At 38.3% G+C, this 472099-nt stretch overlaps 12 protein-coding genes and 1 long non-coding RNA gene across 70 annotated transcripts; 9 read left to right on the forward strand and 4 right to left on the reverse strand.

Moving 5' to 3' along the window:
* Nucleotides 1–10381: 10381 nt before the first annotated feature.
* On the reverse strand, nt 10382–92840 carry SLMAP (sarcolemma associated protein). 36 transcript variants are annotated; one of them, XM_088171468.1, is made up of 25 exons: nt 92771–92835; nt 91316–92667; nt 59929–60082; nt 54266–54338; nt 53424–53460; nt 51945–52007; nt 50850–50945; nt 50502–50573; nt 49690–49830; nt 48900–49037; nt 47490–47658; nt 47354–47404; nt 46768–46818; nt 43207–43269; nt 37601–37657; nt 34199–34282; nt 33878–33937; nt 29096–29218; nt 28454–28528; nt 24317–24637; nt 23380–23497; nt 22900–23071; nt 21369–21503; nt 17847–17936; nt 14903–16829 (listed from the first exon to the last, which is right to left on the reverse strand). In XM_088171468.1, exons 2-24 carry the CDS (start codon nt 91511–91513, stop codon nt 17853–17855), a joined length of 2535 nt encoding a protein of 844 aa, XP_088027594.1. In that variant the 5' UTR covers nt 91514–92667; nt 92771–92835; the 3' UTR covers nt 14903–16829; nt 17847–17852. The 36 variants fall into 36 exon arrangements, with proteins under 36 accessions (XP_088027593.1, XP_088027595.1, XP_088027611.1 ...); XM_088171470.1 differs by having other exon boundaries at nt 59935–60082; nt 92771–92834; XM_088171467.1 differs by lacking the exon at nt 17847–17936 and having other exon boundaries at nt 10382–16829; nt 92771–92838.
* Nucleotides 92841–92916: 76 nt separating this feature from the next.
* On the forward strand, nt 92917–98140 carry LOC148222489 (uncharacterized). Its single transcript, XR_015806053.1, has 2 exons — nt 92917–93061; nt 93612–98140. It is a non-coding gene; the product is annotated as an uncharacterized LOC148222489 (long non-coding RNA).
* A 1544-nt stretch (nt 98141–99684) lies between these two features.
* Nucleotides 99685–121768, forward strand: DENND6A (DENN domain containing 6A). Of its 3 annotated transcripts, none has more exons than XM_014893063.2 (20): nt 99685–100005; nt 102543–102581; nt 102688–102730; nt 105425–105537; nt 106510–106590; nt 106960–107065; nt 108165–108244; nt 109672–109734; nt 110364–110419; nt 110752–110874; nt 111482–111577; nt 113574–113668; nt 115368–115433; nt 115524–115588; nt 116261–116350; nt 117041–117094; nt 117177–117286; nt 117811–117913; nt 119402–119476; nt 119908–121768. In XM_014893063.2, the coding sequence occupies exons 1-20, from the start codon at nt 99700–99702 to the stop codon at nt 120037–120039; spliced, it is 1896 nt and encodes a 631-aa protein (XP_014748549.2). In that variant the 5' UTR covers nt 99685–99699; the 3' UTR covers nt 120040–121768. The 3 variants fall into 3 exon arrangements, with proteins under 3 accessions (XP_014748549.2, XP_088027630.1, XP_088027631.1); XM_088171504.1 differs by having other exon boundaries at nt 117811–117924; nt 119908–120047; XM_088171505.1 differs by lacking the exon at nt 117811–117913 and having other exon boundaries at nt 119908–120047.
* A 1695-nt stretch (nt 121769–123463) lies between these two features.
* On the forward strand, nt 123464–133881 carry ARF4 (ARF GTPase 4). Its single transcript, XM_014893066.2, has 6 exons — nt 123464–123632; nt 129529–129609; nt 130089–130198; nt 131345–131416; nt 131928–132053; nt 132927–133881. The coding sequence occupies exons 1-6, from the start codon at nt 123566–123568 to the stop codon at nt 133011–133013; spliced, it is 543 nt and encodes a 180-aa protein (XP_014748552.1). The 5' UTR covers nt 123464–123565; the 3' UTR covers nt 133014–133881.
* A 5533-nt stretch (nt 133882–139414) lies between these two features.
* Nucleotides 139415–144030, reverse strand: PDE12 (phosphodiesterase 12). The gene is made up of 3 exons (XM_014893070.2): nt 142773–144030; nt 141685–141763; nt 139415–141004 (listed from the first exon to the last, which is right to left on the reverse strand). The coding sequence occupies exons 1-3, from the start codon at nt 144009–144011 to the stop codon at nt 140562–140564; spliced, it is 1761 nt and encodes a 586-aa protein (XP_014748556.1). The 5' UTR covers nt 144012–144030; the 3' UTR covers nt 139415–140561.
* Nucleotides 144031–144343: 313 nt separating this feature from the next.
* On the forward strand, nt 144344–203204 carry DNAH12 (dynein axonemal heavy chain 12). 6 transcript variants are annotated; one of them, XM_088171506.1, is made up of 74 exons: nt 144393–144910; nt 145696–145859; nt 146085–146175; nt 146446–146472; nt 147383–147572; nt 148866–148944; nt 149796–149954; nt 150636–150831; nt 151251–151439; nt 152236–152386; nt 152484–152575; nt 152837–153015; nt 154288–154423; nt 155195–155320; nt 156986–157120; nt 157938–158131; nt 159103–159319; nt 159834–160019; nt 160383–160583; nt 161651–161845; nt 162061–162182; nt 162304–162586; nt 163106–163225; nt 163609–163765; nt 163989–164161; nt 165462–165614; nt 166031–166270; nt 166734–166979; nt 167287–167406; nt 168108–168217; nt 168846–169029; nt 169767–169907; nt 170816–170899; nt 170983–171171; nt 171810–171929; nt 172680–172868; nt 173528–173679; nt 174376–174514; nt 174600–174766; nt 175834–176089; nt 176277–176576; nt 177266–177444; nt 178984–179176; nt 179265–179426; nt 180655–180849; nt 181642–181775; nt 182007–182169; nt 182621–182701; nt 183757–183933; nt 184304–184435; nt 184877–184966; nt 185944–186084; nt 186190–186431; nt 186761–186908; nt 187758–187903; nt 188305–188519; nt 189445–189637; nt 190174–190366; nt 190804–190976; nt 191467–191607; nt 192712–192870; nt 193851–193995; nt 194833–194983; nt 195230–195483; nt 196011–196151; nt 196940–197077; nt 197948–198181; nt 198578–198763; nt 199284–199387; nt 200448–200652; nt 200834–200971; nt 201427–201518; nt 201803–201870; nt 202678–203204. In XM_088171506.1, the coding sequence occupies exons 2-74, from the start codon at nt 145696–145698 to the stop codon at nt 202866–202868; spliced, it is 11856 nt and encodes a 3951-aa protein (XP_088027632.1). In that variant the 5' UTR covers nt 144393–144910; the 3' UTR covers nt 202869–203204. The 6 variants fall into 6 exon arrangements, 4 of the variants coding, with proteins under 4 accessions (XP_088027632.1, XP_088027634.1, XP_088027633.1 ...); XM_088171507.1 differs by lacking the exon at nt 144393–144910 and adding an exon at nt 145207–145304; XM_088171508.1 differs by lacking the exon at nt 156986–157120 and having other exon boundaries at nt 144395–144910.
* A 153-nt stretch (nt 203205–203357) lies between these two features.
* On the forward strand, nt 203358–213735 carry ASB14 (ankyrin repeat and SOCS box containing 14). 2 transcript variants are annotated; one of them, XR_015806056.1, is made up of 10 exons: nt 203358–204839; nt 205361–205412; nt 205782–205917; nt 206014–206172; nt 207912–208157; nt 208850–209021; nt 209932–210475; nt 211261–211414; nt 211524–211859; nt 212221–213735. XR_015806056.1 is itself a non-coding variant. In XM_088171510.1 (9 exons), the coding sequence occupies exons 1-9, from the start codon at nt 204712–204714 to the stop codon at nt 211715–211717; spliced, it is 1785 nt and encodes a 594-aa protein (XP_088027636.1). In that variant the 5' UTR covers nt 203358–204711; the 3' UTR covers nt 211718–213735. The 2 variants fall into 2 exon arrangements, 1 of the variants encoding a protein (XP_088027636.1); XM_088171510.1 differs by having other exon boundaries at nt 211524–213735.
* Nucleotides 212593–237934, reverse strand: APPL1 (adaptor protein, phosphotyrosine interacting with PH domain and leucine zipper 1). Its single transcript, XM_014893067.2, has 22 exons — nt 237837–237934; nt 233594–233692; nt 233013–233072; nt 232261–232332; nt 231408–231495; nt 229991–230032; nt 229144–229202; nt 228540–228686; nt 227071–227153; nt 226812–226970; nt 226036–226224; nt 225509–225551; nt 224834–224890; nt 224210–224301; nt 223457–223639; nt 220994–221043; nt 220437–220611; nt 220297–220333; nt 218814–218960; nt 218549–218599; nt 218120–218209; nt 212593–217929 (listed from the first exon to the last, which is right to left on the reverse strand). The coding sequence occupies exons 1-22, from the start codon at nt 237888–237890 to the stop codon at nt 217780–217782; spliced, it is 2127 nt and encodes a 708-aa protein (XP_014748553.2). The 5' UTR covers nt 237891–237934; the 3' UTR covers nt 212593–217779.
* Nucleotides 237935–238132: 198 nt separating this feature from the next.
* On the forward strand, nt 238133–244544 carry HESX1 (HESX homeobox 1). Of its 5 annotated transcripts, none has more exons than XM_088171514.1 (7): nt 238133–238953; nt 239322–239439; nt 240044–240145; nt 241024–242628; nt 242737–242942; nt 243244–243345; nt 244295–244544. In XM_088171514.1, exons 4-7 carry the CDS (start codon nt 242415–242417, stop codon nt 244391–244393), a joined length of 621 nt encoding a protein of 206 aa, XP_088027640.1. In that variant the 5' UTR covers nt 238133–238953; nt 239322–239439; nt 240044–240145; nt 241024–242414; the 3' UTR covers nt 244394–244544. The 5 variants fall into 5 exon arrangements, with proteins under 5 accessions (XP_088027640.1, XP_088027641.1, XP_088027639.1 ...); XM_088171515.1 differs by lacking the exon at nt 239322–239439 and having other exon boundaries at nt 241024–241118; nt 242370–242628; XM_088171513.1 differs by lacking the exon at nt 239322–239439.
* A 12548-nt stretch (nt 244545–257092) lies between these two features.
* On the forward strand, nt 257093–300488 carry IL17RD (interleukin 17 receptor D). Its single transcript, XM_014893062.2, has 13 exons — nt 257093–257203; nt 280767–280824; nt 283994–284119; nt 285972–286090; nt 286758–286878; nt 287892–287936; nt 288031–288182; nt 288552–288617; nt 289475–289529; nt 290426–290536; nt 292188–292372; nt 294068–295004; nt 297227–300488. The coding sequence occupies exons 3-13, from the start codon at nt 284092–284094 to the stop codon at nt 297340–297342; spliced, it is 1935 nt and encodes a 644-aa protein (XP_014748548.2). The 5' UTR covers nt 257093–257203; nt 280767–280824; nt 283994–284091; the 3' UTR covers nt 297343–300488.
* Nucleotides 300489–305213: 4725 nt separating this feature from the next.
* On the forward strand, nt 305214–412597 carry ARHGEF3 (Rho guanine nucleotide exchange factor 3). 5 transcript variants are annotated; one of them, XM_088171517.1, is made up of 13 exons: nt 305214–305269; nt 317159–317254; nt 339589–339655; nt 360962–361024; nt 398299–398406; nt 403331–403501; nt 405267–405329; nt 405528–405624; nt 405723–405799; nt 407109–407366; nt 407528–407698; nt 408675–408861; nt 410387–412597. In XM_088171517.1, the coding sequence occupies exons 2-13, from the start codon at nt 317166–317168 to the stop codon at nt 410725–410727; spliced, it is 1692 nt and encodes a 563-aa protein (XP_088027643.1). In that variant the 5' UTR covers nt 305214–305269; nt 317159–317165; the 3' UTR covers nt 410728–412597. The 5 variants fall into 5 exon arrangements, with proteins under 5 accessions (XP_088027643.1, XP_014749108.1, XP_014749107.2 ...); XM_014893622.2 differs by lacking the exons at nt 305214–305269; nt 317159–317254; nt 339589–339655 and adding an exon at nt 351399–351482; XM_014893621.2 differs by lacking the exons at nt 305214–305269; nt 317159–317254; nt 339589–339655; nt 360962–361024 and adding an exon at nt 388013–388261.
* Nucleotides 412598–416757: 4160 nt separating this feature from the next.
* TASOR (transcription activation suppressor) lies at nt 416758–440899 on the forward strand. 2 transcript variants are annotated; one of them, XM_088171523.1, is made up of 23 exons: nt 416758–417212; nt 423253–423398; nt 424460–424552; nt 425392–425464; nt 426468–426559; nt 426904–427062; nt 428007–428134; nt 428788–428819; nt 429190–429301; nt 429692–429795; nt 429899–430002; nt 430227–430299; nt 430433–430507; nt 430882–431595; nt 433179–433609; nt 434488–434626; nt 435434–436362; nt 437047–437169; nt 437725–437884; nt 438432–438540; nt 438696–438874; nt 438957–439115; nt 439482–440899. In XM_088171523.1, the coding sequence occupies exons 1-23, from the start codon at nt 416825–416827 to the stop codon at nt 439535–439537; spliced, it is 4578 nt and encodes a 1525-aa protein (XP_088027649.1). In that variant the 5' UTR covers nt 416758–416824; the 3' UTR covers nt 439538–440899. The 2 variants fall into 2 exon arrangements, with proteins under 2 accessions (XP_088027649.1, XP_088027648.1); XM_088171522.1 differs by having other exon boundaries at nt 416767–417212; nt 439760–440899.
* A 1007-nt stretch (nt 440900–441906) lies between these two features.
* On the reverse strand, nt 441907–462422 carry CCDC66 (coiled-coil domain containing 66). 6 transcript variants are annotated; one of them, XR_015806057.1, is made up of 19 exons: nt 462342–462402; nt 461331–461395; nt 459723–459745; nt 458468–458882; nt 457512–457647; nt 457265–457368; nt 456220–456338; nt 455276–455449; nt 454369–454500; nt 452598–452848; nt 452141–452225; nt 451179–451340; nt 449589–449736; nt 449053–449175; nt 448056–448534; nt 447071–447108; nt 446556–446816; nt 445993–446120; nt 441907–442307 (listed from the first exon to the last, which is right to left on the reverse strand). XR_015806057.1 is itself a non-coding variant. In XM_014893620.2 (19 exons), exons 1-19 carry the CDS (start codon nt 462350–462352, stop codon nt 442227–442229), a joined length of 2922 nt encoding a protein of 973 aa, XP_014749106.2. In that variant the 5' UTR covers nt 462353–462403; the 3' UTR covers nt 441907–442226. The 6 variants fall into 6 exon arrangements, 5 of the variants coding, with proteins under 5 accessions (XP_014749106.2, XP_088027651.1, XP_088027650.1 ...); XM_014893620.2 differs by having other exon boundaries at nt 446556–446803; nt 462342–462403; XM_088171525.1 differs by lacking the exon at nt 454369–454500 and having other exon boundaries at nt 446556–446803; nt 462342–462403.
* Nucleotides 462423–472099: the final 9677 nt, after the last annotated feature.

Here is a 472099-nt window from a genome sequence, read left to right on the forward strand (position 1 = left end):
AGATACAGCTTTACACGTCAAATTATTTTCCAGGTGAAACTCAGCAGGATATTTGCTTAAGCAGGAGGATTTCTCTAGATCTAAACGATTCTTGAACAATCTCATTTCTGACCACACATCCTGTAGTCATTGAAACCACTTTGAGTGTGATAGGACTCGGCTTGTCCTGGTGGCTCTTGTTTGGCCTTCCAGGATTTCCCCCCGACCAGGACCTGGTGCATCTGCTGGGGCTGTCCTGGGCCCAGTGGCCAGGGGACAAACCAACCTTGGCTTGACTGCAAGGTCAAGTGCTACCGTGAGGTCACTCCAGCAGAAAAAATAAACACCTCAGACTCTGCCCACATAACTGCACTTATCAAGAAAGCCCCAATACAACCCGACCAAAAAACAACCCCACGTCCCTCTCAATTTGATAAGGTATTGATATCATGTAGTTATAACCTCTGGAGCACAGCAGCCATGGCTTGTCAGCACACATGAATGAATCCTGGACAATGGCCTCACTAAAAAATAAACACACTGCCAGATCACACAGGGCCACACTGGCACAGGCAGGGGAACCACAGCCTACAAAGCTTTCAAGAAGTGACTAAGTCTTAGAGGGTAGGACTGGGGACTAATTTTGCTTTAAATCACTGGAAGTATACAAGCTTTTATCTCTAGTGATAAAGTCTGGCCATGATGCATAAGTGATAAAGATGGGAACTGTAATCTCAAACAGGAAAATAACAAAGTGTTTATTAAATGAGTACTGGATGGTCCATGTGAAGCTTCTTTTCCAGAGAAGGGTATGACTATGATTAAAAAACATTTAAAGTCTAAATAGGACTTTGGTTACTATGTTAAGGACCTATTTTTTTAGTCCATCAATCATCACTCTTGGCTCAGCTTTGAGCTGCAACCATTTTTCAGACCATGGAAAGGAAGTTGTATCTTCCCTACAAGCAAGTGGAAGATCATCAAGCTTAACTAACGATGGAGGCTTTGCCTGTGGGAAATATAATAATTTAAGTTTCCATATTGGTGGCACAACTGGAATATCGAAGTAATGGTGTGAGTGTTTTCTTGGACTAGTTTTAAGATTACTGCATAAAAGGAAACACTTTGAAGTTCTGGCAAAAATAAGAACTGGTAACTGGTGGTTTTATATCCTGCTGGGCCTTTCAGAAGCCACGGGCATACATTTAGAACAGCAATTAGGTCAAGTTTTCTGTTGTTCCCAAGAAATGTAAAAGCATTTTTTGAGAATTCATCCTTAACAAGAGAGAAAAAGGAGGCAGCTCTCCCTGCATCACTCCTGACCTAGTGTGCTCCAGGGCCCACTCCCAATACACAGGCACACACAACAAACCTGAGGACTGGCAGTGAGCCCCTCGCTGGGTCTGTGCACACACACAGACTCCTCCTGCCTCTCCATCACTGCAGGCTCCTCCAGGGAGCTTCTCTGAACCTCTCCCTGGGGCCTTGCAGGAACACAGGGCCGTGGTTCCAGGCAAGATGAGAGCACAAACCTTCCCAAACTCCCCCAACACTGACAGCACTCTATTAAACAGCTTTTCCTGCACACAGGATTCCTGCCTGCCATATCCCACTCCCTCCACACAGCAGTTAAGATACATACAGCAAACTTCATCCACAAGTTATTTTGGTGGGTGAACAAGAACCAGAGGGCAAGACACAATAAAAAGGGGCAAAATATCAAAATCTAGCATGGCACCAGTTACCTTAATTAGTCTTTTTGCTTTACTCCTCTTGCTTTAATTGGATCAATATATTTTATGAAATATTTATCATGTCTTACCAATGAAAACACTACTCAATTTTTTTGCAGCAAAATAGATAGCAACACAAAGCATAATTTCCTAGGATCTCATGCTCATGGCATGCTAAGTCACACTGATTCCTGTTCTAGGTGTGCAAATACAGAAGGACACAGAAGATCCTAATAAATATACATGAAACAACCACTCCTCAGAAAGTGCTGTAAGTAGATACAAGGAGCACTGAGATAGTCCAGCAAAAATAAATTGTATCCTAAGGCAGTGATGCTTCAAACATGTGCTGAAGCCCATAAAAATAAGTTAAAGGCTGTGTTGACAGACAGGATGAAGGAAAAATCTGTTTCTGGGATTAGTAGTTACAAAAGGTCTTCCAGATCCTGGAGTAATCACGGTACGAAATTTCCAGATGGTTCCCCAGGATCTTAGTAAGACCAGGCAAGAAACACACATCTCTAAAGTTACCAGGCATAGCAAATCTTCTGGATAAATGGTATCTCAAGGATACTCCTGAGAATTGTCACATGACAGTGGCACCCAAAATCTTCTCCAAACAAGGATCAGCTTCTCCAAAACTGATCCAAATCTCCTCACCTTCCTGGAAGCAGGAGTGAAAACTGCTTCTGGCCCTAATATGTCAACCAGGACACTTAGCCCTGGTCTGACCCACACCAGGGAGGGGCACACTGAGGATCTGTTCTGGTCACTGATTTGGCCCCAGTAAGGAGCTGGTACATGTTTGTGAGATGCCCCAAACCATCTCACTTCTGCCCTCACGCCAGCTGGGGTCACCTACTTCTATAAAGCTGCTGTTTTGAGAGGAGGGTGAAGACACTTGGTAAGCTCAAAACAAAGCACAAAGCGCCCACAGAGAGCTGGGAAGACAGAACACCTCCAGATGTGATCTGCCTCAGGTTTAAGTGTGAAACTCGGGCATTAGAGCAAGTGAAAGGCTGCTGGGTGCTCCAGGAGCGCTTCCCCCACTCCAGCCTGGCAGCGCTGCCAGCGGAGCAGCAAGAGGCAAACACCAGATGAGAGAATCGGGAATCTGCCCCAAAGGTTTGCTGAGCCAGCCCTGGCTTAAAGCCAAGGAAAAGTGGCAACAGCTACTACACAAGGAAGGCTGGGGAAATGCTGTTCTGCCCCTGGTATAATGCAACATTTGCCTTCATTCACAGAGGAAACCATTCAGAGAGGACAGAAGGTTCTCTGGTTTAGGACACTGGGCCATGGCACCTCCCAACGGCCAACAGCACTTAACCCCAGCCTTTCCCACGGCATGAGGCCAAGTTTGAAAGCAAACTCACTGGAAACAATCACAAATGCTTGCTAAACACTTACTAATTTTTAAACAAACAAACAAACAAACAAACAAACCAACCAACCAACCAACCAACCCAAAGAAACTTTCAGCCTTTTGTCCCTGCCTGACCAGCAGAGATGTAGTCACTTCCTGACAGCAAGAAGAGGCACAGAGACATATCCCTGCAGCAAGGCAGGTGCTAGGAAATGGGGAGCTTTTGTCTACTTTGCTCATGGTAATTCATTACAGGAGCAATTCTTTTCAGTGAATATGGCATAGAAAATCCAAGTGAGGAGAAACCAGGGTTTTCTCTCTCCAGCAGGCAGGTCCATGTGTTGCTGCACACGTGCAGCTGGCACAGAGGTGGAGCCTGCCAATCTGCAACCATCCTCTTTGGAGAGAGTGACTTCCCATTCAGGTACAAAACAGATGCAAGAACCCAGTCCCAGAGCCAGGCCAGTGCTCTTGGCTGCTCACAGGACTCTTTAAGGGCTGAATGAGAAGCTGTAGAGCAGATGTTCACCCTTGGCAGCGACTCAGCCATACTGTGGTGTATGGTTTTGCTTTTTCAGCTCTGGCCAGAAAAGATGCACATTTCCTCCACACTGTGTGGTGGAGAAGAGACTGAACCTTGCTGTGATGATATTTTCTAACAGACATCAGCAAACTCCCCAGTAGGAAACAGAATGCTTTACTGGCAGTTCAGCAATGCCCTGAACACCATGCCCTGGATGACTAACACTGAATCCCGGGAACAATCCCAGTCCTTACCGTCACTGGATGGGTCAGGCATCACTTACAAAAGGCTTTTGGAGGAGTTCAAAAGCAGATTTCTGGAGAAAACTGAAAGGGGACAAAAAGCTAGCTCTGCTGTTCTTCACACTCCCCAGCAGGCTGCAAGCACCAATTTTCAAACAGTTTAAAAGGAAAAAAACGTGATTGATTTTTGCTAATACATTACAGTTGGAACTGGAGTGAAGCCAGATTCACAGAACTTATCTGACTCAGGACACAGCACCTTTCTTAAATATACACACTTGAAGATGAATCACACTTGGCTCATAAGGACACTTCCTAAAATTTGCTCTCATGTAACTGTTTAGGGCTCCCATTCTGCAACAGAAGATGATGCCACTTCATGTTTACATAAATAAAAGCTATGATGCTCAGATCACATCTAGGAAACCAGTCTCTTTCCTCTCAAAGTTATTAACCATGTCTACTTTCTTACAAGGATGAGGAGGTATGAACTGGCCAGGGCATAAATAGAAGCACAGACAAAAAAAAGTGCAAAAGTGACTCAAATCACATACTTGACAGAGATTTCTTTTGTTCTTAGAAAACTGGCCATGTTAAAAGTGATGTAGCACTCATTGTTCTCACTCAGTCCACAGCAGGGAGATTGAACTTCTGCACAGGAGAGTTGCAACTGAAAAATATTGCCATTACACTGAGCACATTTAGCTTTTTCTTGAACATTGAGCATGCATGTGGCCTCCCCTCTCCCCCCAGCTTACATTTTATGAGATTTTTGACAGTCAAAGAAAACTCTCCTTCCATATGTTCAGGATGTTAAGATTTCAACCTCCTTGCAGCAGGAAAATAAAGTCATCTTCTTTGTAATGCCACAGCACTGAGCACACACAGAGCACTGACACAGTAACGCATGAACTGATCTCTGCCATTGCGGAAAACTGCAGGGATCCCGGAGCACGTCTCGTTCCTGTCATGTCTGCAGATGCTCTGTTAAGGACTCCAGGGACATAGAGCAATTACTAGGGTTTGTTTCTGCTTTCCAGGAGCAGTTCTGTTTAGGAGAGAATAGAAAGGGATTATTTTTACCTTATAGTTTGGACTTACAGGGTGTGAACTGAATTTTTCTTCCCACAGAGAGACATCACGTAACAACTCTTGCAATGCCCTGTAATGGGGCTGCTCCTTCTCAGCAGTGCCCCAAAGCCCAAGGGCTAATGAGGGTGACAGGCAGGGCCCAATTAGCAGCACAGGCATAGGGACGGTTGCATTTAGGCCACACACTGAGTCTAAAGGGTTTTTTTCCTTTTGTTTTGGGGGCTTTGTTAGTTTGTGGTTATTTTTGCTTTGAGTCTAGAAAGTTGACATCTGCTTCTGGTAAAATTAACAATTTTATTTTATTTGTCAGTAAATGTAGATTGAAACAGTACTGAGAACTGCATTGTCTGGGTCTGCATTGTAGGATTGTAGGAAGTATCAATGAAGCATTCTGCATTGTGGCATGTGTATAGATAAAAAAACATTCAAGTGAAGATAATTTTTTCCATATATATTATGTACATTATTATATATAAGTGAGAATTAGACAAAACAAAACTAGAACAAAGATTCTTTTAAGTTTTAAAAGGATCTTTGTCTCTCAGCTATAGGGATGGCTCAAGCCAAGCTCTGTGGAAGAGGCAACACATGAGGCAACAGATGCATCAAAGGCATCTCACTCCTAGTACACAGTTTAGCCAAGGCAAGACTCAGACCACGCAGGGACTGGCACCAACATCACTCTTGCTACAGCAGAACAGATGTTCCCAGCTCTTACCTTCTCCTGATGCAGCCAGGCTCAGGTGCACCCTCCACTGTGCCCTGCACAAGTCCTGGCACTTGGGCCAGCAGAGCTGCTTTCACCAGGGGCTCTGCCCACCCTGCAGGGGCACTGTGCCCCCATGGCAGCTGCATTCTGCAACGTGATCTCCATCAAATCCCATCCCACCGTGCTTCCTGCAGCTGCGACTGCCCAGACTTTGCTTCCTGGACACCTTAGTGGCTAGGAGGGTGTCTCCACTTAAAATCCTCTGGCAGCTGTTTTTGTTCACCTGTTTCATGCTGCAAACACAGCTCCGGGTCACCTCCCTGTTGCAAAAGGCAGGAGAAATCTTTTGCATTCAGGGCAAGGGAAGGCCCTGGACCAGGCTCTCATGGGGTGGTGGAAGGCGCTGGCCCTGCAGGGGTGACAGGAAGCCTGAGGTCACAGCAGACACACGGGTCAATGCCAGGAAGGGGACAAGAATGGAGCAGGCTTCCCACGAGGTTCAGGCATAGGGCAGGAAGGCAGATATTGCCTGTGGGGCCCCTCTCCTGCACAGTGCATTAAACACTAAACAGCATCGTCCCCCTCACTGCTCCCAAGGATACACAGGGCAGCTTCCCCTGCCCTGGCAGCAGCTGGGGCTCTCCACCACCACACTGGCTCAGGGAGGCAGGCAGCAGAGGATGGGGATGCTCTTTCAAGGCTGGAAGAATACTTCTTCCCTCTGTGGTAAAACCCAGGAATATCCTTCCCAGACCCATGTGACCCTTCCCTTCCTGATGTGCCCCCCTATCCCATGCCTCTCCCTTCCTTGTGGGAACATTCCCCACAACTCGCTGTTTTCCCCTCATTTCCTTCCTCTCGAGACACCCAGAATTTCCTCCTGCAGGCTCCTGCCACCCCTCATGCTGATTCAGGCCAGGTCAGGCTTCCCAGGCCACCAGTTTATTGTCCAGGAAACCAAAACAACCAAACATCCAGCATGGGGCTGCTGGGGCAACATGCTCAGAGACAACACAGCTAGCAGGGCCTTTATGTACTGAGGATGACAAATAATTTATTTCAGCAAAACCACCCTGACATATTTGAGGAAAAACAGAAGCAGCAACTACCAGCAAGGACACCCCCAACAAGGCTGTAGGGGAAGTATTTTCCACCACAAAACATGTTTTGAAATGTGATTTGACATCTCAAGCTGTTAGTAGAAGCTCCTTGCTTAAACGAGTCAGTTTTGCAATACAGCACAGAAACAAAAGAAAAAATCCTCTCCAGCTTCAATGCCAGTTTAAAAGTTATTGGGAGGCAACCAGCATACTTGGGGAAGGTTTTTAAACATCCTCTTTCAAACTAAGCTACCTCAGCAGAGACCTGTGCACACAGTACACAGCACAAATTGCAACTCCAACTTCACCTATAACACACTCAATTTTAAAAGCTTAAAATACCTTTATCTAAATTTCTATCCCATTAAAACTGCATTGAGAAGCACAAAGCTTCATCCCACTAAAACAGCACATATAGATAAGTGGAGTTTCATGTTTCTGCTACACCAGCTTGTTCCTGCTCCATGATGATTTGATTCAGGAAAGCATCCAAACACAACTTTGCTGGTCCATTGAACGTGCACTGTAAAACAGAAACTGGATAAATACCCTTAAACACAGAATATTCTGAGTCAGAAGGGACCCACAAGGATCATCAAGTCCAACTCCTGAATGACCCATACTGGGATCAAAGCCACAACTTTGGTGTAACTAGCACCTGTTCTATCAGCTGAGCTGATCTGTCCCAGAATCATTGCACAGGGGACTGAAAGGGACCTTAAAGATCATTTCATTTCAACCCCCTGCCATGGGCAGGGACACCTGCCATTAGACCAGGTTGCTCAAAGCCCCATCCAGCCTGGCCTCAAATACTCCCAGGGATGGGACACCCACAGCTTCTCTGGACATCCTGTGCCAGGGCCTCATCACCCTCACAGGGAAGAATTTATTCCCAATACCCAACCTGAATCCATCTGCTAACAGATGTGCTGGACTTCAGCTGAAAGTCAACCTCACAAGGCAGCCCACAGCACACTGAGATGCAAGAGGCAGACACTGATGGGCATTCACAGCCTCCCCAGATGGTGCTGCCAGCTGCTGGGGTTCAGCTCTCTCCCCCTCTGGACACTGGCAGACACTGGAGCAGGTATCATCACCTGTAAAGCAGAACCCACATGACAGCAAACCACCTCAGCCTGGGACTGCAGAGAGAAGCACGAGGCTCTCAGCTGGAGGGAAGCAAGGCCAGGATGTGTGCCCGGGTCCCACCCATGCCAAGAGGCCCATCTGAGCCTGAGAGCTGCATAAACACAGTGCTGAGCCTGAGTTGCTTTTGGACAGGTGAGATACCTGCATGCAAGACTTGGGAAGCCACAGATTGTGAAAGCACTGGCCTTTCTTACACTTCAAGGGGCTTCTTTTAATGGCTTTTCAGCTTTCATTAGTGAGAAGCAGGAAGAGTGAAGTGGTGGTGTCCCCAGCCACTGTGAACAGGATGTGACTCTGCCCTGAGTCATCATCCTCTTTCTCCTCAAGTGCAGATGGCTGCTCACACCTGGATCAGGACACCTATGGCAATACACATCAGGACAAACCCACTGCTTCCCAAGCTTGCACTTCAGAGGCTGCAGGAAGCAACCTTCACATCACACAGTTAGAACTTTATCTTTTCAGAGTATCTTCACAACCAAAAGGACCGAAGAACTCCAAAATGTGCTCAAAATCTACAGAATAGTACAGCAGTTTCCTGATGAAATGTCTGAGCCAGCAGTGGTGCACTGAGGTCTTACTTAAGTCCAAGAAATTAAAACATTAAGCCACACAGCTGCAGAATACAACTAAACGTGCAATTATTGTTCTCTATTTTACAATTGAAAACTTACCATGTTTGAATAATCTCCAGTGAAATGCATTTCATGGGAACTGGAAACAATTTGCATTAAATGAACCAAATGAAAACCACTCTTAAGGAGTCCACATGCACATGAGCAGAACTGAGGTGCCTCAACTCAGAATTATCTCTGCCAATATTGTGGCTCATCTTCCATCCTGACAAACTTTACAATAAAGGTTTTCCTGGTACGTTTCCCTGCCCATCTAAGGCAGTCGTTCAGTAGCAGGGACACCTCACAGACTCACATTCCAAGCAGAGGCAACATCCTACACATCTGACAAAGCAATTCAGTTCTCATCAAAGAAACATCCCAGAAGTGCTTACTCAGATGGAATTATTCCAGTATTTGTTTTTCAATTACTGGAAGAAACATCAGTGTGGGGTAAATAATTTTTTACCACTCTCTAGATTTCAAATGAGACATACCATATAAGACAATTTTTTTTGGTATTTGTTTATTAAGCATCCTCCTTTACAGGGACATGGATGTGCTAAGGTGCACTCTCACTGCCATCATGTAAAGTAACAGTAAGGGAGATTGTTAATAACTTATTATTGGCTGGGACATAATTCTTCTAAAGAAGAATTACAGTTCAGGGAAGTCTGCAAGGGAAGGATGTCCTATTGCTGCAACATGTAGCACAGGCACACCAACACCTGGCCAACCCAAGGCTGGAAGTGTAATTAAAAAATGACTGTGAAGTTGCTGCAGGCTGTGTCTTTGCCTACGTGCCACTGCAATAATTACAAAGTGGAAAAAAAAAGAGCAATAAATGTCTCCTAAAATGGCCAGCTACACTTTGATTCCTGTCAGGTTCTGCAACAGAGAAACTGCCAGTCAGTTACACTAACAGCTACACTTAAACAGAAACGCCAAATGCCTTGAATATCACACCTATTGAGCCTGGAATATTGACACTGGACCTTTAAAAATGAGCAAACTTTATCACCACCTTTTACCTGTAGCATTCCTCAGAAATAAACTCATTCAGGGTCTAAGGAAGAGCACTCTGCACTGGTGCTGGGAGATAGGAATTCAAGACAAACTTGTAACATATCAAGTGCTACCAGCAATGTCCCATGAAGAGCAGCAGATATATTTATCACCTTTTTAGGCTGCCTTCCCCCCTCCCAACCATCTACTGTATCTGGAAGAATGTTTTAATGCTAACTCTGACCTTCACTTTTTAAACTGAAAAATAGAAGAGACAAGTTACCAGGGTCGTACACCAGGACTTACTGCTTGCCTGGAGCAAAATCATGTGTACTTAAGCTGCGCCCTGGGGTGGATCCAAACCACACAGTCTCCAAACAGGGAGGAGACTTTCCTTCCTCAAAATTGCTGAAAACTATGCGAGTGACTCATTGAATGTCCTTGAGTCAGCACTGAAACAGAGCTCCAGAACTCTCTCTGATTTACAGTGGAGATAAAAGACTGTAGGATTGTTGGTCTTAAAAGGATGGCCAGTGACTGATCCCCTGAGGATGTCTCACCACTAAACCCATGTAACTCTTGCACAAACCAAGCCTGCATTCCTACCCCGTGCTCCAGCCCTTCTCTTCCTGGGTTCAGCCCTGTTGGAGCCCAGTTTACCATGTCACACAGAAGAGGGAAGGTCATGTGGCTGCAAATCCCATTTGCACAAAGTAAGCAGGTAAATGGATTCCCATTTTGAAGTCAGTTTAATCGATTCATTAATTAGTAACTTGTCTTCTATAGCAGTAAAGCAGAGTGTAGCAGGTTCAGAAGTTGTGGAGTGCTGAAATTTGGAGTTAGGCTGAAGGAAAGACTATGTACAATACAAATCAGCTTTCTGTTGTGATGTAAATTTATTCTCATAATTTTTACCATTTATTCATCCCAAAAGACATATTGCATATTTGGAACATTTGTAAAGTAAGAGCCACTGTATTCAAGACAAGAAGTAGTTTTGTCACATCAAAACTGATGACATACTCAATAAAATTATTTTCCAGAGCAAGAACTCCTTACAAGAAATATAAATAGAATATAAACTTCATAAATGATCTAGCATGAAAAGATTAAAATAGCAAATTCATTCCATACTGAAGGCAGTACTTTACCATAGTGTGTGTGCGGTGTTTAAAAAAAATAAAAATCCATGTCCCAACAACGGGTACTGAAATAAATACAGATAAGCTTTTGGTTACATTTTATTCCAATAGAACAAAATGGATTGATGACTTCACTCTTTTGTCTGATATGATTAGGTAATAAAACATTGCTTTTAGTTTAATCCAGGCTTCGGATTTGTTCATCAGACACTATGAAGGGATGACACACTTTGGCAGCACATTGGCATTTTCAATGTCTCACCTGATAAAAGGCAGGAATTCTCTCTCCCTGCCAACATCTCCATGCCCACAGCTGAGAAGCATTTACCCAAGAACCTCAATTACATCCCCACTCTCTCATGGCTGCCAAACACCAGTGACCACGTCCTGGTCCACCACATGCAAGCGCCATTCCAGAACAGCACGGACACACATCCACATCCCTCAATGCCTTGGAGCTGACACAGCCAGCTCTGGGAATGATGCTCACTGAGCACACTGAGAAACTCAGTCATGTGAACAACCTCACATTTGAAATGCTTGGAGAGGGAAGTGTCAGTAATGTGCAAACATGATGGGGCTGAGGGAAGAGAGTAAAATGTCTGATCCTCAGAAAAGGACTGGCTTTGCTTCACTCTAAGATGTAAGCAAATCTTAGAACAATCTATGGGAAGCAGTCAGCAAAAAATTCAAGAATGTAGAATAATTAGTACCTGGCAAAGCATTTAGAAAATAAAATTCCCCCTTTCAAAGCTTTTTTAAAAAATTGGTTTATTAGTGTTATTAAACCAAGACTTCCATAAATCATGACATAACAATAAAAAGTGATGGCTACACTACAATCACTGTTAACTAATAATGCAGGTTACTGAGCAGCTGTCAGTTTGTAAAAACTATGTGAAGGAATTAGTCTATGAATATTTTCCCTACTGTGCTTCAGGGATCAGTTTTTCTCTCACTACTGTTTAACACTGTATGATCAATAGTCTAAATAAAGTAAAGCTTCAGGAGTCATCCCTATAGAACCTGAACAAAAACCTGAAAAAAACCCTTCAATGCTGTGCTCAACAGTCATGGGAACAGGCTGCTGCTTAGGCCTGCTGCCTACAGTGGTTTTTACCAAACAGTACTGCAAAGTCAGATACCACAGGGTGCACCTCATACTGGGGTGATGTGAGCAGTACAGTAATTTGATTGACAAGGTTAAAATCTAGAAGCTAGAAGTCAGTGAATCTCCTAAAAAAAGTTCTGGTAGACAATCAAACAAAAATATCAGAGCAGGATATAAAGCTTATTGTCTATTCATATGATCTTGGTAAGGTAATAACTGTAAGGACATTCTATTTTGGCATCTACTCTTTAAAAGAGAACATTTGGAAAATTAAAATTGTTTAAAAAGCTGACAACAAAAACTAGAGGGATGAAGAAAAAGACTTAAAAATTCAATCCATTCATATAAAGTAAGATTGGAAGGTATGATCATGGTATGTCAAATCCCTGGATCAAGACAACATTTGCAGCAAAACACCCTCCAAGAGGGATGTATTGGAGTTCAATTTTTGGAAGCCAAAGCAAGATGAACTCAAACACAGGGCTGGGGATTGGTTTGGGGTTTTTTTTGGAGGGAACAGTAGTTGCTCACATATCTTACTTACAGAGGTGACAGATATTTTATCAGAAGTTCTTAAAGCAAGACTCTTATTTTTTTTTCTAACAAATGCTGAACTTCTTGACATTCTGCTGCTGCTGCAATCAGACAGAAGTTTTATGACTCTGATATCCAGATTAATGATGAGTTCCCCTTACCTTTACAAATAGAAACTTGAGCCTGTAATGTCCCTTCCCTTCACAACCTGTGTTTCAATTGCTGGTTTACCTTCTACTGCTGGTAGTCCTTAGTCAGACACTGGTAGCATCCAGCTTTTAAGCAGGAATGGCTGCAGCCTCTCTCTTCCAAGCAGAAGAACTTGGCTCTGTTGCACAAATCTCTGCTCACTTTCAAGAACTTGGTACAAAGTAAAAACCCAGGAATAACAGAAAATAATCCCCTACACTGCAGTCCAATTCCCCACTAGAGAAGAAAGAGGAATTCTGTGTTCATAAGCATGTGCAAAGAAGGACTGGGATGAGCAAATCAGCTGGATCTGGGGAATTCAATGCAGCTGTTTGCAGGAAGCAATTACCCTTCAAACAGACCCAGAGGTATACGCAAGAGAGAAGGAAAGAATATGGCTTCTAATTCTGTTATATGATCACTTGCTATTATTAATGGAGACTCAGAATTTTGAGACAGTTGCTAATGAAACACTAATGGTGGATGAACAGCCAGAGGGGAGAAAAGGCCCCTGGTGAAACCTGGCCAGCCCCACTTGCAGAGCCAGTGCAAACGACAGTGGCTTCCCAAAAGCCATAGTGGTGACCTGGTGTTTTAAAGCACTCAGATGCTGCTGGTGGAATGAATTTGGCAGTGGATTTGTCATGGAAAAAAGATTCAAGCTGAAGAAATGATTCTTGCAAGTGGCAGAACCCTATGGATTAAGGCAGGAGACATTCAAAATTTCACATAAAGCATACAGAAAACTGGAACAGGTAACATACTTCAGAAGACTTGATTAGAAAAATAACTTAGGGATATACCCCAAAAATACATGCACAGGTGATCGATTACCTTTGCTTCAGCTATCAGTCATCTGATACTAATTCTCACTGTTTTATGAGAACTTTTGCAATATATTGTGCAGGCTCACAATTCTCCATTTAGCACCAAAAAATCCAGACATTCTGCAAAAGGGATGAGGCAAAGACTCTGGAAGAACGTATTTAATTCAGCTACAAGGAACAGGAAAATCACACTGTATTTTTCACATATTTATATTTTTAAATAAAAGGCCTGCTATTTTAGTCCCCACATAGGTAAATTCTTTTAGAATTTAAAAAGGGTGCCTTACTCATGACACCAGGACAAATCTGAAGAAGTGTTCAGATATTCTAAGATTTATACTAAATCTTCCAAATTGAACTAGCAACTGATAAAACAACTCTGTGACTAGCTTTGCTACTATGAGGAACCTTTTTAAAACCTCAAACTTCAGTGCAAGCTCAGTGCACTTGTTTTACAAGTGGAGCATCTCACACGTGTGAAAAGCTGCTTGTTATAGTAACTCCAAGGCTTAGCTAATCAAGCCTCACGAAAGAAAGAACCTAAACATGAATGTAAAAGAGCACACACATTTACCATTAAAAAAAAAGCAACAAAAAAACCAGAAAGGTTTGTGCAAGGAGTCCTTGCAAAATAACTCCACTTGGTGTTTTAGTATCGAAGCACTGAAGAACAGCAGCTTCCCAGTTACCCAACCCTTCTCCAGGGATTCTCACAAGAGTGAACTGTGCATTTTAGCTCATTCCTCATCATTTTGAACATGCAAATGTCAAGAACTCCTGGAAAAGGCACTGTATTAGGGAACCACAGGTATATTTGTAAGCACAAACCCCCATGCAATGTGTACGATGCACCTGTGTATATAAATATGCATACATGCACATAATGAAATTAGAAATACTTCTCCTTTAATACAACTATGTTGGGCCTCAAACTGAGCTCTCTGATGCACTGAAGATTACTGAAAACAGAACATTTGTCTTTAATACAAGGACAAAATTAAGCCCCAGGCAGGACTGGTGTGGTGCAGGGCCCCCCAGGGATCCTGGCACCTTCCCTGCTTCCAGCGGGGAGGGACCCCCGGCTCCACCAGGCTCCATTTCCTGACACCTCCAGGACACGCTACCAGCAGGGAGGAGGGAAGGGAATCCACTGCCAAGGAAAGAGTAGCTGACAGGGACAAAGGGAGTTGGAGATGCTGAAGAGGTGAGGAGGCAGCATCAGGCTCCCTTTCCCCAGCAGGGCTCTCCTCTGTTGCCAGGACCTGCAGGCACTGCTCCTCCCATCTCAGCACCCCTGCCACGGGCACATGCACTCTGCAGCTCTGAACACTTGCTCCTCCTCCATGGCAATACGCTCCCAAGCCTTCCACGACTCTCCCTACTCCACTTCCTTCTGAAAACCACACAGAGGGATCAGCTAGACCAAAACTTAAACCAGCACAAATGTGAAACAGAAGGTAAAAAAAAAAAGCCTTTTGCTCTTACTGGACATGCTGCAGACATTGTGCCTAGTAACTGTGGCAATATCTAGTGCAAAAGAAACTTAGCATGAATCTCTTGTTTTCAAATGACATTCAACTCAAACATGCATAGGGAGAGTAAAGTTATTTTATTAAATCATGCACATCACGTGTGTTAGTGCAAATAGTTTAATCTGTACTCCAGAAATTCTATTGTATCTTTATATCTTTACAAAATAGATTTAAAACAATTAATTACTTAAAAAAATGTAATTCTGAAGTTAAGCATTTCAGAACAATATTTGCAATAACCTATATACAAGAGGTACTAAGTACCACTGGCATACGAGTGTTCTGTGGTTGGGTGGCTTCCTGCAACTGAAAAGGATGAAAAGGATGAAAAGAATGAACTAAATGACAATAGTTATTTTCTACAAGTCACTTGTGGACTATTTTCTCCAACTAATAATCCTCCCATTAGCAAATCCCATGTAACTTAAGATAGAACCTTTAATTAAAGGACAATGACCCTTAAAACCTCACAAAGTAAGTTATATACTAAATTTCTATTTAAATATTTAAACTATCTGTCGATTGCCATAACATTCTTTAAAGCCAATTGAATTGCTGAGATTACCTCCCTCTTTTGAAGTTTCCTGTAGCAGAGCCATTTTACTTTACCATTCTTTAACATAGTAAGTCTTTAATAAACTTTTTGACAGAACTGTTGAGCTGAACAAGACAACTACTGTCTACATTTAATTCAGCACTAACTACAGTGATTCCCACCAAAAGTCAGCAAATAGTAATAGTTATAGTACTTAGATAAGGAAAATAAACTTTGTAATGGGGACCACTGCATCATACTTACAGCCATGTGATAAGGAGCCACAAAATTTTACTACCAAATTAAAATCATCTTCACCTGACAATATTTCATCAGGTATGATTCCAATTTTATAGTATTTTATGTATCTAGATTTCTCTCAGCTGATCAAAGACGTACTGTAGCAGTTCTCTTAATAAAGTTACGTCCACAAAAGCTTATTCTAAAGAGCTTCTCCAGCTCAAGTCAGAAAGTATCAAATGACTGAAAAAATAAACTGATACATGTGATATGTGAGAAGGTATTCATACTTTTAAAGAACGTATCTCTTTAAATATATGAAATTTAATAAATTACATTCAAACTAAAGTTAATGTAAGTTGAATCAATGCACTATGTCCATCGAATGACCAAGTACTTGCTCCCAGAAACACTTTAGCTCACTCAAGAACACACACATGCTTACACTCGCACACTAAATACTTTAGGCTGGTCTTCACCATCAGTATCTCTATCTCTTTAAGGCTGGACATGAATTGTGTTTATTCCCAAAACCCATTAATAAAGCAATCCTTATGAAAGAAAAATATGCTTCCTTCGAAAGGCGTGGTAAGAGAAGTTAAGTCTTGTTCCCAACAGCTCAGTGACTAACAGCAAGTAAAATGATACACTAGTTTAAAAAAAAATAGATCATACTGAAAGGCACTGAGCACACTGCATCTGTTTCCCAAGAATATGCAAGGTTACTTGGCTTGGATATCCAAATCAGTATTTTCCACTTAAGTCTAGCAATCAGATTCTAAAGTCAGTGTCCACAACCCTAGCCATTATAAATAATTTGGTACCAAGAAGCCTGCTTTAGGCCACCATTATAGTATTCAGAATCCCAACACACTAATTTAAAACTTGCATGAAGTTGTAAGCAAAAATATTGCTCACAGTATGATGAATCACAATTTTATTCCCTCTTTATAGACAGATACATTTTATACAATTTAAAGCAAATGACCCTACTGCTGTTCTCACGCAGAGCTGTGCTGTATTAAGAGGTAAAAAGGAAGAGAATTAATCTGTTTTCCCTCAGTATATGAATGTTGCCAGCTTCTAAAGGGAGGACGGTGTATGGATTCAACAACAGTTCTCATGGAGAAGCTCTGGTTAGGCCTGGGTACAGCACCACGGCTGTTACAGCAACCAAAGCTGCCATCACAGGCATCCAAGGCCATTGTCTCTGTGTGGAGAGAAAAAAGAAATCAATATCATATTTGTTCTAATTCATACTAATCAGTTTACCTCGTGGTTCCTGCAAGTCCTGAGTACCTGTTGATAGGCATCACTACAATGTGACCCACGAGCCCTGCTGCAGGCTAGTCCTGACTTGGAGCACCACAGCAAAGCACGTTCCTCTAGCACAGGCAACTCCACAGCTCTTCGGGACTGAGGATCGTCTGCAGGACTCGGGGCAGCTCCGAATTCCCAGGTTTGTTACTGTACACACCTCAGAGAAATCTGCCACTGAACATGCCAAGGCTTGAGATGTTTAAAACATCGCTCAAGCCAAGTCAAGGCTAGACAGAGGTTTATGCACATCTTTAACTTTTGACCGTTTAAATTCAGATCTGTGACTTAGTTTGTAGCAGATCCTAACAACACCATTTTTAACAGACTGTCACAACATTGCATGACAACAATGGCATTTTAAGAGGAGGACACACTGAGAGACAAGAGAAAATGCAAGCTGAGAGTTCAGAATACAAACCAACCACCTATTTCTTGGCTTTTTTCCCCATCTTTCCATCAGCAATAGTGAGAAAAATTAAAGTGTTTAGAGCCAGAGAGGAATTTCTTAGTCCATAGGTAGGAACCAAAGCTTGTTGAGTTTTATTATTAGAGGCAAACTCTTCATTTTTCAGTTAATTAAGTAATTAAGTTTTCTTACAACCCCTAGCATCGCAGCATTGTGCAAAAGGCAGCCCATTTGCTAAAGACAAACTGAGACCGAGTTAGAAGAGGCACGTTCAAGCACCAGTTAGAACAAAATTAATTGTTAGAATTAAAGAAATCACAGCTGTTAAATGATTAGTGGATTCCTCAGCTCGTCAGTGTCAACAGAATGGCATATTAAATGAAGGGTTTGCTTCAGGTAAAGAAATACCTGTGAGCATTCCACCATGCACTATTTGATACAGAAATGGCACAAACAGGTGAGAGGGACAAACATACATTGACTGAACAGTAGTGCTTGTACCTTTCGCTACCACAATGGGCCGTAACACCAATACAGGAAAGCCAGGATTAGGCCGATGAATACGGCTGGGACGGGTTGTAATATGGAAGGCTAAAGAAGGGAAGGGATATTAAAAATCACTTTGTGCTATAAATCAATCAGGTAAAGATGATTTAGAGAGGGGAAAATAAGTCAGTAAGTTTTGTTTTAATTGAAATGTATTAAAGACATCTAACACATTACAGCATTATCTAATCTGGTATACAAAGTTAGTACACCATTCTACTTAAATGAACAGGGATGTTGAAAAATAAAGGGAAGTAAGCAGAAAATGTTCCAAGAAACCTCTAGTCACAACTTGGAATTCAGTACTTGAAAACAGTACAAATGTTAAACTGATTTGCCTGTATCTTATTTATAGTTGGTTTTAGTTTTTCTCATTAAGAGAAATCCTATTTGGATTTCTTGAGAGACGGACTTGCATCAAATATTGGATTTTTCAGCTATTTCTTCATTCCTTGCTAGTTAGCCTTTTCCATTTTCCATCACCAGCCTCCAGAAAAACAATATTTTTTCCTCCATTAGCGAATCAATTACAGCTATGTCCACAGGCAAACCCAGTAGTTCAGACATTTCTGTGAGATTGTAACATGACTGTACAATCCACACTCAGTTACTAAAAAGCAGAGAAGCACATTTCTATCAGAGACACCACAAAGCTCAGCATCTCTGCCAGGTCAGCAGCTTTGTGACCAAATGAAATTCTGAAAATTGATCAAATGCTGCAGCTGGGCCAAACCAACAGCTGACCAGACTGCAGGGTTCATCCAGCTTATGGCCTCCTCTGAACCATCCACACTTTTTCTCAGCTATGTTGTATTCATGGAAGCTACTGCACATTCTGGATGGAACAGCCTCTATCTGTGGTATGTAAAATTAAAAGCAAAAATAAACCTAAATACTTTTTAAGCTGTCCTTGGAAGACATCTGCTTTCTCTGCATCCTACTCTATGTGCACACACAAAGACACACAGAGGTTAAGGTCAAGCCATGCCAAATATTTTTAAACCTGTTTGTGCTGAAGCTACCTTGATTTTGTTCAGTCAAATGAATAAAAGATAAATTCGTGTTTAACTTCTCTAAAACATTGTGATTAGCAAATAAAATCTCATCCTGTTACGAATTTGTAGGAATCACTTATTCATAGTGATATAATAGAACCTCCAATATGGTTCAAAACAAAGGAATATTAGAAGGTATTCTAGTCTTGTTCAATGAATTTTTTTTCAATCAAGGCAAATACTTAACAGAAAAATTATGTGTGATTACTGTAGACTTTTCCATGCAAGATTATTTTTGTATCACAGGTGCCACGAATCACAGTGCCACCTTCCCACTGAAAGCCTATTGGCAGAAATAATCACAGCAGTGTTCAAAAGAGTGCCAGAGGTTTAAATCAACCAGAGCAGCTGATGTTCTCAACCCATTCACATCATCAAATCTGCTGTGTAAAGCGCACCAGGAAGTAACCAGTGAGTACAAGCATGCAAACAAGCAGTACATCACACCGCTGAGCATTTCAAAAACACAACACTGCAATCTTTTTTAAAAGTAAAACTTAAATATTAAAACTTAATATTTAAATGGTATCCCAAATGGAGTACAGAAGCCTTGTCTTTACTAACATTTGATGGTTCACTGAACAAGTTTACAGACTTTTTTTGTAAGTTATACATATTCTTGGCAAATGAAACCAACGATAAATATCCATCACATTCAATGAGATCACCTCCAAATTATTAGATTTCTCCATCACAAACTTATCAATACATGACAAATCTCCCTATTGTCAAGGAGCATTTAACTATGTGCTTCAACAAAACTGTGCATCTTTTATTAGAATATGAAGATATGCAAACTCAGACACGTGGGCTGCAAAAAGGAACAAATCCCACAGTGGGAAGTCACTTTCTTTCCTCAGAAATGAAGTAGCAGATAATGATTCCAGCATAAGGGGGCAATGGGACTTGAAAAATTTGACCTTGGAACTCAGCCCAGTATCCATGATGTTTGAAACAATCCCCAAGATGGAAATGTTTTACATTACTGACTGTGAGTAATGTTTGGTGAGCAGTGAGTTTGCCCTTATATGGAGGATGCTCTTCATCACACCCTGACCTCTGGGTTTCAACTGTCACAATTAACTCCTCTTCTGCAAGCAGACTTTGGCAACTGCTGTGGTTTCTGCTTTCATTTAAATACTCACCTCTAATTCTCCCTAAAATTTCCTTCTAGTTTTTCCACTTTCATCAGGTGCTCCAATTTCCTTCACAGTATTTCAACCCTTTAGTATTCCTCTTTTTCCATTGATCATTTTGATTCTAAGTTAATGTTTTAAACAGTGCAGAAAATCTTACATTCACAATTATTTATTCAGTGTGATCTCTTCTATTAAAATGGGGTGGAGTTTTAGCCTGGTTGTTTTTGACTTCTGCTTTAAGTAAGTAAATCAGGATTATCTGAGCACTGCAGAACAATTCTAAGCAAGAATCAGGTTCCAAGAGAATTATGAAATCATATTCCTGAAAACACCGCTGAAAATAGTGAGAAAGGTTTTAACTTCTTTACATCTTCGATGATGTTCAAGATTGATATTCAGGAATTAATGATGGTAAGTATATTCATATAAACTTTAGACATCCAGCAGCCAGCTGATTTAAAGGATGGTATCTATAAAACTTCCTTTGTAGTCAGAGAAACAGTTTGCTGAAGCCTGTTACAGAGTATTCATTATTTTCCTGTTTTGTACTTAGAGGAGCTGTTCACCCTGCATTGGCCACAGAGGCAGCACAGGAAGACAAAATCAGCCCTCCCAGGGTGGTAAGGGACCAAAATAAGGCTATGACCACCTTATAATGTGTCTGCCACACCCTTAATGTTTGGAAGATTTCAGAATCTCAGTAAAATAAAAGGTTGTCCCTAGCTGGGAACTCAATTTTAATGATACAACCTCTCAAATAAACTGAAAAACATTTCAATAGTGAATAGAAAGGACAATTCAACTGTACTGTTTAAAGCATAAGCCCATCAGAAATAACCATAGTTAAGAAGCATAAGCAAGAGTAAGGAGGGAACATTCATTGTAATAAATACTAATAAAATGAGAGCAGCTTGCAAAGGTTTACTCAATTTGGATACAGGTTTGTCAGCTTTTACCCCTGTATCATTCTTTGAAATTAGAAAATTTTACTTAGTTCTGGTTCACTAGTATTTAAGCCACATGTTTTCAAGAGAGCAGGTATCTAAGGACATACTTAAAACTGTCAAGCAATTGTAAATTTAATTTTCATGTGTAATTGTAACAGTGTAATGATCTGCAAATCTGCACAGGTAGAACCAGAATGGAATTTTGCATAATATGGTAAACAGCCTTTTTTTTTTTTTTAAGTCCATCCTTTTCTATTTGACTCTTCCATATTCCCTCAATCAACAGAATTGCCAGTGTCATAACCTGACTTCCCCACACATTCGGTACAGACTTACATTGTTTCCTTTTTCTTGTAGCAGCTTCAGGTTTTCTTTACATTGTTTGAGCTCTTCTGTGAGTGACTGGTTTTGTTGTTCAGCCACCTCATACTTTGCCTTCAGCTCGGAGAGCACAGTCTGTGTTCTTTCATACTAAAGACAAAGAGAGAACAATCTGTGGATCCCTGGACACCCAGCACACACTGACATCTGCTTAGCACACAGCTCCCTTTTCTTCATCTGCCCAGAATAACTTGCCTTGCATCAGTGCACTCTCTTGTCATAAAAGCAGGGTAGAATTTAGATTTCCTTTTTTTCTAAATTTGCCCAGCTTGGCAGGGCTAGGACTACTAAACCCAAGGAAATACAAATCAAATGCAAAGCTTTAATTTTTCTCTCATACCAATTATTCGTTATCATATTGGAAAGGACTGTAAAAACTACAAGGAAGAAACAAGAAACAGGGGAGCAAGTAGTCCTTTACATTTGAATAGTGATCTTCCATCTAGGCTGCAGCTTACATACTTACATCCCTCTAATAGATAGTTCAACACTCTGTATGAAGCAAATCAAACCCTCTTCCCACATAGTAAATTCAAACGTTAGAGCAAGGCAGGCTTTAAAAAGATATTATGCCTTGTTACTGTCATGCAATAATCCTCAGTGTGGGTCAAGTACTGGGTGAATGTGACATGTTCCTACAGAATGGGTAGCTTTTCCTTTTCCAAACCCACGTTCTATTTTTTCTGTTCTAGCAGTCCTTCTGACTGGGCTTAGTAAGGACAGAACCAATGACTTGCAGTACTGGCATTCACCACGAATTTAGACTATGAGGCACCTCTACAAATAATGATCTGATTACAAAACAGATTAAGACAATTGAGATTTTTAGATTCTGAGAACTGTAAGGAATGTGACATGGATGAATTAACCACAGAGCAAACACAAGGACTGCAAAAGAAACTAAGAGCAGTGACTGGGGAAACATTCAAAATGCTCATAAGAGGAATCAAGTACGTGTTGGAGACTACAGCCTTCTTCCAGACAGTCTTTAGAGGCCAGGCAGATTAAATATATCCCCACAACGCTGCCTCTTCCTTCTGCACTTACAAATCCACTAAGATAAAAGGACATCTCTGTAAAGAATACGTAGTCCCATTGCCAAATAAAAAAGTTCAAATCTAACTGGGAAGATGAGACTGTAAAAAAAAAAGAATTAACTTTGGCTCATAACAGCTAAAGAAACTCTGGACCATGATGTTCAGAAGACTCTGAATAATGATTTACCTGTCTGAACATCTTAAAAGTAACTTCACTACAGTAATGCATGTAAGTAAAGTTTAGGAAGTTCTTAAAAAACATGTATATTTACCTGAAGTCTTCCTTTTTAGATTTGACTCCAAGTTTATATTTTCTTAGCTAGCATTTAAACTGCTTGCAATAAACATATGAAAAAAATTCTTTACTAGAAAACTTTCCCTTTTCTTTTAGTTTAAAAGGTCAATCATTGGGCATTACATTCTTGCAAAATGGAAATATTTCATGTTACCTCTTTCTGAAAATCTTTTGCTTGACTCTCAGCTTCACTGAGTTGTGTTTTTAGACTGGCTGCATCCCGTTGATGTTTTTCTCTCAAAGATCCCATCTGATTTTCAAGTTCCTTTCGAGACATTTCAAGAACACTTATATCGCTGGTTAGTGCTAAACTCTGTTTCTGAGAGCTGAAAAACAAAATCCAATTGATTTCTTAAGCATTTTAAATTTATACAAACAGGCACTTTTCACCCTTGAAAGCTGAATACATTGTTTTTGATATATAAATATCAGCTTAGAGCAATCACAGAAGTACAGATGTTAATGTCTCCCTATACAGAGTGCTGACACAAAAGGCTTGGTCTTGCTTTTAAACATATGTCCACAGCTAGCTGTGCATAGTTAACATTCAGAATCTTGTTTGGGAGGAAAAACCACCACCACCAAAACTCTTCAACTGCCGTGGTATCTCCTACACAAATCATTGTGCCCTTACCTAGAAAGCTCCTTCTCTTGCCGCTGAAGTTCAGATGTAAGAGAAGTATTTTCCTTCCTCAGTTTAACACATTCAGCTTCCAGAGCAATCCACTCGGCCTTCAACTTTTCAAGTTCAGCTGCAATGAATAAGTTTATTCAATTAAATAAAATTATTTCATGACTGCTTCAAGGAACACCTTTAATAAATGGAGGAAAAGCTGGCATCAGTTGTAAATTTCAAATACAGTTGTTCGTAACCATGTCACATGAATTCTCTCATGAGCACCAGTAAAACGTTACAGTAACTTCTTCTGTTATGAGGTTTATGATCCACTGCCAGACAAGTTACTTTTTTCATTAAAGCTTTCTCTAAGGTACAGAGGAGTAGAAAACAGACTTTTTATGGGTCAACTCTAGTACTTTAGAAACAGTGGTAGAAAAGCATATTGGAAGAAAATAATTTCCAAGGCTTGATAATAGCAAGAGAATCACTAGATATCATGCCTCTGTTACAAGGAAAAGAATGTTTAAAGCACTAAATTTTGGTTAAACTTCATTAGAATTAAAAAGTCAGGAGCTCCCACTTAATAGGCTTAAACTATAGAGAAGCTACACAAGTTCTCTTGGAAAATTTTTGGCAGTATGAATCACTCAAACTAAAAATTTTGAACCTTTTCTAAGTGGAATTACACTTGGTCTACTGATATCAAAGAGTACCTAAGTTAATTCAGGCATAATTGACAATAGTTATTTAATGAAGCATGCAAAACATCTTTTCTAACACCACAAGCTTCGGTACACACACAAACACATACACGTGTGTGTGTACATACACACACACAGTAATGACTACAAAGGGACAGACGAAGAGTGATTTGAGTAACTGGCCTTCACCACAGTGAGCAGCATCTCTGGTAGTCATGCTCATGCTCTGTGACATCTTTCCAAATCAGTACCTTTCAGGCGAGAGGCCTCCTCCTGCTGCTGCTGCTCACACTGCTGGCATTTGAGCTGGAAACTGGCTTGCAGATTGACAACTTCTTTTTCATAATCCGAGGCATCTTTCCTCCACCGTTCCAGCTCCGCTCTCACTGTCTGCAGCTCGGTTTGCAATGTAGAAATATCTGTGTCTCGTTCTGATGCTGCTTTTTCTGCTACTTTCTGAAGTGACAGAATCTCATTTTGAGCACTGACTAGTTCATTTCGAGTGCTTGAAATTTCATTCTCCTTTTCCTTGCGAAGAGTCTCAATTTCTTCTTGTAACCTTTGCAACTGAGCTGGAAAGCAGATATTCACGTTAATATTTTTTCAAACTGTGTTTACAAAAAACCTAAAAACCTTACCTCCCTTTCTCAACACGTTGATATTTAACAGGACTAAAGAAGCCTAACGCAATTGAAAAAATGTATTGATCCTGTCAAATGCTGTACCCTTAAAGAGGCAAGTATGTGGGCCATGTAACACAGAGAGTCAAAAGAAACAAAAATTTTGTCTGGACAAAGCTCTCTTAGACAAGGCTGTGCTGTGTGTGTGATACCAAAGCAACGTTCCAAAACCTAAAAACAAGATTTAGATCCAACATCACTCGAAGCAAAACAAGCATTAAGAGGACAAGGACATTGGAGCTTTCAGGGACAAGAGGAAAGCAAGAAAGCTTCTGTCCCAAGCCAAACATTTGCAAGGCTACATTGGAAATGTTTGTCTGTTCAGCAGTTAGCTTGTGATATCTATAAATATTTGAGACACAGAATAATTTCTACTGTGTTCTCAACATGCAGTAGAGGAAATACACATTATTTCTTTGCAAAAAGCATTTTTCAAAGCACAAGATTAATTTTAAATTGAAAGGGACAGCTGCATCATGTATACTGAGCAAGAGGGTCCTTTAGCATTTACAGCTTACTGTAAACATGCAGCAGTCATACATGAGGGTACTTGACATTTCTGCATGAAGCAAACTTCATAAATTATTCCAATCTACAACTCTTTCATTACTAAAGACATCTCTCAGCACATTTTTTATGAACACATACACAAATGGAATCCAGCGCAAACAGTTAAAAAAAAGTAAAATACAGAGGAAAGAGAAGTATGAAAGAACAAGAGAATTGCAGTTGTAACACTGATGAGAGTAAAGTGTTTAATTTGCTGCTGTTCTATTTCACTTTTTAACAAAAAATGTATTTCATCGATTTCAACATGCAAACAATCAATTATTAAATTACTGAAGAATTACTCTGAGAAGAAAATGTAAAATTCTTAAGAGCACGTGAAAACCTAATGGTACTTTAGTACTTTAAAGTACTAAAGGTACTTTAGAGGGTCAGAATTACAGATTTAAAGTTGTATGTTTCAGAACCAAGGGGCAAAACAAGGACAGTGAAAAGCATGGGGAGGATAACCAAAGCTGAGTAGCCTTCCTAGGTTACTTGCATTTATTTTTGTCACCTCAATCCATTACAGAACATGACAGGAAGAATGTGAGTCTTGCTGTAAACTGATAGAGCATCAAAGCTACTCAAAAGAGACTTGCACCTCCATGATAAATACACTTGATATTTTTCAGTAGCTAGATATGCAGCAATACAGAAAGAGTTAATAAACTCGTACAGCCTAGAAACCTGGTTGATGTAACTCAGTTGATGTACAATGAAGAAGAAAAATTCACCTTTTTCATGCCCTCCTCTAAACAGGCAAGACATTTATCTCATTAAATACACTAAAGAAGCTATGAATTGCTCAATTCCCCACTTTGAAGGAAAAAGACATAATGGGAAAAAATATGGTAGTTATTATATATTGTAATACCTAAGAGCTATTATAGACAATAATAAACTAATTTAATGGCAATACCATGTAAGATGAAACAGTCTGTTTCATTTGCAGCATGATGGATTTTGAAATACATATGAGCAAAATGAGGCTTACTATGACCTCGTTTGAAAATAATTTCTACAGGCTTATACCAACAGAAAGCAAATGAAGCAGTGGATGAGAACAACCTGACAGGCAACACATGATGCATCAACAATTGCCTTTCCATGTATCCTTATTTTAGAAGCCTTGAACCCACCAAAATAATACACATTAAATCAGAAAGAACTCCAACTTGCTAATACAGCAGGTGCCTGAGCAAAGCAGTGCAAACCATATCCTCCTGACAGTATTTTCTTCATCAAGCCAAGCTAAACTACTGCTTCTTGGTGCTGGCAGCATTTCAAAGAAATGTGGTTTTTTATCCTGTGCATGTTGTTGATGAACAACTCTCCCTTTAGATGCTCATGCCTGAAAACAAGCAGAGTCTTGGACTGAAAATCCAAAGACACATACGAGTTCTAAGTTAGGTGGAGTTGTAGAAATAACTTACACAGGAAAGTTACTACTAACAATATGGGAATGGTTTCTGAAGCATTTGATATAATTTGAGAGGACAATTAGAAAGAAAACTTCCATTACATCTCTCGTTTACGTAAGCCATTACCTCATCCAAACCGAATGCTTTGCTCCTTTCATTTTTTAAAATAAGGAACAACAAGTTACTTGAATTCCCTTGCTCTACCTATGTGTTCATCTAATGAACCTGACATGTAGAGACATGACCTCTGTTCTTTCTCTGGTACTTTCTCTTCTCTGTCACAAACAAAGCCAACAACACTGGCTGGCCTAAAACACTGATTCCCTGAAAATGCTCTAGAAATGTTACTTCATTAAGCTGCTGTGCAGTTCACAGGGGCTGCCAAGACAGAACCCTGACAACTTTTCCCTAACTGTGAGATGTGTCACACCCTAAAAGTTTGGGAAGCAGCAAAACATACAGTGAACATCAGAACATTTCCAACTACAACAAAGAGAGGAGGAAACATTAGCAAGACCTCTTTTGAAAAGGATCCAGAAAACACAAAAGTACTGAATTGAGAAGAGGAATCCTGCAATTAAGTTTGGCTCTCAAGTTTCTACTTTCATTCTCTCTTTTTAGGAGGAAAAAAATTTATTCTTTTTTTGTGCATGGAACTATCAAATATTTTCTAATTTTTGTTACAGCATATACTACTTGGAGAATATTCATTATTAGCAAGGTAACACTCAAACTTAAATTGCTCCTCTCATTCTGAAGATGAGCATTCTTTAAGCTTCTCTTTCTTACAAGAGCAATGGCAGAAAATGTAAAGATTCTTTGCTGACAGTCACATAAAACAGAGTTATTACACAAGTTTTTCAGTGTAACTAGTATGTGACATGTACCAGATTATCCAAAAAACCACTGCCCAGAAAATAATTTTCTAGGGCTATTTTGACTTCCTAAGAAAGTCAGGACTGTCAGTCCACCTGCCTATCTGCTCATCTGCCTACCAGACATTTTTGGGTCCAAAGCAAATGATATGCTGATAAAGATCCCAAGGGATGAAGCTCCTGAGTTTTGTAATAATCAGTGGCTGAGTAGCTTTTCAAACTAATGCTTGCTCTAAGGAAATTGCAACATAACATAACATTTTTTGACCTTAAGGCTGGACAGACTGACAAACTCTTGATTAACAAGCTCACTCCCATGCATGGATGAGAAGTTAACGTGACACACAACATGTGACTCAGAAGTTATGTAAATCGTGGGATTACATCCTGCTCTATGCATTTTGGGCTGAAGAGTGTGATTGATTATATTAATTTTCAAAAAGGAGTGGACAGGGTCTCTGTTGCAGTAACTTTACGGCATGCTCTGATGCTGGATGTGGATCTGGATGAAAAATTCTTTGAGATCCTACAATGAAGAGACTGAGTAGCACAAAAACACCTAAAGCTTCTGAGTGCTCTGAAGGCAATCACAGTAAGAATTCCTGGATCAAAGCTGAGAAAGACTAAAGGGAGATGAAGAAGAGGTATCTATTACAGGTTACATCTTTTACATTTTCTAGTTTACTATTAGAACCATAGCAATTGAAAGGAAATATTCCATAAAAACATTCAAAGATATGGTGAAAGAAATCAGATTTAAAACACACACTCAACTAAACATTTTCCTTTATTAGTGACTATAATGCCACAGAAACAGACAAAACTATGTAGTTTCCCTAAAGAGTGGGGGAAAAAATTCTTACCTTGCAGAGCATTTATTTGCTTGTTGGATTCTTCAACTTGCACTCGGTATGCTTTTCTCTCTTCTTCCAAGAGAGCTACAAATAAAGTGAAAAGTGCCCAAGAGTTTTTGTTAGTAACATGTATTTCACCTGTGTAATTAATTTTAGTCACAACCTCTCCTTAAATGAAAAGATTAAACAAACATATTACTTCAGGAAGTTATCAAAGGTAGTAACTGTGTAAGTAGTTTAATAAAAGTTAATACTAAGACATCATTCCATTATTTTGGTAGTATTACAATTAATTCGAAATTGATATAACCTATTGCCTGATCTGAAAACTCCATGTGTGCTAAATGCAAACTCGTGTGGGAAGAAGGAACAAAAACCACAAGGCTGTAAATATAACCTCTAATGAAAACTGAACAATATGCAATTAAACTGGACTATACTATTTCTCTCAAAAACAGAGCTACATAGCTGATAGGATGATAGAACAGTGCTACCACTGAAGACAACCACATCCTTTATCTGACTGAAATAAGGATGAAATATACAGAGTTTATGTATTCAATACTATAAAATATATTGGATTATCTTGAACTACCTGATATATACAATTGTAATGAATACCCTACAGAACCAAGTTGATCTGGGTCTCACCTTGAAGTTCAAAGCATTTTTGTTTACTTGTCCTAGCTAGCTCTTGGGCTTCAACCAGCTCCTTGTGCAGTTGCTGAATTTCTTGCTTAGCCCCAGTCTCTGATTGTGCACCCTGCAATTCATCTGATAAAAGAACATTTTCTTTGAATCATAAATTTCTGCAACAGCTTGATTTGTACTGCCATGTGATGATTGACAAGTTTTTACTCAAATCTTCCCAAGTTAGTTAAAGTAAATTCAAAATTGGATTAGACAAATATTAGCAAAAATATTAATATACTTTTTAAAGTGTAAAACATATACAAACTTTAAAACATTCATTATACATAACATGCAATATGAAACAGAAATTAAGAAGGAAGAATTAGAGAGTTTCAAAAAACACTGTATAAACTGGCAAGGAGTTGTGGATTGACAAAACAAGGAACAACAAGCCTAAGACAATCCTTGACTGTGTTTACAACTTGTCTCTTTTTAAAGGAAGCTGCTCTAAGCCTGTCTCAGTGCACAGGCTCAGGCAAGAGTTGCTATTCCATGTTTCACTACTGCCACCCACCCAGCATATCACCAGGCTCAACCTCCCCCACTCCCTCTGGAGACCCACAAGGAAAGAAAAAATTTAGGGAAATTTCCTAAAACAAAATTAAGAAAAAGATTAAGAAAAAGAAGAAAATTCCAACCTCCTTTTTTCATTCAGTGGCCTTAGTGAATACTAAGATAAATATTGCACTTGATTTTTAAAAAAAAAAATCTTAAAATATTAAGTGTATCTTTAATATCATCATAAATCTAGGCACATTATTTAAACTCTATATAAAAGCATTTGCTCTTCCCTGTAAGTTTTGTATTAGCTAAAATGCATATTAAATGCCTCTTGGACTTACAAGAGATGACTTGCAGTCACAGACAAATACTTTCACAGCTGAAGTTTTGGAGGAATTTAAAAGAGGCAAACTAAGTATCTGTTACTAAGAGCAGTGTCCTCTAATGGGCACACATCTAGAAATGAGATGCAGGAACACTCCAGCCTGCAGGCATCTGCAAAGCCAGGAAGAGCATCCAGCAAACTCTCATTTACTAGATTTTCCTTAAGCAGTATCTGTACACAAACTGATCTTCTAGTAGGCACCAACAGCACTGATAAACTCTAGAGGTAGAGAGATAAAACTTCATATAAAGCTAGTTTGGTGAGAAAGGTAAAGTAAGGAAATTGGTGAAAGAATTCCAGCTGTGTATCATGGGAGAGGGTGGATAGAAAAGGGTTACACAGTTACCTGGTCAATAAACATGTGCAACTAGAGACCATATGGATTCAAGATAGAGGCTTAGGAAAAATATTGCTTTGGTTTGTCTTTCATTAATAAGGAAAAAAATAAAAACAAACTATAATCTAGCTCATCATTTTACTTTTGACATTCATATTTAGCTGTATAGGTTAATAAAGTAATTATAGATTTTTTTTTCTATTAATTAAGAAAATTGTTTAGCAAATCATGCTAAAGTCTTCACACTGCTTCTCTCTAAGGGGCTGTTTTTCCTGTACTCAGTAATGAACTGGTGGGTTTGAGCAGAGCTGAGAACACACATGTGCTTTTAGATTTTTTCAGAACAAAATTATGAGAGCAGAAAGAACAGAGAGGACTATGTATTTCATCCAAATACTTTGTTTTATAGTTTATTAGTTCTAAATCCAACTTTCTCTTTACTGAACATGTTTTGTTCTTAGCTTCTCATGGAAAAAGATTTAGGGCAATTAGACTTTCAAGCCTCCTTAATGAGACTTTTCAGAAGAAATGCATGAGGAAGTTGACAAATTATGCTCAAATAACGCCTGATGAAGAAGTGGTGTCCCAAATCCAACAAGAGACACCCTAAATGAACTTTATGGTGGCAGTGTTTTCCAGCCAATGAAAGTACACATCATAAAAGACAGTACTGCTTCAAAAGAGACAAGAGGCTCAGTTTAAGGGACAGGATAATCTGTTTAGCAAAGGCACAATCAAGGTAAACTCGTTCCTACATCAACACAAAAGGGGAATTTCCACGTGCCTGACATCCTTCTAAATCAAAAGCCAAGAAATATAAGCACAAGAAAATATTAGCTTTTTAGTCTTACCCAAACAGAAAATTCAATGTCTTGCAGTTCAAAGCAAATATAATTCTTGTGCTAATTCTAGTTTTAAAAGGTACTTCTTCAGTGAGTAGGATTGCCCTATTTACAAATAATAAAACTACTAAATATCATCATGCTTAGAATCAGTTCCCTTTGGAAGCAAATTCACATCACAACTAACTGTCCTCAGAGAAGAAGGAGTTACCATTAATTACAAGGTGCCAGAAAGAATTAAATAAAAAAGAAAAGGTCAAATACAGCATTTCTTCTACCTCATGGAAAATTTTCATCTGTGATCCATTTGTCTGCCACATTATAAGAAATGTTCTCAATTAATACCACTTTGTTTCCCACACAAGCACAGTGAGGCTCCTCTTAATGTTAACTCTAATGATAATATTTAAATTGTTTAAAAACCTTTTTTTTTAAACTATTTTAATTTAATTTTTTTTTTTAACAGAGATAATACAGAAGTACACATAGGGCTGTGGTCTTAACTGATCCTTTATCTGTGTGTGCCAGGCCTGTGGAAGCAACTTTATAAGCAGCCTGAAATTTCTTCAAGCCTCACTTCTGAAAGGCCACTGCAGGATTTCCCAGGTTATTCAAGAGACAATTTACACGGTACTCCGGTGAAGTCAGACACAACAGTTACAGTCCTGAGATTTTTTTTTTTTGCTTCATAAGATCCACATGAAGGAAACTGTATCATATATTTATAATAAAGTTTCTGGTTATTCTGACATAAAACAATGGTTCCCAAACTTTCTGAGGCAACAGACCACTGCTGATTTTCAAAATTTCTTATGTAAATTGCCATTATTCAGCAAACCCTCAGCTGAAAACATTTCCTATTAAGATTCCGTGGATCAGTCTTGTAATTACTATAAAAACACAGGGACATTGGTAAGAACAAGATTACCAATTTTCCAATGATATTTATTGCTCCTTTCCATCTGCTTAACGTTTACCTGCCCTTAACTTTGCAATAGGTAGTCACAACCAACCTGTTTAAACCAAAATGTCCAGGGAACTGGAATGAATGGTTAATAAAGTCATTTTCTTTGTGGGGCAAAAAACAAAGTCAACTCATCTGTCACAGTTTCCCCCCTTCCCCTTCTTGCCAGATTCTGACATGTAGAAACTTGAATCAAATTCTGAATGCACTCAAAAATTTTGATGGCAAGCACTTAGAAGAAACTACAGCAATCAGAAGTCTCATAGTTTTCTTGTTCCATTACTTTATTTTGGAAATTTCAACAAGTCTGCCATTTCTGCATTCCAAACAGCCGCCAGATCAAAAACATTCTCACGCTTCCTTAATTATATGGCTGCATAACAAGTCCACTTGAAAACCTTTCTGGGGCAAGTAAGATCCTTTTTAAGGCAAAGTCAGGCACATGAAGTAGCTCTCAGAAAAAAAACTCAAACAAAACTGTGGGTTTATAGGTTCTTCATAAAAATTAAAAGGGCAAATGATTCATTGCACAGATATTTTTTAATGATTTCATGAGAGCAAAATAGGAATGACCATAAATAGCCTCAAGAGGAAGAGAGAAAAGTTGCTGCCAACCTCAGTTTTATAACCAAAAATAAGACTACTATAATGGCAACAAACAACATGATCAAGTTCTACCTTCTGGCATAGAAGGTCACTGAACATACTTGTTATTAGTTGCAGATATTAGATCAAACCCCAAATGGAACATGCCCGTATCTCAAACACTCCTTTCCAAACTGCTTTGCTGAACTCATGTCCACTGGGAAATATCAAACTCAATTTTATACATGTTGCCAAACAGCAAAAGTAATTTGTGCAATTTTTGGAAGCCTTTCCATTGTAAAATTGGGGAGTGTAAACAATTGCAGAGAAAAGCTCTTTTACAGGTCTCCTACATTCCGTTATAGTTTCCTTCCTTTCTGAATCACAAAGAACTGTGACATTCTTTTACTTGTGATTCCAATAAGAACATAATTTTAAAGATCTTATCAAGTGTCTAATTGTTAAAAAAGCATAAAATGATTTTCAGTAGGCTAAATGTAACAACTAATTAATATGCCAAAAAATTCTTCAGCTAACGAACATGTAAATATCAGCTTGCTAAGTAAGTATATGCCTTCAATGCAAAACCAGTAAAAATTTTACTTTTATAGCAATGAAGCTCAAAGCTAAGCCTCAGTAATCATTCCAAACACAGCTATGACACAAACTTCCAACCTTGATTGTGTTAAAAAGAAAATCTAATATCTTGTTTTGATTAACTCATCAGCTGCAAACTAACAGAAGCATTTCTGACAGTGATAGAAGTTATACAAGTAAAAATAAAAAATGTCAGTGATGGAAGAACCCTTCCTCTTCACAGTATAGCCTGAAATGTGTACTGACTCTACTTCTCAAGAGAAAGTTATAATATGTCAATTCCTAGAACAGCGTTGGTGAGTACAGAGGTTACCTTTACAAATTATTTCTATAGCAACACTCAAATGTGTGCTTTTATATCACCCAAAGGAGTCATTACTGATATTTAAATTGAACTCTTCCATACTACACGATCAACATCTTTGAATTCCAGCATTCTAATTCAATGCACATTTGATAAAAACCAGTTAGATAAAAAGATTACATATAGAGATGATGTATCTAAATTTGCAAAAGTAAATTTGTTTACCTTTTAGAAGAGCTACTTTGACAATAGGTTCATTTAGATCTTGGTCATCCATTTGAGCATCTAAAAAAAAAAATCCACACCTTTGAGAGAGCAGGCAGACTGCAGACAGCTCTCATAGACACATTCTTGCCATGGAGAGAAGATTTTATGCCCTTCTCAATTTACAAGAGTCAAATTAAGAAGCCGCAAAATAGACAATACTGCTCTAAGCTTGTCTCTAACTCTACATAATACACTCTATTCCTTTAGGAAAAGGCTCATGATTACCTAGATTTAATTTAAACTAATTAGAGGTTACAGAAATGTCAGTTAAATTCTTACCTGTAGTGTCGTCACTGCTTTTTTCCTTGCTTGGGCTGAGGGTGTCAGACAAATCGTTCGATTCTTTGACTCGTGCTTGGTTCTCTGCAAGAGACAAGGAAAAGCAACTACAATCAATAAATGCTTTGTTCATAATTTCTCCTGTACACCAAACTACTGCTAAATGTCAATAGAAAACAACTTGGTTGAAGAAACAGTTAAAACCTGCTGGATGGTTATTTCTTTGCAAGTCTGGGCTAAAATGGATTCCGCATCCCTGGAGTCATTACCCCAGCCTAGCCTCTAATAAGGGACGCAATTGCCTCGTGCACAGCTTGAACTTGGGTTAATGCTGTGTTCCTGCCAGCTGGAACTGTGGAAGAGCTGATTCAATCAGCAAACAAATAAGAAAAGAAAACCAGAACAATGCAGATACTGTAGCAAGTCAGAAAGAAACTGCTGTTAAGAATAAAACTGTGCTTCAGTATTTGGACGAATAAAACAACAAGTCTTGTACATACCGCACTGTTCAAATGAAGTATGGTGTGAACCATCAAAGAATCACAGCAATATAAATTAATACACTAGTTTCTAGAAAGAATTTTCAGTTTAAATTGTATTAAGAGAAGAATGTGTATGTTTCCACAAAAAAAATTACCTTCATGAAATATCTGTTCATATATAATTTAGCACTTTATTACATGCAGCTTAGGGAAGCCACACATTTTGGTTTTTTTGGTTTGCTGGATTTTTTATTGTTTGGGTTTTTTCCCCCATTTCTAGATTTTTAGTAGAGACCACATATTTTCAAAAGATAAGGAGATTAATTGCACCAGTGCATCTTTGTCCCACACGGAATCATCCCTGACTCCAAGTCAAAATATAATATGTAACTGAAAAACATTTTAAATTTTTTTTCTTAAATAACAATTATGGTTTAGTTCTGATGGGTCAAATAAAAAGACACAGTATCTCTGGTGTGGGCTAACCCAGCAGGTCTGTCAGCAAGGAATTGTCACCAACATGCAGGTGAGGTTATGCAAAATGAAATCTTTCTTGGCAGCCTATTGAGAGCCTTGTTTGACAGCACTGCTGCCCACCTGCAGGTTAACAGAGGTTTCCTCTGAGTCTCAAGCTCCAGGCAGAGATATTATAAGAAAAGGGGTCAATACAGCATTCCCAGTACAGACTTCTACCATCCATGGAGAAAAACACAGCGAACACAAATAATTTCACCACATATAGATAACGTGCATGCAACAATGAAGTATCAGCACATGGGAAGGAAAAAGCACATCAATAAATTGTGTTGTACAACAGGGTTAGTGTATGAAAATAAGTAAAAACCAAGGGAATAATAAGACATCTTATTAAAAAACAAGAGAATACACAGAACTAATTTCCTCTAAAACAAAAAGTGGGAACTGGAGACAACCTGTGCAGCTACATGAGGAAATAAACATGACAGAACACAGTTAGGTTAACAGAAAAAAACCTCCCAAGTTTTTTAAATCTGAAAGGAAAAGTTTTCTATATCCCAGTGCTAGATTAACATCCACTTGTACACGGAACAGAAGGCAGCAAGCACAAACAAAGCAGCTGATAAAGAACAAGACTCTTCCCATCCTAATGCAACCAAAATCACTAGAGAAGAGGAAGGGGGAAAGCACCTGTACAGTTAAAGCACACTAGAGGTTCAGACCTGGCAGATATTCCAAACACAACCCCCATTTTAGCAGACTTCAAAATTCATAATGATTGCTGTAGTTAAAAACTTAATCTTTGGGGGAGGATGGTTCTTGGCTAAAAAAGGGATCTTTCTTATTTTTAGGAATAAAGTTTTTAAACTACTATCTAAAGGTGTTACAAACCAAAACATTTTACACTCTCATACAGAACCAAGCTCACAAGATTGTTACCAAAACTGTAATAATTACTAAGCCAATACTAAACTATTAAGAAAGGTATAACCTAAAAGCCTCACCCATGTCACTTCTGTTAGTGGGCGATCCAGAAGCACTAAGCTGAGCAAGATCCATATCCAACTAACTTTACCATATCTGGGCATCCATGGAAATACTGCTTTCCTGCTCTGAGCAAAATGGGAGGAACAGAGCCAGTTCCAACCACTGAATTAATTCTCTCTCCCACAGCACCCCCTTATATACTCCCCTCCCACCCACCCTTGGTATATCAGCTTCTTCCTCACTCCTGTCCTCCCCCTCTGAAACAAGGCACAAAAGATGAGGCACCAGAGGAAAGATGCACCAGTTCTACATGTGAAACAGCAGAAGACAATTTATTATAAACCTGCTTCCTATTCTTGAAGCAGACTCGTAAGCACAAAACTCTTTCCTGTACTGTATTATATCACAACAGTTGTTCCTATTTCCCATAATAAAACTGAGCTGAACAAATATAGCCAAAGTGATAAAGTATATTAAAATGTGTTGACATCATACTTGATGAGTTAGAATATATTACCAAACACTAAAAATAGCTCAGAGCTTTGCAATGGAAGGGGCATGCAAGTGTTACGTTACAGTTATTGTATGCATTCTTTTGCCAAATATGGCACCTTGTCTATAGCTTCCTCACATACAGAAAGGAGTTAAAGGTGCAATCCATGCATTAAAGGAAGAGAAGATAAATTAAAATGCCTTTAAAACACTGGAACTTTTAACAAACTAACATTTATTCAACACAACAACACTTGGCAGAAGGACAGAGGCTAAAGAACTGAGGTAGAATATCCAGACATCAATAAAAAGCTGCAAGAGAGGAGTGAGCCTGCAAGCCCAAACAATCTTACATTATTAGACACTTGAGAAATATTGACCTGCACACTTGGTAGCAATCCTGACCTTGGCATTGTAAGGTAAGGATGACTGTTCCTTGACTTAGCTCCTTTAATTTAACTTGCTTTATACATTAGAGAGGCACAGATATATTTTACTTGTAAAAGACAGATTAGGAGGTTAATACTTATTTTAAAGTTATCAGGGTGTAAGATAGAAAATAGTCAAATTAAAATACGCTTTTATTTAAAACTTAAAATTACACTAAACATTATTTCTATGTGGCCCTATAATAAAACCAAAATCTTGTTTAGAGTTCATGCAGGCACTAAAGCTTGAATTGAATTTACAAAAATTACTTAAAAAAAAAAGCATATTCAAGTAAGAACTCAACTGTGAGACTAGCATTTCATGCACTCAATCTTCAAAAATGGTTTCTATTAAATCTTTTTAGCCTACAATAGTACTTGGAATAGAGTTCAGCAAACAATTTCCCTCCCTTTTATTGAATTTCTTCTCAAAAGTGTATTCAATCAAAACTCAAACTGCTGAACAAACACAAAACATGCACTGAGTGACAGAAAAAGCATGCTTCAAAAACAGTTAAATAATCCAGAAGTCTAACCTTTCAAAATCTTTGTTTCTTCCACTTTGGTTAGATGTCCTTCATCTATGATCTTGTCTGCCAAACAAAATAAGTGTTACTTTCCAAGCTCAAATTTTCCCTGCACGCATCTACGTAGAGTACATTCCATGACCAAATTAAAAGCTGATAATATTACTTCCTACTCAGGCTTGAACAAAAACTTTATTCTGGCACTGAATAATGAAACAGAGCACACAAGCCTACTGGAACTTTGTCACACAGAGCACAATTATTTCTGCTTATTAACTTACATAATGCTGCAACTCACCAATGAGAATTTAGAAAAATTAATTTTATGTACTTAAAAAAATCTAATCAGAAGCAATAAATAATTAACACATTTCTCAAGTTTGGTTATCAAAAAAGGAATTCGAAGAGCTGGTTGCATGAAATAGACATCCACCCAACACAGCAGAAATCTAGAAATGTACCACAGTAGAACAGCAAATAGAGAAGTTCCCTCAACATCACAACTGCTTTTAACACAGCCTGTGAAAGGTACACACAAACAGCCTTTCTTTGTTTAAACCTTTCAAGAGAGCTGCACAAACCTCAAAAAAAAATAGGAATGCATTACATTCAAGTTCATGAAAAATGGAGTTTTTACACAAAGTCTATTTAGGGAAGTCTACTCATGTATGTAAGGTACACAAAAATCTCAGAAGTGGAATTTGAGACTGAATTGCTAACTTCATCCTAACTCCTGCTAGGACATGAAGGCAAACAAGAATAGTAAGGGAAGAAGAAGATTGGACTAATCAAAGACACGAAAAAAACTATTTAAGAATTCATTTCTTTTTGCAGATGAGCTTTCATTATTTCTAATTCCTTAACAAATGATGCCAACACAGAAATATCGAGGGTCCCATCTTACAAATCACATCCTCCATTTCTGTGCAGTACATTTTGCAGTTTAGTTCATGTTGAAAGCTGTTAGCCTCTGAAATACCAAGCTTGAATCTGCCCCGCCTCCCCTCCACGCTCTCCCTGTCAGATCCCCCATAAGCAGACAGGGAATGCAGTTTGCTGGATACTCCACGTGCTGTCAGCAGGTAACTGAGACACAGAGAAGGCTGAATGAACAGCACAAACAAGGGAGTTCAAACTAAAGAAGCTGAACAACAGTAAATCCTCTTCAAATTAAAAACAAAAAAACAACCCAATCAACCAACCAAAAAAACCCACAAAAAAACTTTAGCTAGCATTTCCAGCTTCAAGAATCTCTGAAGATGAACTTGTCCCTCTATTCTTCTGATGGCATGTTGCTGTAACTATGACAACCTAAGGACAGATGCAGGACAAGGTCTGGCAGGAGATCTTTTACAACCCGAGATGGTAGACAAGATTTCAGACAAAAAGCCCTGAAGCCTGAAGAAGGGTTTTTATGGCCAAAAGGTTGTCCTTTAACTCTTCCTTCCTCCACACAGATAAATGAGTCTAAAAGAGATGTTCCCTCCACCTACTTTTATCTACAAATATTATCCTGCATTAGTGTAACATTTTACTAATATTGCTTCAGAAACACATGAACAGCACACTGGATTTTCAGGACTGGCTTCAGGTCTCAAGCAACTGCAGGAGATCAGTCATCATCCAAGTTCAGAACAGCCTGGAGTTCCTCAGAGCTGGTGAGAACGACTGTGCCTAGACTGAGCAGGGAATCAGGTTACTGGCAGCCACAAGTCAGGAGCTGGAGTGATAACATGAGTCCTCTTCCATTCTAAAATAAAATACAGCTAAACAATCTCAACATTATTCCAGGACTCAGCCGTGGCCAGAAGAGGGGTGGAAGGGAAGGCAGCAAGAAAAAAGCTGAGGAATTCTTGCTGAACACAAAAACAAGTAGCTGTCAACTGCTTGATCTGAAGGGGTAACACCTCAGCCATGCTAGACTGCTAGCCTAAAATAAGCTTCTGTAATCAGCTTACAGAGGAAAATTTAGCATTATGAATTGATGGCCCTTTTAGCTTTCACAATTCAGTAACTGCTAAACCCTAAGTAACTGCAATACAAAACAAAATACAAAACCCTTCTTGAAACAGAAGTTTTCCAAACTGAAACGTCTGCAGTTCTTTACACTCCATTTCCATGACTAAAAGAAACTGCAGGTATGGGTTTTTTGTTGATTTTTTTTTTTTTTCCATGGTGGCTAATTGTTTTCTAGTGTCCATTACTGATTTCACCATTTGTACAGAAGATGTCTCCTTTGCACTGTTTCTTCAGCCAAGACCTTGAGCAGCAGCACTCAAGTCTTTGCCCAGCCAGACCCAAAGCTGGCACAGCCAGTGCTTGGCACTTGGTGACTGACACCTCTTCTAACTTTCAGAACAAGTGAACATTCTCTGTGTTTCAAGAATGCTATCCCTAATATATGGCATAAGCCAACAAAAAAATAGTTTATTTCAGCATGCTGGTATTTAGATAATACACAGAAAATTGGACGTTGGTACCACCAAACTCCATAGAATCTTATTTTTCACTGTTACCACCAAAGTCACTAAAAATGGCAGAATCCAGACAACAATGAGAAAGAAAAGATAGAGACGACTTTTTAAAAATATCTCTTTCAAAGCTCTGTATTTTTTTTATTTTACTAATTCAGAAACTTCATAAACCTGATTTGTTTTTAAATCAATTAGTGTTTTCCCTGAATCAAGACATGCAATCTTGGCTACCAAAACATAAATTAGGGCTTTAATTTCTGGCACAAAAGAACTTTGGCTTTCAGGCTATCCAGTCTCTACTTAGCACAAAGCAAAGAGGTACATATAACTCATGTTTTTACTGACACAGACTGCTGTGAAGTTAAGCTTTCAGTTTGTCTTTAATGTAATTAATATTTCCTTTTGCAGCTTAAAGTCAGCTTTCCTTTAGGTTTTTAGGCATTTCCTATCTTTTCAATTTAACAACTCCATTTTAGATTTAGGTTGCCTAACACTATGTGCAATCTAATAACTAAGATCTGTTAACATTACAATTATCACTTAAGTAACATGGCCCCTCTACATTTATATTTTGGCATCAAAATAGTCTTTGAAGTAGGCCAGGTTTGAAAACCAATAAAAAACCTGTCCATCAAGGCACAAATTTCCATCTGAAAACAGTGATACTAAACAGCTTTAACTTTACTTGACACCTGCAGGTCAAAGGAGAAGTTAAAAATAATTCAATCCATTCAATCCATCCAAAAACTACTATTAATAAATTTGCCAAAAAATAGCTTGGTGTAAAGAAAGAAGTTGACTTGCATTTAAAATTAAATGCAAAAATCACAAAATAAGGGAAAAAATAAGGACACAAATAAAGAAGGGTTAGACTGGAGTGAAAGACAGGAAGCTAACAGTGCAGCAAATCTCACTTGGGTCTATACATCATCACATTTTTCTAATAATGCATATCATGTACTGATCAAAAAAAAGCACCATGACTTCTGCTCTTGATATCACTGATTTTGACCAGTGGTTACGAAAAAAACCAAAACTATGGAATGAGCAACAAGTGAACTGAATGTAATGATCAGAAAGTAAGAGACTTCCCAGATCATTCAGAGCCAGATTTCATAACACTTCACAGATGTTAGAGATCAGGACACATTACTGGATGAGATTGTGAGTTCACTGTGCTTAAAAATGAAAAAAAAATCTACAGAAGCTGGATTTTACAAACTGTCTGGTTTCTGGGATTTTTATTATATCATTATTGTTTAAGTAATAAACCTGCTCCTCTCTAAGTACTTAAATCTCTGGGCAAAACCCCAGCATACTACCACAGGATGAACTAGATATTCTTCTGTATTGCCAATCTTTATGATATTGTTCATCACTATTTTCTGTGTGATTTAGAACTTGATTTCCTGACAATCTCTGGAACTGTAATTTTTCTCCCCAGGAGTCCCCAACTCTTGATGCTACACGGAGAAAAGAACAGGAGTAGGACTGAAGGGCAGCATTCACACACAAAAGGAATAGTTCCTAGTCTGCAGTTTTTAACCTCATGATATTGTGAGGCATGACTAAACACATTTGAAAGTGAAAAAGGCAGACTTTCAGTCCAAGAAGAAATAGAAGAGTCAATGATTTGGATTTTTTATTGATTTGAGAGTAAAAACTTAAGACTGTCACAAAAAATGCAAAATATTGAACCCTTTTGAACTCATTCATTCCTTAAAAAGTGAAGCAGTCGAGGCCTTGCACTGTCTTCACTCTAGTTTTCAATGTCTTGAGAAAGGGTAGGCACAAATCCACTGATCTTAATTTTACTCTTATTAGTACTCCTTTTATATCTTAGAATATTTTACTAGATACCCTTGATCACTTTTCCTTCTCAATAGTGACAGGACTAGTCACATTTAGTTTGCAGAAGTGATACTAACCTAAGTTTTGCCAAAATAGGTTAAACTAATATCCAAACAATGAAAACAGGCAACCAATTTGTATTTGAACATCACACAGTGTGTTCTTCATGTTCTAGACAAAAAAATATTTACTCAAGCATTTAACTTCATTTTTACGTACTGAAAAAAGAAGATTCATACAAGATCTTTGCAAAATTTAGAAATATTTTATACTGCAGCCTGACAGAAGACAGCTACCAGTCAATTTTTTAAATAAACGTTTTTCAAATAAATAAAGTTGACATTTTCTTAGACAAACATTAGCAGTATCACGTCATGTGGTTTATGGCACTGCAATCTGCATCACAAGCAGTAAAATCAAAGTCTGCTACACTTCTGCATGAAAATTTGAGAGGAAAGAGTCCAATGGGCATAATGTCAAAAATGATCCTGTCTTATTTCTGCTTCTAAAGGCTTCTCTGCTCAATTTTAGGTACATAATTTCTATAAACTCTGAAGTAAAAAAAAAAGCAGGTTTTCTTGAAGTTTAATAGCACTTTGCTTCTCTGCATATTTAGGATATTTTTCTTTCAGCAGGCAGAAAGTATTAACATCTTCAGTTTTGCCTTAATATAGATGTGCAGACAGTGCTGTTTCATTACTCATTTTCAAAAGCATTTGCTTTGAAAAACACGTTTCACATTCCAGAACAACACATCTATCTAAAGACTGGTATTACAATTTTCTACTTTTCTTAAAAGAGTCTCTTGGATTTCCACACACAAACTATGGACTTGTTTTCCCTTTTGTTCTTTTGTTACAACTAATTTGGAGAACGTGTAAGGCCTTTAATTATGAGATAAACAATAGATATGTGAAAAGGCACCTCCTCATTCTCTATCCTCTGCTGCCTGTGATGTTCGCTTAAAATGACAGGTTTCAACTTCATTTGTACCAGGTGAAAAATTACACTCAGTTTTAATCACCATGTGGCAATATCACCACTCTTTTGTTGGTCAGGGCACAATAATGGATGAACTTTGAAGAAGACACAATGTGACCTTGCAAGTGCCAAGATATCCTACTACTGCTTTTACCAGACATCTGCTTGATACCACAATGTCACAACTCTACGCTTAGAAAATTTCTGCTATGACAGAAATATTAAATAGCAGTGCCAAATTCAGGTTTCATCCACCTTTTATGTGTTTTCTGTTGTTTTTAAAGCAAATGTGAACACTCTTGTACTCACTCTGACATTCTATGAACTGATGAATAAAAGTGCAGTCCCCTCCACTCTTTGAAAGAAAGTGCTCTGGTAGAGAAAGAAACACTTCAGTTTACATCTTCTTATCATTTTCAAATTGATGCAACAAAAAATGTGAAAGGCATGTTAACAGTATTTGTCAGGGTATTCACAATGGACTTTTGAATCAAATCTGAGTTAATATGCAAGCAGACAAGACAAAATTGAAATGATGTCTGAATGGTACTAGGAAAAAGATTACTCTTTTAAACTGATCAGGACGGACTTCAGCTGCATTTTCAAAAGAAACATGTTTTTAACCTATATTCTTCAGCATTTTTATTAGCTTTAAACAAGTATTTTCAAAGGTTTTCATTAATCTTCATGTTGAGTCTTCATATCTAACACCCTCTATTTTATAAGTGTTGAATATATGTCTATACTTTTTAAACAGTTTCACTTTGAAGAGACAGTTCTGCAGCAGAGCTCCTAAAACTCAGCTCCATTCCCAAGTTTACTCAAGTTCTTGTTCAGCTCCCAACTCCCTCAGAATCCTCCATCTCATCAAGGTGCAAACTCCTCCTTTCTGAAGGACTTCAAAAATCCTTTGACCAAGAGTCCAGCAGTGGGAAAAGGCTGTCATTAGTACAAAGCTGTAGAACGTTGTACACTCTAATCCAATTGTTCAATCATTAGCTCTGGCATCAGAAGCTCAACTGCAATACTAAGCTTTACTTTATTCCAAAGTCACTCTAAAAAGTAAACTGCATTTTAACTCACAAGGACAGAGCTTTTAAAAAACAGCATCACAGCTGTAAAGTTCATTTTCCATATTTAAATCTCCTTTTTAATTTATTTTCATTTTTACCTGGTTTTCTAAGTGACTGTGTACAAATTTCTTGTATCTTGCTTTATGTAATATATGGCTCACAAAACTTAAAAGATGAAAGCCAGGTGTGGTGCAAAAAACACTGACAAAAATAGCACTTCTTGAAACAACTTAATTCTACAGAACTTTTACCAGGGGCTTACTGTACAAACAAGTTCCTCTTTTCTGCACCAGCTTTTCTGTATGTCCAATCTGCTACAGCCACAGAAAAAGGAATGCAGAACTATTTTTACTGTCATGGCCAGGTAGTGTGCCTGTGCACATACTTGGAAAGAAAGAGACACAAAAGGAATGTTTAAAAGCATACTGATTATTCACGGGTTTTATAGTTCTCCTCTTTCATTACCAAAGTTACTCGATCCGTGTTATAAACCCAAAATTCTGAGCTCTTCTAAAATAATGCAACACTACACAGGAAAAAAAAAAATCGAACCAAAACAAACAAACAAATTAAAACTTCAAATACCCCACCAAAAACAAACAAACAAACAAAAAAAACAACAAACAAAGAACCCACCAAACCAACTAAACAAAAATCCAAACACCTCCCAAAACGGAACAAAACACCCCAAAAAACAAAACAGATAAACTAAAACCAAAAAAAACCCAAAACAACAAATAACTCCCCACAAAAAAAGCCCAGCAGTAACTGCTTCCTGCTGCTTTTATGAGAAGGAAATCCAAAATCCGGCAGAGCAAATAACTGCCCATCTGTCATACAAGGGCTACATAAGGGACTGGAAGATGCAGAAAGGCACAGCCTGTCATGAAGAGAACACAAGGCAGCAAGCTGTGAAATGCTAGAGAAATGGGGATGGATCAGGTATGGCAGAGATGCAGAAAAATGTACTACTGACAGAATAATTAAAAACTATGCTAAAATACAGAATAATGATATAGCATGGAATGTGCATGACAAAAAAGGTGATAGATTGTATAAACACACAGAAAGAACTTGAATGAGCAGTTATGTGTTGTCTGTACTCCAAGAAAAATAACCTGGCAAACAGCTTCCTAAAACCTCCAGATTTAAACATATGTTCCACTGGTACTCATAGGATGGAGGAATTGTCATACATCAATTCACATGACATTGACTCTTGTACAACTCAAAATAAGTTCCAAAGGCATTGCTTCTTCACCTTTGACCAAAAAAGTGAGTTTCATTGATATGATATTTGTTATAATCACATAATGATTTTTAAATGGGCAATTTTAAAATTTGGACTTGTAAAAGGTATCAGTACTTAAAAATCTCACATGACATTCCTACCAACAATTTAAAAACAAACAAAAAATGTTTTTTTTTAAAAAACGCCAAATCTAGTATGATGTTACAAATTATTCCTCTATAAAATAATTCACATTTGAAGTTAGAGCTCAACAGTTTTTACCAAATGTTTCAAATTAGCTCTAGTTTTAAAAAGAGAAAAGCAGATCTACAATTCTATCAAATATTAAGCTGTTATCAACCTAAAATTACACATCAGCAAGATGGATCAATCTATATAAAAATAAAATCTCATGGCAGTGAAGCCAAGTGGGAACAACCATAGAATGTCCTGCTTGCTAAGCTCAGTATGCAGCACAGGCAAGTGCCTCAAATGCTAAGACACTTAGGGGCAACCAGTACTCTGAGCTTTAGGGGAGGCTTTGGTGCAGTCCTGTAGGTGTTTAATAGATCTCTCCTCCTGCTCCCAACAAGGACCAGCCATGAGGTTTTGTCATAATTAATTTCTGATTTTGTTATTGGTATCCCTAGTTAAGAACCTCATAATTTACAAATATGCATATGGAGCTTTAAAATTCTGTTTCAAGAACATAAATACAGGAATCCTTAAACACTGTGAATATTGGTTAAAAACATGAGTTTTCTGTATAGGTCCCTGAACCTTCAAACCAATGCTACCACCATCCTCAGATTGTAGAAGCAAGCTACATGAAGGAAAAAATTTAAATTAACATGAGAGGACAAGTATACCTCAGCCAATTAAACAACCTGGAATTATAACTGGAATATTTTTTGCTCTATGTGATATTGGACAATTTCACTTAAAAAACTTTGCTATGACATATGTCTTAAGACACATGAGCTAAAATATTTGGCTCTAATTGGCCTTAAAAAAAACCCTATCACTTAGTTCCATCTGTATTAATACCTGTTTCACATTAAGATACTCCTGAGTTTTAAAATGTTAGTTTCCACTGTTTATAAATTTTATATATTCACGTTTTTCATATTAAAGTTATTAAAAAAACAGGTTTTGCTGACTTTACTTAGCATACCCAACTTTACAACAAAAACCCTGTATGTCTATGTGTTGCAAGGGAAAATTAAAAGGAAAAACAATCAATGAGTTCTCCACTTTCTTGTGCCACAATCCTGACATCATTCAATCAGTAGACTCCTACTGATTCCAGTGACAGCCCATCACAGACCAAAAAACAACCCAACAAGAAAAGACAGCCTCCAAGTGGTTTTGCTGTACTTTACAGAACTTTCTAAAAACACTGGAACTGGAAGTAAAAGCAAAAAAAAAAAAAAAAATGCTGGTCAGGAGTGGACAAATTCATTTGCAAAGAGAAAAAAATTCCACACAAAACTTTAGAGAACACGTTGAATTTGTTCATTTTCAAACATCAACCATAAAACAAAAGGTAGCCTTCAGATACACTACCTTTCTCTGTGCTCCCATTAATTTTAGGTATGAAGTCGTCAACTTGTATGCCTAGGATTAAGAAAGGGCATTATTTTTGGAACCAAGAAAAATGGTTTGGGTTTTGTTTCTTTATAAACACAGCATTTTGAAATGCACCTTTTCATATCACGTCCTCACAAGTACTTAATCAGACAAACGAGGCAAAATTTGATGTGTTTCCTGCTACAGATCATGTTGCTGTTCGTTCAAACGCCTAAGAGCTTATTAACTCCAAAGAATTACTGCCTATTACATACATACACAAGTGTATTTTTATATAAAAGTGTTTTAAATCCAGCGGCTCGAAGGTCCCGCCAAGCCTCGGGCCGGAGCGAACACCCGCAGCAGCAGCGCCCTCTGCCGGCCCTGCCCCGACACCGACCCACCAGTCCAGGATTGCTCCTACTGGGGAAACCGGGAACCAGAACCCCGGGAACCAGAACCCGATCCAGAACTTCAACCAGAACCCTTCTGCCAGACACCGAGACCACAAGATTAACATAACAAAAGGAACGGAACAGCAAACCAGAAAACCAGCTTGAAACAAGAAATTGATCATACCTACCTAAGCTGTTGTGTTCTTTAAGAGTTTTCTCTTGAAGGTGTTCTAACCGTACTGTAAACAGAAGTCCAAGAAAAAGGTATTTCACAGATTAAAAGAAAAACAAATAATCCAAGTTTTTTCCCCGCTATTGACTAACCTTGTAAAGCAGTCAGCCGCTCATTGGTGAAGTCATTATCAGCCTGCAAAGCTTCTATTTTGGCCTGAAGCTCTTGCTCTCTTTCTTCCATTTCATCTATTTTATGCTGCAATTCCTTTTTCTCAGCCAGCCCTTTTTGTTGGATTTCTTCTTGTCTTCCTTCTGCTACCTGCTCAAAAAGATTTTTAAAAATCCCCCCCAAAAAATCAAAATTAACCTGTGGAAGAATAGATCTTCTTGATTTTTACGTAACTAAATGTACATAAGTAATTTTCTTTGCTAATCAAATAAAGAAAACTGAAAAAAATGCAAAATCTGTTACCTTTATACAAGTTTCACTTCAAGTAGACTGCAAAAACCTCAGAATATCTTAACTAACTTTTTGACTGAGCAATATAAAATTTAAAACAACAGTAAAGGGCCCTAGAACTAAGAAATGCTCAAAGTCTCCAGCATCTCAATTCAATCAAAACCCAAGAATCCTTCTGAACTGAATGTACACTGCACAGACCACTTTGATTGAAAGCCACATCTTTTTCCTTGCTGGATCTCAAGAACATAAATTTTAAACAGTCTCCTCCCTCAAAACAAGGTAATAAGTTTCAGTTTGATCCTTCTGGGTATAACAGGTATATTCAGTGATCAACCCATTACTGGGAAACCAACTGCCTTAAGACCATCAATTTAACATTATAATTTGGAAAGAAAAAATTCTCTGAGGTACTAAACTAGGAACCTAGGTTCCAATTCCAGTATTTTTCCAATATAAATGCAAAAACTGTCTCAGGTCTCCAGAGATAACACCACTACCTTCCTCCTCCACAATTCATCCTTACCTAGATTGGAGACTCCTGGAGAACAGGCTGTATCATAAAGTGATTGTTCTGTTCTCCAGCATAAAGGACCTTAAATATTCTTATACTTAGACATTTAGTTTAATATCAAACTTGATAGCAAGATGGAAGATGAGACATTATTACAATGTGGTGGACCAGTGCTCTCTGTAACTGCACAGAGGCAACACGAAATGCAAATTTATGTGTAATTCTAGCTTTTATTCCACTTACCTTTCTGATGATAAGCTTGAAAGTTATTAGTCCAAATAAAAGCACCTGGATATTAAGTTTTATACTACACATCATTTTATACTGTAATTTATTTCAGTCCCGTAAGTATGGTAACTTTCAAAATGAATGAGGAGGGAGCCTTTTTAGGAAGTTACTTAACTGATGACAGTTTCAATTACATTAAAACTGAACCCAGATAATATATAGATGATATGCATCTTTCTATTGTTAAACGTTGTTTAATCAGTTTCTTAACTTTTTTTGTTTGCTACATTAAAAATTACTGTATTTATTTGTTCATTTTATCATAGTTTTATCCTCAGTCAGATGAAATTGTCATTACCTTGAGCTTGTCAGAGAGATCTTTAATTTCATTTACAGCTCCATTGTACTTATTAGCTAATTCCCTTAATTCTTCCTGAGTCCGCTCATTCATTTCTTTCAGATGTGTACATTCATCTTCTGTGTTACTTAAACTCCGCTGTAAGACAGAATTGTTATGCAATAAATAGTAACAACTGACAGACAATAAACTACCAAACACTGCAGATGATCTATTTTTTTTCCAAATTTTTTTAGCTTGGAACTAAGCAACTAGTCTTATGAGACTTCTTGACCAAGGGAATATAGCAAATAATAATAAAGGAAAAGAAAAGAAAGGAAAAGAGAATAATGCAAGATATTAGAGGGGCAGAAATCTTGCTTCAAAAGAGTGCCTAACACTTTAACTGTATCAGCTGATGATAAAAGCTCCTTTTAAATTATACTTTGTACAAGTAATTAAGTGCATGTTTCCATAAATGCTACAGTTTAAACAAGGTCTTACAGCATTCTTTTTTAATGCATGTATGTAATTTTCCCTCTGTATGTCCCACACACATTAACTTCTGTAAAAGAGTATCATGAATTCGGAAAGGTTGGAGAAAAGGGAAGAGCTGAAACAATAGCTTCTCATTAACAGTTTAGAAATCTTAGTCCTATCCAGTAGGATAAATAAACACTACTACTTAATATCCTGCAAGTGTCAGAGTACAACAGATGCTGACATATTACAGCAACAAAGCAGGGATCTAAATAGCAGAAGTTACAACTATTTCAGCACTTCCAGAAGACCAGGCATGAAACTTCAGTACCTCCACTTCAGACAATTTTCTGACCACTTCAATTTTCTCCTGAAGGACCCGCCTCAGGGACTCTTTGGCTGTTGTCTCATAGTTGTGTTTGTCTTCCTGTAATGCTATAAGCTCTTTTCGTATACTGTCTTCTGTTTGATTCTGCACATATAAAGTAATTCAAGAATAGAATAATTACTGTTTTGCTCATTAAATAATTAGATTGTGATAAAACCTGTTCTATTAAAAAATGTTTAGCAATTTCTGACAGATGAGAAAATGTTATGTACAAATCAGTGATGAAAGATTCTTAACATTGACTGGGTATAAGTTATTTTTTGAAGAGTATGTATAGCAGCACACACTCAGTGGTGAGTTTTGATCCCATTATGGTGCTTTTTTTGGGCACTGCTAAGACAATGCCAAGCCTAGGAGACATAGAACTGAACAAACCAGGTCCCAGAAGAAATATCTTAAACAGGACCTGGAGAAAAAGTCCTTACAATGTAGATAATTGAGAGGAAATAGAGATAAAATTAAAATTAAAATCCAAAGCAGGCATACGTGGCCTAAGCAACAATCAGGGCAGCATACACTTGTAACTCTGAATATCAGACAGGACATGGGCAATGAAAACAGCAGACACTTATTGAAATGCCTTGAAATACAGAGCAGATGTACAGTTTTTGTGCTCCTCACATTATCAAAGTTGCACAGGCTCATTTTGGAAAGTTTACATTCCAAATGCTTTCCTACAACTAGATACTTTCAAAACACTTGGAAAGAGCTGCCTTTCAGAATTCCTAATATTTGACTTTAAGTGAACTACTTACCTTTGAACAAGCCTGTAACTGATTTCCCATAACCTCTAGTCTTGATAGCAGCCTGTCTTCATCTATTAAAGCCTAGAGGAAAAGAAGCATCACCTTAGAATTATCACACAGTTAATGTAGTGCCAGTGGAGTTCTGCTTTAAAGATAGGAATTTTACTGGAGTACTTATTGCTAATAGCTATTTCAAAGGTACACAACCACTACATTTATTAAACACTGTCTTTTGCACAGTTTTAGAGAATCTGAATTAAGTTTTGATTATTTCTGCTGCTTTTCCTCCTCATTAACAGCTAAAATTTCTATGGCAGTGCATAGTTCAGTCCATAAGGAAAGGATGCCTGCAGATACCTGCCAACTAGTATCTGAAGCCTCTTGTGTGACAGCAAGTAGTCGCTGAAGGGTTGCCAGCTTCTGTTCCAACATTTGTTCTCGATGTAAGGCTTCCTGTGAAGAGAGCAGGGCACCAGTCAGTTCAGCTAGAACAACTCAGGAAATCAGAAGCAACAGAAGAGATCCCAAAGTACAATAAAAAAAGGAAAAATGAGTAGAAAACACTGTCAATTTGTTCAAGACCTATTCCACTTTATCCATTCACAAATTTATTTGGATAGTTTAATTAGAAAATGCTATCCTATAACCTCACGTTCCTAAACCCTTCATTTTTCATGCTGTGCTGCACATGCTGAGGACACACTCTTATACTTCCTGACTTAAAGACACTTTGTCTTGTCAATAATTTGAGTAACAAAAATGTAGACACCAAAAGACAGCTTGGCAGCTTCCATGTAATGAGCTGTTCGTCCTCAAATGAGGTCACATAAGAGAAATGCCAAGCAAGAACTACTATTTTTGTGTGATTTTTGGTTTATGACAGGAAGATAGAAGAGCGTTTTTGTTAACTCCAGGATATGGAGAGTGAACAGATTGGTGAGTGAATATGTATTTGGCTTCCAAAGAAGGAGCATCTGCATGAGCTCCTTCCTGCTATGTCAGCAAAGAGATATAAAGATAGATACTATCTCAAAAGCATTGATATGAACAAATAAAAACTGCCATTATCAAACAAAACCAGGCAAAATAAATCAGTAGAACTTATACATAGTTAAGCTTAGATAGAACTTACCAGCAAAAAAGCTTTGATTTTTTCCCAGAAAGCTGCTTTTATCATCCTTTCTAAAGAGTTCACTTTTATCTATCAGCACACAGTTTAACATGCTGCCATTTAGCAGTCTAACTCCTTTGTGACACGACATCTTGGGAAAAGCACACCTATTAAACTGACACAGAAGCAGGCACAGAAAGGCTGGTGATGCCAGTGGGGAAGAAAAGCTGCCAGCACTGTCCCTTCCTTGGTGGTTTCCAATAGACAGAAGCCACAGGATAAGATTTGTGTTTTGAACAAAAATATTCAGCCATACTAAATGCCCCTAAAAGAAAACTTACTTGTAGATACTGTGAAAGCTGAAACAATTCCTGAGAATACATACTGGGAGTGTTAGCAGCAACCTGAAAAAGAAGATAAGTAAGAATTAGAATGGTGTTGGATTTTTCATTAAACACAAATAATGCAAAATTCACTTACATCTAATCACAAAGGTAAACTTCAGATTATCTAATAATATAATTTTGCTTCATTTCTTTTTCTGTTACTGTTTATGCTTTTTTTAGTCATAGAAGTTTCCCACGTGGGGCTTAGGCCCCACAGTGTTTCTGCATAAGTTCTTGAGCCACCAACACAACAATGAGCTTAAAGCTTTTGGTACAGTTGAGAGTAAACTGAAAAAAAGAAACAAGGGGCCCAAAGGCAAAGCCATTCAACTTAAGGACAAACACAAAGTGCGGGCTTCTAACTCGATGTCATCACACATACTATGGCTGCATACTTCCTACCTACAAATTATCATCATAATCTCCCTTTATAGTATCTACTTCAGAACTAAGGAATACCTGTATTATCTCTGAATAATAACAAACTGTTCTTCACTTGGAAAGAAGTGGGGGGTTGCTCTGTGGGTTTATTTCAGCCAATCTATTTATTTACTAATTCTTGTAAGCTTCCTACACGGAAATAATTTTTAACTGTTTTCCCACAGTTACACCTGCAGTCCCGCCTCAGGATTTCTATCCTTGCCCTGGATCCAAGCCACACATATTGTTTTGAAATCTTAACTTAAAGTCTATAAACTCCTCAGGCTGCTGGCTTCACAAATAAGTTTCCACAGCTTCTTGAAATTTTGTTCTTCACACGTAGAACTCTGATTTGAACCTATTTAAGTTAATCCTTCTTTTTAGAGACTAGAGAAAGAATCAATTCCTGATCACGTTTTTCAAGGGAATATTTATTAACAGCTTTTCTACAAGACCCCCATATTACCAAAACTTAGTTTAAGAATTACAATTAACAATACTGACTCCATGACACTACAGTGAGCAACTCTGGCTATACAAGAGAGGCAGAGAGGTTTAGTCTCAACCTTCCTTGGGACCATGACAGTGCTTTCCAGACTGTGCAGAGCAGCTTCTCCTCCACAGAAAACATGATATAAAGAAAAGAGACCTTATCCTAACACCAAATTGTGAGCTATTCTTGTGTCCCACAGAACATGAAAGATTAAACTATGCAAGACCTGTTACTCTGTCAACCTGTACCTGGAAATTAACCATCTTAACATCAACGGTTTTGTTCCAAAGCCATGTTTTAGGTGCCACAATGTAAAAAGTCAACTTACCTTCAAATTTACACTATAATACTTCATTATTTCTCTACCTTAAATGTCACTCAAAATATTATACTAGGTAAAAACTGTCAGTGGAAAGCAGCATAATGTTACTGAACAGACATCACTATTTTTTCATCTTAATAAAAATTCCAAAAATAGCACATGTCTGAATAAGGCATAAACCAGCAAATTACTGAATTACCTTGTCAACAGGACTTGGTAATGGAGCATGGATAACACTAAAAAAAAAAGTGGACACAAAATAAATGTTGTACTTGGACATCTTCATCAAAGCTAAAAACATAACACCATACATTTTTACTATTTCTTATTTGGACTTATATGAAATTATATGGAAAATCTTCTACAGTAATTTACTTATCTTCCCACAAGCAAGCAAAGACCCTAAAGCTTCACACAAGTATTTCTGGATACTAATGATAAAAGGATATTTAAATAAGCAATAAACCTCACAAAACCGTTGATAATGAGATGACTAAAATTATGCCATTTGTGGTTAGCACTTAATGCAAACAAAATGTTAAAGTTTTTGATTTCTACTACTCTTGGAAGATGTTTCAAAATGGGCATATACACAGAAAACGCTGTCAATATTCATCTGAGATTCCATTAACTTCACTTAAGTCGAGTCTATGTGCCTTTAAAAGAGCCAAAATAATAATCATAAATAAAGAAAGAGGGCAGGAGAATCTGCTTATTTGCTTTCTTTTTCTCTAGATTCTTCTGTTTCTAATATCCATTTCAGCAGAGTAAAGTACAGTCAGACAAGCCCAACTACATGGTAATTTTTTTTTCTTTTACAGAACTTCTTTGTTCTTCATAGTTGTCTTAATTACTAAAAATAACAAGCAAATGAGTTGTTTTTTTCTCATAATGCCTACATAAAGATCCATGCACTCATTTATTGGTTTTGCAAGGATCACAGGAAAATAAACTGCTCCCATGATGATTTTAAACATAATATCCATCCAATGCTCATCATACAGTAGCTGAGTTTTGGTACATGGGAATGTATGGTCTTACTCTGATCGCAATCGAGCTTCCATTCCATCTGGAAGGAACAGTTTGATTGTGGAGACTATACATCCATGGGTAACTGAAAAGAAACAAAAACTAAGTCATCATGATCCATTACTACTTAAAATTAAGTTCAGTGCTTAATATATAGGAACCAAGTAAAGTGTTTTAAGAAACCTTGAGACAGACAGAGAGGAGGAGACATGAACACCTTCAAGCACCATGGCCTGGGTCTGCCTTCTCAAACCTCCTCTGGACACAGGAAACATCATGACAAACTTGGAGAGGTTATGCTGTGTACTCAGCCCTGCCTGTGGAGCAGTTCCAGTTCCCACTCTTCCATGTGCAGCAATACCTGAAACTTGTCTTTATTACACTAAGTTTAAAAAGAGAATGTTTTGATCATAAAAATGAGTGAAGAGGAAATGAGTGAGGTGCATCTTACCTGAACCAGGTAACGGGAATGCAGAGGTACCAACAAAATAAAGAGCTGCCTTTTTGTCAAGATTCTGACAAGCATATCCAGGGATTTAAAAGGTAACACATCCAATTTGTGTCACTGACACTTACTTCAAGGTCTGGAACTCACCGAGCAATAGGAAATGCAATATTTGATTCATACATCAAGTTCAAACTTCCTACACAACGTTTCAAAAAATGTTACTGCTACCATTTTCAATGCCTTTGCCAACAGCCAAATTATGTGTGTCTTGGTTGATTTTTTTTCCCCTGTATGGTTCTATGAATTGGGAAGTAAAAATTATTTCCAGATAGACAGAAAGACAGGTGCACATTGTTCCCAAAGCACTATCACAAGTGAGATACAAATGAGTGTGTGGTCACCTATCATGCACCACTATATCTCCAGCACTCACTAACATACAAAATAGCTGCTCTTCTTTCTCAGTTATTAATATCAGCAAAACAGTTAATCTGGCTTTGAAAAAAAAGGGCAATGGGCGTTTTAGGACACTGGTAATACTCCAGGGAAATGACACAGGTCTTTAAGGAAGCTACCTCAATAGAATCTAAAAATACAGGAGAAATGATCCAACCAAGACAAGCTGGTTTTAACCTTTATTTAGCTAATGCTTTCGAGATGTATTCTCCTGAATAGAGCATCTTGTTTTTTCAAGCCAACCTGGTAAAATACTACATTTGCATGCCACGGCAGAACAGATTAAACTGCAGGGTTTGGGGTCTTTATTTATAATGGAATAAATGCAGTTTGCAAAAACATTCTAAAATACATTAACAATATTAGCTGTACCCTGTAATATATAGCTTTCGTAATGCAAAATTCTTTATTTAAGAGGAAATCAGTGATTTTAATAAGAAAACATTAGGATATCAGACATTAAATACAGACAGCTTTACCTTTGGGTCACAAATGAGGTAGGTCTGCTGTAAGATTATATAATTCTGAAGTTTTTCTGTCAACAGCTAGACTGACAAAAATCTCCTAAAATCTGCAGGAGTCTTATTTCTGTCAAATTAGGATATAATGGGCATCTACAAAAAGGTCTCAAATAGACAGTGACTGGGAAAAGGTACCAAGCATTTTGACAAACTTATAAGATTAAAATATTAAGAATGGAAACAATACCCCAACTCTGCAGCATGACCTTTATCTATCAGTTCATTGCAATTGGAAAAATAAGGAGAAAGCCTGAGGTAGAGCAACACAGAAAATACGAATACAGTACTGCCTGCACAGAACAGCAGCAGTGGTTTCAGTTCAGGGCTATAGAAATTCTTTTGAGGAATTAACAAGAAAAGGCAGTAAAGGAAGCCCAGGTTTGCCAATGGAGCCGAGGCACCCCCTGTCCCCACAGCTCACCCCGCTCTCCATCGCACTCACCTGCGGGCGCTCCGCGGGGCCGCCGCTCCCGCCCGGCCCGGCCCGGCCGCCATGGCGCAGCGCCGCCGCCAGGGGGCGCCACAGCGCCTGGCACCGCGGCCGCCGAGTCCGCTCCGCCCCGCCCCGCGCGCGCCCTCCGGAGCGGGAACGGCCGCCCCACAGCCCCGGCTCCTTCCACATGTACCGCTCCCTCCACAGCCCCGGCTCCTTCCACATGTACCGCTCCCTCCACAGCCCCGGCTCCTTCCACATGTACCGCTCCCTCCACAGCCCCGGCTCCTTCCACATGTGCCGCTCCCTCCACAGCCCCGGCTCCTTCCACATGTGCCGCTCCCTCCACAGCCCCGGCTCCTTCCACATGTACCGCTCCCTCCACAGTGTCAAACAGCTGCCCCACAGCCCCGGCTCCCTCCACAGTGTCAAACAGCCGCCCACAGCCCCGGCTCCTTCCACATGTACCACTCCCTCCACGGTGTCAAACAGCCTCCCCACAGCCCCGGCTCCCTCCACGGTGTCAAACAGCCGCCTCACATACACAGCTCTCTCCACGGAGTAAAACCCCGCTCCTGCTCCATTTGCTGTTCCACACTTGAGTCACGACCTTGCTGGTCCCCTCCAAAACACGGAGCTGCCCCACATTTCACAGCTCCAAAACCCCCAAGACCTGTCCTGAACCCCGACAGGTTCTGCTGTACTAGAGCACAACAAGAACACAGAAACAATTTCTGTTTGTCTCAGTCTTTGCTTCCTAGACAGACAATTTGCCAATGACGCTCTTGTTTTTTGTTTTCATTCATTAACGTGGTACCCAGCCCCGAGGAGCCACCACATCCCTCGGGGATCTGTGCACTGCCCTGCAGCACACACTGCACTCTCCACTTGCATCTCCCTCAAACGTCCCATGACAGAACAGATGTATCAAATCCAAACCTGACTAGAAAAAAGTGCATAAACTGCATCTGAACTAAGTCCTGATGGTATTATTTGACTTTGCTTTGCAATGCTGCTGCTCCTTTCCATGCAGGGAAGTATCATCAGTTAACCCGGAATGCTCTGGCACAAGTGGGAAATTTAGACAATGCTGAAAGAACATAAACCATTGCAATTGGAAAAAGAAGGAGAAAAGCTAACAGAGAAAAGCATGGTGAGATGTCAGTAGGTAAGTGCTGTATCAAGGAGGGGGATATGGCCAGGCCCCTGTGCTTGTCAGTAATACAGCAAGTGAACAAATAAGGAAGCAGGAGGGATGCAAACACTTCTCCAGGACGTGTTACTGACTTTGGCTCAGCCGCAGGAAACTGAGCAATTGGTGCTCATACCTGATAACCTGAAAAATCACATACTGAACATGCCACTATTTTAATGAGCCAAATCCAGATTACATTTGCAAGGAAATTACTTACTAAAACAGAGCCTCAACAATAAAATAAATGTATTCTAACAATAGTGACAGAATTCAGAATTTACATGGGCAAATATACTCTCTGTCGTCATTACCTTATAATTACACACAGCAGATTGCTGAAATGACTTGTGCAAGTAAGGCATTATGTAAAAAACAGAGTGCAAAGTGCTTTTAAAGGCAATCACCAATTTAAAAAACTACTTTGTTGTCTGTTTCATGCCTGGATTAGATTAACAGTAACATCTAACACTACTGAAATGAACTGGTGAAAACTCCATGTTTATATTCATTCTAACTGCATTCATAGGTAAACACCCTGTGATACAATCTTCATTCTCTGCTTGGGGGGGCAGAGAAGGAGGAAAGTAAACTTGTATCCTCTTTCTGATTAGAGAGATCAACATATTCATGAGTAACACGAGCACAGCTTCCATGTTCAAAGCCAGAGAAAAGGACAAGGAAAGCTGCATAATCTGATCACTCATTACACAAATGCCAGGTCACCAGCACTTGTGTAATGTATCGTGCTTTGTAAAACTAACATAAAACCACAGCAAATAACTACTACTGGCAGAAGTTCATGGCAAGAATTTGCTTACTATGAACTTTCCACAAATGTTTCCATGAACTAACTGCAATGTGCTGATAAAAACAAGTCAAGTCCAATTTTTCTTCCAAGTAAACGTTATAATAAAATTTTAGTCTAAATACACTTGAAGAAATTCAGCTTCTCTTAGCAAGGACCGCATCTCATCAAATTAACAGTTCCAAGTTCATTATGTGCAGTGTATTCCTTTGATTTCTTCCATGTATACTGCTAGTTTTCATAAATGCTTGCAATCACTTCACATGGAAACATTTTAACTAACTCCCAGGCAATTTCGCTTAGGCATCCTGGAGTCGAATCTTTTCAACATCGTTTTTGAAAAGAATAAAACAACGTGATGAGACTTTCACTGCAATGAATCACTCAAAAATCCTACATCTTCAAAAGCTCTCCATGACAAAGTACCACCACCACGACCATTACTAAACAATGTTTTCCTTAGAGACTTCCATTAACCTTCCTCTGATACTTCAGATCTGAGAATTACAACCCTGTCTGGCTAAAGACAAAATTCATGAGTAACAGACCAGATGCCAACTTTATGTTTTGCTCACTTAATGCACTTTAACAAATTCCCAGTTGTACTACGGTTCAGTTTGTTGGGCTTCAGGGGGGTTGGTTTGCAAGAGGTTTGCTTTCATGGACATTTTGTTTATTTGCTTATTTTAAAGAAGTTCATAATCAGTCTTCCAATTTAATATTATTTTTTCATTCCTCTCCAATACACTTCTCTTTAAGGATAAGCTCTATAAAGGTCTTGTTCAGAAAAGCAGTAAAGGAGTAATGGCAGTTAACATTTTATTACTAAAGCTGCGCATTACTGAGTAGGTAGGATTCCACAGAACATAGCCAGAAGTTCAATGCTTACAGAAAGCAGCTGACCCATTAGGGAACTCTAAAAAGTCTTGACAAAACTGATTACAATCTGATAATCCCCATACAGGCCAGTCTCCAGAAAGATAAACAAATGGTTCCTGAAATACTATGTAATTTCAAAAGAAAAGAGATAGGCTGCATTTTAATTAACACAGATACAGAGGTATTGCCATAATACAAGATCTACTGAGCATGCATACTGGGCAGAAGACAGCAAGAAAAACAAGCCAAACAAAAAGGCCATCACCTCATTTGTCAGCTAGCAACTTTTTTCTATTCTCATTTTAAAGTAGCTGCAGAAATCAAAATCAGTAGCCATCACAGAAATAAATACTGGGCAACCTGAAAGAATTAAGTTAGTCTGTTTCAAACCTACACTGACTACTTGATCAAGAAATTCAGGTTCATATTTCTGCCACACTATTAGCTGAAACCTTAGGGTTCAGAGGGCTTGAAAGAAAGGTAATTACAATAATAAAATCCAAACACAAAAAGCCCAACACAGCACTACACATGCATGCTTGTGTTGCACTTTCAAAATTGCTGTGGGTCAATTTAAGTGAGGCAATAGATGAACATGTGGCCCCAGCTGAGCCTCCTTTTCCAGACCTACACTTCCCCTGCATACAGTAGCAGCTACACAGCCAGGGAAGAAGGTAGGCTATGGAAACAACGTAGTAAATTCCATCTGGGGGCGTAGGGGTAGAAATAAGTCTGTGTTTTCAAGAGACAGGTTTCTTAATCAGGTACCACATGGGCACAGGGCTCACTGCCAGCACAAAGGAGGGAAGAAGTAACAAAAACCAAAACAAAACTATTTTCTTACAATGGGAATGACATTTAGTTTTAAAGACTGGATTGTAATAAGATGTTCAAAATAAATATACTTGAAAAGAAACAAAAAAGAAAAGGTTCCATACCCTTACCTTTCCGCGTGTTCTCCGTCACATCTACACCAAACTGGATGATGTCACCTGACATAATTTCACATGGTGGGCTTTCCTCTGATCCTCTACTCAGTCTCTGACTATTAATGAAGGTACCATTACTACTTTTAGTGTCTTGAAGATAGAACTGTAAAAAAACAAGAAGAACAGTAAAATATCTGGGAAAAGTAAGACAAGAAATACAAGCACAAGTAAAATTTTATTTATATAAAATTTATTTCTAGAAGATAACAAACGTATCAAACTCTAAACATCCTCATCAGGATGAAACACCTTCCCATTATCAAGAAGTATTTGTATTTGATTTGGAGTTAATGTGTGATTGAATTCTAGCACATACACTATGCAAATAATTGGTACAAAGTGTACTTGAACTACTGCCTGCAGTAGAGGATCACACGTCATTAGCAACGACACCTTTTGCCACATACATATAACAATTCTTATTTAAGTTGGTCAACACACAAAAAATTCTAACTGCTCATACATTTAAGGCAACAGTATTGCATGACAAACATGCTGCAGGGAAGGCTACTGAAGGCACAAGCAAAAACTCTGGCAGAAGACTGAATTCAGAAATTGCAATAAAAGACCATGGTGAAACTGAAAGAATATCAACAGGATGCTTGTACTTCTAAGCAATATTAGTTTACATCATTAACTTAATTAAAAGATTTCAAGTACTTTTGTAAATACTCCTCTGTAGAGTTAATTAAATGTTAATAGCAACTTAATGAAACTGAAACTACTTTGATGACACAAGACTTGTAGTCAAAACTGCTGCATCTAAGAGGTTACAAATGAATCACCTAGCAGACCACCAGAGTGACTGGCTATGACCTGAGCAGTGACAGAATAAAACAGAGGACCAGAAAGTTACTGACAGCCAGGTGTAACTACTGGAATGAGTTAATCTCACTACTCTAAGATAACAATAGCTACTACAGGAACCTGCTGGAATAACAGAAATCACTGGCTTCCTGCCCTCAAAGAATCTCATCAAGCCTCAAAGCAGGCACTAGGGCTGGGGGAAAAGATGATGTGTTTGGAGAAATGAATGTATTCCCATATTTTTCTTATAAAAGCAATTGACCTTCCTTTTTTTTTCAGCATTCCATGCAGAATTTTCCATACTTTTAATTGCCTCTATTATTGCACACCTCAAAAAAACCTGATACATAGCTCAAAAACACAGTGTCGAGGGGAAAGATGGGTTTGAATGGCGTGAGAGCACAGTACCAGGGCTCCTCAGATCTTCTATTGAAAAATGACACTGAGTGTATGATATGGATATTATATGGCATAACACAGTGGCCTTAAGCACTGAGCTGGAATTCCATTGTGTCCAGCACACAGGACTCAGTGATCAAGGGGAATGCCAGCACAGGAAAGCTCAGGTAGGTGTTTGAAATTAAATGCAGTATGTGAAAGACTTCCCTCCTCGCAACAGATATGCCTTAGACCTTCAATTGAAGGAAAATAAAACAGTAATCAGTCATAAGGTGATATAGATGAAGGTAAACATAAATTATGGATAGGTCAAGAAATTACGACTGCATTCACTGCATTAATAATCAAACTCATTCTAAGTAATAATCTTCATAGTATGAAACACTATTTACATACCAGTATATAATATAGCTCTTATAAGTTACATGCTTAAAAGCCAATCAAATTAATTAGCTTGTTAATTTAATAGTCTGAAAGTACTGAACTCTCTCATGGTCCAGTGCAGAGGTAATTATTTCTTGCTTCCTGTTTGTTTTGAATTAGCTTTCTTCTTAATTTGAAAATTCTTCTGTTACGAAAAAGTGAGTCACAGGCAAGGAGAAACAAACATGCTTCTGCTTATTTGCTGTTCCCCACCCTTTTCTGCTCTGTGCATATCTGCCTTTTATCCCTCCCAGCATTTTGATTAATCATTGCCCCTTGCAACCACATTTTTTCAGCATCTGCAAATGGGACTCAGACAAGATAGCACAAGGAAATACAGGACAGTGACCACAGGAAAAAAAGCAACAGAGCATCAGCCATACAAAACTTCTAAAATATCAGCAGACACAAAATTCAAACCGCAAAAGGCTATTTATAAACAAGTGTCCACAGAAAATACACATTACATTTAATATTATGTAAGTGATGTCCACTTAAGTGCATACTACTGAATTGTATCACATAAATTTTAGAAGAGTGATGCTCTCCAAGTCTTTTCACTGTGTAAATAACCTTCTTCCTGCATCTAGTAAAGAAGCAATACCAGCCACATGTTAATAGCTGATGTCTAAGGAAGGGAAACACACTGCCTTCAAATCTTGCTAAAAGGAGTCATTTACCTCTAATGTAGCCACTCCTTGGGAACCCACTGAGCCAGTCCCTTTCAGGTAGCAAATTCAAATGTTATGTCCATGCTGGTTTTCACTAGTTCAAATGATCTTTCTCAATCTCTCCATCCTTTTGCATAATTACTAAAGCTATCTTCAGGAAGTAAAATCAAGTGCAAGCCCTGAAACAAATATGTCTATACATTAACTAGTACTTGTGGCAGTATACTGGTTTTTAATGTACTGTTTAATTAAGCAGTAAGCACAGGGGGTTCTCTGATTGCCAAACCAACACCTTTTACACAGCAGCTGTGTAACACAGCACCTTCTGTGAATCCAGCACCATTTATCCTTGCTGCCCCCAGCATAGCCCGAGCTCAGGCAGCAGTGCCAGCTCACAGAGCAGCCATGCATCCTGCCCTTCCCAGCTCTCGCTGCCGAGCTGTGTCACCACCTTGTCGCTTGGACTGGCTCAGGTGCTTGTTTAGTCACTGCAAACCAGTTTCGAGCTGATGCAAGGTAAATGAGGAGGTGCTTAAGCCAGTACTGCCAGAAAAAATGGCAGCATATACTTGGCCTAATTATACTTGCTTTTGTAATTCACTCCCCAGAGCAAAGTCCCAGCCCTTTTTTACCTCATATTAACACCAAGTCCAATGTAGAGCAGAGAGGGCAACTCACACACATTCAAAACAATTCAGCTTTAACTTTTTGTTAAAGTATTATCACATCCTTAATTCAAGGGATAGCTGTATATGTTGCTAAGTGGTTTCCCCTCCTTTCTTAAAAAATACAAGGTAACACAGTAACTGTTCAAGAAACTTCATTATCATAACAGCTCAGACAAAAAAAAATCCTAGCCTGTATTTCTTCTTTAGCAATTTATTATTTATCTCTCCTCCCACATACACATCATTAAAAAGATCAGTTAACTGCAGACACCTTACTAAGCTGCTTCCACAAAATTTGTGACGATTTTGTTCTAAAGTAAAACTTGCAGTTCATCAGTACACACAAACTTCTTCAGTACAGAACATCTTCCTTAGAAACTATATTATGGAAGCTCCAAAAACTACAGATCTGTGTTTCCCTGTTTTGCAAGGAATTATGTACTTATTTCACAAATTTAGCATTGATAATATTTCAAGTTACTATTCAGTTTTGCAAATTGAACAAATGTACCTCCTCTGCTCTGACCTTTGGTACATAAAAATCACATTCCTTCTTCTAGGTCAATGACTCATAAGAGCATCAACAACCTGCCAAATCAGTTCATGTGTTATTTTCATGCACTTAGATACCACTATGATTTTCCCCTTATAACAAATTTCCAATATTTTCTTATTACAGAAATAGAAGAGTCTTCTGTAGTGAACCCAAACCATAACACATCAAAATTAAGCACATAAGATATGTTAATTCTAACTGATATTAGGAAGTTGCAAATTGCTATGCTCCAGGACAGACTTTAACCTAACTTATGAAATGTAGGTTAACTGTTTTCTTCAAAGTAATAAAATCAACTAGCAATAACAAACCCATTCTGTTTAGATCACTATTGTGATCATCCTCCAGGAGGCAGGCTGAAGAAAACTCCTTAATTAGCCTGACAAGTGAGAAAGCCATGACGTGTTTTCTTTCCCAAGCCATATGCAGGCCTGACACAGGATAAGACACTTCTGAAGGATCTCAGAGAAGACAAAATATGGGCTCAAAGACATATAGAAAACCTTGAAAAGAAAGAAGCACACTTGTTCAGTGCTTTGATTACCTGGATCTAATTACAGCAGAACTAAAGAAATAAACAGCTGACCAGCTTTTTAATACTAATATTTGCTATTACTATGTACAACCATTCTTGGCCATTTTAAGAGCACGTTACTGCTACTCCATCTAACCCAGCCTGAAACTGCAGTTCAGGGCAATTATTCTAAGAACTACATTGAGGAGAATTGCTGGAAAACTGAGGCAGTTTGTCTAGAGAGATGTGAAATTCATTATGTGAAGAGGAACAACTACAACACCAAAAAAATGCAGGAAGAAGAAACCATCCCATATAATTAATCTATTTCAGCCTCATTCCATAGCTGAATTAATAATTAAGTAAATAAGCACCAAAACATAGGCTATCGCCTTTTACACAAAGTCAAAAATGAAAATATTTATTAAAGAAATTTTCACTGCCTAAACAAGTAACGTAGAAAATCACAATCTCCTAGTTGACCATTCTTTTTCTCACCTCTTATTTCCTTTGTGAAAGAAGTACACACAACTGCTATAAGCTTCAGGGTCCTGTATACCTTTAGCTTGAATCAGAAAGATTTTAATTATTTTGTCAAATTATCAACTACAACCAGTAAGGAGATGGCAGCTCCATTTCTGCCATGGTTACTGCCACAAAGGGGCAGCAAGGTTATCAGCCAGAGCAGTTAAATCATAAAATGCTGCAGTTAATGATGAAAGATTCTTCCCCTACTCACACTAAATCATTGAACAATTAATGCAGGCATTATAAATGCATCCCCTGAGTATTAAAGCTAATACTTAAAAGCAGCAAGTAAATAGAGATCTAGAAATTGGAATACTTGCCCTGGAGTAATACTTCACTAAGCAGTAATGCATCTGAGTTCATTTCCTCATTGCATGCTGCGAATTCTACCAGGAAACAAAGTACACTGTGCACAAGTCCGATGGTGCAAAGCCAAAGACTTGAAAACAATATATACCAGGGTCAAACCAACATGGCCAACATTTATCCCACTGGGCTAGAAATTATTTTCTCTCTTATTGTTACAAGATTATTTCATCTTATTTGAAGTCTTAACACTGATAATTTTCTCATTGTGGAAGCAGCACTCTGCTAGCAGTATACTATGCAAACCATACTGAATTCCAGGTCAGTCCTTTGGCTGTAAGATAGAGAAGTTCAAATGCTAAATTATCCCCAGATACAATTGATTGAGTTGCTCATTCTGGTCTGCTTAGACAGATCCTAAATTCCTTTCCTCTCACTTGCCTAACTCCACCCGCCTATCAAGGAAGTAGAAGTATTTGTCTCCATAAGCAAGCATAATTCACAGGGTGGGGTACATCAAGCAAAGTTTCTTTTCTATTTAGTTTTCTGTTTCTTAAACACATAGGTCTTATTTATTTAGTAAGCTCCTTGCTTACTAAACCCCTGCCCCTTCAACTCAGAAACAGAACTAGTGCATTAGCTTTTGAATTCTTACGAAAAGTCCTTTTAAAAATTATTCTAACTACCCCAGGCAGGCACACACTATGAAACTAAAAGCAACCAGCTGAGTAGAAAGGGAATTTCCAGTCAGATTGAACAGTGAAGGAGTGGCAGTTGGCTTTTCAGGGACTCTAAGTATTGGGTTTCTCAAGTGAAGCAAAACTTGCTAGTAGTTTTTGGTAACTTTTCTAAAAAATAATGAACTTTGCCACATTTTCTATGCAGTAATAATAATTTTTAAAAGGATAAAAATTAACATTGTTTGATATAGCACTGGAAAAAAAAAAGTCACTGTGTTTTTAACTCAAAGTGTAAGCCTAATGTAAATACAGCTACACTGATGAGAAAAGGTAAAAATCTTCAGCTATCCCCAGGAATCCAATGCTATCCTTCCAAACTTGCCAGTAGTTCCAAGGGGCAGAGGGAAAAGGACAGCAGGGAATATGCTCCTCTGCTGACCAAGTTGTTCCCATGTCTGTTTACATCTCGAGGGTTTGTTGTCTGTACTGCCAGGACAACCCTGCTGGTTGCTCATACCTGTTGTCAAGCAAAATAAACTGTGCCAGTAAAAGCAGCTTTGTGCCAGTATAACTGAGCCCGGGTATAAACACAGTTTGGCCTTTTTAGATGCATTATTTGAGGCGCTATAAAATATTAACCACTGTGTTCCTTGCCATGCTCTGGTTGTTCAAGTGTTTGGAAGTTCACTGTAGGCCCTGTCATTCAGCTTCACTTTTGTGCGAGCAGCCAGCAGACTTTGCCTGAAAAGGACACAGGGACTACAACAGGAAAAGAAGATGGATGGATTTGTGGAAGAAGAAGCACCTTAGGTAGGCAGAAAGGCAATGCCCAGTGCTGAGATTTACTGTGCATAAAACGTGTTTGGCTACAACCCTGACTTGCTCTAGTGCCCTCCTCAATAGCAAAATGTCACCTTTCTCAACAGAACAAAGCAAATGTTCAAGTTGTACCCATGAACATTTCAGCACAGACTTCTTTTGACATATGACTTTGCAAAGTTTATTTTAACTAGTGACTTTTACAGATAAACTTACACCTATCAGAACTTTAAATTCTGGCATATTAAAATCCTTAACAGGAAAGAAAAACAAAAAAGTATGTTGGCAGACTTAATAGCATCTCCTATATGTTGTGCCCATCTAAGTATCACATTTATTTTCTAAATCACTATTCAAATCACATGTTTGCTTGCTCGTCTGAATGTAAAAGCTCAGGACTCAGGGTTACTAATAGTCAATAGCTCTATATTATTCTTTAAGTACAAATAATCTACTTTACATCTGAAAATTCAGAAAGAGGATATCAGATGTTTATTTTACAATGATTTTTGACTTGCACTAGAAAGTGGTCTTTATTAACAGAAAGGCTACTAGAAATATTAAGCAATTCCTTCTAATTACTCACTTTTTACTAGCAAGTACCTACATGGAGCTTAAAATATGCTATTCAAATGGTCTGACCTATTTTTATCAAATCTAATCTTCTAAGTAGTATTGTTGCATTTTTCCAAGTAATTCATACTTAAGAGAATGACAGAAGATAAAAGCTTAAGACCTCAAACTATATCACAATCCAAGTTCTCTAGTTTAAAACAAAAGCAAAAACTCATGCTCACAATTCAAAATTTGTGCATGTACATGATAATGAGAATAAAAATCTCTACTGCTTGTGTCCAAAGGTTTGTGTGACTATGCACTGCTACCCTCAACTTTAACCCGTAGTCCTCCACACCTTTCACAACCATGACATAATTCCAGACTGGTTTCTTCAGCTCACATGGGGTAATGGACAAAAGGAATGAGGATGGTGGTAGGTTGTCTGCTCCTTAGCCACCACAGAAAGCAGCAAAGCTGGCTTGATGGCAGGGACAGCTGAAAACCCAGTGCAGTTTCAGAACTATTACCACTTTCAGTTTGCTTAACTTGGTATGTTACAATGACCTGAGCTAAAACTAAGCAAAGTTTAGGAGCTGATTCCTAAGCCACATAATCACACCTCCCACAGCAGCAGCATCAGTCAAGAACAGAATGGCAGAGAGCAGGCTGCATTTACAGTGTCAACTACCTGACTTCTGTCAATTGTTATATGTCAGAATAAGTACATAAATTACATAAGCACTTTTAAGTACAGTTCACAACCAGAATCTGAAGTTCTCTTTATTAGAAGACAATTGTCTCAAGCTGAATTAAGAAAATTAAGGAAACCATGACCTACATCATCCTTGCTTTCATGAAATATATGTTTTTTTCCTAAAATGTAGGTCTGGGTTTCTCAGTCCAGGAGAGACATGAAGCCCCTGGAGCAGGTTCAGCAGAGGTTACAAAGATGATTAAGGGACTGGAGCCTCTCTTATGAGGACAGGCTGAGGGAGCTGGGGCTGTTCCTCCTCAAGAAGGGACAACTGAGAAGGGAACCAGTGACAGACACCAATGTCAATCAGTATCTGCTGGCAGGTGTCAGAGGACAGAGCTGGGCTCTAATCTGTGGTACCAAGCAACGGGACACGAGGCAATGGGCAGAAACTGATGCTCAGGAAGTTCCAGCTGAACATGAGGAAGAACTTCATCACTCTGCAGTAACTGCACACTGGAACAGGCTGCCCAGAGGGGCTGTGGAGTCTCCCTCACTGGAGGTATTCCAGAACCATCTGGACACAATCCTGTGCTGCATGCTCTCAGATGGCCCTGCTTGATCAGGGAGACTGGACCAGATGACCCACTGTGGTCCCATCCAATCTGAACCATTCCGTGAAAATATTAGTAAACAAATTGCATTACAATTGCTGAATCCCTCAACATCAGTCAGTGCAGAACTGTATAAACATCACTAACTCACTTGCAGATTGCTTTTATTTATTTCAGTTTCAAAAGGAACTGTCAATGCTCCAAACACCTAAAACAAGAAAATATCTAGAAAAAAACCCAGTAGAGAAAAAAAAAAAAACAAACCCAGAAATATATTTATATCTTTCACATAAGATGATAAATATAACATATATACCAACACTGAAGTAACAGATTAAACAGAAAACAAAGCTTTTACTCTATGACTCTGCAGAACCAATGTGAATGGAAACATTATCACAAAGGATGCTAACCCTTGCTAACTTATTTGCCTTCACCCTCCTTCAGCAGAACTGGCAGCATTCAAGTAACACACAAACGATTTTCTAGAAACAAACATTTCAAGCCTAACTTGACACTTGCGAAATTAACACCTCCCATCAATCATATTCCATAACGGGAAAATGTAGTACAACACCAAGTCACAGAAGAACACGTCCTGGACACTCCCTATTATGCTGTAAAATTCTGTACTCCCTATTATTCTGTAAAATGCTCCTCAAAATTCTGTAGTAAGTACACTATGGTAGAAGATTCACGACGAAGGATGTGAGCAGAAGCAATGCCAGGCACGATGCAAAATATTTGTTCCTCTTCTAAATAAAAATTTCTGCAGGAAACACAGGCTGTAGAATGAAGTGACTGCAAAAGGTAGAAGTTGCTCATGTACCCGAGTGCCAATCTATCCCTAGATTATTCAAATAATCCAAAAAGGCATTCACTGTCAAAAGGAGAAGAATGACAAGATAGATACTCACCAAAAACTTCAAGATTAAATGTTTTACCACAAAATGTGACACCATCATACAAAAATAGATCTCTCTCTACACATGAGTGTCACTAGTTTTGATGCAAAAAGCTATTTTTAAAAAGAAGAGATGTAGAGGAAGAGTTCTAATTTACAAGTAATTTGATTTATTTATAGCTGACTGACTTGCTACAGTGAGACATCTGTCACCATAGTTACTAATTACTACTCTTCAGAATGTCTCTTTTACCTAACATTTGTTCTCACAGTTCACAAAAATTTCTGAGTATCAGCCTTCTGCTACAAGTGCTGGATGGTTTCAGAATAACTAGAAGAATTTTATATTTATTCTTTTCTCAGCAGAATAAAAGTCTGTCCCTTCACATACATCATACTTTCAAACTTTTGTATATGAATCACAGAAGAAATGAAGGATATCAACACCTTCAGAAAAGATGCAAGTCCATCCTGAATATAGACAAAGCAGAAAAGTTTCCCATAAAAAAATTACTTAACTCAGTACTAGTTATATACAATATTCTTGAGGAAACTGAGTTTTCAGCCTACATGAAAATTCACAAGTACTATTTTAATTCCATCCTGAAAATGCTGAGAGAATTTTAAGGCACATCATTGCTTCGACTACAAAACTAAAATACATTAACAATGAAGTATAATCAACAGAAAGCTTCCCCGAAAATGATTACTCACACATCATTCCAAGATGCTCAAACTGACTCATTAGAACACTAAAACAATATAAAGAAGAGACTTATTTTGTCTTACTGCTGTCATAGATGACAGTATCTTACATAACATCCAGAGAATTCATAAGAACTTTTTCCTGCTCCATATTAAAACACTGACTTGTGCAATGTAATCATAAAAACAGTAAAAAGTCAATAAAACCAGGTTTTTAGAAGGAAATTGTACTTTTTGCAAATAAGTTTTCTGCTTTATTTCATTAAAGAAGCTCAGCCTCTTGTTACACAAGACATTTGTACAGCTACATATCACATATCACTGTGACATCAGTGATTACTTTGTATAATTTATCTCAACTTCTATCATCACACCAAACACGGACCCTGGGGAAAACATATGGCCAAGGTGACTTCCCGATGTTTCACTTAATGCTACTGTGCTCTCTATATTAATCAATTACGGAAATATACTGCAACTTAATGCAGCTGTAAAATAAAGAAATAAAACACCCTAATAGGCCATTACCCAGAAATCCAGGCCTCTTCAGGCTAATTATTTCTAAGTGTAAAATATTGCTGAAACACACTCATCAATCCTGATGCCCTCAGGAATACTTTCCTACAAAACAAGACTGAAAGCTAAACACTGTTATTTACTCCAATAAAGGCAATTAAAATTTGGCAACATGACACACTCAAACTCTGCAATAACTAAATTAAATAAAGAAAATATTATATTTATTATATATAAAATAAATCTAAAATAAAATAAAAATAAGTAAAGTTAACTTGTACAAATTCCCAAATACTGTATTTGTAGGACACATGTATCCAGATAAAGTAAGTAAGCTCTGCAAAGAGCAGGTTCTCATACACAATCTTAATTTCTTTTCAAATACATGTTTCATACATGCTCCTAAAGGTTTGTAATGTATTATTGCAATTTACTCTTACCTTTAGGAGGCAAAAGCACCCATAAATATTCTGCATTAGTGAAGAGCACTAAGACTATACAGAAAACAAAAATTTTTGTTCTTAAACTCACAATCAAAAAATGGTTACACTTGATAGTCCACATTCTTTGGCCAACCTAATGAAGTGTAAGACCAAAATAAATTGTGGTTTTGTCTCCAACTGCTGCAATGAAAAGTATGACAAAAAGAGAGGTTTGTCATGTTTGGACAGAGCTTTGCCCTAATTTAAGAGCAGAGGTAAAGAATAAATCTCTCCTGGTCTTTAGGTTTTAACTGACCTTATTAGAACCTTGCATAAACAAAAACTAAAAGTATATTTCTCTAACACCTACTAAAGAAACCAAATTAATTGTCTTAATGGCAAAACATTGAAGAATAACCAGAAATGACAGAAAAAGAAGAAAACAAATGAAAAACAAATGATTTTTTAAAAGCAATCTTGAAATACTTTCAGCATCTGTCAGTAAATACTGAGAATCAGAAATCCAACATGAACATTATCCATTGTTTCTGCTTCCTCAAAACTCTCGAGCTAACGAGGTAAGTAAGTAACTAGCAAAAAATTAACTGAAAGGGAAATTTTCCTTCAGAAAATTGCACCACTCAACTTCTATAAGCAAACAATTACATTTTCATTTGCAAGCAAATTGGAGAAAAACCACAAGAGAAGCCAGGATTACCAGATACTCTGCCAGAAAAGACGAACTACTTATACAAAAGCAAAAGGTTCTGAGGCAGCTCCTTAGTTTATCAGGAAACTCCAACTCCCAACATAACCCCAGACATTTCAAGGCAGGTGCAGAACTGCAAAAGCTTCTTAATTGTCTTGCTACTCACTGCTAAGTTGGTAAATTAGTTAATTGTTACATCAAAGCTCCTCTACTGCTGGCACAGAAGAATCTCTTCTCATATGCTGACTTTGCAACTGCTTAGAGAGTAAAGGGAGTTGTTGAAACTATTTCAAACTATTTCTCATTTCTACTCCTTCCACACAAGGCACTGTGTTTACCTACTATCATTAACTCCATACTGCTGCTGGTTTATGGCAGAGAAAAAACTCCCACATCAGATTTCACAGATACCTCCAAATGCAATGCAGCAGTGGTTTGGTATTCTCTCTCTATATAAAATCTCTCAAAATAGCTTGAAAAACTTAGCAAAGTTTCTACCTTTTATTAAGGGACATATTCCAGCTGAAAGGACTTGTCTATATCACTACAGTACTTTTTTTTAAAAACAAACATCTGCAGACAGTCTAGTTAATTCATCTCTCCTTTTCACAAAAAAATGTTCACTTGCTTTCTGCCACCATCTGCTCCTGAACTATTAATTCATAGAGCACAAGTGTCACAAGGAAAATAAGATTCAGCACATTGCTGAACTACAGCTAAAAGCCCATGCTGAGAACAAACCTAAAGCTACTGTGATATAAATTCAAGGCAGCCAATAAAGATGCAGAAGTACAAGTCCTAACTGAAGGGAACTGCCTTAGTACAAATGACACTGCACTAATTTTAATCATGTCTAACAAGATTTTTTTGTAAGAGGTCCAAACCACAAATATTACCTAAATAGAGTGTAGTGAGTTCACTACACAGTTCCTCATACTGAAAACAACAGGTCACCAGAACAATACACGCTTCCTTGCTTTTCAAAAGACTTCTCTGCATCAAGGACAGAACAAAACTTAAAAAAAAAATATTACTAAATTTAATTTATTTTCATTCTGTGTTTTGAACTTCAGCATTCCACGCAGAGAGCAAATGCAATTAACTGGAAACCAAACACCTAGAGAGATGGGTGCGGCTCCATCCAAAGATGGAAAATTCATTTTCCAGCACAGAGGAGAAATCTGACAATTGGGAATTTAATAGTTGTACTTAAGGCACTGCCAAGCCATACCTCCAACAAAGTGAGAGCAAAAATACCCTGGGAGGAGGCTGTATTTATTTGCAATGCATTCCTGGATCAGGACTTGCAAAGCAAGTAGTAATTAAACCCTGATATTCATGAACAAAGGCTGACTTATTCTGGTGCTCCTTTGAGATCAACAATTTCACAATAAACAAAACGATTATTTATTTTAAGAAATCCACATATGGAGATGGGTCAGCAAGCAATGGGAAAGAATGTATGAGCGGATTTTTGATAGGCAATCTGACAGAATATCGATCAGTCATTTCTTTAGCTGTGTCCTACTGGCTTCAAAACAACTTTCTCATGCATTCATGTCAGAACCACCCCAGCAGAGAAATGGGCAGAGGGCAGATAAGGTGTTCAAGGATCTGGTAATTACAGTATCAAACGTGGTGACTCACAATTCATACATCTTAGTCAAGGGCAAAAATCACATACAAGGTACACTGGATTTACAGATTAGACCGGCTGCTAATATGGCAAAACTTGCCAAGATACAGTTTTCTACAGACACAGCTATTTTCCATCAGGGTCATCAAGGATGTTACACCGGTAACCTTGTGCCCATGAATGTGATTCTTCAGACAAACTAAAAATAAAAAACAACACAAACATACAAAACAACCAATGACTCAAAACTCTTCATCTCTTTGTCAATAGAAACGCGCCCAGAACACACCAGTGCCAATCTGCCAGTGGGCATTAGGAGCAGGGGAACTGCAAAGTATTGCTGGCAATCCCACACCCTTTTCAGCTGAAAAGCCTGAGGGACTGGTCGGCCATCCCTCTGAAAAGTCATTATCAAACCTTAGAATTTCTTATACTAAATGTGCCATATTTCCCTCTAGAACACAGACAAAAAATTTCGAAGTACAAAAAGAACATCTTTCTTCATGCATCAGAGGTTCTAGATTGTCATTTAAGAAGAAATAGCCTCCTTCGATGATTTAGTTCTTTAAACCACCGTAAGATTTTCTCCAAATCCCTTCCCTAAGCACGAAAATGCCTTTTCCGTTCACTATTTAAAGTTGAGCTGCAGCCACTAGAGGGCAAGGCCACGATACACAACACACTGCCCGGGCTGGGTAATGCAAAACCAATGCCACAAAACAGAGCAGAAACTACAGCTGAAGACTGTTTATATTCTGAAGATTTGGTTGTTCAAGGTTTTTTCTAATACTGAATTTTCCATTAATTATAGGAATATACCCACATATTCTGTAGGTTGCCTATAATATTAATTCCATCTTTACAGTCTAAAGCCTCTCAGACAAGCTACTTCTGCACTTCAACATCCACATTAACAATTCTTGTACTTCTCAAATTTGAAAATTAGGTTTCTCAGCGTCAGTGTTCCTGATACTGAAATTACACAAGTTACTGGAATTCTACCCAGAATAAGCAAGCATAAGTAAAAACCAGAATGCTGCCAAAGGCTTTTCCCACTAAATATAGAAATTGAACTTCCTAATCAATGGTAGAAAGTATCTAGTTAGAAATTTGCCATATGCTGCAAAAGAACTGGAATTAACAAGAAGATTTTTTGTGTCTAACCAGCATTTTCAAAAACTGCTGTTCTGAGAACACTTATGCTTTTTCTGTACAAAGACAGCCCTTTGTTGAAAAGTATTCTTGACATTTAATATATTAAATTCTGCTACAATTCATTATCTATGCTCTTAGAAGAACAGAAAACAAGGTCCAGAAACCAAAGCAAACCAAGAGAATGAGTCATTTACTAAAAGAAAAAACCCCAACTGACAGAAGGACATACACTAGAAGCTCTAAACAAAAACATGTAAAGAATTATTTCAAAATCTATAGTCCAAGCAAAATATGGAAGAAAGCTCAGCAAGCTTGTTATTAAAAATGATGACACTTAATAATAGTGGCAATGCACTGGTACTATGCATGAAATCAGTCCCATGTACACTGGCCCATCTACTCCATGGAAAAAAAACATCTGTACTGTGTATCACCAAAACAGATGAGCCCTCCAATTAAGTTCACATAACATTCAAAGTGCACTCCCAGTACAAACACAGCCTTCCCACAAAAAACATGTCTGCTGTTAAGTAATAAGCTTTGACATACCAGGAGTTTTGTCATCCAAGCTTAAATTTAATACAGCTGTAGACAAGATTATACTTTGATTAAAGGAAAATCAACAAGACTTTTACACTACCTATAATTAGTCTACTATTAGTACAAAGTTTTAATAAACTTTAATTAGAATTAGATGCTATCCAAAGCTTGTTTCAAAGGAAAATAGGTTGGGCCACTGGCAATTGGCAGCATTAAGAGCAACATGGTTAAACACAAGTTTAAGAGAAACATGTGCGTCCCTATTTCTTCTTTCAAAGTTTTTGGAAAAGGATTTTCCTCTACAGCCAAGTAGTTTACTTGGGTCTTAAGCATATAGTAGGCATACCAAACACAATACACGATGCAGGTTGGTAGAATGTTTCATTGAATTATTACCGCTTTGCACTGTTTCATAAAAGAAAAAAAAAAATTTAAATCCCAAACAACTCTGTGACAGTTTTGTTAGGTGAATTTTCAAGTGTTTACCAGAAAAAAACACTTCAAAACTTTGCCCAGTTAAGCTTAAAACAATTAAGATGTTATTGTTACAATAGAAACAGAATATGAAATTTGTATATAGATCAGTAACAGCTCTCCGGATTGCTTATACACAAATTCATGTGACTATCCACTGAAGTTACAAAATCTAGGAGATACAGGAAATAAGTAAAGGGCAAGCCCCTCTCACATGAAAGTACCTTCCCACATAGCTCTGGTGAGTAGGCAGGAATTTGTCTACCACAGACTTAGAAGTAAGCTAGTCCTTCTCCTACTTGATCTTAAAATTACGTCCTGACAGGAGCTCCTCGGGGCTGAGGAAGCAGCTGTATTTGAGGCATTGTTAAGTGACAGGCTGCAGCAGGAAAGTACCATACACACAACCTCAAGTCTTTACACATCTCTTGGCTTCACTGCATAGCACTTTCCTTGACTGCACTCAGAATCTCCCATCTACTTTTCCAGGGAAGTGTCAGGAGTCAGCTCTGCGCTTTCTTCTCTCTGTATTTCGAATAGTTTTCATCCCACCAAATTCCCCCATTCACACCAGGTCTATGCTGGGAGCAGTCACATTCCACAGTAATTATGGAAACACAGCCTGTGCAGTCCACAGCTGCTGTGCTCTCCCTAATATCCGCTTCAAGAGTTGCCCCACGGGACACCTCCAGCTTTCTCCCTGTTTCTATGTTCTGGTTTCTTTGGGAATAGACAAAACCCTCACAGACACGTGGTGAACTGAGTGTAGACCAGTCCCCTCCCAGCACACACAGCAACACGTGCAAAGCACACCAGGGACTGGAAAAACATCACAGAACATCCCCTACTCTTTCAACATTCAACAAGGTACCTTAAAAACAAAGGGGTGCTAAACTTCTGAGCTTGAAGTGTATTATTTAATCTTTAACAAGCTCTCATGGGAACAAACAAAGTGCACTTTTAGTACATTTATTTCGGGGCTTGCTTCTCTGTCTCTAAAAATTAGTTCAAGTCAGATAAAATAAACATATCCTCTTAACAAAGGTACACCTCATTTACTGTGTTACATTATACTTTTCTCACTTAATTCAAAACTGGACAACTTGAGCAGCTTATCTACCTCCTGACTGCACAAACTGGATGGACTTGCCAGATTCTAGACTCAGCAGCTGAGTGTCTCCAGACTTCCAATACCATCCACTCATCCAGCGCCAAGTAGAACTAATGCAAAGCATGACACATGATCATCAAGCACCACCCAGCAGCTTTCTGCCACCTGTTTCTCAACCTCAGTGTTTCTTAACAGGCACATCAGGAACGTTGATGTTTTCTTCACTTCCCTTTGAAAGGTTTAGCTTGAAAACTTAAATACCAGAAACAGCAAAGTAGTAAACAAAATTGTGCAAACCACATCAATAGTTCAGAGTAACAAAACAGAGAAAAATCCCAAGAGAACTCACACAACTATTATTCTAAAAGCAAGAAAAGGTAGGCATTTAAAACCAACTGAAGTTTTATCTTTATTCCTAACTGTTCTATGAATACCTACCTATTTTTAATAAACTAATTTTCAAGGTCCTTCTAGATTTTATCAGTCATCCATATACACAGTAACCAATGTACAAATTATGAATGCATTTTTTGCTTATTAAGAGAAAATTAATAATCATTTACAGAAAGTAAGTGACATGACAGTAATATTCCACAATAAATTACAATAGAAAGATTCTTGCAGTGGACTCTTTGATAGAATGCAAAACGTTTTACCTCTTTGCCGGTTAGACCAGAAAAACTACAAAACTTCAGGCAAGATCAGCTAACGTCTTTCATTCTCATGCCTCTCTTTCTAAAAGCTTACCAGCTGTGTATAATTGACAAAGATTTTGGTCAGCATCTCCTGGAACCTCAATATCACTTGAACTGCAATAAGTTACTGGTAGTCTTGTCTCAGATTTCTGTACTACATTTCAACTAAAAAATTCAATGCATATTAGGAGGATTCAGTCTCTAAGCCATGAAAATAAAGAACAAAGAAACAAATAAAATTTCAAAAAGCACAAAACCAAAACAAACAAAACTCACAAGAAGCCAGTCACTAAGTCACTTTATCCAACCAAATAATGAACTTAATAAAGAAAAAAAAAATTACCATTGATTTCAAAAGAAAACTACTAGAGCTTTTACCTTCTGCAGATATTAAGTTACCGTTGTCAGTTCAAGGATAAGAACATTTATCTCAGTATCACTAAAATGCAAACTGAATCAGTAGATTTCTTCATGAAGCAACATATTCAAAACTACATCAAGTATTACACAAACTATTTTAGCTCTGACAGAAGCACATAAACACCAAGTATTTCCATGCTGCTATTTCAACTTAAACCAAAACCACCTAGTGAACTCTAATAGAGAATAGTCTCATTAGCAAGTCACAATTAAAAACAGGTGAAGTGCTCAACAGCAGGTGTCTCAAATATGGCAGAAAGACAGCACACTCCTCACTAACAACAGTCTTATATAAAGAGCTGAAACTATTTTTCCTAAAATCTTTCATGGAAGATGAGCCATCTTCCAACTACATGACTAGTTCAATAGAAAAATTAAAAATATCTGTCTGCTCTGGAAATACTTCAGTACAAATACAGCTCCTCACAACTGCCATTCCTGTTCTACTCGTAGCAATGGCTCTTTTCAACATGCTAAGAATATTTTAAGTAAGCATCTTTAAAAATTAAATACTCTAACAGCACAACACAGAAAATCACCAATAAAAGCTTTGTTACCTTAAATGATAACTGTAACGTTTACGATCATTTTTCAATAGCGCAAGACTCTGCTCTTTGGGCATCTGCACTTAAAGGTACAAGTAAATTTGAAAAGGAGAAGTAGCAATACATGTTTCCCGTTGGTTTTTCTTTTTTTTTTTTAAAGGGCAACTTGCAATCTCGAGTGTGCAATTGTCACTTCAACTGCTATTCAGTTTCAGTATTCCCTTCTCTATCACTTGATCCACTAGTAACACTGATCCCCTTGTATCTATCCCATCCTTGTAGAATTTCCCACACAAACTCCCTGGTATCTTCAGTATTCAGTGCTCTTCTCACCCAATTGTTTATCCCCAGTCCAGCCTCAATGCTGGTAAGAAGTTCACCTCAGCACTTCTCCAAAGTGACTATAAAGATGTGCTTCCTGCCCTCACAGCATCTGAGCCCTGAAAGCCCCTTTCCATGGCTACCAGGCTCAAACCAGAGCAAGTGACCTGAGAACTGGCGGCTTGTATTTACAAAGAATGAGAAATAGAAGAATAGAAGCAGAAAGGTTTCTTCCAGCCTTTCATTGCACTCCTCTTTCCCCTGCTTTTCCTCTCTTTAGCCCCTAAATCAACTCATGTCTGGCTGCTCCATCACCATACATACTCAAAGCCACTTGGACAGGAGAGGAAGGCAAGGTGCACAAAGCTGGCATTTTAGCACTTGTTTGTACTTGGGAGAAAGGGACAGTAGCAAGGAGGAAAGAAGCAGTTGGGATTACTTACAGACTCCAGTGGGGAAGCATTGTGAAAAACACCTAACTCTTAAAAATCTGCAATTTTTTTCATCCCAAACCTGGAAGGAAGACAGCATCAACATCATAGAGGACAAACAAGGGAGCTAAAGTCTAAGTTTAGTTGTTTTATGAGTGGCCCAAGTGTGGGAATTAACACGAGAAGAAGGATAGGATGAATGATGGAGCAGTTATGCAGAAGAGCTAATATTAGAAATACTCTGTGCACCCATAACCTTTTCTGCCATAGATTTGTTCTTATTTCTTCAGTTTTGTCAAACACCTTCCTAAGAATCAGTATTTTGCACAACACTTAATTTTTCACCTTCTCAACTAGAAAAAGTAAAGGGAATTTAATTCCAACCTGAAGTATCACATTTCCTAATGGTAATATGCATACATTAAAAATAAAAGGAAGTTACTACCCAGCAATTGACAAAACCACAATATAGAGAGGAACTCTCTGCTACAAAGGCTTTAGGCCTCGAGAGGATCAGCTAATTGAAACAAGGAACAGTCTCTAATGTTGGGGTTCACTGTGCTTTTTTGCTGCCTATTCCATTTCACTCTTCCTGTTCAATTAGACTGCCTAATGGTGGCAAGAGCATCATGCTCTAAATAAGTATTACCACCAACGTTTTCATCAACATGTAGGTTCAGTGACCTTGGATTTTCTAAAGTACATTTTCACTGCACAATGTAAGCTGACAAGACTTGGTTCTATGCTATTTGCTTCAGTTGTTCTGTCAAAGGTACTAGAAAGCATGGAGGAACACAAATCGATAGTGTAGAAAGTACCTTTTAAATTGGAACAAAATCCTGCAAAAGAATAGAACTGAAACTGAAAAGCAAGAGTTCTCTCTGAACTGCAGTTCTGAGTTTTGCAGCAAATAATAAAGACTCTATATTCCACCACAGTCTTCAAAATGCAGTTTCTCATTAGCATTGTGGGAAAATACAAGTCATGCAGGCTTTCTGCTATGGGACATGTTTAACAGCTCTACCCAAGCAGAAAAAACCTATTAACACCTTTATAAAGAACAGTTATCCATGCCTATTCTCCAGAACCTACCACTCTAATACTTGAAAAAAAGGAACAACTCAAGTTATTTAAATGATAATGTTCTCAAAACTTATAAGTTGGGCTTCATACACTGCTAGCATGTTAAACAAGTATGTAAATTATCATAATCCTGACATTTAAATGATAATACCCTTACTGTGCCTCAAGTGCAGGCAGGTATCTAAGTGTTTTACACTGTAAACAAGCCACATTTAACTGAATTTACCACTTGTGATTATATAAAATAAATATACAAGATATTCCTCTCATCATAATCCTTCTTCAAGCAAGGTCACAGAGCTCTTTCCAAAGGACTGTTTATCAAAGCAGATAAACTTTCTCCTCCCTCTTTTAAGATGCCAGCAAACAACGCTCATACTTCAAAGGCTGCATTAAAAAGGCAAGTACAGCTCATAGTCTTTCAAATGCTCAGAAATACAAGGCATGAGGGGGGAAAAAAGGAGCTCACCTCCACCAGCCTAAGTCTACACAGCATATGGATAAACCAAAAGAACCCTGCAAAGATGGCCCTCAGACCTGCTCATGGACACAACTGATTAAATGCACTCCTGACAGTTGTTTGAACAAATGCAGTGTACTAACAACTACCTGACTTTGTAGTCACTTACTGCTGGTGTGCTTTTCTTCCACTGAAATGGGACATTTCATCAAGAATTATTAAAAGCACTGACAGAAATTATTTTGCTTTGGAATATAATAACAACAACTACTACTATTACTACTATGCTAGAAGCCCAAACCCAAACAAGTGGAAGATGTCCCATCCTTGGAACTGTTCAAGGCCATGTTGGATGGCACTCTGAGCAACCTGGTCTAGTGGGAGGTGTCCCTGCCCACAGCAAGGGTGTTGGAGTTAGATGATCTTTAGGGTTCCTTCCAACACAAATTATTCTGTGATTCTCTGATCAGTAGAAGGTTAATCCTGTCCACTCCTGTATCATCTCCAGCTTCATGGAAAGGAAACCCCAGAGCAGGAGTTACATGGGTCGAAAATTACAAAAAAGACTGAATTGAATTTTTCATATTTGACTCAGCACACACTCTTGAGTCCTTTTTCATGTCCTAGCAACTATATTGTCACTGCTAATATTAAATTTTAAAAAAAGTTGGCCCCTTGCTATGTTCCAAAATATTTGTTTTTCTTGTAACTCTTTTTACCACATTATTTGCAAATTCAAGCAGAACTTTCCAAAAGTCACAACTTCTTCTCAGATAGAAGAGACTGTACCTAGAAAGCTGATTTGCCTCAAATGCAAATTTTGAAATAAAAATGCATGTTGACTGTGTTTGTAAACACAACTAAACTTCAAGGTTAAAACATTTTCTGTGCATATATGATCACAAATTCACATTTTAAAATCCTGCCACTACAATTGTCCCATGAAAAAGAATACTTGAGACACCTCAGCATGAGTGTAGCACTTGAAAAAAATTATCTCTTCCCAATGTCTACAAGTATAACCAAGCACTTACTATTTCTTAAATCCTTCGATTGTCTGAAAAGTTTTGCTCTGGACAAGACAGAACAGTCTCCACTGAGCTTTGCTTACCTGTATAATAACTGTCTGAAGCAATATTGAAAGCAGAATGGTTTAACATACTTTCTAGATTTGAGGCATAACTCCAGCAAGCAGATCCAGTCACTGAAATAATGTTACAAGATTACAGGTACCCTAACATTAGACTCAAAACTACACCTTCATAAAAGGCTTTTAAGGATATTACAAAGCAATTATTTACAAAACAGCAATTATAAAAGAATATGCATACTGCAAGTTTAAACCATAACACACAAAGACAGTACAAGTTCCAGATCTCAAAGAGTAGTAGTCATGAAGATCCTTTAGTATTAGTTTATGAAACTCAGATCATCATCTAAAATTTATCCAGCGACACTTATCCTGGGAAGGCTCAACATTAAGTTGTGTGGGAAAGGAAGGAAGGAAAATGAGCACACTTGGATTTGATAACCAGGGCAGACCAAAATAATCCTTCTTACCTGCACATCTGCATACATAATTGTTCAACTGCAGGCACATTTACACTGACCTGTGAAGCAGGCAAAATGCCAGAACAGAGTGACCTAAGGAGCCCCCAGGAATGCAATCCAGGTGTCCTAGAGTGGCTCAGAGAAAGGACAACTGCGTTGGTGCAGCGTTTGGCCTACCTAACCCTTCCCAAGCCCACTTCTGGAACATGGGGTCAGGGAAGGTCAATCTGCAGCTAGAATGTAGATCTGCATTAAATTGATCAGGAAGCAATATGCTGCAACAGGATGGATGTACAATCTGTGCTGATCTCAGTCAGTCGGGCAGCATGTGTACACAGATTCAAAATCAAAACATGCATTTTGAAAGGAAGGTTGTCCTTGTGTGCTGATGCAATGCATTTGTTCAAGTACAAAAACCTCCAGAAACATTTTCTTCTCTGTTTCTGTGGAAGTTAGAAGTTATCTAGATGCAGCACACATACTTTTAACTTTCTAATTAAGAGTCATTCATAAATGCAACCAAAGATCAGAATGACGCCATGGGTAAAGAGCATTCAAATAGACTTAGAGCACCCACATGCCTTTCCGTGTTACAGCTAACATATTATTAATAGAAATAGCAGCCTATCACTTCTTCCCTTAATTACACAGGAAGGGCTCTGTTCATAGACCAAATCACTGGCCTTCACTGTCACTGACAACATTTATACACTACCAAAGCTCTGCTTAAGCAGCACAACCAGCAGCTTTACCTAACGTTGAATAGCTACAGTGACTGCAAAAACAACCAACCCTTTCCATGACAATTTGTATTGCTGGCTTTCTCCTACACGTGCTGGAATACGCAGTCTATGAAAAGTCCTCAAAGAGGAAGACAGAAAAAAAAAAATTTCCCCTTTGAGTTCTTAAAAAGGAAGTAGTGGTTGACAGCTGTAAGTGAAAGTGTTGTATTATTTCCACCCTTAAGGAATTAGGAGTGGAAGTAGGAACATTGTTATGCCATTAATTTAGCTTCTTTTCCTCCAGAAATTCTTTTAAAATTTACCTGACATGTTTTGGTGGCAATTTTAAGTTACATTATATAAGAAGTGTTCCAGGTAAGCATAATACTAAATTCCAACTATATATACATATACTGGAAATTAGAAACATAACTTAAAACAGCAACACAGGCTAATCTACCAGCTAATATGCCTGACACCAACCTCGGAAGCTTATTTCCTGGCAGGGATTAATTCTGTACACAAAATCCTCTACCAAGTCCATAAGCAACCTCAACACACGAGACCTGCTGTAGACCAGCAGACTGGGCAATCTCCTGAGGTACACACCAACCTTAGTTATCCTCTGTCAGTTCATCCATGTCATAGCATTTGTTGTCCTTGTTCACAGTACTGTAACTTCCCTCAAAGTAGGTACCACCCTAACTACTTAATGACCTAAAGTTCCAGAACCCAGAGAAACAAAAGAAACTTCATCAAACTTATTCTTTTTCCCTTAAAAAGTTAATATCGACATAACCTTAAAAATCCTCTGGCATCTAGCAAGAGGAATCCCTGTAATGATAAGAAAACAAAGAGTTACCTAGAGAGATTGCAGACCTGCAAAAACAACATGGCTGCAGAAAGGATTCTTTCCTTCTTTTCTTCACAGATATAAAAAAATAAAGCTCATTTTTTTACTAACAGAGTACAAAACATGAAGAATGACAAAAAATTCATTATGCCTCCTGAAAGTTTTCAGATTCTTCAGGCACCTGGAAACAGTAGGTATAAGTGCAAAATCCAGCAATGCCAGAATAAAATCACAAGTAATACTACAGAAACTGATTTGCCATTCTATTGCCCATAAGTTCTGGCATAACTATCACAGCTAACAACGAAAAAAAAAAAAAAAAAAAAGAGAGAATGACAGTTAATTGTGCCACGAGTTACTGGGAAAGGTCACCAGGATATTAAAAGGCAGAAAGGTAGGCAGGCTAAATGCTCAGCTTTGCAGAACCAAGAGATCTGGCTTCTTACCTATATAATTAAGCATTAATCATGGGGTGGGGTTAAACAAGCAAAAAAAATCACTCAGGGAACATCGATACTATGGCAAAGACTGAGTTTTAGACAAATCAAGGTTTAAAGCTCATCTTTTTTGTTCCAAAAAAGGAACAACTTTGGAAACGTTCCATTTAAGAGCAAAAACTCCCATATCAGATAAGACTAATGACATATGCAGACAGCAGCAGCCAGTACCAAATGTCTTCAAAAGAACTTGCTGTACAAATATCTATCTGGCCCACTGCAGAGCTTTTCATCCTGGATTTGAAACATAACATTTCTATTCCTCCCTTTAAGAAGGGCATTGCTCAATACATGGTTACAAGCAACCATAACTTTTCTATCTTAAGCTCTTGCATTTATTTTATTTTTATGGAAGAAATACTAAAAGAGTAATTATGATAATATGCAGCACTAATAACTTAATTCTTAGGTTTCTATTCAATATTCTCTTAGCACAAACACAAAAGGTCACCCTTCTGTTCTTACATAGTTTTTGTATGCTTTCTGTATTGAAGACTTGCTGTAATAAATATTTTCAACACATTTAAATTATCATGGGAAAACTAAAACTAAACAAGATATTCCTACTGGGGAAAAACTCACTTTAACAGTAGCACAATACTGTCAGTATTTTTTGTATTTAGTTACAAGTTCTCCTATTTTACACTATTAGGACATTTGCAGTTGACCCTATTTCATTGTCAATTCTTCAGTCTTTCCACAGTTGGTTCATATTATTTTATGACCTAAAAGTTCTATGAATAGCCTATCTTTCCTTTCAGTTCAACTGTCAATAATGTAATGTTCCTTAGCTCTGCAAAGATCTTATAAATTGCTCATGCCCTAAACTACCTTTGACTAATCCCTGTACTTATTACCTTTATTTTTTACAAAAGTAAAAAAATAAAACAAAAAAACCCCAAATAAAACAAAACAAAAGGTCAAACTCCCGCTAGCATTTTCTGTGTTTTTCCACTCAACTATAGTGTTACTACAGGATTTTGGACTTTCTATTATAAGCCTGCTGGAAATTCATCATTTATTTATACTTTCTCAAGACTGAAATAAACTCTTAGGCATTGCTCAATTACACACAAGTCTGGTACAACACAACAGGAAAATTGTATCCAATTAATTGTCTGGCTCCAGCACCATGATTTTCCTTTTCAAGAAGGAAACTGTTCTGGGCCTCTGGCAGAGATATGTCTTCTTGCAAGATGATTCAGTCCAACCCATCTCTGTGCCTGATGTTCCCACTCCTAGAGCAGACTGAAAAAACACTTGCCTATATTCAACAAAAATGTGACAATGCTGAACCTTCTTCCAATAATTCTGCCACATGCAGAAATGTTTCTGGAAAGACAGACAAGTTGGGAATATTAATGCATGGTCACAGCAAGATCTAACAAAATTCAGAGCTCTTGGATAATCCAACCTCTCAGCAAGTGAGCAACATTAACAGGAAGCAAGTATTGATGTGATTCAAAAGAAAGTCCAGAGACAACAAATAGTCATATAATTTAGCAGCAATAGACTATAAAATTGCTAGCTATAGAGATGGAGACAGCATTCTTCCTTCCTCTTCACTGTCCTGACTCCACACTTCACGTTATCTATTAAAAGAAATTCCAAAACCCAAAATGGAGCAAAACAGCTGAGTATGTATCAACACATTTTGCAGAATTCTAGCTAGATCAGACTCAAATCAACACAAGCAAAGTAGCACAGTGACACAGACACTCCTCATCCACAGGGCCCTTTACAGCATACATAAATTCAATTACTTTCATTAGATAAATAAGGAAATGATGCTGTCACATTTATTAAGAAAAACGAGAAGATCAAGACAAATTAAAGTATTTCTCCAGCACCATGTAAATCCACCTGCAAACGATCACTGGATTGCCCAACTAACATATAAAAAAGCAAAAATCAAGAACAATTTTATATAATCAAAGTGTAGGGAAGCAAGATATTGCATTTATAAGCCTGGGACCAGGAGCAAACCCCAACCATCCCATAAGAGATCTAAGGAAAACACATTTATTGGCCTTCATTCCAGCTAAGTAACCTGATTCATTTGAGGTTTGTAAAAATTCATTGCAAATACAAAAGGGATTTTTGTTTGTTTTTAAAGTCTAATCAATGTGTTGGTGTTCCTGGCTCAGGATAGATGCAGCATGACTGCAATGGATCAGTTCCAAGAATTACAGTATTAACTCTGCAGCAGTGGCTCTAGATGGTATCTCTGCAGGGAAATCCTTGTCAGCACTGACTTACCTCTACTATAAATGGCTGCCCGCACTCCTACACTGGCTCCTAAAATCATGGTGCTCAAGTTTGTCAAAAGCAAGAGCTCCCTATCCCATCCTATTCTCATCATCATGTCAGTATAAAATTGGATGGTTCATTCAAGGTGAAAAGCAGTTACATAAAAATATTAACAGGTGTATGTAAGGGCTGCCTGGCATCACCCTCTTACCAGAAGCACCTAAGCACTGGAGTTTCACCTCAGTGCATTACAGCAATCCCAGGTCAGTCCCCCAGGGCACTTGGAACAAACATTCAGTGTTTGGAAGATGTCTCCACTGCAGACTGTAAGCATACAGCAACATCAAGAGTACTGGAAAATAAAACATCTGTTCATCCCTCGGACAACCTAACAGAAAGCTGAAAAGATATAAGACGAAAAAACAAATAACAGACATGGTATCTATCGAAATAAGTGCTACTGATACACGGGAAACTAAACATCCTTTACATAGATCAACATTAAATAGGGAAGAGTATCACACAGGATTCTCTACTGGAAACAGGAGGAAAAAAAATGTCCCAGTAAAATCCTGCAATTCCAAATATCATTTTTCATATCCCACTTAGTTTTTTAAGATAAATTTACTAAAATACTTCTAAACAAACAGAACGTCCAAAGAAAATGTTCTGTGCTTTCCTGAAACATGCCAAGTTCTTGATATCCACAAAACATTTTATGTAATGTTAAGCAAGTTACATATTTCCTCTCTACTAATTTTGTTTGCTTTCATATCAATTTACTTTTATCCCTAGTACAATACAGCAAAAAAAATCTAATCTCTCAATTCCTGTTTGTCAATGTATTTCTTGCATAAGTGGTCCAAAATCAGATGCACTATGCTGGACAGGGCCTAATAAGCTGCAAGGGTTTCTTCCTTTGCAAGTGCAGCCCTGAGGCTCCTGTCTGCCCCTTCACTCAGCACAGCCAGTGGACAAAAGCGCTGCCCTCGAGCAGATCAACTCAGCCCCACCACACCAACACTCACGGGCTTGGTGTCATCCCAAACACAACCAGAGCAAACTCCACTGGGTCCTTCAGCTCACGTTCAATTGGCTGTACCTCTGGGCTGGCTGTTCCGAGTTGTTGGCTTTGGTATGATTGGTTTGGGTTTTCTTCTTGGATTTTTGGTTGGTTCTTTTGGGGTTTGGTTTTTGAGGGTTTTATTGTGGGGGAAAATCTGTTTTGTGGTTTTTTTCTTTAAGTATTTTATAGTATTTTTATCTCACATATTTTAAGTCTAGAAGCCATAATGCACAACGTTAATGAATTTCATTTACTATTATAGAGACTAGGGGTTTCAATATACTAGTTAGCATTTCTGTCACCAAGATATGAATGTGCTCAACTCATATCCACTTTGAATTAAATGAAAACAATAGCATTAGCTACCATTAACACAGCAACTTGTGCCTACATTTCTTTTGTCAGTTATTAAAAGTGACCAGTTCTTTAGAGTGCTTTTTATCTAAGAAAATGCGTTATTTTTCAGTTTCTCAGAGCCTTTGGTAAACTCTAGCAATTAACTCCCTATAATAGGTACTTATAATAGCAGCTCACAACAATCTCAGGCACTGAATAATTCCAGATTTTGAAAACCTGGATATCTGTTCGGAAGCTTGAGGTTTCTACAAAGAGCTTCTACAACATCTGTCAGAAGCATTTCAGCCTGGAAGTGACATACAAATTCTCAAAGGTCTTCCACTTGCTTATTTTTAGAAATGTAAACAAAACCCAAAAAAACAAGTTTAAGATTATTTCAGTTACACAATTTTTAAGAGTTTCTTCTCATATGCAGTGATTTGAGCTGAACAAACACTTAAATTTTCTGAACTATAGCCCACTTTTTCTCTTGCTTTGATTCACACTTTTTGGAACACTCTCTGCTCAGCACAACATCTTCTTCCTACATATCTAGTGAGTCACTTTTTCAGGCACCTCTAAAAAAACCCAGATTCATTAACTTATAATTACTAAAAAAATAAAATTAATTCTAATTATAATATTCCAGTGTTATCATTGCATGAAAAATTCACTAGTTAACTAGGAGTTATTACACTGTATCTATAAACACAGGCAGGAAGAGGCATTGCATTAGTTGTCTACAAAAATATTACTATGCACAGAAAAAGTACAGATAATCACATCACCATCTCTTTCCATCTTTATCATACACATATTTAGGCTTACACATTATGTTTAAAATATTTTAAAGAGCAAATCCAACTTTAAGTACCTTCTTTTAATTGCTATGTATTGGTAATCTTGAAAACGTATTCTATTTTCATCCTTAATAATGCTGGTGTTACATAGACATTATCTCCCTGGGCAAATAACTTTTTCTATGCATAATTAAAATGTCTTTATACAAAGTAAACATTCACATCTTTCAACTGTAAGTAACATGTTATCTTCAGCTTAGTCTACATATTTCAGCTTATACCTTCCTCTGCCTTAGGAAAAACCTTCTGTACTACTTTCCTTGGCATTGCTTAACGATGCTCCCTCTCTTCAGAGTCTACTCCTATTTACAGATAATACTCACAAAATTGTTTACAGACTACATAGTTAACAGGATCACTCACATGATTCACTAAACAAAATAAAACTCCAAGCCCTCATGAAAAAAAAAAAGAGTACTAGAATGTAACTGAAAGGCAGCTCAAAAGGCAGCACAGATACTAGACTGAGTGACTGGTAATGCCTGAAATTGCCATTGCCCAAGTCCACAAGTTATGAAAGCCAGTAGTTCGTTAGTAGTTCCCGATCATTCATGAACTATTTTGAAATATCTGAAGGCTTTTCTCAGTACTAAATTAACATTTGAAGGTCTTTCATCTTTCAAAAACCCCAGAATCGATAAATGTCCTATATATAAGCTTCTAAGAAATGTTTACAAATACTCTGACAAAGAGAATTTGTGCAGGTTTAAATATAGGTCATTGATAGGATAATGACAATTTCCTAAATGAGATGTGCTTATTAGCAGTTATGTAAACAATGATAATAGATGATCCCGCATGTAAATGTTCTGGCATAGCTTTATGGTTTTGCTTGTACTTTGAAAACACCACAGAATTTTTTAAGTCGTTCTTGTGATTCAAGATGAAGCCTGTATTTATCAGTATCTTCCACCTGCCTTTTCACAACAGCATTTGATACCTATTATCTCTAATGGTACATTTCCCCCTCCCTGCCAACTGTCTCACAATTTACCATTCAGATACTCAGCCAGATGAAAAGCCAGTTCATATAGACAGCAAACAAGCACAGAATCTGAAATTCTCCACACAGCCACACTTGTCTTTAAACCTTTTACAACACCACATCTAACATGTGATAGGAGTAGATTCCAGGGCTTGGTCCCAAACCCGTTCTTTAGTTGTTTACCATGGCTACAGATGCCCACCTTGGCAATATTCATCACACTTCTGTCAAATCTTCACATGATGTTATCTCAAGAACTATCAAATACAATCCTCTAATTTACTACTACTACTAAGTTCCTACTTTGAAATAGATAAATAAAACGAGTAAGCATATAAATTTTCTCCTACAGAAGTCAAAGCTAACTGAAATTTAAAAACAAACAAAAATCCTCATAGCTGATGGTTTTTGAGCTTGTCTATCAGTTAGCAGACTTGCTCAATACTCACTGCTTTGTTAAATTAACTATCTTGAATACGACAGACTATTTGTAACCATAATAGAGCACGTGCAGGTCCTAAAATCTTTATAAGTCGTATGAAATGTTGATAAAAAGCTATATGATAATACTTTCTAATTTAAAAGCAGCACAACAAATTGGAACATTTTACTTACTTTGTTGAGTCAAACAAGAAAGGTTAAAGACAAAACTTACACTGAAAGTATTTCAAGCACTCAAGTTTTCTAGAATCCAAGAACGCACATCACACACTCTTTAGAGCCAAAGCAAGATGCTTAATGAAACATTTAATACAGATAGCAGTTTGCACAATTACCTGCAGGTAACTTGAAAGCCATGCCATAATCCAGCCTTAAGAAATTAAATGCTTGTCTTGTCCCATCATGTCCAAGTATTGCATAACATAGGATAATTAACAATGGAAGGTTTAAGAACTTTGACTGCGTTGTACTGCTCCTCATGCTGTGTCATACTACTCAAAAAATCTGCATGAATTGCAGACCATGTTATTCTTAAAATCCAGAGCTACGCTGACTGCATTTCATAGGAGGACTTGGTGTGAAGCTAAAAACCAGCTGAATTAGAACATGTTACGATCTAGAGCATAACATGAAAATATTTGGAAAAAAAATACAGTGTTGAGCAACTGTAGCCTGCCCTTTGTTAATTTTTCGCTGGATATTTGAAATTAACTTGACAGTCATTAAGTAAAACAACTTTACTTGTCCCAGTTCAATCCCTAGTGGTCAAAACACGCACTACAGGACCCGTCAATTTTACTTAACAAGACTGCCAGATTTGTGAGGGGAACAGTTAAGAACACAAGATGTATTTTAAAACCATTATCACTAACAGTAAGACTGTACCATGAATGCCACCCATTACCCTCCTGTTGGCAGTAATAAATCTTCTATCAGAACCAAACAAAATACTACACAAAATTTCAAAAACACAAGTAGGACGAGTGCCAAAAAAGCACAGTATCTTTTTAAAATCCATTTTTCAACGCTCCTCACAATCAATTTTCATACACCAATACAAAAGTAATTTCTCTGCATTTGAAAAAAATACTATTACACCACTCTATCAATACAATGCCCTTTCACATTTGAATGACTCACCTCAAAACCGCCTATTTCCAGTAATAAATGAGACACATGCAAGTCCTTCAGTACTATAACAATTTTCAAGTGTTAGTTTTATACACTTTTCATAATATTCAAAGTTTCTGCTTAGCAAGAAATTACCAACTTACCTGGAAAGTTACCACTTCAAATCTTACTCCTGCCCTATGCAGCCACATTTATTACAGCAAACCCAGAGCGATACGCAATCTACAGGGACTTGCTAAAACAAAAGTGCAGTTTCAGTGTTTTTAAATAAACACCTTACCTTGCCTGTCTTGTGATCAAACCAGACAAGAGCATGGTTCCTGGACAGCACCTTGCAGTCAAACGTGGCATTGTTCTGGGCTGGCCGGCAGCGAGCCACGGAGCGGCCGATCTTGACAGGCTCGTCCAGGTAGACATGACGCTCCTGAAACGGGTGGGAGTTCGGGCGGCAAGTGAAGATGGCCAAGGCTGAAGGCATCGAGGACAGATTGTGGTTGCCACACCAACCAGAGATGAAGAGAGCCTCTTCTGATGCAGACTGTCCTCCACAATTTTTAAAACACCTCCACAGCAACTTAAAGCAGGGCAAATATTATCGTATGAGAGGCCTAACAACTCATTGTTTCAGTGTGTAAACTAATTCTGGCAATAATCCAGTGAAAAAATCTCATTATGTCTTTTAATAATATCAGCAGTGGCCCAAAATAAGTCTAAAACGTACAACTTTCAATTCATCCTCTGGAAGAATAGGAATAAGCATCTGATTCCTTCAGAGAGAAGCAAAGGCCCCGTGAAAGAAGGATACAATGTCTTAAATCCAAGTAGATGAGTCATACAAGTACTTTTGTTTGTAACCTCAACTGCCTTCTTTCCCCCCCCCCTTCCGTAAACAACACTGACCAAAAGTCTGACCAATGCAACATGGAAGCAAGGAAAGGTTTAGGGAAGGGGAATGAAGGAGGAAGACTAGCGTCCTCTCTCACACGGCACAGATCAGGAACTGGAAGGTGAATATAAAGCCCTCGCTCCACAACAGGGACCTATCGGTTCACCCAGCAATCCGCATTTCACCATCTTCGTGTGTTAAACGCCAGCAGAATAGGTGGTCCTCGATTTACGACGGAGTGCGAGAGCTACACTGTTTTTCTCCCCTCCACCAGATAAAGCTGAACCGGTCTACAGCTTCTGGGAGCCGCTCAGATAAGGAACTTGATAAGGCATGGAGAGGCTCCCAACTCGCTTCTCCCGGGGACAAACCAACGCGTGGGAAGGGCTCCTGGGGCCGGCCTGCGAGGTGCCCTGACAGGTCGCTCCCCGGCGGTGGCTCTGGCTGGCGGCGGGCTCGGTGTGCGTCCCTCGGCGGCGGCTCCGCAGGGGCGGGCAGCGGGGGCTGCCCCGGGAAGTGCCCGCCAGGAGCCCCCGGCGCGGGGCGCGGCGGCGGCGGCTCCGCTCAGCCCCTCCGCAGGTGGCTGCGCATGAGGCGGGCCCGCTGCGCACCCCCGCGCTCTCCGCCCGCCCAGCGCGGCTCCCCTGCCCCGGCGGCGGGAGAGGCCTGGCGGCCGGGCCCGGGCGCTCCCGCTCGGTCGCTCTGCCGGCTCAGGCGGCCACCAGCCGCGGGAAGTTTCCTCCAACCTGCGGGGCCCAAAACAAACCGGGTCAGGCGCGTCTCTCAGCGCGTCCCTCCGCGTCTCCTCGGCCCCGCGGGCGGCACGGGGTGCGCCCCGCTCCCCCTTACCTTGCGCGCAGCCGCCGCCATAGCGCCTGGAGCCCTTCCCGGTGTGGCCGCGGCGGCGGGGCCGGGGCAGGGCGGGGCCGGGGGCGGGTAGCGTGCGCACCGGCTGGCCCCGCGCATGCGCCGTGAGCGCGGTGAGGCTGCGGCACGGGTGGGCCCCGCCCCGCTCCGGGCGCGGGGAGGGGGCGGCGGGAGAGGCCGGGAGGGGACGAGGGACAGGGAGAGGGGCTGGCTGCTGTTCCTCCTCCTGGAAGGGCACGGCTGGGACGTGTTAGCACGGGGCAGGTCGCTGAGGTGAGTGAGCCCTGGCCCCGTGCCCTCGTTTGCCCTCGCTGTTCTCAGCTCTGGGAGGGAGGGGGCGAGCGGGGCCCGTCAGCCCTTATAAATAAAGGGGAGGGAAGGGAAGAGCCTGAAGTTGTGTCAGGGGAGGTTTAGGTTGGATTTTAGGAGAAGGCTTTTCACCCAGAGGGTGGTCGAGCACTGGAATAGGCTCCCCAGGAAAGTGGTCGTGGCCCCAAGACTGCCAGTTCACAAAGCTCTTGGACAGCGCTCTCAGGCACACGGTGGGATTCCTGGGGCAGGACTTGGACTCGATCATCTGATTCCAGCTCAGAATATTCTGTGATTCTGTGAAAGTGCGGAGCTCAGAGGAGGAGCTGGGGTGACACGTTCTCAGCAGAGCTTGCATGAGAAACTGCAGGAGTGTCCAGAACATCCTCCTGCTTTCCCTGTGCATATCTGGTCGTTTCATGATCCCAGATTAAAAGCCTAGGGAGCCGCAGTGTGGTCTGATGTGTCCTGTGGCGGGAGGAATGCTGGCCATGTTTGCCATGTCTTTTTGCAGGTTGGCAGCTGGAGCAGGGGGACTCTTGGAGCAGCAGCTGCAGGGACAGGACTGAGATGGAGTCACTGGTGCTGTGTCTTCCTGCACTATACCGTGGAGCATCATCCAAGGTCATATTTTTGCCTTTTTTCTAAAAGCCGAGGAAAGGTCACTTGCCAAGGTCGTACGGTAGGCTGGTGCCGAACGAGTCTCTCCGGTTCAAATACATTTTTAATTCCGTCATTCCCTGTAAAGCAAACAAATGGAAATTGTTGATATAAGATAGATGTTGGGGTCGTGCCAGCACTATAATTACCTTTTGACAGGGTGTTAGGATTAGGGATATGGGAGATGGCAGAAGGAGCTGGCAGCTGTGGAGCACGGGAGTGGAGCTGGGCCAGGCACTTCAGCAGTGGATGAGGGGAAAAGCAGCGATCAAGGTAAGGCAGTGCAGTGTAAGAGACAAAGCAAGATTGGTCTATTCTTAGTTGTAGCACAGTAAAATCTCAGAGCTGTCTTCATTTTTTTCCCCTTTCTTTTTGACTGCACTGTGATTTGGGGAAGGGAGGTTGATTCACAACAGACTAGTTTTCTTCCAACAGTCCAGAGAAAAATACAGCAAAACAAGCTGTAGCATTTATGTTTGAAACAAAGACATGAAATCCAAGATTAAAGAAAAGTCTGATTTTGTGAAGACAAAACTAAACAACTGATAGGTGGAATGTTTAGAACTGCTTATCCGTATTTTTAATTCCCCTGACAGGGAAAAAAAAAAAAGCTGGCACATAAGTTCATGGCTTTCATCAGCTTATGAGATTGTACTATTCTGATAAATATAATCATAATTTGCTTTTACTAATTTTTTTAATTAGTGGAAATTCAGTGTGGCTGTTGCTTACAGCACACAAGATGCCATAACTAATCAAAGGGAGAAGGAAAGGTATAAAAAGAAGATGGAGAAAGTGAGAATAAATTTAGGTCCATTAGGAGTTACATTTGAGGGAATGAGTTGCAAAAGTAGAAATAATTGAGACTGCTTTGGAATTTCAAAGTGTAAAAAGTGAGGACAAAGGGTACTACAGGTGTTGGAATGAAAATAATGTTTCTGAGAGCATTTTTTAATATTTTTCTGTGCATGTTTAATGGAGAAAGGAGGCTGGAAGTAAAATTAGAGATGAAAAATGTCCATTACCATCTATAGGGCCTAAGAGAAAAGGTAAAATAATAAACTGAGTAGTGGCTACCTTTTTCTGATGTTCTAAGTATTTATAATAACATAATAATAATATAACTGTGTCATTTAAAATGTAAGCCACTGGCATATTATATTTTCCTGAACCCTTCTTCATTCCCTGGAGAAATCCCACTCTGACAGTCTCACAGGGAAGCAATGGTATGTGCCAGCTGCCTTTCTAGTTCTCTTTGGCACTGCCAAATGGCTCATGTAACAACTGAGCTGTACCCTCTGCTCATCGAGGACATTAATTCGACCCTTCCTTCTCTGCATGAGTGCCAGCTCTCACTGGAGCTGTAGTTATCCCTCAGGCTTTTTAACTCCTATTTCAAATTGCCTGATGCGTTCAGAAGATATCAGGGGCAGAGTCATAGGCTAAGGTGAAAATACAGGAAGCAGGTGCATTCTGAAATGAGGATACCATTTTTGTATGGGTATTTTATGAGGTGTTTGCTGCTTACCAGAAGGTGTCCATCCCAGAAGTGTGGAAAGCAACAGGTGGATGAGGAGATCTGTGTGAAGTGCTCGCCGCTGTGCTGTGATCAGAGGAGGAGGAGAAAGAGGAGGAGGAGGGAGGAAGTGTCAGCTCCTGCTTCGCTTCTGCAAACGCTGTCACAGAGCTGAAGCAGGCAGAGCACCTCGCAGCCATGTTAGGTAAGGGCAGCAGGAGCCAACTGTGTCCATCCTTTTTCTGGGCAGGAAGTCCATGAGAATGTTATGATAGCCATCATAGCTGAGGGCAGAAAGAGCCGCTCCATGGCCATCTTGGCTAAGGGAAAGTGAGCCGGCGGGGCGGGACTGTCACTCACGTTTGTCCCTAAAGAGCTGGTGGCTGTTTCAGGAGATGAAATGCAGCTCAAATAGTTCATGTGCTTACCTGAAAAACATCTGGCTTGAGTGTGTCGAAGTCTTAATGACTTGATCAAAAATGAGATCTTTTGCTGAAGGAAGCCTGTCATGAATTCTGAGCTAACTGTAACTGAGTCAGAAAGAAAAACACTGAGCAGCATTATAGGCAACTCTGCCAGATTTCTGACTACTGTGCAATGATGATCTAAAAGGCTTCCAAAATAATTAATATCTATCAGACTGAGTTTTCAGTGCAGAGGTATGAACCAGTTGCTTAGTGGGAGATGCTGATTCTAGAGAAATTGTTACATTTGAAATGACTGAGGCATGCTGTATAGCAAAAGTTCAGTTTCTAGTGTAAAAATTAAGATGCAATCTGATAATGAAAGCAGAATAAACAGGTAAGGAGAAATTTTGAGATGCAATTTTCTACTGAGTTCTCATCCCTGAAACTCATTCATCAGCAATTTATCCAATCAGTTTTGCACTGATTTTCAGAAATACAACAAATTCAATGTATAATTGCCATACTACATTGAAAATACGATAGTCTAAGAAGGCATTTACTTCTGTATAGAGCAGTTTGGAAATGTAAAGCAACGTTTGAACTGTTACTTACATCCTTATATATCTTTTACAAAACAAACTTGTCTCAGAAGTAGCTTCTAAAACATTCTGAACCAAGCAGTCAAAAAGTAAGGAACTGTTTCAGAGAAGTTTTCTCCAATGTTAAAAAATTGATTCTAATTATCGCCCCAGATTTAGTGAAGGGGTTACACTTTTTCATTTTAGTCCTATTACTGTTCTTTAGTTGCAGACGTATTTTCTGTTCGTGATCTTTTAACTCTCTGACTGGTTATGTAAAGAACAATTGCATTATCTTTTGGCATTAATTTTGAAAGAATAACCAACGCTACCAGTTTAATCCTCACTTGTCAGGTAGGTTCTCCATTTATTCCATTTTCTTTCAGATCCTTCCCTGCTCCTATTTCTGGTTTGCATTTAAAAAAAGATACTTGTATACAGTGTACAAATGAGTGTCTTACCAACATAACATTTACATTAATGTATATATGTAATAAGCATATATTGAATGTACTAGTCAATTTACATTATGTAATAAATATCAATGTTCTATACAATTATTTTAAATATATTATTTATTATGTGCTATATATCCTATCTGTTTAAATATACAATGTACGTTGCATAATATGTTGATAATACATGTATTTGATATATATACATAAGTATAATGTAACATGCATACCATTAATACATGTTTTGCTAATGTATAGCTAATTTTACATGCAGTAGTTTTTAATTTCAAATTAAATCAGGCAAGTTGAAATATCAGGCATTTTCACTGGTTTATCATTTTAGCCAGCCCTTATTTGCTTTTCTATTAATATATCAATTTAACTGTCAATATTGACATTTTGCAATGTTTGATGTTTTCTGTGGCTGTTTGGAAAAGATGCTTTAACAATAATTATGACTTTTGTGTGTGTGTGTTTATTTGTTTTATTTATTAGACAAAATATAATTTTTAAATGCAAATAAAATACTGCTTTAAACTGAAATCTCAAGGCGGGGGATGGAGGGGAAGATGAGATGAGCAGATGATGTTTATGCAGTACTTTGGTGTTACTCTGTGGATATGAGCAGTCTGCACAGTCACTCCCTGCTGAAGCTGATGGAACCTGGCCAGCCAGCAGCCAACACAACATTTGCTGCTACCTGATAGAAACCATCCTGCTGAGAGATGCAGGACAGAGCCGTGGAGATCACAGCTGTAGGAGCAAGATAGAGCATGGAAGAAAGCAAGGCAGGCTCAAACACTGAGCAGTTGTGGATCTTTAGAACCCAGCTGTCCCACATAGGCATTTTCTCATTTTTATTCCAGTAACTGACATCACAGGGCATGCTTTTTCTAGAAGTCTCTCTTGTCCAAACCCTTCCAGATATTAACAGATGGCTGTATTTCTGCAAAACAAGGCAAAGTTCCTGGAGATTTCTAAGGGCACATTCCATACGCAGATCCCTAATGTGTTATGAGGCTTTATTGCAAATTGTAGCAAAATGCTCTCAGTTAGTAGGTTCCCAACTCTGAAGTCTGTCTTTTGTCCTGCATTGATACTTCTTGAAGAAGAAAGCAGTCTCAGATGTTTCTAAATGTTACAATACATGCAGAGATATTTTTCTTTCTCAACTGAAGAAGATAATCACATTTTATCAAAACTAAAATGTATTCTATATGGCTAGATGAAAATCTTTCTGAAGCAGTGTTTCCCTAGTTATTGGGAATATCCCCAGTAGGTAAGAATCCTTTCTTCTGTACTTTTTGATCAGAGATTGCGTGTCTATTCTCTTAACTTTCTCCTGCCAAAAGATTGTTTGTTAAGCATCCAGTGGCATTAATTTGCTGTTTAATAAAATGAGAGGAGCATATCGCTCTTAGTAAGTACTTTGTTCTTATTATTTCACATAGATACACATACACTTTTTTATTCACATGAAAACTTAAAAAATAAGGACCAGCAAAAACTTGAAGGACACGTCTGATGATAATAGCTAAAAATTTTGGTTTGCCCATGACACCAAGAATATAAACAAGGGAAGGCTTATGAGAAGCAGTGACGTGGAATCTTTCCTTAAACCAAATGATAAAAGCTTTTGGCCCGGCCGTTTCAGTTCTTAAATGGAAACAGCAAATGAAATTCCACTGAGACTCATTGTGCTGAGTTAAACTTAATTAAGCTCAGTCTTAGTCATGTCTTTTTTTTGGAGAGTAATCTTTTACAGAATTCACGAGTTGACTTGAAAAATCTGTGAGTCTTGCATGCTATCACTGTAAAATACCTGAAGCAGCTGGAGGCAGCGAGAACCTTCCCATAGAGCCCTGCCCTAGGCTGCACCCTGCAGAACACCACCCCTATCTCAGTTTGTATTTAACATTCACTTTGTTACTGATGGTTTATGATAACTGAAGGCCGCTGTATCTCAAATTATTACCATGATAATTTTGTGTGTTATAATTTTATCTGAGTTATATGTTTGTTCGTCTTTGTCTAGAAAATTACTCCAATGATCAAAGCATACTTTAATTACTAGCAGTTTTCTTTTGATAGATAAACAAATGTTGTTAATGGGCCTTAAGGAAACAGTGCATCTAAGGAGTCATACATTTTCTTTCGAGTATGCACAGATGTATTATCTTGGTTTTAATATTTGCAACTCCTGTTCTGGAGACAAAATAGCATGTAGTGATTGAGGTAGCAGCCCATCTATACCTACTGCTGCTGAAGCTGTTCTAGTAGTAGTCAACCAAAAGTCTAGTGTGAATAATTAAATTAAAACAGTTCGGGAGTTGGGGGGGTGCATGCGTGATATTTTCTTTTACTTTTTTGTTAAATTAAGTAGCTATTTAGCACTTTTAACTCTACAAAATGTTTCATAATGAAATATAAATAGCTGTTGGACTGTGCTAAGAGAATATTTGAAAGCTCTTACATTATTAAAGAGCTTGGGCTTTGGCTAAGGCACTAAAGGAGGGTTTAAGAGATTTGGATGCTTTTTTTATTATCTCAGTTTCCTGTGAGGGTGAAGCTGTCCAGCCATCGGCCAGAGGGGTTTTTCCGTCTCTCCCGTGCCGTGCTCAGCGGTGCAGAGGACACGATGGAGACACGCCTGGCAATTACTCGGCGGCCGCGTCGGCCCGCAGCAGGCGCTGTCACTGACCTGTCAAAGAGGAAAAGGAAGCTGATTGATCCGTGCCTGCAGAGCTGCCCTCGCCAGCGCCCCGCTAAGCACGGCTGGGGCGGGCTCCTCGGGGCCGGGTGCGGTGTCTGCAGCCCCGGTAGAAGAGCAGAGGAGCCGCTTTCCAGGCCCGCCCAGCTCCGCCCGCCCGGTGCCCGTCTGGAGGGACCGGACTGGACCGGGCCGATCGCACCGCAGCCCTTCCCCGACGGCCCGCGGGGGGGCGCTCCCTCCATACCGCCGCTACCGCCCCCGCTCCCCGCAGGAATGGTTTGGCCTCCCTTCGGTGGCCGTTTGGCCCCTCCCACTCCGAGCGGCTCCGGGGGGAGCGGGCGGAGCGACGCGAGTCACCTGACTCCGCGCGGCGGGGCCGGGGTCGGGGCCATGTCGCGGCGGGAGCGGGGCCCGGAGCCGGGGCCGGGCGGTGCTGAGGCGGCTGCGGAGGATGCGGAGCCTGCGGAGCCGGAGAGTCCCGACCAGTGCCTGTCGCTGCTGCCCTGGGACCGCTTCTCAGCCTGGCTGCACTGCGTGTGCGTGGTGGGCTTCGACCTGGAGCTGGGCCAGGCCGTGGAGGTACGTGCGGCGGCGGGCGCGGGGCACCGCTCGACCTGCGGGCTGCGGCGGGGCCCTGCCGGAATCGGGCGCTTCCTCTGGCCCCGGTGTTGCACAGAGGCGGGGGAAGCTCGGCCGTGCTTGAGGAAACGTGGTTGTGCGGAGCCCCAGAGCGGGGCAGCGCCCTGGGGAACCGGCTCGGCTGTCCCGGGTGAGGCTGGTGGGTTTGGGGTAGCTCTTCTCATGGTGCTGTTTATGCTGTCAATGGGCGCTTTTAAATGGTTTGCATCGCGTCCCGAGATTTGCATGAAGTACATCGTCGGCTTTCTTTGCATAGGAATAGCACTGATTTCTATGGCATCTGGGTTTTAAAAAGTGTTAGGAGAGTGTGAGTGATCTCCACAGCGTTCCCCAGGTCGCTGAGGTGTGCGAAAAGGTTCTCGACGGGTTTGAAGCGTTTTCCTTCTGCACAGGCTGGATGCCGGCCCGTGGCAGTGGCACAGCTACGGCTGCGGCTCCCAGCTGTGCCCTGTGTGCAACAGGCAGGGACAGCTGTGGCACTGCTCTGGGAGTGCAGGGACAGCTGTGGCACTGCTCTGGGAGTGCAGGGACAGCTGTGGCACTGCTTAGGGAATGCACGGGGACTTCACAGTGCTGGGAAATTGAGAGAATTACTATTCGGATCAGTTTCACATCCTGTTTTACCTTGCTCATGTGACTGTGCAGCAAACTCTTGGTCTGCAGGGAAAGTGTCTTTTTCTTTCTCTTGGCTTAAAGGGATGTCAGCATAAGTGCACGGCAGACTGGCCTAAAATTCAACCAATCCTGCTATTATAATGTGTAAAACACATAGCTGTTGGCCACAGAGAAATGGAGATAAAACTCCAGCATACTGTGCTAATTTTCTGAGTTCTCTTCCGTTGATGTTACAGGGTGGTGTTAACAACAAAGACAAGCATTTCTGTATAACCTGTGACTTGTGACTTGGGCAGCTGTTGTGGCTGGGGGAAGCACAGCCTCTCTACTGGCTGCAGACTCCTCAGTTGACAGTCACGTTAATTTAACTGGGTCCATAAAATGAGACTTAAAATGTCTACAGAACTAAGGCCTGGGTTTGGTTTTGTTTTTTTTTCCTGTATGTAGCTGCAGGAATAATAATGAGCTTCAGTTTATATAGGAATTCTGGGAAGAAACACCTGCTAGTGAGGAGAATGAGTATGAATTCAAGTGTGCATGCCAATCTTTTGACTAAATGTGGATAATTTCATCATCATTCAGCTACTGAAAGAGTTACATTTATTGTACAGCTGCTTAGCATAAGATAGCACAGGAAAGTATTAAGAGTTGAAAAGAAGCAGCGATGGCTTTACTGCATGCAGGATGCAGGTGTTCCCTTTGTATCTGCTTTCAGCTTCAGTTGCACTAATAATGTCTCACACAGCTGGACATCATTTGATAGGAGTCTGAGGGAGAAAAATGAACTGGAGATTTTATGGCTGGAAGACAGAAGGGTGCTTAGTCAGAGATCAGCCAGGTATATTTGTTGTTTTCTGTAGAGTAGGATAGTGTTATCTTTTTAGGAGATAAATTTACTTACGTTTAGTAGAACAAGATTAAATGAGATAATGGGATGTTAGCTGTAGGGTAAGATGAGGACTCTGCATGAAGCTACTGTTCCTGCATTGAACTTCTGCTCTTTGAGTAGGTCCTATCTTTGGAAGCCCTGAAACCTTCTTTGAAACATAATCTCGGAATTTATGTCAAATTTCCTCTACTTTTAAGTTAGCCACCCATTTCAGGAGTTTTGGAGCTGGTTGTTTTGAGGGCCTTTTTAGATGAAATTTAGATGTCTGAGGTTTCTCCTCTTTCCTGTTTATTCTACTGCCACTTGCTTGCGTAATCACTGATTTCTTACATCCTTTCTTTTTTGAAATAATGGTGCTTCTGCATTTTATGTTGTGTTGCATCGTTTTTGATTTCTGTATTGTGAAAACTTACTACATGATCTGTTTTTTTTCTGTAAGTACAAAAAGCCATGACTTTGAGTTTATTCCCTGAGCTTTCACAGTTGTCATTAGGGACTAGTGTTCATCCTCCAGGAGCTGGTATAATATAGATTGTGTTTTGTGGTTGAATTTTGGTTACTCCAGCCTAACTTTTGATTGCAACAGAGTTCAGACAATAATGTGTGTTTGCTTTAAATGTTATCATCTACTGCATTTTGCATGTACAAGTTAAACCTAATAGATGTAATCTTCCTTTCCTTTTGAGACCTTTTGCACCAAAAATCTCAAGTACTCTGAATATACACTTTGAATATACCTTTTTAAATGAATGTGTGTGGTCTCTAACTGGCATCCAAAATACCTTGTAAAGATGGGTGATCAAGAAAGCTTAAAAGCATATGAACATAAGAACTGAGACTTAATAGATAACAACTGAAAATGTCCTAAATCTTGGAAGGTGTTTGAGGGTTGTATTGTTAAAATATTTGATGGAAACTTACTGCTTATACCCAGTTTATTTTCAAATAAAGTAATCCTGTTTTTTTCCTATAGGTGATATATCCTCCACATTCCAAACTCACAGATAAAGAGGTAAGTCATAGTTGCTATATGTGATTTGGTTTAAGCTTAGGAAATATATAAATATATTATATCTCAGGAAATATAACAGCTCTCTTTTCTTTTCCCTACCCTTTAGAAAACCAATATTTGCTATTTGTCTTTTCCAGATTCTAATTCGGGTAAGTGCTTTCTTCACTCTGTAGTTGTCTGTTGTTGGACTAAACTGTGTTAAAAAAGAATTTGACAGGATGTATTCTGGGCTTTAGATAAATATGTATTTATATATCTTAATTATTATTGTAATACAGAAATGTTGCAGGCTAAGGTTAAATATAAAACTGCAACTGTCTGCATTGCAGTAAGGTCTGAGGATTCTTCTCTGGTTTATGTAAGTGTGTAGGACCTTCCAGATGACATTTGTGCAGACGTTTCAGAATAATTGGCAAGTAAATAATGAACATCTTAATCTTGCTCTTTAAACAAAATAATAGTATTGTCACTGTAGAGAGGAAAGTAGGCATGGAATTTGAAGGATTTAATAAAGCAAATGGAAGTATATGGAACCCTCTTCTCATAAAGGATTAAATGTATATTTTCTAAATTCATAACAGTGAAACTGTTATTTTAATTTCATAAGCATTTAGAAAGAACAGTTGTGAAGGGAAGACTTCATCTGTCTTCTCCATTTTTGCTGTGCCTGTAGCTGTGTGTGGTCCTGCTTGTTAAATTATTCTTGAATCTAAACTTCTGCTCTTCTGCTGCCAAAGAGAAATTGGGACATGTAGCTGATGGGTTGGACCACCTGCAAAAAGAAATGGCAGAAGTTCAGACACTTCTTTTCGCATTTATTTTTATACAAAAGTCAAAACATGCAGGACCAGTATTGTGCCTGTAACTGCACTGACTCTGCTTTTGGATGCTCTGCAGTATGACAGCTTGGATAGGGTGTGATGCAGATGTGTGCTTGTAATGTGTATGAGATCTCTCTTATGTAATTTTACAAAGTATTTTGACTGGTTTTTCTCCTTTGTCTAAATGTCACTAAAATGAATGTATTTTTTTCTGTTCTTGCTGTTCTGTAAATAGAGGTGCAGCTTCTTTCTGTTACTGAAATGAGTTAACTGTATCTTCTAATTACTCTCGTTAATGGTTATAAATCTCTTCAGTCTTTAAAAGGTGTCTTGAAGGTACAAAATCATGTGTTACGAACAAAGGTTGTTTTCTTAAATTTTTTTGGTGTATTTTTTCAAATAAGAGTGCAGTATAGTTGCTTCAGGCAGAACAGATATATGTGAGGTGGTTTTACTTTCAGCAGGGAAAAATTCTACTATTTTGCTTTTTATAATGTCTCTATTAAGAACTGTTGGTTCTTGATCATTCTTGGTAGGCTTAAGTTTCAGATGATGTAGAGGGAATAACCTGTGTAAAACCTGCCTTTCACAAGGCTGGAAGTGAATCCTATCTGTTAGGATTTATTTTTTCATCGTAGGCTTTAGCATAAAAATAAAAGCTTTATGTAATATAGCAGTGAAGGAAGTTATTAGCTTGCAGCTATATTTGAGGTCAGTCCATCCCAGGTTTTCATGCTCAAAAGGTTAATTCAACTTTTTTCTCTTATTACTACAAAGAGATATTATTCCAGTAGTTGTGGCTGTGAATTTAGAGGAGAAAATTAATTTAATCTGCTACTAGATCACAACACTTGTGGTTTTAAGCTGAGTTTTGCAGTACAGTTATCTTTAAAATAATGCTATTACCTTCTCTGCATGGGTAGTTGAAGAAAGAATAGACATTTACTCATCTTTTCTGGAAGTGCTTGTTAAATAAGAAGTCATCATATTCTGGATGATATTTCAACATATTAATGATTAAGGGTAATTTAGGTCTTCTGTGTGTAGTTTTTTATGGTAGCTCATGAGGGTTATTTTCCTTTGGATGAGGGGAACGAGCTTTGGAAAGTTGAAGCAAATATTTAGTGCTGTGTTATTGGCATGTGCTGTGTTTTTTCTTATAATTGCATCCATATTGCTGAGCACTTGTTACCTGTTTGAATTGAATGGTCCCATCACACTATGTGTTGCTACTTTTGGTTTTTTCTTGGTGAATTGAGGGTTTCACTGCAGCTTCGAGGGGTTCTGAGACTCATACCTGGCTGCTCTGGGCATGTCACTGTTACTCTGCACAGCCAGTGCATCTGCCTGAGAGATTGGGCTGTGTGGGCTTGCTGTAGCAACAGAGTGTGTGTGATTGAAAGAGAAGATTAAATGGAACTTTCAAGTCTGCTGAAACAGTTCCCTGGAGAATTAGTTACATTTTTCTTTAAGAAACTCATTTTGATAGAAATGAAGGAAAACTCTGCTCCTTGGGGATATTACTGGGAAGTCCTACTCAATTTCACTCAGTTTGCAGCAATTAGCTTCGCAGCTTTCAAAATGATGAATCCTAGACCTGCCTGTGGAGTTACACATCAGCATAATGCACTCCTACAATGTGACTTCTGTATGGTGTCAAAAAAAGAGGCAAGGTGCAGCTATGTAGCAGAGAAATAACATAGCTAAGGTGATCAAAACAGTACAGGCATGCCAATGAAATGGGTAATGCCAGTAGGAGAACAGCCATTTGACCTGTTTGACAACATGACAGTCACTGTTAGGCAGTCACTTTTTTCCTTGTTGCAGACGGTATATTTACTGTTGCCAAAGATGCCAAATTTTTCACTTATAAAATTGTAAATATATAAACGTTTGCAAGAGCAATGCAAGATAAATGAACCAAAACTCTGATAGCTCTTTGACTGTAATCAAGGGCTCATGTGAAGCAAGGCTCAGACTCAGAATACTGTCTGTTTGTTGTTTATCTCTTCCCCCATGTAGGTTGTCTTGGGGACACACAATTTTGTTTTAGATTCCGACGGTCTCCTGGAAGGAAAGTCTCATTGTGTTGTTTTCTGGACCAATTGGATAGAGATCTGCCTGTTTACTTAAAGGTTGGAAATGAGAAAAAATGAAGTTAAATTTCTTTTGGGTTAATTTGTGGGTCTTCACCTGTAAATATAACATTTGAAAAGAAAAATCTCTGAACTGGATGTCCTGAAAATCAAAACTCGTGTTTGTTGTAGCATGTTACAATAATAATAATTTGTTTCATTAGCTATTCTTGTTTTATTAGTATGGATTTTGGACTACAAGGAATTAAGTTGAAACCAAGATCTATTTTATTATTGACAAGAAACCTGTAGATCAAATTGTAAGAACCATTACTGCTGTGGAAATATGAAGTGCTTTATAACTTAATTTTAAAAATTCCAAGCAACTTGGTCTGTCTCAGTTTGCACCTTTCACTTTTTGAAGATGGAGCAGTTACCTAAAAGAGATAGTGGCCAAGAGCTGTTCTCATCATGTCCACAGGGAATACTGAGGCTTCTGGGAACCTGATTCTCAAACTCAATTTAGTTCTGTTCATATGGCAAATACTTGAATTCCTGTTTGCAGGAAGGATGAAGCTGATGTCTTGTCTTTGAAATGTGAAAGCCTACTTCCTTAATATTCCAAGAATCTTTTGTAAAACTAATACATTGAAAGACTAGGTTTTATCTCTTCAAGTCAGGGCTTTAAGATTTTTAACTGCTAAAATATTTTCAGTGCTACTTTGCAGAATTATAAAAGTTGATTTATTCCTCAAGAAATTATTTCTGGTTTTGGTTTCACAGTGTGTCAGGAGAATGTAGATATAAAAATAGTAAAGCCAGAAAGCACAGCTGTTTTCCCATGCTGATGTTTTCTCTTTGAAGTACTTACTAAAAAAGATAATGCTAATAAACACAGTAATCCTTCTAGTTTATTGTATCTAATCAACTTTGGAGCTCACAGGGGAATAGGCTTTTAAACTGTATGTTGAATGCTTCAAAAAGGAGGGCAGTAACAGGTGGTTATATTGAATTTTTTCCTTTCTTTTGCAGAAAGATTCAGCATATTACTATGGTTATGTGTATTTCAGACAAGTTCGAGACAAATCATTAAAAAGAGGCTATTTCCAGAAGGTAATTTCAGTTCTTTTAGGAAGCTGTTAATTTGGAAATTAACTATTTTTCAGTGACTGCAGAGTAACAGGAAAACTGTCATGCTCTCTAACTAAAGTTGTTGTTAATTTATAGTAAATTGGTCTAATTTACATCAGCTATGCTGTGTTCCAGCTCTGCTGTCAGAAGAGATATTTTCGTGTCTGTGTTTGAAAACAAAAAGTTGGGAAGTTTTGGGAGTTGTTTGTTTGTAGTTTGCCTGTAGTCAGATGTGTGGTTGGCTTGCATGTGTGAGAAAAGTCCCACTTGGTGTTTTCTGAGGGTAACAGGTGCAGTAGAACTGAGGGAAGGTGTTGATTTGAAAATCTGTTCTGTTGCTCTTCATTCCAGTCGCTGGTCCTCATCAGCAAGCTGCCTTATGTCCATCTCTTTCGTACCATGCTTAAGCAAATAGCACCAGAATATTTTGAAAAAAGTGAAGCTTTCCTGGAAGCAGGTAGAGGTCCTATAATGTTGAACTCTTACACTGTCACATACTTATTCTGGAGAAATAAACAACAATGTTGTGTTCTAGTTTGTGATTTTGTCTTCTTGCAAGGTAGAAGGTTGAAATTTTAGCAGACTGGCTTGACTTCTAGATCATTGAACAGAGCTAATTGAATTCTGGATCTTTCCCTGGGAGAGTTTGAGGTCCCTCCTGAAACACATCTAGGGCTGTGTGTGTTTCAGGACCAGATGTTGAGCACAAGGAGCTGATGGCAATCCTTAGTTTGCACTCTTCACCACTCAAGTCCTTTTGGCAGTCTGACAACTTTTGCTAAGTAACTGTACAAATGCCATCTTGCTTGAGGTTTGGGGTTTTTTTGTGTGTGATTTGTTTGTTTTTTGACCAAATGGAAAAAGTGACAGAGCTGCACTGGTAACAGGTGCCTCAGCCTTACTGCAGAGCTGAAAGAACTGGAGAAGGACAAATAGAAAAGTTATTTGCTCTTTGCCTGGAAGAGTTCTGTTTTGTGTACTGTCCCTACCCTATACAACTTTCATGTTACAGTGTTTTCCCTGAGCAACAATTTGTGTAAACCGTGAAAGAACTGCAATTTTCAATCACTTGTTTTACTGAGAGGTTATATTATGAGTAAAATAAGCTCTGCAGAAACTGAGAATTATGTATTATATTCATAATGGTTTACAAGAAAATGCTGGAAAGCTTTCTAGCCAAGCTACAAACCAGCTTTTTCCTTAAGTGCTGCTGTTTATTGGTTCTGCAGTAGCCAATATACATAAATGGAGGTGTTCTTTTCAACTTTTTAGTATGTACTTTCATGGTTTCTCAGATAACATTTCTTCAGCTAGTTATAAGTCTCATTGCTACAAAAAGTGGCAGACCAGAGAACACTGTTTTCTTGAAATGAAAATGTTTCTTGTTCTAATGGAATAATACATAATGTCCAAAAGGCTGTAAAACTTGATTGGTGTGATCTAGGGACAAATAGAACTGCTGTGGACTATTAGCACTAATTAGAAGTTGCAGTGTGCACAAAGGTGACTCTGTGGTCATGGTTTATAGCTTGCAGAAACTCGTATTTTTCTTTCAGTTTGTAGTGACATTGATCATTGGCCACCACCAGTTCCAGGGAAAGTTCTGCAGTTGCCTATTATGGGTCTTATAATGAAGGTAGGGACTCCTGCACTTCTCTGAGGGTGTTTTCCCCACCTTTTACTGTACTGTTCCTCACTGCTTTCATTGCCTTATTCTTCCAAACAGGAGTAGATGTTTACAGCACTGAGACTGAAGGTCTGGGAGATGTTGATTAGGTGCTTTGATTGAGGGGAGGCGGAGAGGATCTTTTATAGTGCTTAGGTTAATATGTAATTTTAGTTGTTGCTAAAAAGTGATGTTTCAATACAACTGCTAGTTGCAGTGTCTGTATTATGCCTCTGGAATTTGCATTCTAGGAGACTTTAGTGCTAATTATATCTGTCAAATCAAACCTAAGATAGCACTTGAGAATACTGAGAGTTAAATTCCAGTCAAGCAAATTAAATATATTGATGAAAATCATTTTCATTCCTGAAAGTTGATGAGTAAAAATTTTTTTTGTCTCATACATCAGAAATAATTGTTTGTGCTGTTTATTTTTTCAATGGCAGTGAAAAATGCCTGAAGAAAGCTATTAAAGAAGTTGTATCTAGTGCATAAGGAAGAACTGTAGATTTTAAAGAGTGGTTAAGAACTGGGCCTCTAGGAGTTGTATTAATTTCATAATCCATATGAAATGCAATTAAATTGATTTGATGAAGTCAGAGGTTACAGCCAGAAGTACCTTCTCAGCAGATACTCTCAAGTTTATGGAAAGACACATGTGCATCACCAGAGAGAGAAAGAAGTTTCTGAAGCTGTTCTAAAAGCAGAAATTCAATAAAATGATTCTGGGTGCTGAGTGATAAGGAGTGTCAGATATGTCTTGTTTGAGTATTGCCTGCATTTATCTCATCAATAATTTTTACCCATGAGAACTGAATTTTCATGCCTAAGCTGAGTAAAGCCATAATTACTGCCCAGTGATATTGTCCCTGTTTTTTTACACTGCTTGGTCAGTTTTAAGTGTTTTGTGTGTGAATCACATCCATTTGTGCATACCAGCTTCCAGTATGATAAAATTTGTAGTACTCAAGACTTAGAGATGCAAACTGCAAGGCCAGAGAAGTATGCTTATGTTCAGACTATTTGGATTCTGTCTCACTTGCCAGAACATCTTGATGTTTTAGGAGAGAATCTTTTCTAAAAGTAATTCTGTACCATCTTAAACCTCGAAGACCTTATTTCAGATCATTCTTTTCAACATTTAGAGGTATTTTAATTGAAATTACAGTAACAGTTTTTACTTTACTGATAATCTCTTTTTAAACTGAAGTATTATTTTCATATTCTATTATTCAATTTGCAATTGGAAATTCTGTAGGTGGGAGTTCTGTAGAGTAAATAAACATTATGCTGCAGTATATCCTCTCAAAGGATTACAGATTGTCTCTAAAGTCAGCATTTTAAGTGTCTGCTAGATTCAATGCAAGGGAAAATAAATCTTTCTTTTTCTTTCCAAGTTGCGGATTCCAACATATCGTGACAAGCCTGGAACAACACCGATAGTACAGAATATGCACCAGGTAGTGATTAGATACTGATATTGTATATAGCCCCAGCAAAGCTAGAGTTCTGCTTTCATTCTTTAAACTTGTTAGAAAAGATTGGTAGCAAATCGTCATGTACTATGATAATAATGAAATCCACAATCTTTAAAACTATGAATGGAGCAGTCCAGATTTGGATTATTCATAAGCTTTTCTAACCCAGTTGCCCTGAGCAGGGAGAGATATCCAGGTCCTGGAAGAAGAGAGTTGACTGACAGAATTACTAACCTGAACGTCCTTTTAATATTTGGATAGTTTGGGTTTTCTTGAGGATGAATCCAGAATTAAAAGTCTTTAGCCACAGAAGATGTTTATAAAAGTAATCTGTCTGTCTTCATGTGCAGTTGTTCAAAACACTTCAGTACTTTACATATTTTCTGGACTGAAAGCCACATGTCTGTAAGTGGGGGGGGGGGTGTGTCTTGGGAGATGTCTTGCTTGTAGAACACAGAGATAATTGTGGAGCTAATGTGCTATATACTGCAGCAGTACATAAATAATTAGACTATATACTGTCTACTGTCTGTAAGCATTTAAGGGAAACCATTTCATTTAATACCTAGGTGTTCTGATGACTAAAAACCAAGCATTGCGATGTCTTTTAGGCAGATGCTCAGATCTCCATGGCTTTACCGACTGTTCATGAAGTAGATCTTTTCAGGTAGGAGTTTGGACTGATCAGTTGTCAACTCCCACATTTTTTTTGATTTATGACAGTTCCTTAGCATGTCTCATGGCTTGTAAACTAACATTTATCAGTGTTTGTTTGAATAGTCTTTTTCTGTAAAGTTTGCTAAAACACAGTTTGGACAATATACAGGCTGAAACTGCAATAAATAAGCAAGTTCATTAAATGTTCCATTTTACAAGAATATGTACTGTGTTTCAAATTACTATTTAAATACTCAAACTTCTTTTTTATGCCTTTATTAACTGGAAGAAATATGTATTTTATGATGTCAAATGTATTAAAATACCTCAATCTGGTTTTAGGTGTTTCTGTCCGGTGTTCTTTCACATTCAGATGCTTTGGGAGCTGGTGCTGCTGGGAGAACCACTTGTTGTGATGGCACCATCACCAGCAGAGTCTTCAGAAACTGTGTTGGCCCTTGTTAGGTAAATGTAGTATAGCCTTCTAATTAGGACTAAGGGAGTCAGTGTAAGATTCCAGCTGAGTGGACATTCATTTGATCCGAGTGTGACAAAGAATTACAAATTTTAGATTGCTTGCATTGATGTGTTGGGTTTTAGCTTTGCTATTTTTCAGAATCTCTGCTGCTTAGTGTGTAATTCTGAAACTTCATATTAGGTGTTAGTAAGTTCTCTTCACAAGGTAGTTAGACAAAACAATCCCTTTCTAGCTAGAGAATCAAGGACAACTGGTACCCAGAAAGCACAAACAATGGCAAGGGAAAGGGGGCAAGCCAGGGTCCTGAGACTTCATAGCCTGGGGCTGTGGGTGGATAATTGACCCCAATATGTAGATGAACCAAACCTTAGAAAAGAGTAAACACTCGTGACCAGGATCCATCTTGGATTTGATTTGGGTGTAGCCCCAGCTGGGTTCTTGCACTGGCCAAAGTGTGTCCTTTCAATAAATGCCTATTTTATCCCTTTTGATCTGCCTAGTCTCTGCCTAGGTCAGCCTTTCCAGGCAACAGTGTCTTTCATGAAAGTTTGCACTGAATACATAAACCAAGCTCATCCTTCTTGTACCTTGCAGCTGTATTTCACCACTGAAGTACTGCAGTGACTTCAGGCCATACTTCACCATCCACGACAGTGAATTCAAAGAATACACAACTCGCACACAAGCCCCGTAAGTAAAACAAACTCTCTGGAGAAGATGTTGCTCAATGCTACTCATAACCATAAATTTGTATTAAAATATTGTTTAACTATTCTGGATTTCTATCATTAGAGTTGTAAGATTTATCTTGCAGAGTGCAGTAATTAGCTGATTTAAGTTTTCATTCCAATTAGATAGGACAAAGAAGTTACAAAACAATGCCGTAATTAAACTACAGAATAAGTCAAATGGCAAGTGTGAAACCAAGAAAAGTTCTTGCTTTTCTATAAGGGTTTGTCTGTGCAACATCAGCTTCAGAGTAGCTCCTTGGGAAATTCTGCTGTAATTGATTTAATTTTTAATTAACTGCTAAACAAAGTGACTTGTAGAATTAAGCATCCATACAGCTGTTTTGTAAGGCTAAGTCAATTGGTGTCCTAGTTGGGATAATTTAAAAATCAACTATCTCTTCACTAAATTTATTAGATTATTAATGTAAATAAGTCAGAAATTAAGCTTATTTTATGAAGAGTGTGAATGTCCAAAACCAGTGATGTTTGAAACTGCTCTAAGGACACATTTTTTCCCCGTTATTATTTTTAAATCCTACTCATATTTTATGACCATACACCTCCAATATTTCTTAATGTATATTATTTAAATTTAGCTTGATTTGGGTATGGAGTGCATATGTTAGATTCACTGATCTTTTAATAGATCAGTTTGCTCTCATGTCTGAACAGCCAGAGGTTGTTGATTTGGATTTTTTGTTTGCTTTGTTGTTTTTTTTACTGTAGTTTTCCTTTTGTTGGCTGTATTGCCAGAGATAGAGCGGAGGAGCACATAAACATAAGCAATATGTTTTAGATTGTGTTCCATGGGAATGGTTATGCAGTATATAATTTCGTTTCTAAAAATAATTCCAGGAAGAATTTGGTTAAACTTTAGTAACCCATGTTTCAAAATTCCGTCCGCTCGTCTGTAGCAAAATAGAAAGATTGGTCACTACATGGATTATATTTGAAATAGAGCTGAAATTGCCCTCACTTTCTTAGGGAAAACAAAAAGTTGGAAAGATGGGAAATAGATTTTTAAAAACATGGCTCTAAGAAGCTGAAGAATCCAAATGATGCAGATTCTCTGTATTTTATTATCTTAGTAAGAGGGGAGCGGGGAAACTTATGGGTAGTATACAGAAGATGTTAAGTTTTGTTTTTTTTAAGACCAGTCTAACAAAATGATAATAACCTATTTTTAAGATAGCAGTTTCAGTGAGACTTAATGCTGTATACCATAGCTGGCATTTGACTGTAAAATGGATGGCAACCACTATACTGAAAAACATGTTCATATCTCATCATATCATTGCTATAAATCCCAAATTTTGCAGGTCTATGCTGTAGCAGCAGCACTGTGCTCTTACTGCCTCTTGTTCCCTGTGTGCCTCTGTGCACTCCCCAATCCAGATGCCAAGCACAAAGCAGACAGAAAAATCTGGCAGAGTGTGAGCTGGGGCACAGTGCTCTTAATGTGCTTGTGCTGCATCACTTGATAAACTGTTGCTTAAAGCAAGTGGGATATTAAGTGTCTCATTTTCTTAATGACATGCACATTCAAGTACTGAGAGCTTGTTATAATCAAACCTTGAAAAGTAGCAATATGTCTTTCAAATATGGGTCAGATTCCTGCTTATAAAAAAAACAAAATAAAAAACCAACACATCACAAAACATCAATAACAGATACTGTGCTGTTCTCACCGTTGCAGGTGGGCAGAATTTAGCCAAGTCTAAGCAGATTATTTCATTTTTATTCTTCACTGTTGTTTGTGCTTTAAGATGCCTCTGCCTTATTTTCTAAAACACTGACACTTGGATAAACATTTGTGCTCTTATGTGCAATTTGAAATGTAACTCTTAAATAACAAAGGAAGATAATTTCAAGTTAAGAATTTAAGTTGACATTTCCTATTTGTTAAGGCAGAAGCGCTTGATGTCATATTTCAAACATTGTCATTACTTTTCTAGGCCATCAGTCATTCTGGGAGTGACAAATCCCTTTTTTGCTAAAACACTTCAGCACTGGCCTCACATTATCCGAATTGGAGATATCAAACTTCCAGGTAAAATAAAAGTACTTTTTACAATCCTGTGCAAAGGGATCTAACTGTGTGCTTATTTATTTACAAACATATGTAATTATGTTCCATTTAGTTTAATGCTAACTAAATTTTCATGGATGTAAATCTGTAAAGTGAAATGGGAATCTTGACTGCTCTGTCTTGTCTTTTTAGATCTAATACCTTAATTGCAAAAGGTAGTAATACTCATTAGTAATAATGTTCTACCTCTCAGAGAGTCCTGATTTTGTATCTCTACCAATAAGGTATTAAAATGAGACATAATATATTACTGATGTTAATTTTAATGTGAGTAGCATGCAATAAATCAGTCATAGCCAGCACAGAATATAAGACCCATGTGAAAGCTCCGTTTGAATGTTACAGTAATCTAAAAAGTTGTTGACAGTATTTTGATAATTTATTTCTAATCTGGCAATATTCTTGTAATTACTAATTGTTCAGTCTGGATGATTTCCTTACACGATTGAGTGGAATTTTCGTATAATGTTTGGATAACGTGTCAGTTGCCACCACTCTAATTATTGTATTGAAATTCCTGAATGTAGCTGTTTGCTGCTACAGATTCACTAAGCTGTTCTGACAGTGGGAATGCATAAACATGCAATTAAGATAAAACACCATAAAATTAATTTTTGTAGAAGTTAATTGTAACTTCTGAGTAGAGTGAATTAATTAAGGAGTATGTACTGTGTTCAATATCATTAGGCAAGGTTTTGCTTTACTTTAAAACACCCTGTCTGTCTATGGTCAGAATACTTGTGGGGGCTTAGGGTGGTAGTATGGGGAAGAGTTATTTTGCTGCTGTGTAGTTAATGTTTGGAAAGTAGAATCTTAATTAAACGCTGAAAAGCCATATAAACAAGTGGCCTTCAAATCTGATGTACAGTTTCAAGTATGAAATTCTAGTTTTGCTGTAGCTATGGGAGATGCTTAGGAAGCTGTAGAGATGTATCTGTCTGACCTGTCTGTAAAAATTTGTTTTATTTCTTTAGGGACAAAGAAGGGGTTCTTATTATTTTTTAGGTTTTTTTCCTTCGTTTTCCCCCACTCTGCAGTTCCAAGAGCAATTTAACTGTTACTGAGGATCCAAAGAGAATTAGAAGGAAGGTTCTGCTAAGGTTGCAAGACTGTGAACAGGGTTTAGGGTCTTCTGATTGGAGCAGGATAAATTGGGAAAACACAACAAAAGCCCTTAGTATGGTCTATAAGAAAGGAGACTTTAATTTTCTTACAATGCTGAATCCATGGCTACTGTTTTATTTTCTTCTATACAATTTTTAGTTATGTCAAGGTACCAAAGACTTGTTCCTGAAAGCATTTATACTAAGGAGAGCAAAGGAAAATAGAATAAAAATAGGAAATTAAGAAAATAGTTATTTTCTCCTATATATCTGTATGTTACTTGGCTGCTTAGATTCAAAAGGTTATCTTTTGGCTGGTTTTGTTTGTGGGGTTTTTAGAGGTCACTTTTTGCTTGTTTAGGTTTTTGTTGGTTTTCAGGTATTTTTTTTTCTTCTTTTCAACAAGGAATGCTTATATGAAGTGAAAAGCCTATTTGCTGTTATCCATATGTTTTCTGGGTGTGTCTGGGTATATATTTGGATTCTTGTCAATGTTTCTAATGTTTCTTAAAATGTTAGATAGTCTTAAAGTAAGGTGGCTTTATGTGTTTTGGCAGGTGAAGTTCCAAAGCAGGTGAAAGTGAAAAAACTGAAGAACCTAAAAACTTTGGACTCCAAACCTGGTAATAACTTCAGAGTTAAATTGACAGTGTTTTCATTTTAAAAGGCATACCTCGTTTCTCCTTTGGCTATATGCTGCTTTTTTTCTTTAGGTGTTTATACCTCTTACAAGCCATACTTGAACAAAGATGAAGAAATCATTAAGCAGTTGCAAAAGGTAATGGTGTAGGTCACTTCTTAATGGCAGCTGATTTGTATATTTTGTGTACTGTTGTACAGTGGTTTCATATCAGGCTGCACTTGGTGTAATCAAAATGAAACTGGATTCTGGTTCCTATGCCCCAGTTCATAACAAAATAGATGTATATACACCCTCATTGTAGAAGGGCTGCTGCCTTGTTAGCAGCTTCTGTAACCATATGAATGGTGGACCTCAATAAGTTTGCTTAATAATTTAAATTATTATGAATTATTATTAATTTAATTAAAGGTATTTTATCTGTTAATTTGTTGAGGTTTTCCATCCTCTGCGACCCCCGCTCCTGGTCTCTTTGGTCTAAAAGTCTCACACGAGGTGTGTAAGAATCACAGCTTCCAGATCTTAAGATCAGATCTTCCAGATCTGATTTGCAAACACTTCTTTATAGAAATGTTTCCTTCCTTTAGTTTCTTTACATGAAAATTAAAAAACCAGTAATTGCAAAGACAAATATCTGTACAAAAGCTATTGCTTTCCTTCCCTGATTCAGGGTAGGAAGTGCTGTGTGTGGGCATGTGGCAAATGAATACAGATGCATAATAAATATTCATAAAAAGTAAACTCACCACAACTACCTACATACTTTGGAGTAACAGACTGACTGTGTTTTGTTGTTTTGGGTTTTTTAAGGGAGTACAACAGAAACGTCCTACAGAAGCACAGAGTGTGATACTTCGGCGGTATTTCTTGGAATTGACGGAAAGTTTCATTATTCCATTAGTGAGTTCTTAGACTAATGGGGTTTTTACATAAGTAATGAGGAGTAGTTTTTCTGGAGTTACCCTAAGTCCAGTAGCTCTCCAGTGTACCCCTGGAATCAAGCCTGGGTCCAGCACTGGGCCCATCTGGTGAGGCACAGCTGCCTCCCACCGTCACACCTGACACTTAGCATGGTCCCACTCCCTGTGCCTTGGACACCTTGGGGCTCTGTGTGCCAAGCCTTGCTAAGCAGAGATGGCCACAGCTCAGACAGTCTTCTGTGGGTTAGTTCTAACTCATATTTCAGTAAGGGACTCAAGAAATCTCTTCCAAAGACTTGATACAGTGGGGACTGTTTGGAATCACCCATGATACGAAGGTCCCTGTGGACTGTTTCCAAAGAAAAGAGAGCTTGTTTGCCAGTGGCTTAAGTTCAGGATATAGATAGGCTGTGCATGCATTTGCTTCCTCCCCTTCTCTGCCTCGTGTCCTTCTTGAACTTTACTGGCTTAAAGTGCTGGGGTTGAGAAATAGAGTCTGTATAAGACAAGCTCCTTCTTGTCTTCTCATGTGGTAAATACGCACAACCCCACCCTGTACTAACACTGGGAAGAGAAAATGCTGTGGTCACAAGCAATAAGTAAACACACATGTGGACTGCCTATCTTTAATACTGGTTATGCAAACAACCTTTCCTTTTCCTTTCCCCAGGAACGTTATGTGGCAAGCCTAATGCCTTTGCAGAAATGCATATCACCCTGGAAGGTAAGGAAGTATAATTTGAATGAGCTGGAAATTGGTAATTAGAGAAATTAAGGTCTGCTCATTTTTTTTGTTCTTTCTGTAGAGTCCACCACAGCTAAGGCAGTTTAGCCAGGATGACTTCATGAAGACACTGGAAAAAGCAGGACCACAGCTCACCTCAGGTTTAAAGGGAGATTGGATAGGACTTTACAGGTAATTTCTTTCATCAGCATAAAAAGTTATACAAATTAAGAGATCAGTAATATTAATGATGTTTTTTCCTCAGGAAACTTAAAGTCAGAATTTATTTGGATAAGATTTTCTTTTAGAATGTATGCTTTAATAGAAATTGATAGAGCTAAGCATACTTTACTTGCTTAAATCTCTTTCTCTGCTAACGTTAAAGATTTCTTTACATCAGTTTTATTTCTGGTGCTAGTTTGATTCCTCCTTCCAATCAAAGACAAAAATTAGGCTATTTCAAACTGAGCCTTGATTTCTTTTTCCCTAAAATTCCCTAATCTTTTTTGTGTTTTAGACACATGTTCTTTACATTCTTTTCTCAATCCTTGTCTTACTTAATCTCCACTTGAGAATATTACATCTTTTTGAAAATATATAGAGAAAGGGTTCTAATATCTTACTCAATCTCAAATATAATTACATATGATGTAGAAAACACTGCTACCAAATTGTACTGAAAATATAAAATGTATTTTTCTTTGGTGTTTTACCAGGCATTTTTTGAAATCACCAAACTTTGATGGTTGGTTTAGGAGCCGGCAGAAAGAAATGACACAGAAGTTAGAGGCCCTTCATTTAGAAGCACTCTGTAATGAGGTTAGAAAAATGTATGCTTACAATTATATTTATAATCTTGTAATAAAAATACATTCTCCCACAAGTCGGTTTTCCTCCTGTTTTCATAGGTCGTGCACAAAATTGACAGTTTGGTGAATCCTGACCTAGCAAAACATGACTTTTTAAACACGCACAAGCTAGAACTAACACAGCAAGAGAACAATATGAAATACAGTTCACTTGTCATAACAATTGTCATCGTTTGTAAAACCCACCTTTAGTACTTTGTTTTGTTGTGTATTTTAAAATAAAGTGCACATGCCCAGCCCCCAAGAAAAGCTGTTTCCTCTTACTTGACAATGTTATTCTATTCAGCTTCCATTGTTGGCATTCTTGACAACATATTTTCAGATATGATTATAGTTTGTGGCTTCAAAGGTAAAGATTCAGCAAATTTGACATTCTAATTGAAAGCTAATTAGATACATTTAGTAAATAAGCCTACAACTGATCCACAGTAATGGAAAGCTTAGAAGTGAAGTCTGTTTATATATAACAAAATGCCACATAACTGTTCTGATGTTGTAAGAGCCATTTCTTAAATAAGAAGCCAAAGTGGGTATCAATACAATTTGAGTTGGAACAACTGATAGAGAAGGGAATTGCAAGAGTAGAAGATGAAGAGAAGAAGCCAGAGAGGTAATAGGAAGAACAAAAATGAAGTAAGGCAACACCATAGCTTTAAAACAAACAAAATTGCTCTAGTTATTTCTCAAAAGCCATTTGTTTTTATCACTTACCTTGTCAATTCCCAAACAGTACAAATGTAGCAAATCCAAACAGATTGTTGAAATAGAGCAGACCAAATAATTTGCAGGTCAGTTATACAACTTAGACTCTATCCAACTGTATTTGACATTAACTTAAAAGGAGATGTGTTACAAATTTATTACCGATTCTGCTCCTTTGTTTTTTCTTTTGATCCACAAAAGAAATGTTTCTTTGTACATGATCAAATGTCTTTCACAGGTGAGTTGTAAGGGGGTAAGGGAGCAGAACTTCCATAAGAAAATTCACTTGATTGTATCTTACTAGTTATCAACTGTGATCTCCTTTAGCGCCCTAGAAACAGCAAGCACTGCCCTGAACTACTTTAGTCGTGCATTGTGCTGGCAGTTCTGTTTTGGTAATCATTCACTGCCATTTGGCATTGTAGATCTCTTTCTCAAACTAAGCCTGTTTGGCAAGATTTTTTCCCCCTTTAATTTATTTGTATTGTGTTTGTGTGCAAGTTTGCTGTTATGTGAATTTCTAGGCAAACATGCAAATAAAGCAGATTTTGCAGTTTACAGTAAAGAGTGCATGAGTAAAATGAGGTTAGCAAATGGCATAGGAATAAGGAAAATAGTATTCTCAAAATTAGGTATAGATTAAGACCTCTTTTGAAAATTTCATATGTAACCATAAATAATTCAGTGCCTTTTTTTTTTTTTTTTTTTTTTTTTTTTTTTTTTTTTTTTTTTTTAGAATTTGGTTTTCTGGAGTCAGAAGCATACTGAGGTAGAAACGGTGGATCTTGTCTTAAAGTTGAAAAATAAACTGGTAAGTAACTGAACTGAACATGACTTAGCTGCATAAAAGCATGACCTCGGTAGTTTAAAGAGTCAATCATTCATTCAGGCTTTAAAAACAAAAACAGTCCATTTCAGCCGTGCCTGAAAAGTTTTTTGACTTCCTAATATCATCTGGCTGTGCTGGAAGCATTGTATTGCTGCGGGTTTTTTAAATTAGTTTGAACTCTTTGACTGATCTGAATCCCCAGGGAAGAAGAAAACCAAATTTTGTTGTTATTTCTGAAAGTCCAAATCAGTGTTGTTCCCACCGTTGTATGGTTGCTGAGGAAACCTGCTGTTGTCAAAATTCCTACTCAGTCAGCAAATGAATTCATTTTCCAGATTTTCGAATACATGACTGATATTTCTTAAGGTAAATTGCATTTTTAGTACAAATCATGTTTTCTGGTACTTTTGCAGTTGCAGGCTGACAGAGAACATCTTCCTGTGAAAACTGACACACTGAAAAAGCTGCAGACACACATCAATGATATTATATTGGCACTGCCAGATGACTTACAGGACATCTTGCTCAAAACTGGCACAACATGATTTCTACTGGGCTTTTTTGGTGCTGAAAACCAAAAGGCAAGTAGTCTCACAGAAGACAGTGGCTTACCAAGTTTGGATCACAGCTCTAAACCAGTACATTAACACTACAGATGGACTGTACTAATAGTATAGCACACTATATCATTTTCACTGTTTTTTCCACTTCAATACCAATGCAACTAAAGGGATTTTTGTGTCTAATACTTTTTGAAATAAGTGCTCTTAAAGAATAATCTGTGAGCATATGAAACTGTGCCACGGTATAGGACTACAGTGCAGTGCTGGCATTGCAGAATGTTTTCCAATTGGTGCTGCTATACCAGTCCTACTCAGGGGTAGGCAATATTGATCCTGTACTGTCCTGTTGATGTAGTATCTGATTCTTTTTCTTTGTTTTTTACTTTTAGTTTTTAGCTAGTGCTAAGTCCAGCTGATGTATTGGTGATTTGGTCAGAATGCCTTACATTTGAGGTATTTTCCTGGTAAATCACAGCTTTTAAAACTGTTTCTGGAACAACAGAAATGATCAGATCCATTCTTAACTTCTTCTATTTCTCCTTCTTACCATCTTTCCAAAATGATACTGATTTAGCCTCTTTGAAGAAGAGAAGGCAGCTGACAAAACTTTCCTGAAGAGAAGTCTCTTCCACCCAATGTCAGTTATCAGGGTGCTCTTACACGCCTTAAACTAATTATATACTAATTTGTGGTTTTAAACTGCTGATATCCAGGATTTCAACTGGATCACTTGTATCAATGTAAGCATGCAGTGTTCATCACAGGAAATAAACACTGTGGTGTTCTAATAGGGATTATAAAATCAGTGATTTCGGCAGTTAGCCGATACACAATCTGTTTTAGTTGGAGATCATATCAGTCAGCTCCTGTTAGCATTTTTAACTTTATTTTTGGCTTACCCAGTCAAGTGTTTGAGGAGGTGATGAGGCTGGAGGGAGAAAATGTTGGCTTTAGCTGAAAAAAGCCTCTGGACAGGTCAGACTGGCAAAAAAAAGATTGTAGCATGAAATTATTCTCAGTATGTGCATACAGCAGACATGCATAAAAACTAATTTCCTCTTGCATATTAAGCAACAAGAATGGGGTGTTTTATCTTCTTGAACAAGTTTCAGTGGTATATAAGAACTCAGCTGTTCCACATGCAGTGTTGTACTTTGACCAGTTTCAAGTAGAGTAAATATAATGCTATAGTGTACACACAGCATATACTTTTATATGTCAAGTGGATCAAGTTATTAAAAAAAAACCACTCTGCTTTTAATTGCTTGGATAGAATTTTTTAAAATCTTATGACATAATCCTGCTATAAGAATATGCTTTTGTATAACAAATATTTCATACCATCTTTCTAAAAATGTCTTATTTAGATATAAAGTGTCACAACAGTATTTTTATGAAAATAATGTATTTTAATACTGTTATGTTTTGTATACAATTACTCATGACCAAAAGTTTAATGTATCTATTACATTACTGAAACTATACCACTTCAGCATTAATTGCTAACTTGCAAATTTTTTTTTTGCACACCCTGATGAAAAGCATTTTTAATCCAGAAATTAAGTGGCCATTCATACCCTAAATTATCTTAACTATTTAACATGGAGCATTGTCGTTTCTTGGAAACATGTAAACTGGTAACAGCTATGATAACTAGCACATGACTGCAAATATGTATTTTTTTAAACAAAAATAAAGAGTTTGATTTTTATTTTTCTTTGTTTTGGAAGTTATGTGACTTAGATGATGGATGTGTTTGGTTTGCTTGGTTTTTCCCCTCTCCTGTGTAAGCAAAGCTGTTCAGCTTGCAAAGACTGCAGCTTGATGAAACTGTACCCCTGAGCTGACCAGAAATGTGATGGACTGCTGTTGTAGTTTGATTATGCATTATGGTTGGATTATGACAGAGCTGCAAGGTCCTCAGCAAAGCAAATGGCAGGGCCTGGATTCTAAAACAAGTGTTTGTTAGATTGTACTCAAAGAACTGAAACAGTGAAAGGTATCTATTAACAATGCAGATACACTCAGAATAGGCCAGCTTAGAGATCTGGAAAGTAACTATCCTCAAGCACAGGGAAGCTTAACTTTTCTAGTCCAAAAAAAAAGAAGTATAAATACTGAATGCTGTGAACAGAAGAAAAGTAAATATTGGAATTCTTGAACTGGGCTCCTTAGGTTACCACTTCCTGATAGTTTTCATGGTTGATCAGGATCATATTAACATCTTAGGCACTAACTAGATTTAAGGTATGATTTATTTTTTTTATAAAAATACAACTTTCAGTCTTCATTTACACCAGGTTTTGAGTTCAGAAGAACATAATTTAGAATTAGAATAAGGTTTTCAACATGATACCTAAGAAGAGGTGTGGATGCCCCATCCCTGGCAGTGTTAAAGGTGGGGTTGGACAGGTTATCGAGTACCTAGTCCAGTGGCAGGTCCTTGTCCATGGCAGGGGGGTAGAATGACATCATCCAACCCTTCCAACGCCCAAACCCTTTTATGATTCTATGAATAGAACAGCCTCACTTGTCTGGCTTAGTAGCCAGATGTTAGGATCTGTTTCAGGACTATTGTGATAAAGATACTTAAGAAAAGCATTGTTAATTAGAGGATAAGTAACTACCTTCCGTTAATAGAACGTTGGCCCTAGCTTGGTTGAGTTTTACTCTGCTCTTGCCGTCGCTGTGTCTGGTGCTCCCTGCCCATAAAGCGAGAGCTGTGCTGCGGGGTGAGAACATGGCCCTGCTGTGACCGGCCTGCCTAATAATTTCTGCAGTAGTGAATATATATATATAATTGATAATATAAATATTAAACAAACTAGTAATAGTATTAATAATATACATTACAGTGCTGCCTTTTGTTGGTTTGTTTCTATTTGGTTTTTAGAGGTTTTTAGGGGGGTGTTTTGAGGTCTTTTAATTAAATGTCCTTGTTGCTATTGGGTTGCATTTGGAGGATTGGTTTCACCAGTCTCTCCCTGCGTGCTGGGAGCGGGAGCTGTTGCCGTCCCTCCGCCCGCCCGGGGGTCGGGAGCGGAGCGTTACCGGGGCTGCCACCTGTCCCCGCGGCCAGGGCGGGGCCCGTCCGCACCCGGCGTGCCCCGCGCGACCCGGAAGCTGCGCGGGGCGGGTGTGCGCGCCCGCCTACATCTCCCGGCGTGCCCCGCGGCGGAGGCAAATGAGCGCGGGTCGCAGAGCGGCGCAGCGCATGCCGGGAGCCGTAGTCGTCTCCTCGCCGGGGCCGTGTGGCGGAGGGCGGTGCCGCGGCCGGGGGATGTGGCGAGCGTGACGTGATCGTGTCCGCGTTGGAGCCGGGGCGGCCGCGGCGAGCGTGACGTGGCAGAGACCGAGCGAGGTCCCCGGTCACAGAGCACCCGCTGCCGCCGCCGGGCTCCCCTCGCGCGCGGAGGGATCCGTGCGCGCACACCGGCAGGGCCGCGCTCCCTCCCGCCCTCCTTCCCTCAGCGCTCCCCCGCCGCCGCCCAGCACCGCCGTAGCCGCCATGGGCCTCACCATCTCCTCGCTCTTCTCGCGCCTCTTCGGCAAGAAGCAGATGCGCATCCTTATGGGTGAGGGCTACGGCGGAGCCCGGACTGGCCGGGGCCGTGTAGCCGAGTCCCGCCGGACGGGGGAGGGGAGGCCGCGGGACGGGCCGCCGGTCACGGCGGGGGAATCGCCCTGTCCCGGGCTGCGGGGCGCGGGCACCGCGCTGTGCCCGTCCTATAGGCTGGGGCGGGGGGTCGTTGGGAGAGTGGCGGGGAGCGGAGTGGGTGCGGATCGGGCTGTATTTGCTCTTTCTCTTCTCCCGCCGTGTGCCTGTTCCCCTCTCTGGCTCGCCCGCCGCCTCCCGGTCCCGCCGGGCACGGTGAGGCCGAGCCCCATTCCCGCACCTTGGTCGGGCCGCGCGTGGAACAAAGATGGAATTGCGGCCGGGCAGTGCCGGTGTCCCCGGGCGGGCGAGCCCCGCGCCCCGGCCGTGCCCTCCTGCCCCGACACTGCGGCTTCGCGAGCAGGATGTGACAAAGCCTGGTGTGTGCAACACCAGGGGCGTATGAACTGCCGTATAATGGCCGATTTTCGGCAGCTGTAGGCAGCTATAGTGTCTGTATCGTGGCTCTTGTGAAAGGGCGTTTCGGTATAGCCTCTGTGGGCTTTAGTTTTGTGCCTCGTGTGCAAACCGATAAAACCTTCTAGGCAGCTCTTACAGTGCTTGCTTAGTCTTACTGTCTCCTCCGATAATTATTTATTTTTAATATCCATTTATTTTGAAATTATCTGTTCTCTTGATTCGGACTGTGTAGGAGTTGAAGCCAGTGGCTCTTGAAGATTCTCACTTTCAGATTATAGTTCAAAAGGTCAAAGCCAGCACATACTGCATTGGTATTTCCTCCTCCGCTTTGAGTTCTTCCCTGCCTTCTTCCACCCACCTACCCACCCCTGCAAGCTTTACGTACAAACAGTTCTTAGCCTCTAAATTTTTCTCAAATTCTGTTACCAAAGTGAATGGAATTTGGTTCATGGCCGTTGGCTGTAGTAGCTTGTCCTAAGGAACTGAATAAAATGCTCATTTGGATATAGCCAGCAAAGGGAGTGGGTTCTAACTGTGAAACTTCCTGGCACACACCTATCCCTAATGCTGCCTGGATATGCACACCAGACACAGTAGTGCAGCTTTTAAAAATTATAATCTTTCAGGTTCTCCATAAATTTTGTGATGGCAAAGTTCTTTATTGCATACCCAGTAATTTTTATTGTGTCTTATCTGTTTGAAATTAGAGACTCTCATCAGTTTCAAAATAATCCGAGTAATTTTAGTCTTCAAGACAACTTTGTACGTGTGTTGGTTTCAAGGAGGTGATTTGGTTGTCTCCCTAACAGCCAGACTCTTCATATGACTCTTAATGAATGAAGTCAAGCCTTCAAGTGAGCTTGACTGTAGGATATAGGATGAGACAGTGTCTCCGGTATTTGTAGTTCTGTTACTTTTTGAAAAGTGCTGAAAACAGGAAAGTGATGTCATACAGATCTAAACTGCTTGCAAGGCTCTTCATTGGTAGGAAATCAGGTCAAAGTTAGGTTAGAGATGGCTTTGGAGGGTGCACTTTCTAGCAGTTGGTTCAAATGAGTTAATTTTTGTACTTCTTAAAAAAAATTATTTTAAGGCCTTGCATTAAAATGCAGGGTTGGATCGGGGCATAGGACAGCACTGTATTTGTTAGGTGGTATAGGAGAGTAGAACTTGGGGTCTCTTGTGGTGAGAGTGTGTTATAGGACATAAACTGGATGTTTAGAAACAGAATGTTACACTGAATATGACATAATTTGTGTATAACTGTAACACTAAAAATAATTCTTTATAGCATTCTATGTCCTATATCAGCACTTTGAGGAGAGATGTCTGAATGAATCCTGGGATAGAATTAGAATTTTTCCTCAAGGTTATTCTGTTCAGTGTATATTTTAAAAATGGGGCTATACAAGCCCAAACATTTAAATTTCCGTATGTAGAACACTAATTAAGACATAACGTTATAGGCTAAAGTACTTAGGGGAAAAACATTATGTGAGTTGATATCAACAGATAATTAATTTATAATTCTGACTTTCTTGTCACAGCTTTCTTCTGTTTCTGCAGACTTGAAGATAAATTAGAATTAATTTAGCTCCTAAAACAGACTTTGTGTTACTGAGTTCTGCAGAATTTGAATATTTCTCATCAGGGACCATTACCAACAGCACTCACTTATTCTTCATGTTCTCAAATTCCATTTATGATAAGAAATGGATATGTTCTACTGTTAATGAAACTTTGTTGTTTGAAAATATGGACTTGTATAAGTAAGTATTTTTCAAAAATATTAAATTACTATTTGGAAGAAATGCATGAAAAGAAGATTCATGCATTTTCTTTATAACATGAGGGAAAAGAAAGAACTGTGAGATAGGGCTCTGAAAGTCACATTAAGTGGTTGGGGCATTGAGAGTAGAAGCACTGAGTCCTAACCCTACATGTGAAACTACCCTGGCTGTGAAACTCTTCACTGGTGTTTTTTTGTCCTTGAAAAAAAGATACCAATTCACTGTGCACCTTTCAGTATCATAATTTAGTGTTCTGTATCTTGGTGTATTTGAGCAAGTGTTAACTGACATATTAACTACTCAGGAGCTTCAAAAGGTAATTATTAAATACATTGGGTGGAAAATGTCAGATTCTTTGGCAATTTTGTCACTGTAACAGATCATAATCATTTAGCTGCTTTTTATTTGGGCAGGTGTTCTTTTAGACAACTGTTGGTTTTCTATAGTTTTTATGAAGTTTTGTGCTGTGATAACAGAGGCAGCTTGAGATTCAGCCACCAGTGATCAAAGTAGGACGTTGGTTCATGAAGGACGTGATGTGGTCAGGGATGATGTTCCTAGGGACATGTGAACTAGAAGCTTGAGATTTAGAAACACAACTGACAGGCTGTGAATTAAACACTCTTTAAGAGGAGTAAAGGGCATAGAACTACAGTGATTTTAGCAGAGCCTGAAAGCTTTGTAGATATTTTTTCTCCAGCTAGAGGATGTTTGATTCAGTTTAGAGGTTGCAAGTATAGGTCTGTGCTTCCCATTTGTACTTTATTGTAGTCTTGGTGCTTTGCAATGCAATTGCTTAACCTTATACCCTTCATCAGATCTCTTATGTCTTGGTGTTGACAATGGTCAGTTAGGCAGTAGAATCAGTGAAAATGTAGAATTGGAAATTCATTTTGTTTGGGGATTTAAGATGTGGCTTTTGGTTTTGGTGAAGTTTATGATGTGGCAGTAGCTCATAGGTTTACATTTAGTGTTCCAGTTCAAATGTAAACATGTTTATTCTTGGATCACTAAAAGCAATAGTTACACCTCCTACCAGCTCAAAAGATTTAGTGCTCTGAAATTTTTTTAAGGGGTGGTAAATTGCAAACTGGAGTAAGAAATATGAATGGAGGCTATGCTTTTCATTACTTGCATCTTTAGATTTCATAACATTTGCAGTTTGGCCAGAAGAGGCAGTTTTTGCAAATAGGGTCACAGGGGTTTGCATGAAGTCCTTCCCTCAGTTAAGCTTCTGCCTCAAGTGTGAAGTCAGAAGACGAAAACACATACTCATAACCCCATAACTCAGCCTGCCTCGGTGCAAAGTCCAACAGCTTAATCAAGAGTTGTGGGTAAGAGTGGATTTAAGCAAAGTCTGGGCTTTGTGTGCTTTCATAGGCACTGTAGCCTTCTACCAGCACACTGAGGTACACAAGGGTAGAGTGGGTAACTGAGGCAATATTGTTGTAATATAGCAAGTAGTTTAAAAATCTTGACTAGTTTCTAATTTCTTAACTCTGAGTCATGTCTTCAACTGGATTTTGATAATACTCTGTGTACATTCTTTGGAATAAGATTAGCTTTTTTCTTTGTCTTTATCTGTGTTGTTAGAATAAACCTCAAGTACACTCGAACAGTTTGTGTAGACAATGGCATCTTTCTTACATTGTTAATTTTAACAGCTCTTGTTATATTGATAACGGAGTAATTTCTATGGTGGGGAGCAATAAGAGAAGAGTTTTGAGTAGTAGTTGAAATTCTAATTGGTTCACTAAATTATCTCATTAATTTACTGGGAAGAAACCCTATGATATCATGTACAGGCATTATATGTTCTTACGATGTTCTGTGCATCCTACAAGTGCTACTTGAGGCTGAGTTGTGTGAAAATAATGTTGGGCATCAAGCATTGTGCTGTTTAAAACATCAGCTTAGAGGGTTTTGTAAGGTGACCTGACACTTAAGTGGTGTGGGGAAAATTGTGGCATTTACATGTTTCATGACTTGAAAGTTCTTGTGTCACCTCCACTGCACTGTGACTTTTTTTGTTCATGCTTGTGTGTGGTTCTGAAGGAGACCAACACTTAAACAACAGCAAACTCAAACCCCTTAAATTTAATTTTGAGAGTGAAGGAGCTTTGGTTATAATGATAGATTCCCACCCCACCCCATTTCTTTCATGCTGGCATGACATAAAAAATTTTAAAACTTTTTTTTTTTTTACGTGCAGTCACATTACCAAAGAAACTGCATTGGTACGTTTAATCCTGTGCACACTAATAGAATATAGGACAATTATAGATAGGAGTTTTTTAATTAGTTTGCTGCAACAGCAGTTTGTTCCTTGAGAAAAAGGAGGTTTTTCAAGAGTTTGGTTTCATTCTGAATGAGCAGGTAATTTTGAATCCTGTTTCTTTTGCAGTGCTGAGGAAGCAGTTGTATTATTAATAGGTAAATCACCAAACCACTTAAAATATTGCAGTTGCAGAGTAGGAAATTAACTCAGAATGCTTAAGGATGTGTGTTATCCCTATAAAATGAGGAGAGCATTTCGTTTCTTGCAAAAGTATTAATTAATTCTTTTAATGGGGATATTTTTGTTTGGGCAAAATGTTACTGACAAAAGATAGACACTTTGTGCTGTGATATTTAGTACCTGCTGTTTATGGAGGTGCTTGTGTGCTAGGTATTGGGTTCTAATTTAAAGAATTCTATTTTGAGATATATTTATGTGTTCTAAAATGCTTAACAATAAGCAATTTCACAAACTGTTTTAGAAAACTACAGTGTGTGCTTGCAGCGTTGGTGGTATGTCCAAAAAAATGTCTTTTAGGCTTCATTTTATTTTAGTTCTGAAGGATCCCATTTTTACCACATAACTTACATTGAAAAACAGCAAGCTTAAGTTCTGTTTTAGAAACAGAAGAGCAAATTCAAGTGCAGAAGGTCTTCTGTAATGAAGTCATTAGCAGGAGACTCCTAGTGAAGCTTCCTAGTGGATCTCACTGCATGGAAGGATATCCTGAAGAATACTTACAGCCCTTGTGGTATATGTGGAGGGATGATGAAAGATTGCTGATATATGTGTTTTTGTCAGTGCTAAAGAAATATTTTGGCAAAGGGAGGAGAGGCTGGAATAAGGGACAAGAAGTGTCTTTCATGTACAGTGCCAGCTGCACTTGGTCCATGTGCCTGTGAAGCTGAGCTTTGCAGGAGGTTGAGTAAGTGAGGTGAAATAACAAATATGTTATCAGTTAGAAACTGTGCTGCTTGTAGATTGTTGCTTTTAAAATCTTCCTCTTTTACACGGAATAAACTTTCAACGTGAATGATGAAGTTTCATAAACACAAGTACTAAGGAGATTACTAGAAACTTGTGAGCCTGTAGGTTGTGAATGGAAGCTTCTTACTGAGCTTGTTTTCTTCATGACTTGTTCATTCTCACTGCTGGGTAGAGAAGATGGGAGAAGAACATACAGTAGTTTAGCAGCAATGAGTTAAGAGTGCTTAAAAAGCTGTTCTCAGTAAAAAAACCCTAGTACTCTGCATATAAAATGACATGTTTTTAAATTAGCAGGTTGTAGTTCAGTTTGTGAACTAAAGCAATTTTTCTCTTCCTTCTAGTTGGTTTGGATGCTGCTGGTAAGACAACCATTCTTTATAAACTGAAACTAGGAGAAATTGTCACCACAATTCCAACTATTGGTAAGTTCACCAGTTCTTAAATCTTTATTCTTGTTATTCTAAACCTGACAGGCCTCTGAAAGGTGCAGGGATTTGCTATCTTTGCAGTTAGAATAAGAATCAAGAGAAACATGAACTGTCTGATACTGCCATAACATAACTGTGTCAGACCAAAGAGACACCAATCCAGCTGCTGACCATGGCCAGTAGCAGATGCTCAGGAGGACAGGAACCAGATCAGTAGCACCACTTCCCCCAAACACCACGAGCCTCACAGTTTGTGGCTGAAAGATTTGCTCAGCAACTTGGACTTGGATTTAAGTGATTCATGCTTTTTTCCCCCTTCAGTCAATTTTCTTCCTGATTTACCAGTTCAGTATTGATAAGGAATTTCATAGATATCTGGGAGAAGTGTACCTTAGGAAGTATCTAACATGGTTAGAATTATGTTTTAACACTAGAATTAACTATTTCTAATTGCTAAACTCCTTCATTTTTAGGTTTTAATGTGGAGACGGTAGAATATAAAAACATTTGTTTCACAGTTTGGGATGTTGGTGGTCAAGATAAAATTAGACCTCTTTGGAGGCATTATTTCCAAAACACACAGGTAAGAGTACTCAAATGGCAGTAGTTCAAGACCTATTTTGTTAAGCCTCATTGTGTTTCATAGAGTACATATGGAAAGTTGTTTTCTTTCTATCAGAAAGGATCTGTACTACTTCCTGCAACTTCTGAGGGTACCCAGATTTTATTCTAGTTGAAGCTAGTTTGTTCCCCTGAAGGTTTCAAACCTAGCTGTGAGTGTAGCCTCTCAAGGATCAAGTCCTTTAGGATCTACCAGTGTTCTGTAATATGCCAGAGCAACTGGTTTGTTGTGAGGAACTCTTAAAGTATACAGCTTTTACTCTGCTAAATCAGTGTTTTTAGTAAGCTGAGCATCTAAAATATGGTAAAACATCTTGTTACCAGTTGATTGAAAAGTGCCAGCTTCCCACTGATGTGACTGCAGTCAGGTTTTGGGACACAAATGTGATACCTTTGGTTCACAAGTAGTGAGGTAAGTTGCTTATTAGTATCAGAAAACTTCTGGAGTTAGTTTGTTTGGGGTTTTTTTGTGTTGAATATAAAATTGTTTCCATGATATTTGCATGCAGCATGATGCATATGATTGGTGCAGAAAAATGCAGAGGTCTGGATTGACAAAAGGGGCCTTGCACCACCATAATACTGTGAATAGAGTAATACTTAATTTCAGTTCCTTATTACTGTCCTGTTACTAAATACTTCTAAAAGATACTTCTCTTTCCTTGAAGAGAAGGATAAAAGCAAGGTTTTCAGACTGAAAGGTTAAGAGTAAATTGAAACGAGCACTTGAATAGCAGAGATGCCATTAGAAGTACTGTTTGATACAAAATTTTTTAAACAAATTCAGGTATTACTTAAAGGGTGTGGGTTTTTTCAGTGAAATATGAGATGGTGAAGCACTTGTGATTTTCAATACAGTAAGTGAAAGGGGAGGGGAAAGGTTAGTTTATGTAATTTTGCTGCTTTTTTTCCCCCTTACTTTATTTTGAAGTTGAGACTTACGTAATTGTTCAGACACACATCGTGCATTGTTTAAACAGAAATTTCTGTTAAATTTGTCCCCTTTCTTAGGTAAGCAATCACAATATTCAATATGAGTGTTTTGGTGGTTTTAAAATAGTGCTGCACATTTACAATGGCTTTTTCAAATCTGCTTAACTTTCTACAGGGCCTCATTTTTGTGGTAGACAGCAATGACAGAGAGAGAATCCAGGAAGCAGCAGAAGAGCTGCAGAAAATGGTAAATATCAGTATCTTCTGAAGTATCACTGATGGGCTGACTTAGCCTATTTTTGAATGTTTGTCAGGCTCCCTAAGAGATTTAGGCTTTTAAAGTTTTATGGAGTTTGTACAGTGCATTTTGTATTCAGCTCATAATTCCGGGTCACATAGTGCACCGAGTTGTAATTTCCACTCTAGGGAACTAATCATGTGTCAGAACCTTTCATTCATGAAACCTTGATAGAAATGCAGCAGAAAAAGAATTTTGTAAGAACAGATTGGTGCTAGAGAATATTTCATCAGCAAGGTGCCCATAAATTAAACATTTTAAATGGAAAGCTGGCTTCCTTAATTGCAGGAGTTCTGTTGTATACTAGTTAAATTTCACTCAATACTTGTTAGTGACTTCAGGAGCAAGAATGAAAATGTTTACAACTCTTAAATCAGTATTTCGATTTTTTAAGTGTTTATTGAATTAACTGACTTACTTAACTGAGGCCATTTAATAATATGCCTGTTTTTTCTGTTAGCTTCAGGAGGATGAGCTGCGAGATGCAGTGCTGCTTCTGTTTGCAAACAAACAGGATCTGCCAAATGCCATGGCAATCAGTGAAATGACAGATAAACTAGGCCTTCAGTCTCTGCGTAACAGAACTGTAAGTGCTAAACTTTGGCTGATTAACTCTTTTCTCCCTCTCTTAGATAGCATAAAGTTCCTCTCAGGGAAAGGGTAGTTTTCATCTCTTTCTGTAGAAAGATGCACCCACCTGCTGTTAAACTTTATAATGCATAATTCAGGTCCTTGTTCAAAATGAGTGATTTAGAAGTATAATCAAGTGCATTTAGCTGTTAGAGGTGTTTAATTTCTCACCTTTTTCTGAAAACATTCAAACACTCCAGTCTGTCATTGAAATGCAGACATCCAGCATTTCACAAAGCGTGTGATGGGTTTTCCTGTTTTCTCAGTATTGTGGGAGAACAAATGTATTCTGCATTCCCACCTCCAGGAGGAAATGACATAGCTTCTGAAGTATTAGATTCCATCTGCTCAGGTTTTAGAGACACAGGTTTGCTTCATATAAACCATCCCACCTTTTGTAATCTGAGTGTCTATGTTGACACACTAAGATCCTGACCATAGAAGCTGTTTCAGAGGTCCATTCATGTAAATAATTCTATGTTCACTTCCTGAAGAGCAATCTTTCAGAGACAAGAAGTAGTTTTCTGCATGTAAACCAAATACAAGTTCTGTATTTGTTTCTAGATGCCTTAAACTATGTTGTAGCCTTTACTAGGCCAACACTTGAGTTTCTGGATAATGTCTGAGCCTCCTCTACACACATGTACTTCTCAACATTTTTTAAAATGCCATTTGTTCAATCTTGACTCTACTTACGGCATAAAGCAGTATTTAAAGAACACTTTTATAACAGGCAATTATAACAACACTAAAGAGTGTCACATACTGTCATAACTCAGCTTGCATTTTGTCAGTATTTAAATTTAATTTTTGTGTTCTACATTAACAGTGGTATGTCCAGGCTACCTGTGCTACGCAAGGAACTGGTCTGTATGAGGGACTTGACTGGCTGTCAAATGAACTCTCAAAACGCTAATTCCAACTGGATGACTCTTTCACCAGGGACATGTTTGATATAAGTGGTCTAGGCTTGTTACAACAAAATTAGTTTGCATCTTGGTTATTACAGTATCTGGAACTGATATTTGGGCAGGATATTACAGCGTTTCAACTTGTTTTGTTGCCAATTATTGTTTACCGAGCTACATGTTGCAAAGGTAGCATATGCTTGGGTAAAAATCTCCTTAACTTGGAAAAAAGTGTATCTTCTGATTTTATTCCCCTTGTTAGCCTAAATGCCTGAATATAGTTATTGTGACATCTTTAAGATCTGTTTTGAATATTCTTTGAGCCCCAATAAATTAATGTTTTAATTTTTTTTCTCCCTGCTACTCTTAGTTTACTGATGCCCTGTTTCATTCCTCAGACAGTCTGCTGATTTAAAAATGTAGCATTCCGTATATATTTATTTCTCTCCCTTGCCAAAAAGATTTCCTAATATTGCTTGTTCCAAGCCAAGGAAATGCTCTAAAACACTATACAAACCTACTGCACTGAGGAACATTTTATTAATCTTTGGGTTCTGTCAGCCCAACTTGCCTTTGTGTGAATTGGATTTGATGGGTAGAATAGTTCTGTGCTGGTTGCGAAGAGCTCATGTTGAGGTTGTTTTTAATATTCAGCAGATTGTCTTCCTTTATATTGTATCTTTTTTTTTTATGTTGCATGTTGCTTTTTGGTATCAGCCTGACTATTTTTGCCCAGTGTATAATAGTTCTGCTGAAGTTTTACTGTTTGTTGGTGAACATATCTTCATAAGGAAATTTTGGAAAATTCATCAGACTCAATGGATTAGTTTCTTCATAACCCACTTGGAATTATTCCTAATAAAATGATAAAATGTATAGTTCTGTGTATGCTCTTCTTGATTCCTGAAATAGTTGAATGCAAATTATCACTTATTCTTTCACCATATACTGAGCTTTCCTTTAGCTTAAATATGAACACCAGTCTCAGATTTTCAGTTGTTTGGAGCTGTGTAGAGTGGGACATGGAAGGGAGGCAACCAAGTTGTATACAGTGCAGTAGAATAGCTGTCATCAGGGCTTACATAAATCTGTAATGTCTTTTGAAGTTGTAAATCTAAAATTCTTTCAAGATGTCCAGATATGAAAATACTAACAGTTAAAAAATTGTAATAAAAGAAATTTGAACTGCCTGAAAAGCATGCATGTCTGTTTAATAGTTTCATCTACATGTCAAAACCTACATGGGTCCCAGCAGGAGAGTCACACGTTCTGTTGGTGGCTAGCTGGGAAAGTAACCTGAGTGCTTTTATGGGGATATAGCAAATATTTTAATAATAATGCTGATAATCGCCCACAAAAATCATCTCTATACAACTGCTACTGTCTTTTCATTTCTGTCCCCTTACACCTTTGTAGTTCAAAAGGCATAAATTTGAGGCTGCTACTAATGGGTAGTTCAGGATCTATTTTTCTCTTGCTTGTCTGCTGTTCAGTCCTCCAGCTACAATGTGCTGTCCTATTGATTGGATGTCTTTAGGAATCCAAAGCATGATTCTGTTGCAGTTTCAGGCTAAGTGCTTCTCATTTTTCACCCAGGTCTTGTTACCCTTGCTACAAGAAATCGCAGTGACAAGGTCTGGTAAATTCAAGCTAGTTTTGCTTCAGAACACCTTCCTGGGCAGCTTCTGCTGTAAGTGAGATTTAAGTTCTTAGGAGGTGCTGTTACTGTGAGCTAAGCAGGGAACATTCCAGAGCTTTTGAATGCAGTCCTTAAATGTCCTCAATGTGTAACAGAAACCCAGGAGACAGTGTAAGGTGAGAATGGTTTTGCCTGCACCTTTAATGAATTGCTGATTACTTATTAATCAAAGCTGATATACCCATGCATTTGATCAGTAGCTGTTTATGTGCATATTTCTAGCAATGCAGTTCCTTGAATTAAACCTTAAAAGGTACACCTTGTTCAGAAGAGACAGCTTGTCCCTAATACAAGTTGGTTTTTGTAGTCCCAGTAGGTTAAAATAAACAGTGCTTGTTACACAGTTAGAGGCAGTCTTTAAATGAAACAGTAGATACTTAAATTAGGCTTATTACCATGAAGGAAACATTCTGCTTGGTAGAGATTTAATTATTTAAATTAGTAAGTATTTAGGTTTAGGTTAGCTCTGTTGAGCCACTATGCTTTTCAGTTGCAGCATGTGTATATAAAGCTGATATTTCAGAGTCACCATGTTTGGGTTTTTGTATCAGTAGATGTAATTCTATAATTCTATAAAATGAATAATTTCTCTAAGTCAGAAAGTAATGACGATCTTGAGCCTCATTTAAGAGTGATGGAGTCTGCAGGAGGGTTAAGGCTACAGCTTGCACTGACATGTGGTAAGACAAAGTTAATGCTGTATATCAGTAACAACGTACCATTACAGCCCTGTTCTTCAAAGGAAGATGAAATTCCCATGAACATCAAATTTTCTCATGTCTGTTAAGAGTTTAGGTACTAACGTGGTTTGTCATTTCCCTATCAGAAGTCGAACACCTGAACTGAGCTGCTGTCCCTGAAGTTCAAAATCTTGAACAGGCATGAGACTACTAAAAATGTGTTCCTCGTTCACTATAGTGACAGGAGATCCTGAGTTCCAGTAGCTGAAATTTCTCTTTGTATACATTACCTTATATATTCAAACAAATGGCTAAGTTCTACTGCACTGGGGAGTTAGTCAAGTGATATCTGTGTACAGGAGGCTTTATTTCAGTGTGTCAGATGGCCAGCTTAACTATAGAGAGCAAAATAGTGAAGATGAGCGGGTTTTCTTTTATTTGACCATGGAGACACAATTTATTTCTCAAATATCAAGTACATGCATGATTTTAATTTTTTTTCATTGCTTACAAGAATAGCCCAGATTGTGTAAAACATTCGTTTCAGAGCCCAGTTATTAGTCCCTTTTTAGTCTAAGAAATCCTTCTATAAAGGTCTGGACAAAGGCAGTTTTGAGTGCAGTGTGATGAAACTTTGCACATCACCAAAGGTCTTTCCCACCCTTGTCAAGAATGGGGACTTAAGAAATTACATTCCATATGCTGCCATTGGATTTATGAATAAAGCTGGGCTGCCAAAACTGAAATGTTTAAGGCCTTTTCTCTTACTGGGTAGGAGTCAGAAGACTTGAAACAATTTTCTTTCTATGCCAAGAATATTAGAAACAAGTCAACTACACAATTCATTTGACATGTTGAAAGCTCTGATGCCTTAGCACACTGGGAATTTTTCCCCTTGGTTTTTTCATACTAGTCTTCTCCTCCCTTTTCTTCGTCCTTCTCTCAATCATATTTGGCATCCTTGCCTGCTTTATGATCACACAGAGGTACTTTACTTAATGTTTGAATTTTACCTTTCAAAAATAGCAATGGTACAAGAGATGTGCAAGAATTCACAGGAGGAGAACAGACCCCTTTGTTTGGAGCAGATATGGTCAGGGGGAGGAATAATAGGAGTTCCAAGTTGCCAGACCAGTTTGAAAGGATCTGGCAGAACTTCGTTGATTCTGTACGTATCAAATACACAGGTAAACATTTCACAATACCCAGAGCTTAAAAATGAACCAAGTGTGCTGCCTCCAGAAGGTGAGTGTGTGGAGTGCCCTTAGTTGTGTAATGTTCTTGTGAGTGATGAGTTTGTCCACAGCAGGAGCCACTGTCAAAGAAGAAACTTCTCCCTCCTGAGACAGCAGCCAGGCACGAGGCAGCATTTCTTAAGTTTAATGAATCAGAGATGGAAAATTCAAGTAGAAGGCAAAGAGGTTTTCCTTAATAGGTGGTCTGGGAAAGCAGAGTAACAAAAACAAAGAAATCCCCCACACATTTACAAAGATGCAAAGAAAATTCTACCTAGTTTTTTGTTGTGAAGGGCATGGAGCTTTCCAGTTGCTGGATGAGGAACAAGTACAGGTGAGTTTAGGTTTATGAAATGAAATGGAGACAAGTTGAATGGGATTTGTACAAATGTAGGTTCTGGATGAGATTTAGAGAGGAAGACTTATTTGCTGGGCAAGGTCCAGAGATGTAGGGGGAACCAAAATGGGAGCTAAGAATCAACATATGTGCAGTAGGAAGCACCATCTGTTACATTACACAGATGTAAATACAGCTTGGGAGCGTGGGGGCTCTGGGCCAAAGGTATACCTAAGGGTTCTCTTACTCCAAAAAGCTCAGGTTTTTTGAACTGTGCCTTTCCTAATCTAGACCCTAGTGCTGCATTCTCATTCCACACACACGCTACAGGTTCCTGACACATTGCTGCTATTGGCAGTCAGCCTCTGCTGCTGCAGTTTCCTAATAATGGAGGATACTGAGTCTGGAGATTCCATCAGTTCCCGGGGCTGAATTTCTCCTGAACATAGTAAAGGATTATCTGCCATGTGCAAGGGCGTGTTCCAGTGCTGTGTTTGTCCTCGCCACTTGCTTCCTGCAGATTGCAACTGCCCTGTGTGCTCCCTCTCCCCGGTCTGCAGGGAGACAGAGGCAGCAGCCCAAGTGCCAGCATAGCAAGCAGGAGGGAGCTGCTGTTTCTGGGAAGGAAGGCAGAGCACCAGGCAAGTCTGTTCTCTTAACAGCTCCATCTTCTGGTTCTAGGGGCAAGTTACAGATTTTTAATGTTTTGGGTTTAGAAAAGACAAAGTAACCCAGTTGCAATGGATCAGTAATTAAAAATGAGGAAAAGAATGTTCTTTCGTATTATAAGGAGAGTTCAGTTAGCCTTTATAAGTAATGCAATTTCACGTCCAAACTTCACAAATGCAATCTTACTGTTCCAAGTGAATGAGACATTTCCCTTGCCAGCCCACAAGCCTGCATTACTCAGTGGAGGCTTTTTTCCCCTCATTTTTTTTTCAGAGCTGGCAAGTTGTAGACCTCTGTATTTCTGATTCAGCTGTAATGCACTCATTTTCAGTGTTGTCCCTGCTATTGGTACTGAATTTTTTTCTTGAACTGATCTTCCAATTAGTTTTTCTGCCCTTTAGGATGCCATATGCTTGCAAATGTTACATCTTCAGGTATGTTTCCTCATTTACTAAATTAGTAAAAATTACTTGCCCAGATAAGGGATTTACAGCTTTCATTCTGTTTGCAAGATTTTCTCCTCACACCTGTATCTTGAAGTTATGAATCAGCGATACTTTTATTATAAATTTTGCAGTCTAGGAGAGTACAAACATCAACTCATGCAAGACTGAATTACATGTTATTTTTTAATTAGACTTCTAAAAAAACTGATCAAAGATCGACCCAAATTATTTAGGGTCCAGTTTTTCAGGGAGAGTCCATCATTAGTGCAGGGTCTTTCAATGCCACTTTTATAGCCACATTGCATTTTGCTTCCCCTTTGTACCAAAGGGGCTTAGCTAAAGTGCTGACTTAACAAAACCAGAAATCTGAGGGTTTACATATAGCCTGGCAAAGCTGTTGGAAAAATGAGCACCATTTCATTGAGGTCTTGTATTATGTTTTGTGGTGGATCTGGTAGAGCAGGTTAAGGGCCTGCTTCAAGCTTTCATCACCTCTTTCTACCCATCTCCAAGCCTGTATCTGTTCTTCGGGCACAAATAGCTTTAAGGTGACTAAGTTCAGGACATAGAGATCCACGAAAATGATAATACAAGCAAGAGAACTAAAGGCCCTGTATTTTTAACAGGATCATATCCCTGGTTTAGTTTGATGTGGCATGAGCAGGAACAAGGAGACAATTCACAGGAGGTAGAGCAGATCAGGTAAGAGGAGTTTGGGAAGGTTAACTGCCTATTTTGCTGCAAAGAAGCTGCTTTCAAAGGACATGTACATGAGCTCTTTAGCAACACAGGCCTCTACCGACTCAGGAATGGAATTTGTCCATTTCCCTTTATCTGTGGGCAGAGTTGGTAATGAAATACTGGATGGTTCATGAGATTTGTCTTCTCATATGATGCTGTTTGAGACATGTTTGGAGATTTATAGGCCTGTATCTTTTTAGCCTTGTAGGATCTCTGAAGGTAAACCTGCCTTGAGGGCTTTGCTACTGCAGCTACCAGCATCATGTTAGATCCCCAAACACTACAGCAGCAAAACACAGTAGTAATTGTATTGGAAATAACAGAAAAGAACAGATATTTAGAAACTTCTGCACACCACCACCCTTCACAACATGGCAAGTACTATGGCAAGAGACAGCACCAGCAACCCTCAGAAATGTCCCACCTGGAAGTGACTTCCTGGTTTGAGTAGTGTTTAAACAGTTGAGTGAATCCCAGCTACAGAGCACCAGAATGTAGGGGAGGTGAGCAGGTGTAGAGTACACAGCTTTTATCAACCCAGGCAGACCTACACTGCCATGAAAGACACCAGTAACTAGAAAAAAACCTCAAACTGACAACAGTGACAAACAATTGATATAGGGAGTTTTATTAGGTGAAAGAGGATGATCTAATGAATGGTTTCCAAATGCTTTTTCTTTCTTATGGACTAATGATGCAGGGCAAGAAGCTTGTTAAATGATTCAACCCACTCCAACACATTCAGTGTGGGTATGGGTAAAATACACTACCCTGCATCCTACAAAATAGGGCAAACTAGGCTATTTCTACAAAGAAAAAATGTACGTAAAAAAGCTTAAAAATTCAGGCTGTCTTTGTATGCAAGAGAGGAACAAAATATAACCATTATGATAAAGGTTTGCAAGTCACCTGTCTTTGTAAAGATTTAGGCACAGATAACTATGCACCACACTGTTCTGTATCTCTCCCCACCTGAAAACAGATGATATTGATAAATATCCCTCCCATTCAAAGCTGTATTTTTTATTGCTGATGACTCAAACCAAAGGAGCATATGTTCAAAGTAGATACTGTTTCTTCATGTAGTACAATTTCACAAGGTGTTAACATTATCCTCGTTACCCATCTTATGTGGGCAGACAGATTGTTTCCAAATCAATTATAGCCTTGAATTTAAAATGGTTGATTACTGACAGAAAGTCTATTCACTGATAATTAAGAACATATTTTCAGAAGTTGGTAGGTACAAATACATTGTTCATACAACTTACTAGAAGTTGTGCCATAGTAATGGTAAGTGAACAAGACAATTCATGAACTTTAATTATCATTATATTAATTAAAGTGGAGTCAGCTAAATCCATTTGGGTTTGGGTGCTGTGCTTATTTCTGAATTAAGCAGGGTTCAATTTGTACAGTCTTCGAAATCAGTTTAAATTCCCATTTTTTTTTTAAACAAAATAATTCTTAATCCTTTAAAAACACCACTAAAAAGGTATATGATAATCCAGTTTTCAAAACCCTGTCTTCAATATATTTTTTCCCATTAGCATATAAAAAAGGGGGAAATTGTCATGCAAATATTCTGTGTTTGTGACAATATTCAGTAAAGCCATTAAACACATGAACTCTTAGTAATTTTGGCTTTCCTTTTAGTACCCTTTACAGGGTGTAACCTCAGTTCCCCAGCAGTACATTAAATTAAATTTCTTGTTTGAAAACCTCCAAAAGCACCATCCCAGAGCTACTCTATTTCCACTTCAAGTCACATATTAGTGCTATATGATCAGAAGGATGTGAAACACTTGGCAAAGCCTGATGGGTTGTTATTTCTTCATGACTTGGCAATGGGATAACTTGTTCAACCTCTAGAGCATTTCTGTCAATGAAAATGTAGTCCAGACATCCATGAAACCCACCGACATAGTTTGTATAAGCAGGTTCTCCACAAGCACTTAGCAGTTTGAAAGGATGGCTTAGAGACATACTGCACCTTTCTTCCTCCCCATTTGAGACCCAGTCTTCATGATCTTCAGCAATGCCACCACTGCTGATGAAACTGTAAGTTCCTGATGAGGGTGTGCTGTTAAAATCTCCACAGAATATGACTGGGATACTGGGATACAAGTCACAGGCTACGTGCTTGATGTGAGACATGGCTACAGCGATTTGGATCAGACGGATGTTCCCACCTAAGGACATAAAAAGACATTATTTTAAATAATGCAAAACAAGGTTACTCATTTAAGCCTATATAGCTCTGAAACAGCAATTCTGAATTTTAGAATAGTTTTCACGAATTAAGAAGACTTTAAAGTTTGTGACTATGAAAGTTTTTGAGTGACAGACAATTTGAACTTAAACACATCCATGCAAGAACTCTGAAGCTTTAACACCCATATACAGCAGTTTTCCATCTCATGGCAACCATCCTAATAATATTCCCCAAAAGGCACAGAACCAAAAGAAAACTAACTGAGAAGAATCTCTCCTCACAGTTTCTGGAGCCCAATCTGGTTGCCCTCCTGGCAGTACCCTGGGAGAGCTCCATGTTCAACAGGCCAGGGAAAGAGTAAGCAGAGACAAAGCTCTCTCTATTCTATGTCTGCTTTTGGGTGAATTGTGTGTTATGTGACTTGCCTTGCTTTCAGCTGGATTCTACCGACTCCCAGGCACACTAGAAAAATAAATATATAAATGGACCTAGGAGTCTGGCTTGATTTCATCTAGATAAGAAGTAAGGCAGGAAACCCTCAGTTCCAGAAGAAAAGGCTACAGCTGCAAAAGAATGGTGGGAAATCTGTTCTCCCAAGGAAGAGGAAAAACCTTTCCAAACCCAGTTTTCCTACATGCAGGAATGTGCCAAAATTACCTTTGGGGTGCCAGTATAGGTGGGTATTTGCTACACAAAGCTGCCTCGAAGGATCAGTTGTAGACTGAAGTACTGAAACCTTTAAGAGAAAGAGCAGCCTTGGTTAAGTCTTAAAATAGAGAGGTTATATATTTTTAAATGCACTATTCAGCTTATGCCTTTGTGGCAATCCAGTTCAAACAATCTGATGCTTATAACCAATAAACTCAATTTAGAAGCTGTACTTTTCATTCATCTTCCTTAGAAGGTCTGGGTATCAGCCAAAATATTACTACTACATCATTTAAAAACATTCTTCTGACTGTGTCTGGTTTGGCCATATTTTATCACAAGATACAGTTCAAGCTGTACGACTCCGAAATACTTTTACTTTCTATTCACTCTCTGCAATAGAGCTAGAGCTGCATCTCTGTTTTTAGCAAGCAAATGTAGCATTCCATAATTGTTAAATTGAACACAAATTTGGAGGTGATTTCAGTTATGAAGGAAATCCTGCTAGTCCTACTCAGTTCATGAACAGGAAAGTTTTACCAGTGTTTCTGCAATTCCTGACACAGCCTTCGATCTTACACACTTGTACTTGCACAACAGCTCCATGGCCAGACTCTGCCATCAGGAAGCTCACACAGCTGTCCAACCTCATTATAAAGCACACTCAACCAACTTACTTAAAACTGATTTATAGATCTAAGTTTTATAAAATATATTCTGACATATAAAAGTAGTGAAAAGTTGGCTGCCAATACCACCAGCCAGGAATCACAACCTGGCTCAGAATCTCAACAGCTGTCTTCATTTTAAAGCAAAATAATACTGCCTTTTTTAAACCAAATTTTGGTAATTCCGTATATGCAGTTCAATGAGACCTCAATGTTTTGTTCTTGTTTCTAAGTTTATCTTCTGCTCTATCCATTACCCCAGCTAACAGAGAACACAGTTCCATGTTTCAAACTCTTAATCCCTCACCTCCCTTCTGCTGCTTGAGGCTCAACAACAGCTGGCCCGGCTGCACCTGGAGACACTGGGAGGAGAAGGAGAAAGGGGGAAAAAAAGAGGGGAAAGAGAAGAAGGCATATCAAAGCTGGTACCTGCAGCACAGATGATCTCTGCAGCACCTTCTCCTGCACCACGGGGTACTTGGCCAGCTGCTCACACAGCTCCTTGTGCAGCGGCTCTGAGAGCAGCGCTTCGCTGAAAGTGATATCGTGCTGGCTGAGGAGACTGAACTTGTCCCTGCGATAGAAAGTGGCGAGGCCTTCGTGCTGCTTCTCCTTAATCCTGAACAGCCCCTCCAGTCCAAAAGCATCGAGCGCCGGGGCCAAGCTGTCCAGGAAGACAGATTTATCCACCTCTTGCAAGCAGATGAGGTCGGCGCTGTAGCCCGCCAGCTCCTTCTTGAGCAGGTTCTGTCTGTAGTCGATCTCCAGGGCGTAGGGAGCGCAGTAGGGGTACAGCACGGTGCGGGAGAACTCGGTCTGCGCGTAGGTGTCGGCCAGGATGTTGTAGGAGACGGCGCGGACGGAGCCGTGGCCGCAAACCTTCTTGGTGTAGAGGTGCCGGGAGTCGAAGGTGCAGGCGCCGGGCCCGGCCTCCACGGGGCCGCTGCTTTCCACCTCGCAGGCCGGGCCGTAGCGCTGCTCCCCGTCCCCGGGCGTGCAGCGCAACTTCAGCCGCAGCCCCACCAGCGCGTTCGACGGCGTGAACACGCGCTCGGCCGCCGCCGTCTCCACCCAGGCCTCCCCGGCCTCCTCCCCGGCGCCCGCGGGGCGCTGCTCGCGGAACCAGCGGAACAGGCAGTGCTGCGGAGCGGCGAACTCGGCGCTCACCTTGGGGCATACGGGGAAGCCGGCGAGGAGCGAGCGCGGCAGGCGGAGCTCGGTGAGCGCGGGCGGGTTGCGCTCCACGCGGTACCGCGCGTCCCCGATGTGCAGCACGGCGCCGTCCTGCCAGGCAGCCGCGTTCGGCACCTCCTCCGCCACCGCCGCGCCGTCGCGGGAGAACAGCCGCACGGCCGGCACCGCCGCCTCGCCCTCCGCATCGCCCTCCGCCCGCGCCTTCTTGCTCTTCTTGCCCGCCTTGCCGTGGCTCTTAGCGGCGTTGGTGGCGATGCGCGCCAGCGCCCGTCCCAGCGGCTCCGCCTGGTCGCGCTGCATGTGCCGAGCGCTGCCGTCGGGCAACACGAACCGCAGGCTCAGCTTGGGCTCGGACGGCACGCAGCGCACCACGGCGCGCTCCATGGCGGCGGGCGGGCGGTCGCCACCGCCGTGCGGAGGTGCGGCGGGGGAGCCGCGGAGGCTCTGGAGGGCGGAGCGGAGCCGACGCCACATGGACCCAGCGGCGCTGCGGCTTCCGCGGGGCGCGGCCGGAACCGCCGGGCGGGGCGGGGCTGTGCCGTCACCGCGCGCGCGACGGGGGCGGGGCAACGGGCGGGGCTTCCGCAGCCGTCAGCGCGCGCGCGCCAAGGGGCGGGGCCGCGCGGGAGGCGGGGAGGGGGCGGGCACGCGCTCCGCTGGCCGTGAGGCAGCGCCCCCTCCTGGTGCCCGGTGTGCCCTCCGGGCTGTGCCCTCGCTCCGGTGCCCTCGCTCCGGTGCCCGCGCCCCGCGCCCCTCGCCCCGCCATTAACCCTCTGGCACGGCTTGAGTCAGGCCCACTGAGAACCAGCGGGTTCTGTTCCCTCAGCAGCGAATCCCCCTCTCCTCAGCGCAGCTGCCTGGCCGACTGGTGTGCGAGGCGCGCGTGGGTCTCCCTCGTAACGCCCCGACGCTAACGGCCGATTGATAAATCCTTTAACGTCAAGGATTTGTGTTCTGTTCGTGAGAAAACATTTCATGTGTGGGTTGAGACCTCACACTGAATAGTCACGGGCAGTGAAAGCCACGCTAGGAAAGTGCCCAGGACTTTGGAAAACATAAAATTCCCTCACGCTGCTCCCGCAGCTTCTTTGCGTGGGGCTCTCCCCACAGAGACACAAAATTAAGGTTTTAAAGCCTCTTTTATCAAGTGTGGGCACGTGTGTAGCAAATCTGTTGAGTTCCTTAAAATTTCCATTTATAGTTGTACAAAAAGCAGAAGCCCAGCAACAGCCATCTGAAGCTTGAGGATATTACATTTATAATTTCTCAAGCATTCTTGCTGCGATGTGCTTGGTGCAGGCAGAGGCTGGAGCAGAGGGACTTTCTGACTCGCTCGGGTTGTACTAACTCTGTGGTAGACCGGGACGGTAAAGGTAAGGCTTTCTTTTTCTTTTTTCTTTTTCTTTTTCTTTTTCTTTTTCTCTTTTTCTTTTTCTTTTTCTTTTTCTTTTTCTTTTTCTTTTTCTTTTTCTTTTTCTTTTTCTTTTTCTTTTTCTTTTTTTTCTCTTGAGGCCCGGGAGAGCCCCGCCCTCTGCTCCAGGGTAACCGCGCAGTTGTCCCGAGCTGGGCCCGCGGCGCGGGGTGAGGTGAGAGCGGCGGGGCTGAGGGGGCGCCGGCTAAAGGCGGTGTTGTCCCGGCCGGCCCTAGCTGAGCTTTGTGTTCTTTGGTGCATTCACCACCTCCCGGTTTGGTTTTTAGGACGTGCCACTGATTTAGAAGATAGCTTTGACTTTCTGCTCCCCTGTGGGAAGCTGTTGAAATGCAGTGGTGAGTTTGTGCATCATGTTTCCAGGGGAACCCGACCATCAGACTTTGGAATAGCCCTACTGAGGCGATTAAGCAGCCATAGAAGAGAGGTCTTTTAGTTGAGCCTTAGCCCAGTCGCAGAACACAAATTTATTGACTTTTTTTTCTTTCTTCCTTTTTTTTTTTCCTTATGGCAGGCTCTGTATGTACATGCTCTCCCTTTGAACTTTGCCATTCGATCATATAAACTGTTCTATTCTTTGAAAGCTCAACTGTCATACATAAACTGTCATACCTAAACTGAGGTGGCCGCATTTTAAGCCTTATGTCCATTCAACTTAATAGATGCATGTGTTAAATTCCTTTGTGGAGGGGATTGTATTCTAGAATTTTGGTTTTGTTGTGGTTTTAGATGGAGCACTCAGATGAAGCAACTTCCAGTAAACGGACTTTGAGAACTTTGTTTCGTCCCGCTGCTTTACCTCCACCAGTCATATCTGAAACATCACCATCACAGAAGAAACTATTGGCATACCACAGAGGCAAGAAGCAGCAAGAGATCATTAATCAGTTACTGTGAGTTTCATGTAATTCAAGACATGTTGAAATTCACGTGAAAGAGACATTACACATTTGATATGTGACAAATAACGATGTTTGTTTAATATAATTATCGTGAGATTTAGTGATAAAGGGGTTGGTAATGATGAAAAAATAGGTTGCATCAATTAAAGTGTCAGCATTATTTTTACTATATTATTTGTAGTTTTTCTGCACTTCTGATGCTGTGGTTTACTTTAGAATTGATCGAGCTCTTGAAGTCTATTACATAACCATGGAAGAGACAGATGAGAGAGATGCTGCACCTCCTATCACAGAACTGCGTTCCACTGTGAGAAAGCATTTCTTTATTAAGTCTTGCCTATTAAGTTCTTTGTTATTGTGACATTTATTTTCCTTCTTAGAATTTACTTCAAGATACTCGTTTTGCTCCTCAGTAATTCATAAATGTATTTATATACTCAGGTAATCCAACTGAAATGTATGCCTGTATATCTACAAAATAAAGTCTTTAGGAATAATATTTGCTAAATTTTGTATTTCCAGTATTTTTGTTTGTATGTTCTTCATATATAACAATGTTCCATTTCTTTTTATGCAGATGCATGATGAAGAAAGCCAAAAAAGAGTGAGTTAAATTCTTTCATTTGCTTTTTTTGGAGTAGGAGAGTGAATGGCCCCTATTCGGAGAAGTTGAGTATGTTACGCAGAATTATTGTTATTAAACAAGAAAAAGTAGTCTTGGTGGGGGGAAATGGAATAATACCAAAATAGGAGCCTTGTTTTGTGGTCCTGTAGAGGTCTAAAACTTTCTGTTTTAGAGAGTATGTCTATCGATAATTAATTTAACCTTAGTTAAAGATCATTACTTAGGAAAAAACCTAACAGGCTTCAGGACTTTTTCAGTTGAGGTCATAGATTAGATCTTAGCCTGTACAAAAAGTAGTCTTTGACAATTTGAAGAACATGCACTAAACTTCAAATTTGTGTATAGCTTTTAAGGTAAGACTTCATCTCTGAGAGCCAGTTGAAATTTAAACTAGTATTGAAATATTTATATTAAGTAACCTAAGATAACACCAATTTTGTGTAGCTGTTGTTAGGTATGCACATTCTGTAGAATGCAGAGATTTTATAATAAAACTATCAATCAAAAGCAGAAATACTTATTTTTTTTTGGCCAGGACCCAGTCCCCTTATGTTTGTCCACACTTTTTCCCAGATAAATGTTTGTCCAAAGAACAATAACCTTCACCTTTAACTATTTTATTGCTAGCCATAAACTTCAGCAGAGAACCAAGGAAAATGCTATACTGACAAGTACAGTATTTTATATTTAAACATTAAGACAGAGATACCATGTTACCAACCACAGAGCAGCTTTTAGGGTATTAGTCAGTGAATTCTGAAAATATTAGATTGAATACCCTGCCCTAAGGAAATTAAGAAATTGTGAATAAAAAGAGACTTTTGGCAAGCCTGACACAAAAATACATACATAGGTAGTTATTAGACCTCTGAAAATTTTGTCCTTTCAGGCAGACTACCTCTTTTTGAAGAAATGTGTGCAGAGTAATCCAGTGATTCCCATCCAGCAGCAGTGGCTGAGGTCCATGCTCGCCATGGTGCCACAGTCGCTTATGGAGGGCAGAGAGAGAGAGCTGCTCACTGAAGAGCTGTTAAAGGAGGTAGTGAAAGATTATGAAACGAGCATGCAAAGATGTGTGTGTGAGTACTTCAAATTACTCAGCACTTATATTAATATTAATATATATATTTTAAGCTCTGTATTCTCCTGCTGAAAATATTTTTTCTGGTTTGTTCTTTCAGCCAGGCAGGATCTTTGTAATTAACTACTGATTTAGCTTTTCTTGCCTCGTCAAATGTGTGTTGGCTGGCCAAAATATTTAAGGCAAAATTTGCTTGTTTTATTTGAACCAGTGAATAGTTAACCAGCTGAAAGTACAGTTCAAGCAAAGACAGCTGCAGAACTCATGTCCAAAAGGTTGATTGCTGATAATGTTATTTCATTATGTCTTTAACCTATTTAGTTAATTTGAAGCAAGAATGTGTTGCTGTTTACTGTTAAAGAAATGAAAATTTTAATGTACTAATAATTCTCTCTCCCTCTTCAGGAACAGAAGCTTTTTAAAGCAGTTATTCACAAACACATTCATGAATTTTCTCATGGTGCTTTTGTTGAATGAGGAAGCTCACAATAAAAATCTGCAAAGATAATTACTGTTTTCAGATGTCTCTCATACAAGTCACTTAAATTTTAAAAGCTTTTAAAAAATGTCACGAACTGGAATTTCAAAAGTGTTTTCCCTTGAAATAATGTGTTAATTTATTTACATTTGTAGTAACTAGAATCGAAATTGAGCCCAGTTTTGTTAATATTTTAGTGAATGGCTGATCTTTTAAAAATATAGATTAAAAAATAAACAATTTAACATTGGACTACCTTCCTTATAATATCATCAGTGGCATAATTATAGTATCCTACTGTAATTATGTAACAAAGTTGTCATAAATTCTTGCAATCATAGAATATATCAAATTGAAAGGGTCCGTAAGGATTAGAGTCCAACTCCTTGCTCTTTGCAGGGCTATCTAAACCTCAGCCATACAACTGAGAGCACTGTCCAGATGCTCCTTGCACTCTGGCAGGACTGGTGCCATGACTGCTTCCCTGGGGAGCCTGCTCCTGTGGCTGACCATCCCCTCAGCAAAAAAACTGCATAAGCATTTAATTATTTAAACACAAACCCATCTGAAAACCTTCAGGAACAGGAGTCAGAATTGGAGTTAAGGTACCTGAATCTGTATTAACATTTAGCAGAATCTGTTGATCTTGAGTTACCTTTGGGAGAATGTGTTTTGTAGACTAGGGTGACACAATTACTTTTTCATCCTACTATGTGCTTGGTTCAAGGAGGTACAGTGACTATTGAATATGGAATATGAATATATGAATATTGAATATGAATTTTCTTCTAATATTCATACATTTTTTCTTAGTGAGAAGAGCTCTCATTAAACCAGACATAAAAGAACTTGACAAGCTGGAAGATGAAGCACCTTTGCCTTCATTACCTCTGTGAGTGAATTAAGTTAGCAAATAACTCACTGGCAAAACACACTGAGTTGCATGAAGGACATTCTTGTGGAGCTGTGTGGACAGTTACAGCACAAGATTAATTCTGGAGCCCCTTACTGGGACATTTTTAAATCTCTGTAGAGGATCCTGCATTTCAACATCTCTGAATGCTCTACGAAGTTTTAGCATTGCTACAGTGTTTTATTGCTGTTGCTACAGTTATGTAGAGCAGCACTCATGACTGCGAATTAAACCTGACTCTGAGTGCCCAGACACTAAAGTCACAGTGCAGCTGCCTCTGGAATGACCTGTGTGTGTATGGAGCAGTTTTCTGGCAGATAGCAGCATTGTACAGTATTTTGACATCCTAGAACTGCATATAGTGCCAAGGTTTTACGTGATTTTGATTTTATGAGGTGAAATCTTGAGACTGAAGGCAAATTTATTATGCCCTCTCACCATGGAAAAGAAGTTCAGGTAGACAAAACAGAAATACTCAAATTGCACGATTTGCTGATGCATCAAGAGTGTGTGCTATCAAAATCTGTTGATAAATGCTTCTTGATGGTAGTTGGTGAAGTTAGGAGTTTACATTGAATAGGCTTCTGTAAGAGGAGGTGGTCTCAAAATACCACGGAGGATAAAGCATGTTTATCAGACAGAGTACCTTTATGACTTCCACTGCATGGTAGTAAGAATATGTGTGTGGCATTTAATAACTATTCAACTAGAGAATAATCTTTTGAATACTACCTTTTATATATAAGTACTTTATTCAAGTAGTGCTCGAGCTCTTAATTTTTGTTTGTTTCTTTGTTTTGGTTGGTTTTTTTATGGTTTTTCTTTTTTAGAGGCCTGGATTTTTCTAGTACGTGGCATGACAGTTATATCAAAGCAAAAAAACGAATCACTTCCTCCTTATATATTCTTCACCCCACAATGAAAACTCTACTGGATTTTGGTTATACAGCATTCTTTAACTTTCTTGTAGTAGATTTCTCTGGTTGCAGGTAAAGTCTGTTCTGTTGAATTATTGACCCATATAGGTTTTCAAAGCTAGCAAAGATGAGCTTGTTCAGTTCTATTATTTATCATAGAAAATTTCTTTGATGCACCATTTTAATGTACTGTGATTAAGTTAGTCTGTGTTATGACGTGACTTCTCTCTGTTACATATTTTATTGTTGTTATCAAGTTGTTGGTAATATCAGACCTTTTGATTTGTATTTTGCCTTTAATTCTGTAAATTTCTCCCCATTCTTCACTTGTTCTTAATGCTTAATTCCCATAGAAAACTGTTTAAAGTAGTACTTGAAAAATCTACTTCTAGCAGTATTATCATCTGTAGGGAATTCTGTGCTAACCCTGAAGATCAGATTTTTTGCTGGTTTTCATCAGTTGAATTTTCTGTTTAATATTGGAACTTTAAATTTTTATAGTTTTCAAAAAGAAAATTTTCAAAATATTTTTTCCTCATTATTTTTTTTTTCTGGTAATTGTTCTGTAAATCGTGGAGTTTGAGGCAGGATTTTTCTTTCCTTTTAGTGTGCTGAAGCTACGCATAAGTTCCCACTGTGCTTTCTCCTAGAGAAAGACTGGGTTTGTAATACAAAAGTTTGTATTGTTACCTTACTCCATGTTTGGTTTGTTTAAATTTTGTTTATAAAGTTGCCTGTAACTTCCTTTTCTAGATTGAAAGGACCAGTTGACTGTAAGTCTTTTAAAACTGATGCGTCTCTAAGGTGTTCTAAAGCAGAAGACAAGATAATGAGTACGTGGTACCAAAGAGTTCTTGGCCTCTTTACTCAGTCTGAGGCCTTGGATGGTGTCAAGTTGGATCAGCTTGAGTCTTTTTGTAACTGTGTGGCTGTGCTTTTGTCTAATCAGGTAAAAATCTTTCCTTCCTGTGATAAACTTAGTGGGATTGAAACATTACTTGCTTTGTAGAAAAATAATGGGACAATGGTCTAATCAAATAATTGTCATTTGAAAAAAAATCGTCAGAGGAAAATGCTTTCAAGATATTTAATTTCTACATACATGTATTAGTAATAGGCTTACTTTTGTAGCAAAAATAAATGCATGGACTTTACTGAAATGTTTACATATTCATTAGTTTTCATAATTTTAAGGGTTGGGACTAATACCCACTGGAGTTATTTTAAAAATTCACACTTCTTCAGTTATCCATGAATCAGGCCAGAAGTACTAAAATGAGTGAAAACCCTGCCTGGCTTACTGGATGAATGAAAAATGGGTTGGGCCTTTTTTATGTCAACTAATAGGTGGTCTATGTTATTACCTAGCTGAAAGAATTACTGCAAAGAACAACTGAAGTTTTTGTGAAACTTTTTGATCCTGAAGACCGAAGTCGTCTGCCTATATTTAAGATGGACTTGACTTTTGATGAAAATAGAATGGAGTTTTATCCAAGCTTGCAAGACTTAGAAGAATCAATTCTGTTTGTAGTAGATTGTATAGGACAGACTCTTCAGGTGTGCTTTTAAATTATGTTTAAATATGTAATTGTTCAGTATGTGAAAATACTTGTGATTTAGGAGTCTGACTACCCTGGCAATTGGATCAGAATGCACCTTTTATTTATTTTCCATGATCATTCTACAGGTTACATCATGAATTTTGATGCCCAGCAGCATTCCAGGCTCTGAAGTAATTTTGCACTTGTTTATAAAACATTGGTGCATCTGCTATTGATTGTTTTTGTGTGTTCTTTGGGTCTGCAGTTATAATAACATATTTAATTATATGTGTGATGATTTACAATAAATTTGCATTAAATTTAAGATCTCCAGAGAAAGACAAGGAAAATTAGAACTGATATTCCTTTTCTTTCTAAGATAAAGAAAATACTCAAATCTTTAAAAACTAATATATACAACATCAAAAGATTGTTATCTTGGGAACCTGTCTATGGTTCCAGGGAAGAGAGCCTTTCTGGGGACTTTAGATGTGGACTGAGTATTGGTCACTAGATGCATGTGATGGCACTTTCAGAGAAGTGTTTTGGGGTTGGTTTTTTGTATTTGCATATATAGTATAATTTAATTTTATGCAAGGTTGGATAGTTTTTTTCCCTTACATATTTCCTGTTCAACTTCTTGCTTCAGGAAAAGTCATTCTACATGTATATAAAGCATTTTAACTTGGTCATGGTTAGAGTCTCATACTTTTGTGATCGTGTCTTCTGCAGATTGCAACTTACTTTTAAAGTGTATGTATCCTTACACCACTTTTTAAAATGTAAATAATCAACACTTGCACTACTCTTAGAATATCCAAACCGTACGTGCTTTGCTAACGGGAGGCACTGCAACTCTGGATACTGAGCTTCCTGCTCACACTGCACAATGGGCCAAATCCACGCTGGAAAAATCTATCAGAGTCAACTTAGAAGGCCCAAAGGAACATTTTAAAGGCTATGGTAAGTGATAGAAGAGTGTGTCTCCTCTTTGTAATAAGTAGCTCGCTCTATGGCATATGCATTTTAGTAATATAAATACGTTGTAATTGAATTGTAGTTGAAAGTTATGGCTGGCTTGTAGATGGAACTGCAGAGGAACGGATAAAAAGATTTGTAGCAGAACAACCCAGTTTTGATGAATACACTGCTGTAAGTTTTAATTCTACACTTTATAAATAATTTTTACAATATATGCAGCAATAATGAAAAGGTAACAGAGAATAATAGGTGCTTAGCCTTTAGCTATCTAAAAAATCTATGGACTACCTAAAATGCAACTGATTTTTCCCCTAAAAATTTATGGTAAATAGAAGAAAATATTACTTACTTTCTTCAATGTCTAATACTTACTCATGTAGCCAAGTATTTAAACAACAGCTCTGAAGTGTAAAGTCTAATATTTTTCTGAAGTTCATAGATGAATTTTTCGCCCTCAAGAAGGAAATCATGAGATTGCCAGAGGTGATTTATTTCCCTATGGTCTGTTTGAATTGTGAGGATTTAAAGCAAGGTTTGGCTAATTGTGCAAACAACTTTGCAAAAATGCTAATGGACAGAATATTTACAGATTACAGAAAGGAAAATGAAAGGTAAGTAGACCTTTTCTGCTTGTAAATGCTCTATGTGTTAAATGCAGAGTAGAAACATGTAGATGAAATGCAAATATACCATACTTTGTTTACTGAAGGTTCTTGGCTAACTAACGATATAATGCACTTTGCACCAGCTGTTGTATTTTTCTGCTGTTTTAGTCTCAAAAAATGTAGGAGAACATATTAATATAGACTTGGATAATGGAGGAGCTAAAAGATCAAAGATCTAAGATGAAAGATCCAAGAACTTTATTACTGTTCTGTATTTTAAGTGTGAATTACAGTATTACTGCATTGTCAAAGAAAAGGCTAGTTAGACTCTCTTACTACCTGATAGGTACCTCAGCAGGGCTGCTCTCAAGCCATTCCTCCCCAGTTGTTTTTGTGCTGGGTGTTACTCCACCCTGGGTGCAGAATCTGGCATTTCAACTCATTACCTTCCATCCCTTTAATCATAGTCAAATATTTAATTCTGCAAGGTGTCCCATCCTTCAATGGAGTTAGCAGCCACCTCACAGTTGTACGATGAGCAAACTTGCTGATGGTGCATTCAACTCTTGCATCCAAATCATTGATAAATACACTGAACAGACCTGGCCTGGAAGTGAATCCTGAGGAACACTGCTGGTAACAGTCACCAGCCATTTGCTTCAACCTTTTGAGCTTTGCACTTCACCAGTTCTTCACCCAGCACACCATGAACACACTCAGCCCACACCTGGCCAACTCATCTAGAGGATTCTGTGAAGAACAGTATCAGAAGCCTTATTAAAACTGAGAAAAGTTATATCCATCACCTTCCCTTTATCCTCTACACGGGTGAACATATAGGATATCAGTTTAGTTAAACAGAAAGTTCATTTGCCGGAATGGATTAAATCATTATTAACTCTTACTATATTTTTTAGTTAAAATGAGAAATTATGGCCAAGTTTTATAGTGATTCCATATTACAAAAGGAGACAATATTTATTAATGTGTGTACATTAACGATAGTTTGAAAGTTCTTTTAGTAACAACAGATTACTAAAGCATTTATTTCAGAAGAATACCCCAAAATCCAAACAAAGCAATTATTGCAAGTCAGAAGCCAGTATTTGTCTAGACTGACTTGGTCATATTGCTCTTCTTGTTTCATAAATAATGCAATTTGTGAGGGGAGAATACTTAAAGAAATAATTTGAATTTTTAATTACATTAAAGCTGAGCTTGAAGCCAGTCAAACTAAAATTTTAAAGTGTTGGTATTTTATGTAAAATAAAACTATAGGATATGCAGCGAATTTGAAGCCATTAAGGAATGTGCATTAAAAGTTCCTGAGTCAACAGAAGAAATGGTAGAAATTATAGATTACATAAAGAGAGTCAAAACCAAAGATTTTCCGGACCTGGTGCAAAGGAGCAAGGTAAAAGACTATCCTTTAATTCTTGATCTTTTATTAGACATGCTGGCCTATACAAATAGAGAATCCATTCCAGAGTGCAGACTTTTTTCTGCCAGTGTGAATAAACTCAGTGCTACTTCAGACAGAATTGGGAAGGCCAGCTTATTCTTTGCCATATATCTTTGCTTCTTGTTCCCATTCCTGTGTGTTCTGCAAGTGCGTGAGGAAGTGCAGCTTTTAATAAATCACTCAGTTTATTATTTGTACCTGGAGAGTTACTTCAGACTGCTTGACAATCTATTTGTGAAAGTGTAACAGAGAAGTATAAAGAACATTTTATGTGTAAAAACAGTCAACAGACTTTGAACACATGAGAAACAATTTACTCTTTGAGCAGATTATAGGTGATGTTACATTAGGAGTAGTTTGTGTGTGTGTGAATACATATCAGATTTTCTGTTAGAGTGGTAGGTCTATAAATAGAACATGTTTTGTTTATATCTGCAGAAATTATATTTTGTGTGTTTTTAATAACATTAGGATTTCTGCATATGGATTCACAGAACACAGGAATCATATTTAGAGAAACAAGCTCATGATCAGGGCAGAGATTTGAAAAATGTTACACAAATTTTTTGAATGTTAATATTCAATTGGCTGAAGCAGCTCTGAGTTCTGAAAAGTTCATGAAATATAGATTTTTTTTATTTTGTCATTGTAGATAATATTGTCCTGCCCTATATTTTAAACAGACCTATCATGCCTAAAGTTTTGTGAAATCTCTCTTTGTAGGAGTGCTGTCGGCAAATGAGTTACTTGGTAGATGTTTATCCATTTGCTCCTGAAGACATGGAACTAAATACAACAGCAATATTATGGCCAAAGAAGATTACCCTCATTTTTAAAGAGCATGATATTGTAAGAGCATTTTTGTAGTTTATGGTATATTTTTGGCTTGTTAGACTTCTCACTTTACTTGAGCTATTTATTTCCTCAGCAGGCGAAATGTATAGACACATATAACATGAACCATACTAATTGAGATATAATTGAAAAACATATTTCCAGGTTTTTGTAACAAAAGTGAGCTTTTTGTGGCTAAATTTTAGAACTGTCACTGTAACTTAAAAGCTTCAGCAAGTCTTATTATCCTAATGTGCTTGTGGTCAGTACTAGGTAATACATGGGCAGATGAAAACTCACTACACTGTACTTGTGTAGTATTGAAAATATAACTGTCAGGCCCTTAAAAAGACTGGAGTGTCTGAACAGGAAGTCATTTAGTTAAAATGGTATTTTGTGTTGTCAAAAAAAGAACAGTGGGAACGAGATTTTCTAGCAATCATTAATAGAAAATATGCAATATCTCATTTTCTCTGTGTGACTACTGTAGATTACTTTTCTTCCACTGTCTGTGGTCATCTTGCTTAGCATGCTTTTTCTCTATGATACAGTAAGTCAAGCCTTTTAGTGTTCTTTTGCCTCTCTGTAGTAATTTAGCATAGATTTAATAACATCTTCTAAAATTTTTAAAGAATTAATAATTTACATTTTTAAAAAATCAGTATCTTTTAAATATTACAAGTAAGGATTTCTCCTTTACTAAGTTTTGTTTAGATACTAAGATGTATGTCCAAGGTTAGTAAATATGCCTCTGACTGAAAAGATACCCAGCCTGGGAGACTGCTGTGTCTGTAAAATACTTGGTTTGCATGTTATTCCCATGCAAGCAAAATATTCTTTTAATCTCAAAAATAAATCAGTCAAAATAGTTTTCTACTTCTACGCAGAGAGTCCATGATGCTTGTTCTAACTCCTTTTCATGAGAATGGTAGTACAGAGTGAATCTCACTGCTTAGTGAGAATCCCTCAGCAATGGGACCCTGCAGCTGGCTGTCAAGTCACTTGCATTGTGCTAGAGGTTGAGACAAGAGAAATTTTACATCAAGTTTTTATGAGTCTGTGTATTTGCATTCTATACTCTCAGATATGAGTCTGTTCTTATTCTAATGCAAAAGGAAAAGATTGTTTCCTCTGGTGAAATTCTGTTTGTCTGCTTCACAAATTTTGCGTGGCAGTAGGTATTCTTGTCTTAGGAGATCTCAGTTGATTTTTTTGTTTGGTACCTTAAAACAAACCCTTGAGTGTGCAGACCCAGTGCTTTAAGGTGGTCTGCCTTTCACAGCCACAGGTACGTATGGGATAACATTGGTTTTCAACAACTGTGGGTGTCCTTTCTGGCAGTGCAATACCGAACCCCAAAAATTAGAATATCTGTTTTTTTCTGTAATGCTTTACTTTCTGTTTTCTGATTCCTGAAGGAGGCCTTTAAGGTAATCCTAAGTGCTATGATTATTGAGATGAGGGTTTCATGCTAGCATATAGAGGTTGCACACACTGAAATGGGACATAAGAAGAAGAAAAAATGTCAGTTGTTGCAAGGATAATAATTTGTCTGTATTGTTAGTTTTCTGTCTGTTTGCACTAACTGTTTAGATGGTAGTATATATGCTAATGATTGAAAGGACTTACAACCACCTTTGCATTGCTTTTTTGTCATGAAAAAAATCAATTCTTTTGTAGCTGATTGAACAGTCTAAAGCTAAAAGAGAACAAGAAGTGCAACAGAAATATGATAATCTGCATGTTGAATTAGACAAGCTTTATAATTCTGTTACAGAATTGGAAGAATACTCACAACTGGATTGCATGCAACAGGTTTGATTAATAGTATAAAATCAGTAGAAATGTTTTATGTGTTTAATACACAGGGATAATGGAAAAAGAATTGTAATTAAAAGTAATCAGTTTAACAAATGTGAATTAAAACATTTATTATCCTCTTGCCACAGTGAGCAAGATCAGTCCCCCTCCCATTTTTGTTTTTCATTGGCAAGTAACATTTTATTTAGAGGAAAATTTGCTATGAAGTTATGCATGAATTAGCTGATAGGTAACAATGACAGCAGTTCAGAAAGAGTGTTTGCACCCACGAAAATTATTTATTTATTTATTTTCTCTCTTCACCACAAATCAATTAATGTTAAACCAGCACAGGTAGCAATTTGATATTTTTTCATACAAGCCTCAAAACTTCATTGTTATGCTAGCGAAGAGGCGACCACTGGCTCCAAAACTTTGTGAATTTCTAGTAGTATTTTTTAGTTTTCAGAGCATATATTGTTTTAATTGGAGGATATTGCATAATAAGAAGTTTTGATTTTTTAAAAAACAAAACACTTTAAAGCACAAAATAGAAATCCTAAGCTAACAGTTATGATATGCCACTTACATAAAAAAGTGTGTGCCTGCCTCCTGGAGCCGTGGGTTTTAAAGCACAAACATTTTGAAAATACTCTAAAATTCAGTAATGAGAACCAATTTTATTTTTCATAACGTTCCTCTGGGTTCTTCACAGTTTATGCTCATCAATAAGCAGACAAGTTTTTAAATCTCGTTTTCTAAAATTTCAATGGGAAAGCTTATATTTTGATATTTTGGTTATTTCTCAAGACATACTATTATTTGATTTCAGTATGTGACTGACGTGAGGACTTTACAGAAAACAATACAGGACAGTGATGAAGCATTAGCTGCTCTTAATAAAGAAGAGACTCTGCTCGGAAGGAAACCAAGTGAATTCCCACTCCTCAACAACTTAAAAACTGGGATAGAACCATACCAGAAACTCTTTAATCTCATACTGAAATGGCAGCGAACAGAAAGAAGGTAATTCAGCTCTAAATGCTATAAGAGGGAGAGTGAGAAAAATGCTTCTCCTGGTCTTGTTCATGTCAGATGTTGACAAGAAAACCAATCCATATTCTACATGTGTTATTAGCAAGCAAAGTAAAAGGCTAATATATCAGGCAGGCTATTTTTAATTCAGCTAGAAAAAATGTTCATTTGTTTTTGTTTTTAAAATGTAATAGTGGAATCATGGAATCATTGGACTTCCTAATTTAGAAGGGACCCACAGAGATAATGAAGCCCAAGTCCTGGTGTTGCATAGTACAGCCCCAAGAATCACACCATGTGCCTGAGAGCACAGGAGCATGTCTCAGACTGGCTTCTAATTGTATTGGTCATGCTGGTGGAGCCTGTAATAAGACAAGCTCTGTGAAAGAAATGTATTAAGAAGAAAAATTATGTTATGAGTCATTTTCTGTTCCAGAAAAGGAAGAAGTTCAACTGAAGAGCTCATCATCTGTATATAACCAAAACTGGTTTTAACCTAGCAGATACCCAAAATGGTGGGTTCAAATGATTGTGTTGCTGTCTGGTGGTTAGATCATACCACAAAAACTGTATTCTGCATATAAATTAAGGGAGATTGTTTATCATTTCATGCCTTCTTCAGAAGTTATAATGTGCTATGGCTGAAAGTGTGGGGGTTCTGAAAATACAAGATGAAGTGTGTTTTTAAATGTTGTATGTTGATCTCTGTCTAGAGTTTAACTTAAATATTTGTCCATTCATGCAGTTACTCAGTTTCAGTATGTGACTGAAAGAGAATTACACAAATATATAGAAGAATGTGATTGAGTCACTTTCAGTTGGGCATTAGGATCTTGCAAAGAATAACAATAATATGGAAGAAGAGCTTTGCTTTAATTTAAATGGCTGTTCATGTATTGCAAAACAAAGTGATAATTATTTGTGGGCTATATTTGTTATCCTGCTTTGTGACCTTTTCTCAGATGGATGGATGGGACCTTTTTAGAACTAGATGGGGAAAGCATGGAGGCTGAGATTGATGAATTTTACAGAGAAATGTACAAACTGTTAAGACTGTTCCAACAAAAGCAGAAAAAAGCACCAATGGAGAAGAAAAGGGCAGTGCGACACAAAGCTGTAACGGGTAATCCAACTCTTACAATGTGTTCCTCAGTTCTGGATCAAATTAAAGAATTTAAGGTAAGAAAACTTGAGGGATATTAATATCTAATGCTGAGGGACATGCTTAATTCAGGGCTCAGTACATGTACGTGTCACAGTGTCAGAGATGGAGAGACTGTTCTGAATCCCGATTTCCAGATTGAACTGTCCCATTCATTTTAAATTTTTTTTCATAGTTTTTGGAATTGTAATGAATGAACACATACAGGAGAAAAGTCATTTTTGGATGCAGAAAAACATTTAAGGGTGTAGTTGGAAATTTTGAAATGGGACTCTGTTATGTTGATAGAAGCAAAATTTAGCATCACTGAAAAAATTTGCTAAATAGTTTTTTATATTTCTTCTTCAGTAGTTGATATAATTATTTAGAAATGAAATCGATAACTGAATGGAGCCATCTGTACTTTTTGGAAGAGATTTTCATGTCTTCAGCTACTGTAGCAGAATTTTAAATTCACATGAAAGATTATTTAAAAATTAAGAAATAATGCATTTGATGATATTTGCCTTATAAACATCTCTTCTGAATTAGGAGAACATTCCCACTGTGACTGTCTTTTGTAACCCTGGCATGAGAGAACGTCACTGGCAGCAGATGTCAGATATAGTTGGATATGATATAACACCAGATGCTGGAACTACCTTGAGAAAAGTTTTAAAACAGAATCTATCTTCTTACTTGGAACAGTTTTTAATAATAAGTGTAGGTGCAAGCAAGGTAAGCACAGACATTTGACAGTGACAAATATGACATCAGGTCTCTCTTAGTGGATACTTTTATGACTTATTAGCGTTATTTGTCTCTGCTATTATGCAACAGAAGAGATTTTGTGAGACTTTGGCCCATTATGTGTTGTTAAAGAGTGTAAGCATTTCTGTCTCATGTGACATCATCAGTATTTCCCAAGTGTGCTGTTTTCTGTGTGCAAGAAAATTATATACTGAGGAAAAATAACAACAAGTAGTTAATTTGTACTGCTAGAGCAAAATAGCTTATTCACTAGATATAATTATATATTGAATTAGAGAGTTGGAAAAAACCAATTCAGTAATTAGACCAAGCTATTTTCTTTTTAAATAGGAGTTTTCCTTGGAGAAAGCAATGCATACCATGATGGAAACGTGGGATTCAATTTCCTTCACCACAAATGTGTATCGTGAGACTGGTATTCATATTCTGTCTTCAGTGGATGATATTCAGACTCTTCTTGATGATCAGATTATGAAAACTCAGACAATGAGAGGATCACCTTTCATTAAACCATTTGACAGTGAAATAAAGGTACAATGAGTACTTTTTCAACCGTTTTTATTTGTAGGATAACTGTGGTGCAATAGTATACTGATTGTATTTCAGCTTTATTGTTTGAATTGTTAATGAAATGCCTTGACTGATTTTTCAGCAAGAATCTTATGAGTTTGTATGAGTCATAGTTACCTTATTTCTGTTTTGGAATTCTCTCTGCCATTCAGATTCAAGTGCAACCAAGAGATGATTTTTTTTTTTTCATATTTTGGAAAATCACTATTTCCATTAACCTTGCTTTTTAATAATTGGAAATAATGTTTACATTATTGCTAATAAGAACATTTATTTATTTATTTATTGAGTTTTGGATGCAAATTTTGAAGTATAATATTTTCCTCAGAGCAAAGGAACTTCTTGATGGCTGGGAGAATATTTTTTAACCAAGCCTCAGAGCAATGATGGCAGTGCTTCACACGTGCTTTTGAATTTCAAGGCTAGAGTCGTGTTTGTGGTGCTAACACTATGGCTGTTGACAGGAGAGAAGCTGGTGGAATTGCTTTGCAGTTACCCTCCCTAGGTCGTTGTTGCTTTATGTGCAGAATGTTCAGGCTCAAGCAGGCTCAGTGAACATACACTTTACAGGCAGCCTGCTCCAGTGGTATCTGCTATTGTCCTTAGGAACAGGATGCTGGACTTGCTGGATCGCTCCTATGAGCTGAGGTGGCTTTTCTGGTATTGTGTCCCTGCTGCCATTCAGCTACAAGAGCCCTTGCTGTAGGGAGATGAAACAGAATTTATCACTGGTAGCCTCCTGGCTCTTGCTTAACAATTAAGTTGTTGAACGTTCATAGCACTAAAGTGATAAATGCATTTTGGAATATTTATTCCCAAATAAATAAAAATTTCTGAGGTCCTTTGGCCATCTGTATATGTGGAAGAACTTATGCTCCTAAATATTTTTCTTTCATTTTGTTTATTGGTACACATTTTGTTTTTCTCTTTGGAAGCTGGAATACTGCAATATCTGCCTTTCCTGAATTTGTTGTCTCTAACTATGTGCTTGGAAATGTCAAATTAACATTCTTTAAACATTTATTAAGGAATGGGAAAGCCGCTTGATTCAAATTCAGGAGAATATTGATGAGTGGCTGAAAGTGCAGGTACAGTGGCTGTATTTGGAACCCATCTTCTCTTCTGAGGATATTATGCAACAGATGCCAGAAGAGGGGCGGCAGTTTCAGACTGTGGATAGACTGTGGAGAGAGATTATGGAGTTTTGTGCTGAAGACCCAAAGGTAAGGGAAATATCCATTACTAACAGGAAACAGTAACTTCTCTTAGCATTTTTTTTGGAGTGAGGAGATGTTAAGTTTTCAGAATGTGTACAGTGAACTATGATTTCAGTTCCCTGGGCTTTCTAGAAATAATGTTATGTTGTTCCTTATTTGATTAATTTCTACTGTTTCAAATCCTCATTTATAGCTGACAGTTTGCACATTTGTTGTTACAGGTCCTTGCTGCTACTTCCTTGCCAGGATTAAAAGAGAAGCTTCAGACCTGTAATGAGCTTCTTGACAAAATCATGAAAGGGCTTAATGCTTACCTTGAGAAAAAACGTCTCTTCTTTCCCCGGTATGATGAGCTTTGCTTATTTAAAACCCACAGATTCTGCAGGGGGTTTTTATGTTGTGAATAAGATCAGTCTTAACAATAGCTTGATTATGCAGTTGTATTTTTTTTCCTGATTTTTTAGCTTCTTTTTCTTGTCTAATGATGAAATGTTGGAGATCCTGTCAGAGACTAAGGATCCTCTTAGAGTTCAGCCTCATTTGAAGAAGTGTTTTGAAGGCATTGCTAAGCTGGACTTCCTTCGCAATTTGGATATTAAAGGAATGTACAGTTCTGAAGGCGAACGTGTGCAACTGATTTCAAACATTTCTACTTCTGAAGCTCGAGGTGCAGTGGAGAAGTGGTTAATTCAAGTAGAAGATATTATGCTGAAGACTGTACATGATGTAATTGCCAGATCAAGAACGGTATGGGGTTTGTGAAAATTTAAGAACTGAAGCACCTGCCTTTGTTTTATGTCTTTCTCTTGGCTTTCTAAAATTCTTCCTCAACAGAGGAGTTGATGAAGTTATGTGGTCAGGACCAAGTTCACATGACTTGTATTTATAGGCCAATAATATACATTGGAGTTTAGTTTGAATAAGACACAAGTAGTTTTCCTGTAACAGTGGATATAAATTCTTCTAAAAGTTTCACAGCAGTACTGTTTTACAGGATATATCACCTGATGTAATAGTTCAGGTTTCTTATGAATTAGAAATAGAACACTTGTAATATACTTCCTCCTAAAAGAAAATCATTAGACAGAAAATGTTTCTTTAAACCTAAGGGGAAAAGAGCATTTAAAACTCCATTTGGACATTGCAAATAAGAGAATAGTATTCTTCTGCAAGGAATATTAATAGGACTACATTATAAGCTTCTCTATTACATTGTGATATGTATTCCCAGACACTGTGTTTGTATGATGTATGTAACTCTTCCAGGCATATCTAGAGACTGAGAGAAAGCGCTGGGTTCTGGAGTGGCCTGGCCAGGTAGTGTTATGTGTGTCTCAGATGTACTGGACAAGTGAGGTACATGAAGTTCTTCGCAGTGGACCCAAGGTACTGTGTAATACATGATGTAAAAAACCCTTAGTGTTTCATTTCAGCTGATGTATTTTGCTAATCAAACAGTTTTTTACAATTAAAATAAAATTTGAAAAATGATGAGCATGTGTGTTTCATATGAATTCATGTACATGAATTTTATGTACAGTGATTTGTATCTTTCATTCAAATACTTGAATATTCTTATTTAGAGCAATCATAGTTTAAAATGTAGCTTTGCAACATAAATGCATAACTCTGGATAAGAGAAGTTGATGCAAAACATTATGACAATATATAATAAGCAACCTCTGTTAAGATATCTAGTCAACATGAAGAAGTCTGGAACACTTGAAACTGTGATATAACCAGCTTCAAAATCACCTTTTGTCTCCTAGGGCTTAAAGGATTATTATGATACACTTCAGCTTCAACTTAATGATATTGTAGAGCTGGTAAGAGGAAAACTGTCAAAGCAAACCAGGATTACACTGGGTGCCTTGGTTACTCTTGATGTTCATGCTAGAGATGTCATCAAGGAAATGATTGGAAGTGGTAATTATATTTTAAGACACTTTTCTTAACGCATAGGTAATGAAAAATTGCTAACCAATGAGATTTTACTGCCTAAAACAGTACAGTACTAAGATGGGTTTGTGAGTATTTGGCTACAAGCATCAACATTAGTAATTTCAAAGCTGTTTTAAATTTAACCATAATAGAAAATCCACCTATCTACAACATCCTTTATGATTGCTGTCAACTCTTTGTTTGTCAGGTGTGCAGAGTGAAACAGACTTTCAGTGGCTTGCCCAGCTGCGCTATTATTGGCAGAATGAGAACGTTCGTGTGTGCATCATTAACTGCAATGTGAAATACGCCTACGAATACCTGGGCAACTCCCCACGCCTGGTGATCACTCCTCTCACTGACAGGTGTTACCGTACCCTGGTAGGAGCTTCCTCCTGGGATACTCAGATTGTGTTTACTGTGCTACATTGTAGTGCTTACACCCTTCAGTGCAGCCATCCTTTAAGGCCTTATGGTTATTGTCACACTGCTGTTTCTGCTAGAATGAGGTTTGTAATTTTTACAGAATATTAAACATGAAAATCACTCATAACAACAAACCTGAATAGCCCATCAACCGGACTGAAACGTTAGTGTGTTCTTCTGTTATGTTTTTTTAAAACACACAGGAAAAACAGACTATTTGATTACTGTATAGATTATGAGAATGCAGAGTGCTTTTCTGATGTTTGGTGGCTGCTAAATTAAATGGAGAAGGATTCACTTGTGATCACACCTTTTCTAAGACTAGTACAAGTTTGGCAACTTTTTAGTATCCCTGCTCTTGGTAGAGGTGTTTATTATTGTACTGGTTTATCCTCAGCTAACCTGACAACTGAAAGTTACCAAAGTCATCTCAGATACAGCTTTTCTCATTATCAGTTACTGCACTCTCTTTGCTGGAGTATGATTTCAGGCTTTGCTAGGCACCCATGGTGTGACTGTAGCTGATGCTTGGTATCTGTTTGTCAAAACATCAAGGTACATTGATGTGAGAGGGTGATGCAGCTGGTAGTCTGTTTTGGTTTTAGGCTCACAAACCTGGAATCAGAGCATATCAGGTGGAAGCCTGGATTCTGGCAAATAGAAGTCTTGTCCTTTGCCCACCAAGGTCTTAATAAAGTATTCCCAGAACCTGTCAGTCAATACAGATGTGGATATAACTGTGGATTGGACTGTTCGTTTAAAGTCTGCAACTTTTTGTTTTCTGTCAGATTTCCTCCTACTTCAGTGGAATATAGGAGAGAATATGAAATGGTCAATGGAAGACACATACATCAAAGGGGGATGGTGTGGGAAAAAGAAGAGAGGAAAAAAGTATATTAAAGGATAAATAGAGAGGGAAAAGAGTAGCAACAAGTAACTGCAACAAATTTAACTTGAAAGGTGTATCTAAACGAGAACTGAAAAATTTGGTATAATAAAGTTTGAGTAACCAATCATGGTCATGATGATAATAAAACGAAACTCTCTGTTAGGGTCAAAATGAAATTCTCTTGTATATTTTCCCCAGCTGTAAGTACATTTCAGATTATTTTTAATTAGTAAAACCATACCTTTTATGTTAGATAAAATAAGTGTATGAAACTGTCAAGTGCAATTTAATTTTACCATTTTCATTCAGAAGAATTTCTTACAAATGAAGTACAAATAGTTTCCATAAACTCTTTCTGTGCTTTAGATTGGAGCCTTTTATTTAAACCTTGGTGGTGCCCCAGAGGGTCCAGCAGGAACAGGGAAAACGGAGACCACCAAAGATTTGGCTAAAGCTCTCGCTGTTCAGTGTGTTGTCTTTAACTGCTCTGATGGCCTTGATTACCTGGCAATGGGAAAGGTAAATAGAAAATTAATATATGTTGTGTTTTATTTTTAACGTGAAAATTTTGGGGTCCCTATTTTGCAGACACAAATAAATATGGCACCTGTGGTCTGCTACCTTTGGATGCTATATGCTGTTCTCTATATGTTTCATTTTCTGTGTTTTATGAAAGCCCATTAGGTTGCTAATTAAAACATGAAAGAAACAAGTGTTAATGGGATTGGGATCTGATTCAGCTTGCTTTAGAATCAAAAACTTTGTTCTTCAGTACATCACTGAAATTTAGACCAGTAATCTATGGTCTAAACAGGTTAAAGCATTATTATTGTATCTTTTTAATCTAAGTACACTTCCAACTTTATAGTTTTAGTGTCTTTTGAATCTTCTAAGGCTCTGTTAGCAATATTATTGGTTTCTTTCTTCATTTGCAGTTTTTCAAGGGCTTGGCTTCATCAGGGGCCTGGGCATGTTTTGATGAATTCAATCGCATTGAACTGGAAGTGCTGTCTGTAGTGGCACAGCAGATCCTTTGCATCCAAAGAGCCATACAGATAAAGCTAGAAACATTTATTTTTGAAGGAACTGAGCTGAAGCTTAACCCAAACTGTTTTATAGCAATTACTATGAATCCAGGTTATGCAGGACGTTCTGAACTTCCAGATAATCTGAAGGTAAAGTAATAAGATAGATGTGTCTGTGACCTTTGTGATGATTGTTTTGACCAGATGAGCTGTTTCCATGAGGAGGCTTTGCTAACTGAAAGCAGAGATGGTGCAGCATGAGGAGCAAACCAACTGCAGATTGCTGAAAGAAAGGAAGTGCATTCTCTTACCTGCTATGGACCACATTTTTCTTCCTTACTGCTGGATGTATCTGTGCAAGGGGCAAATTGCATTCTTGCATTCTAAAGATGGTGCTGAGGGAAGAGCTGGGGGGGACAGTGTCCTTTCTGTACTGTGTTACACATTAAGATGGATATTGGTGGTAGCTCCCTTAGGTTAACTTCCTAGAGAGTCATAAGCTGCAAATATTGATAATTTTTTTTTTATGGTGGGATGAATACTGTAAAAGTTCAGAATTGCTTTCCATTCCTAAATTAATTATTTAAAGATATTTCTCTGGTGTGTATTTCAGGTTCTTTTCCGAACAGTAGCCATGATGGTTCCAAACTATGCTCTGATAGCCGAAATTTCCCTCTATTCATATGGATTTTTGAATGCTAAGTCACTGTCAGTGAAGATAGTCATGACTTACAGGCTTTGTTCAGAACAGCTTTCCTCTCAGTATCACTATGACTATGGCATGAGGGCAGTCAAAGCTGTGCTGGTGGCTGCGGGGAATCTAAAGTTAAAATTTCCCACAGAAGATGAAGATATATTGGTGAGTTCCTGAGGGAATATTTGTTTAAGAAGTTTCATAGATATATGCAGATCTGAGTTCTGAAGGCAGTTCCAGCACATCTTGTCACATCACTGATCCATATTTTGTAGTTTGTGAAATGAAGATAATAAATTATATGCTGCATTTTCTGGGGCTGTGCTGATGATTGCACAGTTGGGCTTAACTTCTTATCAAAGGCCCCATATAATGATTTCATCTTTGTTACATACTTGGTTATTTTCATCGATGAATACCTTATGCTCTGTCTCTAAATAAGAACAGTAAAATGCATATTTGTTTCTTCTAGCTTCTTAGATCAATTAAAGATGTGAATGAGCCCAAATTTTTGTCACATGATATACCTCTGTTCATGGGTATAACCAGTGATTTATTTCCTGGAATCAAGCTTCCTGAGGCAGACTACAATGTAAGTACTCTTCTCATTTTTCCTTGGTCATGATCATTGTTGATTGTTTTGTGGTGATTTGCTTTTTAATCAGGTGCAATTAATACAGTGAGGTATTTCAAGATAAACAAAATTGCTGAATGTTTGCAATGAAACTTTGTAGCAAAGGGGATTCTTTTATGAGATCTGACTATAGTCCACATCTGAGTTCTCTTACATTCAGAAAGGTTGTGCATTACAGATTGGGAATTGACCTGCACATTTACCAAGTTTTAGGATTTCTGATTTCTTTCCAAATTTTGGGAAATAATTATATGAGATTAAGGTTTGTTCTTGTATTTTGTTTTTAGCAACACTTGGAACAATCTTTGTAGGAGAATGGTTGCAAAGTGTGTTGGAAAAACCATATTGGATTAACTTTTAAGTTTTCAGTAAATACTATGATCTTGGAAAAAGTGCATTGTTCTGAAGCACACTGCTAGTTTCCTGAGAGTGATTTGCCTTCTCCTCAAGATAAAAATTGTAGTTAAATCCTGTTCTAACATATGAAGTACAGAAGTGGGAATTTTTCCCTCCAGGAAGTTTGCTATATTCTGACTAATACTATTTCAGTTATTAATTAATTTGAACCCCTTTCTGATGAGTATAAACTCTTCTACTGTTGTGAAGGACAGTAATTTAAATTGTAGCAAGAATAAGATTATGATTTGTTTTGATTTTAGGATTTTCTGGAATGTTGCAGTGAATGTTGTACTCAACATAATGTCCAACCTGTACAAACTTTTATGCAGAAAATTATACAGACATATGAAATGATGATTGTTAGACATGGGTAAGGTTCTCATCACTGCACTATCTGGTGTAATTCTGACTTATACTGTAGCAGTTATTTATATGAAGTTATAGAAGGTTTTGAGGGTGGCATAATACTCCTCTTTGTTCCAATCATCTTTGGAACAGCTGATTACTGATACTGCTTTTGCAAGTCCCAAAATTCTTGTGGATGCATGTCTGAGGAATTGTACTCCTCCTGATATCAGAAACACTTGCACATGATTTTAGATGCTGATGTCAGTATGGTGGAAACTTAGGATGGTAAAAGCTTATTTCTATTAAAATATTGTCAGGTCTGTGCCATTTTATTCCTAGCTTTTATTACAGAATAGCAAATGTGTGGAGGAAATATATACAGTATGATATTAGTCATATGATGGTTAATATTCAGCACATAAATTAATATTCTCCATAAGATTTTGCAATCAATTTGCATGTACAAATAAAATGGGTTTGTGAAAGGATGTTTTTTATATTCAAAGAAAATTTACTTGCTTCACTTTTTGAAAATTAGGTGAAAATTAGCTGTAAACATATGTTTGATACTGTTGGCCCTCATGTAATCTGTAAAAGTTTAAAATGCAAGACAAATTTATTAATAGCAGGATTTGTTTTCCATCTAACAGCTTCATGCTGGTGGGAGAGTCATTTTCTGGGAAGACCAAAGTTCTACATGTGCTGGCAGATACGCTGTCTCTTATGAAAAAGCGTGGTTATGGTGAAGAAGAAAAAGTCATTTATAGAACTGTGAATCCAAAATCAATCACTATGGGCCAGCTTTTTGGGCAGTTTGATCTGATATCCCATGAGGTAATGTATGTGTAAAAAAGAATGTTTCCTGTATATTATATTTCTGTTACTATGGATAGTAAATGCTTGAATTCATAATTTTATGATTTTAAACACGGATGAGAACATAATTGTAAATTTTACTTTAACTAATACTTTTGTGGCCTGTTTTTAATTAGGATATAAAAAATGCAGTACTATGTTTGTATGCAGTTATAAGTTTAAATATGCAAAAAAAAAAAAAAGGGCAATACCATTTTGAAGGTCATTATCCTCTTGTAGTTACATCCATGCTAGGAAATCAAACATAATTGTATTAATTTTTCCATCTGTTCTTAACTAGTATAATCAAAGTAATGCAAAAACTCTCTAGAAAAATCTATGAACACACGGGTTCCCAAGTGTGAAACTTGGGTTTGGAGATGGAAGGATACAAGTAGTATATGTGAGATACTGAAACTTAAGGTGACTCTGGAGAGAAACAGATGCAAGACAGGGCAGAAGTGCTTCTAAGTGTCAGTAAATTGAATTGCTGGTCTTTTTTGTATTTTTTCAAATGAGAAAAAAAAAATTAAATTTGCTGTTGTTTTAAGACCTTCGATGAAACTCCAAAGTTACATACTGCTCTCTACAGCACAGGAGGAGAACAGTTAAAAGTGGGGGATAATGGGGAGCAAAGGGAAGGGTTTCTGTGGCTGGCAGCTCAGGCTGAGCTCTGTGTTCTTGTCTCACTCCCCATGGCCGTGCCCACCCGTCAGTGGACGGACGGGGTTGTCGCTACGACCTTCAGGGAATTCGCCTTGGCCGAGACCCCCGAGCGCAAGTGGGTCATCTTCGATGGCCCCATCGACACCCTGTGGATAGAGAGCATGAACACGGTTCTGGATGACAACAAAAAGGTACCAGCCAGGGCAAAAAAAGCCCAAACAAAATTTTGACGTTTTGAAAATGCTCTTCTACAAATAAAACCACAAATACAAACTGCACTGCCCGACTTTTGAAAAGAGCAAGTGCAAGATGGTGTTGGTGACAAGTTGTGAGCTTTTGGGGTTGGGGTTTTTTTTGTTTTTTTGTTTCTGGTTTTTGTTTTGTTTGTTTGTTTGTATTGGGATCATAATCACAATATCAACTCATTGCTGAAGACATGAATTATGCATTATTTCCTTAATGCCATAATGTAATTTTTGAACATAAATAATTGACATTTAAATGTCAGAAATTACAATTAATTATATATTACAAGCTCCATTATTTCTAAGACTGCTCAAACTTAGACACTTATATTTCAAGACAATCCCAAGACACAAAGGGTTCCATTTTCAAAATAATGGGTTCTGAAGTCAAAATTGTAACATCACTTTTGTAAATGGGCCCTCGTTATCTCAAAGCAAATATAAAAATTAGAGACAATATTTGAACTTTTAAGTTCTGGATGTGTCAAAATACTCAAACTGGACTCTTATTTTAGTATGAAAGGATAGTGTGTCTCCAGCTGGAATGCTTCAGTATTAGCAACAATAGCTGCAGGTATCTTTTTTTCTTTTCTTCTTGCTGTCTTTCCTTTATCCTGTCTTATGCAAGATTTATTGTAATGAACCTACCAGTAGGTTACTATGGAGTACTATGGTTTAAGTGAAGAATTCAGCTAAAACTTGATAAGAATCTATTGTTACAAGTGCTTAAACATTTTGTTTACCTTTGATTTTACTTGGTTTTGCCAATTTTCATACAGAACTCCCCTGTGATAGGAAGTGTAATTTAATACTATTTTTTTCCTAATCTTGCATATTATTTTTTATCTTTCAAGCTTTGTTTGATGAGTGGGGAAGTCATCCAAATGTCCCCTCAGATGACTCTTATTTTTGAAACGATGGATCTTTCCCAGGCATCAGTAAGTTTTGTACTTAATGAAAATATAAACCAAAATTCAGTCTATTAATTGCACAATAAAATGACTTTACCATTTTTCCTTAGCCTGCTACGGTCAGTCGTTGTGGCATGATTTATTTGGAGCCTTCTCAGCTGGGCTGGAGGCCAATTGTTACCTCTTGGCTGAGTAAACTGCCTGAACCTCTGAACTCAGAAGAACATCAAGATCTTCTGCAGGGACTTTTTGATTGGTTGGTACCACCAGCGTTAAGAGTCCGTCAGAAACAGTGCAAGGTATTTTCTGCCATTTTTTCCTGCAGTAGTTAGTGGCCATTTCCAATCTGTTACCCTTGGTAGGAGGTGGCTGCTCTCTCATGACAAGCACAGTTAAAATGAATGTGCAGCTCCTAGGATCAGTTTGAAGAGTTAAAATGAGAATGTCGGCTAAGACTTGAAATTTGATCATAGTTTTCATCTTCTTATATTCAAAAGTAAAGTAAGTATTTAAAACACTGATAAAACTTTTTCCCATGAGAATTTTGTAATTTTTTTTCTTTAAAGATGTTATGTTGTATAAGGAAGTACTTTTTTAAGTTTTAGAGGAAATGAGTAGTTCCTTGCAAGCTCAGTGTGACAGTATATAGAATTTTGCTTGTGTTTTGCTGTAGTGACTTCTGTGGGTTTTGTTTTGGTTTAGGATGTTGAATTGTAGTGTTCAAGTGGTAGCCATGAACATGGTTAACGAGCTAAAGGTGTTGGCATTTCAATGACTGAGGAGGGCAAATGATCTTTGGAGTAAAAGTCACTGTAAACCTTGCCTCCTAGTATGTGTTTGGAATTAGCCACTGATCGAATTGTTTTAGTATTCTGTCTCCAAAAGATAAATGAATGCAACACGTCAAGTATGACATCCAACCTTTTGAATCTCTTAGGAACTGGTGCCTACAGGTGATATTAATGTTGTGGTAGCTCTCACACGGATTTTTGAAATGTTGATTTGTCCAGCTGTGCAAGAAGATCCCACCAACAAAAGCATCCGTGCCTGGATTATGGTTGGTTTTTTAATATCGAGCGAAATGTATATTTGTTTCTCTATATCCTGGTTTTCTAAACAATTTTACTAATCCAAATAACTTTAAACAATTTTACTTCCTCCTTGCTCTCTTTCCCAATACTCTGGAGGTACCCATATGAGATGGAAGTCTCAAAAATGACAAATATGATCAAAAATTGTACTCTTTTTCCCATTAAATGGGATAGTGTTTTTATTAAATGTGCTTTTTAAGTAACCAAGAAGTTAGCTAAAGCATAGGATCTTCTTTCTCTTAAAGGAAATAAATATTCATGCAATACTGATTGGCTGTTTGCTTGAGCAAAATTTCTATGTAAGAAAGTTTTCTGACAGTTACATTAGTTGGATCCTCTGTCTGACTTATATGATTGTTCTTATGAAAAACAAAAGAAAATAGAATGTGAAAGTAGTTATTTAAAATGAAATTAGAAAATTCCTAGATCCTGGTTTGTCATTAGAACTCTTCTCAGGCTTTGTCATGTGACATACTGCTGACATGTGACATACGTAGTGGCTTTTATTTTTAGTTTTTTCTCTCTCTTTCTGTCCTTGTGTGCTCTGTCTACAGTCATATTTCTAAGTCTTTTTAGACTGGGGATATTCAAGGACAATTACTAACATCTCTCTGCTTAACAATATTTTTTAGAATTATGTTTGTTAATCAGACTGTACAAGGTTTATGTCATGTGTTGATTTATGAGACAGTTACTAATTTTTTTTGCCTTTGCAGGGATGTTTTACTTTTGCCACAATCTGGTCCATTGGTGGAACTTGTGATGGTGACAGCAGGACAATTTTTGATAATTTCTTGAGGGAAACTTTGTCTGGGAAATCTGAAACAAATCCTGTACCAGAGAATTTGGGAAAGTGGGAGTGTCCCTTAGAAGAGAAAGGCTTGGTCTATGACTATGTGTATGAGGTAGGATTGGCTTCTGCATCCACTAAATAGATTCTTGCAGTCCTAATAGAAGGAAAATGCAGCCAGGTGGGTAATTTAACTTTATGAAGCCTGTTGGATATTTTAGAGTGTTGATTGGATTACATCCCACAATACATTTTTTATTTCTTTTTCAAATACCAGTGTACTGACCAATTTTTTAATAAGATACTAAGATGTACATTTCAGTTATATTTGTAATACTGTAATACTGTTTATTTCTTCTGTAAGCCAAGCTCAGTTGGCAGATTCAAATCTGATTTTGTAGCAAAGGAATAATTCCTTCCTTTTTTTTCAGAAGGAAAACAGAATATTAAGTCCATGGGTAGTTTGTGTTACAATTTTTGTATATAGTGCCTATTAGAATTCTTTCTTCTCTTGTTTTTTGTTGTGCTTTTCTGTGTGTGGGGGTTTTTTGTTTGTTTTCACTGAACAAAGTTTTTAAGAAAAGAAAGACGTTTATGTATGTACTTTAATTCTTTATTAGTGGGGTAAAGCAAACTAGATGTGTGAACTTTTGAAACATCAAATATTCATTCATTTATTAAAATCTATTACTTTAATTTTTCAAAAGTGAAGTAGTAGAGAAAACCCTTCATATGTATAACACCAATCTGTTCTACTTCTGTGTTTCTGCCTAGCTCAAAGGCAAAGTAGGTTGGATTCACTGGAATGAATTTATTGAACAAATTAGTTACAGTGATAAAAATGTGAAGATTCAAGATATTATAGTCCCAACTATGGATACAGTTCGCTACACCTATTTGCTAGACCTCTTCATTACCCATGGAAAGTAAGTTGCTTCACTACAGATTTCTGAAGTTTGATCACAGATAGAAATAATTCTTATTATTTCCTCTGAGTTCATTGTTTTTATCAAATCTGCAGTTTATTTGGCTTTTTAAAATAGACATTTACTACAAACAAAAATATTTGCTGAAAATCTGGTTTTATTTTTATGGTGAAACATTATTACAGTCTTACTTTAGTATTTGCAGTCCGATGATGCTCTTAGGACAACCCAAAAATTGTTGTACCCTCTTTCTACTTTGGCAATTAAATACATATTTTAGGATTTTTTTCTTTGATTAATCCTATCAAAATCAGTTATATTACCCATGCTATGATCATATAAGAGAATGAAATAAAATTAGCCTGAGGTTCCAAGGCTGAAAACCTTATGGAGTTTGAACTAATGCAAGACCCACCAGGAGAAATTTACCTCCCCTGTGTGTTCATATACTCCAACACCAGTAGAATGAGGGAATGAAAAATGTTTATTTCTCCTCCCATTTTCTTGATGGTGGAAGCAAAACAAAATTATGAGAGGTTTTAATGAATGCCTTAGAACACCTTAGTTTCTTGTTTAGGCAAGTAAATTTTTTAGAGGTGGAAGAAGAAGGGCAAGTTAGTAAAACCTTTGACTTCTAGCTGCTGTTAGTTTACAATGTTTCTGCAGTCTTTGTGCTTTATTTCTGTCTTTGTGAAGACCACTGCTTCTAGTGGGACCCACAGGAACTGGGAAATCTGTCTATGTCAAGGACAAGTTAATGAACAACTTGGAAAAGGAGCGCTACTTCCCTTTCTTCATTAATTTTTCAGCTCGAACCAGTGCCAATCAGACTCAGGTTAGTAGGACAGATAATTTTGGTCTCAAGGAGACTGGACATGAATATGCAATCTGTGTTCTGAATGACCCTGTTTGCATTGCAGAACATTATTATGGCCAGGCTGGACAAGAGGCGCAAAGGAGTTTTTGGCCCTCCAATGGGGAAAAAGTGTGTGATTTTTGTAGATGATATGAATATGCCAGCTTTGGAGAAGTATGGAGCACAGCCTCCTATAGAACTTCTAAGGCAGTTCTTTGACCATGGATTTTGGTAATTATTTGAAATACAACTGAATTTTTTTGTTGCTGTGTTTGCTGTTATACTTATTTATTCACTTGAATTTTATTTTCAAAACTTTTTTGAAGTGGTTTGTAAATGTTAAGGTAGATTCAGTCTATATAAAAATGCATTACCTAAAGTTGAAGCAACTTGTATATTATCCTCTAAGGACCTCTCAGTTTAGGAAATTAATGATCAAATTAATTTTGAGTGTTTTAGAATGTTCTATTGCTGAAATTCAACAGAGTTAGTATTGGTTAAATAAAATTATTAATTTACAACTTTATTATTTAATTTTTTTCCAGTAGAGTTTCTTGTTCATTTTCTTTCTCTTCCTCCTTAGAGTGAGCTGGCAGTTTTCTGTACATACCTATATATGTGCAGTTATATAAAACTTCTGATTTTATTTCTTATGTTGTTTTCCCCTATTATCCATGTTTCTATTAGTCAATAAATTTATTTTAACAAGATCTCAAAATGTTTTTTTTAAAATTCACAGTGAAATCATATCTGATAATAGGCATGAAATAAAGTGAATTCAAAGTCTTCCCTGCTTTTGAGGTTTTTGGCTTTGCTTGTATTAGAAGATTGGAACAGGTGTTTTCCTGAGTCTGGATCATGCTGTGATTCCAGGCACTCCTCAAGTACAGCTACTCTTGTGATTCCAGGCACTGCTCAAATATCTGTTGTTCTTGAATAGAGATAATATATCGACAGGTTACAGTTTTAATACTCAAAATTTCACATCAGGTTTTACAGAATGCAATTTAAACAAATAATCTTTCTTTTGGGCCAGAATATGGCATGTTGAGATTAACTGGGACACAATTAAAGGACTAGTTGTTTTTTTAGTTTTTTAGGGAGGAGGGCTTGTTTGTTTTTAAAAAGATAAAATGTATAGAAATATGTAATATATTACATAATGACTAGAATGTTTTTATGTTGTTTTAAATACTTTTGTTATGTGTGCAGAGAGTAGTCTGTCATATAGATGCATCTAAGGTGTAACAAATGTGTTATATCTGTATTTAAGTGTCACATGGCATTTCATTTCGAAGGTATGATTTTAAGGACACCTCTAAAATCACCCTTGTTGATATCCAGTTGGTGGCTGCAATGGGGCCTCCAGGGGGTGGGAGGAATCCTGTCACCCCTCGGTTCCTGCGGCACTTCAACATTTGCACCATCAACTCCTTCAGTGATGAAACAATGATCCGCATCTTCTCTACTGTAGTGGCTCTTTACCTAAGGATTAATGAGTTTCCTCTTGACTTCTACACAACTGGAAATCAAATTGTCACTGCCACCTTAGAGGTAAGAGGCAAATACCTTACTGGAAATTTCCTTCAATTTGTTCAATGAAGTTCCCTGGGCTCTACAATAATGCAGTGTATAGGGTTTTCTTTTTGAGAAAAAACATTTTAGAAGGTATTTAGGAATTATGATAATAATACAGTCAGTGTTACTTTTTTATTTTGTTGTTCTCTGTTGTTATCTGAAGGTATATGAGAAAGCCATCAAAAATCTTTTGCCCACACCAGCCAAATCTCATTATACCTTCAACCTGCGTGACTTTTCACGGGTTATCCATGGCTGTTTGCTCGTTAAGAAAAGTGCAGTTGAAAACAAGCACGTGATGATTCGGCTGTTTGTGCACGAGGTGTTTCGTGTCTTCTATGACCGCCTGGTGGAGGATGATGACAGAGCCTGGTTGTTCAACCTAGTGAAAGATATTGTGAAAGAACATTTCAAAGAATCATTCGATAAAGTTTTTGCACACCTGAAGGAAGGAAAGTCACCTGTGAGTATCATGTTTAACGTGTCGCAAAATAATTTTATTGCAAATTTAGGACACAAAAGTGAATCATTAGTGAAATTTTGATTCAAATGCACATGAAAGTTTGAGTTGAATTTGGCAAAATGTTTTCATGAGGAAAAAAATGTAGCAATAAAATTGTTTGGGTGGGTTTAACTGTTGTATATAAACATTCTTTTCAAAATACATTACATTTAAAATGTGAGTAAACTTGCTACTTTTCCTTAACAGAAATTTGTACATCTGCATCCTGTGATTGTTATTAAATTTTAGTATCCAAAATTCTGTATAGTTGTGTAATATTTTATGCCTTGTCTTCCTTTTTTGGTTGGTTGTTTTTTATGCCGTTTGTAATGTCTTTCATGTACAGATGAAATAACTTTGTGGTCTTAGTTGTTAATATATATATGCATGAATTTGGTGTAATCTGAAGGTCATGATTATGAGACTGTTAGTGGCTAATTGAGCCAAGAACAAATTAAGAATAAGTGTCTAGTTCAATGCAGGAAACATAATCTTGAGGGGGTGTTGTCTGTGAGTCAAAATATTTGGAGTGTTTATTCTTATGTCTGGGATATTTGTCTAAATTCTCCTTTGTTTTCTAAAATTCCAGTGAGGAACACATTCATTAAATATTGAACTTGACTTCATTATTTGTTGAATATTTGCCATAGGTAACAGAAGAAAACATGAGAAGCTTGTGTTTTGGAGACTACATGGTTCCAGAACTCGAGGGAGATGAAAGACTTTATGTTGAGGTTCCAAGCATTGAGGATTTCAGTGATGTTGTGGAGCAGTGTCTGGATGAATATAATCAAACCCAGAAAACAAGAATGAATCTTGTTGTTTTCAGGTGTTTATGATCTGTTTTCTAAAGAGCTTTAAGCAGTAGTTAGTAATTCAGTATATTCAATTTTTGTGGACGGTGGTTTTTTGTATGTCTCCTCCCTTTTATGCATTCTTAAAAGTGTTAGTGGTGTTACACCTTTTTGAATAGAAGTAAACTGATTTTTCTCTTCTCCTTTTTCTATCTGAAAGTAAATAATGAAAAGCTTTTCTCCTAAAGGGCTTTGAATATTTTCCTTAGTTGTTATGGAAACATTGTGCACTGAATGAGGTAGGTGCTGTACTTCTCCTAGGCCTCTGTCACTGTATGTCACTGGACTTTTATTCCCCAAGGACAAACATCCCAAGAGGGAAATGTTCACAATCATAGTTGTCTGTCTGCTCTGTTGTTATGTAGCACAGCCATGCACCCAGCTGGGTGCACCCAGCTGCACCTAATCCTATAAAATTTTATATTCTGCAGACCCTTATTGTTACCTTAACTTGTGATCATGCAGAGCTACAAATGAGAGAGATGAGGAGGTCAAACTCCTTCCTCCTCCCTGTTGCCAGAGATTACCACCTCTTCATATTTGCCACGGTGACTTGGCACATAGATACTTCATAAAGGTGTTTAGCCTTACTTTAAACAGTTCTAATAGCAGCTTGTTTTAGTGTAGCTCATTTTGCCAGGCTGGATTTCTGAGTGCCTGTATATATAGCTAGGCTTTCAGTTTGAAGAGCTGGCAGCCTCTGATCAGAGGCCACTTCCTGGGTGGCAATATTCCAGTGACCTCGTTGAACAGCAGCCAGGAGAGCACATTTGATTGTAGCCTTAGAGTTCAATCTCATGGATAACATCTGAATTTGTTTCTTTTATTTTTCTAACCAGTAAAAATAAACAAGGAATTATCTTTCTTGAAATGTTTGAAAATTTTTTTAAGACTACTTTTAATAGCTGCTCAGCTTGCTTTAATTACACCATGCCCTGTGCTTAAGCAGGTGATCTCTATAAGCCTTGCTTCGTATTCTGAGATAAATCATGTTTGAGATTTTACAAGGAGTCTTAGTATTGTGCAGATACTGCTACCTGAGGATGTTCCAATGTCAATTCCACATACAAGTTATAAAATACTTTCAGAGGCAGAGGAAAGGGAGATAATCCTGCCCCTCAGTGGTTCCTTTAAAAACATACTAAAATTGCTGTTCTTCAAGAAAGTTAAAATTGGTAATATTGCTGTTATTTTGAAGTAGAGAATTAATGCTTTTCTTTTCGTTTAAGACATTTATCCTTATAGTGCTCTTGTTCTTACCTCTGCATGCTCTTTCTAGCAATTTGTAGTAATTTAGCTAAATACTGGTATTTGTATAATAGAAGAATTGTAAGTTTTACCTTATTTTGTGGTTCATTTCTACTCTCTCTCTCCCTCTTCCTCTCTACCCCACCCCACCCTGCATTCAGGAGTTTGTTTTGAGATGCTACTCCTTGGTTTGTCTCACAGATTTATAGGTGAATAGATGCACACGTATTCCTGCTCGTCTGGTAATGAGCACGTTCCCCATGCAGGTACATGCTGGAGCATTTGTCTCGGCTGAGCCGCATCCTGAAGCAGGCCGGGGGGAATGCTCTGCTCGTCGGGATGGGAGGAAGCGGGCGGCAGTCTCTGACTCGCCTGGCAGCCTTCATGGCAAGAATGTGTGTCTTTCAACCAGAGATTTCTAAGACTTATGGTACAAATGAGTGGAGAGAAGATCTGAAAGTGAGTATTAATAACCTGTCTACATTTTGACTTAATTTTGAGGAAGGGCGTTCTGGAATGTACAATTTTAACTGTTTTACTTTTTCAGAGACTTCTGAGGAATGCGGGTGTTAAAGGCTTGAAAACTGTATTTCTAATCACAGACACACAAATTAAAGAAGAGAGCTTTTTAGAAGATATTGACAGTGTCCTCAACACAGGGGAGGTTCCCAATATTTTTGCAGCAGATGAAAAACAAGAAATTGTAGAGGTATCTTCAGAAATTCTCTTTAATTTCACCTCCCTTTTAATCTACTTGGTCAGTTCAGTGTGAAGTGTGGCTTTTGGACATCTGCACTAAATTCTGTGACTTCTTTTTGAGACCTTAGAAAAATCAGCTTAGTAAACTTAAGGAGTAGTTTATACCAACTACAAGCTTTAATTTTGACCTAGCACTCTGTTCACAAACACATTAAGTTGTGCCTGTAGAGAACTTGTGTTGTTCACGAATGCTCTGTGGCCATAGTTATTTTTGTAGTGTGTTGTGTAGGACGAGATTGGGCATCATAGTGTTTTCATTGATCAGTGAAGTGCAAAGATGTGACATTTTTATTGGAACCCATGGCTTGCCTTTGTCAATAGACTCCTACTCTATGGGACACTAGGGTATTGTTAGAATTTCATAGTCCTGACAGTTCTATTCAGAGACAAGGTGGGCAAGGTGTTGCATTAATTTAGGCTTAGAAATAAAGATGCAATGTACTCAGACAAATTAAAAACAAAATTAACTAAAATCAGACTTGTATTTTCACAATAGCAGACCCAATTTGGGGGGCATCAATCTTTGTATACATCAAGTTGGAAACTTAATGTTAGCAAACAATATTTGAAAGTGTCTGCTGTGCTGTCTTCCTATCTCTGTGATGTTTTTACTAAATTAACTAGGTATGCTTCTAGTTGACTTTCAAAGTGGTTCTTAGTACACACACAAATGTTCTTTATTACAATATCTGTATCACTTGATAGATGTTACTGCTGGTTTTTCTTACGCTTAAGTTATGGAACATGTTACTTTCAAAGAAGTTAGATTATAATTCTTGTGATCTTTTTCTATTACTATTTCATTCTTACCATTCTTACTTGGTAGCTATCCACAATGTGGCAGCTGGGGCAAAGTTGGTTTTTACTCATTTAAGTCTGCTCCTTCCAAAGAATTCTTCTTTTACTCTACTCTCATGAGACAGTACTACTCTCAGTTGCTCAGAGCAGCAGATGATCATTTCTGGAATGAGTTGTCAGGGTCACAGATAAGTAGTGCCATCCTGTCCTCAGACAGGATTTAGTGCTTGATCTGCTTTTCTACTTTATTTTGCCTGTTTCATTTCCACTAAAAAAAATTATTTCCTGGTGATGTTACCATTAATAGGATTGCTATAGGATTTCAGATGTGCTTAATGAGAATTTATATAACATTTTTTATGGTATGTATTATTCCTAAGGGTGTTCGTGCAGCAGTTCAGGCTGGTGATAAAGGTGAAGAACTCAGTCCCTTGGCCTTGTATGCACTTTTTGTGAACTTCTGCAAAGAAAATCTCCATATTGTGGTGGCATTCAGCCCAATTGGAGATGCCTTCCGCAATCGTCTGAGACAGTTTCCATCACTCATCAACTGCTGTACTATTGATTGGTTCCAGGTATGGGAAAATATGTATGTTATTTCCTCCAAAATCTGCTCCAGTTCTCTAACACTCTGTTTCTAAGTGCCATTAGATTTTCTTTTGTCTTCCTTGTACAAGTACGACTTGTTTTTCAGAATATTAAAATTGCATAAGCCTTTTCTGTGATATTTTGGGAGCTCTTTTGTGTCTGATCTCAACATTTCTGCATCTAAATAAAGTTACATTTTGTTGCTACACATTTCTGAAGTATGAATAGTCTTAGTTTGATGATGGCAATTTGTAATTGTATTACATAATGTTTATGTTTTAAAGGACTAGAGAAATCATGTCATTGTGACTGTAAAATGATCTTATTTGTGGCTGCCTATTAAGCAGGTCATCCATTGTAGGAATGACTAGCAAATACAAATCCTGTTGTTCATCAGTAGATCTTAGATAGCATAATAAAACTTTAAGAAACAGTATTGATGTAAGCAGTATTACTCTCAATAAAGCACTCTATAGCTTGGCCCACTGCTGATGTCAATTAATTTTTCTGCCAAAGGGTGAACAGATGCAGAATTTTTTGGTATGGAATGTTAATGTGTATCTTTGAGCTAGAAGATTAACCAGGAGTTGCCAGAAAAAGTTGCATGGGTGGTGACCTTGTTGCCTGAGCTAACCAACTTTTTATCAGTTCATTGTTCTTGAGACACAGCTAGGACTAGTGTGTCTCACTCTGGTGGTTTGAAAGGTAAACGATTTTAACATTTGAAGAGTGATAACAGTTGAATTTTACAAATTCTTTCCTTTTCACTTCTCCCTCAGCCATGGCCTGAAGATGCCCTTGAACGTGTGGCTAGTAAGTTCTTAGAAACACTTCAGCTCTCAGACACGGAGCGTCAGGGAGTTGTGCCCATCTGTAAATACTTCCATACTTCAGTTATGTCACTCTCTGAAAGGTCAGTCTATGGCTTTTGCAAACAATCATAAAGTATTAGGTGATTGAGTTTCAATGCTACTCATTTATAATTAAAAGTTAACACAACTATTTGCCTTCATAATAATTATATAAAATCGTTGAAATTGATAATGCCTATCAGTTACATAACTTTGCTAACAATAAACTACAAAAAAATTAAAAAATAAATCAAAATTTAAAGTTGCTCTTTCTTTTTTTACTTTTTAAATAGGTTTTTACAAAGTCTGGGACGCTATAATTATGTTACTCCTACTTCTTATCTTGAGCTTATTGCTGCATTTCAGAGGCTTCTTACTGAGAAAAGAGACAGTGTAATGAAAGCCAAGAAGAAATATGTGAATGGGCTAGATAAACTAGCTTTTGCTGAGTCACAGGTGAGTTACAACAAATATGGAACTGAAAATAGAAAATATTTGTCAAATGCAGGTCTTTTTCTGGAGAAGTCAGTCAAAAGTGGTACTTCAAATTTTATTTAGCTCAATCTTCAACAGTAAAACTAACAAATGTTTTTTGCCTTTTCTTTCCTACAATCACAGAACTTGTACTAGAGCCACACATCTCTAAGCATATATTGTTAAGTAGTATATGAACAGAGCTGTCATTTCCTTGGTGATTAACAGGTGACTATGAGTGAGCATAGTTCTTAAAATTAGACATTGTACATGGGAGATAAAAATAAGTCTTGGAAATGTTTTGATTTGAAACTGAATGTTAAATCCTTCTATCAATAAATTAGTCACTAGGTAAAATCTAGGTCTTAAAGAAATTGTTGGAAAATGTGCTTGACCCTTCTGGATCCCACCTGATTCTTTTGTATATGCATAGGTTGGTAGGATGAAAGTAGAATTAATTGAGCTGCAGCCCAAACTGGAAGAAGCTAAAGTGGAAAATGCAAGCATGATGAAGGTAGAGTTATACAAATACAGCTTTGTGGCTTTTAATGTGTCTTATTCCATTGATGTTGGACTTTCAGAAAGTAAGAGTTTAATTGAGATTTTTGAGTTCACTTCTTGTTTAAAAAGGTTTCCAGTGTTCTAAAATGGATTATTGACGTTTATATCCTTATAACAGAAAGAAAATGTCATTCTTTATATAAAATACATTCCCTGGATATACATTTGTTGCCTAAGTTCCATGCTGGAGGATGTTAGAGGAACTTTAATGCTAATAGTGACTAAATCAGATTTCCCAAGTTGATTCACAAACATTGTGAAAACCTCAAATAGTTTTTTCATATGACTAAATATGACAAAACAAACAAGAACAGTTTTGCACAGTCTGTCTTTGCATGCACAGAGATTATATGCTTGGTTTATCAAAGAATCCTAAACCCAGTTAATTTCGTGGGAATTTAGTGATTTAGGATCAAAAATCTTGGGTGTTTTGAAAATTCTAGTATATGAAAATACACATATATTTATCTAGTATGTGTCTGTTGCATCACCAAAAAAGCATGATTTGACATGTTATGCACTTGTTTCTGATTCCTAACTGTTTTTGCAGATACAGTGATATCTAAGAAAACTGACTGTTACTCCCCTGGAACTTCCAAGGGAGTTGGATAAAGGCTTGACTTACCTCTGAAAATAAAATAAATTTCAGTAGTCAAAATGTTACAGAGTATGAAGCTAAAACTCCCTGTTAAAGCTCATCCATTTTAGTTACAGCCTGATGCACAAACAGGAGGAGCTTCTTGTCTCCTGAACTTCAAACATATTTGGAATAGCTGTTATTGAGAGTAATCTGATACCATGCAGTTTATCTACTGTTAAAACTCCATGGTGATATTGCAATATGCTAAGAAGTTATTCCCTTAACCTAAATTGAAATTCTGTTAACATATTAAAAAACTTCAATGTTCTCTTTGTATTTTACAGTATAAGTTCTGTAGTAGGTAATTTCAGTTTATTTGATCATTCATGGCACAATATAAATAAAGCCCAGTCATGGCTTTTCTTTAGATTATAGAAGTAGAATCTGCTGAAGTAGAAGAAAAAAGAAAAATTGTAAAAGTGGATGAAGAAATAGCTACAGCAAAAGCTGACGAGGCTCAGGCCCTGAAAAATGAATGTGAGAGTGACCTGGCAGAGGCATTACCTGTCATGGAGGCTGCAATTGGTGCTCTTGACACTTTGAAGGCAAGCTGATCTATATTTCAGCATTTGAAAGTGTTATTTTACTCTGTAAAATGAAGTAGGAATTTAGAAGAATATGAGATATCTTAGATGACACAGCAATGTATCAAAAATATTCTGACCTGGAATATTTAAAATATAATTTTATTTAATTGTTAGTTTACAGTTTATTTGCATTTATTTAATTTTTATTTCCTCTGCGTAGAGGAAGTTGATAGTGTTACTTGTGATGGTAACATTGTATCATCCCTTCTTAAAGTACTGTATTACTACTTATATTCATTTGTAATGGTGTTATAATTCCTCTTTTTTCTATCAGTTCTTTTATTGAGTGCTAAGAAAGATATAATACTTAATGTATTTTTTATTTCAGCCTTCTGATATAGCAGTTGTCAAAACAATGAAAAATCCTCCATCTGGTGTCAAACTTGTCATGGCTGCTGTCTGTGTCATAAGAGAAAAAAAACCTGAAAGAATTCCAGATCCTTCAGGATCTGGAGGCAAGGTAAAATGGCGGACAATAGTAATAAAAATAGTAATTAAAAATGTAATTAATGTTCTTCTCAACACTTATCCAATAAACAAGATAACCCAAGGTCCACTAAAAGTAGGCAAGTACTTATAGCCTCTACCCAGGATTTTACTGAAAACTTCCAGAATTCCTGATTTTCCAAATTTTGTAATGTACTAGATTTAATTGGCTTTATACATTTCTTGAGAATAGATAATACATAAGTTCCCTGAGACACTGTTTACTTTTTGGCTTAAAGTGTGATTGGAAGGAAATGTTTGATCTGACAGACTTTATGCTTTATTGGCATCATAAGGATATACTGGGTTATCAGTATTAAATATTCATGAGTTTTAATTAAATGAGGTTTGTAACTTTTTGTATATGTATTTTTTAAAAGCCTGAAAAGGTATTTCTGTTTCTGCTGTTTTGTAGATTTTGGATTATTGGACTGCAAGCCAGAAAATGCTTGGCAACATTAATTTCTTAAAGGATTTGAAAGCCTGTTCCGAGAAACCCATTCCAGTAAGGCTTTTTCAGTAATTTTTACCACGTTGACACTTTCTTGCATGGAAAAAAAAATGAAAAAAATACTCTATTGGAGACATAATTTTTCCAAATCAATCAGTTTTTTCTGAGCCTGTGTCCTTTTAGCCTCATTTCACATATTCTGGTTTGGGAGTTGATTAGGGTTTTTTGGTAGAACCAATGGACATTTGATCCATGTCCAGCCTTCCTATGCCTTATTGTTTTGCTAATTTTACTAGATCAACTATTCAGCATTATAAAATTACTTTTATAATTGGCTGCCCATTGTTGCCCTTCTTAACATGCTTTTCTAATTGTGTTATTTTGATTGAATGAATGGTGAGAAAATGGGTAATATTTTGTTGATTATACTGGCAGATATACAATAAATGCAGAAAGGTACTACCTATATAATCTTTCAAATATGATAATTTATCCCAAAGGTCTTGCTATCCAAGAGTATGATTCCTGCCCTTTGCTGAATTAATTGGAAATTGAATGTGCTTTGTCCTTCATAGAATATGCTTTGCCCTTTATAAAACTGATCCCCAAAAGTAGGCACAAGCAATTACATTTTGTATTACATTAGGGAGAAATACATTTTTATAGTGGTCCTCAAGGTTGTGTATTGAGAAAAAGGTAGCAAATAATGGAATTAGTGTGTTTTACACAAAGGGCAGTGTAAATTAAGGCTTCTGTGTGACTGTAATGCTCTTAGCACTCAGGGAGGTGCCACATGGAATATATTGCAAATGCATGATTAGAAAGGATAAGAATAGGATTAGAATGAAAACAGGAAAAGACTATGAAACATGATAGGAAGATCGAAACAATCACATGACCAGTGATTTCTACAACAGTTAATACAGAATAGTTCTTTCTTATTTCATTGTGTAGAGAAATGGCAATGAATCTATTCAATTTTGAAGTGTCAGCCATGAGGTCTGATGGGCTCTAATGTTTTTGTTATCCAGGACGCTGTCATGCAGAAGATTCGGACTGAGTACCTGACTAATCCAGAGTTTGATCCACAAGTGGTGGCTAAGGCTTCCTCGGCAGCAGAGGGTTTATGCAAATGGATTAAGGGAATGGAAGTCTTTCACAGGGTATCAAAGGTGTGGTTTTGATCCTTGCTCCATGTATTCACCCTAAGCTTTGTAGTTAATAATAAAGTTACAAAAACATACTAAAATCATTTGTGTGTTGTTGTAATTGAATAGGAGATTGAACCCAAAAAAGAACGTTTAAAAGTGGCAGAGGAGTCCTTGGCAACCACAATGGAGCTGTTGAATCAGAAGAGAGGAGAGCTTGCAGCAGTTGAAGGCCGTTTGGCTGCTTTGGAGAAAACCTTTGCTGAAAAGACAGAAGAAAAGGCTCGTTTAGAATTCCAGGTTGATCTGTGTGCTAAAAAACTGGAACGAGCAGAGAAGTTAATTGGAGGCCTTGGTGGAGAGAAAACAAGGTCAGGCTAAAGTTCAAATGTCAGATAAAAGAGCCACTGTAGAAATAGAACTTGAAATTCTTTTCTCTAAGCCTTTAATGCTGTATTTCTGTCTGAGGACTGTAACATTAAAGAATGTCTTACACCTTGAAATATTCCTAATTGTTTGTAGTGTAAAAATTTGGGCAGTCACACTGGGAGAATTGTAGAGGAAATCTCTTCAAAATAAGAATAGAATACATGAATGAGATTTTCTTATTTTTCACCTATTCTAAGATCAACAAAACCAAGTTGATTTTTAACATCATTAATGTGGAGGTTTCAGCATGACTTTTTTCTGCTTGTTATAGGTGGAATCAAGCTGCATGTGATCTTCAAGAGGAGTATGATAATCTGACAGGAGATACTCTGATATCAGCTGGTGTAATAGCATATCTGGGAGCCTTTACTGCTGGATTTCGACAAGAATGTACCAAAGATTGGAGTAAACTGTGCGAGGTTAGAAGGTTGTCTTAGACTTAAATAAATGTTTTGCTTTTTGAGATTGCTGCAAAAGGCTACAAAAATCCATTGTACTTTATTTTATATTTGCCTAGTAAACCTCATGGGTAAACCAATGGGATCAATTCTGCTGATACAATATTTTGTAGATGTGAATTTAATTAAATCACTGAATTTACTCTACACTTATATTTTAGTCCACAATAGCATATCAGACAATATTAGAGACCATCATTAACTTTGTAAGGCTTGATTGTTACTGAAGTAAAATTTCATTATTTTGCCTTTAAAAGAAAGAATTAAATTTAAAATGCAGTTATGTGTAATGTAAAACATTCTATAACTTAGACCATCAAATATTTGTATGTTAATTAGATGGTTGATTGTGTGGTTTGCAAAGAGACACTTCCAACATACTTATATGAATGCCAAAATTCATAAATCAAGTGATTTGGAATAACTTTAAAATGCATTAAGCAGTAACAAATCAGCACTGGATTGCTGTACTGAGTTAATGGAAGATATAATTAGGTATTTCCAACCGTGTATTAATTTCTTAAGACATAACTTTATGTAACAAACCTCCCACATTATGATTGTACCAAAATCTGGACAAATCTTACAAAATATGAAGAGACAGTAAATATTTAGTGGGGAAATGTAGTTAATTATTGAAATTTTAGTTTTATTTTAGCCAGGAGTTTTACTTATACATTACCTATTTCAGTCTCTTAAAACAAAATGCACATTGTCATTTTTGGATTGAAGTGGCATTTAATAAAGGCATAAAGAAACACAAAATAAAGAAAAACGTTTATTTTATTGGGTTTTTTCCCCCTCTTTCAGGAGAAAGAAATCCCTTGTTCTGAGAATTTCTCTTTGTGCAAGAATCTTGGTGACCCAATAAAAATAAGAGCCTGGAATATTGCTGGTTTGCCAACTGATGTATTTTCTATAGACAATGGGGTCATTGTTGACAATTCAAGACGTTGGTAGGTGACAAAAAGGTTTAATTTTCAAATCCAAACAAGTTCCCACTTTTAAAAAAGAATATATCTGGAAATAAGGTAGCTTCTGTAGAGCAATGGAATTGAAAAAAGGAGTGGAATCTTTATATTCTAGTGGGAAGGTAGAACAATATTTCACAAGAATTCTGCATTCTGATTATTTTATGAAAAATGTTAAACATCTTTTACAACTTTTAAAGCTATTCCTGCTATTGCTTTTCAAATTATCGCGAAGCATCTATGCATCCATTACTCACTGCTATCTTAAAATAATGTAATTAAATTCTATTGCTTCTTCTTGACAGTCTGATACAAAAACATGTAAAATAGTTTAAACTTTTGAAAAATGCCTGCAAGCACTGAGGAAACTGTCCTGTATTTTCTAGGCCATTAATGATTGATCCTCAAGGTCAAGCAAATAAATGGATCAAGAATTTTGAGAAAGACAACCGTCTGAATGTTATCAAGATGAGTGACACGGATTATATGAGAACTGTGGAGAACTGCATTCAGTTTGGGACTCCCCTGCTGCTAGAAAATGTTGGAGAAGAACTAGATCCATCTCTTGAACCTTTGCTGCTTAAACAGACATTTAAACAAGGTACAGCAGAATTAATTTAGAGCCCTGAAGGAGAGGACATTAATGTTCAGTTTCTAGTCTCTGGCACCACCTGATGTTTTTCATATTGCTCTCTTCTTGCCTAGATTCTGCCTCTGCTAAGAGAGGGGTAATTGCACAACAGCCTGGAGTTTTACTTTTTAATAAATGTCATTCCTGCCTATCATAATAATAGTTTTATGCGAAAGCCTTCACCAGACCACTGTAGGAGACTAAAGAAATTCTGTGAAGGGAACATTGTCCGTGCAATTGTTTGGTTGTTCATTTTCATATGTTTTAGTCTAATAATAATAATATTTGCTAAATTTTGCAGAAATCAAGATAAGATGTCAAGGCATTTTGCTTAAGACATAGTTTACACTGTACTTAGCAAGTAACTATGAATTTGGTTTTCAACTTTTCCTCCTGTTACATGACAGAAAAGTCACATAAAGAAAAATATGTTTTCACTTCCTTTTTACCTAGTTTCTCTTTACTGATTTTCATGTCCAGAATTAAAAACAAAAGGAAAGCAAAGCTCAAATACTTCTTTTTTCTTTGTGGTTTCCTCTTTCAGACAAGTAATTCAAGGAAAGAGTAGTGTGTAAGAAGACAATATTTGGCAATAATTCTACAGCTCTGTGTTGCCATCTCTAGTTTTTGTATATGCAGATTGGAAGTACAGTAGTAATTGAATTGGCTTGATTTCATCTGCTAAGAGTGATAAGTGACCCCATTGAAGTCTGTGAGAATTTTTCAGACTATCAGATGTATTTATTCATTTTTACTTCTCAGGAAATTTGTCATTGATGAGAAGTTTGCTTTTATTTAATGACAGAAGTATTTTTTATATTAATAATTAATTAATAATTATTAATAATAATTAATAATATTAATAATTTCTTAATGTTTCTCTTTTTAACTTTAGGAGGTATGGAGTGTATCAGGCTTGGTGAGAGCATTATTGAGTATTCCAGTGATTTCAAGTTTTTTATTACCACAAAACTAAGAAATCCTCACTATATGCCTGAACTTGCTACAAAAGTTTTATTACTCAATTTTATGATAACACCAGAGGGACTTGAAGACCAGCTGCTAGGCATTGTTGTAGCAGAAGAAAGGTAAGTCTCTATGGTAAACAGCCATTAAAGGTTTTTATGGCATAATTCCATAGAAAAAAAAATGATTTTGTATGAATTAAATGTGAAGTACCTCTGAAACTGATTGTGGATCATATCTGAGCCCTCACCGAGGCACAGAGAAGTGGGTTGGACAGACATGTCTCTGCAATTGGGGTAAACTATTTGCTGACAGAACTGTTTCCAGCAGTAAACTGTTTCCAGCTCTGTGTATCCCATAATGGGTTTTTGTTCAAGCAGCAGGGATGCAGCAAAGGAAAAGTAGGATGCCCTGCCATTTGCCAAATGCTAAGATGTTAAAAATTAGACTGTCATTTCCAAATACTGAGTAGAAGTCATGCAAAGAAATCTGTACTCACCAGTATAAATATATGTTAAACAGCAAAATTTGCTTAAACTTCAAAGAATATTCATAAATAACTTCCTGTAGGAAGAGGGAGTAATTTTCAGGGTCTTCTTTTGCAGCCAGTGTGAGATCAGCATTGGCTGATTTTGGTTTTTGCCTTTTTCTTCGTTAGGCCAGATTTAGAAGAGGAAAGAAATGCTCTCATTGTTCAGTCCGCAGCCAATAAAAAGAATCTACAAGAAATTGAGAAGAAAATTTTAGAAACTTTAGAGTCATCTGAAGGTGATATTCTGGAAGATGAGACTGCCATCCAGGTCTTGGATTCTGCCAAAGTCATGGCTAATGAGATCACAAGAAAACAGCAGGTAAGGAGTGTGTATGTGTGCTTCCCTCACTAGTACTGAGAAATTAAATGTTAAAATTTGCAGCCAGCAGGAGATCTCTGATTTGGATGCATAGCACAAGGAGCACTATACTTGTGAAATGGGAAGAGAAATAAAATTGGATCTGTTCTAGAATCTTCACTGGTAGTTTATTCAGTCTTTAAAATGTTTTAAAGTATGTGTATGTGTAGTGTGGGTAAATAGATCAGGCAGTACTGAGGTAGGGCCAAGTGCACATGGTACCTACTGGGGTGGTGCCTCCTGGAGCAGAGGAGTTTCATTACTCTGGTGTTACATATGTTAGGGTATGTAATGTATGAACCATTTTGGAAGTGCTATTAAGTAGTAGTATTTTAGTAGAACATGAAGGGTATTGAGAGTGTGAGCAGCTGCAGTTTGTCCGTGCCGTGGGTGTGTAGATTGCAGAGAAGACGGAGCTGAAGATCGCGGAGTCGCGGGAGGCGTACCGGCCCGTGGCGCAGCACTCGGCCGTGCTGTTCTTCAGCATCGCTGACCTGGCCAACATCGACCCCATGTACCAGTACTCCCTCAGCTGGTTTGTCAACCTCTACACCAGCTCCATTCATGACAGGTAAGCAGGGCCTGTCTGCAGAAAAGAAGAGGGTTTCATTCTCTTCTTACAGATAGTATTCTTCATTTGGAAACAATTTGCCTCCTTAAATGCAGGCTTTTGAAGGGAAATAGGCTTAATTAATTAATAAATTGCTCTTTTTAGATACTGTTAAATTATGAACTGTTGGCATATGTTACATTTAGGTGGTTTTAAAAAATGAGACTTAGTATGAAGTGAAATAGGCTCTATTTTGAAGACTGAGTGCCACCATTTAACTGTGGCAAAGTGAGCTCAGCTTATTGTTTTGCTTGGGACTTTTAAAAGTGCTACAGTCTTTTAAAAAGACAGGGAGTAGAGTTGAAATTTTGGGGAAACTGGCACCTAAGTCCCTTGTGGAGCCTGTGGATCTAATATAAATCCTCCACAACCCTAAGTAGATGAGATTTCTTAATGGCTTGTCTGTGTTACTCAATTTGAAGTCTCAGTTTATCACTTCTTTTCTTTTTAGCAATAAATCCAAAATTCTGAAGAAGCGACTTCAGTATCTAAATGACCACTTCACCTACAATCTGTACTGCCAAGTCTGTCGTTCACTGTTTGAAACAGACAAGCTGCTCTTCTCGTTTTTGCTGTGTTGTAATCTGCTCATGTAAGCTCATTTTTGTGAAGTCTCTCACTAACAGAAACTAATGGTTTCATCATGGAAGCAAGTACTGATGAGATGGAATGTTCTTGTGCACGTTGATAATTATGCCTTTGGAGTAAGGTCATGAATACTTTGGGCTTTCTAAGATGTGTAATATTAACAAATGGAAGAGTATGTGAGTGCATGTATCACTGCTACAGGACATTATGAAAAAAAATGTATGCCCATTTGTCAATGGTTTTGTCAGTGATAAATCTCTCTTTAAAAGATCTGGGTGGTGTTATATAGCATCCTTATGTCAAAACCAATTACTTTTATTTAAGAAAACATTTTAGAATGAAAACTTAAGCAGTAATGTGTGATGCTAGCAGCTTCTACATTTTTGTCTTTGTTTTTCATTTTTTTCTTTGTCTCTTATCCTTTTGCTTAACATCATGAGATCTCAGATGCAGTCTTCCCCTTTCCCCCAGCTTTTCAGTGTTCTCTTCCTAATTTTGTGTGAATACATCATGAAATGAATGATATGTTCAAAATTGCACAACCATTATGTGCATACTTAAATAATTGCAGTGTGTACTCATCTGTACATGGATGTTCTTCCTGGGCCAATTTGTAAGGGTACTGTAATTGCAGAACACATTATTTTCTGAAAAGCCTTTAAAAATCAGGAATAATTTTTAAAAATATATATAGATATTAGGAATGAGTTCTTCACCAAAAGCTTTGTCAAGCCTGGTACAGGCTGCTCAGGGCAGTGGTGGAATCACCATCCCTGATGGTTTTAAAAGCTGTGTAGATGTGGCACTGAGGGACATGGGTTAGTGATAGCTTGGCCGTGCTGGGTTAATGGTTGGACTTGATCTCAAAGGTCTTTTCCAACCTAAACAATTCATTGATTCTAAGTTTTTACCTCTTGAAACCCTTACTTTAGTCTTAATCAGACATTTTTATCATGCAGTTTTTTAATAATGTAGAATATTGAGATGTGATCTCAGCTCTTACTGCAGTAGAAGCATTCTTAATGGGCAGTGAAGTGCAATTAATTTAAAACTAACTGTTTATATTATTAAAATTGTATCTCAGTTACTGATTTTTTCTTTCATATAGGGCTAATAATGAAATAGAGCATCAAGAGTTTATGTTCTTGCTAACTGGAGGTGTGGGTCTCAAGAATGAGCACAAGAATCCAGATCCATCTTGGCTATCAGATAAGAGCTGGGATGAATTATGTCGTGCAAGTGAATTCCCAGCTATGAAAAGTCTGAGGTATGGTAAAGTACTGATGGGAATTGGCCTGAATTGGTTTTGACCAATACATATGTAACATGCTGAAAGAAATGTTTGCTATGTTTTCCAAATCAGTGCTAGAATGCAAATGGGATTAAACCAGCCCCCTTTCTTCATTATCATATTTGCTTCACTTACTTCCATCAGTCAGATCACTAATTATAATATTATTTAATAAAAGTATTTTTTCTAAATTGTTTCAGGCTTTGCCTAAAGAAACTTTTCTTTTGAAATATCTTCATGGTAGAGAAATAGTGTTCTAACGGTTCAGTGAAAGCCAGACATGGTACATGTTGCAGAATTCCACTGCAGTTCTGGGGAAGTTTTTCTAGTAAACTCTTTTCTCCTGAACTCAGTGCAATTTCACCCTGGGTTTAAATAGAATTTAACACTAAATTCTGGAGACAACATGGCTGTATGAGACTTCCATAAATTAGATGACTGATTGCAACTATTTGGAGCATTTGGATCTGAGTGCAGTAACACTGCTCTCTTAGAAGGTCTTTGAGGTTGTTTTGTGTTTCAGCTCCTATGGAGTTTTAGTAGCAATGTGGATGATGAGAGTTGTCCCGTTGTGAAGGACATACTCTACATTGTGTGAAGGAAAATAATTTTTGTTCCCTAGTTGAATTTCCTGGTAATTTTTTTCAGTTAAAGTGTGGTGTTTTCCTGAAACAGTGGGGGCAGAAAGTTCACCCGGACCTATGAAGGTCCAAGCACTACTGGCTGGAGGACCAAACAGAATTTATTGTCAACTTGGAACCTTTCAGGTGGAGCCTCTCCTCAGCAGCACGGTGGAAAGATATTTTTCACCATCTAGCATGGAGAAGCTCAACTATGGGATTATTTTGTGATGTAGATATAAAGTGTCTTAAATGACAATACAATGTAATTTGCCTTTGATAAACATGTAAAAAAAGACTCCAGGTATTCATAGTACTTGTGGATGTTTTCTCTAGGAGTCACGTCTCTGAAAATATAGGTGAATGGCAAGAAATGTACGATAGCAAAGAGCCTCACAACTTTCCATTACCAGAAGAGTGGAATGATACATTAACTGAATTACAGAAGATGATAATTCTTCGGTGCTTAAGACCAGACAAGGTAAAATCTGTTATGGAGTGTTTGTAGACTGTGCCATGCCTTGTAGCATAGTTTGCCCTTCCTGTTCCAGTAATTAATCTGTTCATCATATTTATTAAGAAAGTAAGTGCTGTTTTTATTTTTCAAGTGGCCAATACAAACATCACAAGCATTAGCTGAAATCCTTCTGATTTGATTTAATGAATCTTTTGGAGGATTCTCATTGTTCTAGTTCTCTTGAAGTATTTTTTCATGGCTAGGCTGTTTCCTGGTGCATCCAATATACTTGAGAACAGGAGATATTAGCCTGAAAAAAATGCACAGGTTATCTAATATCATATTCTTTCATGCAAATGATCTTTAAGGCAAAAAGAGATAAAATGGGTTGATTTGAATGACCAAGATGAACTTTCAACAAATTCTGCCTTTGGTGCACTTAACAAATTATATTGCATATTCTTTAGGAACTATCTGTGTTAGAATTTAAAGCACATTGCATTTACTCCCTTGAATTAATTAAAAATAATTACATTAATATTTCCTATGGGAGAATGTACTTGTCCTCCACATCAGGAAAAGCCTGAATCAAAGTCTTAATGGTATTTAGTATTATTTATATGAGGTATGTTATTCTTTATTTTCTTAAAGCGTTATTATTCCTCTGGTAAGGAAAAATTAAGGAGAATGATGTCAACAAGAGGTGAAACTTTTGCTTCTGGATCATTCTGCAAGACTGGTCTCAAATCTCTGCAAATCAGAGACATTTCTGCAGGCTTGGGAATTTGGCATTAAAGATGGTATCAGATGTACAGTTATGTCTGTGTTAATGGTTTGTATTTGCTCTTTTTTTTTGGCCAGATTGGTCCAGCTATAACAACATTTGTTACTGAGAAACTGGGGAAGAAATTTGTAGAGCCACCGCCTTTTGATCTAGCAAAAAGTTACTTAGATTCAACTGCTACAGTCCCTTTAATATTTGTGCTCTCTCCAGGAGCAGATCCCATGTCTAGTAAGTATACACAGAAAGAGAAAATAGGGACCTCAAATTCCCCTTCAATACACAGAGAGGATTATTTTGCACTTTCTGCAAGTAGGTTTGAGTGCATTATGTCAGACTGGTGGAATTCTGTGCCCTTTCAAAATGGGAATTTGTATTTACATGTAAACAAAATAATAGTAGAAGTTTTTCAATTTTTTTTCCTGACATAATTTCTTTTTAATGTGTGAGTGATAAAATTTATGCTTTCTGTTCAAGGCCTCTTGAAATTGGCAAATGACAGAGAGATGGTAGGAGACAAGTTTCAGTCCATCTCATTAGGACAAGGACAAGGACCAATAGCTACAAGAATGATTCAAACAGCAATGGAAGAAGGAACATGGGTTTGTTTACAAAATTGTCATTTAGCTGTCTCCTGGATGCCAATGCTGGAGAAAATATGTGAAGAGCTTGACAGTGAAAAATGTCACCCAGAATTCAGACTTTGGCTTACAAGTTACCCTTCACCAAAGGTATATGTGCATGGCCCCATAATCTCTGTTTAGGGAAAGGGAAAGCTGATGGCATTTTTAGGGAATTTTTGTATACCTGAATGAGCCGATAATACAAAACTTCTTTGAAGTGCAATGAGGCTTTGAAGAAACAATTTAACAAAGAAAGGACATTTAAAAATAATTATAAACGTGATAATATCAAGCTTCTTTTGTAATATTTTGTGTATTACTCAATGGAACTGCAATCTGTCAGCACATATGATTAAGAAGGTATTTTTTCTCTCATATAAATTCAAAAATTAGGCTTGCATTTGATTTGTGAAGTGTTGAATAGCAAGAAAACATTTTAAAATACAGGTTTGTTATTTACAGCAATCTTATTTTCTTGATGCCTTGGAGAATTTTTTATAAGCTGTTGACCTTTAAAATGTCAATTTTCTTGCAGATAGTTTTGTTTATGTAAAAAACACAGAATAGTAGTATATTGTTAATATAGAATCTATTCCACCCTTTCTGAATGCAGCTTTGCTTTTTTTTATTTCTAGTTTCCAGTAACCATTCTGCAGAATGGAGTGAAGATGACAAATGAGCCCCCTACTGGTCTCCGGTTAAACCTACTTCAGTCATTTCTTTCTGATCCTATTTCTGATCCTGAATTCTTTGCTGGATGCCCTGGAAAGGAGCTGGTAATGTGCCTATCTCTTGAAGTTTTTGGGCTTTGGGGTTTTTTATCCACAGATATATTGATTTCTATCCAATGAATAATTGCGAGCTCAAATTTCTGCTGTGGTTGTGAATTGAGGTTTTGCAGTGATAAAGATCAAAGTTAAGAATTACCTCTGTCAGTTAATTTCACATAGCAATATTTTAAATGGTTTCTTAGGCTTTATTAAATCACTTACCTGCTACACACACAGAGTACACGATGTATGTGGACTCTGAACATTGATTAGAAGGGCATGTCTGTCATTATTGAGATGATAAGCACTGACGAGACCTTTTCTTGCTACCAGGGACCAAATACTGCAGTGCCCATATATCTTATTGATACCTGGTGAACAACTTAGCTAATCATTACCTGTGAAGGAAGTGAAAAACAGTGGGATCAGAGATAGGAGTTATCAATATACATAGGTGTGACTGTACCTAAGGACTTGCTTTAAAAATACATTTGTATTTTTTATCTAATGAACCTTAGAATTAATATCTGGTGCTAGTGGAATTCATATGAAGTCAGTTGCCCTATACATTAAAGAATATCGTGGTACTTGAGGAACTGGCTAAATGTGCTTGCATATGAGGCATTTGTGTGTGCACTTGTTCCCAAGGCAAAACCCACAAGGTCATTAGTATTGGCCGGATTAATACCTGGGTGGAGGGTGGTAATCCAAGGCTGCTCACTACACAGGTTACACACTACCATGAGCTTATAGACTAGGTAATAATACTTTTTTTTTTTTTGCTCTTCTCAAAGATATGGGAGAAACTACTCTTTGGAGTTTGTTTCTTCCATGCTCTTGTTCAGGAGAGAAGGAAGTTTGGGCCCCTTGGTTGGAATATACCCTATGGATTTAATGAATCCGACTTGCGAATCAGTATCAGACAGCTGCAGGTAAAATCACTGATTATCTCCTAAACTCTGATCTTGCAAAGCACAGCTGGGAGTCACAAGGAGCAATACACTGAAGTTACCTCAAACGTTCATAGATATTCAGGACTTAAACTGTAAAGGCAAGGAATGTCAATCATATTATAAATATTTTCAAAATTATAAATTACATACATATTTCTACAGACATATGGAATATAATGTATATATGTGTGTATTATAAAAGTTAAATTTATTATGTACAAAAACTTATTGTTCTTTAAGTAGTATATGTTAATGACAGTCACCCATTAGGGTGGTTAGTAGGAGGAAATTGTTTTTACATGTATATTGGCAGTTAACAGAACCTCAGACTATTCTCCTTCCCCAAGATGAGATAGTGAACACTGCTTGACCTTGAACCTTTTACAGGCACTCTTTAGAAAAGTCAGGAGAGTTAAAACTGAATTACAGAAGTTGAGGCTGAGGATTTGAAAAAGTTATCAAGAAGTTAATGAATGAGTTAATGAACGAGATTAGAGGAAGATTAAAAGATAAATTAAGTGAAATGCATTTTTATTTCTGATGCAGGAAAGTGTCCATCTATGAAGTTTGAACTGGATAAACCATCCACTTGTAAATAATTCAGGAATTACTTGGATGATTGAGTAATTTTAATACTCGTAAGAGTCTTTTACTCTTAACTCGTCTTGATTTCAAAGAATAATTTTTACCTGAAAATAAGATTTCAGAATTTAGATTTCCAGCACCTAGAAAGAAAATTCCATAAACTGCAGTTTACACATGCTATAGCTTCCAGCTTTTATCTGTTAGGTCACACTGTTGTTTAGCAGATACTGCAAGTCTCTAGAATTGCTCTTATTTCTGTTTCAGTTATTCATCAATGAGTATAGCCATGTTCCTTTTGAAGCTGTCTCTTACCTGACTGGTGAGTGTAACTATGGAGGTCGAGTGACAGATGACTGGGACAGGCGTTTGCTGCTGACAATGCTGGATGACTTCTATAACCCAGATATAATTGAAAATCCTCGTTACACTTTTTCTCCCAGTGGCAACTACTATGCTCCACCCAAAGGCACATATGAGGAGTACATTGAGTTTATTAAGGTAAAAAGTAGCAAGATTTTTCACTGTTACAATGATGTGTGAAGAAAGCAATCTCTAAAAGCTTAAAGAGGTAGTTTTGCAGCACAATTAATTGTGTGCTCAGGTTCCTGCCTGGCATTCTTGTATGATCCCCTCCGTGATCTCAAATGTTTTGGAGATGGAATCAGTAAGTAGATAGGAGGACGTGTAGCATAGATAATTGAGAATTCCTTGGAAATGACTTTTTGTGTGAGAGGTGGTGGCTCTATGAGCAGTAATTCTGTCTGCAGATACCTCCCACTAAGATCCTTACCTGCAGTTGAAGTCAGTTATAGTTTTTCACTCGACTTCTTAAAGAAACCTCAGATTCCTCCTGCTTTATGTCAGCCAGACATTTTTTTTTTTATTTTGTCCTAGAATCTTCCCTTTACTCAGCACCCAGAGGTATTTGGCTTGCATGAAAATGTGGATATTGCAAAAGACCTTCAGCAAACTAAGACCCTCTTTGAATCTCTGCTTTTAACACAAGGAGGAGGCACTCAGGGAACTTCTGGGGGTGGTGACAGCACTCTTTATGCAATTGCAGATGATATTCTCAGCAAGGTATTGTATTATACAAATGACTTCAATTTATACTTTTACAAAGCAGACATTCCTTAACTAGAATCTTCAGTGTAAAGTAGATTTCATGTTGAAAGAAAAGCATTCTGAAAGAAATGTAGTGCAATGTGAAAGTAAGAACTTGTGTAGCTGTAACAGACCACAGGTACATTTCAGTTGAAAGAAATTTTATTAAATAGGTAGAAGACAGGAGAAAGAGAGAAAACAGAGCAAAGAGGAATTGAAAGAACAGTTGATTAGTTCACGTGAAAAATATTAAAATTAATAAATAGAAACATATTCATAAATTTTCATTACATTAAAAATTCTAGATTTTTTAAAAAATTAACATTAAAATCCCTCAAATTTTTATTTAGATTGAACTACTGAATCCTGTATTGCTAAGATACTAATCAGAAAGTTTAGTAGTATCTATTGCTCTGCAAATTTTCATATTTGCATATCTTTAATGTATAATCATAATGATATATGGAGTTATTTCCAAATGTGTTGTCATTTACAGCTTCCAAAGGATTTTGACATTGAAAGTTGCCTAATTAAATATCCTGTGAGATATGAAGAAAGTATGAATACTGTGCTGGTGCAAGAAATGGAAAGATTTAATCAGTAAGAATGTTCTATTTTATTAAATTTACCAGAAATCATTCCATTTGCAAAAAAATATTTCTTGCATATCATAATCAGTAAGCTCTGTATTGTGTGAAATATTTTTTTCTTCCCTTCTAATTGCCTGCAGTGATATCTGCAGTCCTAATACCTTTGCTTCTTGTGGAGAGTCAGAGTGTAGGATAGATGTCTGGAAAAATGAAGTGGCAAAATTAAGTGAAAGAAGAAGGGAGTATGAGAAAGTACTGGGAAAAGAGAATGCAAACAATATATATATATGTATATATATTTTTGCAACTTCACTTTCCCTTTCACCATCTTTACCTTTATTTTATTTTCCTTATATTGCTGAGGTAAAGGAATTAGAAACTCTATATGCACAGTTATAGTTTATGAAATGTTTTCTATAATAGAGATATTTTTGTTTGTTTCTTAATTTTCTCATGTACTTCTGTTTGAATTCTTTTCCCCTTTTTCCAATGCTTTTTTTCCCTATGCCTAATTTTCACCATAATTCTTCTAAGAGTACAAAACTAGAATTGCATTTATTTTTCCTCTGGGTCCTCAATCTCCTTTTTGACATTGTTTCCTGATTTTTCTTTCTTATCTTCACCTGCCTCTCCATTCCTTCTTTCTGGTTTTTCTTTGTATCTCCTGCATCATTTTCTCCGAAGTGCTCTTTGGCCTTAAGTCTCCAAGTTATCCTTATTCTACACCCTTCCCACCTCTTCTTTTGCAATCTAAACCTTTTTCCTTCATCTAGAATACAGTGGATACATTTGGAGTTCCAAATTTATCCTCTTACCAAACAATTCAGAATATCAGAAATAACAAAATAATTTGTTACTGTTCCTAGTCTTAAACAAATCTGCAGTAATGCACAAATCCATGACTTTACAGATGTGGCTTATTGTGCAGATATCTATATAGATTAAAAAGCTATAAAAGTTCTATAGATGCCTCCATAATCCACTTCTTTTACTTTTTTCCCAGTGACATAATCATGTTTAACAAATATGCAGAATGTGTGAAAATTGTTGGTTTTTTTTTTAAATTCCAGTTTAATCCGAACTATTCGCATTACTCTAATTAACCTGAAGAAAGCCATTAAAGGACTGGTTGTTATGGATGCTGCCCTGGAGGCTCTGTCTGGCAGTCTCCTTGTTGGAAAAGTTCCTGAGAAGTGGGCAGAGCATTCATACCCAAGCCTAAAACCATTAGGGAGCTATATTGTCGATTTGCTAGCAAGGCTGAAATTTTTACAGGTAATGTACAAGAGGCAGTGCTGCCACTTGTTCAATATACATTTCCATATAATTTGTCTTTATTGGGAAAGAAATGAAAGGCTTTGTTTAGATTTCTTGAATACAATTATGTAGAAAATAGTCAAAGAGTATGGGATTCCTCTCTTTCTGATTGTTCAATGTATTGCCTTCCTCTCTCCAGGATTGGTATGAATTAGGGAAGCCTGCTGTTTTTTGGCTGTCAGGTTTCTATTTCACTCAAGCTTTCCTAACTGGAGCCATGCAAAACTATGCTAGGAAGCACAGGATCCCTATTGACCTTCTAGGATATGAATTTGAGGTATGGATAAATTATAAATTAGTATTTTATTAATCTGAGTCCTGATGTTGTGGTGAGATGAAGTAAATAAATCCTAACTGGAAGGTTAATTTTGCAACTGACAGCAGTCTGAAGACATATATTTGGTAAGACTGGCAGACTAAATAACCTCTGTAGAAGAGGTATTCTCAAAGTGATGAAAAGTATTTCTACCTCTGGACCCAGAACTCCACTCAAAAAACAGCCTATCCAGTGTATATTTTTCTATGTGATTAAAGCCTCATTTTTTAACCCACAAGAAAGGTAATTAACAAACCCAGAGAAGTCTGCTGTCTCTACAGATATGTATAAAAGTAGCATTGAAAGGAAGGGTTACTATGTTATCCTCAGTTTGGTTTGGTCTGAAAATTGGCATAATAGCTCAAAAATCAAAGAGCTGTGAGAGTTTAATGACTTGGAACACTTATTTCCTGCAGGTTATTCCTCAGGATACTGCTGATACTGCACCAGAGGACGGTGTTTACATCCATGGATTATTTTTAGATGGAGCTCGCTGGGACAGGACCAAGTCAGTAGCCAAGTGTTTTACTGTGGTTCTGGAAAGCTTTTTACAGTGCTCAAACAAGACTGGTTTAAATAATTTAAGTGATACTTTTCATATTGTTGAAATAACACCCCAAATTAAGTGCTCTTTCATGCATGGAAAATGGGGAAGAAAAAAAAAACCAGCAAGTAACAACCAAAAAACACCCACTTGAAGCCACAGTTACTTTGCATATCTGCACTGTGTGCATTTGTTCTCAAGGCAAAAACCCTTTCTCAAAAAAAAAAAAAATCCTTTTCTCTTTCCAGGGGAATGTTAACTGAGCAGTATCCCAAAGTGCTCTTTGATGCCATGCCGATCATTTGGATAAAGCCAAGTGAGTGTGATTTCTCTGATGTGTGAGCTATTCAGCAAGAAATTGCACCAGTGGTTTCCTTTTTTTACTGAAGATCACTGAGGAGAATTTTGACTGACTTACAGAGACTGAGTGCTCTGTAAGCTCTGTATTAGCTGTCTTTCCTACTAGTAAGATAATTTTCACAACTCTTGTTTTCTTTGATTGAGAGGAGTAAATCTCTGGTTTTTATTTATGTACAAAATCAGGACTTACTACTGCAACTGCTTCAACTTAAGTGCAACTTAGTAAATAGGCAGTATTAAAATTTGTCACTTTTTCTCCTTGTGCCTTCTCTTGAAGTTGGATGAATTTGTTCAGACCTGCATGATTTTATGCTTTGCACAAGTTCCATGCAAGCAGTCTGGGCATACAAAGAGTTCCTGCAGAGTTCTGTCCTTGGATCTCAGATGACTTGAATTGCAGTTAGGTTCTCTGGCAACTAGACCAGAATTCTTGTAGAGCTGTGAAAAACTCATGTATAAGCTATGTATTAACTCGGTTAACTATTCAGATTTTAATGTTATCTTTGAGTATTACAAAGCTGGTAGAATCACAGGAAGGCATTGAGTCCTGAAAATAGATTTTAGCTAAATTAGTTAGGTTTAAGAACAAAACAAACCACACAAGAAAACACAAGAAGAAAAAGCTGGATAATTTTATTCTGTTGCTCAGAAAACAATTTTGCATTTTTATTGACCCTTTAAAGATGTTACTGTAAATACTTAACACTTGCATGTGGATTATGTTACTGTGAATGTAATGCATTATTTTGGGTTTTTTTTGAAGCTGTAAAATCGGACATAAAGAAATCTACAGCCTATGTTTGCCCCCTCTACAAGACAAGTGAGCGCAAAGGGGTCCTGTCCACTACTGGGCATTCCACAAACTTTGTCATTGCTTTGAGGCTCAACACGGACCAGCCCGTCCAGCACTGGATCAAGAGAGGTGTGGCCTTGCTGTGCCAGCTGGATGACTGACTGTGGACACTTCACATACAGACTTCACATCTTGTTCTCTTTGCTGGCTTACAGAGAAAGTGGAATTTAGTGTGTAAAAAACCACATCTGTGTTGTAAGAGGGCATACAAATACTTTCTGATCCTCAAGCTTTTGTATTAAGTATGTATTATTAATATGACCATCTTTACAATCTGTAAGCAGTACAACTAGAGTTTTAGCCCTTGGTGATATTATTAAAGTGTGAACATAATTTTTTGTGCATTAGTTGAATCTCACAAAATATATTTTCATGGGAAATGAAAGTATTCTGTGCTTTCTGAGAGAAACATTACAGGTAATAAACTTGATTCTGCACTTTTGTTTTCTTTAAAAATAATTTTAAAATATTACTCAAGCATTCTTTCTATGTCTGCTCTAGCAAAAAGCTGTTTCCACCTTGCATTCGGATACAGCCATCATCTGTTCTGTGCATGGATCTCTCTATAAAATACAGTAGGAATAACTGAAACACATAAAGGTCTCACTCCATCCTACCATCACTATTACAATCTGTGTCTCATTTCCCTGCTTATTGGGTTGAACCAGTATAAATCTGTCTTTCTGAAACTGCTTTTCCCTTTAAAAATTCTATTTTTCAATAGCTTTTCCATTTATATGAATGTGAATTATGGTTAAGCAATCAGGAACATGTAATAATTTTAATAGATGTTTTGCTTGATTATTTGCTTGGTTTTGTTTACTTTTATTGTTTCAGGGTTTTTTTCCTACTGTCTCACTCTTAAGCAAGCTCCTAAGACCATCTTCAGTTTGCTCTCCTAGGACAGCACTAAAGAATTTTCTTTTTACAGTGTTATATTTACTGCTCTAGTTCTGAAATTCTTATTCCGAAAATCAGAAGTATTTTTACAAGGAAGCCGGACTTTTAATTCCTTCTTTTGTTGGCAACACTTAGCAGGTCAGATTATTAAACATAACTGACGTGTGTGAGAGAAACGTGGAGAAAGTCCCAGAGTATCTTATGATCGGGTATTTATAGTGAGCTATTCATGGACATGGGCTCTGCAGAGATTGTTTACAATCCTGAAAATGTCACTTCCAGCTTAATAATCACTTCTTCAAAGGCTGAGATTCTTCCCTCTTCCAGAAGGTAAGGAAATCCAGTATGTTTTCTCAATTCATAGGAAAATGAGTAGTATATTTAGGGAAAAATAGTAGTCTAGACTCAAAATATTTATGTACTCATTGTGCCATGGTAGAAGCAATTACTAACAGTTTCTTGCTGTGTATGCTGCTAATATATTTCTCTTTTTTGCTACCTATGCAATTACAGAGCAAGGCCTTGCAATCACACATTAGGTGGATCAGGTACCAAATTAAATTATGCAGATTTGCTGTGAATTACTACTGCCCAACTTTAAGATGTTTCTAGAATTATTCCGAGCTTTGTAGTTGGCATGTTGACAACTTCCTTAAATTTCCTGTGTTCATTCATTTTGCCAAGTTATTTATTAGCTTTCAGTTTTATTTACTAATTTTATTTTACCTCGCCCTGTAGTTTTGTTTTGTTTTGTTTTCTCAGGCCAGCTCTCTTGAAAGACAGAAGTGGAAGTTTTGATAAGGTAAAACAGATGAGAGGTTTGAGCCTCACAGAACATCTGACATCTGGAATATGCCAAGAACAGCATGACTGCTTAAGCAAATAACAGTGTAGTCATTTATTTTAAACTGTTTCATTTCTCTTGATACTGGCACAGTGATTGCTATTTCTATTAATCCAGATCTAACCTGAAGATTTAATGTCTGCTTCTAATTAAAAAGCAGTGTTTCCATACAGAAGTGATCTATGTTATGCTGATTTGCCATGAATAATTCTGTGTATATGATTGATGGTGATTCTGATGAGGAAATCTCTACCCAGCGAGCTATTCAGGAAAGCTTACAAGATAGTCATAAATTTGAAACAAGTGGCAATGCAACAGAGATTGAAAGGTAATAAGTTATTATGTCTATTTGGGGTGTTTTCTTGGCATTATTGTAAGAATTTAGTAGACCTTATTTTCCTTTGTAACTCCATTGTATTGTGCTGACCTTGTTCCATGGATACTGGAAAGCACTGGTAGCTCACTTGTTCTGAATTCTCCCTGAAAAAGTGTATGTTTTCTGGAAAATACAGACTGTATGAAACTTTCAGGTGATGCTTTACATCAATATGTAAATGAGTATAAGACTTTGTGAAGAAAATCAGTAGGTGATGTAAAAGTAGATTGCTATGGGAGCTTCCCCTCATTTTAGCATTTAATTGTTGGCCTTTGTGTGAAAAATTCAGTATTTACTGTATCAGGGAAAGGCCAAAAAAAAGTGTTTCAATGTGTTAAATTCTCACAAAACCAATGTAACTTAGAGAAATCTAATATATTGTCTAAATTAGAGTATTTAAAGTAAGCTATAATTATATCCTTAGCTTCACATGAATTTTTAATTCTCATCTTATTCTTGTTGTGTTTATGCAGTTTCCAGTATACCACAAGTAAAGAACATGGGCAGATCATTGCAGCAATTCGGACAGTTAAGTACAAATACACCACACTAAGCCTACACCACTGGGAATGGCTGAGCAATGCCTACATTTTAGGGGTTTGATCACCTGATTTAAGTGCAGATTTTCTTTATATAGTCTTGGGAGAAGTAAGGAAACTAAAAACAAGACATCCAAAAGCTGACTTATTAGATAGGATCATGGAAGTGGGATGGGTTCAAGTGTCATCCCCTTCAGAAATTCCAGTGCTTCATCTCCTAAAATTAGGGGAATATTCCATGCCTTTTTTCTAAAATGGGCAAGATACACTGGTGGGATAAGTGGCACTCAGTGTATTAGTTGTCTGAATTTTGTCTTCTGATGAGTAATGGGATATGTGTCTGTGTTAAAATATCACAGGCCAAGAGGAGGCCTTGAAGAAGCTGGTGAAGCACAGTTCTGCTTTTGAAGAAGCAGATGAGCAAGGCTGGCTTCCTGTGCATGAAGCTGCAGCACAGCTAAATAAGAACATCCTTGAAATAACTTTAAAAGGTACAAAGTCCTTCTAGTTTTCCACCAAAAAGTTTTACAAAGTAAAATTTGATGAATCATCCAACTTCAAACGTGTTCTGCTTTTCTGTGTTTCAGCCTCCCGTGACATTACGTGGGAACAGTCCACTCTGAAAGGGGAAACACCTCTCTTGGTGGCAGTAAGAAATTGTATTGTGGACAATGTACACTTTCTCCTGCTCAATGGCTGCAATCCCAATGTTAAAAATGAAGAGGGAGATTCTCCTTTAGTGATAGGTGAATATTATTTTTAGGGGTGGAGAGGTGAGGGAATGAGGTGAGGATATAGTTACACATTATAGGTTTCAACATGACATTTTTTACTTCAATGCCTAAATACTTTGCTATAAGGAGAAAAAAAAATGTTCATCTAAGCACTGAATGTGTCTGTCCCTGTCTGGTTTTGTCAGATGACAATTAGCTTTCTCCATGAAGTGCAGTGTCGTCCTCTGCTTTCCTTGGCATCATTTCTGCAGTGGTGCCAGGTAGTGAGTCCTGCTTCTTCATGCTATGACTGTCCTTCATGTCTGCAGGCATAGAACTTTCATATTCTCTGTCCACATGGTATCTCCTTCATTGCATCAGCCTTTCTTTCTCCAAAACCCATGGTAATTGGTTTTAATTATGCAAAATTATAGCCAACCAGCCTGATTTATCTGCAGTATGTAGAGTGCTAAGCAGTGTTTGTCCCTATTTAGATATTGCCAGCATTAGTCCAAGGATGACAAGTGAAGAAGACAGGCTGACATTCTCAGTTCACTTCTCTTTAATATTGTGAAATTTAGGAATAAAATCCCATACCTACTATACCTACTATAGTATAGTCTCATACCCACATTCTTTGTGTGAATGCCACTTTAATTTGATCATGCACAAGAACTGTAATTCGTGATTTCTAAAGAACTATATTTTGCCAAAATGTTTTTCAAAAGTGTTCTGTGTTCATTTCCTTTGTTTCCCTCAGTCTGGGCTATGATGCCTTCATTCTTCCTGAATCCTACCCAAAAAAAGGAAAGTGTCTTCTCATTATCTAAATTCTAAAGGAGCACTCTTAAGTTTCTTGGATGATCCTATACATTTTTCTGTATTGGAAGGGTGGTTTCTCTTTCAAAACTATTGTTAAGGGAGGAGATAAAGGCCTACCAATCATGTGTAGGACCCTCAGTCCATCCTAGTAAAATGGCTGCAGCTTCAAGTCAGGGCCATCTGCTTAAAAAAACGTGTGGAACTCCTAGATACTTTTGAAGTGCATGACATTAAAATGCACCATCTCCCAAGGAGGGGATGCATGGGATTTGTCTAAAGCAGCTGTGTAGGTTACTACAGATAATGGGACATCACAGTTTCTGTCACAGAATGCTGTCTCTGGTGTTCAAGCAGCTGTGGCACATGAAGCTGCTCAGCCTAATCTGGCCTGCTGAAGGGCATTCACTATCCTGCACAGCCTGGAAGATCAAAGAGAGAAGGAGGGAAGGGTGTTGCCTAATCATTTCATCCACTGGAACTAATGCAAATTTCTCTTTTAAGATCCTTGCTGACTTAAGAGTTCAGGCTTATTAAACTAAGAAGGCATATGAAAGAGTCATTATAAGCTTTATTTCGTATTGTGATAATGTTCGTGGAGATTAAACAGAGCTCTGATGGCAGCTCCTGAGCACCAAGGCCTTGAGTGTGGTCTCCAGCTAGTGGCAAGGAAAGCTGTGTTCAGTTCCATTACAAAATGCAACAGAGAGAAAAATATCTACAGAAGAAAAAGATATTACCATGAAATGATTCATTTACATACTTAGTGCTGTCCTGGAAGCAAAGAACAGACTTGTTGGTGAGATGAACCTTTCAGTGTAGGGCAGCATTTCTCTTTGCATAAATAGCACTGCCAGGAGCAGCTTTCCTGGGCTGCCACACGGCAGCAGCCATGGTGTACAGAATAGCATGGAATAACAATGCTGTCGGATGCTTTGCTTGTTGTCCCACAGCAATTAAACTTGATTCCTATGACATTGCGTCCTTGTTGCTGCGATGTGGGGCCAGAGTGAATTTGCGCTGTGTCCATGAGAGAACTGCTCTGCACGAGGCAGCCAGACTGGGCAGGAAGGACCTGGTGCAGCTGCTCCTGGATGCTGGAGCAGATCCCGACCCCCGCAGTGGATATGGGCTCACACCTCTAGCACTGGCTGCACAGATGGGACATACAGAAATTATGGAGCTCTTACTGCAAAAAGGTGAGACTTTATTATATAGGACTTTATAGAAGAGAAGGTTTCAGATATGCCTTCAAAAACAGCAGCAGAAGTAGCTCACCTTACTAGAGAAAATTAAATGCTATCTGCACTGAGGGTTGTTGTGATGTAGTAAAGGCCTGATAAATATCAATTTGTATAATATTAAAATAAAATCTTAATAATATATTTGTTTATTAATATATTCATAATATTTTTTTAATAGTCTGTTATTTTCTCATGTGGACAGTTCACTCTAGGGCACACTTGGCAAGATAGTTATTGTGAGGGATTTTACATGATAGTTCAGCAGCACTGGAACTGCATAGCATGAACTGTTTGGATACTGGGTGCTCTCATGTTTACAGTTACACCTGCCTGGACTTTGTAAAGTAAAAGAATTGAAATGCATTGTTTGTAAGACAAAAGCAATTGTTTCGATAAATAGGAAGCAAACCTTTTGCTGGTGCAGTTCTAGGAACAATTCTTACTGTGTTCAAAGCAATTTGGATCTTCTTGTTCCCAGGATTACATAAACACACCTAAAATCTAGGATCCAACATGAAGATGCCCACAGTGATTCTGTTTGGTGAAAAATAGAATTCAAAATACCATACCACTGGGGGGTTGGAGATATTAATTACAGCTGGATATTTACAGTGACTACTGTGAAAATCCTTGCTGCTTCTTCCCAGGTGCAGATGTTCTTTCACAGGCAAAGGACTGTGCTTCTATATTGTTTGAAGCAGCAGGAGGAGGAAATCCAGATTCTGTGAGTCTTTTACTAGAATATGGGGCTGATGCCAATGTACCAAAGCACTCGGGTCATTTGCCAATCCACAGAGCTGCATATAGAGGACACTTTCTGTGAGTTAATATACTTAAAAATCAAATAATAGTGACACCAGAAATATTAATTTTACTAATATTACTGTATTCAAATCAGACAGAAAATCTGAAGTTTTGTACAAGGAATTATTTTTGACTGTGTAAATATGTCTGTTCTGTGTCTGAATGTAAGAGACCAGTCAGGATAAAATCTTCATGATTTTAGGAGATGCGTCTTAATCCCTATGGTATTTCCCCTATTGTCCCAAGTAGTAACACTGTCTAGTCTGATGCTGACGTTCTTGGGACATTGTCATTCTCTTTGGGTCAATGTCTCATCTCCCCCACATCACAGAAATGTGAAGGGTGAATATGCTAAATAGACAAATAGTGAGTAAAGGTTATCCCTATATTAAAGAGAGTAAGACTAGAGGAAGATATTTATGCTGAAATCACAACTAACAAATGAGAAGCAAGCACCTGAGTATTCTTAATTTCTGTATTAATATTTCCTGTATATTAACTGTTATATTTAAACTTAGATGTATATATTACATTACAGATTATATGTATTCATGTTATAATATATATTCTATTAATTCCTTAATCCCTATAAGTTAAGTAGTAATGCCATGCTTTCAACATTCAGGAAATATTTCTCTTGGGAAGGAATCATTAATTCCTATAGCAAGGAATGGGTTGTTCATGAATAATAGTATAATATAATAATATTTTATGTGTAGTGGGTGTCAAGTCAGTATCCATTGCTGGCTAAGAATTTCATTGTTAGCAATTCAAGTCAATGCATGCCATGGTACTGATTTGATATATTAAGACTATTCTAACAGTCATGATGAATTCTGAAGCCAAACAACAGAGAGAAATTCAAAGATGAGTTAGATGAACCAAAATTTAAGATTCTGAGATGCTTCTGTTTTTAATTTTTCAGAGCTCTAAAATATTTAGTTCCAGTGACTGATTTTGCTGCCATTAAAGAAAGTGGGATAAGTCCAGTTCACTCAGCAGCAGCAGGAGCACATCCTCAGTGCCTTGAGTTTCTCCTCCAGTCGGGTTTTGATGCCAATTTTATGCTGGCTCAGCGAGTTCGCAAAGGCTACGACGACCACCGGAAATCAGCGCTGTACTTCGCTGTTTCCAATGGGGATATCTGCTCAGCACAGCTGCTGCTGAACGCCGGAGCCCTGACCAACCAGGATCCCATCAACTGCCTCCAGATAGCCTTGAGAATGGGCAACTACGAGTTAATGCATCTGCTGCTCCGCCACGGGGCCAATGTCAACTACTTCTGCCGTGTGAACACCACGCATTTCCCCTCAGCTCTGCAGTACGCCCTCAAAGACGAGGTGATGCTGAGGATGCTGCTGAACTACGGCTACGACGTGCAGCGCTGCTTCGACTGCCCCCGGGGCAGCGGGGACCACTCCCAGTACGTGACCGCCGGCTGGACCTCCACCGTTATCAAAGACACCATGGTAAGTGTCACACAGCTGTCCTGCTACCAGTGGCATGCCTAAAACTAAATGGAAAGGACGTAATGCACTGCCAGAAAAAGAAGTTTTGAAGACAGCTTACACATAAAGAGAGGAATAGATAAGGCTTTAAAATTAAACAGATGTTGTTATGAAGCCCAGTTCGCAATGGCAAGTGATTGTAAACAGTAATTTTGAATCGTGAAAATATAGCTGATGATATGCTAATGGTCGGTGTGGAACTGGCTCTCCAGGGCAGTGTTGTCCACGCTGTGAAAGCAGAGATTTGCAGAATGGCTCTCTGCATTGTCCTGTACCAGAACACCAAGACTGGAAAGTTGTTAAACAGGACCCCTGGAGCTGGTGGGATAAGCTCTGAGCAGAAATTAGCAAACCTGAAGAGCTTCCTGGAGACACTCATCCGTGTCATTGTTTTACAGTTTGTAAAGTCCATTTGAACCTAATAAACCCTTCTTTAACCTAAAGATAAGGAGATGATACATACACTGGATTGGTGGATCCCCCTATTAAGCACCTTGGACACAAGTCTAAATTCCACTTAGAATGGTAGCACTTCTTTTTAAGCACCAGGTCCCCAAAATACACAGCTGCTTAAGTTTATTTTTAGATCTAGTACAAAATAACTATATCTCAGATGTTTTAATTGTACTACTGAGGCTTAGGCAAGCTGTGATAACCTCTAAAACCCTGCTCAAGTTAAGTTAATTGCTCTTGTCCTCAGAGACAGAAGTAATTTACTGCAGTATTAAACATTTTGTTTCTATCAGTTCTGTGAGGTAATAACCTTGTCCTGGCTGAAGCACGTGTCTGGGAAAGTAGTGCGAGTCATGCTGGATTACGTCGATCACGTTAAGATTTGCTGGAAGCTCGAAGCTGTTCTCAAAGAACAGGAACTCTGGCCAGACATTAATTTCATTTTAAGTAAGTATCTGTTTATGTAAGTATCTGTTATGTTTTTAATGAAAACAAGCCGGTTTGGCAGTGGGACCTTTTTGGTTGATAGCATTTTAATTTTGCTTCTCCTTTCTAGCAAACCCTCGCTCTCTGAAGCACCTTTGCCGGCTGAAGATCCGGGCATGCATGGGACGGCTGCGGCTCCGCTGTCCTGTCTTCATGTCCTTCCTTCCACTGCCAAACTGCTTGAAAGACTACATCCTGTACAAGGAATATGATCTTTATGGACAGGAAAACTTCACAGGGATCTACAACCTCAACTGTGCATAAGTATTAGTCCTGTACTTTGAAGGGAATTTAATGTGGACAAGACTGTTATGCTTCTTTCTTTTGGGATTTTCTCTCCTCTGTATATTAAGGAATGCCAGCACTCTCCCCTCAGCCCCTGAAGAAAATGGCAAGACCCCAAAAGGTAAGTATTGGTGATCCCATTCTAAGGACCTCCTGGACTATGACCGATCTGGAAGTTATGCCAACAGTATTTTAAATGCCTAGTGTGCCAAGTTAAGGAAGTGTAGAATACAGGGCTGCAGGCCTTGTGTTATGGTGAAGTTAAAGCCTGTCATATCAGATACCACTGCCCCCATTCCAGGGTTAAACTCAGGGTTTAAAGGTCAGGGATTTGACTAAAACCAGGAAGGGATGTAGTTTTCTCTTGTACTTCTTCTCTTCTCTTGACAAGTAGTTTTTATTTGTGAAGTCCTACAGTAAAGTTCTGAAGAGCAGCTTAAGTAATTTTTTTCCTCACCTAATAAAGCAATCCCCCATTCTAGGCAATGAAATGGGATCAAGCTTGAGAAACCTCTCCTTATCACAGCAGGTCATGTGACATGACATCAACAAGATGGCATTGCTGAAAGCTGTGTTAATTCTGTAGCTCCTTCTCAGGTACTGGTGTATCTCATCCACCATGAACTTGGACTCATGTTCATCAGTTCTCTAGAACTGGGTTTTCCTTACACAGTGCTGTTCAAAGCCATGATTGCAATTTTAGGTGTTTCTCTATAGAGGTGGAGCTTAAACTTTTGGAGCCCTGTCATTTTAGGAAGTCTTACAGAAGTTTTAGACCTACAGCATGCTTGTTCCCTCTAAAAATACTGCATATATCAGTTACTGTTTTAGAAGAAAAGAAGTTCATCAACACATTTGGCATTAGTAGTATTTATTCCTTCATAATCAAGTAAGCATAGATTTTTTTTTCTAGTTGTACATGCATCTTTATCACAGAAGTTACAGAATTCAAAAGTCTGCTTTTCCCCAGAAAAATCTACAAACCTTATAAAATACAAATTTAACCATAATGTGGTTATAGCCCATGGTTTTTTTACATGGTGTTTATCCCATAGTAAACGAACTCAGCCTGTGAAGATATGTCCAGTGCCCATGGTAGTGGTTGTGCTGGTAGAGCCTCTGCACTCAGCTTGTTCTGCAGAGCCCTCACTGCCCCCCCATGGGCCCTGCCCAGCCAGCTGCCACAGCTCCTGCTCACCTTCAGTCTCTGATTGTTGCAAAAATAAGTTAAGAGCATTCCCAAGTGTAACAACTTCCTCTGAGGTTATCTGGCTAATACTATAAAAATTAAGAGAACTGAGCTACACTTGACAACAGAGAGCTATGCCTGCATGTCAGGAATGGAAGGGAGCACATCCTGTCACCAGTAATGGTCCTTCCTGAAAGTCAGTATGATGAAGAATGCAGGAAGCTTTTGCATCAGTACAAGTCCCACCCAGAAAGTTACTATAGTTAAGCTTTTATTTAAAATATAAAATGCTGACTGGAGCCTTGCACAATAGGGTTACTATCCATGGTTCCAAGATTAAGACACAACAATCAGAGCTGACATAAATATGCCATTGGTTGTTCTTAATACAGCTATTCAGAGAAAATGTGCAAGTCTGTCTCAAACACTGCAAAAATCACTTACACTTCACCAGAACAGGACCAATCCAGAACACCATCATAAGAATTTGACCACTCCACTCTATTATAAAAATGACCAGAAAGATTGTACAAAATCCTCGGCTTGCAATATAAACTTCATTAGGAATACAAGTGCATTCACAATGATACACTGACTTACTCTTGTCATGACAACTTAGATACCACTGTGGCAGGGAAAAAAATGTCAACTCAGTGCTTACTTAAAACAAAGAGCCTTGGGGACTAATTACTTTGCAAGAAATTTTGTAATATAGAGCAAGAGAAATAATATAAAGTATCAGCTTTTGCTGTTACACTAGACAATATCTCTACTAAATTCACTAAGCAGTGGCAGTTTTCTTTCTCTAGGTGAACTATTTCCTAAATAAAAAGAGACTATATTGTAGCATAGTTTTCACCATTGGCTTGTCCCAAATGCTGTGCAACTAATTAATCAGAATTTACCTTAAGCAGTCAAATTTATTTCTTTATATTCATGTATATCAATTACAGCTTCATAAATTGCATCAGCTGTTTCACAATTTTCAGCTCTGGGCCTACATCCATATAAAGAGGAAATCTGACAACCCTCAGGAAGGCTAATGTTTCTTAACTCTAAATATTACTTTACAGTTAGACAGTAAATTGTCTTGATACAACTTCAAACTCAAACAGATTAAGGAAGTAAGACTATGATATGCAACTGACTTTTCACCACCTGATCATATCCAGTTAGATATATTTAAGTAGTACATTACTTTAACCTTGTCATCTGGTTCAGACTTGGCCAAATCTAGCAGCGACCACAGAGGAGTGCCAGCTATCATCTGTAATGCAGTAAAATGCATACCCGTAAGCACACCTGATATATTTGTATATTCACTCCATTACATACATAAAGAATGTATGTAGCTTGAAACAGCAAGGCTGGCTTGGTCTGCAGTGTGCAGATCTACACAGCGTAACAAGCTTCATATCCTCTTACTTAAGGGATAAAAGTTTGGCAGTAATTATGAGGCTGCAATTAGCAACATAACAAGATAGTCCTGAACAACACTGCCAATTCAGTACCTACATGAAGTCACTTCAAAATCATGGACTTGAAAGAATATTTTCAGGAGTGACTGAAGTAATAGTAGATGCACATGAAGCAAACTACAGCTTCAGCCAAAAGTGATTGAAAAATCAGTTTGTGAATAGAAGGCAACAGGAAATAATAAACAAGAGAGTTTATTTAATATCCTGTAAACCATCCAGTATTTTAGTTACAATAATAAAATATTCTGGTGGTGAAATCCTACCACAGAAGTTCCAGCAGACTGTGAGGTGTTCCCACTAAAAGTTATATACTCTCAAGGAAAATACCAAGCATCATCCTGATTTTTTTATCAACCAAGCTGTTTTCTAATGAAGTAGTTCTAAACCTTAGAGAACTAGCTTTTCCTTACAGGAGAAGGGCAGGGATAAAACCTCAGCAGCTATTTTTGCCTTGAGATAGTTCTAATTTCAATCTGTGTGATCCTCCCCAGGCAAAGCTCAGTAATTCTCATTCCCCTGTTAACTCAATCACTTCTTGTCTGACTTCCCCAACTCTGCTGACATGCCCTTTGCTCCTGCAGCTTTCATCATTATCCCACATGCTTGCTCATTTTACACTAATGAAACTCCCCTACATAAGCAACCAACCAACCCCTTTCATTCATGCACATCAATGGTTTAGTGGTTAAGATGAGAATCATCCAAAATAAGTTAAATGTATTCCTATTCTGTTTTAGAAAGCTACATTTAATGGCATATATGGAAAGTCTGAAAAGCAAATGGAATAATTCCAATATTTATTGCTAAATCAAAGAAATCCCATTTGACAGTAAATTCACCTGCCAACTTTATTAGCCTTTCTTCCTCATCTTTGCAGGTTTATAGTTATAGGAGTAGTGGTAGTTTTTGAGAAAAATACAGTAATTCCATTTTCTGACATTTCCTTAATAAGGCTAATGCAAAACAGGCTGCATATCAGAAATGCTTTTTCATGAGAGTGCTTGTCTATTATTTGTCCTCGCTCTGGAGCCTGGGCTACTGCAGCTCCAGTGCTTAACACAATCAGTCCTTCTCTGACAAGCTGAGGACTGGATTCTAGACACTGGAGATGACTGATTTCAGAGGCTCCCTGTGTTGTTTTCAAACTGCTTCATCCTCTGTAAATACTTGAGACTCAAGATACAAGACACAGTAACCTTGAGCTACTCTGTGATATAATTTGATAGAAAACAAGTATCAGTACATAAAACCAAACACAAACGAACATGAACTGGAATAACTTGCAGAGACAAACTGCCTAGCCACGCTCTGTAAGCCTTGATTTAAGCACAAAAAGGGAAAAATTGGATTTGGTGCCTCTCTGTACATTCTTGTTGACAATAATAAAAATAGTCTCTTAAAAAATGGGAGCTGAGAATGGAAGCCTAGATATGAAATAAAAATGCCACTGTCTTTTAAAAGAAGCCTCAGGTTGGTGTGGTCCACATGGCACTGTGCCAGCCAAATCCAGCCACAGGGCAATACTATGTGACCTAACTGGGCAACAGCAAAAGCAGATATTTCTACAAGTGCCTGGCTACTCTGGGGATGAAAAACACACTGGCACAGGACCTGGTAACTAACTCAGGAAGAGAACCTGGCAGCTCTCTCTCCCTCAGCCTCTCTCCTTTTTCAAGACAGAGTCCTTTGGTGGCTGCTCAAGCCCCTGCCTGTGGTGCAACCTCTGCCCAGAGCTTCTGCAGCTCCAGCTGCCTCTGCTCCTGCCCAGGGCTGCGAGGGCAGGCACTGCTGCCCTCCTCTCCTGTCACAAGAGCTGAGGCCACCAACTTCTGCACACAAAGTCATTCTCCAGCACCAAGGGCAGGAGGAGGCTGCCAGCTTTGGCCAATGCAGGGCACTCACATGAGTTAGAGAAGCCCTCTGTACACCTACAGCCATCCAGAAGACATGACCTGAGATTCCTCACTTATTTTATCTGCACTGAGCAACTCCAGCTAGGAAGGGCTGGGCCACCATCAGCTGCCGAGGAGATACTCTGAAAATTGCTTCCATTCCTGAACACCAGAAATGCCCTGCAATGAACTGTAAATCACTCATAACTGTTATATTATAACTTGGAATATAAGTATATTCTTTTCTCTCTACATATCCTCTTATTTTCATGCCACTATTAGAGAGCTATCTTCTGTTCCTCTGGATTTTAATATTTATAGTAATTAGTGCAAAAATAAATATTTCTCTTCAAACAAGATTTCTTTTCTGGATCAAGAGGTGAATGCACATCTAATACTATACAAAATAAATATTACACAGGATATGGAATATGGAGTGCAGATTACAAGCTGTAAACAGACACCACTTTGAAAAATGCTTTCCAGAATTGACTCTAGGATGTAGGACTAGTGTCATCTCTTACTTCAGAACTGGTAAATTCTGTTCGCAAAATCATAGAAAGACTAAGGAGCCTCAACTCATTTTCAGTAGATCTAGAGTACTAGCAGCAAGGCATTTACATATGCAGAAGATTTTTCAGATGATCGAATTCAAGATGTTCCTGCAACTCTAAGCATGTTTTATAAAATGAAGTCCAAGGTTTACAGCTTTTTATTCCAAGTACTGGGCAAAAACCAAGAACATGGCACTTGTGCTACAAGGCTATATACATTACTTTTATAATTTGATGAAGAATGCTTTTCCTTATGCAGCAAAGTTCAATTGCATCTCATCAGTGCTTATCTAGGTCTGACAATATATTTTTCTCCTGTTGAAAGAAGATTTTGGTGTTGTATGCACAAAAAAAAAAATCAGAACAGTATCATACTGTGCAAAATAAAACCAAAAAAATCCTTTTGTTTAGAACTATTGCACATCTCACTGATGTTAATGGGGATCCTTCTTTCTAAATCTAAGAACAGCTATGTGCAACAAACTGGGTAAAGCTGAGCATTGTCTTATTTGGACATCTACTTTTGTTTCCAGCAAGGTGTTCTCCATACTGCAGTGTAAAGAACAAATTTCACTGTTTCTGCAGAAGGCCAATGAGTTTTCAGTTTTGTTTCCAAAGCAGTCAATTGCACAGAAGTAAGTGGGGAAAACCCCCACATTTTTTCCATACTGCAGAGAAGCCTTGAGAAAACACGTTTCTAACAAACATGGCAGCATCACCATGCTTCCTCTGGCATACAAGAGAAATTATACTGACAGGAAATGGAAATCACTTAACTGAGAAAGAAAATCAAGGCGTAATAGGGTCTATATATTGTGAAATCTTTTCTGTAACATGACAGACCCTCCACCTACATTTCACCTCTTGTAGAACTTGTGCCATTTCACCAGATATACTCATCATTCCAATTTTAATGAAGCAGGCAATGCTAGGCTTCAGATTCTCTCTTCTTCTTTCCATCTTCTCCTAAATCACTGTCTTCTGACTGGCTGCTGCTAAGGACTACAAACTGTCCTTCTGTGCTGCTCTGGTTGGATCTGCTGGAAGCTGCTATCAACCGGCTCTGCTCCTCCAAGTCCTAAGTTGGGAAGGGGGTTGGGAAATCAGAAAAAGAGTATTACCCTTAAAGCCATCTGCAATAGACACAGGATACCATTATTACAATTTCTAAATCATCTCTCAATACTACCAGTGGACAGCTTTGGACAAAACTGCAAAAGAAAGTAAGTAGAAAAGATTTAATATTAAGAAATAACGACAAAAGGTACCTTCTCAATTTGCTTTTGTTTATTCAGTTCTTTTTGCTGTTTCTCTTTGACTCTATCTATTTCTTTCTGCTTTTCTGAGGCTTTTCGATCCTAAAGAGCAAAAATGTAAATGAAGTCAGTAACAACAGCCTGAGATGTTTGAGACACTACTGATTGATATGAGCTTGCTCAAGATTGTAACATCACTGTATTGACTATTCTGCTTTTAAAGGACTGGTATAGTTGTGAAAAGTAGCAAAATGTATCCTATATTGAATATTGTTCTAGAACAGATATTTGTCAGTCTTTTCATTTAAATTTAAATTCTAGGAAAAAAATCCCATAAAATACACAGCAGTATTGCTGCATCTAGAAGCATCTTGCAGTACACATATTAAATACCCCCTTCCTTCTATTCCCAAGCATCCTTTGCCCCAGAAAGATCCTTACCAGTTCTGCATGAAAAGCTATCTGTTTGGCCAGTCCAACAGAGTCACAAATCTAAACACAAAACAGATAGGAAATAATTAAAAATGCCTTTAAATTTAAGCTAGAATCCCAAATTAGATACAACAGCACATTGAAGCATTTGCAGGCACTGAAAATGACAGATTATCTTTTTCAGTACATAAAAAATGCCTTAGACAGCTTGAATGGATCTAGCATCTTGGAATCCATATTCACAACTGATACAAGTCATAACCATCACCAATACCTTTTCCCCTTCATTATTTGATTCGAATATATAGCAGATGGAAGTCTGGCGGCTCTCCACTCTCCCTCCTGAGGTTCTAAGCACAAATCCAAAGAGGCGCTTATTCTCCTGGTGCGTAGCACACAGCACTACATTGGGCAAAGGAAACTGCCAAAAGGATCACATATGGAGAGATTAAAACTGATTCCAAAGACACAAGGGTTCAATACACTGCACATTAATTAATGCACAATCACAGCACAAGAATGTTACTCGACCAAATGTAATTACAAAACAGAGATTAGACTAAATTATTTAAAAGACAAACAAATGTCAAAAAACACACTCCATGTAAGAAAAAGGGGCCACATTTGCAGTGTGAGTCAGTCATCTTTCTAAAAGTGGATACGCTTCTGTTTCCTTTTGTTTCAATCATTCATTATAGTTAAATTTGTGACTAGGCCTTCAGTATTTAGTTCCATGTAAAGGCACTACTTCTCAAAAACCTTTACTGCAATTAGCTCAGCTCTCCTAATTATATAAGCAAAAAAACCCAAACAACCCAATCGATACAAATCACATACCCTCATCAGTTTGTTAATAGAAAACTGCTTGGCATTCTTATTCCTAAAAGAAGTTGGACTTGAAATTATCATTTTAAGACTCATCCATCAAACAATAAACTTAAAAATTCTGTGAGTCTTTACCACAGCTGCTATAAACTGACAGGATGAGTTTTTCCTAGGATGAGATGTTTGCATTTAGCATATGGGACACATCATCAGTTGATGTACCTCACCTGTAAAAGGTGACAGCTTTGGAGCATTTCTGAACTTAATGTCTAACTTTAAATATCAAGATATTTTTCCATGCTCAAGATTTTCTTTTATGAAAAGGAAAGCAATTCAGAGCCTCCAAAAAACAAAATGTTTTTAAAAACACAAAAAAGTTAAATGACAGACCATAAATTGTGCAAAGAAAGGGAAAAAGGCAATATTTTTGAAATATGAAGAATAAAGACTGCTATTACTAAGGAATTAAACTGGCCTTATTTGATACCTAACAAGATACTTACTCCTTTCAAGTACATTATTCATGAAGAAGTAGAAAAACAAGAAAACAAACCAGAAACCATTAAACACCCTCAAGGCAATTATGCATTAAAAACAAAACCCCAAAACAAAAGAGAGAAACCAAAAAGCAAACAAACCCTCTTGGACTTCAGAACTAATGTGACTCCATCAATGATGTTCTCTCTTTACTATTTTACCCTCTCAGATCAGAGGGGGAAGGGAGTCCCAAAAGCCAATTTGACCTATTGAAATCACTCCCCTAAACCTGATTTGCAAATGTTTCTAAATGTCTGCAATGGACTCCTAATAGCATTGGAAATATGGCTGGAAATCTCATGCTATCAGTGATTTTGCTACCATCTAATAATAATATTTTTAAAGCAAAAGAATTACATTGCTGGGTATTTATCTTAAAATGGAAAGTTACTTACTCGTAGTCTTGTAACTTGTGTCTGTGGATCAATTAACCTAAAAATTTGTTTTTAAAGACAAACCAGAAAGTAAATTTTACCAAAGTGAAAGAAGATCATTCTGTAAATAAACATCAGTAGAAGTCAGGAAGCAAACTTACTTTAAACAGTCACAAGTGACTAACAAGTGTGATTCTGTCATCCTGAAAACGTTATGGATGGCACGAGCTGCGAGTATTTGACGCATTGTTTCATAAACAACATCCGGGCTTTCGTCAGACTTCACTTCCATAGAGCCAAGAAATCTCACAATAAATAACTGATGAAGAATTGAATCTAAGAAAAAAGAAAAGTATTGAAAAAAAACAAACTCCATTTTGGGTTTTCCATTCAAAACCAAAGGTTGATTGCAGTCAGGAAAACTTCAAAACTCCTCTTAACTTGAAAAGAGATGGCTCCTACTTTAGCAATTAGAGGTGCAGTTACTACACAGCACATCACATCTTTCCATTTGGTTAATGAATACAAAAGATGCAATTAATCATTTTTACAGTAGATTTTCAGACAGTAGTTTGATTTAACTTGACTTAACAATAACCTTGCAATGTAATTAAGAATTTTAAAACTGGTGTTAAATTAGAGAAGCTAGAGATGAAAACAGAACTATAATTGTCAAAACTTATTTTTATTCTGCACTGAAATGAAGTTTTTGTTTTACCTTCTGTTTCAGGTTTTGAGCCTCCAGATTCACCAAAAGGATTTGTGCGTCTATTAAAAAATGAAAACATTAAAGCAGGAGTCAGATTTCAGGAACCATTCATGGATAGTGCAGTAGTCTCATGCTGTGTCAAATATCAAAATGTAATGAGTTCACAAACTTGTAATCTGGAGGAATAATGTATCATGAATCATAAGGAGAAGCAATTTAATCAGGAGTGAGAGATAACTTGCTGTATTTGAAGACTCACATTATGGGGAAGGTACCAGACATTATTGTCCTATTGCTGCCACTGAAAGTTTCAACTCACTTTTTTTTTTAAAGTATTTGAATTAAGCCCATACCAAAACCTTGGTAATGTTTGAAAAGGTGTAGTTTTAGGGGATAAAATTTCACAGAACAGCTTCAGGAAGCACAGTCAAAAACCAGGCCCTTTGAGTACTCCATTGGAGCACCCACTTCTCATCACTGTCAAGGTGTTGAATTACTTACTCAAGAGAAGCCCTGGGTTTGTTTCAAATGCAGCTTTCTCAAAATATCACTGGGGTTTTACTCCTAGAGGGTCAAGAGAAATGTGGCTATTTCTGGCTCTCAGAGACAGAATTACTATCAGTTACAGAGAAAAGTGAAAATACTCTAGGCTTCCAAGTCTGCATTTTTCAAAAACAGTAAAGGAATGAGCACAGGAAATGAGGACACTTTATTTAAAATTTGTAGAGGAAATTACCTGTTCTCTTTGGCTGACTAGTAGCTGAAAAGCTATTGGCAAGGGTTCAATATAGATCAAATTAGGTTTTTTATGGGATTAATGAAAGTGTCACCTTTAGAGTTAGTGTTCTAAAAGCAAATTTCAGAACTACGAGCAAAACAATTGTTCAGTTACAAATACTGACTTCAGTTTATTTTATCATTTATCAGAAATGTTTTAGCTAAGTGATGTCTGCTTTAAAGTAATAAATTTTTTCTAAATTGAAGCCAGGATGGCATTGCTAAAATGTTTAGATAACATGGACTCAGTCAAGAACCATCCCATTAATTGCTGGCCTGTGTAATTACAATAAAAGCAAATTCTTTCAACTAGCATCTTTTATTGCTCAGAACTTCTCTTGTTGTTTAATATTAAACTGGAACAGTAAATGCAAAATCTCACAGATCTTTCAAAAGGCAAAAATAAAATTTAAATATGTCATCAGCATCAGAAACCAAGAAAAGTACTTTTTTAATACCAGACATGTTACCTATCTGTACAAACACTGCAGTTGTTTATTGAAGGTGATGGTTAATGGAAAACACTGAGCTCAACTCTATAACTTCTGCTATGAAAAATATTATTTTCTAGATTAGAATTATAACTGATGACATCCCAGAATATTCTGAGTTGGAAGGGATCCCCAAGGATCATTGAGTCCATGTCTCCAGTGAATAGCCCATAAAGGGACTGAATCCACAGCCTTGGTGCTCCTGGCACCCTGCTCTGACCAACTGAGCTAGACCAGGCTACCACAGCAATTCAGCTAAGTCTTAAACTTTCCACTTCCTGCAATACAGTTCAAGTCTATTTTAAATTAGTGTGTTCTGAAGGATCTAGTTGGCCACCTGCTTATCCTGCTATACCAAACAACAAGAAAAAGAAAACTGTTGAAAAAAGGAAAAAAATAGCTGTGTATCTATAATTTCAACTTGTATATCTGTGAGATGCAATTCAAAATTCAAATATTTTCCTAGAGGCAGGGAGATATAACACATTTTTGTGATAAAGAGTCACATAAATTAGTTTTCATCTCTTTGGCTGTTTTTGTTGTTGTTAAGAGCAGCTGGATCTGCAAATACATTTTCTTAATATCTGAATTCTATAGATATAGCTCTAGAAATGCAGTGATGATTTACAGGTCTTTGGCTTTTATTGCATCTCCCACTCAAATATAATAAGTAGGAGAAAATGTTTTTATGTTTTGGATGAACTCTAAGATGATTTTAAGTTGTCTGCTTGTGAAATTACTCTAGAAGCCTAGACCATTTTCACTCACCTTTCAGCTTAAGAGGAGTGTCATCGTATGCCATCATCACCTGGAGTTAGGGCTACCAAATTTCTCTTGAGTTTCCAAGAGGAAATAACCCAAGCTGCTGGGTGAGCAAGCAATAGGAAAGGAAAATACTTTGTGAAACCAAAAGTCTAAAATAAATCAATAAATAAAAGCATTGGCTATTAAGACAAGAAAAGCTGCTGCAAAACAGAAAACTACACCTTGACTCTAGTGATGTAATTAAGCCTTTTTTACAATTCCATTTAACAGTTTAACAAATTGTTTTGCTTCACTGGCCACTGCAAAATTTGTGACATCAGTCAGGGAAAAGGCAATGTGTGCACTGGAGCTCCATCTTAAATGTGATTTTCTTGTTTGTTTGTTTTTTAATTAGTAACATTAATTTAGGGTTTTTTTTCCTTCCCTCTACATTTCCTACCTGCCCGATTGCCCTGATGATTTTGCTTGGCCAGGCAGATCTTCACTGACTGGAGATATAATGTCAAATTGGATGGGAGTGTCAGGGGCAACAAGGGAATCCAAGGAAAGTGCAGAGAGAGCTGTGGAGTCAGATCCCAGGGAGCCTGTGCTGCTGGTACGAGCTGCAGGAGGACGAGATTGTCTACAACAAACCACAAAGGCAAAGTTAGGGTATGGGAGGTCAGGTTGGTTGATAATGAATTAAACTACAGGGGACACCAATACAATATTCCAGAACTTAGAACTTGCAAAACAAAACAAAAACTAAAAACCTGAAGATCTGGGTAGAGCAAGCAAATCTATGTAGTCAAATTTAAGTTAAAGTTACTACTTTCATTAATAATTGCATTAGATTGTTTTATCATCAATATATAATCCTATATTAAGTATAATACAGTCTGAGGTCTGCTTCCAGGAATTGGACACATGAAGAAAAATCTCATTATGAAATCACACAACAAAACAGATATGATGAAACCAACCAAAGTGTCCACCAGCTGGCACTGGGATTACTTGTAACAATGGATGCTCAGCAGTGCTTCAGCACTGAAAGATGTGTTCAGGAAATTTTCCTCTGGCCTATCAGAGATTTATAGTTCTGATCACAGAAAGCTTTGTAGGTTTGTTAGGCTTTTTTTTTTTCCCTGAAACTTTATCCAGGAATTTTTTTTTTATATGTGCACCTCAAATGGCCTCTGGTTGCTTCACTTACACAGCTGGCCTCATGCTCTCGTGCCTCTGCTGAAAGGAAGGAGAAGGAGTCACAGCCTCCAGAGCTGACTGGTTCACACGGGCAGCAATTTCCTGCAGCACACATGGGGAAAAAGAACTGAGAACATTTTCTCAAAATAAACTTTCAGATTTGATTTATATGCAACTGAGAGATGTTATAAATTCAACCCTTCATGAGAATCTTGCATTCTTAAATTTTTGCCAACACACCTGCAGCATTTTCTTCTATCTTTTCTTCAAACATACATCTGATGTTAATTTTCTCAATTTAAATGACCGTGTTTGCCTTACAAAACTGCCAATGTTAATAAAAGGCAGCAACAGAGAAAAGCTCCAACAATAACTCTGGCACAATAAGCAAATGTAGCCAGGAAAACCAAAGGAAAAATCTCATTTGAGAAATGCAGCCCTCAACCGTGAACTAAAACCCACGAAGACACACTTGATATACAGATATATGCTCTGTTATAAAACAGTTTTTAATAGGCCAATTTCCCTAATTTAGTAAGCAAAAATCGTTATCTAAGTTTGTATCAATATTAATTTACTCGATAAATATAAATGCTAACATATTACTGATAACTATACATTTTAGTAAAGTTACCTCAGGATTTTCACTTAGATATATCTGCTTAGATATGTTGTTTATGGTGCATATCCACTGAAAAAGAGGAAGAAAAAAGAAAACAAATTAATTTGCCATGTTTTCTAAACAAACTTGATTGAATGTCTGAGTTGCTAATTTCAGCACTTTTTCTACTTTCTTTGTAAATTCAGGGAGCCAAATATTCTGCACACCCACCTTGTCATTAAATTCACTGCTACTTACATACTGTACCTTACACTTTTAAATTTTACTCAGAAATTATTTTAGTCATACTAAAACTAAACTAAACAAAGTTTAACTCACAGCTCTAAGGAATTTTTTAAAAACCTCATCAGTTCTTTATTCTGTGTTGCAGATGACATTGTTTCCTCATGACATTATGAAAATTTAATTTGGCTTTTGTAGAATTTGCTCATTTCTTACATCTGCAAGCTAGAATCTGCTTTCTCTCTCTGCTCTGGAAAACCATTTGCTCCTGTTGCTGGCTTTTCAACTTTTATCTTAAGGAGGAAACTAACACGATCACTAAGATAAACAAGGTGTTACTAACAAAGATAATTTATTAATAAGTAGAAACAAAAAAAATATGCAGTATCCAGCTATGGTTAGGAATGTGTTCTTTCTGTGCAGCAGAAAATCACTGGGCTCCATGCACACCTCCTGAAAGCTTACCTCTTCATAGTCTTTTTTACTTTCTGCCTGTAAGATTGAAGACCTGAAAGAGGAGAATGGAAGATACAGTTTTGTGTATTTAAAATGCCTCACAAATACAGCCAGCCAGGAAATTATATTTTCATATACGTACTGCACAGTAAGTTATGAGAGGCTGAAGATGATGTTTGTGCTGAGTGCAGTCAATATTTAATTAGGATGGGGAGGAACCTATGCTTTCCTTTCAACAGGAAACAGAAAAGCACCACAATTCTAATTGTATCCATGTAATACTTAAGTATTCACAAAATGCAACAATACGTGATTGTCACCTGATTATCATAATCTTACTCTGAAATACTACTCAGCTACATTACAGAGTTTATAAACAAAAATCCACTTAATACAGTTAAAAAAGGATATCCCAGATTTTGCTTCTAAATATGCACAAAATATATCAAGCTAACATCTGGCCAAAGGCAGACCATCTTTCTTTTCCTAATTAGTTCAGTATTTCTTACAAGAAACAGCAATGTAAGGGCACTCACTTCTTGCCATCAAAAGATGTTATCTGAAAACAGTATCGTCTGTCCTCACAGTCCACAGCCATGACTGAGCAATTGTCTATGTCCATCACAAGTCCCCCAGCCACATCACCTCTTGCCTGGCTCATCAGATTTCCACCTTGAGTGAAGTAAAACTGTCTCTCCCAACTGGAAGACACCAGCCCTGTCTTACTAAAAGATAAAAAGAAGTCGTCAGTTAGCCTCTCTTTTTTCTCAGACACTCTGGAATATTAGCTGCTGCAATTGTGTTCTAATACAGAAATTCATGACTCATTCTGGAAATATTTTAACTGTTGCTGTAAAAGCAAAAAAAAACAAACTTTTTTTTATAATTCCTTGGATCTTATTATATAAATTACAGTAAAAAAATCTAAATGTTACAACTTATTTTTAATAGCTCTGAAAAACAGCTGTTAGACTTCCTTGGAGGAATAGCTCCCTCCCGTGGACAATGAGCCACTGCTAATTGAGATACACTCTCAAACCTTTTTTAAGCTGTGAAAATTCAGGCAAAATTAGACTAAAATCAGGATAATTATACTTTGCACCTTAATGACATTATGTCAGTGTAACAATGAATGTAATAGTAATTTGGTGAAGAAGTCCAAAGAAAGAAACAGAATAGCTCTTACATAACTTACTCAACTACATTTAAAAAAATCAGCATAGCTAACATCTAATAGAACACTTCAACTTCTTTAGCTTTCCTTTCCCAAAACTAAATACTCTGGAATTTTTAAATAACAAGTTACTCTTACTTTCTTGCATTGAGATAGCCAGCTTTCCGTGTCAGATTCCTGTGAGCAGGAAATTTTGTAGGATCAGGATCAGGCAAATACAGTGGATCACTGGCTACTTCCAAGTCCTCTATAGTTTGTTGCATGTTTTCTACTTCACAATCCATTTCCCTGCGAACACTAAGGTAAAAAATGTGCTATTAACAAAGATAATTTATTAATAAGTAGAAACAGAAAAGATAATCTTGATAAAAGTTCAAATTCAACAAAGCCAACTTACTTCTGTACACTTGTGCCAATATTGGTCAAAAATTCTTCCAGTTGCTCAGTAAGATTTTCTGAACCCATTTTAAAAAAGCTTATCTTTAAAAAAAAGGAAAAGGGAGAATTTAGTCATTAATAAAACTACACTAACAATTAACAGATGAAGTCATAGGAGGTTAAAGTTTCTCAGAGAAATCTGTTTTCATCCCTCATTCCCACCAAAGCCTCTTACTAAAAGCAGCAGAATTTGTGTTTGTGGGTGCAGGTGTAGGCTGCTGCTGGCACTGCAGTGGGACTTGTGATCACAGGGAAATGAACAGAACTGCCTGGAGGAAATACAGTTCCAGGAACTGCCCTGGAAAAACTCCCAAGATGTCTCTGTCCTTTCTCAAGTCCACCATTCTGCTAACTGTTCTTTTGGTGGGGTTATTTGGGGCTCATAGGAGAGAATGAACCTGTGAGGATTTGTCCAGGACCATCCACAGGGAATTAACAATATGCATTTTAAGCACAGGGTACTCCATAATGGGCCAGAAAATCTGTCACAGCTAAACTGAGGTTAGCCGTGAGAAATCTCAGAACAGGAAGCCTCAGGACATGGCCCTGCCCTTCCGTTTCTTAGATTCAGCAAAAAGCTCCATCTAAGCAACAGGTTGCGCTTACTTTACTGCACAAAAGATGCAGAACTTGGCTCTTACATACAAGCTGCAAAGTTTCAAAAGAAAGCAAGAGTTCTTGCTTTTGGAAAGCTTTCAGACAGTGTGCAAAAGTTAATTTCTACTAGGTCACTGTAGCAGTGCCAGATGCTGGAAAGCTTGACTTGCAAAAAGACCCAAAGCCCATGTTTAATGACATACTTCCAAAAATACCAATTAAGTCTGTCCAAATAACTTTATGATGGTTGCATTTTCTGTTGCACCCATCCTCAAGTAAACCAATCATGAACTTATTAAGCAAAACCAAACCAGAGTGTTTTTTAGCATTCTGCCTCTTCCACAGCCTTGATTGAAAGCAATAGTTATGTGGCTTTTGATGATAATCTCATTTCAGAACAGCTCCCATGGGAATGAGTTTAACTGTCTCCATGTTACTTGCTGAGAAGGTTCACTTCCACGTGGATTTGCATGAAAGCTCTAATAAGCTCTTCCATTTCATGGAATCAAGTGCCCAGCCATGAAAATCTAGGCATTACATCAAATCTAGCCATCTGGGTTTTGAGGGAAAATTAACATTATATTTGTCACCTAGACGTTGCCAAAAGACTCTCTGATGGCAATGGGAGCTTCTCATGAAGAGATGGCTGCAGTGAGTGTGCAATGAGCAGTGGTAACTAATGGCACAGTCAGGGCAGCAGCTGTGGCAGCTCAGAGAAGTGGATGGGTGGGGTCTTTTTCTCCATTTCCTTCCTTGGACTGCTTGCAATGGATTTCAGTACATTAACCTTCATGAAGTACTTTTATATCTTCTTTCAGAATCTGAAATTACCTGAGCTTGCATGTATCCTAGCAAGGGTTCTAGCAGAGAAATTTTCTTTTTGTACTGGAGAGTATTTAATGCACAGAAATAATGCATCATGGTCTGATGCTGTTTTTTCCTTGAAGTATATACATCTTCTGTAACTTCAGCCTTGATCTGAAGAGACACAGACAATGGGAGGGGAAAAAAAAGGAAATGTTTGAGACTTGGCATTGATCACATACCTTCTAGATAGCTTTATAGCCAGCATGGAAAAACCCACTGTCATGTTTTACCCTCTATCACCAGCTGCTGCATATTTTACTTTGCAATTCTGCTTCTCTAATTTAAACATGAGATATGTGAAAAACAAATACAGCACTCTTTTCTACCTGGAAAGTGTGGTTGTTTCTTCACATAAATAAACCTGACTATGGTATCATATTATTATTCCTAAAGCACTGTCAGTGTTATAGGACAAGCATGTATTGGAGAAACCTGCTTTTCTGTCTAGACTGCTAAAACATAAACCATCAAATGTTACACGGAATCTGCCATACACTGTCTTCCATTATAAATATATAGAAGATGAAAATAATTTCTTATCTTTATATTTAGATTTTGTTTTACAAACCTTTTCATTTTCCTTTCTTTTTGACAACCGACTGTATCTGGTAATGGCCGCATCATGGTCTAAGCAATCAAGAGAGAATTTATGATTATTTTAACAAATTAATGACTTGTGAAACAGATCAGAAAACTTTTAAAATCAGTGTTACACAGCTGAATGCAAAATCTTGTCATATTAACACCTTGAGGAATTGTTCTTCTCTGTTTATAATCCCTTTACTGCAACAAATACTTGGGCTGAAGAAAAATTCTGACCAGATGCAAATGTTGCCAAATTGTTACAAAGTTCCGAAACATCAAGTGTTTTTCAAAGAAGAACTGTCCATAAAGTAGAGAAACTTTACATTATGAAAACCTACATCTAATCTTTTTTGCTTCTAAAGCAATGAAACCATTTTCTGAATGAAACTGAGAGAAGCAGAATCTTATTTAAATAAGTTCTCTACATGGATAGATTAGAGGCAGCTAAAAAAAATAACTTCTGAAAATAGAGAACTATTAATTTTAGGAAGGTAAAATTTTTTATTGATCCGGTCCTTACTTTAGAAGCAAGCTAACACCTTACACTTTTTGTACTTTTGGTGGCATAATCATACATTATTTAATAATCATATATACACTTAAGGTGCTGTAAAAAACTGCTTTCAATTTGCCTTAACGCTTCAGTACACAAAGCAGGGATTTACTAGTGAACCAAGGAAAGCTGAGTGCCTAAGTATCACTCAGAATAATTACACCTTAATTAGTTACTTTAAGCCTACAGGCTTGACTCCACTAGTTAAATACAAATAATAATCTACAATAATACTGTTGTCTTGTAATATTGATAAGATTAAGTACTTTACACTTACCATTGCTTGCAATTTGGAAAACTTCTTTTAAAGTTAGTATCTCTAAAAAAACAACACATCACAATTTAAATAAGTTGTTATTAATGTAACAGTCATGTATTACAGTTTCTCATGTAATGTTTCACTACTGAGCAATTGAAGGTAACAACTTGTACCATACTGAGCTACCAGCACAGGCACTACCTGGCAGCCAAGTCTGTGCCTACCTGCGACCTGAGGATCATTTCTGTGCTTACAAAAAATAAAAAATATACAGTACTTTAATACTGCAAGGAGGAATTCTTTTTCAGAAGTCTTTGAAAGTCATCATCAATACAAATGTGTCACCTGAGTTCCAATCTGGTTCTGGTTTGAGCTGGGCAAATGGAAGCACAGGAGATGGGAAATATCAAAGGGCAGAACACACTGGGACTCCTAGTTACAATCAGCTGAGTTCCAGCTGGTTATTGTCTCACTGTGTCAGGAACTGGAACCAGCACAAGACCTTACACCTGTTCTGATCTTGGCTGTGGTTTGTGCCATATTACAACACAAACCAGCAGAGAGCCATGGGCAACTTTATGGTAAAGCAAATACAAGAAAATTGTCCAGAAGTGCCTATGAAGAATAATCTGCTCAATCCATAATTTTGCTGCAAGCTATTGCCAAAGAAGTATTTTCTAAGATTCCTGAAGAGTTAGAAGACTTACGAAAGACTTGTAATTTTTATTTCAATTTAGACTACAGATATTCATATCTTAGGTATACCCACTCTAAAATCTTCACAACAGGGATATGTACCTTACTTAGGGTTTAAATTATAATTTCTACTTGGATGCCCATTTGCCACAGCAGTCTGTTCACTCCTGTATCTTGAGTAAAATCTATCATCATCACACACATAAGATGTTATTTTAAACCAGGCACAAGATACAATTATTACAAAAATAAGAAGCTGGAAACACCTTATGCCTGCACATAAGAAGTCACCTGTACTACCAGCAGGGTTGAATAACCACATTACTAAATCTTAATATAGTAAGTACTAAAACTTTGGCACTTTGCCTTTGAGTTTAGTCCAGCAATTATATGGATGTTATGATCTGATATACAAATCTTTCCTGAAAATGCAAATTATCTGAAAATTATTCTTTCCTAACGTTTTCGAGTAGCTGCTAATTGTTCATCTTGAATAGAAGGTAAGTGCTTCCCTAATAGAAGTAATATTTTTGTTGAAACAATAATGTTAAGTTCAACTGTAATACTCTCATGAATAGAAATAACTTACTTTTCTTTTTAAATGGGGAGATGCATACTTTTGAGAGCTGAAAAATAAGTGGTGTATTCTACTTAGTGAAACAAGAGCTATGAAAATTAAATGCTATGTTTTTATAGTTGCTGCTGTTGATAAAAAACAGTATTTGGTTAAGTCCTCTACCTTTTAGATCCCTTTCTTTAAACTGGGTAATAGGAAACATCATTGCATCTGCAAGCTGAGTTGAAAGTACTGCATGGCAAGAGCTGAGCTGAAAAAGACAAAAGAAGAAATCTTAGGAAAGCAGTGCTGAGACAAATTAAATCACAATAGGTGGACATCAATATCACTCAAAGATGACATGAACAAGTCAAACACATTTTTGCATCTTCCTTTTTTTGCAGCTACTTCTTTCTAGGTTCTAGATCTTATAATCTACAGAAAATCTTTAGAGTTTAGTTTTTGTCTGAACTTTTCCAAGTTACTGGATCATGTCCATGGCCTCATTCATCCTGACTAGTCACTTTATTTCTCCAGTTTCTCTCCAGCTACATCACAGCCCATCTTTCACAGCTCACAGAGGTAGAACAAAATGTGATCCTCCACCTAAAATGCTGTTTAAGTGAGGAGAGAGATCACAGCAAAAAACTTAATTCAGCTCTTGATGGTGCTCAGCTGTGTCCTATGAGGCAATGTGTCAGCACCCTGAGCAGGAGGGTCCTCTGTCAGTCAGGTACCTGCAATCAGGCAATGCAGGTACCCTCATGCACACAGCTGATAACTGCCACTGTCTAATGGTTTTGGCTCTAGCTCTAGCAGTTAAACTTCATTATTTCTCAGCAATGTATCCTCATTATGCTGAATTCATTCTTTATCTTAAGGTTACATAACTTTAAATAGATGCTGCAGTATACAATTAATTGTTACCTTGTTGACAAATCAATGTCATTTCTGTACTTCCTGGCTTAAAAAAGGAGTAATTAGGCAGTTAAAGTCTGTACCTGACAGTATTAGCAAAGCACAAACAAGCATTTACCTCATCAATCACTTTTGCAAATTGCTGCAGAGTGGAAGTCATGACTTCATCATCTCCCCCGAGTGGAAAACGCTGAAAAGGCAGAAAGAGTTATATTGTTTGCAGTGTTTTCTGCCATTCACAAAACTGGATTAATCATCTCTCTGACTATATCAGGTATTTCATCATTTTAAAATATTATAGTTCACCTCATTAGGTGGAAAAGGAGGATAGGGAGCAACAGCCTTTTAAAAGAAGCAAATTTTTGTTTTTAACCTCAGAAAAGGGGACCCAGCAGCAAAGCTACAAACAGAGGATCCTTCATAGTACAGGTTACAAGGGAAGAAAGTCATGGATTCCACAGTCAGTGCTTTCAGAGATGCAATCATGCTAACAGAGTAAATTATGGTTTTAATTTGGAGATTGCAATGAAATCTGTCCTCTTTGTGACTATTGATATTTAAGCACTTAAGGGTAAACATGTTTATAAAGTAAAATAGAACTACCCTAGCACTTCTCAAAAAAACTAATCCAAAAGTAAAACATTTCAGAAGCTATTAATATTCTTCATGGTATGAGGAACTTCATTCTGGTTTCATTGGAAGAACTAGAATAAAGTCAGTAGATTCTTCTGGCAACAATCTGGCAGCAACCACAGCAGTTAATTTTATCTGGACCAAACTTAAATCCATTCTACACTGTGCTCTTGAAGGTAAAACACTACAAAAATACACAGTCCTGACCACACACAGACAACATGATTTATGCAGTACCTGTTTTTCATATTCCTTTAGAAGCTTTGAAGTCAGATGAGTTGCTGCACTTAATTCATTCTGATAAAAAAAAGGAAACATGAAAAATCAATAACAAGTCTAACAGTTAAAGTATATATAAATTAAAAATACAGCCATAAACTCAAAATTTTAGAAAAACATACAAAATAGATTGTTTCTAGCATAAAAGTGGAGCTATTTCTGGATGAGTGAAACATGAATATATTGTGGGTAAAAAAAATAACCTCCCACTTGATACATACTATTATACACAGGGAGATCATTTTAGTATGTACAACATTTTAGAAACACTTGGGAAATTAGAGTTACTTGGAGAACAGGGAACATCATTTCACTTGTCATAAGAAATTCTGTTGCAAAAAGAATCACAAGGATTTAGTCTTTACCACTCCCTAATATACAGAAAAACGATCATTAATTCTTACTTTATTTCACTTCTACGTTTAAAGCACATGGAAGTTAAAGAAAAGCATACTGCTCATCATAATGTCAAAAAAGCAAGAAACATGAAATGTGGTTCCAAAGCTTTATAATGCATTCAAGAATTTCATTAACACTACCTGAGCATCATATATTCTGTGCATGGCTTGAAACAACTGATTGATGTAATTGGAGATTGCTGCAGCATCCTCTTCAAATACTCCCAGCAAAGAGCGGGTCTGTAACAATCAAACAGCCAAAACATGAACATGACAAGAGAAGAATTTAAATATAATGGAATTTCAGACTTAAATAGCATTATTTCAGGTTTCATTACTGAAAATTTTATAAAGCTTCCCATACTGTTTAAAGGAATGATACCTGTTGCATGACAAAGAATCTTACAAATATCCAAGCTCAGCCTCTCTCCAGGTTAACAGGTTTTCAGAAAGGAAAGGGCCAAGGGAGATGGACAACTGTTAAATGGTGAAACTGTGGGCAGCTACTGGGCTCACTATGCTACATCCCTAAGGACAAGGGTAAAGATGACTGGTATTAGCAGCTTCCCAGGTATACACATTTCCTCTGCAGTGAGATCCAAATAAAGGCTGTGGCTGTCCCATAGTGTCCAACCTGAACACAGACAGTTCCTGGTTGTGCTTGGACCTATAATTTACCCGTGGAATAACCATCAGTTCTGTGATCAAAAGGCTGAGGAACTAAATCAAACCAAAAAATACAACCTGCATCTGATTGTCCTCAACATACATGTTTCTCACCACTGAAAGGGAGTGAAAGGATCTGTCCTCCTGTCATTCCTTACCCCAGCTTGTCACCCACAAGCCTGATGACTCCTGTGTCCCACTGCACTGCCTGCATCACTGATGGTGCTTAACAACATCCACCTCAAAAATCAATCTCTTTTATGACTGGCCACCTATTAGACTAAAACACTGGTCTCCATCTGTAACCCCGACTAATCCAGCCAGTTCTTCCACTCAGGTCACAGTCCATACCTCTCCCTTTTGGCCAGAAGAATGCTGCCAGACCATGTCACAGTGCTTGCATAAGTCAGGGTGACTGACATCCCCTGCTCTCCCTTCTGCCCAAATGACTGACTCGATAACAAGGCAATCAGGTTGCTCAGGTGTAATTTGCCTGTAAGCTTAAATGAGATGCTGACTGCGTGTTCTTGCATCCTTTTTGAACTTGGAAGCAAGGTTATTCCTCACCATGAGGATTGTGAATGGCTTCTTTTCACCAAGACAAAAATCCTAAAGGGGGAAAAGCAGAGGATGTACCAGTAACTCTGCACAGGCTACACTGGCTTTTCTTAAAACATGGGTTGAGATGCTTGGCTGTAGAAGCAGGAGCAATACTTGCAAGAGCCACAAAAAGACTGTTTTGGTTTTAGATTTACACTAAAATGAATCTCCAGATAGAAAATTGAAAGAATCATAAGCACATAATTGTTTTTTCCCCCCAAACTATGACTGTTAAACACAGGAAATTGGAAATTCTGTTTTTCAGTCTTCCCTAGCCTGTGCTGGAAATCTTTAGTCCGTCTCCCCTTGAAGCATGAAGGTATTTCTCAGCTATTTCTGATATTTTGCTTTTAATGATAATCAAAGAGTACATATTAAACCCATATAAATCATATTATCTAACAATTCTTTTGATGCAAAATTATTTTATCCAAGTTGCATTAGATGCCTGGCTGTATCACAACTACTATCATATTATATAATGTCTAAAAGATATTTAAATATTAAAAAATATAATCAAACAGCATAATCAACACAATAAATAGCTTCAATGCTGGTTCTAGTTTATAAAACAAGTGGAAAGAGGTGGAGGAGAACTCAAATTTTTGCCAGGTGTGGCAACATGTGTCATCATAACAGCCTTGACTCTCCCATTAAAGTAGACATACACGAAAGAATGCAAAAGAAAAAATTACATGGTACTATAACCATTGAATTATATACTCATGACCTTTAAACCGGAACATAAATAAGCCTGAGGTTGTAATTTTAAAGGAATACTATGTAAGGTTTCTGGATTATACTTACTCTTTAAAACTGAACATTGAAAAAAAAAAAAGTCTATGTTTTACTTTTAAAATGTCAGTTATTGATGTTCAGCTGTCAAAATATCATATTATACTGATAAAAAGAAATTAACCTGAAATTGTAAACAAGTTATAGCAGACCTCTGCTTAGCAAAAAATTAGAGGAATTGCTTACTTATGTTTCTAGTAAAACTCTTCATCATTTTGCATGTTCTTTAGGATTCTTTCTACCCGTGTTTGTGAGGAAGCAAACAGGAAAGGACGAGGGAGAGGCTGCACAAAGAAATCTCGTGTTAAGCCTTCTATGCCTTCAGATGGAGGGCACTGCCAGTGACAGGAGACAGAGCCTGTGCTACCAGTGCCTCTCGGCTTTTTTGTGCCATGCTTTGGAAATGCAAATCAGTGTGAGCAGAAACTCTAAATACACACTGAGTGTGTGTGTAATATATGTCCTAAGTTAAGATGTAAATTGCTCTGTTTTGCATAGCAAAAGACTAGGTAAACTTGGAGTTTGGTTTAGGCCTGATAAGCACAGTGGTTAGATTTTTATCCTGTGACAGCAGGAAATGAACGGGTTTGGACATTTTTGTAAAGCCTTTCCTTCCCTCAGACACAGAATAAGTTTGATATGACGCTTATATATCTGCAGTCAGTGTGTAAAACACAAACTCCAGACCTCAGTGCAGCACTAAACAACGACCCAGGCTGATGAGCCTTTCAATACTCCAGCACGAATGTATCAAAGTCGTGTCAATTCCTCCAGAAAGTTCTGCTTTTTCAGGCAACATTTGTTGCCATGTCCACTGCACCGATTTCAAAGTAACAGAAATTAACTTATGTAACAAATCGACTAACCTAACAGAAAACCACTGAGTCCGTACCACAGGACCTGGCTCCCAGAATTCACCTAAAATATTAAATTGACTGAAAGATGTAAGTTTTCTACCTAAAACAGAAGACAATATTGACAAATCCAATTACTTAAGCATTTCAAACACATCGGGCTGAATTAGGCTTTGCTTATCTGTATCACAAATAACCTCACATGGAAGAATCTAGAATTAAAATTACATTCCAATAAGTAACATTTTTTCATGTGCTTCCAAAATGTCCTCAGATGATCCCAAGTTCATGATACATTTCACATTTCCTATAAATACTGTTAGTTCTGACTGCCTTATACTAAGAACAGACCTTCAAGGAATAATTTTATTAGAGACTTTCAAAACGTTTTCCTCTTCGTGAGATGACAGGACGTTTGGCCCCTAGACCAGAACTCACATTAGAGGCCAGATCTCATCTCACATCCAGCATTTGAGCTATTTGGGGCCCAGTTCTTTGGAAAGCAATGATTCATTGCTTTTTTTAAAGAAAGCATTACCTTTCTTAAGTAGTTCTTCCACTTGATATAGAAATGTTAAAATGACTGTCATTTCAGGTGCTAAATTTCCCTTTTTAACAAGTGAAAGTTTCTTTTCCTATGACCAAGGAATTAAAACTACCAATGCATATGCTATTGCAATGTAGGACATCCTGCTCACTACGTAAACCATACATAAGAGCAATGATCATAATTCAAAAGGCTGCCATAAGAGAAAATACATTGCAAACTTTTTATCCACATCTAAGAAGCACAGTACAAGGACTTGTTGTTGCTGCTGCCAGCAAGAGAAACCAGAGCGATTGAATAAAGCATTTCCTACTTCAGAAGGAAACTCCAGTGCACTACAGAGCATGGCTGACACGATCAGGCAGCAGCGATACAGGAGAAGAACCGGAGCAAGGAGAGGCCTCCGGGCACCATGTGCTTCCCACCTACTCTCCGCACTAACCTCACCCAGCACCTGCTTTTCATGCGGGTCTATTAAACATTCATACACCTTTGTGAAAAACAAAGAGGAAAAATCGTTTTGAGAGGGCAGCACGGGTTTTGTGGTCACGAGGTGCCCAAAATCCAGCCCGGGTGCGAAGGCGGGGGTGGGGACCAGGGAGCGGTGCCGGCGCTGCCCTGATGGAGCTGCCGCAGCACCCGGGCCCGAACCGCGGCCCCGCTCCCTGCCCGCAGCACCCCCGGCAGCGGCGGGGCCAGCGAGCGACGGCGCCGCGGAGCTCCGGGAGAGAGCTCGCAGGGCACGGCCGGGACTGAAAGCCCGAGCCGAGACTGTCGGAGCCCCGCGGGGCCATGCAGGCAGCGTCCCCCACCTTTACAGCCACCGCCGCGGCTCTCCCGGGGCTGGGAGCGACAGGGAAGCAGCGCTGGGCCCCCCGAGCAGGGGCTGGGCCTGATTCGGCCCCCGCCGGGCCTGTCTCACCTGCGGGCTGTCCTCCAGCGTCTCCTCGATGGGCAGTTTATCGATGCCGGGCATGGCGGCGGCCGCGCTGAGCCCCCGCGGCTCCGCTCCCCCCGCGCCGGCCCCGCCGGCCCCGACCCGCACCGACCCCGCCCGCCGCGCCCCGGACGTCCCGCCCCCGCCCGCGCGGCTTTCTCATTGGCCCGTCGGGCCCCCCCTGCCCGGCTGCCATTGGCTGGCGGACCCGCCCGTTCGCGCGCAGGCGCGGGGGCTGAGGGCGGGGTCTCTCGCGCGCTCCCTGAGGGCCGAGGCTCCAGCGCTGTCCCGGGAGTGGCTCCGTGTGGGGAGCGGAGCTTGGGCAGCCGGGGCCGCTTCTCTGCCGGAGTGACTGCCCGGTAGTGCAGTCATAGGTGTTAAGCAAAGTGTCCTCCCAGCCCTGTCTTTGCTCCGGGGGTTGCTGTCATCTCCTGACAGACAATTACCTTCTGGGCCTCTCCACAGCAGCGGAGGCCCGTTGGGTCCCCGCCCTTACGGAGCACCTTCGGCACTGTTGCCACGTTATCTGGAGCATCCCTTTTGGCAAGTTTCCTCTTATCCCTGCCATGTGGCGGTCAGTCATTTTTACTGTGCGTGAAGTGCGAGGACAAGAAGCCTTAAGCTGAAACAGGAGAGATTTAGATTACATCTTAGAAAATAGTATCTCTGCTCTCTCAGATTGAATAAGTGTGCTGCTATAGGTTGGTGGCAAATTTAGAATGCTTAGAACTACTGTGAGGGCTCACTGGAATCAAAACAGATTACTGGCTGGATTTGTGAACTGATTCAGCTCTGAAATTGCTTAGAATTATAGAATCTCAAAGGTTAGAAAAGACCTCTAAGATCATTGAGTCCAACCATTAATCCAGCAGCTCATGCTGTGTTCACCACTAAACCATGTGCCCAAGTGCTGCATCCTCACATCTTCTCACACTTCCAGGGACGGTAATTGTCAGCGCCTGACCACCCTGCCCATAAAGAAACTTTTCCCAATATCCAATCTAAACCTTTCCTAGCACAACTTGAGGCTGTTTCCCCTGGTCCTGTCATTCGTTACTTGGGAGAAGATACTGAACTCCACCTGGCTACAACCTCCTTTCAGGTATTTTCACAGAGCAAGACTGGGAAAGAGAAAAAAAAAAAAAAAAAAGAGGCTATTTTCTTGTTGGTTTTGCCTTTTTGGGGCCAAGTGAACTTAGTCTAAGACCATATTAGAAAGTACATGAAGTCATTCAGCAGACCAAATGATTAATGGTTGTGAAGTCTTGCTATGGAGACCATTCTTTATTTTGTATTGGGTTATGATTTACCTTTAAAAGCAGATAAACGACAGGGCTGGTGTGTTAAACTGCAAACAATTAAAGATTTTTGAGGTGGCTTTTTTTGTTTGTTCATTGGGATTTTTGTTGGGTGGTGGGGTTTTTTTGTTTTTGCTCTTTTGCTGTTGTGTTCTTTTGTTTTTCCCTGTAGGGGAGTGATGAAGAAATTTCCAAGTTAATACTGTTCAGTCAATTAATTTACCAGCTCAGCTGGTGACTCACCTAACTGAAGCAAGTCACAGCACCTCTCCCTTCCCCTGTTAATAAGGGTAATAATTCAGGGTTATCTTACAACGTGTGTTAAAGACTTAAGTCTTGTATCTGCAACCATGTGTCAGGACATTAATATTGGTTCATGACCTATAAATGTCTGTGCTTTCTGGTTTTGCGACCAGTTAACTTGTGACCAGGCTTTACAGCAGTCTCCTGAAAGAAATTACTCTGTTTTGTACTGTAAGATCATTTTCCCAGTGGAATTCAGGAACGTAGTAACTTTAAGTGGATTTGATTTAATTAGTTGGTGTGTATACACCTGTAAGTGGCATCCAAAAGTTTTACTTGAGCTACAAATTTGACTGCAACAAATGTGATGGTAATGAATTGAAGAATCCCTCTGCATCCTCTAAGTGTGTTTTTAGTGTTACACTGTTTTCAGCATTGTAGACCTTTTGTTAGTGTGTGAGGGGTTTTTTGTTGCTTTTGTTTGGGCTTTTTGATTTGTGGGGTTGGGTTTTTTGTTTGGTTTGGGTTTTTTTGAGGGGTGTTGGTTTTTGTTTACTTTGGTTTGGTTTTGTTGTTACTGTTTTTTCTGCAAAATATCTACTAAGAGGCCTTAAAAATGTGGGGAACTAACACTTGGCATTTTGTCAACAGGGAGAAGTTCAGCAAACCGATCTTTAGAGAATTCCAGATGTGTGCCCTTAGGGAGAGAACATTTTGCCTCTGCTGGAGGGTAAAAGAAGCTGTGTGGATAAGGTAAGCTTTATTTGCAGTGTTTCCCACTTTTTAACACACTTTCATACTTTTACTAGTGGCAGCCTTGAATTAACCTTGAATTTACCTGCATTCACTCAATCTGCCTGTGTCAAAATAGCTTCTACTTCAACCAAGAAATAGCTAACTGCTTTTGTTTTGTGAAAATATGTGTTACCATTTTGAGGTATTCTTGCTTTAAAAAAAGTTGGGAATTTTGAACTTGGCTTTGAATATAACACTTGTTATTCATGTTAAAAACATATTTGAATGAGAGCTTTATGTAACATGACTTCTGAGGTGGTGAAATACTGGTGAGTAAAGAGATTGTGGGAAAGGTGAGGTGAAAGATAAATTTTTGGAGTGTGATAAGTAATCAAGAAAGATAATACATACCATTTATAGCTTTTTTAAAAGCTGAAAGTATTACCCAGGCTCAAATGAAAGTTGTCTGAGCAGTGGGTGAGAAGAGCAAAAGGCAGCAAGAGTAAGAACTGGGACTTCAGACCAAAGCTCCCAAGAGCTCTGGGTGTGGTCTCCTCAGCTGCTGTAAACAGCCCTTGGAGGTTTCCCATCTCTGAGAGCTTCATCTACTAAAGAGATGAACTCCACTGTCCCTGGGCAAAAACAGTGGTGCAAAGTGTGAAAGGGAGATTAGTTTGCTGCCTCATCAAGTATGTGATGCTGTAAGAGGATTGGATTTGCATATCCAAGGAGCAGTGAGTTTTCCTATTATCGATTACTTAGGATTCCAAACTTAACGTTTGCTTTGTTGCTCTAATTGCCCCTACCAAGGTATTTAGTTAAAAGTTTACAGGTAATTTCAAATGGGTTGCAAGGTGGTATCAGTCAATACTAATGGGCCAAACATTGAAATACAGTTTTCAAGAGAAGGCTTAAGGTGTACAAGTGGTGACTGGAGCTCATCTTGCAAGTGAACGTTGCAGGTGGATGCATGCTGCTTCAAGATCCGTTGGTATGTGTGAGAAGTGTCCTTGGTAAAGTCACTTCTAGAATTGTCACTCTTTGAATAGTTTGGTTTGACAACAGTCTTACTGCACAACACAAAGTCAAGCCAGTAAGAGGGGGAACTTTTCCTCCTGAAATAAAAATATTGTTTTCATTTTTGCCTGTTATTTTTGGACAAATCCTAATTTTATAGTGTCTCTGCAGAAATTCCTTCTTTTCTTGTCCTGAACCAAAAGCTGGTTTTGAGCATGTGTTGTGAACTGCTGTGTGACTGACAGATGAGCTTGAATATAAAAATGTTATAGTTGATTTTTTCTTTATAAGGGATGAAATCAGAATTCTGTCAGACTTCGAGCCCCATTACAAAGCCTTTATCTCCTTTCTTCCCATAAGTAATAATTTTTTTGTGAATTTAAGTGTTGGCTCTGTAGGATTTAAATATACTTCTGTTTGCTGTATACCTACAAGGAGGGAGAGACATCTGTGAGAAAAAGGATGCTTTTAAACGTGCAAATTTGAATGTACTGCTTCTATTACTTGAAGTTTTGCTTCTGTAGTGAAGAATTATCAGGAAATTTCACATCTGGTATGTTTCAAAAAGGCTGCAACAAAGTTATTTTAATAAGAAAAATGAATGCATGAATTATTTAAAATAGTTGGTGCAACTGTTCCTATTAACTAATCCAAGCACTTGGAAGGCAATTACACTGAGCTTTGACAACACTGCCAACCCACTGCACAGTGCCTTATGCCAAAAGCTATTGTTGTTTTATTGACCACGTTCACCATTACATATGCATATGAAAAAACAGAGGCATTTTCATCGGGATTACCCTAATAGCATTAAGAGATTATTTTTTAAATTTCCTTGGAAGGAAATTCACTTAAATGAGATTACTTATTACTTGACTGGTTTCCTATCATGCTTCTATGTTTAGGTAAGTGGAGTCCATTAGAGTATAAAGTTTTTTTAAAAACTGATTTTATACATTAATGATTTCAAATAAAAGAGAAGTACTATATTTGTGCACAGCTTCTTTTGAGAAAGTTAAGTCGATGCTCTGGTTAGGAGAGATAACACTTTTTGTCCCCCTTGGTGGCCCCCCTAGTGTCACCATTAGTTGCTAATTACTTGCAAACAAATAAACAATTAACTCCTCGTGCCTCTTGGTGGGAGAGTTTTCATTGACATGCTAAAACTTTCTAATAAAAGATTTTAATTAATGACGTTGCAAATCCAACCCCCTTGTCAACATAGCTATAAGGAGGGTTTGTGGAGAAATGCAAGTACAGTGTCCCTGCTATGCTGGCTGAGGGTGAAGGCATGGCGGGTCCCTCGCTGTGTGCTGCCCCCACTGCGGCCTCTCCGGACCTGCACAAGGTGCCCGGCTTTGGAGAGAGTAAAACCACGCAGTGCTCCTTTTCAATTGAGAGTATATTGGGACTGGAGCAGAAAAAAGATGGCATTCCAGCTGGGAAACCTCACAGACCCTGGATGGATGCATGCACCAGCTTGGGTAAGTCAGTCTGTTTTGTAACCTCTTATGCTTTTACCCTTTAAAAATACTGTCATGTTTCTACAGCAAACCAGTAAACTGAAGCTCTCCTTTTCTTACTCTTTCTAGTTTTAGGTGATGACAGTAATCCCCATCTGCAAATTCCTGTTGTTTGCTATGAAAATCCATTATTTCATGCTAGAAGTGATCCAGTGCAAGAGGAAAAGGTCTTGAAATGTGAAAAATATTTTTCAGTCACTGAAAGGCTGTCTTTCAAACGAGAATTGAGCTGGTACAGGGGTAGAAGACCAAGAACTGCATTCACTAGAAACCAGGTAGGGCTTTCCTTAGCATTTAACAAATAAGTAACAATGTAGTTTAGTAAAATGTTGGAAGATACCTTAACAGCTGATAAATTCAGCATGATGTACCTCTGCAGAGAGAAATGTCATCAGGAGCTAATGTAAATTAACAGGAATGTTGCTAATTTCAGCAGATATGTGTTTATGCATGAAATCAGAATTGTGCAAACACTGATCAGAAGTCTGTTGAACAAACTAAGCTGCTATTTTATTTATGTGTTACTGCTATGAACATAGTGTTAACTATTCAACAAGTGTGCTTTAATCTCCTCAGATTGAAGTCTTGGAAAATGTTTTTAAAATGAACTCCTACCCCGGCATTGATATTAGAGAAGAGTTAGCTCGCAAATTAGATTTAGATGAAGACAGGATCCAGGTAATTAAAATTTTATTTGAACTTTTCTTCCAGCTATATGTACTCTCTGGTTATATACATAAGTAGTTTGACAGCAGTAATGAGAATGTTAATCTCTCAGTTTAAATCAATGTATATACATGAAACCTGCCTTCAATGATTTGTGAAATGGAAACTATTGAATTCCTTCTGAAATCTAAAGCCTTCCATAGCATTGATGAGGTATTCATCACTAAAATATTTCCACAACATCTGCTCTGCTAATCTCTAGTTATTATGTACAGAACTTGATCATTTCCTTAAAATAATTTTTTATATTTTGTCACCATATTTGATAAATAAATTTGAAATAGGTATGGACATAATTTCTGTGACTGCTTGCGTATTTTGTGAGACTGCCAGCAGAGCACAGATGTGTAAAACCAGTGTTTGAACCTATGTCTTTATCTGGCCAAAAGCAAAATCTATTCAGGGATGTTAATTACTGATTTCCAGGTAGTTCAATGTGATAAGAAGCATACTGTAAACATGAGAATTTGGGCTTCCCTTCGTTGTTTATCAGGCTTTTGCTACAAGTATTATATTGGGCTTGATGGGAAACTTGATGCTGCAAATCGTTAAGCAGCTGAAGAAATAGCACCATAAGATATGTGTGAATTCCAGATGTTCAGGATCTTCCAGGATCTGATTCTGTCCCTGAATTTATTACCAGTTTTTATATTAATTACAGTGAAGCTAATCTCGCTTTCCAGGTAACCTAGGGATATAATTTTCTTTGTCTGTGGTGTTAAAATTACAGGTAGCAAGTAGCTACATGCTGTCATCTGCAGATTGTAAATTTATATTGAACTTGCAAACCACTGTCATCACACAAAATATTGTCATGCTGTGTTAATACTTTTAAGTTTCAAATATTATTCTGCTTCCACTGCTGTATTTCTGAAAAGCATTCCTTCTCTTTCCATTTTAGATCTGGTTCCAGAACCGTCGTGCAAAGCTGAAAAGATCACACAGAGAATCTCAGTTTCTAATGGTGAAAAATACTTTCACCTCCAGCCTGCTAGAGTAGAAGGAAAGGATGGTTTGCTGTTACAGTACTAGTACAGAAAATGAGGAATTATTCAGAACCTGTATTAAGTAATGATATAGTAATTATGACTTTATGCCCAGATTTGAAAGTTTATTATAATTTTCATTCAAATAAACTGTAAATACTTGAAGTATTATTATAATCTACTTTTTGTGGAAGAAGTGAACTTTTCCTATATATTTGACTATTTTCAGAGATTTTGAGGTATTTTTACAGTTTAAAACAAAGCAAACCCAAGGTTGCACAAGAATTTCAGCTGCAATGAATTATTGCAGATGACTTGACAAAGCTTTATGGTTTTAGAAGAAGACTGTTTCAAGTCTGAGATAAACCATATGCAAAATAGATTTTGCTACTGGAAACAGTTTGTCACATTGGAGTTTAAATAGCTTATTTATAAAGAACATGATAGTTTTCATAAAGAACATAATTTTTAGAAAAGTATCTCCAGTGAAAGGACTAATTCTCAACTGACTTCAGTTTTAACAATTGCTCAGTTAAAAGAAGCGGACAAAGATGATATTTTTATTTAATTTTAATTAATTTAGGTTATTTGCCTATTTAATTTTCTAACCTGGTTATCTCCTCTCTGGTCAGTATAAGTGTTCCAGTTATGGAAGTTGCCCTATTATCTTTTTATGACAGAGTGTAGCATTTCATGGGATCAGATCATTGGGTACCAGACCAGATATCCAGATCACTGCCATTAATTTTAGAGTGTTGAATTCATTTTTATCAAACAGTACATGAAAGTTACTTATCCTCATGTTTGATATTGAGCCTGAAGTCAAGGAGAGTCGTATACCAAAAAAACCCACCCAACTCTTCATTGCTACAATGTAGGGAAACATTGTAAGTACAGGTTTATGCTGCTCTTTGTTCAGCAGAGCTCTAAGCACTACCCTCAAATGCTGGTGACCTTCAGTGAAGCTCCAGCCTGTGTTTCTTGCTAGACATAAACCCTACATTATCTCATGAACAGACACAGTATTGATCTTTTCTTCATGCTTGTGTCCATATCTGTTGTCCGATAGGATGAAAGGTAAGTTGAGAAAATAGGGTGATAGAAGAAAATCATTTTATGTAGTCTCATACTAGGAAAAGCTAAAGGGAGAGATGATCTGACAGTCCTTACTTAGTGTTTTGAATTATAGTTTGAGCTATGAGAGTTTAAATAAAAAGCAGTTCTATATTTTCTGAAAAATATCACTGAACAACTGCATTACTTTAGAACTGGATGACAGATATTGACACTTCCATTTTTTTAACTTCATTGGCTCATTGCCTTCGCTTTTATGCAGAATCCTTAAAATCTTGAATTGTTTGGCTTTGCTCCTGGAAATCTTATTTTAATATGGAAATAACGAACTTTTATCTGATATTGAAACATTATTTTTTTGTGCTTTATTGGATTTAGGAAATAACATTCCTAACTGAATTCTGTTGTATCCTGCATTCCAAAATACTTAGGAGAACCACAAGTGAAGCAATTTAAATGGAGCCAGATCCATTAGGAATAGTTTTTAGAGAAATTGAAATCTCAATTCAGATACCTGCCTGATCTGGTAAAGGCAAAGACAATATTGGGAATGCATTCTTTTATTTTGTTTTTCTCTACACCTCAAAGCAGATATTGCCCATAGCTTAACCTTATTGCAGGTAATCTGAAACTATTGTCTACTTTGCTTCTGGAAACAAAGTTTCTAGCAGCAACAGATTAGACTAATCTGTACAGACTGATTGCCTAAGAACCTTACTCTATTATCTGGCAAACACCTAAATACACCTAATGTCTGCTATAATGGAACTTGTCTCAAGTGACGGAAGTCTGACAGAGCAATTTAAGAGAAGCAGTAGAGTAGCAGCAGAATAATAATAGCACCAGTCCTGGTGTCCTGCTCTCCATTAGCAAATGTTACCAGCAGGATCTTTAGTGTGAGGTACTAGGAGTGGCCCACACAATGCTAAGGGGAAAAGAATTTAAAAGCAGCGTTGCATTATTTGCTTCATTTGGTAGCTTTTTCTTCCCAGAGTAAAGGAATCAACAAGTCAAAAAAGCGCCTCTCACTTTACATTTACACCTCCTTTGACCTGCATGGGTTTAAATTGTGCCCATCACTTGCTCAAATACAGCTGGATTTTTTTTCCACCTTGTAAAGTATTAGTCTGGAGTTTCCAGGTCTTTGTGCTGTCGATGGCTCCCTTGGCAATGTATGTGACAGTTGTGTTCCTGTGCAAGCACTGCCAGCCCAGGAGCAGCAGTGAGGGAGGCTGTCGGCAGAGGATGCTGGAATCCAGCCCTGCTCCAGTTTTGCACGCTTTGCCTTGCAGTGTTTCTGTCTCTACCCTTCAGAACACAGAAACATCTCAGTCTCTTTTGTTCTAGTTCTGGCTTAAGCCAGACTTAAATAGTCGAGTAGTGTTTTCCTGAGACAGGTCCAGTACCTGTGACCCTAACTGGGCTGCATAATAATTTGTTTTGAATCTGTGTTCTTCTCTTAATTACTGTCTCCGTATTAAATTTTTTCTAAGTACAAATTTCAGCAATGCCGAGTGTTGTCCAAAAAAGCTGAGCTATGCCTATGGTCTAAGAGTAGATTGACAGTAATTTATATCAAAGAGCCAATGCTCCCAAAGTTCTGTTGTGATGTTACTTGAAGCATACATAGAAGCATACTACTTTAAAGCTTCAATATTAGCATCAAAAGCCCAGACTGAAACAACATTCATTAAATTGTCATTTAACACTTTGAATTTACAAATAGCAAGCAAGCATACAGTAAACTACATTATATTTTTTTCTTGTATGTGTGGATACGTCTACATTTTTCTACTTGTTCAAAATTTTGTATTCTAAATACTTCTGAAGAGATGAAACCTGTGAGTTTTATAGTTGTATGTAAGAAGATTAACACTGTGTTCAAAGTGCTATTAGAAGGAAATGTAATTTTAAAAATAATCCAGCATTTTTTATGTGACTGGATTTTAACAGAAACCTTGCATAAAAGCAGTGTAAAATAATTTGCAAATGCCTTCAGTTTATCTACATGAAAATAAGCTAATCATAAACGATTGAGATAACTCTAAGATTTAGCTAACAATCATAAAATCAAAGCTTCATAGAAATTGGTTGTAAACCAACTTTTTTATTCCTTGGATTGATTTCGTTTCCCTATTAATTGTTAGATTGATGGTCTTTGTCCCTTTATTTTAAAGGACTTAGTATTATGTATTTGGATGGGAAGTATAAGGTATTTTATTTTCAAAAATACTTTGGAGCTATAGTGACTGACTTAATTATTATTTCATATTCGTGAAATGGATTCATCTCGAATCAAAATGACATTCTATTCTTTTATATGAGCTATTTAGAATATCTAATGTATATATCTGATCATGAAAGAGTAAAAAGACAAAGTAATAATAGTCATTATATGAGGGGGGAGCTGGGCTGTTTAGCCTCTTGGGGGGCATAAGGATCCCACCTGATTGCTTGAAAAAGGAGTTCTTGTGGTCACAGTGGGCAAACAGGATTGTGGGTGAGGGAGAGGAGGAATCCAGGGCTGCTGAAGAGCCTTTAGTTCTAGATTCCTAGGGGGGGGAATAGTGCCTGGACTTGTGTGATGCGAGGGGAAAGGGCTACACAGAAAATATGGAAACCAGTCTTGTCTGTTTTGGGCACCCAAAGTTGATATTGTGGGGCCAGCAGTATTTTCAGGAGAATCCCGGGAAGAGTCAAGTGTTGCTTTGCATGGCACAGTGTTACCACTGAAGTTTTGCTTTCTTAGATTGACAAGCAATTTGGAAAATTAATCATGTACTTGTTGAGTTTAGAAACAGCAATGAATTGGATTTGTTCTAATACCTGTTGTTTTGCAGGACACTGTTTATTAAGCAGGGAAGTAAGAACATGATCAAAAATATTTAGGGATATACCAGCTTTGGTGTAGCTGGGTGTGATTGCCAATGACTTTCATACCCCTGGGTTATGTTTGATATTTGATCATATGAATGTGCTGTGGGGCTGATATTAGAGTTACACAGTAAGTACTGCATTACTTGCACCTTAAAAAAGTAAAAGGGAAAAAAAAGAGAGTGAAAGGATAGATTTTGTAAGTGTGTTTTGATCCGTGTTGTGTATCAGTGGGTGTAAAGTTCAGCATCTTGAGCAAACAGAATATATTGTGGAATCACACAGGTGCAAGTAGGGCTTTTGATATTCAATTTTAAGCAGGGTCATCTGGCTTGGGATGTTGTAAGGATGTGTGTGTGTGAGCAGTAAAACTCCTACAACACCTAGACTGAAAGAGAAGTAAGTATTCCTTCTTTCTGCGTTTATGTTCCAGGATTTTTTTCTCCTAGCTCTTCAACCACGTTTTCCTCTGCCACTAGGATGGCTTGAGAACACCATGAGTGCAGTCTGTCACTCTTTTCCTTACTCTTGTGCAATGTGGAGCTAAAAGGACAGAAGTAGGCAGGTGGTATATGATAGTCCCCTTCATTAAAAATTATCTATGTCATTAGTCTTGTTATTAATCACTGTAAAATTTTGGGACTTTGCAATTTTTAAATTGCTTATGTTTCAAGCTCATTATCTCATTGTGACCTTTAAAAAAAAATCCATAACCTTGCATCAACTCAATTATTTTGCCTTCTTTTTCTCTGATCCTTTCTTGCTCTCTTAGAACTGGGCTTTTATTTTACCAGTCCATGACATTTTACTACTTCTAAGGTTTTAAGTGCCTGGCCACAATTTCTAGATTCTTGTCTAAAGGGGCATTCGCTTGTCTGGATAACCAAATTTTGTTTTATATATTAAATGAAAATAAAAAAAAATTAATGATAGATTTAATTATTTTCATCTTTAGAATTTTATTGTACGTGTCATAGTAATACTCCAAAATATCTTGGGATTCAGTTTCTATGAATGATGCCACATGAAGGAAATTAAGATAGCAGGTAAAGTATTCTGCACTAAAAATTTCTGGCTATTTATTTGGCTTTTCCATATAAACACAGGCTTTAAAGTCATAAATTTTGAGCTGCCCAGCAAAGTGCTGGGCTGCTTCTGCCCTGCAGTGGCTGCACTTGGTAATGACGGTCCCACGAGTCTGGGATTTCCTGGCGCGCTCTGCAGCGGGGCCGCGGGATGCCCGAGCGGGACTGACTGATCCTTCCAATTACACAACGTTTGTCACCGAATTCATGCTCTGCACGCATACAAATGCTCCGTGCCAGGCCTGTTTCCAAAGCTCTGAGTGCTCAGTATTGAACAGAACTTAGCGATGGGTGGGTGCTTAATATTTTTGACACTCTGAAAAGCCAACCTTTTAAAATCTTCCTCTAAATGAATTTAGGCTGCTGTCGTGACTGTGTGTCTGTAAGAATGCCCAGCACTGTCAGTTTATGATAAGAGAATATTTTCACATTCCAAAAAGGAATTCTCAGGAAGAATTTCTTCACAGAAATCGTAGTTAAACATTGGAACAGGCTGCCCAGGGAGATGCTGGAATTGCCATCCCTGGACATGCTCAAGAAACCCTGGATGTGGCATTTAGTGCAATGGTCTGCTTCGTAGTGTGATCATTGCTCAAAGGCTTAGAGGTCTTTTCTAAGCTAAATGATTCTCTGAAAACTTTTCACAAATTATTCTACAATTCTAAAATAACCCCACTCATTATGGTGTAAAACTTAGAATTACTTCTGGTACAACATCTACTCATATAATTTTTCTGTGATAATAAATATAGTGTTAATACAAATATTTGCCAGGCAGAAACTTACTGCCACCAGATTTTCATGTTTCATTGTTTCATCACATTAGAAGGATAAGAAATTACTTTGTGTTGTTTAAATACTGTGCACTTCTTAACCATTCTTATTGCTTTTCCAAGCATTTAGTCAGACCAAAATATTAAAAATATTTTTAAAAAATTTAAAAATATTTTAAAAGATTTAAAAAATATGATAGTATCCATCTGTCATGATTCAAATATTTGTAGGATTCTCTAACTTCAGAGTTGCATCTCATTGTGTGCTATGGGATGTGGTATCTGACAATATTCCTGCAATTTGCTCTAATTCATTTTGGCAGAGAAAGGAAGTCAGAGGGAAGCATTCTCAGGAGGCATCAGCACTGCCATTAGAATGCTGAGACTTTTGTAAAATTTAAGTTGGTCACATGGAGAATCTTTTCTTGGAGATGTTTTTGTTTAAATTAAAAAAAACGGATCCAGATTTTCCTTCTTTCCTCTTTAAACACATGATCCTGGGCAGTTAGTTTTACCATAATTTATGGTTTAGGAGGACTGATATTTTCAGTGGTTGTTACTATTATAATCTAATTGGAAAGAAATAACATTAATGTATTGTAACTTACCATATTAACAGCCTTTACTTTCCATGGAGTCTTAACAAATCTTGTTCACTGCATTTCAATCTGTTATCTCCATATTTATCTTACTCTTTCCAAAAATAAGCAGCTAACTCAATCCTGATATCCAACTGCTTCAAATTTATGTTTAAAAATAATATGCCAGACTGTAGAGAAAAAGAACCATGAGTTTGTTGGAGAGGTAGAGCTGCCAGCAACAATTGTAATTTCTAACAGGGCTCTTCCTCTGTTATTTTTTTAGCCCAGTCTTGTAGAATTACTGTGCATTCTTTCATAAATCTGTTATAAAGTGTTTTTAAAATACACGAATATTTTGGGGAATATCTATCATATAAACAAAAGAAAGCAATTTCCATATGCCTCCAGCCTTTGTATTTTCTTTTGTTTGTGTATTTTCCTTTGTGGGAGTAGAATGAGGTGCTATTGACAAAGGGCTTTCCAGTCTTCTTCCACACTGATTGCACAATAGTCAGACTTTTTAAAATTCTTCCAGTCATGTTTCTATTGTTCTGCAGTGGTATCTGTTACAAGTTTCTCTATGCATTTTAATTGCAAAAAATTTCAGAACATTTTCTTTAGCCTTAATTACCCTTAGCTTTTGGCCTCAAATAACAAATGATGTCATCCTAAAGTGCTTGACCAAATAGCTCTCCCTCAGTTAAATGGGGAAGGGTTTAAGGCAGGTTATGCTCAGTGAGGGGTCCCTTAGTGTGCTAGGATTAATTTTGCAGACATTGCCACAGGATGCTGTTGAATTGCACAATAGACTGTTAAATCAGGTTAGGGTTTTCTCCCACCCCACCTCCCTCCCCTGTATTTCCCTGCAGAAGGAAAATGACAGGCTGTCTGCATGGGAAGCATTGTGCTGCAGTAAGAAAAGGTTGAGAGTAGAATTAAAACTGGAAACTTTTGTAAAGACATTACTTCATTATCATTTCTGGCATTTATTCAAACTGCATTGTTAGGATCTTGGTTTGCATTTTTAATAGCTGTTTGAGATAAAATTTCTATATCGTAGAAATACATTATTTTAAAATTGAACATTACAAATTTTTCACTTGTTAAAGAATAAAACATAGATAACTTCAGGGATACATTTGTTGGTTCAGAATAATTTTAGTTCAACAGAATCTTTATTGAAAAATGACTCATCCATGCAATTTTAAATTTTCTTTGCATCATAAATTTACTTTTCTTTAACAGTGCAGTTTCATATTACACCTAATCCAGTGTAACAGAAGACTGCTGCTGAAAGATGCAGTCCTGCCCTGCTCCCTCAGAACCAACATGTGGCCACAGGGTGAGTCACTTTGGTGTGCTTTCGGAGCAGGGAGGAGTGTGCTTGGTGGCACATCACTAAGTTGAATAATCTTAGAGAACTTCCTTTATTACATTCATATGGATTAAATGATACAAAATTAAACAGAAATACTGAAAGTTGACATTTGACTGCAAACATTTTCTTACAGGAGAAGGAGGCCTCTTTACAATATAGGCAACTGTGAGGTCTGGGGAGGGGTAACATTATATGAAGATTTGCATCCATGGATCACTGACAAATTGTTAATTTGATGGTGATCAGAAGTAATTTTCATATAATAGCTGTTTGGTTTAGTTCAGTCATTTCCTTTTCACCATAACATACTCCTACATCTGATGCTGACTTGAGCCTCTAGGAATATAGGATTTAAACTTCTCTGGTCATTAAGTGCAATTTCCTGTAGAAGAGATTAAGTCATCCAGAAAGGTCACAGACCATTCACTCCCTTCTCTCTGAACTCTACAAGCCTCAAAACATCCCCAAATATCTGGAGATAGACTTGAGATTTTTGAGAAAAATCTCAAACGTGACACTGTGACAAAAAAAAAAGAGCAGGAGAGAAACATCTCTGCTGGTACACTGTGGGATTCTGGAAGGTCTGGCTTAGTCAGCAGGGAGGACTAAGGATGCTCAGTTTCAGGACCTGTTGCAAAGCATCTGGATATAGAAATGGTGGCTGCCAGTGAAGTAGAATTCATGCATCTAATTCCACTTTCCCATCTGGACACAGCAGCAGCTACTCCAGAAGTGCCAATAAATGTGTGGCCACAGCAGGAGGCAGCTGGCTGCCAGGACAGCCTGCTGGATGCTCTTTGCCATCCTGAGACAGAAGCAGCCACTGGAGAGAAATTATTCTGGAGGCTTGCACCCACTGGTACCATCTGGGTGACCTTAGCATGTAGAGTGTGTCTCTACAGAAAGCAGCAAATTAAAACCAAAGAAAACCAAAGGCATTGCCCTGTTTTACTGAGGTGCAGAGTCTTTCCTGACCCCAAATCTAATTATTGGTTTAGCCCTGAGCATGTGTGCAAGACATAAAAGCAGGCATCTTTATGACTTGGTGCTTAAGTTTCCCCATCTATAAAATGAGACAGCTAATACAGATTTTTCTTTGAGAACTCTGTGTTTCATGAATTTTTGTCATATTTCTCATGGCTCAATGATTTAATAGTTGCCTTGAATGAGATAGGTGTTCATAACAATTGATAGATTTAATTCAAATTGCATTTAAATTTTGTGGCTAGACGTTGCTTTCTTATCAGCTGATAACCTTTCACTTGAGCCTGGCCAGATCATTTGAAACTATGGCTTTGTTATAATACAGAAGCTTCCATGGAAACAGAATTTCTGTGACCCCTGACACAGGTGGGAATTTTCATGCCCTTACTGGGAATGTCCACATCCATTTCACACGTGTTAGTTTTGTTCTTAAGGTTTGATCCTGGAAGATGGTTCTTCCTCTCTTTTATGCTCGGTGCTCATCCCATAGATAAACCACCCCCATGGAATTGGGAAAATTTTATGTAAATGTGTACTTGCAAAATGTCTGCTTTTCTGTCTTCAGGTATCTTCCAGATGAAATTCCAGAAGACCTTCACGTTGAGGGATTTCTGTTCTGGGATCTCTTTTAGCACATTGTCTGCTTGTTTCACTGCATCTCATCCTCATTTCCTAACAGTGAGCAGTGTCTGTCTGTAACAGGAGTTACTGACTTATTACAATATTGTGATATTGCAATAGTCATGATTGTCTGACTTAGCTGAATACTCTGCAAGCCTGATGTATGCCTTCTGCCCCAAAGTGAGCTGTTTGAACGATTTGTTTTGCAGTCAAGGTCAGTTTCTCTTGGGAGAGAATTCAGCACTAGAAATATGAACGATGGATGAAGCATACAGCTTCCAAGTCCCAAGAATGGATTTTTGCTGAGCAATAGAAAGATTTTGTAGGGAATTCTTAACAATATTATCGGAAATTTTTGTTACATGAGTTTTCATGTTTTTATAGGAATTGCTCAGTTCTCACTGTCTCCTCCATCTGGGAACAGCTGCTCCAAAAGGGGAAGGAAAAAAAGAGATTTTAGCTTTAAGAAAGAAGGGAGAGTGGCAACCAAAACCAGCTGTAGAATGCAGGATATTGATACCCATGACTTTTGGATATTAGGCATTCTATCCTACTCAGAAACAAGAGACTCTTGTAAAAAGGACAAAAGAACCCACAGACGAGCAGGGTCCCCACAGCCACTTTTGCCCTTCCATGAGGTCGCAGCAGTTTGGAGACTCCAGTTAGAAACTTTAACTGCAGTCATTTGACTCCTGTCTCTCCACTACTGTTTTCCACCAAAGATTTCAGTGGAAATTATTCTAAATGGATCCGAAGCAATGCAATACTTCTGTTTTCAGCCAGTGCACTCTCAGGATAAGTTGGACATGGTGGCAGTAAGGAGGAATTGTTTTTCAGACGTGTCATTTTGTTATTAGCTTAGGCTGAACTCTTGGGAATGGAGTATCAATGCTGGTTTTGTCAGATGGCATCTTTGCTTTGTGCTGCTGGGTTTGAGGTGTCAGTAAATATGACCAATCATTTTGCTGCTTTCTGGGTACTGTAACCAGTGGCAGCTGTGAGTTCTTCAGTTGTTCTGCTACCAAGGCGTTGGCACTATTTGTTGTGTCAGTTTTTGTTGAAAACATCATAGGCTAATACATCAATAGCTCAGATAAGGCTAATTTTGTCCTAATTTAAAAATTAAGACTTCTCCAGCATTCCCATCTCAGTTAACAGAAAAAGCCAAACAGTTTTGCTTATGGTTTAGAAGATTTAATTGCAGGTCAATGGCATTATGTTCAACAAGGAATCCTTGCTTGTCATAGGTGGTTATGGGAAGCAGGAGTATTTACTGACCTGTAAATGAACTATTCATATGTCTTCCTTTCTTTAGCCACGATGCTGTGGTATTTTATGTCCTTTGTAATTCATTCAAACATAAAAGGACTAGTTATTTACAGGTTTTATGCAGCCTGACTTGATTTAAAATCAAAATGCTCATAGAGTTCTCAAGCCTGTTAGATCACTTCTGAGTAATGCAAGGAGAAAGTAAAGCAGACAGAAGTGTGTGGGGTACAGTGAGAAAATGTGCTCAACTTCCATTCTGACCTGGATGTACTTGACCATCAAAAATATCTCATTATAAAATCAGTGGAATTTCACCTAGAGACTTAATAGTACTTTTTTTTAGAATTCAAGCCTGCAGGGGCAATGGAGATCAAAAGTAAGAACCTTTTGATCCCAGAGCTGCAAACAACTATGGCCTAATCTCAAACTTTTGCTAATTTAAAAAAAAAAAGTTTAATGTAAAAAATGTGACTTCTGTTCATGTCACAATGAAGGGCTATAGCCATCCTAAAGCCACAAACCTGTTTTCAAAGGTAACTGTGAGTGCCAGGGCTGTGATCCATCAACTTAAACAAGCAGTTTAAGAAAGCTTTATTGTATTATTTTCACCACTAGTCACAAAGGATGGAAAACCTATGATAGGTGTAAAACAAATAGTAGTTAAAAATTACCAGCTGGTCATGTTTCCTTTAAACTGATTGCCTTAATGGTGGTAATAGATACTATTTTAATCCAAATTTTAATGTCTTTTATAAAATACTGATGTGTTTGTTCCATTAGGATGATGTTTTTGTCCAAGATCAATCATAGCAAACAGAATGTACTAAAATTAAGGTTTTCAAAATAACTGGAGTTAAGTGATACATAAATGTGGTGTATTACAAGGCCCTGGGCTGTCTCATCTAAAAATGAACTTAGGGCTACTTTGAGCAGAGGGTTGGGCCTAGTGACCCCTGAGGTCTCTTCCAAGCTGAATCATCCTGTGCCTTGGAGGAGCCTTGGGCTGCTCTGTCTCTTGTATGACTTTGAGGTAAAGGGGTGGAAATGGATGTAACTTACTGATATATTAGACCACCTTGCATTTGGTATTTATCAGAAATGTGATTTATTTTATTTTAAAGAAAAGCGTTTTCATCAAAGCATATAATATCAGAATTAATTCCAGTTGAAAAAGTTGAAATATTTATTGTCACATATAACTTCCTTTGCATTTTCTGCAATTGAAAATTTTATGATAGTATATTCTTCCAGCTTGTCTTCCTTAATTAAAGAGCAGCTGTGGGAGCTGGTGGTGTTTAGTTTGGAGAAGAGGAGGCTTAGAGGTGACATTATCATCCTCTACAGCTACCTGAAAGGAGGTTGGAGCCTGTGGGGTCTCTTCTCCCAGGCTGTAACAGGACAAGGAGACAGAGATTTAACTGTGCCAAGGGAGGTTGAGGTTGGACATTGGGAGGAATTTCTCCACAATAAGGTTGATTAGACTTCGGAATGCACTGCTCAGAAGATGGAGGAATCAGTCCCTTGAAAGTGTTTAAGGAAAGATTGGACATGGCACTTGATGATCTCAGAGGTGTTTTCTAACCTACTTGATTCTGTAATGCATGAAATCATGTCAAAGATCCATGACTGTTCTTCCTTGGTACCTCTGTTCCTTGCAATGTAGTGAGCGGATCAGGAACACGGTACCGCACCACGGCACGAAGATGGCAATTCGGCCAGGTACTGGCTTGACCCCCTGTTTGCAGGAAGGCAGCAGCAGCCTGCCGCTGTCCCGGGGAGCGGGGGCACCCGCACACCGACGGCTCCTCGGGAAGGGAAAGGTGCAAAGCGAAGCAGCCGGAGGGAATTCCGCTCCCTCCCATTGTTGCCGTTTGCCAGGACTGGAGCGGGGCGGGGGCGGCGGGGCCGGGGCTCGGGCGAACCCCCCGCCCCCGGGCCGGGCGCGCATGCACACACAGGCACAGAGTCAGACACCGGCACGGAGCGGCACACCGGCACACCGGCACGCACCGGGCGGCAGCGCTGCCGGCCCTGCCCCGCGGCGGGCTCGCTGCGGACCATGGCCCCGGGGCTGCAGCTCGGGCCCTCGCTCCTCGCCCTCGCCGCCTGTGTCGGCGCTGCCCGGCTCGCTGCCGGAGCAGCCGGCGGCAGGAGGGGCCCGGCGGCCGAGGCGTGCGCAGGGAGGGTGAGTAGAGCCGAGCGGAGCCGAGCGGTGCTGCCGCGGCCGGGCCAGCGGAGTGCGGGAGATGCGCGGAGCTCCGCGGGGCTCTGCAGCCGCTCCGGCCGTGCGGGGAGGAGGGACGGAGGGGAGGGAGCGGCTGCCCTGGGGACACTTCTGCAACAAATAACGCTGCCCCGGGGGCTCTGCATCTGGAAGTTAATTGCGGCCGGGAGAGAGGGTGGCATTTCCCGGCCAGGGATATTTATTGGTTTCTCGCCGAGGGGGGAGGCAGCTCGTAGCCGGCGAGTGTGAAGAAGTCACTCAACAGGTCCTTTACCACCAGCGCTCTCCACTTCCCCGAGCCGACCTGCATAAAAGCGATCGCTGGGGCTTTGTTATTTTAATGATTCGGGGCCGGCTTGGGGTTTTAGCTCCGGGCCTGATCATTATACAGAGGATGTAGGAAATTTACGGGAGGGGGAAGAGGGGAGGAAGGTGATAAACGTTTTGTTACTAGTCTTTGCCTTTTGTTCCCGTTTCTGGTGTGTTTTGCTGTCAGACTTTTCTCGATTGCTTTTTATATTCTTTGTCTTCTTTATTTTTTAAAATATACTTTTAGTAACTTTTGAGTTGTGTGTTTTGGTTTCTTCTTTTCTCCTGATGTCTGGTTACAGGTTTGGTTGAAGCGTGGTGATCCGGGAGCACTGGAGGGAACACAACTGACTTTCATTGATTTTCCTTTTTGTTAGACTGTCACTAAGGATTTTCTTGGTTTCAGATCAGATCCTTTGAGAACGTTGCTGAAACACAGAGTTCAGAAGTTTGTGGGGCATAGTTTAGAAAGGCGAAAGCATCGGGAAATATGTAAAAGAAGAGTGTGAAACAACAAACTTCAAACCCTGATAAAGCTTAAGATCTAAACCTTTGTGTTGGATGGAACAGTTACAGGTTTAGACTCCCCTATTTAGTCTTTTAAACAGAATTAGCAGCAAAATGTTTTGGCTCAGTACCTCTATTGTGTGTTTCACCAGACACGGGCAGGGTATTCCACAGGCTCATAACACCACTGTATATTTGTGTCAAGTTTTGCATCTTCTATTAAGTAAATTATCACTATTACAAGTCGTAGTACTTGACTTGTAATGGACTTGAATTAATGTATATTGACGTTTATAGAAATATGTCGATGCAGTTTGTTCTGGATTTATTTTTTTGCTCACATAATTAATGTCACTGTGTGTGTTAAACAGGAATCTACCACAATATAGTTCTTTTAAAAAATGATTTTGACTGACTTTTAGATCAGCAAAACTTACACTCTTTCCGATTAGCATAACCCCCCTTTGTCTTTATTGCTCACGACTAATGTACCATTTTAGCTTGTACAATTATATTTATACGAGTCTCTGGTTTTATTGTATTTTCAGCTTCAAATTCAGACTTCCCTAGCCAATTTATTAGATACCTTGTCTTATTGTGTAGTTATAATTTTGTGGTCTGATTTTGTAATACCACCCTTGCACATGATTGCCTCCATAATGCGGGCAGGGCAGCATTTATTAGAGTAATGACTGCAGGATGGTCCCCATTGTCTCACTTATGTGGTATTTATCTTGGGCTGCATGTAAGTTTTGAGTAGACTTGACATACTATTAAATGACTGATGGCCCCTCTAACACATTGTCTGCTGTGGAGCAGGGCTGCCTTTGAAGTAGTACCCTGTAGGAAGTAAAGAGACTATTTGCTCTATTAAAATTCCTTGGTATTTCCTCTGTTTAACCACAGGCCACTTCCCCTCTGCCACTCTAAACACTGCAGGGACACTGACTGATTGAAAAGACACAAGCCCTAAGTAATTGTATCCTATTCAAATAGTTATTCTTATTGCAGGTTATTTATAAGTAGTCTCTAATTAATGTATGTTAAAGGCATGAATAAATCTTAACATTTTATATAGAGAAAGTAAAAACCTCTAGTTTGCATGAAATGAAGTGGTTGAATTGAGGTAATTCTCAAGGGCATAACTCATCTAAAATATATATAACTTATAATGGTTGTTCAAGGGGAAATAAAATGTAGCTAGCTGGGTTTGTATGTGCATTTAGATACATGTACATTGGGTATTTTCCTCTGCTAAAATTGTAGATGTGGGTTGCAATTGTCTATGGTGAATCTTTTTTTCATCATTTGAATGTTGTTTCTGAGAATCTGTATTCCATTTTTTTCCATACACACAGAGGTAATATACATACGTCTACAAGTAATGCAAAGTTTCTTTCACCGTATCAAATACAGTTTTAAGTGTCCTCAGTATTTTGTAGCAGTAAAAAAGTGATTTAATGAGAGCATATTACTGCATTATGGTTAAAAGAATTTGATGGGGAAGTATTTGTTGGCTTTATTCATAGCTCCTGAAATTATTAATACCTAACGTTTTCAAAACTAAAAACTAAATCACATTCTAGATGTGATTTTTTGTTTGTTTCACAACTTCCATCACAAACTTCATTTATAACCTGTATTATTCATCTTCTCTGATGATACACTGGCATTTGTCTTGCAAACTCTACGTGTGTCTAGCAGGAAAGCAATTAATACCAGGACAAGTAACTTAACATTACTGTGGCTAAGAGTTATCAGATTTCAGTGGGTTCAGGATTGTAGAATTTGGATTAACTTTGCTTGGTGTAGGATTCCTTTAATTGATGTTTAACAGAAATTTTGATGTATTCCAATACTCAATGTTATTTCACATTAGGGTAGTGAAATTCTGCTTTAAGTAGAATAATATTGCAAAGTAATTTTCCATATGGATGATCTTAGGACCTCCTATGCATACCTTTATCCAGAAGAAAAGTAGTTCAGAGAAGGGCCTGTTTTAATCTAGAATAAGTGTGTCCACATGGGGAGCTATTCTGGAAAAGCAGTCCCTGAATTTTTCTCATGCTATAAACAAGCCACGAAGTGCACAGAGAAGACAGACCTATGATCTGAGGATGATTTGAATGTATTTATTCGGTGTTAAACACATGAGCAACTCTGCTCTCAAGTTATTTTGTAGATTCTAATGGGACTACACACATGAGTAATTTTTTTCATATGCTTAATTCCTCTGAAGTTCCTGGCATTGAACTGCGTTCAGTGTAAAGCTTAAATTTAATGTGGCTGTGCGATGAGGAAGAATAAACAATCCAGCATTTTACCAACCCTGCCCTTCTTGTTAGCAGAGAGTTGTCCCTTCCTTTGCTCTGCTAAGCAAAGCTGCTCAGGCAGACTGGAGTGCTCTGTTCTGTGCATTCTCCCTGAAACTCCCTGTGTCCCCTTCTGTGCTCTTTATGTAAGGAACTTTCTATTTCCTTTCCACTTCGGAGCAGGGACACTGAAGATTCCCTACTGTTCCACTGCTGGGAGCTCTGCCTGCCTCATTATTCTTTAGGCTCATGCTGCTATGTCCCTACATTTATCTCCTCAAGCATACCAAAGCAGACTTATGCTGCTCCACAGTTAGCAATCTACCAGCCACAGAGCTAGGCCATGCAGAAATACTTTTCCCAGCTAAGGCCATGTTTTGGGAACTTTAGTTTGGAGGAAAAACACCCTGTAAAATGGTAAGAAATTATCAAACTTTAAATTTCTCCCTTCTATTTCATGTTATTTTCCAACAGTTAAAAATCCCAGATTTTCTATTGCAAAATATTTAAAAATTTTAGAAGGTATTAGGCAGAAGACAGACCTAAGATGGAGCACGGTGGAAGGTGTTAATGTTTTCCATCAGGGTGTACTTTAATCTATAGACAGTTCCAGAGCTGCTTTAAAGCTCTGCAGACCAGATGCCAGCAGTTCACTATCTGCCATGTTTTAGGAATTTATAGAATCAATAGATTCCTCTCCCTGTGCATCCAGAACAGTGTGATAACATTTCAGAATTGATGAGATGTGTCACTTAAAGCTTCCTGTGTTCTGTGATTAGATACAATGCAACGTGTTGAGTGCAAGGCTTTGCAAGCATGGTCAGTCATGCAGGTAGGCATCTGTGCCACTCTGGTTTGGCTTGGAGTTTGGCTTCAGGGTCACTCCAGGGGGTTTTGGGCTTTTCTTTTGAATCTCATTTATTGAGTAATATAGCAGAGAATGAGATCCCGTTCCTACTCTAGTGTCAAAACGTGTTGATGACGATCTGCTTATTTAAATTAATTAAAAAATGCACAAAGTATCATAAATATGTTCATGTTTAAAGGAGCAGATGACTGTTTCCTCAGGAACTGTGAGGCTGTACAGTTTAATGCTGTATTTTCAGAATGAGCATTCAATTACATGACCTAGAGGAAAAAATACATAAGGAAACATATATTTATGTAATTGAAACCAACTCTCAGTATTAACAACAAAATTGTGTATTTCCTTATGTGTTTGCATGAAACTGGGCACTCTGAATGTGATGATAATTCATCAGCTGGTGACTTAACAGGGTTTCTGCAGCTCAAGTCGCTTGGGACTGTTACAGATTTGATTGATTTCCTCTCTAGTTCCTTACTTCAGAACTCCACTGAACTCCACTCCCTGCCTTACTTCCCCTCAAAATCTGCTTTTGAGTACACTTGTACTTCCAAGTGTACAAACTGCTGTATCAGACTTGTTAATTTAAAATCTGGAGGCATTTATTTAAGAACAAGTTCTGCTTGAACTGATAAATACTTTATAGTGCACTAGTGGAAGGATGTTAAGCTGTCACGATTAGATGGTACTAGCTTTTCTTTAGTTAATTATTTGTTAATGTTTATATAACATGGATGCAACTTACTTAAAACTGCAACGTTAAAAGGGTGTTTAATAAGGACCGGCTGTCTTTTCCAGCAGATCAGTCTAAAGATGATGAAACAAAGCTTTGATGTGAACTTGCCTGCTTAATTATGCTCAAAGGCTGAATTTTACCCATAAATTTAGCATGTGTTTTTAGAAGCAAACAAGAGGAGTGCAAAGTATTACTGCAGAACTGTTAAGCTTGAATGCCATTTTAAGTTTTTAAAAGTAAAAATTTTTTCAAGTATATTGCTTTGATTTTTTATTTACTGCTACCAGTATAATGAGGTATATGTGAAATACATTTTTTCTAAAAGTTTAGGTTAGTGCTGATGTTCCTATAGCAGTTTTTACATTGTTTTTATATTTAAAAGTTAATATTATGCATTAATACATCACACCTAGGAAAAAACACAAAAAAAGTAGTATGAGTTACATGAATGCTAATTTTTTATATCCTTATCTCTATATGAATTATAAAAAAGGATTGAAGGAAAGTGTAAGTGACAGTAACCTAAAATAATGTTACGTCAGTACATCTGAAGTAATTAATTTTTAGTTATGGTAATGTGAGACTTTATATTTAAGGGTCAAAATTTAAGTGCAGACTTGAAAAAGGATTTTATTCTTTCGTACATAGAGTATTTTATAATTGTTTCACTGTCCTATTTGTCCTCTCCAGCTCTCCTCAAAAGGAGTGGCACATCCTGACATGCAATGTTTCTATGTGATTTTATCACAGAAACTTTGACCAGATAAACTTAGTAAAGTAGTGAATACAGGCATAGGCCAGTAATGGATAGGCTCATTGCAATATTCATGCAACAGGAACACAGGTATTATCACTCTGGTTTAGCCAAAATTCTGCCAGCCAAGCCAGGCTATAAATGTGTATTTTAACATGCTTCAACTTGTTTCTCTTAGTAAATTGTACTTTCAGCGTCATGTCTAAGACACCATTTATGGATTTTAAAGGTATATTGTTCTCCTGTCACCTCTCATCTCTGCATGGTAGAGAAAAATAAAGGAAAGAGTGTGAGTGTGAGGAGAATAAAGTGTGCAGGTTGGGATTTGCTCTCCCAAAGTTTGATTTGATTATTAAAAATACTTAAAGCTTGGATTAGAGTCTTGTCAGGCATCAGCACGTGTTCCAGGAAATACTGTATTCTCTGAAATTCTCTCACTTGCAGGCTGTTACAATATTATGTCACTACTGGCTTTGAAGAATTGTTCCAGAAATTCTATTTTTCTTATTCCTCCTTGGGCTGCTGTTCAGCAAGACAGTAAATCTACTTTTGGGGCACATCAGTCATACTTCTATGAGCCCAAATAAATGTGAGGGGTAGCTTTGTCCTAAGAGATTCCATACTACATCAGGTATCATACCTGAAGCTTTCAGGTTTATGATGTGTGTTCTGGTTGATTGAGGAGAGCCAGAGCTGTGTGTCCATGACTAATCTGAAGCAAATTTGTAGCTCTTGGTGCTCAGCACACAGCGGTGCCTGTGCAGTGCTGCCCTGTGTGCACCTGGTGCACCTTTGGGTCTCTCCCAGGCCTCCCCCTTTTCCCCCCTTTCCCCCCTTTTCTCCTCTTTTTCTCCTTTTTTCCTCCTCCTTTTCTCCTCCTTTTCTCCTCTTTTTCTCCTTTTTTCCTCCTCCTTTTCTCCTCTTTTTCTCCTTTTCTCCTCCTCCTTTTCTCCTCTTTTTCTCCTTTTTTCCTCCCCCTTTTCTCCTCTTTTTCTCCTTTTTTCCCCCTTTTCCTTCTCCTGTTCTCCTTTCCTCCTCCTTTTCCTCCTCTTTTTCTCCTTTTCTCCTCCTCCTTTTCTCCTTCCCCATGCACATCGCAGCAGTGCCTAGGGCAGAGCAGTGCTGCTGGAATCTGTTCCCCAGCCTTTGTGTTCAGCGGCTCTCAGGCTGGAGCTGGAGCTGGGTCTGTGCTGAGCCCTGGCTTCACAGGACAATGAGGGGCTCTTAAGGAGCGTGTGGAGTTCAAAGGGCTGCAGCTAAATGTGTGTACCGGGCCATGATGGCTGTGAAGGGTGGGGTTTTACAGCTGGACAACATCAATCAGACCTTGAGGCTGCTGTCTGAGGACACGATCTGCAGATCTGCTCGGAGCTGCATATTCTGGGCTTTAGGTTTCCAAATGATTGATCTGTAATGATCTATCCGTATGATCCTTTATCTCACAAAATTGTGTAATAACCATTTCTATACCCCCTGTTATATGGCCCTGCTGGATTTTCCTCATGGTTGGTGGGCAGTCTTGGATTTTAATTTCTGACCTTGCCTATGTTCTTCACTGTTATATCAGTGGGAGTGACTAGGTATTTCTGATCTTACTTCTGACTACATTCAAATCCAACCAAGCAATCAATGACTTCCCTGACTTTTTTTGTATACGGCTGTGGGAAAATTCCTGGTTGGCTGGCTATGAATTAATGAAAATCCTTAGAATGCTTCACTAATGATAGCTCCCGTGGCTTTAAAAATGCTATTCCCTTTTTTAATTTGAGAGAGGTCACAGAGGTTTACAGAAACTAAGAAAAGAAAACATCTGGTTGTGCTCTGTAGATGACTGCTTTTGTGTGAAGAAAAGTTATGGCATCGCCTCAGCATCAAACACATTCAAGGTGATCCTTTCTAAGAACTCTTTGCAATTGCCCTCTTTGCTCAAACTGTGTTTTCTAATTAACTTTGCTTTGTATTTTCAAATGGAGGATTTTAGTTCTCCATGGGAATCCCAAACTCATTGTTACTTAAAGTTCACCCTACCTTTATAAAATTTATTTTCCTGAGTTTTGTAATTATAGCATAACAGTATTTCCATATCTTTTCTAATATTTTCCTTTAAAAGCTGTGGAACTCCAAGAGGAGCAGGTTGCTGGGTTGGATTCTGGTATTCATGAAAGGAAATTTGTTCTGTGGTTGCTTATCTATACTGAAGTTTCAGCTATTTGTATGTAAAATACTGAAGAGTAATCTGATTTGTGAAAGTCCCCTATTTAAAACTTAATTTTGCAGGCTAAAAGAGAATATTTTTTTTTCCAAATAATGCAGGTTAAAATTATATGTGAAGTTAGTGTAGCTCCTAGAAAAGCATAATATAAGAATGTTTAGGTCCAAACAGTTAATCTTCTAAATTGTTAAAATTATAAGTTATCAGCTGCTCAGTTAAACATCTGTAATTCCAGATGGGACTGGCCTGGAATCAGAAAGCATTAAAAAATACAACTTTAGAAACTTACATAGTCACATGTTCTTTTTATATTATGCAGTGATTTAAGCAAACTCCAAGCAGGCCTCTGTCATCTGCTTGTAGAAACAACACCCCAATCTGTTTCCTTTCAAACATGGAAAACTAAGGGATTTCTTTCTGGTTTTATTGGGTTGTTTTGTTTAAAGAGCTAAAACCCTGCCTATTAAAATCAGTGGCAGCACTTTGGCTTCGTTTTGAAGGGGTTTTCTTTCATTCTTCAGATGGCTTGATGCTGTGTGGCACTGAGCTGCCGGGACTGACTTCATCAGAGCTGGGCAGTGCAAGCCTGTCCTGGCTCTGCTTTGTGTCTGGGGGGATGTCACTGCCTGGTGATGGAGGTGCCGAGTCACCAGTGCCCATCACCTCCCTGGTGCATCCCGTGTGGGGAGGCTTTGGGTTTGGGTGGTGTCCCCAGCAGGGCAGTGCCACCCTAATGTGGAGCCAGGGGCAGGGCTGGGGGCACAGCTGGGCAGTGGCTGCCAGGGCAGTATCTGCTGCTTAGACTTTGCTGATTATTGCTGCCTTCAGTCTCTCTGTTGCTTTGGTGTATCCTGGAACAACCCATGTAATGTGTTCTTGTAGAGTGGAGGGTGTGCTGTGAAGTTGTATCTTTGTTTATCCCACAGGAATAATTTCCTTGATTCCAACCTTAATGATTCTGTGATTATTCGCCCCCCTCAAATGTACCAGAGTAACTTTGGTTACAGCTGCCCCGCACTGAAGAATTCCATGCTTTTCCTCTGTCTGAGCTATTAAGGTGCCAGTCTGTATCTTGACTCACAGCCCTTGTAAAGCCTGCCTCTTCTGCTTCCTATTCCTCCAGTTTCTATGGGAATCAGTTCTATCTGCCCGTCCGGGCTTGCCCCTAGTTATAGGCAGTAGTAACAAAATGAGGATGGAAGTTGAAACTGGCAAATTGTGCAATTTCTGCTGAGCGTAGAGGGTGCTCTGTCTGGATGAACTTTAAATACAGTGTGGAAGGGGGCATTGCCGAATTGCACATCTTTTTGGCCGAGTTTTCAAGCTTGAGAGATACAGGGTGTAAATGGGTGATTTAAACTTCACTCTATTAGTGTGAGCAGACTATTAAAAGCTTGGAGTGGGATTCTGAGAAAGAATTGAGTGCCCTAACTCGTATTAACTTTCAATGGGATTTGTTGTCTTTGGTAGCTTAGGGGTGTAGATATGTTTTACATTGACTCAGCAGTGAAGCTGGTTAGTGAAATTCTCACTCCCGTCTGTTTCCTCCCACTTTGGTGTTTGCCCTTCCCTCCCCACCTGTTTTAATGCACCTATTTGTGAGCTGCAATATAAATCACATTTTAAAAGCAGTTTGAATTGAAAGTATCCCTACTTTTTTTTTGGTTTTGTTTGGTTTTTTCCCCTTTTCACAACTGCAGTAATTTCAATGACATGGATAAAATGAGGTCCCCATGCATTTATGTTAAGTATATGTTCAGAATTGGTGAACTATAGCATGGAGGCAGAGGAACTGGACAGGAGAGTCAGGAAATCCCCAGGCTAATTTTGTGTTTAGGCCCAGTGTTCCATGTAGCTATTCAGATGCTTTTGACATTTCCACCCTTAAGCTGTGTTAATTTTGATACTCTTAAAGGTATCTCATCAAAAGAGTTTGAGGTTAGTATAATGAGCATATAAATTATTCAACATTTTTCATTGAGTGTTTTTTAACAGTGAGTTTTTCACAAGCAAGAAGATGATAATGTTTCAGAAATCACTTCAGCATCTGTTGAAATGCAGCCAACTCCATGGTGGAATACAGAGCTCATGGTAAAGCTATCCAACCCTTCCTGCCAGGAAATGAAGAGTAGTGTATTCATTTGTAACCCAAGGGGGGCACTTCACCATCCAGCCTATAGTTTGTGAATGGAATTTGGTCATCTTACCACTCACATTACAGAAGGACCCAGTGGGTCTTATTAACTCTATTTCTTACCTTGCTCTGATGACAGCATCTCTTATTAATACAGTGTCTGTGAGCAAATAGGGAGTACAGTTAAGGATTATTCCCCATTATAAGGAGCTTTCATTTTGTTTACTCTGTCAAAATTTTATCTGAGATCTCCTGGCACTGTTCACAAAGGAAGTGTTAACAGCCCCAGAAGGAGAAAAGACCAGATGTACAGCCTGATGCTTTAGTTATGAAGGAATATCTAGGGTTTTGCTTTTTCCGTTGTTTGCTACAAAAAGTTTTGCTAAGATACTTTTCAAAGGATTAGTAAAATTATCTATTGCATAGTTACAACTTTGCTTTATTTTTTTAATTCTCTCTTTTGAGCAACTTATGTTGGTGGTGTTTAATAACTAGCTTAGTTTACCTTCTTACAGGAAGAATAAATAAAGTATGAAAAGAGTTGAAATAAGAAACAAAAAGAAAAAACAAACACCTAACCCAACCAGACCCTTAACAGGTGAAAAGTTATTTCTCCATGCTTCTGCAGAACATCAAAGGAAACAAAACCTTTATCTTTTATTCATTAGCTAGGAATAATGCAAGTTGGGATAGCTTAGGTTTCTCCTTATAGTTGCATTTGTAAGAGTAATTCACTAATCATGCCATTCACTTTTGGGGTTCTTTTTCATTAAAGACCACTGGCCGTGAAATGTCATGCAGAGGTTTGAAAATGGGACATTCAGCTCACTAAAGAATGAGCTGCAATGACAGAAGTTTCTTTTTATTACCTTCTGGCAGTAAATGTAGGAATCAAGGCCCCAAATAAGTGATAGAATAACATCCAATATCATCTAACAGTGCTGTGGATGATGATTGCTCAGTGTAACCACATTGCATTTGGTTTACATCTTTTAGTTATTGTTTATTATATTCCCTTCAAGCACTGAAGCTCCAGGATGCAAACTCCAGTAGTTTATCTCTGTGCTTGTCTGTGCCAAGCTGACTCGGGTTTCTAGGTGTGATTCCTCCCTCTCCTCCCACTCTGGTTAGGTTTTACTGCAACAACAAAAAGATTTGTTTTTATGTTTAAATTTTACAGTTATATCCAAGTAGTATTCCTGTTAAAAGCTATCATTTCTACTGGAAGTGAAACTTGATGATTTTTGGATCTACTACTCAATTTACTACAATAATGTGATTGTATTTTATATCTTCCTGTTCAGTGTTTTAGGATTAGCTATATATATATATATTCAGTTTAATGTTGATAGAAAGAAGTCAAGTGAAAGTTTGTGAGAAACACAGGTTCAATTTAACTTTTTAATCTGTGTATTTCAATGCTGTCTTAAAACTTTCATGGCATTCTTGCTTCTTAAATAAGATGAATACCAGAAGACAACTTGTTCATTGTCATTCTGTAAAGAGACTTAATTTCTTAGAAGTGACTACTTCCTGCAGAAAAAAATCAGTTAGTGTGCGTGGATCTTTGAAAATAAAAGGTTAAACAAATAATGTAAATGCTTTTCCAGGCATTTTTAAATTCAGATGAAATTTTGTCATAATTCGATCAAAGTCACATAACCTGTGGCTCTGTTTTTGTTACATATGCTGATGGTCTGTGGATAACATTACATTTTTTCAGCATGAAACTGAACACTTCAAATCCCTAAAGCAGGCTCAAATTTATGGTTAATAAAAGAATATATTGTACTGGATGTCATCTGTTATATCACTCTGGGAACAGAAACTGGCAGTGAGTGGACAGGAAATATTTCCATTTCAAATCACTTCAGTCTATGGTCTAGGGTGAAAGTGTCTGATTTCAGGAAAATCACTGTGAATATCCATGTAATAGAAATATTTAAGAAGAGTATAAGCTTTTTCAAATATTTTTTTGCTTCATAGTATTTTATGGACAGATAGTGCTTATTAATGTCACATATTTTCTTTATTTCAGTCTTGATCCCCTAACGTTTTCAGGGCAGAAGGAGTTGTAGAAATGTGTATTCAGGTACCTCTGTGTGCCAAGTAAGCAGCAATTTGATGAGTTGCTGTGCAGTGGCCAAACTGCCTCAAAGTCTCAGAGCTTTGTGTTTGTAATTGGTTGGGTTTTTAAGAGTGTGAATTCCTATGTGTTGGTTTGGTTCTTCCAGCTCAGTGCATTTCTTCAGGTTGTCTCCTCTTCAAATGTATTATAAGGTGTGAGATCCATGGAAATGTAACTTTATTAATGGAAACTTCAAGCAGTCAAGTTGAAATGTTTGTATGTTTTTCATGTGTTAAGTAGTACTTAAACAGCTCTATGTTTTGAAGTATTTAAAGCGTTTCAAATAACTACATTTTAAATGGACATGTTTGTCCAGGGAACATGAAAACCAGCAGAGAAAAAAAATTAAATTTTTATCTTTATCACGTATTAACGTCCTGAACCCTACATCAAGTAAATTATTTGGGTGTGCGGAATTTTTTTCAACTTTGCAGGAGCACAGAATAGGAAACAAGCCTTAATAGGGTGAAGATTTGGTACTTAATTTGGGCAGTTTGGAAAAGTTTTATTATCTGAGGTGTAGGCTAAAAATAATTAATTAAATCTGTATGTAAAAACAAAGCACTTCTACCTTTTGAAGGCAAGAAAAATTTAATCTAAGGATTATTGTGAAGCCTGTTAGTTACTGTGAGTATCGTTGAAGGACAGGAACTGAAAGCTGCCTCTCGTGTGCTGTGCTTACTTGAGCAGCTCATGGGCTTGATGCGGGATTCTAAAAGGATTTTTTTTTTATTTCTATGTTTTTATAATTTTAGTGAGATGGGTGAAATGAGAGTTTAGGAGTCCCTCCTTTCAGGTTCGTCTGGCTTGTAAGGACAGTGTGGAATGAGTCTGGATCTTATTGGTGCTGCCTGTGTGGAAACCAGAAGTGTTTCTTTAGTGCAGCACAGCAGGGATATTTTTCCTGAGGCTAAATTGCCTTTGTACCTTTCCTGCATGTTGTCAGAGTAGCCATGGCAGAACAGACCCATATGCCAAACCTGCATTTGTACCTCAGACGTTTGATTTTTAGTGTTCATGTAATTTTTACCACACTATGATTTCCTATTATTATTATTTATTAGTGAGTATTGAAATTTATAATTTAAAAAAAATTGATATGAATGAAAAATTAAACATTCTCAATATATAGATTTTCTTTGTCATGGGTTTGTGGGGTCTTTTGGTTTTGTTTTAGTTTTTTTAGTCAGATAATTCAATTTTAAGAAAAAGATTTAGAATGAAAATCATGCAAGAGCTTAAATAGTAGTTGAGCAAATGGCACCACTGGAGTAATTTAAAGCCCAAGCAGGTTGTGGTACAGGTTGTGTCAGTGTTTTAGCAGGTATCACATTTCATGTCAAATACTGTATTCATTAGTGTGAAAAGGGCAGTTATGAACTGGCCATGTACCATACAGATAGGATGTGTAACCTTTGCTTTGGCCAACTTTCAAAAGCACTTACCATGAAATACTTAGGAAAAATGGATCTCTTAAAGTGTTTAACTTGATCAAGTGTATTATAAAGTGGGTTATCCATAGGGTGTGATTTTCAGTAGTGGAAACTGAATGCAGTCAGACTGGAGTTTCAGTACCATTTCAAATCTTAAAGCTCTCTTTTAAATATTGTGTCAAAAATCCCTTTTATAGTAGTTAAACACTGCATGGGACTTGGTATCACAGAATTCCTGAAGAGTTTCCCAGTACAGATACACTTAAAACACACATATTTCCTTGATAGTTTTTTCCAATAGTATAAATTCAGCAATACTTAATGCTTTTTGAATTCAAATACTGAAGATAGATGAGCACAGAGGAAAACTGGAGTGCATTCTGTCTACCCTTCATCCTTTTTTGCATTGTGAGAAGCCTCAACAATCCTGATGGCAGGAACAATTCAGTGTGAAGGAGTGGTTGAATCACACGGTGAACTTTAACCAAGACTGGCAGTTCTCAGAAACATTCTCATGAATGTTTCCTCAGAAAACAGTGGTTTGGATGGTTTTATTTTGTTGTGTTCAAATTCCTGGTGTTGATTCTTCAGTGGAGCTTTTCCTACTTGTCTGTAAGTGGGGGAGCTCCAGTTTGCCTGCAGAGATGGGCTGGAATATTTAACTACTGTTTCTTCCAAGCATCCTTCAGGTGAGCAAGAAGTGTTTGTGCAGCTTTGTGTATGTTTCTGACACTTCCAAACGGATTTTTTTTTGGCTGCAGATATGATGGCTGTATTCCATAGAGGGCAACCAAGGGTGTAAAAATTCCCTGGCAGCCAAAGCTCTAAATCTGCAGCCGCCAAATGTGTCTGTGAAGTTCAGCCATGTACATCAGTACACAGCAAGCACTGGGCCTTCTAATCCTCTCTGTTGCTGCATTACTGCTTAAGCTGTGGAGTAATTTTCATCTTCTCTGTGGACCTGGACTAGACAGAGGCTTTGAGAAGGAATTATTTCCTAAAAGTGCATAGTTCAGCAGTAAGAATCTCTCTTGGCAGAGATTTTGGGGACGTGGGAGTAACAAAGTGTAGCAGGAGAAGAACCAAAGCCCGTCTATAACAGAGCTGAAGGAAAGGCAGCAGCACTGAGGCTTGAGTCTGCCTGCAGGAAGCAGCTTCTGCTGTCCATTGACTGAGGGAAGAAAGGGAGGAGTACTTGATTTCTTCCTGGGATTTGCAGGGAAAGGTAATTGGTTTGATCAGCACAGTTGATGAACAGGAACATCTAACCCAAAAGTATTTTTAGTCATTCTGTTGGACACGGTGGCCCCTCCATTTTTCTGGCTTGTTTTTTTCTGCTCATCCACAGTAAAAAAGTCTGGAACACTCATCATGCTGGTGTGTTCTGAAACTGCAGCCCCTCACTTCTGATGAGCAGATTGTATAACATGGCTGTGTAGGGAATAAATGCAGCACTTCTTGTGTGAACTCAGTGCCACAGGCACCTTTTCATTGCTACTCAGTAGATGCCTATCACATTTCAAATCCTGCCTTCTCATTGCCCAAGGCTTCTTAAATTCTGTAGCTCACAAGGATGGGAACTTTGGGAGGAGATTCTTGTGTTAAGAAAAGTTGGTTTTTTGATTCACCTCCTGTAAAAACAAGTTTCATGTGAAGTATTAAAAACACTATTGGTGGGATGGTAAATGATTCTTTAAATCTAGAACATGGGATTTGGGCAAGTAAATAATTGGTTATTCCTGGACTAGAACCATACTGCTTATGAATTCAGTTTTAAAATCTCATGGATGAGTATGTGTTTCTAAACAATTATGTGTTTCTAAATCCCTAAGATAGATTTTTATGTCCAAAATAATTGTGTTATTTCAAAGGGAGGGATTAAGATGGAAGAATCCCAAATCCTATCTACTTTAAAAGTTTTATGAGTTCTATGGCACTTTAATCAGTGTAGTTAGTCCTAAATTACCTAGCCACCATACCTTCCTGTGCCAAGGCTTTGGTCTATTTATATGTTGGTCCTACAAAAGCAATGTACATTAATATTCTTTGCAGTCATGGTCTCTTGTGAGTATGTAATGCTTTCTGTACTTGTGCCTCTTTGTTTCATTCCTGTAAGTAAGAACTAAAGTGAACTTTCTAAGAACATGCATTTCATATTTTCTGACAGAAAACTCTCAAAGAATTTCAGTGACTTTCAAATAGTACAGGAGAAGTATCTGAGAGGAAACATTGTCTGAATAGACCAAAACAAAATAGATGTGCTATGTCAAATTTTTCACATTCCAGCCTTTATGTGATCTTCTGCTTTAAAGATTTCCTTGCAAGCAGCTGTTCTTACCATTTTAAGAAGTTACGAATTGGATAAACTCACTCTGTACTGCAAATAGAGTATTTGTAGTCTGCTTGCTCTGAGGTTGTTTGCAATGAAAATGTCCAGCATTGCAGTAGATTTCAGATTAGAATTTTCTATAGGTCAAGCAGTTATGAATAAAGCAGTTAATGCAAATTTGATAACAGTTTCCTGAGGGATTTTTTTAAATGTGCATGTGCAGTTTGGCATTATATTGAGAAATGAAGAGTAAAAAACCCACCCTGAATTGGTCACAGTTGTGACCTGTGTTCTGGCTGAAGCTTGGAACTGAACCTATGAAGTCGGTGCTAGTTACTTCTACAGATTTTCTGTTCCTCTGGATGAAACCTGAAATCAAACTAAGAGCTTGTGCTGGGAGTTTCCAGATGGAAAGGTAGGAATCTGGCAGCAAAACATTGTTAGGGAGCCATTTATGATTTTGGAAATAAGCTCCTTTAGCTGTTTTCCAGGTGCCATTGCATTTGCTCAGCTTTAAAGGCAAAGACTTTCTTTTTGGATCTATCTTACTTGGAAGTCTGTACCTGGAAGATTTAGAAGAAGCAGCAAACTTTTATGTGCACAAAATCTTAAAAGATACAATTTGTAACTCTGAAGTATTTTTCTTTGCTTTCTTTTTTTTCTCATGTTCTGTCCTCTGAAAGCTACATAATTTCTTAATGTGGTAAGCAAAATGAATGAATGCATATATCCATATATATGATAGACATGTTAATATAAATCACATACGTCCATTGATCTATCATGCTTCAGTCATTTCTTGAAGCCTTTTCTTGTTTGTCTTCTAACTGTGTTTGAACATCTTTATGAGACAAAGACTGGGCCTCTCAGCTTATGGCTGTGTGCACAGGAAGTGCACAGTCAATAAAATGAATGAAAATAGATTTAATTGTTTCATGGGCGGGTTAGTTTAGAAGTGCTTGGGCATAAGTTAAAATTCAGTGCTCATGCAATCATTCCAATAAGTGTGAGGAACCCTGTGGACTTAGTGAGGTTGTGGATAACTTCCTACCAGAAGAAAAAAGATACTTTTTGAGTGGAACAGTCAACTTGTTGATTTGACAGCATGCTGTGCAGTATTTCTTCTCCATTATTTCAGGTATGTGTTATTCTCTTTGTTGTTTAGAGCACAAGTCTTGGGTCCCTCTAAAAGCAACTTTACCATTTGTAGCCCCCTTCCTTCCCAGTCATAATCACTGCTCCTGCACCTGTCTTGGCATTGCTTTTTCTCCCCCTTCCCCTTCCCAAACACCTCGTCTTTTCTCGGAATTCTCCTGCCAGGGGTCATGTCCCACAGTTAAGAGAACACTGCTTTGGCTACAGACTTTTGGCTTTTATCCAAATATCTTTAGACCAGCACATTTCAGTATTGTTTGTGGGAAATGGGCTGTGTTTGAAAATATTTATTCTGTTAACTTCTGGGGGCATTTTGTTTGTTTTTAGAAAGCTTTTAATTTACCAAACATTATCTGCACAAGAATGTTGGAAAAAATAAACTGTGTCAGTGCAAACAATAGAAAACTTCTTAAGCAAACTTTCAAATTGCATGAGAGAAACCAGAGCTGATATTGCCCATTCTGTGCCACGCTTTGCTGCATTAAATTCCTGAGTTTGACTCAGAGATTTAAGATTTTCACGGTAGGTGGTGAACAGTATAGATTAAACTTGCTTCCTTTGCTGTTAAATCGTGCCCCTAATAACTGCCTGTTCCTTAAAGAAACCAGTTCCCATCATTTCAGTGAACAGCTGCAGGAGCCGTGCTGCATCTGAGGAGTTGTGCTGTAAATATTTCTTGTAGTGTTACAATGGCTTCTCACTTCTCTGTCACACAGACAGAGGTAAGACAACCTTCCACCCTGCCTTTGTAAAGTAGAAACTAAACCAGGCAGGAGCAGGGCATAATGAAAGGGCATTTTTACCGGTTTGGTTTGGTAGATTTTCTGTTTTCTTTTGTTCAGATAGACTGTGCTATGGCTCATGCTCTTCTGCCAGTGTGTTTCACTTGAAAAATCCCCAAAGACCCCATGAAATGAGTATCCATGAATACCTTTCAGGACCACCTCCTTCCCTGGTGGGATTTAAGTCAGCAGCTGTTCAATTCAATATTTTTTTCTGATAGGAGAACGTTGAGAAAACCATATCTAGTTGAAATGGCAGAAAGATTGTTCAGACAAAATGTAACTACAAAATGTGGGAAGTCAACCATAAAACCATGGATAATGTCATTGAGATTTAATGATCACAAAAAGTCAGGACAATTCAAGGGGAGCATGAGTTCCTTGTGTTTGGTTCAGGAAAATAAGTATTACAGTATGATATTATATAATTTAATACCTCACCCTGGGGCTTCTATAGAGTCCTGGTTTTGAATTTCTTAGAAGGTTTTGACTGTTGGTTAAATCAGGTAGCACACTTTTTAAGAAAGGCTAGTATGGATGCTTCATAATGTGTTTCCAAGTCATAGGGCTCAAATTGGGGTAAAAAGCTGTTCTGGGAGATGGGGAAGGAATATGCTAAATGTGAACATGGCTAACAGTTTTAAAACAAAGGGATATGTATTGTCCCTGCCTTTGGTCACCAAGCATCTACTCCCTGGAAGACTGAGCTGTGCTGAGAAAATGAAAGCTTAAAGAATGTTCATGTGAATTGAGGGTTCTTCCAGATCCGAGGAAGGGCCTGATTGATCTCCCAGACAACCTGAGGAACAATTGTGTACATGTAATGTGGTAGCACCAGGAGATCAACCACTGAATTTTCAGGAGGAACATGGAAGAAAAGTTGGGATCTTTGTACAGGACAGGCTGTTGCTGACAAGGATGTGTTAGGGAAGAACCAGTAACCAGCTCCTCCTGTAACAGGATAATCAGGGATTTTGGGGCCCTCTCTATAAGAAAAGGTGCAGAATGCATCCAGAGATGGACAAGGAAGCTGGTGGAGGGGCTGGAGCACAAGTCTGATGAGCAGAAGATGAGGGAGCTGGGGGTGTTTAACCTTCAGAAAAGGAGGCTCAGGGGGGACCTTATCGCTCTACAACACCTGAAAGGAGATTGTAGCCAGGTGGGGATCAGTCTCTTCTCCCAGGTAACAAGTGACAGGACCAGAGGAAACAGGCTCAAGTTATGCCAGGGAAGGTTTTCATTGGGTATTAGGGAGAATTTCTAAACCAAAAGAGTTGTCAGTTGTTGACCCGGGTCAGTGGTGGGGTCACCATGCCTGGAGGCATTTGCAGGGTGTGTCGTTGTGGCACTGGGTGACACAGGCTAATGGTAGCTTGGCAGTGCTGCCTTGGTGGTTGGACTCAGTGATCTAAAAGTGTTTTCCAGCCGAAATGCTTCTATTATTCTAAGATATTCCTTCATGCTCAAAGGTGATGGTTCCTTTCCCAGCCTATATATAGTTTACAATGAAGTAAAAGCAGTGCTTTGCCTTTGGTGTCTCAGGTGCTCTGAAGACACCTTCAGCTCCTCTGCAGCTGAACTTGTGTGCAGTGGCTCTAGAGATGAAGCAGTGAAACACTAAACAGCCACCAATAAAGAATCAAAATCTGTGAGCTTCTTGTAAATTGTGTTGCTTACATAAGAACAAACACAAAATGTGCCAACTTAGTAAAATAAGTTAAAAACCAACCTATTTAGAAGAGTCTGGGTTCCTCTTTAAAATATGAAATAGGCACCCAGAAGTCTGTTGCTCCATTAATTAATTTTAATTCAGTTAAATTAAAACTTTTTTCTTCAGTGTCACTGAGATGGTTTCTTAAATGCTATTCCCATAATTTATGCATACAGTGCAGGAATATATATATAAAAATCTGAACAAAATTCATGGTTGCAGTTGTCAGTCACACTGAGTTTGTAAGTAATAAAGAGTACAAGCCCATCCACCCAGGGCTTAGAATTCATTCTGCAGTCAATGGAGTACACACAATTTACATGGCAAACATCAACATGGATTATGTATTTTGTTGTATTCTCTTGAAAGCAATTCAAAATGAAGGCATCTAAATAATACAGATAATTCAAAGCAATTCAAAATGAAGGCATCTAAATAATATAGATGGTTCCTAATTTTACTGATGACTCTAGAAATAGAAAATATTTTTACTTGGTTGAAAGCATCAGTAAAGCTTTAGAACAAGAAGAGCAGATGTCAAATATAAAGCCCTTGTTTTTCTGAGCAATGAGTATGATAAACATTGATTATTCATCTTGATGCTAAAGTTCAAAAACAATTGTCCCTTCAGTTTGCCTCATGGGAGTGTGAAATTAGGACCATGTGTGCCTTGATGAACAACATATGAAAGATGAATCATGATTACTGTTTTGGTCTGCTGCACAGGGCTGTGCTGGAGGGGTAGTGATTTCCTACCTCCTTTACCAGATTGCTGTAATTAGTGCTAGCATCTCTCTCTGTTTCCCACTATTTATGTTCAAGTGGCTGCCTGACAGTCACACATATAAATTGGCTTTCTTGAATGAGTGTTTGCTCAACAGAAGAATGTTAGAGTATATTTCAATATTGTTTGTAATAAGGATTAGTTACAGAACTATTCTGAAATCACCCATCCATTTCTATCACCAATGCCATCTCTGGCAGGAATTGCCAGATATAAAAAATAGATGCTTCCTTCAAATATGAAACACTACATGTTCTATATGAAACACTATGTGTTCTATAAACAACATAAAAAGAAGAGGGAAAAGTTCAATAAAATAAAACCGAGTTTTCATTTCATTCAATTGTATTTAATTTATGCCTCTGGCGGCAGACATTAGTTAAATTTAACTTCTCTTGGAGAGGCACAATTAGTTCCTGTGGTTACAAATTTCATTTTAGATTTATTTCTGGATATGTTATCCTAACTTTGTTCCTCTCTGGCCTAGTAATGGGTGAAAGAGTTGTCATAAGTGCATTTCATTACTGAGCTGTTACTATAAATGAGGGTTGGGCATTAGAAAAATAAAAACAAAGAAGTTAACGTCATATAATATAGTCTTTGTATTTTATTGATTTTTGTGCTCTTTCATGTTGAAAGATGGATGTTTAAAATGAAATGCTTTGAACATCCAAATGAGCTGTTCATTCTTCAGGAGATGATGTGCATTGGTCTTATTTAGATCTGTGCTGACTTAGGATATCTGGGGATCTTAGCCTTAATTATTCAGGCTGTTTATATGGATTGAGGAGCAGATCCAGCACTGGTCTCTGTGATTTGAGCTATGTGATGTGTGATGGAGATTCTTCCCAGCTTGCTTGGCCCAATATAGATACAGGATTTGGATTTTAGCTTATAGTGTTTTCTGTGGAGCTCACATAATGTGAGATTTAATGTGGCTAATGCCTCCTCTGCTTCCCCAGCTTTTTGACAAATAATGCTATTTGTAATTTAATATGTGTGCATTTCAACTTTGATTACCTGTTTAAAGATCAGTGGTCTAGAGTTCTTCAGAAAAGATGTTTTGGCTGTTTTCTTTCCTGTGTATTTCTTCTCAGTCCACATGTATAGAAGTAGACCACAGGGATTTTGTAGGCAAAGCTCCAGGACACAAAGGCATTCTTTCTAGCAAGGTTCAAAAAAAATTAAATTAAACAAATGGAAATTCAACAAATGTTCGTGGTTAATTAATCACAGAATCACGTGGTTAATAGAATCACAGAATGGTTTGAGTTGGAAGGAACCTTCAAGATCATCTAATTCCAACCCCCTGCCATGGCAGGGACAATTAGCTAAGAATTTAGAGCCCTGAGGCCATAACATTAATGTTTATAGTTTTGAAGTAAGATGCTCTAAACAAGTTCTCCTAGCTATAAGCCACCTAAATAGCACAATTACTTTAATTCAAAACCAAGGGAATGCTTCCTGGAAGAATATATTTTTAAACTCACAGCAGTAAGTACCTGAGGGATGAATACTAGAGCTGAGCATGATGAAATTATCTGAGTAGCTCACATGTTTTAACTTAGAACTAGTATAACAATTATTCAATATTTTGGGGTAACCCAAACTCTCAAACCAACTCTCACTAATTACTGCAGCTTTTTTGTACCTTTTTTACACTTGGGAGCAAATTTTTGCCACTAGTAAATCTCATGTGCTGCATAAGTTCAGCAGAGTTTAGCTTATGTTATGTCTCTCTTTGCATCTAAATTATCAAGGCTTGTGGTATATTTATTTATGCTTATACTGTTCCATATTTTGTTATGTCACCATAATCTCAGGAGAAATGCGATTAAAAAAGTGTTGCCTTTTAATTTTAATATAGCATATAAAATTCCTGTCTAATGAATTAAAATACATATGCTCATTTTCTGTGGAGTTTGGTAAAATTTATGTCTCCCAAAACTATAACTCTAGGACAAAAGGAAGACAAGTATCAATTGATTTGATGGTTAATCTCCTTTTATAAAAAGTCAGTAGTTACTTTTCTTGTGATTTTTAAAATCAAATCATATCTTTGTTTTACTATAAGTTAAATGATATTTAATAAAGATTAGAGAAATAGAAAGTGAGTCAGACTAGAACAGCTATTAATAGAAAAGTTACAACTCAAAAGAAAGACTCCTTCCTGTTTCAGGAAGCATTTTTGTAATAACAGCTGGTTCAATGCCAAACTAAATCAAACTTAAACAATTAAAAGCCACCTAAGAAGAAAGTGAGATTACAAATTTAACTTGTAACAATACTATCAAAGTCTGAATTGCTTTCATCCTTTAGGAAGTGTTTTATTTTTTTTTTTTAACTTGACAACTCCTACCTTGTTTTTCTTTGTACATACCTGGGTCTGACTGGAGAGACACACAGGGAGTGCTCAGGCATGATCCTGACAACATCGAAATATTGCTGCAGGCTTTTTATACTGATTTTTGCTGTTTGCATTGTAGCAAGTGAACCCAGATATAATTCTATGTAAATGGGTGGTATTTTTTTAAAGCTAATGGTAAATATGATGTATTTTGCCTTTCAGGGAATGATATTGTATCATAAGAATCAGAATTCCAGTTTTCAGCTTTGTGTCTTGTGAGGCTGATGCTACATTTTGTGTTTCAAAACTATTTCAGTGCTTTCTGAAGGGGAAGATATTGCATATCTGAGGGCCAAAGTTCTTTTCTCTAAGTAGAGAAGAGACAGCAGACTCATCAACTTGGATTTCCCCTTAGCAGAGTAGTTCTCTGCTTGGTCTTCAGTTTGCAGTATTAACAGTATTTGATAAAAGAAGAAGGTGTCTGTGGTAGCATAATGGGTTTCTGCAATGTCTCTCTTGGAACTTCTGATATTCTTTTTCACAGCTGTGGAGTGTAAAGCAGCTCCTTGGCTCTTCTCTTCTCTTCTCTTCTCTTCTCTTCTCTTCTCTTCTCTTCTCTTCTCTTCTCTTCTCTTCTCTTCTCTTCTCTTCTCTTCTCTTCTCTTCTCTTCTCTTCTCTTCTCTTCTCTTCTCTTCTCTTCTCTTCTCTTCTCTTCTCTTCTCTTCTCTTCTCTTCTCTTCTCTTCTCTTCTCTTCTCTTCTCTTCTCTTCTCTTCTCTTCTCTTCTCTTCTCTTCTCTTCTCTCCCCTCTCCAATTTCTCATTAAACCTTGATTAAAGGGATGATTTTTGTACATACACAATTCACCTAGATGCTGGAAGTTGGGAATATCACAAAATTTTCTTCCAAAAATAAGCTTCTGTGATTCCCATCTACTGGGCAGATCATACTACTTCAACCACAGTTTCATATCTTCATGCAAATACGACATTCAGATTTTCCTTTCTCTTTGGTTTTTCTCTACAGGGGCTGTCATCAGTCACAAAGAACAATGGACTATTCAACATCACCTTTAAATATGACAGTAAGTTGAAAATTTGCACTATATTCACTGTATTGATGGAATTAAGGACTCCATCACAGTTGTCAATATATAGCAACATGTCTCTTAAAGTGGCTTTAAGAATGGCCTAAGTTCTTCAATATTGACATAATTTTAAAATCCAGAAATTTGTGTCTGCTGGGTCTGGTGGATCTTCTCCTTCTGTGTCTCACTGATAATAAAACTATCCAACAATGTGTAGTAGTTTCTCTTTCAGGTTGGCCTACATAATTTGCTCAGTATTTGACTGGAACATTATAGAAAATTATTTTATTCTGTGAAAAATATAGTCGTTGAAAGGTTCAGTACATGCAAAGACATTGGAAAGGATTATTTTGAGCTTTATGCAGCTTTTTGCTGATGTGTAATTTTGGGTTAAAATGACGTAATGGGTGTCTTGAGGTAGAAAATGTGTAGTTTGTATACAGGTAATATATTAAAAATTGTCTTTGTAAGGATGAATATCGAATAGCATCTTTTAATTTAGTTGAATCAGTGGGAACTTTTCATTAGCTGCAGTCTTCAGGGCCCAGGCCAATGGAAAACTGCTCTGTGTTTGCAGTACAGGTGGTTTAGAGCTGTAGCAGACGTGTGTTCTGCAGCTAAACTGAGAACAAAGTAATCTCTGGCACAGTAAGAGTGGTAAGCAGGTTGCAGCAGTAATTTCAGACCTCTTCAAACATCTGCTAAATGTCTGTATCTTATTGTAAGGAGTTGTTTTAGGTGTTTTATCATCTTTCCTGTCTAGTTGTCAGAGCAGGACTGCCAACTACATTAAGAATTTATCTTTATGTGGGCAGCTAGTGGCCATCATCAATATAAACTCAGTCAACACAAGGTCCTAATTTACATTAAAACAATGTTTATTTTAATGCCAGTGCAAGTCAGAGGTGTTTTGTTCTGCCTACCCAAAGAAATTACTTCAGATGCAGAATGTAGGTAAAGTTTCATTATTGAGAGCATGCATCAGGAAACCTAATAATAGTGATTTGTTTCATTCTGATCATCCTTTTGTTCCTCTATTTTTATGTTAATTTCTGAATTTGCAGTCCTTCACTGTGAATTTTTTTTAATCTAATTTGATCTTAATACTTAAAGTGTGTCAGATTGTACAAGATGTAGGTGATCACTACAAAAGAAGTATGATTTTTTTTTTTTATCTACATAAAGGAAACTAGGAAATGGTACCAGTCAGAACAGAGATCTCCACTTTTAGTTAACACAATGAGTCTGTTTAAATCCCAGTTTGTGTCATGGTTTTTCCATTAATTCTGGCACTAGAAACTGTGTTTAACCAATGAGAAGTATTAATTCACAATTCTGCTGGCACTCTGTGCTTCCTGGACAAATGAGTTACTTGAGTTGTGCAGGACTGGGGAAGGAGTTTGCTGATATGAAGACTAAAGAGCTCACATGGTATGGAAATATGTATTTGCCTTTAATAAGCCAGCACAAAAGAGAATTTGGCCTCTTGGCTGTGGTTTAAAGGCTCTTATTTTGCCACAGAGCAATTCTAGGAAACTGTTTTATGATGCTAAATTAGTTTGTTGGATTATTTATTCAGGTGAAAAATAAATGTGTGCATTTTTTAGTACGTCACTTGTATTCAAGTAAAAGAAGTGATTTCCTAAAAAGTGTGATTTTTCCCTGCTGTTTTCTTCCTAAAACTGTTGTTCTTTATAACTAGAAATCAGTGACTTGCAGTCAAACTTCAGGCATTTGTGCTATATTCCATTTTGGCAAATTGTCATTTGACCATAAAATTCTGGTAACCAGGATCCAGAATCTTGGGTTTGCTATTAATTAGATCCAGACCTAGCAGAACCCAGTTACTTCAAACTTTCCATTGAAAGAGATCCTCTATCCTCCTAAGAGGAAGTTCATGCTGTCACTGAGTTCACTCATAGCAACTGAATTCTACAAACACTGGAGTCAGAACCAACCTCCCAGCTTTTGTAGAAGGCAGAGTTGTACAGTGTTCTATTCCTATGTCTGTGACAGTTATAGAAAAGACCCCTTGCCATGGTTATTCACAGTAAAAAGCCATTTTCTAAATCTCTTTTACAGTTAATAATTTTTCTTTCCTTGCCTTCAAGATCACACCTCTGAATTAAATTCAAATTTCCTGTACTGGCGTATCATAGCACTTGATTTTTCATGTTTCTTTTCTACAAGCTCTGTATAGATGAATATATACACCATATAAATGATCTCAGTTTTTTTTAATTAGTCATCAGTCAGTAATATACAATCTACTGATCAATTTCTTCTGGATTTTGTTGGTTTCACTAGTTCAGAAACAGAATGTTTGTTTTTGCACACCCATCTGCATGTATACTGTGCTCCACAACGAGTGAATTCCCTGCCTGCTACTTCTCTTCCTGCCACAAAATATGAACCTAAATATTGTAAAGCTTTAAAAGTTACAACATTTGGGGTTGTTTTCTTCTATTGAAAACAAAAACAACAACAAACTCAGCGATCTTTTGTTTATATTTTGTTTTCTTAATTAAAGCTAAAGCTGTGGTGCTGTAGTTTGCAGTGTGTTTTGTGAGGAGAGCAAGACACAGCCAGTCCTGAGTGACTCCAGTGGCAGTGAAGTGGTGTGTAGGGATGTGGCTGCAGAATGGAAGGCAGAGAGGAGAGGGATTTAAGCAGTGGGGTCTTTGTGGTCAGGATCAAGCAGCATTGTGGTTAAAAGCTCTTCTTGAGCAGTTCTCAAGCTTCACATGGTTTATTGTTCTCATATGTGCCTGATCATTCATCAACATTGTCTTGCTTTGAGCACTGTACATGAACAAAATTAATGTCAGTCTTCATATTATTTTGAACAACTACAAGGAAAAAAAGGATTTTGGGAATCCCAAAACTTGTGATGTGGTACAGGTTACACTGGTGTATAAACTGGTAATATCCTTGGGAGTCCTGTGAGCTATGGGTTGGCAACCAGTGGAAGTGGTTGTGCTCAAAGATTTGTGAAGTTTTGTGAGTTTTTGAGTGTGGAGACAAAAACTTCATCTAGATTTGCTGTGTAGTACTTACAGAAAATAATGCACTGGTAGTTTTATTTGCTCAGTCTTGAAGACATGCTAGGGAACTTAATGTCAGCCAGAATGTTTTTCTAAAAGTGTTTATTTGTCCGTATTTTTAGACTGCACTCCATACTTGAGTTCAGTGGGAAGACACGTGATTGGAGATGTGCAGAACATCACTATCAGTCAGTTTGCATGCCAGGAGCAGGTGGCTGTGATGATCCTTTGGACAGCAAATGCTATTGGTAAGTTCTAGAGGGAAATGGACTCATTCATCATGGGTTTGGTAATAACTTCCTGCTCATAGGTATTAAGTCAAATAATTAAATTATGCTTGGAATCGTTGATACAAACTGCCTAAGAAGAAAGGAATTCTTAAAACCTTTGCAAAGCTCCTATTTTTTCTGGCTTGCTTCAAAAACACTCTTGAAACTAGGATGTTCTCTGCACCCATACACTGCTTTTTTCTATCCCAGTTTACTCAATTCCTGCTCTTCAGAGCTGTGCAACTGTCCCTGGTTTCATTTTGTGCCCTAAGGCTTTGATGCATTTCAGTGGCATTGATTGAGTTTAGTTCCTGATACACTTTAAAGGTTCTTTAAGATGCAGATTGTCTTACAGATGGAAAACATTATTTAATCACAGCTGTGCAAACTTTTAATGTGTTTCCTTGCCAGGTCTGGTGATTAAGAGTATTCCTTAATTACTTCAATGTCACTTGAAGTATCTTGTTGTCTTGTATCTTGTTGCCCACTAGAGCAGTAGTGTCCAAAATTGAGGATGTGCAGAAATCCATTTCCACTGAGAAACTTATTTCTGGGCTTTAAAAGAATATGTGAAAATTCCACTGAATTCTGCAGAACTGTGCAGTTGAAGGCATTTACTAATCTTCAGCTGCAGACTGGATGAATGAAACATCCATGGGAAACAAAGCCTGGTGTTCTTGTAATGACCAGAGGTTAATCCTTTGGACAGTTTGAGGACAGAGCTGCTGTTCAGACATCTCGGGTGACATGGGAACTGGACACCTTCTCTGTCAGGGTCCTCGTGTAAGGACAAATAGTGCTTTTGTTCCATAGAATGCTAAGAACATGATTGGCAACACTTTATCTTCTACAAAATTATACAACATTAATCAAAACACACAAACCCATGGAACTAGTGAACCAGAGGAGGTGGTGGAAAATGTGGAAATGATACATTTGGGAATTTATTTTTTGGGTTGACAAGCATAGCATAAACTGAAATGAGTCCATTTTGATTTATATGGTATTTAGCTTACAAAAGCTGTGTCATTGATGCATTGATGTGTAATGCTATAGAAGAGATGCAATTAGATGGAGTAGTGAGAATCCAAGAGCTGTGCAGTGCCTTTGATACCTGAGCCACAAAACTGTCACAGGGTAAAACTGGCATTTTCCTGGGATATTCACATCACTGTGACTAAACTGAGTCACATCATGAAGTAATTCTGTGATGAGAACATTGTAAAGACACTGTGCTAAGTCGTACTAGAGTAACTTGAACAAAATGGGTGTAGTTCTGGCAGCAGTTATGAGTAACTGGAAGTATACATGCACTGGAATAAATTCCATTCCATTTAAGTCAAGTTTTCTGTGAGCCCTTACTGTACTAGAACTAGAGAAGTTGTAACAATTGTTACCATTTTAATCTGGAAGTCTCAGAGGTGATAGTAAAATTTATAAAGGAATATTTCTATAATTTTCCAGCAAAAATACTGTATTTGTTTGTTAAAATGGAAATGTGAAGTTACTATGAAGTATTTCTGAAGGTGAAGAAGGTACTGGTAACTTACATTGCAGTGATAATTTGGAAACCCCAGATGAGACAAGGGGCCCCTCTGTTGAAAGCATTACACAAGTAAACAGTGATTGTAGCCTTTGCCAAAGACTGAATTCTAGATAGGCAAGATGGGATATGCAGAACTGACAGCAGCAGATATTAAATACAAACATATTTCATATGACTGATAAGTTTTATTTTTAAAGCCAAGTGAAATATATTCAAATTACATAAAATACCACATTATGCATTTTGAAATAGTAATTTTGTGTTTAAATTCCCTGCTGTTTGTAGGGATTGAATACCTGAAGGGATTTCGAGTAATACTTGAGGAGTTAAAATCAGAGGGAAGACAATGCCAGCAGATGGTTTTAAAAGATCCAAAGCAGCTCAGCCCCAGTTTTAAAAGAACAGTAAGTGCTTTGTTTCAAGAAAAGTTTCAGTGTTGTTTGACTGTGTGAGTGGTCTCGAAAGTGTTTATCATCCTAGAATGGTTTGGGTCACTGAAGGTCATCCAGTTCCAGCCCATCTGCCATGGGCAGGGACACCTCCCACTATCCCAGCTGGCTCCAAGTCCCATCCAGCCTGGCCTGGAGCACCTGGAGGGATGGGGCACTCACAGCTCCTCTGTGCAGCCTGTGCCAGGGCCTCACTTCCTTCACACTCAAGAATTTCTTCCAATATCTAACCCAGCCTCTAATCTAACCCTACCCTCTCTCAGTTTGAAGCCATTCCCCCTTGTCCTATTGCTCCATGCCCTTGTGCAAAAGTTGGTTGGTTCCCAAAAGTATTATTGGTGAAATTAATGATAATTGTTGCTTTAGAGACAGATCTTGTTTCTTTTGATATAAACTTTCCTGAAGTTGGGAACTGTCATTTTGGTGACTGGAGTAAAAATGCACATCTGTAATAGTCTACATCCAACTATGTATTGAGATTCCTCATGTCAGTTTGGAAAAGAGGGGTAGAAAAAGGCTTCTTAATGTATTAATCTCAGCCTTTGATTGCAAAATTGTGGGCTTGTTTTGAAAAATACTTTCAGCTGTGATAGTTGATTTTGCAATCTTGGTTTTTTTGTAGGGAATGGAGTCCCAGGCCTTTTTAAACTTGAAATTTGAGACAGATTACTTTGTAAAGATTGTTCCTTTTCCTTCCATTAAAAATGAAAGTAATTATCACCCGTTTTTCTTCCGAACTAGATGTAAGTATTGCATATAATATAGTGTTGCATTTTATATAGTATTGCATATCATCTCTTCAGTGAGCCTCCCCTCCATGTTCTGGTTTTCCCAGCAAAGGAATGTAGTGGATGATGATGTTGGAGGAGTCTGGGTTAAGTAGTTGCTGACATTGTTGTGGAAGGAAGATCTGGATGTTAAGCAGAAAGAATTTGCATGCCATAGATAAATCAGTGGTGTGTGATCATAAGTGTTAGGCAGCAACCAGAGAAGTCTCAGAGACCCGAGATGATCTCAGGTTTGCCTAGAGCAGGCTTGTTCTCGTGGTTCTCAGTTAACTCTTGAAGATTGTTTGCTCCTCTCTGGACATTGTGAGGAAGGGCAGGCTGGTTTTTGCTTTTGAGATTAAAATTTAAAAACAGCTGTCTAAAGACAGATGTAGAGGAGGACATCTAAAATTAGATAGCAGCAGATCAAGTTGAATTTCTCTCAATTACTTAGCAATTCTCACTGGAGGTAGAGAGAAGAAATTTTAATAAGCTCCTCAGTGCTCACGCAGTATGGGGAGAAACTGCAGGTACCCTTTGAGGTGAACTGTTGATATTTGTCCTGCTAAGTTTTTTTTTCCCCTATAAAAATTGCTTAAGGTGTTTTCAAGTCTGTCTGTTAATGCAGACCACTATGCCATTGGTAGTAGTGCTCAGCATACTTATTTATTCTGAGTAAATATATTTAAGACTAGTTTTAACTTCCTCTCCTGGTGTGCTGTTCCTGGTGTTATCCTTTTTATATCACTAAAAAATGTGACATTCAAATTAATGGATCTCTGCTTCTCATGTAAAGATGAGAAGGAACTTGAAATAATAACAAAGGAGTTAAGTTTGCAGAATGCATTTAGTCCAGGCATATTAGAGTCTGGGAAAGAAGTGGGGGTATTTAAAATGATGAACTCTCTCTTTTTGCCCTTGTTATTTTTCTGTTGAAATAGCATAGCAGTGTGATACTGTATAATTAATAATTTTCTGTATATTTGTAGCATGTGAATTGTTGCTACAGCCAGAAAACCTTGTCTGCAAACCTTGTAAGTAAAATGTAATATTTCTATATATTAATCTTAAAAAAAAATTCTGTACTTGAAGAGTCATTTTGTGATTCATTAATATCTCCTCTGACAGACTGGAAGCCAAGGAATGTGAATGTTACCCAGCAAGGTTTTAACATGCAAGTGTCCTTTGATCATGCACCTCACAACTTTGGGTTTAGGTACTACTTTCTTCACTACAAACTGAAGCATGAAGGGCTGTTTAAGCAAAAGACCTGCAAACAGGTACGTGGCTGAGTTTTGCAGCTCTTAAAAGGACAAAACCTATTGACATGAAGTGTTCTAAGGTCTTACAGAAACTTAAAAAACTTAATAGAAAATAGTATCAGTTTTAAAATTGTAAAGCTATTTGGAGCTATTTATGTAAATAACAGTTGTGCTGTGATAGCACTCATCAGTCAAAACTCCACTGGACCTGGATAACACAAGTTAGTTCTGAGGCAGACAACTGTGTAAGTGAATGGGCAGACTTAGTTTTGCTTGTTTAAGGTATGTTAATACAAGAGTGCACTGCCTATTTCTAAATTAATGTGAATTCTTTATTAGGTTTTAAAAGTATGTGAATTGCTTGCAAATATTCTTTCTTTGATGTAGGAGCAGAACACGGACACTACAAGTTGTGTTCTTCAGAACGTTTCTCCAGGGGATTATATCATTGAGGTAAGATTTCTAAACAGTCTTTTGTACAACACCTAAATGAATATGTTGATGACAAAATGGAGTAAAATTCAAATATTTCAAATCACACTGGTAGAATTGAACTTCAGGTATCCCTGCTGAAGTAACTTGGGCAATTTTCTAGAATGATGCCTTTTTTGGGCTTACCTAGAAACAGAGGCCAGACAAAGTTAGAAGAATAAAAGCAGATGTATTTAACGGAGAGCCTGCTGGTACATTAAGGGCAGATGAAGCCTCTCCCCAGTGGGCTACACCCAAAATGGACAATGGTCATGACTTTTTTCAGACAGATAAAAGTTTAGTCCATTTACATATCAGGGATTAATCCTCCAATTACAGCTTCAGGTAACAAAGTCATATTCCCCTAGTTTGCTCCTCACCAATTCACTTTTGTTTATACTTTTCAGCGCCTGAGGCTGTAGGGTGTCCTTGAGTTACAGACCCAGGGGGATTGTTTTGTCTAACCAAAATATGAAGACAGTTAACAGCACTTTATATGGAGTTTAAAGTTCTGCACTCTTGCAGTACAGGATTTGAAAAATACAAAGGCTAAAATCTTAAGGCATCAGAATGTTCTTGACCTGTCCATTGCTTCCCTGAGTATGCAGCACTTTGAGCTGTGCCTTAAAACTGAAGTTGTGGGACTGCATAATTCTTGGACTTGGATTTTTATTTTTTTTAATTGGAATTTTGTTTCTTGGGCAATTTTTATTATACTAGTTTGTGCTGCTTATTAGTTTTAACTATTTGAACAGTAACTTTCTTCACATTTGGTCATAAAAGCTGTTACAGTTATTTTCATATTGCAGAAAATAAAATTAATCTTTTACTTTTCCAAGCTGGTTGATGACACTAATACAACAAGGAAAACAATGCACTATGCGCTAAAACCAGGTATGAATTCTGTTTTTTAAGCAATATACTAACTTAGAGTATTAATTTAGAATCAGTTTTAATTATGTTGGAAATAAGTCTCTGTTTGACCTTTGTCTGTTTGCCATAATCGAGACTATTGAGATAATTGTGCTGTGCTTTTTTGACCTAATAAAAAAAGAGATGCACACTTGAGCATACACATGTGCATCTCTTTACATTTATATTTAGTGGAGTTTAGATCAATCTATCACTGGAAATCTTTGTGGGAAAGTGGCTTTTGTTGTATATGTGGAAATGGGGAATGATAATTGCATATAACTGAGAGTGCAATAGTGTGGAGATACTGTAATGGAGCTGTGGGAGCAGCCTAAACACATCACCTGTGTCCTTCTGCCCTGGTACCAAACTGAGCAGTCTGGAGGGCCTGTCAGGTGAATGCTTCACATGCCTATGAATCAGACCTGGTTTTGAGAAGCTAAACAGGGATTTCAGAGTGTAACTGCAGCCTCAAAACAGCCACAGGTGGAGGCAGTGGATAAAATGCACTGAATCCTAATGCACGTGGCTAAGGGTGGTCCCTGCAGGAAGGCAGTTCTTTCTAAGTGGCCAGTTCAGCACCCTGGAACCAAAACATGTCAGGTCCAAATGACCACTGCATATCTCATCAAAATTATTTGTCACAGGATTGCTCCCCTGGGGCTTGTGAGAGTTACTCTGATGCTGTTGCATTGGGGCAGCCACCATAAAACCTAATTTGAAATGGAGCAGAACGTGATATTTGAGCTTAGTGTATCTTCAACAATTACCCGATAATAGAGTACTGCAGCAGTTTTGCATTCCCAGTGAGAACATTTGTTTAGATAATTGTAGTACAGTTGATTTGCATGTGGCTAATTCTGTTTTCTTTTGCCAAGTGCACTCCCCGTGGGCTGGCCCGATCAGAGCCATTGCCATCACTGTCCCCTTGGTTGTCATCTCTGCATTTGCCACGCTTTTCACAGTGATGTGCCGCAAGAAACAGCAAGGTAAGGCTTTATTAGTGCCCAGTTCCATTTAAAGATCTGCTTCTGCAACCTGAACAGTCTTAATTGATGGTTAACTCCAGAAATACCTTTTTCTGAAAAGCTTTATGTTCTATTTCTCTGTCCTTCCTCCCCTCAGTCTTTTTTGTGTTGAAACTTGTAGCATATTCTTAATCAGTGTTTGATGATAATTGGTTGCCTAGACAGTATTGTGTCACAGATCAAGACTTCACTGTAGAAAGGAGAGAACAAAAGCAATATTGGAAAAAACATTTTATTTCATATTTCTTTTTCTTTGAGAAAGTACTATGTGACCATGTAGATCACAAACAGATTTGTAAATGGACATGTTTTAAGCATTCCCTTATTTTACTCAGAAATATCTAATTCATATTTATTTTAAATCAGAAGGAAAGTAAAGCCATGTGATGTCAATACAATTCACAGTGCTGTCTGGAATTATGTCTGTCTGTACTGTCTGTAGCTGCTATTCCACATATGCTCACTTTCCTGGAAGTTGCCTTTACCATTTATTCTAAACCATCTTCCTGAGTTTACTCTAAGTCCTGCTTGCAGATGTTTTTAGATTCCATCCCTCCTTGCTGACTTCTCTTCTGTATCCAGGAGTTGGCAAGCAACACTTGATACATTTAAATGTTAAAAATACATTGGCTTTTTATATTGAATTTAGAGAATCATGTGGTTTCATGAATAATGGAAAAAGAGATTACTTCTCCAAACCTCACATATCTGTGTCATCCACCTGAATTTTGGCACTGAGATATACTGCAAGTGCTCTATGCCAGCTGGGTTAAATCCTTTTACCTTCTGGTCTTCTCTAGTTATCCCTTTGCTCACAGCTAGCACAGTTCCAACAAAAAACCCAGACAAATCACTGAGGATTTGTCTGCAGAGAGAGTTGTTCCAGAATAGTTATTCCTGATGAATTGTTCTGAATTGAATCCCTAGATGGATATTTGTATTTTGAAATACTCATACTTTATTCCAAATTAGCTTAATCAGCTGTAGAACTAGATTGAATTAGTCTGGCATAAGGCCAGACTTTCATGTTCCAGCATAAAAGCATCTATGCAAGGAAAAACACAATAGCTATTTTGATTTAAATTAATCATATCTTAATTCAAATTAATGTCAAATTAATGTCCAAACACGAGTGTGTATCATACACTAGAGAAATCCTGTATGATATAATGAAAGGGTCTGTGGACCTGGAGTTTGATATTCTTACCTGACTTATGTTGTGGTTTGGGTTTTAACAAGAGACTTCATTAGACAGGAAACTCTTGAAGATGATACATCTTTAGGCTTATAGTATTTGAACAGAGATTTGAAGACTGTTGAAACTGAATAAAGGTGAAACAACCTCATTGTACCTATAAAATAAACCTTCTTTGTGTTTTCTGAGTTGGACAGAAATAACTGCACATTTAACTTTGGAAGTGTATTCCACATGCAGCAACTCTTAAGCTGGATAAATAGAGTGTGTACAACTTTTGTTTTTCATGAGAGGAAAATGTCTAGGAAAAAACCTCAAACATCACTGTATGCATTAGTAAAAAAACTACAAAAGTAATAAAAACCCAAAACAAAATCAAGCTTTATAGTGTGAATTCTCTTTTCTCTTGCACTTTAGAAAATATCTATTCCCATCTAGATGAGGAGAGCTCAGAATCTTCAGCATATGCTGCAGGTGTCCATGTGGAAAGACTTCGTCCCCGGCCAAAAGTGTTCATCTGCTATTCCAGTAAAGATTGCCAGAAACACATTAATGTCATCCAGTGCTTTGCTTATTTTCTTCAGGACTTTTGTGGCTGTGAGGTAAACTCAACATTTCATATGTAAACAACTTTTACTTAATTGAAACAGCACTCCCAAAATTCTGTGCTTGAAAAGTAGGTATTTCAGTCATTCCTTTCCACAGAGATAACTGTTGTTATTTTTCTAAATATTGGCAGTGTGAATTTTCTTTTTCTTTTGGGGAAATGAAGAATTCTTATCCAGTGTAAAAAAGCCAAAACAACCCAAACCATCAGAATAGTGGAAGTTCATGATTTCAGGACTTCCATTCAGCCATGTTTAGCTTGCTTTTTCTGTTCAGTACGTCATACATCTTTATAGTCAGCAGCCACAAAGAGTTATTGTTGTCTACCTGATATACTTCGGTATTCCTAAAGTGTATTTTGTTGTAATATAGAAGTTGAATCTATCAAGACTTCTACTCATAGAACAAAAATTGCATTATTAGGATTACTTGTTGACAGCATGTACTTACTAATTGTTTTTTATATTTTTTGTTTCTCTTCTGTTCCATTAATACTTTAAAGTCAGCAACTCTTTTTTTTCTTGTCTTTGAAAGATATGAGAGAGACATTTGAATTGCTACTTTGAATGAGCAGGCTTAGAATCTCATACTGCTGTCTGAAATAGAATCGATATGTGGCCAGTTTTTCACTTTTCAGCTGGAAAAAGGCAGGACAATTTCTGGTCTCTTTGTGCTGCATTTTTCCTCCCAGCCCCGGGATATGAAGGGGATGAGCTGGAGCTGGGTTTCATTACAGCAACTCTGCTCTCTGCTGACCAAACACAGAAACACAGCCTCGTGTGTTTGGTGGGGATGGTCACAGCTTCTTAATCTGTTTAAAATAGTTCAGGGTAAACTGTTATAAGTAACTTACTTGAAACCCCTGTTAGAGATGTACTTTAGCCCTACTGCACTGCTCCTCTTTGGAATAGTGTTGAGATGAGCTCTTACTGCTCTAACCATGGCATATATGGTCTCAGGCTTCAAAGGAAATTTTATAAGTGGTTTTGATATGTGTTTATTGTGCAAGTTTTTTACATCTCCTTTTTTCTCTTATCCTACTACTCATTCCTCCTGTGAGATAAAGCATTGTGTCCCTCATCTTGGTGTACACAAACATTTCAGATTATGCAGAATGGCCAGAAAGCTTGACAAAGTAGAAAATAAAATAACTCCTAGGATAAAATTTTCAGAGCTTTCTCATCAGATAAAACTGCTGCTGTTTTGCATCCTAACTGGAAGGTCTTGATATTATAGGCACTAATTATGTTTCTATCAAGATATGAAAATTCTTGGCATCACACTTCATTAATATGCAAGGATGATAAGTGAATATGGCACTTGGGGGCACAGTTTAGTGGTAGACTTGGCAGGGCTGGGTGAAGGGTTGGACTTGACCTTAAAGGTATTTTTCAATCTAAGAAATCCTCTGATTCTGTTACTTCTGCTACATTCAGCACATTATGGACCCAGACACACAATGGTAAATTATTTGAGGCAAGCACAATTGTTTATTGTGGATTGATGATACCAAATTTGATTACACAAGTTAATTGTAATTTACTGGATCTAGCCACATTTTCTATGTTATTTTTATTCCCCCAAAAAATATTGCTATCTATCAAATCTGTCGTGCTTTTTTTTTAAGGACCCACTTGGGTTTATATACATAAAATTTAATATCAACCAGAATTTTTTTTTTTCTTTTCTAGGTGGCTTTGGATTTGTGGGAAGATCTGAAAAACTGTAAAGAAGATCAGAAGGAGTGGCTTATTAAAAACATAAATGAGTCCCAGTTTATCATCATTGTGTGTTCCAAAGGAATGAAATACTTTGTTGAAAAAAAGAACTGGAAGCACAGAGGAGTAGCCAAAGATGCAGGAAAAGGAGAAGCCTTTCTCTTTGCTGTGTTCACTGTTGCAGAGAAGCTTCGTCAGGCAAAGCAGAATTCAGCTGAGCTCTGCAAGTTCATTGCAGTCTACTTTGATTACTCCTGTGAGGGAGACATCCCTGCTATTCTGGATCTAAGCACAAAATACAAACTCATGGACAATCTCCCCCAGCTCTATTCACACTTACACTCCAGAGATCTTAGTGTACAGGATTCAGAGGTGTTTCCTGTTAATATTAGTAAAAGGAATTATTTCAGGAGCAAATCTGGGAGGTCCCTTTATGTTGCTATTTGCAACATGCATCAGTTCATTGATCAGGAACCAGATTGGTTTGAGAAACAATTTATTCCCTTCCCTCCACCTTCTTTACACTACTCGGAGCCTGTCATGGAGAAATTTGATTCAGGCTTGGTTTTAAATGACTTGGTGAATAAACAGGTGATGGATAGTGATTTTTACCTGAAAACAGATCTAAACATTTCAGTGGGGAATTCAGACTCTCACTGTATACTTCAGCACTTAAACCTTGGAGAAGATGTAGAAACTCAGGACATTCAAGGTGGTGGCAGCTCTGTCCTTCAGCCATTGTTACATGTTGTTAAAGCTTCAAATCTGAAAGACATGCCTCGAGATTCTGGAATCTATGATTCATCTGTTCCTTCATCTGAATTATCTTTACCTTTAATGGAAGGACTATTGACAGACCAAATGGAAACATCTTCCATTACAGGAAGTGTTTCTTCATCATCAGGTTTAGGTAAGATACAGCAGTGTTTCTAAACTTATATTCAGTTACTGTGGATATTTCTTCCATCTCCAGATAGGTAAGATAATCATGTGAGGAGCTATATAGAAGGCTGCAGAGAAAGGTTAAAATTGTATAAAAATAGTAAAACAGGTAGAGTAACTTGGGAAAAATTAATATTTTTCTAAACTTACAGTGTGTGGAGGAAATCTTAGCTGGGTAAGATATCACTAAAATTCTATTAATAAGTCACTGCTCGTTAATTGATCTATTCTTGGAGAGATTGCTTCTTCCTTACAGTGACTCCTTGGCAGCTGGGATTTCAGCTGACAGCTGTGTGGTGTAATCAAGAGGGTAAGATGGTGAAGCATTCTCAGAGCCAGCCATAAATCTAAACCTGACATCCTATTTTGCTCCAGCACATACTGAATCCTTGAGGGATATTGTCTGTACTGTGGTTAACTCAGGTTTCAGAATGACATCAGGCTTCTCATCAGATACAGGGCTGGGGAATGAACAAATGGCTTTCAGTGGAGTGATTTAAATGCTTGGAAGACACTCTCCAGAATAGATACCCAGCTCAGATGCCTCCAGTTAGAAGGTGTAAATTTTGCCTCAGTCTGTATAAAAAAACTGGTCTAACCTTACTAGTTGCAGGATATTGAACTGGCATCACAACTACCTCAGTGTGGAATGTTCCAGCAATTGTACTGATATGATAAAACTGCTTTTTGCTGAGATTTTTCTTAAGCAGCTGCAACAGGTGAATATTGCATTTTGATGGTTGTATACTGTTCTGCTTTCTGGAATGAGTGTTGACAGTGCATTAACTAGACTTTTATCTTAGGTAAATGAATTTTTTATTCTTATTAAGATAATTCATAACTAATGTTTGATGCCAGAATTATCTTGGAGGAAGAGAATACAAATGCTGATTTACAGATACAGCACCTATATTTATCAGCTAGATAGTCTATATGACTAAATAATTAAAATCTGAAAAAAAACTTCAGGTGGAAAAAATACAGCTTTACAGATGTAATTAATTAAGCCACAATTACTCTGTTTTCAAAATTAAAATTAAAACTCTATTTTTTAGTTTCCTACCATCTTCTAACTTAGCCTCTTCTCACATTTATGGGAAAAATTACAGATGAACTCTGTAAAGGTTCTAGTGAAAGCAGGATGCTAGTTTAAAATGTATGGCCTCCCTGTAAGAATGCTTTCCCAGTGTGCCCCTCCTGATTCAGTTGCTGAGCTGTCAGCTGGGTATCCCAGCTGCAGGGAGGCACTGGAAGAAAGAGGCAGTCTTCCCAGTCATTAATTCTCAAGTCACATACCCCCTTGTTAATATGCTTCAGCTGTAGAGGTTAAACGTTAGAGCTCTTGCTGATACAGTTGCATTTTAACACTGATGTTCCAACGTCTTAAGAAACCACAATAATTTCTGCCATTTTCCCATTTACTGGCCTCATCCAAAAGCACCACCTTGACTCATCCAAAGCACAGCCCTGATCAGGTACAGGGTACAAAGGGGACAGGATCTGGAACTGGGCATCATCTGCATTCTGGAGTGCAACCCATTAAATTTATTTAGTGTCCCAGGCATACAAAACATTTATAGCCCTAATATTTTTACGCATGCTAATGAGCGGAGTAAATAGAATTGTTTAGCTTTATTCTTGTTCTGAGAGACAGACACATCCAAATTATTGCTCTGAATTCACCCTACATTTCAGATTTTTATTTATTTTACCTGTTTCTTGGTCAGAACAGATGTGAATAGCTCTGACATGTAGCATCTCAAAGAAGATCTTTCCTTTCTTCCTTAAAGGACAGTTTGATACAATGTTTTGAATAAAAATCCTAAATCACATATTTTATAACCCTTTCTATCTTTCAGTGCAGTTCCTGAGCAGACTACTGGTCTGCAAATTAAGGATTCTCAGAGAAATCATTATCCTCAACTGGAGTTCAAACCAGTTTAATTTTGAGGAATTACCAACAACCAAACCTTTACTGGGTCCTAATAAGGTCTTCCCTAAGAAGTCCTGCCTGGGAAGGGAATCAGTATTATATCTCTAGCTAATGTTCTGCTGAGCCTTAGGAGTGTATGGCAAGATGCTGCAGAGGCATTTCATAAAGTTTTCTTTACATTGTTTCTGAAGTGTTGACCAAGTACAAAATCACTGTTTCAATTAATGAAACTTTTTTTTTCTGTTTCCCTTTTATAGGGGAAGAAGAACCTCCTGTAATGACTGCTACAAAGTTCTTAGTGCCTGGAATATGTAAAGCAGAACTTCATTGCCACATCCACACTGATGAACTGCAGGCAATTGCTCCTTTATAATACATTACAAAGTTGTTATGCATTGCCACTTTATCAGCAGCCTCTGTTTGTGCTTAAACTACCACACTGTCTCAGCACCAAATCTACTTGAAGGAACAAACAGCCCCTGAAAAAGATCTGTTATTCCATTTTTTTGTGGCCAGTAAACTTGAATCTGTTGGTCTTTTTATAAAAACTCTTTCATGATTTGAAAAATGTAGCATGGAAAAATAGAAGACCATACGTTTAAAATTATTCCTGTTGTAATTTGAATGTCATGATATTACACTGTTTACAGATGCCATAATCAAAATTTACTATTTTTTTGCAAGGAATAACTTTTCAGCTGGACATAAGATAGCTTGGAACATTAAGCCTTTAATAAATTTTGTAGTCCAGCCTCTAGTTTTAAGTGCTGATGTACTTGATGGCAGGAGTGTTTTAGTGAATGAGAACAGGATTTTTTTCAGAAGCAAGATAAAATGCCAAAGGTGAGATCGAGAAATTCTCCATCAGAAGAAATATTTGAAAATCATTTTCAAAAGAAAATTATTTGAAAAAAATTTGAGGAGAAGTTTCTTTGAGCTCTCTTCCCCAGTCTCCTTTTCCCAGATGTTAATGTGTCTCAGTATTTAATTTCAGTGCCTGTCTCCTCCTTCTGCATTCATCTTCCGACTGCCCCTCTACAGTCTGGCACAAACAGCACCATACTGAGGCTGAAGGATCATTCTTAAAATAGACAAAAATACAGGTCCTCCATATTCTGAATGATACCATGGAAACAAAGTTTCCTATTTTCTTCCTGAAGGGCTAATATAAAGAATAAAGAGAAGAAAGAAGGAAGACCATTTTCTATATTGAAGAAATTCTGGGTTTGTTCAGCCCTGAGAGGAGTATGCTTTATGGGGGGTACAGGGTGCTACAAAACCACCTGGGGTAAAACAAGCCAGGACAAGCAGTTAACAGACAGGAATACTTTGTCTTGAGCCAAGCAGTAAACAGAAGCCAGTGAGTTATTTTATAGTTTACACTGCTTATCATCACTTAGTGATTAAGATTGTATACTGTCACTAGTGTTATATTAAGGAAAAATGCAAAAACTACCACTGGCCCTGTTTATCTGCTGATACAGAGCATGCATGTCCTGTTTCCTGTAGTGTTTCCTGTAGTGATCAGGTGAGTAAATCTTTCAAAAATGCCCCTCCTGTTTCCAAGGAGCAACTTTTCTAAGTTAAACACATTTATGCAACTGTAATTCCAGGCACTGTTACAGTAAGCACAGGAACAGCAAATACTAAAGGACACCTTACCAATGTGACTTTGCTCATTCTGCTCACAGAGTCAACTTCTGTCTCCTTTAACCTGTATTCACATTCCACTAGCAGGAGGTTACCTTGAAGAGAATTAATGGAGAACTAAATACCTCAAATATTCTCTTAGTTTTAATAGATGAGAATTAGACATTGTTAACTGTTACATTTTATTATCCATTTTAATAGCATGAGATAGAACTATTAAGTGATGATTTTGGCTGAGTAGCTGTAAAGCTCACAGGTTGTTTTCTTGGGTTGTTTTTGTTTTGTTTTGAGTTTCTTTGTGTCAGTTTAACCATTGGAATTTCCAAACAAAAGACTCTTGAGATTGTTATCACAGATTAAGAAGATGCTGTAACAATTATTTGTGTATAACTGTTAATGGCAGAACTCGGACATGCTTTGCAATTGTAATATGGAATTCTGTGATCATTTGGCTCAGCATGTGTTGGATCTGGAGGGCCTTGTCCATTAATGTTCCTTATCTTCTCTACTTTCTAAATTTCAAAGAACACTACCTGGGAAACGTCAAAACTTGCAATAGGTAATTTTACCCACATAGTGAATCATTTGCGCCTTTGATGATTTTTTAAGGCTGTGCCTTGGGGCCTTATTGAAGGCAACATTCTTCATGTTTTCCCATTGCTTGAAGGTCAGACTAGGTAGAATTATTTAGAGGTAAATGCTCCTCCACTAAATCCAGCTATGAGGGATATTGATTTGGTGCAATTCTTGTTATTGTACTGGAGAAGTGGTTTGGATTAAATAAAACAAGGCAGAAAGGTGACACAGTCTGTGTGCTAAAGATCTGTGCACAGAAATGCCAAAGCTGCACAACACGAGAAGATGGAGGAGGAGGCAATTTCTTAGCAGTGAGCTGGTGAAGGTAATGCTGCTTTCATCCATGGGAAGTCCCAGCTCACTTTCTGTTATTTAATGCTGGGCTAAAGATTGGGAATATTTCCTTGTTCTGTTAAATTCAGTGGCAGAATTGGTATTGTGGAATGAAATTAAATTTTCATCTGAGCTCTAAGGAAGCTGAGTGTTGAAAAGGGATGAAGGCAGTTGCACAAAGAATCACTTGTCATTAGTGGTTTTTTTATTTGTTCAAAATTTGCTGTACAATCTTGCAAAATTTATTTGTTAATTATGAAAGTCTATGCAGATGACAGTCAAATCTGGGCATGGGAGGGTAGAAAAATTCCTTTATTTGTTCTTAGCTTAAGGTGGAAGCATTATATTGTATGTACTCAGAAGAAAGGCAATATAATTCAGTGAAAATATAGATTAGGATGGCCCACACCTAAAGTTTACAAAAGTAAGAGAATTAATACTTAATCTAACTTAGTATAGCTTTTTTACAAAGCCACAGTTCTTAAAAGAGTTAGATACTGTGTATATTGAGATGCTGGAAGAACATAGTACTGAATTGGCAAGAGTTCTTTAGGCTGGGAATGGCAGCAAAAATCCTCGTAAAAATTATTTTTTTAAAGATATGTTAACACATATATGAGAAGTCAACTTACTACTGTTTTCAAGTGTTAGTAAATTCTAAATATCATGTTAATGATGAAAGGATCCCTTTAATTTCTGCTACACTCAAGTGTGTGGACATTAGAAATTTTATAGTGTATTTTCTGGGAGGGTGAATAAAGAATTGGAAAGCTGAAGGCTCAAGATGTGACAGCATGTTCAGCATTTTGGAGGAGTACTGTTGTTGGCATAATTTGTACCTGTCCAGGGACACTTCAGCTGTTGAAAATACAATGCACCTGACATTTGCAGAAATAATGTTTTATCGTACTTTAATTAAGAAGTTAAATACCAAAATAAAATATTTTTGTTTCATTTCATTCATTGGGCTTTTCTTATACTCTTAATTTTAACTTCTAAAACTTCTGTATGGGATGGAATGGGTTGGATTTGATTTTATTTTTTAATAAAATTGCGTTAATATGATTTAATGTAATTTTTTTCCTATGTCCTCCCTGAAGGTCTCCTAGCAGTACATGGTTGTTCTGCATGCCATCCACATCCACAAAACTGTAATCTGGCCTGGATTCATTTTGTCAAACAGGATTTGATAGATACTTAAGATTTATATGTGAGTTTTTTTCATCCAGCTGATTTCAAAGCACTGTTCCAGTCAGTGAGCCCTGCAAACTCTAATTTTAGGGGTAAGCCTTGAAACCACTCTGGTTCCTTATGTTGCTCAGATAAATGAAGGGAATTTAGTTATATAATGTTAGATAGAGTAATTTTTAATATAATACACTCAATATAATAGTAAAAATCCATGCAAGAAGAAATCAACATCTAGAGAATTTTTTCATCAGGTAATAAAAAGACTTAAAGCTGTAGCAGTCAAGGCCAATTTACAAAAATCAACCTTTCTTCAGACTCTCCTGGTAGAGTCACAGGCCTTGGCCATGGATGGCAGATTGAAGTAGCTGAGTGAGTGGATGGAATGCTATCCTGTTGGGCTGCTGATTTGGTTGGAATTCTGACTATTTATTTGCTACTAGTGTGCAAATAGATCTGCTTGAAGAGAGGCAGTCTTGTTGATTATATGAGTCAGGTAAGTTTGTTTCATGGCAAAAATCCATCAATTTGGCATTTTTTCTCCACAGGGTAAGTGTATGTCTGTGGTTTCATGTAATTCTAAACTCTCTGACACATCTGCTCCCTGTGCAAATTCTCTGTTAACCCTTTAACTGTAAATCAGCATCAAATTGCTCACAAAACTTGCTCTGAATTTTTGTAATAGCCAGCCGGGTTTATGATGAGATTTTACTCAACCTAAAATACTTTGCTATTGATAATCATAATGCATTTTCCTAGGAACACAACATTTCTTCCATTTCTTCAATATTACATTTCTTAATAGCCATAGAATCCTGGATTATACCAAGGGCTTAAAAAACTGATGCAGTCTTTTTTTCAATTTTAAACTAAATTGGCCTTTAGAGGCTGTCTTTCATTGGAATATTGACTACTTCCAATAACTGCAAACCTTCATTACCTTGGATACTACAGTAAAAATACAGATCAAACCTTAAAACAGAAGTAACCACCTTCATGATTAAAAAAAAAATATTTCTGACCCAATTAGAGAGGATTAAACTTGACAAATTGGATGTCTTGCATAGTAAAAGGGAAAATTAAACACTTGGAGAATGGGCTTGTTTATTTATTTTTCACATAGTTGCCAAACTAAGTTGTGTTTAAAGAAAAAAAGTTCCCAGAAGGATTTTACATTGAGGAAACCAGTGCCAGGAATATTTTCAGATATTTTAGGGCTGGTGAGAAGAATTTCTGGTGCAAGTTGTAGTACTATAATCACGATATAAAAGTGGGTTTTGGCAACATTCTTTAGGCCTTTCCAGAAGGCAGTGACCACGCCCTTTTTAGTAATGCTTTGTTTCTCAGGTGATTCAACCAATCTCATTGGGTCTGGTTATGAAATCAGATCCTAATGATGGGAGTGGGACATAGATCAGTCAGATTTTTCTTTGTAAGTGCACAACTGGTCACATACAGGCCGTGAGCAAGTGTTATTGTCCTCATGTTATATGAGAACTGGGTAGGAACTAGATAAAGTGTAGGAAATGGATCACTTGGGAACAGGCTGGTGTCAGCTGAAGGCAGGACACAGGGTTTCAGGCCTTGGTCTTGAGCCATAAGGGTGATTCTTGGGGCAGTCTGTGACCTGTCAGTATATTTGGTTAGAGATTATCGTTGCAGCTTTGGCATTTTGCAGTAACTTGTGTGATGGAAGCACGGGGCAGTGGTTCATGTCCCAGAGTTCTGCAGCACCACTGCAGCAAATGATCTGCTGCTGGGGCATGGTGGGGAACAGAGTGGCACAGCAGGAACTGCAGGAGAAGGAAGTGTTGGATTTGGGGCAGACGTTAAGTGATGTTTTATTTCCTTTACAGCACCCCACAGAGACCTCTGAAGTGTGAAGTCCCTCGGGGCAGACTCTGCAGGGACCTGTTGCAGCCCCAAAGCACTCCTTGGTGCTATTCCTCTGCAAGGGCATTGCTTGATGAGAACCTGGTTTGCAAGAATGACTCCTTTATAATTTTGATGAAGATCTGGAGTGATTTAATTGCTGTCAGTTACATCATACTTATTTCAAAATAATTAAAAGTGAGAATAGAATTAGACCTGTCTTTAGCAATGTCTAATAGAGGGGATGTACCAGTTAAGCTGTGAGTCATCCACAGAAAGGAAACTGTCTGCTCTTTATTGTAGCTTTTGCAAACATGCCAAGGTGTGTTTAGGTGCTAGGAAGGAAGTCACCATCTCTTTGCTGAAGATTTGGACAATGCTCAGCTACTGAGGGTGGAGTGGGAATACCACTCCTGACAGTGAATCAGGAAAACAGGACAGGATTTGTGTTTCTGAACTTCCCCTTTGCTTAGGCTGCCTCCAAACCTGAGAAATACCACTATATTTATTTGAATTTTCATGTTTTTATCCTTGAATTGGCTTGCTAAACATTTTTTTAAACTATAACAGTCAGATATCACTGTGTTTTTTAAGATAATATTTTAGACCAAAGTAATAATACATTTAAAAATTAAATTTTGTATTTTGCATACTAAAGGAAATTCCATGCTTGCTATGATTTTAAAATGCTGAACAAAAACAATTACAAATTACATTATATAGTGTATCATCTTTAAACCCAGGAAATACAAATTAGTAATTACTGAAAAGTGTTCAGTCTCCTTGGACAATGCTTTTAGTTGATGTGTTTGAGCAGATTCCACTTTGTTATATCATTATACATGTTACATCAACTAATTACTCATTCCCTGTGTGCATAAGTAAGTGGAAATTTTGTGGACACATAAAACACTCTAAAAGTTAAAGGTCTCTAACAGCCCATCTCTTTCCATTTCCTGATAACGAATATCAAATTAAGCTTTAAATGGGGGGTCTGGAACTGCCACTTTCCATGACAGACATGGTAAGTTGTTGATAAAAAATGGCCATGCACTTACAGCCTGTCCATCCCTGCTTTTATAACCGGCACAGCCAAAGCAGGGGGTGGGATCTCTGTTTCCCACTTACATCGGCTGCAGCTGTCACAAAGGCTCCATGTTTCAGGAACAACCTCACAGATTTCTCCATTCTGCTAAATTATATCAGTGCTGCTGGGAGCCCAGGTTTTGCCCATAACCTGGTGTTGCTTAAAACATAAATCTCTGACTTTGCCACAGAGAAAGAGAAGTGCCAAGTCTCCACACACCTGTGTGAATTTATTTATGTGAATTGCTACTTTAAGAGCAGGAAAAAACTCCTGCTATGAACTACGATGTAAAACTAGTATGGCATCTCGATGGCTGTTATCCAGTTGAATTGTCCTGAGTTTAAAAATAATTCACCTTAAGAACCAGTTTCTTTAAATATTACTTTAATTCCAGAATGTTTTCATACAGTATGGAGTTGAGAGATTACTTTAGTATTCCAACCTGAAGAAATGACATGGAATTAGAGACCTTTGCTTAAAGCAAGGTCTGATGTCCATGTGTCTCTTCCATACCATTCCTATCCTCAGCAATTAGAAACAACTGAGAGATGAAATCTCCTTGCAAGATGTTGGTTTAGAAAGTAAGGCCAAACCATAGTTAATTATTAGTTATTTTGCTGTAAAATGTTTCTGATGTCTGTGCTACAAAATGTGATGAGTTTCTTTATTATTGTTTTTCCATTGCTGGCCATGCCACTACTGTGAGAGATCTACCACCTACATTTCATTTGAGTTTGTATTTAAGTGATGCAAGTGTTAGTATTTAATATTATTATACTGACTTGGGTCACAGAAAATAAGATCTTTACCAGGCACAGTACAAACATAGACTAGGACGAATCACTCATCAAAAGTGCTCATCATCTATCATCATCTTCACATCCCTGTATTTTTTCAGGTCACTAGGACTTTTGAGTGTATTTACTACTATTTTATCCAAAACACACATGCCTGTTACCATCTGTACATTATTTGTCGCTATTTTCCGCAAGTTTTTAACCTAATGGGACCTACTCCAGGTCGCACGCTGTTAATCTCGTTTGAGACTCTTAGCGTGGCGCGATGTCCTTTGCCTTTCTATGGTCTGGTTCCTGAGCTGTTCCCAACCCCAGCCTGGTTCCCTCACCTTCACCTTCCCCGGGCGGGACCGAGGGCGGAGGCCGGGGCAGCCAAGCCCGGAGCCCCGGCAGAGGCCCAGGCCGGTCGGTGCTGCTGAGGCAGCTGCTGTGGGCCCGAGCAGCCGCCGCTGGCCGGGATGAGCCGTGCAGAACGGACCCGGAGAGGAAGGGAAGGACAGGACACGCAGCCGAGGAGCAGATTGGAGCCGGAGTGAGAAGGGCGGAGAGCCGGGCGGGGCCGGCGGAGAGGGGCGGGCGGCGGGGCGAGGCGAACACGGACACACAGACACACACACACACACACAGACCCATCCCCTCCCTCCGCCTGCCGTGACAGTCGCCCGGAGCCCCGGGACCGCGTCCCACCCCGTGCCGCCGGCTCCCCGTGCCCACCCTCCGTACCCTTCCTGCTGCCGCCGGGCCAGGCCGGCAGCTCCGCCAGCCGCATGCCCGGAGCGGGAGCAGAACGGCACAAGGTGAGTGCTGTCCCTCGGGGCTGCGCTCCGGCGGCGCTGGGCAGGTGGGCGCTGCCCAGCCCGGCTGGACAGGCTCGACTCTTCTGTACTGCTGGAGGCGGCAGTGGCGGAGCTGAGCGGAACTCGGCACGGAGCGGTAGCGGCAGTGGCACTGTGGGTCAGGAGGGGACTCCCGCCGGCTTCTGGTGGGTGGAACGGGGCTCGTCCTGCTCCGGCTCCTCGCCCCGCTCCGCGCTGCCCCGTGCCGGGGAGGCCGCAGCTGCCCAGGCCGGTGCGGGACGCGCGGGCTCCACTCGTGCCCCGTGAGGGGCCCTGAGGGGGCGGCTCCGGGACCGGCGGGCGCTCGACCCGCTGCCTCTTGGGGGCCTTCATTTGTTTATGCTTTTGAAGAACTTTTAGCGTTTGTTTAGTCGCAAATCTTACACGAGCCGTCGGCTTGGAGGGAAGGGCCGCGGTGGGCGCAGCTCCTTTGAGCCCCGCGGTGGCTGTCACGGGCCGGCTGTGCCGCCGCTGCTGTTTGCCTTGGCGGGGCACGGAGCCGGCTCTCGGCCCTTCCCTCCGCCCGCACGGCCCACGCCTCGGGGAAGGAGGCTCGGGAGGCTCGGGCCGAAAGGAAAGTGGAGAATAAACAATCAGGGAGCGCGGTGAGTTACCCTTGTGGAGCGAGGCTCCGCAGCCGTCCTGGGCTGTGGTGGGAGGCAGCGCTGGGGCGCGGAGCCAGCCCGGTCTCTGCGGCTCGCAGGTGAACGCGCGGTGCAGCGGCCAGGAACCATGTGCGTTCATGCAGGAAAGTCAGCTCTGGTAATTTATTTTTGATTTTCTTTTTAAACTTATTTTTTCTATAGTTCTTTAATCATATGACTCTATAAACGTTCTTGTATACCTTTTCCATGTATGCCTACATTTATTCATGCATTTTCTAGTTAAACGTTACCCTTCAGTACATTTTCACAGTTAAAGGGCCGAGGCAATTCCCTCATCCTCAAACAGTTGCTATGCACCTTTGGTTGCATACCTAGTTCTGTAGCATATAGGGAGGTCTGCCGAGTGCAACAAGTTATGAGATGGATGTTGTATCTGTACAGAATTTGAGTTCAGAGTAGGAGAACCCATGGGATTTGGAAACAAATGGAGTTAAGTATTTATTGCAGAATAACAGTGCTTGCAGAATGTAGGTGGTAGAGTATGAGAAACAGAGCTGCCCTGGTGTGGATGAAGTAAGGGAATTCATGGGTATGTCTCTGACTTGTCACTTAGTGGATTCAGTCCTTCTGTTTAAATGTTTCCTATGTATGATATGATACCTATTCTCAGTAAGTGTTTGTTGGCCAGTTTCAGTAAATAAAATGTCACATTGTTTTGAACAGGAGTCCCATTCACGTTCCCGTCGAGCGGTGTGTCTGGGTGAGCAGTGTGACAGGGCCTCGTGACCCGTCAAGGCACTGTGACACTCAGCATCATTCCCTGCACATTCTCGCAGACCTCCGCTCTGTCTTGAATAGCTCACTTCTTCTCAGGACTCTTTCAGTGTCGACAGTTGTTCTGGCGTCATTCCAAGTCGTGAGGGTCGTATGTGCACATAATTTGGAGGTGTATTATGTGGAGTTGCTTCCAGCAAGTGGCCAGTGAGACCACATGGCCTTAAACAAAACAGTTTTGTTTTGCTGCTCATGAATTGAAGTGGGTGATACCTGCTTCTGCTCGGGAGTTTATGTGTAATACCTTCATGTTGACTCAGGAGCTTTTTCCTGTGTTGAAAAGCTCCTGAGTGTTTATTTTTTCCTGTCTTAAATATTTTGCTTTAAGTGTTAAAGAAGATTAACCTGACCTCTAAAATCTTGTTTATCATGGAGTTTTATTAGTATGTTTTCAGTGGTTTAGATTTTTTAACACTGTCCTTTGCTGAAAGTATTTTTCTGGGGCTTTTTTTGTGTTTGTTTTTCTTTTTTTGTAGGAGCATCTGCCTACTGCTACAAATGCTGTAATGAATGCATTTAGAATCCTTGAGGAGTGCTTTGTGGGTGCTGTATCTTATTGAAGACAATGACATACATAGTTACACTCAGTGTATGAGTGAGAGCTTTGTTTGGAGAAATAATTTGTTGCTCTTCTCTTCCTGTGAAATATGGAGGGAAATTGGCAAGTGATATGTTTGTGGAAGACTATTTTGTTTAACTCAACTAGCCTCTTTAAATGTCTTTGCTTTGTTAACAAAGTGTGCCTCTCAACTTGTGGGGATATGTTGTGGATTCCAGTTGTTCGGCTCATACGAAATCTGGAATTGACAAATGGCTGGAGTCTTGCATAAGTCTTTAAGAGTGTGTAATATTACTGTAGTGTAGCAGCTAAAAAAATTGGAAAATAAAGGACTTGGTAAATATGCTCCAGTAATGTGTGATAAACACGCACTCCCTTCTTTACTTTTTGACTATAACAGCTCTAAAGTAACTATTCTGAAATAAATGGTTATTTAGCGTGTGGCTGCGGTGGTCTCCACCCCCAAATGTAACACGGGGGATGTGCAAACACGCACACCCTGTTCTCTCCTCTAGTGCCAGCGAGGTGGAACGTGCAGGGATGTGCTGTGAGGTACCGAAATGCGGGCAATCATTAACCCGCAGGTGCTCGGCACAGCCCGGGGTCAGCGGGAAGCGCTCGTGGCCGGAGGGCCGGGCTGTTAGCGCTGAACGCGGGTGCGCGCTCACTGAATTCTAATCGCGGGCTGAGGAGCGGCCCCGGGGGGACGCGGCTGCCGTGCCTGGAGGAGGAAATTTCCTGTGACTTGTGCCTTAGCCGGACCGCTCTGGGGACGGTGCTTGAAGGCATGGCCAGTAGTAAAATGGAGCAATTCCCTCCAAAAATTTGTTTAAACTGCACAAGAAGCAGAAGCTTTATGTTCTTGGCAACGAAAGGGGGTTTTGGCCTTTTGTGTTAAATTATTATATATGCAATCAGAAATGTAACTAGAAAGGTGCCCTATACTACTGTTTTTACTTTTTCCCTTTCTGTAGAGTTAATTACTCTCACAGTTCTCCAGTTGCCTTCATAGCTCTGCAGGTTTAATCAATGTGTGGTGCAACTTGCATTAAAAAGTTTGTTGGTTTTTACACCACTGAAGCCTGTATAACCTTGGAAAGAATTATCTGGACTTGTGTGGTTTCTGTAGAGCAAGAACATCTACTTTGCTGGTATCATCTCTCAGACATTTTAGTTGTTAAAGAGAACTGCAGCCTTTTTTAGTTTATTTTAAACACTTCACCGTTTCTCCTAAATTAATTTTCAGTATTTTAACTAGTAGAAGAGTATCCATTACACTGTATGTATTGTATCAGGAATCCTACTGGTTTTATTTTAACTACAACAGTGTGCCCATGTAGTGTTCCTTCAGAATGTTTTGTCTGGACTATCACCTGTTTCCTGAAGATGACAACCAGCTGTTTGGACAGAGTGTATATTGGGGGTGACTGACTCCTTCTGCTTGTGTGTGGCCTTTATGTGGGACATGTTAAAGGCACGTAGGAATTGCAGCACCAGCACCTTTATGTGGACTCTGCAGTGATGAGGGATCCAGGCCTGGCATCTCCCTGTGAACTGTGAGGTTCTTAGGTGAGGATGAGCCCTAAAATGCTTTGCCTACAGAAGTAGGTGCTGTCAAAATTAACATTTGCTGATGCTCCATAGATAAGTAATTAATAGCCAAGAAGAAAACACCAACTCAAGTGAGTTGATTGTTGTGTGAAGGGGTGATCTTACAAACTTTCCTATCTTGGCTTGGGTTCTAAAAACTTTCCCATGTAGGTTTGGATTCTGACTGTGCTTAGCAATTGCAGGTGAAAAGCCTTAAAGACTCAATTTTAGGGCAATGCAACTCTTTGTCTGCCTTTCAACGTATTAAAAAACCAAGAATATAATGCAAGGCAAACTTGATGAACTTCAATTAAATTTATTAAACTGTACATAAATCCTGAATGAAATAATTGTGATTATTAAGACAGTGGGCTGAAAGCATCATCATTTTAATTTTAGGCAGAAAATATGACTGCTTCTAGGCAGATAAAATTTGAACCTGCTGCCATTTCCTGGCAGTGATGATTCTGTTAAAGGGAAAAAAGTGTTGTGTTTGTCTCAACTGTGGTGGTATTTCTCTTGATTTTCATTTGTTCTTTATGTATTTTTGTTGAGGATAAACATCTTAATTATGGAGGAAGCAGAAATATGCTGAAAGGATGAGAAGAATATGAAGAAAAGGGACAGTGGTTGCATTAATTTCATACTGGACATGCATGCTCTATCTTTTTATTTTTTCCCTTGAGTTTCTTTTACCATGAAAAAGATTTAATTTCAGAGCTAGTTTCAGAAAATGCATCTTTTTTGTCTAGTAAGTTGTTCCTTAAATTGACTTAGCTTTGCATAGCCCTTGTAATATTCTTTACAGAAACAGCAAAAGTTACTTCTGGAAATAATTTTCCTTGAGACAAAATCTAGATTTACAAAAAACATAGAAAAAAATCTTTGTGTTTTATGGTTACAGCTTTTGAATAGACACTTAGTGCTTGCTTTCAAATACAGACGTTTGAGGAGGATAGAGTTAAATAAATCTCAAATTGCTGGTTGTATGAGTCACTAAATTGGGAACATAAATACTCATATTCTTTGGAAAGGACCTCTCAACATTGTTTTCCTGCATAGTGTCAGCTGCAAAACACAATACAATATGTTTAGCTTAATACTAGTTGTATTTGCATTTGAAATCATAGTTTATAATAAAAGTCAGATAACCTTTTGCATGTTAAACTGACCGAGGGCTAGCTTTAAGTCTCCAGTGGAAGCTGCATTATCATACTCTTGTGTTCTGTTTGCTTGCTTTGCTGAAAAGAAATAAAAACTTGGAGAGGGGTAAAGGGTAAAGAAATGGGCAGTGCTGGAGAAATCTCCCTGCATGCTGATAGAAGGAATAGGTTGTTTTGTTTGGTGTCTGGTGCTGAAGCCAGAGACTTGAAATAAGAACATCTGGATCTTTTAGTCCAGAGAGAAACAGATTTGTCTCCGGATGACAAAAGTAATTTTAACACCAATGGCAAAAATAAAATCTTGATATCTATGTGTCTTGAATAGAGTATAGTACTTAGTGTTCTCTGTATTCTACTTAAACAGTATATTTCATTTTGTGTGTGTATCTTCTGCATTTCAAACCTTCTCTTTAAAATGCTTTGTTGAAATCTTTGCAAATGTTTCATAATGTTAAATTTTGTCCTAATCAGATGAGTGGTTTGGTTGCATGTTTTAACATATGAGAGTACTGAAGCCTTAATATTTTTTGTTGTTGTTGTTGACAAGGCAATCAACTACCATGCTTAAAATGACAACAAAGCTCGCAAACATTCCCTATTGTGCCCTGCACTGCTCAAGTTTGACTTGAAACCACTGGCAGCTCCTGGTAACTGCACATTGGAGAGTGAGGATGGGTCCTTGCTCCTTTTTCATGGCAGTGATGGACTATATAATATAATATAATATGATGATGTGCAAGACAGACTAAACCAGTATTCTCAATTCTTTCTTGTTCTTTCTTGAGTAATAACCTGTTTAGGAAAATCACTGTTTATAATTTGGGAAGAGAACGTGTGCATGTGCCTGCCTGTGGTGTCCCTGATATTGCTGTCTTACCATAGAAATGCATTTAAAAAGTTCTGAAAGCTGTGTGAGAGGTAACCCTGTCGTCTCTTTGATGCTGGGAACCTTCTCCAGGGGCTTTCATTGCCGGTGATGTTCCATGGATTACAATGTAACTGGTTGCCTTCCATTTCTTTTGGTATTTTTCAGGGCAAAGAGCTAAGGCTCCGTTGACCAAAGGACTGGTTCATGTTGCCTCATATTGGGCTGTATTTCTCCAGCATGGTGCACTCTTTAATGTCAGTTTTCTTTTACCTGTTAATATATTTTGTGCTGAGAATAAGTACAACATTCATGCTATCTCAGAACTAAATGTTGTCTTTTCTATATGCTGGATAGACTGTCTCACTGTCTATAGCAACTGTGTGTCTATGGGAGAGGGAGCCAAGCTCAACACTTGCTGTGAAGCAGGATCATGCCATTACTTTAAAGCTGCTTCTCTGTCACCTTGAAGAGTTCTGACAGATTCACCAAAATGTGTAGCATCTGTGGTTCTCTGAACTGCTGCCTCAAAATATATCTTTGTATATATGCTTCTGTAAAGTACCTGTAGAAAATTTAACTTCATTTTTGAAGAGGACAGAAGGCGTTTATTTTTAATAGGATGCCTTCAGAACAGGAACAAAACCCCTCAAAAATAGGTATTTGAAAAGGTTCTCCAAAACATCGTTCTTTAAAGCATCAGGTGCATTTTTAAAGACTCCAGGAGGGTAAGCAATAATATGCCACATGTGTTCATTGAGGTCAAAAATTGAAATAACCATGGTGTGTGTGAAACCAAGTATGCTGCATGGATGACTTGGATTGAAGCAGTCACATAAAGAGGAATTCTCAGCACTGGCTGCTACATTGAAATATTCTTCAAGAGCTTCTTGAGTTCTCACCTGGTTTCACTGAAGTGTGCTGCAGTGGCATAAAAACATTTTGCAACTGCCATCTCTGAGAGTCTTAGAAAAACAATTTGAAGAAAGACTGTTTTTCAAATTTGTTGTTATTCAGTGAAATAGTGAAGTTTGGTTTAAAGTTTAAATGTGCCCTTTAACTGTTTGCCTAAGGCGGCAGCTGGCTGGGAGCTGAGTGCTTTTGAGATGGGAGATACTTGTGTTTGCTCACTTGGGGTGTGGAAACGTGGCTTTTCAGAAAGCAATGCAAGGCTAAATATGTTCATTTACTTAGAAATAGCAGATTTTGGGCAGTTAGTAAGGAAATGGGAACGGGCTCTTTAGAGATGTTACACTACACCTGCTAACTGGTAATGGGCTCTTCAGGCTTTGTGGTCATAAAGACATTTGCTTCAGAGAATGATAGTGAGTAACACATCTTTTTCCTTGTAGTAGATGCACATTATTGCCCCTTACATAGTGATGATACTGCCTTATTTTTCATTAAAAAGAATAATAGTTTCTGCATTGAGGGTTCTTAGAGTTCAGAAAATATTTTATTTTTCCTCATGGTTTTCCTATCAGCTAAGTATAACGAGATACTATTTCAACAATGCGAAGCATTTTAGTGAGGGTGAGGAACTGTGGGAACGTGTTTCATCAGAAGATATTAATTATTTTTGCTTTAACTGTAGTGAACAGCTGTTGAATGATATGTTATTTTTTAACTACGGCTACTGTGAATATCTTGTCTAGAGATACAAATAGGGTGTGGAGGGAAAGGCAAAAAATATTTTTAGCCCGAGGATCAAAGTGTATCTACACTTAGTAACACAAGGGGAGGGGGAAAAAAGGCAGAGAAGAAAATGGGCTTTGTGTAGGGAATCAATTTTAACAAGATTGGCTAATACTTACCCCATTCTTCCAGATATAAGTCAGGTTTGAGCCTGTGGGGTGTTGTGACTTCAATACTTTTCTTGAACTTGCTCATGTTTTTCTGTTCAAGCGATCCTGCAGGGCAGTTCTGTGCAGGTGTTCAGGGGCTTGAGTGCTGTGCTACACTAGAGCCTTTCCCCTGGCTTTGTTTTTGTCCACTTAAGGGCAATTGCAGAACTCCCAAAATTAAATACAAATGAATAAAATGTACTTCAATATAGCACTTGTCGGTATTTGAGCCAGTGGCTTACCACTGCTGGGCTTTTCTCTGCCATTATGAGGTGTAAGAATCTACTCTAAGGCAGATGGACTGACAAGGCTTCAGATAAACAGAGTTGATATTTTTAATGGAAGCATAGAAGAGATAACATAAGAGAATTTTAGGGTTCATGGTTCCCTCTGAGAACTCTAGTGTTAAGCAACCTATACTTGGTCATAGAAGACTAAGTATCCTGAATTTCAGATGTCTCATCAAAGCCAGCAAGGATGTTTCTTCAAGTTTCCTCAGTAAGACAGAGAGAGTAGTGATAAACTTAGTTGCTGTAAATAAACTCTCTGGCATTGTTTTCCTGTGTTTTTGTTCTGCAGTTACATTTTGCCCACTTCCTGCTATTACAGCACAATCTCCAGGACAGCATCTAATTCAAGAGCATGTCCCTTATCTGGAACAGGCAAGGTTCAGTGTGCAGAGGCTGAGGAACAGAATGCATCTGAGCAGTCTCTTAAATTAATATTCATTGACTTGTCTTGGCGTCTGGCTCCAAGTTATTAAGAGGGAAGATGATAGATTTATTTTCCTCCTTCAGGTTTCATCATGAACCTTGCCTATGCCATAAAGTTCAAGTCCAAACAAGAGCTGGATGGTGATACAAAACGAGGCACCTGTGAACAGCATTTTTTTCCTGAACATTGTTCTTTTGCTTCTTGAGTTGCATTTTGTTTTCTAAGTTGCTGCTGTTACTGGAGGCTGATTTTGGGGATAGTGGTAGTATTCTTATTGTGTGAAGATATATATATTTTTAAAATATATGCAAAGTTTTCCTTTGCTAGTTTTAGCTTTCATTTTGTGTGGCTCACTTAGAATATGAACAATAGTTTTTAGAGATTAAAAGCCTTACAATTTTCTTTCTGCTAAAAGGAAAAATTTCAGTTTTATTTTAGACCTACTGAAGCAATATGTGTTCACTGGAAATATGTCTATAAAATATTCTTAATGCTTGAAAAAAATATATTCCCCTTGTAGAAATTTAAATAATTTTATTTGTTTTTTACTAAAAAAATTTATTTATTCTCAAGAAAGGGTCTTAAGGAAACTCTGTGGCACATGATTAAGGAGAGAATCTACAGGCTGAGAATTTTTGTCTGAAATTACTTTCAAGTAAGAGAAGTAGTGGTAATATTTGATATCCCTGGCTTACTAAAGTGTTGACAGATACCAATTTTCTGTTTGCCATTTAGAAACTAAAAAACTTTTGATGTTTTGACAAGGCCATAAAACTTGTAAGTATTGTGGGGATCAGCTGTTTAATTACCTGTTCCTCCTGACAGAGAGTGAAGGAGGCCTGTGCAGACCTGTTGAGAGGAGCAGTGTGACAGGAGTGTGTCCCCAAAGCTTGTCTGACTCACTGCTGCCCACCCTCCAGAGCGTGGCTGGGGACAGCTGCTGGATGGCAATCCTGCCAAAGCCTGGCATGGATGGCAATCCTGCCAAAGCCTGGCATGGATGGCAATCCTGCCAAAGCCTGGCATGGATGGCAATCCTGCCAAAGCCTGGCATGGATGGGTCCTGCCAAAGCCTGGCATGGATGGCAATCCTGCCAAAGCCTGGCATGGATGGATCCTGCCAAAGCCTGGCATGGATGGCAATCCTGCCAAAGCCTGGCATGGATGGGTCCTGCCAAAGCCTGACAGTGCTGTCCACCTCCACAGACAGTCACCAAGGGGTGTGACTGGCAAGGAGCTGATGCAGGCAGAAGTCACTCAAGGTGCACAGTGTGCTGCTGCTATTGTCAGATATCAGCCTGGGAACGTGAGCCAGTTGAGGAGTTTGACCAGATGTATTCCTCTGGAGTACTTTATGTGGTTTTCTTTTGTAGAGCATCTCAGAACAGAAATTAGGTTAATGCTTAAATAATAAATTTCATTTATTTTCTGTTTGATCCATGTCAACTTTTATCATCAATTGTTCATAGAAAAGAATAATACAGTAACTTTTTATCTATTCTAGCCTCTGCTTTCGCTCTAGGTTGAGTGTGGAAGTCTCAGTGCAGAGATATGTATGGAGTGTTGGCTTGGATATTTCCTAGGTTGGGGAGGAGGGTGCTGAAAACAGCTTTTTTTTTTTTTTTTTTTTAGTCATACATTGAACAGTTGTACTGCTCTAGTACCAGCTCACGAGAAAAAAGTGGGAGTTGCACCTTTTTTTGCTGGAACGGCAACCTTGTGGTTTTGTAATCAGAATCTTTGACCTTCCAACTTTGAGAGTTAATGGACTGCTTCTAACCTGCTAACCTTTGATCTTACTGGTACAGGTGACTTGTAAAAGGAGGTAAAACTCTTGTTGGCAAAACTTGTGTGATCATTGAAGAATCTGGGCTTTCCCCAGGTTAGGAAATTGCTTCCTCAAGAAAGGGAACTTTGCAGAAGGTGTTAGGTATTAACTCTTGCATTATTACTTTAACATGTATTTAAGAAAAATTCTTTTCTTCCTGTGCTGTTATAGACTGGAGAGGCAAGTAATACTTAAGTTTTCAACATATGTTGCTGCTGAGCCACTTTTAGAATTAAATTTTTTTTTGTGTGGATTTGTTTGATGGGGTTTTTGTGTTGTTGATTTGGTTGAGGATTTTTGGTTTTGGTGGTTTGGTTTTATCTGTGTGGCATTTTTGTTTGTTTTTTTCTTACTTTTCATTCAGAATTGAGAATCAGGAGTAAAGTTGAGGTCAGGCACTGATTCAAAAGAAGGTCAGATGGCTGAGTCTCTGTTCCTGCCCTCACAGAGGTGAGGCTTCTGTTGTTTTCCAATCCAGAATAGTTTTTTGGATCCGTTAAACAAGATTTCAAGCCTGAAATAGACTTTTATCCCTCTCTATTATGAGGGATGTTTAAAAAATGCAAGATTAAGGACTTGTTCTTGCAAATCTATTCTGTTTGCTCTGAAGGGTCAGTGCCACAGGCTGTGTTCACAGCAAGAGGCCGGCTAAAACAAGACATTAATGTCAGTAAGGAACAAAGTTTGGTTGCTGGTCCTGGGACAGGGCTTTGCCAGGGCTGTTTATCCACTCTTGCATGGGCAGACTTTTGAAACCAAGATGAGCATTCTCTTCAGAGCATTTTAATTTGTTGTTTAGTTTGTGGATCATCTGCCAGTGATGGGATGTGTGTCCTGTACTGATTTTCATGCTGTCCCTGAAATCTGTCATGTTAGATTTTGACCCAGGTTTTGCACAGGTTAAACCAGCTTTTTAATGGTTCTTTGTACCTACTTGAAAAAAGTGAGGGATTATTATCTTGACAAGCATAGTTTATTTTCTGGTTATATACTAGTAGGTATTAATTAATATAGAGTTGAGCCTGATTTCTGTTAATTAGTTAGGTCTTGTGCTGATCATAATACAAACCAGGTGTCAAATCAAGTTGAATAAGATGACTGATAGCTAAAAATATCCCCCTCCTTTAAAAGAAAGTGGGAGTAGGTAGAGAAGCTGTACGACTCAGAAGTTTCAGGTTAACATTTTGGATCCTGTTATTAAAAAATGATTACTGTTTCATGGTGGAATTAACTTGCATTGTGTGGAATCTTCATTTGTTCTTGCCATACTCAAGTCATTTACTGGAAACTTTGACCATATAGACGTTTTGTAAGAGGTGTAACTTGGGAATTGCTATTGCAATTGGAATATGTCTGTGCTGTTTTAGAGAGGGACTTCAGCTATGAATTAACTGTTATTTTCTGCAAATCAGCAAAGTATGATCTTAAGTTATTAAAATATGCTGAAAAGCTTCTGTAAATCTTTACATGTTAGAAATTTAATATTTCTCCCCCGTGTTGTGTGTGTGGATCATTCCACAGCAGTGCTGGCTGTGGCTGCTGCTCTGAATTAACAGAACTGGATACAGGCTTGCTGACATCAACTCTCTTGGCATGTGCTCAAAAAAGTAAACAGAAGACAATCAGTGTTGGGTTTGGCATAACTAGCAAGTCCATAAAACTGCCAAATCCTTCTCAGTGTATTCATCCAATTAATCACATTGATGTAGGACATTCACTTAAATAAGTAAAACATACTGTATCTGGATTTTAAAAGTTCTTGTCTTAAAGTTTCCATTTTCTACTTAATTAGTAACCACAATTTTTACTTAAATAGCATTTTTCTTGTTTTTTGATGTTCTTTTGTAGAAAAAAAATGAATTCTGAAAGCTCAGCCCTTACCATGAGTAGCCCTACTGTAATAAACCAGTGTGCCAGAGGAGGAATGGAACAAGAAAAAGTTTGGTAAGCTTTACTTCTAATTTTCTAAGAGGTTAGTAGACAGCAATACTGGAGATGTAGTTTGAATATTAAGTAAAATAATTACTTGTTATAACTGATGCATTAAGTCTGCATTATTTAACAACAGAGAAGGAACAAGGGAAATTTTTAATTTTGGTTTTAAGTTTTTAGCAGATGACATGGTACAGGGTGTCATGGGGGATGGGCTGTGGAAAAACTCCTGTTCACTTCAGCAGTGCAGCAGTTGTGCTCAGGGAATCTTTCACATATGGCAAATGTTTTAATCTCCAATGCTGCAGCCATGCTGGTACCAGCACCTTCAGTGCTGTGAGGCTCCTGACATTCCTGCCCTGGGAGACATTACAAAGTCAATAGTTTCTACTTTGTGTATAGGAAAAAAATTTACTCTGTGCTGGACGAAAAAAGCAATTGCAGTGTTAAATGGTAGACGTGGACAAACAATTTTTTTGGTGAAAATTGCCATAGACAATGCAATTTTTAGCACTGGATTTGTGTTTTCATGAAGGGAGCAGGGTGTTGAAAAAGCTTTGAGACTATTCCACCTGGATTAATGAGAGCCTTTTTTTGAGAGCCTGCTGGTTTTTACTTGCTGTTGTTTGCTAGGGTTTTTTTACATTATTTATTTACTATGTGACAAATCAGTAAATTCCTGACAGGATACATGACAGCCATATGGAAAAAACCTACCTTATGTTGTTTTTGTAGTCTGAGAAATACTCTTAAAAAGTTAAGAATTAAAGAAATATTAGCAAATGAATGTTCTGTTTCCTGTTGCATGCTTGTCAAGAAATCAAGATTTTTTTTTTTTTGCTTTGGTTTTATGTAATATTAAATTAACAACATCAAAGTAGTTTCTTTTAAGCATTTCTTCTGGAACATTCTCGACAAAATCTTTGGATGAAAGGGCAGGATGAGGAAAAACTGTGAGCTTCCCTCCTGAGTCACAAATCTACTGAGGGGTGGAAAATTGACACAAATACTTTTTTTGTTTGATATCTTTGCTGATTTTTATATCCTGCTTGTGGTATTATCTGGGGACATTTCTGTTTAATGTCTTTATCAATGATCTGCATGAAGAGATGGAAGGCACCCTCAGCAGATTGCACCCCAAGTCAGGTGGGAGTGTTGATCTGCTGGAGGGCAGGAGGGCTCTGCAGAGGGATCTGGACAGGCTGGATCACTGAGCCAAGCCCAGTGGTGTGAGGTTCCACAAGGTAAAGGTGGATCCTGCCTTTGGGTCACAACCCCCTGCATCTCCAGGCTGGGGACAGGCTGGAAAGCTGCTCAGTGGAAAAGGATCTGGGGGTGCTGGTTACAGCAGCTGAACAGGAGCCAGTGTGTGCCCAGGTGGCCAAGAAGGCCAGTGGCATGCTGGCTGTATCAGCAATAGTGTGGCCAGCAGGACCAGGGCAGGGATTGTCCCCCTGTACTGGGCACTGTTGAGGCCACAGCTCCAATCCTGGGCTCAGTTTTGGGCCCCTCACTACACAAAATCATTGAGGGGCTGCAGTGTGTCCAGAGAAGGGAAACAGAGCTGGGGAAGGGGCTGGAGCACAAGGCTGATGAGGAGCAGCTTGGGGAATTGAAATTGTTTAACCTGGAGAAAAGGAGACCCAGGGAGGACTTTACCAATAGCACTGTGATGCCTGTCTGGTTAGGTTTCTAAAATACTATTTTTTTATTCCGGGGGTCTGTGAATACTACAGAGCTGAATGAGTATTATTTTTGTCAGCCTAATAAAGTGCAATGGTGCACTGCCTTACTGCATTGTTCATTTATTGTTGTTTATTTTTATTCATTGTCGGATTCTTGGAACTTATTTACATTCTGATGGTTCTGGGTTTATTTTCGTGAAAATGTGAGTATTGGTAAGGACTGGTGTTAGTCATAGGAAGATTGGAAATGTCTATTGTTAAAAGTATACAGTGGCAGGGTAATATATTCAATTAAGTCAAAAGGGCTCACAGAGAAAAGCCCTGAGCAAGACCTTATCTAGCATTTAAACATCACTTACAATGCATGTAAAAAGCTTTGATGTTGCATAAAGCCCCCTAGAAACAGAGAGGAGAGTAAATAATTGACTCAACCCCAGTTACCTTGTACAGCCATTAACCAAGTCTGCCATTCTGGTTCATCAGTGTTTCACATCTGCATACTTTGGTGCATCTACCAGATGAAAAAATAATTGAATTCTCAAACTTGCAATGCTTCACTTGGTTCTGTTGCTTTTTTCCCTCCCAACGTACATAAACAAGATTACAGCAGCAGTAGAATGCTGGTAGTAGCAGAAGTGTGACTGCTGTGAATATCTGATAACTGCAGGGTACCATGGCACAGATCATGTGTGAACCAAACTAAACTGCTCTTGATAAGCAGCAAGGTGGAGGAACGTGGTGGATGGTCATAACATCAACAATATCAGCTGTCTAGCTGGTGTGGAAGAGTGTTCAACAGTCAAGGCTTGAGAGCCTGGAAACTAGAAGCTCCTGATTTGGCAGATTCTTACTTTCTTAATGTTGAAAATTGCAAGAAAGGAACTAAAGATAAGGGAGCAAGTGGGAACTATGTCAATGCATCCACACTTTCTGTGAAAGTAGCTAGCTGGCACATGGTTTTTCAAAACAAATGTGCAGAATTAGAAATTTTCCAGGTGTCACTGTGTGTGGATTTTAAAACATGCTTCCTCTAGGCTGGGTGAAATCTTGCTAGTCACTCCTTCATCGTGTTACTTAGGATTAGGTCAGCAAGTATTTAATGATTTTAAAACTAATAATTGAAATATGATTCTGGATGTCTCATGACAGAGTTTTTGGTGCCTTGGCTTTCTATTTCTGCCTCCAAATACTCTGCCATGTTCCTTATGAAGTATGCAGTGTTCTGCTGTTTCTATGACAAAGTTTTCATAACTTTTAGACCAAATTTCTCTGAAAACTGTCCATGTTATGAATAAATAAATCTATAAATCTTAAAACTAACCAAACAAGCACTGTTATATGTGGACTCCAGTGTGTTCTGACTCTGTACATGACTTGGCTTAAACTGAGTTTGAGGACAGAAACTTCTTACATTTTTCAAAAAAAATATTTTTGTTTTATGCTGTAACAGATTGTTTTTGTTTCAGCTTTCCTTTCTAATCTAAGACTGCTGACTTTGTGTGGAAAGGAAGCTATTGAAACTCCAGTCCATAGAGTGAAAAGGAAGATATGCTTAGATACTGAATTTAGATATTGCAAAAAGTAATTTGAAACCCAGCTCCATCATTGCATACATTAAAAGAGAGCAGCTTACTGTCATATCTCAGTGTGCACATGTCTGGAAACTCTTTAGTATAGAAAAAGTAATTATTCTGGAGTGTTGTACTCCAGAGTAATTTGTATTTGTATATAATATGTACAGATTTATATTCAAATTTGTATTTGAAGTGCTTTTTGTTTGTTTGCTTTTTAAATAAGTTTATCTTTTTAAGAACGAAATAGAAATAACAGGGTCAACTGAGATTAAAACAATACTTGAACTGACATCCCCATGACTGAGTAAAAGCAAGCTAGGAAAGCAATGGTGAGCAGCAGCTGAAAATCTGCATCTTCACTTAATATGGAACAATGTAGATACCACATAGATGTTACCTTAATGCCTGTGGTTTTAATCACACAGCCCTTCTTGCTCCGTGAGGAGCAGAGCAGCTCAGTTGCTGCATTCTGAACCTCAGGGACAGGCAAGTGCACGAGGTGATTCGTAGCTTGTGTGGGAAGTGAGGTTTCGTGACAATAAATCATCATGACTCCCTTGCAGCTTTTGCCAGCTGCTAGTTGGTGAAGGAAGAATTATGTGTCTGGAATTACAGTAAGAAGAGAAACAAGTTTCACAGCTTTTCCCTGTTTCTCCTATATCCTTGTTTAATCAGTAGAAATGACTCATCCTGAAGAACTGAATTAAACTGGCTCTAATCAAGTGCAGTTTAACTGCAGATGTTTGATTACAAAAGGCACATACATGTTTGGGGAATACAAGGTTACAGTGTGTGCAAAAAGGAAGCCCTATAAATTACAGATTAACATTTCAGATAACTGAATAAAATTAATCTTATCTGCAAGAGGCCTTAAATTAGTTGCTTTCTAGTAATATCTTATTACAAAGAGAGAATATGCTTTTCTTGGAAAGGCAAAGAATATTCAGGATAGTTAGCATAAAATAACAATTATGACCAACTACTTTTAATAAAGCAGATAAATATTTACTGTTTATATATATATATATATATATATATATATATATATATAATCACTTGTATCTTACCTCACTTTCCTAGTTTATTTAAAGTACTTCTCTGTCCATAAAAGGAGTAGTAGAATTGAAAATTGTTACAAGGGAATCACTTGCATGGGGACTTGCAGCCTGAGACCAGTCCCTTAAAGGAAGTGGATGAAGATCCAGGAGAGTGACGTAGGAGATGGAGAGGGTGACTCATGAGCACACCCACAAACAGTGAGAGATGGGATGTGCTGAAATGGTTAAAGTAAGTGCACTCACCAACTGCTGACTTTGCCTCATGCACACATGAAATGGGCTTTGTAGCTGAAGAAAACATGCCCCAGAGGCAAGTACAAGTTTAAACATATGTTCAGTCATCGTGTCTTACAAAACTAAGTAGGGATTGCATTTCCTCCTCCTGGATGGGAGCAAAACGCTCTTGATTCTGCCCCGGGAGAGCCGCGCTGGGGCTGCCCCCGGCCCAAGCCCACGAGGTGGCAGCCTTGCTCCGGGTGAGCTGTGCCCGCTCCCTCCTGCCTGCTTTCCTTCCCCTTGGCTTTTCTCTGGGATCACATCAAGACATAGCAGCAGAGGTGAGTTACTAACTGCTTGTTAAAAACCACCTTACTAAACTATGGCTGCTGCTTGGTGGTTTTTTTACAGAGGATTCATTTTTTCTATTTTTTTGATGAAAGATTATTGCTCACTAGATTCCTGGATAAAGCTGCATTTTGTACATGTGATTACATTGTCTTAAGGTCATACTGCAAATAATTTTTGTTGATAGTGTGTCTCTTAAAACATTTGCTGCATACTTGATTATGACTATTGGGCTCTACCTGATTTTTCAGTGTCACATGTCTCTTCATTATAGCTGTTAGCTGAGGGAGGGAGTTACAACAAACGTTTCTCAAATACCTGATTGCTTCCAGTTGAATGTTAAGAAATTCTTATCCAAGTAAAAGGTAATGACATCTTTTGGCTGCCCTCAATGGTATTTTGTTTATGAACATGTGTTAGTGCACAGGCTGACGACATGGCTTTTGTACTCTGACAAATAAATTGAGTGTTCACAGGGAATGTATAGAGGGAGTAAAATACATTTCTTTATTAAAGAGCTGAGGAATGTCTTAAAACTGAAACTTTTACTTAGGAAAGAACTGCAAAAATCTGCCAGTCCATATGTTTTTAAAAAATATCTTCTTCTATTCTTCCATATGGGATATCCTGGTGAAGTCTAAAAAATAAGTTTACTAAGAAATGTCACTTTGGACTGTGTGAGTAACTCTCTTGGCTGGAACAGGAATCACTGGTACTGAGAAGCTGAATCTATATAGCTTTAAATAAGGAACCAGGCTTTCACATTTTGGTATGTTAATTTTTTTTCACTTACATTCATTCCCCCTCGACCCCCCCCACCCTGGAGTTAGAGAAGTGCGTGCTATCAGGATGATAAATAACACAGGTGACTAGATTTGGATCACCAATGTTAATAACTAATACACTGGGGAAGGAGGCCTCGCCATCCCTAACTCGGGTTTTGGTCATTTGTAAATTGAAATTATGATTATAGAGGATGAAAACATTTCCTTCAGTGCTGTCTTGCAAACGTCAAGTAAACGACTGCATAGTTTAGAGCAAGGATGAAATTTGTCATCTTAGTTCTTATTCATGCTATAGAGCCTAATTTTCTCATTCAGATATGCAGCATTTTGATGTATTTGCTTTTCCTTCTCCACTATCTTCTGAAAAAAACACACAAAAATTGCAGAAACAATAAAAATTTCTTGTTTAAAAATATGAAATGTGTTAATAAGCCAAGTAAAGGAAAACACTGCCTTCCCTCCTTCATAGTTGTCATGGCTTAACCCCTTAGTAATGACAATGTCATCAAAATTTGGGTATAAAACTCTAGCACTGTAATTTCAGTATTAGGAAGAAACATCACTTTTATTTTAGGTGCCAGATGTGAGAGGGATATTTCTGCCTAACCCACTGGCTAACACACTGGTTTGAATCTATGTGGCTTATACATATTCATTACATTTCCCAAGACTCATAAATACATGCTAAGCATTCACACAAATTCTTTTGCATATTCAAACCACTTCTTGGGCCTTATTTGCATTAGAGTAGGCATCTTTAGAGGGTCTCTGGTGGTCATTTGGGGAACATTCCATTCCTCAAATCATCCTTTTTTGGTCACAGGCCTCCAGTAAAAAAGTTTCTTTTCTTTGAGTGCACCCCAGCGTGGTCTGGCCAAGATGCAGCTTCTTATCAGCGTTGCTCAGGCCCACGGTCTTTAAGGCTGCAGTAACCACTGGCACACATTTATACAGGACTAAGCACTGTCCTGGTTTAGTTAAGGAATTCACAAGATTTAAACACTTTTTGTTACAATTAAAGCTTTTCCCAGCAATAGGAGTAATTGTAATTGAAGGGGCAGAGAAACAAGCCATGCACAGTATGGTTGCTCCCCAGACATTGACTGATGCCATCCCCATGCAGCCATTGGCCCCCTCCAGCTCCCTCTTACACTGGGCATGGCCTCCTGCCTTATGGAATATCCCTGTGGCCAGCTCAGCCCAGCTGTCCTGACCATCTCCAGCCCAGTTTCTTGTGAGCTCCTCACTGGCAGGGAGCAGACAGTGAGTGTGAGTTTCTGCTAATCACTTGGAAACATCTTGATTCTCTGTGTGGCTGCATGTGAATGTGTCTATATGAAGTGGGACTTTTTTAAAATGTAAAAACCCCCCAAGACCCAGTGATCTACCACTGATAACCATCTGTTTCCTGTATGCTTTCCCTACTTCTCTTTCTAAAGATTCTTGTCCTTGGTCATGATTCCTTTTCGCTAAGACTGCGGAATCTGTTCTTATAAACAGTCTGGTATTATTTTTATACTCATGTATTACAGTTGGGTTTCTAGCTAATACTCTAATACTGATAGGATGACTTCTGTCGTTCCCCCCTCCCCCCCCAAAAAAAAAAGAGTTCTTAGATATGCTTAGTTTAATTCTCTGGCTGGGAGCTGGTGATAGTTTTTAAGGAACACAAATGGTATTTCTTTGGGAATATTTATACATTGCAGTGTTTGGAAACAAGATCAGAAACAGAAGACTGATTTGTAATTTGATCTTTTCGTTGTGGGGGAGAGAAGGCTGGAGGGTATTACATTAACTGCATTTTCCTGTGGGCCCTGAAAATTTCAATAGGTAAGTGTTGTAAGAGACAATCATTTGAATAAGTACCTTTCAAGCTGAATACACTTGGTCGCATTGCAGTTCTCTGGGACACAAAAGACAGCTTTTCTGTATTAGGTTATCATTCAATTTCCTTAAAACTACACAAGAAAATTCCTCAGCAGACTCGTTTCTTTTGATGTGAAAAGAGAAAGCTGGTGTGAATTAGGAATATTAAAGTCATTATGAACAGAAACTGAATAAAAATATGTGACTAAAAACTACCTGCAAATATTTCAGAATATCCTCTTGTCTTGATTAGTATGAAGAACTCATGTTTTTCTTTCCTGACTTTGAACTTAATTATTATAAGAAGCACAAATTAAAAATTAACTTGATGTATTGGCAGGAATAGAGGTGGTTTGTTGTCACCTTTTCTGTCAGGCTTTGTTCTCTGTGGTGAAGGCCAGGAACTGACTGTATTTTATGAGCTGTCCAGTTAGCTATGTCTTCATTTAAATAAATGGATTCTATAGTTGTTTTTTAAAAAGTGAATTCAATTGCTACTATGCTTCTGAGTGTAGAGAAGATTTTGTTTCAAAGACTCCTTAATGGTTGTAAATTGCACTAAAAAGGAGGAGCTCTCCGTTTTTCTCCCCTGCCCCACTCTGCACAGAACAGTAAGATAAATGTGACTCTATCTTGAAAGCTATATAACGTGTTTCTATTCCACAGATTAAATGCAAGTGGGATATGACTAGATAGATTAAAAAAAGGAGAGAAGTTGCACTCAAGTTTTAAAAAACTGTTGTCTCTGTGCAATTTCATTGGATACATTCACATCTGACACTTGATAATCCATTATTTATTAGTGCACAGAGCTAGATCTGGTAGGTTTTACCTGGGCATGCTTGGGCATGTTTCCCTCCCTCTCAGATCTGCCGTTCTCTAACTCAATGCAGGGAGGGAGTCGCTAAGTCAACAACTAAGGGAGTTGTGTCGAAGTGCAGACAGGGAAAGTCATGATATGCTTTTATTGTATCTGTTCTGGTATATAGCACCTTCTCTGTCCCATCCATCAGATTTCATAAGTTTGGAGATTTTTTTTTCTTCCCCCGGATATCCTCCTTTATCTAAACTAGCAACTGACCCAAAGAGCTCTTTCATCTTCTTCCTCTGTGCTGACATGGGGGCGCACTGCATAACAAAACAGAAAATTGTGGGAAATACCCACCAATCTCCATACAGTGAAAGCAGGGAAGAAAAGATAGGCTTTATAGGGTTAAATTAGTTTATCATTAAACATTGAAATTTATTTGATGACCTGCTGGTTTATTATTCCTGAAATAACAGAATGGTGATAAACTCCTCCAGCAGTTGCTTTCCTCTGCTAGAATGTGATCTTTTCATTGTCGTGCTGGAGCAGGAGAGCAGCGAGGCAGGCAGGCTTTGGAATCGGGGACTGCGCTGTGCCCGGCCGGGGGCGCTCCTCACCTGGCACCTGCCCATCTGTTAACTTGGCTAAATATGTCATGGTTTAATTCCATTTTAGCTGTAGCCAAACTTCTCCCACGTACTGGACTTTGTTTGTCTTTTGTTTTGAAGGACTTGATATTACAATACTTGGTTTCGTGGTAGTTTTTTATCAAGGAATTGAAAAGGTAAATTCTTTACACCAGAAGCATTTCTTAGTCTCCTCTCTGTAGGTTATCTGTGTGTGGTTTTGCTCATAGTGTGTGTGTGTGGTGTATGGTACAGCTGGGCTTTTCTGACCAGCAGTGTCCTTCAGGTCTGTAGGTGTGCTTTGCAGAGCTTTCTCTTGTTGAGCAGGATTCTTTTGCAGCTAAGTAGCCTGTTCGCAAGCAGACAACTGTGAAATGTCGCCTGGCTCTGTACACTTAATTTGGAAAAATTGTATGTGCTACAATACTCCTTAACAGAATAGTGATTTTTTTATGTTTCTCTACTGATGTGTAATTTCATGTAACTGAATCAGCTGTCCCTGTCTCCCTGAGGAGCGCAGGCCACGAATGTTCAGCTGTTTGTTTTTCTCATAAAGGTAGGATGGGATAGGATGGGATTATGATTTTCTCCTACCATGCTCTTCCCTCAGGCCTTTCAGCAACTGACTTCTTCCTACAGAAACACATAATTGTCACAAAGGGCAGGTAGGAAGATTGACCAAAGACTTTAGAACTGGCAAAAACTTGTTTTGGATTCTGAATCTCTGATGTCCTTATTTATAGGAAATGGTCTTTTGTTAAATCTCATCAAAGTTCCTGAGTATTATTTCCTTGCCAATTTCAAGTCAAACTGTTTTAATTGGTGATTAAAATAATATGTTTTGCCCAGTAAGGAATCTGTGACTCCCTTGCCAAGATATTGGTAGTCTCCAAAACTGTCTAATCCATTATCAGGTCACAGTTAATTTCGGGTTTTGCATGGGCTAGGTGAATAGATGAGGATAGTTTGTAGCCTGCTGAAGCAACAAGCTGTGTTTCCCCTGAGGAGATGCTGATCTGTTTTCTCACTCAGCCTAACCCAGCAGTTTAGAAATTGCTCAGGTAAACAACACTGTGGTGCTGCAGAGCAAGATTTGGGATCAGTATGGATGCCGGCTGTCTTGCTTTGTTACAGATTTAATCAAGAGGAAATTTTAACAAAGCACGTGAGTTTCTTTTGTTTACAGTGCTAACTTGTGTAGGAAAACAAGCTCAGTTATTCAAGTGCCTGTATTTATTTAAAAGTGAAATATCTAAAATTTCAAGTTCTTCACACAGTACTTCCTACATGTTTTGAGATTTCTGAAAGAACAGAAAGGTTTTTGTGTGAAGCTGTTGTAAAAATGCTTACACCCACTTTTTATTATGTGTTAATTGTCTATTAGGCTTTGTAATTGGTGTGCAAAGATTGACACTCCTGATAACAGAACATGCTTACAATAAATGTCTGCTATGGTAATTTAATGCTTTAATAGCTTTTTAGCAATCAGTTACATCTGAAATGCACTATAGGGCAATTTTTTTTAACTGTGGCTTTTGCTCACAGTAGAACTCCATTAAAAGTGTACTACAACTCTGTTTATAGTCCAAAGCAAAGATGTAACTGCTTTGGTCTGGTTTCCATTTAAAAGTAAGTTAAAAATACTGCGATGCTTCTTTTCTGCGTTTTTTTTCACAGTGCAATTGAGTTTAGTGATCATCTTAAAGCTCTTTGTTTATATATCAGACACAGTATTAATGTTTATCTTTGTGGATAAGATTTAATATTTGATATTTATCACTTGCTAGTAATTTTAAATATTTCTCTCTTGAGAAAAGCCACCTGATTTTACAAACTTGGGCAAAAAATAATTTCATTTTTCCCCACATGGGGTGATTGATATGTTATGGCAATTTAAAGAACAGGCTTTTTTCCCCTATTCTGTAGGTTTACTTGAAGAATAAAGGTTATGGCACATTTTGAGTTTAAAGATTCAACCAAGTAACCACCCAAACTTTTAACTTTCTCAATAGGACATCAAGGGGCATGGCAGCTCAGAGTTCTGAAACCATTTTCTTTGCTTTTCAAGGTACCTCAGCAAGTCAGGCTTGCAGAAAGGTACATGAGTATGGTTTGAAGAGAGCCTGGTTTCCTCAGGAAATGACATGTCACTGTGCTGTTAGAGTCTTGCCAGCAACTTCTGAATTCATTGCCTAGTTTCGTTTTTCAGAAGATATAAAGATAGCAGAGCAAATGAGCTCCGATTGAACATGGCTGTGTGTGGGTTGAGGTGAGAGCTCCTGGTTGGCACCAGCGTGGCGAGGGAGGCCCCCAGAGTGTGGCCATTGCCATCCTTGGTGAAGAGCAGCAGCACAAGTGCAGTCCTGAGCTGCCCACAGCCCTGTCATGGCAGGAGGTCATGGAGGGGGTGAGTGCTGAGGTGTGGGACACAACCTGGGGGCTGCTGCCACTGGAAGGACCTTCCTCATCTGCCCCAGCACAGTCTGGCTGCAGCAGATGTGGGGTTTTGCTGTCACCACATGTGCTCAGTGCTAAGCCTCTGATCTTTAGTTCTGGCTGAGATCATGAGGTCACACCTCATGCATGTGCCGTGCATGGGGTGTGAGTGCTGCTTCACCTCATTCTGGTGCCACCTTGGTCTCTTGGGAGTAAGAAAGCAGCTTTTATCTTCTATCCCCACTTCAGCTGGAGGTGGGGAGAGTTTCAGCTGAAGTCTTTTCACATCACTTGTTCTTAAAACAGTGTTTTTGATACATTTGGAAATGAAAACTGCTGTCCTGAAAGCACAGATAGTGTTTTATTAATCGTGAGGTATAGTGTGATTGGAAAAAAATCCAACAGCTTGTCTCCAGAAACACACTTGACATCTTTAAAAGGAGTAGGATCATGCACCTAGGCTACCAACAGTAGTTCTGGTTTGCATGACCATAAAGGAAACGTTAAATACTTTTGCATCATCATTGATCAAATCAGCATCTGTTTGATTTCTTCCCTTGTGGTTTGACTCTTACTTCAGCTGCTGTAGTGACTGGGGATATTGTCCTTGTGTTCCAGTGCTTTCTGTATAGAGACTGAAAAAGCCTGTTCCTTCGTGTTTGACTGGGGAGCTTTTCAGTTTTTGTAATGAAGTATTGCAATGTGTGTCTCTAATGTACATCGTTGAAACCCACATACATTAGCTATCAGCAAGAGTGAGAACAAACATAAATGTGCTCTAATTTAAAGGCATGGCACTAAAAGTTTCAGAGGAAACATAACAGTGGAGAGTGTCTGGAAAAAAAACAAAAAACATGATGGAAATAAAGAACAAAACTGTGTACACAGAAGTGCTAATTTCCTCCACTGGTGGCTCATCACTGTTCTGCTTTACAGAAAAATCCCATTTCCTGCCTCACTTCATGTGTTAATGCCTGGTTTTGCAGGGATTGTAATCAAGAAGGAAAGGAAAAAGCATAGGAATGTGAGTATGTATCCATAAAAGTGATTATTTTTAATATATACTTATATATACATTTTGGAAAAAACTAACTCCAAATATCTCCTGCTGATAAATGCACTTTTAAAAGAATGCTCTTTGACCTGAGACAAAAACATATAAACAATTTAAGAGCCATCACCGGTATAATATTATTTTAAAATATAGGATTCTCTCCTTGGAAGAAAATTATTTTAACAAGGTTTCCTGTATGCTCTTGCAAAACCATCTTGGGCTGAAATTAATGTAGTTAGTGTATTTATATTGAAAGACTAGAAAAACCTAACTTGTTGCTGACAAAAGTAGATATAAGTGAACATTTTCTGTTCTGAGTGGATATTTTGAATGGGGCTTTAATGGTACCAGAGTTTCAACAGGTTTGACTCCATTGCATTCAGGGTTTCTATAGTAATTACTATGGCAACGGTGATGCAGAGAATGTTCCTAGGGGAGCCCAGCTGTGAATAATAACTAACTGAAAACATTTTGCTTTTACATCTCAGGTTGAATTTCTCTTCAGTGAAAGTATGGGGGGTTTGCTTACTAAATAGGAAGTCATTCTCTTGTGTAAAAACCCACATATGTTAACAGGTGTGTCTGGTTTCAGAGTAGAAACACCTTTTCAATGCATTGCTGAAGTATCATCCCAAAGACCAATGAAAAGTGTTAGAAACATCAGGTGTAAGACTTGGCACCAGCTTCAAATGTTTTATGTTGTAAAGAAACTTCTTAAGTCAAATTTGTAGTACAAAATCTGCTCAGGAACTATAACTTAGTTTATCTTGAAGAATTATGACTTATACTGTTAATAAAAACTGTCTTGGTAGCCTTCTGACCTCACTGTGCAACAAAGGTCAGGATCACACGAGTCACATGGTAGAGGTCTGTATTTGTTGACTTCAGTATCTATTTATAAATTACCTTCAAAAACTCTTCTGCTTTTTTTCAGAAATAAATTTGTTAGTGTTAAATGAAATGTCCTGAAACTGTTTGTTGTTAAATCTAGTTCTCCTTGTACTTGTAAACTAGCCTTTGTGCATACAATTGCCTTGGTCATATTTATTTCACTTTCATTCAGAACAAAGGAGAAACCAGTCTGGTGTTTATGATATGAATAAACTTTGAAACTTGAAAGCATTTCAGGGTTTGATTTGGTAGCTTCACTGTCATGGAGTAACACAAAATACTTATGGTACTCAGGGGATTTATGGCCACAAGGAAAAGTTCTAATTAGTTATATTTAAAAAATGGAAACTAAACTAGTAAATATTTACAAGACTCTGGTAATTATTTTTGAGATCTACAAAAATATGTTAAAGCTGAATATGGATGAAGAGCACGTTGTTAAGTATGAGGAGAAAACAGTTTTCTAAGCTCTGAGGGCTGATAGTTGCTCTTAGAGTTATTTATGCAACTTAAAAGGAATTACTGTGCAGATGGAAATGTGATGAAATGGAGGTGAAATCACTATTTATTTGGGCCCCTGTGGTGTACAATCTGCTAGTAATGCAGGTGAAAGTTTTACAAGCAAAAATGTCTTTTCAAATCTAAAAGCTACATATTTGATTTTGATGACTTCTATCTCTGTATCACATACTGATATCACATGCACTACAGATGTTTCAGCTGTGAGTCTCTTGAATATTTTGTTGCATTCATTGTAGTTACTGGTCTTGGTAATCTAATAGATCATAAGTGTTCTCTCCCAGGTTTTGTTGGATGCTTGTCTTTAAAACTACTCAAAGGAAAAAGATAAAATATCGTTATTTGGGATTTTAAAAAAGAAATTCTAAGGAAAATCTCTAGAAATGGTGAAAGGTTGAAAAAGTTGAAGCTTTATCCCTCAGGCTTGATGTAAATATTCAATTTCCCATGAAATTTGTTATTGATAATGTGATGAGGACAAGAAGGAATGACAGTACAAGAGAAAAGTACCTCAAGCTGCATCAAGGAAGGTTCAGGTTAGACATCAGGAATAATTTCTTCACTGTAAGGGTGGTTGGGCATTGGAACAGGGTGCCCAGGGATGGGGCTGCCCACCATCCCTGCAGGAGATGAAGGAACAACTGGATGGGACACTTAGTGCTGGTGGTTTGGTTGATATGGTGGTGATCAGTGAAATGTGGACTTGCTCTTGGAGGTATTTTGCAGCCTTAAAGATTGTATTATTCTATGAATTTCTGCCTTTTTCCTCACTTCTTAATATTCTGTTCTTTATTTAACTGACAATGGTCAAAGTATGGGAGAATTTCTGTTGTCCATGTAATGCCATCATAAAATACTTGCTTGTGTTCTGAGCAGGGCCCCAGGATGCTGCAGAATTTAATCTTTGGTGAGATTTTAATGTCCAAGTTATTGACCTGTACGTGACAAAGTAGCTAAGTGGAATTTGCTGTGACAGCCTCCAATCCTTTCACCGCGCTGGAGAGCAGAACTAATGGAGACAGAAACTTGTGGTATAATTTGACTTTTCAAGAGGGGTAGTTACTGCATACTGAAGATAAGTCATGGGCATGGCTGCATCCACTTGGAAAAGTTTAGTTTGTTAGCTCTGGTGGTGACAGGCCTGTTACAATCTCAAGATAAGACATTCTGGTCTGTCTGCATAGAGACTGCAGGAGTGGTTCTTGTCACTCAGTGTAAAACCCTTCAAGCAAGAACAGTCTCACTCAATGAAACATTATGCTGAAAGTTAGTCCTCTAAAAATGATCACATTTAATAAAAGCAGATTTCTTTCCTTGTCTGACTGGCTTAGTGCCATATCCTTTAGAGCAAAGTGTGAAAGTATCACACAGCTCTCATGAAAAGGTATGCAGGAGTGTTTTACTTTCAATACAGAAAAGTCTCTAAGTTGACTATAATGATCTGCTATAACATTTTAGTTACAAACCTACATTTTTTGCCTCTTCAGGTGAAATGTAACATGTAATGCAGAAAAATACAAAGTTGCAAATGAAGGATAAGGAACCAGAATACAAATGTTTTAAAATCATGTGTAAGATTGACTTGCCTCCAGATGTTACTTGTTTTAAATACTGTTGTCCACTTGGTTCAGTCCTTCTGATCTCTCTGAATTCCTGTTAGTGAATCACATCTCCACAGGAACTCAAGTTTACCTTCAGAAAGAGTCAGATGAGATGCATCCAAACAGAAAGGGCTTTCAGAACACACCCATTTCCTTTATGAAGAACATCACGTGGTAGCACTTTAATGGATTTTGAGGGTCTTGGTAGGTTCTCTATGATAGAGATGAAAATGCTGTTTGGGTGGATTTTGAACAGCTAAGAAATTCCTTGTTTGATTTCTCTGTATGAAAACCTTTTTTTTCCCTGTCTAACCAGCAAGTATCCAGTCTTGCTAACTGAAGTGGATTTCCCTGCCTTAGGTTCTAGTTTGAAAACAAAATGAAGAATTTGTTGCCTTTCCTTGAGCATGAGTGTTGTGAGGCTTTGGCCCCAAGGCTTGGCTTTTTCTGATTGTGATGATGGAGGCAGTTAAGTCTTACTATCAGATCTTATTTTTTCATGGACCAGAGGATCCTCTCTGGCTGTTGGGTGGAAATGAGCAAACATTTCTTTTGAATGAGCAGTTGTTCTCCTGTAAAGAGTTCAGTCTCTGAGATACACTAGTGGGGTGAGGTAATAACTTAAAATTAACAAACGTTCTTGCTGTTTTTTTTTTCCAAATATTGAAACAATACAGGAATAGTTTTAGGCTACATAGTCAAAGTAAAGCTGTGAATTATCTCTCTCATCTCAGCCTTTTATAATATTCCTGAAACTGTGATTTTTTAAAATAGAAACATAATACAGGATTCTGTTCACATTCTCCCCAGCATTAATGCAGTTGTACCTTTGTCAAACAGCAGAAAAATCTGGGTCCTCCTGTTGGCCAGAGCCAGAGATTTCTCTTTCAGATGTGACCAGAGTTCATGTATCTCAAGGGGGATGCTTTTATAGTCCTGTATACTGATGGCATTTACTGCAGCAACCTACAATAATTAGAACTGAAGAAATAACTAATAGTTAAAGCTTTAAATCAAGCTTGTTATTCTTCAGCAGGTGAAATGTTACATCATTTGGAATATCTGAGTTTTAGATTCAAAAGTAGCATTTCAGTTGGCCTTCAGATTTTTTTTTCATCTTTCATAAGGATGTTTTTAATTTTTGCAGGAAAGGAATCAAATACAGAAATGGAAAAAAATGCATTTTGTACCTTTTGACCTTCGCTAGTGATAGGATATTTTATGGTAGGGTGCACGGATTTGCAGTATAAATAAACATGTTCTGCAGACAGCATGGGAAAAGAGTAGGTGTGTGACAGCTCACTGCTGCATGTACCTGCTTTGTCTCTGCAGCCACATTCACAGGGGCTGGTTTTCTTTCTTAATGCATTTATGCCAGGTCATGAGAGTAGGACAGTAAAAGATTATGTTCACATTCAGGAAGTCAACACAGCAGCTGAAAATCAGTCATCTGTTTATTCCTTGGTATTTTTGTTTCTCTCAAGATATGAAGTGTTCAGTCTTGCTCAGCTGAGTGGCCTCCCCACCCCCAGTTACCCTTTTGTGATGAGCTCCTGTCTGCAGGATGGGGCCCTGGCAAATCAAACATGCACCCAGTCTTAGAATTACTTCACCTTTAGCAAGAAAAACCCACCAAGTAAACTCTCTCTATGAACTTAAATATCTTCTGAGCCAAATTCTGTTGTGTTAGATTTGCTTTACACTTCTGGGAAAAAATGGAATTTTCCACAATCTCAGTTTAGTGCCAAAATGCACAGGTCTAGTATAAAAGAGAAATAGTATTTGAGATTACAAGTGGATGAGTCAATGTTTTTTATTAAATAGATCAAAGCATGAGCTTTTTTACTGCTTTTAAAATCAGTACCAAAGGTACATTGTTATTATCTATTATTTAAGTATCTGAGAAAATCAGTGTTCAAAGCTAAAATGCTCTTGCACATCTCAGGCTTCACCAGGTAAACCACTTTGACATTTTTTGTGCATGGAATTTAGCATCACAACTATTCCAATGTGTTAAAATAAATGTGCTTTTGTGACCTCTGTTTTAGTGTACATATTTGATAGGTTGAGCAGATGACATCACAAAGAACAGATCTGAGCAGTAAGTACTATTTATTATTTAACAGTATCTTTGTAAAATATTCACAGCTTAGTAGCAGCCTTTATTTCTGCAGATTGAACAGAATTTTTACTTAGCACAGTTTGTCTCCAAATGGTTCGAGCTTTCCTTTTATCATCTGAGTATTCATGTAGATTTGCAAAATGGCTTTTATCTTTGAACGGATGTAGCAGCTGAATGTTTTAAACAAAACATGCACAGTTTGGATATTCATATCTTAGACATACTCTTGTAGTCAGTGATTCTATGTGCAGATAGACTGGAAGATCAGATGAAGATGTAAAAGTTGCATTAAGATAAACTGCCATAAACTGTTCACTTAACTCATCATGCTTCAAGGCAGATAAAACATTTTGTTAGTAAATGTAATAGAAACTTTTAAACATTCAGTCTGTATTTTAGTTTTTCGATTCCTTTATACACTTTTGCCTACTAATTGTCATTATATAACTAACCTACAGCAAAGTAAAGGTTGCAGAAGAAAGCTCCATTGATTTATTCTGAGAGGTATGTTAATTTAGTGTGTAAAAATATTTTTATAATATATGCATAGTGTGTGTATGATGGAACCTAAACAAAAAACACTGTATGTCTTAAGGACAAAAACATTTTATTTCCTAGGCTACAAAATAGCGGTAGAAGCACCTTGGTCAAAGAAAGTGCCAGAGTACAGAGGGTATTACCAGTGTCAGAAGTTCCTGCAATAATAAAAGTTTTGTTTGGTAAAATTCTAAATTATTCTCATTGAACTGCAGAATCACTAGGAACTAGCAGGTAAGCAAGTCAGTCATTCCCTGGTAAATGTTTCAAGGGGTCTAAGATAATTTGAATTACTAAGGCATGTAGCTGCCATTTCCTGGTTTATCTTACCAGTGCTGGAGCTTAAAGGTGAAATGGAGGATGCACAGTTCAAACTTCGGCTGCTGAGGAGGAGCAGTTTGACCCTCAGAGGGATGGGTTCAATGCTTAGTTTCTCCAGGGCTGCCTCTCCAAGGGACAGGTCCCCACTTGTCCTTTCCTCCCAGTGGAGGGACTTGGTTTCAGGTGTTATTCCCAAGATGAGCTTTCCATAGTGATCCCCAAGCCAAGCTCAGGTGCAGGGTTTGGTGACCCCTCCCTCCCACAGTCTGAGCAGTTCCTTTACATCCCCACCTTTTAGTCTTTCCTGCTTAACACTGTGGTACTGAGGAGAAAATGTTTTGGTGCCTTTTAGCTAAATGAAAAGAGATCCATGTGTAAGGAAAGGTCAAAAGTTAGAAATTACAGCTCTGAGAATCTTTTAAGTAATTTTAGGGAGGAACTCCTCCTCTCTTTATCTCTGTGATCTCACCATGGTCAGGTCTGTGATAATCTCTTTGGTGCATTTCAGGAGTGCTCATCACAGTGCATTCAGTTATAGGAAATGTCTCCTCCTTGTCCTTGACATTTGAAAAAATCTCACTATAGTATCTGAGTAATGAATTTTAGATTTATATACCTCTGAAAGGCAGGTCTGCTCATTGCTTTTAATGCATATTAATAATTCCTCTTTTTTTTCTTCAAGCTAATGTTTTATTTTGTTCTATCTGCTACCTACTTATGCCAATGATGATTTTTATTATTGGTCTTGTAAATTATTTTGTTACGAAATTAAGTGCATCTAATACACTATTGGACCACTATCTCTCCTACCAAAGTCTAATATCTCTTTCAAACATAGGATTCTTTGACAGCTTTGTATTTAAAATATCAAATAGCTGTTTAGTATTTTAATAGTTTTTTAACACAGACTATTTCTTAATTAGCTCATATCCTGCTGCCCTTCAGAAAGGATTTATCCAGTGAGCAGAATGATCTGAAGTAACAGTAGTAATGTGTTGTAGGGGGAAAAAAGAGCAAAACATTAATTTAAAATGTGTTTGAAAAAGCTGCAATACTTTCTTTCTTTTTCAGTACATTTCCATTGATGTTGACAGTGTGAAGACCAAGTGATCAAAATAACTTTAAGATAGTGAAGGATCAAACTGAAAACTGTAAATGAGGTCTTGCTTTTGATAGAACTAAATTTTGTCAGGTGAGGTGCATTTGAGAATCAGAACTTTTGTGTTACTACATTTTCATTTAGGGGTGTGTGAGTCTTAAAAATGTTGGTTCAGAATGATGATCATAAGCAATTTACAAATATGCTTAATCTAGATCATTCCTAGTTTTGGGAACAGCAAGATTTCTGAAACAGTTTTTCAGGAAAATGGTGGGGATAATTCTTCTGCAGTTTAATATCTTGGTACATTTGAGATGGGCTATATGAAGTGCTTGCTTATAACGGGAAAGTTGGCTTGAAACATTCACTGTGTTCCAGACTTCAAATGCCCCTGATAGAGTAGAAAATTGGGAAGTAATGATCAGGCCAGATGCATGAAAGTGAAAGTTTTTAAAGAAATTATTTAAGGTAGCACATAGGGTGCTAAATGAGTCTAATGCATCAGTCTGGTTTTAGAAGAGTGCTGCACACATTGGGTGGAAAAAAAATATTTTGTGAAGAATTTTGTTATGCCCTTATTGTATCAGATTGGGCCAGCAAGTCATGGAGGAACATACAGTGACCTCCATATGTTTCCCTGCCTTTTTAATTAACTCATTTTGGTAAAATTATGTTGCTTCATTAGACTGCTGCTTTTAAGGCTGTTTAATAATGCCACAGTAGCATTAAAAAGAAGAGTTGAAGAGCAGAGCATTGTGAATGATGGGGAGCTTCATTCTTACCAAAATGAAGTAAGGCTCTCGATTGATAAGAGGGAAGAGGATACCTATTGTGAAAACTGGCAAAATGTAAATTTGATGTGTTTGCTCTTTATAAAGACTGGCTGGTTTTGTGTAGTCTGGGTTGCTGTCTGTGAATGGGAAAGTTACAGATTGATGATAACAATTGCTGCTGGATGGACTTCAGTTGAGATGGATGATATGACAAATTTATTGCTTATTATAGGGTTCTCAGTTCTCATTACAGAATGATTGTGGGGATAAATAACTTTTAATTAAGTCATTCATTTCCCTTGAAATACTGTCTAAACTGTCAAAACTTGCTTTGCTGAATTTGAAATGTCTTTGGCTTCCCCTACATTCATCTTAATTAGTACAGAACTGCTACAATTCTTAACAAAGTGGGAAAATAAATGCACGAACAACATTAAAATATGAGATAAAAGTGATGAAATGTAAGTTCAAACTTATATTTTTTAAAAAAATTACTAAGGAGCACAACTTTATAGAAAGCTCACAGTACTTTCTGAAAAACCTGACTGGTTCTAGTTTGAGATCATCTGTGAAGAAAATGGTGCAAAAAACCATTAGGACAATTGATAATCTGTATAACGCACTCTTCTTAATCACATTTTTCTCTTCTTATAATGCACTTACTGTTTCAGTGAGGCTTTTAGGTTAGAAATTCAATTTCAAAATATTGTTACTTGGAAAGCTGTAGTAGTAGGATTTATTAATGGAAGAGTCTTTAACACGAAAATCTGTCATGTGTGCTGCCTTGTGCTCTTTAATGACTTTACCAATGCACTTCAATATTAATATTTTTTCTGATTGGCAGGCTGCTACAGCGAAAAACTGAGAAGATTTACATCTCAACCTTTGATGTTACAAAAATTAATTGTAATTATTATAATTTTTTGCATTATGCTGGCATCTGAAAATGTTTAGTGTGATCACAGTTCTACGCTGTGTTTTAATGAACATGAAAACAAAAGCGTTCATACACCAAATATTTTACACCAAAAAAGAGAAGACAGAAAAAAAAGACAGTGGAAACTATTTCTATCTTGACTCTAAGAAAAAAAGCTGGGGTATGGTATGCTGGAGTCTTTCAGGAACTATAAGCAGCAGGAAGACTTTGTGTGTTAGTTCAGTGCTTTAACTTCAGTATCTGTCGAGTTATTGTTGGATGGTGGGATTTGACAAGCAGCCATTTAATTTGCTAGTTTTTAACCCAGTTTTTGTGTACCTCTTACTCTCTGTGGTCACCTCTGTAACGTGTTTAATTGCATGGCTGGGGTTGCAGCATGCTCAGCACTTGGGTCCTGCTGCCAAACCACGTGTTGGTCTGGTCAGCTTCAGGTCACTCGAGCTTTGATCTGACTTCATGTGTAAAATCTCAGCAATGTTTGCCTACCTTTGTGAGCTAATTGAAGATCTTACTGGTGAAAAGCACTCATTAGGAGAGAAGTGGGCCATGTTATGGTTACTTTTCAGAAATAATTGTACAGTATTAATTATAGGGTGGGAGAAAGATTTTTGGAAAGAGTAAAGACAGAAGTTAGCTTCTAGTTCTTAGTGTCACACAGGAGGCTGGCTGGCTGTAACTTGCTTTTCACAGCTTTGTGTAGCTCCACTGTCAGGATTAAAGGCTCTGAAATGTTCCCCCTCCAGTCCAGCTGCAGCATCTTGCATCATGTGGCATAATTGCAGCTTCACAGACTGTCTGGGCCAGGGTTGCCTCTGCTGAAAATCAGTGGGAGGAATAAGTTGCTGTCAGACATCATGTCAGAGCATCTCTGAACACTTGAAAGGCTGCCATGTCCCTTTAGTGCTCAATCTGAATTAAAACATGTAACTGCACTGAAGACAGAAACCTGTCAGAGGTACAGCCAAGGAAGCCTACGTGTCTTAGTATTGAAGCATGTGTTTTTATTTTCTCCCTCTATTGTCATTCTGTCACTGAGATAGAAGATATGGCAGGTGAAAATGTAAACACTTTTCTTTGTCTCATCTTGCAGGCCGAAACAGCAGCAACAGAATAATTTTTCCTTGTTTCCTTCCACCAAGGGCTGGAATTTCAGAGGGGTAAGTTTTGTATTGTTTTGTTCAGGGTATAGCATTCCCTTCTGCTGCATTCTGTTGCAGTGTAATTCTATTATTCTGAGGGGTGCAGGACATAATTACACTGTACATTAACCTACTTTAAATTAAAAAAAATAGGGTGTATTTTTGTATCTGAAAATAAATAATGAAAACTGGACTGATACTGTTTTATTCTAATATAAATATTTGTAAAGTTATTGCAAGTTTGTGTATGTTCTGCAAACTGAATTTTGCACAAGTACAGTTAAATCATAACAAAAATTACACGGGTCTCTTACAAGACTCAAAGGAATAGGTTTTATTTCTATTTGCTTGGCTGAGTAAGGAAATATGGAAGCTTTTGTGTTCCCACAGAAACTGACTGAAAAGATACATGAAAAAGCAATGCAGGTGACACTGAGAACCTTTATATTTGCTAGTGGTATCAGGAACTTTTATTCTTGTCCTCTTCAGGTTTCAGAGGTATCTTCTTAGTAGGTTCATTTGTTCAGAGAGTCAGCCATATTGTCCCTCTCTGTCCCATATGGCCTGTGAGCCCTTCTACACCATTTGGTGTAAAACTTAATGTGATGGTGGTGCAGTAGTGACAATGGTGTGTTTGCCATGTGTGTAAGCACTGCAGCCTGGGATACAGTCCAGGAGAAGTCACTGTGTGCTCTATCTAAGTCATAGGAATCTTTTGGTTAAAGGAAAGGCTTTTCTGCCTTGCAAACTTCTTTTGGTACAATGAACACTAAATTGCCATTACCTGTGATGTGGGCTGACTTGTACTTGGGACACCATATACATTTGTTTTCTCTGAGCTTCTCACAACAAAATAGTTAAGTAGACAGGCATTACTTAAATGCTTTGCTGAAAGAGGTAATGGCATTGATAGATTTACTGATCTGTGTTGTTTATAATATGGTAAACTTCATTAAAACAAAAAATATTTTTTACTGACTTTCACATTCTAATTCAGTGTTTTAAATAGAGCATCCACTATTGTTTACTGTGAGCTTTTTTTGGTCATTATTTCTTGTGTTACACCAGGGTGAAGTTGTCAGTGATACCAAGGAAATAGTTCCCTCACAATGGCATGGTCAACAGTGTCGGCAAAATACCAACAACCTCTAAGCTGTGGATTAATTATACATTTCAGAGCCAGTTTAAAAATAAAATCGACTCTAGTGTTTCCTCCAGTTCTTTCCCATGCTGGAAAAGTAATTGAGGAATAAGATGGGTATGAAAATAGTGGGAAGAGTATTGTAGGTGTGATTTGTAGCTGAAGAAACAATGATCTCAAGTTGAGAGCAGTAGATCACTCAAGTAAAGACATAGGGCTGGTTTCACAGTGGCAGCATGAGGTCCATGATCCTGTGTGGTGCAGGTGGTGAGCTGTACACTAAGAATGGAAAACTGGGGAGTAAAATCCTTCAGAATCAAGATCCTGAAAGGACATAGGAATAGTAGTATTAAACAGTCAGCAAGTTAATGGATATTCAAACTGCTTCCTTCATGTGTAGAAATGAAGATCTGTGACAGGCGTCTGCCACCTTGTTTTTAAGGAAACTTATGAGATAGTAACACAGATGTCAAGTTCTACAGCTGTTACAGTTCATACAGTGCATAGTAGGCAGTTGCAGTTAATTGTTTGACATAAATGGCTACATCAAGGGAAGAACCTGTATGAGTCGTTCATGTGATCTGATTGGGTGCTGAAGCCAAGATAGCTGAGCACTGCAACAGAGAGAGCTAAGTGTCTGTTGATATTTGCATTGTGTGAGCATTAACTTCATTTAGATGGATGGAAAAATTGTGTTATGAAAAGCCCAATGAGAAGACTTGAAGTCATGTAGGTTTTCATAGAGATGGTGAAAGATAATAGGTTGGCTTTGATGTCTTTTCTGTAACAGGACTAAAACCTTAATGGCTAAAATAACTAGGTTAATGTTGACAGTGGAGTAGAGCCACAGCTGAGTATAACAAACACAACTTTGGAGCTGATTTACTCATGGCTATGTTTTTTTTAACTTCTATTTCTATTATTACAGACTGTAACACAGGATCATTTCAAGAGTCGCAAAAAATAATAAAGAATAAAGTGATTAGCACAGAATTGCAACATCGTGTTCATCTCCCTGTCCTCTCTTTGCAGTGGGTTCACTCAGTTTAAAAGTCTCTGTATCAAGCTGATAAAAGGAAACCTGGAACATACACCAACATAAACCTCAGAGTAAGATAAGGAAGGGCCAGATGCTGCACATTTACCAAAGAAACTCCTCTGCACTTCTCTTTTCCTTACTTAAATTTATCAGAAGGAGGTGATTTCCATCTTGAGCAGCTCTTTTGAGCTCCATGGTTAGAGATCACATTTAAATCTCTCACTGGGGATTTTCATGTCAGAATGATATCATGTTTCTGTCATTTTTAGATAGTGGTAGCAGTGACTTCCAGAATTTTGGGCAATGTTTAGATGTCAGTAGGGAGAAAGGAGCTTCTCAATTTTTGTTTTAAATTGAATAAATCAAACCTGTTTGAGATACAATTTAGACTTGAAGTTACTGAGCAGTGAAATCTTTTTGCTGTAAGCTCCTCCTGCATACCACAGAAAGCATCAGGTTAATTCGGGGTTTGAAGAGATTTTTATAGTCAGGTGTCCAGCAAGCAGACTATTATAAGGGGAAAGTATTTATAGTGACAGCTGTCATTCCAGGGAAGAAACTCAGAACCTGTGGAGATAAGAATATACTACACTGGAGGAAAGACCAGAACATAGGAGATTATGTGTTAGATGTGGTACTTAAAATAGAAAAGGAATGGAGCAAAATCCTATCCTGAGTATAGGATTGGAGAAGGAAAGAGGAGGAGTCTGCAACTTGGAAAGAGGGATAGTCAGGGTAGAGAAAGCAGAGAGCTGTAAAAGAATTGTGAGAGAGAGTGGAAATGAATAAAATATAGAAATGGAGGAAAGCTAGTGAGTATAAAAGCAGAGAGATGGAAGTACAAAGTGGAGGAAAAAAATCTATAGAGCACTGCAGGTTTATCAGTTCAGCCTTTGAAAGTGCTGACCCTGAGATGATAGGAAGATGTGGGTGGGGAGCAAATCTGGCTGGGACTTGGTAAGGAGAAGGACAAATATCTGAAGGGATAGGGCAGTTCAGAGGCAGGTCAAAAATGAATATAAAGAAAACACTAGCACAGATCTTGGCACAGAATTTAGTATTAATTCTATTTTTGCTTTATCTTCTGATTACCATTAACTCCACTGTTCTTCTCATCTCTGTGCCACCCTTCCCTTAAAACCTTGATGCAGGTAAGAGGATTTCCTCTGCATCACTGTTTGGTGCTTGTAAGTAAGAGAGAGCAGGTCAGTATGCTGCTCTGTGTGTCTGTGGAAATAATGTGTTATGTTGCTGTGTAGAGTGGGAAACAGCTTCATTTCACAAAGCATTCCATCAAAGGAGGATTACATTTGTTCAGTCATGCACACACAATTAGAAGATGTGAGGAGTAAAGCTTCTGTGGTTTTTTGGTACTTATGATACAGTGTTGAGTTATATGCTTGTATGCTATTTTTTACCACACTAAGGGCAGTCAGTTTTATAAATAAGGAAGTTCTGAATTCAAGAAGAATAACAGTCTTGAGAGTTTGAGATTTCAGCTGCTTTATCTGTGTCCCTTCCTGCTCCCTTAAAAGCACCCACTTTGTTTGTGCCAGCAGGATAAACTTCTAGACTTAAATATGCAAATGGAAGTCTTCAAATGATTGTTTAAAAAAAAAATTGGTACATTTGCAGAAGTAGTGGTACACAGTGTTGCTATGATGACATTTGAGGTGACTATGAAGAACTGCCAGTCAATCAAAAGAAAAGCAGTTACCTGATTAGTGGAGGATATTGGGCTGTAGGCAGAACTGAAGAGGATGCTGGTTTTGTCTGCTCTTGTCTCTGATATGCCTCTCCACTGTTCCACTGAGAGAGCATAGTTTCCTGAATGCTTTAAGCAAACATCTAAACCATTATGATGGTTTCTTTATTTCCTCTCTGCCACACAAAACAAATTTGGCTGAAGATCTTCAGTGCTAAAAATAAATAGTGAAATCTAAACTAACATTTTGTACTTGAAATATTTGAGGGATGTGTTTAGTGCACAGTTGCCTGAAGATTGAAGATAATTTATTGCAATGAGGCTTCTTCCTATTCCCTCCTTTTTTATTTCCTTTCTAGTTTTGCAACAGCATCTAACTGAGTTGAAGATGTGGTCACCTGTGAGAAAGGCTGATCTAATTTATGAGAAACCTGACATAAAAAAGTGTTAAATATGCTGAAAGTTAATTTTAGACATGTAAGTGGTTTCCGTGCTAGTTTTACTGCACCCATGTTTGTGGGGGAAAAGATGTCTGTCATGCCAAATGAGGATTGCACACTTTTCAGACAGTATTTGGAAAACAGTGTATTTTTGTGCAGACTGGCACACTTCAGTTATCCCATTCAGGGTGTGTGAATCTCAACAGGATAAAATTATCTATGAGAAGAAAGAAATTTTATCCTGGCTTTAAATTGATGAATAATTGCATAAATTTCATTATTATTTGCTACCATATAAAGCACCTCTGTACCTCTTCTGGAATCTGCCTGGTGTTACTTAATTTCTGTATCTACTGATAGTTGTTTGCCTAAGCAATGATGTCACCTATAACAGAAACTTTTATTAGAAGTGGGTGACACAGGCCTTTTTTCATCCTTGTTGAAACAAAGTTATGCACTACTGTCTTTGAATCAAATGTGCTTAAATACTGTAATCTCTTGGTATGTCCAGTATGATTTTAAATCATAAGGTATCATATGCATTAAAAAAACACATGATTTTCTGTTAGTTCAATATACTCCTATGCACAATTTAAGCTTCCTTGGAGGAAGATGGTTACTTTGTTATTGACAACATGTTTTTATAAGTGATTACTTTGTGTGCTCACAGCATTGTATACTCTGTGTATTCACAGGGAGTGGAATAATTGTACCTGTTGTGACAGCAGTCAGGAGTCAGTTCCTTCCCGTGCCATAGACTCTGAGCAGGGGAGTCCAGCTGGGATCCCTGCTGTCCTTGGCTGCTCTCCTCCCTTTGCCTGTCCAGAGTCCCGTGTCTTCTAACCTGCAGCAGCTTAAAGATCGTGGATGCTTCATCCCTGACCCATTTCCTCCCCCTTTGTCTTCGAACAGAAGAATTCCATATTCCTTTTCTGCTTTCCAGCAGATGGTGAATTCCAGTGTGCCACTCGCTCCTTTTAGATCTCTTCCTCGGTTTTCTTACAGTGGATTCAAGCTCTTCTGTTTCAGAGTTTGTCTCAGCCCTTCTCTTTTACTGCCTGACTCTACTCAGACTTGCCTTTAGTCTGCCTCTGTGGGGGAGCTGTTGTGCTGCTGTCCAGCACTGACCTTTCCTGGGCCAGGATGGCCCTGATACCTGGCATCAGAAATAGTCAGAAGCAATTCTGTAAGTCTGTTCTTGCAGTTCTTTCTTGAGAGCACTGTAAGAATGGGGAAACTTTATTTCACACCATTGATAGCAACAATGTAAGGAGCATGAAAAATATCCTTCCATGATACACCATTTCTGATTCAGAAGACAGGAGCTTATAAATGGTAGCAACTATTCATCCTGGCCATGGATTTTTGTTTGTAAGAGTTGGGTTTGATGTCTCCCTGCTTAATCTATGGGCGGAGTTTTAAATGGTTTAGCTTGTTATTGGTTTTGGTTTTGAACAAACCATTGGAACTGTTGTTGATTAGTCACAAGACTAATTTCTCTTGGAACAGCAAGGTTTATATTGGCAAACAAATGGAGATGCTATCAGAAATTCATTGTGTGGCATTTGCGTAACTGGATAGCAGTCAATTCCATCTGCAGTTTCAAAACACATCAGAATTGTTGCATTCCTAATGTATATACTGAACTCAAAAACAAATTCAGAGTGACCAGTTAGACAATTTTGAAGAATTAAAAAAGGTATTATTCCAAAGCCATATGCTGAGTTAGCATGGTTTAATCACCATAACTTCTACCCACAGTGTGTGATGCAAGATTAGCCATGTCACACTAGAATTTGTGCCAATTCCAGCCAAACATGGTTTGTTGATATATTGGTTCTTAGGCCTGTGATAAATGGCCATGTTTCTTTGTAGGGTCAATGGGTACTCTGCATGCAGTAGTGTGGCAACAATCATGAATGTGCTGGAGCTACAGCTGTGAGTTGTTTATAAATTAGTTACAAAGGAGAGTGATGCTTGCTGGCCTTCAGACTTCAACATTCCAAGATTCCAATAGCTGGGGACTCAGGCAGACAAACCTGTGCATGTTTTGTGAGCTATTGCTGCTCATGCTACCTGGGGAATGCTGTACTGCTGAGGAGTTTGCACTCACTTCATTAACTCAATTCAGTAGCTTTCAGGGATTTTATATCTGAAGTCATCTATGATTTAAGTACACAGCCGTTAAACCTAGATTACAGAGCTGCTTCCAAGTTAATTACATGGCAGTTATAGAAAATACACTTTAGATTCTATGTTTCTTGGGGCAAGAATATTGAGGCCTTATAGAGCACTTAGCTGAGGCATTCCTGAAAAGACCTCCACAGACTTTGACATCTGCAAGACTTTTCACCTGTGATTTTTGTTGTAAAGGGTAGGTATTCTACTTAGTAAAGCTCAGTTATTCACTTAATACCTTGAATTTTTCTGATAATGAAATTAGTGTGGTATTTCCCATGTGGAAGGGTTTTGTATAATTTCATCTTATCTTTTCAAAGAATGGATTTTTTTAATACTTCATACAGTGATCTGTTACTGTTGTAGGGTTTTGTTTTATACATTTTTGTAAGTGCTTTGTAACAAGTTTGTTTTTGCTCTGGGTGTGGTTTGTTATTTATAGTAGAAATATTCTGTATGTGCTATAAACCCTCCATGCTAGCTATTTTGGACATACAAACAATAGTGAGCTAGAAGCAGCATGTGATAAAGCAGATAGATCCAATTGTGATTCTCTTAGGCTAAGTTGGATGTTCTGTTATAGAGCAGATTTCCTGTCTTTAATCATAGACTGGGTGTTACCTTGTACTCCTGCTGTCATTTGCTGTTCTTTTCTTTGTTCAGCAGCAGATGAACTTGACCCCTGTTCAGTTTAACTCAAATCAAACTCTGCCCATTTCTTTGTCTTTGTTTCCCCCAGTCCACCAGTGGCTGCTCTTTGAGAACACGTGATGTGAAATTCCTGTTTCCTATGACTTTTTTTCAGAAACCTGTAATGGTTAACCGAGTGATGCTCTTGTCCAGATGAATTTGATGCCACTCAGTCTGAGAAACCAACAATTTTGAACTATACTTTGGTATTTTATTGATGCTACACTGTTACATGTTAGCAATTTTATTTTCAGTTATCTAGTGCAAATGAAGGGCTTCACACATGGGTTTGAACTGCTGTTGTGTTTGGTTTTACTAGTTGTGATGCTTGCAGGAGAACTTGGTGTTATCACAACCTGTTACAAAGATACATTTTTAAAGTGACTTTTCATTTTCCCCGAATTTTTGTGATGGTCTGTTGTCTAATCTGCTAGTGCTTATACTGTAAAATCTCACTGATCTTCTAAGTTGATTATAAAAGTTTCCAGTTTGATAGTGCTTAGGTATTATTATTTAAAACTGTGAATTAAATAAAAAAAACCAAAAAAGTAAGTAGATGAACTAACACATTTGGAAAAGGTTTCAAAAGTATATCCAAAGACAGTTGGGAAATCCTCTGTACTGGAGGTTTTATTGTAACATCTCCCTCTCCATTTCCAGTCCCTCTGCAGTCCCACAGGTTCTAATTGATTTTGTCAAGTTGTTCTTCTGACAAAAAGCTAAACAAAATCCTTTCAAGGACCAGGAGAGAAGGAAAACCTCCTGAAAAGTTCTGAACTTCTGAAACAGCTTATAAACACTCCTGGAGCTGATGGGAAAAGAAAATGAAGTTTGAGTTCTTCTTGATTGGAAGAAGCATTTTGATTGGGTTTATTGGTTTCTCTGTGAGGACTCCCATTCATTCAAACACAGAGGTGCTTTCACAACCAGATTTGGTGAAATCTCTAAACATAAAGTGAAATTTCTAATCATAAGAGCAAGATTCTTCTTGAAAGCTAATGCTGTGGTTAGAGTGTACACAGCTGTTAAAAATCATGGCTATCTTTTAAAATCTGACACAAATGCTTAATAACAACAATAGAATGGTGTCTTCTCTTTATTGCAGTCAGGAAACAAATTTTGTTATTACAGTAGCAACCAGAAAATAAGGTGTCAGTTTTGCTGGATATTACATAAGCGTAGTAATAAACTATTCTTTCTCTAAAGAATTTACAATCTAAATATGGGTAAGAACATACTGTAACATTTCTGTAATAAATTAAATTTTAAAGTAAATTCGGATCTGTTGAAGCTCTTAAGTTTCATTCATGATGACAGATCTTTGTAATTCCTGGATTCTGTTACATGTGTTGAAATGGCATATCCCATTCTAATGGAAGATGAATATAATATGATATGTATAAATACAGTCTGCATATTCAGTGTATATAATATGATTCTAACATGATTTGAGTTAATGTTCTCTAGGATATGTGAAATGCACACTTAAAAATATTTATTACTTTGTTTTTGATGCAAAAATTGTACACAGGCTGTGTCTGTCTCTTTCTAGATTGTTGTTACTTGTAAAGCTTTCCAGAGAGAGTTAAATTTAGCATTCTTAAAACACTCATAACACACAATGAGTAAACAGTTTCAATCTATTTCTGTGTCAGTAGGCTCCCATTTGAATTTGCAAAACTTAGTTCTTTTCCAAGCCCTGTTTTCAGTTGTTCACAACCTTAATTATCCTCAGAAATAGCAGTCATAAATTTCAACAATCCCTGTGTCCTCCCAGACCCTTCCAGTCCAAAGCAGAGCAAAGGTCACGAAATGAGGGCAGTTGTACCAATGTGAGAAGATGAGGTTGCATGTCCTGTGTGCAGGGACACTGGCAGGAGCTGGGAGAGAGCTGCAGTGCTTCCTCAGGCATTATCTTAGAGTTACCCACATCTTTATCTCTGGGGGAATACATGAGAAACTACAAATTCTGTAGCTTGTACTATGGGAGATGAGATGGGCAAATTTGGATGTCTTGCAGGGAATTTTCTACCAGTGAGCATCTTTTCCAGCCCTTGGAAGGAGCCAGGTCAAACCTCACAGAACTCAAGGTGTTGTGTGTTGCCCTTTGTGCAATAAAAATCCTGGTTGCAGCAGTAGGATACTGCCCTGGGAGAAGGATTTTTATGCATTTATTTTCCTATTTGTAATGTCTGTAATTTTTCAGAACTGTGGAGAAGAAAGCAACATTGAATCTGCTGAGGTAGCTTTGCTTTCATTTTGCTGTGATTTTTGACACAGCAACTGAATAAAGACTTGTCATGTGCTGCTGGTTCCAGACATTTGACAGGCTTCAGCCTTATGCCACCACAGTGCTTTGGGCATTTTTCAAGTGAGAATACTAAGTCAGGAAACTTTCTGGGACATAGTGTTGTCAGATTTATTTGTTTTCATAAAAAAAAAAAATAAAAATAGCTGGTGTTCATTGTCTCTGTTCTTGAAAACTATAGTTACAGCAATATTTAATTCCCTTTACTCAGAGCTTTGTGGATTTTTTGGCTGTTTATTTGCTCCTGTGTTTATGGTGCAGTCTTGTTTCATTTCATGTTTTGTTGGACTGGGCAGAACTGCTGTAACTGCACAGGGACCAAAGGAGCAGCTTTCATATATTTACATGTTTAGGGTTTGTCAGTTCTGATTTCTGGACCTCATTCTTTTGATGAAGTTTCTGATCTAGATAGGGTATCTTAGATTTCTTTCCTTGCTACTTGTGTGGCTGTCTACAGTATAAGTAAGTTCAAGCTGCACTTTCTTTCAGGTGGATGCCCTTGATGTTGCTGTCAACAAAGTGCAGAGTACCTTGGAGGTGATTCATGTGCAAGTGCAGGGAAAAAACAGATAGAATGTTTTCTTCCCTCAGACCTTAGAAAGGTTTTGCAATCCCATTAATTTGTGTTGATTGATACAGGCAGGGGGCCAGACTATTTTAAATGTTATTTATTAGATTGATGAGAGAAAGCCTGACATAAAGCTGAAATCTGTGATCTCTGCCTTTAGGCTTCTTAAATTCTGATGGCTGCTGAGGCAGGTGGTTATAGGTGGCCTAAGGAGTAGTGCAAGTGCAAATATAAAGAAGCATAGCAAGTTAAAGGAAGTGGAATATGGAAATCCAGATGTTACCAGGAAATCTGATTGAAAAATGCCTGCCTACCTCACTTCATCTTTGGTGCAATTAAATAGCTGTGGATATCGTAACACTTGAAAAAATTGCACTCCTCTATTTGATCCTGGGTCAGGTGTTACCAAATTCTGATAGCAGAGGATTAGGGTTTCCTGTATCGGGTTAGAGATTATTTCAGAAATAACTTTGATCTGAGTTAAGAAAGACAGACTAAAGAATACTTGTAAAATATTGCAAGTTTATATGTAGAATTTATATGTATTTCCTTGGAAAAATGCACTATATTCTGCTGGAAGGGTCTGAAAAGAAGGTGGCTAGGTTGAGTTTTACCTCACTTTTAGGCAGAGAAGACAGGCCAGACAGTAGAATTCACCAAGAGTGATGTACTTCAGTAATTTTTAAAGTATTGGCCTAAAATGTCTGTTTTCTGAAAGATCTTTCAGTCAGTATTTTCTGTCTGCAGAGGTGTCGTGGCTCCTCTTCTCAAAGGAACTGGTTGCTCACTGGTATCAGTTTCACCTTTTATCTTCTTCCTCCGAGCTCAGCAGAAATTTTTTGTTCTGAAGAAACATTGCACCAGCTCACTAAGATACTGTTTTTTTTAAAGATGAAATTTGAATTGCTGTTATCTTGCTACCCAAATTTAAATTTATCTTGCCAGTCTTGCCCACTGGAAGAACGCAGAATTCTGCTGATAGCAAAACCAGGTCTGTATTTGTAGATCTGAGCAAGTCACAAAAGATTGAACAGGATAGGGGCAGATCAAGAATGAGGTGTAATTCTGCCTTTTTTTCTAGTTATATTGACCTATTAGGGATAAAATCAAAGTTTGCACTTGTCCTTACAATGCAAAATTGTCCTTGATTTTTACCATTATGCCTCCGTTAATTTAAGAACTCCTCAACACATCCTATAACTTCTCAAATACTTTAGAAAAAGATCTGTAAAATAAATATTTAAAAGTTCTGTCCAATATCTACCAGCTGTTTTGTTTGCTGAGACATCTACATTTGGACATAGTCGTCTGCCCTTGAGTTTAAAGCCCATTGCTGCTGTTTAAGAATTGCACAGGTGGGAGATGGAATGTACCGAGGCTCAAAGTTCCCAAACACCTACCTGTTATTTTAGAAACCTCTTAGTGATATCTTTACCTTCAGCATACTGGTGCTGTTCACTTATTGGCTGTTTGTAGAACACTTTTGTCTGTTTAAAATATTATTGTGAACCAGAGTGTGAGAGAAAACCCATGACAGGGATAGACACAACAGTACAGACCAGCTCCTGACACTTGCAGTGCACTGCATGACAGGAAGCGAGAGCAAACTGTGTGGCTGCATGGGGAGGAGTTCCTGCTGAAAACTCAAGGACAGACATAGGGACTCCTTTGTAGCAAAGACTTCCACTGTCACGCTGAAAATTAAGAAACCTCCCAAAATCTGAGTACGATACAAAATAACTCATGGTGTGGTGCTGCTTATTTGTGCATCATCAGGTAAGCGTGGATCAGGATTGTGTAACTTTTTATTGTTTGTGTGTAAGTGGGAATTGCACAGATACTCCTTCCAAGCATGCTAGGATTTAAGATTGGGTATTGATTAAACCAAAACGTTGCTTGGCAGGAATGTTTCTTTATGTAAGGAAAGACATTTGCTAAAGGTTGAGGTAACATACTCTGCTATTCCCAATGGGATGGGGGACGGTTTATTTTTCTTTCTGTATTGTTTGTTGCTGCAGGGTGATGGGTTTAGGTCTCTGCTGCTTCTTATCTGTCATGCCCATGTAAACATCTCTGCCTCAGTCTCCTAGCCTGAAAATGTGAATTTTAGCCGAATCTAGGGCTTAAAGGGGAATATTTGTAGCAATATGCATTGTTGTCTCCATTGTCAAAGTGAAAGCTGTAACACATCCTGCTTACAGTATTTACACTGCAGAATGATTCTGCTCTGCAGCATGTGCATGTAGTATCACCTGCAAAACTGAGTGCTGTTATGGACACTGCATTTTGGAGAGATGTGGACAGAAAAGTAGCAAGGATGATAATAACTGTAGAAAATACAGCCTTTGAGGGAGGTTTAAAAGATTCAGTGCATCTTGTGTATAGAAAAACAAGACAATATAAGTTGTGAGTATAGGTTTATCTCTGAGTGTGTGTGAACAATTGCAAAGTGGGCACTTGTTCTGTGTATTTGCCAAATGTAGCACAGGAGTAAATGGGCTTTTTTTCATAGCAAGGGAGATTCAGGTTAGATATTTTGGGGATAAATGCTTCCTGAATGTCATATTTATCAAGAGCAGAACAAAGTATAGAATTAAAATCTGTCATTTCAAACTGCTGTATACAAACTTTTCCTTTCTTACATGTTGCAGTGCTTAGCATTTAGTACTTGGTTGTTCTTAATGATTTGTGTTGAGCTTTGGTTTTGGACTGTTATTATGTGAATAAGAGTAGCCCATTAGGGACACCAGTGAACAGATGTGATCTCAGATTTTGCAGCTCTAGCCCCAGTTTACAGCATCCTTTCTTGGAAAACTAGGGAGCATCCTCTCATTTAGGAATCCAAGTTATTTCAAAAATATTTGTGTATATGTTGACTAAAACTGTACTTTGAAGTTCTTGGAAATATGTGATCAAGGTGAGGGGCTGTAGTGTGAGGCAAATCAGAGATCTGGAAACCTTATGGCCCTACAACACCTGATAGGAAGGTGTAGCCAGGTGGGGATCAGTCTCTTCTCCCAGGTGTAACAAGTGACAGGACAGGAGGAAGCAGCCTCAAGTTGCACCAGGGGAGGTTTAGATTGGCTATTAAGGAAAATTTCTTCACTAAAGGCACTGTCAAGCACTGGAATGGGCTGCCTAATGCAGTGGTGGAATCACCATCCATGGAGGTGTTTAAAAGCCATGCAGTTGTGGCACTGAGGGACATGAGTTAGGTGTAGCTTGGCAGTGCAGGGTTAATGGTTGGACTTGGTATCTTAGAGGGATTTTCCAACCTAACGGATTCTGTGACTCAGTGTTCGAGAGCCTATGTGCCCTGCAAGTGCACAAAATCTTTAAGGATAGAGTTGGAGCATTAAAACACCCCAACTTTGATTATTCTTGCTTTTACAACCAATCCTATGCTAAACTCCCTCAGCACAAGGCCAGGAGCTGCAAATTCGTCACCTCAGCTTGCCGAAGACCAAGGAAAGCAGGGATTGTTTGCATGCTGACTGGTTCTATTGCTTGGAGACATAAAGAACTGAATCTGACAGGTCCAGCTGAAAGGTGTTTGAGAGAAGAACAGAAGCTGAATCTAAATAGTGTATGGACTCTTTTATATTGCATCTTATTTTTTATTTATATACTAGGTGAGTTTAGAATCATTAGATATTAATTGTGTTAATTAGAAACATAAATTTATGTAGGAGCATTCAGATTCTGGCTGAGAAAGGATTCTCATGCAACAAAAAACTCCTCTGGAAAAGAAATAAATGTAACTTATTTAGCTGAATTTGGTTTGGACTTTACAGTAAAAGTTTGCAAAAGTTTCAATGTATTTAACTGTTCTAGATTCCAGTTACTGGTCCTCTCCTTTGCCTTCCAAAAAGGGGAAGGAAGAAGGTTAAATAAAGACAGAGTAAATACCAGTCCTCAAACAAAGCTGTGCTAATCCTTGTCCTTACAGCATCCCGTACATGCACACCCATTTCCTGTTGTTAATGTTAAACACATTGAATATAACTTTCGTTTCATTGTTCACGTCAGTGTTTCTTTTACATTACATTGACTGGAAAATCTCCAGTCCATCACAACAAGCAGTGCAGAAGCAGAGCCTGCTGGCTGTGGTGAGGGGAGGCTGCCAAGGAGCTGCCATTTTGGCAGCAGAGATGTGATGACTCTTGGAAGTGCCTGAAAAGTGTTAAAGTCATCAGAGATGACCTCACCTCAATTGCAGTTTCTGCTGTGCTGTAACAGAGCAGTCTGTTTTTTCATTTGTTTGCTTTCTTTGGAATATCAGTAACAAGCAAGTTTTGTTGCTAACACCAGTATCCAGGGCTCCTGCCAGCTGAATGTGCAGGGTGGGAAGCTGGACTGTCCTCGTTGTGTCCCAGGCTCAGTGCAGTGGGGTCATCTCTGGTCATTTCTCCTTAAAAGCAGCGATGTTAAGGATTTTGTGTTACTCTTGAGAAAATGGAACCTGGAATGTCTCTGGTATTCCAAACAGTAGAGGGCAGTGGAAATACACATGGAAATTAGTTTTATTATAACACCAAATAATTTTTGATTGCAAGTTCCTTTTGCCAATATAAAGAACTCTGATACTGAAATGCAAAGTGGCAGGTTCTGGTCTTTAAAAAACGTTTTGTGCTAGAATTCACTATTCTGAGATTATTGTCTCCAAAAGCATATATGATGCATTATTCAGCTGAAAAAAGCATCATGCTCTGGAGAAACTTGTTTTAAGATTTTTTTTGTGCCCATCCCTCAAACTCTTGTCAGTGGTACAGCCATGGAAGTGGGAGATGAACAAGGAGACTCACTGGTGTTGGCATGAAGGTGAGTGACAGCCTGTGGTAAAGGAAAAGAGGGCTGACCTTTCAAGGTGGTGGAGGATCCATCTCTTTCTGAAAGGGCTTAAACTCTGGTGAATGAATTGTCACATTTTTTGTGAAATTCTAATTGGTTATCTTGGAACCAAGCCCTATATTCAACAGGAAATGCAGATATTACTTGCTGGGGACTGCAGACAGAGCTGTTTGGTGATTAATATGTCACATTCTCCTGCTATACAGATTTTGTAGAATAGTGCATTATATCAGCCAGTCTCAAGCTCTTTGATTTTATTTTTTTTTCGTGTCATCTCCACCTGTATTTCATTTTAGATGTTTGAATGCCAGTGCAGCAGGAGTGTGATATGATGGAAAGTGTGCAATCTCGTGCAAGGCTTTACTCTTTTTTCAGTATCAGTATCATTCTGGCTTGAAGCTGGGTAATGCAACAACACTGCTGTCTCTTCTGGTTCCCTTCTGAACTCTGCTTGGTGGGATTATAGCCCATCATCTGTGGCAGGAAATCTTAAATTAGTGATTATTCAACTAACCTTAGCAGAAGGTTATTAATCTCTTGCCTAGTAATTAAGCTGGATCCAAGGCATATTTCATTAACTGAGTAATAACACCAGGTAAGAAAAATGCTGAAGTTTTTAGACTTTCCTCTTATATTAGGAAGGCTAAACTGAAATGTTTTCTGTTTTCTGGCTGTGTCATCTGTTGAAATTTTGGAAACATTTTAAATTAGCCAGGAGAATTGAAACATCCAAGCAGTCCAGTTTGTAGTTTTTTTCTATGTCCTAGCTCCCTTTTTGCATTCCTCTTAACATCTATTTTGTACTATTTGTGCCTCATCACTGGACTCTGTCCTGGCTGAGCCTTCCATACTCTGTGCTGGGAGCTTTATAATTTTGAGTGCATTTGAATGTGATTTGAAATGGAAGTAGTGAAAACTTCAAACAGATCTCATAACACAAGAGCAACAGCAGATGGAATTTTTGGAGTCATTAAAAGAATAAATATGGTCTTAGCAAGTGGTACTTTTGAGGGATTTTTAAAGACAGATCAGTGTGTTGGTTGGATGGGTGTGGATGCACTGACAAACTACAAAGAAAAAAAAAGAGAATTGTAGTGTCTGATTATTCTTTGGAACTTACCAGCTTCTGTACATGTTAGAGATTTAAGAATTAGAAGGGTGCTTAGTAGTGCACATCTATATTTCAGTATACATATGTGGATGTTACTGATAAAAAGTTTTTACACATTAAGAAAATTTATAAGCTAACTGGATTAAAAAAAATAAAAAGTTGTATAAAAACAGTGTGACTAGAAATTCCCATGGAAGTCTGGATTATTGTTGTGATTTGATGTCTTTCTATAAAGAAATGATGTTGTGCTCCTGCCTTATTCCGAGCTGCTTCGACACTGGCTGTGATTCCCGGGGCATCATCAGGCTCTGGGTGGGAAGGTTCCTTGGAGATGTAGAGGTGCTCTCAGCTGGCTCAGGACATACTGATTGCTTTTTAAAATTAAAAGGAAAAAAAATCATGCAATAATGCTGCTTTTCATGCAGATGTAATCCACCCTTTGAAGTGTGGTTTAAACCTGGACTGTGATGTTTGACTTTTTATTAAGTATTTGATCAATTTTCTCTTGTCCTTCCACATTAATCCCTTTTGATTTTATTTTTGCTCTACTTGATCTCTTCAAATTGTTTTTCTTTGGATAGTTTTGTTTTTTAATTTAGTCTGATACAGATATTGTCCCTGATACAAGTGTACCATAAACTAGAGAGGAGCAATGAATCCCTTCCTGCCTTTTTCTCAACAGTAAAAATGATACAAAGCTTTGTTAGGTAAATGGTATTCCCTTTTCTGTATTACTGCAAAGTACAAATGCATGTGTATATACACTTGTTATATGCATATGTATATATTTTTATATATGTTTGTGTATGTGTATATATATGCACTTCTACTTATTTACATTTATTTAAATCATATAACTCCATTATTTACAAAGTTAATTTCTTCCAATTAGCAGTATTGAAGTGTGTTCAGGTGTATGTTCTGGAAAGACTGCTTTAAAAAATATTTTCATATGAAAACAATGTGAAATACAGACTAATTCAATGGTTTCTAATTTTTCTTTGTTTTGGACTTTTTGTTTGGGGGCATGGGAAAAGTCTATATCATTAGAGTGGATTTCTGTATGAAAAAAGTCTTAAAGTTGATTAGTGTTTGGTTTTGAAATGAGTCTGTGTCTGACTAAGAAGGCTAAGGTTATGATGTACTATGCAAATACATTATCTTGAACTGTTATTTATTTTGATACCAGTCTATGTTCATAAACATTTCTAAGCATTTAGAATGGAGAGATGATTTAACAAAGTCAGCAACTCTTCTGAAAATCATTTCCTTCCCCATCACAGGATGGGTTTTGTCAAGCTATTTTTGTGCATCATCTCCCAGGTGGTAAAGTATAAATCTGTCATATTTATAATTAAAGCCCTGTGATGGAGACTATGTTAATCCAGCCTTCCTTATAGCAATGCCTTATTGCTCTAATTCCTCTAATGAAAGCATTACTTTAATATATAATTGGATATCTTACCTTCTCATCTCCTGTGAGATAATTATGGAAAGCAACTCTTTCCTGCTATGTTAAGGTCAGGAAGTGTCCTGTCTCTGTAACTGTGGATGTAGGCACAGCCTTTTAGGCAACAGTATCCCAAACATTAGGATTCAAAATGATGATACAAAAAGCTTTTTCAGCCTAGAGGTACATGTTCAGATGCAGGTAATGCACCTGTGTGGTCAGTCAGAAAACACAGACACATTTCTGATCAGAACGTGTACTTGCTACTATTTTCATGCAGGTGTGTACCCATTTTTTAAGGTCTCTAAATGTGTGCAAAAAATACAGTTGTCAAAGTGTTCCAAGCTTTCCTGCTTTCCCAGCAAGGCAAACAGCATCATAACTTATTTCAGTTTAGTTTGGTTCATGCACATAGAGATTCTAATAAAGAGATGGCATTTGTCCATTGCCCAGGGGTGAGTTACCACAGTGTTCTGTGTCCAGTGTGTCACACAGTGCTGCAGTGGGACATTCTCATGTCAGACTGTGCTGGGGATGCTGAGGGAGCAGGGATGCAGTGAGGACAGTGTCCCCTTGCTGTGGGACACTACAGTGCTTCCTCACCCAGCCCTGCCCTGGCTGAGCTCCTGGGCTGCTTTGTTGAGAGGTTTGTGTTGCTTCATGTGCCATGTGAGTTAAAAGATAAAATGGAGAGCAACAATTAAGGGGTGACTTTGTGGGACGTGGCAGATCCAGGGGTCAGTTGCATTGTGCTATGACAGCTGAGACAGGACTTGGAACTCCTTTGGGAAAAGATCTTCACAAAGAGCAGGGATTAGTTTAATGAGCACCTTATGCTCCCTGCACAATATCCACTGCAATCTTTGCTTCTAATCCACTTACTATGGGCAAAGAAATTTATCTGTGATCTGGCAGCTCGATTATTGGATTTTTTTTTTGGTCATAGAGTTCTGCCTCCCCCTTATACAATGGTAATAGCACTTGAAACTGTCAGAAATATTAGATCATTAATCTTGCCTGTAATGGTTAATATTTAACAATTTCTATATGAAATGACTGGTGTTGCATAACATAGAACATAAGGAGTATAATATTCACAAGCTTTCAGATAACATTTTATTCAGTAGCTTTTATATTAAGTGTGTATTACTTTTCAGTAAGTGAGGAATGGTCCTTTGGTTAGCACAGTGAAGTATGAGGTAGAGCAAGAGATCTATGTTGTGGAGACGTCCAAGCCTTACTCAATCTGTAATTGCTTTTCCTACACTTTACTGATCTTTCCATTGCATTTGGTGTGTACATCACAGTTGATACTGATTTGTTCCTCAGGAGTGTGTTGATGTTCAGTTATATAACTGAAGATGTTGCCTCTGAATAAGATATGAGTATTCTAATTCCTGCTGACTCCATTTTGTGCTGTGCTTTACCTGAATAGCCTTGCCATGGATGCTTGTCCTCATGGCCACTGCTTTGACCATAATATCTCTGTGGTTTGGACCCAGGCACCTGCTTTGAATGTGTAGCAGTTAGAAGCTCACACAGGATTGTTGTGTAAATGATGTCCTGTCTCATTCAAGTTCACTTTAATCCTGTAGCCTTGCCTAGTACATTTGTACTTCATATTATGTAATTTATGGTCTCTATTTTCATTAGAGTTGGCCTGTGTTGGAACTGCCACCTTCTGTGTTAATCTGTAGCCATGTGACTGCAGTAAGAATCTTCTAGCTGGTTGTTTAACAAAGGAGCTGCCTATTTGTTGTGTGTGTGGTCATTTGTCACACTCCATTAGCAGTGAAATCGAGTCTAAGATGTCAGACTTAAAGCAGCACCATCCCAAGCATGGATGCAGTTGCATCCTGTCCATCTGTGCACTAGAAGCATCACTTAGTACAGACTCAGGTACACGAGATCCATGCACCATTTTAATTTATCCTTCTCTTGTAGAAAGCTGTATTCTAAATCCAAACACCCTTCATTTTTAGTTAACCTGTGTCCACTGTGTAGGAGGGCTGATACTTTTCAGTTTTATAATTTCGTTTTGTGAAGTAAAGATTTGATGTATACTTAACAAAAATCAATGTATGATTTTTTGAGTACAACTAAAGGATGCATGCATTTGGCTCCCTAGAATTCTAATTAGATTTGAAGAACATGTTTGCAACATGTTCACTAGAATCTTAGGAGATGTTGCCCTTTGGGCAAAGTACTGACCTGACAGATCTCATCCCTGGTTTATGTTTTTCACAACGAATTCACTTTGCTAGCCCTAGAAAAGTGATTCAGAGTAGTTTATCCTGTGGGGAAAAGAATAAACTTTCCAAAAGATTGATACAGGATAAGCAAACATAGTCAGTATTATTTCAGGTATTTCTGTTCATAGCTCAGTGTGGTCTGATCCAGAAATTTCTATGTTCTAGTCAGTCCTTTAACTTGTTGCTAATAATCCATACTGTAACAGTAAAGGGGATTTGATTGTGCTTATTCTGAAGGTGAAGAATTACTTTTCATAAAACACCTCTCACTGTAATGTGGTGACAGAACTCGTGGTCCAGTTTCTGGATAATAATGATGTTAAAACACAGCTGTTGTTGACTTTGAAATTATTGTTTAAAAAAAAGTATCAGAAGTTATTTTCTGAAAAAAAGCAAATTTGTATTTAAATGAGTCAAAGATCTGCTGAAAACTGAGTAAACATAAAAGGTTTCAATACCAAGAGTTTAGTTTTAAAAGACTATGAAATCAAAATTTCTGGATTTTGTGATAAATATTCCTTATCTTTTTTGATCAAAGAAAGAATTCTCAGAAACCATATACTTGACTTAGCAGATTTGAAGTTGGTTCACTGGCTTCACAAGAGCTGGGAGCATGGACATTGGGGATGGGGGGGATACAATTTTTCTATTTTTTTTTTTTAATAAAATTACCTTAATTGTGTGCAGCTTCTGCCTTTTAGCTGAGCTTTGGGCATCCCCTAAGCTATGAACTCTGTATGGCATCTGTCTGAGGTTTTTAGTCTCTAAATTGCTCATCTTTGACTTCTGTAGACTGGAAACTGAATCCCAGCTATAATTATGTGTGATTGCTTATCTCTGGTTGACAGTGGAAGACAATACAGCTGAATAAATAAGAATCATGTATTCTGTGACTTCTCTTGTTTCCTGAATCCTTCTGGCCTGGTAGAAAATGCAGAGCTCTGTTAAATGACATTTCATACTTATTTGAAGTGCATGAAGGTTAATCTTGTGGTGAACCTGTGAAACAACACGAGGGAGGGCTTGCCATTTGCAAACCCAAAACCTGAATGTGGAGCAGAATGCATCACTGAAATGGAGAGTGAAACCTTAACATATGCTAATGTCATTCCTGCAGTACATTTCACCTTTTGTCCTCACCTTTTTCATGGACTGTCTGGGGATAGGACTTGATTGCTGAAGGTAGCTTTTGAAAAATCTTAAGTATAGGCTTTCAGCACAAAATATGAGTTTCTCTTCCTGACAGTCTCATTAGTCACAAAAGTTCATCTCAAATGCCAGAGTACAGTTTCTAACTTGAATAATCACTAATGCTTTTAGTTGGAACTAGGTTTCTTAATTCAAGTGAACCTATGTGAGCAGAAAAGGAATAGAATTTAATTCACTATGTACCAACAGGTAGCTTTTCAACTTGTGAGAAGAGAGTTGATATTCACATACAGGGTGATTATAATGATGAGAGTAAATTAAATATATATACACACATACACTTATGTATATGACATCATGATGTCTACTTGTTTCAGGATCAAGCCAATGGCAGTTGGGACTGTTCATCAAAACTGAACTTTCTTTTCATTTTGCTTTATAGAAAAAACGGAAAAAGAGTACTCAAGATGAAGATACAATCAGTATCTGCAGCCTGGACACAAGTGTGAGTAACTTAATTTTCTTTTTTGCCCTCCCTCTCTACCCCCTTAAACTAAAATATGGCTGTTAGGAGTATTCTGAAATAAGCCTGATCCATCTTCTCAGCTGTGTTGTTTTCATACATAACATGAATAGCTTGTTCTGCTTGTTATGAAAAAATGTGTGTTGTATTACTGCTCTCATTTTCTGTATTCAACCTTTAAAAGAAAAATGAAGACATAATGACAGTAAAGCATTGAATCTTTTATTAGTAAATAATTAACATGATAAAAGGGCTTTGTGAATGCAGGATTTAAATACAGACCTTTTATACTGTTGAATGGGTTTATGAGAAATTCCATTTCAGTTGTCAGTGGTAGTTAATGCAAGCTGTAAGAACCAAACTTTCTGTTGACTATGGCAGATGTTGAATCAAAGTATAAATGAGGGTAATTATGCAGTAAACTGAAATGTGTGTTGCTTTTCCTGTAAACTTGTGACACAAAGGTATACTTGAAGTTATGATTTCAAATCCCTGGAGCTAAAATAGAAGTAGGAAAATTTGCAATTCCTCCTATTCAGTGTTTTCATCAAGATTTGCAGTGTTCTATTTACAATCAGCTGTTGAACTGGTTTTCCTTTTCTGTAGACCTCTCACGTAGTACAGACAGAAAAAGTAATGGAAAAAATAGAGAATAAACACAGCTTTTTAAAACAGTTTTATTTATTAGCAAGTGTCAAACCTAGTGCTATGGTTTCTTTAATGATCAGATGTTAATTTTGGTTTGAAGTATACCTGTTCTTTGAAGCATTAATTACATTAAAGGGCTCACCTGCCTGGATGGCTGCAGACAAACACAAGCTCTAGCAGGCACTTCAAGTGAGCTGGGTAGAATCCAACACTATTCTGGAAATCATAAACCCACAGTGGCCTGACCTTGTCTGTGAGCTGATACTTTAATGTTAGTTCATCCCATCAGACCTTACATTGGGCCCAACTTCAAAGGAATTGTTATTCCTTTAAAGGAGTTTTAAAGGAATTGTTGTTCTTCAGGGAAAATTTGAAATTGTTGCCTATTTATTATTATTTTGGACAAATATTTTGGATGCTTAACTCTGGTCTGGGATGGGAAATGCTGGGTTTAACTACTTTTATATTTCTGGAAAAAGTGTGTATTTTATTCTTCTATGATTAAGACAATTAGGTAAAAATCCCTTGTGTAGAATCTGTTATTCTGCTGTAGAAATACCTGATGAATAGAGCTTCTCCTTTGGCTAATAGCTAAAGATTTAAATACTGCTAGAAGGGAACAGTTTCTGTTAATAGAAGGGCTCCTGGAGGAGGATGATGTAATGTGATCTTAACTCTGAGTTTGCCCCATGGAAATGCAGACAGAGCACTGAGCAAATTGAGGTTTGTGGTTTACTGATGAGCAGTAGATACAGCAGTAATAACAGCAACGTCCTTCATTTGTAGTTATTAAATATCACTTAAAACTTATAAAATATTATTTTCTTGGTATTGCTATTCTGTGTAACTATTTTTATTAGCAAGACAAACATGAATCAGAGAAGAGAGAAAGTAATTCACTAAATGTTGATCTATAAGACAATGACTAATAAAACTATTGAATTTGGATTTTCATTAAAAGATTTGTAAATCCCTACTTCAGAGGGATCTTGTCAATAAAATGTGTGAAGGGCTGTTAAGAAAACGATTCCCAATGTCATCAATGCAGAACTTCACTGTTTAAATTAAATGCACACTGGAGTCTGTACAGAAAAATAGAGGTGAGAAGTGAATGAGTGAAGAAGTTTGAATCTTTCCTTACAGTGCTTCAGAATTACTCAGATCAACAGGGTGGGGAATATCCCATGAAGATATAAAGGGTATGCCTTGTATCTTGAAGAATGATCAGTTTATTTAAATGTACAGTTTATATAAATACTAGTATTTTTATCTGTTTTTTTACTTGAAATAACTTCAAGCCTGTCACCCCTTTTTTCTGTTACCAGGAAGTGCTGGTTGATTTATGCTGTACAGACTATATTATCTCTTTGTCTTTGAAACTTACTTTACCCTGAACTCTTCTACATAGCAATGCTACAGGTTCCTGTTCAGCATGTGACACACGCTGTGCCCTCACCACTGACAGGACTTGCTGTTAAGGCCAGTTTGCCTCTGGCTGTGACAGGAGACTTAAACTGTCATGGTGACTGGCTTGGAGAGGGTAGGTGCCTGTGGTTAAGAAAGTGAGCCTGGCATGTGAATTCAGAACAACACCCTCAGGTTTTTTAACTTCAGGTGACGGTTCAAGTGTGCCCATCAAAACTTGATGCTATTGACATGAAAACAAGTTGGGCAGGAAGAGTTGACATTTTCTCATGAGTTGTGTTCCTGCCCATTAGATTATCAGCCCCTCAAGTAAAGGAGGACTATTCTCCTTTGTGAGCCTCCTGGACATGCAAATAAGCTTTTATTTTTCCTTTCATGTCATATTTTTCTTATGATTAATGATTAAGACAGTGCTGAGGATGCAACTGGACTGAATACCAAGTGTCTCATGTGATTAGAAAATATTGAAAGGTCTTCTAATTGCTCTGTGGAATGTTGTAACACAAAAGGGATGGCTGGAATCCAGCAGTCCATGGCTGAATACTTACCTGTAGAGGCATTTTGTTCTCTGTGTGTGCTTAAATGCTATTTATATTGAGTAGAGATGTGTCTTCTTGTGACATTATAGGTAATTCAAGATTTCTGTTACCAGGCAGAGAGTTGACTCTTTTGTTCTCATGTTTGTGATGGCAAATTTCAAAAAGATGGAAAATGTCAAAAATAATCAGTTCATACCTCACAGAAACCAGCTGTGGTGGTGTTATGCAAGGTCACTTTTCTCTGTTGTTCTGCACTCCTCACATACAGAGTAACTTATTCCCAAAAATGGAGAGGGGGCTGAAGAAAGCGGTGAGGAGAAGTGCTTAGAATAATTAAAAGTTTGGAACAGCTTCTGATTTAAAAAACAGTCAAACATACTGCAACTTATATAAACTGAAATCAAATATCCTGGGAACAAATTGGCATGTAATCAGTTCCATGAGAAGTGGTCTGTGTAAGGTTATTCCTTCTCTTGGGACTAAGGGCACAAAATGAAGCTGTTTGTAGGCTCCTACCAAAGCAAAAGTGATGCCATTTCACCTACCACACAGTGGCATCATTCTGGCACAGGGTGTTGTGGATACCAAAGGTTTTGCAGGAGTTCAAGAAACAAATAGGGTAAATTCATGGAAGAAAAAACCGTCAGGAGCTGTTAGACTGAGTGAAGCCATCCATGGGAGGAAGCTCTTGAAGCTGCATATTTCTGAGTCTGGAAGAGCAAACGATGTGTCTGTCACTAGGTGTTGACTCTGCTTTCACACACTTCCCTGGACAGCTTTTTTTCACTATTGCTAGGGAAATGGTGCTGTTCTGATATCCATCCTTAGCCTGTCATGGCCATTCTCAGGAGACTTTGATTAGCCCAATGCAGCACCTCCGTTTCTTCCAAGCAATGACAGTTTTGAAATTACTTAATGAGGGCTCTATTCTTAATTGGAGTCTTTGGATTATACCATGATGTAAATAGTTAAATGTTAGTTGCTTTGTCTAGCAACTCTCTCATGCCCTTGAAAAGATATGCCAAATTGTTTATATGTGTGTTTTCAATGAATGCATTTATTTTCTAGACCTAAGAATAGGAAAATTTGAATGTGTATGTTCTCTATTCTGATTTTAGATTTTCACTGGGATAAAGGTAGATTATTAAATTTTGACAGATAATAAATCTCTCAAGTTGTGTAGTAAAATTGGTTATTTTTTATTGAATATTGTATGTATTTAACAAATCAGTGTTTTAGGCTGTCCTGTGCAGCACACTGTCTGGTTTGCATGAGATGAATCACTCCTGGTCTGGTCAGCTCTCCAGCTCCCTGAGCTGCTGATGTGAAAAGCTCGTGGTGCATTCACTCTGCACTGGTTTCACCTCAGGGCTGTGCCTCGTTTTTGTGCTTGGCAATGGAAAGATCTGGCTATCTTTACTGTCTAAAGATTCCAGTGTGGAGAAATGTATCTGGTGGTTACCTTTGTCTAGGAGAGTGGGGGGTGGCGAAGAAAGAGGATATTAACTATTTAATGACTGGATTGCCTCATACCTTGCAAAGCAACATCCATGTGGGTCTTCTGCCAATTACATCATCATGTGTCTACAATCCTTTTACAAAAATAGATTTAATTATTTTTCTATGACTGACCATTGCCAGACATACCCATCTTTTCCAAAGGGCTAAGTCATACTGACAGAATTTCCTTTCACAGGAAACACTGCTTGGAGCTTTGCTGACTCAGGACAAGGACTGGTAACCTAAGCATGTTAAATGATCTTTGTATTTGTTTAGTGATCTGGACTGGTGTTGATGCTTCAGGAGTTGATAAACTGGATTATTAAACTGACTGGTTGGACTTGGCTCATTTTATTGCCAGCTTAAAGAAGTGGATTTGCAAATCTCCTCAATGTCAAATAGTTTGTGATAACTTGTGACAGATGTGGCCAGCAGACTGTGAGGGCTGAGTGCATGAACATACAAGGCCACAACGGTGGGAAGTTTATTTAAAGGGAAACGTGCACAGTACCTGACATGGCTCTGTTGGTGTTGGCCTGCACTGGAGGCTTCACTCAGTCAATGGACTTCAGTCTGTCCAGTTAACTCAGCCAGTGGTGTTTCATGCTTGTGCTCTTAACAGGGTGATAGCTTCTCCATCTGTGTATGCAGAATAATTTACAGACTTTATGTAATTAACCTGGCTTACATAAACTTCAGATTTTATTGGTATCCCTTTAAAGGCTGGGGAACTGGGGTGGGTAAACTGAGACAGTTTGGAAGGTCATAGAGGGCAAAGTACTTTTTTGTATTTAAAACACCCCCATGAGCTCTGCTCTGAATTCCTCCTGTTGCAGACATTCTCTCCTTAGTTAAATTCAGAGCAGCTCTGGATTACTTCTGTCTGTGCTTTTGCTTCTTGTTGCTGCTATGACTTTTGTTCTTTCCTCATAACCCAGCTTTCAAATGTGGTTCTCCATTCAGTGCAACCTTCTTGTGAGCCTGGTGCAGCACTGGAGGGTTGTGCTCCTTACTCAGGCACAGGCAGCTGGTTCTTTAGCTATATTCCATGGCTATTAAATACAGCTAATACATCACACAGAGCACAGTGGTGGTGAACACTGCTATCTGAAGATTATTGCACAGAGCACTCAGCAATGCATTTTTAATGGCTATTGTAAGAGGGGTAACTGCATAGTTGAAATCTTGTAATAGTGATGATACCGTGTGCCTCATACGTCTGAACTCTGTAAAATCCTAAGTAATTCAGGAGATATCCAGAACAAAATGCTGGTAAAACCTAATACCAGACTTGGACTTTTCAGAATAAAATTGTGTTTGAGCAGAATTCCATCCAGAAAAAGAATCAGGACAATGGTATGCATTTCTCCTCTGCAATTGGTTATATGCAGATTTGTTGTAAACTCATGGAAGTTGCTGTTGTCATTATATTGAGAAGAAACATACAACAAATACATGATGAATTAGACATATAAAACAGTTTCATAAAGAAGGTAACAATCCAGAAGAACTATTTATTTTAGTTATATAGAACAGTTATTGTTACTGAAAATTAAGCTCTGCCAAATAGTCACTTACTATTGAGTGAAATGGAAATGTCTTATTGCTCATCTGTCTGCTTGCAAGTTAATGAAATATGTCCCAGTATAAAATACAAACAAAAAGGTAGCCAGACTTAAGCTACATTTGCATACACTAGACCAGAGTTCATTAATTTTGATTGCTTTTAGTGCAAACTGATCATTTATTATGTATTTAATAGTCACTATCGTTGAAACATTATTTGACCTAATTAAACTTAATTATAAATTCAATTATATTTGATTGCTAAGGTATGGCAAGCTAGCTTTATAAGCTTAGGGAGGATTACTTCCACATCAGCTTATTGGAGTCAAGATAATTAAAATATATATTGTATCTGGGTCTTTTATTTCTATAAACTGTGGTCTGTTGCATGTTTGTAGTATAAAAGGTCTTCAGCTTGCCCAGTAAGATGTATACAATATGTTTGAATTATTCATGATCTTTCAATATTGCTATGCAGCAGGCTGGTCAGTGCTCATCTGGATTCAGACTTCATTATACAGTGACTATTCTTAATCCATAATTAATCCCTCATATGATTGTTGTAGACTACACTGTGTGCTGCTGCCATTTTTTGGAGTAATGTTCTGTATCTTAAGGTTCTGTTTGGTTATTCTCTTGCTATTTCTCATTAGATAAGGCCTACAAATGTTCTATTGGAAAAATATGTACATTTCTGGTCAGGCTGCATTTTTCCCTTTCTGCATTCTAGTATGATCTCTGAGTTCCCGTGTCGTTATACAGTTACTCTTTATTTATGTGAACAACTTCTCAGAATTTGGCTAATTGTTCCAGGAAATCTCATGGATTATTTTGGTGAAGACAGCAAGTGTGTTATCAACATCTTTAGTGCAAATCTGCCTGTACAAATATGCCAAACCTTTGGAAACACACACCAAACATTCTTGAAACAGACTTGGGAACTGAGTAAGAAAATGTGTCTCTTGTACATATTCACCCAGTTTCTAGAAATTAAAGCTGGTCTACAGATACCTTAAATGAAGTATGATCATTAAAACGAACTTTTTTATGGTTTAGCTCAATCTATAACAGTATCTTACCGTGACTTGCTGGCACCTATTTGTCTGCTCCTGTTTAAATTCATGTGCAAGGCATTATTTGATACAGTGTCATCAATTTTGTTGTGTATGCAGTTTCCTTTGCTTTGAGATTTTTTTATTTGTACAATTCTTGGCATTCTGCAGTCTCTGAGGGAGAAGTAAAGTCATAAAAATGGTTTTGGTGGGGGACTTGTTGGTTCCTAGAAAATGGGTTTTCTTCGATTTTTTTCCTGATGAGGCATGTTCTGTTACTGTTCTGAAACTGAAATATGTATAACTGTGGAGCAAGAAAGGTGTGAAAAAATCCCAAACCTGATGGTTTTCAGGCACTGCAAAACTATCCCTTATACTTTTGCCATGGGTTTCAGTTGTTGATCATATCTTAGATTATGATAAAATCTTGGGAACTGTGGAAGACTTCTGATACAAATATGGAAACGGATTATACCAATTCTTAGACGAGGTGTGTTTTGGTGAGATGCCAATTTTTTCTTCCCTTGGCTGTACTGACAAAAGAGAAGAAAAGGAGCTAAGGTTTTGCCTCCAAATCAGAAAGGTTTCATCAGAAACATCCACTCAGTCTGTGGACTTAGCACCCAACAGCAGCAAATGACCTCAGTGAGAAATACGTGAGATGAAAGATAATGTCATCCTCAGAAATAGGAAGATTTTGTAATTCTTATGATATTTGCATGTAACACTGTTTATCTTTCTGATTCAGTCAAAAGTAGTGTACATAAGTCTATGTCCTATGTCAGAGAATTGTTTTGTATAGTAATAGCAGTGTAATTTATGATATTCTACCATAGCAGAAAATGGCAATTGAAGTTTGAATTGAGTATAAATTACTTTTGGGTTACAGAAACAGGCTTGACATTTGCTTATTTTCCACATGGCAAATCGGGAGATTTGTGAACTGAAATTAGCCAGATGTTATTGGCAGCTATGAAGTTGGATATCTGTTAAGCAATGCATGTGGTAGTTGGTTTGATGAAGATTTGCAGAGGAGATGTTCATAACAAAATTGAATAAAGTAATGAGTTACTGTAATTTGGTTTATTTAGAGGTCAAAATAAAAACTGATATTAGTTCTATAGAGATAAATATTGTATAATGCCATACATTTTCTAAAATTAAGTTTTATACATACTTATTGGTAACTGTATTTTATATTGCATTTATTATATGGACTGTGGAGACATAATTTGTAATTAAAATTAAGGCACCATGTAGGCAATGTGCTGTGTGTGGCCTGGAGCCAAAGAGTTGAGGTATTTCAAGTTATGTTAAACTTCTGACTGAAGCAGTCTACCGAAATTTATTCTATGGAAGAGGGAAAGGATGGCCCATTCATCCTCAAATAATATCCACTGGGGGTGTTTGACGTAGTCCAGTGCTTGCTGAAGTCTCAAGTGGAAGCCAAGTCAGGATTTCATTGAATTAGCGTGGCTGTATAAAGTTCAAGTCCATCAGTTTCTGCAATGCCAGCTGTATTTTGGCTGTGCCTCTAGGAGTGACCAACCATAAGAGGAAATGAAGTTTGTGCATAAATACACCAGGATGCCTCTGTACACTATAGCATGAGGGCATTGTCCCATCCATCTCCTGGTGGTTGAATTAAATAATGAAATTACTCATTACAGATAGTTTTGCATGGTCTTTTTTAGAAGCCTCTACTACTCCTACACGCAGTCCAGCCTAGAGTCTCTGTTGTTAACAAGGTTTCCTAGTCACAAACCAGTTTAAGGCCCTGCCTTACACCACCTGTGAGCATTCAGATCAGTACAAAATCCCCTGAACAGGTATGGGGATCCTATACTGCACTTTTTACTGGAGCCAGGACCTACAGATACCCAGTTCTTTCAGACAATGCCTTTTCCTTAGGCAGGTCAGAGGTGTTTTTCTTTAAGCTAATGTGAAGCTAAAGTAACTTTATCAATATATTGAAGTGATTTTCGTTAAATAATAGATAACATCTGCCTCTGTCTTTTGAAGAACTCTCTTATACTGGGCTTTGTGTTTTTAAAAACAAGCTGCATCTTAACAGGAAAATCATTATCAAATAATTTTTTTAGCAAGAGCTTAGCAACAAGGAAAACAAAGACAAGCTTACTGTTAAAAATTTTCTAGTAGGTACTTCCTAATTTTAGATGGTGAAAGTAGTTTTAAAAAAAAAAAGGAGATAAGAAGTTTCACTCAGATATTTGTGGTTACATGGTCATTTTGGCTTGGTTTTATTCCCTCAAGAGTGTTAGGTTTTCTGTGTACCCTTCAGTGGATCACTGGACTTCTCTCTTGATCCGATCCTTACCTAAAAAATGCAACAAATGTGTGTTTTCCTAACCTGCTTTGAGACCAAAGTGCAGAAATTCCTGGAGGAGTGTTCTGTACTGCCAGTGCTGTGACTGCAAGTGAAAGGTACAATGCAAGCTGTCACTGCAGTGCAGAAAAGTGTAGGGAGACATAAGTAGGTGAATCTTATAACAAAGAAGTATAACAATATTTGTCATAAAAGTTTGATACTTTTCTCTGGGGTGATCTTAGAATGCTGTAGTAATGCCACAATAATCCTAGAAAATTATCTTTGTGTAGCAGTGATTTTTCAATTCATTTGGTAGCATTTAGGTCCTCTTATCTCTTAGGAAAAAATTTTATTGTTTTTTCTATCATTCTTTTATCACTATAAATCTGTAATCAGGACAGCTGAAGAGTGTCTGCTTACAGCTGCTGGCTCTGTTATGCACCTGCACCCTGTTCCCTTTCCATGGTGTGGAAAGCAGCCAGGAGGGGAAAGCCCCCAGCAAATAAAAGCTTAACAAATGTTTCTAAATTCTCTAACAGTATTTTTAAAAAAAAAGTGATATGTTATTTTTTACAAGTGTATGAATGTGTTTGTCAATAGAATATTAGCATGTCACCTCTACTGCTGGTGAACAAAACTGCAGAAGAAAAGAGAACTAAAACTTGCAGAGTAATTCTTGGGGGTTAGGATTTACCTACTAATATACAGAAGGCTGAACCAAGAGTAATTTGTAAAGATGTCCCACCTGGATGAGAACAGAGCATCTCCAGTGGTAACTTATGATATATTTACATTTATTTGAACTTCTTCATTTGCATGATTACTCTCAAAGTTAGTCAGCAAAAAATTTTAAAAAATTGCTGTTAGCCTGTAAGGTTCATTCATGCAATTCTGCATTTGCAGGATAAAATGTAAATCTGCTGCTATATTAGAGGACTTTTAATTTAATTCTTCTATACTCTCTTCTGTCTTACCTGCTAAATCAGCCATTAGTTGGATTAAAAGGTCTATTTTTTAACTGATCCGTTAATTCTCAAGGCAATGTTTATAAAAATCTAGCTGATATTTTTTATCACTGTTCTCAAAGAAACCAATGCTGAAAGGATTTGATTTTGCCCTGGGAAATGTTCAGACTTTCATCTCCTATTCTTGTACATAAAATACATTATTTAAACTGTATATATTTGCTTTGTACTTGCGGTAGAGGTTGCCCTTTGAGTTTCGTTTGCCTCTAAGAGCTTAATCCCTTCATGGAGGAGGGATTCACTTGATTTATCTCAGTAATCTGGCTTCTTTAGTGAACATTTGATAGAATTGGAAACCAAACCACAATCTTTTTAAAGCTCTCCTTCCTGGAATGCAGGCAGTTTAGCTGCCAGAGATATTCCTTTGCATTACTTAGAATTTTATGCCAGATTTTTTAAAAGATGCTTAGGTAGTGATGAATGCATTAATCTGCATACAATTGTCAAAGGTGCTGAAGCATTAAATTTCCAAACTTGACTGTGGGTAACTTAATACATTTAAATATCTGTTGCTGTGTGCTTAATTTTAACTCACTGTGAGAATGTAAATGGCTTTTGATTTGATTTTCTAAAAATGTAATTCAGAAGACAGCAACAGTCCACTCGTCTGGTTTTTCTTTAGCATGTTGATTAAAAACATTTTATGAATTTTTGTGTATTTCTTCTTAAAACTTATAATTTGAGAGATTTTTCCCTTCCAAATTACCTTACTGTACTGAATCATGTTTATAAAGAAATGTAAATTTGTCATCTTTGTGTTCAGAACAAACTTGATCTTAATATATAAATGGCACTTACCTGGTGAGGCATCAGTAAGTCACTCAGGTACCTACTTGATAAATTAAAGCATTATGGTGCTGTTATGAATATTTGTCCTATATCAGCTGCCTATTACTGAAATGCATTTCCAATTTATGATGGTTTAGTTTTACAATTTGTGTGAAAATATTAACAAAGACAAGTTGCAAGTTTGAATAGGCAAATGGTCTTATTTATTGCTTATGGATATCTTTGTATTAGATCTTTCATGTTCCAAATCAGATATTTTTTGTCTGATTTATATCTATTCCTGGATCCAGAGGTGGTCAGGGTGTATATGTGATGGGATGTGAACAGGATGAGACTTTATAGAGGCAAACTGTGTGAACTGGGTTTTTCACGAGAGCAAAAGCATTCTTGGAGAGCCTACACAAGTGTTTGTTATACTATATACTCATTAACCATTAATTAAAGTTCTGGAAGTATTTATAGGTAGTACAGAGTGGTTGGATGAAGTGTTTCTTACCTCTTTTATGAAAGCTCCATAGCTGCTCCTTAATTAAGGTGAAAGAGTCAACTTTGAGGAGTAAAGCTGAGAGTTGTCAGAGCATTGTTGTATTGGAATATGTTCTTTACATTATGTTTTTTATTATTTGCATTGTATTATTTCTGGGAGATTTCTTGTTTTATATTCTGGTGTTTCTTGCTTACAGCGTGTTAGTTGTGCTTCTTTTGTGGCTTTTTTTCTTCTGTACCATCACTTAGAATAGCACAGTGACTTCCTGCACTGTATGAAATGTGCTCTGAATTCAGGCAGTTTGAGTGTTTTGATGTTTGAACACATTTTTGCTTTTAGACTAGAACCTTGTGTCTGAATTGAATAAGCAGCTTTTTGTGCTCTTTTCTGTTCATATGGAGTTTTAACACTTACATTAGTGATAATAAACTTGCTGCCCATATCTATGTGGAATTGGCCAAGGAGGTGATGTGGAGGCTGGGTTTGACATTGCTTGAAGTTAAAAGTCTGTTTGTGGTTACAGAACATATTTCTCATGAATTTCATGTATCACTTACCTATCCTCTGGTTTGGTTTTGTTGCTTATAAAATGCTGATGAGCTTATTTTTCTTTAGTGGTACTAAGGAAATTTATTCATCAAACCTAAAGGAATATGGAAATGTTACCGAAATGGAAACTACTATTCTTGTATTCATTTATGATGTAATTGAGCTTGGTCTCGTTGCAGAATTTCAGGACCTGCTGTGGTTGAGACAGTCTTTTGATGCAGGATGCATTGCTGTGGAATAAGCCAAGTAAAAGCAGTGCCAGGAAGTACTTCAGTACAAATTTGTTAAAATCAGATTACTGCATGAAGTCAATGCAATGGTTTTCTGTCGTATAGTAAGAAGGAAAAAAAACCCTCAAAACCCAAAATGATAAGAGCCCTCAGAGCACAGCTAAATGTACTGACTGATCTCTGCCAGAATGCTTTGTAACCAGCACCTGTATCAAATTCTCACTTGAACTATTCTGCAAACAGGATTTAAAAATGTCATTTACATTTTATAGAAGTTCTGAAATACACTGTCTGGTCTGAGGCTGCTAATATTTGTTGCCCATTTGTTGCCATTTTAATTCATCATTCCTCTACCCTACTCTTTTAAATTCAGTGTTTTTTCTAAACAGAATCTTGAGTCATGGGTAGGATTAGCTGCCTAGCTGGCAGCTTTTGCCTAACTCCTCAAGGAGTTTAGATAGTTTGCCTCAGGAAAAATAATTTTCCCTGTGGCATCCTGGCAGGGAGACTTTTCCTTTCCTGTGTCTGGGGATATGATATGAATAAATGTTCCCTTCCATCAAATGAAATTCCTTGTTTCCAAAGTAATTTTTTAGCAGCACTAGTAGAGCTATACTCTGATTCCTACTATGTAATCTTTTAAGTGGTTTTTATTTACATTAGCAGAAAACATACATAAGTTCAACATATTGATAATTTTTCATCCATTATTAAACAAAAATGTATCTCCTGCTGGGTGTATTTTCTCACATTTGTCACTTCTTATTGCCCTTTAAAAATAACTTCCTCTTTGTGGTATTTATTTAAGTAGGCTAAAAACCCTCTACAAGTGAGAGATACGGCTTAGGGCATCTTATAAAGTAATTCTCAAGATTAAATAGACCACAAAGTTGTAAATATACAAGTGCTGGATGGATTTACTGGTAGAGCTCTCATCTTCTAGTTTCCTTTTAGTCACCTTAGTTTAAGAAGCAAAGACTTGGTGCATTCAGCAGCATTCAGGTTTTTTTCTTGTAACCTGATGTGTGAAGTCATTCCAAAAGGTAAACCTATATGCAAGTGGGAAAGGGAAAGTTGATAAAGCCTTTATAAAACAATTGCTATGGTATATGTAGGTACAGCTGCACTGGTAATGAAACTATGACAGATTTCACTTTGCCTTGCATCACTTTCCACTTCTTAGTGGAAACTCCAAAATATTGAGTTGAATTTTCCCATTGGGTAAAGAAAAAGGAAATGGAAGAAGGAACAAATTGTTAGTGTCAGCATTAAAATCTTTTGTCTGTTAAAGGATCATCAGAAAAGCTAAAACGTTATAGCTCTTCCATGTGGAAGATTCTATATGGAAAAAAGTAGGTCTTATCCTTGGGGATTGCAACAGCTAATGTAGGAACCCTTTATTGTTCTCGGATTACTGTCATTTCCTGATATGGAAACAGTTTGAGTCAGCCAAGCTTGCACTTGTGAGTTTGGAATGGCATCACCTGAAAAGTGCTTCAATGCTTCTTTCTCCTTGATAGAATTGATAACTACTTGAATTGATGCTATGTATAGGAAATCTGAATCAACAGCAACTCTGTGAAGCTGCAGATGGGTGCAAGTTATCCTGTGAGCAGCAGTCACTGGCACTCTTAGGTTCTGGGAGGTATTTATGTAATGTAGCTTTAAATTTACAAAAGTCATTTCAGCTGATTTGTTGAGGTACATCATTTGTGAAGGAATCAGCTGCTGCTTTGCAAATACTCTGTCAGGGCAGCTAAAGCAGAACCCAGTACTAAAAATATGCATGTAAGATCTGCTGTTACTTAACAACAAAAATAAATGGAAGGAAATGCTCCAAAAATAACTGGGGATTTCTTTTTCTCTATACCCCTCCAAAGATTGCTCTTTAAAATACAGAAGTTAAATATTTAACTTCATCTATGGGAAGGTGGCTTGTGCTGAGCACTAAGAGCTGATCAAGAAGAAAGGTTACAGAAATGACATTCCTGTCATGAGTCAATGAATCCATGGAGTTGACACATTCCTGACCCTGGATTTCCAGCTGAATTAGTAGTTGAAATGCTGATACAGTGTACTGAGAGGTTCCAGCTGAGACTACTTGGAACAGCCACATGAATCATATGGCTTTAGACAGAATATTTAAAATAATTCTGAGACAAAAAAAGACTAAAAATGGCAGAGGCTATTTTTTATTAGGTAAGATAACTATTCTCACTGTACCTGCTTGTTCAGGTAATAGCTGAGCAGCAGACTGAGGCCCAGATGGCACCAGTGACTGCCAGAGGCACCATCGTGTCTTTGTTAATTGGCATTTGCCTTTCCTGTTTTACCTCTCCATGTTTGTAGCAATAAAAGAGTATTAAAGCAAGCAGCAGTGTTTTCCAATACTGCTTGCCATGCTTAATGGTGTGCTCCATTCAAGTGTGTGCTGGTTCCACTTCATTAATTAATTCCAGGCTGCCAATTAGAGGAGGCAGCTGAAATACAAACCTCTTCTCCGTGCTGACACCTCCCCTCCCCCTGGCAGGTGTGACAGCTCAAGCCCTGCGTGGCTCAGTTCAACAGGAAGAAGGAACACTTTGAGATTTAATTAAGACAAGGTGTCTTTGAAGTTTCTTCCCCATCCTCCTCATCCTCCAGTTATTTCCTGATACATTTTTGGGGCCAGCTTTAGCAAGTTTAGGAAGGAACAGGTTTGGAAAACACATGCATGCTTCCTGAAAAGAGCCGTTAGAAACTTCAGCCGGTTTCACAAACAAGACATAATCTCACCCTATAAGAACTGAATACAGGAGGGAAGAAACTGTGGGTTTAGGTATTGGAATTCATTCACATTGAATTGGAAAAATATTTAACAAAATTATTGTATAAGAATCTTAAAAACTATGATCAAAGTGTTATCTCTTTGAAATATTTTTTTTTTAGTATTCTTGCCCTTTTTTTCACTGCTGAGTACTGGGGAAGGTGGGTATTGAGTTTCATTCAATTCCGTTTTTTTATTTTGTTCTTTTTTTCAATGTGAACTCTTCAGACACTTTGGAAGTATTGGTCACTCACAAATACAGCTGCTACAGTTAGTAAAAAGGTCTGAAAAAGTGGTCCTGAGATTATGGATGGCAGACAACACTGTCTCAGAGATGACTTTAATTATTCTTGTGGCCACATGAAAGAAAAAAATTATAAAAAATTCCTAATTACAAGTTGTTGATAAACATACCTCTTGCTTAATATTGCTGTCCATGATCCCTAAAATTTGGGGGTTACCAGTACCAAATCTGTGTAGGTTTTCTTTGCAAGAATGTCCAGTTCCTGAGCTACTTGCCTGCAAATTGTGCTTACAGAGATAACTGTGCATGGGTATTTTGAGGTCAGAGGCAAAACTGGATTTGTGCTATATGTTTCTGTAAGGTTAGAGAGAGGGTGAGAAACACTGGACAGTATTTCTGATGTCATTTTTCAGCATGGGGTTTGGTGACATTGTGCTGTTGAGTTGGATAGGAAGTCATAGTGAAAGCTGCTCATCTCCTAACACCAGAGATAGAATCAGGGTTAAAGATTTCCCTCTTTCTATTTTCTCTTTTTGCAAGGAATATCTCTCTTTGTAGTAATTTGTTAATTGTGTTTATCTCTGTTACTGTTACTTTTGAAAATTTGCAATATTTCACTCAAAACTGCTTTCTCATAATCTGGATAGAAATGTAAAAATTGGCTAACAGGATTTTTGATTGCCTTGGACCTTGCAGGGGATGGGGGAATATTACAGTTCTGACAGAATTGTTGGGTCAGCAGCTGACTGATTTAGAGATTTTTTGCTGCTCAAATGCTGCAGATGTTGAGAAACAATGTGAGTGCAAAGCAAGGATTAAAAAAACCCCAAACCTGTACACCACAAACAAAGCAACTTCCCTCCTCAAACTATTGTATATTGGGGAAATGATATCTGAATCAGAACTCTATTGTTGGTACACTGTAGATATGGAAAAGTATAACTCAGGACAAAACAAGAGGTGCCAGTGGGGTAGGTAGCAATTGTAAAACAAGTGCAAAGCTTTAGACTGTGCCTCCCATAAGATCTGTTGTCCAGTTATTGTATCTTTCCCATATGTGCAAGCAATATCAGACTGGTGATTTAGTTTCATAGAGATCAGGGAGGCTGGTCATGTTCAAAAAGGTCTTTGTAGCTTCTTATTTCAGCTGTTTGGCTTATTCATGTGATGTGGTCAATATATCCTGCAATGACACGTTTTAATACACATCTGCTGTTAGATAGCACGTACTGAAACAAATGGCACTTCCTGAGCTAACAAAAGAGATGGATTCTTACTGTGGCAAAACTGCAATCATTTGGATAGATATCCTTTATTTTAATAAAAATACCAGATCGAGAGGAAGCAATTAGGAACAGAAGCAAGTAGTCTCTAAGTGTTTGTGCAAAAACAAACCCACCAAATTCCAGAGAACAGTATGTAATAACATACCTGTGTTTCTACTGCAGATATGAGGTGCATTCCAATCTTTATTGTACAGCTATGCTTTTATGAAGTTGTCCTTTCAGCCTTTCAGTTTGGATTCATCAGTGCAATTGCTGGACACTTCATAGGACTTAACCCTTTTTCTTTGTGGATTATCATTGCAGCTCCCTTAGGTAGTCTTGAATACCCAGTCTGTGCTCTCTGCCTGGGTCCTGTTTTGTTTTAGGGAGGAATGGAGTAGTGGGTTCAAGGGGAGCTGGCAGAGCACACTGAGAACAAGCACATTGTCACACATGCTACAGGTGAAGTACAGCACAAGGATTAACATTTTTCCTTCTGCTTTATTGCAATGTGTTCACATGCCAGCAGTCTGCTCCACTTTTTTGTCCCACTTCTTTGCTACTTGGTTTATACTTTTCATTATTTACCTATCATATCCACAATAAGATAAGTATACAGGCAGTGAAATGTTATCATGTTTGTAATGGATAATTATTAATCAAAATTAAAATGCCCTGTATCCTGCAGCCTGGAAAAACATGGGCTTTACTCTAGTTGCACATTTTACTTTCTTTTTCCTCTCTCTACTTTTATAGGTGACCAGATATTTCCACTTCAATCAAAATTGGCAGTTCTGGATGGTTAAAAGTTCGTTTTCTTCTTTTTATTACAGAAAATGGTTCTTTGTTAAAATGCTTGCAAGCCCATTTCCTACAGCTAATTTAGTTACCAAGAAGTGTTACATAACCTTGTTCTCTTCTGCAGTAGCCTAGAACTCGTACACAAACTCACAATTAGACAGCTGAAGAGTGAAATAAGATTCTTTGGGTTGGATTTATTTATTTATTTATTTTTTTAATTCAAGATCACTTGCATGTCTACTTAAACTGCTGCTTGTGTGCAGGGTTGAAGGTCATGTTAAGGAAAAGAACTGTCTCTGGGAATTCTGGGAAGTGTTGTGTGTGCATTGCTAGTGGGGTATTCATGGTACAGAGCCTTCAACACTTAATTTGTTCTTCCCCTCAATTACAGAACACATATTGCCATACAAAATTCAGATACAAGAATTCATTTAATGTGACAATGCCTTCCCTTCTAAAATTATTTTGCTGTGTTCTTGAACGGCATCAAACTCACCTAAGAAGTAGTGCCTTTTATATACTCTGTACCTAATTTTGTATGTTATTTGCCATTTTCCTAGGTAATCATTTTGATTGTTTTGTGCTCCTCTTTGAGTTGCTCTAATGATTTCTACTGTGCATCAAACAGAAACTACAAAGGATAGTAGTTGTTGAAAGGATAGATAACTTATTTATCCCAATCCCACAAATCCCACAAACCTGCCATTCAGGTTGTTCACTCCTGTTTCTGTCTGGTCTAGAATAACAGCCTTCATTCTCAACTTGATTTTATTTATTTCATTTTTTTTAATCTGTGTGCTATTCACCCCCATATTATCAGAAGAATCTTTCCCAAAAGTTACATATGGTCAGAACAAACTTGTCAGCTGTTCATGTTCTCGAGCTCTCAGAGCAGTGCCTTGCATTAAAAGTAGGTGGCTTCTCTGTTCCCCCACTGTACTCTCTGTTTCACATGCATTCTCAGAGCAAAGTAATTTTAGGGCAATGGTTGATACTTAAGTCTCCTCATGTTGTTCTATGGTCATTTATATTAACACTTCACTGTTTACTAGGGTAGGAGTTTTATTAAGAGTTCATGTTTCTGTGGGGATTTGAAGATACAATATTTGATATCCATGTAATTTAACACCAATCCCAATTATATAGTAAAACCAGAATGTTTGCTAAAATATCTTGCTTTTGCGTTCAGTCAATTGCTATGTTTTCAAGATTATTAGATACAAGAAATATGTTCTGATGCAGTTTTGAGTTTTCTTAGCTTTTCAAGTAAACAAAATTTTCTCTGTGATGGTTGGAATTACTTTGAGAGACATTTTTCCAACTGTTGACTCTTTCTGCTGTCTTGGGAACTAAATTAACTGTGATCATTAGTCACCTGTCCAAAATTCATAGTTGAACATGAATGGAAATGGAACACTTGTGGTGTGTTGTGGTTGCAGATTTGATAACGAAGATCACATAAATGCAGGATGAACTTGATCAGTGCCAGATAGTTTGTTTAACAACTTGGCCAGAGAGGAGATAGCCTTCAGAAATTACAAATGGCTTTCTTAAATCAAGAAAATATTCAAGAAAACTTTTTCTTATTTATATTTCTGTGTCAATTAAAACTTGTTATAGTAACTTCTGTACCATGAGATGGGATTACATCATTATATTTACACTTGGGAAGACAGTTATTTTGTAACTTTAAATAAAACCTTTTTTATTCCTGGCAATGGTTTCTCAATTCCCTAATCCTTGATAAAGGGATATGAACAAAGAAGTTCTGTCCTAGTGTAAGTTGTTGTTGTCTATTTAAAGATGTTATGTCCCATTTCAGCTGTCTTTTAAAGATTAGTCACATTGTTACTTTATGCCACATCATCTGTAAGGATACAGGTCTGCAGTGCAGTTGTACTGGGAGTAGAGGAGTTCTATCAGTTGTTGGAATATTACCAGTTTTTGCAAGGACATTTCTTTTTGAAGTTATAACAAGGTTTTCCTCCCTACTCTTAGAGAGAGAATGTGGTAACAGAAAGATGATTTAGTTTGTTGTGTTCATTTTTGTCTGATGTGTTTGTACAGTAGGTCATAGCATACAGGAACTGAACAACATTTCTAAAGATATTAATGCACCACTACAGTGGAATATTGTATTTTGCATAATCACTGTAACAATCTGGATTGTGAGGCATCGAGTGATCCAAGGAAGTCTGTTCAGGACCAAATTTGGAGGTTTTCTGCACTTGGTGGTCAGTCAGTATTGCAGTGTGAAAAAAAAGACCTCCCAGGTTCAATTCTGCTTCACTGTAGTGGAGTTACCAGATTCTTGTTCCTGTTTGTAAAGCATTTAGAAGTCTCACTGTTTTGCTTGACTTTCACTACTCTTTCCCACAGATGTCTTGTACTCTGTGTCAAACAATTTTCATTTGCTTAGCTTTGGGTCTAGAAACACTGCTGGCACATTCTTGGCTATGGTCTAGAAAAGGGTACATTAATTGTAATTTTCATGCTTCTGATTTTATTTCCTAAAATTGTTAGACTTTCATAAGGCACTCCTAAACTTCTAGTGTTGCATGGTGATCTTAATTTGCAAATTTTAATTTTTCTGAATACCTTTTGCAATTAATGTATTGTCGTGGGCCATGCTGGGTTAACAGCTGGGTGTGATGATCTTAAGGGTCTTTTCCAACCTTAATTCTATTGCTCAGGAGAACATGAAATCAGTCTCAAGGTTTGTGTTCTAAATGTTTATTCAAGAAGCACAAATGCTCTAATATTAAGATAGTCAAATTGGCAAAAATGACTGACTAGATGAGTAACAGTGCACAGTTGTTATGGAAACTAATAGGTGGGTTTGTTTTTCAAAATAAATAAATAAGGCTTCTGATCCAAACCTCTCATCCAAAAAAATGAAATTATGACAGTATTCTTTGGGAATGACTTCATGAAACAAGCTGAGCTAAGAGTTTCGAGCTACTAGGAGGTGAAAACCCAGCCTTTTCCCTGTCTTGTCCTGTCATTTGTACCTGAGAGCCTTTTCACATTTATCTTCAGTGAGTTCTGGTGCTTTTTCTTGCCACACTAACTTGTTCAGCTCGCGAAAACAGCAGACAAGAGATCTGGCAAAATAAAGTATTTTTGGGTTTTTGGACTGCTAACTTACCTGTGTGAGGAGATGAATGTTAGAGTTGCAATAAGTGACAGGGAAGGACGACATAGAGAGAGGGTACAGTGCCAGGGGAAGAGCAGGAAGAGGAATTTGGGTAGAGAGGAAGGTGAGGTTTGTACTTTTTCGAGTGGCAAATTGTCCATTCACCTCAGCCATAAAGTAAAATCTTATTCTTTGTCAGCATTTGGGACTCTGAGTGCAGCACAGTAAGCTGTGTTAATCTGAACACAAATAAATATATAATAAGATTTAAAGTTTATATGATTAGGTAAAGAGGTGAATACAAAAAGGCAGCTCAAAAGACCCAAGTCTGATCCTTTTTTTGCTGGTTTTACTTCTGACCTGAAAAGGACCTCTGTAGCTGAAAGCTCCTCCTTTATTGTTTGTTTGGTTTTTTTAGGGTTTTTCTTTGCTTATTTATGTTTGGGATTTTTCATAGGCTTTGGTTTGGGTTTTGGTTTTTTTTCTCCCCCAGTTATGTGATTTGTTGAAAAAACCCTAGAAACCCCAAACTTTGCTTTATTTATTGCACTTGGCGGGGATGGTTGCAAGAACAAACCAAGTGGCATTTGGCCAGTATTGTCTCTCAGTTATAGAGAGGGCAAATTCCTGTTGCTTCTGAATAGAACAGAATTTTCTTGTTGCTCTTATCTGGGTGCACATACATATATAAGCAAAACATACATGCATACATACATGTATGTAAAAATTACAAAATACTATCCACTCTGAGGACTAATATTACAGAGTTACTCATGTAAGATAAATATTATTGTAATAAAATTTAATCAAAACTAAAAATAGACCACTACTGTGATGTCTTTTGTGATGTCTTTCTCATTGTGCATTAGAGATAATGATTTATCATAAAGAAATTTGTTACTTAATTTTCCAGTCAGCATAAGTGCTCTAGAGAGAAATTCCTGCTCCCCCACTGCCTGTAATGTAAACAAGTTACATTTAATCTCATTTAATCTCATTTAAACATCATACAAATGTTTCCAGTAATTTCCTCTCCCTAGAATGCCTTTCAATGAAAAATTCAGGAAAGGATGCTCGACATTGGGTGATCAATTCACCCTCTACATAATTTGAGCAGCTGTTTAAAATCCATGGATAAAATGGATAAATCAGTACTATCCTCCCCATCTCCTCCTTTCTGCTCTCCCTAGGGAAGTGTACTCAGACAAACTCAAACAACTTCTTTGTTTATAAGTGTGACTTGTGGAGGATCATTTTAGCCAACCTCACCACACCCTGTGATTCCCTCATCAGGGACCACCAAGTGGTGTGCACTGCTGGGTGTGGTAGAGGGGTGGAGAAGTGTGAGCCCTTCCCAGTGTCTCCAGGCCAGCCGTTCTTAGCACTGAGCTGTGGACCAGTCACCAAAAACATTTTTGTATAAGAATCTGAGGCAGATTAAAAATGGGCTGTTATTGTCATGCCTAGAGAAGCTTGTGAAAGGAGTGTTTCTGCCTCAGTATCAAAGTGATTGTTACAAGGCATCCTTCAACTGTGCAGTATTTCCTGTGGAAATCAAAAGTTACATGAATTTAGTAAAATAAAAAACAAAACAATTTGGCAGGTTGTTTGATCTGTTTCTCTTCTGGTGCAGAATTGTTCTACCAACGATGTATGAAGAAACAGTGTCTGAGTTTGAAAGCCTGCAGCCTGCCTTATAACTGGATGTGTGTTTATAGAATAAACCATTCCTGATGGTTGGCATGAGAATCATGGCTTGCCATCACTTTGACATGAGTGTACTTCAGGGGAGAGCTGGTGTTTTCAAATAGCCATCATTCATAATGGAAGACAAAGGAGGCTCCTGCTACTGGCTGACAGAAGTTAGGGGAATAGTTAAAGGTATCTTGGCTGCAAATCCCAAAGCACAGCCCCCAATAACAGTGAGGAATTGTAACTTCTTCCTTCTCACGTTCTTCTCATGTAACTCCACATGTGGCACAAATAAGGATCATGTCAGATGGAGAATCTAGACAGAATAGGAGTTTGGGGTCCAGTTTTGTGACGTCACATGCTACACAGAGTTTCATTTTTCTGCACTGATCTTTCCATGATTAGGACTGTATCTGGAAAAATTACAGATGTGGTTTTTGAGAGCACATTTTTCATGGTAATCACTTATTCTCTAATATTTTTATTGGAATTTCTCAGCACCAAAGTATTTAATCAAGCAGTCTCTTCCTAATATTTATTACTTAGAAAATTGTAACTCATTACCATGTGAACAATCTGTATTTGCAATGAGAAAATTGCAGTTTCTTGAACAGCTGGGTAACTGCCTGATAAATGCTTTTTTTTAGCAGTTTATGTGATTTCTGTCTTCTCAGTCAACACTGTCGGTGGTTCTGTGTTCCATCTTCTAAGCAGGTTCAAATTCTTAAAGTTTGATTAAAAAGACTGCTTCAAAATTTCTCTTTGGATTGTTTGAATGTGGTTTCAGTGTTGGTGGTTCTTAGTTTGTCTTTGTTTTTCTGAAAGGAAAGCTTCCTAATGATTATCCTGAAGAGAAATATTGGAGCATGTTGGGGAGAGGCTTCAGAGAAACTCAGTAGGTGCAGAATTGGCCTGGCTGACTTTCACTGGTCATTTCAGAATAGGAGGAATAGTAGGTTTGCTCTAAATATTCTTAGCAAAATTGTATCTCTCCTAAGCAGTGGCTTCTGGTTTATTGGTTGGTTTGTTTGTTGTGAAACCACATACATGGATTCATAAAATGGTTTGATTTGGAAGGGACCTTAAAGCTCATCTTGTTCCAAACCCCTGCCATGGCAGGGGCACCTTCCACAAGGCCAGGGTGGTGAGAGCCCCATCCAACCTGGCCTTGGACACTTCCAGGGATGGGGCATCCACCACTTCTCTGGGAACCTGTGCCAGGGTCTCATCACCCTCACAGTGAAAAGGTTCTTTTCCAATACTCAATCTAAATCTACCTTCTTTCAATTTAAATGAAAGGAAGGGTGCATATATTATATGGGAGGTATTTCATGAACTGAAAACCACTGAGTTTTTTTCCTTGAAATGTGTATGCAGTATTTCTACTTAAAGGGCTTTGCTGTTCTGACAGAGGCTTTTGCAAGAGTTTCTTCTGAGTTAAGTTTTGAATCTGTGAGGAAATGAACTAAAGGTGTGGGTGTGACCACCATGATCACACAACAGCTCTGTCAGTGAACTTCAGTCCTCAAACAGGTCAGCAGTGGTAGGCACCTTTGTGCTGGACTTTCCACACTTACCAAATACTTCCTTACTTCTCCTTGACAGGTAAATAATTGTCTGACTAAATTCTGTGTTGGCCTAAATAAATTTCAAAACCCTCCTACACCTCCCCCACTGAACTCAACCTACAAAAAAAGTGTTCCAGAAATGGCAAAACTGATGCACTGGCATGCTCTGCAACCTAGTCACTACCATCATTTTATCTGAAATACTAGTTTATTTTTTGAAAGTACCTTACAATTCAGATTCACAATTTTTATAGTGTTAGTGTAGACTTGTAGTCTAAGTATAATTTTTGAAAAGACTGGACTCACTGGCTCCACACTTAAAAACTTCCATGGTGGAACACTGAAACCTTTGTTTCTCCAACTGTATAACTGGAGTTCTCTAGGGACTCTTTCAGGCATAAGTTTATGAACTGATGTTTGGCTCTGCCTGGGCCCGTGTGCACACACACAATGCAGTGACTATTGGTGGGCAGTCACTGTGCAATCTAAATTCATGTAGAAATGAAATATAAATCACACTAAGTTTGTAAGATCTTACAGAAGGGACTCCAAGTGTTTGATATGCAGTTCAGAAGGGATTCCATACCATGACTAAACTGTAATCATAATTCATTATTTAGAAATGCACATAGCATTCTACAGACATTCAGCTCTCTGAGAGTTGTTTGCATTTGTTATTCTATCAGATAATATTATACTTATAAAGTTCAGTGCCATTCATCAATGAACTTTGGGTCCAAATTTCATTTCTAAAATGGTATTTACCCTTTTCTGGTAGAGTAAATAAACATCCATGGAGTCTAATGAATCTTTCTTTCCATGTCATTGAAGTCTATCTTGTAGTGTAAGATCCTTTGAAATTTATTGACATGAAGGTCCTTCCTATTAACAATCATATTCCTCTTAGAACTAATTTTTCTCATGTTTCTCAAGGATGCTTAGTCAAGCTGAAATGCACTGGCCTGATTAATGGAGAAATGATAGAATCCCTTTCTTGGCATATTTTTTTGTGTATAAACCCAAGTTCATTATTTCAATCTCCAAACCAGTACACTCTTGTCCAGTGTGAAGTGCTGTTTGTGCCATGAAGCATGTTACAGGATTAGATTGCTTTGAGAACATGCCCTGAAGGTATTGTGTCTAACTGATTTAAGTGAACCTGATTTTTGAAATGGTGTCAACATACACCTTCATAAACAAATATACACAGATGGTATTTGAAGTCAAGGCTTCTTGGATTTGAATGGCTACACAGCAGCTGTGGCATTCTCATGGAGAATACAGTTTGTATGTAGTGGTATTTTGATGTTCTTGAAATATGAGGAGAAACTGCCCAGCGTTGTCAGGTTGTGCTCAGAGATGTGTCCTCTGGACATCATAGGGAAGAAGACTTGCAGAAGTGAGTGTACATTCATGTGACTGAAGTAACTGTTCATAGCTTCAGAAATCTTGAGCTAAGATTTGTATGTAGTCTTCAAATAAAATGCTACATTTTTTTTTTTTTTTAATATGGAAAGTAACATGATGGCTGCAAGAATTGATTTACCATAACACCAAGTATCCAGTGGTGGTGAGCAGTAGATGCTTAGAGAAGAGTCTGAAACAGAAATAGCCTGTCATGGTGTTTCCCAAAATATTGCCTCAATAGTTAAGAACTTGTGTCTGAGAACATTTCTTAGGAGCAGCATCTTGTGACAGATACTTCCACTGTGTATAATACAAAAGTTGTATATTATATGAAGAATTAGCTCCTTTTTCTTTGCTCTGAATCTGCCACCATCTGGTTTAATCTGATGCAACATTTTTTCCCTGTAGCTGAATACAGTGAACAATCATTCCATATTTGCTTCCTCTGTCAATTGTGGTTTGTAGGTGCACTAATCACATCTGCTCTAATCTATGTCCTATCTGCTTACTCATTATCTGCATGAAAGCTGTTCTGTGTCTCTTGTCAACACTTTCAGTCAGCCTTGTCTTGCCCTACTGTGATGCAGATGAGGCACAGAACACCCAAATGCTCAAATGTCACATTTTCTTCTAGATTCATTGCATATCTAGAAGTACTGATAACTGTTCTAGTGATTTTGCAGGAAATTTAGGGTTGGAAAGCTAGTGGGGTTTTTGTTTTAAGGACAGACTACCATGAAATAGAGAGATGTGCATGCCAGGCACAGGAGAGCATCTCTGTTGGCACTGCAGCTGCTCCTGAAAAGGACTAGGAGGGTAAATGTGAGAACTTATTATATGTTTGGGGTATTGGTGAAGTCAAAGGAAAGTGTCCAAATGAGGACTAGAATTGCCATTTGACTATCTTATTCTAAGGTCATCATTATCTGATTAACAGCCTTTAGAAAAATAGATGCTTGTAAAACCACCTCCATCACATGATCGCCCTTTAAAATCAGTTAATTTTTTCAAGGTCTGTGAAGTTATTCTTGGTTGAGCTGCTTCCCTCTGGCTGAAAATATTCTTCCCTCCTCCCCCAGCCAGCTTCCGACTCAATTTCCTTTTCCTTGTCTCCTGTATTACAGTCTCTGTCAGACTGATCCTGTGTTGCAAACAGGGCCCCTAATGCTTCCTCTCCCTTTTCAAGAAATTTTCACTCCCTTTGTTTTAAGGTAGCCATCAAACAGAGCTTGCCTGGCTGCACAGACACTGAAATGCCCTGTGAGACACCTTAGGCAGAGGTGTTTGTCTGCTTCCTCAGCTCCATGCAATGAGAGGTGCGGGCAGGGGAGCAATTTGGCTGAACAATAGCATCAAAAGTGGAACTTTAAGAACACAAGAAACTAACTCCACTTGCCAGAGAGGAAAAAAGCAACAATTTGGGTAGGAGGGAAGAAAAAAAGAAGGATGCTGTGGAGGGAGTAAAAGCAATGCTGTGCGTTGTGGCACCATGACATCCGTGACACGATGCAGATTCCCGCTCGGATCAGCGGGAGCGCAGTGCACTGAATGTGGGTGTGCAGGTCTGGAGTCCAGTGTGGATTTGGGTCTGTGCCATTGGGGACCGCTGTTAGCGCTGCCCTCCTATCGGACACTCGCTGCCAGAAAAGCCGGCCGCTCTCGCAGTCCTGCTGCGGGAAGTCACTGTTAATGTGTCCCCGTGTCCCCGTGTCCCCGTGTCCGTGCGCTGTTAACGCTGCGGGAGCGAGAGGGCGGAATAGTGAGGCCAAAGGCGCCGGTTCCGCCGGCAGCGGGCGGGCCCCGGGGCTGTGGAGCGGAGGGTGTGGGGACCCGGGCCCCGCCCCGCCCGGCCCCCGGCCCGGCCCAGCGCGGCTCGGCTCGGGCTGTGGCCGTGTCGCTGTCGCTGTGGCTGCGCTGCCGCAGTTGGCGCCGGTGGGATCGGTGCGCTCCGGGCCGCGGGCCGGGGCGCCGCTCAGGCACAGCGCTGCCGGGTGCCGGGCACGGCCCGCGCCTCCCGCCCGCTGCTCGCACCGAGCCCCCGCTCAGCGCCGCTCCGGCGGCCACCATGGTGGCCAAGGATTACCCCTTCTACCTGTCCGCCAAGAGGGCCAGTCTCGCCTTGGAAGCGCAGACGGTGATCAGCCCAGCTAAAGAGACCGAGGTACTGCTGACGCGCTTGCAACTTTATTTTTCTTTATTGTGTGACCTGTATTACTTTGGGGGAAAGTAACGTGCTTTGAGAATAGGCTGCAGTGTATAGATACCCGTTTTGTTTTAGCATCCTTTACTGACTTCTCTAGGTATTCACTTTTCTATTGGAATAAAGCAAGAAACAGAACCTAGATTTTTGTCATCTGTCACTTTAGGAAAATTATCTTTAAAATAGCTGTTTTACATAAGTAGCTTAAAGAGATTTAGTTGTGTTTTATTCCAGGACCAAGCATTACTTAAAATTTGTTAAACTTATGTACGAACTGGAAGGGAGTCAGTAAAATGGTGTCTTAGAACATTAACTTTAAGACGCCATTTACATTAATTGTCTTTTCCTTATCACAATAAACAAAACATTAATCTGATGTACAGTTAACTGAAAATCCTGCCCTATCAGCAGATTGACTGCTCTATTTCTTAAAAAGCATGAAAATCTTAAAGCCTTTCAAGTGACATTAAAAATCTTATTCACTAACTCAAATTCAGCAATGTTCGTGAAAAACTTAAATATTTGGTACTTTAGGTTAATGTTGGTTTGTCTTTAGGAAAAAAACAGTGACGTTAAGAATTCTGACTGTTCTGGAGGAAGGAAGAACATTTATCTAAACGTTTTTATTACGTAAATATATAGTTTCTTTATTAATCTTGTTTACTGAGTAACTTGAAGACAACTTATTATTAAGTTGGTTTCATTTAATACATCTCCATCAAAGATTAATTACCTCCCCACTTGAATAGGTCTAAAGTAGAAGTAACATAAGCCCAGTGACCTTATTTAATCATGCTGCTTAAGCTAAGAACTGAGATGATGCTGCACTCTTGCTTTTCAGTGTACTTTTACGTGAAGAGCCGTAATTATTGCAGTTAAGTGGAATTTTTTTCAGCTATGTCTTTTTGAAAAATAACACCCTGAGTGTGTGTGTGTGTGTGGATGCATCTATGGAAAACGCAGGCTGTTAGCAACTAAATGTTTTTCTCAAGGGTACTCATTACATTAATGATAATATTAAAGAAACATGGTTTTAGCCTTTAACTTGAAGGGATTTTTTGCGAATTATTAGAATTGTCTGAAGAATTGGAGTGTTGCTCTGTTACAGTTAGGAAGAGCAGCTTGATTATAATCAAATTCCACAGAAGAATACTCAGTGAAAGCCAGGAGCATGAGGAAGTATTGAGTAACAGATGTGATCAATCAAAATTACAACGTGCAAACAGCTTGTGTTTTATACGAATAAGGAAATGCACCTTTATGCTTTCGAGCTGTTTTCTGAGCATAGGATGGGATATTCTAGAGTTCTGAAAAAGAAACTTTTAAACATCCTGTCCTAGGAGGGTAAGACCACTCACCACTCAAAAATTGATTAAGAAAGCAGAAATAAAGGCTACTCTCAGAGAAAGGCATTATAAGGACTGGTGTATTGCAGCCTGTTTCTTTGAAATCTGTACGGGGAAAAAATCCTTAAGCTCTTACATTAAGCTGTTCTTTCAGCTTTTAGTATTTACAAGGGGAATTAAAGCTGTTGGGCGCCTTCTACCACAGCTGCAAGTTACTGCAGGAGAGCGCTGCCGTGTCCGGGCTGGCGTTTCTGCCCTTGCAAACGCCACTTTCGTTCTAGTTATTAACATGTGAAGTTGGTTGATTTTTTTTTTTTTTGATAACTCAAATTCTGCATAAATGTTGGTATGTTTGGATTAGAAAAGAATTCTGCGATATAGATGTTTTGAGGAACAAGTCAGTGGCAGAAAAGAGAAGTGATGCTTTCTGCTTCTGGCTCTTTCTTTAAGCTACGCCAGCTCCCTTGGCATAAACTCCGGTGGAAAGCTGCACAGTCACAAAACAATGACAAATGAAATTTCCAAAATATATGTAAACACTAAAATCTGGATTCTGATAAAATGCTGTTGTTTTAGCCCAAGTCCAGTTATCATAGTTCTTTTGAAATGCAGTTTAAGGGCAGCAAAACACTGCAGTACGTGAGTTAATATGGCAAACACTAAAGGTCTTTACTTGCATAATTACATGCCCTACACAAAATCTTGTAGTACAATTCTAGGTGTGAACAGTACAGAGATGTTGGGCTCTTCCCAAATTTTTTATAATTCAGAAATAGAAACAATTAGTGAAATTTGAAACTTGCTTGCTCTAAGTTATTAAAAGGCCCACACGTTTCCCGATGAGAAGCACCATTTTCTGTGTTTCACGGGTTAAAGGGACTCCCTTATCACCCCTTCTAAAGCCAACACCCAGACTGGGTGGGCAGCAGTTGAGAACAGGCATTCACAGCCACAGGTTGAAGTTTAAAGGTGTGGATATGAAGTCATGGGAAGGAATTCCCCAATTCGTCAGAGTAAGGATGTCCTGTTCTGCCATACAGGATCCAACACAGTACCTGGATTTGGGCTCTGAAAACTGCAATTGGGGCATAGAATTCCTTTGCATCTCCAGTGTGTGGTGTGTCTGCTTACAGCTCTTACAGTGCAGAATCTCAGCCTGGAGTCAGGGCTGTTTGCAGCCTGTCTTTGTTGTCTCCTGCCATCCTCCCAGCACCAGGGAGCAGGAGCTCTGGGCTGCCTGGTGCTCAGGACTGAGTTTATTTGGCATGGGGAATGTGAAGGGGAACCCACCAGTCTCTAGGCCATGGCACATCATTAACAGGAGAACCAGGCGTGGAGCCAGAGGGAGAGGGGCCAAAAGATTATGAGATAAACTCCAAGTCATGAATTTTCTTTGATCTTCCTAAATGTATGTATTTCATTTTAATGAAATATTAGCTAGTTGCAGTTTAGCCATATTTCAGGTAAGTTCATGTGCTGTGTAGCTGGAAACGTGTCAAACCTCTGTACTTTGAATTGCTGATCTGTTCTGCTTAATGGCAGTGTGAAACAAACAGCTTGTCTTTATTTTTCCATTCAGTAAATCACTGTATGATATCTGCTGGTTAATTGGCAGTCCAGGTTAATATCCAGTCAGTTCTAGAATGGAAAAGGTCTTTCTTAGGTTGCCCATACAAGCAGCTTCTAATGAGAGGAAATGCAGTATTTAATCAACTCTACATTAGTTGTCTGGGTTTTTCAGGGTTTCTGTTGCTTGTGTTAATTCACCTCAGTGTGAGGTTTTTCTGTTAATTTGCTTTCATTTCCTAACTCCTAGTAGATGTATTGATTTCTGGATATTGCAGACAAGTGAACGATCAGTCAAGGTTGCTGGATACAATTTGGCTTTATACTGCTGACACTTGAGTGGTTCTGTCCTGTCTATGGCAAATGAAATCCGAGGTCCTAAGAGTGGTGACCAAAGAGGGCAGCCTGTGTGCAACAGGAGCCAATCTTTGATTAACACATGGTGGGATAACATAATGCAAACTTTACTGTTGTCTTAGACCAGGAATTTCACCACTTCCCTAAATGGCTCTTCTTTGTACCCCAGCTATCATTTCAGGTTCTCTTCTTTGTAATGCTGTGATTAAAACAGAATGTCTCTGGATTTTCATTTGTTTGCTTGCTTGTTTTGAGGAGACTGACAGAGGAGAAATAACAAATCTCTTCCTGCTACCATCAGGAAGTGCAGGTGGTGCATGGGACCTTAGGGATTTAAAGGAAAATTTCATAATTTTATCAATGCACACACTCTATTGTATGATCAAGTTGCCTTTGTGTCAATTTACTAAAATTGCTTAATAAATTCTCCTTGAGATGCTGGCAGTTTTGGTAGTGAGATGCCTCTCCCAGGTTTTAGTGTGGACTCATGTGGATGGTTTAGTTGCCTTTGTACAACACTGAACTATATTTAGAACTGCCTTAGAGTCATCTAATTTGTTTTTCTTGACCATACACCTCATTTCTAGAAGAAACAATGTTCTATAATTTTCCAATCAGAATCTTTCTAAGATACTATGAAGCAAAGGCAAATTCTCTGCTGTTTCAGTATAAAAATCCAGTCTTTTTAGTGCCAAAATCAATTGAGAATGTTGTTCTGGTTTTAGACTTGCTTCGCTCTGAAGGTACATAAAGCTTGAGATGTTTGGTTTAATTTATTTTTAGGTTTAAGTGTTTGCTGTGTTAAGGACTGTTGTAACATAGGTTGTTTTTTCTATTTTAACCTTTTTTGTTTTGTTTTTATCCTGCTGAAGGTTAAATACTGATAACATCCTGTAGAACAGAGCTTGAATGTGTTGTTTTTTTTTTTTTTATTAAACTCCAAGTTTTGGGGACATTTATTAGAGCTGTTTAATCTGAGGCCAATTTAACTAGTAGCAGACTAACAAAAATAATATTGTTGGGCTTCCTGCCATGACAAATGTTGACTTACCCTTATAAAGTTGACTAAAAACTAATAACCTTTAAAGTATGGAAACCTTTAAGGCGTATGGAAATATAGCCAGTTACATGAAATCTGAAACAGAGTGGTTCTGTTTGAGTTTACTGGCACTGCTCGTGAATTAGATTTGAAACAAAGGTTACTGTACTGTTTCAATTTATAGTGTCTTCTATTTATTGCACTTTAGCACTCTTGAGACTAATTTAAGTAGAAACATTTTTCCCTAATGAATGCTCCCATAGCACAGAATGAATGCATTGGATGTCTGTTTCTCCTGATTCACATTAAAAAAAAAAAAAAAAGGAAAAAAGGTAGCTAGCATGTTTTTAATAAAATGTTAAACAAGGTAGCTACCTTAAATCCAGAATTACTACTGTAAATGTCTCAGAACTTGCAAGTCCAATAAGTTGAGATTCTTAAAGGCATTGGCAATTTCAGCCACTTTGTGTGTGGGTTGAGAGAAGGTCAGCTGGCCTTTGAATGTTAAACAGGATAAATTCTACTATTCTAACATGCTAAGTTTCTGTACCAGCTTTCACATAGCACTTATTTTCTGGGCTGGGTAAAAACCTCTGTAAGTTCCTTTTGTTGAATTTGCTTTTAAATACAATCAGAAAAATCAACACAATATCCTGGTCACAGTAGTGCAGCAGACACAAGAATAATGGCCCCTCAGGGAAACATTTTCCCTTGTTTGTCAGATTCAGCACCAGTCCTCCGACATGGAGGCTGTTGTTGAAGTTACTGATAAGAGATGGGAGAGTCAGGTGGAAAAACAATCATAGCAGCAGTGAACATAATTTGCTCTTCACTGGCAGGAAATCAGTGGCTAAGCCCTTGAGGGGCACAGAGTGGAAGAATTTTGAAGTGAGGTACTGGAGCAAGTGAAGATCTTTTATATGGCACCTAGACTGCTATTCAGTATGTGTTATCCAGGTCATTGGTTCTGATGTTCTTAGGGCAATATGGAGGGAATCTGGCCTCATTCTTTTTGTTTCCTTGCTTTCTGTTTGTGAGGAAATGAAAAGCAGTCTTTTGCTAGAGTAATTTATCCACCAAAGTGTGATAATTACAATGTGGGTGGTCTTGAATGATAATGTATCAAAAATTGATTGATACAGTTAAATGGGTTTAATTCACTCTGCTGTGAACTTTGGGAATATTCCATTCTTTACATATTCTAGTAAAAGAGGGGTTTGTTTTTTTTAATTTTGCTGATGAAGAACACCAAAGTATTACCTTCTTCCCCTAAATAGCCTTCTAGAAGCTTTCATATGTGTAGTGTGTTCTTGGATGCAATATAACCAATTATTAGGCGCCAGTTTTACTAAGCAGAAATAGCATGAACTAAGGTGTCAGTGCATTGCAGCTAATGTAAGTGCCTAATTCTTCACAGGATCTTCTGCTTTAACACACTTCTGTGGCTGTTTGAATGCTCAGCTTGCCCTGGGAGCAGGTCCTGTGTGCTAAGATTCAGGCTTTTAAATGGTAATCTGTGTTTGGGTCTATGCATCAAACTCAAAATGATGGTACAAAAGTTACCTTTTTGTCAGGATGTTGTCATTTTGAAAAGACCATATCACACTTTATACAGCAAGATGTCACTCACTTCTGCAAGGCAAAAAGACTTAAATTTTACTGAAAAAGAAGCTGGCAGCTGTTAGTCTTCTCAGTGCGACTTCCCAGTAATGCTGTAGTTGGAGCTGAGTACTCCCACAGCAGAAGGGTCATTTTTTTGAGTATTATACATTAAAAGATGGAGCTTTCCTTGCTTACTCAGTAGTCTAAACCATTGGGTTAGAGTTTAATATCTATAAGATACTGGAGATACAGTTGTACGTATACATAAAGAGTAAATTAGAATGAAGAAGCAATTGGAAGCACTGTCCTTCATGCCTAATTGGAGGCATGGCATCTTTGAAACTTCTTGTCTGATAGCTTCTCATCTTAAAGTGGTGAAAGTCCTTTCTGAGGCTGCATATATTCACGGTATTTGTAGCTTAATTTCTTTTTCTGAATTCAAATGTTACCGAAGCAATCTTGAGTTCAAATTTACAGCTCCCTCCAACAGCCATCTGCTCATTGTTCTAGCCTAGTCAGGTATTAATTTGACTTCACTTGACTGTTCAGCCTTTGAAGTTCCTGCACTCATGTTTCCCTCAGCTTTATTTAGCCTTATATCAAATTTAAAGCCCTGTCAGATTAATGTAACTTGTTCACATATACCAGCTCCACATTTTGGAAACTCTGCCAAACTGTAGTCTGGGTCTTTTTTTTTTTTAACTTACTTTCCGTATTGTTTTGGCAAGCCTGCATAACTCTGAAAATACAGTCTAACATGCAATATTTTCAAAACTCTGAAATAATTTTTTTTTTTTTAAAATACCAATCATAATGGCTTTAAAAGGTCACACAGCTCATTGTAACTCCTGAATTTTTTGTCATAACTTGGCCTGGTTCCCAGTCTGGACAGGTGAGGGTTGTTGCAAATGGATCCAGCCTCTAAATCCTCTCTCTTGATCCCCTCCAAGTTCCTGAGCTGTGAGAGGGGAGGCAGGAGGAGAGCAGGAGTGATGACTTTGGCAGCTCTGAGTCTGCTGGGCACACTCAGACTACAGACCTGGAGTCTGATGTTCATTCTGCCAGTGCAGTGTGACCTCACTGGAGCCTCCACATGCTGGGCAGACACAGCTGAACATTCATACCCCAAAGCATTTTATGGTTGTGGAACTTTTGGTTAACTGGAAACTTGGAGAGTTTTCAGAGACAAATTGGTGAAATAATGAACATATTGGACTAATGTGCAAGTGCAGATTGTGGTCAGTATCTCTGGGTAAAGCAGAACTGTTCACGTAGTCTCCTCTTTCCATTTGTTTTGTTGGCTGTGACAAACAGTCCTTGGTGAGAAAAACACCCACCTGTTCAGAACTTGCCCTTGACTGTGCAATTTTACCCTGTCCAGATTGCTGACCTCAGTAGTTTGTTCAGCTTCTGTGCAGTGCTGGTTAGGAGAGGTGACACAGCTTGAGAATGAGGGTGCTGATGAAAGGGGAGGCAGAGGCAGAATGGATGTAGACAGGACAGCAGCAATCCTGTGATCAAATGTGCAGCTGTTTCAGTATTACTGTCTGACACGTTTAGAATTGCTCTGGTAGTGCTATATTTCCATTGCACAGTCAAAGCCTTATTTGTACCAACTCCATTTTTGTACGGTAGAAAGGGTGACTCAGTGCTGATGGCTTTTGTTGTGAGACTTCTGAATAAAATGATCCCTGGAATACTAAGATTTGATGAGTTTTTACTTCCAGCTCAGTATCTTAAACTACCACTCAGTTTCTAATGAAGGGGGAAATCATGTTGGCAGTATTCAGAAAAGCTTTTCTTATACCTAAGAAGTTATGATTAACAAGATTTTCTTTCAGAACTCGTTGGTAAAGGTATAAAGTCTCAGGTTTCTTTACTTATATGAAGTATAATAATGCTGATTTCTTTCCATAAAATTGATTTCTAAATTTGGACTGCATATTTAACTGCTCTGAATTCTGGTCAGAATTTTCCATATGAAATCAGAACATGGTAGATTGCATGAGGAATTCAAGGTGGATGCTGACACAGAAGGGCAGGACTGCAGTTATCTGACCTGACTTTGCCTGCTGGGAGAACAGCTGGCCTCTAGTGGCTCACAGCAAGAGGTTCCAGAAAATCTTAATGGTGTTTGGTGGTGGCTGAAACTCTGCTTGGAGTTAGTCTTTAAAATGAGTTTCTGTTTTCGGTGAGGTTTTGCATAATGAAAATGTAAAAATTGTACTGCCTTAGCACTTTTCTCCTTGAAATGGATGGGGGCAATGGATACCAGAAGGGATACAGCATAAAGGAGTAATAATTTCTATTAATCCTAATCCTCCTATCCCTATCTCCTGGAAAATCCATGTTCATTTCCAGGTTTTCCTTTTGGGCTGGGGTGCTGCTGCCTGTGCCCTGTGCTGCTGAGGCAGAGCTGCTGGCCCGGGGCTCCTGTCCTGCACTGCAGTGCTGCACCATTCCTGACCACGGGCTGGGCTCTGGGCACCAGCACTCACAGTCATCAGAAACAGCTCGTGCTTGGGCCCCCAGTTAGAGAAGAATTACACTGGAATCTCAAAGATTTTTCCTCTTTTTTGGGAGTGGGGGAGGGGGTGGGATGCTGCTGCTGGAGAGAAGTGTGTGAGTGGTGCTGCAATGACGTAAAAAATGCTCCTTCTGAAACCTGCCTCAAAGACATGGTTGCTGAAAAGGAAGGGTTATGCATAACAGAGCAGTGATGAAGATAAGGATTTAACTCTCTTTAGACTGCTACAGTTCTTTACTGCCAGGTGTCATGTGTGATGGAATACATTATTTTTGCTAGAGGGTTAAACACTCTGCCGCTCATCTCAGCTGGCTTTTATGGATTTCCAGGTCTGCCTGCTGAGAAATAAATTAAATATGTAGCTGCTTCTCACCTTTCCTCTGTTGCTGCACTAATGGAAGAGAATTTTTCTTGCCAGTAATGCAGATGGTGATCATCGCTGCTGAGATTTATTATTATTTGGTATCAAGAAGAATGACAAATCTGCATTATTTCCAGAAGGATTTATATTTCTGAAGAAAGGATAATAAGCGTGCTTCATTTTCTTAAAGCTATGTACAGACAATTGGAGGCATAGCAAACCTACACAAACTTTGTAAGCACAGCTGCAAAAGAAAGATGAGCTGCTTTAGGATGTCCTTGAAATATGGTGTTGGATGGGGTTTTTAACTTCACTTGGAAGGTTTGGCTCTTTTTCTGTTGCCTTTTGCATGTGCTGTTCGAGATCCATTAAGTGTCAATGGAGGTTAGGAAGCCAAGGGTAACTGTTCTATTTTTATGTATTTATAATCACTTCTTCCTGTGTTACAATTTCTATTAATTTAAAATATATATATATCTGCAGGACAATTGGCATATTATTTTGGTTATGCATTCCTTTGAATGCTGTTGTGCCGTTAAAATATATATGAAAAAAACAGTATTGAATTGAGTGTTATGGTAGATTTTGTTTAATTTTCCTTTATCTTTTATGCAAAAATAAGTGTATGTAAGCATGTTATTAATGCGTTTGCCTGTATATGTGAGTATTTTCATAAGAACATGCATTCAAAGACAATAAGAGTTAGAGATTTCTGTCTAAATTATATATTCTGGTAGAAAATTCATTTAACTGAATAGACTCATATGCTGACAGTGCCAGAAGCAAAGGCACAAAGAGAATAGTTTATATTTGAAAGTATTATTTTCGGTGAGAAGATTATCAGAACATGCATTAGCTGCAGAATACTGCTGAAAATGTCTGCTAAGAATTAGTTAAAATAATCAAATTATTTTCTCTTTCTTTGCATCCTTTCCCCTGTTCCTAGCCATGGCAGACTCTTCATCATTGTATTTTAAAACTGTTTCCAGGACCTGTATGTACCAGCCAAGAGCAATCTGTCACTGTCAGCATTTGAAACTGCTTTTGTTTATTTACTGCCCTAATTATAGACCAGGTTTGCAAACACTCTTGCTACAAGTGCTTTCTTAGGAAAACCAGCAGAACTGTTAGCAATCTTTATCTGATTATGTTCACACTCCCTTGACTTGTTTTCCTTTCCCTCCTCTCCCTGTGCTGCAGGAGCCCAGTAACAAACGGGTCAAGCCCCTTTCCAGAGTCACATCCCTGGCCAGCCTCCTCCCTCCTGTGCGAGCCACTCCTCTGAAGCGCTTCAGCCAGACTCTGCAGGTAAGGGCAGCGATTTCTGCTGCTGCTTCCAGCCCTCCTGGGAGCGGGGATGCACGTGGACACCCTCCTGTGTAATGTGCCAAACAGGCTTAGGCACCTTGTCACCACAGGGTCACTCAGCTTAAAACTCTCAACTCTCATCTCGGGAAAAAACAATTCTCTATCCAGATAATTAATGTTTTTCACTTACCAGTAAGAAAACTATTGCACCTGTAGCATTTAAAATTTGTTTACTAAAGGATTATGGTTGCTTTTTAAATTTGATGAAGAGAATATTCCATAATGCTTTCTCTTAATGCATTGGTTGGTTGGTTTCTTTGAAAATGTTGTTTTTTATATAGTTGGTCATGTGGGACTGCTACATTTCCTCCTGTAGAGTGAAATTTGACCTTACCTAAACAAAAGAGTTAATGAACAATCAGAAATTTCCAAATAATTTTCCGAAGGTGATGATGAAAATTAATAAAGGGTACACAAATTTTAAATCCAGCTTCTATGTTACAGATTAGGTGTTTAATACTGAACATACTTGGAGACTGATGAAAGTTTAGTTTATAAAGCATTTGTGCCTTCAGACTAGAGATGACAAAGTATTGGGGTGCTCAGCTCCTAATTGCAGTGACAGCTGGGAGCTGCAGCACTGCTCTGTGTCTGGCCCAGAAAGCCTCTGTTTCCTCTTTAAAAGAGTTTATGTAAGAAGTCATGTAAAAGATCTAAAGCAATTTATTTAACAAGCTTAATTTCGAGAGGAACTGTAAAAGTAACTTGAATGTGTTAGAGATATTCCTTTATCAAAATTACCTAAATTAGAGCTTTACCAATGTTACCTGTTAAGGAGGAAAGAAATAAAGCTTTAGAGTCTTTTGAAAAATAAAGAATCATGGGAAGGAACTCAATTTTTCTGTAGTCATAATTACTTAGAAAATGGGTATTGCAGGGTTTTCTGACATTGGTTTTCCTGTCTTTGGTTCCTGTGCTGTTGAAAGTGCAGATTTCTGCAGGGGTTGGAGCATGAGCCAAATGTCTGCACCCCAGCCTGGCTCGGTGCAGGTGTGGTGTGTGTGACTCGAGCTCAGCTCCCTGTATCCCCTGGGCTCTGGCAATCTCCTGCAGAGTCTGCCTCTGGGGAAACTGGCCAACATCACTTCCAGTTGTGAGGAGTGTGGAAAAGGAATTAATTTTTGGCTAAACTGCTGCTGAGTGGGGTGCTTCCCTTTCCACAGCCTTGGGCAGCTGTTGGCTTATTTAGGTACCTGTGCTATTGTTCTGCAGTGAAAGCCTCTGAGACTGCACAGTGCAGTGTCCAAAACAATATTGTATTTAATAAAGTTGTTTCAGACTAACCAAAAAAACCTGTCCTTCCATATATGCAGTAGCAGCTTCCCAAAATGAGAGCTATAGAAATGTGTTTCAGGGTAAATTTTGTCAAAAATAGGAGGGAAAGTAATGGCTTTGTTGCAAGTCCTACTGGTGCAAGCATTTCTGTTTTGCTCTGTTTATACTGTCTATAAGAATATATTTTAATTAGCAGATTAAACAGTGATGTTATTTATATCCCCTCTAACTGTGTGCTTGAAGGAGCTGTGATGAGAAATCAGCTTCTATGTTCTCCAAATCCTTCTGGTGATGTCCCAGCTGTAAATTGACTTCTTATCTGATTTTCTCAATAGCTATAGAACAGGGACAAAAAAGACTGACCTTGTGCTCAGATGGCCCACCTGGAATTACTTAGAAATATTCTGGGAAGTAAATAGAGCTATTTCACTTTATTATGTTTTGACATAGCTGTCACTGTGTCCTGAGAACAGTACAGGTTTCTTTTCATTGTGTGATCTCCAGTAAAAGAAGAAAAAAAAGTTGAATTTCTTACTGGGTGAACTTTTGTGTATCTTCATTGCTATTTCAGTCAAAACCCATGTTTCTTCTTGCATTGCTGCTAGATGTTCCGTGTCTGTAAAATGAATAAAACTACTGTCATCATCACACCATGCAGACCAAACAACTTCTTTCCCTGAAAGAAAACAAAACAAAGTCAACAGAACATCCATCTAAAAAAGACCACTCCAACAGCATCAGTAAAAGGAATTAGAAAATTCTGAGATTTCTTTATGGCATTTCAAACACACCTTCTTAGATATTCTTCTAAATGGAAGATACATGTAGGAGGGGAAAAAACCTTCTCATTGTGTATAATTTTCCTTACTCTGTACATGTGATTTCCACTTTACATTAATGGACTTTCAGCATGCAGCATGAGGAGAAACATTTCTGTCTGGGATTTGTGTAGATTTTTAAAGATATATTCTTAGCAACTTTTCATGTTTTGCATATTTTACTGGTTATAGAAGTATTTGATCTTTTTTGTGTATACTTCACTTTATTCCAATTTTCCACTTATTTTCAATACTTTTTTTTCATAAGGATTCCAAGTAAAAAAATATTTCAAGTATTTCAGGTTTGTTTTCTTGTCCTTTTTGTTTGTTTCTTTGTTTGTTTTTGTTATTGACTATTTGTGGTCATTCTGTTCCTGTCATGTAGGGCAGTGTATAGCAGCTGACTAACAAAATGCTGTTAGCTTCACCTAACACGCTGCCAGCTGCACTCTGTGTAGCTGCAGGATACCTAATGCTAAGCAGGTGATCTTACTTGTTAATCCACCTGGGAATCCAGTTTATTTCATAGCTGTATTTTCTGTCTCCATCAAGCTAGACTAATAATTATGATGATCTGACTGGTCTTATTCACAGCTGTGCAGTTTGGCTAAAAGCAGAAAATAGGATCAGAAAAAGAACTCCAGCTGATGCTGAAGAAAGAAATTGAAGTCTGGCTGGCTTCCTCTGCAACTTCAGTTTCTATCAGTGTGTCTTGAATTTAAGTAGGGAGCCCAAATTGCGTTTATCTATCTTAGGATGCCAAGAATTTCTAAAAATCCTCAAGAAGAAAATCGTTTTTAATATCAGTTCTGAATGCCAGAGCTTTGATCAGTAGTGGCCTTTGCCCAGTACATTAGAGCTGCAGTATAGCAAACAACTGCAGCTCTAATTAAGGGATGTTAATTGCATTAATTAACATTGGTAACACACAGACCCTTCAAGAACCAGTCTTATAACAACCAGGGAAATCTGTTGCAACTAGAGAAATATGGTAAACAACGTGAGGGGTTGTGGATGGATTTTTCCCCAGCTCCTTTAGTTTCTGGAATTATATGAAAATTTTAATCATCCCACAGGGCCATAATTTTTAAACAGTGTATGGGACATGTTTTTTAAGGAAGCTCGAAACCAGGAAAATATTTTTTAAAGACTGGAGATGTAGAAATGCGTTTTTGACCTTGCTGCAGTTCCTTCATGGGATTCTATCACATGACTGATTTTAATTTTTCCTTCTTGACAAGTACAAAGCAAAGATAGCATCAGAGTATCTTCAAACTTGTTTTTAGAGTTTTTTGGTAGAACTTCAGTTTAGGGCTGTATTCCACTAATAAATAACCTCAGTTCTGTGTCCCTTATTAAGCAAGGTACACTTTTGTATGGTTAATGAAAAGGCTGATGTATGACAGAAATCAATTAAATATAAACTTAGGTTTAGGTGGCAAGGTTTAGGTGTCTAGGTAGCAAGGATGCTAAGCAAGCAGGATTTTGGAGAGTTTGGTTTAATTTTGAGTCTTCTGGCCTCTCTGTGCCCCTTCTTCCTCATGAGGACAATTTAGGGCTGTGGAGAATTGTATGGAGTGTTCTCCTGCAGCAGAGAGGAACATTCTGTCTGAAAAGTCACTTTTCCCAAAACACTGCCTAGTTTGAGTTTACTCCATGATTAGAACAAATGTAAATTAAGCATGCAGTTTCATGTGTGTTTCTGTGTCTTCTTAACTCTTGAAGGAAGACTAGCACCTGACTTGATAAGTTTTGGAACACGTGTGTGTGTTTATTGTTGAAGTCTTTGTCAATTCCAAGTACAAATCAGAATGGCTTCTGTTAAAAGTCAGGTTTTTATTTATATCACGTCTTCTGATATGGTGAAAATGTATTTATAGGGTCTGTTTACATTTCATGGGCTCTGATCTCCAGTGAAGAATTTCAAATATTGTCCTTTGTATATGCTGCTTTCAACCTGGAAATTGAGAGAATTTATTTTGTTTTAAATATTCTTACCCAAGGCAATTGAAAGATGATTTTGTTATGTAAGGCAGGTTTTAAATAACAATAAAAATGTAGAGTATTTCAACTATGTGAAATAGTTTAAGCATTTCAGAGGTACGACCTCAAAAAAAAGCCTCTAATTTTAATGAAGCAAAAAAGAAACCTTTTCAAAATAGAATAGTAAGAGAATAAAGTATCCATCCTTAGCCTGAAACCCTTCTAAGAGTTTACAGGCAATTAGCATTCTCAAGTCTTTTCCTAAAATTGAAATTGGTTATATTGAAGTTTAGGGCTAGACCACGTAGTAGATACAGAGATGCTGATACACACTGACAGAGTGTCTAATATTTGCATTAATTCTAAATTTTTGATGAAGCAGATGTGAAATGCTTGAGTAATTCCTGTCTCTTCACTGAATTGAAACTGTGTATTTGATCAGTTCTGTTAGTTTAGTGTGCTGCACCATTCTGCATTATCCCTGTGGTGCACTCTTGGTGCATGCTGTATGGGAAAGCATTGCAGAGGGTTTGTACATGTTGACACGTTGTACAGGACGTGGGCAGAGTTCAGTGCAGGAATGGAGGCCCTGCCCTTCCATGAGGATGTATTAAAAGAATTTCTCTTACATTCCCAATAGTAAACATTGCTATGAAGTTCAAAGTAAAAACTAATGAGAGAACATTTGTTTGTTGTACTGAACTATGTATATGAATTCCTTAGAAAATGAGAGAAGTGAGGGTGTGACATGGAACTGTTGCAACATAAACCCACCTGTGTCTTCCCAGCGCTCCATCAGTTTCCGCAGCGAGAGCCGCCCTGACCTGTTCAGCCCACGGCCATGGTCTCGAAATGGGCCCCCTGCCAACACCAAGAGGAGAGACAGCAAACTGTGGAGTGAGACCTTTGATGTCTGTGTCAATCACATGCTTACATCCAAGGAAATCAAGCGACAAGAGGTAGAAATACAGATATGTAGATTTATTTTAAACCGTACATTTCATGTTCAAAAGTCGCCTTTAAAGCATCGAGTTGGGAACAGTCATAGGCACTGGGATAGCACTTGAAGAGGTCCTGCAATTAAAATGTGTCACCACCTCCACTAGAAGCAGAATTCCACCTCTAGTCTTTAAGACTGAAGCTATTTTAGATTAATGTATTCTTTGTAGAAACCAGCTCATTGTATTTCCTTAACAAACCCAAAGTTACTGAGATACATTGTCTTGTGACTGGCTGCATGTGTGTACGTGTTCTGTCTCATGCTGTAGTCATGGTTGATATTTTGGTGTTTCATTTTGTTGTTCTAGTAATGTGAGGTGAGCACGCTGTGCCAGGAGCAGGTAGGTGTTCATCAGGTGATATAGACACAAAAATGCAGCATCATTTCCCTTTTGGAAAAGACTGTCTTTGAGGAAGTGTCTGGTGCTAAAAAGATGACACACTGATCAAAAGATGTGTCTTCCAAAGCAAAAAAGAAGCATGCTGGTGGTTTTAATGTGTCAGACAAGATGAAGTCTAAATAGTTCATATTATATCAACACAGAGCTGCTTCAGAATCAAGGTATTTTTATTTTCTAAAGGAATTTCTAGAAGTATCAACCAAGCTTGTAACAATCTCCCTGCGAATATTTCAGGGACTGAGTCATAAATCAAACAACAGTAGTGTCAAGCATTTCTTGTGCAAGTTTTAACATTGTATAGGAATTCATAGGAAATAAATTTGTAATTGAGAACTTCAAAGGCAGCTTACTGAAAAATAAACGATAGAAGCTGTTTGCAGGGCGTAGAGCAGTCACTGCTGTCTGGGGGCAGGAGCCAGCATCCTTGGTACAACACAAATAACCCAAATAAGTGAGCTGTATCCCAGCAGATTTAGCAGGAGAGTTCTGCTGTGTGTTTGTTCCCATCCTGTGTGCTTTGCTGGGACAGCTGATGTGCTGCCCATGAGCTGCACCAGGAAAACCTGGCAGGAATGGGTGTTCTGAGCCCCAGGAATCTGCTCCAGCTGGGGATGGGCTTGCAGGATTTATTTTGGTTGAAAGCCTTGACTATAAAGCAAGGAATTCTAGCCCAAAATGCCCTTAACTCTTACTGTACTGTTTAAGGAGGAAATAATGCAATAAGTTAGTAACAATGGGAATCTGATAAACCAGTGAATTAGGGTGTTACTTTTAATCTGCCAGCTTTGAAGTCTCAAATGTGCTTTAAGAGGAGTAACTGACATTAGCCAACAGTTAACTAGAGCTCAGCCTTTGTAACAAAAAACTGAATTGGTACCAAAATAAATTCTGCTTAGTACCAAAGAAATGCTTTAAGTAAGATCTGTGTCCTACTTAGTAGAATCCCCTGTAACTTCTGCCAGTGCATGTGTTAAAATGGAGCACAGCAAACTCCTATGCAAGCAGTTTGTAAGTGGTTAAGGTACAGTCAAGTCAAAACACCACAATGAAGGTAGTTTCCTACATCTGGGAACACATCCCTTTGGAAAAAAAAATTCTTTGTTTGAGATAAGCTTTTAATTAACATTCTGGTATAACTGTTTAAAAAAACCCCAATGCATTTGATTCTGTAGTTACAGCATGAAGCCTTAGTTTATTTCTGTAGATTTAGCAGAAAAGTGCTGTTAGATGTGTTAAGACAGCTGTTCAAAATACAACATCAACTCAGGAAGTGGAGCATAGATTAAACAAATATATTTTCTAATATTTGTGTCTGTTTTTACAGGCTATCTTTGAACTTTCCCAGGGAGAAGAAGACTTGATAGAAGATCTGAAGTTGGCAAAAAAGGTATGTTTAAAAAACAAAACCCAAGCCACAACAAAGTGCTAATTGGTTCATAACACATTTAAAACAATCTTTGTTTTTTGTAATTTCTAAGACAGTAAAAGAGGAAAAAATCTAAAGCATATTTCAGTCTTTCCATTTCTTCTGAAACACTTGAGTGCTGCCTTTTTTTTTCAATATGCAATTTGTTTTTCTTTTCAGGCTTATCATGACCCAATGCTTAAGCTTTCCATAATGACAGAGCAAGAGTTGAACCAGATTTTTGGAACACTGGACTCTCTAATTCCTCTGCATGAAGGTAAAACTCAGTCTTTGTCTGCATAACTATTAGCACATAGATTTAAATTCAGGTTTATTAAAGTGAGGTTTCTCTTCTTTTTTTCTTTTCACTCTCAGATCTTCTTAGGCGACTTCAAGAAGTCAGGAAACCTGATGGATCAACAGATCATGTTGGCCACATCCTCGTGGGTTGGGTAAGGCAGACTTTATAACCAATTTTGGGACTTCAGTTTGGACCTGTAATGTAGTTTTTCTCAGACAATTTCCCTTCTATAATGTGTCAAAAAGATACTCTCAAAATACTTTTAAAATGTGAGGCAACTATTTAGAGACACAATAGAATATTTTCTCTTTTCAGGGATTTTCCATGAAAAGATTTAGACCAGCATATGCTTTTAAAAGCTTTTGCCATTCATGAGTTGAGCACTATTTAATGTACTTTAAATAAAAATTAAGAGTCAGACTAGTGTTTTTCTTATGTAGGTCCTTTAAGAATCTTCCCTGTTCCTGTTCTGCTTTCCTTGGAAAGTCAGACAGGGACACAGGAGAGATGTTGCTGCCTCATAAAAGATAAAGTAGATGGGTTCACGTTCACTAGCATCCAACAGCATAAACACTGAAAATAGCTTTTGTTGGTTTTGTTGATAAAATTATTCACTGTAATCAAAAAGAGTTGTTTTTGGTTTTAGATACGTGAGAAGTATGCTTTTAAGTAAATGTAAGTAATGAAATTTAGCAGCTCTATGTGAAAGTGTGACCTATGGCCAACAAGGGAAGCATTATATAATGTATATAATGCACATAGATAATGATAAATTATTTGTAAATGCCAGAATAATCTCAGTTTTCTTTGCATAAAGGAATTGAAAATATGTTTTCTGAGGTGTGTTGAACATTAGTGAACTTCTCTTGGTTCAAATATATTCAAGTCTAATTTCCTTTTTTCGAAAGATTCTGCATGTTTGGATGTTAATACAGCAAGTTTTATAAATGTATATATTGCTCTAATCAACAGACAAATTATTTTTTCTCACATTTATATATATACAGTTTTGTCATCTTAGTTTGGTCAAGATTCCTGAGGGGAATATAGAAGTTTGATTGTAGAAATTTGCTGATTTGAAAACGGCCAGGTTTGGGAGTGCTTACTCCAAGGCTTTTATTTCCATTCATAATTAAAGCCAGGCTTCTGTGCTCAAGTGTTGTCTGCACTAAATAGTGCTCAATCTTAAGCAGTTTATATTTTTAATGCTTTGCAATAGTAATGGAGATCTGTAGGATCTGAGTGATGAGCAAGTGCTTTTAAATTACTTAAATGTTGAACAAGGTGGTCTGAGGACTCTTGTAAAAGTTATATTTGTTGGAGACATTACATCAATAAACTGAATAAATCTCCAGCTGAAAGAGTCTCAGAATGAATTCTGATGTCCTGAATCACCTGAACACTTCAGAGCAGGAAATCATGCTTTGCTTCAGCCACAGAATAATTAATTCTTTCCTCAGCTTCCATGCCTGAACTCCTATGACAGCTACTGCAGCAATCAAGTAGCAGCCAAAGCTTTACTGGATCACAAGAAACAAGATCACAGAGTGCAGGATTTCCTGCAGCGCTGCTTGGAGTCTCCTTTCAGCCGCAAGCTGGACCTTTGGAATTTCCTTGACATCCCCAGAAGCCGTTTGGTTAAATACCCGCTGCTGCTCCGAGAAATTTTAAGACACACACCAAATGATCATCCAGATCAACAGCATCTGGAAGAAGCTGTGAGTTACTGTTGGGTTTGGGGTCTTTTAGGACATTATAGCAGTTTCAGCTTATTAGTGAATTAAGGGACACTACATAAAATATAAAAAAGCAAATATATGAACAGGTGAATATTGCACTGTGTAGTTAAAATTCAAGTGTTGTCATTGTGTTTCTGCAGATAAATATAATTCAGGGCATTGTGGCTGAAATCAACATCAAGACTGGTGAATCTGAATGCCAGTATTACAAAGAGAGACTTATTTATCTCGAAGAAGGCCAAAGGGATTCATTGATTGATAATTCACGTGCTGTGTGTTGTCATGGGGAACTGAAGAACAACAGGGGAGTGGTAAGGAATAAATATCTTGTCATAAATAACTTTAAAAGATATCTTAATTTTGCATGACAGCTAAAAGAGCTGTGAGCACACATAGAGAAACATCACTCTCTAATATATCAGAAAGTTGATAAATACTAAAATATATAACCCTTATCTTTTTTGTTAGTAGTTAAGTATCTGTATAAGGAATAATAAGACTCTGTGTATCTCTGTCTCTTATGGAGCCTAACAATATCCTGGATAAATTGTAAATCTGATCAATTTCAATACTTGCAGGAAAAAAACCCCAAATTTCTGGTCTCAGAGATGTGATATTAATGTCTATAAAGAACAAACAAAATGTACCAACAAATTTTAAATTTGTCAAAGGCTGTGGTTATTCAAAATGCTTTACTTGATTCTTTGTTGAGATCAAGGTTAATTTACTGACCAGAGAAATTTGTTACTTTGAATTCCAGTCTCTGGGACGCTGCACTACTGATAAGTTTCACCATCTGAGCTTTCAGTTAAAAAGGAAAAAAAAATACATTAGTTGAAGAGAACTTAGTCTTTCCTGGATTTTTCCCTCTAAGTGTTAATAGAACTTTTGAATGGACACACAATGAAAAAAGGTATTTTTTTCATTACTGACACTAATGGAGGTATGATACCTATGACAGTTACAGAAGTAGATTAAACTTAGGGAAAATTTATTCTAAAAAGCAGCAAAGTAAGCAGTGCATTTTTTCAGCTCTGGAACTGCTTCTGTGGAGCTTGTTTATGCATACAGTGGAAGGGTCCTGTTTCACCACACAGCTGAGAGGGAAAGATGAAACAGGTGCTGTTTCCTGCTTCACCTGATGAAGGTCAGGCACGTAGTTCAATACCAAATTAGCAGGAAGAAACTGGCTATTTTCATCTTTCCAGTGAATTTTATTTGTTCCATTTGATGTAATGATATTCCAAGAAAGGAATAATGCTGTATTATCTATGAATCTTTTAACAGAAACTGCATGTCTTCCTCTTTGAAGAGGTGCTGGTGATCACTCGTGCCGTGACCCACAATGACCAGCTGTGCTACCAGCTGTACCGGCAGCCCATTCCCGTCAGGGAGCTGCTGCTGGAGGACCTGCAGGATGGAGAGGTGCGCCTGGGGGGATCCATTCGTGGAGCATTCAGCAACAATGAGAGAAGTATGACAACAGCTTCTTGTGTTTGCTCATGTAGGGTCGTCATAACCTTCAGATACCTGCCAATGCGACATCAGAATGTTCTCTCTCAAATTAACATGATCTCCATCCAACATACTGAATCTTGTTTCACGCTGGTTTATTATGTTCTAAGTTGTTTCTTTTTGGTTATTTCTCAAAGCTCACTATATTGATAATAGAATTTCTCCACGCACCTGCTCCTGTACTGAATTGAGAAGGGAAGAACATACAGACTGTAGTGGCAAAACTGCAAAGTTTTAAGCAAGTGTTTTTTGAAATCGTGAGTTTAAGCTGTTTTGCCTTTCCTTGTACTGGAGACACTGATTGCTATTCCATAACTCTCTAAGCTGGCAGATACTGTAGTACTCAGGGTCAAGATTGCAGCTATTCATGTTTATCTCCTTCCAGTTAAGTATATTGTGAAGATGCTTTTTCTATTACAAGGATCCTTAAATCTCACTTGGTCAAAGCTTCAGGTGGTTTTTGTATGTATGCACTGTATTAGTGAAGTGAATGAAGGAGATGAGGCAGTCTTTGGCTGGTGCAGGGATGAAGGTTCAGAGAAAGTTGTGGAAATGCACTTTGCAGAGAAGTAGGAGGAGAGGCATTAAAGTGTGGGAGAAGCCTTAATCTTGCTGATTCACTTTAAGCTTTATGGATAACTCATGCATGGCAGAACCAAAATTATTTAATCCAGCAATATGAAGTTACTAGAAGTCCTTATGGTGTTCTGTGGTCTTCTCCCAGAAACAAGGAGATACCCAGTCTCTTCTCTTTGGTCTGACATGGTCTTAGATTGTGCAGATTCTGTTACTTAACTTAAATATACTCTTTGATTATAGAATCCATTCAGCCAAAGCATTCAAGGGTTTGATATGTATGTGGGAATTGCTGTGTTGGGACGATCAGGACAAACTCAGGCGCTCTCTGTATTCTGGTCTTGAAGTTTGCAGTTTATTTCGTAGGGCGTGGGTTTATATGAAGCCCTGCTGGGAACTGCAGCCACAGCTCAGAGCAGGACAGAGAGAGAGGGATAGAGCAAGAGTAAGAGAAGAGAGTAAGAAAGCAAGAGTGAAGAGAGAGTAAGAAAGTAATAGAGCAAGAGAGAGATTTTCCTGTTTACAATACAATAAATCTCCTATGTTAAATATTCTAATTTCCACTAACCAATCTAAATACAAGATACAAATTCTCTAACATTTGTATGCAACCTATAGGAATCACTATATTACCATGTTTTACTGCTTTGTTATCTCTAAATTTTATCTGGGACCCTTCCTGCCATGCCTAGGGAGGATGTCTGTTTGCTTTTTGGTATTCGCAGCATCTAACATTATGTAAACAAAGAGGCCTTCAGGCATTCAGTTGCTTTCAGCCCCACAGTCAAAAATTGCTGTCATTTCTATTTCGCTTATATTTTCCATGTTCTCAAAGTCTTTTGCTAGGCACTCGTATTTTTAAGGTTTCCCTGATTCATCCTTCCCAACATATGTATTGTTTCTTTCAGTCAAAAACTTCTTTAGAGTCAGCTTCAAAAATGGATCCCAAAGCCAGACTCACTCTCTCCAAGCCAATGACTCCTTCAACAAGCAGCAGTGGCTGAACTGTATCCGGCAGGCCAAGGAGAAGGCTGCGGGTGCCGGCAGGGCTGGCGGGCTGGAAGCACATTGCCTTGTGTCACCCCAGGGACGCAGAGTGGCCCAGGGAGAGGCTGCCCTGGAGCAGATGGAGCAGTCAGACTGTGAGTCAGACTGCAGCATGGACACCAGCGAGCTCAGCGCCGACTGCGAGCGCATGGAGCAGACGAACTGCTGTGAGAGCGAAAAGCAAATAGAAACCAACGTCTGACAAAAACTTAGAGTTCATGGGAGAAAACCTGTCCCTTACCTGTACAGTATTTGCATTCCATACATGGAACCATTTGGAGAAGCACTTTTAGAATATATTTTGTGACAATGTCAATGCAGTTCTTGTATTTGTTCCTGTGAGTGTTGTACTGTAACTGCCCATCTGTATAAGCTGGAATCTCTTGCGACTCATGCCCTGTGATTATATTCCATAAACACCCAAGGTGGATGAAAGAGGTACTTGACCAGTTGTTCTCAATGTCCTGCTGTAGACAGAATCTCTAAACTACTGTTTATATATGCATTACATAAATAACCTTTTCCTAATTTTTAAATACTTTATTTGCCCTTTAAAGGGACAGCTGAAGATGTCGACTTAATATGGAATTTCAGGATGGGTATCAAGATAATAAATTTTTTTAAAGGCATAGAAAGAAAAGGTAGTTTCTTGGAACAAAAAAGAAAACTATCTTGCAATAACCTATCCAAACTCCTGTGGTATTAAATCAACAAGAACTATAAACAGCGGGCCATGGAACCAGGGACTTTTTAGGGATTTATTTTTCAAAATGAAGCACTGTCCTAAGATCCAGCAGTCAAACTTACTAAAATCTGGACATTTCAAATGGTCAGCCTAGTAAGAATGTTTATTCTTCAAAGCATGTAATGCAAAAAATAATAAACTGAAAAAACCCCAACCAAACCTTTACAGTCAGCACTGAATTAAATGAAATACTGAGAATACTGGATGTTTGTAAATAAGCTGGTAATTTGCTTTCAGTGCTGTATATATATATTATCCCAAACAGAATAAGAGTGGAAAGGAGCTTTTGCTTGTGAATAGGCCCTCTTCAGCATTTTGCACTCCACTGACCTCCACTGTTGGTTTTAAGCACCACTAATGTTAAAACATTTAATTTTCTGTAAATGGCTGTTTACAATTACATGTAGTTGGTTTTTAAAACTAAGTGATGATTTTATATAAATGGTGCTCTACAAATACCCTGTGGGATTATGTAGAGAGAGTTTAAACAAAAAGGGAATTGTTTGTCCTTTAGGGTGTATTACATCCCTTTTTACTTGCCTCAAGTTTTCTTTTAAAAGTTTTTGTTGCATTTAATTTTGTACTGTAATTGGAAATGTTACTGTGTTTTCTGGTGGCTGATTTAACCTGCTCATTATGATGAGAAGCAGATGAGTCACTTAAATGCAGTCTAAAACACACAGTTGAACATCCTGTTATTTTTCAGGAATCCCTGGGTAGTATTTTATTTCTTACTGTAAGAAATAATGCCAGTGCTGTATGATATATTACAAATTTTAAATGATTCTTGGTATTACACAAGATGACCTGTGCAAAGTACTTGTAACAACAGAAGTAGAAAAACTGCTAAGTTATTGCCAAAAATATTTTTCTTGTGTTCTACAAGTTTACATAAAATTTACTAAATATCTTACATATATATATGCTGATGTGCATTACAGAAATCAGTGTGACAAGATGATAAACAATATAAAACAAGGTATTTTTATTTTTTAAAAAAATGGCATTTTTACCCTATAGAACATATTTCTGTATTTATAGTTTTTAAAAAAAATCCCCAAATTTCTTTTCTGTTTCAGGCTTTGTAATTTATTTCAACTGCTTCATTTTTAGAGCTGAATGAATATACATACCAGTGAAGATGAAAGGAAAAATTTGCAGAAGAAAAGGCATAGGGAAGTTGTTCAGTAAAAATGTTGAAAAAGAGCAAAAAGCATGTAAAATGTTCAGATAGAGAAGAAAGAAGGAATGTGTGTATTGACTTTTTTTTTTTTAATAATGGCCTTAAACTTTTCTGGAAGCATTTCAAATAAATTACATTAAACCATTTTGATTTTTATTTGGTTTGGTTTGGTTGGTTGTGCAAGAAGACTACAAAAAGATTTCAGTCATACATGCAGCAAGGCTTTAATGTAAGTGACCAAAGCTTGTATTTTGTTTCTTATAAAGTGGCACATATTTGGATCTAATTTGCTAAATGCACAGCAGTAAAAGAAACAAGTCACTGCACTCAATTCACCACATTCCCCAAAATTCTGTATTACATAATTAATTTACTAAGGAGGTGGAACAAAAATTTACTGTCCTGTCATCAGTTTCTCTCTCATAATTCCTTGTGGGTCACAATTGAAATGATTAATTTTGGGGTGTGCAGAAGCCACCAACCAGCCAGGAGATCTGAGAAGATTAATTTACATTTGTTTACTGTAATTTAGCCACCCACTCACTGTTCAGCATTCTGGAGTGCAAGTGTTTTGACTGAGCTTTGTAGTCAACGTGCACTTAGCTACTCATAGATCTAATAAATCCTAATGATGTTGCATTTTTCTCTTCAAATCATCCTAAGGATTAAGCTTTCCAGTTAAGGAATACTGATATCATGCTCGATTTGGTAAGCTTGTTTTAGTTACAGCACTTTTAAAATGCCACTGCTTTTGAAAGGATGAGTTTTGATTGTGGCAGGAGGGGGGTGGTGAAGGGGTGGCATGGCCTTGGACAATTAAATGTACCAAAAAGGATGGGTAAAATGTAAAATTATAAGTGTGAAGTAAAGAGGAAGAATCATACACATAAATATGTTCCAGTGATTGTCCCAGTTCTGGTGTCCAGAGGAGAGTCAGAGATTGCAGCAGTGAAGAGGCAAGAGGCAGTGAAAAGCCTGAGGTGTCAAGTGCTTCCAAGATCACCACGAGGAGATGACAAAATGAGGAGAGGGATGCAGACACTCATCTAAATCTGAGGCACGAGCACTCTGGACAAGGGTGAGTGATGAGGTTCCTGCACTCAGGAGCAGGATCTCAGGGCTCTGAGGGGCAGATCCATCCCCCTGTTTGTGTTCTGCTCCTGATGAGGAGAGTCACTGTAGCTGTAGCTTATGAAAGACCTGATGGACCAGAAGCAATAAAGGTAAAAGCAGAAATTGTCTTGACTGAGAAAGAAAGGTAAGCAAAGAGAATGGCCTTGGGACTCTGAACCGTGTGGGTCCTCTGAGACTACAACACAAAATTGAGCTGTCTGTGCCCTTTGTTTCCCTTGGTTTGCTCTGCAGCACTGAAAAGAACAAAGCCAGGATGGTGACTGGGAGCCCAAAGGTCGGTAATGAACACCAGGAGCAGTAAGTTTGAGATCTATGGAGCTCAGTACCAAGAATCAGGTGCTAGAATCTGGGTAAGGATAGGGCCAAAATTGCAGGGTAGAAAAAGTATTTCTCCTGTTTAGCATGACCCACCTGAACCAGGGCTTCTTCTTAGGAATGCTTCTGTGACAGTGGGAACCAGGTTGCTTGAAGATTGACAGAATTTCTAGAATTTGAAAGCTGTATCAGAACTTTCAGATAGCAGTTTAATGGATTGCACTTGATAAAAATGATGTTTTATGGTGACGCTGCCTGGCACCTGGACAAATCTTGATTCCCAGGATCTAACAGAGTCTGAAACCAAATTCCACATACCTGTAAGATGATTTGTTTCCTTTTAAAAGGGAGTTTCAGATCAAGAATGGGCAGTTCTTCCATATTTAATGCTTATTCATGAATACTGATTTTAAAATACTATAATGTGTTCTACAGGTTAGTGCTGCCATCTCTTGGAAATAATGGTGTAGTTTCACAGCTGATTTGATTACACAAAATTTTGAAATTTAGTTGGCACAAAATCAGCTCTTAAAGTTTTGAAGAAATTAGATGTGCTTTGCATCATCAGAGTAATAAGGGAAAGTAAAATAGCAATTTATGGTTATTTAAATTGTAACAATGTACTCAGATTGATTTATTTCAAATCTCTAATTTAGTTTTCAAATTTTTAAATTTGCATTCATAAAAGGATACTGAAGTAATGTCTGGAGGAAGCACCTAAGTTTGCTCCTTGAGCATGGAACCCTCATTTGTGTCTTTGTGGCTCTTAATCTGATGTAAATCTGTACTACTAAATCTGTAATTATATCTAAATCTGTATTAACCTGTTAAAATCATCTCATTTCAGAATCAAAGGGATCTGCAGCTGCTGTGGTGGAAAACCACTTGGTGCAAGCCTGGGAGTCATGGTCAAATGCTTGGCAAGTACTAAAAACCACAGAAACCAGAAACTAGAGAGAGAATAAGGTGACAGATTTAATAACCTTTCATTTCACTTCAGAGTATTCAAGTAACCTCTTCCTATGGTGGTTTCTCAGTGAACCATTGTTTTGTGAACTGGGATTCCTTGTACCTTTTTGATAACTATTGGGATTTAAGATGCACAGTGTGGTACAGTGATCTGGAATTCTGGAATTGCTGGAGCATTTATCAATTAGTACCGAGTAATTTTTGTGATGATCTCTCCCAGACTTAAGTTAATTAATACAGAAAAACAACAATTCTGTACAACTGCAAAGACATATCTTGTTAAAGCAAGTGATGAGGAGAATTTTGTGTGCTGCTTGGTAAATAAGCAAGACTTCAGAGATTGTTACAAAGCAAAAAAAAAAAAAAAAAAAGGAAATAGTGAGACAAAGCAGATGGAATCCTCCAGATGTTAGGTGGGAGTAGTAGAAGGATGTAGCTTTGATAAGCAGCATCTAGAAATAAAAAGTTTCGACCTTGGAATGGGCCAAATTGGGATGATTCGAGGCATGGAACTTGAATAAAGTTTTGTTGTGGGAACATATGCATAGCTACATAACCCCAAGCTTAGTGTGCTTGTGCTATTGCAAGGTTACACAGCAGGCACTGATGAAGACAAAGAGCCTTCACTGGAAATAAAACCCTGAAAGGATGAGAGACCCCAAACTGCCAATAGTGCGTGTGCAACACTACAGAGTGATCTAGATTTTAGATTGAAACTTTTTATTTCTAGATGCTGCTTATCAAAGCTACATCCTTCTACTACTCCCACCTAACATCTGGAGGATTCCATCTGCTTTGTCTCACTATTTCCTTTTTTTTTTTTTTTTTTTGCTTTGTAACAATTATTTTCTATTGATAGGACTACAATTTTGCTAATATAGTTACAATTTAGTTAGCACGAATCATATTTATCACACTAGGCACTGCAAGAAAGGTTATTTTCAGTAGGCACTGTTCACTTAAATGCATTCCTGGGAGCTGCCAAAAACAGATCTTTGCTTTGGCTTTCACATTTTAACATCCCTCTTGCACCAGAAGTTGTGAGCCTTACAGAGATAATGTATGTTAACCTTCTGACCTCCGATACAGGTTATTTAATGCTGTTCTGACTCACTGGCAACTACGAAAGAATTCTGCTGAAGTAAATTAAGATTTTTTTTTTTTTTTGCCTGCCCTTCATAACCACGAGAATGTATTTTTATTCGCCAAAGGTGAAATGTTGTCGTTTTGTGCAATGTCTTGGAAAAACCCTTTGAATCTGGCACTCAGTGCAGTGAACTTCTAGTTAGAGTAGGGAGCTCGCACAGAAAGCTGTGCCAGCCCTGGAGCCGGAGCGTTCCCCGTTAAAAATGCCAGGGCGGCTTCGTGCCCAAGGGAGGGTTGGCTGCGGGGAGAGCCCGTTCCTGCCCGGCTGCAGGGCAGGAGCCTTGTGCCTTCCCGGCCTTCCCGGGAGAGCGGCGTTCCCTCAGGGCAGCGCTCCGGGCCCGCTTCCCCCCGCCCGGCCCTGGAGGAGGCGCCGCCGCTTGGCGGGAGCAGCGGGCCGGGAGCGGTGCCCGGGGGCGGGAGCAGCGGGCCGGGAGCGGTGCCGGTTGGCGGGAGCAGCGGGTCGGGAGCGGTGCCCGGGGGCGGGAGCAGCGGGTCGGGAGCGGTGCCCGGGGGCGGGAGCAGCGGCTCCCGAGCGGGCCCGCCCCGCCCCATCGCGTGGGCACTGCCCGCGCCCCGGCCGCGCCTCTATTTATAACGTGTGCCGAGAGCGGATTGGCTGGCCGGGCTGGCCGCGGCCCCGCCCTCTGCCGCCGCCATGTTGTGTGGTGGGGCGGGGGCGGCCCGGGGGCTGCCGTGAGGCGGGCGGAGGGGGAGTCCGGGCGGTGCGGGCGCTGCTGGCGCTGGGCAGGGGCGCTGTGCTGGGGAGAGGAGAAGGCGCGGGCTGCCGGGCTCGCTTCTCCGGAGGGAATGGCGGATGCCGTGATCCGCAGTGGCGGCGAGAAGGAGCCGGAGCAGCATCAGCGGACGGAGAAGACCAGCGCGGGCGTCCTCGGAGTGGAGAGTAACAGAGCAGGAGCCGCTGAGGACACCACACAAAATGGCGGACGCTCTGAGAGCGGTAGCACTGGGGAGGCGCTGCTGGTGGCTGCTGCTGCTGCAGAGGACAAGGTCCCCACAAACCTCAGCATCAGTAGCAGCAGCCAGCGCAGGAGCAGCATCTCGACGGCAAATGAACAGCAGCAGCAGCCGCCCAGCGGTGTGCTCGGGGCACCGTCCCCTCTCTCTAAGCCCCCAGAAGACCAGCAGCCTGTTAGGAGGAACTTTCAGATCCCCAGGAAGAGCAGAGAAAAGAAAGGTGGTTCCTTCCCTTCCCCTCCCTTTTCTTCCTCGCTCCCCTCTCCATCCGATTCATCAGGCGGCTCTCAAACACCTCACACGGCTGCATGCAAACTGCGGTGTGGAGGAGGCTCTGCTGGCTCGCACTCGCGAGGCTGCTGGGGAGCCGACTTTAGTGTCAGGCTTTTACATTCTTTCCCTACCCTTCCTCTTTCCTTTCTCACTTTTATTTTGTCACGAGGATGAAACAAAATCGAAACAAAAACTCGGCTTGAATTTCAGACCTCTACTTAAGAGGATGAGAAGCTGGAGGCGATCAGGGTGAACTTGAGTTGATCTCAGCTCTGCTTCTGGAGGTGCATTCGCATATGTGGAGAAGATGTTTCTTTGGGACACCGACCTCAGTGAAGATGGTTCGCTTTTCTCTTCCCCCTGACCTCCTCCTTGCAGGAGAAGGGTGTAATCCTGGTTAGGATAAACTGAACAAACACAGCAGAGTTGTCCTTCATTGATGATACGCAGAAGACTGTTCTTATCTGGTCAAAGTTCTTTGCAGGGAGGAAGGGAACATCCCACGTTCTCTTGTCTCACTTTGGAAGCATTCTGCTTCCAAGTGTCGAGGGTTGTGGTTTTTTTTTTTTTTTTTTGTTTCTGAATAACTCTTCCTCCAAAAGCCTATGGCATTTCTTGATTTTCACAAGACTCTACTGGTTTCTGCTTGTTCTTGTTAAGTGAAGACATGTCTGGTTTCCTCCCTGAAATTTGTCTTAGTTCTTGCCCTTTTGCAATATGGAGTCTGTAACTTAGTCCACATCACAAAAATATTTGTTTAATAGGCTTCTCGTTCTTCAGAGAAGAGAGTAACATCTTAACTTCTTGACATGCTTTCTTCTGTAAGGAAGAGATGAAGGTAGGTTTGTTTCATTATCCAGTCTTTTCTCTCCAGTAATAGAGTAATTCCTTTTGGCAGTAATGACCCCTTTTTCTTGGTCTTTCCCATTGCCACCCCCCTCTGGGGTGATACAAGTCTGGCAGAGATTCATTGTAAAAAGAACTGGGTTGACCTAGAGAAAAAAAGTCTTTTATAATTCATCTGACAGAAAAATACCTGGACATAACATAGTGCCTCATGAACAACTGAAGTGTCTATGACACACCCAAGTGCAGTTACATGTGAATACCTTTAAATGTATTTCAGAAATGTTTAGTACCTAACCAAAGATATTTGAAGTTCCTCTTTAGCATTTGGTTCCAATGTGAATGAAAACCTGCAAAATACCTTTTCGGGTCATCTCATTTATCATTTGCCTATGCAGAACCATCTGCAGTGTGCAAAAAGGTTTGGATTGTGTAGTTCAAACCTCAGGCTTCTGTGGCCTCTAAGGTAGAAGAGGAAGCCATTCTTACCTTACTTCTACATCTGACTTGCTAATGTCAAGGTCATTTGACCCATTCTTACTTTTTTTCCCTTTCGGCCTGCAGAAAGGCTCTCAGGTATTTTGATAATTCTGGTGACTTAGAGCTTCCAAAGCTCTCAAAGCAGACCCTGCTCCATTCAGCCCATGGTGCTTGTGGGCTTACAGCTGCTGAGTGTTCTCACAGCATGGACTGCTAAACATGCAGTTTGACGACAACCAAATTGCTATTGGGAATTGTATTGTCATTTGAAAAATAATGCAGTTCAGTCGGTTCTGGAACTGAACTGGAAGATCAGCAACACATGAATCATCTGATGCTGTAGTGGCACATGCTTGCAGCATATTTATTGCTAGTGCTTAAATACATCTTGTTAAATTGCAAAATAATCTGAATGTTACCGGTCCCTCTCAAAAGAGCTCTCTTGGCTTGATTCTAAAGCCCAGCATGAAGCAAGACACATGGAAGCTTCCTCCATTATTCCTTGACTTGGAGTTTTTTTTGCTTTTTAAACCACCATTTCTTTCCTGTGCATACCATCGTGAGAAATAGCTGCTGCCGTGATTGTGAAGGCATACCTGCTATGTACAAAGTATGTACAGGATGACTTTGGTAGAGGTGTCTGAGTTTGTTTGGAAGTGGGTTTTTTGGGTGGATTTTAAAATTTTTTTAAACACCAAAATGTCTTTCATGAACAATTTTTGCTACTGAAGCAATTAAAAATTGAATCTGGAATGCACAAGTGTAAGAGAAAATTTAAGCTTCAGCTTCCAAAATGTGAGAGAAATATCCTAGAAAATTTAGGCTTTAGCTGCTTATTTATCATCTTCAGAATTTATCTCATCTCTTGGAGACTTAAGTAGGGACTGAAAGTCAACAGAAATCCTTTGTAATCTGGAGAAATGCATCTGGAGGAAAGATAGCTCTTAAAAACAACTGTGGTCAGTTGGCACAGAGAATGCTACTTCTGATTTCCTCATTCTTTTTCCCAGCATAGGCATTCAGGAAACAAATGAAAGGTTGGCTGCAACTTTTTTTTTTTTTTTAAGGTGTGCCTGCATTTGTGTCCCTCCATACAAGTCTCTTCAAGGTTTATTTTCTTGGTGTTACGCTCTCTTGAGCAGCTTATCTATCATTTGTCTTCAGGCTTGACCTGGCCTCTTGTAATTCAGCTGTCAGATCTTCAGAGGTTTCCAAGTTTGCTTGAAACTGGAGAGGTCCTTGAAAAGATTAGGAAAGCACATTTTAAGGCTAAAGCAATGTAAGAACATTTTTAATTTGCTGAACTATATGAGTGATCCCCTTACCAAAAGATCATTCCACCGATGATGCTGACATTGCAGTCAGTGCCTTGAAGGGGTAGCTTGTTGATTAAAACTGGATGTTTATTTCTGGAGTTTGTCAGAGTAGCAAATGACTGCTGTTCCTCAGGCTGAGTGGGGGAAAAAGGTCTTGGTTTTACCCATGAAACTGTCAGCAATACTTGCATGAAGGTCTACGTTATCCCTTTTCTACTTCATCATTTTGCCTTGTCTTTTGTCTTCTCATTTTCCTTTTCTCTGGTAGAGATATGCATCTACTATTTGCTACACATTATTTCTAGGTGGGGAGCTCTGTCAGTCCCTCAACTTGATAACTATTTAGGCCTTTTGAGAGCGCAAGACATTTTGGGCTGAAAAAGTCCTAAAGGTAAAAAAGTCCCAGTTCATTAACAGCACAAACTTTTTGTCTCAGTCTTAAAAAATGAAGACTGAAAAGAAAAAGAATTAAATGGGTGTTTCTCAATGGAGTTTTGTAGCAAGAGCACTGCCAACTTACTGATAAGCAAATCAGTAATTTACTTATCTTCACTTCCAACTTTGTTCAGGATTGCTCAAGGAGAATGGCTCTGTCTTCACATTCTGACTTAAAGCAACCAAACCGAGTAACTCCAGTCTCACTTTTCTGAAGTTGAAACATCAGGCAGCTGTGAAAGAAAAATAGAGCCTCTCAGGCATGACATACATCCAAACCTCCGATCCAGTCCCTCTCCTTTGACTAATACTTACTAGCTAAGCTAAATTTCCACCTAAAAATAATGACACAACTTTCAGTGCCCTGAGTAGAAGCTGAACAAACCCAGTATTTATTTGCTTATTTTTACCTGTGCAGAACAAGCCAGCAAACCCCACAAAAATTGACTTGTATTATAAGGATATTGCAGGTTAGTCCTTACTTTAATTACCGTTTAATTAACACGGGCAGTAGAGGTGCAGCGTACCCCCATCAGCTTTGTACAGCAAGCCTGGAGGATAATGTATGTGCACACGGCTGGTCTTTGCAGTGATGGAGGACTGGAGATGAGCTCAGTAATTTCATGGTTTGCCTGGGAGCATAGGCCTTGCTGACTGCTGTACAAGGTCTAGTTTAGTACTTCTTGGTTTTATTTTAGTTTGGTTTCTGCACTCCTTCCTTGAAGTGAGGTACAGGCCCTGCTAAGACCGTCACTGTCCTTGAACATCACAGCTCAAGTGACAAAAGTATTGCCTGGCTGCTCACCTCACTGGTGTAGTGTTGCATGTTTTGACTGAGAACATGAAGTGCCTCAAGTTCTGGAAGAAAAAACGGCAACATTCTTAAAAAAAATTCCTATTTTCTGTTTTCCATAATTTAACGATTAGGTAGGGCTTTTCTATAACTGTGTTGAGAATTACGTGTATACTAGGTGATGCAGCTTCTCCCTACCAGGAGAATAGGGAGATTTGCTGTTTTAGGGCAGGTCTGTCTCAGCTTGCTTCCCAGAGTTTTCCACAGAGCAGAAGATGTTTAAACACAAATAGGAACATGGTTGATAGTATTTGTGTGTATGACAGGATCTTAATTCATAATGTGCCTCTTCCTAGATTTGCATTTGGGAAAGTAGGTGAGACCTGATGTATAGTTTGTCCTGGCTGTTTCTAGCTCACCCTGCAATGCTTTCTACTTGTTTGGGCTCCAGATGGAAGTGATTTTTGCTGAGCTTGTGTCCTGGGGGAAGGAGAGAGAAGGGATAAGGTACAGTAAACACTGGTAAGAGAACAGGAAATTCAGTCAAGCAGCTGGCACAGGTAACCTTGTGCTTTAACTGGTCCTTTTGGAGGAGCTGGCAGCGTGTGAACAGCAGATCTTTCTGACAGGGAGTTTAATGTTGTGGTGTCCAAGGGATGTTTGGGGCTGCGGTGGAACAGGGAGTCCTTTCCCAGGGCGTGTGTACCTGCAGCAGGCTCCTCTCTCCCCTCTCCTCTCCCCTCCCCTCCCCTCCCCCCTCTCACAATTCTCTTCAGCACAAGAGCATTCAGGGCCAGTAATACTAAGTTGAGAATTCCATTCACTCAAGTTACTAAAAAGGATGTTACACGAATATGGTTTCTGAATCACTTTGATAACTTCTGCTCTTCAAAAGTCACTTTCTCATTGTTGGTGGTATTGGAATCCTTGCTTGAGTTCAGTTTGGAGATGTGGTGTTGCCTTCTAAAGTGTGCAGCATTTACTAAATAGCACAGAATAGTTCGGTTTTCATTAGGAACATTTATTTTATAGTGAAGCTTATGCAGTAAATCTTTTCTGCAAATGAGGGAAAGATTGCTGCCTAAATCTACTACCATATTATTTAAGAATTAGGAGAATATACTCTGAAGATGTAATTGAATTTAATTTGTTGTTAGAGTAATGGTAAATTGTGTATTTGTTTTTTTTCTTGTGAGACTAGTCCTATTGTTGTTCTTCCTAACTGCTGTGACAGTAAAAATCCTGCACTTTTGGTGTGTGTTTTGGAAGTTACTCTGAGGATAAAAAACACTTTCTGTGTTGTACCAGTTCAGTTCCCCCAGAGATATTATTTTCCTGGCCACTACTCTCAAGATCTGCACTGCCATCCTCTGCTGGCTCACTCTGGGCTTGCTCCTCTGATCAGTTTGTCACCTCGACACCCAAGCACAGATAAGGAGCTCAGGGGCATGACTGCTTCCCTGTGGGAACTCGGGCAAAGGTTTGCCCAGGAGGGAATTTGCACAACAGCACATGAAGGGTTTTCCTTTTAAAGCAGGTGTAGTAAGGGATAACATCATCAAGCATGAGCACAGGCAGTAGGGTTTTTATAGCAGGAGTTTCTTTGTCTTCTTTAAGTAGAATTAGATTTCTTCATACTTAGCTTAATTTGCAGTAAGCAAACAAACACAAAACCTCATAATAGTTCTGAAGTGAGGCCAAGCTATGAAACTCTTGTTGAGGTTTTTATTAGGACAATTTGTTCCTGCTTCCTAATTAAATGAGTTAATTAGTAAATTACAGTTCTGAAAATTTAATTACAGTGTTTTGCAGTACATATTAGATGCTTTTCAAGGGGTAAATTCAGACTTGAGGTGCTTCCCTTACAAACTTCTGAGAATTAGTAAGTGTTCAAAAGTAATATTAAAAGAACATAAATGTGATTTTTTTAAAGATGCTATCATTCTAGGAAATGTTAAGGTAAACTTTCTAAAGTCCATATTTGCCAAGTATTCTAGGTGTTTTGTATTTTAAATTGAGTCACAAACCATTCATGTGTTAACTGTCAGTGAACTGGAGAATTTTTGATGTTTTCACATGTATATTATTGCTAATTATTTATTTCTTCTCTATTACAGCACTCTTTCAGCCAGTATTTCCAGGTTCTCGAGAATTTGATGATATTTTGAAGATTCTACATTCTTCCTACTTGGATCCAAGTTCAGTGTCTAATTTTAAATACAAGAGAGCCAGCTTAGTTCATAGTGAACTGTTGGAAAAGGAAGTGAGTATATTTGTGGCTTCTGCTTCTCAATAAGGTACCAGTCAAATGACAGTGCTTCTTCTCAATGTAGAGGCAGAGACCTGGGGATAATTGGTCTTTAATTGCAAACTCACATCTCCAGAAATGTAAGCAGCTTTTTTTCAGGCAGGTTTATTTCTGCATAATTTTAAACTCTTGTCTGCTAGATACTCCAACGAGACTAAATGAATAATTACATTTGGCACCGCTTAAGTCTGTGTGTTTTTAGCTTTCAAAAATTTTCTTAATTTTATTAAGGAAAATCTGGAAACATCTGGAAAGGTGTTTTAATTGTCTTTACAAGGCTGGTGTTTCCTGTGAAAATTAAGATTAAAATATGTGCCTGATACAAGTTTCCATAATCTCTGTAGTTTTGTTGTTTTCCAAGAAGTACTTCATTGGTTGAAGCCCTTCTGTTGTGCCTTATGTGGTGTCTCTTAAGTCCAGCCTTGGCTTGCTCTTGTCACTCTCAAATGAAGTTTTCATTCCCAGTGCCAAAAAGCTTCACATATGAAGTAATTGAATCGATAATTCGTTTGCTGTGATTATCCTCTCGAAGTTATAAAGTGAACTGAAGCATTTTCTGCTATTACATTAATTATTCATGGTTACGGCTGAGAAATATTGGTAAAAACCACCTCAGCAGCAGTGAGGTGCATCTGCAAAAATATTTGCACAATGTAAGAGATCTGTCTCCTAAAAAGAGAAAAAGTCTTATTTTTGGAGTTTCAAAGATGATATGGAAGGCATTGGGCTGGATGGTTCTGGCCAGTTCTGCTACAAAGATCAAACTGAAGTGTTACTGCACAGGTTTATTTGAAGAATGTCTCTTAAAAAAATACTTGCACGGATTAAGCCAGTTAGATTTCCTACAGGTGTAATGTTTTTGAAATCTGATTATAGCATCCAGTGACTTAATTTGGATTATCTTTTGATTATTTTTGTACACTTGGATCTAACATAGATGGGGCCTTAAAACATTGACACTTGGCTGTGCCAGCAGCAGTGTGTGTACCTGTGTTGAGACCTTTGTGTATGAACAGTTCACAGAAAAACGGAGGCAGCTGAAGTGCGAAGGGCGGCCGGAGAAGGAGCTCTTGGAAAGTTACGCTTTCCTCATGGTGGATCGGTGCCAGGTGAGCAGTGGAACGCTGCAGGGGAAACGCTTTCTGCAGTAGTGAAGAGCTTCTGGGGCTTTGGTTTTTTCCAGAGTGTTTTTATTGACACAATCTTAAAGTAACTTTTGCAAAATTCAGCACTGGAAGATGTAGAAGGATGGGAAAGGGATCTTATATGTCACCTTTTAAATCCTCTATTCCCTGCTACTTAAGGTACTCCATTTAGGTGTCTCCTTATCTTCTCTGGTTTAGGCTCTGTTTTAGAAATAAAAGGATAGGGCATGTGGGTTTTTATTGGTTTGTGTTTGGGGTTTTTTTAATTGAGGATAAATATTTTGTGTTTTCATTGCATTTGGGTTTTGGTGGTTTTTTTCTTCTTTTTTTTTTTTTTTCATCAACAAGGTAACCTGATATTAGAAAATGGAATTGTCTTCGCTGTCTCTTCTTTGATCATACTTTTAATCAAAGTGATGGAAAGGTGATTTCTGTGCTTTGTCTGCTATTATAGAGTCAGGATTCCTTAAGCATGCAATCATTCAACAGGTATACTTCTGTTTTAATATTTAAAATTTTCTGTATTAAAGACAAATAATGTTCATAATCAGTGTTTAAGGTATAGGGAGGCTACTTTCTTTTAAGATACAGGTGAGTCTATGTAGCTGCTCCATATCAGAGTTCAACTTGCACAGCTTAATAGTTTTATAGAGAATTCAGACTAGTCTTGCCTCTGTTTGTAAGAGTTGGGGTTTTGTTTAAATCTCAATTTAAATTCTGTAATAGTAATTTCTCACTGTTTGTTCTGTTCATATCCTGGCTTTCCTAACAGGCTTGCTTAAAAACCTCTGTGTTCTCTTTAGATCCAGAGCATATGTGAAAAGGGGCTGCAGGTTGGCCACTCCAAGATCACAATTCTCGGCCGCCCTTCCATGGGTAACTATCTTTTGATTATAAGTCTGGTTTTTCAGTAGCAGTTGGCAGATAATGTGATGCAGTTGTGTGAACTTTCAGTCCTTTTTCTATCACTGACTGCAGCAATATCACAACAAGATGTTTTTAGCAAAGGAAATGGACGTCAGAATGTTATTTCATAGCTCTGTTTTTAAGTAGTTCTATTAAATTCCCTAATTCTCATTTGGGCTTCAAGTCAAACCAATATCCCATGTCTTTCCAGTAAACCTAGGGGGCCAAAGAGCTAATGCAGTGGCTGGCTGCCTCTGTGTTTGTTTGTAGGTGTGTACATTCAGAGATACCTCATGGACAGAGTAGCTCAGCTCAGTTTTGATGTAGATAGAACTAAAATCCTTGAATCCACAAATCCAAGAAGAGCTTACATAAATTATAGACTTAAAAGAGTCACAAGGTGTTAAAGAGTTTTGAGAGTGCAAAACAGTAAGTTCCGTTTGCAAAGCTTCTCAGATAGAAAATTAGGAACTGATTTTGTTATCCTGTGTAAGAGGAGCATGGTACAGAGGTATCGAATATTAAAGGCAGACAATATGAATATGAATTAATATAGACAGGAATATTAAAGGCAGAAATAGGTGCAAGGTGGAGAGGAACAAAGCTTTATGAACATACGATTTTTTTTTACTGATTTAGCTGGTAAAAGGTGTGGAGCAACTTGCTAAAGCAATTAAATACAGACTGGGAATGAGAGGAACCTAAGCAAAATGGATGCTTTTCAGTGTATCTGAATTCAGTTACAGTTTTTTGGCCTGATGTAGTCAGGCCGACCAACAAATGACGGACAGTTTGAGGCCTTAAAATCTGTGAAATAAGTCAGTACAGAAAAGCACAAAATTATTTTACCTTTGCACTTGAGTATTGATTGTGTATTCATTGAGCTTTAATCCCATGTAATACTTTTTACACCTCTAATAATGTTTTTACATTCAGCATAATGTATTTTGGTTTATTTTTATACTATTCTCAGGTGTATATATCTCCAAGTATGCTGATTTATTGCAGCCTAATCCTCTAGAACCTGGAGCAACTGGAGATGTGATTATTTTTAAAATAATAAAGGTAATTTTATCTTGCTATTCTCGAAGGATTACATTGCTTACTGATAACAAACAGGTAGTTTTAACCTAACTTAATTTATGGAATCATCTGTGTATAGAGAAACTAGACGTCTACTAGATCTAAAATCCAGTGTTGATATTAAGCTTAAATAAAGCATAATAAATTCTTATTAAAGGGAAAAATCTATTGTTTTTTTTCTTTTGAAAGTATGAAAATAATACTATATTTGTGGCTTTCTTAATGGCCTGTTTTATTTTCTCTGCTCTTACTTTCTTTGGTACTTGAAGCAATTTGCCAATTTCCAGGAAAAAACTCATGCTGACAATTCTTCTGCTTAATTACAGGGGAAAATGAAAAGCATATATGACTACAGTGGTGTGAAAGGAGCAGAATCCACTGTCAAGAGCGTGTTGGATCCCACCCCAAAGCACGAGTGTCACGTTTCAAAGACAGCAAATAAAATCAACTCCTTGTTGGCTTACCGTGCCTATGAACTTACTCAGGTAAAGCTGAGCCTGTGTTACCTTCTTACATGAAACCTTCATAAACAGAACTTCTGAAACAATGGAGAGAAAATCACTGAGCTTCCCTGTGGAGCTGCAGCTGGGTGTGTGCAGCAACCCACGGGTGCCTGCATTAGAAATCCCAGCAGAGCGTGGCAGCCTCTCCTGTTGCCATTGTGTGATCCTGAACGTCAGGCCAAGAGCTCCCTCAGACTGGGGTGGAGTTGGAGTAGGAAATAATGGGAATGTACATAGGACTGCAATGGAGGCTGGAAGAGAGGCCTTAATGTGGGGAGTTTCAAGTGTACAACTGGTTTGTGGTCATTAAATGAGACTCCTAAAAGGGAAAATGTTGGCTAGGAAAGAGCAGCATATTTATGTTCCTTCAGGTGTTTAATCTCTTACTGCAGTAATCTGTTGCAGTCAGATTATTCCACCAATAATTTTTCAGATTTCAGGATCTTTACTTGAAAGCATTCTCTTCAGTATAAACAACTTCTTTTGTCTTTTTTTAAATCACTTGGCTGAACACTGAATCAGATGGCTAAAAAATGAATGTATTTTTTCATTTCTCATTACAAATTTGCCTAAATTTTATATTGTAATTTTATGACTGAACTGAGGATAGACTCCAAACTCATTGCAATATTTACTTTCCTCTGAATTTTTCTGGTTTTATTACTTATCCCTTCTCTCGCCAAGAATACTTTTAAGTAAATGTAGCATTTCAAGAATGTTTCATTCTTGATTCACTCCTGAAGTATTGTCCATATCTAAGTGGTTGATAAAGAAGGGAGAAGATGAAAAAACTACCTTAATTGATTGTATTCTATGGTACATATGAGAGGAGCATTTAAAAACTTTTTTTTTTTTAAATACCAGCTTTTAAAGAAATTGACTGTTGCTCCAGGCTTCTGATTTAACCTGTCACTTCTTTTTCCCAGTACTACTTTTATGAATACGACTTTGATGAGATCAAGCTAAGACCAAGACATGTTTGTCCTCATGCTGTTGTTTCATTTACTTATAAAGATGACGTGGTACAAGGACCAAAATTTGTCCCTCCGTCAAGGTAAGCTAGGAAATGAGTCTTGGAAAATCTGCATGTAGCATGAAGAATTCATAGCTCTTGGCAGTAGCTTAGAATTTATTTAAATGAACAGTGCTGAAATGAATAGGTGTGTCACAGAGACTTAACATAATAAATACTTCTAATGCAAAGCAAGAGGTGGCAAAATTGGTTTTATGCAGCAGGGTGGCCCCTGTGGGAAGCAGTTCTGCTGTTCTTCCCACCTGCTTGCCTTTTGCCTGGGTGGAATCCACTAATAGTGGGGGGTTTTACCTAACTGAGGAAATTTGTGGACATAAAAATGTTCACAGCATTATCTTGCTTGGTACTCTAAAATAATTCTGTATATTTTGTCTCTGAACCCTTCACTGCTGTCTAAGTGCTTGTGGAGAGGATATGTAGATGGCCAGTTGATCATAGATCCACTGTCCTGATAGTAAGTTGTCCAGGTGTGGGAACTGTACTGTGAAATGCTAAAAGCAGTTATCAAGGTGGCTAAAATAGTGCAAGATGCTGCAGCAGTGGTAGATTGAGGTTAGAGAGGGAATTACCAGTCTTGCTGTTTTGTTAGACTGATAAACTATGCTTAATATAAAATTCAGTGGCCAGAATTCTCTGTTCCAGCCTAGTCATTCTGTCTATCTTCTTTTCTTTAGAGCAAACACTTTCCACACAGATAGAAGTACAGGTAAGAATGAATTCCATTTTTTGGTTTTATGATACAGGAAAGGTTTTGATGTTTTTCCCCTGTAGTTTTATGTTTGACCAGTTTAGTGATGCTGAGTGTATACTGGAATTTTATCCTGAACCATGCTGGTTGGCTTATACTGACAGGTGTAGGTAACAAACCTGTAACAACCTCCTTTACTCTCTGCTCAGAGCAGGTCAAAACATAACAGGGTTGAGAATATCCTTTCTGTTACCTTTTAACATTACTGTCTGGTCTGGTATTAGTATGAAATTTTCCCTAAACTGGTTTTGCAGATTCAGCAGCCTCTTCTTTCAGTCACAGCTGGCAAGTGGTTTCACTTAGTCTTCCTTTCTCCATCTTACTTCAGAGAAATCTAACATTAACATTACATTGTGGAGGGGACAGCTTTGGAATAAAGGCAAACTTGTGTGCCACCTTTCCCTAAAAGCAACAGCACGAGCTTTCCTTCCATGCAAGCTGTGAGTATTGCAATTTAGACAGTAAGTTTAAAATACTGCTCTATTAAAACTCTCTTGAGTAGAGACTAGTGAGTTTTGGATAAATTCAGATGAAAATCTAAAATACTAAGTACCTTAAATATATCAAACAAGATTCCATTTGTGTGTCCAGAACTTTCTTGAGTTGAAGCACACAGCTGTCAATATCTTTGGAGTTTTGTTGTTTGTGGCTTTGTTGGATTTTTTCCATTGAAGTGACACACACTCCTTCGCAGGAATAAACGCCTGGCTCATGAGATAGTTCAAAGAAATTATTCTTAAGAGCATGTATTTACTATTTCTTATTTTATCAGTGAGTGTAGGAATATAGAAGGCAATAAAAGAGCTCTTTATTTTTTTTTTCGTCTCCAGTCCTGAGAAGCTTGAAGTTGAAAAAGTTGTAAGCATTGATGAGTTGAAAAAAAAAATTTCACCATCCTTGTTCCTTAAGGAAACTTACCACAGAGGAATAGAAGGTAAATTGTTCTTGCTTAATTTCTTTAAATTCAGAATATTCAAGTTTTCTGAATTACAATTCTGTTTCATTTTTTTCTTCTTTCTCCCCTTGTATCGTGTCAGCGGTGAGGAATGGCGTGTACGGTAACCTGTATGAAGTTGTGGAGAAGTCCCGTTCTGGGAGTCACTTAGAGGGTTTACTTCAAAAACTAGAGAAAGAAAAACTTGTGAGTGCAACAGATTTGACTAAACCTATTTTTAAAAATAATTTTACTAGTTAGTGATTTGAGGCATACAACAAGATGCACAATTTCACTGGAATTGCTTAGCTAGTGTACTCTTAAGTATCAGGACACTTTTCTGCCCAAGACAGAATTATCTTACAGTCAGGAAGAGGATTCATAGTAAGCAAATGTCTTTGAAGCAGTTTGCTCTTTTTGCTTGAAAACAGGTCCTTGTGAAACCACTTGTGGACAGAGGATTTCTTTTTCTTCTTTCTCCTTGGCAAATGATGTCCCCTTATGGTAAGTGTACTCTGGGTTTGTGTTTGGGTTGGGTTTGCTGTTTTGGTTTTTTTAGGGGGATGGGGTTTTGAGTACTAGATTGACTTTTGGTGGTCCTCTCCTTTTTAACTGTTCTTATTTTTTTGTGTTCTAGACCACCAGACTGGACGGTCCCGTGTGCTTCATGCATTGTTTCTGTTTCCAGAGCCTAGAGTTGGGATTAACTCAAGTAGGTTTGTTCACTGTTGTGTGCAGGTTTTTTAAACAGATGATATTCTGTTGAAGATTTTGTAGTATTCAGTCAATAACTAAGTGAACTAAGAGTAACAGTTTGCATTGGTTATGGTCATGGTGTTGGTGTTGGTTGTTTCTTCACAAAAGCAAATATCACACACTGTAGGTTCATTTGTTCATATTTAAGAAAGTAAAACTTGTTGAAATTTCTTGATACGGCTTCCCTGGCTTCTGAATTACTTCTTCATGGTCAATCCAAACTGTGTTTCATGCAGTATATATTAACAGAGAGTATTGCTAACTAGTCATCATTTATATATAGCTTCATGGTTTGATTTTAATTGTGGATTCCCTTTTCTCCTATGGCAGCGCAAAACAGTGTTCCATATGGAGCACAGAAGAATTCAACTACCATGGCTTTGCACAAAAAAAAGGAAATCATTCCAGAATTGACAACGTTGATTCAGTCTCTGCATTTTGCTTTGATCCGGTCCCGTAAAGACAGCGGTGCAGATTTCAATGCTGTTGTGGAAAAGTACATGCATGAATACTTCAGGAAACTCTACAGTGGCCCTGGAAGAGGTAGAGAATTTAAATTATATGAGTACGTAACACGGCTGGATGATAAAACATTTCTGTATTCTGCCCCAAGATTTAAAGGCCACATTGACAGCTGCTTGCAGAACTATATTTTTGATCGTGAAGCCTATCAGCTCCCCGTTTCCAGAGCTAAGGAGCTGCTGGATAGAAATCGGAAGCCTCACCGCTTCAGCCCCATCTCAGATTATGAAGCTACAGAAGACTACTCTGACTTTGCCAAGGCAAAATGTAGGAAAAGAATCCATCCCAGATATGAAGCTGCTGCTGCCAAACAAAAACTGCCTCCTGGAGAGTATGATACTGAAAGACTCAAAGAACTTATTAGTTTGATCCAGTGTAGGAAGAAAAATGTAGGTGGAGATTCTGATTCTGAAGACCCCAGAATTAGAAGTGGTCTGAAAAGAAAGCTGGAAAAAGAATCTGAAAATTTGCAGAAATACCTAAAAATGAGTGACTCTTCAGAGAATATTTGTCAGTATGAAGGTAAGAAAATCGTTGTTTAGAGTTTTTCGTTAAACATTGTTATTCAAAGCATACTTAACATTTAATCATTATAGATTGAGTATTTTTTTTGCATGCTGTGGCAATTTAATGCATGATGGTTCATTTAAACATTGGCCTGAGATCTGTCAATAGAGATAAATTTGTTTTTTGCAGGTTTCCACCTGAAGTGGAAACAAGTGTGAGAAATTAAGCCCACTCTTTTAAAATTTGAGGAGTTTTAGTAAAAGATAATGAGGAACAATTGATAAAGTAAAAGTTACAGCACGTGCTGGGTCTGTGGCCACAGCCAGACACAGCCACTGGCTGAGCTAGCAGTCCTTGATACCATTACAATTGCATTACTTCCTCAAATTCCTTGGCGCCTTCCCCCGAGATGGTTGACCACAATCTTGCTCAGATTGCTGCATCGTTGCAAATTCAGTCACGTCAGCAGTCTAGGGTGGTATTCTGATGGGTCTGATGCCACTTTAGGCTTGGTATTTCCCCTCTCTTATGCTATCTTGGATATATATTTTTCAATAGTAATCATATCTTGTGGCCTGCATCTTTTGCAAGGCCCACTTAAGTCTTGTAAAGCCTTTTTACATTGCCCAGAAGCAATTACAAACTTGAATATACTTAAAAGCAATTAAAGCTTCTAATAATTTGCAAGCAACTTCAGTTAATAAAAGCAGAGAAATTGTAGTGAAAACCAATTATTACATATTCTGTTTATAACACAAGCTAAGGGGGATTTCCTTGGAAGTTGCTTTTGTTTTGCCTCTTTGTAAAGGAGGCTGACTTTCAAAGAGTTTACTTGCCTGTGAAGCTGTCCAAAGACTTTCTGATACAGTACACTCAGCAGATGTGATATTGTCTTTTGTAGGGTTTGACTCTGCTATAATTTTTTGTGTCCGGTACCCTGTGTCATACCTAAGAAGTTCAGATTGAAGGGAATAAGCATAGTTAAGTTTTGAAATAGCTGGTAACGTGTGTAGTGGGACAAAGGAAACAATTTGATAAGATTAAATTATTCTATACATGAAATTATCTACATCCAAACCTCAGAGAAATATCACAGATACCTTCTGACTTAAGATCTGTCAGAAAAAAACCTTTTGATTTCTCTTTTCCTGACACTTTTCTCAAGACAATTATAGAGGCCTCCTGCAGAAGGGGGAAACAAGAGCAGGGTGACACAAAGAAGAGGGGATTTCCATCGAGTACCAGTCACTCTTGTGTATGTCAATCACTGATGAAGTGACTGATCATAGTTGTCCTCTTGAGGGGGACAAAAGACACTGACTGGCACGTAGGGATGAAGGAAGCAAAGGGTCGACTTTATGGTTGGGATATCTGCTTGGAATTCTGTGAACCTTCAAACATCTTTATGTTGATTATTAATGTAGAATATGTGATGAATGCATGTCAACATTTTTGTTTAAGTGTGTGTACATACAAACTGATGATGCTAAAGAGGGAGACTGTGGGTATATGGCAGATGGTTGTGGGGCGATCTGGTTTTCTTTTTATTTTAAGACTGAGTAATGGCTTCCTTTTCCCCCTCCTCGCCCTGTTCTAAGGGAGCAGAACCTTGGATTCACCACACTCTGTGTTCTCAATGAATTCTGACCATGGTGGCCACGAGGGTGACTTCAGGCAGGCCGATGTGTCTGACCCTGGTGCCGACAGGGAGGGGCTCATCAAGGCTCTGCTGGAGACGCTGGCCACTGCCAGCCACTGGGACCCGGCGCTGCTCCAGACTGTCAGTCAGGCATTAGGCACTGAGGAAATTGTAGAGGATATGGGACAAAATGAATATGAATCCATTCCAGCTCAGGACAGAGATGATCATGAGCTTCCTAACACTGCTCAGGCTGACAGTGTTACCTTCAAGGACCCACAGAGCCCAGCCATGCTGGAAGTTGACATGCCATGCTTGCCCTACCCTGCTGATGTCGAGCTGCAGCTCCCACCCAACGAAGCAGCCCTTGAGCGCACACTACATTTACAAGTAAGTGAAACTGCCAGGATGCTGACAGTGAAAGCACTATTTTCATAAATGAGACTAAATGAAAAAAACGTTTTATTTTTTTCTACAGAGGCAAACACAGATATGTACTAACTTTTCTGCAAAGGTTTTCTTTTTGGTAGGAACACAGACGGAAATTTTCTCCACTTTTAAGCGTGTCTTTATTCTTTCTGTAATAAAAAAGGAACAGAGTTGAAGAATTCTGATCATTCCACTGCATTCTCAGCTTTCTTTGTGTGCCTCCTTGGTGCAGTGTTGCATGGGAGTTCCCTTGTGCTCAGTGCTCCACAGTTGGAGCTCTTTGCTCCAACTCAATACCCTACAAGAGTAGGGTATTGTAAGATTGTTCCATGATCTCAGTTACTGATACTTGGGCACAAAGCCCAGTTTCTAAGTTATAGAGCAGGAATGAATTTGTCCTACCTGTAATCTCCACACTGTTTTGCTTCTACCCATCCGGAATATGAAATTAAATTGGCTTTTTTAAGGGCCCAATAGTAGTTGCAGGCATTGCCTCAGCAATGCCAACATCTCATGGCTTTAGTCAGGTATCAAGACAACAGCCTGCAAAGGGTGAGGGAGCAGCCAGTTCTCCCCTCCATTCCTCTTTGCCCCCCCCAGCTTCCATACTGTAAGGCCTCAGTAATTTCATGGTAGACCAGGGAAGTGCCTCATGGGAACGTCTTCACATTTGACTGGACTAGATTGATGGCAGAATTGCCAGTGTGCTGGTGAACTCAGGCGTGTTCTTTCTGTCAACTGCTCAGAAAGAACTGCTTTTCATAAGTCAGTATTAAAAACTTAATAGTGAGCAAAACCAAAATAAGGTGTTTTGAGATGAACATTTGGGTTTTTTTTAGGATGCAAGCACTGGGAGTACTTTTGAAGACTACAGTCTCTGTCCTAGTGCATCCATAGAACACGGCTATGGCACGCAACATTCCAGCTCAAATAATGCAGGGGAAGTTGGAATGCACTGGAAACTTATCCCAATTACAGGTAAGATGGATTTTAACTCCTCTATCCCTACAAATAGTAAATGAAAACATATTCTGAAGGTTTATATCTAGATTCATAGATCCATTCTTGGATCATATGTTGGTACACAAGCACATCTATAGTCTATGCAGTTGTTTCTTGTATTTGATTAAAACAGAAAGCTGCTGGATGAAAACAGATACTGATGGAGAATATTGGTTTGGCTTCATATTGACACAAATTAAAAAATGTGCATGCTTTAAAAACAAACAAGACTCTAGTTTTGAATATGAATGGTAAAGAAACTGAGCTGAGGTTATGAGGGGCTTTCAGCACTCCTTGCAGCACCACTGAATCTGTGTCAGTAATCAATCAGACTGATACCTTCCCCTTTCAAGAAAAAAAACTTGTATTCACAATTGCAAGATCAAGTTCTGCCTGCAGTCCAACTCCCCAAGGTCATTTGTGTCTTTTAAGCTTTTTAAAAGTGAGGATTTTAACCTAGTAGCAAATGAAAATACTTGAATAATTCTAATCTAATTTTTGATTTGTCATGGAGGTATATCCCATTGTGCATACTCTACATTATCTCTGGGGAAACAACTTGTATTCTGCTTTTTCAGCAGATTTGGACTGTGTTGTTTTACTATCTTAGGAGCTGTTAAATGTACTGTGCTTCTGTACCTCAGCAGACTGTAACACTTGAGTATTGGGATTTAAGTTAAGTAACAGTAATGCTGTTTTCAGGCTGTGATTTGGAGGTTTTGGTGTATCAGCTGACTTTGACACAGGATATGATGATGATGATGATGAGCTCTTCCTCTGTAGGTCTGAAATCACCAGAAGAGCCACTGGAGTACTTCCCACCAACGGATGCACTTCCTAATGACCCTCGGGTAGTAAATCGACAGAGAAGTTTTGATTATCAGTTGCCATGCTCTCCATGTTCAGACACACAGAAGGGCACAGCAGAAGATGGACATTACACAGGACAAGTGGAGAAACTTGAAGATCAGTATGAGCTAACAGATGACCCTTTAACTGCTAAGCATTCCATTAGTGCAGTAATAGAGACAGCACTGTTAGAAGAATACAAGCTCTTTGCAAGAAAGATTCAAGAAATTTTGCAGCAAAAGAACGTTGCTTATATCAGTGGCATGTCCACACCAGTCCTTTCTACCCATGAGAGGATAATGAAACTTTCTGAACACTTCTGTTTGCAGGCATCAGAGATTTCTGTTCAAGAATATATACAGAGCCTGAGTGAGAAGCTGAATAATGTCATTTTAGCTTCCTCATGCATGAAGCAGACTCCCCCAGTTTACTCTAGCCCTGAAGCCCTGGAGGTGGTGAGCAGCATTGCCCCCAGGCCTGTGCCTGACACGCTGGCCGTGTGCAGGGACAGCGACATGGCGCCCTTCCCAGAGCCACTGTGCAATACCCTGGGGCAAGAGCTGCATTCTCATGAGCAGCCTTCAGCAAGCCTGCCCCTAGGGAAGGAGAAAATGGGGCATGGGAGTGCTAAACCAGAGGATCAGACTTCTTCTGGTGCTGATCTCTTGGAACCCCCAGAAAAGACTCAGAAATCCCCTGACAACTTAAACGTTTCAACTCCACCAGCTTTTTCTGATTTTATAAGCCGGTTAAAACCTGAAGTATTCAACAGTTTGGTTGAAATTATGAAAGATGTACAGAAAAACACGGTCAAATTTTATATTCATGAAGAGGAAGAAAGTGTTCTCTGCAGAGAAATCAAGGTAAAGCTATTTCAGTTCAACCTCTATCTGGTGTCAGAAAAAAGTGTATTTCAAGTCCACTTGTACGAAGCTGGACTCACTTTCACTGTGAAAGTGAACTATGAAAGTAGGCTGTCCTGTGCCATTTCTTCCTTGAGCTTTTGAGGTAGTCTTGCTTATATTTAGCTTTTACGTAAGTCTTTTTCTTGGAGCTGGAAAGCAGAACAGGCTGTAGGTTGGTCCTTTCTGAAGATCCTGCCAGGAGGTGGCCTTAGAGAAAAAAGGCAGTAAGGGAAGAAAAGTGATAGCTACCATTTTAGAAAGAATGTATGAAAAGTCACTGTGTGCCTTTGGGTTTTTTTCCTCTTCCCCTCTAATTAATAGAGAGAACTTTGAGAAATCACCGTGCTTCTGTACGTAAACTTCATTTTACATGAAAGTTGTAAACTTGGGCTTTCTTGAAAATTCAGGCAGTGTGTGTGATTTGATAGGAATGACTGACTTGCTAAAACAGCTGCTCTGTGTTGCTGCATCCTTCTGATTAACGTATGGGAGAGGTGAAGTTCTGATTAATGTATGGGAGAGGTAAATTCCTCTGGGAATTCACTCAAGGGGAAAACGTTCTTACTGTGGATGTCATCTGGGCATTGTTTTTACCGAACTACCTACTGACTTTTTCCTTGTCTCTTCTTTCTGTGGTGGCAGGAATATCTTCGAAAGTTAGGGAATACAGAGTGTCATCCAGAGCAGTTCCTTAAAAGAAGAGCTGATTTAGATAAATTGTTGATCATTATCCAAAATGAAGACATTGCCAACCTCATCCATAAGGTATGTCCCACGTAAGTAACTGTGTGCTACAGAAAGCTGTTGGCAATAGTGAGAGAGCTCACTTGGAGCAAGGCTGCTTCCTTCCAACAGCACAGCACTCAACAGTGCCCTATGTTTAGCTGCTGTTTGAAGAAACAAAATGGTTGTAGTAAAAATGGTCTTGTCCCAACATTTACTTTTAACTTCTTCCAGCACCATGCATGTGCTAATGCATATTTATTGCTAGTAGTAAAGCTGTGCAGAGGCCTGAGTAATTGTGCTTCTGGTTCTGTGATGCTCTAAGAGCAGGTGAAGGCAGCTCTCAGATGACCTGAGCTATTCTTGACAGCTTAAGTGTTGGACAGAAAGTAAAATTATTCCAAATGCTCAACATCCATTTACCTTATTTCTGTGATGCTCCTGAGAGAGCACCACCCCAGGCAAGAGAAGAAACAGTAATTTTTTGAAAATGTATTTTGAAGTTTGGTGCCTGGCATTATTAGATAGGAGAGTTCTGTAGTTCCTTTTTCTGTGTGACCTGTGGTTACACCTCTGATTTCAAATGTTTTTAAACAGATCCCTGGCCTGGTGACTCTGAAGAGGCTCTCCTGTGTCAGCTTTGCAGGGGTCGATAGTTTGGATGATGTGAAAAATCACACTTACAATGAGCTGTTTGTGTCTGGGGGTTTTGTTGTGTCAGATGAATCTGTCCTTAACCCAGAGTCCATCACTACAGGTAGGTGTGATCCTTCTGGAAGCTTTAGAACTAAAATCCAGACATTTCAGTACCTGAGAGGTCCCGTACTCAGCACAGTGAAGGATCAGATCTTCCAATTTTTATGATGTTCTTTGAGAGCTTCAGCTAATTCAGTCTTTTTCAAGAACACGTGGAGATTTTGTCTTCTGTTAGTATGACATTGTGTAATTATGTCTGTGGAACCTTTTATCTCCATACATACACTATATATACTTTTTCTTTATTTGAAATTGAATAGTTAATGAAGTTATGATTCTTTGAAATATTTTAGCAAGGCAGAGCGTGTATGCTGTGGTCAGCTCTTAAATACCATTGCTGGCCACCTGAGGTACAGAGAAGCAGCTCAGTTTCTTGGTACTGTTGTTGGCCAGTCTGCCTGGAAGAAAACGTGAAGTGAGTGGCTGCTGTTTGTAATTGTGTGACTGTACTGTGATGAAAACAGAAAACAGCTTCTTGTATACACTGAAGCAGTATTTTCAGTCTACATACCACAAAATCTAACTTCCATTCAATATCTCTATAACAGATAAACTAAAACAGTTCCTGACCTTTCTGGAGGATCTCAATAACCCAGATGGGAAATGGCAGTGGAAAGTCCACTGCAAAATACAAAAGAAACTGAAAGAGTTGGGGAGGTAAGTAAAGTACTATAATACCAGCTGTTAAAATGCTTCAGCTTTCATTATGCCTTCCAAAACATGCTTAAAGAGAACTTACTCTTAACATTTGTATTTTGATGTTTAGACTGAACTTAAATTGTTTCTAATAGTGAGCTTTCCCCCCACTGCAGGATGAATGCCAATGCCCTGAACCTGCTCACTCTTCTGAACACATATCAAAAGAAGCACTTGGTTGAGATTCTGTCTTACCATAACTGTGATTCTCAAACTCGAAATGCTCCAGAACTTGACTGTCTCATCAGGCTTCAGGCTCAAAACATACAACAGAGACATGTTGTCTTCCTAACAGGTAAACCCCACATTTGTGAATACCTCTGCCCCTCTTTTGCTAATAGGTGCTATTAATACAAGCCCTTCTTTTATATATTCAGAAAAGAATCTCAAAACGCTCTCGAGTTATGCTGATAATGGCATAGTGGTTGCTGCTGTTGATGACTTTATGCATAACTTCAAAAGTCTCGTTGGGTATCACAACTCAGTTACTGAGCAGAACCACCTTTCTCCCTGCAGTGCTGGCCAAAGACAATCAGGTAATGTCAAACACACTTAAACTTTCCTTTCCAAACTGCATGTGTGGGGTGGAGGTCCTGGGACAGCAGTGTGCCTTGACTCTGCTCAATGGCCACTGCAGGTGGCAAGGAAAACCCAACTCTCAAGCTACTCTTTTTCTGTTTGAAATGATGCGGGAAAAGCAGTGGGGATGGAGACCAGAGACCTTAAATGCAGAAATACAGGTTAGCATGGTATTGGAGGCATGAGGCAGGGCATGGTTTCAGGAAAAGGATAGGCTTGTCTCTACCTGCTTTATCTACTTAGAGTAGATAAACTGTACTGGGATGTCAGTAATTGTACTCCATTAATTGTCTGATCAAATACTCACTGCTGTGTAACTTTAGATGCTGTTTTGACATTGTCCCCTTTGGAGCTGGGAGTTGGGATTTCCCAGCACTAAATATGAACACGGTGTGCAGAAGCTTTTAGCACGGAGTAACTGGACACTCCCACAGAGGGTTAAATGTGTGTGTTGAGTAAGTGAACGCGAGTGGCTGAAGACCAAGACTTAAAGTGCTGTTGGACTGGCAGACCTGAAGTGTAACACTGTGAGTAATGTATGGCCTTTATAACCAAAGTTTGTATTTCAATAGAATAGGACTTTCTCTCTCTTTTAATGTAGTTCTTGTAGAAAAGGATGAAAAGGATGAGGAAGACATGTCTCTGGATTCAGGGGATGAATTGTCAGAAATAGAAATCTGCAGTGATGCCTCTAAGTATGATACTCATGTGGAAGCTTTGCAGACAGAGGCCAAGGGCCCACATGGAGTAGATGCTAAAGAAAGCTGCTTATCAGTTACAGAGTTATCTCCTGAAGCACAAACTGGCCTTGTGGAAAAGACTTACAAAACTGACTTGGAAGAGAAACAGCCAATTACTCCAGTTTCTACCACATGCTGTGCTGAAGGAGAAAAATACAATGCAATTGAACAAACTCCTTTCAGTAACTTCCAGGTTTATAGCAGACAATTAAACATGTCCCATCAATTCAGCCACTTTAATGTACTCACTCATCAGACTTTTCTGGGAACAACATACCCAATTTCTCCTGCAAATCAAAGCCAAGATGGGTGCAATTATTTTCTGTCTGCCTACAGTCAGAGCATGGATACAGAAAAGTCATCACCTGGTGGCTGGGATAGCTGCTGTGATTCTTCCAGGCCATATTCAGAACACAAATGAACTCTTAAAGTCTCTTTTCTAAGTTGCTGTGGACTTCTGTTTCTAAAATGTTGGATTAACAATTTCTATTTTATTCTGGAACAAAATGTTTCTTGTTCTTGTTATCTCAGATGTTTTCATGTTCTATTTAAATTCCCGATGGCTTGTCCCTGTTGGAACCATCTGAAAATTTAAATAAATACATATATTTTTTAATGTTTACTGTACTTGAATTATCTTGTTTGTTGGCACTTTTAAGTTTCTACATTTGTATTTGACCTGTTACCAAGGCTTCAGTTTGAGGTCTGTTTAATGTAAAGCTGAATGTTTGCCTAAAATATGTGAAAGAGCCAGTTGTTTTCTTTTTTTAACTGCAGGAGTATCCAAGTCATGTTTCTTTACATAAATATTGAAATTAATGTATTTATTTGACATTGACACAAATTTTGTACAATGTTTTTACATAGCTCTAAGGCAGTGTACTTATTTTCATGAGTATATACTGGATTTTGGCTAAATACCTCAATTAGAGTAACCAATGGTGCAGTTCCATTACAAAAAGTCCAATAAACTCTTAATGCACAAGGGGCTTGCTAACACATTGCTTTGTCTGTGGTTTTTACATTGTTTGCAAAGTGCTTGAGGAACCCAAGCTTGGTTTCATGCACAGCAATTATCTGTGTGTCACTTGGTGCTGTGTGCCACTGCAGCACCATGGTGTCCTACCAGCTTTTATCTGGCCCCTGGGATTACTGTGAGAAGGACAAACCTGGCTTTAGTGACTGTGGGAGCTCAGTTTGCATCAGAAAAACTTCAATCCTCTCCCACTTCAGCTTAATGATTCCTGGGGCTTTCTGGCTTTTTTTTTGTTTTGTTTTGTTTATTTATTTAGTGAACTAGCCTAGGGTAAGTACAGTTTGCTCTGTTTCTTAATCCTGTCTTTTGAATTTCACATCTGCTGAGTTACCAACCTTTTCCCCCTCAGCGATTCTTTTTTTTTGTTCATCGTCCTCTGCCCTCAGGCTTCTGGAAGGCAGCAACCACAGGGAGCAGCTGTGGAGTCTCCAGACGACCCTTGTGTTGCTGCACTGCTGGCTTTGCTGACACTCCTCACTTTTACTGCTCATCTTCAGGTTGTCCCGAGTCCTGTGCTTGGGGGATTTCCTGTTTGGAATTTGATTTTAGTGCTGTTCTCTGGGATGTGCTGTTTGGTACCAGGTGAGTGTTTGAAACTACTTAAGTTCACAAAATTAATTTGGACAAAATTGTTGGTTAAAAAGGGCAGTTTTTAAAAAACAAACAAAACCCACAGACTTTTGCCTAACGTTGATTATTTCCCTCTATAAACAGTCGATTTAATCAAGTTAAGAGCCAGTACCAGAGTAGTGTAACACTGGTTACCCTGTCCCCAGACATGGCAGGTCATCTTTTCTGAAAAAAACAACTCTCTTCTATCAATGAATTGTACCAGATTGTGTGATGAAGTGTGGTCTTAAAATCTGGGAGTACTTGAATGGATACTCACTTTATAAGCCTAAAAAGTGGCTGAATATTGAAATACAAGCAGTTTTGTATAGTTAAAAATACCAACAAAGATGACTAAAGCCATTCAGAATACATCTTAATATTTTTATTCATCAAAATTCACACAGAGTTCTGCAAAAACCCATGTAACAGTTTACTTCCATATTTTTGGTGTTTTATATTAAATGGATACTTGTCTTCAGGTAGCATGAAAACCATTCTAAACAGACAAACCATCATGAGTTTAAAGTATCTTCAATATAAAAAGTAACATGACCCTGTAGTCCATCAAAATTCTCATAATTTAATTTTCATTAAAAAGCTGGAGGTGGTTCATAATTAATTACAGTAGCAAAGTGCTGTGCATTTCCATATTAAGAATTCAGAACATTCATATGCACCTCTCAAAACGGTGGCATGAAGTTCTCTTGAGCTACAACGGGAATCAGAGTGTTCTCCAACTCCTTCTGCTTCTGCAGGAGGCCCTGAAATAAATGTAAATGTGAATGTTCTGTCTTCCTCATGCAGCTTGAACTAATGAAATGTCATTGTTTCATAGTTAAAAACAATTTCCTTGTTAAGGCCTAATGATTTTTAAGTACAGAACTTCAGAATTAACAGTACAGCTTCATAGACTCAGGGGAGAGGGAACTTGTACAGCAGCCTTCAAGTGTGACTGGAGTGGAAGGCAGGCCAGTTTCCAGGGATGACCATGCAGAGGGAAAAGGACTTCTCCACTGTGTGAAATGGAACTTTCTCATTCCTTTGTGCACTGCCTCTGCATTTGCAATATTGTCGTGAATTCTTGCATGAAGAGGAATCCAAACCCCTGATGAGCATTTTAGCCTTAACACAAATGATACAGAGCAAGGGCAGCAGTGCTATTGTCAGACATCGGGGGATACACACATTAGCTGTCAAAAGGTTCAAGGCTCCTGCTGTGTCAATGGTTCTTGTAAGTACTGATGAGAACCTGTCATAAAAAACCTGGAAATATATCCTTGCCTATCAAGTCATACATGATAGAACTATGCCAAGTATATGCATAAATTAAAAATAAGTAGTTTTACTGTAATTAACAGGATCATATATATTGGTACATCTGGCTCCTTGCTCTCCATCTATTTTAGACTTGTCAGAAATAATTTGGTACCATGGAAGTTTGTTTTCTAAAAAAGAAAAGTTAATTATTTTTCTCAGAGTTACAAGGCCTTTCTCAAAGATAAGTTACAGGCTGCTGGCACAGCTCAGTACAGACCTAATGCAAGGCAGCAGCTCCTACAGCAATTTAGACACAGATTCCTGGTGGCACCAAAGGAAAGTCAGCAAAGCAGCCTATGAGAGTCCACTCTGGCTCCTTCTAAGACAGCAGCTGCCTACTTTCAATCACTTGATGAATTGCTTTCTAATTAATCAACAGGATCTGCTTATTTCTATTAATGGGCCAGTGTTTTCAGTCTCTGTGTCAATAATTACTATTTTTACAGAGCATTTTTTGCATTTGGAAGCATGTCACAAAACCAAGTTATAAAATAAACGGCCCTAAATAAACCAAGAGCTGAGGAAGAAGTAACTCTGCAAGTTGGCAGTTCAGTGTTTATCACATGGGTTGCACAGGTACTGGGAAGGTGCTCAGCAATGGGAAATAGCTCCCCAGGGAGCCGTGGGAGTGTTTCCCCACCCAGCCATTGTCACCTGAGCCCTTGGCAGCTGCAGCTGCCGCCTCAGGAACAATGGGCTGCTCAGGTAGGACTGACCTGGGGCTGAGGGGACGTCCTTCTCTTGCTTAAACTTTGGCCCTTCTTTCTCACAAATAATTCACTTTGCTCGGCTTATCCACTGACCTTTGATTTCGGTGAGGAAAGTGAGTCTGTTGCTAATTCCTATTCCTGCTGTGACCTGAGACGTAGGAAGAGATTTCCTGTCTTGTAGCAAATGCAGTGACAGACTCACCCTCCCTTTGCCCTCTCTTCTCCCTGGGTCATCTGCACATCAAGAGTAGTACACAATACTTAGGGATACAAGATATACTGAAATGGAACAGGTCACTTCTTAAATGCCTTCTGTAGCTGGCAGGGTATTTATAAAGGGACTCTACATCTTTTAAGTAAACTCTTGCAGAACCAAAGGCCAGTGAAAGACTAACCTTACTGTTACTTTTTAGCTACTGCAGAATTGTCTGTAGGCTTACCTGGCTTCTCTAAGCTTGCCAACTGTAACCTGTTTAAATAACCCTGGCTTTTGTATCCTCAGCAAGCACAAGGATCAAATTGCACCCTGAATCTGGCTTCACTCCTAAGCAAAATGCCACAGGCAAGTGAAGTGAAATACAGAATATGGACTTGTCTCAACAAGGTGAACCACTGCAGGCTGTGAACAGTACAAGGACCTAGGGGCTACTGCAAACTGGAACTGCTTCCCAAGGAGGGACCTAGCCCTCTTCTCTGAGTGATAACTCTAACTGCTTCCCAAACAAGGACCCAGCCCTGGCCAGCTGAATGTGATAACGAATGGAAAACTCCCAAAGTACCAGCAGAAAACAGTGAAGAGGCAAACGAATGGGTTCTGCTACAACAGATAGGAACTAGAGTGTAATCAGTGAAATAGGTCTAAGTGGCCTGTAAGTCTAATGGGAAGATATCTGTGTCATAAAGGAAGATGTAGTTATTTGTGTGAGTTAGATTGAAATAGTGTGTTGTATTTGTAAGCTGAAGGTAAGAAAACCACAAGTCATGTAAGGCCCCAGCCCCCAGATCTGGGACTCCAAGATAAATAACGGAATTGGTGTCAGATTTGTACAAGTATAAAAGCTGGTGTGAAAGGAACAACAGTGGGATGTGCATGCTCCTGGCACCAGTAAAGGTCTTTACTGCTGTGGACTAGATTCCTTTGGATCAGAAGCCAAAATACCTAAGAGCTGTAGATATTTAACAAAAATGTTAATGAGCAGTGGGGAAGACCAGATCCACTGAAACCAATGTGGAAGCTGTTAGAAACTGGCAGCCTTTCAGTGTTCTTGGGTCACAACTTTTCTTATTGACCTGGGGAGAGTCATGAGCCTTTTTTTGCATGAGGAGTTTACCTCCTGCTGAAGCACTGTGTGTACATGGCAGTATTTCTGTCTAAAACACAACAGGTAATCCATAGCAACAACTACTGTTAATTTTGTTGTGCTTCATTGTCAGATTTTCTTTCCTTTATTTTGATTATTTATGAAATTTTCCTCTCTCAAGGCAGAGAAAAATCCTGCTGCTAGCAGTATGGTACATTTAGTTTGCATCCATTGAAAAGCAAAGGAAGATACTGGTACGTGTTTATTTTCAGTGTTCTTCACAACGAAAAGGCAAGCCTGAAGTAAATATCTTTTTGTCTTGCAGTCCTGTCAGGCCATTTAGAAACACAGAAGTGCTCGTGTACGTGTCCAGACCTGTGCCTTCAGTGGCTGTGGCCACACCTTGTTGCCAACAGGTGCAGTATCCAATTCACTGGGGCTTTATTAACCCAATGCCATTACCAGCACCTGACTACAAAGAGAACAATGTACACAAAAACGCACAGGCTTTTATCTCAGAAGCTCATGTGTCTGTCGCATTAAGCTAATTTTAATTTTCTTTTCAGAAAACCTGGCTGATTGACAAATCCTGAATTTTCTTTTTACATGCTAACAAGTAGCAGCTGTCTTTGAAGGATTTTTTAAGTGTTGACACTTCCAGTTTGCAAATAACAGGATTTTTCCAGGCCTGACAGGAGACCACCCCACCAACCCCACTGTTCTGTTCTGACCTGGGAACTGCAGAGAAGAAACCTCATTAACAAGGTTTTAGTGTTGTGTTAAAACTCTGTTCTTTTGAAACTGATACATTCCCTATAAACAACTCTAACCATAGAAACCTGGACACTAAACAAAGTCATTTCTCTTGGTTTTAAGTTTGCTTAGGCACTTCACTGTTTCATAGATGATTTAAGGACCGAGGAGTCCATCTTCTCTAAATACTCTCCAAAAGTATAAGTGACACGTGAAAAACAAAATTAGTAAAATGGAACAGAAGTAGAGGACAGAGTCCAAAACATAAATCAAATTATGGATATCGAATTAAAGATAATGATGTGATAATTTTTACTTCAGTATATATATAGACATGCACAGTTATCCAATACATTTCTGCTTACCTGCCGTAACTTTGACAATCCTTCAAGAATTGCTTGTTGTCTCTCTCTGATTGTAACTACATCAGGATTTAGAAGAGGATCTCTAACGTGATCTGAGCTAAAAATCTGTCGTGGCATTTGGTAAGAATCTAAAAGTAAATGTATATCAAATCAGTTAATAAACCTCTTTATTAATTTTCTTTTAATTTTTAAGTAGATTTTGAAAGTTTGTAAAAATCAGAGGTTGGTTGCTATCGAGATCATAATCTCTATTTTTAAATCAAACAACACTTCAGATTCCTAAACCCCAATCTCTATAGAGTAATGCAAGGAAATGCAATCATACTTCATGAAAGGTAAACAAAAAATAAATTGGTAATGTAATTTTTTGTTGCTTTTCAGATTTTTTTAAAACTTTGTTTGTTAATTTTTTTTTAATACCGAGTATAATTTGGTTTTCTGTGCAGTGTCGTGACATGGAGAGATAGCAGCACAGTTCAGTACAAGCGAACAGGAATCGGCTGGCAGTGCAGCCCTGCCGTGTCAGTGAGTGTCGCGTGTGTCCCCTCCCGGGGCTGCAGTACCGTGGCGCTGCGGGTGCTGGCTCAGCGCTGTCTGTGGCTGAAGGCAGAAAACCTCCCGTGTGCGCACGTAGGGCACGAACTGAGCCGAGGGCGGCCTGGCGGGCTCGGCACGGGGGCAGCTCCTCTGCTGGGACTCGGCCTCTCCTCCACCGTGCTGCTCCTGCACCAGCAAATGAGAAGCTTGGAGCTCTCTTTGCTGTACTTGGAGTAATCTGTTCCTAACTGCTGGAACGGGTGGTGATTCAGATCTGTATGGAACAACTGAAGTTACAAAAAGTCCAAACAATACTTCAGTAATGTGATTTTCTCCAGTTATAGAGACCAAGAATCTTTGCATGTTTGTTCATTTTGTTCATTTACTCTGCTTTTATACCTGCCATCTGTATGGTCTGGTGTATTTTTAATAGTAAACAATTAGATACAGCTAAATACTTTAAAAACATCAGGAAAGAAAAGCGTGTGCATTTCAGTAATAATGTATTTCTACTTTTCATTAATGCAGAGAATTTACATACCTTTCTTCATTCAAGTGATTCTTATGAAATTTTTCTTCCTAGGAGAAAACCAAAAAAGTCAAAAGTAAAACAAAAAATCTCAGTGTATTTATATTAAAAGCTTTGACTTTTCAGAGACAGTTTGTTCTTAAATTCCAAAAGGACTGCTTGACCTGGCTTCAGGAGAAAGGTATTTATCAAAGATTTGCATATAAGAGACTTGCAGTGCCCATGAAATAAGCCAACAAATAACAGGAGGATTTGCTCCAATTTTCTGTCTTGGGCAGCTCTAAGCACTATCAAATATTACGTATATTTTCCTATGTTCTTGGAACACAGGAATTCATAATCCTATCAATCTAAGATATTAAAGGAAAGGTCCAGAGTTTTGCTATTTGAAGGTGTGAGAAAGTGAAGCATGTATGCATACAGAAGAGTGAGCAAGTGAGAGAGAGGACATGAGAGAAGCCAAGAATATATTTCATAATATTTTCTTGAGAAGAGTTTTTTCCAGCCACAAGCTCTACTGATACAATGCTTGCTGCAAATGGAGAATGACTCTACTAAGGAGTTTCTGTGGCAAGGGAGTACCTCCTCAGTAATCCATATTCTTTACAGAAATGAACATTGTTTTCTTGAGCAGGGACTGCTGTACCTCATCTGTCAGCACAACACAATGACTGGACAAAAAAAGCAAGTCAGTCATGTCACTGTGTCCTGCACACTGCTTGCAGTGTGTAAAACTCTCTATTTACATAATGAATCTGTGTTAGTGAGAAAAGAAAAAGGAATCAACACTTTGGAAGACTGAAATTACAGTAAAAACTCAGTCACAAAATCTGAATATGTTCTTTTGCTCCTGATGAACAGAGTGCTGACATAAGAATGAGCAATAGGAGAATTTCAATGCTGCAGCTACAAAACTGAATTCCCACCCAGGTAAAACTGTGAGGAACAAGAGTCTCAATAACACAGCATTGTTCTCACAGGGCAGACAGTGACCCACCTTTCTGCCTCTGTGGCCCTTGCTCCTCACAGCCGTTTCTTGCCGAGGTGAGGGAGACGTGGCTGCGTGTCCCCCCCTCCTGGCGCTGAGCTGCCCGGGGCTGTTCCTTTCCAGCAGCTGCAGCAGCTCCATTTGGCGGCGCACTTTGTTCTCCTCCCTCTGTTTCTGCAGTGGTTTTGGGTACCTTTCTGAGGCTGGAATGTATCTTTTCCCGGGCTTGTTTATGTTCCAGTCAGGTCTTTTGCTGTATTTTTCTGAAGATTTAATGTGTCTTTCTTTTCTTGCATATTGATCATATAGATCACTGTAAATACCGCCAGTCTCTTTTCCTGACAGTTTATTTTTATCCATATACTGCATTTCCTTCTGGTATTTTTTGCTGTTAGAGGTTTCTTTATATTCTATGGAAATATCAGGTGATTCACAGCATGCAGTTCTTTCCTCAGCTGACTCAGTGTACGCTGAAGTATTAAAGCAATCTAAAAAAAAAAAAATGTATTTTAAGTCCAAGTCTCAGCTATTCAGATTACTTGGTTATTTTTGTATATGTATCAAACTATCATTACTTTATTAAAAAAATTATTTCTACAGTTTTAGAATGCTTTTTTAATTCTTTTTGTCTGTGGAAGACAGACAGGACCTGTAGAAGCAAACTCAGTTGACAAAGGGATAAAACACAGAAGACTGGAGAACCAAATCAAGTTACTTAAAAATTCTGGACCTACATGGCTTGTGACCCTAAGCTGTCACTATATTCCAGACTATGGGATTTGTAAATGATAAGTACTAACTGTACAGAAATATATTTAGAAGAATAAATAATAATAAACAGTGATAAATAGAGGAATAAAGTGGTACACTGTGATAGACCAACATGACTGTGTCTGTGCAAGTATTTCTTTCTAGCTTTATTCCTTGTGAGTATCGGTGACTGGCTCAGTTTCACAAGCAGGGTCCCCCTGGAGGTCGCTCAGTGTCACTCAGCTGGGCTCTGTACCTGTCTGCACCGCTGTGTCCTTCCGAGGGGAGGCCTGCTGCTCAGGGGGACTCCCCACACCATGGGGGAAATCGGTGCTTCCTGCTGAAATGCCAGAATTACAGTTTCCAAACTCTGTATCACCTGAAAAGTGGTAAAGTTATTCCATTTAGTGACCTCTGTTCAATTTAAACCATGCTCCGGAATTACCAGACTGTTGTGGTTTAGAGCTTAAAGCAATACTGAGAGCTCTGGTCCAAATCCCAATACTCCCTCTTTTCCACTGGAAATCTGATAGTGCACAGGTCTGAATATTTTGTGCATTTCTGCCAATATCTTTGCATTTTTTCCTTTACCTGATACAGTATTTGAAACTTACTAAACCACAATACTCTCCATCAGAGTTAAGGCTTAGATTTGTTTGAAAGGTAAATAAACTGTAATGAAATTTGGTTTGTGACCTAAATGCACAGAGGGAAACAATAACCAAAAAAAACCACCCCAATCCCAGAAACAACCAAAGGAACAGGCAAACTGAGTGTCAGCTTTATACTTGCCACCACCAAGACTGTTCTGAAGTTCTGAAATGTCATGTGCCTTCTGAGCCAAGTCTGGAATGTGCTGCTCTTGTTTTGATCCCTGGGCTAATTCCTGAGCTTTCTCCACTGTCTGGTAAAGCTCTTTGGCCTTAAGAATTGCAAGGTCCTTGGAAAAAAAAACAAACAAGGTAAATATGTGATTATTTATTTGGAAATAAAATAAATTTGATTATTTAATCATCATATAATCCTCAAGATTTATATGTATTTTTATTTGAGGAAAGTTTTTTTTTTTTTCAAAGCAAAAACTAGTTAAGTACAGTATGTAACCTATAATTTCTGTGATTCTAAGTTCAGAACCTCTGCTGTACTAATGAAAGATCTTCAGTCTTAGCATTAAAAAATGAGCATTTAGATCCTCCAAGTTATCTGGATATTTATTTCCCTTCTAATAAATTCCTGTTTTTCTAGATGCCATCTGATGTCAGCCATCTGTGAGTTCCTGTAAAATGTGGTTTAATGAAATGAAAGGAACCTAAATAAAAGTAATAAACCCCACATTACTCCTACTTGCACAGGAAGGAGACAGTAAAAGAACCCCAGCAAATGTCAGGGGGTTACAGTTCCCTGACTCAGTGGGTTCAAGGTGCAGGAGACTGGGCCAAGGAAAATCTCATTTCCCAACTGTTATTAGCAGCTGATCCCACTCCCTCCTGCATTTGCAGTTGGAAAGAACAAACGATGCTGTCACACGTTTCAAAGGAGCTGAGCAGTTACACAGAAGGATGACTTTCCCCATGTTGAACCAGTCTGTTCAAGCATCTACAGGCAGATGTTACACATTTCCATCCAGAAAATGCAGAGAAATCAGGAATCCACATTTCTGCAGGCTTTGGAAAAGACTGTTTCTGGAATCACCTTGTCTTATGACAACATGGAATCTGCTACTGCTCCAAAAAGGAAGCAAACAGGAATAGCTCTACTGTGCCAAAATGAAGAATGAAACATCAGACCAAGTCTTTAACCTTCCACAGAGCTAGAGAGACAGAAATGCAAAATCTGTGTTTACCAAAGGTCAAAATGTACCTTTGGTTTAACTTTTATATAAAAGCACTGTGTAAAGGTCAGCAAGAGCTATGCAGGGGAAAGATGGAAAACTTGAATGACTTTTAAAATGCCTTTTCCAGACTACATCCTAAGAAGTCTTCAATTCAAGTACATTCACTCAGATGAACTTCATGGTACTGAAGCACCTTAAAAGCATCAAGTTACCAATAACAATAAATGGATCACATACTTCGAGGGATTTTTAAAATTTCAATTTGCATTTTAAAACAGATGTTTCTGCAACATTTCTGGTTTTGCCAGTTCTTATAATTCTCTTCCTCAAAAGGTACTTGTTCAAAACAAGAATCTGGCCTTATTCTTGTATGGTGTTGTATGTTTATTAATTAAGAGAGCAGATATTTGGTTTCAAATGTCTACATTTTGCATGGCTTTAACTTTCAAAATGATGAGCAAAATTTTGCAAGTGAAGAACAAGAAGTCTTTTTCTCAGAATTCAGTGTTATCAGTGACTATCTGCACTAAAGATAATGCAAACCCCACCTCCTTTTGTTTCTGTTTCAGCATTTCTTCTTCAAACTGTTTCTGCAGTTGTGCTTTTTCTCGTGCCAGGCGCAGTTCTTCCTGCTGTTCTTCCCATTTTCTCTGCTCTTCCTCCAGTTGTTTCTTCTTCCGTTTTTCTTCCACCTGAGCCATGATTACTTTCTGGCAGGATCAGAACAAAAAGGGTAACGTAACAGATAAAACATTAATGTGTTGTAAGGTATTTATTAGTGTATTTTTGTATATGTGTAGAATTGGATTTGGACAAGTGAAAAAAAAATTGAAGACAGTTTATTTCAAACACTCCTGGTTTTGTTTCTGGAAAACCACCAGCCCACATCTGAGCAGTCTGAAACACTCAGATAGAAAAAAAGGAGCTTTTTATGTTTTAGAAAATACTTTTTTTTTTTGCTTTGTAGAGAGATGAAGGTCTGATTTTCACCTTATGCACATACAGTAATCCAGGAGTTTGATCCAGCAGAGTAACAGTGTGATCAGAACAGGCCCTGCATTTATACTGAGACTTCTTCAGGCTGTGCTAGACAAACCAGCACACAGACACACATGGTTAGGGTGCCACAGAGGTTAGGTAAATGTCAGTAGAGTAGATAAAAAAATAAAGGTTCATGGAGTGGGAATCTGTAAATATCAGATTGCTCCTCCTTGTAACAGTGGAGACTGAAGGAAAATGCACACAAACCTGCTAGAGTCCTAAAGACTGAACTGCACATTTTTTGAGGCAGGAATTCAGTTACAGAAATGCAATAATCTCGTGCAAATATTGAAAGAGAACTGTAGAGTCTGACTGAAGGAAATACTGCCAAACAATGCACATGTCATCTAAAGCATAAAAGTCAAGTGCCTCCCTGGGCTCTGGTATTAAATTTCATGCTTTATTCATGAGACATTACCTTTCATCTTTTCTTATTAAAAAAGTCTGAGGCTTTAAAACCAAAGTCTACCTGATGTTCCAGCTGCTTCTGCCGCCTCCTGTCCCTCTCCTCAATCTGTGCAGGGTCCAGCAGAGCTGTCATGGAACGTAGGAAACTGAACAAAGGGACATGTCACTGTTTTAATCATTAGAAAATAATCCTTAAGCTTTTCTTAATTAGAATCAGTTAGATTTCATTTTCATATTGAGGTTATTCCATTGTGTTAATTATAAATTAATATATAAATTAAGGAATAGATTATGAAATCCTTTTCATTAAGGGTCAAGGTGAAATTATTTGCAGTAAATTTCATTAATAAACAATGGCAGAACTTGTGTTTCACTTTCAATACTGAAACAACAGGTATTTGGAAAAAAGCAAAAGCCAAATCAATGTAAAGGATTTTTTAATGTTTTTTTTTTATTTTTGAGGAGGTACCAGAAATGTACTGGCTGGGAAAATAATTACCCTTACAAAGCTCACTCACCTGACTCTCTGAGTTTGTTCCAAAGCACCATTTTTAGCAGCTTTTTCTGCAGTTCCCATCTGTAAGGGCATGAGGTTGCCTAAAGGTGCAGGTGACAAAGGGTGAATGAAAGCAGTTGGGTCCTTGGGGTCAGGTGACAGGGACAGATTTTCAGGCTTTCTGTGCATTCCATTTAAGGGGTGTTGTGCATTAGCATTAAAGTGGTTCTTAAAAGAATCAAAATGCATTTCCCATCTGTCACGCTCTTCTGCCTAAATGAGTATCAAGCAATACCAACAAAAAAAAAAAAGAAACAAAAGCATTCAGTTACACTGTTTTTCTAAAGTGTGGTCAATAAAACACGCAATACACATTGTGTACACCAGGAACGTTTTAAAAGCTACAATGCAGACAGCAGTTAATTCCTCAAGTGAGAAGACAAGTGTTTCAGTTACTTAAAATGCAAGTCAGATCAGAAATTTTAATGCTGATCCATACCTGGTCAGCACATATTGCTACTACATTTTCATGAAAAAAAGGAAAAGGTCACTCCCTGGTGCCCTCCTTGCACAGCACACCTACCCAATTAACAACAAAGCAGCTAATGAAGGAACCTTTCCCAGCTGTGTTCCCTTCACAGTTAAAAAACTCAGTTTACAAAGGAAGCCTGATCCCTTGAGCAACTCGGGAAAAGACAAGGCTTGTGTTGTGTGTAGGTCTGTAACCACCCCTGGCAGCAAGGCTGTGTCTGGGAGTAAAAAAAGCTAAGGCTTTCTTCAATACTTTCTGGAGAAGTGCTTGCTTTTTAACCGTTTTAAAGCTTCATGAGTGTGTATGTGTATTAAAAAAGTATTTCTAGGAACATGATTTTGGCATCACTGTGGCACATTGTAGTTGTTTTCTCTTTTCTCACCTCCAGTGGTCACAAATTTTCTTTTTCCAAAGTGTCTAGCAATGGTCTCTACACCACCTTGCAAACCCAAATGCTTCTACACATGGTGGAGAAGAGAAAGAAAGTATAGCACTACTGTTGGAAACAATATTACGTTTTAAATTTTTGTCTCTCTAGTTAGGCTTGACTCGACTTTACCTTGGGGAAAGGAATTTTCTTTAGTTTTCTTAGGAGATGTAGCATCACCCTTAAGGAGATGGGCTGATGAACATAAAAACAGACTGGGAGTAGCCCAAAGATACTCAGAAAGATAAAAGATCATCAACAGAGCATCAGTGGCCATCGAGAACATCTACCCTCAGATGCTGCCTCTGGCACAACTGGAGACATCTAGTCCGGAAAAGACTGGTGAGAATTAAAATCTAATTAACAGCTGAGGTGAGGAGATTCAAATCCAATGGGAAACTGAATCCTGGGGGTTGCTCAACTCTGGACCAATGAACTTTAAAACAGAGCATCTGTGTGGTTTTTGACTGTATAAAGTTTAGGGGAGAAACCTGCAAAAACATATGTGTTTGGAATATTTTCCTTGGCACATCCTGGCCAGAAAATGAAGTAATGCCTGATTCTCTATCACTTCACATATAGTGCCAGAGGGCTTTATTTTCTCCCTGATTTTTGGTGATGCTACCACTGTCTCCATCCTTGGAGCAAGCCCTCTAACACACCAGGCACTGAAATACTGAACAGCCACTGGCTCAATGTTCAGTAAGTGCATCCTTATGGGGAAAACCTGGAAGTGCTGCAGAAAATTCCATCTTTGTTGCCACTTTACTAATTACATTTTTTATTTCTTAAAACAAAGACTTCTTTCATAAAGTCCCTCTTAACCACAGATACCTTTGATAAATTAAGTTTTTCTTCTATTTTTTGTAGTTTAGCTTCTTCCTTCTGCTTGTTCAACTCTTCAAGCCACTTCTTCTGTTGCTCGTGCTTCAAAGCACTGAAAGGTCGCTCCTGTGGCACAGCTTCCTGGAATTAGATAACTGCTAGTTCTACAAAAACCTAATATCTTGTCTAGCCACATAATAAAGACTTGGCAGAAAGCTCTGCCTTCGGTTGGTGAGCAAAACTGGGCCCTTCTCTAGCACATAAAACCATGTAAGTTTGTAACTGCAGCAGGTGTTTGACTGCTAGTAGAAAGATAATTTCTACTTGAACCATCTCACTCCAGAAAACCCCACTTACTTGTATTACGAACAGAAATTCCTTTTTCTTTCTGTGGTTCACTGCTCAGTCTGCATTCCAGGTAGATTTAGCACCACAATCTAATTTGCAGTGATCAGTCTCAAATTAAGGAGCTACCATCCTTTTTCTTCTCTTTCTGCTTCTTAACGGATCTCTGAATTATTTAACAAGCTCCAGTGGCACTGAGAACTTCCAATACCGTCTGACAAAAAATTCTCTTCAATCACTGCCTACCAGCATAACTTCAGACCTTCTTCTTGAACCTTCTGCCATCAATATCTTTTATTTTATATAGGTTACCACTTCTCTATTTCTTCAACACATAATTAAAAACTAATTAATACTGCATGTCATACCTCTAGTACTGTTCTTCACACCAACCTTGAAGGAAGTGCTATCTTCAAAGCATTGATATTTTGGTAAACATTCATTCAGACTAAGTTATTTATGCACAGCAAAAAAGTCTAAGGAATTCTTCTAGTTTAAAAGAACTTCTTGATACAAACATTTGTTGTTAATAAATAAGCAAAAAAAACCTGCATGCAATTTAAGATCTTACCCTGAAAGCCAATGCTGTGCAGCTGCCAGCTGCAAAGTCAGAACCGACATCAGCAGACTGCCCAGCTGGAGCTCTGGGAACATTCAGTGCAACTCCATCAGCCTCTGTGGCTAAAGCAGCTCTACAGGCAGAGTTCTCCTCAGTGCCATGAACTGAGTCAGCTGGAAACACTGTCTGCAAATAAAGGGACCATTCTGAGACTTATTTAATTCACCTGTTTCATTTGCTAACAAAATTATACTTTTAGAAGCTGCTGTTCATTAAAACATCAGCCCAAAATAAGCATCTTTTGTCCACTATTTATTAATTATGTAGATTGAAACAAATTCTTATGGGACAGTCAAAACTTTGTTAGGAATGCTGAACGTGCCACAAAAAAGTGCAATTTGCTTTTGCTGTAAGAAATTATAGCAGATACAACCCCAACTTCTGTTTAACAGCAGTAAATTTCACTGGAGAAGTCCTGTGAGTATAATGTATTTATCTAACACAATGTTTTGAGAATGACAGCTTTTTAAAAAGCTAAAAGTTATATTACCTATGCTCATTACATAAGCAATCAAATATATTTGAGAGCTCATGAACAATTTCTATAATTTGTATAGACAGGAATTACATTTGAGACTCTTCCCCAAAACAGAACAAGAAAAGATTTACACTTTTGAAAAGATTTACACCTTACTGAAAAGTCAGGAATCCAAATGGAGGGACAGGAATGGGTGCTTCCTGCTATAAAGATCTTACACTGAGAAGTTACAAGCTGGAGCAACAAGTCAATGTGGACCAGGGAGCTGCAGTAATTCATGCCCTGAGAGGGCTTAAAGCACCACCAAAACTGGATTCTAGAGCATTTGTACAGAAAATAAGATCTTCTATGAATGAGAAGTTAAACTGTTCTGCAGCAGTGCTCTGGAAACTGCTCTTGTATTTACTGACAGGCTTACCTGGTCTGGGTCAGGAGTTTCCACTTTATGGGTTTTATTACTGCCAAGTTGTGCCCAGAAATAACCCACCTCTCCATCCAAAGCTTCTTTCAGTTTCTTCTTCAGTGCTACCTGTTCATCTTAAACAAAACCAAACTCTAGTAAGAGTTCCTATTGCAAACATCAGTTAAAGAAAAAAGACAGCAATGCATGTCTCCCCTGTCACTTGGACTGTGAAATGGACACAAGAGGTGTCACCAATCAGTCTGAACAATCAGTCATGACCTTGCTCTTAAAAGCAAAGTGAGTGTCTGCCCAGGGCTGCAGAGGTAACTGGGAATCTCTCTGAGAAGACTGAGACAATTACCCAGGGAAAACTAACAAATAACCAAGTAGATGAACTCTCTCCATTTTATTAAACCAGTCTTGAACTATTTTAGTATTATTAAAACCAATGGAGCTATAATGGAAGCTACAGACAATGCAGAATTAAACCTTGAAACCAAATGGTCTAAATCCAAGTTCAAAACAAAACACAGCACTCCTCCATGTGAATCATAAAAAGCTTAATTTGTCAGAGAGAATTTACTACTGTATTAAACAATTTTAGTTTCCTCCAGAGATTCCTCTTGATTGGTGATGGGGCTGGACTGCAAACTCTCTCAAGTTCAAATTGCAATTTCATACATTCAGTCGTGCTTGTAGATTGGAGTTATGCTGTTCCCATTAAAAAACAAATGAATTTTTAAAAGATAATGGCTGTCTACTGTCAGAATGTGACAAAACTGCTGGCAAGTAGCACATAAAATACAAAGCATAACAATACATTTATCTGAGATAATATTTAATTGTGAAAAAAGTGTTTCTTGCAAGAATTTATGATCTTTGCATAAACTTTTGAAATTCAAGAACCTTAATCTATCTTGGAGACCTATTATTTACTTTTCAATTTGTAGCAACTGTACTGAAATAAGTAAATTTAAAAGGGCACAAGGAATATCAAGTTTCTTGGCATTCTGAGTGTAATAAAAATTGATCAAAAAAGTATTTTATACAACATAAGTACCTAATTCCTTCTTCCATTGGGTCTTTTTAAATTCCAATAAGGCTTTCTCCCTTTCTCTTTCACCCAAGGTACTAAACAAGTCAGCAGGTTTCCATGAATCCTTTCTAGAGAAAAGGAAGGAGGGGAAAGATTTTAGAGGTAACTTTTAAATAAGAATTTATAAACAATATTAATGTTATTAAGAACATATGATATGAACCTTTACTGGAGACACAGTTTTTGTACCCAGTAACACAAATGTACCTACATTACTCTCTGTCCTGGCTGTGGATGTGCTTCTTGTTTTCTGCCTGAATGAGAGTTTGCTTCATCTGGAACTGGGGACACTTCACAATCTTCTTGGAGTGATGGTGTAACATTTTCCTCTGATGCATCATTAATAGCTGTAGTAGAACATAAATATATATAAATGTATATATAACCACGAAACTTGCTTCAGCTTTGAGTAAATACTTGGCAGCAAAACCTTGCAAATTCCCCACATTTTAACAAAAGTGTTTTCAGCCCTGCTTATATAGTTAAGGCACTTAAGTTAGACCTTCATAGGGTATTTTTAAAATGCTAGACTTAGTAATGACTTATTCTTGGCTAAGGGCTCAAGAGTATGGGATTCTAACTGCAGCATGTCTTATTCTTGGTGCAAAAGCTGACCCCCTGCATAGATCCTTCAAAAGGAGGAAGGATGCAATAAGGGAAGGTAAGGACTAATTCTTACACTTCTGAGTAGAAGAACTGGGGAAAGGAAAAGTAAAACACTATTCAGCAGTAAGAGTCCAGTTAGGCAAAAAGACACATATTCATCTTTGGCCATAGGAAAATGGCAGAACTGCTGCTGACCCAGAGGAAGGCAGAACTTTCACAAACCAGAAGGGCCCTTCTCTTTGGGCAGTGGTACAGTGCACTTGTTTTTCCCCCCAGTGTAAAATGGTTCTTATTTTGCATCACACAGTGACGTTTCTTGCTGGTTTGCTCTTCAGAAAACTGGAAATCTATCAAACAATCTTTTTTACTGTTATAATTCTGAAATGCTTGCTTCCTCACAGTAACAATGTCAGTAACAATAATGGCAAATGGTATTTTGTCTGAGACCACCCAACATAAGTGTCCAATGTGCCAATAAACTTAAATTACCAACTCAAAGTTAAGCTTTCACATTTTGCCCCGTTTCCATGAAACAAATGCATCCAGTGGCTGGTGTCTTACCCACTTCCTCTTCCTTTTCATGAGTCTCAGAGATGCTTCTTCCTTCTTTAACAATCTTCAAAATCTGTTGAAGCTGTGCTTGTGTTAAACACACCAAACTTTTTAAGTCTTCAGCTGATACATGTGGGGCTTGAGGTTTGTGTTTAGTTTTTTTCACAATACTAGGATCCTCTGAATCAGGATCTCTGTTTGTCTTATCTCTTTGGAAAATCAAAGAGCAACCTTTAGTTGTGGTTTCATGTGAGGAATGTTTATTAACTTGCAGTTTTTCACCTTTTGTCATTGATAAGCTTGATTCACTCCTTGGTTTTGTTAAACTTTCCTGCTTGATACAAGCATTTTGTGTTGGCCTCAAGATGAGTCCAGTGTGCTTCATTCTCAATGCCTGTTTAGGTGCTCTGGCTTTATTACCCATCTGTTAAAGCAAAAAAATTTCAGCATCTATTAAATAAGGAGAAAAAACTGTATTTGCAACAAATTAAAAAAAGATTGAAGCAACAAGGAAGTGTTATTTTTCTTTTCTGTTCCATCAGTAGAAACTCTGTATAAGCTAATGAAATATCTTCATGAGTACCAGGAATGTTTTGGAAGAGGACACAGCACCAGAATTTGAGTAATTCAAAATGACAGTATGAATAATAAGTTTATGTAGCATGATATTTAAAATAATTAACAAGCATTAAATCTGCTTTACTTCGGTGTTTCTGAAGCCTGGCTCCAAACAGGAACATGTTTTCACCATGCAGCCAGCTGCACTTCAATCTTGACTTTTCCACTCTGCACTAAAGACTTTTCCTTTCCAATGTCCTTGGTGCAAACTTCTAATTATTTCTTGTCCACTGGGACCTTTTTCTGCTTTTTCTCCTTCCCAAACCCACAGCATTCCAGTTTACTCAGAGACAACTTGCATGACCAAACTTGAAATTAAACACACTTTAGATCTCTATTTTACCAGAATTCCTTTAAGGTCTCTGAAAGTTCTGATTTAGATGATTCCCTCTGCTGCTCTACCTTCTTGGCCAAGGAAACTAAGGCATTTTGAAAAGATAAAAATAGTCACAAAACTTTTAATTCATCCTTTTGAACAGCTATTATAAACCTGAGAAATAAGAGAGTATCTCAAGTTGGAAGGGACTTACAAGCACGTATTTATTTTTCATAAATATAATTGATTACATGTATTTAAACAGTTCGATTTCTCAAATTTTCTGTTAACAAATACTGAAGTTGTGTGTTCTAAAAATTTTACACTTACCTTCATGGCAGGCTTTGATTTATCTTTTGGGAAACAAACACAAACATATGAAAGAAGTATTTAATAACAACTTGCTCCTGAAAAACAACCTTGAGAAATTAGTAAAACGTTATATTCATCCAATTTTTGTAAATCGGGGAAAGTAATTTTCCCATACCATCTGTCCTGATTATTATACTTTACTTATTTCAATATACATACTTCAAAAGTATGTTGGAAAAAAATTTAGATATATTTTAGTAACTATTTCCTGTACAGTTTAATACACATCCAATCAAATTATTGTGGCAGTGTGACCTTCCCCTGCTATTCACTGTTTCTCAGAGAGCTCTGTGCCTTCTTTGGTTCTATGATGTTGTTTGTCTCCATTACTCCCACACCTGTGCCTTGAATTACTGTTCAATCTTTTAACTCACATCCTGAAGGATGCAGAGAGGTGTAGTAGTCTCAAAAATTCAGTATAATACTTATGAATACAGAACGTTCTAATATTAATAGAGGGAATGTGGTGCTCAAGAAATCTTGTACACATAGCTATTTTCTTTGGGTTTTTTTTTTTCTGTATAAGAGAGAAAAACTCTCCAATAGCAGCTTAAGCTACTGCAGAATGATCCCACTTTAGCCTCTAAGAATGTGAGCAGTGTTTTTCAGTGCAGAAACCAAAATTCAGAACAAATACCATATGATGCAATTTTTGACAGCATTTAACTCAAGGAAATGCCGTTAATATCCGTGTATAAACAAGATAATTCTGGAAAAGACTGCTTATTCAAGGCTAGGTTAGAGTCCACGACAAGGCTTTATTTTGGAGCACTCTGGAACACAGACTGCCCCTACCCAGCCAAAGATGTTAAAGATGGTTGTAAAGAGCACTGGAATTCTTTCCTGGCTCAAAACACCACATAATGCCTCACTAGGCAGCTGTCTGGTAAATGCAAAAAGATTAAATATAATTTAAACAGCATTTAATGGAGAGTTTCTGTATCCTGACTATGTAGAATAGTTAGGGAAAGTAGACTTGTAGAGAAATGTATATCTGACAAATCACAAAAATGGAATTTATTGCAGACATATGTCTGACAAATCCCAGAAATAGAATTTCTTAACACTTAATTACCAACATAGGTTTTTCCAGTATATCTCAGGCAATAGTAGTGAGATTTGGCCTAAATAAACTGCTTATTGAAAATTAAAAATATTAATTGCAAATACTGAGGTGACTTTAAAAATGTAATATCGTGCTGTGTAAATTAAGCAGTTATTAAGCCTCTTCCATCCTGGCAAGTAACGTGCTATAAAGTTACAGAAATTATCAAGTTATGCCAGTTGATACACAATAGCACTTAACTTTTTATTTTAATGACCACCTAAGCAGTGGAGACTATTTGCCAGCTGTTCCCTGGTGCACAGACTGACTATTCAGAGTTCATTATCAACCTACTATTCAGCATCGAGCTGGTGAGAGAGAGGACTTGTAAATAACAATGCACAAACATCCTTCCTAATCTGAAAAATATTTCAGGAAAGCTGGGCTTTATGTCTCTTGGATGCTAGGTTTAACTTCAAGAAGCTTTAAAGATTACTTGAGATAAATAATTTTAAAAATACCAGAAGAAGCTAAAATTAGCCTAGGCTTTCCATCCAGCACTTCAGTTTCAAGCTTCAGTCCATCACTGCAAAACGAGAGAGAGAGGAATCTGAAATATTAAGTAATCCGATAACGGTACGATTTTTACGTTAATAACAAAAACAATTGCACTTAATTGTAACACGGAATTTACTGTTGTTTCAGATGGTCCTTCACATCCCACGCTATGTTTTGAGAAGTTACTTAAAACAAAGAAATCAACATGTCTTGAAGAGGGTACACTTTTACTGATACTGAAAAAACTGGAGTGGCATGTTACAAAGGAGATCTTTAACACTACATGTGCCTCTCAATATCGTTACACAGAGCAATGCGCCTCAAGAATGTACCAAGCCGACAATAGAAACTGAGGGCTACACAAATGGCTAACCAAGCCTCCCGGAACGCCAGCGCTGATCACGAAGCGGGGCCGCGTTATGGGAACAGCCTCTGGCTGTGCTTCCAGCACAACAATTCACCTTTGCAAGTGCAAAAAGCGCTGTTGTCAAGCGTTCACGAGAAGATAAAAACGTGGCAGTGTCAAGTACCCAACCGCCTTTCTGTCTTCCGTGCGCTGGGACAATCCAACGTGACGATAAACGCTCCAAATAATACTTTATCTTCACGTTTCATTATAAAAATGTTAACAATGAAAAAAATCCAGCGCAGTTCGAGCTCGCACGCAACTTTCTAAGAGGAACCTTAGAAAGGGTCACTCATTGAGCGGAGCCGCCGCCCGACCCGGCCCCGTCCCGCTCAGTGCCGCAGCCGGCGGGGCCCGAGGGACGCTGCCCCCGCTGTCCCGGGCACCCCGCTCCCTCCGCCGCTTCCCAGAGCCCGTCCCGAGACCCTCGCACGGCAAGAGTCGCTAGTCCCAGCTCTGTCCCGCAGATCGCTCCCGCCTTGGCGCGGGTCCGTCCCTCCCCGAGCAGCTGCACTCCGCGGAGAGCGCGTCCCGCCGCCCGCCCGGCGCGGCCCCGTTCGCTCCGTACCCCAGGTTCATGGCGCTGCCCGGCGGCCACCGAGCCCCGCGGAGCCCCGCGCATCGCCCGCCCTCAGCGCCGCGCCCCGCTGAAGGAGCCGCGGCCCGATTGGCTGCCCGAGAGGGGGTCTCCACCAATGGGCACTCGCAGCACTGCGGGGCGGTGCGGCCGGGAGCGCCGGGGGATGGAGTCCTGAGGGCTGGAGGAGTTCTGGAGGATAGAGCCCTGTACATCCCCCGTGCCCGGAGCGCTGGGAATGGGATCCCGATGGAGTCCCGCACATCCCTCTGGGCCAGGAGCGCTGGGAATGGGATCCCGATGGAGTCCCGCACATCCCTCTGGGCCAGGAGCGCTGGGAATGGGATCCCGCTCCCGCCCGTCCCGGCAGGATGGAGTTCCGCACACCCTCGTCCCGGGGGATGGGGTCTCGCAACCCCGCTGAGGGTTTATTTATTTTCGCATTTTATTTGTTTGTCTGTTTGGGCAAAGTGGACAAGGTAGGAGAGGGGCTGAAGGTGGGGACGGAAGAGCGGTCTGAGGTGTCCCGGCAGTGCGGGGGGGGCGGCCGCGCAGCCCCGTCCGGAGCGGCAGTGAAGCCGAGCAGGGAGAGCCGAGACACTGAGCGGGGCGAGCCGGGGCAGCCGAGCAGGGAGAGCCGAGAGCGGAGGGCGCGGAGTTCCCCAGGGAGCCAGCGCAGCCGTGGCCCGGTAGGAGCCGTCCCGTGGCCCGGCTGCCGTGGCCCGGTAGGAGCCGTCCCGTGGCCCGGCCGTGTCCTGGCGGGACCCGCCGTGCTGCGCTGCCGCGGCGCTTTCTGCATCGCGCTCCTGCTGAACTGGGCGATGCGGCCAGAAGCGTTTTGGAAGCTGTGGACTGAGCAGTGCTGTTGTGTGGGTACACCTTCTGGAATTATGGGACCCGTAAACCTGCAAATTAAATGCATCTACGTTTTGCAAAGGAGGATTTGGTTGTGTTAAAGAATATAGTCAGATTCAATAAAATGCTTCAGAGCCCGCTGAGTTATTTTACTATTCAGGATGGCATTTAGGATTATGCTTACTGAATTCCATTATTTCAAAGGAGGTTAAGACCTCAAGATCTGTCTGGAGTTGCTTCTAGATGTGGTTCATTTTTACTTGCCAAAGGTACCATAGATAAAGAGGCAGATCCTCTGGTGTGTTCTCCAGCTGGCAGTAAGAGAAGTGCTGCCCCTTTTGAGGTTGCACAGGAAACTAAGCAATAATAGAGAAATAGACGGTTGAGGTGGAGTTTATTGTGTGCACAAAATCTCTGAACTCTTCGCTTGTGCTTCTATAAAATTATCACTCAGCAGACAAAATTAAGATTTTTTTTTCCCTCCCAATACTGCTTTGCAGCTTATTGTTTGGTGCTTATCTATACATCAGCTAAGAAGTCTTTGAAACTTTCATTTAGGGACTAGAACAAGGGAAGGAAAGAAAAAAAACCTGGAGTTTTTCTTAACAGTGCACTGCTTATGAAGTCCTGTGAAGCACAGAACATACAAGATGGGTGATAAAAGCAGTGAGATTTCATCTCCTGCTTCACAATGGATTCCCTAAATTAATAGATTTCCATTATACTTGCAGAATTTTCAATAATATAGCAAACCAGACCTGGCTCCTGCTTTTTGTCAGAAACAGCAGGTGGCAATATAATTTCAAGCATCTTTTCAAAACTTTGTCATAGAGAAAATAATCTTATAAGGACTGTATTGTAAATTACTAGTGTTTTGCTAGGCAAGTGATGTGTTCTTTCAAAAAGTTGACAGTAGTTGATTGGTGGTTTCAGAACTTGGGTAAAAAACAGTTGTGTGATTTGTCAACAAATCAAGACTATCTACAAAACTACATATATGGAACTGGATCCTTCAAAACTGTCAAGTCTTTCAGGCATTTGATAAAAAATACTACACAAAATAAAATTACTTGGGCAAATAAGCAGATTGTAAATTGTATAAAAGCACTTCCTACATGGTAAAAAAATTATTGATTCCATTGCTGCACACTTGGCTTTATGTTAATATGAAGGCCAGATAACTTTTTTTTTTTTCTTTCAAACTGCCTTGGCAATGTCATGTGTCATTCCCACATTAAGAGGCAGAAGTCTAAGAATATCCAAAGTCCCTTAACAGAGCTGCAGTTTCACAACGAGTCCCTATGGAATGTTTACATATTGGAGGACTGCATCAAAGTATGTACTTATCAAAGATGGAAAGGAGGATGCTCTGTCCCTCAGCAGGCCAGTCTTGCACTGAGGGGACATTGTGCACTGATGCAGACAGTACAAATTTTAAGGCAGTCTATAAATGGACACATTTTCTTATATGGGCATGGAAATCTTACCTACATTCTGTAATTTGAAAACCAACAAAGCAGTCTTTGAAGATAAATCGTGTTCTGATACACATTTTAAAATACTTCTGGTTTTTTCACCCTTCAATATTTGTTATTATTTTAAATCATTGGAACCTTTCAAATTTAAGACAACTATTTTATTTCAAGACTTAACATAGGGTGCATCAGGGAGTAAAACTCTAGCCTTCAGCTGGTTTTATCTTCCCTGTATCTTTTCACAAGACATGAAATTCATTGCTTCCAACTGATATATTTTTGTAATATGTGGCTGCAGAATCTACATCTTATCATTGGGCATTTTGGTATTTGGGACTGGATTCTTTAGCCACACATTTCAAATTATGGATAATATATTCATGACAGTAAGTCTGATTGCATGGACTACATTCTAACTTGTCATGCTTCCATATTATAATTACCTTTAATAGTTTTATTTACTGATTCTTTGCTGAATTTCATGTAGCTATTAGAATCCAACATAATGGGCAGCATAGGAGTTGAAATGAATATCTGAAGAAATCTAAAGACCGTTTCCTTTACTGCTTGTCCAAAAATATTTACAGTGCTTATGCCTTTAGAAAGGAGAATATAGGATATAATACTTGCTTCTATAATGCAGGGACTGTTGCAGTGCTTGCAGGAAAGGCATTACCAGGCTCTCTTTCATTTCCTCATAATCACCAGCATTCCTAAGTCCTTGATTTATCATTCTAGAGGACTGAATAAAAATGCTTTCAGGCTACATGCATCTCTCCTAAGGATCATGAAACACTATATAAGGACTTTAATCATTCATTAATTAAACTTTTTAGTAGCTCATGTAAGCAAGTTAAGAAGATGAGATTTCAGTGGGAGGTAGGTGTTGTGAAAGCCCCATCAGGTGTCTGTCTTGATCTCCAGACACATAAATACCATTAATATCTGGTTGTAATTGACTTAAGAGAACGAGTCACATTGATTTTCCAATCACTTACTCATGACAACCCCACTCAGAATGGTTGTATTTGTTTTCTAGGTGGATAGATGGATTGGCACAATGATTAAATTCAATACTGATAGTGATGCCTTGTGGAAGCTGGAACAATGGGGCTTTGGCCTGGAATTCAGTTTGCAGATGTATTTACAATGCAAATGCAGCTGAGAGGGTCCCCCAAGAATACTTTGGGGCTTGCATATGGAATGTAACCAGATTTGTATTTGGCATTGTTGTTGTATGGGCAAGTCTTTTTTAAATAGTTGGATGTACTACTAGTGTGGTTTGAGTCCATTAATTTCTGGTTTTTAACTTGCTTTTGGAGGAAGGGATTCCCAGATCTTTTCAGAATAATGTGACCTTCATAGAAAGTGTATCCTTATACCCTACAGTGATGGCAGAAATCATTATCCTTCCTCTTAATACTTGTATATAGTTTCCCTACCCAGCCATTGCAGTAAAGTAAATCACGAATCTCCTTAAAGTTTCAAATTCATACGTAGCTTTCAGGGCTTCTGGAGTTAAATGGGAAACCTAAACAGTTTTGGCCTTGCTTCCAATACATTTTAGATAATGCAAATGGAAGTTTTTAGACTTGTTTCCCTGATTGCTTCCTTAAAAAGCAGCACGATGAAGAGTAACTATCAGCTGAATGCAATCAAATGCCAGCATGAGATGGTGTTCATCTTTAGCCAGCACACACTTATGATTAATGGAATGAATGTGTGATCTGTGTGCCAAATAAACTGAATGTAAAAATTAAAAAAAAATTCTTTAAAGAAAATAATTTGCTTTTTGATACTCCAGTTGATACAGGACTGCACGTTCTAAACTATAATTCCAAACAGGGGCTTACATGATATCCATAAATTTCTCTTTATATCTGATATCATGGATTACTACATACTGAGAAGTTTATAAACACTAGAATATTTCTAAAATATATTCCTCTGTAGCAGAGGAATTCAGTTTCTCATACCTGCCTTTGTGGCCAAGAAATGAGCAGGCCATCCATACCATACTTTTGTTCTCAGTATGGGTTTTGCACATTCCCTTCCTTCATACAGATGGATTTCAGTTGTAGCTGTGCTCAAGATTGTGTACATGGGAGTGTTTGCATTAACCTGTTCTGTGGACTAACAATACTTTTATATTCTCAAATATGCACAATTTAGACCACCAAGAAGCACATAAGGAATGTAAAGAAAATATGTTCTTCCTGCATATATGTTACTGAACAACATTAAACTGGGAGGAGGAAATCGGGAGTAAATAACCCAAAGTTATGTAAATTGAAACCTGCTGCAATCTTTTCCTTTTGTAACCTGCAAGTCCATGGGTTTGATAGGGCTGCAGTCAGATTGATGGGGCCGATTGCTCCAGTGGAGTTGCACCATATCAGAACAAGAAATCTTAATTTCCATTTGAGATAAACCCTTCAATTGGCTGCTTGGGCTCTATAGCATTTGCCATAAGTATTTTTGAAATATTTTGTGTATTTGAATATCTCATGCACGCCTAAGAATAGTAACCTTTGCTCTCACCTTTGTTTGTAGGAATTATTCAGAGATTACATAACTGGATCTTTCCCAAAAATGCCACTCACTTTTTAAAGCGAGCCTGCTTCAAAAGGACAGGTGTAGTTGCTGCATATCTGTTTGTGCACAGCACTTTCAAATTGCACACGGCCATAATTCTCCTCACAGTCGATTCCTGTACTGTTTCTTCTCACAGAAATTTTAACTGGGAAAAAAAAAATCTCAAATCCATCACAAAAAATGATTTCAACGTTTATGTGACTAAAAAGGATTTCTATGTAGAATTATGATAAAAGCAGAATAAGGTGTAGAAGTAGAACTTATGTATGGTAAGGCAAAAGATTATCAAGAAAATAATGGATTGTGGTCTAAGTTAAGAACCTGAGAGGCTGCAGATTTCTACCAAATTTTCTTTCTACATTCTTACTAGTAAAGAAACAAAACCTCATGGTCCTTTACTGTAGTACAGAGTGACTGTCAAAACATGAAGTTGTCATATTCCTTACAAATATATTCTGCAATAAGTGTTGGGAAATAATAAATTTTGCATCAAAATAGCAGTATTTTCTGGTGATGAGAGACTAGGGTGCTATTTATATAATGCTAATCTGTTGTGTCAACTTTGGATTTTTAAAATATTACATTACAAATTATCAGCTTATTAAGGGGGGATGGACGAGTGTTCCTTTGGAATAATGTATCATTTATTTATTCCCCTAAAATATTTTTGATGTAGTTTATAATTAAACACTATAAAAGCAAGGATTACCACTTAACATTTCATTTTTGTCAGGAAAGCATCTCCTGTAAAGTACTTACAAATGAGTCTCTTCTGCAGTCTTGACTGAAATGCATTATGCAGAAATCTGACAACTGCTCAGTACAATTTGCAAGCTGCAGAGAATTCAAAATAGTCTTTGATGTCTAGGCAGAAATTCACTGTACAGCAGGGAGTTTAGGTCAGTTCTTTGCATTTTATCAGCCCATGTTGTGTTTAATTAAGACATGGCAAGCATCTCAGGATTAGCCTTTGACAGCACAGAGTTTTTGCTTCAGGTTAATAAGCCTGATTTTTTTTTCCTCTCCCATTTTTCCCCTTCATAAAATTCCAATAGGCTGTCAAATCTTCTACTACTTTCCTTGAAGGAGCCTTCTTTTGGATAGAGACATCAAATTGCCACTGATGAGTTCTTCAGCTTAATGCATAGAGACTGGCCCATGTGAACTGATGAGATTTCACTACATTGAAGCATTTAATGTTATAAAATTAATATCTCACAGCAGGTATAAAATGCATGTCCAATATGAGGACTGAAGAAACTGTCCTCACAAGAAATCAATCAGTATGGATTGGAACATACACCAATGAAAGCTAAGTGAAAAACAAGAACCTTAGCAAGAACAGCAGAAAATACCCAAATAATTGAACTAGTAATGATGTTTGTTTGTTATTGTTATCAAATATTAATGATTTTTCATAAAACCAGGAAACAATCAAATTCTAATACAGTAAAACTATATTATAGTTTGAAAATTAAGAATGTCTTCTTAAAGAGACCAAAGGAGTGGAGAAAAGGGGGAGAAAGTTAAGTCCTCTGCATACAAAAAATGGGTCAAGCCACTGAATTTTTCTGTGCAAGCGCTTGATCAGGTCTTTTACCTTCCATCTCTTCTTTATTCTGCTTCTGTATATATGCACTTTTAAAGCGCAACTTACCTTAAAAAGCAAATGCCCATAAATTAAAAACTCCTAAGATAAAAGCAGCTATATCCATTCACTAAGAAATGCTCATCAGAGCTTGGACGAATCATTATGCAGAGGATATTCTAGGAAAAAGCACTGAGGCAATCAAACTTAAACCAGCTGCAGAAACAAAAAAAGAAAATTATAGCTTTGGCAAATTAATGCTAGTAATTATATTTCTATCACTTTGTATTATACTGTTTTTCTTGGGATAAGATTTAACTTATTCAGTCTGAACCATTCTGATTGTCAGAACTTGGGCAAAGGGACTTCTCAGAAGAACCCCTGAGGGAAAGTAAAACCATATGTTCACACTGTAATGGATCATATCTGAAAAGTGAAAGGTATGTTCTGAGCTCCTGGGGCTTCTTGTGTTCAATTTTTGAAGCCAAATTTTCCAGGGATTTTAGGGTGAACTCAGCACTGAGTTGCAGAGCTCCCTCAATTTGGGAAGTGAGGGCAGGTATAAAGGGGCTTATTTTTGTGCTGGAATAAAATGGAGCCCTGACAGTGATATACATTATATTATTATTATATTATACAGTATATACAAACAATTTTTTTTCTTCAAAACGGAATGTTTTGCATACTTTTTTCAAATTTCTGATTAGGGGGCAGGCAACTACAGAAATGCTGCACATGTTAATTTGGTCAGCAAGGGTGTAGTAAATACAAATATTGCACTTCATTGTAATGTGACATAGGAAAATAATTAATAAACCGTTGGGATGTTTAGGGATGTTTAGGAATATGGGATTATTCTGTGTATTTAAAAGTTTTGTTGAGATGACCAATCTACATTGAAGTATATTCGTCTGATAAAGGTGGGGAAACAGATCTATGGGCTACAGGCAGAAATGAGCAAGCAGACATCTCTAGAACCATTTTCAGATACTTTTGTATTTTTGTACTTTTGCTACTCTGATCAGCAAAAATCTTGAGTATCAACAGGCCGAATATAAAGGTATTTATGCTGAAGGATAAATAGTAGGATTTTCTACCAAATTTCCTCATCTCTCCTTTTCTTTTTACACTGTAAATTGTCATTTTCATAGGCATTTACATGTTTCTTGTCTTTCCCTTGATTAGCATTGGTTTCTTCCCAAAATTTCAGCCCATTCTCTTTTCCTTCACCTTTGAACTGTACATTTAATTGGATTCATACTTATGTTTGGAGGAAGAAGTGGTAAATTTTTGCAAACATCACCTGCTGCATTATAGGGAGTTAGAATATGAAGGAAAAGGTTGTATGTATAGTTAGCACAATTTTCTGTTTGGTTCCATGGGGTTTTTTTTTGTTAGGTTGATCGTTTATTTCTTATGGTTGTTGCTAGAGTACTTAACCTAAATGTAAAAATAATTATAAGAAAAAATGGTTCTTTTTCCTGCCATTTTGGAAGTCCCAGTAACTGTATGAGAATTTTGGTTGGGAAAGCAGAATTTTAAATGCATTTTCCAAAGATACTGTTAACATTACAAGTTACATGTCATGGAGAACTTAATTAGTATAGTGTCATAAATGCTCCCAAATGGGAATTTTTATTATGATTTTGCTTTCCCTCCTTCAGAATTTGATAGTTGTAATTACAGTTTGCAATAGGTGAAAGTTCATTAACTTCTGTAGATTTCTGAACTATGCCCTAACACTTCCACTTCCAGAAATTCCTTGGAATTTTTTCATATTTTGTGCAGTACTTTGGAGATCTTTGGTTGCTAAATCATGCATGAAAAAGATAACCAAAACAGGAATTGCAGATTCAGCTCTGAGTAGAAGAAATAATTAAAGAAATTAATGTGGTTAAAAACTATCAACTACACTGAATCCCCTTGCCTGTTAAAATTAACAATAAAAAATGGCTTTTAAAATTGGAAATATTTTGCTTTTATGCTTATGCCTTATTTTTAATCTGTCCAAACCTTAGGTATAGCTGAAACAGAAAATGCAGAATAATGGAGATTTAACAAAACAGAAAAGAATGACCTACACTAATGTAATGCTTTCTGTCATCTTTTGTATGAATGTCCCATTTTGTCAAGTTTTCTAAGCAAAGCTCTTTAACTGTAACTTGCTTCTTAAGCCAAGTTAGGCTTGATCTTGGATATATTTCAAAATAATTTTAATAAATCTCAACAAATGCTACTTGCTGAGTCTTATCATTTTCATTAGTGCTTTAGAATTTCTGAGCATGTAAATTAATTTAGTTGTAGTCCTTATCAGTCTTTGAAGAGAGTGTTAATTATATCTGGCAATAATTGTTTTGCAGAAAATTGGGAAATCAGCCTCCACAAGCCTGGATCTCTTGAAGGGTTTATGATTCAATCCCACTTCATGAGTAAGCTTTGCCAACTGTTTTGTTTTTACAATGAAAGCTTTATATATGTGGGGGTGTGTGTACACACGCATACATATATTAAATATATATAAATATATGGAGTTCTTCTAAGCATACTTACCCAAAAATATAAGTGTTTACTGTATTTCTTTTCTGCTTGTTCTGAAAGCTTCACACTGTTGAATTAGATAAGCTTGAATAGAAACAGATTGGGACACCAGTAATTCAGGATATTCTTTTGAATAGGCAAAGGAGCTTTATTAAGAAAAGGAGATAAAACTGTTGTGCCATGGCTTTCAAAATGGTTCTGTGCTTCTGCAAAACAATTATTGCCAGATATAATTAACATTCCTCTTCAAAGAAAAAACACTTATCTGGCTACTACAGGACGAGCCTGAACGTGGTGATGACAAGTGTGACACGGAACCATCATGTTCTTACTGGAGCTCAGGTCAGGCTGGAGTTCCTTCTGCAGGAGCTTTTCTGTCCTGCTGCAATGCAAAGTGCACATCTGATAGTGCTGCTCTATTATATTCTGGAACAAATGAAATCTGCCAGCCATTATTCCAGTATGTACAAGTAATTGCTTCATACTTGCACGAATCCTTATGGGCTATAAAATGTCACCAGTTTCTGAAAGGGAGGTCTGTAATGTTGTGTCACACCTAGGTTTTTAACTGAGTATGCTTTCACAACATGGGTAATTCAACACATTATTGGATCATAATCATAAGAATGACCTGAATTTTGTCACTTTTACATACACTATGTTGAAAATAACTGGGGTTTAAGAGGAGTATTGCCAGA

This window comes from Sturnus vulgaris, chromosome 11 (genome assembly GCF_052056855.1).
Source record: "Sturnus vulgaris isolate bStuVul1 chromosome 11, bStuVul1.hap1, whole genome shotgun sequence".
In the NCBI taxonomy this organism is placed as follows: Eukaryota; Metazoa; Chordata; class Aves; order Passeriformes; family Sturnidae; genus Sturnus; species Sturnus vulgaris.

Bases quoted from the DNA above. Each gene is read 5' to 3' on its own strand.
- SLMAP (XM_088171467.1), bottom strand. From the start codon at position 91,513: ATGCCTTCAGCCTTGGCCATCTTCACTTGCCGCCCGAACTCCCACCCG. The intron at 29,219-33,877 runs GTAAACAAATTT...TTCTTTTATCAG, and splicing joins CAAAGTAGCTCTTCTAAAAG to ATGAATTGCAGGGTGCACAA. The intron at 23,498-24,316 runs GTACTGATTTGG...TATTCATTGCAG, and splicing joins GGAGGCCTCTCGCCTGAAAG to CTGAACTTGAAAAGTTGAAG.
- DENND6A (XM_014893063.2), top strand. From the start codon at position 99,700: ATGGTTTGGCCTCCCTTCGGTGGCCGTTTGGCCCCTCCCACTCCGAGC. The intron at 110,420-110,751 runs GTAGGAGTTTGG...ATCTGGTTTTAG, and splicing joins CATGAAGTAGATCTTTTCAG to GTGTTTCTGTCCGGTGTTCT. The intron at 117,914-119,401 runs GTTAGAAAAATG...TTTTTTTTTTAG, and splicing joins TAGAAGCACTCTGTAATGAG to AATTTGGTTTTCTGGAGTCA.
- ARF4 (XM_014893066.2), top strand. From the start codon at position 123,566: ATGGGCCTCACCATCTCCTCGCTCTTCTCGCGCCTCTTCGGCAAGAAG. The intron at 123,633-129,528 runs GTGAGGGCTACG...TCTTCCTTCTAG, and splicing joins GCAGATGCGCATCCTTATGG to TTGGTTTGGATGCTGCTGGT. The intron at 131,417-131,927 runs GTAAATATCAGT...TTTTTCTGTTAG, and splicing joins CAGAAGAGCTGCAGAAAATG to CTTCAGGAGGATGAGCTGCG.
- PDE12 (XM_014893070.2), bottom strand. From the start codon at position 144,011: ATGTGGCGTCGGCTCCGCTCCGCCCTCCAGAGCCTCCGCGGCTCCCCC. The intron at 141,764-142,772 runs GTACCAGCTTTG...TTTCTCTTAAAG, and splicing joins AGAGATCATCTGTGCTGCAG to GTTTCAGTACTTCAGTCTAC. The intron at 141,005-141,684 runs GTAATTTTGGCA...TTATGTCCTTAG, and splicing joins CCTATACTGGCACCCCAAAG to GTGGGAACATCCGTCTGATC.
- DNAH12 (XM_088171506.1), top strand. From the start codon at position 145,696: ATGGAGCACTCAGATGAAGCAACTTCCAGTAAACGGACTTTGAGAACT. The intron at 167,407-168,107 runs GTAAGTACTCTT...TTTTGATTTTAG, and splicing joins TTCCTGAGGCAGACTACAAT to GATTTTCTGGAATGTTGCAG. The intron at 186,085-186,189 runs GTGTGGTTTTGA...GTAATTGAATAG, and splicing joins TCTTTCACAGGGTATCAAAG to GAGATTGAACCCAAAAAAGA.
- ASB14 (XM_088171510.1), top strand. From the start codon at position 204,712: ATGAATAATTCTGTGTATATGATTGATGGTGATTCTGATGAGGAAATC. The intron at 205,918-206,013 runs GTACAAAGTCCT...TCTGTGTTTCAG, and splicing joins CCTTGAAATAACTTTAAAAG to CCTCCCGTGACATTACGTGG. The intron at 211,415-211,523 runs GTAAGTATCTGT...TCTCCTTTCTAG, and splicing joins AGACATTAATTTCATTTTAA to CAAACCCTCGCTCTCTGAAG.
- APPL1 (XM_014893067.2), bottom strand. From the start codon at position 237,890: ATGCCCGGCATCGATAAACTGCCCATCGAGGAGACGCTGGAGGACAGC. The intron at 226,225-226,811 runs GTAAGAGTAACT...TTTATCTTTTAG, and splicing joins GGCTATCTCAATGCAAGAAA to TAAGACAGGGCTGGTGTCTT. The intron at 223,640-224,209 runs GTAAGTGAAGCA...GGTTTGTTGTAG, and splicing joins GAGAGCATGAGGCCAGCTGT to ACAATCTCGTCCTCCTGCAG.
- HESX1 (XM_088171514.1), top strand. From the start codon at position 242,415: ATGCTGGCTGAGGGTGAAGGCATGGCGGGTCCCTCGCTGTGTGCTGCC. The intron at 242,629-242,736 runs GTAAGTCAGTCT...TACTCTTTCTAG, and splicing joins GGATGCATGCACCAGCTTGG to TTTTAGGTGATGACAGTAAT. The intron at 243,346-244,294 runs GTAATTAAAATT...TTTCCATTTTAG, and splicing joins TAGATGAAGACAGGATCCAG to ATCTGGTTCCAGAACCGTCG.
- IL17RD (XM_014893062.2), top strand. From the start codon at position 284,092: ATGATCCTTTGGACAGCAAATGCTATTG. The intron at 288,618-289,474 runs GTAAGATTTCTA...TACTTTTCCAAG, and splicing joins CAGGGGATTATATCATTGAG to CTGGTTGATGACACTAATAC. The intron at 292,373-294,067 runs GTAAACTCAACA...TTTCTTTTCTAG, and splicing joins AGGACTTTTGTGGCTGTGAG to GTGGCTTTGGATTTGTGGGA.
- ARHGEF3 (XM_088171517.1), top strand. From the start codon at position 317,166: ATGAATTCTGAAAGCTCAGCCCTTACCATGAGTAGCCCTACTGTAATA. The intron at 405,330-405,527 runs GTATGTTTAAAA...TTTTCTTTTCAG, and splicing joins ATCTGAAGTTGGCAAAAAAG to GCTTATCATGACCCAATGCT. The intron at 407,367-407,527 runs GTGAGTTACTGT...GTGTTTCTGCAG, and splicing joins AACAGCATCTGGAAGAAGCT to ATAAATATAATTCAGGGCAT.
- TASOR (XM_088171522.1), top strand. From the start codon at position 416,825: ATGGCGGATGCCGTGATCCGCAGTGGCGGCGAGAAGGAGCCGGAGCAG. The intron at 430,508-430,881 runs GTAGGTTTGTTC...CTCCTATGGCAG, and splicing joins TAGAGTTGGGATTAACTCAA to CGCAAAACAGTGTTCCATAT. The intron at 437,170-437,724 runs GTATGTCCCACG...GTTTTTAAACAG, and splicing joins TTGCCAACCTCATCCATAAG to ATCCCTGGCCTGGTGACTCT.
- CCDC66 (XM_014893620.2), bottom strand. The intron at 456,339-457,264 runs GTACTTATGTTG...GTTTTGTTTAAG, and splicing joins CCAATGGAAGAAGGAATTAG to ATGAACAGGTAGCACTGAAG. The intron at 452,849-454,368 runs GTATCTGTGGTT...ATACTCATTTAG, and splicing joins AAAAACTTAATTTATCAAAG to GCAGAAGAGCGTGACAGATG.